The 576,716-nt window shown below is 36.7% G+C and overlaps 10 protein-coding genes and 2 long non-coding RNA genes across 29 annotated transcripts; 6 read left to right on the top strand and 6 right to left on the bottom strand.

Annotated features, from left to right (window-relative positions):
* Positions 1-481: 481 nt before the first annotated feature.
* On the bottom strand, positions 482-3,587 carry LOC131439358 (uncharacterized). The gene is made up of 3 exons (XR_009231106.1): positions 3,453-3,587; positions 3,274-3,386; positions 482-3,199 (listed from the first exon to the last, which is right to left on the bottom strand). It is a non-coding gene; the product is annotated as an uncharacterized LOC131439358 (long non-coding RNA).
* A 209-nt stretch (positions 3,588-3,796) lies between these two features.
* Positions 3,797-49,309, top strand: LOC131439352 (choline transporter-like 2). 11 transcript variants are annotated; one of them, XM_058610264.1, is made up of 11 exons: positions 3,798-4,532; positions 5,872-6,121; positions 28,319-28,377; positions 43,128-43,250; positions 43,311-43,667; positions 43,871-44,157; positions 46,605-46,770; positions 46,837-47,068; positions 47,126-47,441; positions 47,505-48,159; positions 48,414-49,309. In XM_058610264.1, the coding sequence occupies exons 3-11, from the start codon at positions 28,347-28,349 to the stop codon at positions 48,518-48,520; spliced, it is 2,274 nt and encodes a 757-aa protein (XP_058466247.1). In that variant the 5' UTR covers positions 3,798-4,532; positions 5,872-6,121; positions 28,319-28,346; the 3' UTR covers positions 48,521-49,309. The 11 variants fall into 11 exon arrangements, with proteins under 11 accessions (XP_058466248.1, XP_058466247.1, XP_058466249.1 ...); XM_058610266.1 differs by having other exon boundaries at positions 3,798-4,343; XM_058610267.1 differs by having other exon boundaries at positions 3,798-4,256.
* A 5,658-nt stretch (positions 49,310-54,967) lies between these two features.
* Positions 54,968-67,759, bottom strand: LOC131439355 (solute carrier family 26 member 10-like). The gene is made up of 6 exons (XM_058610271.1): positions 66,510-67,759; positions 66,276-66,440; positions 61,492-61,596; positions 60,552-60,693; positions 55,629-56,233; positions 54,968-55,557 (listed from the first exon to the last, which is right to left on the bottom strand). Exons 1-6 carry the CDS (start codon positions 67,176-67,178, stop codon positions 55,114-55,116), a joined length of 2,130 nt encoding a protein of 709 aa, XP_058466254.1. The 5' UTR covers positions 67,179-67,759; the 3' UTR covers positions 54,968-55,113.
* A 239-nt stretch (positions 67,760-67,998) lies between these two features.
* Positions 67,999-72,801, bottom strand: LOC131439356 (solute carrier family 26 member 10-like). The gene is made up of 6 exons (XM_058610272.1): positions 71,818-72,801; positions 70,695-70,859; positions 70,518-70,622; positions 70,209-70,350; positions 69,538-70,142; positions 67,999-69,485 (listed from the first exon to the last, which is right to left on the bottom strand). The coding sequence occupies exons 1-6, from the start codon at positions 72,475-72,477 to the stop codon at positions 69,045-69,047; spliced, it is 2,118 nt and encodes a 705-aa protein (XP_058466255.1). The 5' UTR covers positions 72,478-72,801; the 3' UTR covers positions 67,999-69,044.
* On the top strand, positions 69,994-75,263 carry LOC131439357 (uncharacterized). The gene is made up of 4 exons (XR_009231105.1): positions 69,994-70,130; positions 70,192-70,650; positions 70,711-71,595; positions 74,266-75,263. It is a non-coding gene; the product is annotated as an uncharacterized LOC131439357 (long non-coding RNA).
* A 21,425-nt stretch (positions 75,264-96,688) lies between these two features.
* On the top strand, positions 96,689-100,265 carry LOC131436391 (uncharacterized). The gene is made up of 3 exons (XM_058605094.1): positions 96,689-97,034; positions 97,693-97,778; positions 97,986-100,265. The coding sequence occupies exons 1-3, from the start codon at positions 96,911-96,913 to the stop codon at positions 98,319-98,321; spliced, it is 546 nt and encodes a 181-aa protein (XP_058461077.1). The 5' UTR covers positions 96,689-96,910; the 3' UTR covers positions 98,322-100,265.
* Positions 100,266-110,966: 10,701 nt separating this feature from the next.
* Positions 110,967-112,581, bottom strand: LOC131438603 (zinc finger C4H2 domain-containing protein). 3 transcript variants are annotated; one of them, XM_058608727.1, is made up of 6 exons: positions 112,457-112,581; positions 112,281-112,348; positions 112,050-112,221; positions 111,818-111,996; positions 111,488-111,760; positions 110,967-111,331 (listed from the first exon to the last, which is right to left on the bottom strand). In XM_058608727.1, the coding sequence occupies exons 2-6, from the start codon at positions 112,337-112,339 to the stop codon at positions 111,199-111,201; spliced, it is 816 nt and encodes a 271-aa protein (XP_058464710.1). In that variant the 5' UTR covers positions 112,340-112,348; positions 112,457-112,581; the 3' UTR covers positions 110,967-111,198. The 3 variants fall into 3 exon arrangements, with proteins under 3 accessions (XP_058464710.1, XP_058464711.1, XP_058464709.1); XM_058608728.1 differs by having other exon boundaries at positions 111,512-111,760; positions 111,815-111,996; XM_058608726.1 differs by having other exon boundaries at positions 111,815-111,996.
* A 12,542-nt stretch (positions 112,582-125,123) lies between these two features.
* Positions 125,124-345,987, top strand: LOC131435315 (MOB kinase activator-like 2). Of its 5 annotated transcripts, none has more exons than XM_058603038.1 (6): positions 125,124-125,570; positions 131,507-132,709; positions 321,714-321,874; positions 334,842-334,938; positions 336,936-337,223; positions 337,297-345,987. In XM_058603038.1, exons 2-6 carry the CDS (start codon positions 132,705-132,707, stop codon positions 337,856-337,858), a joined length of 1,113 nt encoding a protein of 370 aa, XP_058459021.1. In that variant the 5' UTR covers positions 125,124-125,570; positions 131,507-132,704; the 3' UTR covers positions 337,859-345,987. The 5 variants fall into 5 exon arrangements, with proteins under 5 accessions (XP_058459021.1, XP_058459017.1, XP_058459018.1 ...); XM_058603036.1 differs by lacking the exons at positions 125,124-125,570; positions 131,507-132,709 and adding exons at positions 297,738-297,905; positions 306,075-306,804; XM_058603034.1 differs by lacking the exons at positions 125,124-125,570; positions 131,507-132,709 and adding an exon at positions 153,293-153,889.
* A 7,277-nt stretch (positions 345,988-353,264) lies between these two features.
* On the top strand, positions 353,265-369,205 carry LOC131436895 (dynein axonemal heavy chain 12). Its single transcript, XM_058605869.1, has 9 exons — positions 353,265-353,477; positions 353,815-355,242; positions 355,294-355,703; positions 359,054-359,234; positions 359,291-362,497; positions 362,551-362,784; positions 362,851-368,693; positions 368,750-368,888; positions 368,949-369,205. Exons 1-9 carry the CDS (start codon positions 353,325-353,327, stop codon positions 369,141-369,143), a joined length of 11,790 nt encoding a protein of 3,929 aa, XP_058461852.1. The 5' UTR covers positions 353,265-353,324; the 3' UTR covers positions 369,144-369,205.
* Positions 369,206-385,271: 16,066 nt separating this feature from the next.
* On the top strand, positions 385,272-396,343 carry LOC131434695 (retinoid-inducible serine carboxypeptidase-like). The gene is made up of 4 exons (XM_058601695.1): positions 385,272-385,461; positions 391,028-391,257; positions 391,313-391,877; positions 394,777-396,343. Exons 1-4 carry the CDS (start codon positions 385,401-385,403, stop codon positions 395,253-395,255), a joined length of 1,335 nt encoding a protein of 444 aa, XP_058457678.1. The 5' UTR covers positions 385,272-385,400; the 3' UTR covers positions 395,256-396,343.
* LOC131434694 (chitin deacetylase 1) lies at positions 395,773-406,546 on the bottom strand. 2 transcript variants are annotated; one of them, XM_058601693.1, is made up of 5 exons: positions 406,267-406,546; positions 399,645-399,780; positions 398,842-398,954; positions 397,616-397,765; positions 395,773-397,549 (listed from the first exon to the last, which is right to left on the bottom strand). In XM_058601693.1, the coding sequence occupies exons 1-5, from the start codon at positions 406,316-406,318 to the stop codon at positions 396,396-396,398; spliced, it is 1,605 nt and encodes a 534-aa protein (XP_058457676.1). In that variant the 5' UTR covers positions 406,319-406,546; the 3' UTR covers positions 395,773-396,395. The 2 variants fall into 2 exon arrangements, with proteins under 2 accessions (XP_058457676.1, XP_058457675.1); XM_058601692.1 differs by lacking the exon at positions 398,842-398,954 and adding an exon at positions 399,188-399,318.
* Positions 406,547-483,924: 77,378 nt separating this feature from the next.
* On the bottom strand, positions 483,925-526,483 carry LOC131433714 (chitin deacetylase 1). The gene is made up of 5 exons (XM_058600264.1): positions 525,819-526,483; positions 509,921-510,078; positions 505,876-506,125; positions 497,909-498,230; positions 483,925-485,598 (listed from the first exon to the last, which is right to left on the bottom strand). Exons 1-5 carry the CDS (start codon positions 525,865-525,867, stop codon positions 484,770-484,772), a joined length of 1,608 nt encoding a protein of 535 aa, XP_058456247.1. The 5' UTR covers positions 525,868-526,483; the 3' UTR covers positions 483,925-484,769.
* Between the last annotated feature and the right edge of the window lie 50,233 nt (positions 526,484-576,716).

Consider the following 576,716-nt stretch of genomic DNA (forward strand, 5'->3'; position numbering starts at 1 on the left):
CCTCAATACTCAAACCCTGAGCACAAGTTGTAGATGGAAACGCATGGTATTTAGTTCTAAGGACTTGACAGAAGAACCACCGTAACTCCACCAATATGGTAGTTAAAGGGTTAAAATTTTGTGGAAAATCATCTCCAATATGAACCCTTTCAAACAGCGTATATCATTTTTTTCTGTTTGGGGGCAGTTTTCATATGAGAACCCGGATATACCCTTTCCGAAATTGAAAAAAATTGGATGCCAAAAGTCTTAGAATTGCATAAAACGTCGAGATTTAGTGTCATCTTGAAAAAAAATTTTTTTTCGAAAAATCGACTTTCTGGACTTAGAAAAAAAATCTCAAAACTTTTGAAAGTCCCAGAAAGTCGATTTTTTCAAAAAAAAATTTTGAGATGACACTAAATCTCAACATTTCATGCAATTCTAAAACGTTTGACATCAAAAAAAAATTTCAATTTCGGAAATCTCTTGTACTTCCCCCTATGGTAATTTTTCAATATCAAAAATTTTCAAACCTGAACCGCCGGGTAGCACCCCTTTACTATGTCCGATTTAGCTTAAATTTTGCATAGGGATTTTTTTCGTAGTGCTTAAACTTTTAAACAACAGCGCTCAACGAAATTAGAGGTGATTCCAAAATATTGGCACCCTTATATACATTAGAGCGATAAAAAACAATGTGTTTTGTCGGTTACGTCACTTATACCAACATATCTCCGGAACCAGAAGTCGCAGCCATTTGATCTTCGAACTTGATCAATGACCCAATAGTAGCTTTCAAACAAGTCTAAGCTTGTTAAAATCGGTTCAGCCATCTCCGAGAAACTTGTGCGGTAAAAATATCTTCGGAAACTGTGTTCCGATATCGTCGAACTGAGTCGAATGGTATATAACACTATGGAACTCCAAGGCTCCGTTCGAAAGTAGGTTTTTTCAGCAATTCTAATACCTTTCTATAGAGAAAGGCAAAACATCTCAGTTGTTTCAACCAACTGTTCAGTTTTTTACCATTTTTTATATATAATTCTGCTCAAACTTTAGAAAAATTTTCTTAGGCCCGGAGGGCCGAATGTCATATACCAATCAATTCAGCTCGACGAACTGAGCAAATGTCCGTGTGTGTATGTGTGTTGTCAACTAAGAGGTCGAGATCTCAGAGATGGCTGGACCGATTTTGATCAAACTAGTCGCAAATGAAAGGTCTCCCCGTCACCCAGAACGCTATTGAATGGTTTTGAGATCGGATGTTTACTTTTTGAGTTATACGAAGTTTTATGTCGTAATTTTCAGTTTTTTTGTCACAATTGACCTTGAAAACAAAATATGTATTCAGACTTAGATTCCGCACGGTTATACCTATCCAACAAGCCATAGATTGTTAAAATCCGTCCATTTTTAACGGAGATATCGAAATTTTTGTGTAAGCGACTTTTTCCCCTATTCCAGCAGTAGAAGTTTTGAGCGCTGTCTGGCAAAGAAATGCTTGGGAGCAACATAAAACACGATTGTTCATACTGTTATATACATTTGTTTCTAAGTACCCAAAAGACTGTGTACAGCATGATATTTTGCCTCGGACCGATTTTAGCACGGTTCGATTTTGGCAACATAACCGTTCGAATATGCCATATGTAAACCAGATGATGGCAGAATTTTCGAGTTAAAAGCAATTCCATAATTATATTGATTTAAACTACTTACAGCAATAAATGCTGGAAGAACATAACTCCCATATACCATTCGACTCAGTTCGTCGAGATCATCAAATGCGTGTGTGACAAATAATTTCACTTAATATTTTTCGGAGATAACTCAACCATTTTCTACAAACTCAGATTCATATGAAAAATCGTATACTCCCAAACAAAGTTCCTGAATTATGTTTGGTTCCGACTTCTGGTTCCGGAACTACAGGATGATATGTAAAACGAAATTAAAACTGTGTAACTCATTTTTCCCGATCTAAGATTCAAATGAAAAGTTTTAAGATTCTATAAAACATCTTGTTTTTCAGTCAGATCCGACTTCTGGTTTAGGAGATACAGGGTGATTAGTATAAAAATGTCTATTTCACATAAATTAATCAGGTTTATCGGGTTAGCAGATTTGGATAGTCGATAACCAAATAAACTTATTTCATTTTTAGTGGTAATGAGTTTTCGATTCGGATTTAATTCGCACTACGATTTCTCAAAGATGTCTACACTGATTTTCAAACATTTTGAAACAAATGTAAACTATACAGCTACTCAGGAGAATTTGTCTGACCTCGGCTACACCTAATTTCGAATTCCGGTTCCAGTATCGAATCGTTTCTCAAAATTCGATCGTTTTCTCAAAAAAAAAACCAAATCGAATTTCAAAAACAAAAATTCAAATTTAAATTAATCCAATTTTATCCGATTCTGGAATTGTACTATGATGAATTTTTAAAATTCAAGGCGATATAGATAATGACAATCCCGAAAAGCTTTAAAGTTGGACTCAAAAATATTGCAATTGATTTATCATATGGCCCTACGAATCGGTTTGGGTTATGCTGGTTCCTGAATACCGGCTCTAGAAGTACCTTAAATTATCCTAAACTCTAAAGTGGAAATTACTTCGACATATCATGTAACGTTTAATCGATTGTTACACTTTTAGATTCAAATTCGATCCGATTTGCAGTTTCGACATTACAGAGTAATGAGTGATTAAAATCTCTAATTGCCACTTAAAACGACGGACATTAGAATAATGTCATGAAAACTGAAACACCGAAGAATATTCATGCACAAAACACATGCGGATTGGTAAAAAAGGTATCATCTCACTGCTAGGTGGATTAAGCACGTTTTTTAATTTAAAACGACTGTCGCAATAAATAAACCAAAAACAGATATCCGGGGCAGATTTACCCAAAGCCGGTTCGTTTGTCAATCAACTTACACCCACGTCACCTTGAATGGCAGTTTTAAATTTGAAACCCGGTAACATCGGAGCCGGAAGTCGGACCCCGATAAAATGCAGGAGTTTTGCATGGGACTACAGATCTTTTCATTTGCATCTGTGTTTATCGATAAAGCCATCGCTGCGAAAATATGAAGTGTTCCATTTTGGAGTTATTGACTACTATTTCCGGCACCTCAAAACTGTTCCAGTTTGTAGGCCATATTTCCTGCTGACCATACGAATCAATACTCCTCGGAATCCGGTTCTGGAAGTATCGGAAAAAGTGGAAATAGTGAAACCGATTTTCACTAACTTAAATGTACAAATGAAAAATCTTACAGTTTCATACTGAATTCCTGAATTTGTTACGAATCTTATTTCCTGTTCCGGATTAAAAGTGTGTTTTTATTGGAAGAGTATGCTCATTTGCATTCGCACAAACTTCTCAGTTTCTATTAAATTTTTTTAAAATTATTTTTGTCATATTTATTATGAATATAAAAGTGAAATAAATATACTTAGAAGAAGTCATTGCACCAATCAATGGCTTTACGAAACAACCATCGTTGTGGAATCGCCAACTAGATGTTAAATTAAACAGAACAAAAGTACTGAAAATGGTGTTTAAACTGATCACAACCATCCCTCACAGAGTCTACTGCAACACTTAGAATAATGACGATGCCGTGCTCTGTTTGTGGGAAAATCTTCTCTGTGCTACTCTGCTCTGCTCAATTTATAGTATGTTCACATACTATAAATTGAGAAGCGACCGACGGTACTCGATTGCTTCGGCAGTTTAGACATTTGGATTGGAGTACTATATTACCATCTTGCGAGCGAGTGTCGATGTTGAGCGAGCGCACTTTATTCGTTTCCACTGATTCGTCTCGTGCGGTTGTGTAGAAACAGCGAGTAATACCGTTGGTCGTTGGTTTGAGGCAGCATCAGACTTTCGCTAACGCGCGTTGTTTTTATTTGTTAAGTGCACTGACTGTTGCGGGATTTTACGATCTGAGCCCAGTGTTAGCAGCATCCGTGCTTCGGGGAATCGCTAGTCCCAAAAGAGTAGTGTGTTATTTAAAGTGGATATATTCTAAAAAGAAAATGTGATTTTCATTTGTCGAATGAGTGAGAGGTGATCGTGAAGAAAGTTATTTCTGCAAAACTGCATTCCGTCGCAAATACAAGCCGCGAAAGCATGCTTTTTTGATTCACGCTTTGTGTATGTCATTGCAACACACTATTGTTGGAGGTTTATGCAGCCACTGTATAACTACATCGACAATCACAGCACTGTTCCAAACCCGGAACAAAGAGAGGTCGGGGAACTAATGGTTATGATGTAAATTGAGTACGGTCCGTTATCGGAGAACGGAATATATCGTGGGGAGAAGTGAATCTTCCGAGTACGGTTTCAGGAATAACATCACTGAGTTAGAGAGACTCGAAGAGAGAGAAAGAGAGAGAGATAGAGTGCAGTCACAAAATAGAAGGAACCTAGGTGGCTGTCCTCTGGCAGACGCGACACCCAGTCAGCTGTTTTGGGTCAGACCGTAATTGAATAGAATCAAGAACTGGTTGTGCTAAACATAACGGTAGGTTGAGATGAGATGAGAATGTAGTGGCAAGATGATTTCAAAAAATGGTTCCAATTATTATAATTTCCAACCTTTACTTTCTTATCCGATGACTTCGATATTTTTACTACTAAAACCAGGTTAAGAAAATGATATAAGTCCGAAATTCTTCATGCCGTTACCAGTGAGTGTTTGTTTTTTATTTCTGCTGTATTAAAGAGATGCTATAAAATTCAGTCTAATTTCTATCTGCGTCCTTCGATCTCACCCACACACTCTGTTTGAGTAAATAGTTAATGATGTAAGAGTGCGAATGCTTCGGATTCATTTCTTTGGGTTCGTTACTGTCAACGAATCCCCTCGAGTTAATGTGAATAAAACCAGCTTAATACATGTACTAACACTTAAATAGCGCCGCATTTTTGCACATGAAAAATAAGTTTAGTTCCATGTTAATAAGTAATATAAACATTATTACTTATAATACTTATCTGGACATTAACAACAAAGTTCTTTGATTTATATTTGAATTTAATTTTTTTTCAATCATTATTCTTAGCCTCATCAGCATTGCTGCTTAGGCTCATCAGTGGAATACTATCACAATTGTCGCACTTATTATTGTTTACAAACAAAAGCGATGCGGATTTGATAGTGCAGGCTATGACATTTTATATCACTACATGCATTGATAACATTTTGAATCTCAAATGATTCTGGGGATTTTTGTTTTCAGAGTGATTGTGAAAACTAATCGACCGGAAACGCTTAGTGCAAGCATAGTGCCAATGACACTTAGGCTGTGAACCATTTCGCGATTAATTTCAACTTTTGGTTGAAATCTGACACTTGAGCGGTTATTTTGTGTCGACTAGTTAAATTTAATTAAAACTGCGGCGCATTTCAAAGTTTGACGGATGGAATGTTATTTGGTCATTTAGAGGTTAGCCAAATTTTGTGCTAGGGCACATAACCTGTTTCATTGTTTTTACGTTTCGTCTTTGACTCATCAGTGCAGAGCAGTTCAAATTGAACTGCTTAGTGCTAAACTCGGCAGTTCAATTTGAACCGCTAAGCAGACGTAAAGTTTCTGCTACTTACAGAACACTTTTTGTTTTGCAACGAAGTGCAATGTCTTTTCTGACGTGCCGAACGAAAACGTGTTTTCGACGTTAGGAAACACTGCCGACCAACTACAGCGAGCCACGAGTACACGCCGTTAGAATCGCATAGTTAGCAGTTTTTGCATTATAAAAGGTAGCCGAGCCACGCGCTCATTCTCTTTCTCTGCCGAGTGTTCGTAATAGCTAGTTAGTATCCTTTACTCCGGATTCATTAATAAAGTGTTTAATTTTAGTTTTTAAAAAGTTAACATTGCTGATCCGAACTCTAACTGGCGCAGCCGGTAGGATCTGTGTGATAGTGGTTTTAAAACATATAACAGTGTTGTGCAAGTGATCATTTATTAGAAGAACTAACCGGTCACGCTAAGCAACGGTTGATTATCTACAAAAGCAGCGACACCGATTAGGACACAACTGTAAAAGGATCCACCACGGAAACACGACCTACTCATTACTACGGATGCTAACACCAGTTTTCATATTGTAAGTACTTTATATCTATTTTATCGCACTCACAGTTTAAAATGGTAGAAACTCGGCAAACAACAGAGTTAGAGCAGCTCCGCCAACAAGTGGCCGAGCTTACAAGATTGGTGACCAATAGCACTAGTGTATACCACGTGCCGGATCCCATAAAACAATTATCGGAATTCTCCGGTAATAGAAGAGAACTTCTCATTTGGATCGACGAAATTGATCAAATTTATGAAACATTCGCGATCAAAGGCAGAAATGGTAGCCCAGACACCATGAATGCATATTACACTCAAGCCATTAAAAACAAAGTTAAAGGTGAAGCTCGAATCACCCTTAGCACCAACGGGAATCCAAATACGATTCCAGAAATAAAAAAAGTGTTGATGGAGCACTATGGCGACAAGCGCGATATCGCCACGAATTTGAATCACCTGTTCACGACAAAGAAGGGTGAGCGGTCCCACCAAAAATTCTACAATGACATGAAAGAGCTAGAGTCGAGAATAAAATCAAATTTATTACTTAATCCTATTTCCACCACAGAGCTTCTCGAAAAGATTACCGTGACTAAGTATCTGGATAATATCCAAGAACCACTGGCAAGCATAATCCGAAGTTCTAACCCCAAAAGTGTAGAAGACGTGTATCAGTCCGTTCTATTAAATCAAAACGCTGAAACACGCAAACCCACAACAAAACCGAAATCTTCTTTCCATTATAATAATAGCAATCAAAATGCAAACGGAGCAAAACTAACTTTCAAACCTCCACAGTACGATTCCAGTAAATCCTTTCATAAAAAACTATTCAAACCTAAAGCCACGCGAACAGAATAAAATAATAACGATGCACAAAAAGGTGCAATAGACGAAAAGAATGACAATGACGATGACGATAACGATGATTACGACAACGACGATGACGACGACGTTGAGGAGTCTAATTGCGCACATGAAGAATGTGACGTAAATTTTCAACTGGTCAGACTAGACACAAGACCAGTCTAAACTTTATCCCGTACTTGCGGTTCCCGACTACGAAAGGCTATCTCAACTATCTGGTCGACACGGGAGCCAACAAATCATACATTAATCCCGAACACGTGGCTAAAGCGAAAAAAACCACCAACCCTGCAATAGTAACTAATAAGAACGGTAGATTCGTGCTAGACAGCGTAGTAAGTATAAATCTTTTCCACGATTCATTTGAAGAGAAATTGCCGTACCACGTATTTCAGTTCCACAAATTTTTTGACGGCCTCATAGGTTACGAAAACCTAGCAAAAATGAAGGCAGTTATAGACACATCAAATCACTTTGTACAAATTGGCCATAAGAAATACCATTTCTCCAAATATTACCCATCCAATTTCGATTTCCACGAATGTAAAGAAAAATTTTTTGAGATCTCAACCACATCGAACGGTTCATTTCTGATCGAGCAGGAGGTTAATCTTAGCTCTCAGATTACTATAAACCCCGGCTTTTATGAAACCCGAGACAACAAAGCGACGGTTTTTCTGTCTAGGAATGGCAAAAAAGAAAACTTCAGCTTTGAGCCATTTAAAAACGATTCTTATTTACTAGAAAGCGAAAGCAATATAAGCAAACTAAATTTTCCAGCCAGTCATTTAAATAATGAGGAGATTCGCCTTCTAGCGAAAACCCTTAAGCCGTATAAAAAGGTATTTTTTAATGATAGGGAGAAGTTATCTTTCACACACGAAGTCAAGCACTCTATCAACACAACCAACAATAAACCTATTCATCAAAGAACGTACAAATATCCTTACCATCTCCGCGAAATCGTATCAGAACAAGTTCAGAAAATGTTGGACACAGGAATAATTCGGGAATCCTCATCCCAGTGGACTTCTCCAATTTGGGTCGTACCCAAAAAGGTCGACAATTCTGGTTTAAAAAAATACCGTATAGTCGTAGACTATCGGAAGTTAAATGAAGTTACACCCGCTGATAGGTATCCGATCCCGGAGATCAGCGAGATTTTAGATCGGCTTGGAAAAGCACAATATTTCACGGTGCTAGACCTTGCCAGTGGCTTCCACCAGATTGAGGTGGAACCAGACGATATCCTTAAGACCGCTTTTAACGTGGACAACGGGAAATATGAATTTATTCGTATGCCGTTCGGGCTGAAAAATGCGCCCGCAACTTTTCAAAGGTTAATGGACTCTGTACTGAGAAAACATCTCGGTATAAGATGCTTCGTTTATATGGATGATATAATCATCTTCTCATCTTCATTAGAACAGCACCTACAAGACATTTCAAAAGTTCTACAAACCCTTCAAGACGCAAACTTAAAAATCCAATGCGACAAATCCGAATTTTTAAGAAAAGAGGTGGAATTTCTCGGTCACGTTGTAACAACCGAAGGAGTTAAACCCAATCCACGAAAGGTAGAGGCTGTGAAGAATTGGCCTCTTCCAAAAAACCCAAAAGAACTAAAATCATTCTTAGGTACTATAGACGATTTATACCACGGTTTGCCCATGTAGCCAAACCTCTCACTTCAAAATTAAGAGGAAACCCAAAATCGTTCGAGATAACGCCCGACTTCGAAGAGGCATTTGAAAAATTAAAAGAGATCATGTCTTCCGGTCTCATTCTAGCATACCCTGATTTCGACTTACCATTTATTTTAACGACCGATGCCTCAAACGTGGCAATCGGTGCCGTTCTAGCCCAAGCTGTCGATGGAAAAGAAAGACCAATCGCCTTCCTCTCCCGCACATTATCAAAAGCCGAGGAAAAATATTCAGCTACTGCAAAGGAGCTCTTAGGCATTTATTTTGCGGCAAAGTCTTTTCGACCATATTTATACGGAAGCGAATTCAAGATCTACACCGATCATGAACCTCTTACGAAGGAGTTGAAATTGACCGACTCCACAGGAAGAGTTACCAGACAGAGACTCTACTTGGAACAATTTGATTTCAAAATAATTTATAAAAAAGGGAAACAAAACGTCGTTGCCGACGGTCTTTCTAGAATTCCTTCCTCAGAATTGAACTTAAACGAGGAACTGTGTAACGAATTGTTCGAAAATGATCCTGTGTATCACTCAGAAATTATTAACAAATATCCAGTTCAAATCATTATACGCAAATCTCATAGCCCTTCTAAAAGTCCGTACTTAAATTCTATGATATTTCCCAATCACTTTAGACATATATTTCACAGACATGACTACACGAAAGACGACCTGACAGACCTACTTAAAAAATGTCTCGATCCAACAAAATCTAATGGAATCTTCGCCGAACCTGGAATTGCAAAAATGTGTGAAGACATAATTCGATCTCATTTTAAAAGAATAAAAATACAATTCTCAAATATTAAACTACCGGATCTAGTTTCATTTCAGGACCAACAGGATTTCATCAAGAGATGCCATAACTTCAACCACCGAAATTACAAGCTAACCTACGAGGAAACTCGCAAATCAGTATACTTTCCTGGAATGCTTGGAAAAATTAAATCCTTCATAAAAAACTGTGAAGATTGTAAATTTTCCAAGTATGAAAGAAAACCATTCAAAATTCCGATCACTCGAAGAGTTGACGAGAAACCTTTCGAAAATGTATTCATAGACGTTTACGTCAAAGAAACTGAAAAATTCCTTACTCTCGTGGACTCTTTTTCAAAATTCGCCCAAATATATAAAATCCGTAACGAAACGGCAGATGAGTTAATTGAAACCCTAGTCGAATATTTCAAAATTTTTGGAATCCCTAAAATGATCACCTGTGATCAAGCCACAGGTTTTCATAACGCAAAATTTAAAGACTTCTTGGAAAAACAAAATATTTTTCTACATTTTGCTAGCTGCAGCAACGGCAATGGGATTATAGAACGCTTCCATAACACATTGCTCGAAATGTACTTGGCAAATAGAAGAAAGGTCGAAACCATGACATTGTACGAGGGCCTCTCTCTCGTTACAGCATTATATAACGAATCAAAGCACTCCGCTACAAATCTCTCACCACGAGAAATTATATATGGAACATCCACTTCATTAAACATTGACGAGATAAATCTGGCAAAGCAAAAAACAATCCAAACTGCCAAAGATAATATATAAGTTTCGGCCGATAGTCACCACCAGGCGCGTAGCCAGAGAAAATTTTCGGGGGGGGGGGGGGGTTCCCATGGGTTATAATTTTTTGTTTCGGGGGGTGGGGGGTGGGGTGGTTTGAACCCCTAAACCCCCCCCCCCCCCCCTTGTGTACGCGCCTGGTCACAACGCAAAGTTGAAAACTATGCGTTCTGATGAATTCAGAAAAATCAATAAGCCAACGATCCTTGTTAAAGGCAGAGCGAAGCCCTCTCCTTACGGACATCGCTACAGACTTGTAAAGATTGAGAGTCAGACAGACAAAACTGTTACTGACGAAAAACAAATCAAGACTCATAAGAGAAACACAAAAACTCAAGACAGGTCCTTCTTCTAAATTTTCAGACTTTTCGCATGGATAAAGACGGGGACCACCGACATACAAATACACGACTTGATCAAAAACCCTCTGGCAATAATACCCCTAGGACCAGCACGACTTAGCAATAATTTTATAAGAATAATGCACCGGATTGATTTAGGTCTCATTAAGGACGCTATAGAGCGACTAAATTATCAAGTTCAAAAACAGACAGAAACAGAACAGTTAATAGGTCACTATTAAATTCTAAAATAGAAACGTTAAACTCTTGTTTCCAGAAGTTGCAACCCCAGTCTAGAACTAAAAGATGGGAAACATTAGGTAAAATTTGGAAGTATGTGTCTGGCAGCCCGGACGCAGAAGATCTACGAATAATTAATAGAACTTCAAATTTACTAATAGATCAGAACAATAAACAAATCACTACCAATCACATCTTCGAAAATAGAATCAATAATATATCAAACAATATTGTAATGATACTCAGAAATTTTAATGTAACAGCTAAAGAAACACGCACTTATTTCGATTCAGTGAACCTTCTGTTCAACATTGACGAGCTCATTAAACATTTAGAATACATAGAAGAAGCTATAGATTTGGCCAGGCAAAGTATTCCTAGCAGTCGGCTCATTAGCTACCAAGAGATGAAGACAGCAAAGCAGATCCTTCTTCGAAGCGGTCTAGAAACAACAATCGTAGAAAATGTTCTGGACATCTCGAGCGCCTACGTCATGTACAGTAAAGAAACCATCATATACATACTGAAAATACCCAAAATAAAAAACGCGGAGTACACTATGAACTTCGTGGAGTCAATAATTTCCAACCAAACAAGAATTCATGTAACATCAACCTATTACCTGAACTGTCCAATAGTATATAGTACAAAATCACAATGCCCCAAATACAAACACATTTATATCTGTCCAAGCTCACAACTAGAGCCAGTGGTAGAATGTGTGCAACAAATAATTAAAGGTGAAAACGCACAATGTCCTACAGAACGAGTGTACAACAGTAAAACCATCAGAAAAATCAACGATGGAAATATACTGGTAAACGATGCGAATGTAGTGTTAACATCCAAATGCTCCAATCATCAACGAGAACTGAAAGGCACATTCCGCATACAATTTTCCAGTTGTATGCTAAAACTAGACGGGGAAGAGTTCTCCAACAGTAATCTAGAAATTTCGGCAAAGTCATTCATACCGACCACTGGAGTGAAGGTAAATTCAACCTTCGTTATAAATCGCATTCCATTAGAATACTTACAGGAACTTCATTTGGAACAACGAAAACATATCAATATTTTAAACCTGACCACAGAAAATCTCCACTGGAACCTCAAAACCTTTGGATGGTTATCATTTGGCGGCATATCATCTATATCTATAAGCCTAATCATATTCATTGCAGTATGGGGCCTCAAAGTAATCATCGCTCGCAGGTCAGCACTAGTAATTCTACAAGATGGGAACAGAGAAGATACGAGTTCAGTACATGCAACAACAGGCGGACATCCCGAGGTGCCATTCATACCACAGGAATAACACAGATTTGGAAACAGAACGCTGAGGACAGCTTTTCTTCAAAAAGGGGAGCCGTTAGGAAACACTGCCGACCAACTACAGCGAGCCACGAGTACACGCCGTTAGAATCGCATAGTTAGCAGTTTTTGCATTATAAAAGGTAGCCGAGCCACGCGCTCATTCTCTTTCTCTGCCGAGTGTTCGTAATAGCTAGTTAGTATCCTTTACTCCGGATTCATTAATAAAGTGTTTAATTTTAGTTTTTAAAAAGTTAACATTGCTGATCCGAACTCTAACTCGACTATTTCTGGCCGATGCAGGTTTGGTCATTTAGGGGTTAGCCAAATTTTGTGCTAGGGCACATAACCTTTTTCATTTTTTTTACGTTTCGTCTTTGACTCATCAGTGAAGAGCAGTTCAATTTGGCTAACCCCTAAATGACCAAACCTGTATCGGCCAGAAATAGTCGAAAACACGTTTTCGTTCGGCACGTCAGAAAAGACATTGCACTTCGTTGCAAAACAAAAAGTGTTCTGTAAGTAGTAGAAACTTTACGTCTGCTTAGCGGTTCAAATTGAACTGCCGAGTTTAGCACTAAGCAGTTCAATTTGAACTGCTCTGCACTGATGAGTCAAAGACGAAACGTAAAAATAATGAAAACGGTTATGTGCCCTAGCACAAAATTTGGCTAACCCCTAAATGACCAAACCTGCATCGGCCAGAAATAGTCGAAAACACGTTTTCGTTCGGCACGTCAGAAAAGACATTGCACTTCGTTGCAAAACAAAAAGTGTTCTGTAAGTAGCAGAAACTTTACGTCTGCTTAGCGGTTCAAATTGAACTGCCGAGTTTAGCACTAAGCAGTTCAATTTGAACTGCTCTGCACTGATGAGTCAAAGACGAAACGTAAAAATAATGAAGTTATTTGGGTTTATTTTGTACTAGAACTAATTTCAACTAAAGAATTGATATTTGAATTTTCTTTGCAAGATTTTTTTCAGTGTCGGAAAATAATCATCGATCTGTCAAAAAAAACATGCTTTCGAGCAGGGTTATTTTTGACAACATCAAAATAATCGCTCGAGTGTCAGATTTCAACCAAAAGTTAAAATTAATCGCAAAACGGTTCACAGCCTTAGAAAGTTTAGTTATAATATTTAACCTCAATCGTGAAAATCTGTGTATACAAGGTGCATTGTGTTCAACGATTTGATAGACAACAAAAGTCTACTTTTGTCTACGAGAGGGAAGGGGGGGGGGGGGAGGTGTTTGGTTTGCCTAATATCTACGTAGTCTCTTAATTTTTTTGAAGTTTTTCAAGCAATTTACTTAGTTTAATTAGCCGGCCGTGCGTTTCCTTCGATTGGTCAAAAAGACAGTTTAAATTGCGTATTCAACCAAATCCATGATGCTTGAGAGCAGAATTGTAATTTGTCACGTCGAATACTCTTGACAGACTGACTAAAAACATCGTCGACTGTAATCTGTACTGTGAAAGTGATTATCAAATGAGATACTCCGTAGTTCTATGACCAAATAGAAGTATACTCAAAGACAGGCGACTCTATTGTTTTTTCCTTCATTCTTCTATTCCCTATCGAAGTGAAAAAATAAAAGAAACTACTAACATAAACAAAAATTGAAAAAGCTCATTATTCTTTGCAAAAAGTCATCGGACTTTAAGTTTATTGGAGTAAATGAAATCACAATAGCAGTTCAAAATCAATTTGTGGGTGTCATTGAAAAGTCTACGAAAGTGTACGAGGGGGGGAGGGGTGGTTAAAAAATACCAGATTTTGGTCTAGAGTTGGCCTTCCCGTTCGGCTTTTCATACCCAATGTTATGAATTGCACGAACTGCAAAAAATTTGGCCACACAGCTACTTACTGTAGTATTAGCCGAAATGTACTGCATTTAAGTTGCGTAAAGACAAAATTAAGCTTTCTTTAAAAGCACGATCCAAGCGCACACATGTGAAAATGCTTAAAACAATCTTTGATGTCCCCCCTTTGGAAACCGAAAACCGTTTTTTAAATCTAGCGGAGCCAGAGGAATCTGACTTCGACGGAAATAGTGAAGGTACTTCGTTTAGCACAACCCAAGGGTCAGTTAAGAGAACGAAAAAGAGACTATGCCTCCTGGTTTGTCTAATTCACAAACCAATTTATGATCAACCACAGAAAAAGATAATAATCCAGTGGGCTCTATTTTACAACCACCAACAGGATTACTGAAGTTTTCGGAAATTGTAGAATGGATTTCCACAGCTTTTAATATTTCTGAACATTTTTTTAAAGAATTTTATAGAATATTACATTTTTTTAAAGAATATTATATTATAGTTTTATTGCATAGTCAAAAATGTGATGTATTTGCTTTGTTCGAAACATGGCTCACATCAAACATAGCTTTAAATTTTAATGACTATAACATTATACGTATCGATAGAGAGTCTCCGTATGGTTGAGTTGAGTGCTTCTAGGAATTAAGAAATGCTACTCCTTTTATAGATTAAACATTCCTTCTACTTTTAGTATAGAAGTTGTTGCTTGTCAAATTAATATTAAAGAAAAAGACATTTGTATAGCTTCGGTTTATATTCCTTCAAGAGCACAAGTTGGACAGCTTTATGAAATGGTTGAAGCCCAGCCCTTCTGGGAGATTTCAATTCGCGCGGAATTATGTTGGGTTTCGTTTACAATGGTAGCAGATCATCTTTAATATAAATTATTTACGACAATTTTAGCATGACAGTATTAAATATGGGTAGTATGACAATGATCCCAAAACCTCCTGCACGTCCAAGTGCATTAGATTTATCTCTTTGCTCGACTTCAATTCGACTAGACTGCACCTGGAAAACATTTCCTGATTTACAAGGTAGCAATCATTTACCAATCAAAAAGCAGTAACGAATGCATTGCTAATCCAGTTATTATTCCATATGATTTGATAAAAAATATTGACTGGATTAAATACCAAAGGAGTATTTCTAGTATTTTATATGCAATGGAAGAGCTCTCCCCACTAGAAGAATATGACTTCCTCGTTTGTTCAATTCAGCAGGAGGCCGCAGAACAAGCCCAAACCAAACAATTTCTTGGTCCGACGACTAACAGATGGCCTCCAAACCCTTGGTGGGACAAAGAATGCTCAGATGCTAAACACGCGAAACAAGACGTTTTCAAACCGAGGAGGAGGAATTCCTCAGAATTTTGAAAAATTCTTGACTTTAGAAACCAAGTACAAGAGCATACTTCGGACCAAGAAATGTAGCTATGGGAGACATTTTGTCGAAGGCTTGTCAAGAGAAACCTCAATGAGCACTCTTTGGAACACGGCCATACGAATGAGGAATCGTAACGTAAGAAATGAGAGTGAGGAATAGTCGAACCGATGGATATTTGATTTGGCTGAGTTTCTTGAGCAAAATATTGTTCCACCTGACTGGAGGCAAGTGATAGTTATCGCCATTCAAAAGTCGGGGAAACCAGCTTTCAATCACAACTCATACAGACCCATCGCAATGTTGTCCTGCATCAGAAAATTGTTCGAGGAAAATATTCTTCGACGTCTCGACACTTGGGACGAACGGCTTGTTGTCAGATACACAGCTTGGTTTCCGTAGAAATAAAGGGACGAATGATTGCCTTGCATTGCTTTCGTCTGACATCCAAATTGTCTTCGCTCAAAAACAATAAATGGCATCTGTATTTTTAGACATTAAAGGAGCATTTGATTCAGTTTCCATTGATGTTTATTCAGACAATCTCCATCTACATGGACTTCCAGCGGGTATAAATAATTATTTGCACAATCTTTTGTCTGAGAAATGCATGCATTTTCCACATGGAGGTTTGGCAACATTCAGAATAAGCTACAGCTGTCTAGTAACCCCATGTACACTAAGACAATTGGCAGATGGTGGCGTGGTTTCAGTTACTGGACCAAAGCTGTTAACCTGCAAAAACCTTTGCAAGATACCTAAGATAACTTGTCCGTTTGGGCTGTTCACCTGGGTATCGATTTCTCTGTGGGGAAAACAGAGCTGGACGTCTTTCAACCCTTCAAGATATATTCCTATCCGTGTCAGCCTCCTAAATGTCCCTGACTCAACTTTATTTTTCGACACATCCATGCAGCGCGATGGGCGTGGAATCCCGGATCACCTACGCTCGATGGAACTCCCGAAAATATTTTCAAGTAATTTCAGGCATATTGACTCTGAGAAAATGTTTTACACGGCAAAGCAAAGCCTTGGTAATACATTCCTGTAGTGGAATTTCACCTTCTGTGTCAACAGACTTCGTAGTCGATTCAGAGTGTACAGAACCATTGCATGACTGGTACTACGAATCCTTCCAGGTCGGGGCTCGAACATACGACAACTGGGTTGTAAGATCAGCGCCTTATGCATTGATCCGCCAACCCGGGCAAACATGTTTTACATGGACGGATCACGAATTAAAAAAGCTGCTAGGTTTGGTATATTTAACAATAATGTTTCGGCTTCATTTAGGCTTCAAAAATCTGCATCTGTTTATATAGCAGAGTTATAGCTTGAGTGTAATCGTCACATTATCTCCAAATCATTATTTTCTCTTCATAGATGGCCTGAGTGCAATTGAAGCCATTCGTTCAAACGCTGCTGGCAAAAAAGAACCGTTTTTCTTGAGCAAAGTAAAACAATACCTGAACGACATATTGAATAATAGTTATCAAATCACTGTAGTATGGGTCCCAGCTCATTGCTCCATTTCAGGCGATGAGAGAGCCGATACTTTAGCCGAGCTTCTTGGGATAAAGTTGATCTGGGTCGGTGGATGTACTCAATTATTCCTAAAATATCGACAAAGGCATGGTTCAGGGGGCTGGATGTGAGTAGGGACTTCATTCGTGTGATGCCCAGACTCATGTTCAATCACTACACGTTAGATGCACATCTCCTTCGAATGGGACTTTCCGAGATTAACCATTGTGCTTGTGGCGAAGGCTATCTCGATATTGATCATGTCGTTGTTATCAACAAAATGTATAAGAATTTCAGCTTATTTTTTAATTTATAGCAGTTAGTCGTTTGGTTCAAATGATATGATATTTAAAGAATAAGAGGAATATGATTTATAAAATTGTTACGGGGCTACCACGTTTGGCATAAGGCCGATTGGAATAATGGTTGTTAATACATATAAATTGTTCTAATTTACTGTATTTATTAAAGGTCTAATGCGGCTACGCCTCATTGTTTTTAATGAATTGAACTAAGAGACAGCCGGAATCGGTTTGTTTAGTTAGCTACTAATAATGGCTATCAATTTGTTCCAAGACCAGTTTAGAAAATTGTGTAAGGTTTCTGTTTCGTCGATTTATGTGACAGGGTACACTATTTAACACACTTTACCCTATGACTCTGGAACCGGAAGTCGGATCCGGAATTCTAAGTTTGTCAAAATCGGCTCAGCCATCTCTGAGAAAACTTATTGAGATTATTTGACACACACACATTGCTCAGCTCGATGAACTGAGTCTGAACTGAATGGTATGTGACACTTGGCCTTCGAGGCGAATTTTTACTAGTCGTTTTTTCAAGTGATTGCATAGCCTTTCTATATATATATATATATATATATATATCTGTATAGAATCTGTACTCGGATTTAAATCAGTATGCGAACACAAAAATCTAAATATCTATACAATACAGATAAATGGCATCTCTGGCATTTCGTTTTTAGAAGGACTAATGTTACATAGTAACAATTCTTTTTTTTTTGTTTTTTTAAGTTTCCAAATTAACTGCACAGTAAAATTTTAAATTTAAGCTTAGTGATTTTAGGTGCTAAATCAGGTTTTTAAGGTAACGTTCCCAGAAATGAGATGAAATAGGGAGCCTTTACCGTAATTTAACTTCTGAACGCAGTCCTAAATAAAAATCTAATAATATGAACAAAGAGCTATTTTTTACCCTAACACAAACTTTTACTAACAAGACGTATTCGAAGCATCTTCACATTTTGTTTTTTAGAGTGAGTTAGAGAAAGATACGTTTTGCAATTCCCTCGTGTCTTCTATAAATAATACAAAAAATTTGAAAGGCGAAATGAAAATAGAGTAAAAATTCATGAAGTGACCGCCCCATTTTTCACGAGTTAACCGATTTTTCGTCTGTCGCAGCTCGCTTTTGTTGCACCTACGACATCATCGCACCCTACCGAACCCTGCCGCAGTCCAAGGGTGCGAAAATTTGACATTTTTTATACTGTTGCCAAGCATAAGACAGTAACTGCCAACGATACGCGCAGATGCTACGTTCAACATTAACCAACACGCAATAACACGAGAGGTTGGCGTAATCATGAGAGCCACGACACACGACAGCAATTTTAAGAGCAGTTAATTTTGTCGCACTCTCTCACAGCAGTCGAAGCCACAGCGTTCGCTTTGTGGTAGTGTACATACATACTGGATAAGTAGCTGTTTTGTTCATTTTCGATCACGGGTTTCGAGAATGTCACGAGCTCAAAATGTCATGACATTTTCATTACGGGACTGTCATATCCACTGTGACCGGTCTGTCGCGATAAACTGAATGCAAACGGCGGTGTTTTTTTTACCGGTTCAATTTTAGTTTTGAAAAAATTCAATCACAAAGCTTGTTCATGAAAATGTTTCAAAATTATTACAACTATTTACATAAATTTTATACACGAAGTATCAGGAGCGCAGCTTTTGCCTTTCTAGTATGACGCAAAGACAAGAAATCTTACAGCAGAGACAATAAGTTTTGCGCTTCTATTACTTTTAAAATTCTGGTTCATGCTAAACGGGGTTTAATTGTTTGATCGAAAAAGTGCATCCAAATTCTGGAAGTCGTAGCATTTACTTTTCTTTTCTCATTGAACCGCTTCCTTCCAACGGGAGTGCAGAGAAACAAAACACGTAAGGATACACTAAAACAACCGTCTGCATTGGGAAGCAAGACTTTCTTGTGCATGTCCCCCTATACCTCATGAGAATCGATATAAAACGAAATTCAAAGTTGAGCCTTGTTGGCGACTGTCTCTCGAAAGTTTTTGAATTTGGAAGGAGCTACTGTTTATTGGGGATAGCCATTCTCAGATTGAAAAGAGTTTACTCAATAAATAAGAAATAGTTGATGCACTTTTACAAATTTACAATTAATTATTAAATAGACTATAACAACTATTCTCCCGGGTTGGCGGTTCAATGCATGGGGCACTGGTCTTACAAGCCAGTTGTCGTATGTTCGAGTCCCGTCCTGGACGGATTCTTAGTGTCAATAGGATCGTAGTACTGCAATGTTTCTGTACACTAAGAATCGGCTGCGAAGTCTGTTGAAACAGAAAGGCCAAATTCCACAAAAGGAATGTAATGCCAGGACTTTTTAGACTATAACATTAACAATGACATTATACACTACCTATACAAAAAGGAATATTAGAATACCCATAGTGTTATATACCATTCCACTTAGTTTGACGATATCGGAAAATGTCTCTGTATGTGTGTGTACTTGTCAAAGAAATTTTTACCGTTCAATTTTCTCAGAGATGGCTGAACCGATTTCAACAAACTCCAGCTCGTTTGAAAGCTACTGTCGGGCCATTGATCATGTTCGAAGATCAAATGGCTGTGATTTCTGGTTCCGGAGATATAATGGTATGAGTGACGTAACCGACAAAACGTATTGTTTTTTTAACGCGCGTGTTTTTCAGAAATGGTTGAACCGATTTTAACAATTCTAGACCCGTTTGAAAGCTATTGTTAGACCATTGATCAAGTTCGAATATCAAATGGCTGTGACTTTTGGTTCCGGAGATATGATGGAATAAGTGACGTACAAAACAAAACGCGTTATTTGTTTACCGTGCAAGTTTCTCGGAGATGGCTGAACTGATTTTAACCAAACAAAATTCAAGAATTTTGTGTGGGGCCACAAGACCTTTCATTTGAATCTAAGTTTGTGAAATCCGACTCAGCTACCAGACTACCAGAAAAGTTAGTCCAAATACGTCGAATCAATGCACATACACACAGACATTTTGCGTACTCGAATATATGGCACTCGGCCCTCCGGGTCTCGGTTCAAAAGTGGGTTTTCACAGTGATTGCATAACCTTTCTATATGCATAACCTTTCTATATGGTGAATCAATGTCTACAAAAGCAAAAAAAAACATGAACATGTGAAATTGATTAAGAAATCATTTCGCTCTGCTTGTATCTATTGCCGTTATTTTCACTTGAAGTGTATGAACGGCATTGACTCATTTCATTGTCTGATCTACGTTGTTGGTAAAACCTGCTTTTTCTCAGAGCGAACACAGCAAGCATGGTTCACCAAATCTGAGCGTCTGTCAACGAAGGCCAGTTAGGTACAAAGTCGGAATGCTAAATAAGCTGTTATCGCGTTTAGCAGGGTACCACTACTATTGTGACAATTATTATTGTTTATAAACAAAAGCGTTACGGTTTTTAGAGTGTCGAAAACATAATTAAATATCATTACATGCATGGGTAATGCTTTGTATTCAAATGAGAAACTGAGCTTTCGACACGAATTAAACTGTACAACGAAGGCAATAGTTGGTGAGCTTCGGAAATTATTCTTGTTTTTCAAAGGTTTCGAATCTTTTAAGAATGATTCTCAATACTATATCTTCTGAAAAATCACAAATTAAAAATTTCCTTAAAATTAACGTAATATTGGTAAAAATGCAACTATATCTACACGTTTCATCAGATACCCGATCACCAATTTCGATGTGACTGTGGGAACGTTGGGGAACCTTTATTTTAGTGTTAAGAAATGCTAATGACGTGATTATGCATAGCAAAGCAATAACCTATTCCTTAAGTAGACGGTTGTCCTCAATTAAAATGTCGTTACTCGAATGGAATTTGGTTTGTGACACGATCCATGCCAGGTAGTGTAAAAACCTTGTCATCCCACATAACTGTAGTGCGCTATGCTATGCCTCAGAGATGTTTGTCGAACACAATTCGAAAAACCCTTCTTAATCCACCTAGTGGTGTGATAATGCCTTTCTCTTTCTTCAAAGCAGTCTCATGAATTTTTTATCATTTTTGACACCAATTAATTCAGATTGATTCGAGTGGTTCACAAAAGCATGCTTCAGTGTTTATGTCACATACTCGGTATCGTTTTTCCAATCAAGCACTTGGCATTTACGTTGCCTATTTATATGAGAAGAGTGATGCTAATCTAAAAAAAACCCTTCTTAGTCTCTTATTGGACTAGGGTACATGAAATTTCCGAAATCGAAAAAAAAATGTTGATGCCAAAAGGCTTAGAATTGCATGAAACGTCGAGATTTAGTGTCATCTAGAAAAAAATTTTTTTTTGAAAAAATCGACTTTCTGGGACTTAGACAAAGTCCTTAGTCCTTAGTCTCAGAAAGTTGATTTAAAAAAAAAATTTTTTTTTAGGTTACACTAACACATCGATCAATAAGTCCCGAGACTAAAGCAGAGATGGCGCTCGTAGTAAACCAGTAACCACGTCTTTCTAGAGTACTTACCTGGAATGAAAAATGTTATCCGGACACTTGTCCATCAAAAGCAACGATTTGTCGGTGGTTCGCCGAGTTGAAATGTTGTCGTACCGACACAAACGACGCGGAACGCTCGGGTAGACCTGTGAAAGCCGTTACACCGGAAAATGTGAGTGAAGTGACAAAAATTATAATGAAAGATCGTAAAGTGAAGCTCCGTGAGATTGCTGAGATGACGCAGATATCATATGGAAGTGTATTTACTATCCTTCATGAAAAATTGAGCATGAAAAAGTTTTTTTCCAAGTGGGTGCCGCGATTGCTTTCGATGGAACAAAAACAGCAACGAGTCGATGAAAAAAAAATTGGAAACACGTTGGAACCATTGTATCACCCTAAAAGGTGATTATGTTGATGAATAAAAAAAAATTTGCAAAAAAAATGTTGTTTCCATTGTTAGTCTCGGAACTTAATAATCCATGTGTTAAATCTCGACGTTTCATGCAGTTCAAGAGTTTCGGCATAAAAAAAGTTAGATTTTGGAAATTTCATGTACTCTCCCCTATCGTGCTTTTTCAAGATCGAAAATTTTCAAACCTTAACCGCTGGGCAGCACCCCTTACGCATGTCCGATTTAGCTCAAATTTTGCATGAGGACATTTTTCGTGGTGATTTAACTTTTGAGCACAAGCGCTTTACGAAATTAGAGGTGATTTCAAAATATTGGCACCCTTATATATATAAGAGCGGTAAAAATCAACGTGTTTTGTCGGTTACGTCACTTATACCATCATATCTCTGGAACCAAAAGTCACAGCCATTTGATCTTTGAACTTGATCAATGGCCCGACAGTAGCTTTCAAACGAGCCCAAGTTTGTTAAAATAGGTTCAGCCATTTCGGAGAAAACTGAGCGCGTTCAAATATCTTCGAATAGTGCACACACATTCACACACAGACATTTTCCGATCTTGTCAAACTGAGTCGAATGGTATACAACTCTATGGATCTCCGAGGCTCCGTTCGAAAGTCGGGTTTCCAGCAATTATAATACCTTTCTATAGAGAAAGGCAAAAATCTTGTGACTTTACATTTTTAAGATGCACCTAAATGGAGCGTCGTATTTCACACAAATTTATATTCAAGAAATGTAAAATTGTGTGATTTGAAAATAACAAAAGATCGATAATAGCAGCGCGACTTGAACAGAGAAACATTTGATCATAAGCTCGCCGGTTACTCGACTGAACCACAGAAGCACTTATCTGTTTGTTGAATAATTGATACATATAAATCTATACAGCGGCCCTTGATACCGGAGTGCAAATTACACTCGTAGCATGTACAATTCTATGCGATGGGAGTATTGCGTCCAGAGTTGCACTGAGTCGTGATCATCATCCAAACGTCAAATCATACGAAGTAGTTCCGTCACGAACCAAAATGATCGTCATTAAACGTTGATCGAATTCATGCCATGGGTAGCGTACGGCGAACACGAACAACAGTGACGCGAGAGTGGCAACACGCAGAGAGTAAAATATTTCGAATGAGAGAACAGATCGGTCATTCTCTGTTTGTTTTTAAAACGGTCTGTTTATAGTTTTATAGTAAATTGAAAATGATAATACTTTGATCTTCATTATCATTTTCTGACATCACATCATTGCGAATGCACTTTTATTTTCCTTCTAAGAACTAAGTCAAACCGAGAAAACGTTGTCCTTGCAATTGATGATCACGACGGAAATTTCAAAAATTGACCGTCGTTCTAAGATTTCAGTCATGTTGATTCGTCTCCAAGTGAGCATCAGACTGAACTGACGGAATATCTCTCTCAGTGAAACTCATACATTAGTAATGACAGTACATGCAGCTTCTTAGTGAGAGAGCTTGCAAGAGAAACGATGCCTGTTGGAACGCTTGTGTCCGTCAGTGAATATTATCTGTTTACGGATACTGGATGCAACACTGATTGCGTCATTTGAAAAATTAGATAGTTATGAATTGTATCGTTTGTGGAATTATGTCACTTGTAAAATTCATATTTTTTTTCTGTGATGTTCGTATCAACCAGTCAACTTCACATGCAAAGGCCATTAAGACTTATAGACTTATATGCATTCACTTGTGAAAGCAGAGAAGAGTTTCATACACTCTACATACAGTCTTACTAGCCGCTACCTAATTTTGGGTCAAAACCTACCTAAAATCAACTAAAGTACATCTCCTCATTTTTGGGTAACGAGAGATGACCCCCATTTTTGGGTAACGAGAGAGAATTTAGGTAAATGTTAGTTTGTCTGAAGGCGAAACGTAAAATTTGAATTTAGTCATGTGTACTTTCCCGATCAGATGGTAATAACAGAATTATAACAACTGGAGTAATTTGTTTCATATAGTTTACAAGTTTTACTTCATGATTTCAGGCCGGACGTCGGATCTAGATAAAAGTTTATACTATGGAACCTTTTATATGAATCTAAGTTTGCGATAATGTGACAATCAATTCATAATTAGAAAAATGTTATCGCCCATACAATAATAGGACAGTTTTGCCTATTATACTTACTGAAACACAGAAAGGATCGATTACAACTTTAACCGTTTTTAGATAAATTCCCTGAGTCAAGATTTCGAATTTCAAGAAGGGGTATAAAAATGGATCATTAGGACTGTCCTAATGATCCATTTTTATACCCCTTCTTGAAATTCGAAATCTTGACTCAGGGAATTTATCTAAAAACGGTTAAAGTTGTAATCGATCCTTTCTGTGTTTCAGTAAGTATAATGTTTCTGTCCTAATGATCCATTTTTATACCCCTTCTTGAAATTCGAAATCTTGACTCAGGGAATTTATCTAAAAACGGTTAAAGTTGTAATCGATCCTTTCTGTGTTTCAGTAAGTATAATAGGCAAAACTACTGTTCGTGGAGTGTGATCTTTCCGCCACCAATCATTTTAGTTATTATATTCCAGAATAAGAACAAAACGATTGTGTTCTAGCATTTGAAGTAAATGACATATGATAAACTTGCCGAATAACAAAACAGCCAAATTTTTATAGTCGGCCACTCATGTTTTCTCTCGTTGGCTATCAACTAAGACCAGTTGATAAATCAGTTGTTTTGCGATTGATATCTTTTTTTCGTAAATAAATTTTCTTCAGAAGAATTTGCTGATGATTATTGCCAATTCAGCGTTCGAGGTTTAAGCCATAATATGACGAGTACGAGATTCAGACGACACCCGATTTTCTTGGCCTCGCATGTCAAGTGTACTGTCTCTTAGCTTGGCGCCATGCGATGAGTCATAACATGATCAACATGATTCAGTTAGTGATATATTTACGTTCGTTCTCACAATAGCAACGCCATTAGGAGCACAAGCACATAATGATGCGTCTGTTTATTTCGCTGATAAGCACTGAAATTTTAAGTCCAATCTTAGATCATCGGATGTTGGAACCACTTGAGGGCACATTCAACGTACGAAAGAAACATTACGAACGGTTATGAGTTCGGATTTAATGGTAGTGGGTGAAACACGCAGATGGCCTGCGGTCGATAACCGGACGTCAGAATAATTTGTTTTAGATCATGTGTAAAAATAAGTCAAAGCAAGCAAGTCAAAATTCGTTAGTAGTTGGGAAGTCTCCGCTGTTCTATGATATTTTTAGTGCATTACGAAAATGAGGTTCACTATAGTTGATCAGCTACAGATTCACTTTTTCCTACATGAACGCGTGGACTTTCCTTTCGTGTTAGTATTTTGAGAGAAAGTTGTGGTCTAGCGGTAACAAAATGAGACATTTCAGTACCGAGCATTTTAATTAATTCTCATTCACTCATTTGGATTGTTAGCGACAGTAGGATGACCAGCTGAGTACATATCAGCTCCTCCTCTAACAAACTTACAACAAGCTTACAACACTAACAGTACCAGTGTAATATGTTTCCAAATCATTCTAAAATGCCACAACCGATAATTTTCCGCTATGAGAAAAAAAAGTCATTGAACAAGCGATTACGTGTAAGATGACCGCACATGGGTGAGAAACTCGAGCAATCAACAATCGGCTGCTTATTGTCGGTTTGTTCAGTCATGTCAGTCAACTGAGGATATTTTTATATTTACATTTTCCTCACAGTGTTATGCAACACAGTTTGTCAAGATGAAAAAATAAACCTCTCAATTTTCAAACTAGAAGAAAAAATGTGGTATGGTTGAACATGTTAGGAATCGATTTACTGTAAGCAAATTTTTTTCTTCAAAATGAGTTTAGATGACTTGGCGCCATTCAGTCAAAAACTCCTACATTTCAGTCAAGTAGCAAACAATGACCATGACCTAATAAACCTTCGAAAGCACTCGAATGGTAATACTGCAGGTCACGGCCGGTTTCTGTTAGGAAACGGTATCAGAAAGAACACGCACAAGCTTCAAGGGTGACTATATTGTTGTATATCAAGCTCCAATTATCCGCTAACACAAAGTACTAGCACGAAAATCGATTTCTAGTGATTTTGAACTTTTGATGAATAGTCAAAATAAAAGGATCTTTACAAACATTATGAGAATCTGTTCTATAACATTAAAACTACGTTTTGATCTGAACCAGAAGACAACAAGTTTGAGTCTCGCTTCCAATTTATGATTCATGGTCGAGAATAAATTCACAGAGTTAACATTATTTAACTTCCTCTAAATCTAGCGAGGAAACGAATTCAGTGCTGTTTCGGTACCAGAACAACGAAAAACTGAACACAAGATCTTGTCTGCAGCCCTTTATCCAGTTTATGTTCAAATTATCTACCGACAGACCAAATTTTACGCATGAAACGTTTCCCGTTGAGTATAGTTTGCTATACCGCGATTGACTAATCTGCTCACCAAAGATTGTTGGTCATGCGTTCTGACCGCCGATATCATCGTTGTTTTCACCGTTTTCACTTAAACACAGCACAGTTGAAATTCTACATGCTTCAATACAAACTATCACATATGAAATAACGTGCGTAGATTTTTTCTTATAGTTCATAGTTAATTAGTCACTAAAAAATGAAAATTGATTCAAATTTCAATCAAATTTATACAATGAATTTAGTCAACAGTTGTTTGAAGCTTAATTCGAATTCTTGAATATTTACAAGTCTAAGGGCATTTATTTACAAGTCTAGAGTGCATTTCCAGTAATGAGTAAAAAGTTATCAGACTGCATTCCAATTAAGTGGGAATTTGATGGTTTAACCGATTTTCATGATCTTAGATTTAAATGGAAGGTCTTGTAACTCCATACAAAGTTTCTGATTTTTATTCGAATCCGACTTCTGGTTCCGGAATTACAGAATGATAAGTACAAAAAAATGAAAATAAGTGCACTAACTTTCCTTAGAGACGGCTTAACCGATTCTCACAAACTTAGGTTCAAATGTACCTCGGTACAATCATCCCATATAAAGTTCCTGAATTTTATTTTTATCCAACTTCCGGATCTGGAAATACAGGATAATTAGTGTAAATATTCTTATTTCAAATTACTTCCTCGCTTTTCTCAGAGATAACGAGACCGATTTCAACAAACTTAGGTTCATGAAAGGTGTAGCCATAGACTCAAAAATGACTTTTCTCGAACCGACTTCGATTATACCGGCTCCCGGATTTCGGTTGCGGAAGTACCTGCAATAGTGGAACTCACTTCGTTTCCGCAGAGATGGCCTAACCGACCTGAGTACTGTTTCACTCTGTAGGTTATACAAGCTTTTTATTTTCCAAGAATCAAAGAAAATTATTTTGAAGAATAGGACACATTTCTTTGTGGGAATATGAAAGATATGAGAAAGGCATCATTAAACCGCTAGGAGAATTAAAACAGGTTTTATACATCGCCATGCATCTTGGCGGTTAAGGTGGTTACTTTTTACCATACCTAGTAAGTTTATGGTGACTTTGCGTCGTAAGGAACGAATAAACTAAAAAAGTCATTTCTACCAAAGATAGTGTTTACGAATAAACTTCATATTATCAATCCAAGATATGACGAAATGATTGTTATGATTTTAGTTTTTATATGTTGTTCGCGTCTACCCTGATGTTTTACAACTAGTCAAACAAAATATTATTATTGTTGAATGCATCACTTTCTCAGTTCCTTAAGCAAGAAAATAGTCTGAAAATCATTGAATCTGAACCCCTATTGAAGCTGAAACGTGCGACAGAATTCCCTACATTTACCTACTTGCTACTGAGTCAAGGTTGTTGTCACACCTCACCCGCGCGGCATCAAAGTGGAACTGTGATAACAGAAAAGTTGAACAGAACAAGCAATTCCTTCTCTCGGCAACCAGTATCATCTTATCATTCGCCACGAACGAAGTAACACAAAGCCAGGTCAAAGTAACGGTGTGTCTGGATTGCCTAACTAAATTGCTCTAATAGTTCTACATTTACATCGTTTGTTCTTCCTCTAACTCGCCCTCATAACCGGTCTTTAGTAATCGATGGTGGCCTGTGATAATGCATTGGCATGAGTTTTGTGACTTGGCGGTTAGAGGTCGGAATCGAAGTGAATTAAGTGCCATTTCAACCTGTAGTAGTCAATTAGCCTCTAAGCGGTAGAGTTGATAAGTTAAAATTCTAAATGTGTTTCTGTTGTGCTCTGTACTTTTACAGGAACTGAATTTCGTTGGACCACCAGACTATGGCCAAATTTGACGGCGAGAATGGATACGGTGAGTGATGAATGATTGAATCATGCATATTTAAATCTGTTTTGGTTATTCAAGTGTTAGAAATATTACACTGTTCAGCACGATTTATTGCAAACCTGGGCTGTTGCAGGGTTTCATTTTGGATTATCTTATTCGTGGTCCAGTGTACAAAAAATATGAAATGAAAATTCGAAATTATTGTTTTTGATAAATTTTTATAACTAAATGTTTCTTTATACGTCGAAATCTTTGTCAAGTTTGATAATAGAGATATTCTTATGTTGATTTTATATATTTTAACTCAATAGTAATCCGCATACTGGGTCAAAGAAGGCTGCGTGATAAGCAATCGACTCTACACAATAATACTTCCACGAACAGACAATATACATTTTCGATTTCGATTTAAGTTGATAGGTTTATTTTGCTCACTCATGGCTCATGGCAAAAATCAAAGATCTATAAACCTATCTGTGAAAAATTGACACGTTGACATTATCTGCAAAACACATAAACTATGACTGACATAACATTCGTATGAATTCTATTTAGATTATTGAAGAAGTATACAAAATATTAATTTCGAATGGAATTCGGTGCATATTCATTTGACATTAACTTCAAAATGATAAGAAATGTTTATTGTACCAGTGGCGTACCGAGGAAATTTGGCGCCCGAGGTAAAATAAGGATGCCACCCCCATCGTTGGTTCAGTGAGCAAAAATAAAAACAAAGCTAAAGTCCATCTCCGGAAAGATGATTTTGGCGAGCAAAAAAAAAAGGTCCCAAGGATTAGTTTACCGCCTCCCTAAAAACATTGCGCCCCCTTCGCAGTCAAATGCTCTAAAGATGTAAATTTCAAAAATGTCCATTTAACATTTGATAATAAGTAAAATCCTTAAATATCTTCAGTGTTGATCAGAAATCTGTAAATTCAGAGATAAACCTGCATACGTGGTATCATTAGTTTTCATATAGGCTAATAGAGGTATTTTCGCCCACTTTAGGAATCACTTGCACAATATTGTGAAATTAGTGTATTAATTCAATACAATTTGGTCAAATTTCAAACAGAGATTACTGATACACATGTTTTCTACGAAACATGTTGTGACATAATACTATCGAGTGTGTGCTCTTTTTACTTAAAATATGTTAATTAAGTTAACCCGTAGCTTCCCGAATAAATGGGAATATATCATATATTATATGACATATGGTTAAAATATACTTGTTTGAGAATTGAGCTCAACTAACCTTTCGAAGTTATTAATAACCAGGGGATTCAGTACCTCAAATCTGCGCGAGATCATACTTTCTTGAAAAGACGACCCAGATGAACAGCCAAAACGGACAAGTTATCTAAAGTATCTTGCAATGGTTTTTGCAAGTTAACAGCTTTGGGTCCAGTAACTGAAACCACGCCATCATCTGCAAATTGTCTTAGTGTGCATGGGGTTACTAGACAGCTGTCAATGTCATTCACGTAAAAATTATAGAGCTGCGGACTGAGACATGAGCATTGCGGGAGGCCCATGTAGCTAGTTCTGAATGTTGCCAAATCGCCATGTGAAAAATACATGCATTTCTCTGACAAAAGGTTGTGCAAATAATTATTTATGGCCACTGGAAGTCCATGTTTGTGGAACTTGTCTGAAAGAACATCAATGGAAACTGAGTCGAATGCTCATTTAATGTCTAAACATACAGATGCCATTTGTGTTTTTGGGCGAAGACAATTAGGATGTCAGACGAAAGTAATGCAAGGCCATCATTCGTCCCTTTATTTCTTCGGAAGCCAAACCGTTCATCTCAACAACATCGCAATGGGTCTATATGAGTTGTGATTGGAAGCTGGTTTCCCCGGCCTTTGAATGGCGATAACTTTCACTTGCCTCCAGTCAATACAATATTTTGCTCTAGAAACTTGTTGAACAATTCCAACAAACGTCTTTTTGCGAGATCGAGCAGATTCTTCACCAAGTGGAATTTAATTCTGTCAAACCCAGGAGCGTTATTGTTACAAGACAAGAGTGGGTTATTTGATGTAGACTCCCAAATAATGCGCTGCGTAGGAACAGAATCTGGACAAACTTTCCCAGCAAAGTCAAAGATCCATCGGTTCGAGTATTCCTCATTCTCATTTCTCACGTTACGATTCTTTATGCGTCTGGCCGTGTTCCAAAGAGTGCTCATTTAGGTTTCTCTTGATAAGCCTCGACAAAATGTCTCCACTAGCTACATTTCTTGGCCCGAAGTATGCTCGTGTACTTGGTTTCTAAAGTCAACAATTTTTCAAAATTCGGAGGAGTCCCTCCTCCTCGTTTTAAAAACGTCTTGAAAGCATTTTGTTTCACATCTGAGCACTCTTTGTCCCACCAAGGGTTTGGAAGCGTTCTACTTTCATTCGTAAACTGAAACGCAGATATGATGAATCTAGCAGCCAAAACTAACAGAGCCTTCGCATATGTCTTTCCATACAAAATGTGTGGCGTCCAGCCAGATACTATAAGTCAGACCGAGGGTAATGTTTCAAACCAGCCGTTTTCCGTCATTTTCGTCCACTGTCTATTGCAAATTGATAGACCGATAGCCAATAAAATTTTAGGAAGCTACCTGTAACCTCAAGTCGATAGATAAATTATAAATGTGTAGAATTAAGGGTGAAAAACGAAAAAGGTCTGGCTGGACCCATTAGTCAGACGGAATCGGAATCAAACGAGCGAAAAGCTCATGTTACTTTTGTATATGAAATTCATACTATAGAGGGTAATACTTTTGAACCAGCAACATAAAATATGCTTTTGATCTGCTGCGCATCAGCTGCATTTCCTATAAAGTGGCTATGATTTGTTTGGATCTCAGATGTGCCGATGGACTCGCTTGTGTTGTCAATCCCGAGCTTCGGAGTCAGTGTTCGTTTTCTTTATCGCGTGTACAAAATCAAACACGCGGTGCGCTTCATTCGTAGAGGCGGTGTGGTGTTTTCATCTTGCGTACCAGCGCATGTACGCTTTATATGAAGGTTTTTTTGACACTCATAACCCTGTAATTTCGGAACCAGAAGTCGGATTGGGATGAAATTCAGAAATTCCGTATAAAATTATAAGACTTTTCATTTGAAACTAATAGGGCAAGCCATAACTCAGAAAAGTAAGTTCGATTTTAGAGTTCGTGAACAATATTCCCGGTGCCGGGGACTGGTATAGCCGAAGTCTTACTTACTTACTTAATTTTATTTACGTAACTTTAAATTGAATTCAGTCAGCACGAATCGAGGTCAATTCGCTTTGCCGTCAACTGACAAGGTCTATCAATTGGAATTGTTTTGATCCCAGTTTTGGAAAATATTTTCATGTTTTGCATCACCGCTCAGTATAACTGTATGAAATTTTCATCACTCTTCATCCTGTAATTCCGAAACCAGACGTCTGATCCGGATGAAATTTGGGAGTTTTGTATGGGGCCGCGAGATCTTTCATTTGAAGTTTGTTAAAATCGGTATCTAAGAAAAGTGAGGAAGTAATTTGTAATTAGAATGCCGGAACCGGAAGACGGATCGAAATAAAATCTAGGAAGTATGAGAAGTATGGATGAGACATTTATACCTTTCATTTGAATCTAAGTTTGTGAGAATCGGTTCAGCCGTCTCTGGGAAAAGTTATTTTTTTTGTTGCACATATCACACTGTAATTCCGGAACCGGAAGTTGGATTCGAATAAATTTCAGGAATTTTATATGGGACTACAAAACCATTCATTCGTATATTAGTTCATGAAAATCGGTTCAGGCATCTCCGAGAAAATTGAATGCAAAATGTAATACATACATACATACATACATACATACATACATACATACATACATACATACATACATACATACATACATACATACATACATACATACATACATACATACATACATACATACATACATACATACATACATACATACATACATACATACATACATACATACATACATACAAACATACATACACACACATACATAATTTTTTTTTGTTTATTTTGAACCTTTTAACGTTACGCCATTCGGGTCTAACAGACAATTCGACGAACTGAGCCGAATGATATATGACACTCGGCATGAGTTCAAAAATCGGTGTTCACAGTGATTGCATAACCTTTTTATATTAGAAAGGCAAAAAACCCTCAAAATAACAAATATTACTGGAATCATGGACTTGTGTGTTAATCATAAATTAAACTGAACATTACAACAGAAAATCTTGTTTGTACCTATGTCTTCCGGCACTGCTACGAATCCTACTGTGTAGAAGCACTCAAAAGGACGTGAACAAAACAAAAAGATAAAGTGGGTCTTGGAAACTGATACTAGCTATGAGTAAGAGGGAATTACCTTCTGTATGAATAAGTTTCCTTTATCTTCGCGAACAAGTTCCGTCAATATATTCACTTATCTAACCCCTCTAATTAATGTGGTTGTGTGGTTTATTTATTTATGTGGTTTATCTTTTGACAACAGATGACACTGCGACGCTCATCAATATGAACGTGATTGCTCAATTAACATTATCAAGTGCCTTTTTCCGATCATAATTGAATCTGCATTTCATTCCTTGGTTTAAACAGTTGAAACTAGGTGCGGTGCATGTAATATATAGTATAAGTGTAAGTGAAAAGTACATAAAAAATTCAAATAATACATTTTCAGATGACACTTTCATTATCTGGCTCAAAATTCACAGAAATTTCGAACACTTTCATAAACATTAATTATAAAATCATAATGTCAAATTATAGTTCGTAAATGCAGCACGAGTTTGTGAGGTTTAATGTAAAAATTTGTATTTGATGTTAAACATTTTCACATAAGATCGAATAAACTTATGTTATAAATGTGAAACTAAGTAAATATCAACTTCAAAAAAAAATATTCGAGTGATTGATATTAACATTTTTATAATCATATATTTGGTAAAAAGTTCATTCTATTAAATTGTTGCCCATTAGCGCCAATAACAGACTTAAAAACGACTGTATTTCCGAATCAAACGCTCTTTGTTTATCGTTGTGGTTGTTATAGGATCTTTCTACAATGAAAGAGTGTTATGGGGATGTTTATTAGTCTCATCCCATACTGTTCGTTGGTCTGCGGCTAATACTTAATAATCCGGGGAGTAAGGTGGTCATAAGTTTGAGGTGATGTGGTCATAAAAGTTGACGGCAATTCAATCTTTTGTCGTCGCTTGGTGTAGAGGAGTAGAGTCTTGCTGGAATACGTAAGGTCGTATTTGCGTTTTGCAACAGTTTTTACATCGCCAGCTGATGCTTTCAATCCACGACAAACCTTATGTATGAATGATCGGGCGCAGTTGAGAAAATTGGAGATTTGGATGATAGCTGCATGTCTCTTAATTTTCTATAAAATCATCCGTGATGATCTAAGATAAAAACACAAAAAAAAATTTTCTATAAATTACAGTCATATATAGGGATGTCCTCAAATACCACAAGATAGTAGACAAATTTTCATTTTTTTAACATTTTACTCCAACAAAATTAAAAAAATAAAATATTATTATTATACTTATGCATGTGAAACATCAATTTAACTAACCTTTCACTTCACACCTTAAAGTATAGCGGTCGAATACATTTTTTCTTTCGCAGTAGAGTACATTTTCGTCCGCAGTAGAATACATTATTAGTGGCCGGTAGGAAGATACAGTACATTTTTGAATGCGACGAGAGTTTCATGCAGCAGTACCATCAAGAAAAAGTAGAATGAAGTAGAACAAAATTTATTTTTACCTGTACCGTTCTGATCGTCGCTGGTACTCTCTCTGCGGTAAATGTACCATCAATCAGTTATAGCAGACTGTAGAACTTTGAATGTGCATAATATACAAGGATAAACATATTTTGCCGCTATCGATTGCATCCCTGACCCATGAAGAAAATATACGTTTCTGAAATGAATGGGTTTCTCGGTTTAAAAAATGTTGATTAATTAATAGTCTTTAGAAAGACTGTTTGTGTTTCAGGTAGTCTCGAGAAAGACTTTAAAAATCGATGCAACTTCATAGCCAGAAAAAATCCAATGGCTGTTCGAGTGCGATCATTCAATTACAACTGTTAGGGGACGGGTATAGCCTGATGGATAAGTCGATGCTTCTCACGCAGCCCGCCTGGGTTCGATACCCAACCCCGCACATAGAGTCAGAAAGTTTTTTTCTGGCCCGAAGACCCGAATGGCGCCCCCTCTATAATTGAAACAATAAAAAATTAAATAAATTATAAATGTCGTGGTAGGCCAATAAAGCCCAACAATGATAAGTTAATTTTTAATTCAAAACAAAAAATATTTAAAAATCCAGGTGAGATGCATATAACAGACCTACTCAAAAAATAAAATTTATCAATTTTGATTTGAATCTATCTACCCGCATCAAAAAATATTATCCCATCTGTTGTTGATTCTCCTTCATTTTGCTCTACTGTCTAATTAAATATTACACATTTGAGATGGCTGCTTCCATATAAGAATGCTTTAACACGTTCGTTCTGAGGAAAGAGACCGAGACCGGAGTTGTTGTTCAATTATCGAATGGACAAAGGCAGCCTCGCACATTGCTCTTGTGTCACTTAGATCACGATTGATGAACACTAGATGAGTTATTTATAATACCAATTCCAGCCAGTCTAGAATAGGACACACCGAGTGATGGTAGCAGAAAAATATTCTCGTATCATATCCAGAAATTGCAATTGGGGAGAGAACAAATCGAGTTTCGGTTCTGTCTCAAAAGCTCTAGTGAATCGTGACAAATCGAATAACCAGTAGCCTTGCGGTAGAGTGATATTACCGTTTCACTTCAACTGTGTTCGACTGAGTGATACAGAATAGAATATGATATTAGCAATGCATACATGTGACAGCCATTTCAAACCGGTTCAGAATGACCGGCTAGTTAAACATTACGTTACACCTGTACTAAGCATTCACTGCAAATCGAGTACTACTATTATTTATGGTGATTGTTACCATCCTTTACAGTGCAGTTATTTGTTTCATAACTTACTTGCCAAAATCAATCAGTTCCGGTACTTTCATATGAAAGCTAGGTCACTGTTAGCAGAATTGCGCATCGAATAGCACCCGTATCGATACATGCGATTTTGTTATGTACTCAAAGCAGTGAAAATGATTGGTCGATTGGACTTCCTTCCAACGCGATGGATTTTTACTTTTTTCAACCGTTCGTCTACTTCTGATTGTCTTTTCCGCGTATTTACACATTGTTTGGTGCAAAGCCAAATAGAACAAAAATAAACACTACGTGCCTAACGAGGGGCTTTTGTTATAGACGATTTGAGCATACAAAAAAATTTTCATACCTTAAAGGTAACTATCGGTAAACCCCTCGACGTATGAGAACAAACGAAATTACTGAAGACACTGTACAGCTAATGCTCTGCTAAGTGCTAGCGGTCAGCGGCAGTCAGTCAATGTGAATTCTTTGGATTTTTCGTATCGATCTCGTGTAACGTAGGAGGAGGCAACATAATCGTGAACGCGTGTTGTTGTTTCCGCACTTGAAGGCTCACTTGCAATTTGTCTTAATCGTTCATTTTAATGAGTTTTAATTGACTATGTGATAATCAGACATAGAGTTTATATTGAATGAATGGCATTAGTTAAGTTAGAATGTGGAACAAAGTGTTATTTAAGCGATATGTTTGCGCTACGTCGAAATTGGGAGTTGCACTCTTACCTCAATATATAAAATAGTGCAAAAGGTTAGATGGAGGTATATTTTCTTTCATCGAAGAGTTGATGAGGTTCATTTTGCTATTTTATATTTTGTTTCATCGAAGAATTGATGAGGTTCAGAGTGCTAAGCGCCGTTCACGCAAACCAGTTGTCGTATGTTCGAGCCTGGAGACGTCTTAGTGGCAGTAGAATTCGTGTAGCACACATTTCTACGAATCGGTTGTAAAGTCCGTCGAAATGGATGGCCAAGCTCCGAATAGAAGCTTTGCTATTATGAGTTTTATCAAAACTGCAACGCAGGCAAATAAACTTTCAACTTTGTCAAAATATCGTGAAGAATCATCAAAACACACAAAACGCGTGACACTATTCAAATGTATTACAAAGTATGTAGCAACCCGAGAATCTATTTGAGTTAGTAATAAACACTAGCATACTTCAATGAGCAATAACTTAGCGGAAAACTGATTGAAAACGTCAGATGAATGAAAACTTACATAAATGAACCGGCGGTCTTATGCATCCCGTGCCTACCGTTTCCGCCACCCTGAGCTGTGCTAGACTAGACACAGTGCTACAACAGCACCGAGTTGGTATACGTTAGAGTGCCTATAACCAGAGTGACGACATCTCATCCGTAATGCTGGCAACAATTAAAAACATTCCATTAGCTTTACATTGAATTGACAGGTCGTTTGCTCGTTTGGAACTGGTAGCTGTCATTCCAAACGAACAGCTGTCGCCACTCTGATTAAAATCACTCTAGTATACGTATATCGAACGTATTCTAATCATAGCAACCTCACGACTGGCACCATAGGATATCAACATTCCGTGCATACGCGTTTACAATTTACGTACGCGTGAGCACGAAATGCGTAAGAACGCAGGTTCGAGTCCTGCCTCTGAGCATATTTTTTATAATGTGGAACACATTTCTGTTTTCTATATAGGAGTGCAAATTAGAAACTCAAAAAAATACACGTAGAAGGTTTTGAACAATTACAGCTCAGTCAATTTTGTATCAATTATTAATATTATGTCACCATTTGATTGGAAATATTTCTAAGTTTTGATTTGATTGTATCAAGCCACGTATTTTTAATTGTATATCATTGAAATGTTGATTAATAGCTAACAGTGTCCTATTTTGTCTGCAAAAAATCTTCGGCATAGCGGATTTCCCTGCCATAGTCGACGGTTTTGAAGGAGTAAGAGATATATTAATGGAAAAGCATCGCTCTGATTGATCAATCGATGCAAAAGCGAAGCTGTTGGAAGCACGCGAATCTATAAATATAAGCAAAATTATAGCTAATGTTTTAGTCCTACGTGTAGCATGCTAGAGATTGGTTGTTGCTAGGCAGCAAAACAAAAAGTGGCATAAAACGATTTGAAGCTTTAAATAGGTTTTGCACGATGACGACACAAATGAACTGCCGATGAATCAAGTTCATATTTGACAGTTGCTGTGTACTTGTTTTGTTTTGCGACTGCAAGTTAAAAATTGAAAAAATGACGGAAAAGTGCCTGTTGAAAACGTATTCCACAGTAAAAATAACTAAAAAGATTGCCCTTTATGTGTTTCCAGCATCAAGGAGCGATATATGTATGAATATGTTTAGTGCGAGGCGACTTGCAATTTTTACATTCGAACGATGAACCTCTGATGAACTTTTAAACTGTAAACAAGTACACGTCGACTGTCAAAAAAAGTTCATTTTGTGAGATTATGGCATGTTTGTGCAAAATCTAATTGATAAGCTCTAATCTGTCATGCGAGTTCGGATGAAATTGCATGCTATGTCGTTTTCGCCCGAGAAATTTGCAACTACCCCAGAGTAAATTTTGAGTGCTTAAGAATAATTTCTAATTTTTATAAGATGAACTCGAATTATAATGAGAAAAAGTGTATCGCTTCAATCGAAATCGCAGAATGGTAGTAATGGTAGAGAAACGCTATAAAAATAACTGCTTGCTTACAAAACTTGAACACAAGCTTGGCGAAGAGAAGCTTCAATATCGATATCCGTATCGCAAGTATGTACAAACATAAAATTGCATACATTTGGGCTATTGATGTAATTTCGCGGGCTAGAAAACGAATACAAATCACGACAAACAGAGTCTATAGTCTGGGTTCACGTGTTCGGTATTTGTTCCTAATAAAAGATCAATCTAAGCAGACTCTCGTGCATTTGCGGATTCAAAAGTGTGACGATTCATTATTCATTGTTCCACATCAATGGCTCGAACAACCCCATGGGGCTGATCCTTGTAGTTTTTTTTAGGAAACATCATCTTCTTCGTATGTTTTCATTCATTTGACTGAACAAAGTTATGGCGAAATTATGTCAAACCATCTAAAAATTCATAAACTATCATACTTGCTTAAATAAAATGATACAAAGATTTCTACTGTTCAGCATGGTTCATGCCTGGGCAATCAGTAAATACGAGCCTTTTGGGTTTTCCATCGACAAATAACACATGTGTCGTTGAAAAACCTCGATAGAGAGAACGTTCCAAAGTGACGCCGTCTTTACCAAACGTTTGTTCGAATAGATCCTGAACTACTGAAATTACCTCGATTGGATGAATACAGAATGGTACAGCTCTTATTTTATGCAACAGAATACTTAAAGTGCTACTGGATTCATGTCTTTTACCTGCTTTCACGAATAACACTGGAGTTCCTCAGGGCTGTAACCTAGGTCCACTACTTCTTGTGCTGTTCTTCAATGAAACTATTTAGTATTGGATGTAGATTGATTCACGAGTATGATTCGAAGTTGTAGATAACCGTTCACTTTATTGATGATTGATGATTTACTTGTCAACAATTAGTGTTAAGCTTTAACATTTCCTAATAGTTTAATATCAAACTGCAGGACAATGTGTCAGTCTTTTCAAAGACTTCGGTGTTCTGTTGGATGGTATGATAACCAGAGCTTAAAATTGTCACGTATTCTCAATGAAAGAAAGCATTCCAACAACCTCATTTTCAATATTTCGTCTCATTCGTAAATGACCAACACCAGAACAAACGAAGAGAGACGAAGCATTTTCGATTCTCATTGAAAAAATGAAAGAGTATAATTGCCAACGTCACTCTTTCCTCTATGACAAGACGAAACCAAACTAACCTCTGCAGGGAACATCACCAGAATTTTCCAATTCTCATTCTTTCGTCGATGTATTGAATATCTGTGACGCTTGGCTATAAAGAGTGACTAAAATATGACATATCGAAGTACACTAAGGTCTTTTTATGGGGTCTTTTTTATGCGTTTTTTTATGCGTCTTTTTTATGTGAATTTTCAATTCACATAACTATGCGTTTTTTTTTGCGAATTTTCAGAGTTATGCGGTTTTTTTAAGCGGTACGTAAACTCGCATAAAAAGGCTTCAGTGTAATTACATCCCAGAGCCTCTTTGGAAAAGTCATTGTGAAACCTTTTTCTGTCATTTTCAATTCTCAAAGCTTCGTTTGAATACCGACACAGCACACTATGGGATTATCACTGAAAACCGCAAATGACTGAAAGGGCAAATGAAAGGACTAACACAATTTTGAAACTACTGTTCCACATATGTCATTGACTGGACATGGATTTCGTTCTCATAGTTTGCAAGCGAAGCTGAGAGTGACATTAATTTTTTGTTATTTTCGTCTATTTTAAGTAAATGGAAATGACTTTTATTAGCTCTGATGCTAACAATCAACCAGTACCGATTAGCTCTTACTGCCAAAATATCTTGGTTATAGAGCGAAAATCAGTAGAGACTTTAGGGAAACGTATTGAATTAATGCGTTGTATTGATTGTTAGTGCGTCTATTACTAGAAAATGTGTGTTTGGTTTGGAGTCATTATCAATTTCATTAAATTTTGTGAACAGTATGTCGGAGGTAAACCCGAGTTGGTGGTTCAATGCATAAATCACTGTTCTTACAAGTCTCGTATATTCGAGCTTTGACCTGGAAGGATTCTTAGTGTCAGTAGGACTAGCCATGCAATGGCTTTGTATGCTAACAAACGGCTGCGAAGTCTGTTGAAGAAAGGTTAAATTTTGCAAAAAGAATGTAATATCAAGACTTCGTTTTACCTTTTTTTTATATATATAAAAAATAGGTATAGAATTCGCTCAAACTTTAGAAAAAATTTTCGTGGCCCGGAGGGCCGAGTGTCATATACCAATTGATTCAGCTCGACGAACTGAGCAAATGTCCGTGTCTGTATGTGTGTTGTCAACAGAGAGGTTGAGATCTCAGAGATGGCTGGGCCAGTTTTGATCAAACTAGTCACAAATGAAAGGTCTCTCCGTCACCCTGAACGCTATTGAATGGTTTTGAGATCGGATGTTTACTTTTTGAGTTATACGAAGTTTTATGTCAAAATTGTCAGTTTTTTGACAATATCTTTCACAATTGATCTTGAAAATAGAATATGTTTTCAGACTTAGATTTCGCACGGTAATAGCTATCCAACAAGCCTTAGATTGTTAAAATCCGTCCATTTTTGCCTCGGACCGATTTTAGCACGGTTCGTTTTTGGCAACATAATCGTTCGAATATGACATATGTAGACCAGATGATGGCAGCATTTTCGAGTTCCATAATTATATTGATTTAAACTACTTACAGCAATAAATGCTGGAAGAACATAACACCCATATACCATTCGAATCAGTTCGTCGAGATCAGCAAATGCGTGTGTGACAAATAGTTTCACTCAATTTTCTCGGAGATGACTCAACCGTTTTTTACAAACTCAGATTCATATGAGAAGTCGTATGTTCCCAAACAAAGTTCCTGACTTACGTTTGGATCCGACTTCTGGCTCCAGAACTACGGGATGATACGTGAAACGAAATTAAAATAGTGTGAATGTGAAACGAAATTAAAATAGTGTGTCATTTTTCTCGTATATGACTGAATCGATCTTATATTCAAATGAAAGGTCTTAAGATCCTATAAAACATCTTGCTTTTTAGTCAGATCCGACTTCCGATTTAGGAGATACAGGGTGATTAGTACAGAAATGTCCATTTTACATATATTTATCAGGTTCATCGGGTTTGTAGATTTGGATAGTCGATAACCAAATAATCTTATTTCAGTTTTAGCGTTATTCAGTTTTCGATTCGGAACGTACCCAATTACGATTTCTCAAAGATGTCTACACTGATTTTCAAACATTTTGAATCAAATATAAACAATACAGCTCCTAAGGTGAATTTAAATGACTTTGGCTACACCGATTAAATAAAGCGACGATCATTAAAACAATGTCATGAGAACTAACAAATAAACCAATAAACAAACTAAACCACCGATTAATAGGGTAACAGAGGTATTTTGGCCCACCTAACAAACTTTATCGATTTTATCGGATTTAATTGATGTGAAGTAACTCATGTTACATAAATTTGAAGGTAAACACATTAAATTACCTATTGCGGAAGGGTTTTTAAAAGATATTGCAACATTTAGTGGATATTTATTCAAAGTGGGCCAAAATAAAATCAATCCTAAAGTGGGTCAAAATACCTCTGTTACCCTACTCATGAAAAAAAAACACAAGCCTATCGATAAAAAAGGTATCATCTCACTGCTAAGTGGATTAAGCACGTTTTTATATCTGAAGACGTTTCTGTCAGAATCGCCTTTACTAGATGAACCCACCGGATTTTTCACCGTATCCTAACAATTGCCACCTGATTGGTCTGCAATCACTTGAACAACGTAACTACTCCATAAAGTAAGAAGATATGTGGACTCGATGAACGTCACCCAATTGATACTTGTTCCTACTGTACTAAACTATGGAATCAATAAAATAAGGAGTAATGTCGTGAGCTTTGTCGTTATTTGTTGCATTTTCGCGCGGCGAGCGATAGTGCACAGATGATGCTAAATAATTAATGAATAAAGGTTGCAGATAGTTCTAACAGCTATCAAAAAATGTTAGCATCAATACCTCTAATTTAAAATTGAAAAAGCGGAATATGAAACTGCTTCAGAATGGATAAAAATTGCGAATAATACTGTGTAATGAATACCCAAGTACGTCTCCAACATCTGGTATTACATCCCGTTTTTATAATATTTGCGGTATAAAAAAAGTTGAAGAAAGCCACTTCTTTCAATCGATTGATCATTTTTCTTTAAATTACTGCCGGGCGAAGAATGCATCCAATGTGGTAACTCTGGGATACAAGGATAAACTAAATGAGGTGCAAGTAGTCTACTTAGGAAAGCAAACACAAGTAGTCTACTTAGGAAAGCAAACACATCTTTTTGATTCCGTCCAAAAAGTAATTCTCCGACAGGTCACCAGTAGTACGAAAGAACATTTTTAAACATGCACGACTCAGCATTCCTCCATGCAAAAGATCACAGTAACGTAACAGATAGAAAAGGCTTTTTAAAGTTTCAAAAAGTATCCAAGCGTATTACTACTTATGGCTTCGATATGGCTTAGCGATGTGAGTTTGTTTATCAAATAAACATTAGACACTATCTTCGAATGGCGCACGATACTGATAACGCCACCGTGAACACGCGTCTTTTTTATCACTATGCTAGGTATATAGAGCAAGCATCGAAGAAGTTTTTATTTTGATTGTAGTTTGGTTTGGCCAATGAGTGTGCCATACCTTTTAGTCATTTCGTTCATAGCATTCATTTCTGAACATTAGGAAGATTGGTGCAGTAATTAAGTGGTACGAAACAAACAAAGCGCAACTCGAAATGATAAACAGTGAATTTATCGTAGTATTTTCTATAATCAAAGTCAGTGCGAAATTCGTAGTATCGAATGCGTGAATCACTTTATTGAATCTATTCAAACATGGGACTGTGCTGTGGAGGGGATCGCATAGTCGAGCATACTGTTGATGATGTATTACATCCATCGGAAAGTAAGCTTTTCAGTCAATCAAATCTGCGGATTCCATGGATTTAGTTTTCATCAGAAGAAATAATAAATGATATTATATTTTTCAGGTCAACCTCTCAAATATGATCCAGATTTCAAAGGCCCACTGTCGAAGCGGTCATGCACGGATATACCCTGCTTGTTTCTGTTTATTCTCTTCCTAGTAGGTTGGGGAGGTGTGGCATACTATGGTGAGCAAGATGTATAAGTTATCAAATTTATTTTATTCTTGATAAACTTTGTTCTTGCAGCCTTTATGAAAGGTGACTTAGATCGATTGCTGGTACCGACGGATTCGAACGGATTAAAGTGTGGCGTCGACAGTGGAGTACAGAAGGAACCCTATTTGATATTTTTCGACATATCCGAGTGTGCCAAGCCCGACGTGCCCTTGTACGGGTGCCGGACGCCTCAGGTATGCGTAAGTGAATGCCCGACAGAAGATTTCTACTTTCGATACGAAGAATGCAATGCCAACTCGATAGGAACCATCAGATCTCAGTTAATTTGCGATCGCTCCGTCCAAAAGAATGAGCTGAACTGTGCGGATATTCAACCCTATATTGACCGCGGACGGTGTGCTAAGTATTATCTGAAAAGTGTTCCGTGTGAGTATACATTAATGATGAATAACTAGCTTAAACCTTGCTATTGAAATCCTTCCTTGTCCTATTTCCTGCATTGCTTGTGACATGTTTATTTGTTGTTCATTTCCCAAAAACAAATAATCTTTCAACGTACCGATAATTGACTAATTTGGAATGGATGATAGACGAATGCGAAAAAAATGAACTAGAAATTTTAATTCCAGTCGCAAAACGATGCATCTCCAACCTTCCGGACTCTGAGTGTCCTTACATTCCTTCTAAGGTACTGCAACAGTACAAACTAACTCCATCATCGTTTGACTTGAGCGTTAGCAATGTAAGCATTCGAACGGGTAAGCAGTTGTCAGAAGCGTTGCGGCAGGATTGTGCTAAACAGCGACGCATCGGCCGTCAACTGATAGTCGAACGGATATCCAAGCTGCAGTCCTACTTTGCTCGCTACGTGGACAACGTACTGTCCCAGATTACCAACGACACCCACGTACATCAGGTTGGTTCCCGGTGGCAGAGTGTCCCGTAGCAATGGAGAATTAATCGTAGAAAGTTAACGCTAACCTCTGCATGGTACAGATATTTCATAGTATGGACTACTTCCTGGACTAATCGCTCAAGTTTGTGTCGTTCAATTCCCTGTTCCACTCTATCCCTTCACGTATGTAGAAACTAACCCTTTCTAAACTAACCAAATTCGTTCCAGAACAAAAAAAAAACACTGCTAGAACGTAGTTATTCTGACTTCTGTTTTACTTCTGTCTTTTATTTTCATCATGCCAATTACGCACCCATACATTTTTGCTCGTGTTCATATCCCCAAAATACGGCTGGGCTTAGTTTCGAAACGTTGTCTACCAGCGCTCGGGAACATTAGCCCGGATATCATCAATGCTGTTGCAAATATCAAACTCTTTGCTGGGGTAGGTTTTACTACTGCTATAACATTAAGACATTAGAAAACAACAAACTAATACGTGCGTGTTAATAGCCACAAAATAAATAAATGTATATAGATTTATATATTTACACACACACATATATATATATATATATATATATATATATATATATATATATATATATATATATATATATATATATATATATATATATATATATATATATATGTATATATATATATATATATATATATATATATATATATATATATATATATATATATATATATATATATATATATATATATATATATATATATATATATATATATATATATATATATATATCTGTATTTATAATATTCATAATAATAGAAAATATTTCACATTTTGACATTTTTGATTTAACAACCGAGTTTCAACAAACAAAACAAATACTGTTTCAAAACTATTACTAAGAAATAGAAACAAACAAACCAACAACCGTTCAGAACTTGATAGCTCTACCGAAAGAACTTGCTCTTCTGAACCTTTCTTTCGTTCTACAGAAATTATGTATGTTCCTACGAAAATCATACGAGAGCAAATAATTATATTTCGTTGATAACAAACTCATTAATAGTGAATGAAGTGACATTTTTGCATGTAATCGTTCTTTTTTGCGCACTTTTACAGAGCTCGGTTAATAGGGTAACGGCTCCCTATTTCATCTGAGCTTCTATTTCCTTCTCATCCCTTCTCCCCATTACTTTGAACATGAATAATATCTCACAACGTACCTGAACTAAACTGTAAAATGTTTCAAAATGATTATTAAGGCTCCTGCCGCACTTTCGCATTGGAAGAAATGGTTTTAAATTCTTCGGTGACCGTTTTTTTTTCATTTAAAACCAAATCACTTTTCAATTTAGGATACATTTTCATCTCAAGATTTACAGTTCGCACATTTCAAACGAAAGGTAACGAAAACGACCCAACAATTTTTGAACGTCGAAATGAGTCGAAACTAGTTCTAAACATATCGTGTGTTCGCTTATAGTTGGCATTAGGCTCTTTTTAAGAAAAATTCAAGACATTTTGAACCTGAGAGTGTAATAGTGCAATGTTTTGTTTTTATTGCTGTCGTCATTGCTAATTAATAAGATGAATAAAGGACCAACGATAGAATGAATAAAAATCCTTTGAGATGAAATAAGGAACAGAGTAGTAAACATACCAGATGTGTTTTTAGCTAATTTTTTGTATATTATTTTAATTTCCTAGGAATGTGAATAAATTCTCAATGTGGAGCAAGGCGAATTATGCAGAAATATGGAAAAGTGGCTAAATCAGGGTTTTAGGGTAACGTCCTTACAAATGAGATGAAATAGGGAACATATACCCTACATACAATTTCTACTGCGTTCTCAAAAACTATAACACTTTCTTATTGGCTTCATTCTATTTATTTATTGTTTAGGATCATTCGCTTCTTCCAGACAAAAATACTTTCTGACCCTATGTGCGGGGGTGGATTTCGAATCCAGGAAGGCTACGTGAAAGGCATTAACTTACCCATAACGCTACACCCGTCGTCCCTATTTTTAATGAACTATCGGTGTTCACTCATACTTCTAGAGAATTAGATCTTTCTCGAATGGATTGCTCATCTCTTATCAAGACCGTACCTAGTAACTGAAAGCTAGAGAACTTAGCTAGCTATCCAAACATTTGATACTGATAATGATGTCCAAAGTCTATAAACGCAACAGAACCAATACCATTGGACCACCAGTTACTTGGCTGTGTAACATGTTTATTGTAAAAATTGCCGAAAATTCCGTTCAATTTTGTGTATGATGTTTTATGTTTTAATATACACAATTTTGACACCATGTTAATATGTTTACTGTTGAAAATTACAAGAAATTGAACTATGAAAACACGTCCACGTTATTTTAACACTAGTTTTCAGGACTAATACAACAATTTGTTCAGAAAAAGAGACCTATTTTGATCATTTATTTACCTTGTTCCCGTTTTTTTTCTTGCTGCAATTTCGCAGACCGGGCAAATGGTAGTAGAAGACATCCTGGAAACATGGCGCCTGGTTCTCGTGATCTTACTACTATCACTTCTGGTTAGTCTGATATTCATCACAATGTTGCGGTGGATCGCCAAGCCGATGGTTTGGATTTCGATTTTGGGCGTGATTGTTGCTCTGAGCTACGGTAAGAGTATAAATAAAGAGCTTACCGAAACATCTACCAAATCATAAACTTAATTTTATTTTCTAGGAGTTTACTATAGCTACATTCAGTATGACTACATTAGGCAGAATCCGGTAGAAAATCATGTCAACGTTTCTCCGAATCTGAGCTCACTGGTTCAATCTTGGTTTAGATCGGATAAAACCTGGCTATGGATTCTGATCATACTATCGATTACTTTAGTCGTTCTCTTGCTGGTAGTGTTGGTTCTCCGCAAACGCATAGTAATCGCCATCGCGTTAGTAAAGGAAGGCAGCAAGTAAGTCTATAGACTCAGAGTCTTTCCCTACAGTGAGAATTTTTCATTTCATTTCAGAGCCGTCAGCGCCATCTTTTCGACTGTTTTCTTTCCTATTATTCCCTGGGCGCTGCATGTTTTGGTGATCATATTTTCGATCGCGGTTGGTCTCTTCTTGGCCTCGATCGGTACTCCAATATACAGAGTGTACGGCTTGAATACCACCGTCACTTGCGTCTGTGATAATGGCTATCGAGATGGGGATATTTGCGATCCGGTGGTTTTCAATGAACATTGTCATAACAGCTCAATGCGTGATCTCTCGGGTCGCTGCATTGGCGCATCGTGTAATTTCCAAGACATAAACAGTCCAAGAGAAGTGGGATATTTTCACGTGAGTATAAGAGATTAGTTCGTTGATGATTACCATTTAGAAAGATTTTATTTTTTTAACCAGGCACTGAACGTAGTAGGATTTTTCTGGGGCATTTGTTTCGTATCCGCATTCGGTGAAATGGTCCTTGCGTTTACCTTTGCCACATGGTATTGGACCTTCCGCAAGAAAGATCTACGCTTTTTTGTTCTGACCACCGGATTCTTTCGAACAGTTCGCTATCATTTGGGAACGCTGGCCTTCGGATCGTTGATCATTGCGATCTGCAAGATCATTCGCGCCATGTTGGAATATATAGATCACAAACTGAAGAAGTACGACAACGGAGTGGTGAAGGCTGTGCTTTGTTGCTGCAAGTGTTGTTTCTGGTGTCTGGAAAGCTTCCTGAAATTCTTGAACACCAACGCATATATTATGTGTGCCATCCATGGCAAGAACTTTTGCTCCAGTGCGAAGGACGCGTTCAGTCTGCTGGCCAGAAATGTACTGCGGGTTATCGCCCTGGACAAGGTTACCGGGTTTCTCTTTTTACTTTCAAAACTTTTGCTAGCTTGCGGAATGGCTGCCGTGACATACACGTTCTTTGATGCCGGGATCACCAAACAGTTGCACTACCCATTCATTCCTTCTATCCTGGTTTTTCTCGGGACGTACATTATCGCCTCGGTGTTCTTCAGCGTATATTCGGTTGCAGTGGATACTCTATTCCTCTGTTTTTGTAAGTAACTTTGAACTTATACTTGTTTTCACGGTGTTTCAACAAGGCTTGGTTTGAATTGCTTTGCATATTCAATACATGTGCTATTTCAAGAGGTCTCTGCAATGGTCTTGTCTCATAATATTCCATTTCAATTTTACACGTGGGATTTACACTCGGGAACCTCATAAAGATCAATTGGCAGTTCAGAGCAAACCAACTTTGGAATGCAACAAATACACAGTTGTTTTACTATGGAAAATTTATTTTCACAGTGGAAGACTGCGAGCGTAACGATGGCACCCCCGAAAAACCTTACTACATGTCTAAGAGTTTGATGAAGATTCTGGGTAAAAAGCAGAAATTCATCACAGCCCGCTAGGAGTAAATCTTGGAAAAAAACGAGCTCTCCACCAAACGTGATCACATTGTTCCCGGATAACCGGGAGGATTCGAAAAAGAACAATTTATTTATCGTTCATGTAGCATTAAGGCATCAACAGTGCAACAATAATAACTAAACCAAATACAAGGAATCAGTACTATGATTCAAAAAAAAATATTCATCGAGGCCAAAGTTTGATAGGGAGAAAGTCAGAGGAACGCAAAAGAGTTTGATATGAATGGTGCAATTTGCCAAAGGGAAGACACATGTTTTCTCAACAATACATTGAAACATACAAACGATAAAAGACTTACTATATTACCACTATACTAATATCGAATCATTATTTAACAATTTCGTACTTTAAGTAAGAATGTTTCGTACTGGCAAGTTACTATAACAATGTTGTTTGAAAGGACCGAGAGAAAAAAGAACTTATTGAGCAAGAATCAAGTATTTTTATAACAATATATTTATGAATAATAATATAAAGCAATATGGCAACCGAATAATTTGTGGTGTACATTGAAACTAAATGGTTGTTCATACATTTGTTGTTATTTGATAAAGAAACTGATTGTGATTGATTCTAGGAGCATATGAATACATAGTATGATGAAAAGGATATACCTCTTGCAAACCGATTTTAGATAATCTTAACATTGTCTCAGATGTAATAACCACAATTTAGCAATCAGCAAATACATATGCTGCATAAATCATAAGTTACTGAGTTGTAATGTTGCTGTCAAACATTACAGAAAATAATCATGTCTTGAATTATTACATTTTGTCTATTGAATTTTGATATCACAATTCTGTCCATTCCCACATATCGTATTCAATCAATAAATTTTGCATATTGTTCGGTGTATGTTAAGTATTTCAAATGCATATGTCTATAACAACATTCACTGAAATAAAAATGTTATTTATATTCATTAGATTCGTAATATAAATCGTATGCATCGTATAATTCATAGAAGTCATATGGAAACTGATAACCTTTATTAAAATGTACCTGAAGTCTAAATGTCTTTACGAACCATAAAATAGCTATAAGATATGTTTCATTACTTCATTACTAGCACAGTAGTGAGTTGATTTTTATTTTTGATTTGTAGCCTCGGGGTTAAACATCTCCGCCGCGAATATCAGGAGGTGCTCCTTCACGATATTAACCTATAATTTAGCTCGGATCCTGAATGAACAGTGCAATGATCCGAAAGATGTAAGTGCAATTGATATGTTAAAATGAAAATATATAAAAGAGTTTTATACGAAATGAATAATAACAATAACAACTAGAATGACCTTCATTAAAAGTTATACAACAAGCCATGTGTTCAGCATGAACCTATCTATATAAATTCGGATTGAACACAATATGCACAGTATGTTGTGTGCACGGTTACAATTCCCAGGATTGATCAAATTTATGTCTACGGATTTTTAACCGTGTGATTATCTAATAGTTATTATAAGGAACGCAAATAAATTTGATCAATCCTGGGAATTTCATTCATTGTATGAAAATCTTATGAATATCACTTCAAGAAGTGTTTTATGTTTCATATGATTTTCTTATATATTTGATATGTATTGATACACCATCAGGGCTGCTGAGAGAAGAAAACGTGCCCGGGGGGATTTCAATACGGGCCCCCTTCGTTTAGTGGCTACATCTTCGTAGATTGAACAAGCAAAAAAAAGGTCCCAAGGTATGATTTGATTATGTGCTATAAGAAACATTTTTGAATCTTCGACTATCCGGGGCCCCTGAAAAAGTCCGGGCCCGGGGGGATTCCGCCCTTCCCCCCTCCCTCTCGGCGGCCCTGTACACCAAGTAGATATCATTGAAAATGTCAATAGTGCAAATATATTAGAATATCATATAATGTGAAAATAATAATTTAGCTCAGTGTTGGATAGCACCAAATAATAAGGAGTAATTAAAAAACTTGCTTCATCCGCCTAGCAGTGAGATGATACCTTTTTTATCCATCCACATATTTTCTCTATCAATATTCATTTGTATCTAAAAAATTATGACTAGAAAGAATGGTAATCGATTGATTTATTAAAATAAAACTAAAAACGTGACTAGCAGTGAGATGATACCTTTTTTTTATCAATACGCATGTGTTTTTGCATGGATATTCTTAGGTGTTTTAGTTCTCATGACATTATTTTAATTATCGTCGTTTTAAACGGCAAATTGAGATTTTAATCACTCATTACCCTGTCATGCCGAAACTGCAAAACATATCGAATTTCAATCTTAGCGTGCGACAATCGATTGAACATTCCATGAGATGTCGAAGTAAGTTCCACTTCAGAGTTTTTCGTCATTATTTATGGTACTTCCAGAGCCGGTATTCAGGAATTAGCATAGCCCAAAATGATTTGAATGGCCATAAATTATTACGCCAAACAATTTACATGAAATTTATAAACTCATCATCTGTAATTCCAGAATCGGAAAAAATTCACCAATTTTGTATGGGACCTTAAGTCCTGTAATATTTGTTTTTGAAGTTCGATTTGGTCTTTTTTGAGAAAATGATTGAGCTTTGAGAATCGATTCGATACTGGAACCGGAATTCTAAAATCGGTGTAGCCGAAATCAGTTAAATGCACCTGAGCAGTGTGTAGACATCTTTGAGAAATTGTAGTGCGAATTAAAATTTGGGGATACATTCCGAATCCAAAAACGAATACCGCTCAAACTGAAATAAATTTATTTGGTAATCGACTATCCAAATCTGCAAACTGCATTAATTTATGTGAAATGGACATTTTTATACTAATCACCCTGCATTTTCTAAACCAGAAGTCGGATCTGACTAAAAAGTAAGAAGTTTTATAGGATTTTAAGACCTCTCATTTGAATCATAGATGATTCTTAGATTTCATTTGAATCTTAGATCGGTTCAGCCATCTACGAGATAAATTAATTGCATTATTTTAATTTCGTTTCACATATCATCCTGTGGTTTCGCAATCAGAAGTCGGATCCAAACGTAATTCAGGAACCTTGTTTGGGAGTATACGACTTTTTATATGAAAATTGAGTGAAATTATTTGTCACACACGCATTTGCTGATCTCGACGAACTGAATCGTATGGTATATGGAAGTCATGTTCTTCCAGCATTTATTGCTGTAAATAGTTTAAATCTAAATAATTATGGAATTACTTCCAACTCGATAATGCTGGTATCATCTGGTTTACATATGCCATATTCGAAAGATTATGTTGCCAAAAATGAACCGTGCTAAAATTGGTCCGAGGCAAATTGTCATAAAAAAGAATGCTGTACACAGTCTTTTTGGTACTTAGAAACAATTATATGTAACAGTATAAAAAATCGTGTTTCATGTTGCTCCCAAGCATTGCTTTTTCATACAGCGCTCAAAATTTCTTCTACTGGAATAAGGCTTACACAAAAATATCGATATCTCCGTTAAAAATGGACGGATTTTAACAATCTATGGCTTGTTAGATAGGTATTACCGAGCGAAATCTAAGTCTGGAAACATATTCTGTTTTCAAGGTCAAATGTGACAGATACTGTCAAAAAACTGAAAATTTTGACATAAAACTTCGTATAACTCAAAAAGTAAACATCCGATCTCAAAACCATTCAATAGCGTTCAGGGTGACGGGGAGACCATTTGCGACTAGTTTGATCAAAATCGGTCCAGCCATCTCTGAGATCTCGACCTCTTAGTTGACAACACACATACAGACACACACACATACACACACACACACACACACACACACACAGACATTTGCTCAGTTCGTCGAGCTGAATCGAGTGGTATATGACATTCGGCCCTCCGGGCCTCGGAAAATTTTTCGAAAGTTTGAGCGAATTCTATACCTATTTTTTAAATATATAAAAAAAGGTAAAAAATATTTATTAACATAATCAGGACTATTTTATAATCAGTGATGTGCCTAGAAAATTTGGCGCCGGGGGCAAAATAAGATTTGCCATCCCCATCGATTGTTTAGTGAGCAAAAATGCTAAACTTCATCTCCGGAAAGATGAATTGGACGAGAAAAAAAACGGTCCCAAGGATTGGTTTGCCGCCCCCTAAAATGCTAGCGCGTTTTTGTTATTTGTTCTTAAATATGAGCCTTCCTTGATAGTGTAATTCGAGAGCTCAAGTCAAGAAATAAGGTTCAGGTCTAGAATACGAATCAATGCTTAGTTTCTAAATGTAGATTTCTGCCTCAGATTCAGAATCTCTGTCTGAATTCTGGTCAAAAACCATGTCCAGATTCAGTATTCAGCTCCATAAACCATATATATATATATATATATATATATATATATATATATATATATATATATATATATATATATATATATATATATATATATATATATATATATATATATATATATATATATATATATATATATATATATATATATTATCTTTAAAAATACTGTGAAATTTCATCCGCATCCGACTTCCGATTCCGCAGTTACAGGGCGATGAGTGTGAAAGTTTTCAAATCGCCATATAGATTGACAATATGTACAACACCGAAAGAAGAAGAAAACACAAAACAAACGATGCGTGCTGTGTTTTATTTCGTACACGCTTTGAAGGAATCTGCTAATGGTGTGTGACATTGAAAAAAGACGGTGCTGCGGTTGAAAGAATAAACGAATGTTTGTTTGAATTCAAAATTTATTTGAAAAAATATGCAATTTTCACAACCAATAGTGCAGTAATACCGTGGCGGTTGTGTAATGATGTCAATAATAATAATAATAATAATAATTCTGCTGATTCATGCTATTTAGCTTGATTTCGTCTAATTGGTTTAATCGAAATAGAGCATGAAATAATAAGTCTAGGTTTAACTAGGTTCAAAACTGTTCCAATTTGTAGGTCATATTTGTTGCTGGCAAACAAACTAACTTCGGCTATTCTGGTCATCTGAATCCGGTTTTGGAAGAATTGGAAATGGTGATTAAAAACTGCAAAAGGGTCTCACTCGCTTTCCTTCAAGATGGCTACGTCGATTTTCACAAACTTATAGGTTCAAAAGAAAAGTCTTACAGTTCCATACGGAATTCCTAAATTTGTTGTAGATACTACTTTCGGTTCCGGAACTACAGGGTAAACAGGATTTGTAGAGTTTGTTAGATTAGGTCCGAAAAAACTTTCCTATTTATATTCAATGAACAGTTGTTTTTGCAAATTCCACAGTAATATTTACGATGTTATGAGTAATATGAGGAAGGCATCATTACACCACTAGGTGGATCAAAACAGGTTTTTCCTAAGTATTACTTAGGAAGGTGCAAAACCAAGCAATTCTTTTAGTTCGTTATTAATTTCTTCAGTAGTTTGATCGTTTGATAAACCAGTCAGAAAAGACATTGCACTCCGTTGCAAAACAAAAAGTGTTCTGTAAGTAGCAGAAACTTTACGTCTGCTTAGCGGTTCAAATTGAACTGCCGAGTTTAGCACTAAGCAGTTCAATTTGAACTGCTCTGCACTGATGAGTCAAAGACGAAACGTAAAACTTTCAAGACAGCCTTGAAAGGTCTATTGGATTTTATATCATATGAACAAAATTTATGAAGTTTCTCAGACAAATATCGAAGAAGACGTTCGTGATCTTCCAATCCATCAACCATTCTCCTCTTCGTTTGATTTGAGATGAGACTATCACTTCCGGGAGGAAAGCTCAGTACGGAATGCTTTGGAGTCGGAGATCATCACCGTCACTGGAGACATAGATTGTTGTTTCTTCCCCGAACGAAAAGTGTCCATTTTAATAATTTCAGAAAAATATTCTTCTATGTCGTTACAATCAGATTCAAGTAGAATATCGTAAATACTGTTAGACGGCTTAGGATTAACGGAAGGGGAGTCCGTCCGTTGTCCTTAATTTTTACAATAAGATTCTGTAAGATCGTCAATGTTGTTAGAAGAATTTGAAATAACGGAAATGGTTTTCTTCCGTACCGTTTCAAAATTAAGCTTGTTGCCTTTTCGGTTGGGCACACGCATTTTGAAGAATAGGCTAAATTAGTCTCCTAGTTTGGATAAGTTTTGATAAAGACTAATTGTGTGGTAGTCTTAAGAAAAACTGATTAGCTCGAAGAATAATAGTTTGGAAAGCTAACCCTAAAAATGACTGATTAATTTATTAGTCATGAAAAAGACATATTAGTTCAGAATATCACTATGTTATTTAGGTAGACCTGAAAAAGACTGAAGCCTTGAATCGATGCAGGTAGCCAGAAAATTTTTCTAGAAGCTAATAGCTGATCGTTCAACACCGACTAAGAGCTGTTCAACACCGACTGACAAATAAACTTCTAATATTTTCATGGAAAAGAAGGAATTTCGGATAGAGGTTTTAAAATAAAACAGTATTTTCTTAGCATATTTATTGAGACCATTTGTTTTTGTTGTAATGTTATAATATCTCTTCAACTGTTCACTCAATTTAAATGTAAATTTTCAGCATATTAAGAACTAAAACTCGTTTTCAGGTGAATGTCACGATAGGCTTGAATAGAATCACGTCAGTATTTATTAACGCTATGTTCAAAATCTTGTTCCCTCAATACTCATTCTACCTGGATATCGAACAATGTGATCTTTAGCCCAAACTACAGCATCGTGAATGGTTGGATAAACCCTGCAATATTCACGCTCTGTTGAGCCAACTAATGTACACTTCTGCATCATTTCATAAACCGGACAGGAAGCACCCGCTATGAGTATCTTGACTTTGAGTTTATCAAACTCGTTGATTAGCGTTTTGAGCGATGAAACTGCCGAGGAGTCAATATCGCTAATACGTGTAAAGTCCAACACGAGATAGCGGAGGTCTAATTGTCTTTTACACTCATCATCCTTAAATAGCTTGAGCTCCTGTGCCATATCCAGATCCAGTAACTCAAACAGACTAGATTTGTAGTTAGATCTAGTGGCGAAGTTCAAGCTGCCACTGTAGTGGAAAATCTTTATTCCGTATGTGCTAATTGTCTAAAGTTGAAAATAAATATTTATAATTAGTATTATGCAAATCGGTTATTTCAATCCTACGGGATACTTACTCCCTTATACCGAGAACTATCCAGATAAAGATCGGTATTGGCAGCATTTTCTAATAGACAGGTGTAGGATTTCATTCCACGGACGAAGATAGTGCAGATGCTTAGTCCAGCTCCCACCAACAAACCGACATCGATGCTGACCAACACTACAGTGAGGAAGGTTCCCATCCACACTATCGCATCTATGCTGCTTAGTCGCCAGAAATCGATGAATTGAGTCACCTGCATCAATGGTCCGCGAAGTGCTACTATGATGATTCCGGATAGGATACCAACCGGTAACGGCTCGAAGAAGGGACCGATATACAGCAACACTGCCACCAGAATACTACAAGAAATTATCGAAGCGATTTGGGTTCTTCCTCCCACCAAATATTGGACCATAGATCGCGAGAGCGATGCGGACATCGGCATGCAGGAGAAAAAACAACCGAATAAGTTGCTTGTGCCCATCGCTAGAAGCTCCTGGTTAAAGTCAATCTCGTAATTCTCCCGTTGAGCGAAAATTGATCCCATGGAAACGGAAACGGCGTACGAGACCATTGCAACCGTGAAGCTGTCTAAAACGATGGATTGAAGCAGTTCGAAATCCGGTGGGCTTGGCTCTGAAAATAAAAAAAACGGTTTTAATTCAATATAAGTGAGATCCACTTCTGAGCACATGACTATTTTCTCCCGTCGGAAACTAAGATAGTCAGAATCGGTTTGTTTAGTTTTAAGACCAGTTTAGACATTTTTTGCGTTTTTTGTTTCACCGTTTAAAAGGGGGGGGGGGGGGGGGATTAGTTTCTAAACAATGAAAAAGATCATCATTTTCGCGAATTTTTTCCAGAATTATCGTTCAACAAAATAAATTCAAATATTTTGCATGATAAAAAGCATCATTCGAACAACATTTTGTAATTTTTTCGTGGAAAAAATTTGAAAAATAAGTCGGTAAAGAGGTATTTTTGAGAACGCTTGAAAATCACGATTTGCGGTGTCCACTGTATCTCAGCGCAGACTAATCAGGAGTGAACAAATGAACGCAGCATAATTAGAGTAGAAGTTTTCCTAGACCCCAACGTTTCTGTTTGTTTTTTTTTTAGTTTTTTTTAATTTTTGGTGGTTACTCAAATTGACAACTACGATTTTTCACGAAAAAAATCCACCATTTTGTAGCTGTTGAACCTCCCCAAAGTTACAAACAACGAAAAGGAAAATTTGTGGTCTAGTTTTTTATATGTAGAAAGTGTGTGCAAAATTTGAAAAAATTTGTGCTGTAGTTTTTGAATGACGATGGACACGGACTTTCAAAACCTGCTTTCGAGGAGAACGCGTTCAAAGGTTTTTGTCTATAAAATCAATGGAAAGAATTAATTACTCCAGGGAGCCCGTAGGGTCTAATATTTTCAAAAAAACATATTTTTTCCTTAATAATTCATTATAACGAAATATTTCAAGAATGTGTTGTCAAGTTTTGAAGTCAATCGAAATAGAAATCTTGGGCCTGTGTGCCGTGCTCTTGCTTCTTCGTAGAATGAGATAGTCATAAATAAAGGTCCATAACTTCCAGACTTTCGTTCCAATAGGCTTGAAAATTTCACAGAATATTCTTCAAATGTTTCACAACCCGCAACTTAAATGACGGTATACAATATTTAACACACTTTACCTCATAACTCCGGAACCGGAAGTCGGATCCGGATGAATTTCAGGAATTCAGTATGGCATCGTGAAACCTTTCATTTGAATCTAAGTTTGTGGAAATGGGTCAAACCATTGCTGAGAAATGTGAGTGAGATCCATTTTGTAATATATGACATCTATTTTCGTTGCTTCCGTAACCGAAAACCGGGAGCCAGGATAGCCAGAATTGGTTTGTTTAGTTGCCTACTGATAATGACTATCAAGTTGTGGAGTTTTGAGTCCAGTTTAGAAAAAATTTGCTGTTTCGCCGGTTTGAGTGACGGTGTGCAATATTTAACACACTTTACCCCATAACTCCGGAACCGTAAGTCGCATCCGGATGAATTCTGTATAGCGCCGTGAGACCTTTCATTTGAATCTAAGTTTTTAAAAATTGGATGAGCGGTCTCTGAGAAAATCGATTACACGTTTTTAGTCCATTTTGCACATTTTACCTAATAACTCCCGAACCAGTAGTCGGATCCAGATGAAATTCAATAGCAACCTATGAGACTACAAGGCCTTCAATTTAAAACTCAGTTGAAGAAAATCGGCTGAGTGGTGTCGGTCCAACCGTCTCCGAGTGAACATTTTTGTTACATACACACACACATACATACATTTGCTCAGTTCGTCGAACTGAGTCGAATTGTATAAGACAATCGGCCCTCCGGGCCTTGGGTAAAAAGTGGGTTTCACAGTGATTGCATAACCTTTGTATATGATAAAGGCAAAAACGTTTGAAAAAAAAACAAAATTATGATTTTTTCATTTTCTTGTTATGGTGTACATCACCTAAGACCGAAGTCGATCCCGCAACTTTTTCTGGGGAATCGTTTTACCAGTTGAATTTATCTAGATGTAATAAAAAAACTTAAGAACCAACTCGATTGAAATGTACTCGACATATTCAGAATGAGCACAACCGGGCTGTCTGCCCCTGTGGTATCGGTTCGCAAGAAAAAAAACTCCACTCATAATCGCGCCGAATAGTCTCTAGTATTATGGCAGTATCTGCCCATGTAATCATGAAATCAGCTGTTTTCTAATCTTTGTTCGATGGGACGAAAGAAAAGATGTGTTCTTTTTCCGGTATATTCCATCAAATTCTCGAAAATTGTTCTCGGTGCCACCGCTATTTCATGATTGACCTAGAGTTGATCTTAATGCATGCTTTAATAATGTATACTTTTGATCTAAAAAATCACCTCAAATCGAGGTAACATATCGGATAAACGCCCAGTCTAAATCAACGATATCAAGCGACCAAGGAAGTTCTTTTTAAGTTCTTATATATAATTTTGTGAGGTCACTTATCAAGGTTCTGTTAAGAAGAAGAAGTCCCCCACCAAATTACCAAAAAAGACACCTAAAATCACACCTTCAAAAAAAGATCCCCGTGTTAAATCTAAAAACCCCAATTTAAAGCAAAAACTGTGCTTCCTGGATTGTCAAATTCACAAACCAATCCATGAACTAGCACAAGAAAATACAATAATCCAGTGGGCTCCATTTCACATTCACCAACAGGATTACTGAAGTTTTCAGAAATTGTAGAATGGATTTTCGCAGTATTCAATATTTCTGAACATCTAAAGACCATCATAACGGCATTCCTCTCAATAGCTAGAACTTTTTTTATCATTATCAGCTCAATGGTAAATTCTCTCATGTTTTGTATCATTTGATGGATAATTTATCATCCGCTGCAAATGATTCAATCACTATCCTGCTGTGGAATTGTCGAAGCATTATGCCAAAAGTTGATTCATTTAAATTTTTGTTGCATAGTCAAAAATGTGATGTATTTGCTTTGTCCGAAACATGGCTTACATCAAACATAGCCTTAAATTTTAATGACTTTAACATAATACGTCTCCATAGAGACTCTCCGTACGGCAGAGTGCTTTTAGGAATTAAGAAATGTTATTCCTTTTATAGATTAAACATTCCTTTGACTTCTAGTATAAAAGTTGTTGCTTGTCAAATAAACATTAAAGGAAAGGACATTTGCATTGCTTCGGTAAATACCCAAAACTTCGTGTTGACCAGAAGAATGAGGAATCGTAACGTAGGAAATGAGAGTGAGGAATACTCGAGCCGATGGATATTTGATTTTACGAGAAAAGTTTGTACAGATTCTGTTCCTACGCATAGCACTATTAGGGAGTCTTCTCCAAATAATGGTTCCATTGATAGCCCCTTTTCAATGATGGAATTTTCCATAGCACTCATGTCTTGTAACAATAACGCTCCTAGGTTGGACAGAATTAAATTCCACTTGGTGAAGAATCTACCCGACCTTGCAAAAATACGTTTGTTGGAATTGTTCAACCAGTTTCTTGAGCAAAATATTGTTCCACCTGACTGGAGGCAAGTGAAAGTTATCACCATTCAGAAGCCGGGGAAACCAGCTTCCAATCACAACTCATATAGACCCATTGCAATGTTGTCCTACATCAGAAAATTATTTGATAAAATTATTCTTCGACGTCTCGACACTTGGCAGCAGTTAATTATAGTTTGAGTGTAATCGTCACATTATCTCCTAACCATTGTTTTCTCTTCACAGATAGTCTGTGGGCGATTGAAGCCATTCGCTCAAACGCTGCTGTCAAAAATGAACCGTTTTTCTTGGGTAAAATAAAACAGTGCCTGAAGTCATATTGAATAATAATTATCAAATCAGAATAGTTTGGGTCCCGACTCATTGCTCCATTCCAGGCAATGAAAGAGCCGATAGTGTAGCCAAACGTAGTGCTATTGAGGGTGAAATTTATGAGAGACCGATTGCTTTCAACGAATTCTATACCGCGTCTCGCCAAAGAACACTTAGAATCTCAATCCATTTTTTCGCAGATCTTGTACTAAAGGATGAAGTCTTAAAATTTAGACTAAAGGATGAATTCTTATAAAAAAGGCACATCGAAAATATTATGTCACTCTTGGGTAAAAAAAATATAGAAAATTGAGTAAATCTTACTCATAGTGTATTGTTTCCATCTGTCAAAATATAAACTGGAGTGAGTAGTAGATCATCACTTCGAAAACCCGCGCTCGGAAACTTTACTTATTCGAGTATATGAAATATTTGAAAAATCGAAAAATGTTACTGTTATGTTACTTGAACAACCAATAGTATATTTAGTTCCGTGCGTTTTATCATTATCGTGGGTTTTTGAATATTGAGAATCATAAATAGCGGATCAAACGTTCTTTTTTCAAAGAATCTGAATTCCTTACATCTAAAATTACCTGGAAGTCCTGTCGGTATATGTTCAATGATTTTCACACCATAATCATCCTTCAAGCGGTAATAAGTCGACAGCAGTGATCCGATGATGAGTATTATTAGCTCCACTGGAACCGGAACAACACTGTATTTTGCTACCCATGGCTGTTGAAATCGGAAGTATAAATAATTTAAGTGATAATTTAAAAAAAAAACAAAATTTGAGCATGTTAAATACGGGATGTTGCATTTCACAGACTTTCTTGGTATTCAACCGGCGACTAGATAATTGACTACAAACAAGAGCAAGATTTATTCAAGCTAGAATTGAAAATGCTATATGCTATGTAGCCTATCATAGCACTTTCAGATTCAACTTGAAGCAAATAATCAAATACCACGAAGGTGCAAATTCTATTTAAACATAGTTTGCTAACCAATGCAGCTATACATATGATTAACATCCTTATAGACGATTATGATTAAATTACATTTGTGTAAATTATTATCTCCTCGGAAGTTTATGGTTAAATGTAACGTGTGCTATGCCTCTCTTCTGCGCTTTACGTACACAAATTGTCTCATATATCGCTTTCACTCCAGTTCCTACCCTAACTGCTGCGAAATCCATATATTTAACAGCAGTTAGGGTCGAAAAAGGATTGGGTTTACCCTTGACACACTAATTAGAAATTAATTCTTACGATGTCATTTCAATGAACCAACTAAATGCCAATATTGGAATATTCAATTACTATCAATTACTATAATCTATTTAAAACATTCTAAATGATAATTAATCTGTTCTGTATATGATTAGTAGTTCATGGTATAATGGACTCTACACGCGGTTATTATGTTCAGCCTTCATTCAATTGAAGTTTTTTGTGGTACATAGAAGAATGTCAATCGGAACCTTCTTTACGCAATAAAATACTCTGTGTAAACTTGTTTTCATCTTACCTTCAGAAAAAGTATGTTGAGAGTCAATATTAAAATTGTAGAAGCAGATATAAAAATAGTGACATAGTTGACATTAGCGAGCCCGGTGATTATGGCAGAGTATGTCTAAGTGAGAAAAAGAATTTTATACATAAATGTACAAATAAGTAAAATTGAGTAAATAAATCTACTCATGTAAGGTATCTAATTAATGAAATAAAAACTAGTTAAATTGTTATTAAAAGTTCCTCAGTTATCCGCCGTAGTCGAGGTCAGTTTTCTCCGTAAACTGAAACTATGAAGAAACTATAACGTTTCGATAATATTTGAATAACATAAATTCATGTGTCATCAAACACGTCGGCATTTGTATCTAATTAAAGTCAAGATGTCGTCGTATGTAATGTTTCTCCAATAGGTTACCGTTGAAGTTTATACAGGTCCAACTTTCGGTTTGCAGATTGCACGATCTAGCAAATATTAGGGGGGGGGGCATCATTCAAACAACATTTTGTAATTTTATCGTGAAAAAAATTTGGGAAATAAGTCGGTGAAGAGGCATTTTTAATGACGCTTCTAAAAAATCATGATTTGCGGTGTCCACTGTATCTAAGCGCACACTAATAAGAAGTGAACAAATCATAGCAGCATAGTTAGAGCAGAAGTTTTTCTAGACCCCAACGTTTCTGTTTGATTTTTTTAATTTTTTTTTTGATTTTTGGTGGTTGTTTAAATTCAAAAGTACGATTTTCACGAAAAAATGCGCCATTTTGTAGCTGTAAAACCTCCCCAAAGTAACAAATAACAAAAAGGAAAACGTTAGGGTCTGGTTTTTTATATGTAGAAAGTGTGCGCAAAAATTGAGAAAAATTGGTTCAGTAGTTTTTGAATGACGATGGACACGGACTTTCAAAACCTGCTTTCGAGAAAAACGCGTTTAAAGTTTATTGTCTATAAAATCGAAGGAAACAATGTATTACTTAAGGGAGCACGTAGGCTCTAACATTCTCAAAAAGCCATATTTTTTCTTTTGTATTTTGTTATAATGAAACATTTCAAGAATGTTTTGTCAAGTTGTTAAGTCAATCGAAGCAGAAATCTTTTATTCAGATTGATTCGAGTAGTTCACAAAAGCATACTTCAGCGTTTATGTCAACATTTGGCATAATTTCTCAAACCAAAATCCGAACTTGTTTAATGGCCTAATTCTAATGTTGGCAAACTGAGTTGAATGGTATTCAACACTATGGGTCTCCGAGGCTCCGTTCGAACATCGGTTTTCCAGCAATTCTAATACCTTTCAATAGAGAAAGGCAAAAATACTCATTTTGAGAATTTTTGGAAATATGCTAAGAAATAAGCCGGTGAAGCAGTATTTATGAGGACGCTTCATAGAAATAATGATTTGCGGTGTCCACTGTATCTCATTTCCAACGACAGTGAAAGTTTTGCATTCGAAATCCACTCAAGCGTTCTTCTTAACGAATCCGTCTTTCGTTTGACTCACTCCTTTCAAAAAGTTTTTCACAGTCACTTTGGGAGGATTCCTGTCCTTGGGCACCACCTGAACGTTGTTCGCGGCATTCCATTTCATGATCATTTTTCCGTAATGGCTAAATGCTAAATACTACCAAAAAAAAATATACCATTTTTTTTTGTTTCGATTATAGAGGTTTTAACCTTAAGGTCATTCGCCTCTTCGGATCAGAAAAACTTTCTGACCCTATGTTGGGGTTGGGAATCGAACCCAGGCGGGCTGCGTGAAAGGCATGGACTTACCCATCACACTATACCCGTTCCCCATATACCAATTTCTTTCCTAATGGATAACAAAATATGACTTTCCTGCTCAAAATTCTCGGGTTGATGGTTTCGGACGCGATGTAAATGATGTTCTCCAAATTACAGAAACGAGTTGTCTGTAACACGAGATATTTCTTGAAGAACTTTGACTGCTTAATGTGTTTGAAAATCCCTGCCATAAATCCTCTTCCATTTGGCGTATACTATTCCTGCTCGGTAAACTGTTTAAAGTCTGACTTTTGGCGCTTTTCATTGAAAAACACTGGTGGCGTGGATTGCTCTGGTTTTGCACTTTCGAGCAACGGCATTAATGTAGGTTTCAGCATTCTGTATCATGCAATTCAACTCCGTCATCATTTTCCTGTACATTTTTCAGGATCTCACTCTAGCCGACTTATTTAGCTTATTATTATGACTAGGAGTCGCCACCTTCTTGTTGGTGGACAGTCCGACAATTTCGTCAACTTGGTGTGTGAGTACATCGGATATTCGCAAAATGCGAGCAAAATTTTGACGCATTGCACCATTTTTTTTCGATACCATTTTCACTGCTGAAGAGTAAATGTGACTCATCAAAAAACTTATTTTTGATAATTAATGGAAATGTAAAAGTTAGTTTGGGTACTGACTTACTAGACCTCCAATTTAATCAATTATTATAAATCTTTAAAAAGCAGATTGAAGTTCAAATTTGAAATTTTTTGTTTGTTGCTCTTTTAAACTTACTGAACCGCGTGTCACAGAATCATGTGACCTATAAGGACAACGGTTGGTCATCAGTCGCTAAAACCTACAATCAGTGTTGATGATAGCCGAAAATTTGACAGAAGCTGCTAAATTGCTATCTATATTGTATACAACATTTTCAACCTGGTAGAAGATGCTATAAGAACTCGAGTCTCTCAATGCATGAACCGCGAGAGAATTTTTCTACATTTCTTCGCTCCACTTCATACTCTGAGTATTTTACGGCCCTTAAAAAAAATTTACAGTCTGATAACGATCGTTGCTGTGTGGAATTTCCCAAGAGAGAATCGCAAGTTGACAATTATCGCAGAAAATCGAATCGATGATTCAACTTCATGATTCTCATACTGGGTTGCAATATTTCAAAACCCTTGTGTGGAGCATTCACAGACATTTTTATAGACACAACTTATACAAAGGTTATATGCACATAGTTAGAATAAGCGGCAATAGTAAAATGATTCTATCGCAATTATCAACTGCCTGTATAGAATCGGATCCCGAAACGAGAATAAGCGACCGTTTGTTGCTTCAGAGAGAATCCCCACAGCAGCGTGCTAACCTTTGATGGTATCCGTCACTCTTTGATGGCACTGATTCAATCGGGTGAAGAGTTGCTGGTGAGCGTTCTTTGATACGCTAAAAGCCATCTTTGCCTACAATAGGAAGTTACTTATACCGTTTTTCATTGTAAAACACTTTTGGCGTGGATTGCTCTGTTTCTGCACTTTCGAGCAGAAATGCAACGTTCTGACGGTGTTTCATTGCGATTTCTGCTCAAAAGTGCAAAACCAGAACAATCATTGTTTTTCAATAAAAAACGCCATTTGCCATTACTAATCTGTTTTTTAGTTTGCCTTTCTTTGTGTCGTGACTCATTTAGGCATTTTCGAACCGACCATTCTCAATAATTTGAGAACCGGCTGATAGATCTAGATAAAATTCAATAGCACACTCCCATAACTCGATTATCGATCTCAGCTTTTGAAATCTCGTCAACAATTAGTTCTCTACTGAATTCTCAACAAAATATGACGTTTTGATACTGTGTGGTAACTTTCGGTACTGCTGTCAACAAATGTTTATTTTCACTGATCTATCGGTAGAATTGATATTTTCGGCTATTTTTTTTGGTTCCGGTTAAACAGGTGTTAACGTTAAGGTCATTTGCTTCTTTGTGTAAGAAAAACTTTCTGACCCGGGGTTGGGAATCGAACCCATGCGGGCTGCTTGAAAGGCATCGAATTATCATCGCGCTATGCACGTCTCGTTTGGCAGTTGAAACTCGTCAAAAGATGTAATAATTACTGAGTGAAATTATGTGTGCATGTAATTATCAACCCATAATTTAAAAAACGGAAATTGAATCCGAACAACATTGAATAGGACCTTATAGAATGCCTTTTATTCAAATTTCAGTTTGTGAAAATTTTTGTCAGATCTGAAAATCTGTGCAAGTTTACTACTGTCGTAATAGTCATTTTGGTTAGTCCAGTATTTGTATATGATGAAATCGAATTGTATATGTCAACTTCAACTAGTCGAGTTTTGCAGTAATTATGTAGCCTGTCCAGAAGCAGGTGGTAGTGAGTTCACTTCGTCCGCGTCCCTTGACGCTTTTTTTATTCAAATAACGATTCGTCAGCAATGCTATTATTTTTTCATCAGTTCATTTAAATTGTTTTGAAATTTGATGATCAGTTGCATCACTTCATTTAAATGATGTTGTAATTTGATCATCAGTTGCATATTTGATGTCGTATGTACGTGAAAGTAATGGCATTGTAAGGGAGCATTTTCTTAATAAACTTACTAATACTAAATCAATTGGAGCGAGAGTACCAGGACATCAAGGCATCTGAGGAACTTATGGAATGGTGCATATGGCACTGTAATGAATTATGTCATCGTATATTATATTGTATCATATTATATTATATTATATTATATTATATTATATTATATTATATTATATTATATTATATTATATTATATTATATTATATTATATTATATTATATTATATTATATTATATTATATTATATTATATTATATTATATTATATTATATATTATATTATATATGTTTCATTCATACACTGGATATTATGGTTGGAAGAGCATTTACGAATACGAGTAAGTAACTCTGCTTACTGACTCCACTGCCAAGTCCTTGAACTGATGGTGGCTTCACTTGACATCATATCACATCACAATTATGTAGCTTGTTTAGAAGCGAAAGCGATTAATACTTACACGAACAATTTTGAATGTACCGACAATAGGAGGAAGCGGCATCCCAAGCGCTAAGTTGGCCTGTGACGTGAACACATATATTGCGGCGCCTGTGTTGAATCCAGATATCAATGTATCTGAGAGCAAAAACGATAACATTCCGACTCGGCACAGATAGAACACAATCTGTAAAAATCGAATTTCGCAAAGTAAGGATTAATGAATTGTTGAAGTCCAAGTAACACTGAATCTGACCTGCCATAACGCAACGGCAAAACAGAGTGTCGCCGCCACCTCTATTGGTCCTCTGGTGATACCAAGATTTTCACCCAATCCCATGATGGTTCCATTTCCTAATAAACGGTCCGACGACTCGATACCAGCCGTGGAATATTCAAGTACAGTCTTACCTACTAGGAGGGAAATGACGGAAAAAGTTCCCATCGAGTTGTGCCGGGATGTTCCAAAGAAGAAATAAATTATCACCGGAAAAAATGCCATGTAGAGCCCTACGATCGGGGGAACATAGGCGAGCATGGCGTAACCCATGCCCTGAGGGATTTGCATCACTGCCACTGTACAGCCGCTGATCACATCTGCCAAGAAGTTCTGTCTCCATGAATAGTCCGCAATCCATCCGACGATCGGAAACACACTTTTAACACAATCCTTAGCACTACACCCCTTAACACTACTGTTCACCCTTTCGATCATTCTTCGTTTCGGTTTGCTGTAGTTCATTTCATTGTTCAGATCCTCCTGGTAATAATGAGGCCTATCAACAGATAAGGGAGGCAGAATTGTGGAGCGCTTGTTCACTTTGGCTATGTTGTCCGGTGCCGTATCTTGGAGGAATCCATTGTTAGTATGGCCCTTCTCGGCTGTACCCGACTTAAACTTCGTATCATAAGATTTTCTAGTCATAACTTCCGAGGACGTCCGTTCCGACTTAAAGAAAGTCAGTATATCAACGCTACCAAAGTCACCTGTCTGATAATCAATTTGTTGTTACGAATCATGCTTTTATGTTTGTTGAAAAGGCTGATTCATTAACGGTGATGCGCACACATGAAATTCAATTCAGTGCTAATTAGTGACGATGATCCATTCAATGGATGCCAACTGATAAAGTTTTCTCGGCTTGGGCATCTTGTTATTCATTATAAATTTTTTTTATTTATTTGGAGACTCTATATATGTAATAACTATAACTTGTATAACATTTACTTGCAAATTGTACAACCGAATTGCACAATTTGATTCAAATAGAAAGTCCCTTTACTCCATTATTTCTGATGTATTGCGCAATTGAATTGCTTTCTGAGCTGTGTTTCATAATAATCCGAGTGTTCAATTGGTAAAACAAAGCTGATTCGAATATTTCACCAATTTTCATTTATGCTATTTCATTCGTCGGTTTTTGTCCAGTCTACTTTTCGTAGGATGGTGATAAAAAATGTTTTTATGATTATAAGAAGCTTCACACAATTTGAATTTACGTCAAGCGTATTTTTTTTTTTTTTTTAGGAGTACAGTTAATCAAAATAACCTGTTAGAAATGGCATAATACTACTGTGTGTTTGAAGGTTAATATTGCTCTGAAGCAACAAATGCTTGAAAAATATATATAATCTGTAGTTTTGTACACTGTATTATCTCTGAATATACTCTTACATTCCCTTTCAAGATTTCTTCGAAGAATGTAACAAGTAACAACTGTTGGATCCTTTCCGATAATGCCTATTTTTCATTTTAATCCTCGACGGACTATAACGTCAAACTCCACCAAAATTCCGGTCAAACAACAATCAAAACATCTCGATTGCATATTCAGGCATAGCAGAAAAAATTAAGGTTGAGGTGATAATAAAAACAAAGTGAATAAACAAATCTTTATCTAAGTCATTCTAACGATCAAAAGAATCAAGTTGTGATGTTGGTGCTAGTGTTTGTGTGATTGTGTGATAACAAGAGAAAAATAAAACTGAATACGGAAAATATTGACTCAAATCGATCAAGCACCAAGTATCACGTTCTCGTGAGCCTCATTTACAAGAGTCGATTGAGACCGAAAGGGTGGCCATATAATCGTGCAATTTACAATAGAAAAGTGTCATTAAAATAACAGAAAAAGTGGCAAAACCAGGACCGACTTGACCGACTATGGCCCCATAATTTTTCACGAATAGAGAGACCAACTCGACATGAGACGAATTTATCAAAAAACGAATGTATTTTTGTATGCTCTTTTATCAAATTCAGCTTGACGAACTGTGTTGTTAACAAATTAGTCGAGATCTCAGACGCGACTGTACCAATTTTGATGAAATAAGTCGAAAATGAAAGGGCTCCTCGTCAGCCTGAACGTTATTGAATGATTTTGAGATCGAATGTTTACTTCACGAGTCATACGAAGTTTTATCTCAACATTTTCAGCTTTTGCCTTTCTCATATAGAATATAAGTAATCACTTGCAAAATCGACTAGTAAAAATTGTGTTTTTATATGCAGGATCACAATATGGCGACTGTTGTTTTCGGCGAAATGGCTCTCGGCGAAATGACCCTGATCCGTGAACCGAATACACGATGTTATAAATCAAGAAATCATCCTAGTCTTAAGTACTGTTAAGAAATGCCCTCGGTATCTTAGAGCTAAAGTAGTGTGCCTTATTAAATCTATTCTTAAATTTAAAAAAAATGTATTTTGTTTTAAATATGCATGTTTTCCATAACTAAATAAAACAATCAAAATAAATTTATTTAGCACTCGCTTAATTTGATTCATCATCTAATCCGTTACTTCAATACTGATTCTTCCAGAATCGACGATTATCATATCCTTAGCCCATAAGACCGCATCATGGACGGTTGGGAAAACCTTGCAAAAATCGCGTTCATCAGTCGAAACCAGTTTGCACTTTGACATAGTTTCATACACGGGACAGGAAACCCCGGCCACCAACACTTGAATGGACAGTCTCTCGAACTCATTTATCAAAGACTTTAACGAAGCTACTGACGACGGGTCCATATCACTGAGAGCAGTAAAATCCAGTATCAGAAAACGTAAACTCTGATCCCTTTTGTAGTTACTGTTGTTGATTCGTTTGATCTCCTTCGCCAGGTTCAGATTTAAAGCTTGACAAAGATTTATTTTGAATCCGGAACGGGTAGCAAAATTCAGACTACCGCAAAAATGATAAATTTTGATCCCAGCGATTCCAGTTGTCTGAAAACAAAATGAATTAGCTCCTGCGAAAAGTCCAGCAACTTTGACTTACTCCTTTGTACCGATTGATATCCAGATATAAATCTGTGTTGGGAACATTTTCCAGCAAACATGTATATGGTTTCATTCCGCGGATAAAAATACAACAGACACTCAAAAGTATGCCGATCAGTAAACCTATATCAATGGCAACCAGTACTACGCTCAAGAATGTTACCATCCATACAGCTGCGTCCACACAACTGAGCCGCCAAAAAGTCATGAACTGTCCTATTTGCATCAGTAAGCCCTTCAATGAAACTACAATGATTCCGGCCAGAACGCATCTTGGCAGTGGTTCGAAGAATGGCCCTATCCAAAGCAAAACAACAGCCAAAATTGCGCAGGATACAACAGATGCTATTTGCGTTCTGCCGCCCACTGTGAACTGAATCATCGATCGAGACAGCGAAGCAGAAAATGGCAAACACGAGAAAAACGAACCGAACACATTGCTGGCTCCCATAGCCAATAGTTCCTGGTTGAAGTCGATCTCGTAATTTTGTTTCTGTGCGAATATCAGACCCATGGAGACGGACACAACGTAGGACACCATTGCGATTGTGAAGCTGTCCAGCACCAATGATCGAAGCAGATCGAAATCTGGTAAGGCAGGCTCTGTAATAAGGTAACACCGTCAGTATAAAACACAACTTCTATCTTTTAGGTATTAAACTCACTCACCAGGAAATCCTGTGGGAATATGTCCAATAGTTTTGATGGCATACTGGGAGCTTAAATTTAGGTATTTCGAGATCAATGTCCCTCCGATGACTGCCATGAGTTCGATCGGAATTGGAACTTTGCTGTGCTTGACAAGCTTCGGCTACCCATTCCCGAATGGTTTAGAAAAGGTTTCAAAAATATAATAAGAAGAGAAATGATTACTTAGTGCAATTTAGATTATTTTGCTGGTCAAACCGCTGAAAAAATGGTTACTGTGCAAATGATAACAAAAAAAATTAACCCATATTTGAGTTCCGACAGGCATACCTTGAGATATTCATTATTTATCACCAGTAGCACTATAGTGACGGATGATATCAGGATGGCTGCGCAGTTCACTCTGGTGATATCCGAGAATATGGCAATGTACGTCTGATATGAGATGCAATAGAGATAACTGGTAAGCCGAAAGAATGCTTTTTAAATCCATCATCATATACTTACGTTGACAATCTTAAAGTTTCCACTAATGGGAGGCAAGGAGAGCCCAAACAAATCTTTAATCTGTGAAGATAGTACATGGATAGCAGCTCCCGTTGTAAATCCCGAAACCAGGGTGTCCGAGAGTAGGAACGAAATAACACCCAAACGGCATACATACATTATCAGCTGTTATTTCAATAGATGAGACGAAACAGGAGAAATGATTAATAGTTTTTATGGTTATTTGTTTGATAATCTAGAACCAGTATCAATAGTGAAATAAAATAAAATTCAGATCGTTGAAACAATTTAGGGCAAGACAAGTGAGACAAGACAACCAAGATAAAGCATGTAGCATCATGACTCATCAATTATATAACAACTAGACATCTTTAATCTGCATCAACATGTACTTTCGTAATCAAAAATCAAATCTGCTAAATCAACGTGAATATTCGAAGCGAATACACTAGTTAACACATGGGCTGAAAAGTCCCGGGCCTAACACATGGATGGAGCTAATTTTATTGCAGTCACCTTTTTTTCAGTTAATAATAACCTTTAAAAGACAGCTGTTAAAATTTCATGATATTCTATTCATTAGTTTGTGTGTTATTGTGCTAAGAGTGACACTACTTTTGTTATTTTCAGAACAATGAATCAAAAAGTTATTGGAGCATTTGAAGGCTGAAATTGCCAAGAAAAAAATTTCGTTTCATCAAGACAACGCACCGTGTCACAAGTCAATCAAAACAATGACAAAACTACACGAATTGAACTTTGATTTGCTCCCACATCCACCGTATTCACCAGATTTGGCTCTCGGTGATTACTGGCTGTTTGCAGACCTGGAAAACCGCTCGCTGGGACGAAATTTCGCACGAATGAAGAGGTTATCGCTGAAACTGAGGCCTATTTTGAGGTAAGAGATAAATGGTTCTACAAAAGTGGAATGGAAATGTTAGAGCGGCGTTGGAATGATAACGTGGCTGCTGATGGAGATTGCATTGCATTGCATGCATTAACGTGCATAACGTTGCATTGCATGCATTAACGTGCATAAAGTTAATTTTGAACTATTTAACTTCATTAAACATTTAAACAAATTTCAAATAACATGAACATTAATCAAACAGTGTTTTACCTGAATAATTCCAACAGTAAAACAGACGGTTGCAGCTACCATCATGGGACTTCGTGTTATGAGGTTTCCGTCGGTGCCGTCGTCCGCTAGAGTTTCATTTACAACCCCATTACTATGTGGTCCCGTTCCTGCACTGGAATGAGCGAGCACTGATTTACCCACCATAATTGACACCACCGCAAACGTTCCCATGGAATTATGTCTGGACGTGCCCAGGATGAAATACACCAGCACTGGGAAAAATGCCATGTAGATACCCATGATCGGTGGCACATTCGCTAACAAAGCATAGCCCATGCCCTGTGGAATGTGCATCACTGCCACCGTGCAACCACTTATACAATCGGAAATAAAATCCCGTTTACAGGAGTACTCCGATAACCAACCGACGATCGGGAAAACACTTCTCGCGCAATTCTTCGCACTAACATCCCGCACGCTCCTCAACACATCCTGACATACACGGCTTTTGGGAACAGTATAGCTCAATTCACTGTTTAACTTCTCCTGTTGGTAGTGCGGCCTGGTCACGGTTATCTGACGCAGACCCGGAAGCGATTTTCCTTGCGTCATACCATTATCCTCAAGATCGCGGTAGAATCCTCGATTAGTGATTCCTTTCTGTGGTGTACCAACGGAATCACTGTTTCCTCTACTCATTGTTTCGAGATGTATTTGAAGAGTCGGTTGACATACGACTAATTTATCAGCACTGCCTCGCAGCAGTTAGTAGTCCAGCTAATGGTAACTGCGCTTCACTCGCATATTGTCTGGTACTAAAGTTAAATTGGAATGTTTTGAAGCAAACGACTAAGCCTGGGAGCTCTAGAGGAAAAGAAAACCAAAACAAGTATCTTTTTATCTCCTGGAGCTCAAGCCAAATAAACATTTCTGTTTATAATGTTCTTGGCAATGAATATTGCGATACGCGGTAGCTGTAATGTGATGTAACATGCAAACACAAAAAATATCCTTGGGTGATCAAAGGGGTTCTATTCAGGTTAAAAAAAAAACAGTTGTATCAATCAAATATGAGTGATAGATGGTTTACTTTATGGATTCTGTAAAGAGCTTCAATTATTGCGTTATTTGTAATCATAGGCTTTCTAGTCAAGAGGCTATGAATTCACTATTGCGAATGAATTGTCCATTGTCTACACAAACTAGGGTAATAATAACAATAGTCATCACTTTAATCGAACAGCCACATTATTTTGCTGGTTACTCGACCTAATCTAAACGTATGATGATATAAATCTAATCAGAACCAATACCTTTATCTCAGGTTCATTAACGTGGATACTGTACGTGAAAATTCAAAGCAGTTTTCATTTTGCTATCTGAACCTATGCATTGAACAGATTGTTTGATTAAGGCTACTGTTAGCCTGCCCCAGTTTCAATTGTTAAAAGAACTTATGTTTCGCATTTAAAACACAATGATTATTTTTTTAGTTATGACACGAAAATAGTATCACACGCAACAGGTAAACACAAAATTATTGCAACACTTTCAACTGTCTGTAACTTCTTTCCTTCTAAATGAAACTGAATTTTGTATTTGAGTCCGAGGCTGGTTGGCCGAGTTCTGCTTTCGGAATTTCTGTACTTTTTCTGGTTACACTTTTAGATAAACGGTTTGCTTTGTCATGAATATACACCTCTTGAGTACATATGTGATAATACATAAACAAAAGTCAGGCAAATAATTAATAACATTCAAATGTGAAGAGAAAAAATTACCAGCCAACAAGGTTGGTCGAGTTTGAGAAAATAAGTGAAACACATCAAATGCATAAATGGAAAACGTTTATCAATGAAAAAGGTTAGCATGCACCATTTTGTATTATGTGGGTACGAAAAAATAGTTCTCTCCTTACTTTTTAGCCCTAATTATTTGAGACTCGAGTTATTTTTTTTTTCGAGATAACATACACTACGCTAACTTTTCTCGGAGATGGCTTAACTAATTTCAATAAGGTAAGGCTCTTTTGGAAGCTACTATTGGTTTGTGGATCGAATTCGAAGATCAAATGGATGACACTTCTTAATTGAAGAATGTTTTAAGGAAAAGCCATCATCACATCACTAGGTGGATCAAGAATAGTTTTTTTTACATGCGGTAACAGTTTATGTATATGCATATGATGTCACCGTGCTAATTTTCATCAGTTTAGTTGTACGGTTTGTTTCGAATAAGATGGTAGTGTGTCAAGTGGAAACGCGTGCATAATTGTTGTTCGTTCGCATGAAAAATCCAGAGCTGCCCCATCATATGTTGGAGAAGATAGTACAAATCTGTCAGAAGCACTAAAATAAGTCAAGGAGAATGGAGCGTGAAGATTATTTTGTTTAATGCCTTTCATTATTTTGGTAGATCTTACGGTCTGAATTGCAGGTAATTTATGGATGGCGTAGTTCATTCAAGGGCCGTTTTTTTCAATTACAGCATCATCAACGTGCACTGCCCACATGAGACGAGACACGAACTCGTCATCGGCGACATGAATGCTCAGGTAGGCCGGGAGGCAATGTACATCCCGTGATCGGGCTGGAGAGCCTGCACGCGGTAACAAACGACAACGGTCAACGATGCGTAAACTTTGCAGCCTCCCGAGGAATGGTAGTTCGAAGCACCTTCTTCCCCCGCAAAGATATCCACAAAGCCACCTGGAGATCACCTGATCAACATACGGAAAATCAAATCGACCACGTTCTCATCGACGGGCGATTCTTCTCCGACGTCATCAATGTCCTCAATGACCGCAGTGCCAATATTGATTCTGACCACTACCTTGTCGCGGTTTGTATGCGCACAAAACTATCGACGGTGCACAATACTCGTCGCACAAGAACGCCGGGACTCGATCTCGAGCAGCTACGTAGCATTCGTACTGCAGAGGAATACGCGCAACAACTGGAGTTAGTGCTACCAACGGAAGAGCAGCTTAGCGCGGCGACTCTTGAAGACGGCTGGAGGAACATAAGGTACACCGTGAGTAGTACTGCTGCAACCGTTCTAGCATCTAGAAAAAAATGGCATTCGGTTCAACGGTCTGTTTCAAAATCGGTAAACGAAGGTCCCGTGTTGGCCTCCCGTTGAACGATTGATTGGACTTTCATTGAACCAATGATCCAACGTATTGGACCAATGAAGGACCACCGTTGAACGTTTTTTTCTAAGAGGGCGCTGCAGACATGTGATTTCCGTACAATAATTTCTGTACAACGTTGTACGCGTACAACGATGAGGTGACAGACATGTTTTGCACACATGAATATACTGTGAAACGTAACAACTCAAAATTTAGCTTAATATCCCAGCTCCGATGATCGATAATATAGAAACCAAAAACTTTTTTATGACAGATATAATCAATATCTTTCTTAGCTATTAAACTATTTGTGTTGTTACCGTTCCTTTGGAACGTTTAACATTGGAGAAATGTCTAGTAATGCTTTTTTTTTAGTATTTAAGATTTAGTACCTAAGTTAATTAAATTTTGTTTTTTTTTGTTATTCTGGCTCTGTAAAGACTGTCATTAGCTTTATTAATTTTTGTTGAAATCAAAATTTGTATTTTTGTTTAACATAGTTTTTAAGTAAAAGTACTAACACTATTAAATATTTACCCCATAACTACGCACAAACCAAAAAGAATTAGAAAAAAAAGTTTGTAAACGCTATCGTTAGAGAAATTACGGACCCACTGCTTAACATATGGTGCAGGTAAACCTAAAAGAGACCTTTTGCGTCCACCCCGGAACATCCATACCAGGTGTTGGGGCTTAGCTTGATTTCCCTTTTGGTATTCAAGAATCATTGTTTATCAACGCAGCTGTACTTCTCAAACGATAGCACAAAAAAATATAGAACCACTATGTACCGGAAACACCGCAACGGCAAAAGACGGCAAAAAGACCGCACTAATAGCTAAAATACTAATATATTCGAGAACCGGGAGTACAGCTAAAATTATACCACTTTTTGGGAATTTTTACTCCACAACACTACTGTATCCGGATAACGAGTGAGAGAAAGAGAGAGAAAGAGAGAAGTGAGGATGACAAACAGTTGGACGGAGGATCATGAAGGCATTCGATAAGTGATCTTGAGTGGCATAGGACGTTTTCTGTTGAGTCCTTTAATTTTGATAAAAGTTCAGTGAGTTCAACGCGGCGTGGAAATAAAGCCGTCAAAAGTTCGATTGTGCCATATAAGTTGTTCCGGCTTTCATCCACCGGAATACCTACAACACAAGTGCCTGTGAAACCATTGACCGGCGGGCCTGTGAAAGTGCACGTTAAAACCCGTTTACCCTACGAGTGCAGTTATCGGAAGGCCGGCGTCCCTCGTTTAGCCGCCTGGACAGATCGGCAGACATCTCCAAGCAGCTGGGACGGTTATCCGTCGGAATTGCAGACCACGTCGACCAACAGTGAACACCAGAAGTATCGCCACCTGTTGTCCGCCACGCACGTCGTCGAAATTTTCCCAGGTATGCCATTCTCCTTTCTCTCTTCATCGTTCATCAATGGGCCCCACCGTTCATCGTACACCGCCGTACAGAAATTTTGGAATCCATCAATAAACGAACCTATTGTACAAATAAAATTTTTTTATTCAGAGTCAGAACGCATTTTCAGAGTCATTTCTCCATAAGTTCGCTTTGTTAACCGGTAAGTTTCGGGTTGATCGAGTCCTCCCTTAAACGGTAGCCGACCCTGAGATTATAAAAAATTGAGCTAGTTGGGTCGCGTGTGCTAAGCAGCACTTACAGTGTGAGAGTTTTCATTTGATGACAGTATCACTTATATCAAATTTTATGGTTTTAAGGTACATTTTTGACACGTTTGTTCTGGGATACATGATTTTCACCTTCACTATTTAAATGTTATTAGCAGTAGGGAAAATTTGATGTCCACAATGGTTTTAAGGTACATTTTTGACACGTTTGTTCTGGGATACATGATTTTCACCTTTACTATTTAAATGTAATTAGCATTAGGGAAAATTTGATGTCCACAACAATTTTGATGTTCTACCGTAAAACCAAATAAAAATAGAAAATGGAGGAAGTATGAAAGGCTTCCAGAACTAATTTTCGGAACTTTAGCACTATTTTTTATGCAATGAAGCTGATTTGTACCGAAAAAGTGAATAATCACCGAATTTTGTTTGTAAATCTTGCCGACTTTTGCAAAATCCGCAAAAAATTCAAGTTGTTCAGTAATAATTCCTTTTTTACTCGCATATTCACAATAAAAATAAGAGCGCATAAGCTTTTAATATTGAGCCTCAAAATAGTAAATTAATCTAAGATATTCTTATTATGTAACCAATAAAAACGGCATGGCACATACATATTCAAAAAAATGCTTTTGACGAAACATTTTATTCATTACGAAATTTTCATAAAAAGGATTACGTTTATCATAAAGCTGATTTTAAAACCTTCTTGAATTTGAAATCATTCGGAAATAGATTTGACATAGGTTTGATGCTTCACTTTACTCCACAAATCTTATGAAAAATGGTCTACTAGACTGAAATATAATCTCTTAATGGTTTTATTGGGATTTTAAGTAGTTTAAAGTTTTTATGCTGTATTTATAAAGTAACATTGAAAACTATTGCAAGTATTTCTTAAATTGAATATGTAACTTGGTACGTGTTCTGCTTCAATTTACTCATACCGAAAGACATGATTCGCTGTTCTCTCTATTCATACCCAAAATAAGACTCTTTCTAAACAATTTAAAAGAAAGTTTACTTTCCATCCAACGGCATTCAACCCGATGACACAAGACGAAGTAATAAGAAGATTTAGAGTTTCCAGAAGTGAACATAGGAGACCAATATGATAAATGGAATTTCGATAGGTCATCAATAAACAGGATGATTACACAATTGGTTTAGTGATGTATTGGATATTTATCGTTTATTATTACCACATGTGCAATCAAAATATGAATCATTATGTTTTTAAATCCATTTCAACAATAAATTTACTTGTTATTGAATAGAAAACATTTACTCAATATTTTCTGTACAAATATACAATAAAGTAGAAATAAATAAATTGTTTTCCTTATTTGTATTTCAAAACTTCACCAAATTTATAAATATTTCTTGGTTTGACTGCTTTTTGAAAATATGCTACAAAGTATAAAAGTTTTATGCTGCTAGTTGACATTTGAGATTTTTCCAAAATAAAACGAAGATTGTTTATTATTTGATACTCAGAAGAAGGAAATATTGTTCCATGAGTTCACCATCTCTCGGCAATGGCGCTGGTAGCAGTAAACAGTGATGTGATTTTGCACAGTACAACGATAAATGACCGTAGTACGGAAATCACCGTTGTATCATGATGCTCGCTTGACACCACCGTGATTCAGGGTGACAGACATGTGATTTCATGGTGTACAGTGATACCGATTCCACATGTCTGTCATAAGCATTACATAGAAAGAATATTTATTGTTACGTATAAGTGCTTAAACGACTGGTTGTGGGTTATTTTATTGTATTGTACGGCTTTTCTCAGTCAAAAAAGTAAGGCAGACGAGTTGTTTTTAAATTTGCCCGACGTTTCGGCTGTTTTTGATGGCCTTTTTCAAGGGAAAATTAGTCTTGTCGTTATATTTATTATTTTGTTACAATATAAAATTACCAATTTTCCTGTAAACTCTGCCAAATGTTGGTACTTATGGATACTCGGTGAAAGTTGTTTTATGAATGGGAATTCTTCAAAAATGTGTCTTTCGAGAACATCATAGAGTTGCTTTACTTTATCTGGTTTCAGCTTACGGGAAGATAGTGCTAGGCCGCTAATTATTCTGAAATTTTTCACCAATTCGACGCTTATGTTTAGAATTCCAGCAAATTCCTCCGGCTTTTTAAGTAAGTCGCATTCAACCGGGCATGGAAAAACGATGGTCCTATTCGCTTTTCAATTCCAAAATACGGTAATGACTGAAACCAGCTGCGGAACCCGGGCCAGCGGAAACGTGCATCAAAAAGTCCAGCACGCCTTCTGTTGATGTCGAGGCCAGTTTTGACCTTACGTCGTCGAGTTCCATGATTCATTCGATATTATTTGTGATTAAGGGACGGGTAGGGTCTAACACTTTTGAAAAATCATTTATTATTTTCTTTATATTTTCTTATACTAAAACATTTCAAGAATATTCTGTGAAATTTTATGGACCTTTATCTATGGCTATCTCATTCTACGAAGAAGCAAGAGCTCGTCGCACAGGCCCAAGATTTCTACTTCGATTGACTGGAAAACTTGAAAAAACATTCTTGAAATGTTTCATTATAATAAATTATAAAAGAAAAAAATTGTTTTTTTGAAAATTTTAGACCCAATGGGCTCACTGGAGTGATTAATTGTTACCATTCATTTTATACACAAAAATCTTTAAACGCATTTTTCTCGAAAGCAGGTTTTAATAGTCCGTGTCCATCGTCATTCAAAAACTACTGCACCATTTTTTTCAATTTTTGCACACATTTTCTACATATAAAAAACCAGACCCCAACGTTTTCCTTTTCGTTGTTTATTACATTGGGACGGTTTAACAGCTACAAAATGGCGAATTTTTTCGTGAAAAATCGTAGTTTTCACTTTAAACAACCACCAAAAATTTAAAAAAAATTAAAAAAAATCAAACAAAAACGGTGGGGTCTAGAAAAACTTCTGCTCTAACTATGCTGCGTTCTTTTGTTCACTTTTGATAGGTCTGCGCTGAGATACAGAGGACACCACAAATCAAAAATATCTCTTCATCGACTTATTTCTCAATATTTTTCCATGAAAAAATTACAAAATGTTGTTCGAATGATGCTTTTTATCATGCAAAACATTTGAATTTATTTTGTTTAACGATAATTCTGGAAAAAATTCGCAAAAATGATGATTTTTTTCATCATTTTCTCTTCTTACGATCAAGTCAAGTATAAGTTACTCTATTTGATTCTCCAGACAATTTTCTATAAGATAAGTTGTCTAAAATAAACTTTCAACTAGTTTCCTTTGAGATTTGAGGGTGTTTTATATCGAGATCTCACGAAATGGAGGAATTGGGGTAAAATAGCTACCAAAACGTTTCGTGCGGCCAGTATAAGTTCTGGCATTCGATTCTACAGACTTTTTACATAAGATAAGCTGGATTTAGTAAACTTCCAATAAGTTTTACCAAGATTTGAGGACGATTTACAATAAGATATCATAAAACAGAGGAATTGGGGTAAAATAGTCATCATAACGTTTCGTGCGACCAGTTTAGGTTTTTCCATTCGATTCTTCAGACTTTTTTACATAATATAAGATAGTTTTCGCATGCTTTCAACGTGGTTCGCTTAAGACTTAAGGGTGATTTTGATGAAAATTTCACATATTGGAAGAATTGGGGTAAAATAGCTACCAAAACGTTTCGTGCGGCCAGTATAAGTTCTGGCATTCGATTCTACAGACTTTTTTTTTTTTACATAAGATAAGCTATATTTAGTAAACTTTCAATAAGTTTTACCTGGCACATCTCCTTCGAATTGGGCTCTCCGAGACTAATCATTGTGCTTGTGGCGAAGGTTATCGAGATATTGATCATGTCGTTTGGACATGCGTGGAGTATCGTGATGTCAGATCTCAACTAATAAATTCTTTGCGTACCCAAGGTAGACTATCCAATATCCCAGTTCGAGACATTCTTGCTTGTCGTGACCTTTCATACATGAAACTTATTTATCATTTCATAAAGAAAACTGGAGTTTCAATTTAATAAAGGCCCCTTTCAAGACTTAGTTCTGATCCCAGCTGCGTCCATGAGTTCAACCAATAGCTAAATTAGAATAAAAATAATGTAATGATACAAACAAACTCGAAACAGTTTATGAAATTATTAACAAAATGTCTGAAAATAACAGCTTATTTTATAATTTATAGAAGTTAATCGTTTGGTTCAAATAATATTTCCGAGTAGATTTCATAATTAATGACGAGTTACCTAAGATGATATTTAAGTAATAAGAGAATATGTTTTAATAAATACAAAACGTTGTGACTATGTTAGAACTAAATTAGGATAAGAATATTATGTAAAAGTGATGCTACGGCGAAGAAAAACTTATGTAAACTGCCTTAAGAAATAAACGTATTTATGAAAAAAAAAAAAAAGTTTTACCTAGATTTAAGGAAGCTTTACAATAAGATATCATGGAATAGAGGAAATGGGGTAAAATAGCCACCAAAACGTTTCGTGCTGCCAGTGTACACTCTTCCATTCGATTCTCCAGACATTTTTACATAAAATCAAGCTATTTCAGTAGACCGCATTCTATTTCTTTTCAAGTTACAGAACAAATACTACATAAAACCCTAAAACTGCAGGATGGCGATTCGGCGATTTTTACATAAGAAACACTCTTGGTTGTTGCCTTTTTCCATGGTTCCCGATTTCTTTGCGGGTTTCCTGGGTTCTTCCCACTGTGCGCCAGTGTGGCAACCAACTCCCTGCCAACGTTGCCAGGTATACCGATTTCTTGGTATTTATACCGATTTTTGACCTCTATACCACAATACAGATGTGTTCTCCAAAAATACAAAAATAATTCACTAATCCTACAGATAAATACCGATTTTTGGTTTTAGCTGGGATAGGTATGAGAAAAGGTTGCCGTAAGACCTTTTTTTTTGCTCACGCTAAACTGAACTCCAGGAACATTTTCCTGGTACTTATGAAACAGAGATTCGGATACCGATATGGTACCTATAGATTTTTACGCCGGAAACAGGTTTTTGGAAAATTGCTATGGAAGCTGGTTCCTGAAACCAACGTATTCTGCTTTGGAGGCGTTGTTGTCAACGATAGGTTAAGCTAACATTCATACCATTTTGATGCGCACAGAATATAGTTATAGAAATTCAGACCCATACTGAAAATCTCAAAATTTTCAATCCGGAACAGAGAAATGAAAAGTCGACGAGTTTTTTTATCGGCAACCGTTGGGTAATATTATGTTATTGTGTTGTATATGTTGTAAAAAAAGTGTTTAGTTGCACTTATATCGTAGAAAAAGAAGTGATATCCTATAAATTATTTCTGAAATCATAAGAGTCATTCCAATAAAGTTCCTGCTGCTTGTTTGTATTCTTAATGAGTAAATATAGAAGAAGGGAACGAATATTAAGAAATATTGTTAGGGCTTAGATATTGCAAAAATACTTAAATTATCGATTTCTTCCTTGCTACGACAAGATCATCAATTTTCAATCAGTTTTACATATGAATAGTGTTATTGTAACAGTAGTCATATAATTAGTGTGTTGTTTTGGGTATTACTTGCACCCCGGTGGTGCGATTGTCATCTGTATACAATTGGCTTGAAGCCGAAATTTTTGGTTCTTTTGGTTCTTGTTCGCAGTCAAATGCTGTGTTTAAACAGTGTTCACATCTTTCTTCATGCGGTTGCACCAACATAAGGAAATGGTTTCGATAGAATATAATCAAACTATAACAAACCACTTTTTTTCTTATTCAAAAAGAGGTCAAATTACCCGTAAAAAAGTAAACCATTGATTTTACAGCAAAAACAATTGATTCACAATTAGATCTATGGCTTACAATACATTTTATTGTATCTTGACAAGACTTTTTTCATTTCCAACGATTCAATATATTGTGTCTACGATTCTACAATTGAATTTATTATACACGTGGTGTTTCAAACAATAAGCAAACTGTACATTTGATTGTTTTCCAAGAAAACATGTATGAGAAAATTTTATGATTTGAATTGCTACGATACTTAACAACCTATACATTCTTTTGTAAAAAGAATGTTCACAATTAATTGAATAGTGTATAACAATACATTAAAATATTTTTCAATCTTTCGAATCGTATTGTTTTTCTACAATATTTTGCATTCGGGTACTTGTTTTGCAGACAATACTAGACTAGAGTTATATTTATATTGGGCTTGAAGAAATTAACTTTTGGCAGTAGTGTAATATGGGATTTTGTTTCCTCTTGCTTGAATTCTCAGTGATAGAGTGGTAAAATTGAGTTTTCAGTGATTAGGGTATTTAACATCAGTGAATTAAATGTATTGCTGAAAGTGAAATTTAAGTTTAAATAATTTCTAAAATGAAATGTGGGAGGCACTATTACCAGTTGCAATGAACATTTTTGAAGCCTGAGCCAAAAGCTGGCGTTTCCAGCCACAGGTAATTATAAAAAAATCGGTTCTTTTAGCGTCGGTTTCTGGAGGAAAATTAGTGATAATATCATAAATTTCGGGAAGGAATCTACTTCTAATAAAAGCGAGTTGGAAAAATGGTGGGAGGCACTTCAGACCGGAAGAAATATATGTAGTTGGAAATAAACTACGTTTGGTCAAAGGTTCGAAACCTGTGGTTTTTTCTAAAACGAATCCTTGTGAAACGTATGTTTTTACTCGGTAATAATGATGGGCGAGCGCTCACGAGCCGTTCATTTGAACCGACTCGTAGCAATGAGCGAACGAACCACGACTCTTCAAATTTGTACCGCGGCTCTCAAGCAGAGTTGCCATTTTAAAATCTGCGTTTCAACTTCGAAAATCTGTGTGCCTGTGTACGCCCAAATTTGATTGCGTTGTTGGTTAAACGATGATGTTTTCTAATGAAGCAGTCAAAAATACATAGGAACATTTATCCAGCAGTGAATTTTCAAAGAATTCTGTCGTAATAGGAGAAGAAAAATAGATTTGTTTAAAAATGGAATTTCAACTAATTTATTTCTAAATTTCGCTTCCTCGCACACGGACACCTCTAGTTGTGAAACACAATTTTAGATCGCCCATACCGCTCATGCATTTTCGTGGCTCTCACACTCACTCTCTCGAATCGCTTCTCCTCATTGACGTTTATTGAAAAAGAGCCGATGAGCCGTTCAATTGAACCGGCTCTTACGAAAGAGCGTTCGGTTCAGAGTCACTCTTTGAAATGAGCCGTATTGCCCATCACTAGTCGATAATAACAGCTACGGTGATAACTCAAGTAACAAGTCTCAATGTTTTAAAAAGTTTGTAGTTTTTGTAAAGTATTAAAATTAAAATTTCATTAATATAAATACTTCGAAGGTTTCGCGAAAACGCAAAATTAGGATATGTTGAGAAAGTGAATATATCCGCTAAAGAAGAGATTATTAAGGTTCCAGAGCTCATGAAGAGTATTTATTGTTATTTATTGTTTATTGGAGCAGGGAAAAACCCTCTTGAGTTGACCAACTATTAGTACTTACTCAAAAGTGCGCAAAACCTCCTCATCTTTTAGTACCAACAGATAATACAAAATCCAAATAATACACTTTTACTTAAAACTAATACGAGCTATACTTTACATACAAACATTAACTACATTACACTTAAGCAAAATTAAATTACATACGAAGGTTTTTAAATACATTCAATAATAGGTCAAGTTTTTAAAAAAGCAATAAATAAACGTTTGAGAGATAGATTAAACGAGATAGATTAAAATCAAATATTGTATAACACCGATTAAATATGCGAGCCATACTAGACAGGGGTTCATTCTTCGCGTAATTTGTTCTAGAAAACTGGATGACGAGGAAAGAGTTGCTCCGGAGAGTTCTGCATCGGATGTTTATATCCATTTGTTCAAGAAGATCAGGACAGTCTATATGACCAAATATCGAATCGGAAATAAACATTGCTTGAGACGCGTTGCGTCGATCGCTAAGTAGCTCAAATCCAATTAGGTTACATCTGTGTTCATGTCTAGGAAGATCTTTGATGCAGCTTACTCTATGTAGCTCAGCACCGAGAAGCGAATAGTTGAGCATTATTGGATTTCGTTTACGGTTAAAGCTTATTATGGAACACTTTGATGCATTCAGTACCAGTAGGGATAAATATAAACATAAAACTCGTATGCTTTTGCAAAAATGTCGTCGGCTTGAATTACGTTGTTACCCGAAAGAATTGATTAAACAAACTAGGGACTAGGGATCTGATGCTGTGAATATTATTATTTATTTAGGCTTTCGGTGGAAGTATTTCTTTGGTTCGCGCTATACAGAATTATCGTTTTGGACAGCCCTACTGTGATGAATTAATTTCGTACGTCAGGCATTTTAGAATCGGTTACCTCATTCAAGAACTCTGATTAAGCGGTATACTACCGTTGACGGTGAACCTGGACTTACAAGCGAAACGATGCATATTTTGCAGATGAAGGCCAAGGAGTGTAAAACGGTGGGGAAGTCAGATACTTTCTAACTAATTCACTAGATACGGATTAGAAAGATTCTATAGTAGAAAGTATTTTAATTTATCTCGCTAGTATCGATGCTACCGTCGTGTCATTCACATTAGATGGCACCAGTACCAATATAAGTATAGCAATTCGATAAGGGGTTTGTAAGCAGAGATGTCTATCTCCTCTGTGTGACGAAGAGCAAGCAAAATTTCTCCCCTCGCACTGACAACTTCAATGAGAGCTCTTCTCTTTCACATTTATACACCACTGTTGTGTAAAGTGTGCACGCATCATGAGTGCGTTTGTTTATTTCCTTTTACCTCTTCCACTGAATCGCACCAAAGTGCTAAAGCATTAGCTAATAAATTCTCTGAGGTGGATGCAGATACTTTCACAGAGGTGTACACGCCGGTGAGCACTCTGCTGTATGGTTTTCGTAGATGAAGCGTGGACACGCAAAATCAGCAAAATAAAACAATTTATCGTAAAATTTTCGGTTTTCCTTGCAAATTTTTCATAGCAAGGCCAGATCTACTCTCTAATAATTGAAGTTCACAGAAGTGTTCGCTCACCATCACGCGCCAGTGGTCACTTGTGTGTATTTAGACGAGAGCGCGTGTGAGCGATTCATGCGAAGAGAATGTGTTTCACTCGCGCCAGCTGCTTCAACCACAAGCACACACTCAAATGCTGTCTATTCGACACTGAGAAGAAGTGCGCTTTCCTCTTTGTGCGGTGATTCGTTTTTTTCATCCTCGGTGTGGCAAAAATCTGACTCTAGCGTGTATAACTCTGGTGAAATGCCATCTCTGTTTGTAAGTATGGTTCAACGATGGAAACAAATTTTCCGCATTCCGCTAACGACGACCCTGTTTTTGTAATATTAGATGCATGCCATATGCTGAAGTTAATAAGGGATACATTGGCAAGCAAAAAGGTTTTTCAAACGAATACGGGCCAGATCGAATGAAACTATATAGAGAATTTAGCTAGTGTTCAAAGTATTTGCGAGATGAGCATTGGAGGACAACTTTCAAATAGACACGTGTATTTCGCGAATGAAAAAATGCGCATAGACTTGGTTGCTCAAACGAAGTGTTGCACACTCAATGCAAATTCTGAAGGAAAAACAGAACCAATTCAAGAATGCCGGTGAGACGATAAATTTTATTATGATAGTGAATGATACTTTTGACGTTTTGAATAGCAGACATCCCATTAGTGAAGGGTTTAAAAAACCAATATGTGAAACAATTTTCAAACAGTATTTCGAGCTATTTGAGAAAACCGAACAACTTTTTGCCTGTTTAATGATTGAACAAAAAAAAGCGTATTGTTCTGTTTGGATCCCATTAGTAGCCTCAGTAAACAAAACAGGGTTTTTGGGGTTCATAGTCGATATGCGTAGTATCAAAGGTATATACGAAAGGTATGTGAAAGAAACGAATCAGTTAGATGCTGTGTATTGTTACCAATTTAGTCAAGATCATCTTGAGACATTCTTTTCTGCAATACGGGCACGGGGAGGTTCTAATAACAACCCAACCGCAGTTCAATTCAAAGCGGTCTATAAGCTAACTGCATTGATTTTGATGAAGTTAGAATGATACACATTAGCGATAGGGCCCAATGTTGTTTAGATACCATAAACAACAAAAGCATGCATACTGTGTTTGTCTGTTTGGAAGGAGGATTGCCGGATAATCTTTTTTATAACAGATCTGTGGACGATGGCGTTTTTGATTGCGCTATCATTAACAGCAAATATAGTCCAAAAAATCTAATGAGCAACATCAAATGCAATGAATGTATGGCAGTGCTCACAAATTATACTTACTAATACTCTTTTAAACGATGACGTTAAACGAATTTGCTACGTAACAGAATGTTCATTCAAATCACTAGTTGGTGATATTATTAATAAAAATGTGCCTAAATACTATGAGAGACTTGTGATAAGTATTCTTAAGGAAATTGGCAGACTATACCCTCTCTGGTCATATCCTCGAACAAGAGCCTTCAAAGAATAATAGAAATATGTTACTTAGACTAACCGTTGAACTTTATTTAAAATTACGTTTAGAAAATTACTCAAGAAGCTTTTCGGGTTTCCGTGAAAAAATTGATAAAACTGATTTTGTTCAAGGGAGATTTAGTGTTGAAGTTAAGTTTAATTATTAATTTTAGTTTGAAATGTGCTTTTTGTAATAAACAAATTTCGAATCCTATTAAAACCGATTGAACACATGTCGTTCTAATTTTTTTGCTACACTTTCAAAATACTGTTTGTTTATTTTGTTTATTTTTTTGTTTATTTTTTGGGAGCAGGGAAAAGCCCGATGGAGATGAAACTTGGCAATCTCTCTCTCCAGCAGGCATAAAACCTCCTCATCTTTCGTATCAACAGATTACAATGATCCAACAGATACAATAAGGCTTAACACTAACAATAAAAACTTATAATTAAAACTAAACCTATAACCCTATATCTAGTTGATGACACCAAGCACTACAGGGCAGCAAAAGTGTTCTTGCTTCAACTGGCGGAGAAAAGTGGATGGTGAAGGTAGGTGAAGGGGGTGGAAAGTAAGCGTGGTCGAACAACGGGGTTAGAATCGGCATGTAGATCTAATTAGTGGTCGAAAAGATGGTGGAAGACGGAGAGAAAGACGAAGTTAGAATCGGCAAGTAGATCTAATTAGTAATCGAAAAGATGGTGGAAGACGGGGGAAATAAGGAAGTGCGACCGGGTTAGTATTTGCAAGCGAATCTGATTAGTTTCCAATAGAATTAAAGAAGACGAAGAAAATGAGAAGGGGAGCGAAAGGGTTAATATCATCGAGCGAATCTGAGTAGTTTCCAACGGTGATGGGAGAAATTTTTGTATTTTTGTTCAACCATCACTAGGTTGAACAAAAATACAAACGGTTACAGACAAAACCTGATCCAAAGTTAATCTGACAAGTGGCAATGAAACAATCGTTTGATCATATTTCGGGATAGATGAAAGTCGAAAACATTGGAGCAGCTATTGAATGTCCTGCACATACTGGAAAATGGTTCATTGTAACCATAATTTGTTCGTGCAATGGGTAAACTCAAGAAACGATGAGAGCGTAGATTACGTCGATGAATGTCCAGATTAATCAATTGCAGAAGTTCGGGACAATCGATACGTGATTGTAATAAATCAGCAACAAAAACGGCTTTGGAGACATTCCTACGAACAGATAGTAGATCCAGGTTAATAAGCTTACAACGATCTTTGTAGCTAGGAAGATAAGTGGGATCCCTCCAAGGTAAATTGCGCAGAGCGAATCTAACAAATTTACGCTGGATAGTTTCGATGCGTGCAATGTCGATTTGATAGTGAGGTGCCCAGACAACAACTGCATATTCTAGCGTCGAACGGATAAGAGCAGAATATAATGCCTTAAGACAGTATACATTAGTAAAGCTCTTGGTAACACGAAAGACGAAACCCAATAGCTTGGAGGCCTTCGAAATCACATAATCGATGTGACTTTTGAAGTCCAGCTTGGAATCAAGAATGATACCCTGTAACTCTACCTTACTCTGCTTTGTGTAAGTAATTACCGGGTCGTTATGCTTAACAACGATTCACGAAAACCTACCCGCCATCCTGACACTCAGGAGAGAGTGAAATTAGCAACTTCCACTCACTCACCTATTCATGAACTTTCTCTTTCACCGGGTTGGAAATGCACCACAAATCCTCACGGTACAGGGTGGCTCAAAGGCGGAAGAAATCAATCTTTAAAGGGCGGACTCACAATTCAGCGAGGATTGGTAGCACCGTTATGGCTCGGTTAACGTATTAACAATAAAATGATGAATGTAAGATAAACAATTCTATATTCTGGTGAAAGGTTCCTCCTATCCCTACGCTAAACTGAATTTCACATAATTTTAACATGGTTTACTTATAGCTAGACAGAATCTTTGTGACGTCACAGGTATACCTGGGTGTGTTTTTACTTGCATGCTACATCCACTCCGTGTGAATGTGGAATCTGGAACCAGCTCAGATCTGACAACAGCTTGTACCGCGGCCAAGGACGGTTCACTGGCACGGTCAAACGAAACAGGACTTCCTCGTCAAATTCCGCCGCGATTCACTTGCCCCATTTACAGCCAACTAAAAGTGTTCGACGAAGCTCTGTACCGGGCGTCAGGCTTCTTAAATTCGCGATGGCGAATTCGGTTCTGTCCGTGTGTAACACCAGCAGCTCGTGTATATCAAATTCCTCCACTTCTTCTCCTTATTTTATCGAAAAATACATACAGCGTTTAGCACTTTTTCATACATTTTCATTCTCGTAATGCGTACTAATAGTCTTAAGAATCCAATATTCAGTTTTAAGAAAACTTTTGTGTTTAATTTAGCTATAGGAAAAACTTTTTAATGAGCTTAGTTTACGCGCGCACTACTAACCGAGTTGCAAGTCACGGACAGAAAAAAAGATTATCCTAATGCCGAGCCTTAATAAAGCAATAATTATTCGTGAGCGGAACTGTCCGGCCGAATATTGCCGAATCAATGATTAAATGACATGTTCCTAATTTGCGTTTCATCCCTGCCGGATCGTGTTCCAGAACACAAACGGTGTAGAGGCATTTCGATCTATTATAGGATACCTTTTGATGAATTGGTTCATTACTGTGATCAGAGAGAGATGACTCTCTCCTGAAATATCCCACGAGACAGGCCATCGTGAACCCCTGTCAAACCAATACATGTATGCTATAGGCCAAAATATGGGTAACTAAGAACAAACTCCTATAAATGTATAGCAGATATTTAGCTTGTGGTAGAGGCACAAGTAGCAGATGGAACCAACGGTTACAACCCAAATCTTTCACGGAAGATTCACGTTTCAGTATATTGTGCGAGATGCTATAGTCGTAGGTAATCAGTGAGCGTTTACGAGTAAACGACAAAACGGTACACTTCGAGGCATTCAAAACCATTCTATTATCCTGACACCAGTTTGTGAATAAGTCTAACTGTGACTGCAAATATATAGTGTCTTCTTGACATTTAACTAAATAAAATAGCTTGAAGTCGTCTGCGAAGGATAGTTTGTGGCATTTTAATATGAAGTTGAGATCATTGAGGTAGAGTAAAAATAAGAATGGACCTAAGTGACTGCCTTGAGGGACTCCAGAGTTGACAGCGAAAGGCACTGTAATGAAGTCTCCGATCTTTACAGACATTTCGCGACCAATTGGATACGACTCGAGCCAATTTAGCAACGATCCACTGAAGCCAAGTCTATTGAGTTTTGCTACTGCTATTTGGTGGTTTATTTTGTCAAAGGCTGCAGAGAAATCAGTGTAGATTGCATCAACCTGTAGGCGTGCTTGTAGAGATCGAACTATAAAAGAAGTGTAGCAGAGTAAGTTTGTTGTAGTTGATCGTTTCGGCATGAATCCGTGCTGAGTTTCTGAAATGTAGTTGTTGCTGTTGTGTTTCAAGAAATCCAGAACTATAGTTTCAAATAATTTAGATACGGCACATAATGCAGCTATACCACGATAATTGGATACATCGGCTTTATTTCCCTTCTTGAAAACTGGGAAAATAAATGATTTTTTCCAAATATTTGGAAATGTTCCTGATCTAAGAGAAATATTGAACAACATCGACAGTGGAATAAGAAGACTCTTTGAGCACTTTTTTAATACTAATGAAGGAATACCATCCGGTCCAGCTTTGGAAGATGATTTCATCTTAATACACGCTTTTTCAATCATAGCAGTAGTTATGAAAGGGTGAGAACTTGTTGGAGACCGGCTAGGAACATTGATGATAGCTTTGGAGATCTGATCACTCGAAAGAATTTCATTGGAGAATACACTGCTGAAATGTCGTTGAAATAAGTAGCAAATCTCAGATATCGCCGATGATTCAACGTCATCAAGAAACATCTGATCGGGTAGTCCTGATTCTTTCCTTTGTTCGTTCACGTGGTTCCAAAATCTTTTAGGGTTGATTTTTAGATTATTTTGTACTCGAAGGAGGTGAGCATCGTATAACATTCTGTTCAGTCGTTTATAGCGGTTGTTAAGGTAGATATAGTGAGATCGCAATTGAAGCGAAGGCCGTTTGGATAATTTTCTTAGTGCAGACCGTTTAGCGCATTTAAAACGTTTCAAGGTCGGATTTGCCCATGGGGGATGTATCGGTTCACGATGAATTTTTTTTGGTATAAATTGATCGATGGAGTACGAGATTACATGAGACCATAACATAGCAGCAGTGTTGCAGTCGCCACTAGAAAATAAGTTTTTCCAGTTCAACGACAGCAGAAACTGGTTCATAGCATCGAAATTTCCATTTTTGAAATCGTAGTATGTCGCTTCGGAAATGGCATTGAAAACGACGAGCGTGTCTTCTGGTATAGTGATTTGAAGGGGAGGGTGATGGCGACAAGTTTTAACTAGTGGAGAAGGTGCAACGGTTATGGAACATTTATCCGATAATTCATAACTGACAAAACATAGGTCCAGAAGCCGATTGTTGCTGTTGTAGTTATTGTTCAGTTGAACTAACCCGGCAGTATTGTAATCGTCCAGGAGTCGTGATGTAATATTCGTTTTGGAAGAAGATGTAGCATCTGGGTGTAGATATTTACAAGAACCGTGAATCCATTTAATGCCTGGTAGATTAAAGTCTCCCAAAATAATGATTTTGTCGTTTAAACTCATTCGATCGCTTATCGACAAAAGTGAACATAAGTGTTGTTCAATCATGTCAGAATCATTCACGCGATCAGGCGGAAAGTAAAGCACACACATGTATAACGTATGATGTGAGAACAAAAGAGCAATCCAAACTTGCTCAACATTGCCACAGTTTGAAAAAGTTATCAAGCGCGAATTGAATTTGGAACGACAAGCAATTAAAATACCTCCGCCGCTCATTTTGCAACTGTTAGTTTCGTTCCGGTCTTGTCGGTACACAGAGTAGGAACTATCGAAAATCTGCTTGGATAACGTGTTAGCCTTCAACCAGGTTTCAGTGAAAGCATAAATATCGTAAGCAGCATCGGAACAGGCGAGATAGTAGTCAACAAGAGAGCGATTCATTCCACCAACATTCTGGTAGTAGATATTCAAACCAGTGTCTCTGCTACTGCCTGATACGGTGTCGGTGGTTGTGGGTAGATCGACGGTGTGCGGGGGGCGATTTGATGAAAAGGAACTGGTGCGGTTTGCCGAATGAGACGAGGAGCGGGGGGAAGCAGTCGAGGTGATTGAATTTGCGTGCTGGTCATATGACAGTTTTGCGATCGTTTGGGTAGGGGCCGAGAGGAACTTGGTCGGCGAAGGGGTAACGATTGAACAGTTGATTATGCTCTCCTTTCGGATTTGCGCTCTAAAAAAGGGGTTATTGTCACTCCATTTGGCCAGAAATTATAAGATGTGATAATTTGCTCAAAATCTTGCGGAACACTTAATTTAAACGAAATAAATGACAGTGGCCTATCCTGGTGCTGACTAACAAGCTTAAAGCACAAAATGTCGCTACGGTTGCAAGTAGTTCGATTTTGAATATAGCTAATAATATTCTCTTCTGTTTCACTAGGTAAAAATTTAGTTAAATAGTACCAGTTTCGATTGATATTGTTGCTTGGTGTCTGGCTTGGAACTACTAGAAGAGTAGTATTTTGTGTATTAATTGAGGCCTGCGTGCTATTGATCATAGGTGATGGGCTATGCGTAACATTAGAATTTATCTGTCCCTGACTTGTAGGAGCTAAATGGAACTGAATGGGGCCTACATATGGAATGTTTGAGATAACAGATATGGGTCTGGAACCACTAGATGATACCATAGTGCTTGTAGCATAGGAATTTGTGTAATCTGATTGCGATGAGATGAATCGGTGTCGTGGAATAGTATTCATTTGCGACTTAGGTTCGGCAAGTCCATGGCCATGGAATGTACTCACTGTGTTGATGGTGCTTGCTGAATTTCTACTGTTCACAGAGGCGATATCGGTTGGCGGTGGTTGTGGAATTAAATTAACAGTGCTTGTAGCGGGCTGTGCTGGAGCCTTGGTATGATCATATGTAGGGTTGGTAGATATGGAAGTGATGCTTGGCGGTGACAATAAGACTGTTTTAGAGCTGCAGGTAGCGATAGGTGCTGGATGAACTATTGTAGCAGCGAATGATGGCGACGGTAGATCAGTATTGATGTTTTCAATATTCATAGCAGTAGCTGGTGGCATTGGTGTTGTTGTCGAAGTAGCAGTTTCATCAGTGGAGAAAGTTATCAGATTAGCCGAATGATTGTTTATATTCGGATCTGAAACGAGTGGAGTTGTAGTATTTGAAGTAGAAAGGTTTGAAATTGGAACGTCGACTCTCGGAATTTTTTCAGGTTGCGATAACGATGGTCTGCTGATACTGCTAGTTCGAGGTCGTTTATTTGTATCTTCCATTATAGATTCGAAAAGATTGGTTAGGTTAAGCTGTAGGTCATCCAGGCGTTCAAGAAAAGGAGTGCTATCGTTGACATAACGTTCGGCTGGGTCACGTGAAACAGATCGATGTATACAGCTTGATCTGGTACAAACATTGGAGTATGAGCGGCAAAACGACTGCAATGTATCCGTCAAGGTTCCGATCATTTTCAAGGCAGAGGTAGTACGATGGAGAATCAATTGTATAGTTTCATCGGACAACTCGTTGCGATTGGAAACTTCCCGGCACGGTGTGCATAACCAAAAAATTCCAGCACATTCTCGAATGGATTTAGCTAGCGAGTTGTTCAAATTGACGCACTTGCCGTGGAAACTTTTAAAGCAGAAACGGCAAACTATTTTGGTACCTCGGGTACTAGAAGAACCAAAACAAACGACGGCATCACATTTGTTCTTCACCATTGTGTTGGTTGCGGCGTACGGTAGATGTCAAATAAATACTCGCTCGAGTGTGTGAGTGGTAGCAACCTTGACAAGCGTAACAAGAACTGCTGTCTTCTGAGTACCAACGAATAATTTATTCAACAATATCGCACTATATGTCCAGCAAATCGGTAGAAATATGACTCGAATGCAAAATAGGCGTTATCACACTGAACGCAGCGGAAAAACTGAAAGTTTGCGGTAGTTTAACACTATTATTAGGCTTATAACACTAGAGCGAAAAATTGCAACTTCTATCAACTCGAAATACACTGTTCTTCTTTCTCATTCAAAAAAAAACACTGTTTTCATCTTTCTCATTCAAAAATTTATATCGTAATCAGTATTCGGTTAATCATAATCAGAAAAAGTTTATTTCATTATAACTCGTAAAAAAATAGTTTAGGAAACTGAAAAAATCACTTCTGAGATTTTCATTCGTGACTCTAGCGTCCACAAAACACTGAACCTCGAGGTTCACAACTGATTTTTGTGTCAGCGAAACTTAATGACGAATTTTTACTTACATAAATATCGCTGAAGAGATCGTCGAAAGAGAGAAGAGTCTCGGATGACATTTCGAATAGTGAACTGTGATTTAGTAACCTGCAAAAAATTTCCGATTTTTTCCCAACACTGATCGTAACCATTTCACAAATCTCAGCTAATTTTTCAAAAGGGCGTATAAGCAAGTGACAGTTTCTCTTTGTTTACTTCCTCTTCTATTAATTACCAAGCGGGTTCCACGTTTATCACTCAACTCTTTGCATGAAATGATACCCGAAACTTTCGACTTTCAAACAGAATAGTGATACCAAAGAAAATCTTTTTAATCACATCACAATAATCGAAAGAGAGGGTGATTAAAGAGAAACTGTCTCTTGCTTATACGCCCTAATGAAAAATCAACCGAGAAATGTTTTAGCTCTTGAATCTCTTGAACCGTTCTGAGTAACGATAACGCCATTCATCTCAGCTCCTACCTCCAACTCGTATACTAAAACCTAAGTTAATGTAAAATTTGCTGTCTCTGTTTAATCCATTGGATCCAAGAGAAGGATGAAAATAGATGCATTCGCTTCAAGTTTTCGCAATACAGTAGAAATGCACAATTGTCGATTTATTTTTTCTGTGGTATTGCTTCTTAGTGCCGAAGCAAATACATTTTATTAGATTCCATCACTATTCGCTGATTGTAAGTCTAGTAATACACAAAATTACATACTAATTAGATGACTACTGTTACAATAACACTATTCATATGTAATAAAACTGATTGAAAATTGATGATCTTCTCGAAGCAAGGAGGAAAAGTATAATGCAAGTGTTCTTGCATATCCAAACCCTAAAAATTATTTCTCAGCACAGCAGGAATTTTATTAGAATGACTCTGATGAATTCAGAGATAATTTATAAGATATCACTTCTATTTGTACGATATAAGTGCAACTAAACACTTTTTTTACAACATATACTAGACAATAAAATGATATTACCCAATGGTTGCCGATTAAATTTTTTGGACTTTTGATTTCTCTGCTCCGGATTGAAAATTTTATGTTTTTCAGTATAAGACCGAATTTGTATAATTATATCCTGTGCGCATCGGAATGGTATGAACGTAGCTTAACATATTGTTGACAACAACGCGTCCAAAACAAAATGCGTCGGTTTCAGGAACCAGCTTTCATAGTAGAGCGGTGTTTTTTTTTTCACTATACACTGTCCAATGTATTTGTAAACAATATAACAGCAACAGGCGCTGGCTAACGGCACCACACAGTGCTTCTTTACACAGCTTACAATCGACCTTGAGGACGGATTAATTCGAATTATCACTCGACTGCGCTGATGTAGACAATAGAATATGGATTGACCTTGAAAGCGGAATAAAACAATTCACCGCACTATTGGAGAAACATGAATTTGCGTCCGATCAGCCCGATAGTTACAGTGGAACTGAGATTATAGATGTTCCAAGCAGGGATGCAAGGTCTTTTTTTCAAAAATCTGTGATCAAACCCAAAACCTGTCTGTGAAAATCTGTGACCGTTTTCCGTACTCCAATAGCACTTCAAAATCAATTTAGTGAGCAAAAAAAACAGGTCTCACTACTAACACGCTCTGTACCGTTTTCCTCAACCACTCTGTACTTTTTGGTGCTAAACTGTACTCGCTGTGAAAAACTGTGATTTATTCAAGAGTCTGTGAAAATCTGTGATCATTTTCTGAAATCTGTGAAAATCTGTGTCATTTTTAAAATCTGTGCAGAAAATTCAAAATCTGTCAAACACAGATTAATCTGTGAACCTGACATCCCTATACAGTATATTTTGAAATTACAAAACCGGAATCAGAGCTGGAATTGTAACCGGATCTAATAGTAAACTAATATTTCAGCTCGTACAAAGTCCAAAAACATAATCAGTCAAAGCAACCTTAAATAGTTTTTGGGCAAATTTCAAGGAATGTAATGCTAAGACTTTGCTTTGTTTTGAAATCTCGTTGTTTCTACCATAGCTTTCTCTCAGTGCTTTTTTTCTTGTTGAAGCTACTAAAATTCTGTGCATATGGCAACTCTGGTAGCGAAAATGTGAAAGAAACGTGTATAGAACAGATAGAACACGTCGCTTCACTAGAAAAAGCGAGATAAAAAACAGTCCAGTGAGTTAACAGCGCAAGCAGAGAACAAACACATTTTGCGTGGAAGAAGCAATCTCATATTCGAAGTAAAAAGTGCTAGGAAGTGAAAATTTTATTACGTTCTGCAGATTTTTCTAAATCAAATTTGTTGTAGTGACAAGTATTGATTGTTGTAGGATAAACTTTGTCCATCGTAAAATATATTCAATTAATTTATCGGTTGACTAGAATACGGTTTTATGAATATGCCCTCGTCGAAAATTCGGAACGTGTTTCTAGTGTTCGCCGTACTCGGCATTTCCTGTCTGATGGCCGGCCCGGCTGAAAATGAAAACAGAGGTAGCATAGATCCGCGACTAGCAGGTAACATTTTGACAGAAATTGCAGAAAATAAACGACTGTAATTTCATTGATTGTTGAGTAATGAATCAATACGAAAAATATTGTGCATGAATCATCGCCGCTATGTTGCTCTACTACAATGGTATGCACGGTGTAGTTTGTACGATATCTAGCAGCGTCCGCTATATATGTGTCTGCGGCTACAGGCGGGCGTCAGATATCGCCAATATTATTTACATGTTAGCAATGAATGCGCCTTATTATTGGCCACTTTATCAGTATTGCTTTTGTGATAAACTTCAGCAACGGATGAGGTGACGATATCAAGTACTGAATTTAAGTTGTATTAGTACAGTAAATGTGCGTAAAATTTCTGATTTTTATTTGGCTTTTATTGTGACAATGTAGACTGCTAATTCAATTAAAGTTCGTTCAAATAAAGCTTTAAGATTCAGTTCACGAATCGAAGTTTTATGTTTTTTGGAAATAGTATTCCCTTCGAAATGTTTTGATTAGTTTATGCACCTTCGCGTTGCGGAATTCGGAATATTATCTGAATATTGAAAAGTTCTTTCAATTTTAATTATACCTTTCATATACTTGACATATGATGTAAATTGAGAAAATGTTATTAAATGTATGATGTAGATACCCAAATTTATGAACTTTTGAATTTCAGATGTTTTGCAAGGTGATATTACTACGGTCGATCCAGCAAATGATACAACAACAAAACCGACAACCCCGCCAACGACAAGCACAACGGTAAGATTTTAACGGGCTAAACAAAGGCGATTCTCCCTATTTCGAACGCATTGTTTATTGCCCCAAAGAAACGTGACACTTAGTTGTCTAAAGTTGACGTAAACTATTATTATCGATTTTTGGATATGGAACAATCAATGCCGATTCTATTAATTTCCAATATTAGGTTACATTCAGATTTTCTATAGCTTAAATTATTAATTTTAGGTTACTCCTGATACCACCACTGATTCCAACAAAAATACAACTACACCATCTACAACAACAACATCAACAACTACTACTAGCACAACGCCGGCGACAACTTCAACCACCCCGGCCCAGAACACAACTACTTCCGTTCCAACTCCAACTCCGTCGCCGACGCCATCTCCTAGTCCCACGACATCGACTACAGTCGCTCCACCAACTCCCCATTGTAGACACTTCGACGGTTATTCGTTCGTTGGTGGAATGATCCTCGCGTACGGCTCTCTAGCGATCGGTTTGGTTCTATGGAAGTTCTACAAGGCCCGCACCGAACGAAACTATCATACCCTTTAAGAAACCAGAAGGGATGTAGATTTTAAACCGATATGAGGGAGGGTGAGTAGGCTGCCAGTTGTCGACGTCCAGAGAGTTTTTTTTTCAGTTTCGAGAAAGACGTTTCGTTTGCTTTGTTTTTTTTTTTGGAAAATTTGACTGAATTGGAATTTTATTTTATCTTGATTCTCAACAACGATTCGTTTCTTCATTTAAAGTAGACTAAATAGATCGGAGGACTGTTGCTCAATAATTCAAATGCAAAAAAATAACTATTGGAATCTCAATTGACAAATCTAAGCTCGTTCAAATAGTTTTGAGCTATTTTATTTCTATCATAAAAAATAAACGCGCATAGTCAGCAGAATTTTAATCTATTTTATTTTGTTGGGCTGAGCTCCGAACTACAACCAAAATACATCTGGTGTTATAGATCATTTAAAAGCGTGAAACAATGCAACTGTTTCACTGTAGCTACCGCTATCGTCGAATAACAGCACGAGATGTTCTTTGTTTGATTTATATTTGCTTCGTAGCGAAACGTGTGTACTTTACGTTTTCGCTGCGATAAGAAATCGGAGAACAATTTGTTAACAATGTTGTATTTGCTTGCTCAGATCGTAACTTTCAATTGCGATAGATCTTATGTTTTTCATATTCTGTGAAAGGGTATGTTATCTGATGCAGGATTAGTAATTTTGCACATTTTTAAGAAAAATTTTGCTCTATTCTACAACTTGTGATTTCATGGATCTTTAGATTTGAATATTTTTAAATTCCTAAAAAATATGGTTCAATTTAAAAGTAACCAATTATAAATAATATATTTCCTAAAACAATGCATTTATTAAAACTAGTTTTGAATGTTTTTTTTGTGCAGGCATGTTCAGTCGAATTTATAAGTTATTTTGTCAGTTAACTGCAGAATCTAGTACGGAATACTACTTAAACTCAGTTCATTTTGTTTAGTTGAAACAGATTATTCCAACATTTACGATAAAAACTGTTTGTTATTAAAGAATGCATCATATGACTAGAAAAAATCTCTAATCTTCTTGTGTCATAAGAATTACAATCATGGAACCAACAAACATCAATAATTCAAACCATTAGCAGGAGATGAGCCAAGGAAAATGATGAATATAAGTCTGTAAATATAGTTGAAAATACTGAACGCTGGTGAATAGCAGCATCCAAAATAATCTCGTCAATATTTTGCCCGTTTACTGAATTCGGTCTCCAAAATAAATGTTTATAAATCGCATTGGGAAAAACTGAAAAAAGCAGACAGCCAACATAAATTGGATAAGATAGGGTCCACAAGCAAGCTTATAAACCTTAAATAGACTCACTTGGCTGAGCATCATCAGTCCAAATATGAAACTCATATGGGGATAGGTAAGAACTCCCTAGAGATGAATTTAAAACTTAATAGTAATGCAAAACGAATCAAAAGATCGATTAGAAAGGATGGAAAGTGCTCTTAATAAACAAACAAATAAAACTGAAAAAAGTAATTCAGAAAAACGATTTGATTCCAACAATGCACGAACGTAACCAAATCTATTTTAATTTAAAAACTTATCATGAGTGCTATCTCGATAAAACAAAATATATATCCATCCTATTTGTATCTGTTTCGGACACTTAATGCTTTTGGACGCGTTTTTCCCTAGCAAGGATTGATCCTTAATCCTATTATTTAGTGTATACCTTTACACATACATATATGATAAGCAATTTATCATGCATTGAATTTCCGGTAACTATTGGAGATGAATTTAGAAGCTTTTCATACTATTTGCACCTCAGAGAATCTTATTATTATTCACTGTTGGATTATAGTATCTATTATGTATGTTGTCTTTGGTATGGAGGGGATTCTTGTAATAATGGTGAATTGGTACTGTTCAGTCTTTTTTTTTTCTTATCAAAGAATAAATAATTTTTTTATTGACATAGTAAGCCTGAGGATTTACCTTTTCTTCGAAAACCGTGACATCCATTCATTGAATAGAGTTAATAAATGTACACCTTTCGCTTTAAAACTCCCTCCCATTGGTTGGTGGGCTTGACGGTATTGCAAACATCATCACATACATCACATATGGAACGACTTGAATAAGATGTTGATTGCATTACGCCTCCAACATCCGGGGAGGATGTTGAGGAGAGGCCGGTAGAGCTTAACTGAGCTCTTTTTTATGTTTTATTTTCATACTACCGACCCTTATTACCAGTGTGAAGTGGAAATTAAGTGGAGTGGACATATCCCAATTGGGTTTCACACGATGACAACAAATGAACGATAAATCGACTCCATCTTTGATGTTTATTGGTGGTTTGTGTATCATGGAATACTGTGGAATGAGATAGAATATAGTAGAATAGAATGAAATAATAATGACAACCAATGGGCAAACCACTGATAGCTGTCAAACGATGTTCATCCAGTTTATATTGTAAGGATGTGTCGTTTGGGACCTGAAGGGTGAGATCATGTGTGAGTGAAATGTAAGAGTAACTAGAACGGTAATAAAGGCCACCGTTTCAGCTCAGGACTAACGATCGACCAATAGAAGATATTTTTATGCACTATTGCTTCTTAGAGACGAGGCAAAGATTTTGTATTCGATTTTATTTTATTGAAAGTCGAGTAATAACATGGTGACTCTACTAATGCGATGACTTGCTACACTAATTTGAGTTAAAATCTATTCGAATATAAATAGTAACTCATTGTATGATGCTTGTTTGTGGAATACATGCAGGTATGTATGCATGTGTATATGTGTGTTAATGTGTGCCTGTGTGTATGTATGTATGAGTTTTTGTGTCTACAATGTACATTATACCGTGCCCTTGGGTCCGTGATACATTTCGATTGTGAGTCAGTGTACACCAGATGTTCAAAGGTGCCTGAGCGGATGGTAATACTGTCAAGGATCAATCGAAGATATCGAAATGTGAACATGCTGTAGTAATACTAATAAAACCCAAGTGTTAATATCATTTAAATAAAAACGCATGTCCCTAGTTCTTACCCGTCAAACCATGATGAGCGGCCGTACAAAGATGTCATTGAAAAAACGTGCTTAATCCACCTAGCAGTGAGATGATACCTTTTTTTTATCAATCCGCATGTGTTTTTGCATGAATATTTATTTCGGTATTTTAGTTATCATGACATTATTTCAATGACCGTCGTTTTAAGCAGTAGTTTGAGATTTTAATCACTCATTACCCTATAATGTCGAAACTGCAAATCGAATCGAATTTGAATCTAAACCTGCGACAATCGATTGAACGTGCCATGCGATGTCGAAGTAAGTTCCACTTTAGAGTTTTTTGTCATTATTTATGGTGCTTCCAGAGCCGGTATTCAGGAACCACCATAACCCAAAACTATTCGTATGACCATTGTGGTACCGAGTGCGACCCTGTCTCGGGAACGCAGCTATCAGAGAAAGAGAGTGAATGGAGAAAGGGTTTGGATGGAATAAAACACGCGTCTAAATAAATAGAAACATACGTTATTGAACACGTCTTAATAATATTAAATATCACATTACCATCTCGATTACTACATTGGCGACGAGGTAAATCGGTAGAGGTTAGTAAATAGGTAAAGAATAATATAAAAGAAATGGTTTGTAAATTCCGTTATCCGATTCTTGGAAAATTCGATGCAAAAATTTCGGTAGAAGATAATGGAAAGATCATTGAACATGTAGCGACATCCTACGTCGTTAACGGAGGTCAACAATGTTTGTTGGGCCGCGTCACAGCTATGAGTTTGGGTCTTCTAGTAATTGGGCTTTCGAGTACACATGGAATCAGCATGATCGAATCTACATGTAAACGTCCATTCCCTTAAAATTAGAGGTATTCAGGTAGAAATTCCTATTGATAACAGTGTGGTTCCAGTATGTCAACATCCTCGTCATCCTCCAATCGCACTGTGGGCTAGAATAGAGGATAAATTGATGTATTTACTCAATAGCGACATAATAGAACCTGTCGTGGGCGGTTGTCAGTGGGTCTCGCCATTGGTAACGGTAGTGAAGGATAACGGAGATCTCCGTTTTTGTGTTGACATACGTCATGCAAATGCAGCAATTTTGCGCGAGCGCCATATTATGCCCTCAATTGAGAACTTTTTGCCACGTTTTACATCGGCTAAATATTTCAGTCGGCTGGATGTTAAAAAGGCCTCTTACCAGGTGGAATTGAAGGAACATAGTCGTTACATAACAACTTTCATAATGCATAAGGGTATTTTCCCATACAAGCGACTGATGTATGGCATCGTCATCGCTCCAAAATTATTCCAGCGCATTATGGAACAGATTTTGAGTCGATGTGAGAATACTGTCAATTTCATCGACGACATTCTTGTTTTCGGCAGCACTGACGACATCCTTGTTTTCGGCACAGCACTATCAGTCTTGAACGAACACGGTATTCTTCTAAATCAAGAGAAATTTTTGTTCAAAGTAAACAACCTGAGCCGATGAGTCGTCGCCCGCTACCGTCTGGAACATGGATTGTACTGCAATGGATTTCCTAGATCCATTACCTTGTGGTTCGTACCTTCTTGTCATCATCGATTACTATAGTCGTTATAAAGAAGTGGAAATAATGTCCAAAATAACGGCCAGGGACACAATCTGTAAACTTGACAGAATTTTCACTCGCCTGGGGTATCCTCGGACCATAGCGCTCGACAATGCCAAGCAGTTCGTAAGTGCAGAGTTAGATTTATATAGCAAGCTTCACGGAATCGCATTGAACCATTCAACACCATATTGGCCGGTCTCGTCGAACGGCAAAACAGTTCTCTCGTAAAACGGTTACAGATCAGCGCTGCTCTAGGCAGAGATTGGAAAAAGGATCTACATGATTATCTCATTATGTATTATACAACACCACATTCGACTACCGGAAAAATGCCTACCGAGTTTATGTATGGCTACACGATTCGATCTAAGCTACCAGCTATAGGAGATATCGAGACCGCTCCACAAAACACAGATTTCCATGACCGTGACCAATCGTTGAAACAGAAAGGAAAAGAGATAGAGGATACACGCCGTCGAACTACTTGATCTTCAATTGATTTAGGTGACACTGTGCTTATGCAGAACCTTGTGCCAAGTTCTAAGCTGTCCACAACTTTTAACTCGAGGCGATACACAGTGGTTTCGCGATCTGGTCCTCGTGGAACGGTTGAAGGCCCTCAGATGGGGAAATCCTACTACAAAAATGTCGCTCACCTCAAGAAAATTATCGAGCTCGAGGAATTATCGACTAAAGTAACTGACGATAGCTGCCCCGAGGATCATCAGACGAAGATTTTCATGGGTTTGAGCTGGAAGATGATAATACAGAACGGATCCCGATCTTGTCAGATCGTCAGCGCAGAACGGTGAACAAACCAGCCTGTGTGTATATGTATGTATGTGTGTGTGTATGTGTCAAATAATCTCACTAGGTTTTCTCGGAGATGGCTGAACCGATTTTGACAAACTTATATTCAAATGAAAGGTCTCGTTGTCCCATACGGAATTCCTGAATTTCATCCGGATTCGACTTCCGGTTCCGGAGTTATAGGGTAAAGTGTGTTCAATATTGTACACCGTCACTTAAACCGGCGAAATAAAAAACGTAAAAAAAAATTCTAAACTGGGCTCAAAACAACACAAATCGATAGTCATTATCAGTAGGTAACTAAACAAACCGATTCTGGCTATCCTGGTTCCCGGTATCCGGTTCCGTAAGTACCGGAAATAGTGGTCATATATACCATATATATCTCATATATCATATATCTCACTCACTTTTCTCAGCGATGGTTTGATCGATTTTCACAAACTTGGATTCAAATGAAAGGTCTTCCGGTCCCATACGGAATTCCTGAGTTTCATCTTGATCCGACTTCCGGGTCCGGAGTTATAGGGTAAAGTGTGTTCAATATTGTACACCGTCACTTAAACTGGCGGAACAAAAACCGTACAAAATGTTATAAATTTGACTCTAAACCGTTATTCCCAATCTTAGGGTCAATTGAAAGGTCTTATGGTCCTACCAAAATTACTGCATATTTTCGGATCCATCAAACATTTAAATCGTAATTTAGAGTGCGTACTAGTAGAGTTTGTATGTCATGTTAGTTGGTGGCTGTACGAACCGACTTTGATTATACCGGTTCTCGGGTTCCGGTGCCGGAAGTGCATATAATAGTGAACCCACTTCGTTTTCTTAATGACGACCTACGCAATCAAAGCACTGTTTTATTCTGTATGTTATACTAGTTAATGCACAAACAATCTCTTGGTTTCTTTCAAAAATCGAAGAAAAATTTTTTGAATAGGTGGACTTAAAACTTTTTTGTCATGAATACGACTTACTTTACTATGGGGTGCCTTTTCAAAATTAGCCATATGGAAGAATGAACAGAACTTAATCGTGAATTTTATGACATGTATTGATGGCAAGCGCTTGGGTCGTGCTTTCATTTGGACTTCAATCGTCAGGTGGAGTCGTCAATGCTTTCATTTGGACTTCGGTCGTCAAGTGGAGCAGTCGGCAATGCTTTCATTTGGACTTCAGTCGTCAGGTGGAGCAGTCGTCAATAATGAGAGCAGACCTTTTGCGTGGTGTTAAATCTCAAACGCTTAGGTCGTGCTTTCATTTGGACTTCAATTTGGCAATATTGACATGTGGCCATCTGATCACAGACTAACAGACATGACAGTATGTGTAAATTCTTATAAAAATAATTTTTCGTGATGCACTAGCACAGACTAACAGACAGGACACTCAAATTAGATTCTCTAACCATATAAACAGTCATTTCGAATATTCCTTTAGTTGGGACAGTACTCGCATATGTCATGATGGCGCCACGTTACCCTATCAAATACATCCTGTCTGTCATCTAGACTGTGTTTATTTTTTTCATTTACCAACCGAGTTGCCATTCATACAGAATTACCTGTAATGTATTGATTTGTATACCTCCATGCGTATTTCATGCAGGATATAGATTAATTACATATTGCCAAAACTATATACAGAATTGTGCCTACTTCTCATCCTACAACGCAATACAAAATCGAACCCGTTTTGTTATAATATTTACTTGCTTCTGGTCTGCCGTCACTTAATTTCGGGTGAAAATTACCAACACAATCAAAAATAGTCTAGAAGAACAACGTCGAGTAAAATAAATGTTTACCTTCCAACATCGCTAAAAAAGTTAAATATATTATCAACGTAATCCAACAATTTATTGTGACGATTCATTATCAAATATTTTGATGAAATCAGGCAACCCTGCAAGCAGCTGATCGTTGTTGACAAACGAGGGGAACCCAACTAGTAAAAAAACTTTTACGTAACACAAGGGGTGTACCGATAGTAAATAGTTCGCGCAGTACAATATAGGTGGAACTAGTGCATCACTAAAAATGATTTTTATAAGAATTCACTCATGCTGTCATGTCTGTTAGTCTGTGGCACTAGTTCCACCTATATTGTACTGCGCGAACTATTTACTATCTGTACACCCCTTGTGATATGTATAAGTTTTTTTACTAGTTGGTTTCCCCTCGTTTGTCAACACCGATCAGCTGCTTGCAGGGATGCCTGATTTCATCAAAATATTTGAAAATGAATCGTCACAATAAATTTTTGGATTACGTTGATAATATATTTAACTTTTTCGCGATGTTGGAAGGTAACCATTTATTTGACTCAACGTTGTTCATCTAGACTATTTTTTATTGTGCTGGAAGTTTCACCCGAAATTAAGTGGCGGCAGACCAGAAGCAAGTAAATATTGGTTCGATTTTGTATTGCGTTGGAGGATGAGAAGTAGGCACAATTATGTATATAGTTTTGGCAATATGTATTAAATCTGTACCCTGCATGAAATTCGCATGGAGGTATACAACTCAATACATTACAGGTAATTCTGTATGAATGGCAACTCTGTTGGTAAATGAAAAAAATAAACACAGTCTAGATGACAGACAGGATGTTTTTGATAGGGTAACGTGGCGCCATCATGACATATGTGAGTACTGTCCCAAATAAAGGAATATTCAAAATGACCGTTAAAATGATTGAAGAATCTAATTTGAGTGTCCTGTCTGTTAGTCTGTGATCTGATTGTCATAGGTAACAAGTGATTTGCACGGGATTATTGTATCCTGACCGAAAGTCACATAAGAAGGTATAGGCCTCATCAAGCGCATGTGTAACAAACGTACGCCATTTAGAATACCGGGGAAAAAGTTCTTTCACTATTTTTTTTCGATAGAGAGAATCTCTCCGTATTGGGACATAGTTTTGTGAATATAAGGATCGATGACGCTTGAGGGAAGATCACGCACACGCACTTTTATAGCACTATCTTCCATATATACTTGAATGTTGTACTTAATGTTTTCGTGTTACTGTTCTAATGTCAAGATGCATTTGCTTTTTAAGCAAACCTTCTATTTCTCGTATCGAAGGTCGAATTTTGCACTGCCTGAAGTCAACAATAATTGTATTCTTTCGTACCGGCGGTAGCTTTTGTTCGTTTGGTTCACTCATTTCGAGATCGTTCTAATGTTCACTACACAATACTGTACTTGGTTTCTTCCGTCCTGAACGTAACCGGTTTTGTTTTAACGACTGATTTGGATGAGATGTGAAAGCGAACTGAACTTACGTCGTTGACAATGTATTGTAGCTTTCTATTGTTTGACTGAAATATAAAATCGAACTGTCAAAAATAACCATGCCTCCAAGCAGGATTATTTTTGACAACGACAAAATAACTGCTCGACTGTCGAATTTCAACTAAAGTCGTGGACCATCTCGCGAATTATTTTTTAGTTGAAATTTGACAGTCGAGCAGTTATTTTTTGTCTAGCGAAACTGTGGTCCATTTCAAAGTTTGACAGATGATAAGTTATCTGGAATTATTCTGCACTGGAAAAAATGTAGTATAATAATTGCGGTACTGGTCTGAGAACCAACCCAAACACAACCTGACAAAAATGAGCCTGTTTCATATGTGTTCCACTGAGTTCAGGAAGGCGCTAGTGTACCTAAACAATACGGGTGCAATGAATCACGAAACAACAAGATTATAAGAGAAACCAGTACTTCATTACGTCATTTACGGTCACTATGTATGCGTCCAGCAATATATTTAAAAGGAGCGTAAGTTTCATATTGTGACTCAAGCAAGAACTCTTGAATTAAATCAAAATATTGCGCTTTTTTCTAACAGCGCTGCATAGCAACAAACTTATCAATAACACACATTATAAGTCTCCAAACATGCGTATTTTGTAATCTATCCATCTTTTAATTTACTCTGCCCAACGTCTTCTCTTTGGTCTAAAAAGATAACTATTGATAGTAATTGATAGTTAGAAAATAAGTGTTTTTTGAAATGTGGTGTGTGACTAAAGAGTACCTAACGTATTTAGTCATATCAATGAAAACGCAAGGAATTAGTAGCATTTGTAGGAGTATTTGGTATCATTGGATGATCTTCTAACGACTCGGATAAAGATAAGCGAACCATAAATTTAATTTTGATTTGCAAATTAGTAGTATTGTTCTTCAAGATTCAGTAGAATACCTTACTTCACGTTCATTGTTCATTGATATGTGATGAACTATTTTTGAACCTTCTATTGATGGAAAGAGAAAAATTATACTTATACTAAACCATAGTAATTAATTATCATAATTATTTTATAATGTCAAGAAAGGCTAGCAAAATTTATTTTACGCCATTGTGGAACCAGAGAACCAAAACTTTTACTTATATTCTCTATGTATGGGAGCTGTCAAGTTGTCCACGGGTTGCTGAGAACATAAGAACTCCGAGCAATACTTACGTCGTTTGACAATGTATTGTAGTTTTCTATTTTTGAATGAAATGTAAAAAGAGATTACACAAAGTCGTTTTTACTAAAGATCTGAAATTAGAGTTTTTTGTAAGATTTTTTTTTACAGTGTCGGAAAATAACTATCGAACTGTTAAAAATAACCATGCTTCCGAGCAGGGTTATTTTTGACGACAAAATAACTGCTCGGCTGTCAATTTTTAACTAAAAGTTTAACTAATTCGCAAGATGGTCCAAGAAGTTAAACAGATTTCAGCGAAGACAATTTTTTTATTGCTTCAACATCTTCTTGCTCGGTAAGCTTTTCCTTCTCGGTAAGATTTACTCTTTTCAATTTCAATTTAAACTAATAATCGCCTCCTGATTAGCTTTTGTTTTCTGAGACAGCGTCTTCTCTTGTTGTCGGGTGTTACTCTGAATATCTTTCTTTTCTTCCTCATCTTTTATTCATTATTTATTTTATTTGGAGCAGAAAACAGCTCACTGGAGTTAGTTTCTGTCAAACTTGCACTCCAGCAGGCATAAACCCTCCTCATCTTTTGCATCAACAGATTACAATCATCCAAATGATATCTAATGATGCTAAATCTAATGATACAATAACATGAGGAACGATTTCTTGATAACATTACGTGATAAATGAAAGTCGAAAGAATTGAAACATTTGTTAAATATGCGGCACATGCCAGCAATGGACTTGTTATATTCATAATTAGTTCTAACAGGAAATGAAAAAACTAGGATCGAAGATTACGACATCGAATGTCTAATTGTAACAATTGCAATAGCTCGGAGCAATCGATTCGCGACTGAAGTAGGTTTGCCACAAAACTAACCTTACAAACATCGCGAAGGGCAAATAATAAATCGAGACCAATCAGTTTGCAGCGGTTATGCTAACTCGGTAAATTTAAGGGCTGTCTCCATGGAAGACGTTGGAGAGTGAATCGGGCAAATTTGCGTTGAATAGCGTAAATGCGTTGGATCCCGCTTTGGTAATAACCAGATAAAATCAGCCTATTCGGGAGCTGAGCGAACTAAAACGTAATACAGAGCTTACAAGCATCATAGATACATCAGTGAAGTTTTTAGTAACGCGGAAAATAAATCCTAATAACTTAGAGGCTTTGGAGATAGTAAACTCTATGTGCTATTTAAATTTAACTTGGGATCCAGAAGAACACTCGGGTCTTCAACAGACGATGCGCGTTCGAGAACAGTTATATAGTAGTGAAATATAGTCGAACTTGAACACAGACTTTTTGCGTCTAAAAGAGATGACGGAGCATTTAGTGGCATATAAAACCATTTTGTTGATGTTACATCAATTAGTTAAATTATCCAACTGTTCTTGTAGAAACTCGAAATCGGTGAACGATAGTTTCATACACTTGATCGAGAAATTTAGATCGTTGAGATACAATAAAAAATAAACGGTCCAAAGTGACTTCCTTGAGGAACTCCAGAGGTAACAGCAAATGATGAGGTTGGACAGTCTCCTATTTTCACTATCATTTCACGACCAGTTAGATATAATCAGACCCTGTCAGCTTGGAACGAAATCAATCTTCAGTTCAGCAACGCCATCGCACGGCGTCTCATTCAACATGTCATTTCAGTTGTATGAGTGCGCAATGCTGCTATTTTTGCGCGCACGAATTTGACATTTATCTCCCCTACTTCTATGTACGAGATTCGATGCGAACTCGCCTGAGGGCAGCATTCTCGCAAAAAAGGATGTTGCCAATAATTTGTTCGGGAAATGTGAGAGCTGGATATCTTGTTAATATGACGTCTTTGATATAATCCAATTGAAAAATGATCCGTTTAATCCCAGTTCACTTAACTTAGAAATCGTTCAACGCAGCAACGAAATCGGTGTATATAGAATCTACTTGTAATCGTGATTGTAAAGAAGGTATGATGAAGGTAGTGTGTAGGTTACTAAATTTGTGGAAGTTGAACACTTTGGCATGAATCCATGCTGAGTCTGAGATATGTAGTCAGAGCAACTACGTGTTATAAAATCCAGAGCTATATTCTCAAACGGCTTCGATACAGCGCACAAAGCAGCAATTCCACGATGGTTGGGTAGATGCACTAGATGAATGTTTTAATTTTTTCTTCTCCGCTTCTTTTCTTGTCCAACTTTGTTTGGTAAGCCTGTCGTGCAAATTTTGCTTTAAGACTGCGATTTCTATCACACACCAAATATCATATATATTTGAGTGCGAAAATCTTCATTCGATTTCCGCATTAGAATGGGGAAACGCAGTCATATATATCGAAAAGTTTTTGTAATTCCTGGTAACTGCTCTGCTTAAATAGCAATTTGTACCACTCGAGACCGGGGAGCCTTCTTGTAAATTTTGGTTTTAACAAGGTGAAAATTCACCAATTCAGCCAACTCGACCAATTGCTGAAACGTTCGCCCATCCTTAATTTTTTGGGGTTTCCTAAAACTCTCAAAAATGTACAAAGAACTTTTTTTTAAAAAAAAAAAGATTCACTAATGAAAAATGTTTCTTGAAATTCGCGCCATAGCATTAAAATCTGAGCAGAAACCGCGTTGAATCCGCGAAAATCGCGAAATCTGCGAAAACCACGAAATCCGCGCGACCATAACAACCCTGTTATTTGAGTAAAACTGGGACGAGTTTTGTTATTTTTATCCATTTTTTCCTTTTTCAAATCAAACAGAGTTAATATATTTGTTCACATTCGTTGTTAAAACGGAAATGCTTGTTTTTATATTTCAAGAGGCTAGATATATAAACACACACATTTTAGTATAAAAAACTAGATAATGTTTGATGTGAAACAAAATCTCTTACTACTATTCATTAAATACTTTTCATCAATAGAACATAATCAGTCATAGTATTAAAAACTTTAGCCTGCCGTAGCAAATTTTGCACGCTAAATAAGAAGAAATGCTTTCGTTTAAATATGATGGGCGGCTGAACACAAAATCGTATGGGTTAGTGTTCCTTCTTTTTTGGCTTCTTCGGATTGCGGGATCGACTTTTGGCTTTGCACAACGGACAAATCGGAGCGTTGCGGTGGATCTGTTGATGACACGAAAGACACGACTTCATCGGTGGTGGTTGTTGTCTATAAATAAAAATATTAAACTTTCTTCATTCTATCGTTGAAATGGAAGGATTGAGTGAGGCGAGGAAACTTAACTAAAGGGTTTAATTGTTAAACACAAGTTTGGTGGCGTTACATCAGAAAACAACAGAAAATCAAAACAAACAAAAAAATCACCTCAGATTGACATTGAAATCAGACCTGAACGTCGGATGACCGATTCCAATCGTAGATGGAGCTGGCTGGAGCCGATTGGTGGGCATTTCCGGTGGTTTATTAATGCGCATGGCAACGGGTGGTGGTGCCAAAAATCCTGGTGGAGCTGAAGGTTGAAGTGACGTTACGGGTCCATCCGGCGGCAACGGGTGATGAGCAGAAAGCGGAGGCCTTGCGAATGTAGTTCCAGGATTTGTAATTGATTTGTTGCCCGTATAATAATTCTGAAAACGACTGTAAACAAATTCAGAATGAATAAGAGATCATTGGCAAAAAGGAATAGTTTACTACTCTGGAGAGATTATTGATCCCTCTTCTTCGTGTAGTTCGGGAAGTCGTTCCAATCCAAGGTATTCCCGACGCATTGTATCAACGTCCGTTTTAAGCGGAACATACTCTTCATGAAAGCGGTTAGCCATGTTGATCGATCGGATCCTATTCTCTTCCGCTTGTTTAATCACCGTTTCCATCTGCATGCGAATTAATTTACATCAAATATTTTAAATCGTTATCATTATCTTACCGCATTTATATCGGCATGGATTTGTCGTAGCTCTTCTACATGACTCATTTTTTCCTGCATAAGAAGTTCAAGCTCCCTGCGGTATTCGGCTAGACATTTTTCCTCTGCATCACCATTTTCTACCTCCCTAATAATTTTCAATTTAACTTTCTCCAATTGTAGTGTTTTAGTGCTGAAGAATAAAGTCAATACGTTATTTGAAAAGTTTAATCTAGAATAGTTGAATTATACCGAATGTCTTTCATTGCTTCCAGCTTTGCATAAATCGTCCTTTCATCTACGGCAGTCATTTTACCTGGCTGAAATATATTGGATTCTTATAGTGTTTGAATATTCCTATCTCTGAATTAGACTTTTTGTTTTCAATGAGACGTGAACGCACAGTGGTTCAAAGACTCGATACTCACAATTTAATTGGACAATTTGTCAGTTACTGTTTAGATTAATAAAATAAAATCCTCTTATGCTGTAATGTTGATGGAAAATGGCCGATTAATCTTTCATCTCATGTCCAAAGTTGCCATTTTAAAATCTGTATTTCAACTTGGAAAATCTATGTTGTATATTTTCGAACATAATATGTGAAAAACATTTTGAAAACCTGTCATTTTTATAAAACTTTCATAAAAATCTGTAGAAATTTGTGAATTTTCAAAAAATCTGCGTTCTGTGACACAGAATCTGTGGCAAAAACGACAAAAAAATCTGTGGTTTTACAAAAAAATCGGTGAATATGGTAACTCTGCTCATGTCACAACTTCGATGTAGGTATTTTTTTTTTTACTCTTGCGCCTGATGTCCTATTCACACCACTCTCACACTACTAAGTCCGACAACGATATTCTCACGTACACGAACAAAGAAATGTTTACAAACAAAAATACACTACACGCTACACCCCGCTTGTGAGAAATTCTGGCTGCCGGCAGAAGCCTGGCAAGATTCCGACTGCTGTTAAAATTTTGCAGGCAAAATTGTATCCCGTTACGTCCTGCAAGATCGCTCTTCCCCACTTATACGCGGCGGTCAGATTGCCCCCAGACGGCTAACTATGTCTGCCAGCCATTTTTGCCGAAATTCTGGCAACAATACAACAGCCGTTCTCACCCACATTATCGAAATGACTGAATGCGTAATGAATTCTTACTCGGCTGCATGATTTTTCAGTGCTCGATCGGTTCAGTGCTAGAATTTTTGCCTGAATTAGCTGCTCGATCAACCCGATTGACAGTGATATTATAAATGTCATTGAATATTCGCTCATTTTTTGAATGTGTTAGTATAAAATTTAGGCGCCTTAAGCCATTTCACTACACTTCAGCTAGAGGAATGGATGATGCTGGCTAAGGTAGGCCGTTTTGTAAATTTCCAGCGAATTTCAACAGTTTATGTTGAAACTCTAAGAACTGGTTATTTACTAGTTCTATATATCCGAAAAACATGAAGATTTAAATTTGTATATTCAGTTATGTAATGTTTTCATTCAAATTAAACTGAAAATCAGCACGAAAACGTGCAAAATCGAAAAAGGAGAAGAAAAAGAAACATTGACAATTTAGTCCGCATCTTCTCACTCAATTCCGACAGATTTCCGAATCAACCGGTTGTAGGTGAAATTCATTCGGAACCGGCTGTTGCACTGGAGTTGGAATTGATTCAGAATTCCGAATGAAAATTTCTCACCGATTCGGAATCCAGTCGGATCTGATAATGTGGGCGGCAGAGAGTTTCGCCTAGCGGTTATTATCGTTTTTTTTCTGTCGGATTCTTGCCATACAAGATTGGCAAAACCGTTTTGAATCGGTTCTACATTTTTAGAGTCTTGGTTTTATATTTTCAATAAAAAGTACATATGAATGGCAATAAGTTATTGCCCTTCATATATTGAGCAATTTAACGTCTTGTTACTCATACCGATGCAGGGTGCACAGATCTATTCATATACGAAATTAGAATGTGTGCGAGCCGATATCAAAGTTTGTTGAGGGCAGAGATGCCATTTATACAGATTTATCTGTATTATACAGATTTTGACATGCTCATACAAATTTAATACAGTGTACAGATTTTATACAGATTTCCTTAATTTAATACATATTTATACAGATCTCACAGATACATATCTGTCTGAGCTATCTTTTAGTATTTCATTCCAGTGACGAGATAAAAGTCTATCAATCAACGGACAAATCACAAATTAATATGGAAATCTGTTGTGAAATCCATTTATATTATATTTTGAAATCAGTTTGAACTGATATTCACGGAAGTAAAAGCATCATGAAACTTCACTGTAAAACTCAGAGTTGAATGACCCGACTTGACGTTGCATATTGGGCGTTGAGATTCCATGTCAAATTATGAAGTCAACATTTTCAAACTAGATAAATATATTAAATTACAATTCAACTGTTATTAATAAGATAATTAAAGAAATATGAAATTTCAACATTGAATATTCTTGTGAGCGCGGCAATGACTGATTGAATCTACCATCCTACAATCACAATCTATTGGAATAACATCTTTAGCATCATTTTGTTTTCTCTTTTCTTTACGTTTTGTCTTAGACTCGTCAGTGCAGAGCAGTTCAAATTGAACAGCTTATTGCAAACTTAAACAGTTCAACTTGAACCGCTAAGCAGACGTAAAGTTAATGCTACTTGCAAAACACTTATCATTTGGTACCGAAGTACCACGTCTTTCCTGACGTGCCGAACGAAAACGTTGTTTTCGGCATATACTGGCCGATGCAGGTATTGTCATTTAGGGGTTAGCCTATGTTTGTGCTTAGGGCACATAACCGTTTTTACTTTTCTTTACGCTTCGTCTTAGACTCGTCAGTGCAGAACAGTTCAAATTGAACTGCTTATTGCAAACTTAAACAGTTCAACTTGAACCGCTAAGCAGACGTAAAGTTAATGCTACTTGCAAAACACTTATCATTTGGTACCGAAGTACCACGTCTTTCCTGACGTGCCGAACGAAAACGTTGTTTTCGGCATATACTGGCCGATGCAGGTATTGTCATTTAGGGGTTAGCCTATGTTTGTGCTTAGGGCTGGCAGAATTCCGGCAAAAATGGCTGGCAGACATAGCCTGCCGTCTGGGGAGAAATCTGCCTGCCGCGTACAAGTGGGTATGTGTTCAATAATTGGCACGATGCGGCTCGACAAAATCCATTGGGTTATTTCGCACTACTCACACTAGTATTCACCACACAACCGCTGAAAACAGTCACACCAATACATTCACACGTGTATGTACATACGGGATTAGGTTTTTTATTAGGTTTTTTATCGTGACGACACAAATGAACAAGTATTCATCTTTGACAGTTCAGCGGTACTGTTTACAAACAAGTTTAAACAAAAATCGAAGAGCACATCTAAAACAATCATCTTTACACTTTGCAACTAGTCACTTTTATTTAATAATTATCAAAAACGAACCGTATTCAATCGTGAACAAATGTTTTAAAACTTTATTTAGGTGATACGGACCGTAAATGGTCTGATCCAATTTGTCAATAAACAAACACAAGAAATTTCTGTTTACAAACAGTACTGCTGAACTGTCAAAATGTGTTCATCCGATAGAGGTTAGCAGTGACGGTAAAAAACCTAATCGTGACGACACAAATGAACAAGTATTCATCCTTGACAGTTCAGCGGTACTGTTTACAAACAAGCTTAAACAAAAATCGAAGAGCATATCTAAAACAATCATCTTTACACTTTGCAACTAGTCACTTTTATTTATTAAATATCAAAAACGAACCGTATTCAATCGTGAACAAATGTTTTAAAACTTTATTTAGGCGATACGGACCGTAAATGGTCTGATCCAATTTGTCAATAAACAAACAAAAGAAATTTCTGTTTACAAACAGTACTGCTGAACTGTCAAAATGTGTTCATCCGATTGAGGTTAGCGGTGACGGTAAAAAACCTAATTGACGTATATCAAATGAAGTCGAAATAAAAAAACAAAGGAAGAGAGAAATAAACGAGACACGTACACCCTCATTGAACATAACTCAAAATTGAGTGACATACCACTCAAATTCATAAAAAGTGCACGTACTCTATCCTTGAGTTACCACCTATCTACTCAGTTTTGAGTTAAGGGACGAAGCTGTCGAAATTTGAGTGTTTCTCACCAAAAAATATTTTTTCAAAACTCGAGTGAGTTTTCCTCAAAATTAAAGTTACTTGCACTTAAAATAAAGAAATTCTTCTTTGTTTATGTTACATTGATTTCTAGTTAAAGACATTCTTCACACTTTCGGTGGAGCTCTCACCGTGTAAGCATGTTGCTTCGCACATTTTTATGAGTTTGTCGTTGAAGTATTTATGCATGCAAAACCTTTGAATGCTTTTGGCAAACTGAAGATGAACAATTTTAAGCAATAAAAACGAGGTTTTCGGTGATTTTTTTTCTGCTTTATGTAAACATATCTTGCAGTCTCTCTTGCATATAAGTGTTTCGGCACCGACACAGCCACAACATTCAATGGACTGTTGATTGGTTTACCGAAAAAGTTTCAATAGATGAACGAACGCCAAATGTTTGATTATATGAACATTATTCATTCGGTTTTCAATGTTCGCCAAAACTAGAGTTCTAGACAAAGAATGGAGAGAAGTGCATCTTACATTATTTTTGTTGTGACGTCGAGTTCTTAGCAAATGCGATAGGCCACCAATGCCATCACATCCAGCGTGTTGTTAAAAATGTACGAGACTCGACCGATCATGATGACATTAAAAATGCAATTTTTAAAAATCTCCTATCAACAGATTTGAATCTAAAAAATAGGCAAATAATTGCGAAATATTATCTAGGATTCTATAGCTTATTTTAGGAATTATTTTATTAGCGTTTGAGCGTTTAGTAATAAATTAAATGGTGTTGAAAATTCTATTCTTGTAATTTAGTTACTAATGTTTCAAATGCGTTCAAGAAGTATTTATAATAAATTTATAGCAAGAGCTTTTTTTGCAAACTTCCGCATCCGTTAGTAAATAGAGATTGGACGTATACAAATCAATACATTACAGGTAATTCTGTATGAATGGTGACTCTGTTGGTAAATGAAAAAATAAACACAGTTTAGATGACAGACAGGATGTTTTTGATAGAGTAACGTGGCGATATCATGACATATGCGTGTACTGTCCCAACTAAAGGAATATTCGAAATGACCGTTAAAATGATTGAAGACTCTAATTTGAGTGTCCTGTCTGTTCGTCTGTAATATGTTTGCTATGTTTGATGTGTGTTATTAAGTAACGTTGAATAATGGCTCGTGACCGTACTCGTGTATTGTATAAAAACTGGACTTCATCACTCATTAATTAATATGGAAAAGTATCAATGTGAATAATCAAATAAATAGGAGCGTAAATAATATGTTTACTGGCACTCGTGTACTATGCGTTCTACTTTCATTTGTAAACTAAGACGCAGATATGATGAATCTAGCAGCCAATACTAACAGAGCACTCGCAAGATAAATTCTCAGACGTATATGTGTTTCCGTACCATTTTCTCAGGTCAAGTGTTCGTTTTCACACTATGTTCAGCAATGGGATGCTAATAATAGGCAAATAATGCTAATAATATAATAGAAAGAATGCTAAAGCAACAATAAAGACAAACCTACGTTTGTATGTTTATGAATGAACACTTGTATATGTACGATGTGAACTGAAATGGAGGTTAGAATGGAGAAATACACTTACCTTACCTAACAGCTATAGTCTTGGGGTGTCTTTTGCTGTATCAAGAATACGTCTCCACATAACTCGGTGCATGGCTGCTCGTCGCTAGCCACTCAAGGCACACATGCTTCTGAGATCATTCTCCACTTGATCGATCCACCTTGCTCGGTTCGCTCCTCTTCTTCTTGTACCAGTCGGATTAGATTCAAGAATCATTTTTACTGGGATGTCGTCCGACATCCTTATGACATGCCCAGCCCATCGTAGACGTCCGATTTTAGCTGTCCGTACGAAAGGTGTTTCTCCTAGCAGCTGTTGCAATTCGTGATTCATACGCCGTCTCCACGTTCCGTCTACCAGCTTTTATCGATCGAAGGGTTTTTCTGAGTCCAAAATACGTCTCTGAATTTGTCTGCTGGTCACCGTCTATCAATATTCGTCTAGAGCCTCTTACTCTCATGTATTTTGTTTATGACGCATTTATGGCCAGTCCGATACGCCTAGCTTCAGCTTTCTGTCCGATGTAGGTTTCCGTCATCTTCTCAAGGTTACGTGACACAATCGTCAATATCGTCAGCTAATCTTGGCAATATTGAACAAGATATAAGAGAGTCCATCACCTTGCCGTAGCACTCTCCGTGATTCGAAGGGATTCTAGAGCGTCCCAGATACTCGGACGTAGCACATCACTCTATTAATCGTTGCTCTGACCAATCGCGTCATTTTATCATGAAAGCTCAACATAAGCTGCTATGCACTGATTATTCAAAGACGAAACGTAAACTAACTGTCTTGAAAAACGTTTTATTTTAAATTTGTCGTTTTGTCGCCAGATGATCGAGTTATGCTCATGCCACTATCAAGCCCGGTCAAGATAGGTTGCTAGGTCATTTTTCCAAAAACCTGTGTCAGATGCGAAAATTTATCTGTAGTATATCCGACGACACGACCTGCCACTCGTCTATCAAAACTGTATCGTAAATTTAACTACCCCTCAGTAACTGGAAATGTCAAATCGAAAACGCTAGTGAATTTTTTTAAACTGGCAGCACAAGTTGATATATTTATTGATTTTGAATAACAGCCACCATAACCTTGGTTACTGCATATCGAAGGCAAGATGAATGTAAACAAAATAAATTTCAGATCGGTTATTATATTATGGAACATTTTAATGGATTTACCTGACTCGAGCGGAATGTAAAAATTGAGAAGTATGAGTTATGTCTTTTATAAAGCCAAGTTCAAAATTCAGGTCTTGACTTGGAACCGTTGTGTGAGAAGGAAGACATGGAAACACAACGAGCAAACAACATGGACAACGAGCTGAGCGAGGCTAGTGCTCTGCGGTACCTGCATAACGTACGGTAAAATTCTTCGTGGAACTCCACTAGTAATCCTCGAATAGTGGCCAACAAAGTGAAATACTGTTTCCACTGCTGCGCAATCAACCGACACAAAACAATTTTGACACCGGCATATTACACCGAATCCTACTGCCCAGAAAAGCTAGCAGTTGAAGTGTACGGATGAATCGCTGGAAGCAGATCATTGTCCTCGTTCGTTGGTTTCATCCATAGTTTAGATTAAATTCCGAAAATCGAGTTCATTTAAATGCATTTCTGCTTAATTTGGACAAAGTTTAACACTAATAAAACTATTCCACCGCAGTCAAAACATGTTTATTTGTTTTGGGGTTCCTTGGTAACTAGTCCATAGCAACTTAAACAGTGTTGCTCGAGAAGATTATTTTTATCATTTACAAGGGGTCGCTAGATTTGTGGTAACTGGCGGTGAATCGTTAGCGAACAGTTTTAATACTTATTTTTCTTCGGAGTGCCTGGTCGTGTCGTCGGTATATCTCTATTTGAATCTACACAACATTTGTACCAGACCGTGTGGGTGACCGGGATTAATTTTTATATATAAGGTTCCTCAACCACAATTCATCATTTATAAACAAGCGAACACTCAAAATTGGTATTTTTATGTATCAATAATGCATAATCGGTATTTCAGAAGAATATACCTCTATTACTGAATTGAGGGCAAATATCGGTATTATTATCGACAAATCGGTATACCTGGCAATGCTGCCACATTTTCAGTTATTCTTTTTTGTCCCCACTTAGATAAAAACGTTCAACGGTGGTCTTTATTGGTCCAATACGTTGGATCATTGGTCCAATGAAAGTCCAATCAATCGTTCAACGGGAGGCCAACACTGGACCTTCGTTTGCCGATTTTGAAACAGACCGTTGAAACGTATGCCTTTTTTTCGTTCAACAAACCCAGCAGACAGAGGTCCATTGTTGAGCCATTTTTAACATGAGGAGTTGGAGCCCCGTTGGACTAGTTTTACTGCAGAATTTCTGAAATTTATTCCACTTATTTATTTCAACTAACACTGCATACCTGCACAATACTTCTACTTCACGTAGAATAACAACAAATTTTCTTTCTATGTAAAGGTACCACTTAATTTTCACACTATTTTTGCAAGAGAAAAAACAACAACAAACCGTTCCAGCAATATTGAACGAATATTTCGTGCAATATGTCGTTCAACAAGCGCACAAAGACCAACAAAATTGAACGGTCTGCTGAGAGGGTCGTGAGACGATCGATATTTCGAAATTAAGGTTGTGAACCATTTCGCGGTTAATTTTAGCTTTTAGTTGAAATCTGACCATTAAGCGGTTATTCTGTGTCGCGTATTTAAATTTAACTAAAACTGCGGCCCGTTTAAAAATTTAATGGACGGAAAGTTATTTGGGTTTATTTTCCACTGTAAATAATTTCAACTAAAGAATTAATAGATTAAATAGAATTTTCATTGAAAGATTTTCTTCAGTGTCGAAAAATAATCAAGCAGGGTTATTTTTGACAACATCAAATTAACACGCTTAAAAATAGTTACTCAAAAAATGAGTAAGATCTCACTCATCTACAGAAAAAGTGGAACAACTCTAATTTAGAGTAACTCCGAAGTTACTCAAATTTGAGTTCTTCCACTGGAAACGATATTTCGGTAAAATCTACTCATTTACTGAGTAATACTTTATTTGTACATGTACCAAAAATAGAGTAACTATCACTCAAATTTTGAGTGAAATTTTATTTCACATATACCAAATTTGCAAAAAAATTGCTCCTTTTCTGAATGTATTGTATTAAAATATTAAGTAATTGAACTCAATACTATATCAAGTGGTGGTCGCTTGGAGTAGTGTGTCAATCGCAAATTAACATACATGCCAGTTACGCTCAGGCACCAATCATACACTGAGCTAAATTTTCATTTTCACATTATATGATATTCTAATGATTTTTCACTATTAGTATTTCCAATGATAGTTACAAAGTGTATTGAACATCATGTCAAAAATATAAGATAATCTTATGAAACATAAAATTCTTCGTAACGTAATTTTTACAAAACTTTCATATAACGAATGAAATTTCCAGTCTGAGTCAAATTTATTGGCACGCCCTATAACAATTATTAGATATCCACACAACATACATTGAAACAATTTATGAAGCGCATATTATATTCATTTCGAATTAATATAGATAGGTTTATCTATACCATATGACTAGTTTTATAAAATTTATATATAACTTTTAATGGAGGTGATCCTAGTTCTAAATAGCAGTTGTATATAGATCAAATGACTGCTATTTGATTGAATAAGTGATACATATAAGATTCAAATTTAAAAAAAATACTGGGATTATGGTGCTTAAGGGAATCAAAAACAACAATAAAAACTTATTGTTATAATTTTCGTATATGAAGAGTTTCATAATAAAATATTATTTTAATATTTCAACTACACTTACTTTTTTGGCACTGGCTGATTTCATCGGATATTTACTGTCACCAGACGAAACAGATGCACTCCGAAAAGCTGATAATCGGAAACTACTCCTTTTTTCGAGGATTAAAGCTATACTAGTCATCAGTTCCGTAAGGGAGCACCTCCTAATATTTGCGGAGGAGACGTGGGATCCAGAAACTAAAAATGAAAAAATTAAATCCTCATACTAAATGAGCTGTCTTGCCAGCGATTTTAAACAACAGAACTTCCTAAAAAACTGTCTGGAGCAGTCGATGAATATCGAGGACGCAACTCTTTCTGCAGCTTCAAGCAGTACGATTCACAACTATTCTTTTGTAAAAACACACTCCATTTTATGTCTAAGTAAAAATATTATATATTGTTATTTTCTTCAGCTGTCTCGTTTATCATTCCGGTTTTTGCAGACACAACACCGTTTGTGTTGAGCGACTCACCCTCGAAATATGCGATCTCACTAACAAAAAATACAACCTGTTGCTACAAATGGTTATTACAACTTTTAGACTGATCTTGCGAATAGTAACAAAAAAACGAGTTCTTGCATTAAACTCAAATTTAGAGTAGGAGTTACTCAATATCATTGATGATAACTGCTTAATTTTCGACGTTTCCATGTATCATTTGAAAATGAGTAACTAGTACTCAAACTGTGAGTAACTTTTTCTAAGCGTGAACCACTCGTGTGTCAGATTTTAACCAAAAGTTAAAATTAACCTAGGACAGGACCTGACAATTGTTAATCCACTTTTAGGACCAATTTCGGACCAGCTCGTGATTGGTTGAAATTGACATAAGCAAGTACAAGTTGTTGAAATCAATATTACTGCAGGGTGGTAGAAAAAGTGTTGTCAGTATCGTCGGTAACAATGTAGCTTGATATTGGATATTTTATTTTTCGGGTCATCTTTTCAAAGTTATTAATTTCAATAAGATTTAAGTTCAATTTGTTTTTAAGTCCTGTCAATGCGGAAAGTATACGAGTACATTTAACAATCACTGGATGATACAAAGAGAAAGCCTGAAATCACGAAGTGTGATATGGACGAGAATATTGATTATGTTGGTTGAGAATAGCACCGAATCTTTGGATACTTCTGTATGTTATTATTTTTCTCAAATAGAATATGTTGAATACCGACTTTAGTTAATAAAGCTGCAAAAACTAATTACCCAAAATTGAGTGTTTTAGAAAAATTTTATTAAGCTGTTTCAACTAAACGTTTTCTTCAAAACAAACATCTGATCAAAATGAATCCAGAGCTATATTTTTGACCGATATAACATTTGTCTAAGTGTTTTCAAATGATAAATAATTGCATGTTATAAGGGGAGAAAGTTTTCAGAATAAATAATTATCTCTACTGGTAACAGTGATCCCGAGGCATTTATTATTTACAGCAGGGAGCAACCGGAATAAGAAGTAAAATATTTTTCTGGAAAAGAAGCCAGTTGTCTGGTCCTGTCCTAGAAATTAACCACAATATTCGTGTAGTTCTGTTGTCATAAGTTATCGTTCAACGTTGCCATATATATATATATATATATATATATATATATATATATATATATATATATATATATATATATATATATATATATATATATATATATATATATATATATATATATATATATATATATATATATATATATATATATATATATATATATATATAATTATTTGTATAAATACTGATTTTCGGTTTTCGCCTGGGTTAGCATGAATCCCGGTCACAATTTCCTAGTGCCACATGTAGTAAAGATTTTGGTACAGATAGATTTTTGCGCCGAATAACGATTTTTGTAAGAATATTCTGGCAACTCTGATTATCGTTATGTAGTTATCGATTTACTGTCAACAAATTTCGCACACATTCAGATTATTTACATTTTATTAGAGTTTTCTCTCTTTCGCTCTGAACGTGAAACGCACCAGTGATCAACGTTGCCAGGTATACCGATTTATAGGTATTTATGCCAGAGATGCCATTTACACAGATTTATCTGTATTATACAAATTTTTACATACGCATACAGAATACAGATTTCTTAAATTTAATGCGAATCTCCCAAGAAGCAAAATAAAAAGTTTTTCGTATGTGCAATCTATTAGTATTTGATTGCAGTGATGAGAAGCAAAGTCTTGGACTCATTGAATCTACCATTCTACAGCAATAATGTGTTGGAATAACATCTTTTAACATCATTTTATTGTTAAAATTTAATTTTGTTAGTGAATACAGATAAATACAGTTTTTTTATAGAGAGTAATACAGATTTCCAAAGAAAATATCTGGCATCTCTGATTTATACAGATGTTTGACCTCTATACCGCAATACAGAAGTGTACTCTAATTGTAATTCATGGATCGTACAGATAAATACCGATTTTTGATGATAGCATGGATAGACAGGCGAAAAGGTTGCGCTTTTTTTTTGCTCACTAAAATGAGCTTTGGTCTCATTCCCGTTGGCGAGATTCTGATACCGGTATGGTACAAAAAGATTTTTGCGCCGAATACAACAAATTTTTGGAAAAATGACCTGGCAACGCTGCCAGCGATGCTAACCCTATAGATTTATCGGTAGATCTTCTGACTTTTGTGTATTTTGCGGATCTGCGGATAGACCTTTATACTCAGGCAAATTGAGTAGTGAAAACCATAAGACAAATCTTATGATGCAGCAAAATCACGAAAATCACCATTTCATAAGATTAATATACATCTCAGCTATCACTATTATAGTTTTCATGCGAACAGCTCACGAATTCAACAATATATGAGTTTTGTTTGTCATAGAAATTTCGCACAATGTTCCTAAAAATTTCGTTTGAATTCATAAGGCAACATTTTTATAGATATTTCATATGTCCAATCATTAAAGTTATCAAACATCAACCTTCAAAGATTAGTCGTTAAGAATTTCAAGCTGTTAATATTACGTAGATTTTTTATCTATTTGTATTTGGTACGGACTATTTTTATATATAAACATATTTTTAGATGTATTTAATTACTTATTTTGTCCATATTTGGAGCGAAGAGTTGTCAGTCGAAAGAGTCGCACATGGCAAGTTGGTATCAAAGTAACATATCTCGGTTGATTTTTCATTAGGGCGTATAAGCAAGTGACAGTTTCTCTTTGTTTACTTTCTCTTCTATTAAATACCAAGCGGTTTCCACGTTTATCACTCAACTCTTAGCATAAAATGATACCCGAAACTTTCGTCTTTCGAACAGTGCAGTTAAATCAAAGAAAAACTCTTTATAATCACATCACAATAATCGAAAGAGAGAGTGATTAAAGAGAAACTGTTACTTGCTTATACGCCCTAATGAAAAATCAACCGAGATATACGAGTGTAAGTAGACTTGGAGCCAAATCTACGGTTTTGACCTCAGGAAAAAATGGCATCACTGACACGCATACATTACAAATTAGTTCTCCAACTTTTGTGACGAGAGAGCTCAATCAAATCAACAATGGCTGAATACTGAGCGAATATCTTCTTTCTCGCAGATTGCGGATTATGTGTGAAATAAGTGAAAATCGTCAGTGCAAACGGTATCATATTTATCTATTAGTGCAGTTTTCCCGTAGTTCGATCTTCGGTGTCTTAAAAAAACATTAAATTCTAAGCGATGTGATCAAGTCGAAGTGCAAAAATCTAATTAAAAAAATATAACGTTTTCTGTGGTTCTCGATTCCCACGATATGGTTCACGAACGCAAAATATCAATTTTCCTCTTCCTGATTGTGTAAATTTACTACGGTGTGAGTGGAAGCGCAGTGTTTTGACTTTTTGACGTGCGAGTATAATCTTCTTCGTCGAGGAAAGGTGACAAACGAAACTGACTCGGTTTTCAAAAGCATTTCGATTTACCTGAACCTATCTTGCTTCTATAATTGTTGATCAACACAAAAAAGTAAGTTTTTGTGCTCTATTTTCTACAATAATAATAGTTGTTCGATTCCTGAAGCTTATAATAAAGATTTCAATACTACTAGATTTTTCTACTCAATTATAATTTAGCCACTAAAAAATTTATCATGGATTGTTTTATTCAATAGAGTGAAGTTATAAATTTTCAATTAGAAACAATACAAATAGTAAAATGCTGTGTTGAATAATTTTAAGCAAAATAGACTGTGTGTATGTTCATTTTTTCTTCGAATACTGAAGTTGTAATTAGATTATACCTAGGATATTTTTGTAAAAAGTGTTTTACGAAAACAAAACCAAAAATTCACGACTACAACTTCTGTTCTTTCTAATCTTTCGGTATATTTTTCTCGACGAAAAACAGTGCACTTCCCAGAAAAATCGAGAAAATACAGTACATTGACCTTTAGAAAACAGTACATTCTGCAGTACACATTTTATAAAAAAAAAAAAAAAATTTGTTGATCATTTCCATCATTTCAATCGAATTTTTTATTACCCAATGGAAAAAGATATTTTCAGTTCATCAAAAACTAATACAAAATGAATTAATCATCAATCGCCATTATTTCCATGGGAAAATACAGCACAATCAGTACAGTATTTTTAAGAAAAAAAAAACAGTACGCATGATGTGGGTCAAGGATACAGTACAATACTGTAGATTTACGATTTCTGTTTATAATTTTTTTTAAGCTTAACGTAAAACAACGTTTCGCATTTGGCTCATCAGTGCAATAGCAGATTATGTTGGACTGCTAATGTCACCTCGCGGATCACTATCATTCGTTTTTCTGTTAATATATATATATATATATATATATATATATATATATATATATATATATATATATATATATATATATATATATATATATATATATATATATATTTTATATATATTTATATATATATATATATATATATATATATATATATATATATATATATATATATATATATATAAATATATATATATATATATATATATATATATGTATATGTATAAATATATATATATATATATATATATATATATATATATATATATATATATATATATATATATATATATATATATATATATATATATATATATATATATATATATATATATATATATATATATATATATATATATATATATATATATATATATATATATATATATATATATATATATACTTTGAACATATCTTGAAAAAAGTCCAGAGAGTCAAAAAATTTGTTCAAATCGGTGCTAAACCGGACAGATTAAATATCTTATAAACCGGTAATTGTTTTGATCCATGGTTCAACTACGTAAACTCGCTTTCATGTGACAGACAGACGTCAGTTAGTTTGATCACGTTGAGTCAATTTAGTTTTGCGTCAATCGTGTTCATGTCAAAACGTGTTCGTTATTTATAATTCTTTTTGTCCTTAAAAATGCCCTACTCTTCACTACACGGGACCAGGTGTCAACTAAAACATGCTAAATTTTCCGTGAACCTTTTTCTGTCATATTTTTGAACACTTATAACTCAGTCATTTGTCGATAGATTTATACAGTTTAACTATCAATCGATTCGGAAACATTTAACTTAAACATATGAGGCAACGTCGGTTGAGTATTTCAGTAGTGTACTATGAAAAATCGGTTTAAATTAACCTATGTTTTCACGAGCAAATCACAGTTTGCCATAATGATGTCATCCACGATTGTTCTGGACAGAACAAATCTCACAAAAAAGAATCTAAGGTCCTTTTTACCGGTATCACTACACGGTGAAAACCAAGTGTAGTGATTGTGACCTTTATAGGTATCACTTCACGGTGGAAATCATTTGAAGTGAATGTAGGTCCTTACTACGGAAGTCGCTTCAGAGAAAAAAGTAATTACTTAGATTAGCTTGTGGTTATTACGAACATCACATCACCAAAATTCTGTTGGAAAATTGCTTTTTGTCGCTACAGTGATTATTTCACTGTGTGTGATATTGGTAAAAGGGAAAATCAAGTGAAGTGACATGTAAGTGAAGTGAATGTGAAAGTGGAAGTGATACTGGTAATAAGGGCCTAAATATATGTGCCGACACATACTTAGCTCAGCAAAGGCTTGGATGTGGCGCGAATGGAAGTGAATGATAAAAATAAAAGTTACACCCATTGGCTCGGTGGATGGTCGCTTTTGCACTGATTGTGGTGTGTGCATGCCATTTTCTGTCTGCTATCCACCGTGGTCGCTTGAGTATATTGAAAACCATTTGATGTTAATTTTGATTTCCGGTAACTAGCATGCTAATTTAGAACTTTCGGCGATAGATTTTCGAACCGGATTTGAAGCGTTTTTTTTGGCTTAACTGACATTACATAGCCCATCCATGTGGGAATAATGCGATAGTTTAGTTTACATGTCAATATTGCATTCTATAATGAATTCAGTTACAATAAAAGTTCTATATCGTATCGTATCGGAGCGCTTGTATCTCGGTGATTTGTTGATTAAGTTAAATGTGGCAATAACTTCATTCGAAAGCATTATTTCAATATTGTACGCTTAAGAATAGATTGATTTGAATAGGATGAAGATAAATTTTGAAACTTTGTTGCTTGGAATATCGCTAAAACACGATCTTCTCTTTATTTATCTTTGATAGTGTGAACCTTTTCTATCTCTATTCACCTTTTATGGTATTATCAGCAAAATTCGATATATATATATATATATATATATATATATATATATATATATATATATATATATATATATATATATATATATATATATATATATATATATATATATATATATATATATATATATATATATATAAACTGACAAAATTAGTATTCTATCTGTGGCGCGACATGTGTCGACAAGTTAAGCCCGTATCCGAGCGAATTGCGCTGCGGTACGCTACGCGCGTGCGGGTCGTAATTTCAAAAATCACTGCTCCGAAAGTATTGAAAGTATCCACTCTGAAACTTTGCCAAGATTTAGTTAAAAGATTTTGAATTTTTTTATTTGTTCATTAATTTTTAACTTTTTTCATTTTATTAACTTTAAAGTTTGTTTTATGGAATCGCTTATTTGAAAGCTAAGGAAAAGACGCACATTTCATGTCTTGGACGAATTTTTGTATCTTTTTTAGATTTGACAGTATAGGCTGTTGAAAAAAGGCTCTTTTTCGAAAACGCGAAATTTCAAAAAATCATATCTCGAGAAATTTTACGTACCATATTGAAATAAAAAAATACGTGTCGAATATTTTCGAGTTATTTACCTTTATTTTGGGTGGCTTATTTAGCGCTAGTGCTGAAAAGTTTAAGCACCTCGAAAAAGTCCTCATGCAAAATTTGAGCTAAATCGGTCATGAGTAAGGGGTGCTGCCCAGCGGTTAAAGTTTGAAAATTTTCGATCTTGATAAAGCACCATAGGGGAGAGTACATGAAATTTCCGAAATCGAACCGTTTTTTTTAAATTTTATTTTTTAAAAACCTTAAAATTGCATGAAACGTGGAGATTTAGTGTTATCTCAAAAAAATTTTTTTTTTTCGAAAATCGACTTTCTGGGACTTCTTCTCTTTCACGCATCATGAGTGCGTTTGTTTATTTCCTTTTACCTCTTCCACTGAATCGCACCAAAGTGCTAGAGCATTAGCTAATAAATTCTCTGAGGTGGATGCAGATACTTTCACAGAGGTGTACACGCCGGTGAGCACTCTGGTGTATGGTTTGCGTAGAAGAAGCGTGGGGCACGCAAAATCAGCAAAATAAAACAATTTATCGTTAAATTTTCAGTTCTCATTGCAATTTTTTCATAGCAAGGCAAGATCTACTCTCTATTAACTCTGTTAACTTGGGTGTATTTAGGCGAGAGCACGTGAGAGTGATTCGTGCGAAGAGAATGTTATTCTCTCGCACCAGCTTCTTTCAACACAAGAACGCACTCAAAGTCTGTCTGTCTGGACACTGAGAAGAAGTGCGCTTTCCTCTTTGTGTGGAGCGGAGCAAATGTATCCGCAGTGTATAATTGAAACCTACGCTCTGGTGTATCACTCTAGTGAAATGCCATCTCTGCCAGAAAGTCGATTTTCAAAAAAAGAATTTTTTTTCGAGACATTTCATGCCATGCAATTCTAAGACTTTTGGTTATGGTGATTTTTCAAGATCTATGAAAATTCCACTAAGTGGACTAAGAAGGTTTTTTTTTCTTCTCATACAAATAGGCAACGCAAAAGTCAAGCGCTTGGTTGAAAAAATGATGCCTTCTATGTGATATAAACACTGAAGAATGCTTTTGTGAACTACTCGATTCAATCTGAATTAATTGTTGTCATATATGAGTCCAAATTAGTGTCACAAATTATTCAATTAAAAGATAAAAAATATTTGTATGAGACTGTTTTGAAGAAAGAGGAAGCCATTATCACACCACTAGGTGGATTAAGAAGGGTTTTTATAATTATTTCTGGGACATCATTTTTATGCAACAGTTCCCGTGTTATGACGATTTGGAGGAAATTCATGTAAAAGTACATTAATCCTTTCAAAAACTACAAGGATCAGTCCCAAGGGGGTTGTTCGAGCCGTTGATGTGGAACAAGGCAACCAAAATTTCCAATGATTGACATTTTCAATTAATCGTCACACTTTTGAATCCGCAAATGCATAAGAGTCTGCTTAGATTGATCCTTATTAGGAATCAACACCGAACACGCGAACCCAGAATATAGACTCTATTTATCGTGATTTGTATTTGTTTCGTAGCCGACGAAATTACATCAATAGCCCAAATGTATACAATTAAATGTTTATACATGCTTGCGATACGGATATCGATATTTAAGCTTCTCTTCACCAAGCTTGTGCTCATGTTTTATATGCAAGCAGTTATTTTTATAGCGTTTCTCTAGCATTACTACCATTTTGCGATTTCGGTTGAAGCGATAAAATATTTCTCATTATCAATCGAGTTCATTTTATATAAATTAGTCTTATGCACTCAAAATTTACCCTGGGGTAGTTGTCAATTTCTCAGGCGAAACGACATAACATGGGATTTCATCCAATCTTGCATGACACAAGATCAGAGCATACCAATAAAAGCTTCAAATCGTTTATGGCACTTTTTATCTTGCTGTGTAGCAACAACCTACCTCTAGCAAGCTACGCATAAGACTAAAACGTTAGCTATAATTTCGCTTCTATTTGTAGATTCGCGTGCTTCCAACAGCTTTGCTTTTGCTTCGACTGACCAATCAGAGCGCTGCTTTCCCTTTGATATATCGCTTACTCCTTCAAAACTGTCGACTATGGCAGGGAAATCCGGTATGCCGGAGATTTTTTGTAGCCAAAATAGGACACTGCTAGCTATTAATCAACATTTCTATGATATAAAATTAAAAATACATGACTATGAACATTCAAATCAATACGTAGAAATATTTCCAATCAAGTGGTGACATAATATTAATAATTGATACAAAATTGACTGAGCTGTAATTGTTCAAAACCTGACTACATTTCTACGTGTATTTTTCTTGAGTTTCTAGTTTGCACCGCTATATAGAAAACAAAAATGTGTTCCACATTAAAAATCCATCTTGAGTCGGGACCAGTTCAGCTCCTTCCGTGCAAAATAGACGATTTTCCATACTGGAGACGGATGCAAAGTTTCATCGCAATCGTGGTATGTGAAGTCAGTTGATTTTTTTTATTTTTTCACTGATATAGATCGACTAACTTAAAAAAGATAGTTCGATCAACTAAGAATTTTTGAAGCTGACTTAAAATTATTGTGGTCAACTATCAGCAATGCAATTTTTTGAATTTTGAGATTCATGGAAATTTTAAACTTTCAGAACTTCTTTTTTTCTCGATGAAAGGCAAAAATATATTGGCTGAAATCTTAACCTTTCGTTTCTTGTTTTCAGCGGCCCATAGTAGGATCCCAGCGCAGTGCGAGATCTTCTGTTGCCGTCCTGTAGAGATGCGCTTTCCAGGAGAGGACAAACCAGTTCTGTGCTAAGAAAAGAGAGCGAGAGCAAGGAAGAAACGTACCAAGCAGGTGTATAATATTCGACAACGAAAGAGAGATATCAGGTTCCGTTCGTGACACAGCATAAGGCAACCCGCGTGAGTGACGTGAAAAATTGTTGTGTAAGTTCCGAAGTGAAAAGCGGAAGCAAAATCTGTTACGGAAACCTACGGCACTACTTCCAAGTCGCACTGGCAGCTTCCCGCAGCAACCCTCGCAGCTGCTGCATTCGATGGTTTCTAGTGTTAGCATAGCATTGGCAGCAAAATGATGACGAGTCACGGCTACGATGCACTGTAGGACGTTCGGTGGTGGATTGGAAAAAAAACTGCTATTTTTAAAGTCGTCGGACACATCGGACGGTCGTGTTCAGAAGTCGCAGTGAAAAATATGTCATTCCAAATTTAAAGATAGTTTGTGTGTGGAATGTTTCCTTCCTAGAAAATGAGGAAAGTCTAAGGTGTTTACGTGAGAGAATAAGTTTTTAAACTCTTCATTGGCGTATCCTTCCCCCAGTAGAACACCATTCCTATATTCGCGAGTTGAGGGGTCAGAACTAGACCGCGAAGTAAAAAGAAGCTCTTCTCGAAGTTGTGTTTTATCGTTATTTCGGTAGTCGACCCAAGAGTCAAAATAAAAAAACCAATTATTGAAAATCATTTCGCAGCAATCCAGATGAAGAGTGTGGTTTGCTTGAATAGCTTGAAGATTCTTCTACTACAAATGTAACGATCCCATTGCTTACAGGAAAATGCGAGTGTGTGTTGATATCAAAATTCAATTATCTTGAAAGTGTACTTAGATCGTAGCTGGAAACGAAACATAAAGTGCTCCGTTATCCCCTATATAAAAGTGAATTGTTATATAAGAGTGTTATTTTTGGTGATTTGTCCAGTTCCAGTAGGACGACCAGCAGCAGCAATTGAAGGCTGTTGGTCACAAACATAGCAGTTCCTAATACCTGGTTCAGGTGGGGCTTTGAACTATACTCGACCCGTTACAATTCTACTTTTGCTGAGTGATTCAAGTAACTAGAAAAGGCCGTCAAACTGGAGCGACTTCCAGAATATCTGCGTGACACCGTGGACTGGTTTATGGGGTAAGTAGGGTATTGCTGGTAATATCGCGCTGTCCTTCCTAGAGTGTGATTTCGCAGTTACAGGTTTCCAACTATATGCAGTTATCTTTGTTTCTTTCTTTATGTGCCATCGGGTAAGGTGAAAGCTGCATCTATGTTTGGAGTAATAGTAGAGGGTAGTCTGTATTTTCTCTCGTTGGTCGGCATCGTTTTGGTGTTGGAGGGCAGTGTTGTCAAAAATATCATGGTCAGTAGTGGGATGTTGGCCACAGTACCATAATAAAGTAAATTCAATATTTCAATCAGTTCTAAATTTAGCTTCAGCTTTGTTGTAATAATAACGGGGCAGTTACTAAGAAATACAGTACAAATAACTAGGACAAAAAAATCGAACCGGCGGAAGCATTGCTAAACGGAAACGACTTTATTGTACAAAGCATTTTCATCGTTTCACTGGTAGCACTGTCCAAACCAATCTCTGTAACTAACTGCTAGTACCATGGCTACAACATTGTATATATGCGTAATCATATGATTCAACGATACATTTGCATTATCATGCTCACCCGCATAGCGTTTTGGCTACCTGGGCAGCCATGGCCACCAGACGGCTACCAAAATCGATTCAGTGACGGTTGTCAAATCCAATTTGACAAAACAAAGTCGCCTGTATCTAAGTTAGCCAAGCGTTTTCATCTTCTCACCTTCGCTGAAAATGTCAAAGATTTCAATGTGGAAAAATCCTGGTGGATACGGTTGTATCGTTTGAGTTGTATTTCTGGCAGCGGCGAGGCAGTCGGTCACCAGAATGTCTGCCAGCTATATTTTTATAGCTGGCAGCGTCTAGTCAGCCATTTGGCAGCCATGCGTATGCGGGCACTACTACACGGTCGTCATGGGATCATTGAAAAAAAAATACAGCGAAGGACTAAATTCGTCCTTTCGAAAATATTTCTCTCTCTCTCTCTCTCTCTCTCTCTTTTCCAGGTGATTCTCTCTTTTTCTTCTCGAACTGTATCTATATCGTTGTATGTATTTGTTTGCGCTACTATAACCGAGAGAGTTTCGTCCTGCTGCGCTATTTATTTGGTTGGCCTTTTAAATATCACGCGATACTGTTTTGGTTATCGCAAACACGTAATGTGGTGGACATCTATATAACCAGATGTTGATTTTTCTTCAGAGTTAAATCAGCACGACACTCTCTGCAAAGGAAGTATAACTTCGAATATATTGTGGCTTTTTATGTGATCCGACCATATTTTGCTTCTGTGACGTCTTGGTTATAATTACCATTTATGGGTGGTATCTTAAACTTTGTTTCGCACCTGTTTTTGCTGGCTAAGAGACAATGTAATCTAAACACTGACATATTATTTTGTACTTGTGAGCTTGCCGAAAAAGTATTACTACTGACATTGTTGAAAGGAAAAGTTTTTGTAATGGTTCAATTAATCTGTTCATTCGATTATTTTCATGTATTTTCTTATCAGCTGAGTAACGCACCAATACGACCGGAATACAGTTTTGAATTTGTATTCCATAGAGCATGTTTTGCTCAATCTTGATCTAAGTTTATATCGGAAGTTGATGCTGAAATCAGATTTTTTTTGGTATTAAGTACTCTGAGGCAATGTCTGAAATTACTAACATTGGAAAATATCTTGTTGCTATCGTTTGAAAATGTTGTGACAGTGTTCAGTTTATAACAGGGTATCGTGAAAAAAAAATCTGGAAAATCAGGAAAGATCAGAAAATTCAATTTAATCTTGAATTTACAAAGAATTTGAATTCGAATCAGTGAAAAAAAATGTAGGTCATTTTCTTAGCAAAGGTTAAGCACACCTTATTTAATATTGTGGGATGCAAACAGGAATTAATTTACCGTCGAAAAAGTTGATTTTTTTTCACAGTAACATCACGTTCCAGAAAACCATTGCTGTTTTTGTCAATTCGTTACTAACAGGTGATTAGGGCATATCGTACGATTGCCCTTGCGAATGCTACAAAATATAATACTCATTGCACGGTTATATAACTTCCATATACACAATAAAAAAAACTGCATAACTCTGAAAATTCGCATAAAAAAAAACCGCATAACTCTGAAACTTCGCATAAAAAAGTCGCATAAAACACCGCATAAAAAAGACCGCATAAAAAAAGACCTTAGTGTATATATGATGCCAAAAATCAGTTTTCACAGTGATTGCATAACCTTTCTATATGAAAAAAAATTAAAAAAAAAATTTCTTAATTCAACCAGTGGTTAATTATTGTAACAAAAAAATGTTTCAATGAGACTATTAGAACGACTAGAGAAAGTCATTACCACTAATAACTTTCTCTAGTCGTTCTAATAGTCTAATTGAAACATTTTTTTATTACAATAATTTCTGATATTAAATTGCTGATTTTTGACAAATTGATGCAGATTGATTCGGTTAGTTCACGAAACATACTCGACAACGTTTTTAAAATCTGTTGCTCACTTTCTGGAAACATGTGCGAATAGAAAAAACGCGATTTGGCGGCTACGTCATTGATACGGTTATATTTCTGGAACAGGAAGTATCAACAATTTGATTTTCGAAATTTATGAATGATTCAATGGTAACTTTCAAACGAGTATACGATTGTTGAAATCGGTTCAGCTATCTTTGAGAATATTGAGCGGAGGAAAAAAGCGTTTTGTCAGTTACGTGATTTATATCATTATATCTCTGAAACCTAGGAATGTCTTCATGATTTTAATCTTCAAAATTGATACACATTTTTAGATTTCTTTCAAACATGAAACCTTTGGTTTTATCTCAGGAACCGACAGAGATAGCCAATTGATCTTCGAACTTGATTAACAATCCAAGAATAGCTTTCGAATGAGCATAAGTTTGTAAAAATCGGATCAACCATTTCCGAGAAAATTGAGCTGAGGTCAGTTAAAGGTATTTTTCGGTCGAGCTGAGTCGAATGGTATATACTAGGGGTCTCCGAAGCTTTGATCTGACTTTTGATTTTTCCAGTAATCTAATATTTCACCTTTCTATAGAGAAAGGCAAAAAATGTCTGTCTCTAATTCAGGGAATACTTAAAAACATTAGTGCTTATTTACACATCGCGTATATTCATGTACTTTTTGTGGACACATGCAGGGTGGCAAGTGACCGGGAAAACCGGGAAAAAGTCCGGAATTAAATTTCACCGGGAAAAGTCGGGAATTAATCTCAGTAACGATTTTCACTATCATGGTTTTCCTCATACAACAGATGAAAAGTTGGAGGCAATACTCGATTTTGTGTTTGAACGAGAAGTTCAGTACTAGTTCTGAAACATCTTTTTCTCCCACACAGGTTCAATGGTGCACAATCCATTGGAAATAGGCCCATGCCTCATTCAACAGTTTTTGTATGGGTTTTTAAATCAATAAGAACTTTCTTAGTTTTTATTTTCATGAGATTTTTTTATTTTGGCTCATTTGCACTTAAGCTTAACGAGGCCGTTTAACACTAAAAAAAGGCGGGTGGGTAATGTCAGAGACATAACTGGATGTCGTGAATACGAAAACAACTGACATGTTCCTTAACACTTCCGAATATCAATTGTATGAATTATGTACGCATTCCCCTTTTTCACATTTTTCGCAAAAACAAAGAACGCTTCATTTGATCTCGATTACTGTGAATTTCACACAGCGAAAAGTGCACAAATCTAAGCAAACTGTTCTTGATTTGCCATTAGAACAGCTGATATTGTGCAATGCTCTCCACCGTTGTTTTTTTTTCCAATGCTAATGACTGGCAGCTGTGACGTAATCGCTCTTGTCGAAAGCGAAACTAGCTGTGCAGACGACACAAAACACATCTGCTCGCAGGGGCGATAGAATCCAAACTGATTGAATTTTTGTTAAGAGATTTCCTTTTATGTGATTTCGTTTGTAGCTTTTTCACTAATGGGCGGTCCTAACGGCTATAAAAATAGCCGCATACAGAATTTTATTGTCGATTATTTCATTTCGGATTTGCATAATTTATTGAAAGAAACTATCAATATACTGTAGGGATTCGTTTCCAGCATTCAGAAGAGTCAAATTGCGTAATTCTCTACGACATTAAACTCTAAAACATTTTTTGCAAAAAAGGCTTCACTTGATCTCGATTAGTGTGAATTTCACACAGCGAAAAGTGCACAAATCTAAGCAAACTGTTCTTGATTTGCCGTAAACTGAGGATATTTCCCTACGATTTTCGAACAACAAATCCTAATAGTTCTTTAGAAAACTTTTAGAGCCATTAGAACGGCTGATATTGTGCAATGTTCTCCACCGTTGTTTTTTTCCTAATGCTAATGACTGGCAGCTGTGACGTAATCGCTCTTGTCGAAAGCGTGCAGACGACACAAAACACATCTGCTCGCAGTGGCGATAGAATCCAAACTGATTGAATTTTTGTTAAGATATTTCCTTTTATGTGATTTCTTTTGTAGCTTTCTCACTAATGGGCGGTCCTAACGGCTATAAAAATAGCCGCATACAGAATTTTAATGTCGATTATTTCATTTCGGATTTGCATAATTTATTGAAAGAAACTATCAATATGCTGGAGGGACTCGTTTCTAGCATTCAGAAAGGTCAAATTGCGTAATTCTCTACGACATTAAACTCTGGAACATTTTTCGCAAAAACAAAGAAGGCTTCACTTGATCTCGATTACTGTGAGTTTCACACAGCGAAAAGTGCACAAATCTAAGCAAACTGTTCTTGATTTGCCGTAAACTGAGGATATTTCCCTACGATTTTCGAACAACAAATCCTAATAATTCTTTAGAAAACTTTTAGAGCCATTAGAACGGCTGATATTGTGCAATGCTCTCCACCGTTGTTTTTTTCCTAATGCTAATGACTGGCAGCTGTGACGTAATCGCTCTTGTCGAAAGCGTGCAGACGACACAAAACACATCTGCTCGCAGTGGCGATAGAATCCAAACTGATTGAATTTTTGTTAAGAGATTTCCTTTTATGTGATTTCGTTTGTAGCTTTTTCTCTAATGGGCGGTCCTAACGGCTATAAAAATAGCCGCATACAGAATTTTATTGTCGATTATTTCATTTCGGATTTGCATAATTTATTGAAAGAAACTATCAATATACTGTAGGGATTCGTTTCCAGCATTCAGAAGAGTCAAATTGCGTAATTCTCTACGACATTAAACTCTAAAACATTTTTTGCAAAAAAAGGCTTCACTTGATCTCGATTACTGTGAATTTCACACAGCGAAAAGTGCACAAATCTAAGCAAACTGTTCTTGATTTGCAGTAAACTGAGGATATTTCCCTACGATTTTCGAACAACAAATCCTAATAGTTCTTTAGAAAACTTTTAGAGCCATTAGAACGGCTGATATTGTGCAATGCTCTCCACCGTTGTTTTTTCCCAATGCTAATGTCTGGCAGCTGTGACGTAATCGCTCTTGTCGAAAGCGTGCAGACGACACAAAACACATCTGCTCGCAGTGGCGATTGAATCCAAACTGATTGAATTTTTGTTAAGAGATTTCCTTTTATGTGATTTCGTTTGTAGCTTTCTCACTAATGGGCGGTCCGAACGGCTATAAAAATAGCCGCATACAGAATTTTATTGTCGATTATTTCATTTCGGATTTGCATAATTTATTGAAAGAAACTATCAATATGCTGTAGGGATTCGTTTCTAGCATTCACAAGGACCAAATTGAGGAACTCAATGCGATATTCACCACTTTTCGGAACATTTTTCCCGGACGATTTGTTGTACAGCAGCAGATATTTTGTTCTCTTCCTTAGAACGCGTTCTGATTGGCTGGTGTTGACATGGAGCAAATGAGACAGGTTTTTCAATAGTGTACTATTGAAATACTTCAATGCTTTTGCTATACACGTTTAAATTGAAAAATTTCGATTCTATTGGTAGTTAGATTATATAAATCCTTTCACATATCACTGAGCTATGAGCTTTAAAAATACGAGAAAGGCAAACGCGCCTTATGAATTATCCTCTTTGATACTCGTTTATACCAAACATTTCAGAAAAGTTTAATTTTGAATTATTTGAGACTATGTCACAAAACTGAAAATTTTATCATAAAATTGTGATCATATTTCCATGTCGGCATGTCGCAAGTATTATGTTGATTCATTAGATACAACAATAGATATTCACGATCAGAAACTTATCACTCTCTCAGAGGGTAAATTTTGAAAAGGCACCCCATAGTAAAGTAAGTCGTATTCACGACAAAAATGGGTTGTGTAGAGGTACAGTAAAGTAAATTCCGCATAATTCTTTAGGAGTATTATTATGGTTTTAAGAAGAACCGAATAGAAGTCTGGAATAGAGAACTGGACCCTGAGTTCAAGACCTAAATTTAGATCCAATAACAGACTCAGAATCCAGTTTCAGTCGCTGCTGGTACTCGCCTTGATGGCCAGCAAGCGAATTAGAGATGCGACCTGAGCGTTTGAGGTTTTTAACCACGCAGAAGGTGCATTCTCCGTCGCTGCTGGTTAACTCCCGCTGCTGCTGCTGGTCAAGGTCCTCTCGCCTCGATGGCCAGCAAGCGAATGAGAGATGCGACCTGCGACCACGCAGAAGGTGCATTCTCCGTCGCTGCTGGTTGATGATTCCACTCCCACGACGTCTGCTTCCATCGAACGCACGAAAAGAAATGATCGATTTTCGACCACGGTTCCCCTTTTATACGCATTCAGTTGAAGATATGTGCCTGACTACCTCAAAATCGTCGTCCTTGCGCGAAAAACCCAAGCGAAAGTAAAGAGTTTTCCGCGTTGTTTTCAAATTTTAAGAAAACTTAATTTTTGAGTTGTCTGCGGTTATCGCACACTGTTCAAAATATTATCCTGAATTCCTGATCATATTTTTGATGAAATGGTGAAATAATTATGTTGCTACCATTAATACAAGTCGAGATATTCACGATTAAGTTCTGCCCATTCTTCCATATGGCTAATTTCGAAAAGGCGCCCCATAGTAAAGTAAGTCGTATTCACGACAAAAACAATATTTTTCCTTATGGCTGGATCCAGTTGTCATCTTTTTCCTAGGAGGAGAGACTTTGGCCGAAAACCACATAAGAAGGTATAGTATTCTTCATGCGCCATTTAGAATACCGGGGAAAAAGTTCTTCCACTTTTCTTTTTCGATGGAAAGAATCTCTCCATACTGGGACATAGTTTTGCGAACATAAGGATCACATCTACTTGAAGGTAGATCATGCACACGCACTTCTATAGCACTATCTTCCATATATACTGGTATGTTGTACTTGATGTTTTCATTTTATAAAACTGGATAAACAACAGTATTTGTCTTGTTGCATTGTCGTAAATGCACACGTTTAATATCAAGATGCAATTATTTCTTAAGCAAACCTTCAAGTTCTCGTATCGAAGGGCGAATTTTGCACTGAAGTCAACAATAATTGTATTCTTTCGTAGCGGCGGTAGCTTTTGTTCGTTTGATTCACTCATTTCGAGATCGTTCTATTGTTCACTACACAATACTGTACTTGGCTTCTTCCGTCCCCAACGTAAGCGGTTTTGTTTTATCGACTGACTTGGATGAGATATGAAAGCGAACTGAGCTTTCTTAGTTGTCATCAATAACAGCACAATGAATGCTCATAATGAGAAATAAGGATGCTGAATTTTTTTTAAATCTCGATAAATATTAGAAAAGGTCCCAAGTGCAAATGACAGTTTCTCTTTGTTTATTTTCTCTTTCAATTATTTAAGCACATTCCTGTATTTTTAACATTTTCTTAACTGCAGATCGAAAGATGATGGTTTCAGCCGTTATTCTATGCAAAGTGTAGATAGAAGGGTTGCCGATAGGACCGTAATAATCGAAAGAGAGTAAAGAAAGATGAAATATGATTTGCACTCAGGACCTTTTCTAGTGTTTGTCTTCAAATTTCAGAATAAGTATGCATAATGGTAAAAGTAACATCAGGTCAGTGTTGGTGATTGCCGAAAGTTTTACAGAAGCTGCTCGATATTTATGTATATTGTATACAACATTCTCAATCCTGTAGAAGATGCTACAAGAACTCGAGTCTCTCAATGCATGAACCGCGAGAGAATTTTTCTACATTTCTTCGCTCCACTTCATACTCTGAGTATTTTACGGCCCTTAAAAAAATTACAGTCTGATAATGATTGGTGCTGTGTGGAATTTACCAAGAGAGAATCGATGATTCGACTTGATGATTCTTATACTAGGTTGCAATATTTCAAAACACGTGTGTGGAGCATTCACATACATTTCCATAGAAACAACTTATACAAAGGTTGTATGCACAAATTTAGAATAAGCGGCAATAGTAAAATGATTCTATCGTAGAATAAGCGACCGTTTGTTGCTTCAGAGAGAATCCCCACAGCAGCGAGCTAACCTTTGATTCTCAGACAGGTCATCGAGAGAAATTCGCTCTCCCACTGGTGTCTATTCTATGTTAAATGAACCATGCAGGTTACTTGTTGCTGCGATGATATCCGTCTCTCTTTGATGGCACTGATTGAATCGTGTGAAAAGATTGCTAGAGAGCGTTCTTTGATACAATAAAGCCATCCTTGCAGCAGGTAACATGAATTCTTAGAAGCCTTCATGTTTTGAAAGGCCAGTCAATGATTCACCTAATTTCATCGAAAATTTGTCTCAGTAATGTCAAATTGTGACAATACTTGTTTCGTGAACTTGGTATAGATTTCAATAAGATTCACAAAATCGACAAAGCTGACGACTTTCACCTTATCCACCGTTTGCAAGGAGTTTGAAGGGCTTTGAAATGACTGATGATATTTCAGGCAACCTATAAAACACCACCAATAATCGAATTTGATGATTTGAGCTGTGCCATCAATCGGCGTCATCTCAAGTGAGGTGACGCCAACCAGAAAGAAGAATAAGAAAAACATGATGTCACTTTTTATTGATTGTGTGACTAATACTTAATCCTATATACTTTTGTCTTGCCTTATAGTTGTTAGACCGTGCACTTTTGCTCACTTTGAATATGGTCTTGGAACCATTCCACAACGAAAAACTAAACCAACAGTAGACGTAAACGAAAGAAATTATTTAAAGATGGCAATAAAGAAGCGATTTTATTTGAAGAGAAGATCTTTTTTTGAGAAGTTGTAATAAGTTGTAACCAAGTTCTTATTTTAAGAACCAGGAAGCAGCCCGAGGTCACGGCATACCTTCAAGTGTCACAAATTGGATACTCGCTGATGGTCTGTTAAGGAAACCTAATAACCTTGGATTTCCGAATTATGGTTTTTCCGACGATTATCATATATTGATGACCGGTATAAGCGTTAACACTCTCCTTGATTTAATGCAGCAAGCCCTGCGTTCTGTTGAGTAATGGTGTCGCCAGGTTGGATTATCTGTAAATCCGGGCAAAACATCAATGCTTTTCACTCATCGTAGGATAATCACAGGAGCTAGTCCGTTACAGTTCTTCGGTTCAGAGGTTACTGTGGTTCATCAAGTAATTTACGTCGGGGTTATTCTTGATTCAAAACTGAATTGGTCGGATCACATTGACTTCAGGATTAAAAGAGCTTGCATGGCTTTCTGCCAATGCAGACGAATTTTTGGGAAATTATGGGGATTCAAACACAGGTACATTTATTGGATCTACACAACTATTGTTAGACCAATGTTAGAATATGGATGTCTTGTATGGTGGCAGAAACGAGAAGTGACGACAGTTCAGTCAAAGCTAAATCATCTCCAAAGGATGGTCCTAATGACGATGACAGGAGCATTCACGACAACTCATACTGCTGCTCTAGGGGGGCTACTGTGCATTAAACCACTACATGTGTTCCTAAAACAAGAAGCATTATCCTGTGCATACCGTCTTAAGGTTACAGGGCTTTGGAACAGTAACCCTATAGACTATGCTACTAGCCACACTCGATTGTGGTATCAAATGGTTACCTAGGATGAGTATTTACTCGCTCCTAGTGACCTAACTCTCACATGCAGTTTTCCTTCAAAAACATTCAATGTGAGCTATCCTTTTCGTGAGAAATGGTTGTCTGATGGTTTGAAACGACAACTTGATGAACACATAGTTTGTTATACGAACAGCTCTCTGTTGAATAGTCGTACTGATGCTGGTGCTGGTGTCTGCTGTCGTGAATTGAGGCTAGAGCAGTCTCATTCATTTGGTAAATACTGTGCTGTATTCTGAGCAGAAATCTACGCGATTCTGTGTGGAATACAATCGGAAGAAAATTTGGGGTAAACGAATTTATTTTTGTTCCGACAGTCTGCCTGACTTTAAAAGCCTGCCTTTAAAAGCACTCAGTTCGAATGATTCACGGTCGAATCTAGTGATAGCATATCGAACTCAAATTAAAGAACCCACCATTTCAAATGCTGTTTACTTTTTATGGGTACCCGGCCATTCTGGTATTACTGAAAATGAATCAGCTGATGAGTTGGCTAGAGCTGGTGAAATGAATGATTTCGTTGGTCCTGAACCAGCTTTACTACTTTCAACTAGTTGGATAAAGCACAAGATTCGTTCTTGGGCTGAATCCAAACATGTCAGCTACTGGTGCAGCTTTCAAACTTGCGCTAAGACAAAAGCATTTATACCAGATTTGAATCTGAAAATGTCAAACTGTCTATTGCATTTCTCCAAGCATCATTGCAGTATTCTAGTCAGAGCTCTGACTAGACATTGTAAACTCAACTATCACATGGTTACCATTCAGCGTGCTGAGTATCATTCGTGTGATTTGTGTGAATGCGATTACGGTACTTCATATCATCTGATATGTAACTGTTTCCCATTGACGCAACTACTTATTCGGGTTTTTGGTTCTCCATACATGGTTGAGTCTGTGTACGAGGAGCTAAAATTGAAGGATATTCTATCGTTTCTCACCCAATGTGCTAAGAAGCTAGAGTCAGAGGGGTTCATCGTTCTTGAAGTGAATGAATCCTTTCTATATTGACCTTAAATAGGTTTTAGCAGATTGTTAGGCATCCCTTATGGGGTGCTGAATTTACTTCTGCTCGTACATACTGCGAATCGTTCTGCATTCTTCCGGGAATACAGAATGGTGTCGCTTATGTAAAATCTCTAAATCCTCTCGGAGGTTGGAGGTTTATTACCTGTGCATTTTGGCACCTGCAGATCGTTCAGCATCCTTTCGGGGATGCAGAACGATTTGTTTCTTTGTGTTGTTTTTCCACCTCACCCACATCACAATTCCCTTCCCTTCATTTATGGATGGCAATAGAGAAGCGATTTTATTTAAAGAGAAGATTATTTCTATGAAGGAGTAGTAATAAGTAGTAATAAGTTAATTTCAAACAATAAAAGTTGTTTTAAGCATCAGATATGTAAAATGTTTTTAAATTGACCTGAAAAATCGGTCAGTCCTCCCTGAATTAAGTGATAGCATCAATGTGATATTACCGATAAAACGAAAACTTTGCAAATATTCAACATAGGACTGTGAAATGATTTCGGAAGTTATACGAGTATGTGTGTGTCACGTGAAAGCATGGAGCTCTGTTTGTCCTCCTCTTTAACTTTGGTTGAAAAATATTTTCGTTGTAACTGACAACTGGAAATCCAGTGATTCCATCACGTTCGATACGAGTGATATAAAATTGCAACTGATGCGCATTTGTCATATTGCGCACTGGTTGTGTATGCTTCTAGAAACGTGACTAAAACGGCTGTCGGTGGTTGTGTTTTCCAGATTTCAACTGAAGCGATGATGGCAATCCGAACGTCAACTAAATGCAAATAAGAACTAAAATTGCAAATAAGAACTAAAATCTGCAGAATTTCCTTCGATTTTGATCGATCTGTAACGAATAACAAATACCTGTTAACTTGTCAACATTCGTTAACTTTGAGAAATTTTCGGCAATTGATCGGATTGATTCTGTTTTTGCAGTGTACAAAGTTATATTTTCACAATTTTATTCATCCAAGTTCACCCAATGTCTGTCGTAGGGTATAGATAAAAAATTAAAATAAATTGCATGCCAGTACTTTTTCATGAAAACATGCGAAATATATAAATATTCAAGCTAGACACCCAACACAGTTTTTCCGAAAATTGATCCCGGCATGCGCTGGCTAATTTTTATGTCGAGATCCGAACTAGAACATGTGACTTCAGGTTGGAAGAAAACGAATGCCAAATACTGTAGTAGATCTGCCCAGATAAATTGTAGAATTGAAAAACAGTATATTTGAATTTTTGCTTTTTAAAACATTTTACTAAGACGCCCAACCCTAAAAACTATTTCTTTTTTTAAAACTAAGAACTTAATTCCTTTAATTTCTCGATTGACCTGCGACAAATGTTTGTGCTTTAATCAATTTGGAGCATTTTTAGAAGGTGTCGTGTTCGTCAAAAACTGAGTTTTCCTGCCATGGTCATTTTTTGTTTGCATAGCACCGCAGAGGCGCATGCGCTTGTCATCAAGAGGGACACCTACATTCCATTCGTTTGTTGTTGTTGACATAATTGTTTCTATGAACTCACCAAATTTAAATGTTATTTTTAATTTGATAACATGTTTCCATTTCTAGTTTCAATTGTAGGAAAGACGAACACATTAACTTTATGCTATTAATACCACATATTTTTATATGTTTCGGCAAAAGTTACTTCGATGAATGGCCCGGAGCTCATGCTTGATTTTTTTTGTCAGACCATCAATCCAGGTCTTTCAGCATTTTTGGAGAATTTATGTAACTAATTTATTGATCTATCATAAAATTTTTCCACAGGAAAAAATTGGCTATTTCCATCGAGACTCACAGCAGTTTGGCATCAAAAAAGTTCGATCGAAATGAGGCATATTATGCAAAAAGAGTTCAAACATAATAACTGAACGTTTGGGTTTTTGTTCGAGAACGAGAACATCGTAAAAATTTAATAATCTATAAAAATTTAATGATGAACTCACAAATGCGTTAGCCCCTGAAACACTGCTTCCATTCATTAAATTTACTGAACGAAACTAATTAGGTTTGTTTATCATATAATATGCTTTAGAAATGCTTTTATGACGTGTTTTTAGTGACAGTAGCTCAATTTCAGTTATGCAGGTGTGAAGCTAATTATATTGTTGGACCTGTTCCAAATAGGATGTATAACACTTCAAAGAGCATCATGAATAGTGGTTTTCAACGTCTGAACGAAGTATACGTTCCATGCAATGGTCCATTTTTCTCGAGAAAACCTAGGTTATGCAAGAACCGAACGAATGCTTTTATCCTTTGGACCACATATTCTCGTTTATCCGAATTCGACCAGAACAGGATAGGGTAGTGGTTCCGGTACAAGTCACGTATAACCAATGATATCGGCCATGGTTGCAGCAGCAGTAGTAGCAGAAGAATCAATCCACTCAAGTAAACATCGGAACAAAACATGACTCAATATAATATTTCAGATATAGTATGTGGTGTTCGGGTATGTAGTTTAATTTATTTTCGGTTATAGCAACTGGACGTGATTCGAAAGAGTAGTGCGTAAATAGTTATTAAGAAAATCGTAAGATCATAAAAGATTTGCATTTGTTTTTAATTTTGGGGGATCATTATGTTAGATATCCTAAAAAAATTAACACAAAATGGTTTAATTTAGTTTTGATTGACATAAAAAGTTGTTGAACGTATTATTCGTTTTTCATCGTTAGTCTGATTCTTCGCATTTAAGAAAAGTGTAGTTAACATTTTTAACCTTTCAAGTATCATTGTTGACTTTTTAGGGACCTGTAAATAATCAATTCTTTTTAGAACCAACAAACCGATCCCTTGGAGCTTTTTTTCTCATTTTTTATTATTCCTAAAATATAGATTCAATATAGAGGAATCACAGGCCCATTTATTTATTTTCTTATTCTATTTCTTTCCTCCGGACAGGTCCCGTGAAAGATCACGTGGCATCCGGCAGTAAAAAATATTGATAAAAAAATATCCACTGGGTTTCTGCTTCCATGTCGTGAAAGGAGCCAATCACCGAATTTTTTTCTGGAATATATTTTTATTACGAAGATTTGCAACTGTTTTCGCAGATTTCTTTTTTAGAGTTTTTAATAAAAATTCTAGTACTTTTAACTATTTCTCGGAAAGTTCCATGTTATTTCTCCATTTCTAAGCTTCCGCGTCATTCCGCTACTATTTAATATTTTCGGTGACCGGCTACCTAGATCAATCTGCACATCTATATTTTATTAATCTAAATTATTTCATTTTTCAAATAGAGATTTTGGAATATATCAAACTGTCGTATTGTATATTTTTGTATCAAACTCAATTGTATTGATCTTATAGAACTGAACGTAGATAACACTTTTCGTTTTATGGAGTTTAAGCAAATGTACCCGGATTAGATCGTGGTTTATTTGCTTGAATCGAATTTCATTTAAAAATATTGTGTAATTTCTGAGAAATGATTACTCAAAATGGGTAGAAAAAAAATTGAAGACTTTTACACTATTACACACATTATTGGCAACACAGGTAGATCAAATCTGTGCGCAAACTATACATTCTATGAAAAACTTCACGAAAACGAAAACAAGGCTGAACTATCACAGTCTATCCGTAAGCTAGCAAGGCAATATAGTCAACAACCTATAAATGACCAATCACTTTTGATTGAACATCAATGTGTATTGCCAAGCTGGCGTGCACGGGTCCGGCGTCGATGACGTCAATCTGTTCGCTGCCAGCTGACGCCAGGAGTGTGCTTTCGCGTGTGTAACGATTCTCTTTATAGTGGTAACCCAACAGGAAATTGTCTCACGTCGCAGTGATCAAAAGGACCTTGATCAGCCGGGCACGGGTCTGGATGTTGAGCTGGGATGGATAGATGAATCCATATGACTCATCTCGTCATGCATGAGCATCGCCAAAGATTCAATATAAAATCAGAAATCATCCGTCGTTCTTCACATTCAGCACGGCTTTGAGGACAGGAATGTTCGAACAGGTACAGAATAGAATAATTAAATCTTGTACAAAATCTGTTAAATAGAGCTTTCGGATGATTCCAATATGTCACTACAATTAAACAATTATTTTGTCTAAATCCCATTCACTCGTTTATATTGTAGGAGGCAGTTTCATTTAGAACAAAATTATGGAATGGGGACGGGTATAGCGCGATGGGTAAGTCGATACCTTTCACGCAGCCCGCCTGGGTTCGATTCCCAACCCCGCACATAGGGTCAGAAAGTTTTTCTGGTCCAAAGAGGCGAATGACCTTAAGGTTAAAACCTCTATAATCGAAACAAAAAAAAATTAAGGAAGTTTTTATTCGTTCCACGATAGTATTTAAAATTTTCAGTTTTCACGAATAAGAACTGTGAAAAAAGACTTTCTGGGGCTTCAGTATCGGATACTTGCGAATAGAACAAAATAGAAATATAATTGCTTGGCTCTATAACTTTCATGTACACAATAATCGATACGATCTTTTAGATGGAACCCAATGTATGAAATTATATGCAATATGCTTGAATTGCATGTTTAAACCCTGAGTAATGAGTATTACATTTTGTAACTTTTGAAAGGGCCTCATTTTGAGTACTTAACATTGTTATCTCATAAACATGGTTCCAGGATTTTTTTTGTATCCATATATTGAATGACTTTGTATTTGGGAACTTTGTGCTTTGGTTGATGAGCTACAGGGTACGTACCTCCGCTTGGTGGATGGGGGTGGGAGTCAATTCATACCTCTTATTCCAATTTCTTAGAAGTTGGACACAGTAAGAACTTACCGAGATTTATCGTTTGCTTATAAATGTAAAAATCGAGAATTGTTTTGTTTTCTAGATCGATCACGGAGTGGATATGACTAATAGTGCTTAAAATAGACAATAGGTCATCAGGTGATTTCAAGCATTCTTAAGCCTGGAATTGAACACCAATTTGAATTAACTTGATGCAGTTGGGGTAAATATTAATATATCACATTCGTTCTGAGCTGGTGAATTTAATTTGAAAAGGAGGACTATTATTATCAGGAATAAGAGTAAATTGACATTTTATGAACCGTGAAAAAACTTTCAAACCTTTCCGACCCGGTTCGGTGCCGGTACTGATGTTATGACACATTGCAATAACGACGAAACTCATTCGGACAGGTGTAAATACACTCTCAGATCGAAGAAGTGTGAGATCGAAGTGTGAGATGTGTATTTCTGGAATAGTACGGTTCACGTAGATGATTTCATACAATAACACCTAGTATTTCTATACGAAATATATTCTTGTTACAGACAGCAATGTTGTCGATTATAGGATACTTTGTAGTTTCCGTTTCTACAATACCTAATTTGTTTCTTACTCTAACTTCATCACTCTCAGCACGGAACGACGATTAATTAAATACTCAATATGTTTCTCAAAATCTGTGATTCTTTTAATGTGAATTTCCAAAGTTCAAGTTTTGTGAAGTAAGTAAGTACTTGAAGTAATACGTCCTGTCTTGTATTATAAATGTACGTAACGTCGAGAACTGATGTTACAAAAATAAAAATATTAAAATGATTTTGGGACTTTTTGATATTTATGAATTCGAAGTTTTGTTTATGCCAGATGTCACAAAAATGGCTGAATCTTCAAGATTTGGTGTCATCTCTAAACATATTTTTTTCGGTGAGAACTGCATTCAATCTTAGAATCTTCTTTTTGTGAAAAATCGGTCTTCTGAAGTCGTTTTTTTTTGTTAATTTTCAATGTCAATATCACCTTTTTCCCTAGAGTCAAAGTTATGTGATTTTTCCCTATGAATTTTCGAGGTAATTCGATTTTTATGCTGTTTTCATGTGGTTATATACCAAGTTGAGAGGAAAAAGTCAGCTAAGTTTAATAATGAAATAAATAAAATAAAAATATTAAATATTAGTTATGACCTCTCCCCCGAAACGTATTTTTCTGCGTATGCTTGCAGTGAACACTCTGCAATCCGCTAAACAGAAATCAAAAAAGTAAAAATAGCATTGAAGAATAATGTGATGTTTTCTTAAATGTTTCGGTTTCCTAAAATAATCATTTTAAGATAATCTATTTTTAAGAAAAATCTATTTAATCTATTTTTAAGAAAAAAATTGCGTGCTATTGAATTTATAGATGAATTAGGTACCATTAAACGACACAAGCTTGTAAATACAAACAATTTTAAACAAATTTTATGAAATTCTGTTAAAAAGTTATTGAGATAACGTTAACCGCAACGGGTTTTTTTTTTCAAAAAACGCTGTTTCGTGATAATCGTGACTCAAGTTTAGCTCGCTATATGTCGAAAATTTTCAACGCTGTTTCTAAAGGTGTGTATGAACTTCCAGAATATGTAATAAAATGATTCTTTGATTCCCCACTTTGTATATAACCCCTTAATGCGCCATAGCATAAAAAAGGTTTCAGAGTGCTCTTCTTTGTTAGAACAACTAGTAGTTTGATTGCATGAATTAATCCATTCTAAAAATTACACATTGTCATTTAGCAAAGCCTGGTATTACATTCCTGTAGTGGAATTTGACCTTCTGTTTCAACAGACTTCGCAACCGATTCAGAATGTACAGAAACATTGCATGGCTGGTGCTACGATTCTACTGACACTACGAATCCTTCCAGGTCGGGGCTCGAACATACGACAACTGGTTTGTAGGACCAGTGCCCTAAGCATTGAACCGCCAACTCTGGACGATATTTTCATTTAAGTGATCATAAAAATGCGCGAATAAGCACAAGTATTATTTAATATTAAACATGTGGAAAATATATGCGAGTGAACAACCGGGAATTCTCATCCATGCATGTGAATGCAAATAAGCTCATCATTTTGATGTACAGCTCTCGGTTTTGCGTTTCCAGTGTTCATGTGGGCAACGTAGTCTAGTTCGGTTTATTTGGAGTATGTGTTTTGATAAAGTTGAATAATCATCGGAGTCCATCATGGGTAGCAGGTTATCAGCAAAAACGTTGCCGAAAGTTTGAGAAAACTGAAACTAAAATAAATTGCAACTAATTATTCACGAAACCCAGCAGGATTTTGAAAAGTAATAGGAATCTTGATTACATCCAATTTCGCTTGTTGAAGGACTGGAAAAGTAACGTACATCAAGTCCGTGGCATCATACTATAAATCACATATTTTGATTGTTTTGAGCGAAGTGGTCAAACTGTTGAAGTCTGATGAGAACGGGGAATGTTGGTTGGCAGCCGTAGGTTGAAAATCAATTTTTTCATTTATCGACTTTTCCGCTTCTCTACACATCAAACTTCGGTATTGGTTATAAGTGTGCTACGGCAGACGAACGCAACTGACGCAGATATCTGAGAGAAACTATGGCGAAGGGTTGGGTTGGATTGTATATAAGCGCCAAAAGCAGCGACGGGGTTTACCGTACTCGTGTTGCTTTGTACAGCGATTGTAGGTTCAGTTTTGCATATCTATGTACGGATTGGTTTTCACCAAGTACGGTTCGATGCACATCGCTGTAATTGAGTATCTATCGATAAGCCTATTTTTTCACCCTTCCTTCTTTTCACCAAAATGTTGGCAGTTCTTATTTACCTCATTTGAGATATTTGATCGTTATATTTTCGATCAGGATAACCACTTTTTAAATGTCCTTAATCGAATCGCGATGAATGGTGAAGGTATGAGGTATAAGTTAACAAGTCACATAAAATTAAATTTTGTTTTCGTTATTACCAGTGCGAAGTTGTCATCTATCGACTTAGTGCTAAATAGACATCCGCACTGTGTAGCGGATTGAGCTAATCTCTAATTAGTAATGTATCAACAAGGTCAATGCGAATGTTACAAGTTACCTCACTTAAATGACGATTAGCTTAAACATGCTCAGTAGTATGTACACATGTGAGAATGTGGAGCTCCCTAGTTTTAGCAGTCTTTGAAATCACTCTTTGTAAAGGTAAAATGTGTGCGCTTACCAAACGCTCATAATAACAACAGTATAATCCAATTTGATCAACGAAGCCACGTTGTGGTTGCCCTCGTCAAGGTAAATAAGGCTGGTTGAAATCGAGTGTTTTTTTTATAGAGGTTTGCACAGCTTTAAACGTTCTCATATTTTATGGAAAACAATCTTGTTGTGATTTCGTTTCGGATATATCACATCCGTTAGAGATTATCATATAAGTTGAGAATTACGATGTCATAATTTGTTACTTCTTTTTTGGTTAACATAAAGCAACATTTTTAAAGAGCCTGTTTCAATTACATGAGTAAGAAATCCAACTGAACAAAACCAACAGTTCAATAAACATACAATCTGCTTCTGAGCACAAAATTATGCAAAGTCGGTACACATTGGTAGGTGCTGGCACGGAAGAAGAAGAAAACGCACCCGCCTAGCACACAGTGTGCTTTGTTCTATTTTGTATAGTGTGCAGGGTTGCCACATTTAAATCTATATTAACTTGACATAGCTGTTTACAAATCTGAAAGGTGATGGTAGTTTTTACCAAAGAAAGTTTTTGATTTTATTTAAGTTTGAAAAAAAAATCCTGTCAGAAAAAAATCTTTTCAGAACATAAGTAATATGAGATAGGCATCATTGCACCACTAGGTGGATTAAAAAGGTTTTTATACATTGCGACTGAATTGCATAATGCGAGCATGATATAGATTTTTTTCTTTACATAATAGGTCTAAAGCTGGTGTCTGGGTGGGTTGATATCTAAGACAAGAAGGAAAACTTGTCTCTCCGAAGAATCATTAGCATCAAACCATAGCTAATTTTGTTCCTGAAAAAATCCAGTTTGCTTGGCCTAATCATGTGATGATACGATTGCTACACATATCGTCTAATTAGCGTAACTGCGAGAAAATGTGCAAAATAGACCGAACGTGTCGGTGAGCGTTTCGCGGAGTTCACATCGTTACCGTATATAGCGGCCAATGAAGCACCGCCATCAGTATAATCAGAAGAAGGTGGACTGAAAGCGGGTTTTCTCGCGGTCGCTCCATAGATGCAGTGTTGGTGGTAAACTGCGAGCATTAATTCGAGCATCATCAGTGCATAATGTACGAATAGACCAACTACCACGTAGGTGGCGTATCAGTCGCACTTCAATGAAAAAGAAAAAAATCTATACCGTGCGGTGTCGAACTGATTGCACGAGGGAAAACGGGGAACCAGTCGATTTATTTTCCAACACTATATGATTACCACAACAACAATAGCACCGTAAGAGGCGAAAACAGCAAAGAGAGAGCACCATCGGGGCTTTACAGCAACTCGAAGTAGATCCGAGGCGCGCGCGGTTGTTGGAGGCCGAACTGCGTGCCATCCTCGGTTATCATTGGACGGTTTGTGCATTGTGCCTTGGTGGAACTGGTAGTGTGTCTAGACGTGAGTCTACAGCTGGAGGCTTTCGATTTTCGCGTGCCTCCGACGGTTCGGGATTCCGACTAAGCTTTTCCCATTCTCATACAGTGAGTTTTCCTTTGTTTTCATATAAGATCACGTGTTATTGATGCATTTCTTTGTACGCCTATTCTTCTGTTGTGTTCTGTCATTCGAAATTCAATTTAGCGGATTTCATTTTTTGTGCTCCAACGTATGCTTGCTTCCTTATCGCAGGACAATCGGTGGTGGATTCTCGAGATAGCTGGTACCAAAGGTGTGTTGTTGTGCAATGTTGACAAAGTGATCAGAGTGTTTGAGTGTTTCCATTTATTTTTTAGCAGGTTTATTTGTGCCTGTTAAGACGGTCTCTATCCAGTGCTAAAATTTCCACCAAGCGAAATCTAGTGATTCACTGTTTATTTCTCCAACAGAAATACTGATATTGTGAAAGTGTTCATTTAGCGGTCAGGTGAAAGCAATCAACGCTTCGTGCTCGCTGTCCCAAACAGAGGGCAAACATTTCGTGCTGCCGGAAGATTATGAGCAATCGATTTTCCAGAATGTGGACAACAGCAGTGCTGAATGCCATCACTAATCGAGCTAATTCGGCTTCGAAGAATCTATCCGTTCGCTACTCCTCGATCCCGAACAATGACAGCGGAGCCTCGTCTGCCTCGGCCAGCAATCTCAGCAAAATTATGGGTGGTTCCGGTATTATTCTGCCACTGGACGTCGAAGAAACGGTTACATGCTTCTGCAGGTTAGTCCTAATTCCGAATCTTCTTCTATAAGTTGCCCCACATTACACATTTAACATTACATGTTGATGTTTTTTTCGTTTCCGGCTCGATGATCAGCAAAAAAAAAAAATGAATCTAAAAATTGACTACATATTTTCACATTTCCATAACATCCCAAATCCGCTGGGTCTCTACATCAATAGTCTGACTGATGTTTGTATTTACTCCAAAATAAACTCATTGGGCTATTTCGAACCTATTTCAATTCATCCGGAATAAACCTAGTAGATGATAGCGTTTACTTATTGCTTTGGAAATAACTGTCGGTAGTATTTGACGTCTTCACTGAGAAGCCTTGGCTTTTGTTGGCTTGTTGAGGTTGAGTCGAAGGAAAATTTTGATGAACAAAGGTCGTTCGAAAGAGAGATCGGCTTTCCAGCTGTTACCAGGTGACGCACGGGTTGTCGAATAAGTTTGTAGAGATTTCTCTTTCGAGGTTTTATTGAATCGTTTGTTGCTTGATGTGAAAGTTTGTTGGCAGCTGTTTGAAAGGAGAGTACTGTTTCCATGGTTGGGTAGTTGGATGGTCGAATGATACATGAGCTGTTAGTACGTATTTAGGCAGTCTACCGATACGTTGATAATTGTGGTTAAATCGTCATTGAATTTCATCAACAAGTTGCATGGTTTTTCGCCATAAAGTAATGGTTTCGCGATCAAATCACGGTGAAGCTGTAGACTCGGAGCGAACAAATACCATGAGAAAATCAGTAGCGCAACTGTTAATGAAAAAACTTGCCATAAACTTCAGTTTCTAGTTACGTCTCTATACCAGTGCATGGGTACAATTCCGATTCTATACATACGAGAAAAATGGTTTACGGTTTCGAGAGTATGGTCTGCTAACATAATAACGTGATAACTATTTATTAATATCAACTTTAGATTTGTGTCTGGACGTTACAAATAATGTCACTTGATTTTTTTTAAGGGGGATGCCTAGATTCTCTCAAACTTTCAGGGTTATATGTGTAAAGAAATAAAGCTCATCATTTTTCTTTAAGATGGCTTAATGCATTTTAATAAACTTAGATTCAAACGAACGGTCCCACGGTATCATAAAATAAAATGAATTTCATCCAAATCCGACTTCCGGCCCTGCAAAAACAAGATGATATGTGTGGCATTTCAAGGTTGAGTTTTTAGCAGTAACGATGTAATTAGGAGTAAGTTCCTTGAAACAGGTCAACGAATTTTTCTAGCTGGCAGAGTTGTTTGATTGATGGTTAAATAAACTCACTTTTGCTGCATCGGTCTTTGATTTCTGGTTTTAGAAGCCCCGGCAGTGGCATTGTAAGAAAACACGATTACACGTCACACTTAATACTATTACAAGAACAATAATTTTTCATCGTGCTTTATGTTCATTTTTTGTTCTTTAATAATTCTATCGGTCGATGATTATAAATTATTTTTTCATCATAGAGACAAAAGTGGAAAAATTGACAAATGAATGATATGTCAGATTTGCTGTCAGCCGGCTGCTTGCAGTTTTACGAATTCTGAAAGTCTATCGTTTTGTACACCGTATTTTATATTGAGATCGAATTGTTTACCAAAACATATCCCACATCTTCTACTATCTTGTGACATTTGTGAAGATGATGAAGATTGAGTATGCATGTGTGTGTAGCTTCAAATGAAGGTTGGGTAACTTCCGATTTCCGATTCCGAAACTACAGAGAAGTCAAAAAAGTGAACACCAGCGCCTTTTTTACGTTTTAATAGGCCCAGGAGGCAGTATTTATTTGTATACGCCTATCACACTGAATGACCATTTTCTGTGGGTCCCTTCAAGGGACCCTTAAGACAGTGGGCCCGGAAGGACGAGCCCCTCTGTAAAAGCGGTCCTTATAAACACTAATATTTTTTATGATCCGGATCCGACATCTGGTAGCGAAATAAAAGGTTAAAACAATGTCAATAAGGTGTATGTGCATAATGAGGTCACCCAGCAACTAGGGAAGTAGTTGAATCTCACTCGGTTTGTGTGCAGTATCACGCACACGTTCAGCACTATTTCATCTGTTGAGTTCTTCAACATGTTCTACACATTTACCAGAGTAGCGTAATTGGTAGAGCGTTTCCCCGGAAAGAAGAAAGGTGAAGGTTAGAGTCCTTCCTCTGGGCGATACTTTTTCGCAAAATTTTCAATTTTCGCTGTTTCATGCACTGACAACTTTTCTCTCTGTTTGTTGCTCATTAGTAGCGATGTGTAGACAGTAAAAGTAGTTGCCAAAAACTCTAAAATGGAGATCATATTAATTTCTCAGAGATAGCTCAACCGAATTTCACTATTCGCTCAATTTTTTCGGAGATGGCGTGAACGATTAGGCTTGTTTCAGGGCTTATATTGAGTCATCGATCAAGTTCGAAGATCAAATGGCTAACAGTTTCAATCGGATCGTTAAAAGCTATTTTTTACTCCATAAATTTTCTCGGGAATTGCTCCCTCCGTGGTTGATGGGCTTGACGGTATTGCAAACATCATCAGATACGATTAATTATTGTTGCAATTTAATATAAATATGTGTTATAACTTTTAGTTTAATTATTGAGTTTATTGAGTGAGGCATGAAACGATTTGAATAAGATGTTGATTGCAATACGCTCCAACATCCGGGGTTGGAGAGGCCGGTTGGGCTTAACTGAGCTCTTTTTTATGTTTCATTTTCATACTACCGGCCCTTATTACCGATGTGAAGTGGAAATTAAGCGAAATGAACGTACCCCACTCAGGTTTCACACGATAACGGAATAGTTGAATGGTGAATTAAGTTCATCTTTGACGTTTATTCTGTGAGGTTGTGTCGTGCTCGTGTGGGATCTGATGGATGAGGTGATATGTGAGTGAAGTATAAGTGAAGTGGAATGCAAGAACGGTAATAAAGGCCACCGTTTCAGCTCAGGACTAACGATCGACCAATAAAAGAGATAGAAAATGGGTGACGGCACCCCTATTCATCTCAAATCCATTAATCATTTCATATATGAAAACCATTGGTTAGAGCGAGATCTGTGGTGTCTGTTCGATAGATTGACTTCGAGAGTGAGATGAGGTTAGGAGTATTTCGCGTCGCTATAACAGCGATATCGTACATTTTCTGAACTACTTTTATGCGGTATTGCTTATCAGAGATGAAGCAAAGATTTTGTATTTGATTTCATCACAATTCATTTATTGAAAGTCGAGTAATCGGTAGAATAATATGGTGACTCTATTAATGAAATGACTATTGGCACTATGAATTTAGTTAAAATCTATTCGAATTTATCTATTAGAATTATTATCTATTAGAATTTACTATTTAATCAATGTTACAATATTTGCGTGTGAAATACATATTTGTAAATATGTATATGTATGTACACATGTGTGTATATGTATGTATATATGTGTGTACGTCAGTATGCCTTGGTGCCTGTATATATTTATACATGTATGTATGTATGCGTTGTATCAAACCGTATATTATGATACCTTTTGATTGTGAGTGAAATGTTGATTGCATTACGCTCCAACATCCGGGGTTGGAGAGGCCGGTAGGGCTTAACTGAGCTCTTTTTATGTTTTATTTTCATACTACCGGTTCCTATAACCAGTGTTATAGAAGTAGAAGTTAAGTGGAGTGAACGTATCCCAATTGGGTTTCACACGATGACAACAGGTGAACGGTGAATCGAGTCCATATTGCTTTATTGGATTACTGTGGTATGAGATAGAATATTGTAAAATAGAACGGAATAATAATGACTTAACCAATGGGCAAACCACTGATAGCTGTCAAACGATGTTCATTCAGTTTGTATTGTGAGGATGTATCGTTTGGGACCTGATGGGTGAGATGATGTGTGAGTGAAATGTAAGAGTAAGTGCATGCAAGAATGGTAATAAAGGCCACAGTTTCAGCTCAGGACTAACGATCGATCATTAGAAGAGATAGAAATTGGGTAACGGTACCTCCATTCATCTCAAATCCATTAGTCATTTCATATACGAGAACCATTAGTTATAGTGAGCTCTGTTATCTCTGTTTGATAGATTAATTTCAGAAGTAACATGAAATTTGGAGCATTTTGCTTCGCTAAAACAGCAGTATTGAACCACTTCCGAACTAGTGCTATGCGTTATTGCTTCTTAGAGACGATGCAAAGACTTTGTATTTATCACAAATCAATTATTAAAAGTCGAGTGATCGCTAAAATAACATGGTGACTCTACTAATGAGATGACTATTGGCACACTAGTTTTAGTTAGGATCTATCAGAGTAGAAATAGTAACTCAATGTTGTAATGCTTGCGTGTGGAATACATGTGGGTATGTATGCATGTGTGTATGTGTGTGACTGTGTGTGTATGTATGTGTTTTTGTGTGTATATACAATATACATTTTACCGTGCCTTTGAGTGCGTTGTACCAAATTGGTAGTGATGCATTTCGATTGTGGGTCAGGAATCAGGAATCAGAACAAATTGGCTCAAATGGCACGTTCCCCTTGATATTTGGAGATTTGTGCCTTGCCACTGTCAAGGATCAACTGAAGACAACTAAATGTGAACATGCTGTAGCAATACTTATGGGACCCAAGGGTCAATATAATTTGAATAAAAATGCATGTTCTCAGTTTTTTTCCCGTCAAACCATCATGACCGGCCGTACAAAGATGTCATTAAAAAAACACTAATCCTTTTTTGTCTCTCTTTTTTTTTCGGAAATGGATGACTGAGCATAACCAAGAAATTCGGAATAAAGAATAAGATACTCAAGAAAAGCAGGAACAAATGTGATAAATGTGGAGCTGAAAAATTGGAAAATAATTTAATTAACACTCTTAGGAAATCTTAGATACAAAATGGAACATCGGTAAGAATAAAAAGACCATTGCATACAACTAACTTTTACATTTCAGGGAATAAAATAACATCAGCAAAAGTACGGAATGGAAATAAAATAGAAGGACAACAAAAGACATTTACGAAACACAATTGAATAGAACACTGGAATTAAGGTAAAACAGAATATAAACTATGACCAAAGGTAAGAAAACCAACATGAATAAATAATAGAAACTGTTGGGTAATAATATAATTTCCTCATATTGAAAGAGGCGTTTATATGGCGCGCATGCGCTAATTCGGCCTGATGCAAATTAACGGGGAGGGCAATACATTTTGGACAGGGCTGTAAAAAGCTGATTGGAACCCTTTCCCCACCAAAATGTAATATAAGGAAACTATAAGGAATAAATTTTCTCGGGAATTGCTGAACCGATTCCAACAGTTAATCATAGATCATGTTCCAAGGTAAAACGGCGAACATTTCCGGTTCCGGAGATATGATAGTATAAGTATAACCGACACATCACATTTTTTATGCGTTTCCGGTTTCAAAAACGTTATGCTTATTCCTTCGAAAATTGAAAATCAAATGAGTGACACTTCGGGTTCCGGACAAATAATCACAGAAATAGCTTAATCGAGCACCCACCCTTTTTTGCTGAATTCTCTCGGAGATGGCTGAAACAATTTTATGAATCTTAGGCTCTTTGGAAAGCACCGGTTGGATCATTGGTTAAGTTTGGAGATATAATCGTAAAAGTAAGTGAACCAATAAACCGTCATCTTTATTATTCGCTCAACTTCCTCGAGTAACGACAAACTAAGATTCCTTCAAAAGCTACTATGAATTCATTGATCATGTTTGAAAGATCATGGCGAACATATCTGAGTCGAGAAAAAAATCTCATAAATGACGTAACCGACAAAACGTTAAATTTCCTAATATATAACTGAACCGATTTCGAAAAGGTCGGTTTCGTTATTGTTGGATTATTGTAAAAGTGCGACCACATTCGGCTATAAGGCTATAACCGTTTAAGTTACGTTACCAACAATAAGCATTTCTTCTTTCTGTTTGAGCATGACCAATGATCAAGTTCAATTGTAGTATTATGGGTGACAAGTGACCGGGAACATTTGGTAAACCGGGATAAGGATCCGGAATTTGGTTTCACCGGGAAAAAGCCGGGAATTTTTGTGTAAAAATGGGCACATTGTACGGAATTACATTATAATCAACAAAAACAATATAAGCTTAGACATTTCAAGTTACCTTGAAATAATCATACTTAGTCGTACTATCGTACGTACTTGGAATACCAGGTAACAGTATTTTTTGGATTTAATGTGAGCTCAGTATATTTTTTGGTAATATTTATGCAGTATTCCTGTTCATAGTCGGTTCATAGGAAACTGAGTGTGTTGTATTTTAAAAAAAAAAACGTCTGGAATTTGAATCGCTTACGGTACTTCAACCTGTCGTGAGAAACTTTTCCGTAGCTCCTTCCGTCGTCATCATCGGCCCCTGCGACACCAACCGTGTCATCATTGTTCTCGTCCGAAACAAGCTGTCTAGAACACCGACCTGGTAGCCATTATCAGTTCAAAACTAGTTCACACGCTTGAACAATTTCAGGGCTCACACCAGTCGGTGGTGGGTGATTTTTCCTCCATTAGCAGCCCCCGCCTGAAGTCCTGAACAATTGCTTACCTTCTGCTCTGGAAGGGTTTGATTGCTACCAACTGCTCTGCAGCTGGATGTTTTTCAAGATGCTGCTGTTGATTGTACTAGCGGGGGTAGTCAGGAAACGACGTCGTCAAGGCTCTCTATTAGGAAAATAGTGATAATAATGATGATGATGATGATGCTGTTGAAGAAAGAGTCAAGACTGGGGCGGCCGGCAAGTTTCAGCTTTTTAGAGTGCGATGAAGTTTCACTGATAAGTGCAGGATACGCTCGTTGGGCACAAACCTCAAAAACTTAGGTCTATTGACCGCGACAGACCGCTTGCTTTGTGCTTTTTATGAGGCTTTAGATGCTAATTAGAAGGTCTTTATGAATATGATTCAATTGTTTCTGTTTTGAAAAGAACCAGATAGCACAGTCCCGAATAATTGTTTTCTCAGTTTTTAGGCAACGTTAATCCAATTTGTATTTGAAACTTGATGAAGAAATAGATACTTTCTCATCAAATTATAGACACTAATGAGACATCGGTGAGATGAGTATTTTCAGTGGAACTCGTGTTTTTGGAATACATGATTTAGTTTGATTCTAGGGATATTTTCGTTCAATTTTACTTGAATTGTTTTTAAAATATTCTCGTATGGAGATATGTGCGATCAGTACATTTTTTTAAATGTAGTACACATTTGGGAACACCGATGAAACAAACGCAAATATTCTATAGGATAGTATTACAAATACTTCCAAACGCGGATTTTACTTATAAACAAAAACAGTTTTATTATATTATGTCGAATCTAATTTAAACATGTTATATTAGATAAAATACATGTTCTCCTTTCATTGTAGCTTTCATCTGGAAATGCAATTCGGTAATGCAAACGGATGCGTAAGAAAACCAAATGACAGTGAGTAAAAATTAGATTCGCTCGCGCAGTGCACTCTGGATGCAGCGCGCATACATAAAAAACGTATATTTAAAAAAAACCCTATTTGAGCGCCACATAATATATGCATCATTTTAACATTTAAACACCCGGTGAACGACCAGAATTAGGTTAAAACCGGGGATAAATAAACGATATAATAATAATAATAATAACATTTAAAAGAAACAAATATCGCATGAAGGTACTTTAATTTTTAATTTCTTTGTAAAATTTAAAAAAATGATTAAAATTGAACAATTTTAATAATTTTTTCTTCATTCTATGACAACAATAGTCGTTTAACTATTGGCAAAGTTTCGTATCATTCGAAAAAGAACCTATGTTTTAGGGGATCAGGGTCATGTCACCGAAAGCCATTTCGCCGAAAGCCGTTTCGCCGAAAGTCATTTCGCCGAAAGGGTCATTTCGCCGAATGTCATTTCGCCGAATGGGCCACTTCGCCGAAAGCCATTTCGTCGAAAGGGTCGTTTCGCCGGTTCCAGCAATTGTCTTAAAATCGTAATGGGAATTGATTTAAAATAAAGACAAATTAAAGATGATAACGTTAACGCCCGTTTTGTTTACCTACAATTGTACTTCTTGAATTAGGATTGATTCATGAACCTCAGAACGGAGTTCCTAAAGAAACTTGTTGACTATTACCCACTAATCATCAAAGCAATTCCATAGGTATCTACCAAGCAAAAGTATGTAGTATTTTTCGTTTACTAAATAAAAAAATATCTAATGCGGCTTCGCCACATCGATTTGATTCTTGTGCTGTCCGACCTCGCTACCGCTCGTTCGGACCTAACTAAAGCAAAGAAACCTAGTTTTGAGTAGACCGGGCAAACGAGGCGGTTACAGGTTTGTATGCAAGAGGCCGCCGCTTCCGACGGCGGGTCGGCGGCCAACTCAGCCGGCGTCGCCTCGGCGGCTTTATGCCGCCGAGCAATCTTGGCTCAGTTATACAGAAGGCATAATAACACAAAAAAATAATTCGATGTATTCGAAACTACTCTTTTGGCGAAACCTTTTCGGCGAAACGACACTTTCGGCAAAATGATCTATTCGGCGAAACGACTTTCGGCGAAATGGCATTCGGCGAAACGACTTTCGGCGAAATGGCTTTCGGTGCAATGACCCGCTCCCGTTTTAGGAAGCATTAACAGTTCGGCTGAAAAGTTCGTATCGTTTAATAGAAACACACATTTTTTTGCCAAAATTCGTTTTTATTATTCAACATAATTGTCATCAGAGGCGATACAGCGATTATAGCGATCTTCCAACTTTTCGATACCATTTTTGTAGTACGATTTGTCCTTTGCCTCAAAATAGGCCTCAGTTTCAGCGATTACCTCTTCATTGCTTCTAAATTTTTTACCAGCGATTATTCTCTTGAGGTCTGAGAACATAAAAAAGTCACTGGGGGCCAAATCTGGAGAATACGGTGGATGAGGGAGCAATTCGAAGCCCAATTCGTTTAATTTCAGCATGGTTTTCATCGACTTGTGACACGGTGCATTGTCTTGATTGTGAGCTCACGCGGCACCCATTTTGCACAAAGCTTTCTCATATCCAAATATTCGTGAATAATATGTCCAACACGTTCCTTTGATATCTTTAGGGTGTCAGCTATCTCGATCAACTTCACTTTACGGTCATTGAAAATCATTTTGTGGATTTTTTTCACGTTTTCATCGGTAACAGCCTCTTTTGGACGTCCACTGCGTTCGTCGTCTTCGGTGCTCATATGACCAGAACGAAATTTTGCAAACCACTTACGAATTGTTGCTTCGCCCGGTGGATAACACTCATCAAGCCATTTTTTGGTATCGGCGGCACTTTCATCAAAAAGTAGTGTTTCATCAACACTCGAAATTCTTTTTTTTCCATTTTTTTTTTCACAATAACAAAAGTAGCTTCACTCAAAATGCAATATCTCACAAACTAATAACCAGACAGCTGTCAAATTTATACACGTATCTTTTGAAGGTTGGTACTAACTGAAAATGGTATGGATTTAATTCTAGTGGCGCCCTCTCATAGAAACGATACGAACTTTTCAGCCGATCTGTTACAAAGAAAAGAGAGAAAATATATATGTAACTAAAAATAGTATAAAACTTTCGTATATTGACGAACTATTTAACGAACATGTTCGTAGATACTAGTACTGTATAACAATAACACTTAGCGAAAAATCGGTGACCTTGTGAAAAATGGGGGGCACTTCAGAAATTTTTACTTCTAATGATGAAAAGAATCATCATTTTTGCAAATTATTTTCAAAATAAATAAGCATCATTCGAACAACATGTTTTAATTTTTTCGTGGAAAAATGTTGAGAAATAAGTCGGTGAAGAGGCATTTTGGAGTTCACTGTATCTCAGCGTAGGCTAATCAGAAGTGAACAAATCGAGGCAGCATAGTTAGAGTAGATGTTTTTCTGGACTCCAACTGGAGTCGTGAATACGACTTACTTTACTATGCGGCGCCTTTCAAAATGTACTCTCTGAGAGAGTGATAAGTTTTTGATCGTGGATATCTTTTGTTGTAGCTAACGAATCAACATAATTTTTGCTACATGCCATCGGAAATATGATCACAATTCTATAAAATTTTCAGTTGTGAAACGTAATTTCAAATAATTCAAAATTAAACTTTTCTGAAATGTTTGGTATAAACGAGTATCAAAGAGGATAATGCATAAGGCGCGTTTGCCTTTCTCGTATTTTTAAAGATCATAGCTCAGTGATCTGTAAAAGCATTTATATAATCTAACTACCAATAGAATCGAAATTTTTCAACTTAAACGTGTATAGCAACAGCATTGAAGTATTTCAATAGTACACTATTGAAAAATCTTTCTCATTTGACCAATATTAACACCAGCTAATCAGAACACGTTCTGAGGAAGAGAAGAAAATATCTGCTGCTGTACAACAAATCGTTCGAGAAAAATGTTTCGAACAGTGCATAATATCGTAGTGAGTTTCACAATTTGGTCCTTCTGTAAGGCAAGAATGAATCTCGTACAGAGATGGCATTTCACCAGAGAGATACACGCTAGAGTCAGATTTTTGCCACACCGAGGATGAAATAAACGAAGCTCCGCACAAAGAGGAAAGCGCACTTCTTCTCAGTGTCGAATAGACAGCATTCGAGTGTGTGCTTGTGGTTAAAGCAGCTGGCGCGAGTGAAACACATTCTCTTCGCATGAATCGCTCACACGTGCTCTCGTCTAAATACACCCAAGTGACCACTGGCGCGTGATGGAGAGCGAACACTTCTGTGAACTTCAATTAATAGAGAGTAGATCTGGCCTTGCTATGAAAAATTTGCAAGGAAAACCGAAAATTTTACGATAAATTGTTCTATTTTGCTGATTTTGCGTGTCCACGCTTCATCTACGAAAACCATACAGCAGAGTGCTCACCGGCGTGTACACCTCTGTGAAAGTATCTGCATCCACCTCAGAGAATTTATTAGCTAATGCTCTAGCACTTTGGTGCGATTCAGTGGAAGAGGTAAAAGGAAATAAACAAACGCACTCATGATGCGTGTACACTTTACACAACAGTGGTGTATGAATGTGAAAGAGAAGAGCTCTCGTTGAAGTTGTCAGTGCGAGGGGAGAAATTTTGCTTGCTCTTCGTCACACAGAGGAGATAGACATCTCTGATCTCGTACAGCATCCTGATAGTTTCTTTCAATGAATTATGCAAATCCAAAATAAAATCGACATTGAAATTCTATATGCTGCTAATTTTATAGCCGTTAGGACCGTCCATTAGTGAAAAAGCTACAAACGGAATCACGTGAAAAGAAACCTCGTAACAAAAATTGGATCAGTTTGGATTCTATCGCCACTGCGAGCAGATGTATTGTGTGTCGTTTGCAAAGGTAGTTTCGCTTCCGACAAGTGCGATTATGTCACAGCTGCTAGTCGTTTGCATTGGTAAAAAACAACGAAAAGGGGACAGCAGTGGTTAGCATCACACAAAATCAGCCGTTCTAATGGCTCTAAAAGTTTTCTAAAGAACTATTAGGATTTCTTCTTCGCAAATCGAAGGTAAAAATCCTCAGTTTAGTGCAAATATAGAACAGTTTGATTTGATCGGTGCACTTTTCGCTGTGTGAAATTCACAGTAATCGAGAATGTTTTTGCGAAAAATGTGAAAAAGGGGAATGCTTGCATAACTCATACATTTGATTAACTAATTGTTATTCAGAAGTGTTAAGGAACATGTCAGTTGTTCTCATATTCAAGACATCCAGTTATGTCTTTGACAGTACTCACCCGCTTTTTTTTTTTAATTTTATGAATTTTTGGTGATTATTTAAATTCAAAAGTACGATTTTTCACGAAAAAATCGGCCATTTTGTAGCTGTAAAACATCCCCATAGTAACAAACAACGAAAAGGAAAACGTTGGGTTCTGGTGTTTTATATGTACATAGTGTGTGCAAAATTAGAAAAAAAATGGTGCAGTAGTGTTTGAATGAACACGGACTTTTAAAACTTGCTTCCGAGAAAAACGCGTTTAAAGTTTATTGTCTATAAAATCAATGGAAATAATGTACTACTCAAGGGAGCACGAAGGCTCTAACATTCTCAAAAAGCTATATTTTTTCTTCTGTTTTTTCACAATGAAACATTTCGAGAATATTTTGTCAAGTTTTTAAGTCAATCGAAGAAGAAATCTTGGGCCTGTGCGCACAGCTATTACTTCTTCGTGATATGAGATCGGCAAAGACAAAGGCCCATAGCTTGCTAAGTTTTGTTCCGATAGGCTTCAAAATTTCACAGAATATTCTTGAAATGTTTTACTATCAGAAAATAATAAGTGATTTTTCAAAAGTTTTGGGCCCTACCCGCCCCTTAAAGTTTTAAGGTGAAATGTGGCAGAGTGCGCGCGTTGCGTTTTTGATCAAAGAAACGGGGATAAGTTTAGAACTGAAAAATTGTGTTTCACAAAGATTCGGAAAAGGCAACTCAACTTCAGTCGAAATAACCGAAACTTGAAAAAATTTCAAATGAATTTCATAAACTTTCCATCATTTTCTTTATTTCTTACGCGCTGCTGTTTCGTATAGTGATGGTGTGAGAAATGGGCAGTGGGTTCGATGTCGTTATATTGTGAGCAAAAATTACATACAAAATAATGACACGGATTTATGCATTGGGTTCTGTGATGAAATAAAAACAAGTTGAATACAATAAAACAGGTATTATAAAAATCGTTTCTAAGGTAACTGACGTTTATAATGCTAGTAATGTCCAACTCTGTTTTGCTCAATCCATTGATGTTGCTTTTTGTGTACTGTTATATTACAGATATTACTTCAGATTGTAGCAACACTAAAAATGGTTACTGAATGAAATGATAACATTTGGTCAATAGAACGGCGTCGACTGGGTGCTATCGCCTTCTGCGTTAGTAACAGAATGAGAGGGTGCGAAATGGCTTGTAGGTGAAGCCCATCCTAAAGTGCAATAATTTGCATAGTGTATTGCAACATGTGGTTCTGTTGTTTGTTGCATTATTTGTTTTATATTGAATTGAATTATATTACATTGTATTATACATTGTTATTATTATTATTATTATTATTATTATTATTATTATTATTATTATTATTATTATTTTTATTTTTATTATTATTGTTATTAAAAAAGAAATATTATATTTCCTGCAGTACTGCGACGAAAGAAGAGCATAACTTACACTGCGACATCAACTGTTATATATTGTATCATAGCATATCACTTCATATATTATATTTTGTTATGTTATATTATGTTGTATGGTATTATACTGCACTGCATTATATCATATTATATTGTATTATATTATATTACTTTATATTATGTAATATCACAGAGAACAGATATCCAACAGACATTCATGTATGCAAAGTCGTGTGTATTATGCTCAATTGCAATGGGGAGGGGCAGGGAGTGCATCAGGGTATCTTACAAGTGAATTACTGTATGATGGGGTGGATTGCCAACCTAAGTCACGTGGGGGAAGCTTTGTGTTTCTCCCTGAAGGTCTGAAATGAGTAAAACGCACCCTTTTAACAAACAAACCATCAGGCGGGTTTAATCTGGTACAGCGAAATTCTTTATTATATGGCCGGATGTTCTTGCTGAAAGGCGCCGGGTCCTCAAAACCCATTTTGGTCTTCTTAACAGTAGTTATATGAAAGTTATCTGATAATAAAAATTCGGATCTACTGTAAGTCTACCCGCATACACTGGTAATGCCTTGAACTGATGGTGGCTTCACACATACATACATACTTACATACAATAGGGTTTTTTAAATATTTGATTTTTTGTGTACGCGCGCTGTATGCAACGTGCACCGCGCGAGCTAATCGGTATGGTGCGGCAGGGTTCGGTAGAGTGCGATGTCATCGGTGCGACTGAAGCGAGCTGCGACAGGTTTGAACAAGTAAGTATAGTACGTAGATAATTTATTAATTACATATTATTATAAAAACTTTGACTAAAGATTCTCCTATTTTTTCTTGTGGTTTGGACGCGAAAATAAACAAGGAAAAAACAAAAGCTTGTGGTGATTCCGGAAAAAAAGATTAACAAAACAAGTTCAGTTCATTTACTGCCGTCATGAGAAAGATTATAAAATTATGACCGAATGGAATTCTTTCGCAGTCTCAAATGGAAAACAAGTTTTCCTTGGAATAGGTGAGACCGTGAAAAGACACGCGTATAAAGTTATTTTGCATCAAATCAATACCAATCGAATTCCAACTGCGCATAATCTATTCAATTGAGTAAAGGATTCATTCAAAAATAAAAACTTTGATTTTTGCATGATAAACGAACCAGGCTTTCAGGATAGACAACAGCAACATCGATTTAGAAACGTAATGACGATGAAAACTACACACGAATGTAAGATTTTTTCCGACAACGAAGAATTTGTTGTAAATGTTCTGTTCAAACCATTTGAAAAGATAGAATAATCTAGAGTCGGACTTATAAAATAATATGTGATTAATAAATTTCCTGATGTACGTACATAACTAATTGAAAAACCTGTTTTAATCTACATAGTGGTGTAATAATGCCTTTCTCATATTATTCATTTTGTCGTATATATTACAGCTAAAATTCTTCGAAACACTACAATTTAAGAAAGTTGAGTTGAGAAATGCAAAAAATTATTTTCTATGCCTATTTGTCCAAACCTGTCGCAGTTCGCTTCAATCACACCGACGACATCGCACTCTACCGAACCCTACCGCACCATACCGAAACTTCAGAAATTTTTACCCAGCAGTTTTAAATTAATCAAAAAGCATCAGAGCATTCTTAGTTGTTACCATAACAGAACAATTAACATTTTGAAAAATAAGGATAATTTGGATTGCTTGTGATTTTTATAGTTTTAGAATAATTATTACACACTTGCAAAATCGATGCAAAGTCTCAAGGTAACGTCGGGAAGATTTTTAATAAAATTCCAGGGTTTACATTGCTTTCTATATGAGATCTGTATCCTAGCCGGCTCTAAGATGGTAGACGATAAAACTAATTGAAATGATCATTACTTAATTTGAAACCCTGAATGTTATTGGTAGATGATCTGATTCAAAATCAGTTCACTACAAATGTTACATTGATCTGCAATAATCATGTCAATTGTATAAGGATTTTTCATAGAAGATAAATTAGTTAGGCTTGGAAATAAAACTGACTGAAAACCAGGGAAGATTGCACCATGAAGAATTTGTACTTTCTGATTATGTTTCTGATTACTCCACGAGAGATCCTATAAGGAAAAAAATGATCGATATAGTTTTTACATCTATCATTTGACGTATTTGCTCATTAACGCATTGCAATCGAAAACATACTGCATTTTAAAATTGTGATGACATGACGAACCTGTTGTTTATTGACTAACAGCTACATTAGAACCAAATTTGGTTTTTTAGGAAAGCCAGTCGTGGCCTTCGAACGTTTTTGCTAAATCTCAGTTATATCTACATCTAATGATTTTATATTGAATTTCATAACATAAGAATTCATTTTTTATCTGATAGGATATTGTTATTAATTGGTTTTATGGTTTTCATCACAATCAGATCATGACAATCTGTTCATTAGACGTGTTTGCAAGCAAATTATTATACTTGAAACTGCATATGTCCGTATGACCATTTTTTCGTACCATGACCGAAGCCCTGGTTATGACGATATTGTTTTAGATTCGCTGTGCCATCATGCCGTTTATAATTTTACCGCCGTACTGAGATTTCCATTTGCACTTTTGGAAGGAACGAAGAAAGCTCTGTACAAAATACTTTGAAGTTCCTTATTGATGTATTTTCCTTGTTGGCTCATCATATTTTATTATCATATGTATACCAAAAAATAATAAACAATCATATGCGCTTGGAAGAAATCAGTTACGTGTAATCAAACTGACTAGATGATGACTAGAAAAAGGCTGTATACTTTTCGTATATGCACTAGTAATAATGAATATTTCCTATTTATGCATCGAGATATCCGCAAAGTACTTCAATCCTCAATTAGCGGGTCTATTATAATGTTCTTTATTCAACATGTGATATCTGTTTAAGGCTTGAATTAAAGTAATATTTGAAAAAAAAAACTAAAAAGAGGCGATTGGAGCCTATTCCAAAACCCGGGAATTTGTACCTCGCAAACCGGGAAATTGAAATCGGCATTTCGCTTTCACTATATAAAAATTGGTTGTAATTTCCCATAGGGTTGCAATTTGGAGGTTTTAAGGACCCGTGATCAGTGTTGGGAAAAAATCAATATTTCGAAAATTGCAACTGAAATTTTTCAGAAGTGATTTTCAAACGAAAAAAATCACCCTTCAGAAAACTTACTGCAGAAAGGTTCAGTACTTTTTTTTTGCAAACGCGATTCTCACTGAAACTGACTTCACATGGCGATTCTCACTGAAACTGATTTCACTAGCGAACATTCTTCTCCATGATATTAAAGAAAAAAGTTCGCACATTGAATATATCTGATATGATTCTCGAGCAAGATTTTGGGAAAATTAATTTTCATAGCCGTTATATCTCAACCCTTTGCAGAATACATGACGAATAAATTCACCGTTTATCAGAAACTGAACCTTTCTAAAAATGTTCAGTTCGCGTAGGGTGGTTGATGAGTGGATCAATAGTGATACCATCAATAAAAGCAGAGAAGCATGTTGCACTTTTAAAATTACAACATGAACGTAGTATGATACATGAAGAACAAATTCAGTTGGATCTCACCTCGAGCCTCACTTTGACTGTCGTGATTAATTGATGCATATAGTTTATCCTTGTTTTGAAATGATTGTGTTAAATTCGATTGTATACTTTTTGAACGTATCATCTTACAATTGTGCGACGAAATATCGTAGAATGAAAACATCAGCGATAATTCACCATTGCGCAATACTGGCGAAACGATTCATAAGAAAACCCAAGATCCTGTTTGAAATGAACATCTTCCAGCTGATAAAAAAATTGCTGCAATGAGAGCTTACAGAAAATCCTCTTTGAATTTGTTTTGCAAATTCTCTTCCATCCAGATTAGATATTTTTTCAGTAGATGCCATGTAACTGGATTGACTTTGTGAGCAATCCCGAATGTTCCCTAACTGATAGACTAACGAATGAAAAAATCGATTCACTCTATACCTGATACTTTTCTTATACCTTAGGGTGCGTTACGCCAACAAGTGGATACGTTAGGACACCTGTTATCGTTTTGCGATCAAAGTCTACCCACCGGAGCTGGATAAATTACGTTTAGTCTATGCCTGCGAGAAAACTGAAAAGTTCCAATGATTACTCCGCTTCCGTCTGGCTCCGGTTTCGTGTCATCTGGCTTGCCTGATAATTTACTTCTCAAGGGGTCGCGGAAAGAGCTGTTAGGGTACACGGGTAAAAATCCATTGTCGATACCATGATCAAGAATCATGAAATCATAAATCATGTCTATCATGAATAATAAGTCATGATTTCATGAGCAAAATGATTGATGTCATGAACAATAACACATCTTTCATGAATATTTTCATGATATCAATCATTTTGCTTATGAAATTTCATGAGAAGACATGGTTCATGATTTCATGATTAAAAGATCATGGTACCGGTAATAGATTTTTATCCGTGTATTGTTCTTCCCACTATAAAAACAATGAGCGAATGTTGTGCTGGTGCATTGACATGGAACTAAATATTGATAAACCGAGTACAATTATTTTACACATTTGTAATATTGAAGTATCGTCCAAGTTCGTGAATGTATACTAATGAGATGAAAACTAGTGCAAATAGGTCTGAAAAATTTAGATCAGTGATTTACAATACGTTTTTTACTATAGTTGTATTTGGCATAGTTAGTCCAAATTGTAAAAGTTAAGCTTCCTACAGTTTATGTCATTGTGAATAGTTGAGAAACTGCAATTTTTTTCTACCAGAATGAACAGAACACCGATGTGTTATCAGTTGGATTTCAAATTACAATCAGTATTATTGATTATGTGATTCTTTCAATTTCGTGTAGTATGCGTTGTAGTAGTTAATAGAATAATTTTTCGATTCTAATTCTAGCTTACCATTGTTGCGTTACATTGCGTTGTGACGATGGATTGCACACTAATATTATCATGTCCTCTACTGATTGACAAGTAAGAGTTGCTTAAGAAATAGTGTTGGGAATTGCTACCATTCCAACTCAAACTGAACATTTCAACAGAATGACAGCCCCCATTGTCGGCCGTCCCCATGAAATGTTGATGCTTTACCTATTTTTTAGAAGGACGACGATTCATCATTCTCTACCATAGGTGTCACGGAGAAGCAGATTTGGGTAGATATGCGATCTAGGATTCCCTCTAAGCTAGCGATACGACCATGGTATAATATGGAACCAGCAGCATAATAGCCTGTTCATAAACAACACTCGGTCAACCATCCTCGGTCTGCTCTACCACATTTTTTTTATAATACAAAAAGGCGATTTCATTCGGAGTAAAATCCTTAGCCTTAGTCCTAAGAAGCTGTCCGTTGTCGTGAACATTTTCTTGATCAGACTTACCGTAGTGAACAAGATTTTGACAATATTGAATTGTTATCAGCTGACGGTCATGAGTGACATGCGATTTATACGGAATCCTTGTGCCCTGGCCGAAAGTCACATAAGATGGTAGGCTTCTTTAAACGCATGCGTTACTAACGTAAGTCATTGGTTGATTTTTTCGACTGTCTTGAATGGGCTCTGAAAGCAAACTGATGACATAAAGTTGTCATCTTAGTTGTTTATAATTGAACCTACGGTAAAGCGTCTCACAGACAGGTTCGAGCCAACACAATTTTCGCAATTTGTGATACTGTTCTTCTGATTAAGATACCCAGGAGATTATCGATCCACTATTCGAAAATAATCACAGATTGAATTGGTATGAAATACGAACCGATGAAAGTTGATCAAATTTAATGCGAACTTAGAAATGGCACAGAACATACAAAAAGCAGTACCGAAGTTCTTTAGATCAATCAAAAATCGAAGTAAACCGTAAGATCGATTATTGTCGGAAATGAAATTTTTTTAACTGACCAAAGGTTCTCTTGCTCACTTGCTCAAATGGATCGATAACTGTATTTACTGACCAACCTGTATGGAATCGCGAAATGCGTGATATGAAAGCAAATAAATTTACTGCAGGAGGAAAAACCCACATGAACGAAAACAAATCGTTTCCAGTTCCAACCTTCGCAAATTATTTTCATTCTTATTCTGCTTATATAAAAATTTTCGCTTCACTTGTTATGTATGATTATTAATCTCATGTTTATAATATTTATATTTCCAGGTGAGTATCGTCTATTGATGACTTGAGCTGTTCGTTGAAGCGGTAATTATAAATCGTCATTTGTAACACATAGGTATATTGAAAAACAAACTCATCACACAATTGTTAATATGAGCAAAAGCACATATGATTTTATATCATTCTAAGTTTTACGTCAATCATGATTTTTTTTTTCTATATTTGCTTATTATTATATCTTATGATAATAAACTAACGATTTTCAGGCTCAAACTCAGTTGTTCACGATACAATGCAAATAAAATTATTCCAAATGAGTAACGTTGTTTTTGCAACAGACAAATTGTTCAGTCTCATCCAACGAGAAAGTGTTGAAGAATAATCGAAGTGTGATGCACGAGTAGACTTAAATTATTTTGAACAAAATGTTCTTAATAAACTTTGAAAAATTGCGTGCTCGTCAATTCTACAATAATGATTTTCCTTCATACTAGGTGGGATGAAATCTCGATGAACATTCAGAACAAATTTGGCTCAAATGGCACGTTCCCCTCGATATTTGGAGATTTGTGCCTCAATGATCGAATGTCAATGGGTTCGGTCGTTATTCTATGTAAAAGGTTAGGGGGTTCACTAGGAGATTGATAGTACCTATTAGTTCTCTCCGGACAGTACCAGCCTAGATGCCGTGTGGAACGAGTCGGAAAAAATGAACCAAGAATATATCCACTGGGTTCCTGCTTCCATGTCGTAGAAGGCGACAATTGAAGGAGTTTCTTTTTCGTTTCAGTTATCAGATATTTTCAACGTTTCACTTCTGATTACTCTATTTTACGAAATTATCTCTTCATTCTACCTATCAATTTTCGTCTAGCTTCGGAGAAAAGTTTTATTTGGAATGTTTTCTTCTTCCGTGTTATTGATTGTCAGGATTATAAATTGAATGATAAAAATCAACTATTGCGCAAATCCGTTGATATTACAAAGTTAATAACAGGGATATCGGTATATTGAACGCATAGTAAAAAACCTGTTTTAATCCACCTTGTGGTGTAATGATGCCTTTCTCATGTACATATAATATTGTGGTATTTTATTCAAATTTTGTCTCTTCGTTTTTTGAAAGAAACCAAGAGATTGTTTGTGCATAACATACAGAATAAAACAGTGCTTTGATTGCGTAAGTCATCCTTAAGAAAACGAAGTGGGTTCACTATTATATGCACTTCCGGCACCGGAACCCGAGAACCGGTATAATGAAAGTTGATTCGTACGGCCACCAACTAACATGACACACAAACTCTACTAGTACGCACTCTAAATTACGAATTAAATGTTTGTTGCATCCGAAAATATTTTAAGTGACGGTGCAAAATATTGAACACACTTTACCCCATAACTCTGGATCCGGAAGTCGGATCCGGATGAAATTCAGGAATTCCGTATGAGACCAGAAGACCTTTCATTTGAATCTAAGTTTGTGGAAATCGGTCAAACCATCCCTGAGAAAAGTGAGTGAGCCCCATTTTGGTATATACGACCACTATTTCCAGTACTTCCGGAACCGGATACCGGGAACCAGGATAGCCGGAATCGGTTTATTTAGTTGCCTACTGATAATGACTATCGATATGTGTAGTTTTGAGACCAGTTTAGAAAATTTTTCACGTTTGTTGTTTCGCCGACTTAAGTGACGGTATACAATATTGAACACGCTTTAGCCTATAACTCCGGAACCGGAATCATTGTATTCTGGGTTTACCAGAAGATGTACATTGAAGGATGATTTACCAGTCCCAGGTCGGATCATCTAGAAACTCCCTGTACAATTTCAGCTAATCCCGATCAGTAACGGTGTAGCAACGAGGGGTTAGAGAGAGAGATTACGATAGGACCGTAATAATCGAAAGAGAAAGTAAACAAAGAGAAACTTTCATTTGCACTTAGGACCTTTTCTCGTGTTTTTCTTCAAATGTAATTTCCTTGGCCTCCAAAATGAAGTTACACAGAAAAATGTAGTACATAAAAGTGAGGGTTGGCGAGCTAGCAGATGCCAGAGGGATTAGTATTGAATGCACACGCCATACTTCGGACGAAATTCTGAAAATAAAAAATTTCACATTTTTTGCAGGGTGCAGATTTTTTTAAATTGAAAGATAAAAATTAACTATTGCGCCAATCCTTTGATATTACAAGGTTAATAACATACATCGGTATATTTAATAAGTATTAACAAAATACCTGTTTGGTTGATAAATTAATATATTTTCTCGGTACCCGGTTGCCCAATCTATTAATAAATTTAATAAATAATTAAAATAATAAACAATCAAGACGCGTGTGAAAACTGTAGACCCTTGTTTGGTGATTTAAAATGATTTGATATAATTTTCAGAATATGTCACTACAGTGAATCGACTATTTTGTCTGGATCCTATTCACTCGTTTATTTTGTAGTAGGTCATTCCATTAAGAAAAAATAAGAAAGTTTTTGTTCGTTACGCGATAGTATTTTAAATTTTCTTTCAGTTTTCACGAATATGAATAAGGAATCAAGACTTCCCGGGATTTCAGTATCGGATATTGTTGAAACGTTCACTCGGGAAGTCAGTGAGTTTAGCGAATACTACAATTACTGAAAATTTTACTAATAAATATCCTTCTCTCGTGACACTTGTGGAGTGCGTAGTAGTATATACGGCCTCTAGTAACAACAAGTGTTGGACTAATATACCTTCCTATCCCTAAGAGGACCTACAACCGGACCTGGCCGGCGCCGGCACTGATCAATAAACTTCGGGGTTACCAGAAGTTGAACATTGAAGGTTGATCTGCCATTCCCAGGTCTAATCTTCCAGAATTTTTCTGTGCAATATCAGCTGATCCCGATCAGTAACGGAGTAGCAACCAGGGGTGGCCGCTCAAGCTTAAGCTCTTTAAATATTTCAACAACGCAATTGCACATGGTGAAGGCATCAATGCACAATTCCTGGCCAACGCCAGTGTTCAGTTGGTCAACATATACTAGTTTGCCTGGTGAGGAGTTGAAATTGTATATCTATTCAACTGCCCTTACCCACAAAAAAAAAAGAATCATCTAATCTCAAGTGTATGAGAAGTTTTCATTCCATGATGTGTTGACAAATATTTTGATCATATCAATTAGTTCCAGTTTGAAACGAACTACTTCGAAAGTATGCATGTGTGCAGGTTTCATTTTTCATCAACTCAAGTACAGATTCAAATTTCACACAAAAAGACCGCTTTGCTTCTGTAGAGTGCTAAATTGGATGCATTCGGAGAATCGCGTGCATTTGAAACCTGACTGGAAAACAACGGAAAACAAGTGAGTTGTCTTTATTTTTATTTTTAAACTTCGAACGCAGGGTAGTTGCCATGTTGTTGTTTCATTGCGCGATATCGATTTGGCACCGACCGTGTAGAGGCGGAATGTCGTAATTTATCGTCAGTATCGATTCGTAATTTGATTTTCCAATGGAAATATATTACCCTCGCTAAATCGAGGCTCATGGACGGTCATCCTGCCCGCGAGAACCGATTTCGCGAAAACGTTGGACCGTCAGCAAACGAACGGTCATCTATTTTTGGACTGATTCGTGCCTGTGTCATTCCGGTTCACAGCGGATTCCATCGGACCAGTCGAGTTTCTGTGGTGGCTCGTGTTCTGATATCCGATTTTCCATTAGAGTTGGTTTGAATCTGTAAATATTTGCTATTTGCTATTATCACGTTTATCACAGTCTATGGAGCGGAGCGCTTCGGACTCATATCTGTTGGGTGATATGATTGGGAATTGTTTTTCTGTCCATGGTTGATCACATTTGGTGATAGGCAAATCCTATTCGATGTTGGTTTTGCCTGCCAAACTGTCATCAGTGTTAGGTCATGCTTGGGAAAGAGAAAGAGAGAGTAACAGGAATGACGAATTTAGCAGCGCATGATATGTCATTTCCGTTTCGCCGATTTGTTAAGTATTCTGAAATATGGATCACGTGTGTTTTACTGTTTGTGTGATGAGATGGACTAAGGTTACTTAAATTGTTATTCCGAAAATGATAATGTGTCTGTCTTGTATGAATATTCTATGGTGTTTTTAGTTTTCATGAAAAATTTTTAATGTTACTCATTTCCTTGTAATTGCGGAACTGCAAGTCGGATCAAAAAGAAAAATTGTAGAGAACCATAAAACTATCCTTTGAATCTAAACGTGTGACAATCTATTAAGCATTCCATGAGATGTCCATCTTTAAGAAATCATAGTGCGTTCCAAATAATATTTTTGAGTACCTTCCGGGATCAAAAACCGAATACCGGTATAATTGAAATAAATTAATTTAGTTATCGATTATCAAAATCTGCAAATCCGATAAACCCGATTAATTTATGTGAAATTGACCTTTTTGCACTAATCACCATGTATCTCCTGAACCGGAAGTCAGTTATAATTAAAATACAAGAAGTTTTTATGAGATTCTACGACCTTTCGTTTGAATCTTAAAACGAGGAAACCGGTTCTGTCATCTCCGAGAAAATTGAGTGATCTCTACACATATCATTCTATATCTCCGAAACCAGAAATCGGATCCTAATGAAATTCAGGAACCTTGTATGGGGGCATAGGAGCTGTCAAATTAATCAGTTTGTAGAAGTCGGCTTAGCCATCTCCGAGAAAGTTGAGTGTAATTATTTATCTCACACATTCTCGACTCACACAATTGTTTTGAATTCGAAAATAATGCCATCTTTCAAATACTTATGTGATATTCGAACGATTATGTTTCCTACAACAAATCGTGCTAAAATCGAAACGATGCAAAATGTCATGAAACGGGATGCTATACACAGTTTATTTGGTGCTTAGAACAATTGCCTACAACAGTATAAAAAATCGTGTTAATAATTAAAAATGGACGAATTTTTACAATCTATGGACGGAGGACCCAAATGACCAGGTTGAAAGATCTTCATAAAAAAAGCAATTACCGTTTGAAATCTAAGTCATATTTTGTTGACAAGGTGGGTCAATTGTGACAGATATTTCCAAAAAACTGAAAAGCAGCCATATCTAAGATCTTGTTGGAGCTAAGATCTTGTTCGAGCGAATTTTATGCTTTTTTATATTTATGAAAAAGGTAAAACAGGACTCGCTCGTGTGTGGATAAAAATTGATCAAATTGAATTCATGTTATTTGTCAATCTCGTCAATATATCCGCTGACAGTATTGCTGTGCGATTGCTACTGTAGACGAAATTGTCGAAACTTTCATTTGAAGTCGACACGCTCAATTTTTTGTTTTTGTAATAAAAGTTTTTTTGCTACTTTGCTTTTAGTCGTGTCGACAAATAGGTTCTGTTACAATTAGTATCAGTTACTTCATTTAAATGGAAAATTCAAGCGCAACCCTTGAATGTGAGTAGGAAATTCACTGAACAGTATTTATTTGATGCTCTGAAAAATCATGTATTGCCAAATCAGAACAAAATGTTTTTTTCACATGTTCTCTCTTTAGAGAACGGATATACTCGTATGCTAAGTATGCTAAGTGGCACAAATGCTGAGGAAACAAAAATAGCACGGCACAACTTTGACAAAAACAGGTTATTGCATAATCATGGAAGAAGTTTTTCCAGTGAGTAGAATTGTTAACCTATGCATGATCATAAATTTTTTTTTGTGTCTGACTCATTTGATATTTGATATTTGCCGCAGTTACAAATCACTTTCCAAATCGTATATGTACTTTATTGAAAACTCATTAGCAAAAATATATTTATATCTATTGAGGAAATCTCCACGAGCCCTGACCACACAAACTATTTACCCGGTAAGCTGTCCTAATGGGAGCTTCTTAGGGAACTGAGTTTCACGCTCCTTAATTTCGAGAGTGGGGTTAAAAAAATCTGTGGGTTTTCTAATCGGGAAACTTTATGTAGTTATTGTTCTTTATTAGAGAAACATTTTTAATAAATTCTTTTGCAATTTTTGTAAAAAAACTTGTTCACTTATGCTTTGTCGTCTATTACGGCATACTTGATACCTCGTGAGAATCTTTGACCTCTGACGAATCGAAGACGAAACAAAAAGGAAAAAGATCGGTTATGTGCCCTATACATAATGACAGGCTAACCCCTAACTAATCACAATCTGCATCGACGGTCAGTAAGGCGTTAGGCACGCCATTAACGGCGATGCGTTTCGGTGTATTTTAAAATGTTCCTACTCAAGTAAAGTTTGAGCTTCACGCCTGCTAAGCGTTTTACGTTGAGCTGCTAGGTGGCATAACATTTCACCATTAACTGTTATACACTGGCGAATCGAAGACGAAACTTAAAAAAAACTATATAGGGCAACGGTACCCCCATTCATCTCAGCTCCGGTAGTCATCTCATATACGAGAACCATTGGTTAGAGTGAGATCTATTTTCGATAGGTTAACTTCAAGAGTAAGATGAAAATAGGTGCATTCGCTTCGAGTTTTCGCGTCGCAGTGATGCACAATTTTCTAACTATTTTTTTCACTATTGCTTTTTCGAGCCGAAACAAAGATATTGTATCTGGTTTTATCACAATTCCTTTATTAAAAGTCGAGTAATCAGCAAAATAATTTGGCGACTCTAGTAATGAGATGACTATTGGTACACTAGCCCTATATCTCATGTTTCGACCATGCGATTCGATACGTAATGTATCATGCCTGTACTCAGAGACATGAACCAACCAAACTAATTTATAAGGATAGGTTTATATAGTCGATTATAATAATAGTTTGAAACCTGACCGATAGAAATAATACTTTTGTTAGATATTCATATTTTTACTATAACTAGAATAAATGTATAGCCCGGGCTGGCGGTTCAATGCATAGGACGCTGGTCTTACTAGCCAGATGCTGTATGTTCGAGCCCCGACCTGGAAGGATTCTTAGTGTCAGAAGGATCGATAGTACTAGCCATGCAATGATTCTGTACACTAAGAATCGGTTGCGAAGTTTGTTGAAACAGAAAGGCCAAAATCCACAAAAAGAATGTAATGCCAAGACTTTGCTTTTAGAATAAATGTATGAAACTACAAAAGATTTTTTGTGTGATTTCGGTTCAAGAGACTGTTATTCACTATTATTCCCATTCGGAATTTTTTGTTCGTTTCTTGCACTGCCTTCAGTTTTCAAACAACTTTGGCACTGTCGAGATCCAAAATTCAAAAACCTGAATGTAGCCCTCAATGTTTTCATCCGGCATCAGTATTCAAAATACAAAACTACGAAATCCAGTCTTTAACATTTTTGCCCATCGTTTCTTTCAATCGTTGTAACTAGGAAGCTGTTATTTGTACAAAAATGGTCTAAGACGAAGTTGTAAAAAATTGATTGGACACGCTAAAACAGTGTATGTACACTAAAAAGAAAATAAAAATTCGTTTTTCTATGTTTTTTTTAAATATTTGTATTTGAGGTATATTATCAATACTGACTCGGAGGAAACTTAGAATTCGATCTGAATATACAGTGCCCAATCAATTTTTACAACGATACAAGAAAAACACATGTAAAAATTCTCATACTTTCCGAAAATCAGTGTTGAATCGAATTTGTCTCCGAGAAAAATAAATGGTTAGCCATACTAATTACTAGTGCATAGATTCATCCAAATCGGCTTATGTCAAGTCTGTTGGCCAGAAATAAGTTTCTGGGATTACGCTTTCGACTTAGAGTGTAGTGAAAAAAGTAGAATAATAATACAGTACAATATTACCTTAAATAACCTATGCATTCCTTGTGAAGCAGCTTTTATAGTATCTAGTACAAATTTGGTTCGAATCTAGTATAACGCGATCACAAAGTACGTCTATTATTTTCAACATTTTTTTTTTAATCCGTTTTAGAATTTCGTTATTTAAGTAAAATATATGTATACACTAACATGAAATAATTCTTGAAAAGGAAAGGAGACATTTAGAATAATTATGCTGATCGACAAAATTTGTGATATGTCAGGCTATTTGCAATTGTTATAAGCTTTTGTAACAAATGAGTCTGAGCCTTATAAATAAGGAAAAAGGAAATAAAGAAATAGACATTCGATTGCGGAAAAGAGCTTTTGGTACGAAACTTATCGCTTGAAAAGTTTGTTAATTAATTGTCTTGTTCCAACTACAGCAAATTTACAATTTTTATCTAATTCCTTCAACATGCTCCAGTTCTATCCGGTCTCTACTCTTAGTGCGCTGGAAAAATTAACATGCCCCAAAGTCAAACGACAACCGAAGCGTATCAAGAGCGCTTAGTAGCTCATTTCAGCATTTAAAATAATATTTTCTCGTCACTCTGAGAAAAACTTTAAACAACGGTTGTCATACAAAACAGCCATTTTATTTGCATCGGTACGGCTGTTTTCTTTGCGGCGTTCGCTCATTTTCAAGAGACCGTGTCAACAAGACATGAAATGTTGCCAAGACGAGATGCGACCATGTGCGAAACTTCTGGCACTGCTTGGTGCTCTTTTCTGCACCAATTGTGTTGGAAGTAGCACAAAAGAACTCGCTTTTTTTATCACGAGTGTACTATACTCATTGTCTGGATTACACTGCCAGTGGCATTTAGTCTCGTGTGAGCAATAAACACAGTGTCCTTGGGGGACTGACGGTTCAAGGTTACCCGTGTTACTGGTAAAAACTGTCCATTGTTTAGTAAGAAAACGTGAACTAATCACTAAATCACTAAGTCACTAAATCTTTGTGCTCATCTACATGATGTTTTCATAGCGAAATGTCTGTGCGCATGAGCTTTGATAATAATGTTGTAGCAACGAAGACATATGGATCACCTGGTTCTCGTAGATCACCAGAAATTTCTTCAGGATAAGGAATGAGAAATCGAAACAACTTTCTTCAAATGAATACTAAATTTCGTGCGTAATTCTCGTATCAAGGTGTTTTTATTGTTACGTTGAATTAGATAATTCGTCGACAACGACGAACTTGAATTATTGTTTATTAACTTTTTGATTCGCTGGAGTTAGGATCGGAAGATCGATCCATTTGGAAAATTTTCCTTCCGAGAAGTTGTCGCATCAAAAAGAAGCGCCCCGTTGTTTGCAGTATTATTTACCGATTCGGTGAATTTATTTATTTTCTACTTTTCTGTTACTCGTCTTAGCTTACCTATAATGATTAACACAACATTATTTTTCTAATCGTTTTAAATTCTGTGGTAAAACTAGTGTAGTTAAATAAAGGGTGATTTTTTAAGAGCTTGAGAACTTTTTTAAACAATAAAACGCATAAAATTTGCAAAATCTCATCGGTTCTTTATTTTAAACGTTAGATTGGTACATGACATTTACTTTTTGAAGATAATTTCATTTAAATGTTGACCGCGGCTGCGTCTTAGGTGGTCCATTCGGAAAGTCCAATTTTGGGCAACTTTTTCGAGCATTTCGGCCGGAATAGCCCGAATTTCTTCGGAAATGTTGTCTTCCAAAGCTGGAATAGTTACTGGCTTATTTCTGTAGACTTTAGACTTGACGTAGCCCCACAAAAAATAGTCTAAAGGCGTCAAATCGCATGATCTTGGTGGCCAACTTACCGGTCCATTTCTTGAGATGAATTGTTCTCCGAAGTTTTCCCTCAAAATGGCCATAGAATCGCGAGCTGTGTGGCATGTAGCGCCATCTTGTTGAAACCACATGTCAACCAAGTTCAGTTCTTCCATTTTTGGCAACAAAAAGTTTGTTAGCATCGAACGATAGCGATCGCCATTCACTGTAACGTTGCGTCCAACAGCATCTTTGAAAAAATACGGCCCAATGATTCCACCAGCGTACAAACCACACCAAACAGTGCATTTTTCGGGATGCATGGGCAGTTCTTGAACGGCTTCTGGTTGCTCTTCACTCCAAATGCGGCAATTTTGCTTATTTACGTAGCCATTCAACCAGAAATGAGCCTCATCGCTGAACAAAATTTGTCGATAAAAAAGCGGATTTTCCGAATGGACCACCTAAGACGCAGCCGCGGTCAACATTTAAATGAAATTATCTTCAAAAAGTAAATGTCATGTACCAATCTAACGTTTAAAATAAAGAACCGATGAGATTTTGCAAATTTTATGCGTTTTATTGTTTAAAAAAGTTCTCAAGCTCTTAAAAAATCACCCTTTATTTGCAATACATTTTTCAAATACATTTTACCAGTGAAATTTCTAGTGATTCCATATAACTCATCCCATATCAAAATAACATTTCCCAATTTCTACTCATTTCGCCTTCGGCTCATCAGTTCAAATTAAACTACCATCTCCGTCTAGCAGTTCAATTTTACCCGTTGAGCCGGAGACTACAATTCAATTTGAACTGGTTTAAGCACTGATCAGCCGAAGGTGAAACGCGAAGAAATTGAAACAAAATATGTGCATTTTACACAAACCAACAGACATCTAAACGTTAACATTTCCCGTATTGAACATAATGACCGCTGTTTGCGCAAAACTTCTAAATACGTAATACAACAACAAGGTCATATCAATCAACCGATTTCCGTATCGTGATTGACAAACATGATTCCAGCCTATTCTAAGGCATTAATTCTATTCTAAGGCATGAATTGCATTGCTTTAAAAGTTGAACTACTCATTTTCTCCAATTACGTAAAAACAACAGATGATCATACGACTATGCCCACCAGAAAGAACAATTCAACGTTTTGGCAAACGAAGTTAGAAACTGCGCATGTGTCAAAAAACTCAAAAACAGCCTGAGCACTGTCAAATGCCATTCTCTATCGTCCCTTGCCGACACTATACCAACACATACATTCCACCGGTCCCCGATATTCAATGTGAACAGAAGACAGGAATTGGCGAAAAATCCCCTCTTGTTGGCAATGAGGGAGAAAATCAGCTGTTGTTTGTTTTGCATCCTTGCTCATCTCCACCTCAACCGGCATCCACGTTCCGACAATTCTAACCGATTTCACTGAGCCAAAAATGGGCTGAAAATTTTTCCTCCCGGATAAGAGCTCGATGAGTCGGAATGGATATTTTTTCTTCTTCTTTTTCTACCTTTATGCTTCACTGGTACAATAAATGGGACTACTGTGGGTGTTTGACGAAAACTTGATGATGACGTCGCATGTTTGTGGCAACGCAAAGATACGATGTCGAAAATTATTTACGCCAAACTGTCCCTCGTGGGTTCGTTTTTTTCGACGATTCTACGATAACTGCGGCAGACAGTTGAAACGGCGACAAAAATTAGTCTCGTTAGAAATTGTCGTTATGACGAAGTCTTTGGTTAGATTATATAATGTTAGGTTAAATTTCAATATGAGCTAGATTGAAACTAGTATAAACGTTCAAATTATTTTTTCAAGAAAGGATGCACGGACATTTGAAAGTAATGAACTTAGGGCAACGGTTAGACTGACATATGTTGTCTCTGTTCGATCAATTGACTCTAAGCGTAAAATGAAAATAGGTGCATTCGCTTCGATTTTTCGTGTTACTATAACAACAGTATTGCAATATTATCAATCTATTTTTTCTATGCTATTGATTGTTAGAGCCGAATCGAAGATATTGTATTCGATTTCATCACAATTCGTAGACTGGACGTCGAATAAAAAAATGGCGACTTTACTAATGAGATGTCTATTGGAACAGTAGCGCTATTTATTTCAATTTTTCTTCACAGTGTAACGTATTAAAATACTTTTTTTTACATTCATCTTCGACTAGTACTCTTTACGTTTCATCTTCGACTCGTATAAAAATAAGTTTTACGCAATCAATCTGTAAACAGTGTAGTCACCATCACCGTTGATAATGGCTTGTTGGATAAGTACGCCTAATCCTCGCTAGTAGTAACATTCTCTCACTTAACCTTTTAATGGAAGTTTGATTTACTGGCTTTCCCTGAGACGTTGGTTTGAAAGGAGTAAGCGACATATCAGTTGTAAAGCATCGCTCTGATTGGCCATTCAAAGTATGCGAAACTGAATGAGCGGGAATCTATAAATATAGGCGAAATTATTCGTACTGCTTCGTCAGAGAAAGATATTGCTGTCAAGCAACAGGCGTCAAATGAAGCGATACGAAATGATTCGATGTTCCGGAGGGACTGCAGTATTGCAGACCAACCCCTCCCTCTCGGTGGCCCTGCTGATAGGTTCTCAATCAAAACTTAACGCTATAAATATAATTACATGTAAAAGTCGAAAACAAATTTTGTGTAACGTGGATCTAGTCCACAATTCCAAATACTAACAGATCGGCTGAAAAGTTCGTATCGTTTCTATGAGAGGGCGCCACTAGAATTAAATCCATACCATTTTCAGTTAGTACCAACCTTCAAAAGATACGTGTATAAACTTGACAGCTGTCTGATTAGTAGTTTGTGAGATATTGCATTTTGAGTGAAGCTATTTTTGTTATTGTGAAAAAAATGGAAAAAAAGGAATTTCGTGTGTTGATGAAACAGTACTTTTTGATGAAAACAAGTGCCGCCGATACCAAAAAATGGCTTGATGAGTGTTATCCAGACTCTGCACCGGGCGAAGCAACAATTCGTAAGTGGTTTGCAAAATTTCGTACTGGTCATATGAGCACCGAAGACGATGAACGCAGTGGACGTCCAAAAGAGGGCTGTTACCGATGAAAACTAAAGATATCAAAGGAACGTGTTGGACATATTATTCACGAATATTTGGATATGAGAAAGCTTTGTGCAAAATGGGTGCCGCGTGAGCTCACAATCGATCAAAAACAACAACGAATTGATGATTCTGAGCAGTGTTTGGAGCTGTTATATCGAAATAAAACCGATTTTTTTCGTCGATATATAACAATGGACGAAACATGGCTCCATCACTTCACTCCGGAGTCCAATCGACAGTCAGCTGAGTGGACTGCACGCGATGAACCGAATCCAAAGCGTGGAAAGACTCAACAATCGGCCGGTAAGATTATGGCGTCTGTATTTTGGGATTCGCATGGTATAATTTTCATCGACTACCTTGAAAAGGGAAATACCATCAACAGTGACTATTATATAGCGTTATTAGAGCGTTTGAAGGACGAAATTTAATAAAAAACGGCCTCATTTGAAGAAGAAAAAAGTTTTGTTTCATCAAGACAATGCACCGTGTCACAAGTCGATGAAAACCATGCTGAAATTGAACGAATTGGGCTTCGAATTGCTCCCTCATCCACCGTATTCTCCAGATTTGGCCCCCAGTGACTTTTTCCTGTTCTCAGACCTCAAGAGAATGCTCGCTGGTAAAAAATTTAGAAGCAATGAAGAGGTAATCGCTGAAACTGGAGCCTATTTTGAGGCAAATGACAAATCGTACTACAAAAATGGTATCGAAAAGTTGGGAGATCGCTATAATCGCTGTATCGCCTCTGATGGCAATTATGTTGAATAATAAAAACGAATTTTGGCAAAAAAATGTGTGTTTCTATTAAACGATACGAACTTTTCAGCCGAACTGTTATCAGACGCTATAAATTTCGGTTGCCTTGTTCCGCATCAATAGCTCAAATAACCATGGGATTGATTCGCTAGGTATTATTATCAATTAGAGAGCGATGTTCAAGTACTGAAAGTTCTACTACTTTCAGCAAAATCAATTTCTGTAAAAGCTCTCAGATAAACATAAAACATAAAAGTAGTCCGAAAAAATAATATAGAACAATTCTAGATATGTGTAGGAGGTCACATACTTCGATTTAAATGAAACAGCACACGTCTTAACGTTTTATGCCAAAATATTTATCAGACCAATCCAACTCAAAACTAACTTTCAAAACGAGTGCATATGAATATAAAACTTTCTTTAATTACTGCATCTCGGAATTTGTCAATTTTACTGAAAAAGTATCGAAGAAGAAGTTCGAAGATATCGATTGAGAACTTGAGTTGCTACTCCGTTTCGGATCGGTAATAGCTGAAATTGTACAGAGAATTTCTAGATGATCAGACATGAGACTGGCAAATCATCCTTCAATGCACATCTTCTTATACCCCACGATTCATTGAGAAGTACCGTCTATTTTGTTTACAACGTGAAATGCATTCGTGTACAGAGTGTCGGACTCTCCACAGGACTACCCAACTGTATAATCTGAACAACCCACTAAAACACCTTGGATCTCTAACTCGGTACCACCGTTAGGTATTACTTCGGGGCGAAACCTAGACCGTCTAAGGAATGGAAAGGGATGTTTATTTGTTGTTACTAGAGGCCATATATACTACAGCACACACTACAAGTGTCACGGGAGAAGGATATTTGTTAGTATACATTTCAGGGATGGTAGTAGCTAACGCGCGACTTATGTTTCAGTTTCAAGCTGCTCGGATGCACCATAAAACTCATAGACTTTACGAGTGAACATTTTAACAATATCCGATACTGAAATCCCGGAAAGTCTTGATTCCAGGGCCGCTTTCGCTATTGTGTACTTTTAAAAAAGAAATCTTAGTGAATCGGTATTCTCAGTGTTAATCTGTCGTCATCCATCTCTGAATTGTTCTGAGTACTTGTGACCGGTGTCCTCTGGTCAGCAGATAAAGTAGAGTTTTTCATTACTTTTCACAAAAGAAATATATTGAAAACTAACAAAGTTTGATACGTAATCTCTCCTATTGGTTATCAGGAGTTACATTCAGTGACGTCTCGCCCTCATGTGCACCTTGTGCACTGCACAACCGGTCAAATTGAAGGATTTGACTGCACTTTAAGCCGCATTCAATTCTTTTTTAGATTCTCTATTAGGTGAAAGCAGGTTGGATGGTACTAATATAAAATAATGAGCGGTTTTGTCCATAGCACAATATGCACAAGTTCAAATTGCGCTTGCTGGTCAACAACAGCCAAACGATCTTTTCATATCGCATTGCCGTAGCCAATACGTGGTGTTCTACAATCGAGCACTTCGTCTTGTGCGCCGAAATTGCGTGTATTTACACACATCTCATATTCATCCAACTTAAAATTTCAAGCATCTCTTGTCGCTGTGTTATTATTTTTCCGTGCACATGAGTTACTGCACTGATTCAAGAAGAGAAGGAAACTTGTTGTTCTCTGTCACGGGAGAACTCGGGAGAACCTTCAGGAGAGGCTTCAGTGGCTTATGCTTATGACAGTTGAAAACAATTTGGTGTCTCAGTTGGAACTTGGTACCGGTTCTACAAGCCAATATCCATTCCTTAATCTTAAGTTTTCATGTACAACAAACTGTTACATCTGATATCATACCGTATAAGAAGTGTACAACCCGTAAATTTCGTTATTTAATATGTTACCTCTGTCAATAATAGAATAATTGTAATATTAACGGATCTACGCGACAGTTTATTTTTATCATCAACTATTGCTAACTGGAGACTGAATCATTCAGAGTTGCGGTGATCAGCACACGCCCCTAAGGAAATCTAGTGAGAACTCAGAAAACCTACCTAGCGGTGAAATGATTCTTCTATCATATTACTTATATTTTCAAAAATACCACTAGAAGACTCTGCCAAGAAAAATATTTTTCCAAACTTGAGTAAAATCAGAAACATTCTTTAGATATAAACATAACCTTCTCAATTTGTAAGCAGTTATGTGAAATTAACAAGAATTTATATTTATTTTGCATCGTCGCGCTTAATGACGGTCTTAAACACACTTTACCCTATCGAAAATTTTAAACACACTTTACTTTATCGGAACCGGAAGTCAGACCCGGATGAAATTGAATAGCAACCTATGAGACTATAGGATCTTTTATTTAAGTTTGTGAAAATCGATCAAACCATCTCTGAGAAAAAGGAGTGAGTTTCTTTTTAGAGTTTTTGATCACTATTTCCGGCACTTCTGAAATCGGCAACTGGGAACCGGTATAGTCGAAGTTGATTCGTTTAGTAGGTAATTAATATAGCCTAAAAATTAAATCAGTTTTGAGCCAAATTTAGAAGAATTTAACCCTTTTTTGCATCATCGCTCTAAATGGCGGTGTGCAATTTTAAACACACTTTACCCTATGATTCCGGAATCGGCTGTCGGATCCGGATGGAATTCAATAGCAACCTATGCGTTTATGAGACCTTTTATTTGAGCCTAAGTTTGTGAAAATTGCTCAAGGTATATCCTAGAAAAATGTGTGACATTATTTGACACATACTCACACACATGGAGAGATAGTAAAAAGAAAAGATAACAAATTACATTATAGTAAACGCTACATCTAAAAAAGGAATCTGCCATTTACAATTTAATGGATTACAGTTCGATTTGATGATTTTCATTTTGGTGCGCTTGTTTTATTATCATTTTCATGTACAGATTTTCAATAGAGACTTTTGATCCCCAGATATAGATATACAGATTTTTCTCCAGGGAAATATAGATTTAAATATGGCACATCTGTACGATATAAGAAATTGAACAAAGCACGTTGTGTGCTTCGATCGAAAGGCGGTGTGTTTTCCTCTTCCCTGCCAGCATGTAACGGTATTGTATCGTCATTTTGTATGACGGTTTGAAGGTTTTGACACTTATTACCATATAATTACAGAACCGGAAGTCGGATGAAATTGCACAGTATCTTTTAAGACAATGAGAGCTTTGATTTGAATCAAGATTTGTGAAAATCGATTTAACCATTGCTGAGAAATCGGAGTGAGTTTTGTTTTTGGAGCTTTTCTTCTTTATTATCGGTGCTTTCGGAACCGGAAACCGGGGACTAGTACACCCAAAGCAGATTTATATATCACCAGCTAATAAGACCTGCCAACTAGATGAATGTATTAGTAAGTAGTATTTCAAGACCTTTTATTTGCATCTTAGTTTGTGAAAATTTGGTTAAAAAATTTCCGAGATAATTATGTGCTCATTCTCTCATAGTGCATATACCTTGTAATTCCGGAACCGGAAGTCAGATCGGGATAAAATTCAATAGCAGTCCATGGGACCACACGACCTTACGTTTGAATCAGAGTTTGTGAAAATCGGTTCAGTCGTCTGTGAGAAAATTGAGTGACCTTATTTGTCACATAAACACATACATACATACATGCATACACGTACACACACAGACATTTTGTGATCTCGACGAACTGTGTCGAATGGTATATGACACACGGCCCTTCGGGCCTTCGTTCAAAAGTCGGTTTTCACAGTCTTTGCATAGCCTTTCTATATGAGAAAGCCAAAAAGTATACAGTATACAAAAAATGTCGAATGCTTTATTAAAAATTAAAAAAAACATTTTCCTATAAATCAAATGAAATTAAAACAAAGTCCCTGAGATTCATTTTTATTAATTTTACATTGATTTTTAACTTTAAATCCATATTGGATGTTAATTTGATTAGTGCCAAGTGAAGATATTACAGCTGAAATAATTTCTTGTTATATTTCAAAGAGGGCAATGTTGTTTTGACAACATTGCCCAATACAAAAAAAACTGTGTGTGGAAGTGGAAGAAATTATTAAACAAATAAAAAGGATTTCTGAATTCGCATGTAATTTGCAATTCAAGTAAATAGTCACACATTTTAGAATTTCTACGATGCAAATGTATGCAAATTTGAGTGATTATTAGTCTATAAAATTTTATTCATATATAGCAATTTCGGAAGCACCAGAGAGAGAGAGCGATCAACAATTTCAAAATATAACATTGACATCGATTTCTCAGAGATGGCTGACCCAAATTTCAATAAACTCATAATCAAATAAAGAGTCCTAGTCCCATACGATCCTATTTAATTTCATCGAGATCCATCATCCGGGTCTGGAAATACAGGGTGACGAGTATTGAAAATTTCAATTCGTCATCAGAAGTCACGACGAACAAAAGGAAAATCTTCTTAGTTGCAGTCAAAAACTCCAAAATTGAGCTTACATAGATTTCCCAGAGATGGCTATGATAATTTTCATAAATGATAGAATGAATTCAAATGAAAGGTCTTAAGGTTTCATAGATTCCTATACTGTTTCAATGATTCAAATCGTCATGACCGTATTGTGTGCGATGAATTGAGCTTCGAAGAATAGTCCGCTCACCACAATGATCTATCCAGAACCCTAAAAATTTTTTTCCAATACGATGGGTCAATCGATATTATTAGTTAGTGAATCGAAAACGAAGAATTACTGAAAAAATACTCATCTATTTTGCGAATCATGTTGGTTAATGAGAGCAATAATAACTCCGTATTCAAGACTACCAGAATACTGCGTGCAAGAGCGATGTAAACAATCTAGAGACAATACACATAGTTGAAGTCTTGAGTGTTTCGTTTGATGAATCATAAAACTTCATAGGGTTTCGCATGTAACAAAAAGAATTCAGTTCTGATCATATATGTATAAGATCCTCTTAATGTTCATTTGTAGAGCACCACAATCCACAAGGCTTCACACATACACTAATTCAATTGACGACAATTCACTACATAGATAATTTAAGAGTAGCATTAGAAGGAGTCAGTGCGGTGAAATTTCATTTTCAATCGAATAATAGAAGATGAAAATGAAATTTATGGCCACTGACTGTCAGCATATCCCTATTAATTTATTTGACTTTTGCTGCCATTTTCAAGTGAAGCACGCCGAATTCATCGTCAGTTGAATAATCGTACCTAGTCATTAGAAGTTTTGCTTGCTCAGTTTCATGTGCCAAGTAGTCTAGCTGCTCCATTGTCTTCGTTCTTGGTAGTGAGCAAGTTCAAATTAATTGAATTATAAATGGATTAAAGTATTGAAAATGAAAACTGAAGGAGGAAACTATTAATATATGTATATTCGGTAAACCAGGGGTTCCCAAACTATTTTGGGTCATGGACCCCTTTACTAAAATTAACTTAAGCCTCAGACCCCCATTAACAAATTCCTACATGTAATTTAATATTGATGTAAAATATTTACCAATTTCTGCGAATGGTCAAATAAACACAACTTTTTTAGCGTAAATATTTCAAATTACAACTTATATCAAACAAAAGGGAGTCGATTTCTAAACCTCGTCGCCCCCATAGTCAGATTTCGTTTACATCGACCCCCGCAAAAAGGATATCGACCACTTTGAGAACCCCTGCTGTAAACGTTATTCTAATTTTTTCTTCATCTATTATTTTGAACCAATTGGAATGTTTACAAGAACCTCATTTGAAGGCAGCATTCACACTATTGAAAGGGATGTTTTGTTACTTCAAGAGATCAACTGACGGTGGTAAAACTGAGCTTCGATTGGAAGAGAAACGAGTGAAGATCTGAATGCGGTACGTCAATGAAGCTTGTGTGTGTCAGAGGGTGATGTTTACTGCAGTGAAGGGTGATCGTCAATGTGTTCCACATTCAGTTTCAATTGAATTGAATGAAGTTTTACTGCACTGGAAGGAGTGGTCCGAGTTGACTCCCTTATTTCGACTCATGAAGAGCAGAAAACGTCTTCTTAACGCGCATCAAAACTATTCTAATTTCTAGGTCGTATAGGTTGATGGTCATACATACTCACCTTGGTGGTTCCTGGTTTTCCGGTTCCGGAAGTAGCGGTAAGACCGCCAAAATGGAACTCACGCAATCCTCTTATGTACCGGCGCATTGTTTCGAAAACACTTTTTTTTCGGTTTTCAATCGGCCCAGTAATGCATGCTTATACTTACTGTCGATGGTGTTTTTCCTTTTTCAAGGTAGATCGAAAATTTTATCATGACATTCCCAAAGAACCAACTTCTTGACCTTTCCGTCCATTCTGTCTCCCTTTCGGAGCAGTCTTGCCGACGTCAGTCCATTGTTGGGTAATCATTCTGTTCTCTGACATATAATAATTGAACCTAGTTTCGTCAACAGTTTCTAATCGAACCAAAAGTCCAACCGAATCTAATCACCATAACCGAAAATTCTTCCGAAGTGTGCTCGCGTTTTTAAACCTGAGAATAAATGTGCAGCGCTCAGCAGCGAATTTCTTTTTCCTCAACAAAATCGAGACCACTACTTCACGGTGTAATCTGAAAGAGCACTAAACGAGAAAGGTTATGCAATTACTAAGAAAAACGAATTTATGAGGGCAGAGTGTCATATAAATTTTAAACCAACATTTGAGGTGACGATGCAAACTACTTAAAAACTCTGTGGAACTGTACTAAAGACTATTCAAAAATATTGGTCTTGTTAGTTTAAGACTTTATAAATTTCCGGTGCTGTTCTGATATTGGCAATAGTTGTCTAAATTTCTGAAATCAAACTATAATATTTATGAAAACTGAATCTTTAAAAAATATAGGAGGAGCCAGGCCTCCCCCCTATAAGTACGTGCCTGCTAGAGACTATCGGTGCCCCGATCAAAGCTCGATTGTCTCAGTAATTTTATATCCTTTTTATAGAGAAGAGCGAATCCTTCTGAAATAGACTTGTTGCATATGTATGACAGTGTAACTTGCATTCTTATCGGAAGTCATTAGTCGTCTAACTATTGAGGTACATCCCACAAAAGTTTTTTAATAACTCAACATTAGTACATCGCTGATAACTTTTCTCTTTTCGTTTTTATCATTTCAGGTAAGTGTATCATCCTGCAAAGTGCGATATAAGGCAAATTGTTTCTTTGTTCCGGATCCGTACTGACCCCGTTCCCGCTTCAGTGCTTTACCCTGAACGCAACCGGCTGTGTTAATTTTCACCTTCCTGAGATATCAGCCAAGTTGCTAGAAAACAGCAAGCTTGAATGCATAGATTGGTGGTCAGTTAGTCGGGAGGTAGATACAACCCTAGAGAAAACAAACAACAGCAAACAATGTGAAAAGTGACAGCTCGGTGTGAACTAGCGTTGTTGGTTTACCCCGGAGTCCGATTGGATGTGCTCTAGTTCCGTTAACAATGCTGATGACGGTGAGTTACGGGTAATTTGACATTCAAACTTCGTCTTTGCATTTTTGTTGTCGTAGTTGTGCCACAACCGGGCTTGTGTTTTTCCGAGCTTAATCGACTGTGCAAGCGCGAGTAGACATCATTTGCTGTAACCGTGCCAACTTCCAGGAACTCAAACTGCTTCATATTGTCAGTGCGGAAGAGAAGTCGATTGAATTACTGTTCACTTCGGATGACATGAGCAACGAACGGTAGTTTGGGATGTTATTGCTTCGATTAGCTCCAGAAGGTAGGAACGGTCGCAGCCGATTCAGTCTCTGCTGCACATCATCATCATCACCATCACCATCGCCCACGAAGCTTCCATGGTGGGGCAGGAAAAGACAGCTGGTTTAATGAGAATTCAGTGTTTAGCCATACACTCATACGTGAAGGAAACATCCAATATAATGGCGAAAGGTGATTGACTGTGCGTCTGCCACACGGTACAGCACCAAACCGACTAGCAAACATTCGTTGCGGGTAGCTCCGGGGCCTGCATGTATGAGGAGCTTTTTAGCTTCCCGCTATCTTCAAATAACTGGACCGAGTATTGACGCCCTGGAGCGATTGGATCGCCGAAGAGGATATGCAGTAACTATCGGTCGAGTACCGTGTGCGTGTGTGTCGTATCAATAACGGACTTCGGGTAATGAACTTTCAATTCAAATTTGAGATATGAACCAGTGCTGACTAATCGATGATACGACCCAGACTCTGACGGTCTCGGCAAACCGCACGTGATTCGAGTACGTAGACCTTTAGAGTTTGAATCGATGTTTTTGGTTTTCGAAAGGTACATGGCTCCGCGAGTTCTTAGAATGAAATACAATAGATGAAACCATAACAGTTTCGATCACCTTGCTATAGAATTGAATTATTTATCCACTATTGATAATCTTCGAGGAATAGGAGCACTTTTATGTGTGCCGAAACTACGAGGAAGACACTTGTCAGCGCTTGTCATTCAAATAGATTACACTCACTTCATTCGAGAAACTGACTCTCGTCTCTCGAAGCATCCTGTCGCCTGGAACAGTTAGAGCTAATAATGAAATAAAATACGCCTGGCACCACAAATTGGTGTTGCATCGTCTGTCGAGCCAGTAGTCCTTCGTCGATGAAAGTGCACAATCAAATTTACCTCGCTGTAGGTAGTCTCGGTCTCTTCCTTTTTTTCTCATCTAAATTCCATATCAAGGTCTCCGCTACAACTGTTTCGAGCTGCCCGCTTCGAAACAAGGATCTTCGGTTATTGATTTTGTACTGTTCCTTTTTCTTAAAAAAAGTGTTTGTTCCCAGTATCAGAGGGTTGCGCTCAGCATGACTAATCACATTCCATCTGTTGTTTTTTATTGAGGAATCAGAAGTTCAATCTCCTTTCGTAATATGTACCGAACTAACAGAGACGAGCAAGGAATTGATCTTTAGCAAAGTAAACGAGCATCAATCGGTTCTTGACCGTGATGAGAATCCATAATCGTCAATATGATGATTTGATGCGATCATATTCGAATCGGCAGCTACTGTTGCCTCCCACGGTTCTGATTCGGGAATAAATCACTAAAAATTTTTTTATTTCGGTTGGTGGCGAATAATATTGGTATATCGGTAGAAAAAAAACAAATGCTCAGAACCTAGTCTCGTTTAGTAACCGAGAGAAAATATTGTATTTGATCATGGATCGCAGGTGAATTGTAATCTCATCTCTAGTAACAGTTATTAGATGTGATAACTTGGCTACAGGAAATGCATTTTGTATGCGAAACGTAAAAATTAGAAAATTTACATATCATTTGATGCAAGAAAATGGAATGCATGAATGATATTTATTCTAAACTCTAATGCACACTTTAAACTCTACGATCAAAAGTTTATACGTGATGTCAACATTGTTGTTTCACAGCTTCAATTATTTTTTGGATTTTTCCTATACTAAATCCAATACAAATTCTAAACATCGGGCTCGAAAGTATAGTACCACGGATCGAGCTAAAAAATGGCATAGTTCCTATCAGGGCTTTTGTGAGGGCACGCTAGGGCTCGCAGTGCCCCTAAAGAATATTTCGAGAATATCACAGTGACTCATCTGGGCATTTTTAAGCTGATCATATTTATCCTAAATGTTTTTGGCCACCAACTAACCAAACCAACAAATCGGAATAATGTTGATACCAATCTTGATATTAATCGTCCCTGTTTTTGCGTCATCAACCATATTTTTTTTTTTCATAAATACGTTTATTTCATAGGCAATATACATAAGTTTTTCTTCGCCGTGGCATCCACAATACATAGTAGTTTAAACCTAATACATTTCGAATATCATATTAGTATGTTGGTACTCATTAGTTAATCTAAACACTGTTTTTATCAAGCGAGTTGCTATTTTAAATTACATTAAATAAAATACATTTATTTTGTACATGATCTTATAACTATTTCAGGATTGTTTGTATCAGTTCACCACTTATATTCAATATCCTATAGTTGGCTATTGGTTGAACTCATGGAAGAGAAAACAGTTTAACATAAAATAAAATTTAAATTGGAACTCCAATGGATTTAATGAAATGATAAAGAAGTTTCATGTATGGAAGGTCACGACAAGCAAGAATGTCGCGAACTGGGACATTGGATAGTCTACCTTGGGTACGCAAGGAATTTATTAGTTGAGATCTGACATCACGAAACTCCACGCATGTCCAAACAACATGGTCAATATCGCGGTAACCTTCGCCGCAAGCACAATGATTAGTCTCGGAAAGTCCAATTCGAAGGAGATGTGCATCTAACGTGTAGTGATTGGACATGAGTCTGGACATCACACGAATGAAATCTCTACTCACATCCAGTCCCCTGAACCATGCCTTTGTCGATATTTTAGGAATAATTGAGTGCATCCACCGACCCAGATCATCTTTATCCCAAGAAGCTTGCCAGCTGGCAAGTGTTCTTTGGCGAGACGCGCTATAGAATTCGTTGAAAGCAATCGGTCTCTCATAAATTTCACCCTCAATAGCACCACGTTTGGCTAAAATATCGGCTCTTTCATTGCCTGGAATGGAGCAATGAGCCGGAACCCAAACTATTGTGATTAGATAATTATTATTCAATATGTCGTTCAGACACTGTTTTATTTTACCCAAGAAAAACGGTTCATTTTTGCCAGCAGCGTTTGAGCGAATGGCTTCAATTGCACTCAGACTATCTGTGAAGAGGAAATAATGGTTTGGAGATAATGTGACGATTACATTCAAGCTATAATGAACTGCTGCTAACTCTGCTATATAAACAGATGCAGGTTCTTGAAGCTTGAATGAGGCCGAAACATTATTGTTGAACATACCAAACCCTGTCGCTTCTTCCATTCGCGATCCGTCCGTGTAAAACATTTTCTCAGAGTTAATATGCCTGAACTTACTTGAAAATATTTTTGGGATTTCCATAGAGCGTAGGTGGTCCGGGATTCCACGCACTTCGCGCTGCATGGATGTGTCGAAAAATAAAGTTGAGTCAGGTACATTTAGGAGGCTGACACGGATAGGAATATATCTTGAAGGGTTGATTTCCTGTGACATATGGTTAAAATATACTGTCATGAATTTTGTTTGAGATCGAAGCTCGACTAGTCGTTCGAAATTATTAATTACCATGGGATTCAGCACATCACATCTTATTAGCAGGCGTGATGAAAGCTCCCAAAATCGATCTTTTAATGGAAGAACTCCCGCCAGAACTTCAAGACTCATTGTATGTGTCGAATGCATGCAGCCTAAAGCAATTCGCAAACAACGGTACTGAATTCGCTCAAGTTTGATAATATGAGAATTTGCAGCGGAACGAAAACAAACGCATCCATATTCCATCACTGAAAGTATCGTTGTCTGATACAATTTTATTAGATCTTGCGGATGAGCACCCCACCAAGACCCTGTTATTGTTCGAAGAAAATTTACTCTTTGTTGGCATTTCGTTATCAGATACCTAATGTGTCCTCCCCACGTGCATTTGGAATCAAACCACACCCCGAGGTATTTGAAAGTCAAAACCTGTTCGATTATTCTTCCCATCATATGAAGCTGAAGTTGCGCGGGATCATGCTTTTTTGAAAAGACGACCAGCTCTGTTTTCTCCGCAGAGAATTCGATACCAAGATGAACAGCCCAAACGGACAATTTATCTAAGGTATCTTGCAATGGTTTTTGCAGATCAATAGCTTTGGATCCAGTAACTGAAACCACGCCATCATCTGCCAATTGTCTTAGTGTACATGGGGTTACTAGACAGCTGTCAATGTCATTCACGTAAAAATTATAGAGGAGCGGACTGAGGCATGAGCCTTGCGGGAGACCCATGTAGCTAATTCTGATTGTTGCCAAATCGCCATGTGAAAAATGCATGCGTTTCTCTGACAAAAGGTTGTGCAAATAATTATTTATAACCGCTGGGAGTCCATGTTGGTGGAGCTTGTCTGAAAGAACATCAATGGAAACTGAATCAAATGCTCCTTTAATGTCTAAAAATACAGATGCCATTTGTTGCTTTTGAGCGAAGGCAATTTGGATGTCAGACGAAAGTAATGCAAGGCAATCATTCGTCCCTTTATTTCTACGGAAGCCAAACTGAGTATCTGACAACAAACCGTTCGTCTCGACCCAAGTGTCGAGACGTCGTAGAATAATTTTTTCGAACAATTTTCTGATGCAGGACAACATCGCAATGGGTCTATATGAGTTGTGATTGGAAGCTGGTTTCCCCGGCTTTTGAATGGCGATAACTTTCACTTGTCTCCAGTCAGGTGGAACAATATTTTGCTCAAGAAACTTGTTGAACAATTCCAACAAACGTCTTTTTGCGAGGTCGGGCAGATTCTTCACCAAGTTGAATTTAATTCTGTCCAATCCAGGAGCGTTATTGTTACAAGACATGAGTGCTATGGAAAATTCCATCATTGAAAAGGGGCTATCAATGGAATCATCATTTGAAGAAGACTCCCTAACAATGCTATGCGTAGGAACGGAATCTGGACAAACTTTCCTCGCAAAATCAAATATCCATCGATTCGAGTACTCCTCACTCTCATTTCCTACGTTACGATTCCTCATTCGTCTGGCCGTATTCCAAAGAGTGCTCATTGAGGTTTCTCTTGACAAACCTTCCACAAAATGTCTCCAATAGCTGCATTTCTTAACCCGAAGTATGTTCTTGTACTTGGTTTCTAAAACCAAGAATTTTTTCAAAATTCTGAGGAGTTCCTCCTCCTCGTTTTAAAAACGTCTTGAAAGCATTTTGTTTCGCGTGTTTAGCATCTGAGCACTCTTTGTCCCACCAAGGATTTGGAGGTCTTCTGTTAGACGATGGACCAAGAAATCGTTTGGTTTGGGCTTGTTCTGCGGCCTCCAGAATCGAACAAACGAGGAAGTCATATTCTTCAAGTGGGGGAAGCTCTTCCATTGAAGTTAAGACACTTGAAATATTACTTTGGTATTTAATCCAGTCAATATTTTTTGTCAAATCATATGGAATATTAACTGAATTAGCAATGCCTTTGTTACTGCTAATTGAGATGATGATTGGTAAATGATCGCTACCATGTAAATCAGGAAATACTTTCCAGGTGCAATCTAGTCGAATTGAAGTCGAACAAAGAGATAAATCTAATGCACTTGGACGTGCAGGAGGTCTTGGGATCCGTGTCATGCTACCCATATTTAGTACCGTCATGCTAAAATTGTCGCAAATATTATATATTAGAGATGATCTGCTATCATTGTAAACGGAACCCCACATCATTCCGTGCGAATTGAAATCTCCTAAAATCAAACGTGGAGCAGGAAGGGCTTCGACAATTTCATTAAGCTGTCGTTGTCCAACTTGAGCTCTTGGAGGAATATATACCGAAGCAATGCAAATGTCCTTTCCTTTAATGTTTATTTGACAAGCAACAACTTCTATACTAGAAGTCGAAGGAATGTTTAATCTATAAAAGGAATAACATTTCTTAATTCCTAAAAGCACTCCACCATACGGGGAGTCTCTGTCGAGACGTATAATGTTAAAGTCATTAAAATTTAAGGCTATGTTTGATGTAAGCCATGTTTCGCACAAAGCAAATACATCACATTTTTGACTATGCAACAAAACTTTAAATGAATCAAGTTTTGGCATGATGCTTCGACAATTCCACTGCAGGACAGTGATTGAATCATTTGCGGCGGATGATAAATTATCCATCAAATGATACAAAACCTGTAAGAGCTGGCCATTGAGCTGATAACTGTTTCAAAAAAGTTCTAGCTATTGGAAGGAATGCTGTTATGATGGTCTTTAGAGGTTCAGAAATATTGAATGCAGCGAAAATCCATTCTACAATTTCCGAAAATTTCAGTAATCCTGTTGGTGAATGTGAAATGGAGCCCACTGGATTATTGTCTTTTCTTGAGCTAGTTCCTGGATTGGTTTGTGAATTTGACAAACCAGGAGGCACAGTTTTTGGTTTTAAATTTGGCTTTTTAGCTTTAACACGGGGATCTTTTTTTGAAGGTATAATTTTAGGTGTCTTTTTTGGTATTTTGTGGTTTGTTAATCTCCTCTTAACAGACCCTTGAGGAGTGACAAACGAGGTATCTTCACTATTTCCGTCAGAGTCAGATTCCTCTGGCTCCGCAAGATTTGAAAAACCGTTTTCGGTTTCCAAAGGGGAGACATGTATGACCGTTTTGAGCATTTCTGCATATGTGCGCTTAGACCGTGCTTTTAAAGAAAGCTTCATTTTGTCTTTACGCAGCTTAAATGCAGCGCACACTGAAAGATCATCATGAGGGCTTTCCCCACAATAAACACATTTTTCAACATCTTTATCGCAAAGATTATCCTTATGAGGCCCTTGACATTTGATACATTTGGACTTATTACTACAGTAAGTAGCTGTATGTCCGAATTTTTTACAGTTCGTGCAATTCATAACATGCGGTACGAAAAGCCGAACAGGAAGACGAATTTTATCGATATAGACATGGCTAGGCAATGCAGATCCGGCAAATGTTACGCGAAACGAATCTGAGGGACGATAAGACTTTTTTCCATCGACAATAGATGCTGAGTACAATTGTTTGCACTCGAGTATCTTAACTCCCTCAAGCATGGAGTTTTTAAAACGGCCAACTCCATTTTTAAGTAAATCATCTGCTGTCAGACTTGCTTCAGTCACAACACCGTCAATTTCTACCTCCTTCGATGGAATGTAAACTCGATATTCAATAGCAAATAATTTACAGGTTACAATATCGTTTGCCTGTTTCAAGTCGTTAACTACAACTCGAATTTTATCTCTATTAACTTTACATATTTCTTTAACTTCAGAGAAATGTGATGTCAAATCCTTGGTAATTTGCATCAAGTTTAAAATCTTTTCTTTTTTTCGAAGATAGACTATCCATGGCCCAGTGGTACCCTGTGGATAATGTTTAGCCCTCGGAGTATTTAAACTTTTACTAGTATCCGGAATCGGATTCGGATGATCTTCCATGAGATCATCCATTACATTAATTTTTTTTTGTAAATTAATAATACCAAAATAAAAACTTATGTTTAGTAAAATTTCAGATATAAGAAATAAAAAATAAATTAAATTAAATCTACCTTGTAGCTGATGTCTCTGTTCCTTTATCGTGAAGAACGACGTGAAGCTCTTCCAACGATTTCCAATTGGCAGTCTTTTGCTGTTTCCAATTGGCAGTCTTCTGTCGTTTACTGCTATCTCAGTTGCTCTGCCGTCGTTGTGAACACCACTGCACTTGCTGTACCTGACCCCAGGTACAGTGCTTTTGCTCTTGGTGGCGATCAAATGCGATGCTTGCAGTGTAGCACCTCGCGATATATGCCGTCTCTTTTGATCCTACGCAGCGTACAAATTCTGGTACCTGGTAGATCAGCACTGGGTTGCTTTAGCACCTCTGTGCCTTTGCACCCCTTCGTCTTCGCACCTTTATGCGATGGCACCTCTGTGACTCGTCACTTCTATGCTCTCGCACCTCTGTGTCTCTACACCTCTGTGCGTATGAACGGGATGGCCTTCGTTGCTAGCTTTCCAGTCGGGAAACGCCCCGAATATTGCGTTTGCTATGGGCAGTTTAACTACCTGAAGCTTAGAATTGTCTCGGTAGCAGCCGTTAACTCACGAGCCAGTACAATCGAAACACAACCTCTTCGCTTGAATGGTTTTTACTGAATCATGACATCAACCATATGGAGGTTGAGATTTTTAGCACCCATCATCCAACAATTTACAAAACCAGTATACCTTCACATTTTAGGTCGTCGCTTATTTGACTGTTTAAAAATATTTCAACACTCATCACCTTGTAATTCAGGAACCGGGAGTCGGATCCGGATGAAATTCAGGAATTTTCTATGGGACTATAAGACCTTTCATTTGGATTAAACTTTCCTCATCAGTACTGTCCATACCATAGCAGTTACAACGAGAGAACGCGAGAGAGGATTTTCGCAGATGAACTTAGTAATGACTTCTACTAAAATAAAGTTTCATCGCTATTGGATTTCAAGATCAATGGACCAATCTTTCACCCTAAGGAGTATGTGGACTCATGGTTAATTAGAAATCATCATTCTGCCATGGACTCAAACAGAAAAGTTCCTAATTGCGAAAAGATTGATTACAAAATTTGATTCAAAATTTTTACATATACAGGGTCCGGCACTCGAAGTGTAACCAATTAAAAAGGCCATAAATTCAGTTTGAAAATTTACTTTTACTTAATTCAAAGTACAAAATGTGCAAAAATAATACAAAATTCAGAATCAATTCACTTTTGCTCGATATGACCACCTTTTGCCTTGACTATGGCCTTGAGACGGTCAAAAATCGAATCGCAAGCTGCCCGAATGTGACTTGCAGGTGTATTTTGGCCCACTCGCGGACAATAACTTTTTTCAGCGCCTCGAGACTGGTGTATCTTTTAGTTCGGACTTTGCTCTCCAAAATGGCCCAAAGAGAATAATCCATTGGATTCGCATCTGGTGAATTCGAGAGCCATTGTGTGGACGTGATGAAGTTCGGAACGTTGTTTTTCAGCCATTCTTGGTTCACTCGAGCTTTGTGAGACGGTGCCGAGTCCTGCTGAAACGTCCATGGTCTGCTACCGAAATGTTTGTCTGCCCACGGCTTCAAAGCAACCTCCAGAATACTTTCCCGATAATATGTCGCATTTACCTTGACGCCAGGCTAGAAGGCCTGAAGTTGGTTACACTTCGAGTGCCGGACCCTGTACAGTCTTTTTTATGTGAGCTTACGTACCGCATAAAAACCGCATAACTCGGAAAGTTCGCATAAAAAACCGCATAACTCTGAGAATTCGTATAAAAAACCGCATAACTCTGAAACTTTGCGAAAAAAAAACCATAAAAGAAAACCGCATAACCCTGAAACTTCGCATAAAAAAACCGCATAACTCTGAAAATTCGCATAAAAAAGTCGCATAAAAAACGCATAAAAAGACCTTAGTGTATTGTAATCAAAAGTTACTATTTCATAACAATAAAACCTAAATAAAAGTACAGCTACTATTGTCTACTAAAATGTTATATTTTTTAACAATGAAAAAAGGAATGATTCCAATATTTACTCCTTAAAACATTATGGAGGCGGTACAAAAAATTGTGAGAGAAGTGACATAAAAGCCCTGGTTCCTATACGACCCAAAAGAAACACAAAATGTTTGGTGAAGGTGAAATCTAAGTTCTTTTCTACCCTACTAGAGTTATAAATAAAATAGTAAAAATGAGATATTTCATAAAAACTTTGTCCAATCCGAGGTAACGTTCTGTCAATTGTGTTACCCAGATTGAAACGGAATTCGTTACATGTTACACGATCGATGTGGTTCTATCTTCAGTATCACTCATGTGGCTTTATATTACTATGACGCACCATACTTTATTAGCAATCTAATTTCTTTGGGTACTGATGCAAGTTGAATTAAGTTGATGAAGATTTCATGTCATAGCGTAAATAAAATTATTGCGATAGAATAAATGATGGGTATAATTTCGGGCGTGTGTCTATAAAGATTTCCGATATTCATCCAAGCAGTATGATTTCAGACGCTATTGCTTCGAATCTGTTTGAGTAATGAAAAACTGAAAACCGAACAAAAAACGGAACAAAATCGTAAATCATAAAAATAGGAAAAATGTTTTTGAATTTCTCGTGGAGTGAAACGCAAAAACTTGGTACTTTTGTACTAAATACATCACGAATATTTTTTAATGCTATCGCGATGAAACTTGCACTGAATGGGATTAAAAAAAAGGAATACAGACAAGAGTTGATTTTTTTCTCAGTTTTACTGAACAAACCTTAAATTGTTGTTGCAATTTCTGAAATTAGGTATGAACAGACTACATTCGTCAAGCTAGACAAAAATTACGAAAACCGATTTGAAATTATATGCAACTCAGTTGGTCAAATCAGAAAATTCAGATTCAAGAACAACCTATGGTGAAGTTATTTCTTGCGTAAAAGCTTAGGTTGCCATTTAATTCTGCTAATATCAGAGTTCGATGCTAATACTGATTTCTGTTATGAACTAAACTTTTTTGTTATTTTCTGATCGGTTGTAGATACAAGGTAATATAAGGTGCAAAATTCATTAAATATGCATCCTTTAAGGAACATATTTCCAGAACGTTTCATATCTCTTTACACTTGTTTGGTCTTTTTGGATGATTCAGAAGCCGGAATCAACTCTTCAACATACCACCGAATTCCAACGATAAATTGTCTTGCCGATTGCGTGTTCTTTTTCGTACCAACAATATCATGTTCCATTGATTTCCCAATTTCCTCTCATTCACACCTTTTATGACACCCGTCGCTGTCACCGACTGCCAGACAGTCGTGCTAACCAGGCCCGTACCCAGGATTTCCAGCCAAACATGTATTTGAAGTGCGCTTGTGTTCGTATTTTTTATCCTAAATAAGTATGTGTGGGATCCAGCGGCAGAATATCTTTCTCATCTGCAAAATCTTGTTCAACTGTAGCATGCTAGCACACTTTCTCTTTCCGGTCATCCAGTAGAATTTTATGTATTATTATTATGGTCGTTTATTTTACCCCGGTTTTAGTCTCCATTTTATGTAGTTTTGATACTGTTAGTGGCAGTGGAGTTCCGACCAAGTCATAAAACCAATATCCAAACTTTTTTTATTATTTCTGTTTCTGATTTCGGGAGGGACCAGGGCCCCTCGGGCCCCCCTCTGGGTACATGCCTGGTGCTAACAAGCCCACATACAATGAACCAGATAGAGAAAAATAGAAGCAAATAAAGTCAAAAAGAAACACCTTCTCTCGTCAAAACAGCTTAGACCTGACCATTCTCCATACTTACGACTTGTTTATCATCGATCTACGGACACGGCACTAGTGTGCCGTGTCAGTATTGATTCGGCAATAAGCACCTCATCTTGCTCATCACACATCACATGTTGTTTCTCAACACATCGCTATTAAATATCTTGTTGAGGTAAAGCAAGATATTTATTCATCCTTGTTTGGGGTTTTTTATCAATTATTTTTGGATGCGGTTTCAATCACTGTAAGAGCATCCTTCATAAATGAATAATTCTATGATCGAGTTCTCATTGTCACAGCATCATTCATATAATTCGTCACAGTAGTTCATCAGAAGCATCACGGTGACTATAGCATTAGTGAATCAACTCAATATTACTGAGAAAATTTCTGCCACCACTGACTCTAGCATACTTGTCAATTTGTTTGGGTTTTACTGTTATAGAAATTTCTGCGCTCTCACTCGCTCTTAATTTATGAGCTTCTCATCGGCACTCTCATTACTGCTAAATTCATCTGTTCTTTCAAGTTGCTGGTTGTAGAGGTGCAATCCCAATAAAATACTGCACAGGTGATTGGTTCACCTATTAGAGCGATACTTGTCTGACATATGGTAGTAGTTTATACGTTTTTCGATTATTCGACAATGTCAAACTAACTAGAGATTGTAAGAGGAGAAAGAATATAAAAAATATAGAGTCATAGTACTCAAGGAAGAGCAAGAATGTAAAGATAGAGTGTGGAAAAGTGAGACATGAGAAGGGTCATTTAAGTAAGCAGAAGGCTACTCCCATCTAAACTTTTACCTTCTATCGGAGGAGTCGAACTTGGGCATCTCAGCGATGCAAATAATCTGAGTCTCTGATATGTCAGAAAGTGAAGGTAAAGGTCGTTTACCATTTACTATAGTTCGACTCCTCTGGTAGAAGGTAAAAGTTTGCAAACCTGGCATCTCTGTCGATGATATTTAAGAAAAAAGTTGGCACATTGATTCTTGAGCAGAAGATGAAATGAATTTTTATAACCGTTATATCTCAACCTTTTGCAGAATACATGATGAACAAAAATTCGTCGATAAACAAAACCTGAACCTGAAATGAAAAAAGCCAAATTTTTTTCTCTTGTAATTTCATACTCTGTTGATAAGTGGATCAACAGTTGTATTATTTAGTGTATTATATTTTGGTAGTGTGTTCGAAATTTATTTAGCAAGATCGTAACGATTGAGTAATATCATCAATAAAATTTCGTCGCTATATTACTATTTGGAATGTGGGAAAAAATATTGTCCTTCATATTGATCACCCTACGTGCGTCGAAAATATCCCAGTCATTATTTCTCAGTTGCGAATTTATTATTTATCACTTCAAATTGAGTGACTGAATTGATGACTAGAAAAGGGATTTTCCTGTGTGCACTTGTAATGATGAATATTTTTCTGATCATATATCGAGATACTCGAAAAATACTTCCATCCTCAACTAGCGGGCCTATCATAATGTTTTTTGGCCATGCGTTCTATGCATATAACTTGAATGAAAGAAATATTTAAAAATTATTTAAATTCGTAAACTGGGATAACCGAAAAAATAACGGAAAATTGAAATAGCCAGTCGACTTGTCACCCTGTATTTGGTGCATAATCTTTAAATTTGTCAAATGTCTCCTGGATTGTTTTGAGTTACAGCAAATGATACAAACGTACGTTGAATGGTGCTCGAAAAACTATTTATTTTTAAGTATAGAGAAATGCTGCATCATCTCCTTCCATCGTAAAACTGATTCTGTCATATTCGATTATTTGATTGTGGGTAGATCCATGACACGAGTGGAGAATGTAAAGGATCTTGGTGTCATTATGGATGAAAAAAATGACTTTTAGGCTTCATTATGATGAAATTTATCCAAAGCCAACCGTCAACTCAGTTTCATCATGAAGATTGCCTCAGAGTTTCGTGATCCGTTATGTTTGAGATCTTTGTATTGCTCACTGGTACGCTCTATACTTACGCTGTGGTATGGTACGCTGTGGTATGGTGTCCAGTGCAGTAAAACTTCATTCAATTCAATTGAAACTGAATCTGGAACACATTGACGATCTCTCTAATGCAGTAAACATCAATCTCTGACACACACAATGTTTGCTGACGGCCCGAACGGACAGCATTCAGTTCATCACTCGTTTCTCTTCAATCGATGCTCAGTTTAACCACCGTAAGTTGGTCTCTTGAAGTAACAAAATATCTCTTTCAATAGTGTGAGAGCGGCCTTCAAATGACGTTCATGTAAACATTCGAATTGGTTCAAGATAATAGATGAAAGATAAACCAGATAGCTGAAATATCAATCACAGAATACATATAAATTAATTGTTTCCTCCTTCAGTTTTCATTTTCAATACTTTACTCCAGTTATAATTCTATTCGTTCGAACTTGCTTACTACCAAGAGCGAAGGCAATGAAGGAGCTACACTACTTGGCACTCGAAACTGAGCAAGCAAAACTTCAAATGACTAGGTACGATTATTCAACTGACGATGAATTCCGAGTGCTTCACTTGAAAATGGCAGCAAAAGTCAAATGAATTAGTAGGGATATGCTGACAGTCAGCGGCCATAAATTTCATTTTCATCTTATATTATTCGATTGAAAATGAAATTTTACTGCACTGATGGTGTCCTTACCATGCTCTCTGGAAAACTTGGATTGTAGTTGTTCAACGAAAATTTGCGCGATGCGCTCTGCGCCTGCTAGCGTGGCGTGACCCCATGAATTTACCGTCATATACCGATCGATGTCGTTTATTGAATCTCGAGCCATTGGAAACACGACGAATCATTGGTCAAGCCACATTTGCTGCTAAACTGCTTTTGTGGGATATTGACAGCCCATCTTTGCTAATGCTGTTAAGTCTCTACGCACCGGAAAGATCACTTCGTCAATGCAACTTTCTGCTCCTGGAATCAAGGAAGTCTCGTGAGTTTCATCAACGCCTACCTTTTTCGTATACAGAATCGTGATAATTAATTTTAGTGTACTTGGTTCATTAATATGTTATTTATTCATTAAGACAAACTATGTCAGATGAATTATAAGAACCAAAAAACAAATTAACAAATAAGGATTTTCTTTTTTCTTTGCATTTCGTCTACGACTTGTCAGTTCTTGGCAGTGAAAATAGAATTGCTAATGGCCCATAGCCGCTCTATTTGACCCGCTATTAACACATGGATCAATAAGTCCCGAGACTAACAATGGAAACAACATATTTTTTGCATTTTCTTTTTATTCATCAACATAATCACCTTTTAGGGTGATACAATGGTTCCAAAGTTTTTCCAATTTTTCAATACCATGTTTATAAAAAAAATTATCTTTCGCTTCAAAATAAGCTTCAGTTTCAGCGATGACCTCCTCATTTGAGCCAAATCTTTTTCCCTGGAGCATTTTTTTGAGATCAGCAAAGAGCCAGTAGTCACTGGGGGCTAAAACTGGCGAGTATGGGGGGGTGGGGAAGCAGATCAATGCCCAATTCGTTCAATTTCGCCATTGTTTTCATCGACTTGTGGCAGGGTGCATTGTCTTGATGAAAAAGGTTTTTTTTCTCTGCATGTGCGGTCGTTTTTTGCGATTTCCTCCTTCAAACGCACCAGTAAGTTAATATAATAATCACTGTTGATCGATTTACTTTTTTTCGAGGTAGACAATGAAAATCACGCCATGCGTATCCCAAAAAACTGACGCCATGACTTTGCCAGCTGACTGCTGCGTTTTCGGACGCTTCGGACGGCTTTCGCCAGCTATGCGCCACTCAGATGACTGCCGCTTCGACTCTGGAGTGTAGTGATGTATCCATGTTTCGTCCATGGTCACGTAACGACGCAAGAAATCTTTTTTGTTGCGAGTAAATAGCGATAAACTGCTTTCTGAATCATCGACTCGTTGCTGTTTTTGTTCCATCGAAAGCAATCGCGGCACCCACTTGGAAAAAAACCTTTTTCATGCTCAATTTTTCATGAAGGATAGTAAATACACTTCCATATGATATCTGTGTCATCTCAGCAATCTCACGGAGCTTCACTTTACGATCTTTCATTATAATTTTTGTTACTTCACTCACATTTTCCGGTGTAACGGCTTCCACAGATCTACCCGAGCGTTCCGCGTCATTTGTGTCGGTACGACCACGTTTAAACTTGGCGAACCACCGACAAATCGTTGCTTTTGATGGACAAGAGTCCGGATAACATTTTTCAATCCATTGTTTCGCTTGCACCCATTAAAAAACAATGTTTTATCAAAACACGAAACTCGATTTTTTTCCATTTTTAAACAAACTACAAAACGATTTTACTCCAACCTCGATAACTCAGCTGTTTCTGGTCGGATCGACCTAAAATTTTGACCCGTTTCAAACAAAGGTTAGTACTCTAGAGCGCCATCTCTGCTTTAGTCTCGGGACTTATTGATCCATGTGTTAATTGCGCTGAATCGCTAAATTTTGAGTCAAGAAAACAACAAGCTTACTTAACCGATTACTAGGTAGTAGTAACCCGCTGAATAATCACTACTTGTCATTCGAAATATCAGTTATGACAGTGTTTCTCAAGTAAAATTAACTTTACTATCAATTCATTCAAGTTGAACTATTATGGATCAGTATTAGTATTTCCGTTGAACTAGAAAATAGCAGTTTCAAATCTCAATGTGATTGTTTCAAACCAAGATATTGTAAAATAAAACAAGAATGTGGTTGTATAAAATTTGAGCTCGATTATTTCAAACAAATATTGATTGTTTAAAAAAATGCATCTTTTTTGCCAAAATATCAATACTTATCATAATTGTCACCTGTGGGGTAACCCACCGTTACGTACATTACATCTACCAATTCTCATGGTTGCAAAACAGCTGCTTTACGTTGCTACTGTTCTTGTTGTAGTTGTGTTCAATCTAATGGCAAGAGCATGAGAGTTTGCCTTATGAAATGATCAGAATGGTTTGCAGTACAATATGCCTGAGAATATCATGAATTCTCTTTCTCTCTATCATTCGATGCTCTCAACATAAAACATAGCTCCGAATATCGGTGGTATGTTTATTGTTGGTGTAATAGATAAGCCTACACACTGCTCTTGCCGGGCATCATACTGCAGTATTTTGTATTTCGATTCAATGTTCGCTTCGTCGATGCGATCCTTCAATTCGGCCGAAGGTTGAGGCTCGTTTTTTATGCTCCACTCGAATAGAATAACCAAGAGATAGAGAGAGAAAACATAAGCGAGAGATCAAAAAAAGAGAGACCGTGTGCTACGAGAACGACCAAATCGAACATCAGTTTGCGGTCAGCCACTGACGGGTTTAGGTGGCCTTAAATGTTAGAGGTTCTTAGGAGTGATTCCTACATTCGTTGATGCGGTGATTTTTACGAGATCCTATTCAAAATCAAAGGAATTGTGACATTGTAAGATTGATTGAACTGCTGAAAAATGAAGTACCCAAAATCCGACATTGATACATAGATCAAATCTTGTTTAACTCTTCGAATTCGAAGCTTTGTAATCCGTGTATCTTTGAAGTTTATCTCGTTGATAACTAAGTTTTCGCAGATCTAACGGTGATGAAGATGAAGAAATAAGCCAAAAGCAGCTGCCCAGTCCGTGGATTGGAAAAGAAGTGAGCGATAATCATAAATTGCCTATTGTTTTGGTGGAAGCAGTGAAGAAAGAAACGTTATGCAAATTACTTGTTCATTTTGTTCCACATGTACGAATTTGTAAACAATCGTTCACTCATACAGATCTCGCGAGATACTACTACCCGTTAGAAACTAGAATCAAAAACAATAGTGTGCGTGTGTTGGAGTTTGGCGTTCATCACAGCTATGTGGATGCAGTTTACCGTGGATGAGCAATAAAAGAGAAGATCAAATAGTGCATTGAATACACATCACTTCCCGCACATATCGGATGTTTTGGGGGCAAAAGAGAAAAAGTGATAACGATTGAGAAAAAGTGGACTACAGTACCTTGTGCAATTGGTTGTTACAATTGAGTAGAGATCGACTGAAGCCGGTCTCCCGGTTCATTGGAGTGAAACCGCAAACAGACCAGCTGCGAACCGGTGTAGTAGATCTTTCGCCAGCTCGGAATATTGAATAATAATAACAGTTACTCTTAACAGTACTCATTTGGTCGGTTGGATGGGCATGGTTTTCTGTTTGGCCCTTGTTTCGTCTTGATTTCCGAGAATCATCAACCAGCCAACTCCTTCCCTTGTTTTATGGCACTAACCCCCTACGATGTTGGGTTCAACCGAGTTAAGTCGAGTTGATGTGATGGGGGCACCTCGGCTCAAGCTGAATCCGTGGTGCCGGTTAATGAGCACGTTCTGCTGTTGTTCGGAGTGCTCCAAAAACGGATGATTGGGACTGGGGAAATTTGAACCCTGGGTATACGTGTTTTTTCTATTAGTGGTGTTTCTAGGATGAAAACAGAGTTAATAAGTTTTGACCAGGGTAAAACATAATCATACCAGCTAGTAGGGGTACTTTAAAAGTGTGTGTTTTTGGCTATCTAATCTATTCGTATGTTGAATTGCTTTGTGTTGTAAATTTTCGGCATGTTTTTGATGATAGAGGAGAGTAAACTAAATTTTGCTTCTCCTGTATGTATTTGAGACATTGGAATGACCGAAGCAAAGAATTACTTTGACAGTTTGGCAAATTCCTAGTTGTTGCGCAAAAATATATGGGACCGTTGCGGTCTCAGTAGAAAATCTATCTCAAATGCAAATGATTGATCATTTTCCAATCTAACTGTACGTAGTTTACACGAACCACTCTGTCGGAAGGGCGATCGACTTTCTATAATATTGTAATTGTTTTTCAACGCAATCTGTTTTCTCTGAGTTTTACAACCAGACTTCAGTATACAGTCTGAAGGAGTTCGAAAATTGGTCAAGCGGCCATAGCCAGTCGAGTGAACCTTTCTACGGATATGTTTCCCTTTGAAATGCTTATTTGAAAAATATGTTCTTTGACTTTTTTGAAATCATAAAAAATAATCGCATTTTTGGTCATATATTTTGCGCTGTGCATTTGTGCAGTAGGGGAGACCGGGGTTAGTTGGCCGAACGGCCGTTTGGCAGAGCAGCTTTTCTGAAAAGGCTATTGTGCGCAGTGGCGACATCTATAATGATTTTGGTGGAGCATTAGGTCACCCGTGTACCGACGTAATTTTAGGTGTTTCTGTGTTGTCGTGTGTGAAGGAGCACGTTTTTTTTCTTTTTTCGGCAATTTCCAATATTTTATGCATCAAACGCCATCAAAACTTTTAGCATTTAGAGTTCTTGTTAGGATTTCTCGCAGAATGACCCAACCCCGAACAAAACTCGTACATCAGTATAGAATCTGTTGCAGATGTAAGTCATCCTGAAAAAAACAGACCTCTTCCCAAGGCTGATTCGGAGGAGCGTCAAGGTCGTGAATCCCGAATTAATCCAAAATTTTAGCAATTCTCTAATAAAAGCAACATTGGAGGAGTAAAAAATAAAACCAAGTGTAAGCACGAAACGCTGGTGGAGGAAAAGGTAGAAAGAAAACTGAAAAAGTTCACTAATGCAGTCGAAACCAATTTCAGAATAGTTAAAAAGACTCAAAAACCAAAAAGGGGAGTTTTTTCACGTACGTACATAATAAAAATGATACATACAGACTTTTTTAACTAATGAAAACGTTCATTGATACAATTGATGTGTTTCACATATATTTTAAAACTCGGCCAACCTACCCTGGCTCTAGGGGGTTTTCTCCGCATTTGATTGTTAATAACTATTTTCCTGATTTTCATACAGGAATGAAAAAAAAATAACACATGTGCTCAAAAATCTTCATGACAGAGCAAAGCGTTTATCAAAATGTCTAACCAGAAAGCGTACAGAAATTCCGAAAGCGAATCTCGGCCAACTAGCCCTACTATTAAATGAATATATTTCAATTTATCCATGTTTTAAGCTAAAGTTTTCAACTGATTGTGTATTTAGTTTGTTTTCATAAAATGCAACTCTCCGAGCTTGTTCTTATTGTTACTTTTCTCCACTGCTAGAAACAGACCGGGAGGGTAGATATAAATAAGAAACAACGAAAAATAATGTTTTTTAAAATAATTACCGCTGCTTCGCTGCGAACGTCGTACAAAGCGGATTGGCTAATAAAACACAATCTTGAATAGATTCTAGCGCTTTGTCTCTGATGCAAGGGACCAGTTGAATAATGCAAGATATATTGCGTCATGATCACAAAGCCACCATAATTTCACCTTCAGTATTGTACCGGGAGGATAAGAACGAACAATGAAATGAATCGAGTTTTGATTATTCTTATTTTATACTCCACCGCGGAACTGATATGTATCTGACTACATCAAAAGTCGTCGGAGTGCAAGAAGGTAAGCAAACTTAACTCTGCTTGATTCCAAAAGTTTGAGGAAACCTAATTTTGGAATTATTTATGGCTGTCTTACACTGCTGCAAATTTAACCATAAATGATCATATTTTCGATAGAATGGAGTAAAAGTGATGTTGTCACGTTTAGTGCAACTGTTAAAATTATTTTTAAAAAATCGAAAAGATCCGTTGAGAAGTAAAATTCGGTAAAGGGGGTGCTTCTCCGAGCGGAGTTTTGAAGCATCGAAGCTGTCTTTTTCGCACCAGGAATGAGGAAAATGACTTAGTCATCTTGGACTGGCCTTCACAAGCACCCGTTGCAAACTTTTTGTGAAATGTCTGGGTCAACGCGAAGAGCGGGAAAGCCTGTTCACAATTTATAACATCTATCTCGGAATATCCGAAAGATTTGGTATTCTATCTCAATAAGCTATAATCTAAGTTAATTTTCTTATGCTGGAGCTTCGACCCGGAAAGATTCTTAATGCTAAATCTGTTGAAATAGAAAAGATAAATTAGCAAATCCTATGTAATACTAACTTTGCTCTTTTAACTAAGCTACCTCGCGGGAAAGTCGCATTTAAGATATCAGGCAGTTCTCAATAGTAGTGATGACTATATTGTTTACTTATTTTGCGCAACTCTTAAACACAATCTGAAAAATGGGATTACATTTTTGCAACAAAGTAAACCAAACCGATGGATTACATTTTTGCTGCGAAGGGTTGTCTGTTATTTTAGACGACGAGTTGGATAATTAGCAAAAAAAGTCCTCTGTGACAGGACTCGAATCTTAGACTTCTATGATTTCTTCATTATATCCATTGGTTCATTATAGTCCAGAGCTAACTTTTCAGACTGTTGCTATGATTGCTGCTACTGCCACGCATACATGTGATGACATTTTTTACGACCTGCCGTTATGAGTTCCTGTTTGCTGATGCTGCTGCTGCTGCTATTACACTCAAAACGAAGCTTCTCTAAACTCCGATGAGATTCTAAAATTTGTTGTATTATGCTGAGTTTTACAGCTTTTCGCTTCTTTTACCCATCATTCCGATGACGAAGGATAGAAACACGCTTGAAATAATCTCTCATGTAGGTAACCGGCATCCGTACAAGCAAAATCATTCGAGTGATCTGGGATTCATCCACTGCTGCAATTTTCATCCTGTCGTGAGACAAAGAAATAACACACTTGAAAAAATAGATAAAAGATATACTTCCGCTCTACGTCCAGTTTTCGAGTGAGCCCTCTTGCTTCGGTATCAATTTGGGTTTGAATTTTGGAAACCGGGCGAAACAACACACGAGGTGTCATAACTGAGTGCTGCATAATGTATGCAAATTTGCAAATATCACTGGAGCAGTGGTCGCCACTACTGCCGCATGTCTACCGATTCCTCTGCTGGTGTCACAGAATCGTGAATATGTGTTACCAAACCGCAAAAGCAAACCGCTCAACATCTTGCGTCGTTTCGGCGAACGGCCTCTTTGCATAGCCTCGTGAATGAATGCAGATCTGCATCGATCAAAGGGCAAATCTCGCGGAGAAAGTCGTTTGCTGTTCTATTTTTCCAGATCACTCATGTACGTAGCAGTGAATTTAATCATAATGTATTTTGATGATCGATAATAACAAACACAATCTGGCTGAGGATGTTATAATCAGAGCGGTTGGAGGCGTAACTTTTCAATCTAATAGAGATTAGTTTCATAATTTTAGTGGCGTAACAGTTCAACATGTTCACTGATGATTCGAAAACGAAAATTTTTTAACGTTTCAAATATTCCAATTGATATTCTTTAGAAGACTTGTTCCATAGTTTCCAAAGTTATAGGATCACTCTGCAGTATACTATTTCGTCGGAAGAGTTAATTAGCACATTCGTTGGATTCTACTTTCTTGTGGGAGAATATTATTTGGAAATTGAATAATATTCGTCCTATTCGTGATATTTTTGAGAAAAAAGTGAATTCGGCAAATCGTTTTTTTTTCGATATAATCCATTTGGAGAGACGGCTTTGTTTAAATTGAGAATTTAGCCCTGCTGAGCCGGAGAAATTTTTTATAATTAGCCGTTCCAAAACTTCAAAATGCATGTATTTCTATTGTAAGAAATAACTCAAAGACATATTACTGACAGGGCTCAGAGTTTCTCACAAGGTTATTGTTTTAAAGAGTTTTATTTTCGTATTGTTATTATTATTATTATTTATTATTATTATTATTTTTAATATTTTTATTATTATTATTATTTTATTCATCTGTTTTTTTTTTACTTCGTTTCCGACCTTATTGGTCTGTTCCTGCTTTTGGTCAACTAGTCCTCAAGCTTAAGACCATTGACATCGAAACGTGAATGTGGAGTGCAGTATTTAAATTTACCTCCGCAACATAAAAGCATAAACTCACCGAACCGTTACGCTTTGCAGTAGGTATGCAGAAACATCTCCGGTTGACGAACGGTTACGATTAGCCAATTACTGTTGGAAACCGCTGCGGATGGTGAGCTGGCATTAATTTAGAATTAATACCTTCCTGAACTACCGACACCCATTCCCTGGTTCGGTACAGCCTGAAAGGGTAGTGCTAAGAAACTAAGAAATCGCCGCGAAAGACGTTATAAGGAACATTTTTTGACCAGACCTCGAATAGGGCCGACCGAGGCCCGCTCGGAGACCGATAAAAGTAGTAGGGAAAATTTTGCTTCAATCAAATTATGGCGCAAGCGAAAACAATTTCAAACGTGGGTTTACGTGCATGTGGAAAGAGATTTCCTCATATAACGTAGTAAATAGAAGCAAACAGCGAACATACTGAAACCGCTAACCACCTTTTATCCGTTAACCACATCCATTTTATGACATGGGAGTCGAAAAAAATGGATTGATGAAAACCGACGAGGGTGGCAATGGCTTGTGTAAAGTGGCAATCTCGTTGCCTGGACAAATTTTGATATTTACGTAGTTACATGATAAATGAAGCTCGATTCACTTACTATTTTGACGCACCGCTCATTGTTTAAAGCATTCATAGTAGGTGGTACGGCTCGGAAGTTGAATGGAAGTAAAAAACCAATAAGACATGCTGATGAACGATGAAACTTATGTAGATAGATTTTTGACAGATTCGTTGTTAACATTTTTATGTGTTTCAGGTTCGAGCAGATTTTCCCAACAGATAGGAATTAATTTTCACAGATAAACTCTCTTGTAAAAGTTTAAAACACAAAAACAGTTTATGGTACAAATGGGTCTTCAAACACGAAACTTTACAGCAAAAAATTGGTTGGTTTTGTTAGCTGCCAGTATAGTCGCGAGACCTTGCAATCGATATTAATAGGGTGAATTGGATCGAAAATAACACGTCCTTTAAATTCTAGAAATATATAATACCTAAATATCGATTGAATACGGGTTGTAAAGTAGATTTGATCTAATTGGCTTGCTAATACCGGGTGTAGATTATAAAGGCATCGTCTCTCCCAAACTTCTCATCACTTTTTTTTTACAAATATTCAGCTCTTCTACACAGCCTTTCCAGTTTATATGCATAGTTCTTGGCAAAAAATTGATCGCAAAAATACTCAGAAAAAGAGAAGCTTACTATCAAATGAGTATGCAGAGATACTCACAGTGAAAAAAACGATAAGTAGTCTATCCTGTCTTTGGTATTCTAGAGCTTCTAGAGATTCCAAGTTCGTTTGAGCAAAAACAAAGATTTTTTAATCAATTGTTAAAATGTACAATTGCATGGTTAGTAGTACAATCCTACGGACACTAAGGATTCTTCCATGTGAATGATCGAATTTTGACATCTGGTTTGCAAGACCAGAGCCTTATACTCAGAACCACTTGATATTAATTCGCTGGATTGTTTTTGAAAATTGGGGAATTTTGTTTTCAGATATCATACCTAAATATACCTTGTAGTGGTGAATAGTGCCCCAATTTTTTCCGAGATTTATAACTGATAACAATGATACAAATCGCTATTAGCATTGTTGTTGCACGGAAATGTTGATTTTTAACAGTTTTTCTCCAACTATTCATGATAGAGCAGAGCGCCGTACATGAACACTGCGCGTGGATTCATTTTTAGGTTTTTTCCATGCGATCTGAGAATATGTTTGGAGCCGTTGACAGTTTGAATAAATGCGAACCCATTAACAAATTTCGTACACTCTCTGAGGATGAACAAACTGTACGAATTAAGCAACTTACGAAACCAAATGTTGTATCTCGAAACATTTCTTACCACAATGGCACATTAAATCTAGAATTGAATTCAAATCTAAAACCACCGAGGCACTGCCGTACGAAGACTTTCACTTTCCAATTGCGGATCCAGAGACCAATTATGGGTATCCTAAGTTACGGACCAGTGTCTACACAATGCAAAATGCATTCAGCTGGAAACAATAACCCCATCCAAACCGTCAGCAAAATCTATTACCATACATGATAAATGGTTTTCCTCTTTAGACCTACTTCCTCATAAAACCAAAGACGGAATTACATAATCTGGAAGATATGGTTTGTAACTTTTGCAGCAGTCACGAATCTCATTGATTCGGTTGCTAAACAAAACAATCGACCTACCGTCATCAATATGGCATCAATCATAATGATCACGCCAGATCCACAACTAACTCTTTGATCAAGGGATTAGTGTTATCCTAGCTAGAAAATAAAACTATCTCCTCCATCGCCAATCGTCTGCGGTACTTTACGAAAACGTGAGACTTCCATGTTTTCAAATGAACTCTCGGTCCGCCAGAAGGACCGGTAGGCTCATCGATTACTTCAATGCGGCCGCGAAACATGGCGCCCTCCAGCGTCATCTCGCTTAGATCCCAAAACGGTAACGATCGTTCGAAACGAACCGGTTTGAACGCTGACTCCGGACGTGCTGACTAACTGACTAATTGACTAACCATGGCGTGTGTGCCGTCAAGAAACGGCTTGTTTTACCACCAGTCCGCCGCGAGTGTTTCGTCTTCGGGGGTGAACTGTTCCACTTCGGTTTTACGCGATCGTGGTGGGAAATAGAACATGAGAATTATTACTTCTCATTGTTCCGATTGCAAATGTCTCGTCGATGGGATCGTGGGGTTAGAAGAATACGGAGCTCACCACTGATTACTGTTAAATGGCGGCCTTTTTGTTTGTTGTTGACCAACTGATAAAGTTCTTAGTGATGCCAAGCTCAAATTCGGATCTCAGGAATCGATTGTCTAATGAAGAGGCCTATCTTTTGGGAGCATTAGAAAAACAAACAAACGAAAAATCTGATTCCGAAAACCTCGGTATTAAGTGAGCACATGGTAAACCAAGACGCACCGAAGAAATAAGGTCAATTTGCATTTCATTGTCCCCAATAGACAAATTGGCATGCAACACCGATCCATGCGACAAAGCGATCAACTCTCGAAACCAGTCGTTGTAGATCACGTGACTAAATGCGGTTATGCGCTAACGCCGATACGCCATCGCCTTGGCAAACTGCAGCTGGCGGAATCCAGTTCCAACTACTACCATTTGTGTTTTTACTTAATTTTAAAGTAATCACAGAATCGTGATTGATTAAGCGCTAAATATACGCCTTGTCTGATGGCGGTATACGGATCGTAAAGATTTATAACCTCGATTTCTAAAGGGCGTTACGAACAATGCATCAAGGTTACGCTCTTTTCTACGATCGTTCGATAAACAAGGAAAAAGACGAAACACAAAAAAAACTTGAGTAAAAAAAAACTTGAATCGAGGAAATGAGGTCGATCAAGCAAACTGTGATTAGTCAGTAGTCGGTTTTCGAAATTTTGGAAAACGTAGCAAATGTATGCTAGTCATCGCACCAGGTTGACTTTATGGAATTTTATTTATTGGTTTTGGTTACGCCTTGTACTCCTGAAGTCATACTGACGAGTGGACATCGACATGCAAACACGAAATTAGCCTGAAAGAAGTCACTGAAGTGTGATGAAGAGAAGAATTAGACTTTTTTTAATGCGTTTGAAGTCATTGTGTACAAACATAAATGGAATCGTAGCTTCATCGTCCGATATTCTTGTGTATAGTAGAAAATTGAAATTAAACAACTCCGGACCTAATCAAATAAAATTCCTTCAGCCTAGCTATTTTTAGATCAGCATTTTCGAAAGTCAGTTGCACCTCCCGCGCCGCCAAAGCAAAAATAGATGCTAACTTCGTCGAACCCACAGACAAAGCGAACGAGGAGGATGACGTTGCGGAGTTCCGTAGAGTGGTCTCAAACTCGTCAAAGCGAACTGAAACTGTTTCTTCATCATTGGGACCTGCTTCAACAACGGGCAACTTTTAGAAACGGAGCGATCGGATTGGAGTTGAACGTGTTTGGTTTTGCTGTTTCTATATGTTCTGCATGTATCACGGTCGTGATTTATTTAGATACGTACCCAAAAGGAGAAGATCAGTTCGGTTCGAATACAAATACAGCAACAGAACTCAACCGATGGACAGCAGGAACTCGATTCCTCTACCTTAGCCGCAGCAGCAACCGATACTGGGAAACGATATCAATTAGTCTCGATAGAGACGAAAACCACCCGCTGTGAAGTCCACCGATGACGGCTAATGGGTTCGAAGGGCAAATGTATGTTTCTGTGTACTCATTCGTTCGAAGGATTTTCAATTAATTTGAAGTGCGAATCTGGCGTGGCGAGGAAGGAGTTTGTGCCGTTTACTGGGTTAGTCCCACCACCGTCAGACCGTGATGGATGTTTTGTTTGACGTTAAAAAAGATATGTGTACGCGCCTACTTAACCTTTAGAGAGGATTTCTGGTGCTTGGATGAGAAGATCTTGTCTCAATGTACGTGAAAAAATGGCTGATTGAGAAAACGAAAACTCTGGTAGACGTTATGAAATGTCTCAACGTGGTTTGGAGCTCCTGAAAACAAATAACATCAATTGAATGTAGAGGTCGATCAACTTAATGCCTTTTTCTTTACGTTTCATCTTCGACTGGTCAGTGCATAGCAATTCATATTGAGCTTTTAGTGCAGCAGAGCTAGATGAACGAAATGTACAGAAGAGCAATGTTTTTTTAAAGTTTCGATCGAAATGAATTTGTCTGTGATATTTAACTATTTACCTGAATTTCCCGACAAAGTTCCTGCTACTTCTAAAACTATGATGATGTCATATTACTGAAATTGACAGCAGTCTGCGCTCTTCGGTAGTGCGAAACTCATCTCAAAATAGCACCAATTCGAAGACGCCCACGCACTCTACAAAAATACACTAATAATAATAACTGTATTTTCAGTTTACTCTTGAATGCAATGACCGAATCCATATGTACTGATTTCATACACAGAAGTGACATCATTACAATGGTTCCGCTATGACGATTCTGTTTCTGAGCTGAATTGAATCTATGTAAAATCTATTTGAAAATAGTAAAATGAAGGATTTATCATTCAAAATTGGAATCATAAATTACGCTTTTTTTTCTTGTAAGCTTTCGCATTGACGAAGTTCGACTTGCAGTTCGTAACATAATTTTGATAAAACTGCATTTCTCTTTAAAACATCTTTTTGTACAGTATTTCGACTCCCAATGAAATCAGGCTGATATTTAAATTAAATTTTCAGGTCTCGAAACATGTGCCTTAGGCCACGTTTTTTACTGATGGCAAATTGGAGTGAGAGTCAATTTATGTTTCTTACTATACAACGAAATAGAGTTTCCAGTTTCCGATCATTGTTGTAATTCTTTGTAGTTCCTTTTTGAATTCCGACTAGAATGTACCATCCGACCAAAAATTAATTGCTTTTGAATGGTGGTATTTGAAAAAGATAACAAGTCATTAGGTGATTTTAAGCTAAGCGTTTTGTGTCAGGAATTTATTACCTCTTCGAATTATCTGAACAGTTTAAACTAACACCTTCGTTCTGTACTGTTTCAATTCATTCAAATGAAGGCTCTTAGTTATCATGAATAATGACAAATTGATACTATATGGAGCATAATTATGTTCTAACACATACATAAATTTCACTAGTTGACAGGTAATGAATTGCAAATTTGATATGTTGTTTCAAAACAATTGCAAATCACGTGAAATATTTCCTCCACAATAGCATACCTTTTAGAAATTCTCTATGTAGATTCCATGATACAATGATTTGATCATTCGTTCAATCCCACTTGGTGTGACAATGACTTTCTGTTGACGTTCAAATAGTCTCATAATTTTAGTTTCATTTATCTGCAGTTTCATTCAATTTAATTGAAACCGAATGTGGCACACATTGACGATTACTCTACTGCAGTAAACTTCACATTCTAACACACAACCTTCGCTGACGTACAGAATGGGTAGCATTCGGTTCATCATCCGTTTCTCTTCCAATAGAAGCTCAGCTCAACCGCCACCGTCAGTTGATCTCTCTTACAATTGAATGAGCGAGCGACTTTCACACCCTCGTTGAATATAACACAAAATGCTTAAATTCATAAAAAGTGTACTACTTGAGTTACCACCTATCCACTCATTTTTGAGTTAAGGGACGAAGCTGTCAAAATTTGAGTATTTTTGATCCAAATTATTATTTTAAAATCTGAGTGAATTTAACTCAAGATTTGAATTCTTTACTCTTAAAATAAAAAAATCTTTTTCGTTAATGTTTATATACAAAGTCATTCTCCTTTCTTTTAAATTTGAAGCACAAAAAAGTGATTCAAAACGTTTAGGGTCAACATTGAACGATTTTGATATCCTTATGTTAGACTTCTCACTTAGCATAATTGAAACCACAAAATTTCTATTGAAAACATCTATGGATTGATGATTCATGGTTTCAAAAACCGAATATAGAAAGGGCAATAAAAAACGACGTATCCTTGCATTCTTAAATTCGATAAGAATATGCCGAGAATGACAACGCACTGAACGGCAAGCAGTATTTTTTCACTCAAATGTTTAAAAATCAACGCTTACTCTAATGTATGAATAAATGCGAGAGAACTCATGGCCTGAGTAAATGTGACTCAAATCCATACTCAAATTTTGATATATTATTACAGTTTATGAATTAGCGTAATCGCACCTCAAACCATGAGTTGTGTTCAAAGAGCGTGCATGTAGGCATTCGAATTGGTTCAAGATAATGGATGAAAGGTAAACCACTCATGTTAACTGAAATATCACTTACAAAATAAACATAGATTAACTATTCCCTTTTTCAGTTTTCATTTTTAATACTTTGGAACACATCTCAACACATTTCGAGCAGTCGAAAATTATTATTGAGTTGATGTTCATGCCTATTCATTCTAACTTGCTCACTACCAACAGTAAAGACAATGGAGTAGGTAGACTACTTGACACAGCAAATTTCAAGTAACTAGGTACGGTTATTCAATTGACGATTAATTCTGGGAACTGTCAGATATACTGACAGTCAATAGCCACAAATCTCATTTTCATCTAATAATATTCGATTGAAATGAAGTCAAATCTTTGGTGCAAGAAATGCATTTTTCAAACAAAAAAATAATCTATATATTCGACGAATCATGAAAGTTCAAAAATAGAATTGAATTAGATGTAATGGAAAAAGAACTAAACATTTAGGTAACCAAGCTGTAGTAAATATTTTTGTTCAAAATCAGAAAAAATGAATAGCAATACCATTTGTGTGGATTTCATCGTGTTTAGTTTTGTGGATAGGTGAGAAAACATATATGAGAGAGCGGATTCAGCGTGGCGATTAAATTACCATCCTATCAAGTAGCTTAAATTGTTCAATTACTTAACTCAGAAATATGACACTAAAGGTATTTTGTAACCAGTTTCATAATTGAAAGATTATAATGGTTATTTTTTTAAAATTATATTGATGGAAAGTTAAATTTCAAACTGATGGATCGAAAACACAGGCACCAACAAAATTGCATCCAATGTTATTGTGACTAGGAAGAGTTTCTATTATTACCCAAAAGATGGAGCCACCCGTAGTTTACGGGCAAGAATCTCAGATATCATGTGTCATATAGAAAGCTAGAACATCTGGTAATGAGATTGCATCCGGTTTATATGTACACTTCTTTTGGCGTCATACGGTTTTACCAAATACAAATAAATAATTTGTATTTGGTTTTACCATCACGGGAAATTTGAACCCAAATAGGTGTTATTTGAATTGATGCATCGTAATCAATGGAAACCAGTCTGTGCCAGACGGAAAAAAAAGTTTTCGCGAAAAAGGTTTTTTCTTTTGATTTATCGTTAATCGCGATTTTATATTTAAAAAAAAGTGCATGATGAATTCCAGCTTTTCTTGAGCTCCAAGTCTAGTGATCATAAACAAATAGCTGAATTGATGGTATCCTGAATTGATCGATTCTATATGTAATAAGCTATAATAATATATTCAACTTCAGCGGTCTTTTTCAAACTGCTGGACGTTTTTAGCAATCGTCATGTTCTTTGTCCAGGAATACATCTTTAATGTCACTCATGGTTAAAAATATGAGAGATTGACCTAAGTTTTTCTTTTGCGCAAAATGTGCTTTTAATTTTTGTGTAAATCTCATTGCAGACGTTTTTTTGCAAACCTTTATAAACCAATATTTTCGTAGGCATTTATCCAATTTTACAGACTTTAAAAATTTATTTATTTTAGTTGGTTTGACGTTGAGTCTCCTTAACAAAATTCAGTTATTGGCAATGCCTGGGGGGAAAAACAGATGCAGTCAAACTGAATACAATCTCACAGAAAAGATGATTTTTTGAAACAAGATATACCCAGAAGCAGGACCGCGTTCTTATGCATTTCATGCATACGCGTTTATGTTTCTCGCCACCCTGGGTTGTGGTTGACACAGTTCTTCAGACTTTTTCAACCAGGTCTGAAGATTTTGGAAATTTCTATCAGACATCTCTGCTTTCAAGTAATAATGATACAAATTACAACAGTCATGGATACCGACAGGTTTTTCTTGGATAGTTGTAAATATAACCAGGTATTCTAACACCTAAGGAAAAAATACCTTAATCAGATTAATAATGGCACCGTTCGTTCAGTTCGAAAAAAAAACTTTTTCACAGGTGGTCTTTTCGTTTTCACCGCATCCTTGACACATGATTATCTACCTACCGACGACGGCGTGTCTATCTTATAGTGAACTATCTTTGCCTTGCCTGCTCCTACTTCCAGTTTCCTCCAATTCAAACTATTACACAATGTATGCAACCTGATTTAGTTTCTCAATCGACCCAATGCTGTCGCACAGTCGTTTCAATAAGCAAGGCCTCTATAATCTCATTGCAACCCCTTGGTTTTAGCACCTTTTAGCACCGGTTCAGCAGTTTGGCTGCAATTATCGTTTCTGTTAGATTTAAACGTGGAAGGATTCGCACTCGGGAGACTTGAAATTTTAGATCTTCCTCCCACTTATTGTCTGTCTCTACAATCTACAACACTGAATAAAGTAAACTTGCCCGTTGCCAAAGGATTTCAGTGGATGTTAGTCGCACACAACCCATTGCTGTGACTAGGAGCTCGGATGAACGAGCGAACGATGGTCCGAACAATTGTAAATACTAACCAGGTATCTGATCCCTTCGTACTCAACTCTGCTTTCTAGCTTATGACCCAAAACATAGCCGCAACATGTTTGGACATACAATTGCTTAACTGAAGTAGCATTACAAATTACTTTGCCCTACCAACCTCAGTAACAGCTTGGACATTTTTGCAGGTTAAAAACAGGTTAAGTGCTTTGTTTTGGAACCTTTCCAGTATCCATTTCACAGGGCTTTGAAGTGCAAGGCTGTTGCCGATCAGAATAGTACGTATATATATATATATATATATATATATATATATATATATATATATATATATATATATATATATATATATATATATATATATATATATATATATATATATATATATATATATATATATATAAACGGGCTCAACGGTCATAGCTCATGAGATTCAGTCGAAGCAAGCATAGATTAAGTATGGATTATTGCATTGGCTCTCGATGTCAATTTTCTCCGAAGTAATTGATGGAAACTGTAACTAAAGTTGTCTTTATGTAGGTTGTGTCTTACGGTTCATCTTTAGCCGTGCCTCTAGTAGGGATTTGGTGATGTACAGTTATGAACTGAAGCAGTCGAATTGGTATTTCTTTGTGCGCTATGCTAATGCTAATCTCTAGTTAAATTTATGCTATGCCGGTGGAAATTATTTTTCGTCGATACGGAATTACTATTCTCTCGCTGGAGATGCATTCAGAGCGTGTTCAATCCAGTGGAAACTGGAGTTTACGGATTAGCAGGTATTTGTGCAGGTCTTGTGCAAGTCGTTCGAAGCGAATGCGATACGGCTTAGTCTGTACAAAAATAATGTTTTGAAGGCTGATTCGAGATCAGCGCTTAGCCTTGTTGCTTTGAAATTAATATATTTTCACATTATCGAGATCCAGTGCTCACGATTTGTCTTAGAGAAGCACGGAATATAAAATATTCAGTTCATAGTTTTCAAGAAAACAAAAGAATAATAAGCAATACCTTTTATTCCTCGTGACTTCGGCATTTATGTAAATTCCGTAGTTGGTATTTTTTGTTTTAAAATTATTTAAACAGCACTGCACTGATTACAGACTACTCCAAAGATCTAAACAAAAAACGTGCTTAATCCACCTAGCAGTGAGATGATACCTTTTTTATTAATCCGCATGTGGTTTTTTTTATGAATATTCTTCGGTGTTTTAGTTCTCATGACATTATTTTAATGACCGTCGTTTTAGGCGGCAATTTGAGATTTTAATCACTCATCACTCTGTAATGTCGAAACTGCAAATCGGATCGAATTTGAATCTAAAAGTGTTAACATTCTTTGAGTTTATGGTTATTTAAGGTACTTCCAGAGCCGGTATTCAGGAATTAGCATAACCTAAACCGATTCGTTTGGCCATATGACGATGAGTTGGATAAAATTAATTAATTTTGTGTCGGTTTGGTTTTTTTGAGAAGCTGATTGAGCTTTAAGAAACGATTCGATACTGGAACCGGAATTCGAAAATCGGTGTAGCCGAAGTCAGATAAATTCACCTGAGTAGCTGTATAGTTTACATTTGTTTCAAAATGTTTGAAAATCAGTGTAGACATCTTTGAAAAATCATAGTGCGAATAAAATTTTTGGGTACCTCTCGAATCGAAAACTGAATACGGCTAAAACTGAAATAAGTTTACTGCAAACCCGAAAAACCTGATTAATTTATGTGAAATGGACATTTTTTTTACTAATCACCCTGTATCTTCTAAACTGGAAGTCGAACATGACTAGAAAACAAGTTGTTTTATAGGATCTTAAAACTTTTCATTTGAATCTTAGATGATTCTTAGATTTCATTTGAATCTTAGATCGGTTCAGCCATCTACGAGAAAAAAGAGTTACACAATTTTAATTTCGTTTCACATATTATCCTGTAGTTCCGGAACCAGAAGTCGGATCCAAACATAATTCAGGAGCCTTGTTTGGGAGCATACGACTTTTCATATGAATCGGAGTTTGTAGAAAACGGTGGAGTCATCTCCCAGAAAACTGAGTGAAATTATTTGCCACACACGCATTTGCTGAGCTCGACGAACTGACTCGAATGGTATATGGTGTGTTCTTCCAGCACTTATTGCTGTAAGTAGCTTAAATCAATATAATTATATAATTGCTTTCAACTCGAAAATGCTGCCATCATCTGGTTTACATGTGTCATTTTCCAATAATTATGTTGCCAAAAACGAACCGTGCTAAAGTATGCTGTACACAGTCTTTTTGGTACTTAGAAACGATTGTATAAAAATCGTGTTCCACGTTGCTCCCAAGCATTACTTTGTCATTCAGCGCTCAAAACTCTTACTACTGGAATAAGGCGAAAAGTCGCTTATACAATAATATCGATATCTCCGTCAAAAGTGGACATAAAACTTCGTATAACTCAAAAAGTAAACATTCGATCTCAAAACCATTCAATAGCGTTCAGGGTAACGGGGAGATCTTTTATTTGCGACTAGTTTGATCAAAATCGGTCCTGTCATCTCTGAGATCTCGAACTCTTTGTTGACAACACACGTACAGACCCATACACATACACATACACACACATACACACACATACACACACATACACACACATACACACACACACACACACGGACATTTGCTCAGTTCGTCGAGCTGAATCGATTGGTATATAACACTCGGCCCTCCTAGCCTCGGAAGATTTTTCTAAAGCTTGAGCGAATTCTATACCAATTTTTTATATATATAAATAAAGGTAAAACGCTTTGAAAACCTATGACTCAAAAGATACATCACTAGATTGCTTTTGGTCATTTAGGTAGGCCAGAAAAATCGAAAACTCGTTTTCGTTCTGCACTTCGGTGTGAAACAAAAAAGTGTTCTGCAAATAGCAGAAACTTTGTCTGCTTAGCGGTTTATGTTGGACAGCTAGGTGGCATAACAATTCAACATAAACTGCTACACACTGACGAGTCTAAGACAAAATGTAAAGGAGTTTGTTATGTACCCTAAGTACAAACTATCTTTGTATGGGTGCAAAATCCGGTAAATGAAACAGTACAAACAGTGGTCAGGTTTTGAACACCAACTGTTCTGCCAATTTTGAATAGATTTCCGATTTCATTTTACCTGCTGCTTGGAAATATTTGTACGCCTGGAGTAAAATAGATAAAAGCGAAAAGGCCAAAAATTTAATTATTAACAAACAATGTCTAAATTTACCTGTTTGCTACTCCACTTTTATGGTCTTCCCTAACAGAGGCGATGATTTTGTATATATAATATCATTTTGCGATTCGCATAGCATAGATGTAAATATTTAAGCAGAGCTCCTTCACAAATTCAACATTAGTATTGAACCGATTTACACTCTGTGTGGTTCGTTTGTGCCGTAGGAAAGCACTTACCAGCAAGTAGACATGGCGGACTCACTTTGTGCCCCGTTTATCGCGCACAAGAGGCAATTGATAGTCAACTGTGTTGAAAGTCTAAGACAATTAAATCTTCGGTTCTTCATAATCCAAATCTTCTGAATCTGAAACATATTCCAAAGAAGTAGTGGGTTTTTACTACTTTCTGAATATTTAAAACAAAAACTATCAGGGCTGTCACTTTTATTTTTGTTCTGAATCTGATCGGAATACGTTTATACGGAGACGTTTTTCTTTAGACTATAAAATGTCAGACAACCAAGAAAACGTGACAGCTTAAGGGGTTACATTACATCACTTTATTTTTCAATTCAAGGAAAAGATGAAAAATATAAGTTTCAATTGTAATGATAATTGAGAAGTACTAACAAAGCAAAATGACTTCGCAGCCGACTCATAAGTGTACAGGTTTTGTGCATGGCCAGTGCTACGATCCTACGGTTACTAAGAATCTTTTCAAGTCAGGACTCGAACATATGACATCTGGCTTGTTACTACATGGGGCCTCTTATAGAGAAGACGTGAATAGTTTCGAAACGTGTATATTTTTGTTGAGAACAAGCCACTAGATGGCCCAATACCAAATTTCATGACAATCTATTCACTAGTGTTAGAATAACAGCTGATCGTGTCAGGCGAGTTCTAGTTTTCATCAAGACGAGCATTCATACATAAAAACAACGGCTAAATTGAATGATTTGCTTGCGGTACGGATTGGTCCACCATCCACCGTATTCTCCAGACCTGGCCCCCCAGCGGATATTATCTATTTCCAAACCTGGAAAGGTTTCTGCAGGCAAAGAAATTTTCCGTCGAATGCTGAGGTCATTGCAGAGACGGAAGCCTATTTTGAAGGCCTTAACAAATCTTTTGTTTTATAAGGGCTTGATGTCGGAGGACCGATGGGTGTATCGCTCTAGACGGAGATTATGCTGAAGAATACAAGACTTTTCACAGTAAAAAATCGATTTTTTCTTTGGTAGGCCCGGGACTTTACTCATTCCATGTAATAGACCAACACTGTATCATCTGAGAAGTACTACGATGTCTCTTTCCGGTTGGGCTGCTGTGCATTTTTTCATCGCGCAAACGGTCGGAATTTGAACTATCGCTATATTTGACAGAAACCAGAAACGAAAGTATTTTAGATTCTTTATACTTATGAGAAGAACTTTGTACTTATGGAAAGTACTTTGTGCTTATGTAACTGAAAATATGAAATTTTCAAATTGTTCGAGTAATGAAACAAAGAGTTTCAGTTCAAAGTTATCAAAGATTTTATTTCTATGCATTATCATTATCTTCAATCGTTTTTTATTTATTTAACAGTTCAAGCTAAAGTGATTCTCAACAACTTTTCATTGGCGTAACCCTCTTAAACAATGTATCCATCACGAGTTTGTTGGTTCACATAATATTTTTAACTGGGTGGGATCGAGAAGCGAATTTTCTTTCCTTTATTTCTTCGTCTTTGCATTAGACGGGATCTGGATTATTGCGTATTGATTATAACGATATGATTACTTTCATCACGAAAGTCATAAATCCTGCTCTATTTGTCTTTTCTCGCTTATATTCAACGGTAAAATTTAGTTGTGTGTATGTCGGTAGCCCAGCCAGCATCTTGAAATATGTTTAGGATTTCCATTTAATGTAAGTGTATTTTAACGACACCACAACAACAGATGTACGATAGTTATGCAGGCGGAAAAATAAACTTTGATTTCGCGGCAACAGAACAAAAGAAAACAAAGTAATTTCAGGAAACACGCTGAAGACTAGGTATGACTTTACTGCTGCTCGGTTTGGTTTCAGACAAGAAATACATCCAATTCGTCATCGTTACTATTTCCCAACGCTTTTTCATAAAGCTAACACAATGAAGGACATGTCCACGAGGGCACACCGTCTGTGAGCATTGTTTGGCAGTGCGGTCGGTCGGTCGACCCATGTAGTGGAAATCATATCCATATGCGCAATCATAATAGCGGAATCTCAATCTGGATGATTGATGTGAGCGTTTTTGATATGGCAGAAACTGCAAGTGATAAAGCATTTGAGATATCTGATTATACCCAACATTTGATCGGTTCAGGATTTTGACTTTGCTTGAAGTATAAAATGTTCCTGGAGAACCATACTTTTGATTGGAACTCCGGAGTCCCTTAGTGTTATATACCACTCGATGCAGCTCGACGAAATCTAACAATGTCAGTGTGTGTATGTGTGACGCGAAGAAGGCTGAACCATTTATGACAAGGCTCCATAAAAAAAACACACAAAAACCGCGTGACTTCGGAAATTCGCAAAATAATAAGCTCAAATTCTAAAATCGTCTTGTTGTAACTTGTAGTATTCAATTCTTGTCAGTTTTGTTACAGGTCGTCTACAAATAGTAGTCATTCAAGGGTTATGGTTGCTCATGGTAACTGGTTTATGCGAAGTGCATATGATATGTGAAATTATCTGCATCCACCACAGAGAATTTTAGAGCTCTGCTCTAGTAATTTGGTGCGATTCAGTGCTAGAGGTAAAAGAAAATAAACACGCGCACGCATGATGCGTGCACACTTTATACAACAGTGGTGTTTATATGTAAAAGAGAAGAGCTCTCGTTGAAGTTGTCAGTGCGAGGAGAGAAATTTCTTCGTCATACAGAGGAGATGGACATCTTTGGTTACTGCACAGGTTCAAGAGGAGAACGAATTACACACCGTGATGAGAGGCTTCAGTGACTTATACTTATGGTAGTTTAAAACAAATTTCTGTCTCAGTTGCAACTTCGTTCATTGATGAAGTTACTGACAGGTTTGTTCGACGTGCAGAGGACCGAATTCTTGTGTTGTATCATAATACGAAATAAGTTTAAGAAAAATTCCCATCCAGAAGTATATCGTTATTCCATTGTATTGAACAACAAGCGAATATCCTTTCTCCAATCTTTAGTTTTCATTTATTACGAACTGTTACGTCTGATATCATACCACACAAGCAGTCAGGGTGGCAAGTGACCGGGGAAATTGAGAAAACCGGGAAAGTTTCACCGGTAGAAGCATCAGAGCTTTCTTAGTTATTCTCAATAATAGTACAACTCATTTAGAAAAATAAGGATAATTGGGATACTCCTGTTGGATTTTTATGAAGTTTTAGAATAAGTACTCAACACACTTGCAAAATTGATGGCAAAGTCTCCAGGGGGGGCGGAATTTTTAATAAAATTTGATAAACTTTATTGCTTTCGACATGAGATCTGTATCCCAGCCGATTTGTTCTAAGGTGGTAGTAGATATAACTAATTGAAGTAATCATTGCTTAATCTAAAACCCTGTTTTTTGGTATATGATCTGAATCAAAGTCAGCTCAATACAAATGTTACATTGATCTGCAAGAATCAGATCAATTGTAGAAGGATTTTTCATAGATTGTGTTAGGTTCACTGTGCCATCATGCCGTTTATAATTTTACCGCCGTACTGAGAATTTCACTTGCACTTTCGGAAGGAACGAAGAAAGCTCTGTACAAAATGCTTTGAAGTTTCCTATTGATTTATTTTCCTTGTTGGTTTATCATATTTAGTTATCATATGTATACCATAAAAAAAATAAAAACCAGTTATATACTTTCAGAAGAAATCCAAAACCCCTAGATGACTAGAAAAAGGCTGTATGCTTTTCTTATATACACTAGTAATATATATTTTTTGGACATGGGATTTAAAGCTTGAATTAAAGGAATATTTAAAAACAACTAAACAGAAGCGATTTGAGCCTATTCCAAAAACCGGGAATTTTTATATCGCAAACCGGGAAATTGAAACCGGCAATTCACTTGCCACCCTGTAAGCAGTGCACAACTCGTAAATTTTGTCACGAGACACAACTGTTGTAATAAGTTTAACACTCTTTTGAAATGAACTATGTTTTTCTTTGACCTTACTTTTTAAGTTCCAGCGACATGCAATTCTGTTTGACGCCTTCGCCAGTAATCTCGCAGTCAGCTCGACATCAGCATATTCATTAATGTTGCGTTAATGGCCGAAGCAGCAGCATCAGCAGCAGAAGTAGTTTACAACAGCTTATTGGTCAAACAAATCGTAACAGCAAATCGTTTATTAATCGCCCATCCGTCGGTCACGGACATTGTTGTATGTTGTACAAATAACCAACCACCGGTGGGGGTAATTTGTTTTTTTTGTTCCTCTAGATACTATTATTTCAACATCCGTCCGTGGGACTTTTTGCGAGGTCTTCGGCTGTTTGTGTTTATTTCACCGACACGGACGGCCGCGAGAGAGCACGACCGGCTGACGGAGAAGAAGACTGGATTCTTCAGTAGTAGGTTGCAGCAGCGGTTGGGTTGAGCAGCGGTTGAAAACTTTATTGTAAACTGAAGCCGCAGAGGCCCTGAGCCGTTCGCAAAAACGAAGAAGTACAACGTAGGGCTTCACGACGCGCCGCATCTAACTATTAAGTCCCGCAGGATACCACACGGCAGTTGGATTCATAATGACGCAGTAGTGCTGGAATTGGTTCACGGACAATCAATCGTTCTCTGAAAGTGAATTACGATGGGATAATTTAGACAGAGCGAAGCGTTTTATGCCGTTTCAATACGATTCGTTTTTGTTTTCATTCAGTTTTCGTTCACCCGCTGAAATTGTGAAACAGTGAAAGGATAAAAAAGTAGTTCATTTTAGTTCAGTGATCAGCGAAGAAGATCCAAGCAGAGATGGTGTATTGTGTGCAAAACCAAGAGGCAAAGTAAAATGTACGAAAAGTGTGTGTGTGTGTGAATAATTTTATACTGAATGAATGCTTTTCCCTCCAGTGCCAGTCAGTCGCTACCAATAGGGTTTTCGTTTCTCTCGATTAATTGCATCACATTCAGATTTATTATTTGCTAATGAGTGCCACAAGAAGAAGAAAGTGAACAATTGCTGATGGATCGATTTACTGTGCGTAGGTTGGTAACAGGGCTTCAGATGAATCCATGAAGGGAAAAGTGCCGCCGTACGTAAGCTGGTAGTAGTTCCGTTAGCAAAAGCGTACAGTTATTGGTATTTCCGTTTGGAATCCACCCGGAGTGGAAATCGAACGGGCTGACGGAGGAAAAGTTCAAAGCAATGCTACGTTCTCCAGCCCATTTGATCGGGCATGGACCGACCGGAGCGGGTGGAGGGGTCATGAGTCTACACAGCCATGCCTCTTCGCCGCCGCATGCACGAACATCGTTATTTGATTCCTGCCACCGAAAGATTCGACTGATCGGTGGAGGGCCGGTGGCGTTTCTTGGTGGATTAGTAGCGTAAGTAGACCATCACATGTTACAGGTTCGTCATGCATTTTTCAATTCCGATAATTTGCGATCGCATCGAATTGGTCTAGTTGTTTGAGAATGACAGGTTTTGTTCAAGCTAGATTGATGCCGGATTTTTTTCAGAAGTTTTTAAATATTTATATGTCACGATAATAAAATACACTTTTACATTGTAATTTTCAATTTTCAATATTTCAGCTGTGGCATACTCACTTCTTATTCAACACTCATCTATTTAACATCAAATGGGGATTTAAATGTATTTAATAAAATTGAAGAGACATTTTTCAACTTGATAGTTTCGAGAAATTGTTTTAAATTTTGAGAAAACATTCGACTTCTTTCAGTATGAATATTTTTTGGAGTGCTTAACCGATTTCCTAAAACGTCTTCTTCGACATCATTTTTGTACAATTAACAGTAACCGAGTCACAATGATATGGAAAAAGTACATAAAAAAATCATTTGCCCGTTTTAATGTTTTTAAATTTTTTTTTAATAATAATGTTTTTAAAAATTTATAATGTTTTCGGAAATTTACAAAAATTCAAATTGCGCTGTATGTTTTTTGCTTTGGAATTTTGCAAGAAGAATCCTTGTGTTTTCAAAAAATAATTCTGACTTAGTGGCTTTAGTCGTTTAGTGTTTTTGTTTCTTTTACATATTGTAACATTTTTGTAAAATACCTGATATAATACTTTCACAGAACCTCCCACCTTTACTATGCCATTGGTAAAGATGTGATTCTAAAAAAATGATTTGCATCACAGTTTATCGAAGCCATCGAATGAACTGTTTTGGGGCGGTTATATTATTACTTTTCTTCGTAGAATTGATTGTATAAATTCCCTCCTCCGCAACAATCTAACGAACCGTTTTTCTACGTTTTCCTAGCTATGCGATATGGTTTCCTTACTGAACAAGGACAAACACTTGATTGATTTTATCATGAGCTTCATTTCCATTATGAGGAAGAGAAGAAATTATATCCGTTCCATCAGCATAAAGGCACTGAAGTATTAGTTCTGATGGTATCTTTCTGGTTACTACAGATTATTGGCTGTAATAATATAATAATAATGTACTTTTTTGAGACTTATTGCAACTTATAACCATTCAATTTTAGGGAATAAAACATTAAATGTATGAAAATAATATTTTTAATAACGTTTCGCAGTAATCTCTAGTTAGATCTGAGTTACTACAGTCACGAAATAATTTGTGTAACTTCGTGTCTAGTCTCATTTAATATTAACGTGCCGTTCAGACTTAGAAAATAAACAAGGTGTGAATATGCTACCTCCACCGAGTCGATTTAACGGGTCTGTCTGGGTGCTGAACTTTTCGATTAATTTTTTAATGAATCGCCTGCCTTCATAACCAATTCCAACCCCTTTTCTCGTTTTTTACGAGGCAGTCTAAAAGTCAATAAACGTTCTTATTAGCTTCATCGTGTTTTGCTTTAGTGTTTTATTTTTGTTCGGTCGATGGTATACTTTCCCATCGGAACCGCCGTTCACTTTCTGCTGCGTCAGCAAGAATCTCCCGAAGCCCGCTCTGACACAGCAGTTCCACGGCGAATACTGATAGAGAGACCTTACCGTCGGACTGTTGGCGGGTATAGATATACGCATCCAGATCAGCTCCGCATCGAGAAGTGTAATTTATACAATAATGTAGTCCGGTAATTATCACAATTTCACACAGAATTTTAATTCGGTATCCGCGAATGGGTCGGAGTAGACTCTTTACGAGAAAGGTTCTAATATGTTTATCCAATGAATTGCTGAATCTCGCATCCATTTTTGATGGGGATTTTGTATAAAATTTTCAGCACCAGAAAAGTGCTATTGATTGTACCGTTTTTTCTCCCTTTCTCTGTACGATATGTGTATGGGTGTATTGGTGAGAGTTTTTTGGCTGCCAGTCGAGAAATCGGCTTGATTTGGATCCGCTCCAAACGACAAGCAGCATTGCAGACAAACGAAACAACGATGTAGAGTCGAGCAAAGGCAATCGAAAAAATAATCACAATTACGTCTAGATAGGATCTGATGGCCCGGGTTTAAGCTACTGGCAGAGAGTGAATTTGGCATTGAAGTATAAGTATAGGTCAAGTTGGTTAAAATTGAATACTGCAATCACAGAGAGCGAGGTCATGTATGGATATGGAGGGTAATGAGAAAGTGACAGTGTCTGTGATCCTGATTCATGCTCGAATATTGACCTTGTCCTCATTGAATCGATTCAGTGCCGTGGGTCTCAGTAAGAGAGAAAGTGCAATATCATTTCTATCTATCATTATGTAAATATGAATTTTGAAAATTGTTTCTTGTCAATACGAAGCGTATTAGCTAATTAGCTAAAAGATTCTTATTGTCATTAGTAGCATTAGTCATGCTAGTGAGCTATTTCCTTAAAATCAGAAGATCTAGTTCCGCAACAGAATGTACTGAGTTTTCTTTGATTTCTTAATCTCGGCCCTCGATTCGGTTACCATTTTTGCTTAGCAATAGCGCGTTCATCGTATATTTCCATTTAAATATGAAGACCTTTCCCGGCACTTTTCTCCGTGTTAAAGTAATAAAGTAATACTCCCGCAAAAACGATTTACCAGACAAAAAATCGATATGTTTGATTTTCCACAACAAATGTACGAATAGTCATGTCAGTCTCTTCCAGGAGAATATTTACTGTTGTGTGGGCGCCTCTGAATAGTTTGTTAAAGCCATCTTCCGTAGAACGCCTTAAATCAATTCCAAAATTGGTTAAATCGAACAAAATATCACCTCCAATGCCAAAGCATTATTACTCTACTAAACTGATCATAACATTTTTGTCTTTCTCCATAGAAAGGACATTTAATTACAGGAAAAAAACGACTTTTGACCGGAGCTTTGGAGCTCCCCTAGTGTTATTTTTTTCTCATAAATACGTTTATTTCATAGGCAATATACATAAGTTTTTCTTCGCCGTGGCATCCACAATACATAGTACTTTAAACCTAATCCATTTCGAATATCATATTAGTATGTTGGTATTCATTAGTTAATCTAAACACTGTTTTTATCAAGCGAGTTGCTATTTTAAATTACATTAAATAAAACACATTTATTTTGTACATGATCTTATAACTATTTCAAGTTTGTTTGTATCAGCTCATCACTTTTATACAATATCATATAGTTGGCTATTGGTTGAACTCATGGAAGAGAAAACAGTCTAACATAAAATAAAATTTAAATTGGAACTCCGATGGATTTAATGAAATGATAAAGAAGTTTCATGTATGTAAGGTCACGACAAGCAAGAATGTCACGAACTGGGACATTGGATAGTCTACCTTGAGTACGCAAGGAATTTATTAGTTGAGATCTGACATCACGATACTCAACGCATGTCCAAACGACATGATCAATATCGCGATAACCTTCGCCACAATGATTAGTTTCGGAAAGTCCAATTCGAAGGAGATGTGCATCTAACGTAAAAAAATTGCTTCAGAGTTAACAACCCTTTTATTCGAATTGCTTTTGTGGAATTTAGCATTTCTGTTTCAACAGACTTCGCAGCAGATTCTTAGCAGATGGTATGGCAAGCAATAAGTTCCTGTGGTTTGAAGTCAACCAGTTTTCACACTACCGGAACTATAAATGCAGAAATCTATCGATCTGAGTGTCTCCAGAAGAGATTGCTTCCTTTATATAAGAAGCATAGTTCACCTCCACTGTTTTGGTCGGATTTAGCGTCGGCTCACTTTGCCAAAGCCACTCTCAATTGGCTTGCGGAAAAGGGAATAAATTTCGTTGAGAAAAATATCAATCCACCAAATTGTCCTCAGTTTCGACCCATCGAACGTTACTGGGCAGTCATGAAGAGGGTCTTCAAGAAGACTGGTAAAGCATCTGGGAACATGCAGGAGTGCAAAAAAATTTGGGCTCAAGCGTTCAAAAAATGGTATGCAATACTTGTCCGAAACTTGATGAAGAGCGTTCGATCAAAAGTTCGAAAATTCGTGAAGGAATAACTTAAATTTCATCCGGTTTTCATTATGCTCAAGTTTAACCTCGTACAATAAAGGATCAATTTTTAATTTGAATAAAATATCGTCTTTTATCATAATTTGAAAGAAAAATTTGTGGATAGTAAATTTTCGATACACTCCTTAGATGGCTGAACCGATTTCAGCTTGGAAATATGTCTTCGATTTCCAAAACTAGTAGAAATTGGTGGATGTTACCAGAAAATCTCAAAAGACTTTTTTCGTTGGGTAGTTGAGAGAGATGTTCAAGTCTTTTCGAATGTTTCTCATATGGCTTACCATAGCGAGCTAGTTACTGATAATATTGTTATCAGACTACTAATGAGATGACTCTTGGTACATTAACCCTAGTTAGAATCTATTAGAATAAAAATAGGCCGTATGGTATGGAATTTTATATTAATTCGATTTCCGGTTCCGGAATTATAAGCCTTCAACAGACGTCGCACAGTGGTTCGAGTCAATAAAAACGTGGACTTTTAATGCATATAGTATATAGCTTTTAAAAAATCATTTACAAATATATACCGCGTAATTTGATTCTATTCCTAATTGTTCATGGTCTACTTTGACAAAAAATATAACCATTTTTTTCTGAAGAGATAGAATTTTTTTTTCTTCTACAAAGTTTTAGAACGATTGAAAATAATTTACTTTGTCAAATATCCCAAAAGTCTAAGTCGCACCGTTTCGGATATACAAAGCGTTTTTATGGCAACCCTTTTAAAATCAGTTTTTTTATTCATAACTTGTTTCGAGTTTTTTTTCATGCATAAAGTTTGGATTAAATGGAGAAAATAAAAAATCCCATATTTTTGTTGAAGGTAGTGTATAGGTTTGTTGTTTCCTGGCAAAGTTATACAACATTTTATCTTATGTTTATCTATGATAAAACCTTACATCGATGCCAAATATGCAACTTTATTCAGCTGATTTTCACAAAATATTTAGGAAAAGATATGTCCAATACTATAAAAAAAATCTAAGTGGAACTCGACAACCTAAGTGGAACTATGACAACCTCCTTAAAACCAGTTTTCTAATCATGACTTGTTTCAAATTATTTTTGTATACATACTTTGTTTGGAATAATTGTAGAAAATATAAAATCCCTTGATTTTGTATAAGGTAATGCATAGGTTTATTCTTTTCTGGAAAAGTTACACATCATTTTACCTATTTTTATCTAGGAAAATATATTCCTAATCCAATTTGTTTTTCAATGAAAATATCCTTTTCAAAAACACGCACACGAAGTCTGAATCACACGCTCGTGTGCCGTGTTGCTACTAGAGTCGTATGCTTCGAAGAACCAGCTCGCGATGCTGGCTCATCTGCTGGCTTATGAGCTGGAATGGGGAGCTAGCTCGTGAGTTGGCTCATGTGCTAGCTCACGTGCTGAGTTGAGTGTCCGTTTTTGTTTTTTATTTAATAATATAATATAATTTTTAAGCACACAGTGTCCGCTCTTGTATTGTCTCTTGTCAGTAGGTGGACTACACAAATAGCACACGCCCATGGGTCTGGTTTGAAAAGGACAGCACACGAGTTTAATAGGCACACACTGCAGGTATAGAGCAGCTCGTGTGCTGAGCTCGGACATCACTGGCTGATACATTGAATCGATTCCCTTTAGTGAGCTGCTCAACGGTGCTGTTTCGCACATCTTTAAGTGAAATGAAAAATGAAATCTCTTTGTAAAGGTTGGTACTTTTACAATACTTTTTCATATTTTGTTTGGAAAACATTTTTCCATTTTTTTATATGTGTTGAACTTTTGATAATTTTTCGGATTTTCAGTATTTAAAACTAATTTTGAAAAGGCCTAAAAAATTGCATCGAGTTCCAGTTAGATTTTTTTGTAATATTGTTAATTGTCAAAAAGTAAACAAAATAAAAATCAAAATAGAATAAAATATCACAATTTGCTTAAGTTGTGCGTGCAAGCATGAGCTTGTTATTAAAATAAAGTGAATGTATCTCAAAAAGTTTTTTTTTGCATTATTTATATCTTCAGCAAAAATACTTCAAATGTTTTTTTCTTGGGATAGAAAAAAAATTTTGTGAAAAAAAATATTTTTATTCGAAATTGATACTACCCCCTTAACATAAATTAAGGTGCTACTTCCAATAGAAGCGTAATATAATCTTGTAAAACTGCGAAGACACATTAGCTCTTAAAAATCAGTGAAAGTCAGTATAGACTTTTGACCGTCTTTTTCCAGTTTTGAACCACTGTGCGTCGCAGCGTCTATTGACACTAAGAATCCTTTCAGGTCAGAGCTCGAACATTCTTTCTCTTGATACGAGGTATCTTAGAAATGTATGGCACGTCAAGATCTAATTTTATCTCGGAAAGAATCTGACTCTGACACATTTTGAATGTAATGCGATTGAAGTAATGTTTCTGCATAGTTGTTACCATGTTTTATTTTGAGCTCGTGTCACTCCGTAAAAAGTCTTGAATCATATCATATTAGAAGTACTCCAATTGCAACCAATATTCAGATGGCACTAAGTGAGGCTCGTTTAAATATCTCGTTACTTTGAGCGGAAAATTTTCTTGGTAGTCAGATAATGTGAGGGATTCTGTTTCCACTTGTCTGTAACAGTGAACAATAGATATTGAATTACGAAATTGAAACCGGCTACGCTCCTGATCATTACCGTTTGGATAGAAACGCGTTACCTCATGTCTCCATTGTTTAAATTAGTATAATTTTGCTAGATCCGGAGCGAAACAACTAATGTCGCATCTTTTTTATGTAAAAGAAAAAAGCTTGCTTTACTAATTTTTTGTTTTTTTTCTTTTCTACAGGTAAGTGCCACTCAGTTGCCGTAGAATGGCTTTCTTTAGGATATACTTCAACCTTCCAGCAATTAAGAGTATCTGTGTGCTCGCACGGACCAATATGCAGCGTAAGTTCTGAACAGACAAGTCTGGTCAGTTTCAGAAATATGAGTTTGCAGGATCAGTTTCAGGTTGATAAAATGCCATCGAGAAAAAAACCAGTTTACTTATCTGGTATGCACAAGCACGGATATCTAACCCACGACGCGTGCTTACCAAGAACCCTCGGTAATTACTATCCTAACCATTGTGTTGTTGTTTTTTTCTCGCGAATAAAACAAAAGAACTAGGAAACACCCCCCCCCCACAACTGTAGCTGGTTTGACAACGTGTAAATTTTTAACTTTAATTTTTTCCGGTCGGAATATGTATTGCATTTATTAGCTGTCGCCGGGGCAGCATATTTGATCCGCAGCGTCGTACGATGGGTCCAACGTTCACGCGCGCGAATGACGCTATTGTTTTTTCATTCCCCTGTCTCACCGCCCCCGGTAATGCATCAGGATAGCTAGATGGCTGCGGAGTAAAAATGCTAATGAAACCGATGCGGTCGTTGTGTGGGCATGTGTGCGCCTTTTGTTGGTGACATCACGACCGTCACGCGGTCGCAACTTTCGATGTGCCAAAGTGCACGAAAATCAAAGGGTTAATTGTTTTGTTTACGTTTCTCGCATTATATCGTGGTTCGGCTGTACGGGTTGAATATGCTTCTTGTCGAGTGCTGATAGATTTAGGTTCCAAAATTGCTTGGATTTATGATCATTAGCGAAACAATACCGTAAAGTGGTAGGATGTAGTGTTTCTTGGCTTGAAGTGTGCCTAATTCTGTGTGACGAAACCAGCAGCACTACGAATGTGATACGATGAACTTTAATTGACATTGATTTAATAACTTAATTTGTTTTGACCATTTAGGTCCTTAAAAAGCCGTTTGTTTTAATCGATATAAAAGTTTCGTTGTTTGAATCCTAATGAAAGCACAGCTTCATTGGCTCCAAGAGGCGTTCGTCATTGTTTAGAAAGATGAATGTGTTTTGAACTGCAGTATAAATCTGTATGAAAGTTGAAAATTGTATCTGCTTGTTTTACTGGAAACTACACATTTTATTAAAAAAATCGTAGTTTGGATTAAAAATAGTTCATCTTAGTATTTTCAGGTTTTTGCATTTCTCATATAGAACTGTTGTGCAATCACTGTAGAAACCGACTTCTGAACAGAGGCCCGGAGGGCCGAGTGTCAATTTCCATTCGACTTAGTTCGTCGAGTACGCAATATGTGTTTGAATATTTGTAAATGTATGTATGTAACATTGTTGTGCACTCAATTTCCTTAGAGATGGCTGAATCGATTTTCACAAACTTAGATTGAACTGAAACGTTTTGTAGTCTCTTACAAAGTTCCTGAATTTTATTCGAATCTGGGTTCTGGTTCCGGAATTATAGGATTATTTGCTAAACAATTGGAAATATGTTGATTACAAGAAACTTAAATTCAGATAAAAGGTTTTGAACGTAATCATTATCCTCTGAGATGGCGTGACCGATTTTTACGAACTTAGGTTCAAATGAACGTCTGTAGAACTAAAGCAAGGTACTACTTACAAAACAAAAATTAAATAAATAAACTGTGGTCAAAACTATTTCAATCGGTAGTCATTTTCAGTAAATGGCTAAATAAACCGATTCTAACTATCCTGCCTTCTGGCTTCCGATATACTCCAAATTAGAACTTCAAATGAACATCTTCCGTAATCGCACTTTGGTCGACATGTTTTGCTAATCGTCCTGATTTGGAGTCATGATCTGAATGTAGATGACATTTCTAGCTTGTTTGTGTCATCTCGGATTGGGGATCCGCTTGAAACAACTAGCGATTCTTTCCGATATTTTTCCGGCTTTCGATTTTCTCTTTATCCAGATTACACTCACTACGTTGGTGACAGTTGATTTGGCCACATTTAACAGCTCTGCCTATTTGACGTGCAAAACAGCCGGATTTTTGTGATATGCGATCAACATATTGAAGCGTTGCTTCTCTTTCTCTTGATGTATTGTATGGGTCTTCGATGCAATTTTCACAGTTGAAAAGCGAATGTTAAAATATCACACACTCACATATATGGATATATGTATTTATGTGCAGGTTTTTTAACGCACGGAAATTAATGTGTTAATTTAAAGTTGGCAAAGTTTCGATCATAACACCTTATAGTGAAAATTGCTTATGCCGTCATTTTGTAGCTTTTGTACTAAATTTCCAATCGAATTTTGAAAAACTGGAAATCTGAAACGCACATCTCCGTGTATGTTCAGATTGTGTACGGTGTAGCTCAGATTTCAGTTTTGTTGCTGTGATTTCATTTTGCTAGCAAGCACTAATCTTATCATTTCCCCATCAATCCACAGTGGATCTGATCCACAATTTAGGAGGACAAAAATATTTTATTCAGATAAAGTTTGGTCCCAAGATAGGTAATTATGTTTCTTACCATCCGTCCATATATTACAAGATAAGAATTTTAAAAGAAAAAAAGTTGTTCCAACTTTGTTCAAAATATTTTTATCTAAAACTAAACTGAACTAAACGCATCCACTAAAACGGTGAAAAAGACCAAACATTTTTACCGGTTTATTTTAAGTGGATGCAATCCAAAAATGTCATACCTTTGATGTATTGTATGGGTAAATATTTCACAAAATTATTTGAAGTTTCGAGTAATATTATTATTATTATTATATCGTTTATTTATACCCGGTTTTAACCTAGTTACGGTCGTTCACCGGGTTCGAGTAATAAAATGTTTATAAATTCGCATTGAGTTCCTTGTCGAAAAAAAAAAACGTATTTGTAATATTTGAAATCGGTACACCAAGGTATCGTTTTTGTTGTGTTGAAATTTTGTCCCAAGAGAGGTAATTAAAGTAATTAGTTCCCTACCAAGTGTTTTTTTTTCCTAATTTAAACTTTGCAGATGTATTTTGTGAAATCTTTTCGTAGATTGGTTTTTATTAGAAGTGGATGACCGGGTGCATAGGATACAAGCCTTACAAGCCAGTTGTCGTATGTATGAGCTCCGACGTGGAAGGATTGTTAGTGCCTGTAGGATGGTAGCTCCAGCCATGCAATGTTTCTGTTGGCTATGAATATGCTGCGAGGATACAGTTTTCAATTGAAAAAAAAAACAACTCTTCTTTATTTCACAGCGATGGTCAATTTCGATTCGTTTGCCTCAAGAATAAATTTTAACAACACTATTAATTAACATGTCATTTAATTTCACTAGTTTTATCAGTTCATTTCCAGGTATTTCCCACCTTAATACAAGATGGTCTATGCGAACCACTAGCAAAATTCTCGAATTTTATGTCTTGTTTTAATGTTTCCGATGAACTTTCTTAAAGTATAACGTTTGTCGGCAATCGATAAACAGTACGCTGTTTAACGCCATTCTGGTCACAGTGCTTTGTAGTTTCCTTCGCATACAAATTCTCGTTGACGCTTAACAGATTATTACCACTTGTAATCGAATAAGCAAGAACCTGCTTCTACGATCGGGCAAGTTTGTAGGAACATTGCCATACTACCATTTGAACTTTCCTGCTGTCCTTCCGAAGCCAACAACCGAAGGTATCGGTTTCCTGCTATCTGCAGTCTGTCACTGAGGTGACAGCAGGGCTGCGTGGCACAATCTCGGTGATTCAATCACGTCACGTGGAACGCCACAAGAAAAAGCCGAACGGGGCCCGAAGAACGACGCCATTGCAACCATAAAACCGCAACCACTCCCGGATGGAATTAAACACCACTCCGGTGTAACGTGTACAACAATACCGGCGGCTCGACAGCGTTGTTGTCACTGCCGGCTTTGTATTGTTTTCAGCAAGATATGCCGTTCCGGCCGAGGTGACAGCTAAATAATCCCATAAACTGTGGTGAGGATTCATGAGCATAAATGACAGCCTTCTGGGTTTTAATTTCGTTAACCTTTGGACGCACCGCATGTTATAAGAGTAACATTATTGTCGCAGCACGTGCTTGGCAGTAATAAAAAAAACAAGCATCCGTCTTCAAGTGGAATTAAAGTGTATGTTAGCATAGGTCAACAACAATAGCGTTTTATCCGAAAAGTGTGCCTGCAGTTTGCATCGTCTTATGTACAAATTTTGATTCAATGAAAATTTATGTCAGTTGATTCATTCTCTTCATTGACGAGTGTTTGAAGTACAATGAATAAAACCGATTTGGATTTTGTACCATTAGACAACCATAAAAAATAATGGAATTTCAGAATTATCTTCTGCATTCGTTACAGAAATTACCAAGATCAAATTGTGTAATAAAATACAACCATTCTTGGTGGAGTTTTCGCCCGCATTGTTTTCGCTCTCATGAAATAAAATACAAACAGGATCCAAAGCATCGAGAGTCTTTTTCCGCAGATGCCTGTCCCCTTACTTAGGCCATTTTTTTGCTTCCGTTGTTTGTGGTCGGGTGGAACAGTATATTATATTGAATTTTATATCCTTTGTTTGTTTGTGTCTAATTTTTGTGAATTGGATTTTCAGCGGAAGCCTACTAACCGTATCTTGCGTTATTGACAGGAACCACTCTAGTTTCAGTGTTGCCCATATGTGTGGCATTATCAGAAAAGACGTAAGTTGCATATTTCTAACTATGATACAAAATTCGTTTCTGTTTGAATGACCACAATCTTCCAAGTTGATGGGCTAGACTGACAAATCCAATTGTTCATAGTTAGCTTTTGATAATCTGAATCTAACTTACATCTCGTTTACTCTTTTTTGGACTCGACGATAGAGTTTTCGTGTATTTTGAAATCGGCGAAATTCGTGAGTAATGTAGGAAAGAATATAAGCGACTTTTGACAAATTGATCCTAAATAGACAAGTAACCAATGAACCAGAACCTGGATGATTTTTTGTGGAAGATAAATCTACCCTGGCTCTAAGCTGAGCTGAAGTTAAGTTGAGCTGAAATAGATCGCCCGTAGTTGCACTTCGTGATTGACCGAATGAGTGGAAATGTACAATGAACCAAGAAAATGAAGCTTGGGAGAAGCAAATCATTTTCACTGTACATACCAACTCATTCCTAACTTTTTATTAAATGATCAATAACGACGCTGGCTACGACCAAAGGCTGTGCTACTGAGGGAAAGGAAGGAATGTTAGTCCGATACTCGTTGTTTCTAGAGACCGCGGGTAAAATAGCACTCTCACTACTAAATACACACAGGCCCATAACTTGCCGAGTTTTTCTCCGGTAGACTTGAAAATTTCACAGAAGATTCTTGAAATGTTTCATCATGAGAAAATACAACGAAAATAATAAATGATTTTTAAAAAGTGTTAGGGTTTTGAGGACTCGGCGCCTTCCAGCAAGAACATCCGGCTATATAATAAAGAATTTCGCTGTACTAGCTTAAATCTGCCTGATGGTTTGTTTGTTAGAAGGGTGCGTCTTATTTATTTCAGACCTTCAGGGAGAAACACAAAGCTTCCCCTGCGTGACTCAGCTTGGCAATCCACTTCATCATCCAGTCATTCACTTGTATGATACATTGATGCGCTCCCTGTCTATCCCTGTTCGATATACTTGAGCGTAATACAGTATAATATAATATAATATAAATTAATATAAAAAAATTATATAATACAACACAATATAACATAATATAATGCAATACAGTATACTACAATACAATATAATATAATATAGTTCAATATAAGATGATATAATAAAATATAATATAGCACAATATAATATAACATAATACAATATAATGCAATGCAGTATAATACCATACATCATAATATAACATAACAGAAGATAATATATGAAATAATATGCTATGATACAATGTATAACAGTTAATGTCGCAGTGTAAGTTATGCACTTCTTTCGTCGTAGTACTGCAGGAAATATAATATTTCTTTTTCATTAATAATAATAATTATAATGATAGTGATAATAACTATAATAATAATAACAATAATAACAATAATAATAATAATTATAATAATAATAATAATAATAATAATAATAATAATAATAATAATAATAATAATAATAATAATAATAATAATAACAACAAAAATGTATAATACGATGTGACCTAATTCAATTCAATATATAACAAATAATCCAACAAACAACAGAACCACATGTTGCAATATAAAGCTTGCTTCAAATAGAATTGGAACAAAGACAATTGCCTGTATTTCAGTTATTTATTATTGTATTCAAGATCTTTTTTTATACAAATGTAGCGTTTTCTTCATACTTTTAAGAAAAAATACGGATAGAATTATTCGTCACGGTTTTGAAGGAATTCTCGAATTTTTCCTGTAACACGGCTCAGTAGGCGGCGCACACCTTCTTCGTCCATCGTTTTAGCTATCTTATTCCACCAGGTCGTCATCTGATTGATGTCTTTGACAACGTTTCCCTTTGCCTTGAGTCTCCTCTTCATGATTGCCCAGTATTTCTCAATAGGGCGGAACTGGGGGCAGTTGAGTGGGTTAAGGTTTTTCGGAACAAACTGGACCACTTTCTCTGCATACCATTCTTAAACGGCTTTGCTGTAATGACAGCTTGCCAAATCTGGCCAAAACATTGCAGGATGGTCGTGGGATCGAATGAACGGCAAAATTCGTTTTTGGAGACACTCTTTTTGGTATAGTTCCGATGTCATTTGTCTTATTTGTAACGAAAACTTTCGTTTTTTTGCCGCAGCTGCAAATGCCCGGCCAAATCATAAATTTTCTTGCAAATTTGTCGGCAAAAACAAATTTAAATTTGACTGGAACATCCCCCCGAGCCGTTGCCAAGTAAAATTTTTGACCTGGGATTTGACCGAAGTCAGCCTTGATACAGGTTTCATCGTCCATCAGAAGACACCCGTTGAACTTGGTCAGCACCTGGTCATATAGTTTCCGAGCACGAATTTTGACCACACTATTCTGTTTCATGGTCCGATTTGGCTGTTTGCTAGCTCGATACGACTTGATTCCTTCCCGGAGTCGAGTTCTCCTCACGGTACTATGGGCAGCACCGAATTTTCTGACCAAATCACGGTCCGACAGATTAGGATTCCTCTTAATCGTCTTCAAAATCTTACCACGCAATTTCCGGTCGTCAGTTCGACTCCGACGATCGGCTTGAGGCTTCCGAATCGTCGTCAATGTTTTCTTATACCGTTTGATAACGCGCCATACGGTATTTCTGGGCAATTTCAGCTGTTTAGCTAGCCTAGATGCAGACCACAATGGATTTTCCAAATAACTGTGCACAATTTTTTTTCCTTCTTTCGGCTTCCATGTTGATTGTTTACAAAGTACAGTCGATTTGCGGAATGTCAAAAATCATACGTGAAGCTGACAAAATTCCCGACACGTGGGCGCCAAGAGCTTCCAAATCCGTCCACCAGGAGCGCCACAATATGAGCAAAAGTTTGTTCCAATTCTAAATGAAGCAAGCTTTACTATGATAAATATTGCACTGATTCAACAATTTACAGGTAGTAAAAAACTAAAAACCTCATAGTTTAAATGGGTTTTATACTAAAATGTCGAAAGACAAAAAGTCGAATGACAAAAAGTCGAATGACAAAATATCGAAAGTCACAAAACGTCGAATGTATCAAAAGGTGGAACCATTTGACGCATTCGGCCTTTTGTTTATCGACGTTTTGTCATTCGACCTTCTGTCATTAGACATTTTAGTATATATTCTTTAAAATGACTGTTTTTATCTGACACTTTAAATTAAAAAAAGGTCTAAAAATTAAGGTTTAAAATAAAATCATTTAATGGAAATTTGAAGAGAGTTTTTTTTTCAACTTTATTTTTTCGAGTAATATTTTGGTTTCTGAAAAAGTGCTCGATCTTTTTTATTCAATGTATTGCTCGATCGATTACTTACAACTACTTCTTCGATTGTATTTTTCACAACGAACAGTTTCCAAGCTAGAGTGATATGGAAAATAAATGCAGGAAAAAAATCTATTGTCCATTTCAACAGTCACTCTTGAGTCAAACTGGTCTACATTTGTGAAACAAAAATTGTTGGCATATTGAAGATGTGTGCATAGTTTTATTTTAATCTGATGGCTTGCTACCAGTGCAGTAAAACTTCATTCAATTCAATTGAAACTGAATGTGGAACACATTGACGATCTCTCCACTGCAGTAAACTTCACTCTCTGACACTCTGTTTGCTGTTTGCTGTTTGCTGACGGCCCGAACGAGCAGCATTCAGTTCATCACACGTTTCTCTTCAATCGAGGCTCAGTTTAATTACCGTCAGTTGATCTCTTGAAGCAACAAAATATCTCTTTTAATAGTGTGAGAGTGGCCTTCAAATGAGGTTCATGTAAACATTCGAATTGGTTCAAGATAATAGATGAAAGACTAATCAGATAGCTGAAATATCAATCACAGACTACACATAAATTAATTGTTTCCTCCTTCAGTTTTCATTTTTAATATTTTACTCCATTTATAATTCTATTCGTTCTAATCTGCTTACTACCAAGAGCGAAGACAATGAAGCAGCTATACTACTTGGCACTTGAAACTGAGCAAGCAAAACTTCAAATGACTAGGTGTGATTATTCATCTGACGATGAATTCTGGGAGCTTCACTTGAAAATAGCAGCAAAAGTCAAATGAATTAGTAGGGATACGCTGACGGTCAGCGGACATAAATTTCATTTTCATCTTACATTATTCGATTGAAAATGAAATAACACATTTCAATAACTGATCACCTATATTGAAGGATTCTATTCTGCCCATACTTGCATATCAGTCCCATATGGAAAATCGGCATGTCGAGAAAAAGACGATTAAAATTTTATTTTCGAATTTTTTGATTTATTGTGCTACCTAATGCTTAATCGTGGTATTATTACATGAAATATCGGTAATACACCTTTGTCATACCATTATTGAAACAAATGAAATTATTAATATTTGCACTGAATGGGACTGATATGCGGGTACTTTGCATATGGGACAGACATAAGTTGATATTTTTTTCACATTTTTCTGAACAAACCATAAACTTTTATTGCAATTTCTGAGAGTATATTAAGGATAGATTGTATTCCTGAAGCTAACTCAATATTGGCGAAAATCGATATGGGACTGATATGCGAGTATGGGCAGTATTGGTATCAACCAATATCAAAAAATCGACCAATAACAGTTGTCGTAGTGAGTTACTCATAGATATTTAGCTAACTGAAACGGTAACATAATGCACAAGTTTTACTCAAAAGGCTGGAATCCGCGAGGTATTTTTGAAATAGAATCAGACCTTTCACTTAGCGCTTACCTAGCTCTAGTTGAACGAATAATGAACGGCGTTGCATGACGTGTCCACAGACTAAACAGACCGAACCTTTTTTCTTGTTCCGAAATTAGGAAACCGTAGGGAGTGTTCCTCCGGGTATGAAGACAGTATATCGCAACATAAATATATCTTTTTCCTGTTTCCTACCCAATCTGTGGCACATACCTGGCCATATGCAGCGAAGTTCACGGCCATTTTAGCAAGGAAGTGGTATGTATACACGTGTAATGATGTAATCATTGCCAGCTAGAGTAGTCGCTATAACATGAACAAGCTGTAGTAGTCGATTGGATTATTTTCCATAGTTTTTCGCTGATCAAATTTTCGTGCAAGTTGTGTTCTGCATTTGGCATTATGTGCATTGTAATACTTATTTTAATGCATTGAGGATCTATCTACTTCATCAATCGTTTTTCAGGTGTTTCCGCCCGTAATTGAAATTTTCTTCTCCGGTTAGCAGTAGATTGCAATCGTTTAGTACTCTGATCGAACAATTTGATGATTGTAATCCCACATTGATGTCACCACGACGCCCAATAAATTGAGGACAGGAAAAAGCAAAGTCTATCTAGCTATGGTGATGGTATTATCGATTGTCAATCATCACATCGTTTTTTAGTGATGTTGTTTCCAAGTACTGTTTGCCTACGCTTCGGTGGAGGGCTAGTGGCATGGTAGAAGACAGTCGACTGAATTTCCATCACTATCGATTCAAGATTTACATTCTATGGTCGATTTTGTTGCTGCAGTCGGCTGCGTCAGTTTATGTGTGACCTATTTTTCGACTACAATGCCGCAAGTAACCGTTTAATAAACATACAGTGGAATGTGGGTCAATCGTTCGAGAAAATTTTTAGGAGCCAGAAAATATTGATTGAAATGTTCGTATTATTCTGTATTCCCATCACGTTTGAATTGAAGCGATCTGGATTCGCATCCCATCATAGCAGACGTGGTCTACCTTATTGTATTTGAAGTTCTGAATCTGCATCATTCAACATCATCTTACTGTACGTAATGAAATTAAATACTAGAACCGACACAATCAGCGTTGGATTTGCTCCATGGCTCCACTGTTATTATATGATAAACAGCAAAATGCATTCTACTCTACGCCTACGTGAAGTCAAGGTAATACTTACCAGAAAGGACATTCTTGCCAACCACAATACGGTCATGCAACATTTACAGGAAGTCAATCTACAATGCCTTCCCGATCAACAAGCAATAACAGGTTTATAACAACAACAGTCTCGTTAGTAGTTGAATTAACAAAAATTACCAACAGGTATCAAAACTAGATACAGTTACTCATATGAAAAAAACGTGAATAATCCACCTAGCAGTGAGATGATACCTTTTTTTTTATTAATCCGCATGTGTTTTTTGCATGAATATTCTTCGGAGTTTTGGTTCTCATAACATTATTTTAATTATCGTCGTTTTAAACGGCAGATTGAGATTTTAATCACTCATTACCCTGTAATGTCGAAACTGCAATACGTATCGAATTTTAATCTTAACGTATGACAATCGATTGAACATTCCATGAGATGTCGAAGTAAGTTCCACTTTAGAGTTTTTCGTAATAATTTATGATACTTCCAGAGACGGTATTCAGGAACTAGCATAACCCAAAATGATTCGTATGGCCATAAATTAATACGACAAACAATTTACATCTTCTATATCGGTATGAATTTTAAAAACTATCATCCTGTAATTCCAGAATCGGATAAAATTCACCAATAAGTCCTTTAATTTGAATTTTTGTTTTTGAAGTTCGATTTTGCCTTTTTGAGAAAATGATTGAGCTTTGAGAAACGCTTCGATACTGGAACCGAAATTCGAAAATCGGTGTAGCCGAAATCAGTTAAATTCACCTTAGGAGTGTGTAGACATCTTTTAAAATTGTAGTGCGAATTAAATGTTTGGGTACCTTCCGAATAGAAAACTGAATACCACTTAAATTGAAATAAATTTATTTGGTAATCGACTATCCAAATCTGCCAACTCGATAAACCTGAATAAATTATGTGATATGGACATTTTCATACTAATCACCCTGTATCTCCTAAACCGGAAGTCGGATCTGACTGAAAAGTAAGATGTTTTATAGGGTTTTAGGACCTCTCATTTGAATCATAGATGTTTCTTAGATTTCATTTGAATCTTAGATCGGTTCAGCCATCTACGAGAACAATGAGTTGCATTATTTTAATTTCGTTTCACATACCATCCTGTTGTTCCGGAGCCAGAAGTCGGAACCAAACATAATTCAGGAACCTTGTTTGGGAGTATACTACTTTTCATATGAATCTGAGTTTGTAGAAAACGGTTTGCTATAAGTCGTTTAAATCAATGTAATTATGGAATTACTTTCAACTCGAAAATGTTGTCATTATCTTGTTTACATGTCATACTCGAACGATTATGTTGCCAAAAACGAACCGTGCCAAAATCGGTCCGAGGCAAAATGCCATGAAAAAAGATACTGTACACGGTCTTTTTGGTTTGTATGTAACAGTATAAAAATCGTGTTTCATTCGACTCCGAAACAGTGCTTTATAATTAAACGCGCAAAACTCCTACTACTGGAAACTGGAACTGGAGACGGAAAATCGTTTACTCAAAAATTTCGATATCTCCGTTGAAAATGGACATATTTTGAGAATGTATAGCTTTTTGGATAGCTATTATCGTGTGAAATCTAAGTCTTGAAACATATCATGTTTTGAAGGTCAATTGTGACAGATATTGCCAAAAAACTGAACATTTTGACATAAACTTTCAGGGTGAGGGGAAGACCTTTCATTTGCGACTAGTTTGATCAAAACCGGTCCAGCCATCTCTGAGTTCCTGACCTCTTTGTTGACAACAGACATACAGACCCACACACATACACACACGGACATTTGCTCAGTTCGTCGAGCTGAATCGATTGGTATATGACACTCGGCACTCGGAAAATTTTTCTGTTATAGCGAATTCTAACCTATTTTTTATGTTTATAAAAAAGGTAAACTGGACTAAAACGATTTTCTTATATGAAGCAGCAACTTTTTTAGGTGTGGATGCGTGCCTACATCGAAAATATTTTTAAAATGCAGCGAAAATGTTTACAAACGAAGCCTTTAAGAAGTTTTCAAGAATAGTGATAATAAGAAATAGAACACACATACTTTGCCAACTTTGGTTCGTTTTACCAAAAGACATTTCGCTGGAGCTAATTCTAGTATGCATATTGCTACAAGTTTCAATAATCCTCATATAACAACAACAGACATTTTCCATTGATGTCGAACCTGATTCAGTTTCCACATTAACTGCTATTAAACCGTTTATCTCAAACCAAATTTAAGCCTATGGTCAACGTCATTTGAACAATTCCGGAAATCGGTAACAAGTTATCAGAATTAACATACACTTGGATGAAATTTTGCACACGTCTCCTCTATAACAAACCATTTATTTTGCATGGATGGAGAGATCTAGACTGATATTTAAAAGCGAAAATGTGTGTGAGTACTTTTGCATGCACTTTATTCAAATCGTTGTAACTCGAAACATATTAATTGTACAAAAAAAATAACCAAGAATAATTCTTAAAAGGTAATTGGTACTTTACAAAAAAGAAAAATAAAAAAAAATTAATCTTCTTATCACATCAATGCTTTCCTCTTACCATTCAAACAGTCTCTTTAAAGCATTGTTTTTTGGTTAAGATAATTTCCAACACGAATTTGGGTGTTTTTTTAACACAAATTCATTCAGATTGTTTTGGTTAGTTAGGGAAAAGCGTAACTCAACGTTTACGTCACATATTTAAAAACATTCTCTAAACCAAAAGTATCAACCAAAATAGATTTGAACTTGATCTTTTGTTACTTAAAAAAGCACGAATAGAAAAAAAACGCGTTTTGTCTGTTCTGTCACTTATATTATTATATCTCCGAAATAGGAAGTGACAGCTACTTGATCTTCGAACTTGATTCACAACCCAATAGTAGCCTTCAATCGAGCCTAAGGCTTAGTAAAATCTGTTAAGTCATATCGGAGAAAATTGAGCGGAGAGAATAACGTTTTGTCGGTTACGTAACTTATGCCTGTATACCTCCAGAACCGAAAATGGCCGCCAATTGATATTCGAACTTGATTCACAGCCCATAAGTAGTGTTCGAACGCGAATTCGAAGGTCGTTATAATCGTTCAAATTATATCCGAGAAAGTTGAACGGAGAGAAAAATATGTGCTTTGTCGGTTACGTCAATTATACCATTATGTATCTTCGAACTTGATTCACAACTCAAGGTAGCTTTTACACGCATCTAAGCTAGGAAAAATCGGTTTAACCATGCCCGAGAAAATTGAGCAGAGAGTAAAAATGCGTTTTATCGGATACATTGCTTATGCCTCTATATCTCTGGAATCGGAAGTGACATTCAATTGATCTTCGAACTTGATTCACCGATTAGATCAAAAGTCGGTTACTCCAACTTTTTTATTACTTTCCTATAGAGTACTTGAATTTTTTTTTGAATGCTGGATGCTCTTTGAAACAGTATAAAAACGGCGGAAGGGTTATGTCAAAGACATAACAGGATGACGTGAATATGAATAATACTGATATGCTTTTTCCAAATATCCGAATATCAATAATCGCACGTACTAGATGATTGATTGTGTGAATTTTGCTAACTGCGTCACTTGCATAATTGTAACGGTGCAGTCATAAGGCGAAATATACGAAAGCAACAAAATGCGGGGTTGTGTAGGTGACAAAACCGATTAAATAAAAATGCAACATTCATATCCATTCATAAATTGAAAAATACACTAGAAATCAACAACAATTTTAGCCATATGGAATTTCTAAATCTAAATTGTGAATTAATATGATATTGATTTCAATAATGTAATTGTCGAACCCGTCTCGAAAATATATACAATTTGTATTATCGAGACGGGTTCGACAAGTACGGTTTGAAAAAATATACACAAATCGAATTTAGGAATTCAATATTCATTATTTATATCCACTCGCCAAACGTGTACAAAAAGTGTCTATTATATATATATATATATATATATATATATATATATATATATATATATATATATATATATATATATATATATATATATATATATATATATATATATATATATATACAAACTGATACTCATATACAAACTAGATATTTGTAGTTAGCATCTTACAAGTCAGTTTTAATTAATATTATTCGTTTTTTTTTCAAAAATGATACATAGTTGGAATTAGCTAGGGTAACAAAGAATGAACAATTTCGCCATGGTTACAAATTGAATGACTAAATTGACTGTCTTAAACAACCTGCACAAATGTGTCTCCCACATATTAGTCAATTAAGGGGCGGGTAGGGTCTAACAATTTTGAGAAATCATTTATTATTTTCTTTGTATTTTCTCATAGACATTTCAAGAATATTCTGTAAAATTTTCGAGCCTATCGAAACAAAACTCAACAAGTTATGGGCTCTTTTTCTTTGCTTCTCTCATACTGCGAAGAAGCAAGAGCTCGGCACATAGGCCCAAGATTTCTGCTTCGATCGACATTAAAACTTGAAAAAAAACATTCTTGAAATGTTTTATTATAACAAATTATGAAAGAAAAAATATGATTTCTTGAAAACGTTAGACCCTACGGGCTCCCTTGAGTAATAAATTGTTTCCATTGATTTTATAGACAAAAATCTTTAAACATGTTTTTCTCGAAAGCAGGTTTTGAAATTCCGTGTGCATCGTTATTCAAAAACTGAACCAATTTTTTTTTAAATTTTACACACACTTTCTACATATAAAAAACCAGACCCCAACGTTTTCTTTTTCGTTATTTGTTATTTTGGGGAGGCTATGCAGCTACTATGAAAAATCGTAATTTTCACTTTGAACAACCACCAAAAATTAAAAAAAAATCAAACGTTAATCAAGTTGATCTTTGACGTTTATTGATGATTTGTGTACCATAAAATACTGTGAAATGAAATGGAAAATTGTGGAATAGAATAGAATAAAATAAAATAACATAGACTGAGCATGTGAGCAAACCAGTTATAGCTTCAAACTATGTTCATCTAGCTCATGACTTACAAAAAAAAGATCATTCTGAAAAAAATTCTCAAAAATGATGATTTTTTCATCATTTAGACCCTACCCGATTTCTTATCGTGTGTTGGGGAGAGTATAGCGTGATGAGTAAGTCGACGCTTTTCACGCAGCCTGTCTGGGTTTAATTCCCAACCCCGTACATAGGGTCAGAAAGTTTTTCAGGTCCGAAGATGCGAATGACCTTAAGGTTAAAACCTCTATAATCGAAACAATAACAAAGTCGTGTGTAATTTCAAAGAACTATATCTTCGAAAGTATTCGAAGTTTGGTTTTAAAACTTTGCAAATATGTTTTCACGTTGTACCCATCCCCTCATAATTTGAATAATGTCTTTTTCAAAAATAAATTTGTTACAATAACAATATCTGTGTTTTTGCGACTCAATTTTTGGTTCGCAAATGATTCTAATTTCTTCCTACATATCATGAAGATTCTTGTCATAACCTTTTTTTTTTGGTTATTGAAATTAATGAAATGCGGACCTTGATTATTTCATATTAATAAATTACCGACTATTAGGTTTAAAATAGATTTAAAATAGTACCAGAACTTTGTCTGCATGTACTTGAGCCTTATTTTGTACTAACCTTCAATCCAAAGATTCACTTTCATGTGGATCTACTTGCGGATACCGTTTACTGAGCGCAGACTCGACCACAATTATCAGCTTCTGTGTGTCAACAAATCCGTCAGCCAAATTCTGCACTAAGGACAGCCAGTTTTCGCCGTTGGTTGGTTAGTCGTTTTGTTTTTATCCGTCAGTACTGATTGCCGATGTTGTTGTTTCGAGCGACCAAGATGATGTTGATGGTGATCTAACGATCATGGACGGGTGGGTTGCAGTGGAGGTCTCGCATGATTTACAGCTATGCGAGAGGTTCGACGAAGTTGAATAACCAAGTACGACATGTGTCAAACTTGTACGAATGACACAGATTTCGTTAATCGCTTCGACATGGCTCGTAGTTTGTGGTTATTACAGTTAATTGAATGAAATTCGAATCTAAAGATTTGCCTCATGCAATTGAATAAAATCTTGTTTCTCTCCAATAGATGAAAAATTTATAACAAAATTTATTTGTGAATCATAGACTCTCATAAAATACCCGGTTTCGTTATTTACTACTCACGTTCCAAACATGGGACCGAATCGATTAAGTAAGCCGGAATTGATGAACAGTAAGGGTTAGTCCGGGACAACATACATTCTTGAGAATGCTAGTAATGCTAATAACGAGTGACCCTCCTCGTTGTCCTCGTAGCAAAGCATTTCATTAGTATATTTTAGGGATGAACTCACGACCGTCCTAGTCCTTCGTTGCAGCACATCGCGATGTGTTCCTCGCTTACTTACGTTTTCCGTGTGGATTGGCATGCATTTTTAATACTAACCTATTGGTCGTAAATTTCACACATCGTCCTACATGGTTTCGGTATGTTATTTACATACGTTACCGAGGTAACCTATTCCCGTAGTTTGGATCATTCTAATATCATCGAGTATGTGTAGAGAGGATGGGTATTACGAAGGCCAAAATCTGGTGACATTAGGAACTAGTCAGTTCGTGTTCACATTTCATCCAACACAGTCGAAAATCGCTTACAGTCTAGACGACAGAAACAATGACAATACAGTGTAGTGAACAATAGAGTATACGAAATGGGGATATACGATTTACAAAAGTTGAAACTTGACCTTCAAAACTAAATACATTTTCCATTGATTTCAAATGCTGCAAAGTTAGACCAGCAGCAAACGAAATTAAAATCTTATTAAAACAATGAATGCAGGTTTTGTCATTATTATAAAAGAAAAATCGTTTTGAATAAATCATAATAAGAACAATAAAATAGACCGGTAAGGAAAAGTTCATATGGACACAAAATCGCATAATTATTTCAATTTGTGAATAGAGCCAATTTTAGAAGATTACGTTCCGTCCTCATTACCTTATAGTTCCGGAACCTGAAGTCGGATCCGGATAAAATTCATGAGTTTTGTATCTAAGTTTATGAAAATCGGCTCAGCCATCTCTGAGACATCGGAGTGATCTCCACTTGGGAATATTGGACCATTGGTCGCTTTATTAGTTAAAATTTTCTAAAACATAACAAAAAGAGATATAGTTATGAGATATGATATGTTGATCGAGACACTACTCGTGCAACTAGTTCTGGTGTTGTTTTGATGTTGTGGCCATTAGCATATCTATGTGTAAATTAAACAATGTTCGCGATAATTCTTGCTTCTGCTGGCAGCTGTGAAATAAGAGAGTTAGTAAAAAGTGTAAAAAGGGAAGCAAAGGTTAGACAATTATGACGCAACTGTAAAAATGGACGAACGATTGCACGAATGCTCATATACACACCGCATACACCAAAGAGAAAATTCAAGATTTTCGTTGGAGATTTTTGTTTTAGGCTTGATGAACAGTGGCGACCTGTGATGACGTCGTTTTCATACATTAAAAATAGCTCGATAGGTGCTGGACGATGGATTTTCGTCCTTCAAGAATACGGATAGTGTCGTTTTGTAATCTTAAGTCCATATATGATATGATATGTTCTAATAACCATCCAGCATCCGGAATATTTCAAAAGAATCCCTAGGAAGCAAACGGACGTGTGTGTGTGTGTGTGTGTGTGTGTGTGTGTGTGTGTGTGTGTGTGTGTGTGTGTGTGTGTGTGTGTGTGTGTGTGTGTGTGTGTGTGTGTGTGTGTGTGTGTGTGTGTGTGTGTGTGTGTGTGTGTGTGTGTGTGTGTGTGTGTGTGTGTGTGTGTGTGTGTGTGTGTGTGTGTGTGTGTGTGTGTGTGTGAGTGTGAGTGTGTGAGTGCGTGTGTGTGTGTGAGAGAGAGAGAAAGAGAGAGAGTGTGAGTGTGATTACCGTGGTATAAACTGACAAAATCGGATCAGCTTTCAGACAGAAATAGTTTGACGCAATCATAATCACAGCAGCATTTGTCCGTGGTCATCCAACCGCATGATTGGTAGATTGCAAATCAAGCACATACTCCAACGCGGCGGTACTCACAAGAACAATCAAGAGTTGCGAAAATCTGCCCGCGCTTTCACGAATACCCGTCCGGGCTCTCCGTTTTTGCGGGCCCTGGGCTTACTAATGGGACCATTGTCGGAACGTGAAATGAATCGCTAATTCCATTTACTGGGCTGCTGGCTAGTTGGCTAGCTGGAACTGAAACTGGTCGTGCCTTGGGAATTCAACTGAGCGAGAGTTCCATACCTTCAGTAGAAGGGTGACGTTGCACATATGATTGTTTCATCCGAACAGACAAATTCTGTCATTTGATGAGCGTTGCGAATTTTACAAACCGTGCAGTCGTTGGCGACTACTCGGGGGGGCGCGGGAGTAAGTAGTGCACAACGTTTTCATCAGAATCTCAATTACGGTGTTGTTGACAGTTGTTACGGAGCGGAGTCTACAGCCTTTCGCTGGTTCCTCACTTCGTTGTTCTTTTTCCTCTCCAAGCCGACTGCCGATAATAATTGCAGTCACATTAAATTTACAGTTAGAATGTAATTACGTCAATTAAGCCCTTTTTATTCGCAATAATACACTTTATCATCACACTGGATTCGTTTCGGTGCGTGATGAAGCCTTTAGTTTTGTTTTGTTTCTGGATCAAATCTGTCATTTAGTGTAATGAGAGCACAGTGAACGTACTGCGAAGGTGAAAAAGCGAAAATGTCAACTGTCGAGCAGTTGCACAGGTATTAGTGCAATATGTTACTGAAACCGATTAAATGTGATCGAAATTTAATCTACTAATGAGAGTTAAACGATGGAAAGAATTAAACGTAGTTTGGACTGAAAATATTTTGTTTGGGTATTCAGAAGATATATTTCTGTTGTACACCAAATCATCTTAGTTTATTGAATATGAAAGTCATGCTCAACAATTAAATCCACTCTGTTTTGGTCAAAGTCAAAGGTTTCTTATGTTATTTTTGTTGAATCAAGTTGTTCTTGTGGTTCTTAAGTAAACAGAAAAAAACAGCTCCACGTTTCGAGTATTTCGCTATCACTCATAGTACTTGATGTTTATCTCCAGTATCAAATATTTGTGAAATGCTATCATCTTCCGTATTCAGACTGATTGCAGCACAATTTTCATTGAAAAAAAGCAGAATTTATTTACATATACATTCTCAGACATTCCGGAGAAACATCATACCTTTCTTATCGCATTTACAGCTGAACCGATGTTTGACGTTCTACGGATGCTGCTTTTCTCCGATTTCTCAAATGAAACGTTGTCTTTGTGAGCACGTACAACGTAACTCTGTTTGTCTTCTCTTGCTTTCTGTTGAATTTTCCATCCCGGATCGAGAAAAATGTTGCTCTGCTGTAGCTTCTTTATTCACGATTTTGTCAGGCTACTGTTGAATCAACGACAAATATTTTATGTATGCCGCTATAACAACTATGGACACAAAGTAGGAATGACATCGAGAAAACTAAGTTAGCACACGTTTTATAAACATTCATTGGAACTTTAAAGTCCCTGGAGAGATAGCTAGTCAAATGACTGTCGGATGGCAGAGGCATCCAATTGAATTTCCTTTTATAGATTGTGTTGGTCAAAAGGGCTTTTCGATTATGGAAAGAGTGTGTCAATATTAGCATCCTAAATTCTTCGGTTCACATCCGAACCTTGCATCAGTGGGTTCCTACAGGTAAAACTACAGGTTGAATTAATGAACCTGAGAAACTGGACGTAAGATCAGGAAATAAATTTGGTTCCGCAACCAAAACTGCCGGATGCGCCTACAAACAAACGACATTGTCAGTCTGAAAACATCTGTTGAATTTGACCGAATTCGGGAACTCCCACGGTTGCAGGAAATATTGTGGATGTAAACCGAACAGTAGAATGCAGCACAGAAAACCAAACTGAAATAGAAGGAACTTTTTTTTGATCACGGATCACTAACGGAATCGATGGAAACACGCTTACCAATCCCAGGTTTGTTTACAAACATAAAAAAAGAGAAAATAATGTTTTATGAAAAAGTTCACCTCAGGTGCTTGTTTACTGAACGTTGTTTTTTCATAACAACGCGCAAGTTGCTTGGTAAATTAGGTAATAAACAAAAAATTGACTTCTCAGTGATGCCACTCAGAAATTGGCTTTTCAGATGATGATGAATTTTCAACTCGGCTACAACTATCAAGATGATTTAAAAAAAGAGATAATTTCAAAAATACAAACAAAAACCTCTTTTAACCCACCTAGTGGTGTAATGATGCCTTTCTCATATAACTTATGTTTTCATAAAAACGACTAAGGGATTCTTCAAAAAACTTTTATTAGAATATCTTGAACACGGACAATGCACTTCCAATATATATATATATATATATATATATATATATATATATATATATATATATATATATATATATATATATATATATATATATATATATATATATATATATATATATATATATATATATATATATATATATATATATATATATATATATATATATATATATATATATATATATATATATATATATATATATATATATATATATATATATATATATATATATATATATATATATATATATATATATATATATATATATATATATATATATATATATATATATATATATATATATATATATATATATATATATATATATATATATATATATATATATATATATATATATATATATATATATATATATATATATATATATATATATATATATATATATATATATATATATATATATATATATATATATATATATATATATACATTGGGGATATATTTGTTTCAGTTTTGGTTCTATTATAAATAGCCCATTTAAAAATTCCAGTCCAGCAGCTGAATTTAGTCTAAGCTCGTGAAAATTGGTGGAACGCTCTTTGAAAAATCTTTTGTGTACTTTTTTTTATTGTTATTTTTTGCTCCGTTTTGGGCAGTTAAGATAGTTGACATTTTTTCGGTATACAATGAACGACATTCTCTTCATACCAAGATAAACATCCTCAGCGTAATGGCATGATCAATATTTTCTTTTTCGGGCGGTTAGCAGAATGAACTAAATCGCTTTAAAATAAAATCAATTCCATTCAATTCTACTATGAACTTTTTACTATTTCGCCAATAATGTCACGAGATAGTAACAGATACAGATATCAGTTTTTCGGTATGCTATTTGTAACCTTCATCAGTTATAAGTTTCTAACTTTTTTAACGGACTTCGAAAAGGCACCTATTCCTAAGTTCTGTCGCATATAACAAGTGATATTAACAGCTGTATACACTGTTTTATTCATCACTCTGCATCTGTTAGCGTTCGTTAGATGTAGGTGAGGTTTATTTTATACCCTTGACCGCTTGAAGATTTTTCAGAAGATAGTTCGAAAAAAAAATTATTTTTTCCCTGACCAAATCACTCCAAACGCAAAAGCTTGTCAGTAGATGAATTTTGGGCTGATGATTCAAGTACTCATTGTAATGAGTGCTTTGAGTTTTTTGTGATGAAAAAATGTTTAGTCCCTCAAAAAAAAATTGTCACTCTGATCTAGAGATAAACAGATTTTCGTCGTCGGAACGTGTGGAAAAAAATTGTTTGTAGATGAACGAATAGCTGAAGATCTTTTTCATACGAAAAACAAAAACTTATTTTTCATATCTTATACAGATTTATCTGGCGAAAACAAAAGTTGTCTATCATTTTATCATAAACATTCAATATAAACATTTAACTTGATTCAAGTTTTTAAGTTTCTTCTAAATAAATCACTAAATTCTAGAGTCGGTGCTAGACGCTAGGTTAGCACGAATGCAAAATGTGCTAATCTTGTCTATATGAGATACCAAAACCCCCAAATAACCAGATTAGCACGTGCAAAACCGGGTTATTTTCATCCTGTTTTTTGGTTCAGTGAGTATCTATTTACCAAACCTTGTATAAAATATTTTTTTGAACTACTACGCATAGTATTACTGTTCTTTCATTCAATTTTTGCAGTGACAAATACTTCAATATGTCTTCCAAACATGCGATTTTTAGTATCGTTCGTTTTGTTTTTGAACAACTCGAATGACTTGTCGATACACCACTCCATAAGTCACCAAAAGCAAAGAATACACTTCCTTAGTAATATTATGTTTACAAAAAAAAATGAATTGTATAAGACCTAATTAATTCCTCATACGATGTAATTCATAAAGACCTTCTGTGGCACAGTCGATTAACAGACTCCCTTGCGATCCAATGATTCTCGGTTCAAGTCTCGGCGGTTGCTATCAGTATTTTTCTTTATTTCAATGAAATTAATGTCATGGAGTTTTAGACACAATATTAAATGTTATTGCACGAAATTTTGCGTGAACGGCGACGCTCAATTCATGTGCATCTAAAAAGATGTAATAATAAACTACTCTTATCATGAAACACAACTTATAAATCAGCCAACCTGAACAGACAGTTCAATTATGTTATATATCCGCCATGTAGTTCAATTATATGTCGAGTCCCTGAGGCATTTTTCCCGCGAGAGAACACTACTTTTCCTAGTTGTTCTCGCTGTGGGAACTAGTGAGTGGTTGATTTTTTGTCGTCCAATATTTTATTTGCATATTTCCGTTGGTTACTTGCAATAGTCACTGTTCGGCCCATTCGATGAAGCTGCGTATCGTCAAACGCACGACCTTTGTTGGCTTTCCCTTTCACTGATCATACTTAACTTCTTTTGTGTTCGGAAAGTGTACAGCTTTCGTTTTTTCATCCGCTTGCAGGATGGAGGTGATGAATTCAATCAAGTTTTGCTGTACTGTTTTATAGCTATTGTGGCATGAATTTTCATACCACTCTCCCAAATTGATGATTGATGTGAAATATTTTACTAGGGCATGAGGCTAAATTCATGTGATGCCGATACTGCCGAAAGACTGTTTTTCTCAGGTTGTATTTTTTGCTGCCAGTAATTATGTGGTTGCGCTAGTACGTACAGTAATTAAGCTGAAAGAGTTTTCCCTTCACTCTTCCATCACCGTTTGATTTACTTTAGTTTCCAAGGTAGAATGCAATGGTTACTGTCGGTCTTTTGTCGTAACAAATTTCTATGTTTCTGTTCTATTCTGTTAATTGCATTTTAATCTTACGTCACAAAATATTTTGATCTGAAGTGTTATAGTCTATTTCTGAAATGTATCTTTAGGCAAATTGAGCTTTTGTATTAATATTCTCCGTTTATAAATTCCCATCAAATAGAAATGAATCCATCTGTAGTTAGGTCCTTTAGCTCAGTTAAGTTACACTCAGTTTAGCAGACTAATTGAATCCAAGTTTCACCGAAACATAGAATAATAATTATTTCCACAATTATAAGAGTCATAAGTCCTTTTCCCGTAGGCAAGCTCCTCAGCTTTCACATTCACAGTGATTTCGATCTGGCACGGGGGATTCGCGTAAGAGTTTTCTGAAACTTATACCCCAAAAGAACATGATTCATCTGTGGTAGCCGAAATCCAATGATGCACAACATACTAAACTGAAAAGCTCTTCTCTGCAGTACACCCCACACAAGCACAAGGATCACACAAAGAGGTACTCATATTTTTTTGTTCATTCGAGTGCTTTGCGAATACTGGTTTTTGATGAAGTGTATAAAAGAATATAAGGCTTGGAACAGAGCACATCAAACAGAACTAGCTTTTGTCTGCCTAAAATTAAATCATAAGCTGGGAGTCGCAAACTAACACCCCGGCGCCTTCTAACTGACTGATATCAATCTCATCCAAACACGAAACGTAAGACTGCTGTATTCTGTACTGTCGACAGACAGACATGAGGAAGTTGACTCGGTTTTCAAGCAGTTCGTGATGTGTCTAGGTACAACAGTACATTTCGTAAGACATTAACCACAATTGAGTGACGCTCTGTGAGGCGCATGCAAACAATCCAATTTGTTTTGACTGATGTAATTTACTCCAGCCTTACAAAGTTGAATGTTGATTCCCGCTTCGAATACAGCTGCTAATTTTCCATTGTTCGCAATTCCGTCCTTTTGGGGGTACGACCACACTAACGGTACGGCTGGGTATGTTGACAAACTACCCACAATGCAATATATGATGCTGAGTAAGGAGGAATGGTTTGTTGTTCGAAACAGTCATGAATCGTTATGACTTCATAAGCGTGCCCTTTGTTGCCGCAAATGTATCAGAGAAATACTAAAGCGGATTTCAGTAGGTTTACTACTTTCGGCTTGGAGAATGGCCGTCAGTGATAGTTTTGTTCTGTGATATCTGGCGCTTTCTGTAGTTGATAGTTCATCATGATTAAGATCAATACTTGCATGGAGGTTTGGAACAATGTACGATTCAGGTTTGTGCTCCAGGCTAGGCTAGACAGTCATTAGTCAAAATTGCTCTCGGAGGTATCGGAACTTCAAAACTCTTCAGTAATTAGTTGTTTAGTTCCGTTAATTCGTTTCGCTAATACACTTAAAGTAACAAAGTAAAGTGTGTTAAAAATGTTATACAATCACTGAAAAGGGTGAAAAACCGTAAATTTTTTTTTAAATCGACCTCAAATCTTCTTCAATTGATGATTTTTATCAGTAGACAGTCAAATAAACCGATTTCGGTTATTCTTTTATTGTTTTGAAGAATACCACAGCATTATATATGATAGTATGATTGATATGAGAAAGGCATCATTACACCACTAGGTGGATTAAAACAGATTTTTTCTCTTGAGTTAGGCTTTCATTCATACCCAAATGCTTTTAATTGGATGCAACTCTGGAGATTGTGAAATGTGATGAATTAAACTCGAATTCAACTGAATTATACTCTGTCTTGTATAAGGACTAACCAATAATGCTTGGCAAGCATTTCTGTGAAAGAAATGTTTACACATTTCCCCCGTCGATTCATAGAAATTTTCCGGTTCTTTGTGGTCATGTATACCAACACTCTGGATTTTAATAAATTTTTCTCGAGTGGATCGAAATGTTGGTACGGATGACTGTGTGCCCCATTCGAGAACTGCACATCGAGAACCATTGATCTATAGCGTAAGTGGAACAGGCACAATCAGCACACGATCTTCCCCTCAACCATCGTAATATTTTACCACCTATCCCACCAAGTGACCGGTGCAAGTACACTACAAGACTGTCTGGTAGATTCCGAACAGGTTTTTCCCTTCGAGCGTATCACATTCGCACCATTTAAGTTTTACGATCGAGAGCATCTTTTTTCTTGCATTAAGCACTTAGGGTTATACTCCTCTTTCGGTTCTGATACTAGTTAATCCTTCTGCCCAATGCAGTTGGGTGCGAATAGCACAATTCGTCGCTGTCTACTGCATCGTCTGTCGGAACGGAATGGTGGAAGGGGGTTGCATGTTGTTATTGCTGTTGTGCGGCAATGTCGATCTATTCCCTCTTAACGGTAGTTGTCATTGAAATGTGCTATCTGGGAAGAGAACGGGACTCGCTAGAAGATTCGCTTGGAACTAGTAACCTAAATTAGTCGCTGCACTTTACAGTCGTCAAAGTGTCTTGGTGTTTCTGGTTTCACTGCGAGCTAAGACGTAACAGTTCGGCTGAAAAGTTCGTATCGTTTAATAGAAACACACATTTTTTTGCCAAAATTCGTTTTTATTATTCAACATAATTGCCATCAGAGGCGATACAGCGATTATAGCGATCTTCAGACTTTTCGATACCATTTTTGTAGTACGATTTGTCCTTTGCCTCAAAATAGGTCTCAGTTTCAGCGATTACCTCTTCATTGCTTCTAAATTTTTTACCAGCGAGCATTCTCTTGAGGTCTGAGAACAGGAAAAAGTCACTGGGGGCCAAATCTGGAGAATACGGTGGATGAGGGAGCAATTCGAAGCACAATTCGTTCAATTTCAGCATGGTTTTCATCGACTTGTGGCACGGTGAATTGTCTTGATGAAACAAAACTTTTTTCTTCTTCAAATGAGGCCGTTTTTTTGAAATTTCGTCCTTCAAACGCTCTAATAACGCTATATAATAGTCACTGTTGATGGTTCTTCCCTTTTCAATGTAGTCGATGATAATTATACCATGCGAATCCCAAAATACAGACGCCACAACCTTACCGGCCGATTGTTGAGTCTTTCCTCGCTTTGGGTTCGGTTCATCGCGTGCAGTCCACTCAGCTGACTGTCGATTGGACTCCGGAGTGAAGTGATGGAGCCATGTTTCGTCCATTGTTATATATCGACGAAAAAAATCGGTTTTATTTCGATATAACAGCTCCAAACACTGCTCAGAATCATCAATTCGTTGTTGTTTTTGATCGATTGTGAGCTCACGCGGCACTTATTTTGCACAAAGCTTTCTTATCCAAATATTCGTGAATAATATGTCCAACACGTTCCTTTGATATCTTTAGGGTGTCAGCTATCTCGATCAACTTCACTCTACGGTCATTGAAAATCATTTTGTGGATTTTTTTTCACTCTTTTGGACGTCCACTGCGTTCATTGTCTTCGGTGCTCATATGACCAGTACTAAATTTTGCAAACCACTTACGAATTGTTGCATCGCCCGGTGCAGAGTCTGGATAACACTCATCAAGCCATTTTTTGGTATCGGCGGCACTTTTTTTCATCAAAAAGTAGTGTTTCATCAACACACGAAATTCATTTTTTTTCCATTTTTTTCTCAATAACAAAAGTAGCTTTATTCTAAATGCAATATCTCACAAACTAATAATCAGACAGCTGTCAAATTTATACACGTATCTTTTGAAGGTTGGTACTAACTGAAAATGGTATGGATTTAATTCTAGTGGCGCCCTCTCATAGAAACGATACGAACTTTTCAGCCGATCTGTTATGCTTCCTAACCTGACCTTGTCTACAGTTTGTAGTTGGTATTAGTGAAGCTAAATGCATATTATTAAAAAATAAAAGCTGTCGTTCATTGTTTTAATCGTAAGACAAAAATACTAATAGCAAAAACAATTGAATCGCTTCATACAATTGTTTTTGCTTTTATTAGGAAAAAATTAGGAACCATATTCACGATGGTTCAAATTATGAAACTCGTAACTTGCTACATGAACTACCACTTTCTACTGCATTTTAGACTGATGAAACGAAACGATTATTTTTATAGAGGATCAAAAATTAAAAAATAAACCTAACTTTTCCCTACCTACCACTACTTCGGGATGCCGTTAGTGCTGGGTTTAATTGAACCCGATTCAAAGTTAATGAATTTATTACCCATCACCGAGGGCGTCGATGATTCTACAGACGCCATTCTTTTTCGTAGCGGTGATTGCGACGAAGCTTGTGTGCCACGGTTTCAGGGTCAATGTACTTATGTTTAATTTATGTAATTGCAAAACTTTTTGGTTCAGATTGTATCGTCGCGTTGAACTAGAACATAAGTGAATGATATTGTAATGATTCTAGTAACGCTTATGTAATAACATCATTGGTGCAGTATCCATCAATAGAAAACAGTCGAATTTATGTGAACCTAAATTATAAGAAAACATCATTTTTGCGATTTTTTTAACTATAGTTCATCAAAATAAACTCATATAAGAATAAGCCGGTGAAGAGGTATTTTTGAGAACGCTTTTTAAAAATCATGATTTGCCGTGTTCACTGTATCTTAGCGCAGACTAATCAGAAGTCAACAAATCAAAGCAGCATAGATAGAGTAGACGTTTTTCTCGACCCCAACGTTTCTGTTCGATTTTTTTATTTTTTGTTTGAATTTTTGTTTAAATTTAAAACTGCGATTTTTCACGAAAGAAGCCACCATTTTGTAACTGTAAAACCTCCCTAAAGTATCAAACCACGAAAAAAAACGTTGGGGTCTGGTATTTTACATGTAGAAAGTGTGCGCAAAGTTTGAAAAAAATTCTTGCAGTAATTTTTGAATGACGATGCTCACGGACTCTCAAAACCTGCTTTCGAGCAAAACGCGTATAAAGTTTTTTGTTTATAAAATCGGATGAAACAAGTTATTACTGTATGGAGCCCGTAGGGTTACAAAGAAAAAAAAATTTCAAAAGTGTTAGACCCTACCCATTCCTTAAAGGCAATTCCTTTCTGGGACCAACACATTTCAATTCGCATGTCACGCATGTTGATCCTTTCTGTCGAAAATAGAAGAGTGAAGGAATTTAGTTCACGGTAACCTGAACGACGTACGCGTGTTGCTTTAAGATACCTGTTCTTTGTTAGGTGGTCTTTTCTCAGCCAGTATATAGTTTCACTTTCGTTTATTAGAGTTTTCCATTTTTATCAATAGTTGGATTGCATGGAAACTGTGCAGAAAAAATTTCAATTTTTTTAGAGTATAGAAGCTATTTTGTGTACTTCTCGATAGGCTTACCGCAGCTAGAGAAAGTTCTGAAAAGGTGATGAAACATAGACTGAACATTCAACTGAAACCAATGTATAAAAAAAATATACCTTGACACCGAGGAAAACGAATGCTTAAAACCCAAAACAAATGTTTCCAACCATAACAACAACGACTACAAATAAATGAACGAACACGTTATTAGTGAACCAATTAGTAAATGGTGAACCATCAGTAAATGGTAGAACAGCGATCTTATTGGTACATGAAATATGTAACTAGCTCTAAAATAAACTACATAAACTCTATAATGCATTCCGTGGATGATTGAAATTTAACATATGACCTTTCTGACTAGTTCATTATATAGGTCGGATTTAATTGTTCACACATTATATTAACCTTTTATTCACTTTTTACCTAAACGTCTTTGCCATAGTAAAGAATGACGGAATCATACAAGTCCAATTGTTCCGCCCTGAAAATTTACTCACCATAGAAAAAAGGTTCAGTTTTGCAAAGGTTACAGTCGGATTTAGCTTTGGTGGGGAAAAAATCAGCAAAGCATGAACGAAACCCGCACTCTTGTCAGTTTTCGAAGAAAAGAAATCTTCGCAGTGTGAGGAAAATACTTCAACTCGATGTGAACGGAATACAACTAGATGGTAGAACATATTTTCCCCTAGTTACTGCGAGTATAACAATAGGAAATAAAAGAAACACATTCCGCACCCGTAGCCTACCGGCGATTGTGCTTGGACTTTGGAAGGTCGTTCGGCCGTCGACGAAAACAACAACGCTGAAAGCTCGGCAGACACCAAAAGTGAGTGGTACGAACAGGGAAAAAGTTTCCAATGCACAAAACAATACGCCATTATTTTATGACCTCGCCACATTTTAATGTCTCGGTTTGCGCGAGTGGCTTGTTGAGCAGTTCGACGATAGTTTTTTCTTCTTTCATGAATTCTTCCACTTTCGATTCGTTTTTGTTAATTATAATTTTCGCATTTTTATATTATCTACGAAAATTACATTAGGCTCACATGGTGTGATTACGAAACCACAGTCTGCTCTCTGAAGCTTTTACTTTTCTGGCAAAAGATCTTGTTTATTTGTTAACCCAATTTTCTGCAGCTGACAAAGCGTTATGTATCTAAACCGAACCAGCCAAACACAACTGTTTGTCCAAGTTGATATTCAAAGTTCCCCTTTTTCCATGTGTCACCGATTCGCTCATGGAGGTGTTAATACAGCATAAAAAAGTGTGCCACCCAGAAGCACATATCGATTACGGATCCCATCGCATGAGTAAACATTGCTCTTCTTGTTAGAGTAAAATGTAAATGAAAACACGTTAAAGGTTTACCCGCAGTATGGTCCAGTAGGGGAGCTTGTGTTTTTTTGCAAAATAAAACGAACATTTCGGTTTGCTTGTGTGTACCAAGTTCGACACGGCCTCTTTCATGTACCAAAGAATGATGATGCTGCGGTTATTACATTTGATGTGATGATTTTTTTATATTGTTGGAAATTTTTTTAGTAAAAAAATGTGGTACGAATCGTTTTATAAATGATCCTAACAGAACGCATTCTATGTTCAGTCGGTTTCAGGGTTTCCCAGAAAGGGCTATTGCACAGGAAGAAGTTGGTGATCATTAGGGATGTCCGATACCGAGTCGATACTTTGAGGTATCGATACTTTCTTCCACTAATCGGGTATTTTTTGTATCGATATCGCATCAGAGCGATACTGTTAGTATCGATACTTTTGGTCTCGATACTTAACAGTATCGCAACAGATTGAAGTCAATTCCCATTACGACCGATTATTTTTTTTGTTTCGTTAAGGTCATTCGTCTCTTTGGGCCAGAAAAAATTTCTAATCGTATGTGCGGGGTTGGGAATCGAACCCAGGTGGGCTGCATGAAAGGCATCACGCTATACACGTCCCTAATGGAACATTTATAGAAAGACAGTGCGCACATAAAGGTCATGCCTTCCAAGTGAGTTAAATTTATCGGGAGAGATGCTAAACATGTTTTCCACGGAATTTCTGCTTGATGTAGGCCCAAACGTTCTTGATAGGATTAGCATTAGGCGATTATGAAGGCCAAACAAGTGTCACAATCGTTGCAAGCTGATTGATCTAGATTTGCTCTCTGTTCGACGTGACGTCTATAAGGTCATTTTTGTCGCTGAATTACTACAAGCTCGTAAATACTGTTCAGATCTTCTACAATTACTACACTTAGATATTCATCGCCGTACTCTTCGTTTCCACCCTTTTCTTAGAAGTTCATCTAGAACTACTACGGTTATTACGAACCTTTGACTAGTATGTGCCGAGGATACAATCAGTGCGCCAAATAGCGATGGAATAATAGCAATAGGAATTAGCATTTAGAGTAGTATTCGTGTATCGACATAAAGGTTATGACATGACAATTGTTGAGAAAATAAGTGAAATGTGAAATCAACATAAAGTGACGTGCAGAAAGTCTTTGACGTGGACTAAAAGTCGCGAAAGGCGAAGTGCAATCTATGTGGTAAGGAATATGTGTGTACTGGAGGCAAAACAAATTTATGAACAGCAAAAAAAGAATTGTAACAATCTCGATGTGATCATCAATTGATATGAAAAAAAATTACGTACGACGTACACAAGTTCGAAAAATTCTTGTGATTTTACATCTTATCAGATGCACATAATGGAGCGTCATATTTCACACAATTTTTTATTCAAGAACATGTAAAATTTTATGATTTGAAAATTACATGGCTTTAAAACGAATGGAATCAAAATCAAAAGATCGACAGCTACAACGCGACATGAACCGAAAAACATAAGATCACAAAGCGCACCAGTAGGTCGACTGAGCCACAGAGGCACAGTAAATATCTGTAGGAATGGAATATTGCGTCATCTGAGAAGGTAAGTTATAAATTGTTTCGTTTGTAGAATTATCTCACCTGTAAAATTCATAATTTCTTTCTGTGTACTGAACATCATATGCAATAATTTTCTGTTTACAAGAAATATCACAGATAAATCACACGTGATTACATCGCAACAAAGTATTGAGTACATTACATCACCTTAACTGAAAACTGTATATGATTCTGATAGGAAATTATGCATCTTTTCGTGTAATATTACTACTTTTAGAATGCCACCAACATTGTTGTGATATTATATTGTAATCGCTGTACATCACTAGTGCTGCAATTTTGATGTTACATCAGAAATGTGTTGGTGTCGTTCTGAAGATTGTAATATTACACGAAAATATGCATAATTTCCTATCAGAATCGTCTAAGTATTCAGCAAAGCTGATGTAATCTACTCAATAAGTTGTTTCGATGTAATAATGTGTGATTAATCTGCAATATTTCTTGAAAACAGAAAATTATTGCATTTGATGTTCAGTACGTCTAAATTTTTTTCACCTTTATTGATAATCACATTGAGATGGTCACAATTCTTGTTTTGACAATTTTAATTTATTTTGAAATGATTACTGCTCAAGTATCAATTTATACTTACAGGTATCGATACTTTATTGCCTTTTGATACCTTGTATCGATACCCCAAATTTCAGTATCCCGATACCCTATGTATCGATACTTTGCCTTCCGAGTACCATCCCTAGTGATCATACCCGTTTTGTCGACATAAAATTGTTCATTAGAAAAATTGGGATGTTTTGGATTGGGATATTGTAATTTTTTCTGAAAGAGTACTTTTTCGACTGAACTTTCCAGAATGATTTATGATCCTCAGAATGGAACTCCAGGAAAGCTCTTTTACTAACTACAAAACATCAGAGCATTTGCTGTGGTGTATCAATCTGGCTGTTTCATGCGGTACGTTTCTGTTAACTTGGCGCTAGTAAAAAATTTGCTAACGCAGCCTCACCGCCTCGCTCTCATTCGTGTGCTCTCCGACCTCGTTGCCACTCGATCGAACCTATCTATGACTAAAAAACCACATCAGTTTTCAGTTGAATAATAAATTCGGAGAAAGACCATTCCAGTAATGGGGCGAGTATAGTGTAAAGGGGTAACTCGATACCTTTCACGTAGCCCGCCAGGGTTTGGTTCCCAAGCCCGCACATAGGGTCAAGAAGTTTTTTTGTCCCGAAGAGCCATATGATCTTATGGTTAATACCTCCATAATCGAAATAAGAAAAAATCCGAAATTACCTGCTGAGGTGGCAATAAATATAACGATTGACTTTCTCCGATTGAGACGAAACTTTGTTCATCTTTAGTATGGTAAAACCATTAAAGTTTTTTGATAACTAGAAAGATGACAGAAAAAACGATCATATTGCAACTTTTCTTTACAATAATTTTGGTTAATCTAGTTGAAAGATCCATTATCCGACGTGAATTTGACTATTGTCTTTTTGAAAAACGAAAAAATTACTTCTAAAATAATTCCAACCATTTCCAAAACTTCAATTTTCTTTAAAAAAAAATACCACTCCCTTTATTATTATTTTTACGTTTCGTCTTTGACTCATCAGTGCAGAGCAGTTCAAATTAAACTGCTGAGTGCTAAACTCGGCAGTTCAATTTGAACCAGTAAGCAGACGTAAAGTTTCTGCTACTTACAGAACACTTTTTGTTTGGCAACGGAGTGCAATGTCATTTCTGACGTGCCGAACGAAAACCCCGAAAACGCACAAAATTTGGCTAACCCCTAAATGACCACTCCCTTGCCCCCAATCTCGGGCCACCCGTCGGCTTTCTGTAACCCGGCGGTGTTTCCCTTGGACCAACACGGACCGAAGGATGCGACCAACATAGATACGCACCAACGTCATCTGGATGACTCTCATGTAAACTTCAAACTATCGGTCACTGCCGATCGCCAGCTGAAGGCTGTATCTGACAGAGTCGATCACTGCCCAATGCGACATTATCTAATGAAATTATACTAGTTTTAAGTTAGTCGTTGATTAAAATTGGAAAACACGCTTAGAATCCTAGAGCTTAAGCAGTGCGCCATCAAAATTATATTATTAAAAAAAAACAAAGTACCCAATGAAACACGTTATGTTATCGAGATATTTAGACTAATGTTGCTGGATTATCAAAAATGCAAAGAACATCGTTCGTTTTCTTTCACCTTTGTTTGATATTCGGATTTGTTCCTATATTCCGGTGCAAACGAAGTCGACGTTGCTTCACTGCTCGAATGAAGGCTCAATATATACAGTTGAGATTCGTATAAAACAAGTCCCCGAATGATGTTAAGTGAGTGAGGAACGAATATTGATACAGTGATTATCGCTAAATCGCTCGAGTTGTCTTCGAAGATGTGTGTATAGCATTCTTTTTCATGACATTTTGCCTCGGACCGATTTTAGCACGGTTCGTTTTTGGCAACATAACACAACACACACAGGGACATTTGCTCAGTTCGTCGAACTGAATCGATGGGTATATAACAATCGGCCCTCCGGGCCTCGGAAAATTTTTCTAAAGTTTGAGCGAATTCTATATCTCATTTTTATATTTATAAACATAAAAATTCAAAAATAAAAAGATGAAAAAATGTTATGCTATTTTCTATAGTGACACTGTGCATATAACTCCTAAACAGTCTTAGAAAAAAATCGTGTAAATTCAATCAATTTTACAGTAAATATAACTTATATTTCATTCATTCTGACATATTTTTAAGTTCTAAAACATATAAATTTACACGTTCGCTTGAAATACGGGCGTATATTAATATCATTCTTGTAAAATTTAGTCGTTTCACGGACTACGTTGTATGAATTGTGTCATATGTAGATTTGCGTCACCTGTAAATTTCAAAAGTTTTTGCTGTGTACGTCAAAAATAGTTGTAATGTTTTAATTGCCATTTGTGACGTGTCTTGATATAGTTTCTGTTTTTATAGTATTTCCATTTTATTCCTACGATAATTTTAGAATTCTATATTCGGCATCGTTACCAGATCAACAAAACAATGGTTGTTGGTGATATGACACAATCGGGTTCTTTAGCAAGTTGCTTTCGCTAATGCACGACCATTAAATGCCAACCATTAGATCAAGAAGAATTTTACCTAATTAAGATAATTACCGTCGCTAGATAGGTTAGATCCATGCAGTGTTCCTGCTGATCGTTGCTATCACTATTAATATTGCTTTTTTGCACAAGAGAAAGTTCACTTTGCACTCTAGCACTTTTGTTTGACAGGTACCTGGAGCTTTCCGCTGTAATCTCGTTATTGACTGTTTGTTAGAAAACACTTCTAATGATAAAACTTTCATCATCCTCAGCTACAGCACTCTGAACTGCTGCAATTCTTCTTGTTTGTGTGACCGTTTCAAATTAGTGTATTCATCATCCGTTGTCGGTTGACCATTCTGATGAAAGTACCATTCCTCCGGACTGCTTTCCGTTGCATTGCTGTAAATCAGATTTACTCGGAAGCTGTAACAAGCGAATAAATTAATCATTTCTAACTGATGTTTCTGCGAGTCGATGCCCACGGTGCTCAGCTGTTGCTATTCCCCTGTGTCGGCTAAATTTAACTACCTAATTGCAGGATTTGAGTGAGTGAACTTCTACAGCTAGTTAACTGAATTAGCTGTGGCATGAGTTATGAAAGGCCAAGTTCATCATATGATCGGCTAGCCAGCTCCCTGGTGGATCTAATTCGGTAAAGACGAAACGTGAAATGCCACAGCATTTTCAGTGTCAAGATCGGTCTCGAAAGTGGTCATATTGGCGGTGATGAAATATGAGTGCCCTTTGGAGAAGTGTTTTTCCTAATTGGGGCTCTTGTCTGGGTTGTTTTTGCACCGGATTTATATCTAGTGCTATTACGAGTGTTATTAAATTATTTCGAAATTCTATAGTGTGGACCTGTTTTTTTATATTACATATAATAAACTTTCTAGATGAAAAGCTTTCAATCACAGTCATACTTATATTCTGAATGATCACATGTATGATAATTGGTTGATTGTGGTTAGATTGGGTAAACGAAAAAAAAAACACATGCTCATATTAGATACTTGCCCTATACTTCATGTCTTATGTATCTTAGTTTTGTAGGGTAGTTCAGCAGATTAGTAAATTAAAAAATCTGTTGCAACCATTGCAAGCTCTGCTTGTGCTGGCGCCACCTTTGATCGTTATCTGTCCATCAGGCTGAATGAGACTTATTTTATCGTGTTTCACAGGTTGAAAGTGAGTACTATCTCGCGTCAAACAAATTCCTAACTAAAAACAGACTGTGCAATCGATCGCGCTTTGCCAATTACTGTTGTGCTGCTGTAACTATCACGATCAGCTGGACTTCTGCTGTTCTACTACTGTATAGTGCACTTCGTTCACGTTGTAGTTGAAACAGTCATTCTTTTCATTACCAACAGCTTCATTCGAAGCTCCGTAATCCGATAGTAAGAAGGCGGGATCGTCATAGAAAATGCGTAATCGAAAAAGCAATAAGTCAGTAAACAATGATTGACGTTCATCATACGATATGCCGTGGCATATGATTAGTCGTGGGCTAATTGAACAGGAAATTTATTTTGACGTAAAAAAACCGCTACTCTAGCATCCAATCCAAATGCACTACTTCAACTGAACTGAACTAACCACGGAAATTATTACGTTGTCATTCATAATCATCAGAAGAGAACCGATTCGCTCGAGATCAAACCGACCTGCCTGGCGCAGAAGTACTGACTTAGCATCCAGCTGTAACTAGGAGTAGGCATATCTTTTCCAGCTCGTTAGATGTGGCTACTGGGAATTCAACGCTTGATTCCAAATGTGATTAACACGTTGGCAAAAATCCGTGCGGCGCTTTCCGGTCTCGTCACAGTTGTTGCAAGGGACCGTTTATTGAAATGAAATCTTCAATGACTGATTTACAGATGCTGGCGACAGATTACCTGGTTGCATAGATTACCAGGAAAATCAAGCGATCAACTAGACTACGGAGCCGGACTAGAAGAGTGTGTTACGAATCAATAACGCACTTCGGATGTGTGTTTACGGAGTTGGGTGGACATTTGATGTTGATTGATAACTGTTGGTGAAACCTAGAACCACCAGATTTCAGAGAACAGAATGAGTACACGGCATTGTCTGAATTTGGCACGATTGCTCCGAAGTGGTCCGGAGAACGGCAGGAAAGATATCATCCTCAGTTCTAGCGTTTCCATTTATTTTTCAACACTTTTCCGACATGTAGTGGAGGATTGTCACGTACGAGGATAATTCATCATGTAGCTCTTAGTTTTGCTTTTGTGTTCGGCTTAAACGCATCAATTGCGTTCGACATCTGGAAGCATATCCTGGCTGTCTATATGACGATTTGCGCTTAGAATTATCGTATTCTATTCTTGTCGTTGGGGCAGTTGCTCATACCTTTCGACATTTTTTGGTTTCAAGCCGTACGCAACTCAGTTTCCTCGCGTCTGAATTGTTTCCTTGGATTGGAGTCGTTTGGCTACGGCTTCTTAAGTCAATAGCAATGGTTTTGAGATTTCTTTTAACGTTAATAATGCGTCCAGTTCGAGAAACGTTTCCGTTTCGGCAACAAAATGCCTGACTTCAACGTTAAAATCATTAGCGACTTTAATTTTGAAATTTTTCAATATTATTATCACATAAAAACAAACAAGAATAGGAAGAGCATGAACAGTTACTGCCTGAATCTGATCTATCTATATTACTATTAAAGACACAGCATAGCAAATTTTCTTCAACAGACTTATAAGACACTGATGTAGAACGCAAATAGCGTTCGAAATGCCGGTATCTGGTTGTTCACTATTACGTTAGTATCATAACGAACAGTTCCAGAGAAGTACTACTGTGGACAAAAAGTAGTAAGACTTTTGAATTATATTTCGCACGGAAACCTTTTTTGAGAGCGACGAAAAAGATCCGCACATCCACACTTACAGACATTTTCCGAATTCGTCGAGTTAAATCGAATGCTATAGAACACTATAGGTTTCCGAAGTTCCGTTCGAATGTCGCGCAATTCTTTTGCCTTTCAATGGATAAAGGCAACGCTATACGCAAGATAATCGTATTTAAAGTTTTGCTCGTCATATGCCTATGAGTGAAATCAACGCGCTAGGAAATGCTGCCATTTGAAACCTAGCGCTCCGATATGAATGAAATTTCTCACAGTTATTTTCGGAAGTATGTAGTTTCAGAGTATGTTATAAAGAAACGATTTTTTTTTTATCCGAAATTTGTAGGTAAGGAGGGGATGTGAAGTTGCTCGTACCTAAAACATCAATTATTTTATCTGTTTACCAAATTACCTTATTATTTATACCTATTATGTTAAATTTATAGTTACATTTTTTCCCGTTACTAAGCAGTCGAGCATTTTCGCCTTCTTCCGGGTGCTCGAAAATTTATTAACGCAGATCCCGTTTATGACGTGGCTTTCGAGACTTCAGCACTTTCTGAAATATTTCGGTTTTGTTTAGCTGCAATAGAAACACATGTATCACATACAAACCGTTCGTTTGAACGTGGTGGACCGTTCTCTTGTTTTAGAAATCGGTTTCGGACTGTAAAGTAGCAGCAATAAACATGTATCAGCTCACTTCGGTGTCACCCTCGCCCCACTATGGGCCTTCGAATCACTGTAGAAGAACGTTATTTGCTTTGATTTCTATTATTTATTACTGTGAACCAGAGTTGCCATTGTAAAATCTTTGTTTTAACTTGAAATATCTGTGTACCATCTGTGTTGTATATTTTCGATCATAATCTGTGAAAATCTGTGAATAACATTTTGAAAATCTGTCATTTTTATGAAATATTCTTAAAAATCTGTAGAAATCTGTGAGTTTTGATATAAACTGTGTTCTGTGTTCAGAATCTGTGTGGCAAAATAGGAAAAAAAAATCTGTGAATATGGTAACTCTGCTGCAAACACTTGTTCGGGGTTGGTTAGTCGAATCACGTTGAGCAATATCGTATATCACGCGCGACAGTCGCAACCCTTTTGCGATTTTCGCCAGAGATGATGTCATCCGTTTCTGAGACACATGCTAACGACTCCAGCTACATCCAGACGGTTGCAGTGGGCACCGATTTACGGTAAAATATTTTCCAACGGTACTGCATCATGCGGGACCTCTCCGTTATTAACTATCTAGAAAATGAATGCTTTCGATGATTCATTTTCAAACAGAAAGCATGCACCTCACGAGAGCGGAGGGTGGTTGGAAGAATGAATAATGTATTTCAGTTTCCCTTTCGCTCGCATGTAACTCGACTGACCTGATTCGGTAAGGCAGTAGGCCAATCAACAGCTGATGCAGATCAAAGAAGTGCTTCCAGTTGGGTTGCACTCAAAGTGCTGGACGTGTTGAAATGAACATAATACGAGTCAACATAAAAACTTCTACTAGTTTTATAGTTGAGAGAGTCAAATTGGTAAAAAATGAATTCTGTATATAATCTACACTATTTAGAATCTATAACTTAAAACCATTCATGAAACGGGGAGCGGGTAATTTAACCGAAAGTCGTTTCATCGAATGCTTTAACCAATACCTCATTTCGCCGGAAGTTGTAAGGGTAATTTCACCAAAAGTCAATTTTTCGATTGGTGAGCCGAGCGAAAGCTCTGTAGTAACAGGCGAAACGAATGTAGGTGAAATGACCCTGATGCGCAATGCACTTAGCTTCGTTCAACCGCTTTAGTAACTTTTCTGTGATTTCTGATGTTTCGATCTATTAACCAAAATATATATATATATATATATATATATATATATATATATATATATATATATATATATATATATATATATATATATATATATATATATATATATATATATATTTATATATATATATATATATATATATATATATATATATATATATATATATATATTTATATATATATATATATATATATATATATATATATATATATATATATATATATATATATATATATATATATATATATATATATAAATATATATATATATATATCGTACCTACTATGAACATACTTTTTCTTGTATATTATAAGCGCCTCTGGCCAAAATGCCGCAAAATTCATCGATAAATTAGCATAATGAAAACAAAACATTGCTTATTGGACCGAAGACCAGTATTACAACAATGGTACGGCAAAATAGTCGCACTACTTGTATTATAGCGCGACGAGTCGAAAGGGCAGGGGTGATCAAAACAGAAAAAAGACGAGCATAGTATGTACGGTTAATTAAACCTGCATGAACGGTTATGCTCGTTACCAATACTGGTGCTGAATGTTGCCGAATTGTATTACTTATTGCTGCCACGGAGATATGTGAATGTGGACCGGTACGTATTTGTGGGCAATATTTTATCAATGTTTCAATAATTAAACCTACAAACGTAAACATCAATGGCAGCCAAAACCGGTCCGACGGTTTGTTGTAGTGTGCAAATGCCACCATCGGTGCGGTGGGATGATATATTACGCTAATTGAAGAGGCACTTACAAAGCACCTGCCTGTGGTATGATCAGTTTTAATGGTTGATCAGCTGCGGTTGCTTGACGTAAGAGTTTTACAAGGCTAAATCCGATGAATGACGTGGTCATGGTGACACAAGTTAACCTTGCATATATGTTCTCGTCCGCTGCAACCCACGCGTGGTCGGCACAATGATTGCATTGGAAGCATTCAGACCTCGACCTAGCCTCATTATGGATCACGGCTAGAGTTATAGGAAGTAACATTTATATAGAACAAAAAACCACAAGTCTTTCAACATGTTCTCCAATTCAGTAAAAAGGCGTGCCACATAAGATTTATCGGCCCATTGAAGCAGCAAAAATCAAGCACACATGATTGCTTCAGATATATCAAGGATACAGTCAGAACTAATATCAACCAGATGAATATAGTTCCAATTTTATATTTGGAACCGGACTAAATCGTTAAAACGATTTAAATAAGTGAAATGTCATAAAAACTTATTTTCGAATGATGGCTTTCCAACCGATTCGAATGATTTATAAATCAACGTTTAAATTACTTATTAAAGTAGTTACGTCATCGACCTTTAATATCAGCACGAGCATAATTCCAATTATATCAATGAGCAAAATGAGTCATGATTTAAGAAGAAGAGTAAATTCAACTGTAGGGTACAACTTCGGGCGCGTTTCAGCTGCGATGGTGATCTCCGCAGTATAAACTTGAGCATTATGATTAAAAAAATCTTTAAATATGAATGAAATTGTGGTGTGTTGAAGGTATGTTTTTACGCAATTCATTAATTGTTGGATTTTTTTACTTAAACTAATGATTCAAATGCTATGCCTTTGAAGAGCAAAATAGTGCAAAGCACACAGCAAATTATGTTTGAAGATTTTGATTCAATTAATTTGAATCCTTATAATTTGTTTTAAAAATATTGCGTTTTCGAAGAACGACAAAAAAAATTGTTTTTGTATTGGATCTCGTTGTCGCCCTTTTGCTAGGGGAAGAAAAGCTTCCATTTTCCTCTTGCGAGGCACTTTGTTTTTTTTTAAAGATATTTTATTCAGGCCTATTTGCGTACAAGCTTTACGTGGCCGATTTAGCTGAGTTTTGAGATAATTTTTTTTTGTATTGGATCTCGTTGTCACCCTTTTTCTAGGGGGAGAAGAGCTTCCATTTTCCTCCTGCGGAGATTGAGGGGCAGTTTGTTCGCGGTTCGTCTTGTCATTCATTGCCGCATCGGTGGTATTGTTGTTGATTTCGTTGCTAGTTGCTGTAGATGCCATAGGTCATAGGTAACAAGTGATTTGCACGGGATTCTTGTATCCTGACCGAAAATCACATAAGAAGGTATAGGTCACTTCAAGCACATGCGTAACAAACGTACGCCATTTAGAATACCGGGGGAAAAGTTCTTCCACTTTTCTTTTACGATAGAGAGAATCTCTCCGTATTGGGACATAGTTTTGCGAATATAAGGATCGATGACGCTTGAGGGAAGATCATGCACACGCACTTCTATAGCACTATCTTCCATATATACTGGAATGTTGTACTTAATGCTTTCGTGCTCCACAAAGTGCAAGTCTTTATAAAACTGGATATAAACAACATTATTGGTCTTATTGCATTGAAGTAAATGCACACGTTTTATGTCAAGATGCATCTGCTCCCTAAGCAAACCTTTAAGTTATCGTATCGAAGGTCGAATTTTGCACTTTCTGAAGTCAACAATATTTGTATTCTTTCGTACCGGTGGTAGCTTTTGTTCGTTCGGTTCACTCATTTCGAGGTCGTTCTATTGTTCACTACACAATACTGTACTCGGTTTCTTCCGTTCCGAACGTAAGCGGTTTTGTTTTATCGACTGACTTGGATGAGATGTGAAAGCCAACTGCTCCGGATTTGATTTCGTTTTTAATAATACACTCAAATGAAATGCATGAAAGAATCGTGTGATTCATGAAAACAATCACATTTATTGGAAATAATATAAAGTAAATTATATTATTTCCAATTACATTATCCATCGCTTCGCAAACAAAAGGGAATAATGTTTATTTACTGAATGTGTTCTTGATGTCTCATCAGACGAACTACAATTACTTGTACACTATAACTTTATAGTTAGCTTATCAAGTGTCGTAATATTTCCACTAAGCGAAGTCACTCACTCTATGCCACTCTGAATCATTCCATGCACAGATAAAAATATTTCTTCAATTTACATCTATGTTCGAGCACATATTTGGAGCAGACAATTAAACATAAAGTTACTTTTCTGTACGTTTCATTATAATTTAATCGCAAAACTAAGCCGTAATTGAAAGGTACAGATCTATTCAATGAAAATTCAATGCAATCCAATTTAGTTTTGCAATGTTGATGGTTTTCAATCAATCTTTCATTTCAACCCATGTCTATTCCATGTTGCTATTGATTTACATGTCGTGTAAATTTCATTTTTTTTTCTATGTGGTTAATATTTATTCGCTGTTATTTGTATTATCTTTAATGTAACCAGAACGGACATGGGCTTTTACTTGAGAATCAAGTAATTCCTTGCGTTGTTTACATTTAGTTTCAATTTGTTTTGAAAAAACGATGTCGTCATGAGTCGATGACTACACGAAATGACATCAGGTGAAATTGCACGTCCACAAGAAATTATTTCTAATTTTTGATCCTATTCCATTGTAATTGACATTTGAAAGCGTTTGTTATCTGTGAACTGAACAACGAGAAGGTCGTTAAGTGATTTTGCACTTAAATATGATTAGATCATCTAGCGAAATAACAGAAAACAATTCACTTTGTTTAAAATACGACGGCTCGCGACAAGTGACTTTCAGTCTGTTTTTTTAAAAATAATATTACAAATAAATCATGTCCAATCATTCAATCGTGTTGAAATCAATAAGCTCCCAATTATTGCGAAGGATTTCAGGTTCATTCTCCCCCGCACGTGTGGCTGACTGAAAATACAATCGACCAAATCACTTGACCGCAAGACAATATCCGCTGCTCCCGGACTCTGCTCGTGATTGACATCGCGAAATTGACTTATCTCGCAACAGACAATAAATGGTTTGTCAAGTGACACATTTGAGTCATCCACTGGTTGGCGTGGTCGACCGTGCCTGATCGATTTGCTCAAGAAACTTATTCGGTTGCCTTCAAATACAAGGTAATGTTTTGCCCGTTGAAACCGGGTGCCAATCGCGACATGGCAAGTGTTAAGCATATTTAAGTAAGTGAAATTTTTGAAGTTGATTCTCGGTCATCTTTGCAGGTGATTGAACGGGATGAGTCATCCGTATAGTAGGCAGGTACTGTGTGAGTTTTTTTTTGTTTTTCGTGGGTGTGTTTACCTTTTGAGCGTTGATCGCTTTTAAAAAGTCGTATTGTTTGGTGGTTGACGCGTACCTGAATGTAGTGGTATTTGTCAAAAGATGATGAAACTAGAACGAATTGCCACTAAAAACTGAAGAAAACCAGTTTTCATATGTATCAAATCCATCAATAGGTTTCAATAGTTGGTCTCAAAAAATTTAATTTGATAGGCTTCGTCCTTACATTCCGGTACTGGCTTTTGTTAGTACATGAATGTAAACGATGTAAGAAACTAGCTTACACAAGAGATTTGAAAATTCGAAACGTCCCATTGAAACACAAAATTCAACCGTTTTATATTCTGCTGAAGAGTTACTCAATTGTGTAGAACTATTTTCTTCTGCTTTTTAGATTGAAACATTAGCCTCCGTTCATCAAATCGTATTTAGGGACGCTCCACTACTGGTCCCCGCTCTGGCATATACTTGTTGACCAAGAACGTCCGAAAAAAGGGACCACGGAAACTGTGGCGGTGATTTACGTAACCTCAAAACAGAAAAAATCGGCGCGATGCGCAAATGAATCCGCGAGCCGAACAGACGACGGTGGGCGATGATGATGATGATGATGATGATGTGCTGGGTAAACATATGCAATCAAGTCGATCGAACTATTCCGTACTCGAAAACTAGAGTAGAGTGATGGTGTTTGTTTGTGGTAGTTCCTTTCTGTGTGATCGATCAGTAATTTTCCTTCAGATTTCGCAGGCTGGCGTATGGCGATGAAAAGACGACATGTTTATTAACATGGCGAAAGTGTTTATTTTGTTGGGCAAGAATCATCCGAAACCAGAAATTTTGATAGAAGTTTGGACATTCCGACAGATGTTATTATGTACACAACTCTTGTTCTTTGATGTTTATTGCGGGATCCAATTGTAGACATATAATACTAAAAGCTGAAGGAACGAAAATCGTTATAAAAGGAATTGTTTGAATTTAGTTGAAAACAACATCGTTACATTCGATAATTTGTTCATTGTTATTTAGATGTAAAATTTTGCAGACATTTTCAATAGAAGCATGTAGAAGTTATGGCAACTCGACTGAAACGTGAGACGTAACAAGAATTTCGCATCGGAAATGCGTTTAATCATTACGAAAACAACAATAAAATCATTTTCCAGCACGGTAATATTCGGTCCCATATCGTAGTAATGCGTTTAAAATGCGAAAATTCTGCTTTGCATTTGATAGAGTTACATCAATTTTCTCGAGGCTCCTGAAAAATCAGTTTTTTTGTTCTAACTAGTTTGTGAAACGTTATATGGAAAAGTTGTGTTCAGAAGAGTTGATGAACTAATTATTGCTGAACCAAGCTTACCAGTAAAAAGTTATGATTGTTTTTTCATCAAAAAATAGTCAAGCTTCAAAAAATAATATTCATTAGATGCCAGAATGTATTTTTATTCGTTACGTATTTTCATTGTTCTTTCTGTCGTTTTGTATTGCGACGAATCGAAATTCGATGCGTATCAATGGATATATGAAAAATCTTGCTGGGATTCATTTCGGTGTCTGTTATTCGCTTTCCGGAACTGGTATAGCAAAAGTAAGTTTGTTAGGTCTTTAGCGGAAGATTTAACTGATCGGCTTCGAAAAATTTGCTCCTTTTCTTAATCATCATCACATGGTCCTTTACCATGAGAAGTTGCAAAAAAATTCCACTCAGCATCAATGTTATACATTGATTTAAATTTACAGACTTGCAATTTTTTTGTGTTATAAATAAATATCCAAGTATCTCAAGAACAGCTACTTTTAGAAGAAAGGATATCATGAAAAAATCTATTGCCTTTAACCTGTAGAATAATATTCTACTACCTAAAATGATTATTTTTCAACGAGAACTTGAAATTTCGAATATATCTGTAAATTGTTTTAGCTGTAACTTCTTCATTTTTCAAAAGGCACGAATGGGATAGCCATCAATCTGTAGGTTTTAATAAAAGATTTAAAATAAAAATTATTTTAAAAAAAGTCGAAACCCTGATTTTTTTTATTTTAATTTTTTGGGCTCATTTTAAAATTATTGAGAAAAAAAATCAAATTTTTCTTTCAGAGTATATATATTTTTAGAGTGCCCTATTGATTCCCTACAACTTCTTCCTGGACGCTATTTTTGTACGTTGAACGGTTTCCGAATTACAACGAGTCCCGTAAACTGTTTTAGCTGTAACTTCTTCATTTTTCAAAAGGAGGCACGGATTGGATAGCCATGTTTTTTTTATTAATGACACTTTACCATCTTTGTGGCTTTCGTGTTAGGGATAGCCATCAATCTGTAGGTTTTAATAACAGCTAAAAATAAAAATTATGAAAAAAATTAAAACCATGATATTTTTTATTTGATTTTTTCGGATTATTTTGTAATTATTGAGAAAAAAATCAATATTTTTTTTCAGTGTTCATTTTATTTAGAGTGCCCAATTGATTCCCTACAACTTCTCTTCCTGAACGCCATTTTTGTACAATTGACGGTTTCCGAGTTACAACGATTTGAAAAAGGCAATTTTTGTGAAATGCAAAAATACATACGCCCTTTTTAAAAATCAGTCGGGAGTCGGATTGACCTCTCAATCGGTTCAAAACGTATGGTTTGCCATACTGAAGCCATGTGCAAAGTTTCATCCAAATCGGAGTAGGTCGATTCTGATTTTGTCACTTTTTCGTCTACTCATTTCTGGAATTGCTCAGTTAGAGCTATTGATACTTTTTTCTCTACATATTTGATGAAATTAAGACTTGTATTGGAAATGTTAAAGAAAAACGTGCTTAATCCACATAGCAGTGAGATGATACTTTTTTGTTTATCAATCAGTATGTGTTTTTCGCGTGAATGTTCTTCGTTATTTTTAGTTTTCATGAAATTATTTTAATGACCGTCATTTCAAATGAATTGTAATTAAAATTTTGGAACTGCAACACGAATCGAAGATAGAAATTTTATGAACCTCTGTTAACCTAAAATGTAGTTCATTTCTCTTTTTCACAAATTATTGAATAGTTTTTCACTAACCTCAATTCAAATGTAGTATATCAATGTAGCAGTATTATGCAGCAGAAATCTTTGAAACTATTTTCTAAACTTTTTTAAATTGTAGTATTTCGGAGAATTTCTGCTGTAATATACAGGAGAAAATGAAAATGAGAAAGGCATCATTACACCACTAGGTGGATTAAAATAGGATTTATTCTTACAAAAAAGTTGAAAACTGATGGTATGAGCTGTTTCATAGTTGTTTTTATAAAAAAAATTAAAGTCTTTAGAATCACGGGTAAAAATTCATTGCCTGTACCATGATTAAAAGTCATGAAACCGTGAATCATGTCTATCATGAATAATAAGTCATGATTTCACGAGAAAAATTATTGATATCATGAACAATAACACATTTTTCATGAATATCAATGATATCAATCATTTTGCTTATGAAATTTCATGAGAAGGCATGGTTCATGATTTTATGAATAATAAATCATGGTACGGTAATAGATTTTTATCCGTGTAGATAAAATAATATTTTTACAATATATGGTATTTGGAAACCATAGGTGTGCAATGATAAGTAGTATTTCGGTTTGGAAACAAATTTGTACTCTTAATAATCATAACTGCAAGTAAACTGTGTGCCATAATGCAACCTATGTTATCCACGCAAATCGCAACAAACTTCGCCAATAACAATGCAAATCATCCAGATAGGCCAACGAATGAACTCACACGTTAATTTGATGGTTTGATTAACATTTCCAATTTATCGTGCCATATTTAAACCGCACGAGTTTCGTGTTGGTAGGGTACTGTTTATATTCAGGTTCTCCGTTGGCGGAAAAAAATCGCTAGGAGTTAGAGTGTCCATGAAACCGCAAATATATTGTTGTGCCTGACGTTTGAAAATAAAACCAAACCGGTCACAATGCGCCCATAACCCGCTCTGGTCGGCTTTGCAATAAGGCCGTGCTGTTTATGCATTTGATAAATTCAAAACTCTATTCTCCCCTCTGTACGTGCCCAAGAGCGGGCTGCATTGATTGTGCTGCACGCCATGTGGCTACTACGTATGTAAATTTTATGAGTTCGAAAAATGTGTGCATTTATTTCCAGCACGTGGTTTCGTGGGTTGCCATATTGAATTTCAGTACTCAATAGGTTTTTTTCGTTGGATTTTGAGATACCTGGAGCAAATTGGTTTTAAATAAAAACTGCTATGGAGAACTAGCAGTTCAACAAGAACTGGTTTGCACTGATGAGTCGTAGACAAACTGTTTTAACATTGTTCATAAATAAAATCTACGACTTCAAAACTTTGTAAATGCACACAAAATAATTTAGACTATGTTAGTTTAAAAATTAGACTATGCTAGTTTACGTCCGAACGAACTTCCTTTTTTGTAGTTAATGGGCAGTTTTTCAAGAATACCACTGTAATATTACCGAAGTTACATGAGAGAGGAATCATCGTACTATTAGGAGGATTAAACTAGGTTTTTGTTGTTGGATTATCCGTTTGATCTAATTCAAAGTCAAAATCACCATAAAAGACTATTCACACATATCCGGTCCGGTTCAGTGCCGACACGACACCGTGCACGGATACTGATATTATTTCATTCGTTTTCTATGCGCGCATTCACACCTATCCGGCACCGTGCCGTTTCAGTGCAGCTCGCCGTCAGTGTAGCGTCCGTCCGGCAAACTCAAATTCGTCGTCACCGATATTTTTTTATTTTCACTGAAGTCGGTATGTCACTGCCGGAACGCAAACCGCACGGAAACAGAACGGAAGGGTTCCGACAAAAAAAGAACACTGACGGCTCACTGAAGGTACTTTCACTGAACCGTCACGGAACTGAAATGTGTGAATGGTCCTTAAAGCTAGATTATTCAAATATCAGTGGCGTCTCGTCCTCATGTGCACCTCGTGCACTGCACAACCGGTCGAATTGAAGGAATGAACTGCGTCCCCAACCCCATCAAAATTCAATTAGTTTTTTGAAATCCTTATTTATTCGATGAAAGCAGGTTGGATCGCACCGAAACTGCGTGTATTTACACGCATCTCATATACATCAGACATAAAATTTTAAGTATCTGTTGTCTCTGTGTTAGTGTCTTTTCCGTGCACATGAGTTACTGCACAGATTCAAGAAGAGAGAATTACTCAGTTCAGCTCTTAAATTTGAAGTTATATAAGTTGTGAACAGAGATGGCATTTCTCCAGAGAGATACACGCTAGAGTCAGATTTTTGCCACACCGAGGATGCAGAAAACGAAGCACCGCACAAAGAGGAAAGCGCACTTCTTCTCAGTGTCGAATAGACAGCATTTGAGTGTGTGCTTGTGGTTAAAGCAGCTGGCGCGAGTGAAACACATTCTCTTCGCATGAATCGCTCACACGCGCTCTCGTCTAAATACACCCAAGTGACCACTGGCGCGTGATGGTGAGCGAACACTTCTGTGAACTTCAATTAATAGAGAGTAGATCTGGCCTTGCTATGAAAAATTTGCAAGGAAAACCGAAAATTTTACGATAAATTTTGCTGATTTTGCGTGTCCACGCTTCATCTACGAAAACCATACAGCAGAGTGCTCACCGGCGTGTACACCTCTGTGAAAGTATCTGCATCCACCTCAGAGAATTTATTAGCTAATGCTCTAGCACTTTGGTGCGATTCAGTGGAAGAGGTAAAAGGAAATAAACAAACGCACTCATGATGCGTGTACATTTTACACAACAGTGGTGTATAAATGTGAAAGAGAAGAGCTCTCGTTGAAGTTGTCAGTGCGAGGGGAGAAATTTTGCTTGCTCTTCGTCACACAGAGGAGATAGACATCTCTGGTTGTGAATCGAAAATTAAGTTTTTGTACATCCACTTCGAATATCCGACATGGTCAGCAACCGTCTAAGTAAGGGTAACTAAGGATCGGAAATTACATTTGGAGATGTTGAGAGCGATTAGAGAAAACACTGGGATGTAGAATTTATGATATCACCAAAAAATTCAATGCCTTTCAAAGTACCACCATCTCTCTTTCTGAGAAAGTAAGCAACCAAACAGGGCACCGAAACAGAATCTAGTGGCCAAACGATGTGCCTCCCAAAACAGTTATTGTAAGTTGTTAAAATTTACATGTTTTACAATTTCTACAGTTCTGGATTTCATTAAAAGTGTAGTACACCCAAACCACCATTTATGAACCTTACATATGTATGTATGTATGTATGTATGCTTACACACTCACCCATCTGAATATATGTGTATATATTTATACTATATGTATACTATATTTAATGATCGCTTTTACTTCACCAATATTTATATGACTTAAGGAATACAAATATTTTCTGTAATACATATATACATATAAAAGTTACGTAAATGGAGGTTTGGGTGTAAATAACCTTCATTTTGAGAACCCAACATTGCTCTGAGATTAAAATGTTGTTTTTGCGTCCAGATATTATATGAATCAAGTCTATGCATTGTTACAAATAAACTAATATTCATTTTCACTCAAACTATCGTCGTATCTCTGTCTTGATTCGACGCTTGCTGCGCACTACAAAACAACGACGAATCACGACATATGATTCTCTACCGCGCAAACAACTCAATTTAGCATGCTAATACAACCGATCGTATGACAATTGGGAAACTTGTCCGATTGTCGTTTACTCGTCGCTAATTTGAGTGCTGGTTTTCTTTGTTTACGTGCCAGAGAAAGCGAATGAGCCAGTCCGATGCGGGAAACTACAACAACGTGGCCCTTTTTTGCAATTCAAATCATGAATAAAAACTGTAACTTCGTCCCACACATATACTCACAAGCTTCGCTGGCACCGATCTGTTGCCACTAGATATTCACTAGTCGCAGTAAGCTAATCAATAATAACAGCATGCGACGACTAAATTAAGTCTCAATTGTGTCGACGAAAAGCTACGCGATCACCGCGAGCAATTGAACTTGTAGTGCTGGTGCTCTTGAAGCAAAATTACCGGTCGACTACGATGAAGAGCGTGTTGGTTTGCACTCGCAATCAAATAATGAGAGAAACGATAGACAGAATTGGTCAAATGATCTCTCGAATGATGTTTGATAGTAAATTTTTAGTCAGCTGTTGTCAAATTGAAATAATATGCTACGGATTTTTCGCGGGGATTTTTGGTTTTGGTTGTGTCCCAAACATAGTATGGACGAAAATTTTTTTGACCGAACTCAACTCAACGGTATAGTTTCAGAATGTTTTTTAATAGATATTGAAACTGAGTCGTTAAAAATTGGAATAATTAAATTGTAAAGTAAGCTTTCTGTCTATTTAACGGTTTAACGTTTGAACTGCTGGATTGCGACGGCGGTACTGATGTGCCGAAGACGAAACGCAAATGGAAAAAGGGCCTCTTGCTAAGTTTTGTTGTTCGACAATATCAAAATGAGATGATGCGAATAGGTTTACGTACTTTTTCAGTCGCCGAATCGATTGAAATCGATAAATTAGTTTCACATAACCTTTTCCCCAAGTGTAAGCTCCGTAGAAAATGAAGAATCGGTGACATGTTCACTACCATTCCTAGATCATTGTTCGAATTCTTAACGACTCAAGAAACTGTTATGTCTTATGAGTCCTTATTATGAGTTAGTCTTATGAGTAAACTTGTTTATGTTACATTACTATTATTTGAGTTTTACCTATTCTTCGTTTTTGTATTTTATATAGGAATGTTTATCTGAATGTAATGCTGGTTTGTGCAAAATTATTTTATTAACTCACGATAAAAGAAGATAAATTTGTGTTTCGAGGGTTTGAATCGGTATTTAAATTTATGTAATACTTTTTCGTTAACGGTACAATTTATTGTTTCAATAAACTTTCGTAATAAGTCTTTAATTTCACCCCTACAATCCATCCCTGTGTACGCGCCTGATTACGTTACAAATTTAAATAGTTCTAAGTATGTCTCCTACCATTCTTTATAATAGGCATACTTTCAATCCGTTTTTTCGCATAGTCGGTGAACGGACGTTGTAAAATTACCTGAATTCTGGGTGACAACTACTTTAAAACGTGCCCTGGTTATTCCATGAGTTGGAACACAATCCTGGGAAACATTTGGAGCTTTTAATCAATAAAGTTATTTTTTGAATTGTATTTTAAATTCAGAGTGGTTCAATTAGCAGAACAATTTTTCCGGATAGGAAAATTTGCTGATTGGTATCCCGTCTTTCTGGCATTATTTCTTCCGAAAATTGTCATTTGTGCTATTCTATTCATCAGTCTTCTTTCGGATTATTTTCTCGTTGAGTGCTGATAAATATTAGCGATTCAAGCTGAACTGTTTTCCTATACAACACAAACGTTCATCAATACCAAACAATTTACTCTAAAGAATAAGTCGGTCGAGATTATGTATGAAGTTGTCACCTAAGCCCACACTCTGCATTACCATAAATTTTTGAAACTTTAATCTTTATTTCAACTAAATTATTTAATTGAAATTAAAAATGGTTATTTTGTTTCGTTCATTCAATGAACGATTGCTGGGAACTGAACCCAGGTTATCCATCATCCATCGTTAGTAGTTTTGATACTTTTATTAAGATTAGTTAAAACTCAACAGTTTTTGTTCATCTTTCTAATGTAGATATGAGTATTTCTTCATGTTTGAAGAAATGTGTGTGTAACCTATCCCAAGCTTCTATGTGTTTTGTTTAAACATGCAAATAACGGTAGTCCAGGACTCAGGTGTTAACTTAATCGAGTTCCGATGAAAGGTTTCTTTTGAAGAGCAAATCATGTTCCATGCATCAAATGAATACGAAGATTACCGAAAGACTATCGATCTTCTGCGGATGTCAAGCAGTCGACGCGTATTAATAGTATATGAAATATGCAAATAACATTTTTGGCTTTTATCAATACTCCAGTTTATATCCAGTGTCCTATTTATTACCCAATGAACCCACATATTCAGCTATCGAAACCAGCCAGTTACATTCATGGGACATAGTATTATATTGCACACATCTGAATGTTTTTCCTATAGACGCTCATACCGAAAATTACATACAAATCAATTCGCACCCTCTAATTGTGCTACCAACGCAGAAGCCGATAGCACCCAGTCGACACCGTTCTATTCACAAAATGTCATCATAGCATGAGATAGGAACTTGTGAGTACTTAGTTATCACACCTTTTTAAAAGTATTTCTTTATTTTATTTTTTTATTTTTGAAAAATTATCTCGTAAAGAACGTATGTCAAATTGTATACGTGTAAATATAGAATTGTTCCAAAATGTTCCGAATGTTATGATTTTTTTATTCTCAATGTTTTGTTTCTCAAATACTTAGCTGTTCAAGAGATTATATACGAAATTTCTGATCAAAAATCGATTTTTACCTTTTTTATATATAAAATAGGTATAGAATTCGCTCAAACTTTAGAAAAATTTTCCGTGGCCCGGAGGGCCGAATGTCATGTACCAATCCGTGTGTGTGTGTGTCTGTATGTGTGTTGTCAACAAAGAGGTCGAGATCTCAGAAATGACTGGACCGATTTTGATCAAACTATTCGCAAATGAAAGGTCTTCCCGTCACCCAGAACGCCATTGAATAATTTTGAGATCGGATGTTTATTTTTTGAGTTATATATTTTCAGTTTTTTTACAGTATTGTTTCTAAGTACCAAAAAGACTGTGTACAGCATCCTGTTTCATGGCATTTTGCCTCGGGCCGATTTTCGCACGGTTTGTTTTTGGTTATATAATCGTTCGAATATGACATATGTAAACCAGATGATGGCATCATTTTCGAGTTGAAGGCGATTCCATCATTATATTGATTTAAACTACTTACAGCAATAAATGCTGGAAGAACATAACACCCATATACCATTCGAATCAGTTCGTCGAGATCAACAAATGCGTGTAAGACAAATAATTTTACTCAATTTTCTCGGAGATGACTCAACCGTTTTCTACAAACTCAGATTCATATGAAAAGTCGTATGCTCCCAAACAAGGTTCCTGAATTGTGTTAAACAATAATAAAAAAATCAAATGAAAAGTTTTAAGATCCTATAAAACATCTTGCTTTTCAGTCAAATCCAACGTCCGGTTTAAGGGATATAGGGTGATTAGTATAAAAATGACTATTTCACATAAATTAATCAGGTTTATCGGGTTTACAAATTTGGATAGTCGATAACCAAAAAAAACTTATTTCAGTTTTAGTGGTATTCAGTTTTCGATTCGGATTTAATTCGCATTACGATTTCTCAAAGATGTCTACACTGATTTTCAAACATTTCGGAACAAATGTAAACTATACAGCTACTCAGGTAAATTTATCTGACTTCGGCTGCACCGATTTTCGAATTCCGGTTCCAGTATCGAATCGTTTTTCAAAGCTCAATCGTTGTCTAAAAAAAAACTAAATCGACAAAGACAAAATTAATTAACTGTTGCTTGATACGCTCGACGCTTCTAGAGTATGCATCTGTCGTTTGATTACCTTTTTACCTTCGAGACATTCAACGCCTTGAATCAATCCAACGAAAATTCGTCCGTCCCAGAGAGACCCATTAAACTTTCCGAGCTACGAAGATCTTGGTAAGCTGATTGACCTAGATTTGCTCTCTGTTCGGCGTGATGACTTCAAGGTCATTTTTGTCGCTCATTTACTACAAGCTCGTATAGATTGTTCAGATCTTCTACAATTGTTACACTTAGATATTCATCGCCGTACTGTTCGTTTCGACTCATTTCTTAGAATACCCTTATCTAGAACTAACTAAGGTTATTACAAATTAGTATCTGCCGCCTATTTGGCTAGTATGTGCCGCCTATTTGGCTAGTATGTGCCGCCTATTTTATAATTGCTCCAATGTATTTGACCTTCATCATTCTCGTATTGTTCTAAAAAAGCTGTTTCTCAGTTATCTGTCTCGATAGGCACTAGTAACTAGAATAGTATATTTAGTATTAGATTTCTCTCATCATTGTAGAATTTCTATGTTTTATTTTTAAGTTATTATGTATTATGTATCATTTGGATCATTGTAATCTGTTGATGCAAAAGATGAGGAGGTTTTATGTCCGTTGGAGAGAAAGTTTTAACTAAACTAGCTCCACTGGGCTTTTCCCTGCTCCACAATAAACAATAAACAATTAATTTTATCCAATTCTGACTTCCGATTCTGGAGTTACAGAATGATGAATTTTTGAGATTCAAACCAATATAGAAGATGACAATACCGAAAAGCTTTAAAGTTGGACTCGAAACTATTGCATTTTATTCGTCATATGGCCATACGAATCGGGTTGAGTTATGCTGGTTCCTGAATACCGGCTCTGGAAGATGAACTTACTTCGACATATCATGGAATGTTCAATCGATTGACACACATTTGGATTCAAATTCGATCCGATCTGCGACGGTCATTAAAATAATGTCATGAGAACTAAAAGACCGAAAAATATTCATGCAAAAAATGCGGATTTATAAAAAAAAGGTATCATCTCACTGCTAGGTGGATTAATCACGTTTTTATTACCTATACTAAAAGTATATACTTTCGAAAATAAATGTAATAAATTTCATCCAGATTGGAACGCTAGATTTCAGAAGACTGCTGTTCGTAGCGCGCTGGATCCATCTATAGACAAAAGGCGAGTAATTCTTTTATCGCCGTCATCTTGGAAGTTTTCAGCCAATTTTCAAAAACTTTGTTTAAAATTGTTCGTGTTTACATGCTTGTGTATTTGAACAGTTATGTTTTAATACGAAATATTTTGTTTGTTCATAATATTAAGTTTGTAAATGTTTTAATCCGAAATTTTTTGTTTGTTCGTAATATTAAGTTTGTAAATTTTGAATACCTTAAAAAAGTTTTAGCGGCTCGCTTGGACGAGTGTGCACCACTAACCTCTGGAAATAAAACAATGCTTCTAGAAAGGGGTCTTAATACTAATATTATTTATTTTTATATAAATCAACTTTTTTTTTATCTTGTTGTTTTCCGCTTGTTCAAAAAATTACTCAGAGAGAACATAGCTTCCTGTTCCTTTTCAACTTTGTATATAAGCACTTAAATTGAAATGCTAATTAAGCAGACATAGAGCCTCATTTGATCATAGCAATAATTCTCTTTCCAAAGCGAGACAAAAAAAAAGTTTTCCAAAATTGATGGAAGGTAGATTGATAGACTACTAGAAAATTGAAATTATTTATTTTAAAAATCATTTTATTTCTTGGAGTTTCAAAATTAAACAATTTTCGTACTTTGTCACAATACATACTATGCGTTTCAAACGATTGGAGATACTTTTTTTTGAATTAATTATTATATAGGTCAAAAAAAAAGTTATAGACTAATTAGAAAAGATGTATTCCTGAAAATTTTTGGTGACAAAGCGTTGACTGGTTTATCGATTGTGCAACTGTTCGCATACGATATAGGAAGGCAGAGTGGAACCGGTATCAAAAACTTTGTATTTGTCAAAATTCATACATCCGCAACGAGAATAATGTGATTTTATCGTGTCCGGGTGTGTACCTGCTGGAGGAAAGTTTCCATCGGCACATGCCTCAGTAGATTCTCTTTGATCGAACAAATGCAAGAGAGCGACTTTGGATTACTGTTTACCGTCCACTGCGAGAGACAGTTCGCGTCCGTTGGCTGACCGACCATGCTGAGAGAATTGGCAAAGCTCGTACCCTTTGTATTAACTGTAATCAAGCTTCCACCTCTAGTGCTGTCTTAACAGTTCCTCGGGTCGTACGCGTCAATTGCTGTTTTGTCGTGAGTTTAGCGTCGCGTTATGTCGCGAGGACGGAGATCTTTAGGATTGGACCGTGTAAAAGGCGATTAAACAGCTTCCGGGTTGCTGTTTGTCAGTGTTTTAGTTCATGGTAAAAATTATTTAAAATCGGGATACGATAATGTTGTTTGCTAGAGAATAAATGAAAGCCCCGACGACAGGACCAAATCTCGGAAATCGGGATTAGACAAGGATTTGAAGTCTTTATTCAGAATATAACGTACACTGTCAGTGCGCCAACCCGGATGCGGTGTTTGTGTGTACTGGCGCAATAGCCTATCACATAGTACTCGCACAAAAACGGGCGAAAGCAAATCATGCGTGAAAGTGAATCGACGCGTGAAAGCGATTTTCGGTGAATCAAATGACGGGTGACGATATGGTGGTGACGGATCCGAAATGGAATACATGAAAAATTAATTAAAAGGTGCTAGGGAGATATGTGTGACTGTGTGTTTACCTCTGTGAGTTTATATGGGGTGTGGGTGAGTGTTGCCTTTTTAATAGCGAGCGCCACAAACCTTGAATCTGGAACGACGCGTTGAGGAAGAAATAAAAATAGGCAAATGTTGCTCAACAATTGCTGTTCGATAATCCACGACAACTAAGAATTGATCCGTTTTTTTAGGCGATTGGAGTCTAAACAAGGATCAGAAGATTTGAAGACTGTCTTAAATAAATTACGTTGATACATAACGTAAAATCGATATCTGTTTTTCACACAACAGCTACAGAGCGCATCGTGACTCGTTGACTCGGAACCACTCCAACACGTTTCGAGTGTAGTGGCAGAATGCTACATCAAGTCTAAACAGGATGGATCCTTTGTGCTTCCTTATAAAAAGCGTCTTAAGGCACTCTACCTCTGTAAGTCGTGTTTCGAAAGTGATGAGAAGAGCGCTTATTTCACCACATCCGAAAATCGCCTGCCAAACTAAGAATTCCTTAACAAATCGAATTGTAAACAAGTAACCCAACACGTTTCATGGTTTCCTGCACAAAACCCTTACTGTACATTGGACTACTTTCAAGACCACTCTTTTCTTTCTTTCGGGTATTCAGATGCTCGTTTAAGGTTCCTAGCACCCGAGACGCAGTTGTATTTGCCATTACGGGCTATTAAGCGATCCATCGGTGGCACGCTTCTGGATTTTCTTCACGGACTGTTCTTATGATTCGACGACTTGATTAGAACTACTGTATGAATAACTATGAAACTTGACAGATGTTTACAATACACTAGAACTGAAGACATGAAATTTTACTTCTGAAACTGAAATTGCGTTTGTAAGCTTTATATTGTTGCGTTCACTGGCATTGGTATTTTTAATATTTGTTTTAATATCGGCATTATCCAAAAAAAGATCTGAACATATTCATTCAAAACAGTTAGTATTTTCGAAATCGTAGTATTTGTTATGAGTTATTGCGAGTTACTGATCAATGCGTAGCTTCGTAGCTATCGGGATCAACTTGATGTGAAAACATTCCTAATCGATTTACATACATTTTCTAGAAAAAAAACTTTCGTCTTAACCATATTAAAGACACTGAAATCCTCATTGTCATCTTAATGTTGAAAAAAATTTTAATTTCCTACCTTGCAAAATCCACTTCCTACATGCTGATTTTGCCAATCAAAGAATTGCTATTGGAAGCTCAACAATGTGGTGAAATTTTCAATGATTTTTGCACAGATTCGAAGCATTGAGAATGAGATATCGGTACCAAAGATTTCTTCTCCCCTGAAAAACTGAAAACCACTCAAAAAAATAAAAATAAATAAAAGTTAAAGGAGCAAAGTTTGCTTATAAATGTGCCGCATCAAGCACTGAATTTCTGTACTGAATATTTAAGCACAATTTCATTGTGGCATTATGGCTCCAATACACGAACTGCTATAACGAGCATTCCGGGTCGGGTCCCGTGGGTTTAGCTACTCCGCAGGTGTTAGTGACGCGTGTACTGTAAACGATTCATTCATGCTTCTGATTTTGTTGTGGTCTCTCGAGCAGACGGTGGAAGTATCGTATCGTGTGCTTCGAATTGACCAAAAACCCGCACCTTTTCGGGTTGCGCAAGTGAGGAAACAGCGATATGTCATTCCGTCATTCGGTTCGTGTGCGATGTTTAATTTCTTCCGGCAAATTCAAACTGTGTAAATTGGTTGAATATCATTTTTAATTTCGATGGTGATAAAGATGTTATCAATAGTACATTGTTGGCGCAGGTGATATAGACAAATGTTCCTGCAATCTGCAGCAAGCCGCCGAGCTCAGTGAAAAGCAGGAATGCACCAAAGTTTTCTTCACATACAAAGTAAATTTAGAACTTTCGGGACGCTGAAAAGTTATTTGCTGCTGTTCTGTGCAGGTGACGAAGGTTGGTGCATGAATGGGGAGCGGTGGTTTGCTACAAGTACAACATGCGGTGCCAAAAACGACGCTAGCCACGGCAAGGTCAACGATGCCATTAGCCTAGAGACTTTTTTTATCTGCAATGAGATTGAACGAGCTTGCAAGAGAGAGAGAGAGAAAACCAGTAAGCAACAGAAGCAAAGCACGTTTACAATCAGGCTAGTAGAGTACCAGCACATATGATGGTTTTTCCTTGGTGAATCCATGACTGTATTGGATGTTCATACCAGATCTACTAGAATATGGTCGATTTTTTTTTATTATGAAACTATATTCGATTAGCTCAAATTCTCATGGAAATAAAAATGTATTAATTTTAAGTATTGATTTCTTTCGTTTACTAAAAGCAAAAGACTTGGTATTACATTAATTTTGTGGAATTTGACCATTTTTGTTTAAGGATCAAGAGTAAACCAAGAAAACTTGTGTTGGTAATTTGTGTATTACGTACATTTTATTTGGTACGTATGTCATAGATCTATGTATTCATATATGCAGTGCAACCAGTTTATCAAAGTGCCTTGCACGATTGAGTTTTAAACAACCTTTTTTTACAATAATTTATTCTTAAATGAATGTTAAGCCTGACTTTTTGGAAAGAATATCAGTTTTGATCAATCTTCCACCAACGTTTGATGGAAAGTTCCTATTTTGCGGGTTTACTTATAGAAGGTATGTAAACCTTTATATCACAATAATTTCTGCAAGAGGAATGTCCAAATAGGAATGTGTTTGTTGCTAATCAAATGTGTTAGTGGAAGTGAGCTGAAACTGAAATAATTTTTCTCGAACAGTTTTAAGGAAAACGGAAGAGTTTTAGACTAAGATTTTCGCTTTTCTTGAATTGCAATTTGAGAAGAACGAACTGATTGGTTTATTTATGAACCATTTAGAAGATTTATTGAATGAAATCCGAAAAAGAAGCGCCGAAATTTGTTTTTACGCACATATTGTTGACGCTTGCAAAGAGTCTTGATCCTTAACCGACTTAGATTTATAGATATTTTTTGTAATTGGGAAATACTGTACTCGCAAACCAAAAGAAACCGGGAAAAAAACGGAAAATTGAAATCGACAATTCTCTTGCCACCCTGCTTACAGAAAAAAGCTCTGTTGGGTTATTTGGCAATGAAGCCGTGATGTTGCTAACAGAGTTTAGAGAGCAAAATGCATAATATGGTAAGAAATGTCTTTACAGTTATAGTAAGTAAAAGCTTACTCTGTCATAATTACATTGAATGATATCTGGTGAGTTTTTGTTGATCATCTTTTAAGATGATGGCAAGAATAACGTTTGGGGTTAGACAAATGTTTCTTACACAGTGAATTTATTGGTTTGTGCGGCGCATGGTCAGAAGGTTAAAACCTCTATAGATGAAGCAAACAAAATTCTCAAATACTCTTTTGTTTCGCTCTCCTGTGCACTGAAAAAAATTGTTTTTAGCTTCAACTTTGGAAAAGAATCTATTTTATTCGATTCTGAAAAACAATTTTCTCTTCACCTCCAGGCTGAATAATAGCAAATTGGTACGTACTATTCGTTGTAATTCGTGATATTATAAATGGTGTTGTTAATGGTTGCTTTACAGTACTTTTATTGGAACTTCAAAGTTACAGCATAGATTTTTCCAGTTCCGTTGAAATTTCGAACCCTTCATTTCATTCATTCATTTTTCCCGCACACAGAGCATTTCATTTTTATAAACTTATAAACTTCGGTTGGAGAAAATAGACCAGACTCATAGAAAATTTTATCGAATAAATTTGTTTTACCTGTCGCAAAACATGATTATGTTCGCAGCCGTTTTGTTGACCCAAAATCGTACATCTGAAATATTGTCTTTTGCAAATAACGAATAAATTTGTTACCCAGTTTTTAATTCAGAAACAATACTCTCTTGAATAAATTTTCCATATTGAAATATTATCTCCAAAATGGAATTTCCAGGAAAGTTAGTTGACTTTATTATTGCTGAGCATCAAAGCATTTGCTTCGATTTATCTACCAGAAATTTTTTCTGGTATGTTTCCGTTGATTGAGCTCAAGTGAAAAAAAATTACGTTTTCGTTCATGTGCTGTCCGACCTCGCTGCAGCTCGTTCATACCTAACTAAGCCAAAGGAACCTAGCTTACGGTGAACCGGCCTAACGAGGCGAGAGCTCGACGGCGTGTTATTTTGATTAGACGTTTCTATCACTGGCTTCGATTTTTTCCAAAAAATGTTCGTCTGAAAATTGTATGTCCAAAGCAAAGCTAATACCAAAGTTTGGCTTTTGTGGAATTTGACCTTCTGTTTCAACAGACTGTGCCGATTCATAGCGTACGGAATCATTGCGTGGCTGGTATAACCTGCGCCCTATGCATTGAACCGCTAACCCAGGCTAAATGTATGCTAACGATTGGATATTTGCTAAATGAAACTCAAACTAGCACTATTATTTCAATGAAAGGATTTGGTTCATACATACTATGTTTACTACATAAATACATTTTAAAGTTGTTCGTGGGGACATACAATTTTCAGACGAGAAACATTGACAAATTTTCCTTCGTGAAGAACAAAATCAGTAGCCGAATCGTCGGAAAGTAAAACGACCATTCTTATTCAAGAGACCGCTAGACTCGAATGCAATACTACATCGCATATACGCTCGTTTCATCATATTTCTGCTATTATGCGGTTCTCTCAGCTGAATAATTCTTCCTTTTAATTACATTTTCGGAGAAAAAACTCTTATGGCGAGATGATACATTCGACGACACAGCTATCGATGGAATAACCCAGTTTTCGGCGAAATATGTTTCGGCTAAATGGGTCTCGGGATACGGAGAAATGATCCGCTCCCGTCATATGCCATCCAACAATAGTTGCCCAAGATTGTGTTTTAATAATTTACTAAAACTCGACTATAGTGAATAATGAATTGACCACAAAAGTAAGATTTGAAACAGAGACTCCTGCAGTCATCAATCATCAAATATGTTCAAATATGACTAACCTCAAGGTCGACATGGTTGAAAGTGATCCAAAAAGGAAGTTTGCTCTTCCTCTGAATGTTGAATGACAAAACAAAACAAGGAATCTCGTATTGAAATGAAAAACGATAACATCCCCATCATCGATAAATATTGATTAGCTGATTTTAGTTCCCCCTTTGGCAATGGTTGTATGCCGATGCTCGCCTGTATCTGACAGCAAAGCGATGTAATCTGTTGGTTCTGGTACCCAAGACGGGAAATATTATTGCAGTCGAATTTCTATTCCGGTTTTTAGCCAAGAGAGGTCTGATCCATCGTCTATCTGTAAGGAATACGGAATACTGTTTTTGAATTGTGGAAAATTGGGAAAGTTTACTCGTTTGATGCCGTTGGGTGTTTTTTGTTGTTGTTGGGAAATGGTGGCGCTCAGGGACGGTCTGATATTACCCCGAACCAGATGCGATGTAAGTGGAAGAATCATTGAAGTAGCTCTCGGTCAAACGCTGGATATTATCACGTTGGATGTAGCTTTGATTTACGTGTTCTGTATACGATGGAAAAATTTCTTCCCATGTCTGGGATGAACGAAGTAGAAAGAGTTAATTTTTAACGAAAACAGCGAAAATCGCGTTAGATTTTATTCTAACGATACGGTGGATTGGTTTATAAATTCGTTTGGAATGATGCCCTTGAGAAAGTTCTCCAAACCTTCTTTGTCTTATTTGGATCATTCTACAGGCATCTAAAACTTTGAAAACACTTTTCCCTCTCCCACGTGTTCTCGACTGGAAACCTAATTTTGCCTGCAGACATACGATTTCAGCGAAAGCTTTTTGTTACGCTCACACGAGTTATCAAATATGTATCACTTGGTGCTGGTAATACGTGTTCGAATCCATACCATATTGGCCGTCGTCTTTCTAGTTGCTGCACCGTACAATAGGTGGCAAACAGTACCGGGTTGTGGAAAACAGTTTTGCCACGGGCAACACCGATTACGGTAGCTTTCTGTGGGCACACTCTGCACCTTCAGCACGGATACCTTCACTGCCAACGGCAACGTCGTGCATATGTCCCTCCATTATACGTATGTAAACAGCGAATGACGGCAAGCAGTTATTCGTGACTCATCACTCGCACGCGTTCATAATAGCACGCTATCAAAGTGTTGTGAAATTGTCGATATTGAGTGAAAAATTGCTAACTTCTTGTCGTACAGTCGGCGGTGTAAATGCCCATTCGGAAAGACAAAAGTCCTAATTAGGAGTTGGCCAAATATTGATGCAACGAGTATTTATCTCTAGCTGATTTCTGTCCACGTCACCTGCGTTCGATGAGCTACCAATATTGAACATATGGCACGTTATCAGCCCTCACTGAATGTCACATGTCATATGGTGTAATATCTAGTTTGTTTGGCATTTTGATAGCAATTCTCATAGAAGAAAAAGTTGTACGGATTTGCAGAAGTAGTCTCAGTATAGAACCTGGAAGAATTATAGATTTGTAGGATACTCGATCTTGGACTACCATCCTTAATTTTAATATATCTAATCACAGCTATGATTTTATTTATCTATTGAAAAACGGTATATTTTCGGTTGCGAAACCATTATAAACACGTTCACTCATATCAAGGAATTGATAATTGGAGACAACAAGTAAGTGTGGCAAGTTTGATCAGTATCTAACGAGAAAAACAGATTGAAAAAATGACATGCAAATAAAACTACGAAATGAAAACCGCGATTGCAAAAGTCAATTTCCGCTTGCGCTCAGTTGACGGAAAAGTACCGCTTGTTTATTTTCTAAGCGATATTTTTTTTAAAATAATGCTTTATTTGTTTTGTCTTTCTCAAATTGAAAGGATATGCAATCACTGTGAAAATCGAAGTAGGCCGAGGAAGGTCGAGTGTCATATACTATTCAACTGAGTTCGTCGAGTTGAGCAATGTCTGTGTGTATTGGTCAAAAACTCGGATTTCGCAGAGATAGCGCCGTTTTTCACAAACTTATGTTAGAATGATAGGTCTTGTGATCCCATGCGGAATTCTTAAATTTCATCCGGATCCGACTTCTAGTCTCGGAAGTACAGGTTGAAGAGGGTTAAAAAGTTTATATCGTCACTAAAAGCGGCGAAACAAAAGACGTACAAATTTTCTAAGCTAGTTTTAAAACTATTCCAATCGGTAGTCATTGTCAGACTAGACGGCCAAATAAACCGATTTCGGCTATACAGGCTCCCGATTTCGGATTTTTGAAGCACCGGAAATTGTAGTCATGTTCTCAAAAAAAAAAATGAATCGCACTCACTTTCTTCAGAGATGACAGGTCCCATACATAACTCCTGAAGTCGCATCCGGCAACTTACAGCTCCGGTATTACACGACGATATATGTTCGAACTTCCAAACCGTCGTTCAAAATACAATGCCAAAATCGTATAAAATCTTTTAAATTTGATTGAAACATAAAATTGTAGATCATGTTATTTGAAGGCCATATGAACCGACTTGTCTTGTTCGTGTTCCGAAAGAAACTGCAATAGTGGAAGTTACTTCGTTTCTCAGAGATGGGTGCAACAATCATCTTATAGCAAAGGTATTTTATTCACCAATTGCGCTTCATAATTTTCCATACTACGACGACGCGCGATTCTTATCAGCACACTGCCAGCTACGAGAGAACATTAATATCAAGTCATTCAAAATCAACAGCCTTGCGGCTTTGCGAAAATCTTGTCCGATTTAGTACCGTTCCATCTGTCGACCAGAGGAGGCTACAAATCAGCTTTCTGCTTTGTTATGCTATATGGAGCGTTTAGATGTTTAATTCACATTCGCTTTACATTCGTTTCAATATAGGTAAATTGCAAAAAGTGAACTGACTATCATTGTGGAATAACAAAGAAAATACGAAGAAAATCGGCGCCGAGTGATTTGCAGGGACTTCAAGTATGTCCTTTCCGAGCAAACGCCATCATCGTCCGTGTTCAGTGTCAAGTTCAAAGTTTCTACACTCAACGTTCAAGTCCAAGAAGAGAAAGTGTGTCGAATTCAGTTCCCGGAACAATCTAACTGTTCAGGAAGGAAACAAGTAAACCTCTACGCACAAGATTGTAGTGTTATCTGTGATATTTACTTAGTGACTTTGAAATAGTGTCAGATCTCCGGATCGAACGTGCTCTACCTGCTATTATTAATTGAAAACACTCACCTTCTCTAGAGCTAAATCTGTCGGAAGTGAGCGTGAAGTGGAGTGTTTCGTTACCAAAGTCGGGAGTCTGATTCCAGTTATCATATTGATAACGCGGCTCTAGTAAGCTAGTCAGTCAGGTGTTTTTCCGAAGCCTGTGGTGGTAGACCGTATTTTGGAAGTACGCCACAGTTTTGCAAGAAGAAGCAAGTACAGTGAGTGGTAGTTTTTAATGAGAAGTGTCAGTGAAAACTCGACCAGGCTGGGTTTCATCGAGTGCATTTTGATCCTGCGGAAGCCCATGTTGCAGGTTGGCATCGTCCCGGCCAAACTGAGTGACGCCATCGGTTCGCTGGTCCGGTATGCGCAGGAATCCTTCAATGTGTTCTTCTGCCCGACGTAAGTTCCTTCCTTTCTAGTTTCGGGGTCGATTTTCGATTGATTAGCAATGAAACATTGAATACTTTTATGCTGATCAAGATAATATAAGGAAGTCTGAAATTCGAACCATTTTCAACTTCCGTTTGAGTATGTGAACTAAGATGTGCATTATTTCAAAATTATTCATAGTTGAAAAAGTTAGAGTATAAAACTAATTTACGAATATTGCCTAAAATCTAAAAAATAAATTCATAACCATTAAATCGTTTATTGACCTTCTAGTCGCATTGAGGAGTTGCTATTCTATACCAACCACGCGAATATTGCGATGAAATCATTTTGAACTTGAATACATGCAGGGCAATAGTCATTGTATCGCATCGTTTATGCGAAATCGCTCCTCCGTTGTGCCACGCGTCGTAGTTGACGAGTTGTTTACGATGCTTTATCCATGCTAAGCAAAAGTTGTTATACTAACATAATTAATACAGTGTTTCCACAGACGCACGGACGTGTGTAGTTGATTTTAATAAAAAATGATGCGTTTGATAGTTAATTCGATTCGCTCAATTGAAACTATTTGTTTTGTTTTGCTAGAAACAATTCTTTCGAAAAAAATGGAAATGGAAATGAAAAACAGGTTTACCAGCAATTCCGCACAAAAGTATTGGTCAAAAACGCTGTTGTCGTAAATTTTTTCTTCTTGCTCAAAACAATAGCTATTCCAAATTATGAGGAATTTTGGAAATTCTGTGATGTGGTCTTTCGATAAAACGCTACGCTTGTCTGAGGCTAATTCAATTACAGACACGCCATACGCGCAGAGTTCATGCGTCATCAGTGTCGAGCGGGATTTGCGATGACGAGTAACATCGTATAGCCGGCAGCATCAACTACAGGTCGCGATGTGCGATGATAATGCAAGTACCCGTTGTTTTCGGCTTTGTCGATTGTCGTTATGGTTCCTCACCGAGCGGCATATCACTTATGTTATTTGCAATATAAACAAGAATGACGAAAATTGCTCCCCGATGTGTGGCCCTTAAATTTAAATCATTAAAGATTTAAAGGTTTCTTTGACTCTTTGTTTGTCTGGTACATGGTTGTTATTACAGAAATTTGTTGAACGAAAAAGTTCACTGTTTGAAATTTGATTATTTAACAAAATGTGCACAATTTCCTTTTATAAAACGGATTTTGAAATCCGCTAGTGTTTTTTTCGATACGGAATCATTTGTTCAAAACGTTAGTCTTCAACGAGCATAACAGACGAATAATATTGATGCACAGAAGGATTCTCTCAGAACGCGTGACCAACTTCTGATTACAGTTAATTAATCCGAATTACGATAAGCGCATCGATATGAACGTAAATAAGTATTGCTCGGCAGTGTTGTTGTTTTTTGAAATTAAATATAACTGTACAGTTGTATGGGAGATAATGTTGCACCACAAACAGGGTGTGAAATTTTGTTTAGGAAGATTTTTGTTATAATCTCTAGTATACTAGGAATGGTGAAAAGTATTCTTCTTGATTGTTTTTGTTTATTGTTTTGAACATTTGGTATTTTTTGCCTTTCTCATACAGAAAGATTATGTAATCACTGTGAAAACCGACTTTTTAACCGAGGCCAGGAAGGCCGTATCACATATATCATTCGATTCAGCACGACGAACTGAGCAAGTGTCTGTGTAAGTATCTGTCTGTGTGTGTGTATATATGTAATAAAAATATGCACTCACTTTTCTCGGAGACGGTTGAACCGTTTTTCATAAACTTAGATTCAAATGATAGGTCTTCTGGTCCCATAGACTGCTGTTAAATTTCAAATTTCCGGTTTCGGAGATACAGGGTGTTATGCATTAAAAAAATAAAACTATGCACTCACTTTTTTCAGAGATGGCTGAACCCATTTTTACAAACTTAGATTCAAATGAAAGGTCTTATGGTCCCAAAGCCTGCTATTGAATATCATTTGGTTCCGACTTTCGGTTCCGGAGTTACATGGTAATATGTGAAAATTTTCTCGGAAATGGCATAACCGATTTTCACAAACTAAAATTCGAATGAAAGATATTATAGTTCTTTAAAAATTGCTGGAACATTTCATCTCGATCCGATTTCCGGATTCCTGGAGTATTTTTTCACAAACGATGGCAAAACAGATACACATTCCCTGAAACAGACTGATAAGTACTTCTAATTTGCAGAACTTGTTATTTTGTGAGCATATATACTTAATTTGGTTCTACTGATCTTCCATTTTCTGTTCTGGAAGCACCGAAAGTAGTGAAGAAATACTCCAAAAGTAGAACTCACTTCGATTTCTCAGCGATGCTTAAACCGATTTTCACAAATCTTGAATTAAATTAAGCTCATATTGTCTTAAGAGCTACCGTGAAATTTCCGATTTCCGACCGTTATATATAATTGTGATTCAAAACCGGTACGCAATGGTACGTGCTGGCGGAAGAAGAAAACACAAGCTCAATTTTGTACAATTTTGAAAGAGTGGAGAAAGCTATTTTATAATTAGTGCCACCGAAAGAATAAAAGAATGCTAATGAATTAAAATTTCGTGCTAAGCGATGTATGTGAAATTTTCACATCCGGTAGAGAAGAAATACTGGATCGGTGGTCTACTGTTGTCAATGAAAACAGCAAATAATATTAACATACATACTGTTTTGAAAATTATTTACAATGATAATAACTATACCAATAATAATAATCCTACTACATGTGTGATACTTCTGATTCACGCTGTTTTGATTGAATTACAAATAAAAAAGTAACAGAAACGCAGGTTCGCTTGATTCGTTAGATTTCGTTTAATTGGTTTAATAGATATAGAGCATGAGTGGTAAGTCAACCAAATGGAATCGCCAAATCGAACAACTTTTGTTGGATTTGGCTCGTCTTGGAACACCCACACAGTCGATTGCTGTTTTGTTTCCGGCTCATACGTATATATTAGAGATGGTCGGGTATAGAAATTCTTATACCCGAACCCGACCCGTACCCGAGTGATCAGCAAAAAAAATTACCCGTACCCGACCCGTACCCGATTAAAAATTTAAAACATTACCCGTACCCGACCCGTACCCGGTCAATAATAAAAAAAAATTACCCGTACCCGACCCGTACCCGATAAAAAATAAAAAATTTTACCCGTACCCGACCCGTACCCGATTAAAAATTACCTGTACCCGTACCCGACCCGAATGAGTAGTAAAAAGTTTACCAAAATTCAGGATGGAAAAAATAAAATGTTTTAGATAGCGAGCTAGATAGAGCGTATCAGGCTCTAGTTTGTAAGTAAAATACATTAAAATGCTTGTGTACATTTGTACATATAAATACACTGTGAAGCATGAATAGATTTCCAATGTCTTTGGAACTTTATACTCATTTACAAATGTCAACAAAACGGGAGTAATATCTACTCAAATTTTTCGAGAAGCTTATTGATCCAAAATGTCGTAATACCCGTTGTATTCAATTTTGGGTAAGTATGGTTTTTACGGAACAGTGCGACTTTTGATCTAATTCTTTAGAACCACAAGTAAGCGTGCTCATTATCTTGACACACAAATAAAAATTCACATTAAAATCACTTGAAAAATCACGAACATCCCCTAAAATTAATAGAGTATCATCGGTTCGTTTACGTGAATTGACCAAACATCAAATAATTCACGTGTATTCCCGGTGTGAAAAATTCAATTTTGAAAATGGTGAACTGTGAGGTGTAAGTAGTTTGAACATTTGTGAGACATTTTTTATGGTTACATTTTTACCTTTTTTTATAAGTATAAAAAATAGGTATAGAATTCGCTCAAACTTTCGAAAAATTTTCCGAGGCCCGGAGGGCCGAGTGACATATACCAATCGATTCAGCTCAACGAACTGAGCAAATGTCTGTGTGTGTGTGTGTGTGTGTGTGTGTGTGTGTGTGTGTGTGTGTATGTGTGTGTGTCCGTATGTGTGTTGTCAACTAAGAGGTCGAGATCTCAGAGATGGCTGGACCGATTTTGATCAAACTAGTCGCAAATGAAAGGTCTCCCCGTCACCCAGAACGCTATTGAATGGTTTTGAGATCGGATGTTTACTTTTTGAGTTATATGAAGTTTTATGTCAAAATTTTCAGTTTTTTGACAATATCTGTCACAATTGACCTTGAAACCAGAATGTGTTTTCAGACTTAGATTCCGCACGGTGATAGCTATCCAACAAGCCATAGATTGTTAAAATCCGTCCATTTTTAACGGAGATATCGATATTTTTGGGTAGGACATATTCCAGTAGTAGGAGTTTCACGCACTTAGTGATAAAGCGATTTTTCTGAGCAAAGTGAAACACGATTCTTTATACTGTTACATACAATTATTTCTAAGTAACAAAAAGACTGTGTATAGCATCTTTTTTCATGGTAATTTGCCTCGAACCGATTTTAGCACGGTTCGTTTTTGGCAACAATAACAATAATAAACGTTCGAATATGATATATATAAACCAGATGATGGCAGCATTTCCGAGTTGAGAACAATGCCATGATTAAATTTATTTAAACTACTTACAGCAATAAATGCTGGAAGAACATAACACCCATATACCATTCGAATCAGTTCGTCGAGATCAGCAAATATGTGTGTGACAAATAATTTCGCTCAATATTCTCGGAGGTGACTCGACCGTTTTCTACAAATTCTGATTCATCTGAGAAGCCGTATACTCCCAAACAAGCATCCTGAATTTCATTTGGATCCATTTAAAATAATATAACTAATTTTTCTCGTAGATGGCTGAATCGATCTAAGATTCAAATTGAATCTAAGAACCATCTAAGATTCAAATTGAAGGCCTTAAGATCCTATAAAACATCTCGCTTTTTACTCAGATCTGACTTCCGGTTTAGAAGATTCAGGGTGATTAGTATAGAAATGTCTATTCCACGTAAATTAATCAGGTTATCGGGTTTGCAGATTTGGATAATTCATAACCAAATGAACTTATTTCAGTTTTAGTGTTTTTCAATTTTTGATTCAGAAGGTACTACGATTTCTCAAAGATGTCTGCACTGATTTTCAAACATTTTGATTCAAATGTAAACTGTACAGCTCCTTAGGTGAATTTAACTGACTTCGGCTACATCGATTTTCGAATTCTGGTTCCAGTCCGAATCGTTTCTCAAAGCTCACTCGTTTTCTCAAGAAATGCCAACTCGAATTTCAAAAACGAAAATTCAAATTAAAGGACTTACGGTCCCATACAAAATTGGTCAATTTTATCCGATTCTGACTTCCGATTCTAGAATTACAGAGTGATCAAATTTCAAAATTCGAACCGATGTAGAAGGTGACAATTCCAAAAAACTTGAAAGTTGGACTCAAAACTATTGCAATTTATTCGTTTTTGGCCATACGAATTGGTTTGGGTTATGCTGGTTCCTGAATACCGGCTCTGGAAGTACCCTAAATAACTGTAAACTCTGAAGTGAAACTTACGTCGACATTTCATGGAATGTTCAATCAACTGTCACAATTTTAGACTAAATATTACAGGGTAATGAGTGATTAAAATCTCAATTTGCCGCTTGAAATGACGGTCAATAAAATAATGCCCTGAGAACTAAAACACCAAAGAATATTAATGCAAAAAACACATGCGGATTGATAAAAAAAGGTATCATCTCACTGCTAGGTGGATTAAGCTCGTTTTTTTACTACAAAGCAAAATGAATTATGATTTTGATTTAAATTAATCTATCAAATATGCCCGTTTTGTAAGCCTCACAAACCCACACCAACGATGTTAACGGGAGCTGGTGGTTTTTACAGCCATTGAACTTCTGTTCCACCTCTCTTGGAACCCTCAACGAGTGAACACGGTGAAAATTTGAGCATATCGCGTGAAAAGATTTTCACCCGTACTTTTGCGACTGTCACGTATCGAGATTTTCAGTGAAAAGAAACGTAAACTAACTCGACGTCAACATTTCAAAAGGGCCTAAAGAGTGTAATCGTCACATTATCTCCAAACCATTATTTTCTTTTCATAGATAGTCTGAGTGCAATTGAAGCTATTCGCTCAAACGCTGCTTGCCAAAATGAACCTTTTTTCTTGGGCAAAATAAAACAGTCCCTGAACGTCATATTGAATAATAATTATCAAATCACAATAGTTTGGGTTCCGGCTCATTGCTCCATTCCAGGCAATGAAAGAGCCGATAGTTTAGCTAAACGTGGTGCTATTGAGGGTGAGATTTATGAGAGACCGATTGCTTTCAACGAATTCTATAGCGCGTCTCGCCAAAGAACACTTGCCAGCTGGCAAGCTTCTTGGGATAAAGATGATCTGGGTCGGTGGATGCACTCAATTATTCCTAAAATATCGACAAAGGCATGGTTCAGGGGACTGGATGTGAGTAGAGATTTCATTCGTGTGATGTCCAGACTCATGTCCAATCACTACACGTTAGATGCACATCTCCTTCGAATTGGACTTTCCGAGACTAATCATTGTGCTTGCGGCGAAGGTTACCGCGATATCGACCATGTTGTTTGGACATGCGTGGAGTTTCGTGATGTCAGATCTCAACTAATAAATTCCTTGCGTACCCAAGGTAGACTATCCAATGTCCCAGTTCGCGACATTCTTGCTTGTCGTGACCTTCCATACATGAAACTTCTTTATCATTTCATTAAATCCATTGGAGTTCCAATTTGAATTTTATTTTATGTTAGACTGTTTTCTCTTCCATGAGTTAAACCAATAGCCAACTATAGGATATTGAATATAAGTGGTGAACTGATACAAACAAACCTGAAATAGTTATAAGATCATGTACAAAATAACTGTATTTTATTTAATGTAATTTAAAATAGCAACTCGCTTGATAAAAACAGTGTTTAGATTAACTAATGAGTACCAACATACTAATATGATATTCGAAATGTATTAGGTTTAAACTACTATGTATTGTGGATGCCACGGCGAAGAAAAACTTATGTATATTGCCTATGAAATAAACGTATTTATGAAAAAAAAGGGCCTAAAAACAATTGACTGATTTTCTTTGTTTACTTTCTCTTTCGACTATATCTGCGTTATTATACAAACGTTCGTTACATATTTGGTAATGTTTGAAACATGGAGATATTATCTTTCATCCTACACGAATACTTTGTAGGTACACGTGAAAATTAAGGAGATATTCACAAAAGAGAAAGTAAACAAAGAGCAACTCTCATTGGTTTATGTGCCCTTATGAAATGTTGACATCGAACTGGCAATATAGCTCAACTTGCTGTGCCATCAATCGGTGTCATTTCAAGTGAGGTGACACCACCCAAAAGTGAAGAATAAGAAGAACTTCTATGCAGATTTTCTGAAATAAATATTCATGTTTTTATGGGTAGAATCCTAATGATTTATATGTAAATTTTGAAAATCTCCAACCAATATTTAAAATAACAGTTTTCTGGTATCTAAATGTGATATGAGTACTACACTACATTTTATATATAAATCAAATAATTTTTACTGGATTGTGCATTAAACAGCTTTAAAATGGCAGTCCATTAAAACCTACGTGAAAAGTAGGGTCTGACCGCAACATCTTAGAGCTAAGGCAGTGTGTCTTATTAAATATGTTATAAAAAAGTAGGGTGGAAAATATTCACATAACTTTTCACGTAACTATGATTGATCGTTTTTTTTAAATGAAAAAAAAATGTTTTTTTCTGGAAAAAGATGCCAGTTTTCAGGTCTGGTTCTAGGCGCGAATGTCAAAACCCCTTGAATCAAATTGTTTATTTTTCGGAACAACTGTTTTGCAATAAAAAATTCTCGTCAACGTGTAAACATATTTATGTGAAGTACAAATGGTCGGGTAATCGATCAGAAAAAAAAATTTACCCGTACCCGACCCGTACCCGAGTGAGTAGTAAATTTTTTTACCCGACCCGACCCGTACCCGAGTAAGCAGTAAATTTTTTTTACCCGTACCCGACCCGTACCCGATTGAAAATAAAATTTTTTACCCGTACCCGACCAAAAACCCGTCGGGTACGGGTACGGGTCGGGTTTCGGGTAAAATACCCGATACCCGACCATCTCTAGTATATATCCATGATTCGTCACCTGTAACAATCTGATATACGTCCGGTGATGCATGCATGCGGTTGTATTTTTTTAACATTTCCTTGCACCAATCGACGCGAGCCTCTTTTTGAGCGATTGTCAAATTGTGCAGGATCCAACGAGAACAAACCTATTTTACGGCTAGGTGCTCATGCAATATTAAATTCACACTTGTGGAACTAATGCCCAAGGATGCCTCTATCTCACGGTATGTCACATGACGATCTTGCATTAACAGTTCAAGCACAGCATCGATGGTTTCTGGAAATTAACTGATGTTTGGCGACCTTCACGAAATTCGTCGGCGACCGAACTACGACCACGATTGAATTCACTATACCAGCGATATACAGTAGTTTCTGATGGTTCTTTATCGCCATACAAAGAAATAAGTTGATCGACACACTCTTGTTGAGACAATCCACGTCGAGAATAGTGAAAAATAATCTCGAAATCCTTCTCTTGAAACTTCCATTTTTTAGTCACATTGATTTTTTAACTCACTATAAACAACACAAATAGCGCTTGTACATCATAACGTTCTGAGTACGTTTATGTTAAAAAATGTCAAACTTTATTTTTGTGTTGCCAGATTTTAGCTATTGACATTAGTGTGACCAGTTTCCGAAATATACGTATACTTTTCGAATAAGTTCGTTGAGTACGCAAAATGTATGTGTGTATGTAGCATTGTTGTGCTCTCACTTTTCTTGGAGATGGCTAAACCGATTTTCACAAACTTAGATTCAAATAAATAGTCTTGAGATGCCATAGGAAATCTCAGAATTTCAAATTCATCCTACTTTCGGTTCCGGAATTACAGGTGGACGAATGTATTTGGCTTTTGCATTTCAGTTTCGGATTACTCATTTGCCTCATATAGGAAAACATATTTCTAATCGAAATTATTTTCCAATGAGAATATCCTGAGTACTATTCGTGTGACTCATTTTCACTATGACCATGCTGAAGTCATGAATGGTTAAGAAACGAACGTCACACTATTTCTGCAGTGAGCGTCGCACGATCAACATCTTGTCTATAAAATCGTGGTTCTTCGCGATAACTCCATTTATTTACACATTTAAACATGGAATCTTTTCGTGAAGGTTTGTACTTTAACAATACGTTCAAAGTTTTTACAAACTGCCGCTGTGGGAACGCAGCTTAGATCAAGTTGCCCTAAATAAACAAGAAAACCATGCATCGTCCACAGCGACAGTCGGTAAAAACTTTGAATGTAAAAACCAGATAAATACATTTGTTTTGGAAGAACCGGTTAAGCTTTTGTCCGGTTTTTGCATTCAAAATTATTTTGTCTGGTTCTTGCAGAAAAGATGTTTTAAAACGATTCTTGCAATGCAAAATCCATGTCCGGTTTTTGCTCTCAATGTTTTTATCCGATTTTTGCATTCAAAAATACTTAAACGGGTTTTCCAAACTAAGTTGCACTTATCCGAATTTTTGCTTTAAGCCGTTCAATTGATATGATAGAACTTACAACAGAACAAGAACATACATAGCAAGAAATTAGCAACACAGAAAACTCGGATGATAGCATTACTTTACTGATACTAATTGATCGAATGCAATGAGACTAAGTTACATATTGTAATGATTTATTAGGTAATTAGATGAAGGGATATTCCTTCGAAACGTCGGCTTTTAACGCAAAATAAATATTTTGTAAAGAAACATTGACCAAAAAGCCATCTTTCAATAAATTACAACAAAGTGGTCGTACCGTCTTCACAAGGTAACATTAGGTGCCACTTTCAAAAGAAGCGTTATATAATCTTGTAAAACTTCCTCTAAGACACGTTAGCTCTTAAAAATCAATGAAAGTCAGTATAGACTTTTGACCGTCTTTTTCTAGTTTTGGACCACTGTGCGACGGTTGGAAGCTGGGCAAGGTCAGTTCCAATGGTTTGAGTGTTTACGCTAATTGTTTGATTTATTGTGGTGTTTCACGTTAGCGCGTTTTTCGGGTATCGTGACAATCTAATGATGAAGCATTCCGGACCCAATCATAGAGGATTTATTGTTACGGTTGGTTGAAGCGTTTGATCTGTGCTAACTATATTCGAGAAACACGTTCGTGATGTGACGTATGAGTGGTGTGATATCGAACATCGAACTTTTGAACGTTTTTTTCAATGAACTTTTAACAAACACATTTGATTGTTAAATTAATAATCTGCACATAGGAATTTGTACTTAATTCCACTTAATACTTCTGTAGATTTCAAGAAAACGCTCGCGTATTACACCATCCGAGACTCTGAATGCTAAGGATCACAAGATCAATCGAATTTGTCTATCCAGACTTACTTGAACCTTCGCTTTGTGCTTATTACCATAGGTCGCTTCTGTGTTTTTGTCGTCTACTGTTTGATTAAATATATCGTACCGTGATTTAACCAATTTGCCTCTCACGACTGCGGTAGTACATTTACTTGCCATAATGTCTGAAAAATTAATCATCGTTCAGTAATTGTATATGACAAGTAACCTTTTTCTTCACTTCGGAAGTAGAAGGTAGGAAGTCCGATGTGACTGCGAAAACGAACCACTGAGCTACTATAGATACGTTGATGTAATAAGTGACATACTTGTTTAATTCTTATCATAATAAACATTTTATGAAGATTCTACAAGGCCTCTTCAAACTCGATCATATTTGCAATCAATATTTAGGAAAACATCGATGACCACTATATAAAATACTTCATGCAAGTATAACAAATCAATATTAAAAGTAAACGTCAGAATGAAAGTAAAAATGGTTATTAACCTGTAAACTAGAAGTATCTTTACTTGATTGATATTATTTGATTTTCCTAGAAACTCATATATTCAAATGAGAGAACATGTACTTGTTTGAAATTATTTTATTCGCGACAAGTACAACGGCCTGTGAATAAAGATTGTGGCGGGATCGTATCGTAACTTAAGCTCATTATAAAGTCTAAAACCTGCGACTACTAGTGCTACCTGCTGATGTCATAGTGACTGATGGAATAATTAAGATTCCTACCCTTCCAGAGACTACTACCAGGATTTAAGGGAGGAACGCAAACCGATCATCGAGCTCCTCTTCGCAGTTCAAACGATTATCGTACGACAAGGTGTCGTCCATTAAACGATTATGGCTATGATATAGGTTCAGGATTGCTTTGCGTAGTTTGTTTTCCGGGTTGTCGTTAATTCGCTAGCGACCGAAATTTTACTGCCTAAATTGCTGATATCAATAATCAGTGTTTTGCTCTTATCAGTGAGTCATACCAATCGTTTTCGAGTCTGCTTGCTTATATCGTACATAACAGATAAAACATACCAGCTTTGCGAGCGGTGATAAGAGCTGAGGTTCTTTCTTCTGTTGTCTATACGATAAGGCCCTAGTTTCATCTCAATTCTTAGTCTGAATTAGATCGTATCGCAATTATGCTATGCCTTAAGCTTCGGTACAAAATTATATCGAAACAGATAGTTCCATTCAACATCAGAATGTAATTCACAGGTTTTTCCATTTTTCATTTAATTTATTTTGACAACAGTTGTGGTGCGACTCTTATCAGTAACGCAGTGTACCTTACCAGTTTGTTTGTCTTTCGATATGGATGTAAAAATGTTTGTGTTATCTATGGCACAACATTTTATCAAGTTGTCAAGTCACCAATCTCAGGAGGTGGTTGTTTTGATGTTTCAGGTAGCAATCGAACCGAATCGTTTAATGAACATGTTTCTGATATCTCTAAATGTTATATACCGGTGTAAGTTCACATCGGTAAAAAAGCAACGTCATTATGTAACACATATTCTCGTTTTTAATAGTGATATTTTGATGAGGAGCATATTCTCAACATAGTCTCTTCACTCAATATGTCTACCATTTGCATTTATGACCGCTTCTAGACGACACATGAAGCTTTTGCAGACCTTGGCAATATAATCTGATGACATTTCTCTCCAATGCTTTGTTATGGAGGTCCGTAGAGATATCAAATTCGGTTGAGGACATTCACATACACATGCTTCAATATTCACCCATACACTGAAATCCAGAGGATTTGAGTCAGGAGAGCTAGGTGGCCATCTTTGGACCAGAATTGAAGAATTTTTTTGGCGTGAAGTAATCTTAGGATGTAATCCTTGCCGTACATTTTTCCAAAAATCTTCCTTAATAAAAACAAATTCAAATATACCAATCTGTTTGTAAACAATAACTTACACCTGGCGCAAAATTTTGTAAAACTAGGTTGAGTGACTTGAGCGGTAATGTAGGATTGGTGAGAATCTCAAAATTTTCTGACGCATACCTTAATCACATGGATCGTAATTTACCATATGAATAATTAAATTTGTCATAGAATGAACTGTAATTATCAGTAGTCTGCAATCGTATTCCATCCGATACAGTCGATCAATAGAAAATCCTGTTTCAATTCACCTAGTGGTGTAATGATGTCTTCCTCATATTACTCATAATCATAATCATAAATATTACTGTGGAATTCGCAAAAACTGTTCATGGAATAGAAAAAGGAAACAGGTTCGGATTTAATCTAACAAAATCTACAAATCCTGTTCACCCTGTAGTTCCTGAACCGAAAAAAGTATCCACAACAAATTTGGGAATTCCGGATTCAGATGACTGGAATAGCCGAAGTTGGTTCGTTTGCCAACAACAAATATTACCTACAAATTGGAACAGATTTGTGAAAATTGGTTTAAGCATCGCTGAGAAAACGAAGTTAGTTCGCAAATATTCGTGAGTTTAAAAAACATTTTGAATTAATGTAGGGGCTTCTACACAACCGAACCCTCTCGGCATAATAACGACCATGTTGTTTGTTTACCGCGTCGTCCAGGTGGAAGTGGGGTGCTCACCCGGGAAACCTGATAAGGTTTTAACAATACAACGATATTGTCGGTCATGGAGCATGAATGCTTCTGCTTTCGCTCCGCGGCCAACATTCATTTCATCGAGCTGGAATGAATTCAGTATCGTTGCTTGCGTATTACCTTGGGTTGCATGCAGTCGACACATACTATGAGTCTCGAAGTACTGGCGGGCGTTCTTCCGTTGAAAACTTAATCCTTCTTCGTTTGTTTTCAACCGTGTTCAACTCTTGGATGATTCTAATCCTACTGTATTTTTCGATACATCCATGAAAGAAGTGATTCGTGATAGTTCGGATCCCATACACCCTCAAGTGATCCTAAAAATGTCTTAAGATCATTGACACTCTGCCCACAGATCACTACTTCTTTGTATCGGACAGTCTCTTAGTCGATTGAGGCCTGGATAGCACTCATCGTATTTCCTTGGGAAAATACGGGAACAACTGGATGCTTTCTAAACAATGACAAGATGGTCAAAATTAACACCGTGGACTCCTGAGGTTGGTTAAGAGCACGTTAAAAATTGCCACGAAAATTGGATACTTCAAAAGGATAATTATTCCAAACATCAGAGTTGCATGGTGAAAACATGAAAAACATGTATAGGACTATGAAGTCCTAACGCACGAGAAGACCAGTGCACGATTTATAGCAGATGTTACGCGGTGAGAAATTTGGCGCCATCTGTCTGTCCTTCAACTACGCGACTCGTTTTTGGAATCAATCAAGTATGATTTTTCAAGCAACTCTTTTTCGTTAATCAATTGTTAATTGTGCTCTCCTTCAAAGCAGTCCTCACGTCTTAGCTTCAACTGGAATTTGAAGACCACGTGTGGTTTGTTATCCTGTAATCCAAAAAGATTGGGTAACTGAATTAAATAAGCTGCACATCAAAGATTTCTCAACACATATTATTGAGTTTTATTATGGAAGCTTTTCACTATGTAACTCAAAAACTTAGATGATTCTATAATTTCTAAAAGTAACATTTTGAGTCCAATTTGCCTAGAACTATGCCGCGTATAGATTGTCTACCTCGTCTTTTAGAGAATGTAGTCAGACAAAAACAGTTTCCGAAACAGATACCTCACATATTTAAATAAAAACTGAGATTAGCCAAACTAAATAATATTACCATGTTACAACACTGACAAATTTAGTAAATTTTATATTTGAAACATTTGAAATCAGGAATGAAGTGTTCAACTATTTCAAACAACGATCAATACGCGATAGATTCGATGCACATGTGTTCCTTGTTCAACGCAAAATCTTCTTTATCTTAAACCACACTTGCATCATTTATATATTGTATCTTCTGCTAGCGTTGTAGTGAACGAAATAAAATGATGCAGTTTATATGATAAATCCATCAGATTAGGTGAGTCAATTCATGCTGCCCAGCTCAACCCGTAATTTTGTGGTTTCAAGCGGACATCTGCGTATGAGTAAATGTGGAGAGTTTTTGAAAATCCATCGTAATCAAACCAGCGACGTTTCTTAGGCAACATTTCTCCTTAGCCAAAGTTTTCTTTCGAAATTAGACTACATCTGGTTTCGCTTTGTTGTGCATTTTGTGGTGAGTTCCATCGCTCCAACTAGGCCAGTAACGCTGTGAATCGTTAGTGGAGAAGCTTGCATCCGACTTAATAAAGCATTGATTTATATCCCACTTAAGCTTGGGACAGAATGGCGTAGCGGTTCAACGGATAAATCGCCTTTTGGTGCTAAAATAACAAACTTCCACTGTGAGATTGCTATAACACGTCCTACTTGAATTACACTATTTGATTGATTCCGATTTTGTATCTGCACTTGCTACTTTTAGGTATATGATAATAATCGTGTGCTACTTTTGTCCTGTTCTGTTTCACAGAAAAGCCCGACGCAAGGAACGAGACGGAGACTCGAGCCAGAGTGACACAAAGCTATATCTTGAGGAGGGAGTGCTGGAGCGCAAATTGCCCGATGCAGATCTGAGGTTATTGGTGGACCTGCCCGCTGGATTAGACTATAATGAATGGCTTGCCTCGCATAGTAAGTAGACGAATTTCCGCTTCCGATAAAATGGTTTCTATTATGAGACGAAGGTACATACAAAGTATCACAGCGGGGCTGCGAATTTGTTACACCGAATGGAAGTTTTTTTTTATTTCTATTTCAATGGAAGAGTTGTTGTTAAGAACTAATAGCAGCAACCTTCGTGGGCTATTTGTAGATCTTTGGCTTTTGTAGTACTCGGAGTTGTTGTAGTATTTGTTACTTGATATATCAAGTTATGAATATAATGTATCCGATTTGTTTTTTTCTCATACTTGATTGTACTACCCTGATCAAAAAGTTTCCAGCATTACCACCGTGTGGCGCTCTTAGTCAGCCGATTAGATTTTTTTTCAGGTTGCCATATCTGTCATTGATATTCTATTAAATTTTTAGTTTGATACCTGGACATTTGTAAAAGTTACGCTGTATTGAGTACATCTGCGATTGTGCGTGAACTCGACATGATTTTTCAAGCCGAATCTGGCCCAACATTCATCAAACGGAATATTATTGGAGACGAAACGTGTATTCACGAGTATGACACGCAGTCTTGACATCGAGCGGGTGAATGACGTACACCGAATAAGCCGCGAACGAGAAAACCACGTCGTTATCAGTCGAAAAAGAATGCGATGCTCACAGTTTTCATTGATTACAAGGGTGTTGTGTATCATGAATTTCTTCCACAAGGCCACACCGTCAACAAGGTATATTATTTGGGCGTTTTGAGTGAAGTAATACGCCGAAAAAGACCAGATTTTTGGGTAAACAGCTCGTGGATCTTGCACCGTCACACAATGCCATCGTTATCGGTGAACATTTGGCGAAAAATGAAACGAATACCATTCAGCAATCACCGGATTCAGCTGATTCGGCTCCCTGCGACTTTTTCTTATTCGGTCGACTCAAGAAACCACTCATTGAAACGCGTTTTAGCACTCAAGATGAGATTATGGAAAAATGGCAGATGGCTCTGATGGCCATACCGAAAACTGAATATAAAAAATGTTTTGAGGATTGGATCAAGCACTGGCAAAAGTGTGTTGCAGTCGACGGGGAGTACTTTGAAGAGCACAATATCGATTCTGTTGAATAATCTTGTATTTTGAATTTTCTGAATAAATTCCGGATACTTTTTGATCTAAGTAGTATAAACAAATTGTTTTTACAATGATTTGAAATATATTATTTGAATTTAGCTCGCAACTGACACTGTTCGGTGACATTGAATACCAAACATACTCATGAAACTACAAAAATTTTGTGCTAAATTGATAAGTTATAACCACTTGATAGTACGTTAAAAGGTTGCATTTTGAATTTTTAGTCGATTACGGCTAAGCATTGTTGTGATAAGCAAACACGGATTCTAGTCTGATTTCGTTTCGTGTGTGATTTGACCATTCGTTAGCAACTCGTTGTATACGAATGGATATAAAAATACTAATTTTGTTGATGAGAATTTCGACATAACGAATGAAAAATATTTCCTTTGAATTTGAAGTGAATTGAATTCTTTTTTAAATCGATGAAATCTTGAGCTGTATTAGAACCTAATTCTTGTTTCCGAATGTTATGACTGAATAAACTGAAAAATGTAACTAACATTTCGAAGTAACGATTGAGTCGATTTCTTCAAACTTTCACAAAAATGAATGTGTAATATACTCATCAGAAGACAAATGTACAATATGAAATCAGACACGAGTCCATAATATGTCATCACGCCTACACTTGGCCCTCGTGTTGCGACATAGGTCAAATATTTTTTGGATGGCAGATCACAAATTTTCATACGAACCAAGTCAAACCAACGAACTCATATCTGTTGAAGATATATCCTGAAGCCTCGACTGAATAAAATTTATGCCATGCAATCTGCACAAAGTCTACTTTAGAGCACGTTTCGTGTTCCACCAGTATCCATTTTGGGTCCACGAGAGAATTTATCTGTATAAAATCTCCATCCAAACAATAGCTATCCAATCCTTGGTAGACACAACACACTGTTGTTTTAGGTAAATTCAACGATTTCGCAACTTTTAAATTTGCCATTTAATCTAATCGTATTTTGGAATGGCTTGAATCATGTCTCACAAAACGTAAACAAATTGTACGCTATCGAAACACATACTCCAAAGCAATAAATTCACTTCAGGTGTCCCCTTAGGTTCTCATTTAGGCCCCCTTCTTTTTATCTTGTACGTAAACGACATTTCCTTCTTACTCAAACATCTAAAAGTACTTGTATATGCAGACGACATGATGCTCTTTATGGAAATAAAAAAATGCTTTAGATGCTGAAGTATTCCAATATGAAATTAACGTATTCAACATTTGGTACAATAAAAGTTTACTACAACTAAACGTTAGGAAATGTAGTTCAGCAACGTTTAGTAGAAAAATCATGTCTCCTTCTATTAACATATATTTAGGGAACCAACCTGTAGAAAAACTTAAAATTATTAGAGCCAATTCTAGAATACTGCAGCATAGTATGGAACCCATGTACCTCCGTACACCTAGAACGCATCGAATCTGTCCAAAAACAATTTCTACTGTATGCGCTTCGTAGACTAAACTGGACTACATTTCCTCTTCCATCATATAAAGCGCGTTGCATGATCATAAACTTACAAACACTCGAAGAACGCCGCAAAGCTACAATGCTGTATTTTATCAACGACATTATTTCTCAACGAGTACAATCTGAATCATTGTTTTCACAACTAAAATTTTATGCTCCTAGTCGCCATCTCAGAAGTTGTCGAATATTCTCGGAAAAAAAATAAAACAAGTTATGCCAAAAATACTCCTGTTAATCAAATGATGCGCTTTTATAACGAAAACTGCCAAAAAAATCGATCTAACTATGTACAGCAAACAAATACAAGAAAAATTGTAGCCAAATCGTAGAAATAATGTATAGCATATAAGAAACCATTGTACCTTGTTTTGTCAGTTGTCTACATTTGTTTGACGAATAAATAAATAAATAAATTTATCAAAATTGTCACCACTCGAAGAAAGGAGTTTCCATGACAATCTGCTGTCAAAACACTACCACAAACGAGCTATTGGAGCGTTGTTAAAATAAGCAATGCGACCAGATATTAAAAAATCGTGCTTCAATAGCTTCTCTATAGACTGACACAATAAGGATTTAATTGAAACAATCATACAAATATTTTAGAAAGACTTCACCGGTGGAGCAATCACTTCAGCCATGGTTCGCTTCATGTGAAGCCATTTCGAAACGATTTAGTCCTTCAATCAATATAATAATGAGCAGTAATACTCACTGTCAATGATTTTTTTTCCGAGGTAGTCCTTGACAACCCTAGCAAATCGACGTCGACTATTGGATTTTACTCAACCTAATGAGACCATATCGTAAAACAACGGAGTTCCGGGACAAATCATGCATAACAATAATTTATTTCTTCGACTTATTAGTTTATTTTCCTATACTATGCTGTTTTATAAATTTATCTTTTATGTCACTAACTAGTGAAGATACAGAGTTTTTCTTGTGCTTCATAATATTAATGCCAATTTGGTGGACGACTGAAAAACTCTTCACGGCCTGCAGGCGCGTACACAGGGGGGGGGGGGGGGGGTTTTAGGGGTTCAAACCCCCCCCCCCCCCCCCGAAACAAAAAATTATAACCCATGGGAAACATTGTGATATAAATTGTACATGTGTTGATTTATCACCATGTTCTAAAACCCCCCCCCGAAAATTTTCTCTGGCTACGCGCCTGACGGCCTGTCAAATGCAGAAAAGATAAGCTGCCACTTTCACCGGTTTCGTGGTGGTAGAAACTCCCGTCGACAAAAATTGAATCACCCTCCCTTACCATACAAAACTAAAGCAAAAACTACTTTCGTCTTCCTTGTAGTATCGGCTGTACACGATGTCGAGTTAAATTAAGATTTCATTAGAAAAAAAAACACTCGAGAGGACAAATGAAAGCTCTAATGTCATCGACAAAAAAAGTTAATGGAAGTTCAACAACAGAAGTCTGTTACTTTAGCCACGGTGTCGCCAGCACCAGCACCCAGACAGACACACGCAAAGATGATTCATCTGTTTAGCGTTAGCGTTTTGTTTTTCGTTGGTTATGTGCTCTTCTGTGCGGGAAGTTGTTGGCGAAAATATGCAAATCACTCATTGGCAAGCCTCAATGTCTCCCGCACAAAGTCCAAATATTTCAACTACAATAAGCTACTGCCGTGGGCCGTCTAGGGGACAATATTTCCCATCGTTCAATTCATGTATTGTTTTAATGGGAGCAAAAGTTTTCTGTTGTTGCTAATTTTCGGCATTAATTACTGTTGTAATGCTTCTTCTTAGTACCCGGTGGTGGGCTTACTTGAATCTGAATGCTTTTTGCACTTCATAAACACCGTCTGCATACATTGAAAAGAATTGTTCAGACGAAGAAAAATGAGGTCATTTTCAACATTTCGCGGTGAAGTGTCAATTTTTCTTTAACATTTTGTACGTGTGCCATCGGTTAACTGGTGTATCTCCCGGTGTTTTTCATCTTGATATTCAGTTCGTTAGTCGGTACTGTTTTAGGAGGTATTCAGTAGAGATTTTTTTTCGTGATTTGCTTCGAATGCGGTAACAAATTGTGATTGTCAGCTGAAGCATGTGTACTTGATTTAGTGCAGTTCATCTGTTACTCAATAATCGATCACACTTTGCTCGACATTAGAAATGGTCGGGTAAGTAATTTCCTAAACCGGAACCCAACCTTTACTCGATTGAAAATAAAATACATCACCCTCTCCCAGTAAACTGTTTTTTCCTGAACCCAAGTCCGATCCGTACCGTTCGGGTTCGGGTTCGGGTCGGGTTTCGGGTATAAATGTCTGAAATCCGACCATGTGTATTTGACATGTCCAATTCAGTGAAGCTCACATCAAGCATAACACTCCACAGTTTGTGTAGCACACTTTCTATGACAAGAAAATGCTGTCAACTTTGGTTTATGTTTAGCGACTTTCGTCATTATCAGCCAATCCAAGGAACCAATCTTATGGTGAATAACAAAAAAAAACTACTCATTCGAAATGCGAACCATTTATTCTAATCGAGTAGCTGATTGTTCGAAAGTATCTCATCGTTTCTAGCACAGCTTGATTGAGGTCATTTTCGTTACCAGTACCTTACCGCTGAATGAAACAAACATGTACTCCACTACAGACATGACCTGTTTAGTGCCAATTATACACCGAATGCACAATCAGGAAAACGGTACACGTTTTTACGTCAGTTAGCAGAACATTGACGGGTTTTAAAAAAAATTTAGCGAAAATGAAAACAAGGGGCAGTGAAAATACTATTTTAGGTCAAGTTAGTATTATTGTTACAGGAAGTCTAAAATCATTTGCGCAAAACGTGCACACGTGCTTAAGGTGAAACTCGCAGGCAGTTTTTTTTAATGGATTTAATTTATTTGCTAATTGATAGACCAGTTACTTCTGTTGGTTGGGTAAAAACCGATCATATAAGTTGGTTGTTGCTCCGTTGGTGGTTATTACGGTTTTTGTCACTTTTTTCGATTTTTATTCAATCACAGTTTGGTTCACCCACAAAGTAGATGAGAAGACAAACAAGAATTATGAAAAAGAAGTCAATTTGTTGCAGTAAGTGTTGTTGAGGAGCGCAATTGACGAACAAAGTTATCATTTTTCAGTAATTTTTTTTTATTTTTATTCAGAATCCACTTTCGGTTGCCCAAAATACTCATTCTTCTCCGTGATTGCTCAACCGGTTTTCACAAATTTTGTTTCAAATGTATGGTTCAACTACCCCGAAGAGTATTTTTGAATTTGATCTGGATCTGATTTCCGGTACTGGAAACACAGAGTGAAAATTCTATTCAAAAATTTTCGTTAATGAAAGAAGATGTAAATATAAACCAGTTTCTCAAAAATAGTTCGTAGATTCATCTAGTTCAAAGGTTAGTTAGTTAGTTAGTCCTCGGATTCCGGTTCAGAAAGTACGACAAATAGTGATAGAAACTCTAAAATGGAACTCTCTTTATTTTCTTAGAGATGTTCCAACCAATTTCACAAACTTATATTCAAATGAAGGATAAATTTTTCTAAATGGAGTTAAATTCACAATTTTAGATCTTAAGTGAAAGGTTTGCAAAATCTTTTGACTTTGGTTAAAAACTGTTCAAATTAGTAGGGTATGTTAGTTGACTGTCAAGCGAACCTGCTTCGGCTATACCGGATTCTTCATAATCTCACCGGAAATTATGTTCAAAAACTTCAAATTCCTATGTTTTCTCAGCGAGAGTTGAATTTATTCTCTCATACTTAGATCCAAATAAAAAGTGTCACAACATGTAAATCAATAGTACTATGAATTAGACATCCTTTGAATCGAAAATCTGATTTTAAACCACACACTTCGAAAAAAATCTGTGATTTTACATCTTATCAGATGCACATAAATAATGCGTCGCAGTTCACGCAAATTTACGTGAAAGAACATTCAATGTTGTGGCTGAAACATGACATGAATTCATTGAAATAAGAAAAGGAATCCATGCCATGAATTCATTGAAATAAGAACTTTTTTAACCCACCTAGCGGTGTAATGATGCCTTTCTCATATTACTTATGGTTTCAGAAACATCACTACACAGATAAAAATCCATTACCGGTACCATGATTAAGACACACGCACACACAGTAATACTGATAGCGATCGCCACGACTTGAACCGATAATCATTGGGTCCCAACGTACGTCTGTTAATCGACAGAACCACAGAAGCACACATCTGTTTGGTTGGTGAAAGGTGAATTTAAATTCATGCAGTGTTACCTGCTAGCAGAATGCAAGTTAGAGTTGAAACCAGTAAAATTCCTGATAATCTAACATTAAGTCATTGAAATTGAAATTTTCCGTAATTTGATGAATTAGGTCTTTACATGATTTACATCGTATGAGGGATTAAGTCACCTGTAAAACTCAATTTTTGGTGTGCATGATAGATATGAAATATAATGTAAAATCAATTTAAATGCATTAATTTTTCAATGAACAAGTCTGTAAAGTAACGTTCCATTAAATTACCTGCTCCAAATATGTTCAGGAAAATTGATGTAAATTTATAAAATATTTTCATCTGTACAGTTGGATTTTATCCAGACTCGACATCCGTTACCGAAATTATGCGAAGTTAGGCGAAGGTTATTTCAGATTTTTTTTTAAGGTCAAATGTCTCAAAAATGTTTGTATCGTCAAGATCTGATATTATCTCGAAAAAGTAAAAAGTTTGGAAAAATTGACTCTCTTGGACTTTTTAGTTCCAGCATCTCCAATTTTTTTGAATTTATTTTGATTTTCAATGTGTTTAGCATGTGTTTTTTGCATGAATATTCTTCGGTGTTTAAAGTTTTCATGAAATCGTTTTAAATGACAGTTTGAAGTTTTAATCACTCATTACCCTGTAATTTCGGAACTTGTATAGGGCTGGGGTCCACTAGGAGATTGATAGTACCTATTAGCTCTCTCCGGACAGTACCAGGCCGTGTGGAATCTGGCGGAAAAAAATGAACCAAGAATAGATCCACTGGGTTCCTGCTTCCATGTCGTAAAAGGCGACAATTGCAGGATTTTTTTTTCCTTACAGTTATCAGATATTTTCAATGTTTCACTTCTGATTACTCTATTTTACTAAATTAACTCTTCATTCAACCTATCAATTTCCGTCTAGCTTCGGAGAAAAGTTTTATTTGGAATGTTTGCTTCTTCCATGTTACTGATTGTCTTTCAGGATTATAAATTGAATGATAAAAATCAACTATTGCGCAAATCCGTTGATATTACAAAGTTAATAACAGAGATAACATATATCGGTATATTGAATACTTAGTGAAAAAAAAACAATTGATATTAATATTTCAAACAATAAATTAATATTTTTCTCGGTAGCCGGATGCCCAGAACAACCAATATAACCAATTAATAATGTTAATAAATAATAAAAATAATAAACCGGAAACAGTACAGAATCGAGACGCGCGTGAAATCTGTTGACCTTTGTTTGGTGATTTAAAATGATTTTATAACAACTTTTTAGAATATATCAATGCAATGAATCAACTATTTTGTCTAAATCCTATTCACTCGTTTATTTTGTATCACGTAATTTCATTTATAAAGAGCTGTGCAATTTCGAATGAGAGCTGTGAATCAAGACTTCCCGGGACTTCAATATAGGGTGTTGTTGAGGCGTTCACGCGGGAAGTCAGTGAATTTAGTGGTGCATCCGAGCATCTTGAAACCGGAACATACTGAGTCGTGCGCGAATACTACCAATACTGAAATTTTGACTAACAAATATCCTTCTTCCGTGAAACTTGTGGAGTGCGCAGTAGTATATACGGCCTCTAGTAACAACAAGTGTTGGACTAACATCCCTTCCCATTCCTTAGACGATCTACGTTCGGGCCTGGCCGGCGCCGGTACTGATCAATGAATTCTGGATTTACCAGAAGATGTACATTGAAGGATGATTTACCAGTCCCAGGTCGGATCATCTAGAAACTCCCAGGGGTGGTCGCTCAAGCTCAAGCTCAAACTCATTACCCTGTAATTTCGGAACTTGTATGAAACCATAAAACGATTCCCTTCAATCTAAGCTTGTGACAATCAATTAAGCATTCCATGAGATGTCGAAGATAGTTCCACTTTTGAATTTTAGATCTTTATTTACGGTACTTCCCGAACCAGTATTCAAGGAACAGCATAACCCAAAATTGTTTTTAGGGTCATGATTTAATATGACGATTAAATTGGAATAGTTCTGAGCCCAATTTTGAAGATATTTTTAGTATCGCCATCTTCTATTACGGTTTGAATTTTGAAAAATTCATTATTCCAGAATCGGAAGTCGTAATCGGATAAAGTTCAGCAAGTTAGTATTTTTCTTATTTTAATTTTTGTTCTTGAATTTTGTTTTGGCCTTCTTTGAGAAAGCGATTGAGCGATTCTCTATTCCCGATACTTTCTGAACCGGAGTTCGGAAATCGATGTAGCCGAAGTCAATTGTAAAGGATTGTAAACCATTTCATTTGATGCGAATCTTTTGAAAATCAGTGTAGCCTTCTTAGAGAAATCGTAGTGCACACCAAACAAATTTGTTGAGGATCTTCCGGGATTAAAAACCGAATACCAGTAAAACTAAAATAAGTTTATTTGGTCATCGACTATCAAAATCTGCAACCTCGATAAACCCGCGAAATTCATGTGAAATTAACATTTTCACACTAAATTGATTTGGTTAAGAAGAAAGAAGTTCTATGGGATCTTAAGATCTTTTATTTTAATTTTAAATGGAAGAAATAGGTTCAGTCATATACACTTAAATAAATATTCACTTGAATCACTTGAAAAATCACGTGAAATGGTTTGAAAATTTAAAGTGAATATGTTACGTAACGAATGTGAATGACATGTGAATAGCCTTTAAAATGAATAATATTATCACATAAAATTTACGTGAATTGATCAAACGTCAAACAATCTACGTGAATTTCCTGTGTGAAAAAAGACGGGTGGGTAATGCCACAGACTTAACTGGAGAACGTGAATACGAATAAAACTGTCATATACCTTATGATAAAAAAAGAACCGGAATTTTCATTTTAAAATTCCTGCGCTTGTCCAATCGTTCTCTCAACGTTGGCAACACTTTTATATACATTCTGTCAAATTTTGACGCATATCGTACGATTAGTTTTTGTTTGGCGTCTATACAAAGAAGTTGAAAAATTTTCGTGTGGCGATTTTTATAATGGATGAAATTCAGGACAACGGTTCGCCTTCGAAGCGCCATTCGGTCGAATGTTGTGCGGTTTCGACGTCATATTCATAGATCCACACCTCATCACCAGTTATGATGCATTCGATGAATGTGGGGTCAGAATCTGCGTTGGAAATCATCTCTTTGGCCACATCAACACGACGCTGTTTTTGAATGAAAAAAATCTCCACACGAAAATTTTTCAACTTCTTTGTATAGACACCAAACAAAAACTAATCGTACGATATGCGTCAAAATTTGACAGAATGTGTATAAAGGTGTTTCCAACGTTGAGAGAATAAAAGTTTACCGATTGGACAAGCGCGGGAGTTTTAATATGAGAACTCCGGTTCTTTTTTGATCATAAGGTAAATGTATAAATCTATTTATAATATATCAGGCGTTGGAATAAATTAGTCGCGTTTTTTGCTGCTAAGTTTCATGATTTTTAGTGAGAGTATCATTGCAGTACCGTTTTTCAATGTATAGTCCATCGTTATGTATAACTTTCTGTCATCTTTCTGGTAAGACTCGGATACCATGTTTGAAAAACTCCTTTTCCTCAGATTCGACGAATGAATCGATTCAATTTTTGGTGGGGTCGTCTGACGAGTTATGCGCCATGAATTGGAGCAAATGGCCACCGTATGAAATAATGTCTTATAAAAAATGGCGGCTGGGGCAGAACTTTTCATTGCAACGAAAAAAAAGCTTCTACAACTTTCGAAACATGGAGTCTTCCATTGTCATGAAGCAAAAATACTATGCCATGAAGATCTTCATATTGATTCCGCTTTCATATTGATTCCGAGCATTTAAAAAACAAAAAAAACACTATTTTTGTTTGTCCCATCTTCACTCATAGTGCAATAAACTTTATCAGTTGTAAGTTACAACATATCAGAAAATAAAAATATTTAGGTAAGCCCTTCTGGAGAAAGTTGATGTTTTTTTAAGATTTAAGGGAATTTTTTTTTCTCAGTGTATACATTTTCCACACAGGTTTGATAATTATTTGAAACATTAGTGAAGGCTCCTGATCACACACGAAATAAATAAAAGTACATAAGTTAATTTATTTTTAAAAAAAGTCGTCATTTTCCGGTCCGTAGCGAACGGTACATCATGTCACTTTTAGGTAGATCGAATATTTTTCCATACATTATCAAGATGGAAGTATATTCAGAGACCTAAAATTATTAACAAAAAATCATCACTCTGTTGTTTATCGACGTATTTAAGGTGTTTGCCAACTTTTGTATGGAGAGGCATCACTGTGCCACGGGGGACTGGTTTCGGTTTGTGCCCTTTGAATTCAGAACTTATACTGCGAATACTATGGACTGTGACAATTGACTGTAAGTGATTGAAAATTTTTCGATCATATGCCAAGCAGTGGTGATTGAAAAAGTTGTATGCAGATAGATTTTGCCGGCGTACACTCGTTTCTTCGCATCTATCCCGTATCCTCCGTGAATAGCAATTGGGCTGTTTTATAAGTATTAAAATAAGCTGGTCTTCCTCATATCCACAAGCTGTGAAGTGAACATCATAACATTAAATTAAACATTATGCTCAAAGTGCTGAGCGTTTCGCTATGAAATCTCGTACAGCACGGCTCACTGGAGGCGTGAATTAGAAATTCTTCAATAAAAAATCCCAGATGTGATTTCGGCGATTTGAGACAAGGAACGATTATCTCGCTTCTGTCCACAGAAAGACCATAATGTCTCTAGCAATATTTCAGTTTTTTTTGCAGACTAACAAACGTTTTGAACGCGATTTAAAAAATGTTTGGGAACTTCAAACTTATCAAATAATGCGAACTGTTGTTAAGAATTCCTTTATTAGGTGGTGCCAAAGTGCAATAATATTTTCAAAATACTTGTGACTTAAAATCGTGAAGATTGAGTAATTATATTAAAGTGCCTATTAGATGGTTGATAAAGTATTTCGCAAATCTCTAAGGCAGCGCTAGTAAGCATGTGAAGTTCTTAGCTTCTATAACTAGGAAGAGTGTCTTCGACAGAGTTTGTGAACTGCTCAGGGAAAGATAAATTGAAAATATATTTTCTGGGTGGCACCAATAAGCTGATAAAGTATTTTCATGAATAGCCTCGGTCATCTGGAATCTTTCAATATAGTGTTTGCTTAGTAGATGTTTTGTAATTTTGCTTTAATTATGTAGAAATGCTATATAATCGTTGTAAAAATCGATTTGTTTAAGATTTATATATTGAATGATCTTACAATTCCATATAGTAAATATTGCTTTCAAAAATGATGATATAAAGAAGAGCGTATTTCTCAGATATATTGTTTATTAATGTACAAAAAAAAATAATTTGGTCATACCGATTACTGAAAGCACCGGAAATAATGGTCAAAAGATTTTGGTATTAAACTCACATCAATTGCAACGTCGTATAACCACAAAAGACGAAAAACACGTGGTACCGAGAGGCATATTTTTAAAAAACTCCATAAACATAGGATTGACGAAATTATTGTTCCATTAAAATTTAGTTTTGCGTGTTTGTATCGCCTCTTGAAATAAATCAAACTTCGATGCCTTTAACAAGATGTAAAGTTGTGATACCATAATGTGATATCAATTAAAAAATTGATAAGTTGAAATAAAATTAAAATTTCCATCTGATATTGCCATCATAATGAGATTGCCGTTTGTTCTCATTTTCATCATTTTGAACACTTCAATCGGAGTTGGAATGGCATCAATTGCTAATGCCATTTCATACGAAAATCATGATGCCTATCATTGTTCTATCCGTCAAGACCATAATAACAACGCAAAATCACTGCCTTTTCAAATACCTCTTGCGTGAAATTGTAAATAATAATTCAAAACTTCTGTTCGTATTTTTAGGAAACTTCGAACCTTAAAATTACTTCAAATCAGTAACCTTACCAAGGAAGGGTTGTCATTATAAAAAATGCAGCTTTTCAAAAACCGCAATACAAATATTGCATTCTATAACTGTGAATTTGGTACTAAAAAGTTGAAACAAATTCGTTAGTTACCGTGTATTTTACCTAACGAGATAACTTCCTGAAACCGTTAGTTACTAATGTTTGAATATCTCTCTGTTTCTTTCCAAATAGCACTGGCGCTTTTCGAACATGTCAACCTAGTATACGGAACAATTAGCGAATTTTGCACTACATCCGGCTGCCCCGACATGACCGGACCAGGAACTAGGTAAGTTTAATTCACTTTCACGACAGACACATAAACAGTAGAGTTAAAAGGTTCGAATCATCAAACCACTCGGCTGGTTATTTTGTATTCACACTACCACAGATAGCAGATATATAGGCTCCTATATGAATTGTTTGAAAAAAATTTGAACGAGTAGGCGAACGCTTGCAGATGTCACCGCGATCGTTACAATTTCAGGTGCTACAATCCCATTTCGTCAAATTTTTGTTGTAGTGTACGTCAATATCACAAGTTATTCTTTTTGAAAATTCCGGTTGAATTCACATGTGAATCTAGCGAAATATAATACGAGTTTTTCACTTGCGGGACTCACAGTTTACACACATTTTGTTTTGTTCGAGTCTGGGTATCTGTTATCTGTGATACTAACATGAAAATGATTTTAAGTAATTTGTTCAAGTTCAGCTTATTTCCATCGGTCAGAATGTTCGTGAATCGACAAAGTTTAAGGGTCGTTTCTCTATTGTGGAGTGGTAACATTTTAAAAATTTCAAGGCAAATAATTTTTAAATTTTTCGCAACGTGCATATATGGGAAATCGGGACAGACACGCCCTCGTTTAGATTTCGAGAAAAAGACTAACAAAGCAAATAAGCTTAGTTGCCTTGGAAATTACAGTTAATTAGAATTCCCGAAATTTTCTGGAAAATTATTTTCGTTGGACTGGTTCATTCTAGTCAGGCGCGTACCCAGAAAAAAATGTCAGGGGGTGTTTTCTAATATAGGAGAGACCGGGACTAAATTGGACACTTTTAAGAAATTTAAAAAAAAAACAATAAAATTGGGTTTTTACTCAAATCATCTCTACCGCGTCATCTCCAAGTGTGTTTACAAAATCAATCTATGAATCGAAATAATAGCAGGTTTATAAGATTTTTAAGCTGCCCGGTTTAACCACGTGTCCGGTCTAGACCCTGTTTCCACTAATAATTCTTGAGTTTCTGACAAAAGATCTGTTCCTATGTTGTTTCTGTATTATTTTCCATTACAAGGAAACAGTTTCTAGGTATTTGCTTCTTTTGGGAGATGGCATTCTGGGGAATGGTATATTCTGTTGTATGTCTTCCTACTAATTAGTACCTTCGTGAATATGGTTTTCTGGAGAACGGTACATTTTGGGGAAAAAACTTCGTTGCTTTATTTTCTGGGAAATAGTTTTCGGGAGAAAGTCGTACAACCGAGTAGAACGATATAAAAATCGTAACTTTCTATTCGTTTGAGACGTTAGTAAAGACAAAATAAGTGAGATGCAAATAGCATTTATTTTACGTTTGCTTCGAGGTTTATATTGGACCGTAAGGTGGCATTAGCAGTTCAACATAAACTGCTAATGAACTGATACGTTGAAGACGAAACGCAAAATGAACATTAAAATAAATAGCTGGCTGGGATATTTGCTCCGGTCTCCCTAAATATAATGCCATGCAAAAGTCGTCTTGAAGCCGGGTTTGGTCCAACGTAAATGAAACTACATTCCAACAAACTGAACCCGAAATATGTTGTACAGTATATTCACGGATAGTGGAGCCAACCATCTATGGTTTAAAGTTGCTGTTGTATATTTGATAGAACTAGTTGGATGCTGTGTATTCTGCGTTTTACGAAGACTTCGTTGCTCTTTAACGTTTAAGTACATGTTATTCAAGCCTTCAAAACCTACCGAGAAACTATCATGTTTGTCAAGCATTGTTCGGATTAATTACGTAAGTCCTAACCAAGTTACCAAAAGATTATAAAAGATTTTAGTTAATTCTACCTAACAGAGACAAATATAACACACATACTCAGGTTGTGAAACGTCATTCCTGTTACACTTAAATCCTCGTATTCTCGGAGTATTGTTCTTTTTTTACAAGGGTAGCTGTGAGCCTATGGCACCCCTAATTGATCGCTTATCTCTTTATACTAACAACAAAAATATGACGCCCAACGTTCGTTCTGATTTTACTCATCTTCCAATTCTATTTCTCTTCCAGAATGTATCTGTGGTTCGATGAGAAGGGTAAGAAGACGCGTGTCGCGGCACCCCAGTATATCGACTATGTGATGACGTTCACGCAGAAAACCGTCAGCGACGAGTCGATATTTCCCACCAAATATGCCAATGAGTTTCCTAGTTCGTTCGAGAGTATTGCTAGAAAAATTTTACGTTTACTGTTCCATGTGATCGCGCACCTGTACGCTGCGCACTTCCGCGAGGTGGCACTGCTGGGACTGCACGCCCATTTAAACCTCACCTTCGCCCATCTGACAGCGTTGCATAGGTAGGTATCGATCCGTGTTCTATATACTGATTGTATGATTTCAAGTTATTGATAGAATGTTTGTTACTTTCAGGCGTTTCAATTTAATAGAACCCAAAGAAACCGAAGTTTTACGTGATCTAGAAATCGCTTTACGCTTGACCGACGATCCAGTACCTGCGTCCGTCGGTGGCAGCACCCAGCAATCCAGTGTGGGATCGGATAGTGCATCTGTATCAGCGACATCCACGTCCACAGCCTCAACCGGTGGAAGTACGTCGGGGACAGTGACAGGAGGTGGACTAGTCGCAGTGACGGCGGGGGGTTCCTGTGTGGAGAACAATAATAGCAGCAGTAGTGATAGTGGCGTTGCAATGATGCATTCGTTGATAGATGGCGATGCGACGGCACAGCCAATCTGCAAACAACCGCTAGAATCGGGCAATGTAAATAATAGTCATAATGCTACTAGTAGTAGAGAACAAATGATGCAGACGTGTGGTCCCGGCCTAGGGGTTGGCGGTGGTGGTGGCAGTGGTAGCAGTACCGGAAGTGTCGGTGTGATCGGTTGTGGTGTAGGCTACAGTACCGGTATCACCAGCAGCGGCGCCAGTAACAGCACCCAGCAGACCTCCAATCCACAGACAACGGCATAGTGGATACGTTGGACAGCTAGTGTGGGTGTCGGAGCTGGTACCATTTTCCTGCTGGGCGGGGCTGCGTGTTGTGGAGCTTTTCAGCTTCAAACCAATCTCTGACCAAAATGTGATTTATTCCCTAGCAAAGCAAAAGGAGACAAAAACAAAGTATAATGCAAACAGAAACCCGAAGAATGCTTAATTCTTAGAACAACCTCTAGTTCACAGCAAAACAAAAGAAGCAAAGCTGGTTATAACAAAAGCGAAGACTTTTTTCGATATCCAACAATTAGGATTGTTTCTACAATCAAGATCTACAATACACCAACACATACACACTTACAAAGATTGGCTAGCACACATAGAGCAAACAATAGCCACTATCAAAACAGACAGGAAATAGAATCAAGTGTTAACTCCTTCGAATTACTTGGCTAAGTTGATAGAATTCATGTTGTGTTTAGATAAGTTGAAATCTTAGGTAGGTTCGGGCAGGCACTGTTATCCGCACGAAATCGCGACTAGTTGCTGCCATTGTTGATAGAATGAAATTCAATCGAACATCGCAGGGAAAAGAAATACAAACAGTCACTATTAGGTACATTGTTTGCATCCAACGGCAACTAATCGCTACTTACTACTACACAATTTATAGATAGACTAACGACGATCGATACGTAAGTGCGGTGAAGCAGTACGTTCTTGTGTTCTGGTGCGTGCGGAAGAGATCAACCCAGCTCGGACAGTCACAGTGCAACACAAATACTAAAAGTAAAACAACCGCAGTAGAGCCTTTTCTTCTCTTTTGATAGAATTATGATTGTGATTCAGTAGCTATGGTTTACTTTTACTGCTATTATTACTTTTAAATTAAAAACTATTGTTGTTTTTATTAGTTAGGTGCGGATTTCATGTTTCCTTTGCTTGTGGATTCTTTTCTGGAGCAGAAGAATTGCTACAATCAATCCTTCTGAGATGTGCAGTGTATACGTAACTTGAGCTGTGATTATCTTGAAGTTACCGGTTTGCTATGACATATAAATTTGCGGATTTCCGAGCGCCTGTTTGACACAGTGGTATGACGTTCCATACTGACGTGCTTGAACTGTCGTTTGTGGTGAAAGTTTAAGGATTTAAAATGATTTGCAAATGTGAACGGGTGAAAACCATCAGCTGGCCTCCCTTGTACTGTAATATTCAACAATAATATAATAAAAATATTGTTCAAAAATGGTGAAAAGGTCCCTCAGTTTCTGTACCCTCACCTCACTAAGCACAAGCAGAAAAGATTCAATCAGCATTAACAAAGAATCCGCCCAAAATGAAAATGTTTCATTTGATTAGTTTTAATAAAGTCTAATTTGTGGAAAACGGGCTAAAACCTCAAACAAATCAGACCAGGACTAAAAACAACAAACTCCTACGACAAAAAGTGATATTCTCGATTTAATAATGCCTTCGCTTAGTAGTGTATATTTACAAAATCTTTCTCTAATCTATTTCTATTTATTACACGAATTTTTCATCGTGATATGAAAGCTATTTGTTTCATTGCTTTTCACTTTGGTGTTCTTTTGATTCTATTAATTCTGTTCCACTTCACTTCTGATAAACAATTTTTAAAATTCTTGTTCACAACGAACATGTATATGCTTATGTTTTGCTTTATAACTAGTTTTGTAGAGCATTGGAAAACTAAATTGTCAAAAATTTGAAAAAATGTCACTAGCAGCCAATAAAGAAACAGAACGAAACGAAATAAACTATCATACTGCGTAATAAAGCAAAATAAAAACAAAAACAAACGCCAACATACAAAAACACACACACACTTAGAAGCAAGCACTGTTTGCTAAACCAGAACAAACGAGTAAAACCTTTAGAAACCTTAATGAATAAATAGTAAACTTAATAAAAAATACTAATATAATGAAATGATGAAACTGTTGCTGCAATTGATACATTAAAGAAAAAATAGGCAAGTAGAGGAAACAGAGAGAGAAAAAAACATGAGGTCTATATATTTAATAAAAAAAAAAGAAAAATAAAAATAAAGGAAAAATATATTAACATATACTCGTTGTTGTTGGCTATGCCATTACATTGAAAGAAACTAGATTTTCTAGCAGTAAGCAAATCGAAACAACAAAAAAAGCAGAAACTTTAATGAGCATACTAGAATGTAACTAAGAGACAAAAACCACAGTGCGATTGATTGCTGTTTGATTGCAAATAACATTTGCGAATCCGAAATATTATTATTTTTTAAGACATTCATTAAAATTTCTGTTTTTCCTTTAGTAGCCTTGATTCGTACTGCTTCTGTTATACTTTTGAGTTCTCTTCATCGGAACCTCACTACAATTATATAGTTAATCTGTTCGCCTAGATTAAATATGTTTACAATTAGTGTTTTATCAGATTATCATTAGAAGCAACAACATCATCACCATTATCATTATCATCGTCATCAACGTCGTCGTCGCCGTCATCATAGTCTTCACCATTCATCTGGTCTTCTGTTGGCTTCAGTTTGCCTTAATCGGACTGCAACAAGATATGCATCAACCACAAATATCAGTTGTAAAAGAGCACATATGAGACAATATAATATAATCAGTTATAAGTTTAGAACAATTGTCGAAATAACATAATCAGCAGGCGTTTCGCCAGGCCCAGTCAAGTCATTTGATTTAACAGACTGGAATAGTTGAATGGGATAAAAAAATCGATTGAAAATTCAACCGTCGCTTGAAATTGCAAGTGAAAAGCAACTCGATTGATTTGATATGCCTATCGACCAGAAAAGTTGATCAGTTTCAATGTAATGAAACTGAAAGTACTCATATGTGATAACTCAAACAGAGTTTGATTTGTTATGTACAAACAAACACAAACCATATAACACAGAATAACTGAAAACAGAAATCAAGTTAATTATCTATATTTATTCGTTCAATCGAGGCAGAATAAATACATTGAACTGCGGAATCGAGTATGCGATTAAAATAACCCAAACAAGGATTTAAAAGTATTGAAAATTCAGATAAACGAATAGGTAAAAATAGAAAGTTCGAACTTTGCATAGCCGTGATTTAAAAGAATTGAAAATTCATCTAAACGAATAGGTAAAAATAGAAAGTTCGAACTTTGCATAGTCGAGATTAATGATGAAGAAAAAACTGTACATATTAAAAAGAGCGTAATGTTATGCTGATTGAAAAAAGTGGCCTTTAGAAGAAATAATTGTCTATTGCGTCCCGCAACTTTCCCGTTAAAAACACACACATACACAAGCACATACAGAGAGGATTATAAATTTATGTTACGCTTACTGTGAAACCTTCCGCGCATTTCGGTGCTAATTAGTAAGCATTCGTGATTGTAAACAAATCTATTGCTGTTTACAATAGTTGCAAAATACTATGAACACTGTTTTTATGTTTCAGAAGCAGCTGGATATGGTCGTAAAAAGTTTGCCATTTTTTCGGGTTAAGTCAAAGCACAATGCACAACATCACCATTAGATCGAATAATTTGATTCTTAATACTTTTTACTTTTGATGGTGAGACCACGGAATGAGATCTTTCATTGAATTGATAACACTTCGTGTTTGTATCTATACCATGTCAGTCATGTCCTGCAACTTCACTTTTCGATTTTTCATGACGATGGAATGAACTGTTGAGATGATTTCCGGAACAACAGAGTTAGTTGAATAATGCTCATCAATCCATTCCTTTGCTTGCACAGTATTTTTTTACATTTGAGAACAAAAATTCATTTATTTCAAATTTTTCAAAAGTATAGTCACTGAAAGCACAATAACTAACACACTGATGCACCGTATATACAATTTCTGGGTGTCTCTTTTGAACGCTAGAGAAATTTTTAATTAGTGACGCCCAGAGCTTAAAATTGTTACGCATTCTCAATGAAAGAATCCAATCCAACAGCCTCATTTTCAATATTTTACTTTCCCATTCCTAAATGACCGACACCAGAACAAACAAAACGAGACGAAGCATTTTCGTTTTTCATTGAAAAAATATGAGAGAATAATTGCCACTCTTTCCTCTATGACAAGACGAAACCGAACTAACGTCTTCAGGGAGCATCAGCAGAATTTCAATTCTCATTCTTTCATCGATGTATTGAAAATCTGTGACGCTTAGCTATAAATAGTGACTAAAATATGACAAATCGAAGTAATTACATCCCAGAACCTTTTTGAAAACCAAAACTACTACAAATTCGAGCACCAACAGGTAAAAGTTATTGTGAAAACTTTTCTGTCATTTTCGATTTTCACAGCTTCGGTTGAATATCGACACTGCATACTATGAGATTTTCAATGAAAACTGCAAATGACTGAAAGAAATAACACAATCTTGAAACTACTCTCCCGCTTATGTCATTGACTGGACATGGATTTCGTTCTCATAGTTTGCAAGCGAAGCTGAGAGTGATAGTAATTTCTCGTCATTTTTGTCTATTTTAAGTCAATGAAAATGACTTTTATTAGCTCTGGTGACGTCATCTGTATGTCAGATTGAGGGCTGGTACATGAAAGAATATAACAATGTTTAATTGTAAGTGTATGTTTCATTTATAATTTTAATATCCCATCACTTTATTTATCGCAGAATTTTTACTCGTTTGAATTTCATGCGTTTTCGGAAATAATATTTCAAGAAATATATTGTTCTACAAGTAAATTTTTGTTTGCACAGATTATCTGCAGATTCTGCATCGCAGTAATAGAAAGGGGAGCGGATCTGCGTTCGTTAACGTCATACTCTGTTTGGAAGCTGATGAGACATCTTCTGTTGTGATACTACCAATGCAATGAATCCGATCAGATACTACAAGAATTTTCCGAGAGTGATGTAGAAGTTTGGATTATCCATTTTCAAATATAGAAATTAGGATTAGTCGTTTAACCGAAGTTAAGTTAACATTAATAATAAGAATGATACTACTCGAATGATGTTTTAACGCCATTTATTTCTACTATGTTCACGTCACTATACACAACAACACTTTGAAGATACGTATTTCGAATACTTTATGTATTCATCATAAGTTACATCAATTTTCCCGAGTAAAAGTAGGGTGGCTCCTGAAAAATAACTTTTTGTAAACTAACTTTTTTATGAAACGTTCTACAGAAAAGTTGTCTTCAGAAGAGTTATTGAACTAATTATTGCGCACAATTTTGTTCAACCAAGTTTTTTTCATATGAGCTACCAGTAAAAAGTTATGATTGCTTTTTCACCAAAAACTAATCAAGCTTCAAATATCAATATTTATTAGATCGATAAAAATGTATCCTATGCAGTTCCTGAAAGGTCATAATATAAGTAAAAACTGTAAGGGTGTTATTTTTTTAAACTTATTTGAATTAGTCTTAAAAATACCTTTAAAAATCTCAAAAATATTGCATAATTCTTAAACGCCTTAACGTATCAACATACTTTATTCAGCAAAATAATAGTATCGAATTAGTTCTACAAATGTTCCATACACTGTCCTTTCGAGAAATGAGACACACAAAAACTACAGCCGAAAATTGATTGCAGAACAATTTTAATTAATTTATTACCAACATAACTACTTCAATTGAGTTTGAGCAACTGAGGATGGTTATTCCGAACTAGTTGGCCATGATAAATCTATGAACAGAAATTTTCATGACCTCGACTACAATTCCAACAAGCTGGTGCAAGTTAGTAATATGCAAATATTTTTGTCCACATCGTGCCAAGACGCCTATGACACTGGCCCTTCTTTCTCATCCACTTGTGTACCGAATAGCCTGTAAAAACCGGAAAACGACGCACAATGAGTTTTGGTTCTACTCATTTTGACAAACTAATGATTTTCTTGGGTTTCAGGAAGTGCTTCGTCTTACAAAAAATCTATTTTAGGCTGTAGTTTTTGTATTTGAAGCTTGACTAGTTTTTGATGAAAAAACAATCATAACTTTTTACTGGTAGCTCATATGAAAAAGTTTGGTTGAGCAAAATTGTGCGCAATAATTAGTTCATTAACTCTTCTGAAGACAACTTTTCTGTAGAACGTTTCATAAAAAAGTTAGTATACAAAAAGTGATTTTTCAGGAGCCACCCTACTTTTACTCGGGAAAATTTATGTAACTCGATCAAATGAAAAGCTAGAGAGGTGCTTTTTCAGCAAAGTTGCTCAAAATAAAATTTCCTACAACTTTATTGTACAACAAAATCATTTTTGAGTTCAATAAAGGAAGTTAGATTCCAGATTTCAATCTAAATGAGGACCACCCTAGTAACTTTTTTCATCAAAAAGAGCGCCATTTGATCACACCTTTGTGAAGACACCAACTACAAAAAACTAATATTTAATAGTGAAAATATTTTTGTCACGCTAATTTCCCGTTTCGAACCATAGTGCAATGTAATCCATATCGACGCTCGACATGCTGCCATCAATGATTTACAATATCCTGGATTGGTATGCTCTATTTTATAAACGAAATTTCCGAGTTACAGGAAATTCCGACATTGTCCTTCTCTACTATATGTCTTGCACTAATCAGCACATTTCCCATTGATAGATAGAAATTTCAATTTTTTATGATCTAATCTTTCCACTCAGGCAGAGCAATGCGCTTCTCCTGAGCAGCTTTTGATAATTAGATTCCAAAATTTATTTTAAATTTTGGAATTGCAGATATTGTCAGTATCATGTGTAGCCTTATATTAGTAAATATATTGCATGATGTGATATGCCGAAAGTTTTTATGAAAATCTTCCTTCTACTTACGAGTCATTTTCCTCCGTTACGATAGAGGTAGTTAGAAGTGGGCGGATTGAAAGATTTTCGTTTAATATTTGTTGTTCGTACCGCTCCACCACAGTTTTGTTGAAGTTGAAAATCGGACCAGAATAACAAAATTGTCACTTGAGTCATCTAGTACTAAAAAAAGGTGCCCACATTTTGTTCTCTCTCTCTCACTCACTTTCTCTGTGATGGTACTACTAATTTATGAATAGGAGGCTGCAGACGGTTTTTATGAAAACAAGTTGACAATTGAAAGTCACCAAGTATGTTTTTAAATTTCAAACAAAAATTACAGGGCATCATAACGACACATGAGTACATTCTTTATGCGAATATGCCAACCGTGGTGGTTATTAAATTTTTTTTCGAGACAAAAGAAACATCGGCAAACAATTTACACCATAAGGTTTTGCTCTAATTCGATTGAAATTAAAGCTAATAAAACCGTTGAAGCGAAATCACTCAAAACACAAAAATCAGAGAAAATTTACATACAACACCATTGATCAGATCACACAGTTTGATTTAAAAAAGTATAGTTTCCGACACAGTAGTGCAGTTAGTCGAAAATTAATGAATAATTTGCAACTTTTTTCATCGTTACAATACAGTTTGTTATGTAGATAATCTTTTAAATTATTCTATAAAACTGAATCTTAAACTTACCATTTAAAATTGAAAAGTTTCATCTACAAGCTAGATGAAAAGAAATTAGTGTAAGCACTAAAAAAATCAACTCGTACTATTCATGTTTGCACGAAACATTTTCAAACCGGAACGTCTAATAAATGTACGACCCACAGAAACCCAATTTGTGAACCCACAACAATCTTGTACATAAAAATGTAGCGTATATTCAGAGAACAAAGATCGTCCACTGCGACAGAAAATTCCCTGTAGAAAAATGAATATTCTTATCATTTGAAGTAGCGATCATGCAAATGTTATTACCAGACGGTGTCTAAACATCTGTCGATTACAGAGTAAAATAAAGACCTATGAATATGTTGAAAACATTACCGAACTAACACTTATGGTTAATTGTGGTAGAACGCTATCAAGTAGACGCTTACCTCAATCTAGAGAGAAGTGACGAAGAACCGTACTATTTGGTTTACAGATTTAATGTAGAGACTGGACTAAACACACTATAAATAAGTAATTGAAGACCTAGATTTTTTTCATGTTATCAATTCAGACATAAACTGGATACAACTAAGCAGATACTGGCATAAAAATCTAAGGAATCTGTGAATAATGTTTGATAATTGATTAAAAAAGAATAAAGAGATACCTTATCCGCCTCACTTGAATATTTATCAAACTGTCTTTCATTTGTTATCAGTTATGAATCAGTCTACTTCAGTCATGAGTGGATTATGATTGGGACGGCAGAAACAACGAACACGTTAGTGATAGGAACAATTAGATTATTTTTCATGAAAAATCGTTATTTACCAAAGGGACCAGAACTTTGCCTTTGTCTGAACTCGAGAAATCCATGTAGCTGTCTTATGTCAACAACCTGCTCACTATGGTAAACTTTTATTTATTTATTATTTCAAATTGTACGAATTTTATCATTGAAACACGAGCAAATTTTGTATGAGAATAGATTGTAGCTTTTGCTGCTGCTTCATTAAAGTTTAGTAATTGTTTTGAGGAGTAATTATGGATATTTTAACAAGCATTGGAAACATCTAAATGAATGTTTTATTCTTGTATTGCACCGAGAATTTAAATATACGACAGCGAGAATTTAAATATGCTTTTATATGTTTCATGCCTTTTTCATGAAAAAAAGGTTGTGTAATTTCTGTGAAAATCGTGTGCTGAATTTAGGCCCGGAGGCCGAACTGTCATACCATTCGAATTAGCTCAGATTGCCAGCCATTCGATATAGTCAACGTCACAAAAGAGTTATGTGCATGTATTATTTTGTGAAATAACTTAGATTCAAATGAAGGGTCTTGTCCCATACAATTTATTTTAACTTTATCTGGATCCGAATTACATATTCGTTTATCAAAATACACTCATGTAATTTAAGTTTTTTGCGCTCGTTTATCACCCTATAATTCCACAATCAGTTGATCTTTCATTCGAATCTTAGTTGGAGAGTATCGGTGTTTCTATCGCTGATAAAATCATGTTTCATGATGTCAAAGCTCGAGCGGTTTTCTCGAATAGTTCATTATAAGATTTTTGATTTGACAAGTAATTTGTAGCTGTAAACATGGAACTCTAGTTTTCGTTACAAACTAACGTGAGATATTTTTCGAGTTCAGTCATGCAATGACTATGGCTTTTTCATATTCTACATTGGCAATACACTGGTGTAAGCGGAATAGGATATCTTTATTAGGTTCTAGTTCGTGTGAGTGAAGTCGGTATTACATTAGTGGAGCAGCTAAATAAACAAAACCGATTCTTAACAAATTATGTCACGCCGAATAAAAAAAACTGCCCCCCTCTTCCCCATGTAACAATCAGTGACAAGTTTTGAAACTCCCCCTAAATAATTACGTAACAATTTTCTTCATCCCTATCCCTTCTCCTAATTAGATATCATTTTTTTAAATTCCTTTGGTGCAATGATGACTTTCTCAAAAATTAGGAACTTCATTCGGAAGCATTTTGTAATTTTGTAAATGAATCTTTTCAATTATTATTTGTCAAATCATGTATATATTTCTGAAAACATTTCTAGATGAGAAATTGTTTCGTTTTGTTCTGTGTAGAGTAACATTTGTTCTAAGCTCTGTTCATTTACAAAACATGTTACAATGCTTCAGGTTCTGTTTGAGCTATAGCATATATTTGGCCTTCTGAATTATCCGAACGTCGATATTGTTGGCTACATTTGGAAACCTGTTCCAATTCACTTGAACGTGTAACGGACCTTTCTCTTAAAAATATAAACTACTATGGGATTCTTCGGAGAATTTTCATTTGGCTCTTGAAATTTTTGAAACTTGAAAATTTGTAAATGCAATCAAACTATAAAGGAATGACGATTAACTAAAATTTTAGAACATGTAACTTTCGTTTGCATTGGGTATCGCATGTGTGACCAATGGCACGAAACAAGAACAGCATATATTTCCAAAGCTTATTCGAATGGGAATTTTCTAGCTAATTGCACTCAAAAACTCCCGAATCGGATGTGGATGCAGATAAAATCAAGCAGTATAAGAGATATCTTGAAATTGATATGAGTTCCACTTCTGATTCATTGGGCTGCAACTTCGTTAACTTCTGATACAAGTCATTGGAAATCAATGTGGTCAATAGAGTTGCAGTCAATCATCCAAGAAAAAATAAAAATGTTGTTGGCTGCAGGCAGGCGCGTACACAGGGGGGGTTTTAGGGGTTCAAACCCCCCCTCGAAACAAAAAATCACCATGTTCTAAAGACCCCCCCCCCCCCCCCCCCGAAAATTTTCTCTGGCTACGCGCCTGGCTGCAGGCAGTGCGAAGTTTGATACAAGAACTTGAAACTTTGCTGTTTGGGAAACAAATGATTTGAAGCTTTGTTTAAGAAACAACCATTTTTCCTCAATTTAACAAAGGTGATGCAATTCGTTAAGGTCATTTGGCATAACACAGTTTGGCGTAACGCCGTTTGGCATAATGGTTATTTAGAATAATGGTTATTTGTCATAATAGTTATATGGTATAATGGTCATTTGGTATAACAGTCATTTGGTATAAGGCCATTCGTCATAATAATAATTGGACTCGCAATATTTTAATCTAATGTGGAATTTCGTTTGTGTTTCGATCGAGTGATGTTTTGCAAGGAAAACTCGAAGGTAATGTGTGAATTTTATATTCGGTCCAAATGTTCTGAGGATATTAGGTGACATATCATTAGATTTTTTTTAAATTCTGTAGTTTCTGTAGCACACTATCATTTTATATAAGCAACTCACTTAGTGCTAGCATAATATTCTATTCGTCATAGATGATTCAGGTCGAGACGACCGTAGACCATTATGCTAAATAACCATTACCCCAAATAACAATTATGCCAAACGGCGTTATGCTAAACGGTATTATGCCAAATGACTTCTTTGTTTTCTATGTTTTATTCATAATCCATCACAGAATCAGCAAGTCTCAAGCGTTCAACATTTTGACAGGAATATGTAACATACTTAAATTAACATTTCGTCTTAGACTCATCAGTGCGTAGCAGTTTATGTTGAACTGCTACCTTCGACCTGAGGGTTCAACATAAACCGCTAGGCTGACGTAAAGTTAATGCTATTTGCAAAGCACTTTTTCGATATTACACTTAAGTCTAATATCAAAACTGACATATCGGACGAAACGAATTGTAACGAATTGTTTTGGTTTGACCCAAAACTGATAATGAACCCGTTGTCACATTGTCACGCAGTCGTACACGGTGTGCATTAGAGAAGAAAATTTTGTATTTAATAGTAGTCACCAACCCACCGAGTGAATGAGTGTATTTTTTGTCCACTCACTAACATTTTTTATGTCGTTTTTTCCGCCTTTAACCTAAATTTTCTTCCTTCCTAGCTCTCAATTACAAAAAAAATTATGTGATCCGTACATTTTTAGACGCCAACCATCAAAACAACATTACTTGAATCAATTCAAACCCGTTTTTTGTGCAAATAATGCACTATTGAAACCGATTAAAACACTAACGTTGTTTGACTCAACTGATAGTTAGATATTGTAACGGTACCATGCATCTCATATACTAAAGGCTGATTTTTTTGCTGGTATCTTTTTGGTAACACTGTTTTTGACAGATCACGTGTGAATCGTGTCTTGTGTCATTGTCAAACTTGTTCAGTTTGGTCTATAATTTAATCATGAATCGTCATTTGGTCTATAATTTAGTCATGAATGGACACTGGAAAAGTTGGAGAAAGATCCACTTTTTTATCGAAAAATAAAAAGCTCATATCTGGTTGAATGGATACGTCAACAAGCAAAATTGCCGCATTTGGAATGAAGACCAGCCAGAAGCACTGCAAGAGCTACTAATGCATCCAAAAAGTCACTGTTTAATGTGGATTATGCGCCGGTGGTATAATTCGTGGAAACCGACCGATATGTTGGAGAGAGTGTGCCAAAATTGGACCTTGCGCATGTGTCATCTGAAGAGGAGGCGCGGCCAACATTTACATGAAATCATCTTCAAACATTAAATTGTATTAATCGCTCCATCGATTCCAATAAAGGTTTTATCAATTTTCTTAAATTTTATGTGTTATGTTTTCAAAATCCTAAAAAATCACCATCAGAACCATTGGTTAGAGTGAGATCGGCTATTTCTATGCGATGTCGTGGGTCAAAGGGTAAGATGAAAATTGTTGCATTTGCTCCGAATTTTCGAGACGTCATAACAGCAGTATTGAGAGAATCAGAGCCGAAGCGAAGATTTTGTATCCGGTTTTATCACAAATGGATCATTGGAATTCGAGTAATCCATGAAATAACGTGGTGACACCAAAGATAAATAATAAAGACATGTATGTGCTTACAAATATTTAAAAAAAATCTGGTCCGTTCCCGGTACCTTCTTTAATGACCGCACTCACCGCTTGATGGAGCGCGAGATTAATTGCATTGTTATCATTTCGACCAAAGTGTGCCATGAAATCTCAATATATACACGCAGAGAAAAAAATTGTAAAAATAACCAAATTTGGGTTCCCCCCAACGAATATTTTTATTGAAATAGTGATAAAAGAAAATCTGGTTTGATATTGTAAATATTGCTAATTGAAACTACAAAACATGATCGTTTATATTTCTCGGTGGATTAGTTTGTTTCAATAAACAGTTTGATAAAAAAAAAAAATATTTTACTTGCGCGTTCCTGTCAACCTTTTGACAAACAATTTCACAGTAAATTCAACTTAAAATATAGTTTTAAATGAAACGAACTCTAGTTAAAGTCAATAATTGTAACGCTTTAAATTCACAAAACCTTTTAGTTGAAATAATTTTCCTTGAATTTAGTTATTTCAACTAACGCTTTTGATTGTTGAAACCATACATTTTTGTTTGATTTCAGGAATAAAATAATTTCTTTCATACTAATTTAACGAAGTAATTTTTGATACTACCTTTATTTGTTTTCAATTTCCTAATATACAATTTTTTTAAATTTAGCATTTTTTCAAGACTGTGAGCCGTTTTGTCGCTAGACTATCGAATTATTTACATACCCCACTATCAAGCCCTGATTTTTCAATATTTATAGCATCCAACGATTCATCAGTCAAAATAGAGATCCTGCATGAAATATTTTTTGCAAAGAAAATGTGTTATGTAATGCTATGCAATTTTCAAAATCTTTCCAATTATCGATACATACGCTTGAATTATTGAAAATCCCTTAGTTAATTAAAGAAGCAGATAAACGTTTTTTTATAAAACTTGTAAAAAACTTTATCCGCGGGAGATAAAAAATGCCCTGGAATATTTTCGCGGGAAAAATGCTCTTGTCTATTGGAAATAAAACTATCACGGTTCATTTGAACAATAAACTTAGTTATATCAGTACACAAATAAGATCATAGATAAATTAAACCTATTTTTTCTTGAAATAAAGATACAGCAGGATTGAGTCAATGAGGATATTTCGATAACGTCAATTCAAATTTGGTTGACATGTAATAAATAGTTAATTTATTTCAACAACAAAATTCATTGGGAGCAAATAAATTTTTCGTTTGGTTAAACCAAAGTTTAGATTCAAATCAAGCAGTGAACATTTTTTATATTTAAGGGAGAAATTGGGTCAAAACAATCATATTCTAGCTTGACATGAACATAAATCATATTAAAAATTCTGCTAACTGTTTTGTTTTTTTAAACATGCTCCATTTCTCTGCGTGTACAAATGAGCTGACGTATCGAAAGGGTTCTCACGATTTGACATTTGCATTATGAGTGCGATGATGGGAACTCAGTAGTGCAACCAATTTATCACCATTGGTGCCAGTTTCACGGAGGACCGTAGATGTGTGCCAAAAAAAGATCGTGACTGTCATGTCTGGAAATTCGTTTGTGGTGACACCAAAGATAAACTCAAGATGGAGTGGTCATCGTTTTTATGTGTACCAGTGAAACAAGACCCCTCGATGACATCGGTTCACTGTCAAAAGTTTTCATTGAACTGCAACTTTTCGTTCAATTTGAATGTTGCTATGCACTACTTCAATTTGTTTATCTTGCCAATATTCACTAGAATATAGTCGGAGTATTGACATTTCACATTACGTTTTATATCAAATCATGATCACAAAATATTCACACATAAAATTGAAATTCACACATAAAATTGAATATTCAACATCAATCAGTAGGTATTTGAAGTCTGAGGAAAGCTATGGCTGTAGTATGTCCACTGGAAGATAAATTGAGAAACTGAGTGGAACATCTTTCTAGACATACAATTTCATGTTGAAAATTATTGTTTGAATTATATTTCATTCTTTTATTTTCAAATTTTAATATCATCAAAACACAAACTTTAACTTTAATGACATCTCTTTTACTTCTTCAGATTACTGCTTTTTCATTAAACCGTTCATGCTCAATAGGCACGTTATCCCGTTCTATATAATTTTGATTCTAGCACCGGTGAATTGTTTCCCGTCCGCACTTCGCGTTCTTCATCTTTTGAAAAAATAGAGGATAATGGCATAAGTGGGTTAGAATCTGCACACGAGAGATTACTTACACATCAGTTTTTGTAGGAGTCGCAATCGAGAAAATGTAACCTGGGGATTTTATTACAGGCGTCTAAGAGCCTGAACAGTTGGTGTAGTCTTAGATGAATCTGTTGCAATCTATCGCCTAGTTCAAGAGGACATTACAATTAGGAGAGCAATATGATGATAGTTTATGCACATAAAGCACCGTTTCACTCAACGCTGTTGTAGATTTACGAATATCTGACAAGTTTATGATTTCAGTGCAGAAGTAACAAAGTGAAAAGTTGTTGTTCAAAAACAAACGATGTCTCAACTCATATTCTATTAACTACAAACTTAATTCACCAAGCCGTTCGATTTTAGACAAACCCTGAGATTATAGAAAGTCAAACCGACGAGCAAAGAGAGATAACAAAACACTGAAACTGATTTTCACCTCCAAAGTTATTATTATTTATAAATACCAAATAAGTTCTCCATAGATACCATCGTTACCATTGAACTTCATGGGTTGGGGGGTCAAGCGATGGATATTTACGAACGGTTCACCGGTTCACGATCTGTGACCAAAAATTTTTCAATGGCTTGTATGGTACTTAGTAATCTTGAGTTTATCTTTGGTGACACTACCTATTAATACCTGGTCCCAAATTGTCGTTCTTGAATCAACAGGCTCCGTATCCATAAACAATTTAGTCAGCAACACGTAATTGATCAGAATGCTTGAAGACTATCAAGCTTATGATTCTCAGCTGGGAAACTGCTTGCAGCAACGTAACCATGAAATCACTAACAGCAACCATCGGCTAGGTTTCCAGGCGGTACATTATTTTTCGTTGGTAAACAACTTAATTTTTTCCATTCAACATATTGGCCGTGCGAAATCTAGTGATAGTTGTCTTCTGGTCGCGATTTTTTCCCCAATTTCCGTGGAAAATAACCAGATTGCAATGAGCCGCCGTTTGGCCAAGTTACACAAACCATGCGACAAGCTAGATAAATACGATAATGAGCCGTACATGCAGAATCCTTTGCTAAATTTGTTTCTCTCCGATGTCAAGGAACGACGCCATTACACTTTCATCCAAAGAAAGGCTGCCGTGGTAGGTGTTTGAAAACAGTCTTTAAAAGTCGAATAAGTGATTTAAAAATAAACAACGATTGTGTCTGTGAAAATAACCCAAAGCTCATGCAAATACTGTTATATTTATTCAATTGTTCAATAATGAGTGACATATTAGGATTGTAGTTCATTGATCGAATCAACGTAAAAATGGACGTTTCATGTTTTGATTTGTAACAAACTAGTTATTTAATTTAAAACGATATTAAACTTTCAGAGCTTAGATTGAAAGATCACACAATATATGTTGAAAAAAGAAAAGTTTTATAATGTAACACAGTTGCTTACTGCTCAGCTAACAGAACGAACAATTTCAGGAAAAAGTCAAACTATGTCGTCGAAAAACGGAAGATTTGGATGACGTCGTCCCAAAACCCGAATCGTACTACGCAGATCAACTACGAGAACACGCTAAACGAGCTCCGGTCCCTAAGATGCTATCCAAAACCGAAGCGAAAATCCTGTCGTACGTTCCAAAACGGTTAAGCCAGCAATACCCTGCCGTCTTGGCATCGTACATGAAAGAGGTTCATGAGGATTTCGACAAGGTGATGAAAGCATTTAGCTGCCAAAAAATAATCAAACCAGGACCGGACGACTATGTTCCACCCAGAGAAAAGTTTGAGTTTAAACACCTTGGACGTACAAACAATTATAAACTCTTTCTCAAGCATAGAGCGACTATACAGAAAAATCTGCTGATTCCGTATCCGTTCATTCGATGTATTATTCATTACTCCTATACGGACCTACCGGCGGTTTTAAACGACTACACACAGTATAGGATGCCGACAGAAATAACCTTGAATGAGCTTCGCGATATGGCCAAGAAGGAGCTGCAAACCAACAACAATCTCATTGCCCAAGAATGGTATCCAAAGATCACACGGATCCTTAAAAAACACTACGATCGTCGTACGCTACCAAAATCCATGTGGCCGAAGGTGATCAGTTGCGCATCCAGTTTGATCAACCGACAACTGACTGAGTTGAAATTGCGCACCATCGAGCACCTGGAAAAGACCGTTCTCAATGTTCACAAAATTCCTCAAATGAAGATCCTCGCCATCTGCGACGATGGGATTGATCTGTTTCCAAGCTTAAACGATATTTACAGTGTGTATCAGAATGCAATTGAGGACATATCTGCGGCTGGATCACGCATCGAACCACTCGAAAGTCTGATTGATGCCCAATCATTTGTGACAAAAGCAAATTTTATGAAAATTGGAATCGGTGATATATCGCTGCTGGAGAAACACGATGAACTGCAGCTTGCTCTGGAAAAAGCGTTCGAGCCGTTGGCTAGCTATCTGAAGGACTTCCAGGAGCAATTTGCAGAGTTGATCAGCAAGGCGACTCGCGATGAACTGGATAAATTTCTCAGCGAACCCCGCTCGTTTGAGGAGTATCTGCAGAAGATTGAGATTTTTCAAGCGTACAACGAGAAGATCAAGAATCTGGTGATGAAAGAGTACTTCTATGTGGCCGTCGTGAATCAATCGGATGCAATCGGCAGTTTGAGAAAGATCGTCCGGGAGTATATTGAGAGAATTGCGGGAAGTATCACGGTGGAACATAGAAAAGAAAGCCAGCGGATCTGCAAAGATTTTGAAGAAATCAAAGTCCGAGCGTTAGAGATTCCAACGTCGACAGAACAGTTAATGGCGAACGGAGAGTATATGACGCGGGCTAAGACGATAGTGATTGAAGAGTTGAGAGAAAGAATTCAAGCGTCGATGAGGGTAAATTGATTGACAAGTTCAAAACAGTTCATAGATGAATTGTATTTCTAGATTGGAGCCCAGTTGGTGGAGCTCATTGAGTTACCACCAGATCACATGGATGTACAGGTGGAAAGTATCAATTGGTATTTCCGTATACAAGCCATTTTCGATGTAAACTCCACCAATTTTGAGTCATACAAGTTCCAGTTCGAAGAGAAACTTCAGGAAGTTACAAAGCAATTAGTTGAGAAGATAGACGAAATGATTCCAAACATTTCGATCATCAACGACATGACGGAAACAGATAAATTTCGCGATTATGTGATGCTTCTGCAAGGTTACATTGATCAGATTTTTGTATTCGAGGACTACGTTAAGTGGATCAATAAGGAAGAGGTACTGTTCAAATTTCCTAAGTCTCAGTATCCGGTGTTGGAAGCGATCAAGACATTTATCGTACCTTTCTATAGACTGATCAGGTAAGAATTAATACATGTTTTCGATTATAGAATTATTACGATGATGTACCATACCTTTAGAAGTATCCTGATAGCAGCATTTACCGTACTGTCAGTTTTACGAGCTGAAGTTATTAGTCTCACAAAACAGTTGTCGAGTCTCTACTTAGAAGGATTCTGGATTTTAAATATTCGAAGTTCTTATTTTACTTGAATTAAAGTTTATAATAAGTAATATATTCAGATAGTATGGATAGTTGGGTAGTTGTACCCACTCGGAAATTTTCGAGTGGGTAGAATACCCACTCGGAATCCTAAAGAAGTTTTCCAATTTACCGTGAGAATTGTGAGCGCGTTTTGTATACTATGTATACTGTCGAACCGCATCTTGCCAATTGTTGAAGGTTAGTATGTAATGAAAAATAATACAATGCCTAGAGAACAGTTGAGAAAATTATAACTGTTTTCGTTTTGCTTTTGCACACAAAAATATAAATGGATATGAGGGCTTGTTCCAGATTCTGTGCGTTTCGTTTGTTTACTTGTAACAATACCAAGATCATCTTGTTCAAATGAACAAAGTTTTTCTGTTTTTCGCAATTTAAAAACGTATTTGCAAGATCGGCTCAATAACGTTGTTATTTTACATGCTATCGCTCATAACCGACAAACTCGATTGAGAAAAATTGTTAGACGACTTTATGTTGTGAAATGCAAAGCGAAGCTCTGTGTTTGCATTGCGCAAATGATTTTTTTATATATCCTGATGAGTTGATCCTGATGATTTACTACATTCTGATTAATTTACTACAGCGTGTAAAAGAATGACAAAACTGCTTGTATTTAAGTTTTTTACCGTCACTGCTAACCTCAATCGGATGAACACATTGTAACAGTTCAACGGTACTATTTGTAAACAGACATTTTTTTGTCTGTCTGTTGATAAACGGATGAGAACGTTCACGGTTCATATAGCCTAAATAGAGTTTCAAAACATTTCTCGGTTGATTGTTCATTAAGGCATATAAGCAAGTGACAGTTTCTCTTTTTAATCCCTCTCTCTTTCGATTATTGTTATGTGATTGAAAAGATTTTCTTTGATATCACTATTCTGTTTGAAAGTCGAAAGTTTCGGGTATCATTTCATGCAAAGAGTTAAATGATAAACGTGTAAACCGCTTGGTAATTAATAGAAGAGAAAGTAAACAAAGAGAAACTGTCACTTGCTCTTACGGCCTTCTGAAAAATTAATCGAGATTTGTTAACGATTCGATACGGTTCGTTTCAGAGATTTATTAAATAAAAAAGGGCTAGTTGTGAAATTTAAAGATGCTTGTTTGAGATGTGTTCCTCGTTTTTGTTCAAGCTTGTTTGTAAACAGTACCGCTGAACTGTCAAGGATGAATAGTTTTTCATTTGTGACGTCATGATAAAAACCTAATTCCTTTCCATTCATGAACAATAGAAAGGCATCGACAACTTTTTAAGGGGGTAAACTACCCAGTCGGGCCAAACTGATCTGTCGGGCCTGTCTATGGTAATAGTATAACGGGCGAATGTCAGCTTCAGAAATAAATCATATATTAAAACCAGAGCTGATATCTGTCACTATCAACTAGCAACATTGTAAGATAATGATTGACTAGCTCACAGTTACACACCAAATTGATCGTACACACAAACAAATATCACATTTTCACATTTCAAGGTTATATATTTCATTAATTGGATTAATATACATTTTATTTAAATATTAAGATTCTTCCCATTTGATGGTTCGATTGCAACAAAAAACGCCTTAGTTCTATCTCACAAAATTGATCGTACACCCAATATTACCTTTTATGAAAATCTCCCTTATTAAGTGTAGCTGGTGAATGCGAATTGGAATTTCAAATTTAGTAGTTAGTGTGGCCTCTCCTAGCGTCGATTACGGCTTGGAAGGGTCGGGGCATTGAGTCCACCAGTTTCTTTGTGCAAGATGCTGGGATGCTTTCCAATATTTCCTTTATTTTCTGTTTCAGCGTGTTTTTGTTTGATGAGTTAATATCTTTTAATCGCTGCTTGACTTCATCTCATAGGGTTTCGATGTCTGGTGACTGTGGTGGTGTTTTTAATTGCTTAGGAACGTTATATAACAGCCATTCACGAACAATAAATTTTTAGTTTAGTTTATCATCATCATTATCATCTTTATTTTTGTATTTATTATGGGAACCCTAAAAACATTTCATTTTTAATGTAATTGTGCTCGGTCGTGTCTTGCATACAATCCTTTAATTTTTTATAAATATTACAAATAGGTATAGAAACTGCTCAAACTGTGGAAAAGTGGCCGAGTTTCAAATACCAATCGATTCAACTTGACGAACTGAGTAAATGTGTATTTGTGTGTGTGTTTCTCTATGTGTGTACAGAAGAACGAGGCATAGATCTCAGAGATGGCTGAGCCGATTTTGGTCGGACTAGTTGCAAATGAAAGGGCTTTCTGTCAGCCAGAACGCTATTGTTTTCGTTGTTTGATCCGTTGCTTATTGTTTGAGTTACGAATAGTTTTATGTCAAAATTTTGGACAATATATTTCTCAATTGACGTACACAAGTAGATGACAAAGCAGATTCCAAAATTTAGATACCTCATTGTAATATCTTTCAAACAAGCCATAGTTTGTGGAAATACGCCCATTTTTAACAGAGAAAATGACTTTTTCTCTCCATCCCAATAAAAGGAAAGGAAGATGTTTTGAAGCAAAGCGAAACGCGATTTTTAATATGCCATTCAAAAACTGTGTACAGCACTTAAGACACTGTATACATAATCCTTTTGCCTTCTCATGTATAAAAGTTATGCAATCACTGAGAAAATCTACTTTCTAATCAATCATCATAACATACCATTCGAATCAGTGTTTCAAGATTACCAAATTTCAGTTTGTAGGTGTGTGTATGTGTGCATGCAACATGAAGTCTAGAAGTTGGCTGAACGTATTTTTCCCAAACTTAGATTCAAATGAAAGATCTCTTGGTACTATAATCTGCTATTGAATTTCACCTCGCTTTGAATTTCCTGTGGAAATAAAATTGAAAATGAAAACAAAAACCAACATTTTTAGAGTCTATTGGGCAATGTCAAGAAGAATTTTTTTTGTGGAAATCAGTTTCGCCATATTACATTCCAAACAAACTTTAAACTGTGGGCGCGAAATTTTAGTTTCATCAATCGATTTCTAAAGTATTTTACACAAGTTTAAAAAAAAAGTTTATTTGTCTATTCCCTGTGATTTAACTATACGCGACAGTGGAAAGTTCTTTTTGGCTTCAATAGTTAATATATGCATAATTCACCAATTCCATTCCTGATCCTCCAAACAGGCTTTGTATTCGTTGGCTGCGCCACTACAACATCTGGATGGATGGTCCTTTCGAGTATCTCGATCCGCATTTCGTCGAATCAAAAACCGAAGAATTTTTGAAGGAATTTCAAAAGACACAGAAATACTATCGCAATCGTATCAAGGCAGATATGTTGGAAAACACTCTTTGCAAGTTTAGGGTGCGACTGGTAAGTTTGACTATGTTTACGATTCTAACTGCTTTGATTAATTCTAGGGACAAACTGAGGACCCTGATCCGGAGAAACACCCGTGTCCGCTGAAGTTATGTGCTCGTATGAGTCAGTCGATCAAAGATTTCCATCTTGGCGTGTACATCGTTAATATTATGTGCAATCCTGCTCTGAAGGATCGACACTGGGATGAGATGTCGGAAATTGCTGGGTTTGATCTGACCCCGGACGCAGGAACAACGCTACGTAAGATCATCCAGTATAATATGGAAAAAGATTTGGACAAGTTTGAGATAGTAAGCATAGGTGCTAATAAAGAGCTACAGTTGCAGAAAAATCTGGCGGCGATGATAAAGGAATGGGAAACGATCGAGTTTAAGTTGACTCCGTTCAAGGATACTAATATAAACATTCTCTCCGGGCTGGATGACATTCAGTCAGTTTTGGATGATCACATTATAAAGACCTTGGCGATGCGTGGCTCTGCTTTCGTGAAACCATGTGAGAAAGAAGTTAGAGAATGGTATAAAACGTTAACCAGAGTTAACCAAACCATCGAACAGTGGGGTAAAGTGCAAAGTATGTGGTTGTATTTGCTGCCGATATTTTCTTCGGCAGACATTGTGGCGCAGATGCCTAACGAAGGACGAATGTTCCAGCAAGTAGATAAAACGTATCGAGTATACATGAAGGCCGTCGAAGGGAACCGATCCGTTATTAACATAGCCGCTGGTAAAGGTGTTCTCGAAGCGTTAGAACAATCGAATGAGCTGATGGAAGAAATCACGAATGGTGTGAACGAGTACTTGGAAAAGAAGCGACTGTATTTTCCGAGGTTTTTTTTCCTTTCAAACGACGAAATGCTGGAGATTCTTTCCGAGACCAAGGACCCGTTGAGAGTTCAACCACACTTGAGCAAATGTTTCGAAGGCATCAATCGGCTAGAATTTGATCAAGCATTAGACATTCTTTCCATGTTTAGTATCGAGAAAGAACAGGTGTATTTTGTCGACAAGGTATCCACTTCTGAAGCTCGTGGAAGTGTCGAGAAGTGGTTGGTTCGTGTTGAAAGTGAAATGCTGAATGCTGTATCGAATCAAATAAACGAGAGCCATCGATTGTACAAAGAGAAGCAACGTAGCTCATGGGTACTTGATTGGCCTGGAATGGTTGTTTTGTGTGTGTCACAAATTTACTGGGCATCCAATATTCATTCTTGCTTGGGTAAGAAACAAAACGCCATCTCAGAATTTCTCCAGCAGCTGCAAATCGAACTGATGGATGTTGTAACGTTGATACGATCGAAAGAGATAACAAATTTGGATCGAATCACGATTAAAGCATTGATTGTTATTGATGTCCATGCAAAGGATGTCGTTGATGATATGATCAAGCAGCAGGTTCATTCGGAGAACGACTTTCAGTGGTTAGCTCAGTTGCGATACTATTGGAGTGAAGAGCACGTCATGGTGAAAATAATCAACGCGTCAGTGCGTTTTGCTTGTGAATATCTTGGTAACTCGGATCGATTGGTCATAACTCCATTGACCGATCGCTGCTATCGAACACTGATGGGCGCGTATCAGCTGCACTTGAATGGAGCTCCTGAAGGCCCTGCAGGAACCGGAAAAACAGAAACAACCAAAGATCTTGCAAAGGCTCTAGCCGTCCAATGCAAAGTGTTCAATTGTTCGGATGGATTGGACTATAAAGCGATGGGAAAATTTTTCAAGGGATTGGCATCTTCCGGAGCGTGGGCGTGCTTCGATGAGTTCAACCGAATCGAACTGGAAGTACTATCCGTAGTAGCACAACAAATCTTGTGCATAATAGTGGCAGTTCGAGCTGGATTGCAAAAAATTGTCTTTGAAGGAACCGAGCTAAATCTTAATCCGGCATGCTACGTCTGTATTACAATGAATCCAGGATATGCAGGTCGTTCAGAGCTTCCGGACAATCTGAAAGTTCTCTTTCGAACTGTAGCGATGATGGTGCCAGACTATGCAATGATTGGGGAAATTTCTCTGTATTCCTTTGGATTTGCCAATGCACGCACTCTATCCGTGAAAATCGTTACTACTTATCGGCTCTGTTCGGAACAACTATCTTCGCAAAATCATTACGACTATGGGATGCGGGCAGTTAAGACAGTTTTGCAAGCTTGTGGTAATTTGAAGAAGTCGTTTCCAGATGAAGACGAAGAGATTCTACTGCTTAGATCGTTGCTAGACGTTAACTTACCGAAGTTCTTGCGGAAAGATGTTCCACTGTTTGAAGGAATTATTTCGGATTTGTTTCCTGGGATAGAACTTCCCGACGCGGACTACACGATGCTCACCGGTGCGTTTAAAGACGTATGTAGAGATTTGAAGCTACAACCTAAAGATACTTTCCTGACGAAGGTCATTCAAACATATGAAATGATCATTGTGCGTCACGGGTTCATGATGGTAGGGCAACCTTATTCCGGAAAATCTATGACATTGAAAGTACTTGCCGAGTGTCTTAATAAACTTAAAAGTAAAAGTGATAATCCGTACTTCCAACGAGTGGTATATGAAGTAGTGAACCCTAAAGCTATAACCATGGGACAGCTGTACGGTGCATTCGATCCTATATCATATGAGTGGACGGACGGAATAGCATCTACCATTTTTCGCAGATTTGCTATTGATACAAAACCCGATCGAAAGTGGTTAATTTTCGACGGACCAGTCGATGCCGTTTGGATCGAAAACATGAACACCGTGCTGGATGACAACAAGAAGTTGTGTCTGACCTCGGGAGAAGTGATCACTATGACCGGGGAAATGTCCATGATATTCGAGGTAATGGACCTTGAACAGGCTTCACCGGCTACAGTTTCCAGATGTGGAATGATTTTCATGGAACCGTCGGTTATTGGATGGGAGGCGTTTACGCAGTCGTGGATTGAAAAGTGTAATAAACAGTGGACAACAGACTGGGAAGACTTTCTGATGGATATTTTCCGTTGGGTGATCCCGGATTGTTTGAGATTTATAAGAAGACAATGCAAGCAGTATCTCTATCCAGGTGATATCAATTTACTAATCTGTACGCTGAATCTATTTGAAATGGTGATCGAAGAGGCGGTTGAAGAAAGTCCCGACGAGTATGCAAAGTTCCTTTTCACGTGGTTTCAAGCAGCGTTGATGTATTCTGTTGTTTGGGGTTTAGCAGGTGTTTTGAATATGGAATCGAAGATCAAGTTTGATGAATTTTATCGAGAGGTAATGTTAATAATTGAACAACGTAACACGAATGTTGAAGTCAATGTTTACAGATGTGGAAGGGATCGGACGAGAATCATCCGGTACCCGAAACTTTGGGCAAGATAGACGTGTCGATGCCTGGTGAGGGAATGATCATCGACTATGTGTATCATTTCAAGCAGAAGGGTAATTGGCGCTACTATCCGGACATAGTTCGACAGATGAAAAACGAAACTGGAATAACGCTTCTGGTTCCTACGCTGGATTCGGTTCGATACATGCACATCATAGATATTCATATTAAGGTCATTACTTGTTCACAGCTTGAGCATTTTTACAATTGATTGATAATTAATTTTCTGATTTCACAGAACCAAAAACCTCTTCTCATGGTAGGACCAACAGGTACCGGAAAGACCTATTATTTTCAAAACTACCTGCTGAGCAAAATGGATCAGGAATCATTCCTCCCAACTCTGATCACATTTACTTCTCAGATAACGGCCAATCAAACTCAAGAGCTTATTATTTCGAAATTAATCAAAAAGAAAAGGGGTCTATATAGACCATCTGGCAGCAAAACCTGTGTTCTGTTTATAGACGACATGAACATGCCAGCGAAAGAAATCTATGGAGCACAGCCGCCAATTGAACTAATTCGACAATACTTCGATTACGGACACTGGTATGACCTAAAAGATGCATCGCCTTTGTTTCTACAGAACATCCTTGTGATGGCAGCATGTGGACTGCCCGGAGGAAGTCGTCAGAATGTTTACGAAAGATTCTTGTGTCACTTTGATATATTTGCAATCAGTAATTTTAACGACGAAACAATGTTCAAGATATATACAAACGTTCTTATCGATGGTTACAAGAAGGGCGGTCATGCTACAGACGTCACAACGATGGTAAACATGATTGTAAATGCTACCCTGGACACGTACCAATTTGCGTGTGCCAAGCTGCTACCAACGCCGGCTAAGTCGCATTATATTTTCAACTTGCGAGACGTCTCACGAGTAGTAAGTGGCTGCTCAATGTTGAAACGTGAGTCTGTTGAGAGTAAAAAAATATTTCCGAAACTTTGGATGCACGAAGCAATGCGCGTTTTTTACGATCGGTTAGTGGACGATGCGGATCGATTGTTCGTTATCGATAAATTGAATCAAAATTTGAAAGGATTCTTTAAAGAGAAACCTGAACAACTTTTATTGGATTTTTTCAATCCACAGACTGGAGCGATACAACTAGGTAATCTGAATAATCTAATCTTCGGAAGCTACTTCGATGTTGATGCCGAAATGGAAGATCGCAAGTACGAGGAGATTCCGCAGATGGAACAGTTTCGAGATTTAGCTAAACGGGATTTGGCGGAGTACAATAGTATGCACAAAGCAAAAATGGATATCGTGCTGTTTCAGTACGCGTTACAGCATCTCAACAAAATTTGCCGTATTATGTCTATGTCTGGTGGAAGCTGTATGCTGATCGGAATGGCAGGTTCCGGAAGACAGTCGCTAACGAAGTTGGCAGCTCAAATTTGTGGTCAGTCGTTGATGCAGCCGGAGATTACAAGATATTACGGCATTAACGAATGGCGTGAAGATTTGAAAAAAGTGCTACGGGAAGCTGGAGGGATGGGGCGTGATACAGTGTTTTTGCTTACCGAAGCTCAGTTGAAGGAAGAAGCATTTCTTCAGGACATCGATTGTCTTCTTAACCTTGGTGAAGTTCCCAATATTTTTCCAGTGGATGAGAAGCAAGAGATTCTGGAAATGGTCCGGCTAGCCGCTCAAGGAGGAAATCGAAACCTTGACATTAGTCCTCTTGAAGTTTTCCAGTTCTTTGTCAATCGTTGCAAGCAAAAACTGCACATTGTAATCTGTTTCAGTCCCATTGGATCAGCTCTAAGGACAAGGATTCGTCTTTATCCATCACTAGTGAATTGTTGCACAATCGATTGGTTCGATGCTTGGCCGGAAGATGCACTGGATAGCGTTGCCGAAATGTATATGAAAGAGCTCGACGTAGTTGCCGAAATCAAGGAATCCATAGTGGTAACATGCAAACATTTCCACGTTATTGCGCGAGAAGCGTCGACGGAGTTCACTAGTACTACAGGCCGAATTACTTACGTTACGTCTGCGTCATATCTAGAGTTAATAAAATGTTTTCGAAATCTGACCAAAAAGCATCAAACGGAAATCATGGAAAATAAGATGCGTTATTTGGGTGGTCTTGATAAACTGGAAGCCGCTGCGGCAGCCGTATCCGTAATGCAGAAGGAATTGAACGCCCTGCAGCCAACGCTTATCGTAATGGCAGAGCAGTCACGGAAAATGACGGAAGAAATCGAGAAAGAATCCATTGAGGCGGCTGTTGCTACATCACAAGTGAAGAAAGACGAAGTGGTTGCCAACGTGCAGGCTGCCGAAGCACAGATGCTGAAAGCTGACTGCGAAAAAGATTTGGCAGGCGCCATTCCGATTTTAGAAGAAGCGATTCAGGCATTGAACACTTTGAAACCTAATGACATATCGCTGGTGAAATCGATGAAGAACCCACCGGAAGTCATTAAGCTTGTCATGGCTGCGGTATGTGTGATGAAGGGTATTGCACCAGACAAGGTGGCCGATCAAGCGACTGGTAAGAAAATAATAGATTACTGGGGTCCAAGCAAGCGTTTACTCGGAGATATGGCATTCTTGCAAACGTTGAAAGATTTTGATAAGGACAACATAAACCCTGATATCATGAAAAAAATCCGAAAGGAATACATTCCACACAAAGACTTCCAGCCTCATATTGTATCGAAAGCGTCAAGTGCAGCCGAAGGTTTGTGCAAATGGATCATTGCTATGGATTTGTACGATGCTGTGGCGAAAATTGTGGCTCCAAAGAAAGAAAAACTTAGACTAGCGGAAAAAGAGTATTCTGAAACTATGGCGCTATTGAACGAGAAAAGGCAACTCGCTATCAATCTTGAGCGAAGGGTTGCCGAATTGAATGATAACTTGGATGAAGCAAACCATCGGAAGCAGGAAGTGGAAGAAGAGGTTCAACTATGCAAGGATAAACTACAGCGAGCCGAAACACTGATAGGAGGTCTCGGTGGTGAGAAGAACAGATGGATACATTCAGCGGAGAAGCTTCAACAGTTGTATGATAGCTTGGCTGGTGATATTCTGGTTTCGAGTGGAGTGATCGCTTATCTTGCTCCTTTGAATACAGATTATCGGAACCACTGTATTGTAAATTGGCATGAGTTTGTTCGTAGGATGAAGATACCGTGCTCGGAAACTTACAGCTTATTGGATATTCTTGGATCGATGATCAAGATTCAAAACTGGAACATTGCGGGACTACCTACAGATGCGTTCTCGACAGAAAACGGTATAATAATGGACAGTTCCACCCGATACAGCTTATTCATCGACCCGCAATTTCAAGCAAACAAATGGATCAGAAACATGGAAAGGAATAATCATTTGCAGATCATGAAATTTTCCCAAGCCGACTACATGAAACGGTTAGAGTCATGCATCGAGAACGGTTATCCAGCACTGATTGAAAATATCTTCGAAGATTTAGAAGCCCCTTTGGATCCACTTTTGAACCGTAACACCTTCGTTCAGGGTGGAGTTGAGTATCTTAGCTTAGGGGATAACGTGATAGCAATGTCACCTAAGTTTCGGCTTTATTTGACAACGGGATTGAGAAATCCGCACTATCTACCGGAGGTCTTCAATAAAGTGACTATAATTAATTTCGCTCTCACGATGCAGGGCTTGGAGGATCAATTGCTTGGGATTGTCGTTGCTAAGGAAAGGCCAGATCTTCAGGAACTTCGTCAAACTTTAATACTTGAAGGAGCGAAGAACGTTACCATGTTGAAAGAGGCGGAAGACAAAATTTTGAAGACACTATCCGAGACTAAGGGTGATATCCTTGAAGATGAAAGTGCAGTCAAAATTTTAGATGAATCAAAACGAATTTCGACAGATATAGTACGAAAACAGAAGGATTCTAAAGAAATTGAAACGAAAATTGAAGCATTTCGACAGAGCTACCGACCAGTTGCTGCTCATTCGTCAATTCTGTACTACTGTATTACAGAGTTGCCAAATATCGACCCGATGTATCAATTTTCTCTGGCGTGGTTCGTGCATTTGTATATTTACTCTATCGAAAATGCCAATCGAACGAAGGATCTTCTCCGAAGGTTGAAATTTTTAATGGACGCTGTTACATTGAATCTGTATAGTAATGTTTGCAGATCGCTGTTTGAAAAAGACAAACTTTTATTCTCGTTCATTTTAACTACGAACATTATGATATCATGTCACCAAATCGACTCGAAAGAGTTTGAATATTTACTGATCGGTGGTGAGAAAAATACGACACAGCTACAAAATCCAGACAATAGTTGGATAACCGAAAAACTATGGGAAGATATTTGTCGTCTACAACAGTTGCCCGAATTTTCTGGGTTCGTTAATAGTTTTTTAAAAAATAAGAATATCTGGAGACGGTATTATGACACCGAAGATACACATACTGAACAACTTCCCAGTCCCTGGCAAGAGAAAACTAATCGCTTCGAAAAATTGATCGTATTGCGGGCGTTTAGACCTGACAAGTTAGTTCTGGCGATAACCGAGTTCGTAGCCTCCGAGATGGGCCCAGCATACGTGCTACCACCGCCTTTCGACATAGCAAGATCCTACGAAGATTCAAATTGCTTAACTCCACTGATTTTCATTCTTTCTCCCGGTGCTGATCCAATGAATGCCTTATTACTGTTTGCCGAAAAGATGGGATTCGTCGAAACGTTCCAATCGATATCACTTGGACAAGGACAAGGACCCATCGCACAGAAAATAATCGAACGGGCACAAACCGAGGGAACGTGGGTTTGTCTACAGAACTGTCATTTGGCTGCTTCTTGGATGCCGACATTGGAATTTCTCTGGGAGAACATGGATCTATACAATACGGTATCTTCTTTCCGGTTATGGCTAACGAGTTATCCGTCGGAACAATTTCCCACTAGTATTCTGCAAAATGGCATTAAAATGACCAACGAGCCGCCAACCGGATTGCAACAGAACTTACTACGTTCATATAACTCGGAACCAATGAATGATGACACGTTTTATACTGGTTGTGCAGGAAAAGACCGAGCATTTTCTAAGCTTCTCTATGGAATTTGCTTCTTCCATGCAGTTGTACAGGAACGCCGAAAATTTGGTCCGCTTGGATGGAATATTCAGTATGGGTTCAATGAATCCGATTTCCAAATCTCTGTGCTTCAGCTACAGATTTTTCTCAACCAGTACGATGATATTCCCTATAATGCAATCTCGTACTTGACCGGAGAGTGCAACTACGGTGGTCGTGTGACGGATGCATGGGATCGTCGAGCGATCATCACAATCCTAGCTGACTATGTTAACGAAAGGGTTGTAGGTGACCCGAATTATCGCCTTTCGAATCAAGGCGATTGCTATGCCATTCCGTTGAGGAATGAACATAGAGAGTACGTGGCTCACATAGGAAACAATGTCCCCAATTATCCTAGTTCTGCGGTTTATGGACTTCATCCGAATGCGGAAATAACACGAGATTTGAACGCAGCCAGTGTGTTGCTGGATTCTGTACTGTTAACCCAAGCTGGTTCGTCTGAGAAAAGTGACGTTGACAAAGAAAAGCAAATTTTAGTGACCATTGAGAATATTGAGAGTCGTCTACCACCTGATTTTGACATTGAATTGGCAAAAGAAAAGTATCCAGTTGACTATAGTGAGTCCATGAATACTGTTTTGGTTCAGGAGATGGAACGATTCAACAATTTGCTACAGGAAATTCGTTCCAGCTGTACGAACCTAAAAAAAGGAATCGCTGGGTTGATTGTGTTGACTCCGGAGTTGGAGGCTGTGTATCATTCTCTCAATTATAAAAAGATTCCTGACAGTTGGATGAAAAAGTCTTATCCAAGTTTGAAACCGATTGGAACATACATTAGTGATTTTCTGGAACGATTGGCATTCCTGGAATCTTGGTATCGGATGGGAAAACCGAACGTGTTTTGGATATCTGGTTTTTACTTTACTCAGGCTTTCCTCACAGCAGCAATGCAAAATTATGCTCGCAAGTATCATATCCCGATAGACATCCTAACCTTTGATTTCGATGTATTACGTGTCACATCGTAAGTGATTATATTGGTTATTTAATACAACCGACTAAAGTTTATTTGCATTATAGTGTTATTTCAACGCCTGAAAATGGTGTGTACATTCATGGACTTTTCTTGGAAGGAGCAAAGTGGAACGTTAGAGGAAGTTATCTAGAAGAACAGCTTCCCAAGATGCTCATTGATGTTATGCCGATAATTCATCTGATTGTAGGCTCACTCAAGCGTTTCGTTTTAATCTTTTTACAAACTCATTTTTTTCTATTTCAGCCCAAGAAAACTTCAGAGCTTGATGAAGGAGGCCGATACAAGTGCCCGGTTTACAAAACGGCAGAGCGGAAGGGTACGTTATCAACAACTGGTCATTCAACTAACTATGTAATTCCAATATTGCTGGGAACACGGCTACCAAGTGGTCACTGGGTTAAACGAAGTGTAGCGTTACTATGTCAGACATCTGAGTGATTTTTTATACAGTTCATTGTAAATGTTTGTATTTTTAATTTCGAAAGAAACAATATTCATAACATTCTTATTAGAGAGTTTTTTCATAATGAAATTAAAGTGGTTTAAAGCAAGTGTTGGATGGATAATTCATAAGATATTCTGTCCTTCGCAAGAGATTTTTTTTCATATATACGTTTATTTCTTAAGGCATTTTACATATAAATTATAATCTAATATAGGCCCTTATTACCGTTCTCACTTCCACTTTCACATTCACTTCACTTACATGTCACTTCACTTGATTTTTCCTATTACCAGTATCACGCATAGTGAAGTGATCATTGTGGTGGAAAAAACTATTTTTTTCAACAAAATGTTGGTGGCGTGATGTTCATAATGACATCAAGTTCGTCCAAGTAATTACTTTTGTATCTGAAGCGACTTCCGTAATAAGGACCTACATTCATTTCACTTGATATCCACCGTGAGGTGATACCCATAATAAGGGTCACAGTCACTTCACTTGGTTGACACCGGTAATAAGGGCCATACACTCAATATAGTCACAATGACTTGTATTTAATAAAACATATTTCAACTGGTTTATTTTTGAATATAGTAGGGGAGGTTGTTCGATTACCGGCACCCTTTTTTTGGCTTATAACATTAAAACATTTGTTCACTTTATGTTCGTTCGCAATAAATCATTTCAAAAATTTTTTATTTTCCATGATTGTTTTGATAGTAAACATTTAATTTAAATTGATTTGGAACTATTTCTTTGAAAAAAACTTCAACTTTCTTGTGTAAGTCAAATTGGCTCACTCCAGTAGAAAAGGTATAAAACTAAAATCCATATATATAGTGTTAAGAAATTAAGTTGCTTCCTATTTGGTAAAATGATAATTTTTGGTCATTTCAAAAAAGGTGTTCGGCTGCCGGCCTTCCAAGGAAATTTGCTATAAATGGAAATATTTAAGTAAAAATGGCCACGATAAAAAAAAGGTTTAATCCACTCAGTGGTGTAATGAGGCCTTTCTCATATATAATACTGTGGTATTCTATTAAAAAAAATTCTCTTCGATTTTTGAAAGAAACCAAGGGATTGTTTGTGCATTAACTAGTATACCCGAGTAAAGTCTAACATCAAAATGAGAACAAATTGAAATCTTATTATGATAGCAACATCAGATTGAAATCCTAATATGACATCGACTCATAAAAATTTTCATTTTGCTGTTTAAAGGCAAAAGTTTTGTGAAATGAAAATAATAAAATCAACAACTTAGTGAATCTATTGAAATCGAGCAAATTTCAAATGGCAACACAAAAATACAAAGTTAAGTTTCAATTACCGAGATCCTGCAGTTGACCGCAACCATAACCGCGAAGAAACGATTTTTTCAACAATATTTTAACTTTTACGCAAATAATGCTCCTTCTTTTTAACCACTAGAATATTGGTGTCAAACCACACGTCTGGGAGGCATTAGATAAATGCCATTTGAAATTTGCTCGATTTCAATAGATTAACTAAGTTGTTGATTTTATTATTTTCATTTTTTGAGTTTCACAAAACTTTTGCCTTTAAACAGCAAAATGATAACACAATCGCCCTTATTCTGAATAACGCCGTATCGTTTTTTCCCTCGTATTTCATTTGTATTCCCCATAACGCTAGCCAAATCAAAGGTAGCTATGATTCGATCGAACCACATTCGATCCAAAAATCAATACGTCGTTATTCAGAACAAGGGCGAATGTGATATTAATTGAAAATTTGATGAGTCGATATCATATTAGGATTTCAATCTGATGTTGCTATCATAATAAGATTTCAATTTGTTCTCATTTTGATGTTAGACTTTACTCGGGATCCCTGGCCGCCCAACAACATTTGTTACTGAAGAAAATATGACGTCAAAACCGCACAACAATCGACCGAATGGCGCTTCGAAGGCGAGCTGTTGTTCTAAATTTTCATCCATTATAAAAATCGCCACACGAGAATTTTTTTTTCAACTTCTTTGTATAGACGCCAAACAAAAACTAATCGTACGATATGCGTCGAAATTTGACAGAATGTGTATAAAAGTGTTGCCAACGTTAGGAGAATAAAAGTTTACCGATTGGACAAGCGCGGGAATTTTAAAATGAAAATTCCGGTTCTTTTTTTATCATAAGAAATCATAACAAAAAGAATTTGAATAACAAAAAGAAAGGAAAGGCTAAAAGGAGTTTATTCATTCCGAAGCGTTCTGGACAAAAGGCGTTATTTGTAGTCACCGGTTCTGACAGTGCATCTACTTATATAACAAATGTATGGAAGCTGTTAAGTTGTCCACGTGTTGCACATCACCAGATAAGCCAGGTATTACTATTACCACAGACTAACAGACAGGACACTCAAATTAGATTCTTCAATCATTTTAACGGTCATTTCGAATATTTCTTTAGTTGGGACAGTACTCGCATATGGCATGATGGCGCCATATTACCCTATCAAAAACATCCTGTCTGTCATCTAGACTGTGGTTATTTTTTTCATTTACCAACAAAGTTGCCATTCATACAGAATTACCTGTAGTGTATTGATTTGTATACGTCCATGCGAATTTCATGCAGGATACAGATTTAATACATATTGCCAAAACTATACACATAATTGTGCCTACTTCTCAACCTTCAACGCAATACAAAATCGAACCCGTTTTGATACAATATCTACTTACTTGTGGTCTGCCGCCACTTAATTTCGAGTGAAAATAACCAACACAATCAAAAATAGTCTAGATGAACAACGTTGAGAAAAATATATGGTTACCTTCCAACATCGTTAAAAAATGTTAAATATATTATCAACGTGATCCAATAATTTATTGTGACGAATCATTTTCAAATATTATGATGAAATCAGGCATCCCTGTAAGCAGCTGATCGGTGTTGACAAACGAGGGGGAACCAACTAGTAAAAAAACTTTTACATAACACAAGGGGTGTATCGATAGAAAATAGTTCGCGCAGTACAATATAGGTGGAACTAGTGCATCGCGAAAAATTATTTTTATAAGAATTTACTCATACTGTCATGTCTGTTAGTCTGTGCTATTACTGCAGACAAAAAAGGATGTGCAGCTTAACTAATGTCATTCTCGTTTTTAAATTGCAATACACCGGTGTAGCGGAGGCTGCACTGAAACCGTTCGTTTTTACCAATTGCACTACACCAGTCCACTTTTTCTGCACCGATACCACTGGTGTAGTACTCATCAAAAGTTTGGTGTAGCGCAGTGCAATGAAATCGTTTAATATAGTCAAGGGTTACTGTTTATGTTTTCATCATTTTCATAAGGATAATATTTGCGATAAAGATATTGAAAAATGTGTTTACTGTTGGGAGAGTCCTCATGATCTCTCAGTATGCGCTGCAATTAAGTTGCATAAAGACAAAATGAAGCTTTCTTGAAAAGCACGGTCTAAGCGCACATATGCAGAAATGCTTAAAACGATCGTTTATGTCTCACCTTTGGAAACCGAAAACTTCAAAAAAAGATCCCCGTGTTAAATCTTAAAAGCCAAATTTAAAACCAAAAACTGTGCCTCCTGGTTTGTCAAATTCACAAACCAATCCAGGAACTAGCACCAGAATTCTATATTTCTGAACTTCTAAAGAACATCATAACGACATTCCTTCCAATAGCTAGAACATTTTTTGAAACAGTTATCAGCTCAATGGTCAGTTCTCTCCGGTTTTGTATCATTTGGTGGATAATTAATCATTCGCTGCAAATGATTCAATCACTGTCCTGCAGTGGAATTGTCGAAGCATCATGCCAAAACTTGATTCATTTAAAGTTTTGTTGCATTGCTTTGTGCGAAACATGGCTTACATCAAACATAGCCTTAAATTTTTAATGACTTTAACATTATACGTCTAGAGACTCTCCGTGGTGGAGTGCTTTTAGTAATTAAGAAATACTATCCCTTTTATAGATTAAACATTCCATTGACTTCTAGTATAGAAGTCGTTGTCAAATAAATATTGAAGGAAAGTACATTTGCATTGTTTCGGTATATATTCCTCCAAGAGCTCAAGTTGGACAACGACAGCTTAATGAAATGGTCGAAGCCCTCTCTGCTCTACGATTGATTCTGGGAGATTTCAATTCGCACGGAATTAAGTTGGGTTCCGTTTACAAAGGTAGCAGATCATCTTTAATATATAATATTTGCGACAATTTTGCTCGACTTCAATTCGGCTGGATTGCACCTGGAAAGTATTTCCTGATTTACACGGTAGCGACTGTTTACCATCATCATCTCAATTAGTAGTAACAAAGGTGTGTGGGTATAAACGATTTTATAATAATCGGTGCATAGCAAGCCATGACTACTACGGTGGGTACAGCTGCGCTTGATTATTCCAAGCACTCAACTGTTACCACCATTTCGATACGAGCGTTAGCACAGGTAAGAAGTGTTTCGACATATCTCTTGGGGATTCCTTTTCGGTGGATATTAAGATATTCACAATGGCGATCCTTTGCCGGGTGTTGAAATTTCGTTGCAACAATGTTCAGAACCCTTAGCTTAGCAAGTGTATTGTAATTGTAATTTTCACCAGAAAAGGAATCCCAGAGAAAAAAGGGTGTAGCAAACGTTGCAGTAATTAGGCGCCTCGTTTTATTTCATTTTTCAAATGAAAAAAAATGGCCGCCGAAATTACATAACGTTTAAAATGAATTGAAAAAGCGGATCACTGTGGTCGCGCATAATAAGCGGACCAGGAAGGTCGCGCATTCTGAGCGGACCAGCAAGGTCGCGCATCATTAGCGGACCAGCATGGTCGCGCATTATTAGCGGACCAGGTAGGTCGCGCATTCTAAGCGGACCAGGTAGGTCGCGCATTATTAGCGAACCAGGAAGGTCGCGCATTCTGAGCGGACCAGCAAGGTCGCGCATCATTAGCGGACCAGCATGGTCGCGCATTCTAAGCGGACCAGGTAGGTCGCGCATTCTAAGCGGACCAGGTAGGTCGCGCTTTCTAAGCGAACCAGGATGGTCGCGCATTCTAAGCGGATCAGGATGGTCGCGCATTCTAAGCGGACCAGGATGGTCGCGCATTACACGCGGACCAGAAAGGTCGCGCAAATAATAGTAATAAAAAAAAAAGAGAGCGGACGAAAATGGTCGCGCATTAAATTGAAATTAGCCGACCAGAAACATTGCGCACGAGAGACGCAACTGATTTCAATATTCGATATTGCTATAGTAGCTCGCAGTATTCCTGATGCACATATTTGTGTTTATAATTCCAGACAACAAAGTACGTACGTTGAAGCAATAATATGGCGAATAACGGGAAATATGTCCGATTGACCGGCAGCTCAGACAGTTCAGATGATGAATCCGTATCGGACGAATCAGTTAACCAGGGCGACAAGGAGTTGTCGCATTCTGTAACGTCGTGCCCTTCAAGTTCGTCATGTACTTCTAGCACGTCATCGACTTCGACTTCCGATTGTGAAACCAACATCGTCAACGATGTGAACAATGAGTCAGAAAATACACACGAAAACACAGAAGTGATTCCGCATCGCATTCATGAACCACCAGAAAATACAAGTAATACCGAAAGAATTGAGCGTATGGAAAAAATGATCGCGGGCTTTAACGAAGTCTTGAGCCGTCTTCAACCTAAACCAATTTCAAATGACTGTACCGATAGCAGTTGGAACCTATCGAGCGATATAAGTTCGTCTCCAGCCAATTTTGGCAGTGCATCCCCCAGTATTCGTTGGGATCATATTAAGCCGTTCCCGAGCGGAATCCCCGCAAACCGAATGTGGGAGGAATGGAATCGTTACATTGAAAACTTTGAGATAGCAACATCTCTTATGTCGTTTTCGTTTTTAAATTGCACTACACTGGTGTAGCGAAAGCTGCACTGAAACCGTTCGTTTTTACCAATTGCACTACACCAGTGCTACACTTTTTCTGCACCGATACCACTGGTGTAGCACTCATCAAAAGTTTGGTGTAGCTCTGTGCAATGGAATCGTGTATTGTAGTCAATGGTTACTGTTTATGTTTTCATCGTTTTTGTTCGTTTATTTATGCCATACTGTAGCACTGCATCGGTGTAGTGCAAATTAAAAACGAAAACGCCATTAGTAACGTGTGTGATACTGCAAAGAGAACACAACTACTCTTCTTATCGATGGGTAACGAACTGCAGGAAATTATCAAAGCAGCCAAGTTACGCCCGAGTTTGTCAAATCCAGATTGCTACAAAGTCTTCGTGTTGAACATAAGAAATTATTTTCGCTCAATGACCGATACCGCTGCCGAGCACGAAGCCTTTTCGAAAATGAAACAAGAAAATGGGGAAACTGCTGTCACTTTCCATGCACGGTTAATGTGTAAAGTGCGAGCGTGCAATTACAGTATCGATGACGAAGACCGATTCGTACGAGCCCAGCTGCTGAGCGGGTTAAGAAATCGAGAGATCGTGAAACAGGCCCGTACTTACGGTTATGAAACTAACTTTATCGTTCAATCTGCTACGAGAGACGAAGCATTCGAAATCGAGACTCGCCAGGAGGAAGGTTCTAATGTGTTCGAACTTAGGAAAAACAAATCTGTGACGTTCAATGGAGGTTTTCGTAAGCGTCCACATATGAGTAAAATGGTTCATGAACCACCATTCAAGCAAACACGAAGTCGTGAACTGAACCAGCGATCTCAAGCGAGCCGATTGCGATGTACGCGTTTTTTCTTGTATAATCATCGTAACGGACAATGTCCAGCAATAAACCGCACCTGCAACAAATGTGGTAAACGTGGACATTTCGTGGCAGCTTGTCGACAAAAGCATGTAAGTTTCATGCAGCGTGAACAAAACGACGAGACAACACAGAAGCCAGTAGTTTCAGATGTAGATAAGCATGAAGACTATAGTCAGGTACAAAACGATTATTTCTAAAAAAAAAAAAACAAAATTATATACATATAGTAATAATGAAAAAAAAAAAACTAATGATATGATTAATAAATACAAGAATGGTAAGCAAACTATACTTATCTACGATATTTATTTTCACTAGGAAGTCAACACACTCTCTCTTAAAGATGTATTAGTCGACTGTTCGGTAGGATCTTCCACTCCAATAAGATTTATGATAGACTCTGGTGCAGACGTGAACGTCATTGGGGGAAATGACTGGGAATGTTTAAATCGAGAAACAAAAACAGGTCAGGCGACTCTTCAATTGATTACTGGTAGTCCCCCAAATAGACTGCATGCCTATGGAGTAAGAGAACCAATGATCATTGAATGTATTTTTAAAGCAAACATTGAGGTAACCTCAAGCTCAGAATCTAAAACCACCGCAGTCTTCCATGTCATTCCAAAAGGAAGCAGATCTCTTCTTGGTCGATCTACAGCAAGCGATTTAGGCTTATTACAAATTAATAGTAATATTAATCAATGTGAGGATGATAACATTTTTTCCAAAAATGCCAGGAGTGAAGGTGAAATTCAGCATTGACAAAAATGTTCCACCAACAAAAAGTGCCTATTACAATATACCAGCTGCATATCGGTAAGCCTCCGTTGATATTTGTTTTATCGAAACAATAAGAAAAAAAAATAGTAAAATTGAACAAATACTAGTTTTTTTTTTAAACCACTCAGAATTTACAGAAATGCTGCCAGGCAAAGATTACATGAAATGGAATCGCGAGGTATAATAGAAAAGGTTATATGCGCTCCAAATTGGATCAGTGGCATGTCTGCTGTGGCTAAGGGCAGTAATGATTTCAGACTTGTAGTTAATATGCGTGCTCCAAATCGTGCAATCAATCGTGAACACTACAGACTCCCATTGCTCGATGAAATGAGAATAAAATTAGACGGTGCAAAATATTTTTCAAAACTCGACTTAAGCAACGCTTTCTATCATCTCGAGTTGGCAGAAGAATCTAGAGACTTGACCACCTTCTTAGCAGAGGATGGCATGTATAGATTCACTCGTCTCATGTTCGGTGTTAATTGTGCACCTGAAATTTTTCAGCGTGAAATGGTTCGAATCCTAAAAGGCGTTGATAACATAATTGTGTTTATAGACGACATTCTTATATTCGGCAATACATTAGAAAAATTACGAACAACAGTCAACACAGTACTAAGGATTCTCAGGGAAAACAATTTGACATTAAACACCGCTAAATGCGAATTCGACCAAACTAGAATAAAATTTCTCGGTCACGAACTTGATGCTGATGGCTTTCACATAGACAACGAAAAAATAAAAAGTGTGCGCAGTTTCAGAGAACCTACTACTCTATCAGAACTTCGCAGCTTTCTGGGATTAGCATCTTTCCTGTGCCCATACGTTGAAAATTTCGCAAATTTGGCAAGTCCATTGTGGACTGTGACTACTTGCAAGACATGGTCATGGGGACCAGAACAAAGCACAGCGTTCAAGTCACTGAAACAACAAATCATAAACTGTACACTTTCATTGGGTTTCTTCTCGGAAAACGATAGAACAATCCTGTACACAGACGCTTCACCAGTTGCTTTAGGTGCTGTGTTAATACAAGAAAACAAAAACCAAGCACGAAGAATCATCAGTTTCGCCTCTAAAGCTCTCACTCCAACCGAAAAAAGATATCCACAGAACCAACGAGAAGCCTTAGGGGCAGTTTGGGCAGTGGAACATTTTTCTTACTTCCTACTGGGTAGGCATTTCACACTTCGCACTGATGCTCAGGGGGTTACATTCATCCTAAATCGATCACGTGAAGAATCGAAAAGAGCATTGAACCGCGCCGATGGATGGTCATTGAGATTAAGTCCATATAATTACAAAATCGAATTTGTCCGGGGTATGGATAATATAGCGGACCCATCGTCGAGGCTTTATCAAGGCGAAGACGCACCATTTAATGAAGAAGCTAGTCCATGGGAAATAGCGACACTTGAAGCAAATCCTGTAGAATTCCTCACAGAGGAAGATATAAGATGTGCCACCAGCAAAGATAAAGCTTTATTAGACGTAATGAATGCACTTGAATCAGGAATTTGGGATAAAAATTTGCAAAAGTATCGCTTGATAGAACATGATTTGACCGTTCAAAATGGAATTCTTGTCAAAACCGGATGTGCCATAACACCAGAAACGCTCCAAATGCAAGCTTTGGAAATAGCACACCATGGTCACCCATCGGTCGCAAAGATGAAAAGTATCATGCGACAACGTGTTTGGTGGTCTGGTATGTCTGGCAGTATTAAGAAATGGGTAAATTCTTGTAAAGCATGCAGTTTGAATGGAAAACCAGAAAGACCCACACCGATGAATCGAATTTTCGCTCCAAAAATAGCTTGGGAATCAATTGCTATGGACTTTAATGGTCCTTACATCAAGTTTGGAGGAATCCTCATTCTCGTTATAGTTGACTACAGGTCAAGGTTCATCATCGCACGACCCGTTAAAACTACTAAATTTGAATGTATCAAAAAAGTACTTGATAGTGTATTTGAAAAAGAAGGCTATCCAAAAGCTATAAGAACAGACAATGGACCTCCTTTTAACAGCATGGATTTTGCAAATTATTGTAAACTTCGAGACATTAATATTTCCTATTCTACCCCTCTCTTCCCACAACAAAATGGTCTAGCAGAAAGCTGCATGAAAATAATAAACAAAGCTATGGCTGTTGCAACTTTGAACAACACAAATTATGTTAAAGAACTGAGAAGGGCGGTTAATGCTCACAACGCTGCCGAACACAGTATTACCTGCGTACCACCAGAGGAAGTCATGTATGGACGCAAGATCAAACGTGGACTGCCATTACTTCTACATAGTGAATCAGTTTATGATGAAAATGAATTTGAAAACAAAGACCGCGGAAAAAAGATAGCAGGAAAATTAAGAGAAGATAAGAGACGCGGCGCACGAAAATGTCAAATTTTACCAGGGGATGAAGTAGTGATTGAACGACAGCACCGTTCAAAAGGTGATACGCGCTTCTCACCAACAAGATATACCGTCATCCAGCAACGGAATGGGAATCTCGTCCTTAATGACAGTCATGGTAAAACAACAAAACGTCATGTGTCACAGACTAAACGAATTGGACAGTGGCGTGACTCCCAAACACACCAGGAAACTGTAAACACGGAAGACTGTGAAAGTACCTTGCAATCAACCAGCATAACACAACGTCCGATTCGGAATAAAAAGGTTCCAACTTTATATAATGACTATATTCGTTTTATAAAACATACCTAAAATAAACAGCTGATTCAGCTAAGCTATAAAACAGCATGTATGTTACGAAATCTATAGTTAAATGGGTCAACCATTAATGTATCGAATTTACTACTTACCAAAGAATATATATTTAATTTCTTTAAAATGTCTAATTCTTTTATAGAGGTCTAGTCTCATTTCAATAATATAGTTTCTAGAAGAGTCCTCGTGAAAAATTATAAATTTGGAGTAACAATTTTACAATCCGATTTCTGAAACTGAATAGCATAATTATGCGATAATACCTTCTACAAAAACAATAGCTACCTGCTAATATCCAGTTTCCCTTTATGAGCATTGAAATTTGGTTAAACTTAGCACTGTTGTTTTTTCCCAATTTTCCAAAACATTGCTGAGACCAAGCTAAAAGCGATGCCAGATAATTGTAGTGTCATTTCCACAAAGTGACATTTATCCCGGAAACTTTAGCACGAAATGAGCAAGATAAGACCATTTTTCTTTGCTCACTAGACAAGATTCCGTAGTTTTCTGATCAAAAATTTAAAATTCTGTGAACTCAAATTTCGGTAAATATTCTCCACGGTTTCGCAAATTCGTTGAAAATCTCCAAATTCAAATGCACGGATATTTCCGTAGATCTGACATCGCTGCCATGTTCTATAAGTATGACATTCGCCAAATATAGGTCTGAGCAATATTTGAGTGAGAAACACACACTTACTAGCCGCTACTTAATTTTGGGTAGAAACCTACCCAAAAATCAATCTGCATTTTTAGGCAATTAGCGTATTTCATAAACCAGACTAACGAGTGATGACCTCAATATTTCGGTGAATTATTCGAAACCCAAAGTGTTGTCATGGCAACTTTGGCAATGCTCGCGACCTTTCGGTTAAGAAATACACGATCATTTGAATTTAAGAACATTATTATCTATATGAATACCTACTACATCGCATTCATATTTTTTTTGGAAGAGGGATAATGTGTGGGTATAAACGATTTTATAATAATCGGTGCATAGCAAGCCATGACTACTACGGTGGGTACAGCTGCGCTTGATTATTCCAAGCACTCAACTGTTACCACCATTTCGATACGAGCGTTAGCACAGGTAAGAAGTGTTTCGACATATCTCTTGGGGATTCCTTTTCGGTGGATATTAAGATATTCACAAAAGGCATGGCTAATTTAGTAAATATTCCATATGATTTGACAAAAAATGCTGACTGGATTAAATACCGAAGTAGTATCTCAAGTACCTTGAACTCAATGGAAGAGCTCCCCCCATTTGAAAAATATGACTTCCTCGTTTGTTCGATTCTGGAGGCCGCAGAACAAGCCCTAACCAAACGATGTCTTGGTCCATCGTCTAACAGAAGGCCTCCAAACCCTTGGTGGGACAAGGAGTGCTCAGATGCTAAACACGCGAAACAAAATGCTTTCAAGACGTTTTTAAAACGAGGAGGAGGAACTCCTAAGAATTTTGAAAAATTCTTGACTTTAGAAACCAAGTACAAGAGCATACTTCGGGCCAAGAAATGTAGCTATTAGAGACATTTTGTCGAAGTTTTGTCAAGATAAACCTCAATGAGTACTCTTTGGAATACGGCCAGACGAATGAGTAACGTAGGCAATGAGACTGAGGAATACTCGAAGCGATGGATATTTGATTTTGCGAGGAAAGTTTGTCCAGATTTTGTTCCTACGCATAGCATTATTAGGGAGTCTTCTCTCTTGTCCCAGGTTGGCGGTTCAATGCATAGGACGCTGGTCTTACAAGCCAGTTGTCGTATGTTCGAGCCCCGACCTGGAAGGATTCTTAGTGTCAGTAGGATCCATAGAACTAGCCATGCAATGATTCTGTACACTAAGAATCGGCTGCGAAGTCTGTGGAAACAGAAAGGCCAAATTCCACAAAAGGAATGTAATGCCAAGACTTTGCTTTCTCCAAATAATAGTTCCATTGATACCTATTGATGATGGAATTTTCCATAGCACTCATGTCTTGTAACAATAACGCTCCTGGGTTGGACAGAATTAAATTCAACTTGGTGAAGAATCTGCCCGACCTCGCAAAAAGACGTTTGTTGTAATTGTCCAACAAGTTTCTTGAGCAAAATATTGTTCCACCTGACTGGAGGCAAGTGGAAGTTATCGCCATTCAGAAGCCGGGGAAACCAGCTTCCAATCACAACTCGTATAGACCCATTGCAATGTTGTCCTGCATCAGTAAATTGATTGAAAAAATTATTCTTCGACGTCTTGATACTTGGGTCGAGACGAACGGTTTGTTGTCAAATACTCAGTTTGACTTCCGTAGAAATAAAGGGACGAATGATTGCTTTGCATTACTTTCGTCTGACATCCAAATTGGCTTCGCTCAAAAACAACAAATGGCATCTGATAACAAAATGCCAACAAAGAGTAAATTTTCTTCGAACAATAACAGGATCTTGGTGGGGTGCTCATCCAAATAGAAGATCAAATAAAATTGTATCAAACAACGATACTTTAAGTGATGGAATATGGATGTGTTTGCTTTCGTTCCGCTGCAAACTCTCATATAATCAAACTGGAGCCGTATGAATATAATGTAGTAAAGTCTGTTGTTTGTAGTATCTTCTCATAAACAAAGTCCACAGAGTATAACGCGGTTTGGTATGAATAAAAAACAAGTTCGAACATTTAGTTAATGCTACTTCCGAATTTAAGCATTTACTGCATACCGTATCGACACAGAGCCGGAAAAGCTGGCATAAGCATGCACAAAGCAAGAAACGTATTTACATCTGTAAAAATGCCACTTTTTTAATATCTGTACTTCAACTGTAGCAAACACACGAGTAGCAACCACTAGAGCTACCTACCGAAAACTTGTAGTAAATACTACAGTCTGTAGCATGTTTTGACAGGAACGTGATCCAGACGTAGCATTTACTACCGAAATTCAAGCATGCTACGTTTTATTCATACGGCCCATTCGCCCTTATTCTGAATAACGTCATATCGTTTTCTCGCTCGTATTTCATTTGTATTCCCCATAACGCTAGCAAAATCAAAGGTAGCTATGATTCGATCGAACCACATTCGATCGAACCACATTCGATCGAAAAATCAATACGTCGTTATTTAGAATAAGGGCGATTATCTCCAAACCACAGATCTCTCTTCACAGATAGTCTAAGTGCAATTTCCATTCGCCATTCGCTCAAACGGTGCTGGAAAAAATTAACCGTTTTTCTTCTGGTAAGCTTTTTGGGATAAAGATGATCTGGGTCGATGGATGCACTCAATTATTCCTAAAATATCGACAAAGCCATGGTTCAGGGGACTGGATGTGAGTAGGGATTTCATTCGTATGATGTCCTGGCTCATGTCCAATCACTACACGTTAGATGCAGATCTCCTTCGAATTGGACTTTCCGAGACTAATCATTGTGCTTGTGGCGAAGATTATCGCGATATTGATCATGTCGTTTGGACATGCGTGGAGTATCGTGATGTCAGATCTCAACTAATGAATTCCTTGTGTACTCAAGGTAGACTATCCAATGTTCCAGTTCGCGACATTCTTGCTTGTCGTGACCTTCCTTAAATGAAACTTCTTTATCATTTCATTAAGTCCATTGGAGTCCCAATTTAAATTTTATTTTATGTTAGCCTTTTTTCTCTTCCATGAGTTCAACCAATAGCCAGCTATCTTATATTGAATAAAAGTTATGAACTGATACAAACAAACTTGAAATAGTTATAAGATCATGTACAAAATGAATGTCCCAGTCCCCCTATGTGTAATATTGATGGAATATTTGGTATAGCATTCTAGTCAGACGGGCAACAAGGAGTAAATAAGTTTAATAAAATGCTCGATTCATACTTTAAATTAAAAAAAAACGGGTTCCCTGAAGTGTCAACTTCCTCTGAAAATAAAGTGTTTTATTTTTCAAACTAATCAACTGGTGCTTGGTACACTCGTGTGGTGATGAATGATTATCTTCACCGATTTCTGAAGTAAAAGAAGCATTATCGGAAAGTTCTCGCTAACATCTTACTTATATTTGACTTATTTATAAACACTTACTGGAAAAACTTCACTTTAAAATGAAAAAAATATTTTTTGGTCTTTTTCTTAAAAGGTTAAGAAATCAATCTGAAAACCGACTTTGATGTGTCATATACCATTCGATTAAGTTTGTCAATATCAACAACTGTATGTATGTGTGTATGTATGTATGCAACGTAAATGAGCACTCGGTTTTCTCAGATATGGCTGAATCGATTTCGGAAAACTTAGAATCAAATAGTCTCGTAGTTGAATTATACCCAGGTCCGACTTTCGGTTTCGGAGTAACTGAGTAAAATGTGCGAAAAAATTAAAAAAAAAATCAAATGAAGGATCTAGAAGCTTGCTATTGAGTTATACCACGGTCCGACTTCCGGTTCTGAAGTAGCGGGGTAAAATGCGCAAAAACTTGAAAATTAGTGCATTCGATTTTCTCATAGACCGCTCAACAGATTTCAATAAAAGTAGCTATAGATTAAAGTTCTTATAGTCCCATAGTCTATTATTGTTTTTTTCCCGATTCGATTTGTGGTTTTTGAGCAATGAGATAAAACTAAGAGATAAAACGAAGATTCAAATGAAAGGTCTAATGTTTCCATAACAGACTTCTGAATATTATACAAATCCGCCTTCCGATCCGGATGGACGGGGTAAAATGCTCAAAAGAATGAAAAAAAGAGCACTCGATTTTCTCGGAAACCGCTGGAATAATTTTTGCATACTGCATTCAAGCGAAAGTTCTAATGGTCCTTTTAGACCGCCGGCTTTTGAATAATATTCTTCCGCATCTGGATTGTGGTGGTTTCAAACAGGCTTTCACCATCTCCTTGTAAATATTTTGAAAAAGAAATTTCGAAAACATTCTGTACCGTATGGGTAATTTATGAGTAGTAGAGTAGAAGTTCACAGCAACTTTTTTTTGATATATCAAACCGTTAATATCATTTGGCTGGAGGTTTGTCCCGCTTAGCCTTAAATAATTATCTTATGAGGTTGGATCATGCATTAAACATCATCATTACATTGCTACAGAAAGCCCGTTCAAATCCACCCATTAGAGTGATGAACATATTTTATACGTGATGTTAAGACTTTAAAAAGAGCAAAATATTAAACTTGAATTTATTGGAATAGATAGCTTGGAAAGTAGTCGGACTTGATCGAGAAATGGCAAAGTAAATATTGCTGGCTGTGTTGTACTACAAATTAATTAGTCATATTCAATTGATCTTTCATTATATTTTCCTAATTTTACATGTAGTCTTTCTCATCAACCTGTAATCCAAAAACCTGTATTCGGAGCCTAATGAAATTTCATTGCAGCTCTTGTTTCGAATCTAAGAGCAAATGATATGATGTAATATTATGTATTACTTGACTTTTTGATAGAATAGTTAATTTCAATCCAAGGTTGTAACTTTCCAATATGAGAACAATTACTATTCGCATCTCCAGTGAAACATTCGGACGCGAAGCTTCAAGTGAAATGTCACCAAAATACCAGTAGAAATTTAAATATATTGGCCAGACAGCTGATAACGGCCGGCATTTGTTTGCATCACGCGTACATTGAAAGCAGCACTCTTAGTCATTCACTTATTCAGCAGACATCGACATATTTTGAGAAGTACCGCACATTGATATACCAATTGAGCTATCAATCTATTCCAACGATACACCTTCTTCAGTAATTATGGAGATATGTTTACCACCTGACGATTTAAATAGTCTAGCAAATACCGAATATATCGCTGAGTTTCTGTTGTATGACGGCTATAAAAGAATAATCGCGGGCTCTGTCCATTTTAGTTTGCCAGTGGTAATCAACGGATACTTTTCGTACCAGTTTATGAAGGGGAATTCCAAGTCACGTCCGAAGCTAAGTAACTTAACAGCAGTTTAGAAGCTATTACGCGTCCGGTTAGAATGTGGGTGTTGAAGTGCTCGGTGGCCTTTCTTCTTCTGATAATCGGAACATGCAGTGGAGGTGACTAAGTTAATCATTTAAATATTCATGCAACTTCCGGTTACAGGTATAGTTCTTGTAAAAATGTCAATTATCGTCAAACTGTTAATTGAATGAAAAAAATCGGCCGTAGCTGCGGATGACAAAGGTGAAAGTTCTTGGCATCTTTGTGACCAGTGATTCAGATGGGTATAGGGGACTTTTTGTTGATGTTTCATTTCATTTATATCTGAAGCTGTGCCTTAAGGACACTTCGTAATGATCTAACAGTTCATTAATTTCTATGGACACGGCGATACAGCTAAGAAGTACGCCTCGTATTTTCGTATTACAGATTGGTCGGTTGCAATTTGCTTTGGCGATTTTTTTTTTTTGTTTCGATTATAGAGGTTTTAACATTAATGTCATTCGCCTCTTCGGGTCAGAAAAACTTTCTGACCCTATGTGCGGGGTTGGGAATCGAACCCAGGCGGGCTGCGTGAAAGGCATCGACTTACCCATCACGCTATACCCGTCCCCTGCTTTGGCGATTGATTGGTTTTGACAGTTCGACTTTTTCTTATCAGCTACCGAATCATCATATGCAACGATGTATTAAATAAGACTTTAACTGCAATTCAATGATACCGTAAATAACTTTGAAGTACGAAGCATTTGAAAATGATAGTGGCTTATCTATTTACGGGTGCTAATGTTATATCATCTACATTCATATTATTGATAATAGCTAACAATATTATCAATTGTAAGACGTAATCTCTTCGTTACAATAGATAGACAAGACAATACATTAGAACGAAGAATGCAAAATCGCATTTTGGTATTTGAATCAAAACTTTGGCCTAAGTTACCATGTTTGCTAACTTATTTGAAGTGCGTCGAAAGAGATTGTAATTGAAACAGCTTCAAATATCTCACTTTGTAGACCCTTTTGATTTTACAAGATTTTCGGTGCAATCGGTGTAGCCGAAGTCAGTTAAATTCATCTAAGGGATTTTAAACCATTTCATTTGATTCGAAATTTTTGAAAATCAGTGTAGCTTAGCTTGTAGCTCTTTAAGATATCTTCCCGGGATCGAAAATCGAATACCCTTGAAACTCAAATAAGTTCATTTGGTAATCGAAATTGGCAAACTTGATTAACCGAATGAACTTATGTAAAATTGACATAGGGTAACGGTTCCCTATTTCATCTGAGCTCCTATTTCCATCTCATCCCGTCACCTACTTACTTTAAACATAAATAATATTTTACAACCTACCTGAACCAAACTGTGAAATGTTTTAAAATGATTATAAAAGCTATTGTCACACTTTCCCATTGAAAGAAATGGTTTTAAATTCTTCGGTGATCGTTTTTTTTACTTAAAATAAACTCACTTTTTAATTTAGGACACATTTTCGTCTCAAGATTTACAGTTCGTCATGTTTCTAATTATCTACTAATCGATTTGTCTTAAATCTTAAAACATGATAACTATTGCGCACAATTACACTACCATTGAATGCTGGATGACTTCATAATTAGTAATGTTTACTTGCCACTTGTTTAGTTAACGATTTAAAACTTCAAAAATTACTCGACAAGCAATAAAAGTCTTCAAAAATATCAGATGAAAGTTTTTTACTTAGTTCACTTGATTGCGCTTTGTTTTCATCTCATTTGGTTTCGCAAGGTTGCCAGGTTTTCTCATAATGTTACAAAACAAAATTGTTTTTCTTCTTCAAATTATCATCAAAAAGTATGTTTTTGGTATCCGTGACATTAGTTTAATTATATTATTGATATTAATATTTCAATAAAACTGTCTCGGTTGCGAGTATTACCAGAAAGAGCGTGTTAAATACTATTGAAATAACCATTGTGGCAAATCTAGTAGCATTGGTTTCATTCCGCTATACGTCAACATAACGCTGTGAAGTGTGTGTGTTTCATCGGCTCTGTACAGAGATGCCAGATATTTTCATAGAAACTATGTATTACTTTGCATAGAAAGTTTATATCTGCTCTATCTGTTTTCATTAATAAAATAGTGTTAATCATAATCAATTATCTGCCTAAAAGATTTCTACTTTAACATATGATTTGTCCGTTGATTAATAAACTTTTAAAGAATCACTGCAATCAAATACTAATAGATACTCAGAGAGAAACGTCTAATTTTTTACTTCTCATTTTTTATGAACCTGTAAAAATCTGTATTAAATTCAGGAAATCTGTATAAAATCTGTACATTGATTTAAATCAGTATGCGAACGCAAAAATATATACAATGCAGATAAATCTGTAAAAATGGCATCTCTGGCGCTGCATTTTGTTTTAAGAAGGACTAATGCCTAAATAGCAACAATTCCGTTTTTGGTTTTATTTAAAGTTCACCAAATTAACTTTGCAATAAAATTTTAAATTTAAAGCGAAAGGTAACGGAAACGATCGAAAATTTTTTAAACGTTGAAATGATTTAAAACTGGTTCTAAAAATGGTTGTCTCATAGTTTGCATTAGGCCGTTTTAAGAAGAATTCTGACATTTTGAACCTGAGAGTGTAATAGTGGAATATTTTGTTTTGATTGTTGTCGCCATTACTAATTTATAGGATGAATAAAGGACCAACGATAGGATGTATAAAAATCCATTCAGATGAAATTAGGAGCAGAGTAGTGGAAAAATCATAAGTGTTTTAAGCTGTTTCATGAATATTAGTTGAATTTTCAAGAAATGTGAATCAATTCTCAACAAGGCGAATGAAGCAGTAATATGAAATAGTTATAGTGATTTTAGTGGCTAAATCGGGGTTTTGAGGCGACGTTTTTACAAATGAGATGAAATAGGGAGCCCTTACCCTACTTACACTAATCACACTGTATCTCCTAAGCCGGAAGTCGAATCTGATTAAAAGCAAGAAATTTTTACGGTATTTTAAAACCTTTCATTTGCATCTTAGATGAAGGAAATCGGTTCAGAAAGGTGAATGACTTTATATTAATTTCGTTTAACATAGCATCCTGTATTTCTGGAACCAGAAGTCGGATCCAAATGAAATTCAGGAATCTCGTATGGAATTATAAGGTTTTTCATATGAGTCTAAGTTTGCAGAAAATCGAGTGGTATTGTTTGTCACACACACATTTGCTGATCTCCACAAACTAATTCGAATAGTATATGAATGTTATGTGCATCCAGTAATTACTGCTGTATATCTCCGTTAAAAATGAATGGATTTCAACAACCTATGGCTTATTTCAGAGCTATTACTTTGTCTAAGTCTAAAAACATATTTTGTTTGCAATGCCAATTGTGATATATATTATCAAAAACCTTTTTTAATCCAACTAGTAGTGTAATGATGCCTTTCTCATATTACTTATATTTTCAAAAATATCACTAGAAGATTTGAAAAAAAAATTTTCAATCTTGAATAAAATAAATTTTCTTTGGGTATGAACTAACATAACCTTTCAATTTGTAAACAGTTATGTGAAGTTAATAACAAATTTTCTAAATTAAACATACTCTGCCCTATAGATCTGGAACCGGAAGTCAGACCCGGATGAAATTAAACAGCAACCTGTGGGACTATAGAAATTTTATTTTGAGCCTAAGTTTGTGTAAATCGACCATCGACTCTGAAAAAATTGAGTGAGACTCGGTTTAGAGTTTTTGACCACTACTTCTGGAACCGGGAACATGGAACCAGTATATCCGAAGTCAGTTCGTTTAGTAAGTAACTAATATAGCCTACAAATTGAATCAGTTTTGAGCCAAATTTAGAAGAACTCTACCCTTTTTGGCATCGTCGTTCATTTAGAACGGTGTGCATTTTTAAACACACTTTACCCTACGAAAGCATGATGAAATTCAATAGTAACCTAAGGGACTATGAGATTTTTTATTTTATGAGTGACATTGGGTCATATGAATAAAACGTAGCATGCTTGAATTTCTGTAGTAAATGCTACATGTGGATCACGTTCTTGTCAAAAGCAGAGACTTTGCTACATAAAAACTTTTGAACATGCTACAAATTGTAGTGTTTACTACAATTTTTTGGTAGGTAGCTCTAGAGGTTGCTACTCGTGTGTTTGCTGATAAAATGAAGTAGATAAATTAAGCAAAGTGGAATTTTTGCAGCAGTACGTACGTTTCTTGCTTTGTGCATATTTATTCCAGGTTTTCCTGCTCCGTGGCGATACGGCATGTAGTAAATGCTCAAATTCGAAAATAGTATTAACTACATGTTCGAACTTGTTTTCTATTCATACGTTATATTCTATGGACTTTGTTATTTAGAAGATACTACAAACAACAGACTTTACTACATTTTATTCATACGGCCCATTGTACACCGTCGCTTAAACCGACGAAACAAAAACCGTAAAACATTTCTTAACTGGTCTCAAAACCATTATTCCCAATCTTATGGTCAAATGAAAGGTTTTATGGTCCTACCAAAAATTATTGCATATTTTCGGATACAACAAAAATTTAAATCGTCGTCTAGAGTTCGATGGCAAAATCGTATGAAATCTTCAAAATTTGAATAAAAACTAGTAGAGTTTGTACGTCATGTTGATGGTCATAGGAACCGATTTCGATTGTACCGGTTCTCGGGTTCCAGTGCTGGAAATTTATGTAATAGTGAACCCATTTCGTTTTCTAATGGATGGCCCAATCGATTAGAGAACTGTTTCATTCTTCATGTTATACTAGTTAATACCCAAACAATCCCTTGGTTTCTTTCAAAAAAACGAAGAGAAACATTTTGAATAGAATACCACAGTATTATATATGAGAAAGGCATCATTACACCATTACAGGGTTTTCGGAGTAGGTTAACCAATTTATCAAATGAAAGGTATTATAGCCATAGCCTATTATTGTATTTCATCTAAATCCGATAATGAGCGGAAGCGGAATAAGTGCAAAAATTTGTAGAAATATGCTTAATATTCTCAGTGATTTCTGCTGCACCCGCTTCGGACTCCGGAAATGGCAATCATACATTAGAAAAAAGGACTTCCAGTGGATGTGCTAGTTATATCAGCAATCTCGCGAACTTTGATTTTATGGCCATCCATTACAATTTCCGAAACTTGCCTTATATTTTCCGGATTGATTTCTTAATTTGGCTTACCTTAGTATTCCGCATCACTTTTATTAGTAAAGACAACCAATAGTTTTTTTTCTGTAGTCCGATTAGCGTGAAAATTTGACACATGTCATCTGAGAGTCGAAAGTCCCTAAAAATAAAGTAAGTTAGATATTATAAACAAAATCGTTGAGTCAGACCCAGAAATTGAATTTGAATGATGTGTAACTTCTATCAAGTACCATTCATAAGTTAATTCTGATTAAGATTCATGTATGTTTCTTTTAATAAAGTACCCATATCGATTCGTATTATAACTTCTATATCTTTTACGATTAGTCTTGATTGTGCTATATAAACTGTAATTAAACAGTTATCTCCTTGCTCTTCAGCTGTTGAGTGTCAATATAAAACAAAGAACGTCAATCACGATTTTCTGAAATTTTGACAGTTTAAGCTGTGACACTGTATGCCGTTTTAATTCTTGATTTTTTGTAGTTCCACGTGATGGTTACGGCCCTGGAAAACAAGACTGGGGATTCGTGGAGGTTCGAAAGGGAGCACACATGTTCTGGTGGTTGTACTACACAACTGCCGATGTCGACCAGTACACCGATCGTCCACTGCTCATCTGGCTACAGGGTGGTCCTGGAGCATCATCAATGTATGGGAATTTCGAGGAACTTGGTCCACTGACTTTGGAAGGAGAGTACCGGAATCATACTTGGGTACGATTTTAAAATTTATAGACCCGTTAAGTCAATCAAAATTTTCATTCAACAGGTCAGAAACTACAATGTTTTATTCATTGACAACCCGGTTGGCACTGGTTTCAGCTACGTTGAAAATTCAACTCTATTAACCAAAACAAATGCCGAAATTGCTGATGATCTCCTAACATTCACCAAAGAATTTTATCGACTTAATCCAGAGTTCAAGTATACTCCGTTGCATATCTATGCGGAAAGTTATGGTGGAAAAATGGCCCCAGAATTCGCATATGTTTTGAACAAGGCTATCACAAATGAAGAAATTGATATCAAGCTGGAGTCGGTAGGCATTGTCGCACCCTGGGTCTCACCTATCGATTCTGTTTTATCGTGGGGCGAATTTCTACTAAATATGGGATTTGTCGACACAAAAGGATACCGAAAGATACAAGCAGCTGCTATAGAAACGGAACATATATTGAACGAAGGCAAATATTTGGAGGCAACCTGGCAGTGGGGCAAAACAGAAAATGTCATCTTGGAACAGACTTTGGGTATTGATTTTTATAATGTTCTATTTGCTCAAGATTTCCTATCGACTCAATTCAGATTGACGATGTTTGCAAAGGATATGAAACGTAAGTAGCTGTTCAGTTTTCATTATTAACGATAAAATGAGAGTGCAGAAATTGTTCCACTAATATGTATATTATCACAATTTCAGTTAGTTAAAATGCAGGTATTACGGCGTAGTGTAGTACACTACACAGTTGTTTTATCTAAACCTTCTAAACCACCAATGGCCCATGGCGTTAACGGGCGATGGCACAAACACTAAGCAATGACACCTTTGAAGCTGTTATCTAAGCTCTAACAAGTAATGCAGCTGTTGATTGTTTAATTTGACTGAGTGATAGTAAGAAATGTTAGTTATTTCTATAAGTTATTCAATTGAATGAACTGAAGTGGCTACTAACTGTTTTCTTATTGTAATACTATTCGAACGAATTGTAACAGTAAACGTACATTTAGTTAAGATAAAAATTCACAATTTTTAAAATTTAATGCTTTATTGTTATGACATTTTCAATTCAAAAGTGAAGTTAGTGGATTAAAAAGTATGTAGATTCAAACTGAATTAAGTTGTGTTTGCGCAAAACTGTCACAGACAATTTTTCATTGCTCTGTTTTGTCAACAATATTTAGTATACAACGTTTTATACCACACCGTAATTGTTTAGTCCAATTTTGTGCCAAGTAATGAGCACTCGCGGACTATGTCGATTTTGTGCTTTATTTTAAAGAAATGTGCAGTCGAATCTCATGGGATGCTTGAGAATCATCAGAAGCAATTTGCATGAGCTGAATTCAACCCTCCAGAAGCGGTAACTTTGATGTAAGAAACGAGGAATGTGGAAAACTGCCGAATGAAATTGAAGCCTAAAAATTGTAGACACTACTGAACGAAGATGATACGCAAACTTAAAAACATAACCAGCAATTTCCGACCGCTGGAGACCCATTGAAAAGTGCATGATATGGAAAAATTGGATTCACATAAATAAATCAAAATACAGCAAGAAAATCGTTGAACTTTTTGTGAAATGTTAGTGTAAAGGTCGTTACCCAAGTAACAATTGAAATGCCTTCTGGTTCTGATTATAATTTATAAGAGTTTTTGATGTGGAACACTTTTTTGTTTTCTATATAGAGGTGCAAATTATAAATTTAAGGGTAAATACAAGTAGAAATGTGGTCAGCTTTTGAACACTCACAGCTCAGTCAGTTCAGTTTCAATCATCAGTAATATTATTTGACCAATTGATTGGAAATATGTCTACGTATTGATTTGAATGTTCATAGCCATGTATTTTCAATTATATATCATTGAAATGTTGATTAATAGCTAGCATAGTCCTATTTTACTTGCTAAAAATCTCCGGCATACTGGATTTCCCTAACGTAGACGACGGTTTTGAAGGAGTAAGCGATATATCAATATAGGAAAGCATCGCTCTGATTGTTCAATCGATGCAAAAGCGAAGCTGTTGGAAGCACGCGAATCTATAAATATAAGCGAAATTATAGCTAACGTTTCAGTTCTACGTGTAGCATGCTAGAGGTAGGTTGTTGCTAGACAGCAAGACTAAAAGCGCTATAGAACGATTTGAAGCTTCAATTGGTATGCTCTGATCTTGTGTCATGCGTGTTCGGATGAAATTTCATGTTATGTCGTTTTCACCTGAGAAATTTTCAACTACCCCAGGATAAATGCTTAAGATTAATTTCTAATTTACATAAGATGAACTCGATTAATAATGAGAAAAAGTTTATAACTTCAAATTAAATTGTAAAATTGGTAGTAATGGTTGAGAAACTTAACGCTATAAAAATAACTGCATGCATACTATGAACACAAGCTTGGTGAAGAGAAGCTTAAATATCGAAATCCGCATCGCGAGTATGGTCAAAGATATAATTGCATACATTTGGGATATTGATGTAATTTCGTCGGCTCCATAACAAATACAAATCAAGACAAACAGAGTCTATATTCTGGGGGTGTTGGTAGATTGAAAATGTCGATCATTAGAAATTTTGGTTGCCTTGTTCCACATGGATGGCTCGAACAACCCCATGGGGCTGATCCTTGTAGTATTTTATGTTGTTTATACTAAAATCAAATGGAAATCAAAAAACCTTTTTTACGCGAAAATTTTGAAATAACATAATTTTTTATTTAATATATGCGAAATTTGATGTACGACTTAGGACGCAAATTGAGATTTCAATGTTCATGACAATGGTACGTCTCACATTTATAAACTGGTCTCAAAGATGCTGATTGTTTTTGGCGAGCAATTCACACATTTCCAGGAAATTTAAATTATTTCTCAAATAAACTTTTGCTTTTTATATTCAGCTTATATACAGATATAAAACAGCAAGTATTTCGTTGTACTACAGGGTCCGCCGTGTAACTTTTTTTTTTAACATGCAATAAAACACAAACGGTTCATTCGATTTCAAAATTTATTTTTTCATATTAAAGTACAATTCTTCCGGTTAATTGTGGAATATAATTTCATTCAAATGGCTGCCTCGGCTGGCCTTGCAGTACGCCATACGGTCGGTCCATTTTTTTAGTACTTTTTCGATTGTATGCAGCTTTATTTCAGCTATGGCTGCACGAATGTTGTCCTTTAACTTCCTTGTTCACTATTCTCACGCGTTCCTCAAGCGTATACTCAACCATTTTCGTTCAGCGGAAGGATAAAACTAAGTTTCTGTCAAATCAGAAGTGACATTAAGGTTACCAATTTCGAAATAATCGCTAGTTCAAAAAAATGTTAGATGGCGGACCTTGTATATTATTTGGCCGTTTTTTAATGAGTTTAACAATTCTAATAAAAACATCCTTCAGCTTAAATTGCCAATCTAACTGAAATTGTAATGAAATATCTTTTCGTTTCAAGATATTACAGAAACATAGGACTGACCAAATATGATAACATAATAAAATGCACATATTTTCAGAGGCTACACTAGACAGCGCCATTCGATTGGCTTCTGAAGATCGCGACCAAATGCTGCAGGATCTGATGCGGGGTCCGGTTGCTTCGGCACTGGAACTACCGCCGGAATCTCTGTTCGGTTCCCAAGCTGGAAACGTTTTCGGGAGCATGGCGGAAGATTTCATGAAGCCAGCGATTCACATAATTGAGCTCTTACTGAACAGCACAAGCTTGGACGTTATCGTGATTACCGGTCAACTGGACTTGATTGTCGCAACACCCGGCAATGTGGCTTGGATGGAGAAGGTTCAGTGGAGTGGACGTAATCAGTACCTGCAAGCCCCCAGAGATGGTGTTGGTCCACAAGGAATGCTCGAAGGTTACCAGAAGAGCTTTGGGAACTTGTACATGTACTGGGCGTTGCGTGCCGGTCACATGGTCCCAGCCGATAATCCAGTCTTCATGGATTACATTCTTGAAAAGCATGCAAGTTATCCATAATACTACGCAGAATAAAATTTGAAGACATGGAAAATTTGTTGTTTTAAAATTTTGTTTTTGGTTCATTATCGCGTAGATAACTTGACAAAGTAGACAAATTGAAATTAACTTTAATTTTAGTCCTAAAATCGTAATTGAGAAATCGTGACGACTAAATTCCCTGAAACGGATAGAATTTTTCAGTGTTACTATCACTTTTAGTCTAGCTACTGTATATTTTCCCGAGACCTTGAATGAAAATAAAAAATGCTTTCCGAAAATGCTCAAAATAATTTCCTAAAGTACTCTCTATCTACACGATGCTCATTGTAGATTGTCAATGTTTGAAACCACTACAGATTCCTTTATATTTAGTAATCGCTTTCCTAAAAGGTCAGGTTAACTTCCTGCACGTTTTGAGAACTGAACTATGGGTGAAGAAGGCCCAATTTGTTTGCCTATTTAATTCAACATAAATATACAAATCTCTGCTTTCATCGAAATGAATGTCATCATGTACAACAATAAAACAACACGCTTATCAATGTCTTGTATTTTTTTTTAATTCAAAATTAATCGTTTTCTTTTGACATTATCGAGAATTTTTTGCCACAAGCAATTAACCACTATGTTCGATAACTCTTTTCTTGCAAAAGTCGCAGCATCATACCCTACGAACTACATATGAAATGCCTGAAACGTCTGTCTGCTACCATCTACACTGAATTTACGTTAAGAAATTTGAAAATAAAATAATTAGAAAATTTTTAAGGTCTACCCCTGGTTAGGTCAGGGGTTTTGAGTAACCTCTTTTTACTCTTTTTTCATATCTTTCGAATGTATTTGATGACAGTTTGCTAATAAAGTTGGAAGACCACATCATTATCACGGCCTAGAATATGTCTTAATTTATTTTCGCCAATTATTCGCACCAACCAAAAATGGTGGCTTGTGGGAGGTCAAGGAATTCTCGGGAGGAATGGGGATCGGGAATTGGGTTGGAAGGTAAATATATTTACAACAGATATGTCCGCCCTATTCGGGTCTAGTAAGGAGACTTGTGCCTCAATCATCGTCTATTGCTTTACTTGTAAAACTTTTTTTTTTCTCACACAACTAATTCAGACTTTCGGTGGATCGGAGCGGTTTCCGTGGACTGGTTTACTTGGTAGTGAAACCATCACCCGTTGGATCTAGGATCCATGGATAGTTGTTCGGACACTCCATGCAGGTAAAGAGACGCAGCGTTTCACCTGGCAATTCGCGGGTTGTAAGCGGGCAGGCATTCGGTAGGGAGCAGTACGGTTGTCCCTTGACGTCGCATTTTTCCTTCCACTCCTGGAAGTCTCGCAGTGCATTTAACTCTGTTGGATTTTGCATCCACTGTATGACTTGAAGCATAGTGACAAAGAAAACGTCGTTGCGACCAAGCATTTCTTCGATAAATTTGATCAATTCTTCGCGGTATTCCTTCTTGGATTTCAACCAAGAGGCGTGGAAGTGAAGTCCTAGAGGTGCACGATTGGAATTGTAGTGACGGTTGAAGTTGTGGCGTAACAGACGTCCGAATTGTTCACCAGATTGAACGTTGGAGCACGAGTCCACCATGTGACAACCGGGCAAGGATTCGTCGAATGTTGGATCATCACGACGATCAAGTTCATTCATAACCATTTCCCACACCGGGTGGCTACGAGATGGGCAGTTGTGGGCATTTCCGTTACATTTATGAGGCATACGGAAATATAACGTGTAGGGCCAAATCGGAACACGACCCAGAGAAGCGGTGATCGATGCATCGTAAACGAAGAACTGGTCAGCCATCATTTCGAACTGTTTGTTTCCTCCAACACGTAGATAAGGTGCTCGAACGCCAATGATGGAACCATCTGTGATATTTGCGAATCTCTCTATAATTAGTCGAGCGCCTGCCATCTCCGCCAACCAGTCATCGTAAGTTCCTTGAGTCCAGTAGTTCGGATCGTCTTTGTGAGTCAATGAGAAGACGGAGATCTCATGTCCTTTACGATGCAAATCTTGTACAGCCGAATAGTTGGTGTATTTGTGTGAAACAAAGAAGGTACCTCGGATCTGACATCCGTTTGGATTCTGACGCTGTCCGTTGAAGATATCCTCGTACAAATCAATGTTGTCGACATTGGCAGCACCGTTGAAGGTGATGGTGATCATTTGGGGAACCTGTTGTGGTTCAATGTTTCCGGGTATACGGGTTCCGTCGGCAGAACAGAAGCAATCCGGCAGCACACACTGGTTAGTGTCACAGTCCGGGGCACGATTGGGGTCCAATTCGACAGCTGAGAATGTATGAGAAACTCTAGTGTACCGGCTGGCTTGGAATAGTGATTTATTTTCAAACTTACTACATGCATTCTCGTCGGATTCGTCCTTACAGTCAGGTTTGCCATTACAGAACAGCTCCTTATCGACGCACTCGCCGTTGCCACAAGACAATTTTCCATCCGGACAGATGGGTTCATCGGTCTTCAGGATAGGAAGAACTTTTCTCGGTTCTTCGGAGGTCGGGATCAGGTTGGAATTAGAAAGGCATTAGATATATTATCATGATCTGATGAATTGAGGACGCTTCAAGAGAAAGTAAACCGCGTGAGCTTTACTCACACCAGATTGGGAGAAAATTGTAGAACGTGTTGTAAATAGGTGTGTTCGTGTGACGGTGTGAACGATTGAAATGTTTGACTGCACGGTGCGCGCTCGCTTAAAACTGAATTTTTCTAACCTGTGCCTTCGTCTTGCGAAGCACTGTTCCTAGCACTGCCTAAGGTGTATTTGTGTCTTGTGTCGCATTATGTGAATTAGTTTGTTTAACAATTTTCTGTAATATTTTTTTTAATTATAAAAATTTTAATTCTTTTGTTTTTTTTCTGTTTTTGTGTTGACAAATCATGCGATAATTTATCCAAATTGGAGTGCAATTGTATTTAGAAAGCCATTCGTTTTAGGCAACGTGATTACGTATAGAAGACTTAAGACTTAAAGTGGTATTTTAATTTAGATTTTAGCGTTTTAGCACAACTAATGTGTAAATTTACATGTTTGCAATTTTCCTCGATCCGAATGGAAGTAGATATGACGGAACGTCTCAAGAGAAATGTGTTAAACTATAAGCAAAAGTGTACAGTGATAGGAAATGTAATTTACAGACACATTCTACAAGTAAGTTAGTAATCAACATACAATACATTATAATAGTTTTCCACCCGTTTCCCAGAATTAGTATAAATGACATTCAATAGTTAGAAGAAAATGATTAACAGAACGATGTTAGATCATGTCAGTGTCACGTGTCCTCATGTCGAAAGGCTGAATGTATTCTAAACCGTTCGTTGTCTACTGATTTCTGCTATCCCGGAACCATTTCAAGCTTTGGACAATAGAGTAGCTCTCATTTTGTTCTAAAAAGTACCGAAATCCCAAACCAATTCGCGTGTAGATTATCCAAAACTAATGGTATCGAGTGCAAATAGCGTTATCTTTCCTAATAGAAAGAAACGTATATACAAAGCGTGATCTCTTTTTGCAACACTGTGTTTTCCCTGGCCGAAAATTGGTTGGTTTGGGGACTTACTTTCCTTCTTGTCACACGTGGTGACCTTTGCTTTCCAATCGCAAGTTTGTTTTTCAATGTCGAACGCAAGACCGGATGGGCAAGTGATTTGCTTCAATCCGGCACGGGTACACCTATTTATTTTGCAACACGAAGTCGAAGTTTTGTGTATATTTGGGGGAGGGGTGGGGGGTAATTTTGCAGTATTTTGATTTTTTGTCAAGACAATGGAAATACAAAGAAAAAAGAAAGAATGGTTTTAGTGGTGACAGTTTGTATCCGGTGGACGGTCCCGGGATGGAAGCTTGAGAACCAAAACACAGAACCATCCTTCCATCCTCAGGCCTGTCCACCGTAGTGGACTTACTTCCTAGCTCATCGCAATTTTTAACATTCGTTTTCCAATCGCAGGTCTGACGGTAAACGTCAAAGAACAACCCGGTTGGGCAACGTACGCGTGCCAGTCTTGTGATGCCGTTTTCACCAGCGTTATCGCACCTGCATCAAGGAGCAATCAAAATATATCAATCTGTGGAATCTTCATTAGCAAATTAAACAAGTAATAGTATCCTAACGAGACGAAATACTAGATAGAAAACGCAGAGAGTTGCTTCTCGCGCCGACAAAAGCATCTTAAGTATAACAAAAGTTTAAAGCTCGGTTGGTGACTGTTTTTGACTAGTACTGAGATTCTTCAACCGGGAGGGGTACTAAGGCATCACAAATTAATACATGGCATACACATGCACTACACGCTACAGTTGTTACGTGGAGTACGCGTGAAAAAGGGGGAGGTGTGTTTCCGGGAAGGTGGTAATCATCACCTCACGACTTCACGGCAATCGCCGTCGGTACTCAGACGGAAGTATTCATCCGCTGGTCGGTCCTTGCACAGCTCTTCGATGTTGTCCTCCTGATCGCCGTCATCATCCTGTCGCTTGACACGGTATTCGGCCCCGGCTGAAAAAAATAGAAGAAAAGTAGAAAACAATTAACATTTATGCCCGCATTACACGACATATTAATCCATGATAATTTGAAGTACAGATGGGTCAAATCAATTAACAACATGACGCCTTAAAGCAATATAGATCTTAAAATTCATGAACAAATCTGGAAACAAAACTAAGTTGTCATGTTGCTTTTGAAATTTGTATTGAACGAAACATTTTGAGTTTGGTGAGTTTAGCATCCGACAAGATTTCGAGATTCTTAACATGATCCAACGAAACTTTAAACATATCTGTCGTTTCACCTTTTTCCATCAATTTGGTAATCGAAATGGTAACAGACTATTGAAATTGAACCCGAACGTCGACGTATTGAGCTACAAAGTACAATTCCAAATCAACGACATTACCCATTGGAAATAGATATCGAGTAGCAGAACAGCATAATTGAAAGAAAAACTAACGAGAATAGAAACGGGGACTATATTGCTTGAAGAATACCGAAGGTCGAAGTGCAACCTAAGAGATTTGTGTTGCCCTCATTTCTCACATTTCTCTCGAAAATCTTAGTTAATCATCTCTGCTCCATCATTCATCGCATATAGGAAAACCATTAGTTAGAGTGATATCTGCCATCTCTGCTCAATACATTGGCTCAAAGGATGAAATGAAAATAGGTGCAATTGTCTAGAGTTTTTACGTCATTATAACAGAAGTATTGCACCTTTTTCTCATTATTTTTTCAGTATTATTGCTTCTTAGGATCGAAGCAAATATACATCGGCATAATACAACGCAACGTTGATTGTAGGCCGAGTAATAAGCAAAGTAATATGCCGACGCGACTAATTAGATTACTATTGGTACAATGCCCCTATATTGTTTGATGAAATAAACGTATTTATTAAAAAAACAAGAGTCTGCTTAGATTGATCTTTATTAGGTTCTAACACCGAACACGCCCAGAATATAGACTCTGTTTGTCTTGATTTGTATTTGTTATGGAGCCGACGAAATTACATCAATATTCCAAATGTATGGAATTATATCTTTGTCCATACTCGCGATGCGGATTTCGATATTTAAACTTCTCTTCGCCAAGCTTGTGTTCACTGTATGCATGCTGTTATTTTTATAGCCTTTTTCTACCATTACTACCATTCTACGATTTCGGTTGAGGTGATAAACTTTTTCTCATTATTAATCGAGTTCATTTTATGTAAATTAGAAATTATCCTAAGCATTCAAAATTTATCCTGGGGTAGTTGCAAATTTCTCAGGTGAAAACGACATAACATGGAATTTCATCCGAACACGCATGACACAAGATCAGAGCATACAAATTGAAGCTTCAAATCGTTTTATAGCGCTTTTAGTCTTGCTGTCTAGCAACAACCTACCTCTAGCATGCTACACGTGTTTTGCAAGTTATTATTATTAATATCATTTATTTTACCCCGGCTTTAACCTTTTGGTCGTTCACCGGGGGGTTTTTTGCAAGTAGTATCAACTTAACGTCAGCTTAGCGGCTTATGTTGAACCGCTTGCTAAGTGACGATTTCAATACGACTCTGACTGTAATTTTTAGATATTATAAAAATACAAAGTACATATTCTCAACCCGAGAGGTTATGGCCGTCACGATAAAACGCTATACGTAACCAAACTCCGCACGTTATTGTACCTCACTTATGGCTCATTACACCAACACAATAGGTTTTCAGATTGCAGCATGTCAGCACTGCAATTGCATTACTAATTTTCCCACCAATTTCCCGGTCGCATTTTCTTGTCTGGCCATGACCGTTGTAAGCATGTACCTTTGTTCAACGATTATTCTAGCATTATTGCGGTTTTCTTAAACTGCTTCTAAATGGCAGTCTACGGTGTGTGTTACAATAAGCTTTATGTGTGATACAAAATTTACATAGAAAAATTTCTTGTCGTGACAAGAAAAAACTTCTTTATCATTGTATGTAGATACCTAGATTTAACAAAATGATTTCCAACTAAAGAGAGATTGTAAAACACACAAACCTGAAAAGACATGTGCATAATAAATAAATTGTTACTGTAACTAATAGTAGCGTATTGTTCCCGCAATTCACAAACCACTTTTTTACATTATCTTTTATTTTTCAGTAGGTTTAAAGATATATTGATGAACTCGATACGGTATTGAAGAAAAGCTAAGTGAAATCTATGCTCGAAATGCAAAATTTTGATGGAAATTATGAATTTATATAAAATATTTATGCATGAAATTTTATGTATTATAATTGATGCTCTAGCGAAGAGAAAACCAATGTAGGGCACCTGTTCCCTTAATCATCTCAGCTCCATCTTTCATCGCATATAGGAAAACCATTAGTTAGAATGATATCTGCCATCTCTGTTCAATACATTGGCTCAAAGGATGAAATGGAAATAGGTGCAATTGTTTCGAGTTTTTACGTCATTATAACAGAAGTATTGCACCTTTTTCTCATAATTTTGCCGGTAATATTGCTTCTTAGGATCGAAGCAAATATACATCGGCATAATACGACGCAATTCGTCGATTGTAGGCCGAGTAATAAGCAAGTATTCCAATTCCTTTATCTGTTTGGTGTCGACTTTGATAGACGTCTAGTAAACATTACTCTGTTAGCTAGTTTCAGAGTGTCAAGTTTGAGTGTCTCCTTTGTTTCGAGTACAGTCATGATTGAATCATAGATGTCCTTCTACAATCGTTACAAATGAACACTGACCGCTTTTCACAGTTTTCAGTATATACTAATCATCAGTCAGAAGCATCAATAAAAATCTAGAATGCAATTCATAATAATCGGCCTTAAGATCATCGCATTTAAGCACTTTAGATTCTATTTTTATTGGTCGTTGGTCGCAGAATCGATGGATTCCATCAGTTGCGCAAAATATATGACAGTCATATCTTCCCTTGAGACGCCCTCGGTTCACTAATGTTGCGAGGGTTCAATTTTAAATACGAACCGGTAAGTGTTGAACTTGACGTACACCAACAGTTCCATCAATCCTTCGACTGATTTTTGATGTCACAGGTTCCTTACACAATCCGGAACGAGAAGTTGGATGAGAGACGAGAACGGAGGCTGTTTCAAGGGATTTCATATTTTAAATGCTGCACTTAACGGAACACTAACTAAATTGGTCGACCTCCGATGCAGAGAGTAAAATTGCTTTATACAAAATGCTTGCGGAGTTTGCGGAAAAAAAAGAAGGTGTAGAATATAATGGTTTCGATTCACTACTAAAATAGAAAGGCAATACCGAAGGGGTTTATTTACGAATTTTGGCGGTCTTTCAGTGCCGTGTTGTATCTTGGTTGAATGATAGGTTTCTTACATACGTTTATCGTTCTATTATAAAATGGATTGCGGATGTCTCAATTTGTATTTAAATTGTAATTGCATTTCGTAAGTCGATATTACAGATCTTTCGAGACAAAATAGTCAATACATGATGAATTCATTCGGACCGCAGATGAAATTGATAGATTGATTCTTGACAGCAACAGAATTTAACTAAAAAGTTAAACTTTTTCATCGAACGGAAAAGTTTATGAGTCGTTCGCAGAGATTGTGCTTAGAAGCATTTTATGTTTATGACATTGGTGTTAACAAAAAACTAATAATTATATTATCATTATGATCTGCGAGGATGCTCAGAACACATCATAAATTTGTCTAACAATACACCTTTCAAGTGATATTCTGATGTATTTTGAGTAACCTTCTTTGTGTTTTATTCAAAATTCACCATGTGGGAGTGTGAGTTACCAAAGATAATAAACTTCATTCCTTAACCATGCCATTAAATAAAGTATCGCATTATTTAAAATTTTTCGCGTAAAAACAGGCTTTCCAAATTTCATATAATTTTAATGTAAATAACATGAACAATCCTACTACGTCCGATGCATTAGCGCCTGAGGACCTTCTGGGTATGTTCTGAGACTATGTAAATGCTTAAGAGATGTTCCGAGATCCAAGAACTACTTGGAGTATTGTCCTTAGGGACTACACTGTGTCACAGCAAGAATAACAACAGCTAATGCCTTTTTTGTTTGTGGTGCATACTTTTGGAGCTACACATTGCTTACTTGTCTATTTATAGCTGTAGGTAGATTACCAGTCGTCAAAGAACTTCAGTGAAAACAGGTTTTAAGATTTATACGAGCATTTAGTAGTATATGTACAGTTATTCAATACTGCTCATAGTCGTAGAGCTACATACTGCTTACTTGTGTATTTTGATCTTTTCTCGGAACATTCTCAGTCGTTCAAGAACTTCAGTGAAAACAGATCTTAAGGTCTATACGAGCACTCTGCATATATAATTACTCAAAACTCATTCCAAAAACTGTATGACATGATCAATTCGTATATCCTACCGTATATACCCAATGTTGCTAAAACCATAAATATTGATTTATTATATAACTATCAGTTTATCTAGCCAAAGAAGGTAGTTTTTGGATGGCCTAGAGAAATAATTTTTGTTCCATTGATCGCATGTGGCATCACGACTATAGACTAAGAACGATAAGTTTGTTAATGCACTTTGTTTCACTGGTAGATCTTGAGGCCTGAACTCCAGGTAGTTTTTGGGTGGCCTAGAGAAATCACAATTGTCCTATTGATACATATTGATATTGATCGTCCCGGGTGGGCGGTTCAATGCATAGGACGCTGGTCTTACAAGCCAGTTATCGTATGTTCGAGCCCCGACCTGGAAGGATTCTTAGTGTCAGGAGGATCCATAGTACTAGCAAGGCAATGATTCTGTACACTAAGAATCGGCTGCGAAGTCTGTTGAAACAGAAAGGCCAAATTCCACAAAAGGAATGTAATGCCAAGACTTTGACTTCCTATTGATCGCATGTGGCATCACCGAGAACGATAAGTTTGTTAATGCACTTTGTTACACTGGTATATCTGAAGGCCTTAACTTCAGGAAATTCTTCTTTTTTACGCGATTATCTCTTGAATTAAATTAAAAATAGCGTTAATTCAAATAAAACGCGTAAAAAGTCGCGTAATTGAGGTTTTAGTGTATGAATATGCTACACCTTCTTGTAACTATCCATTGGTTTCAATTCTCAACCTCGCAAAGAAGGTTAGAAAGTTTGCTTATCCCGAGAGACGGACAACTTTAAGACCAAAACCTCTATAATTTCAGGAACAAAATGTTCAGATTGACACATCGATAGTTTTTTGTAAGTTCTGAATACGATTGGTGAAAACAACTTTCTAAATATGTTATAAGTGTATCATTGATTTGCATCTATGATGGTTTTCAATTAGATTTTTGATTCAACTTATGTCTATTCCATGACTTGAATACGACCAAAAAGCAGAAAGTGCAAGAATAAATTCCGAAACAAATGTTTCGTGCCGAAACATGGGATCGAACTGCATTTTCGGAGATTTCGACTAGTGTGTTTTGAAAGGATGACGAAATATAAAAGTTCTAACGACTAATGTACTATCATTATGGGTTATAATAAAGAAAGATATCTTATAATAACTAATAAATATAAAATAAATATAAGAGAAATAAAATTAACATTCAAACAACCCTGATGCCAATAAATACCTTTCATAATCATAATTGAGTCATATTTCAAAACTTTTGGTACAGCAAACAACAAAATTCCTCAACCTGTTCGTACAAACTGGTTATTCTAGAATACATGGACTGCAGCACGAGAAGAGAAAATTATCGCTGGCTACAGGCAAACAGTGCAATTTTGCATTCAGGGTAAATCATTCTTCTAAGTTGTAGCAGCCTCAATGGCAGCACACCCCAGTGTTCACAGATTGACACATACATATGAAAAACTGGTACAACATCAACAAAAAAACCAAGAGAGTGATAGCAAACAAAAGTGAAATCAAATCCACTATCACACAAGAGCAACTCAAAGTTATGCAAATAATAAATTGGCCTAGGTCGGACTGAAACTGGAAGAGTGCGGTTTCTAAACTAGTTTAAGTTTTCATGCTTCATGACGTTTACGCCACCTGTGGCGACTTATTAGCCTAGCGTGTCTCGCCTAGGGATATATTTCTTAATTTCCCTGCGCAACCTTCTTTCTCCTCCCCACACGATAGATTGGGGACTGGTTCCGTAATAATCTGCGTCATGTATCCGAATAAGAAATGCAAATGGGATATTATATCATCAATGGTTCACTTTTACCACATTATCACCATGATCCTCGGAGCTAGTGGTTTCTTGGAGATCGACGGCATAATCGGAAAGAGCGTGAAACATATAACAAAAAGTCTCGCGAGACTGAATCTGATTATCACCCTTTTGGCTCATCATGTAATGGAAAAACACATTCGATTTTTAGCCCGTTTGGAGGTGGTAGCCTTTCACTTCCAACTTCTATCTACCACCGGTTGATTTTTATTTCTCTTTACGGTTAGCACTTCCTTAAAGTATGATGAGATCATGTTTTCCTTACCGATTGTCACTATTAAGCACAGAAACCCAATCAATTTTATCACATTCGCCATTTCAAGGCTACTGCACTCTGGCACTCCTTGTGACGAACTGCTTTTTTTTTATTATAGTGCGCACACACACGGCCAGGGGGCGCACTAGCAGCGAAAATCTACTCTCTCTTGCAGCGATTCCCAGGAACTGTTCGGCTACCCACGGAAATTAATCAAAACGATCAAGAAGTAAAATGACACTCTAGCAGGACGGTTCGAATGTCCAACAGCACTAAAAGCTTTTCGGCCCGGCCAACAACTATTTATATATAGGCGTACGCGTTTTGCCACGATCGGCGCGCAGCTACCACTTGGGGTTTCCGCACCTTTGACTTCGAGTTTGGAATACCCCACCAGAAAGGCTCTCCCGGAGCTCACTCTCGCGCATGACGCTCTGCCGGTGGTAACTATGTTTCTCGATTATTGATGATCATTATTATTTATAATTTAATATTCTGCGTTCTAGGCAACAGCATAATATTTTATAGAAAATCTGTTATATTGTTATTTGGAAAAACAATGAAAAATATTTTCATCCATACACAGGAATTTTTATTTTTAAAAGATTTTTATCTTTCCAGCTTTGAGCCCTGCCAATTGTGCAGCAACTTGTCGTTATAAAGAGTGGTGGTATTGTATGCTAATGCTTTGCTTCGGCTGAACGCTTGTGGAGGGGAATGAGCTCTAAAGTGCGAGATTGAGTTCCTGACAGCATGTGGACAGGGTAGCTTTGATACAACGCCGTAAAGAGGGAGACTTCAATGAGCAATAACAGATGAACCTCATGAACTTATTCATGCTATTTGTATTTCGATTTCGAATGATTGAAAGTTATAGTAGTAATTATAACTTTAACAATATTGGATATATGTACAGCATTTTCCCGCTAAAGTTGCCATCATTTACTGGGTTGACAGAGAAATTTCATAAATGGCGAGAATCTTTCCGTTCAGATAATCAGAAATTAGTGTTCAATAATTGGATAAATGAGTATTACTTTGTATTGATACTCTGATTGTTTCACTTTAAAAGAGATTGACAAAACAGGTTTCCATTAGTATTTAATGTTTAACATTTCCATCCATACATCCAACATTTCCATCTAACATTGTTGCGATTGACAATATGCGTTTCAGTGCTACTGATACGGGAATTGTCTGAAGAGATCAACACAGAAAGAAATAATGAAATTTACACGAGATGTAAATCAATAGTAACATGGAATAGACATGGATTGAATCGAAATTTTGATTGAAAACCTTCATCGATGCAAAACTAAATTGAATTGCATTGAATTTTCAATGAATATAACTGTATCTTTCAATTAACGCTTATTTTGCGATTAAATTGTATTGAAACGTACAGAATTGTAAAGTAATTTTATGTTTAATTACCTGGTCCAAATATGTGCATGAAAATAGATGTAAATTCACAATATATTTTTATCTGTGAAGCCAAGAAGAAGCTGCCTGACTTAAAAAATTAATTACTACCAAAGCATAAACAAATCGTGACTCTTCTGTGTAGAACATTTTCTCAGAGTTTATATGCTGAAACCTTATCGAACATATTTTTGGAATTTCCATGCTGTTACTTTTTGTTATGCAGTTACCACCCTAACTGCTGTCAAACCGTTTGTTTGAAGCCAGTTTCAAACCAAGTTTCAACGTTGTTGAACTGAAACCTGATTTTTATATTAGGTTTGCTCAAACCCCCGTTGCTAAGTGCGAATCTAACGCAGTTTTGTGAAAAGTGTTCGTTTGATGAAATCGCCCTAGGTCAATTTCAGTTTTCTCAAGCGAAAACGACGTTAGATTGCTGACACGGATTGTATTTGAACTGTATTGTTGTATTGTCATGAATTTTGTTTGGGATTGATGCTTGACAACCCTTTAGCAGTTGTTAATAACGGGAACAGGTTTTTTCGCCAAAAGTCAAGGTCAGACAACACACAAACAAGAATTATGGGACGAAGCCGCATTAGATATTTTGCCTTTTTCATATAGAAATGCTTTGCAATCACTGTGAAAATCCACTTTTGAACCGAGGCCTGGAGGACCGAGTGTCATATGCAAGAAGCTAATAAAATCAGCAAGTGTTCTTGGGAATTCCGTTCTGAGCATCATGAATCAATCTGAAAATCCTGTTTTAGTCCACCTAGTGGTGTAATGATGCCTTTCTTATATCTAATACATACTGTGGTATTCTATTCAAAATGTTTCTCTTCGATTTTTAAAAGAAATCAAGGGATTGTTTGTGCATTAACTAGTATAACCTACAGAATGAAACAGTGCTATGATCGCTTAGGCCATCCTAAAGAAAACGAAATAGGTTCACTATTATAGGTACTTTCAGCACCGGAACCGATTTAATCGAAGTCGGTTCGTGCGGCCACCAACTAACATGACGTACAAACTCTACTAGTTTTGAATCGACTTTTGAAGATTTCATACGATTTTGCCATCATACTCCAAACGACGATTTAAATTTTTGGCTGTATCCGAAAATATGCAGTAATTTTTGGTAGACCTATTATTTGACCCTAAGATTGGGAATATCGGTTTTGAGTCCAGTTTAAAAAATATTGTATGGGTTTTGTTTCGCCAATTTAAATGACGGTGTGCAATATTTTACACACTTTACCCTATAACTCCGGAACCCGAAGTCGCATCGAGATTAAATTTAGGAATTTTGTATCGGTCAAACCAACTCCGAGAAAACCTAGTAAGAATATTTGACACATACACACACAGACATTGATCAGCTCGATGAGCTGAGTCGAATGGTATATGACGCTTGGCCCTCCGGAGCAATTTTTACTACTAAAAACAAAAACGGCAGTAGTTGAAGAAAACGGTTGTGTGGTCTCTGAGTGTGAGATTCTCGGAGATGGCTAAACCGATTTTAACAAGGCTCGTTTGAAAGCTACTATTGGGCATTTGATCAAGTTCGAAGATGAAATGACTGAGACTTCTGGTTCCGGAGATATGATGGAATAAATAAGTGACGTAACCGACAAAAAACGTTGTTTTTTACCGCTCTAATATATAAGGGTGCGAATATATTGGGTTCCCGACTAATTTCGTAAGGCAGTGGTGCTCAAAAGTTTGAGCACTTCGAAAAAAGTCCCAATACAAAATTTGAGCTGAATCGAATATGGGTAAAGGGTGCTGCCCGACGGTTAATGTCGACGTTTCATGCAATTCTAAGACTTTTGACATCAACAATTTTTTTTCGATTTCGGTAATTTCATGAATTTCATCCGGATTCGACTTCCGACTCCGAAGTTCTAGGGTAAAGTATGTTAAATATTGTATACCGTCACTTGAACCGGCGAAACAAAAACCGTAAACAATGTTGTAAGCTGGTCTCAAAATTACAGTTTGTACGTCACGCCATGCCGTACGAAACGACATCGATTATACCGATTCTCGGGTTCCGGCGCCGGAAGTGCTTATAATAGTGAACCCATTTCGTTTTCTTAAGGATGACGTACGCGAGCAAAGCACTGTTTCATTCTGTATTTTATAATAGTTAACGCACAAACAATTCTTTTAAAAATCGAAGAATCGATCGATTTTGAATAGAATACAATATGATATTTGAGAAAGGCATCATTACACCACTAGGTGGATTATAACAGGTTTTGCCTTTCTCATAATGCAAAATTTCTGTATGTGTGTGTATGTATGTATGTATAAAACATTTTTTGCACTCACTTTTCTCGGAGATGGCTGAACCGATGTTCATGAACTTAGATTGAAATGGAAAGTCTTGTAACCCCACACAAAGTTCCTGAATTTTATTCGAATCCGATTTCCGATTCCGTAATTACAGGGTGGTATGTGCATAAAAATGAGAATAAGTGCACTTACTTTTCTCAGAGATGGCTGAACCGATTCTCACAAACTTCAAATGAATTCAAATGAAAAGCACAATTGTCCTTTACAAAATTCCTAAGTTTCATTTTGATCTGACTTCCGGTTCCGGAATTACAGTGTGATTGGTGAAAAAATTCTTATTTCTAAATTCTTATTCCTCACTTTTCTCAAATATCTCCAGATTTCAACAAACTTAGATTCAAATGAAAGGTCTCATACAAAACTTTGAAATTTCATCTGGATCCGACTTCCGGTTCCGGAATTATAGGATGAAATGTGTTAAAATTGGATACCGTCACTTGAAGCGGCGAAACAAAACACGTAAAAAATTCTAAACTGGCCTCGAAACTATTGCAATCGGTAGCCGTTGTCAGTACAGGGTCCGCCATCTAACTTTTTTTTTTAACTAGCGGTTATTTCGACGTTGGTAACCTTATTGTCACTTCTGATTTGACAGAAACTTAGTTTAATCTTTCCGCTGAACGAAAATGGTTGTGTATACGCTTGAGGAACGCGTGGAAATAGTGCAGTTTTACTTATAAACTGGGCTTGCGATCAGCTTGAAGAAGACGCCGATTTTTGCCAAAAAATCATCTTTTCGGATGAGGCACTTTTTCATCTCGGCGAGTATGTTAATAAGCAAAATTGTCACATCTGGGGGACGAAAAACTCATGGAGAAGCCGATGCATCCTCAGAGAGTGACGATTTGGTGCGGATTTTGGTCTGGTGGCATCATTGGGCCATTTTTCTTCGAAAATGTGACAGGAGGGCATGTGGACAAGCCAGAGACAATTCAAGCCTTGAAGGACAACATTCGTGCAGCCATAGCTGAAATAAAGCTGCATAAAATCAAAATTGTAATAAACAACTGGACCGACCGTATGGCGTACTGCAAGGTCAGCCGAGGCAGCCATTTGAATGAAATTATATTCCACAATTAACCTTAAGGATTGTACTTTAATATGAAAAAATAAATTTTGGAATCGGATGAACCGATTGTATTTTATTGCATGTTTAAAAAAAAGTTACATCGCGGACCCTGTAGACGGCCAAACATTAATTTGGCTTTCTTGTTTGTTCTCGAGTTTTCGATGAATGACCGAAGATTGTAGCCATAGACTCAAAAATGAATCCCAGTCATTTTTCTCGAACTAACTTTGATTATACCGGTTCCCGGATTCCGGTTTCGGAAGTTCCTCTTTTCGTTTCCTCAGAGATGGCCTAACCTACCTGAGTACTGTTTCACTTTGTAGGTTATATTAGTTTATGGACAAACCTTTTCGTTTTTATAAGAATCAAAGAAAATTATTTTGAAGAATACCACACATTTATGGCATTATCACACCATTAGGTGGATTAAGAAGGATTTTATCCATCATTCTGCGGAATCCCTCTCCATGTTTTAAAAACTTCGTGTGAATCGTGTAAATTTGGCAGCGTTACTAAAAACATTTGTGCAGTTGATCCAACACATGTTTCATTAGTTTTGATAATTTTTTTCAAATGATGAAACATGTTATTTTTCGATACTGTGTGTAAATCTAATGCTTGAATTCATTCATTTTTTGAAAATGCAGTCATTAACAAATTACGCTCATATGAATTGTGTCATATGTAGGTTTGCGTCACCTTTTGATTTAATAATTTCAAGTCATAAGAAGGAAGAAGAAGTCTTGAGCATTGAAACTAGAGCTAACTTTGATATTACATCCAGCCAAATCGTACGGAATATTGACTGAATAAAATGGCATCACGATACTAAACGAAGGACGCGCTTTAGTGCTTCAAGCCGAACGATGTCGATTTCGTACCGAAAAATCGAATCTCTCCAAACACTCTGCAACTGCACCCAATAGAATAAAATTAAGCCATTATGAAGCAGCACCTCCTGAAACAATTAGAAGTAGTGAAGAATATAGAAGAAATGACGAAAGCCTGGGTCAGATATAAGGTCATGTAGAGCCTTATGGTTGGGTTTAAGTCCAAAGTGAAATAAATTGAGTGAATAATGCTAAAACTAACTTTAAGCGTTTATTTTACTCCCTGAAAATTCGGTGATGTTCTAATAAAAACTTTAATTTTGAAAATGAATTTTGTGAGTGCAGATTTCAAACGATACATTCTTTAGAGGATCTGTTATCAAAGTACAAATAGATAAATAGATTTTTGTGGAACAAATGGATACATATGCGGATTCAAAAATGCACAAAATGACTCATAATTTCAGATTCATGGAGTGTTTTATATCATGAAAATGAATTGACAATAATATTCTAAAGTAACTGAAGTCGTGTTAAGATCCTATGGCATTCTCCCTACATCCTTACCGTTACTTTGGGAAACCCTTATGTGAAGCACTTAGCAGAAAACATGGCAACTATGTGAATGGACAAGAAATGAACCAATAAACCACAACTTGAACAGACGTTAACATTAGTAGCAGTACTACAACAAATTAGCACTGATTTTGTTGTTGACCTTGCAACGACGACGAAGCCTGTTTGGAAGCCATCAAATGTGTGATGCGGTTCTGCGACACCTTCGTAAATATATGTAGCGCGACTAGTGCAAGGTCATTCTGACTTGCACAGATTTCGACAAACAACAGTTGCGAGATAAATCAAAGCAGACAAGTCTCGCTTGCGGGTGTCTTCGCCGTCGCACCATTGGCATCAGTATAGACAAAAGAAGAGCGCGTCCAATAATGCATGACATTGATTTCGATCTACACGAGATATTTGTCTTTGGAATCGTAGAATCGTATGATAATTGTAGGTATCCGGATGGTCTGTGCCATTTGCTTGATTGTTTGAATTGTTTAATTGTAAATTCGAGTATATTTTGAAGAGCAAAAATATACTTATGATTGTAATACATATGTAGTAAGAGACTACGACCGGTTAGAGGGTTTATCTATGGAAGAGGAAAATTTTTCAGGAAATTTAATCACTCGGAAAGTATTATCGACGATGACTAGGAAAAAAACCTATTTTAATCCACCTAGTGGTGTAATGATGCCTTTCTCATATATAATACTGTGGTATTCTATTCAAAATGTTTCTCTTCGAATTCTAAGTGAATTTTTAGGAGCCACCCTACTTTTATTTGGGAAAATTGATGTAACTCGATCAAATGAAAAGCTAGAGAGGTGCTTTTTTCAGCAAAGTTGCTCAAAATAAAATTTCCTGCAACTTTATTGTACAACAAAATCATTTTTCAGTTCAATTAAGAAAGTTAGATGTCAGATCTCAATCTAAATGTGGACCACCCTAGTAACATTTTTCATCAAAAGAAGCGCCATTTGATTACAAACAACTTTTGTGAAGACACCAACTACAAAAAAACTAATATTTAATAGTGAAAATATATTTGTCACGCTAATTTCCCTTTTCGGACCATAGTGCTGTGGCATGACACACAAAAAAAGATATTTTATTCCACAACAATGATGCATTATGCTTCTTGAAATGTCCATAAAGTGACTGTTTGTAGATAATCAGTATGTCAAAGAAATGGCGGGTAAAACGCTTATTTAGTCGAAGCAAAACCTTACATCGAAAAGCTGCCAAATGAAATTTTTAGTTTTTTCATACTTTCCTGCAAACGACAACCACCAAACATGCATAGCAGAAAGATCCTACGAAAAGATAGTGTTGGTGATAAAACTTTGATTCAGAAAAGTTTTCAATGCTTAATAAAGGAAAGGGGGCAATTTGGCTAGCAGCGCCCCTTTCCCTTACAGTATTGTGTAGTGAACAATAGAACGATCTCGAAATGAGTAAATGCTATGGAAGCTGGTTCCTGAAACCGACGCATTTTGTTTTGGTGGCGTTGTTGTCAACAATATGTTAAGCTACGTTCATACCATGCAATCAAACCGCACTGATGTCCAAAGTTAATTTCTTCAAACCCAATATAAATATAACTCTAGTCTAGTATTCTCTATAAAACAAGTAGTTTGATCTCTTTTTGAATAAGAAAAAGAAATTGTGGTTTATTATAGTTTGGTCACATTTCATCGAAATCAGTTCCTTATGTTGGTGCAACCGCATGAAGAAAAATGTGAACTTGTAAACACTGCTTAAACACAGCATTTGAAAGCGAACTAGAACCAAAGAACCAAAATTTTCGGCTTCAAGCCAATTGTATGCAGATGACAATCGTGCCACCGAGGTGACGAGAACTTTAAGGTTTGCTTAAGGAGCAAATGCATCTTGACATTAAACGTGCGCATTTACTTCAATGCAATAAGACATATAATGTTGTTTACATCCAGTTTTATAAAGAGTTTGATGCAATTCAATTCGCAAAAGACAACAACAATGTACACTATGTGGAGCCCGAAAACATTAAGTACAACATTCCAGTATATATGGAAGATAACGCTATAGAAGTGCGTGTGCATGATCTTCCCTCAAGCGTCATCGATCCTTATATTCGCAAAATTATGTTCCAATACGGGGAGATTCTCTTTATCGAAAAAGAAAAGTGGAAGAACTTTTTCCCCGGTATTCTAAATGGCGTACGTTTATTACGCATACACTTGAAGAGGCCTATACCTTCTTATGTGACTTTCGGTCAGGATACAAGAATCTCGTGCAAATCACTTGTTACCTATGACAATCAGATGGTCACATGTCAATATTGTCAAAAAGCTGTTCACTACGGTAAGCCATGTGATAAACTGGACAAGGAGACAACCACACCAAAGGACAACGGTGCTTCCTTCACACCAATCCCAAGCAACCCCAGCACACCTGTGACAGCCACCAACAACAATGAAGCACCTTCTTCAACGAAACCATCAGTACCCCCTATAAAACAAAGAACATCAGCGGCAGTTAATACCTTACCCTCCAACCAACCAGCAACTGCAACCAATGTACCACATTTACATCAACTAGCAACAAACTCAAGACTACGAACAATAAAGAAAACGAAGAGAAGACGGAAATTAACAACAATACCACCGATGCTGCAATGGATGACGAGACGAACCACGAACAAAGTGCCCCGCAATCCTCGCAGGAGGGAAATGAAAGCTCCTCCCCCTTAAAAAAGGGTGACAATGAAATTCAATACAAAAAAAAAATTATTTAAAATCGGCTCGATCAATATTTTTATTCAGGCCTATTTGCGTACAAGATGCAAATAGGCCAGAATAATAATATCTTTTGAATAAAACAACCGGTATAATCGAAGTCGGTTCGTACGGCCACCAACTAACATGACGTACAAACTCTACTAGTTTTTATTCAAATATTGAAGATTTTATACGATTTTGCCATCGTACTCTAAACGAGAATTGAAATTTTCGTTGCACCCAAAAATATGCAGTAATTTTTGAACGAACCATAAGACCTTTCATTTCACCCTAAGATTTGGAATTACGGTTTTGAGTACAGTTTAAAAATTTTTTACGGTTTTAGTTTCGGCGGTTCAAGTGACGGTGTACAATATTGAACACACTATATCCTATAACCGGAAGTCGGATCCAGATGAAGTTCAGGAAGTCCGTATGGGAATCGTGAGACCTTTCATTTGAATCTAAGTTCGTGCAAATCGGTCAATCCATCGCTGAGAAAAATGAGTTTTGGAATATATGACCACTATTTGCGGTACTTCCGGAACCGGAGACCGGGAACCAGGATAACCGGAATCGGTTTGTTTAGTTGCCTACTGATAATGACTATCGATTTGTGTAGTTTTGAGACCAGTTTAGAAATTTTTTTACGTGATTTGTTTCGCCGTTAGTTTTATTGAACACACTTTACCCTATAACTTCGGAACCGGAAGTCGGATCTGGATGAAATTCAGGAATTCCGTATGGGACCGTAAGACATTTCATTTCTATCTAGATTTGACAAAATTTGTTCAGCCGAGTTCTCCGAGAAAACCTAGTGAGATTATTTGACACACACACGCACGCACACACACACACACACACACACGCACACACACACACACACACACACACACACACACACACACACACACACACACACACACACACACACACACACACACACACACACACACACACACACACACACACACACACACACACACACACACACACACACACACACACACACACACACACACACACACACACATACAAACATTTCTCAGCTCGATGAACTGAGTCGAATGGTATATGACACTTAGCCCTCCGGGCTAATTTTTACTAGTCGGTTTTTCAAGTGATTGCATAATCTTTCTATATGAGAAAGGAAAAAACGTGCAAGATCTAAATCAATTGTTCGAAGAACATATATTGCCGACAGCCGTGCATTACATCATGCACATAAAGGCAAATGTAAAGCTTAAAGCAATCCGATTTGCTACTAAGTTGCAGTTAAGACTATGAAAGAAAAATAAATAGTTTAAATTCTTAGCAGACCAAAGCACAGTATAAATCATTCAATATTTTTTTGGAGGACCCAGTTCATGAAACTGCTAGCATATCACATATCATCAAATTTGGAAGCGAAAAACAAATTAGCATTCCTTCCCCGAAAACGGTATTCGATTGTCTGAACTGCATGAACGATATAACAGGCGTCATCGTGACAGGTCGCTAGACGTGTCCATAAAGTATTGAAAGGCCGTTCGCTTTTTTTTCGCGGCTGCTGTACTGCATTTTTTTCTCCACTCCATCTCCATTTTGCATACATTTATCTACTGTTAGGAGTGCAAAATACTTTCACCATTTACGAAACAAAAGCTGTTTCTCCGGTTTCACTCGACCGAAGGCGTATCGATGTTAATAATGTAAGTGCAACAATCGTCATCAGTTTCTTATTCGCTTGATTCATACCAATGGGTAACGCATGGGGACCAAATGGTGGGTGGACAAGGACACGGAAATGACTACCATCGTTCGGTCATTAAAAGTGTGTTGGAAGCGCAATCTAGATTTTCTAATTGTAGTTCAGTGTACACTAGAAAAAAACGTGGTTTCAAGCGATCGACTTGGGATCGGTTACATGGCATTGTCATTGACTGAAGTCACTCGTGCATCAAAATGGTTTTCTGTGCACGGTATAATGTTAATTAGTTTCTTCATGGCAGAAGTGCAGCTTGTTTTGAAGGCCCTTCGGTGGAACCGGAAAATTTTCCTACGCATACTGCTTCGATTAAGTTTTAAGAATAGCTGCTGGAAAAAGCCATCGATCATCACTTCAAAGCGATATTATTGTAATTTTTTTGACCTAGCTTATTCAATAAATAAAATCAAAATAAGTGTAAGTGCACTAACGTTGCCAATAAAGATAGTGCACCGTTTACTCGACCCAGGTTTGAAGAACTATGAGTGTCAATTATATCGTAGCAATAGTTTTTCAGATGTTTCAATCGAATGCATACTGACAATTTTCCCCAAATATGCTTTTACCATGGCCGTAAAAGTTTCAACTGGCCAGTTTGAAGCATTCATCCTCTTTGAACTCGACTCCGTTTTCTTTGTATCAGGCTATCGAGTCCTTCGCGTAATGCACTGGTGCCAAATATTGCCAAAACAACTCTGGATTAGAATGTTTTCGGATCATTCAAATCATGGTGTAGACACCGCAACAAGCATTACTAAACGTAAGCAACCTCGGTCTTCGTATCTGTTGTCACAAATGGATCCGAAAGTATTCCATACTCACAAATTACTTGCCAAACCGTTGACTTTTCATCAAATTTTTGTGTAAAATTCGACTTATGGGTATCTTCAATACTTTGTCCAGCACTGACCGTGTAAAACTGGCCACCCGTAAGCGTCTTTTAATCGAATTTTGCGTAAGATTCATCATCCATGATTTCGAATGCTGATTTTCCGCACAGTAGTTTATTGTATAAGTTCTCCATTCTTTTTGAATTTTCTGCTTATTTAAAGTCCTCAGTCCATTCTATTTATTTTCTCGATCAACGGTACTCCTAAGTGTTGCTTACCTCTTGGCCATATTTCGAACGAAAGCATCTTCTTTACGGATGAAAGCTTACACGATTTTTTATCCAGGTTTTGATTCACAAACAAACGAGTAAACAATCTTGTTTTTTAGCCTTAAAAATTGAAAATTCATCCTCCGAATATGTTAATAATCCAAGAAATGCAAACTGTCAAGTTTAACAAACGTTTTACTTCTAAGTTTACTTACGGCGTAAACATTCCAGCTGCCAACAATTAGATGCAGACAACTTTCTTCGTGGGAAATTCGGTTAGTTTTTTTTGTTTACCATATGTACTCCTAAATAATTTGTAAATATACTTAGTCGTTGTTTAATCTTATTAAGCATATAAATTGCCTTTAAATTTTGATGCATATGTTTTGTTAGTTACTGACGAACCAAATTATTCGATACAGATAAAAAAATTGAATTACCGCAAACAAGCTGCCATTCAAATTATGGTTTGCTATATAACCCAAATCAGTTACCCACGACACTGGCGCCTCATAATTCTGCTACCACTCTCGCTGATATGATAATTGCTTTACAGTATGTGGGAAAATGTTCTTCTTGGCTTTTTTAAACCCTATATAAGATGTTACGCTCTAGAACAAAATTCTATGATTAGAACTGTAACTGTAGTTTTGTAGTTAAATTATATTGAAACGCACAGAATTGTAAAGTAACTTTATGTTTAATTGTCTGCTTCAAATATGTGCATGAAAATAAATGCAAATTTACAAAATATTTTTATCTGTGCACTTACGTTTAGGACGTCATTCGTAGATGTCGACATACGAATCAAAATTTTGAGCGTATGGATTGGTTTTTATTAACAAACTGAGGCTCAAATGAAAGTTCTTATGGTCACATATACCAAATAACTTAACAGGGCTTTGAAGGGAATCTAGAGCGTACCACATGCTAGGATGACGCATATCACTCTATTTATCGTTGCTTTGACCAATCGCGGTAGTTTAACCGGAAACCCGTATTCGTGCATAATCTGCCATAGCTGTTCTCGATCGATTATGTCGTATGACGCTTTGAAGTCAATGAATAGGTGATGCGTACGTTGTACTCACGACACTTCTGGAGTAGTTGTCCTATCTCGAATATATTATCCGTAGTGGCTTGTACTCCAGTGAATCCCGCTTGGTACGACTTTACGAATTCCTGAGCTATTGGTGATAGACGACGGCAGAGGATTTGAGAGAGTACCTTGTAGGCGGCATCCAGCAATGTGATTGTGTGGTGATTGTGACAATCTAGCTTATCACCCTTTTTGTAGATGGGATATACCACTCCTTCCATCCATTTCTGTGGTAGAATCTCCTCCTCCCAAATCTTAGAAATTATCCAGTGCAGTGCTCTAGTCAGTGCCTCTCCTCCATGTTTGAGCAGCTCGCCTGGCGATTGGTCATTGCCCGCGGCTTTGTTGTTCCTCAGCTTGTCGCACTTATCTCGGACAGATCAGGTGCTAGGATTTTTTTTTGATGTGGAACACATCTTTATTTTCTATATAGGGGTGCAAATCAGAAACTCAAGGAAAAATACACGTAGAAATGTGGTCAGGTTTTGAACACTTACAGCTCAGTCTATTTTGTATCAATTATTAATATTATTTCATCATTTGATTGGAAATATTTCTAAGTTTCGATTTGAATGTATGAAGCCACGTATTTTCAATTAAATATGATTGAAATTTTGATTAGCAGCGAGCAGCGTCCTATTTTGTCTGCTAAAAATCTCCGACATACCGGATTTCTCTGCCATAGTCGACGGTTTTGAAGGAGTAAGCGATATATCAAGGGCAAAGCATCGCTCTGATTGGTCAATCGATGCAAAAGCGAAGCTGTTGGAAGCACGCGAATCTATAAATAGAAGCGAAATTATAGCTAACGTTTCAGTCAGCGATGTCAGATCTACGGAAATCTCCGTAGATCTACGGATTCGAACATTTTCTACGGATCTACGGATCTACGGATCCGTAGACAAAATCTACGAAAATTGGATTTTTTCTACGGAAATTTAAATTTATTAGCGGAAAACTACGGAAACTAGTTTTGTCTGATGAGCAAAAAAAAAAAACAAAACAAAAGCTTGGCGAAGGAAAGCTTAAATAACGAAATCCGTATCGCAAGTATGTACAGAGATATAATTGCATACATTTGGGATATTGGTGTAATTTCGTCGGCTATAATGTCGTTTTCGTTTTTAAACTGCACTACACCGGTGTAGCGAAAGCTGCACTGAAACCGTTCGTTTTTACCTACAGCACTACACCAGTGCTATACTTTTTCTGCACCGATACCACTGGTGTAGCACTCATCAAAAGTTTGGTGTAGCTCTGAGCAATGGAATTGTTTATTGTAGTCAAGGGTTACTGTTTATGTTTTCATCGTTTTTGTTCGTTTATTTATGCCATACTGTAGCACTGCATCGGTGTAGCACAGTTTAAAAACGAAAACTCTCGTGCAATTGCGGATTCAAAAGTGTGACGATTGATTGAACTGTTTGATTGTAGATCATTAGAAATTTTGGTTGCCTTGTTCCACATCAATGGCTCGAACAGCCCGATGGGGCTGATCCTTGTAGTTTTTCATAAATACGTTTATTTCGTAAGGCAATATACATAAGTTTTTCTCCACCGTAGCATCCACAATACATAGTACTTCAAACGTAATACATTTCGAATACAGTCACAACGGTTAATATTTAATAAAACATATTAATGAATTACTACTAGTTTCCTTAAGTATCATATTAGTATGTCGGTATTCAATAGTTAATATAATCATTGTTTTTATCAAACAAAACGCAAAGAACTTATTATTTGAGATCTGACATCACAATACTCCACGCATGTCAAAACGACATGATCAATATCCCTATAACTTTCGCCACAAGTACAATGATTATTTTCGGAGAATCCATTTCGAAAGAGATGTGCATCTAACGTGTGGACATCACACGAATGAAGTCCCTACTTACACCCAGTCCCCTGAACCATGCCTTTGTCGATATTTTAGGAATAATTGAGTTCATCCACCGACCCAGATCATCTTCATTCCAAGAAGCTTGCCAGCTGGCAAATGTTCTTTGGCGAGACGCGCTATAGAATTCGTTGAAAGCAATCGGTCTCTCATAAATTTCACCCTCAATAGCACCACGTTTAGCTAAAATATCGGCTCTTTCATTGCCTGGAATGGAGCAATGAGCCGGGACCCAACTTGTTTTGATTTGATAATTATTATTCTATATGTTGTTCAGGCGCTGTTTTATTTTGCCCAAAATAAAGGTTAATTTTGAGTGAAAGGATTAAATTGCGCTCGACTATCTATGAAGAAGAAATAATGGTTCAGAGATAATGTGACAATTACACTCAAGCAATAATGAACTGCTGCTAACTCTGCTATATAAACAGATGCAGGTTCTTGAAACCTAAATGAGACCGAAACATTATTGTTCAACATTATGGATTCCACGCACATCGCCCTTCATGGATGTGTCGAAAAATAAAGTTAAAGCAGCCCCTAAGGCAATTCGTAAACAACGATACTGTATTCGCTCTATTTAATTAATATGAAAGTTTGCAACGGAACGAAACGGGCATTCATATTCCATCGCTGAAAGTATCGTTGTCTGATACAACTTTATTAGATCTTCCGGATGAGCACCCCACCAAGATACTTTTATTGTGCGCAGGAAACTTACTTTTTGTTGACATTTTGTTTCCAGAAACCTAATGTGTCCTCCCCACGTGCATTTGGAATCAAACCACACCCCGAGATGTTTGAAAATTAAAACCTGCGCGGTCATTCTTCCCATCATATGAAGCTGAAGCTGCGCGGGATCATGCTTTCTTGAAAAGACGACCAGCTTTATTTTCTTCGCAGAGAATTCGATACCCTGATGAACAGCCCAAACGGAATAGTTATCTAAGGTATCTTGCAATGGCTTTTGCAGATCAACATTTTTGGGTCCAGTAACTGAAACCACGCCTACAGCTGCTAATTGTCTTAGTGTGCATGTGGGTACTATACTGCTGTCAATGTCGCTCACTTAAAAATCATAGAGTAACGGACTGAGGCATGAGCCTTGTGGGAGATCCACGTAGCTAATTCTGAATGCTGCAAATCGCCATGTGAAAAATTCATGTCCTTCTCAGACAAAAGGTTATGCAAATAATTATTTATAACCAGTGGAAGTTCATGTTGGTGGAGCTTGTCTGAAAGAACATCAATGGAAACTGAATCAAATGCTCCTTTAATGTTCAAACATACATATGCTATTTGTTTTTGGGCAAAGGCAATTTGGATGTCAGACGAAAGTAATGCAACGCAATCATTCGTCCATTTAATTCTACGGAAACCAAACTGAGTGTCTGATCACAAGCTATTCGTCTCGACCCAAGTGCCGAGACCTCGAAGAATATTTATTTCGAATAATTTTCTGATGCAGGACAACATTGCAATGGGTCTATATAGGTTGTGATTGTAAACTTGTTTCCCCGGCTTTTGAATGACGATAACTTTCACTTGCCTTCAGTCAGGTGGAACAATGTTTTGCTCAAGAAACTTGTTGAACAAATCCAACAATTGTCTTTTTGGGAGGTGAGGCGAATTCTTCACCAATTTGAATTTAATTCTGTCCAACCCAGGAGCGTTATTGTTACAAGAAAAGAGTGCTATAAAAAATTCCATCAACGAGAAGAGGCTATCAATGAAATCATTATTTCGGGGAGAGTCCCGAATAATGCTATGTGTGGGAACAGAATCTGGGCAAACTTTCCTAACAAAGTCAAATATCCATCGGTTCGAGTATTCCTCACTCTCATAGCCCACATTACTATTCCTCATTCCAGCATACTTGGTTTCTAATGTCAAGAAATTTACAAAATTTCGAGGAGTTCCTCCTGCCTGTCGTCTCGCAAGCATTGCGTTTCGCATGTTTAGCATCGGAGCACTCTTTGTCCCACCAAGAAGGGGTTCTGTTAGTCGTTGGATCAGGAAATCGTTTGATTTGGGTTTGTTCTGCGGCCTCCAGAATCGAACAAACGAAGAAGTCATATTCCTCAAGTCGAACAAACGAAGAAGTCATATTCTTCAAGAAGTCATATTCTTCAAGATAATTGAGATGATGATTTGTAAATGATCGCTACCGTGTAAATCGGGAAGTATTTTCCATGTGCAATCTAGTCGAATTGAAGTAGAGCAAAGACATAAATTAAATGCACTTGGGCGTACAGGAGGTCTCGGGATTCGTATCATGCTACCCATATTTAAAACCGTCATATTGAAATTGTCGCAAACGTTGTATACTTAAGATGATCTGTTACATTCCAGAGTCTCTATCGAGAGGTATAGTGTTAAAGTTTTGAATATTTTTCGCACAAAGCAAATATTTTTGACTATGTAAAACTTCAAATGAATCGAGTTTTGGCATGATGCTTCGACAATTCCAATTCTGTTTTGAAAGGGGTGACATCAATGGCAGTTTTAAGCATTTCTGCATATGTGCGGTTAGACAGTGCTTTTAAGGGGTTACATCACTGTAGAAAAAAAAGTGAAGGACTTTTTTGGGAAATTATTTTGGGATCCAAAAAATGGAGTGCTGCATTTTGACGGCCGGAAATACAGCTCCCGCAATTTTCGATCTAGAATAAAAAACAAAACATTTTCTAATTTCATATTACAGTGTGCATAGAGGTACGTTGATTTTTTTTAATTAATTGGTTTTCTGTAAAATGGCAGCCCTTCGAAAATAAAACCGCATTTTTTCATCACAAAATTGTTCATAAAAAAAATATTCGCAATTTTCAAAAACTCCTAAGTTTCTCTGTGGAGATAACTATCGAGAATATTCTGTAAAATTTTTGAATCGATAGATCATGATTTACTTGACTTATGTTTCCGGCTAGCTTAAAAAACGTCGTTCTGAACACAAAAGGCGCTCGGAGTATAATAGTCGGAGTCTTGCGGTAAAACTCGAAATTAAAACATCTAGAAATTTCTTCCGCTTTTCAACTTTTGGATCCGAATTTTTGAAAATTCTACAGTTTTGTAACCCCAAGAGAGCTTCATTTTGTCCATGCTCAAGCAACTCATCAACCGAAAGACCCGCTTCGGTGATAACACCGTCTATTTCAACGTCCTTCGAAGGAATATATACGCGATATTGGAGAGTAAATAATTCACATACAACAATCTCGTTAGTCTGCTTCAGAGTATCGACTACAACGCGGATCTTGTCTTTATGAGTTTTTACTATCTCTTTGGTAGCGGAGTCAAGTCTCTAGATATCTGAAATAAATTTTATGCTTTCGATTTGCACCGAAAATAGGCTATCCATGGACCTGCAGAAGTTTCATTGTACAACTTCGTTCTAAACGAATTATGAACCGTTAAACTTTCGCCTGGTGGCATTTTCTGATTTCTCATCCATGAGATCATCCATTACATAAATATGCTTAAATTGGTCTCAACTGAGTCATATAAAACGACAATATATTTCGATTCGAAATAAAGTAAAAACACTAATCTATCGGTAGACGCTTGCTGTGGCAAGAAAGAAATTGAAATGCAAGATCTGCGGTTCATTGTACTTAATCGACGAAACTCGAACCATCAGTTGATAGTGGGGTTTTCCATAGTGCAAATTTGACTGATCAACAAGATTGAAACATTTCGCTACGGCACTCGAGACATCCTTGACTTCGTCCCGAGTATACTATTTGGATTGGAAGATTGGTTCATAACAGGTAAAGTGGCATGTTCTTGGAAACCATTTGAGAACTCTGGCTAGAGCAAGAATTGTCGTCGTTGTCGTGGCAGGTGAAGTTTGGCACGCGCTGAACTTACCTAGCGGGAAAATCCACTTTTTTCAAAAGCACTGGTTGCGATTCGATTAATTGTCGCTCGCTTTACGCCCGAAGCATGAAAGATTGTAATTTATTGAATAGTAGATCTGTTGATGATTTGCGGCTCGTCTTTCACGCACTAGATTGTTGTCGGTGCAGTGTGGTTCTCTGCAGCCTGGCATCGTGTTTCTCTTAGCTGGATAATAAATAAAGCATTTTAAATACACCTTCCTTCAGCGTATCGATGTCAAGGACATCCACAGCGAGTATACTCATTGGCATCGGAGGAGCTCGTGAGATGAACTGCCTATACGAAGTGATTTCTTCTTGTACCGTCAAATAGATAATTTATTCTCCGAGACTATGATTTGTGAGTGATTGTGGTAAGAAGGAAGTTTGTGTCTCAAAGTGACCGGCTGTTGAACTAAGTCAATTTCGTGGAATTTTTGACGTCTCATGATGCTTAATTAGTTTGAATCTTAAAGGCTTTGTCTGTGTGGAATAAATTAGCTATGCTGTTTTCTGAGAGAAGGCTCAGGTTTCTGAGATCAGGGTTGAAGACAATACTTTGATTATAATGGTTATTGCGCAAAGTAGAGAAACAACAACTTAATTAGAGATCAAACGAAACGATCGTTTGTGTTCATACTGAAATCAGTAAAAGAAAACATGCTACACTGAAAAATTAGACGTTAAATTAGTTCCATGAAAAAGCATTAAGTGAACTCCTTAGTTCATTAAAAAACCTGTTTGAATCCACCTAGTGGTGTAATGATGCCTTTCTCATGTACATATAATATGGTGGTATTCTATTCAAAACTTTTCTCTTCGATTTTTGAAAGAAACCAAGAGATTGTTGGTGCATAAAATACGGAATAAAACAGTGCTTTGATTGCATATGTGGCTGACAGTTTCACCAGCGTGCCTAGATTTAAATCCCATACTAGGATTCTAAATTTAAGCTAGCGAGAAATGAAATCTCCCGCATCGTCGAGCTCCCGGGTTACGACATCGAATCATAAAATCCGTTAGAAATAAGAGCAACGACCGATGTCGTCGTTTAAAGGGCTAAAATAAAATAATGTAAGCACTTATCTCGAGCAGGGCTATGACCTCCTCGAAGAAGGAAGGAATAGCATAAAACACATGCCTCGAGACAAGTGAATGACCTCCTTGAAGGGAGGAGAAACAGCTGGATTTAACTTGTCATAGTTGGGATCGCAAGCTGGGCAATGTAAGGAAAAGAAGGAAATAAGGGGTCGTTGAATGCCTGTGTTCTCTCTCTTCCTTATAGCATAACCACGCATGCGCACAAGCCTAGGGAGGTAAGAAACACGAAATTCAGGCTTATGCGCAAGCGCGGAATAAATTAAGAATTAACATTAGACGTAAGTCTGTTCTAACTTGTAGTATATAAGCAAAATTTGTTAATTAAAATAGTAGTAGCAACTCAAAGGTTAAACTGTATTTTTTAAAGAAAGAACGAGCCCCACATTGTTTGGTGGCTTCATCCAGAGAGGACAAGCCAAAAAAGAGTTTACCAGTAAAAGTGCTACCCAGGTCTTCTAAGACCTGAAAAGTGAACGAACATTTGTTCTAAGTGATACGCAAGTTAGCGTATAAAGTGTAGTGCGGCCTAAGTCAGGCGCACTAAAAATCGAACATTCGTTCTAAGTGATACGCAAGTTAGCGTATAAAGTGTAGTGCGGCCTAAGTCAGGCGCACTAAAAAGCGAACATTTGTTCTAAGTGATACGCAAGTTAGCGTATAAAGTGTAGTGCGGCCTAAGTCAGGCGCACTAAAAAGCGAACATTTGTTCCAAGTCAATACGCAAGTTAGCGTATAAAGTGTAGTGCGGCCTAAGTCAGGCGCACTAAAAAGCGAACATTTGTTCCAAGTGAATACGCAAGTTAGCGTATAAAGTGTAGTGCGGCCTAAGCCAGGCGCACTAAAAAGCGAACATTTGTTCCAAGTGAATACGCAAGTTAGCGTATAAAGTGTAGTGCGGCCTAAGTCAGGCGCACTAAAATCGAACATTTGTTCCAAGTCAATACGCAAATTAGCGTATAAAGTGTAGTGCGGCCTAAGTCAGGCGCACTAAAAGGCGAACATTTGTTCCAAGTCAATACGCAAATTAGCGTATAAAGTGTAGTGCGGCCTAAGTCAGGCGCACTAAAATCGAACATTTGTTCCAAGTCAATACGCAAGTTAGCGTATAAAGTGTAGTGCGGCCTAAGACAGGCGCACTAAAATCGCACACCCGGATTCAGAAGCAGTCGCCGAGCAGCCGGAAAACGGAAGCCATCGCACTACGAGATCATCTTAATTGTTAAAAGAAAACAAGGTAAGAGAGAGAACATGGCGTCGGGAGGGATTAAATACAAACAGAATAAAAAGGGACATTGCCAGCTGTGCGATAACCCCGACTCAGCAGACAATATGGTCTGTTGTGACGACTGCGACAGATGGTTTCATATCGTCTGTGTGCGGTTGGATCATATTCCAACTAAGGCTGAGTTTTGGGCTTGCCCAAAATGTACGATAATAAAGGCGCAAATAAAAGCGCTTGAAAGTGAGGTCGCCAATTTAAGACGATCATCAGAAGAATCGAGCAAGGGTCTCCTGAGACAGTCAGAAGAGATGTTTCGATGCCAAAGAGAGTTTTTTGCCGATCTAGCAAATAACATGAAAGGTGCATCATCATCCAAGCCAGGTGTGTCCAAGGGCGGTTCCGAAGACGCGACCGCAAAAATGGTAAGGATGTTTGCAAGGCAATCTCTGATGGAGTTGCCCTATTTCGATGGATCATTTAAAGTTTGGTCCAAATTCGAGAACACGTTTAAGGAGACAACAAAAGAAGGCGAGTTTTCTAACTTAGAAAATTTGACTCGTCTCCAGAAGCATCTTAAGGGTGATGCATTAAAAATTGTGGAACCTCTATTGCTAGATAGCAAAAATGTTCCAAAGATAATGGCTACCTTAAAGGAAAACTTTGGTAACCAACAGAAAATATATAAACTTTTCAGAAACGAAGTAAAGGAACTGAAGAATCCTAGAATGGAAGTTCCAAAAAGTGTCATAGAGTTTGTAACGACGATTGATAATCTCGTTACAAACATAAAGATAACGAACTCTTTAGGATATATGCGAGATCAAGCCCTGATAGATGAAATCTTAGACAAATTGCCATTTAATCTAAGACAAGACTGGGCTCGAAAGGAAATTGATCGTAAGGATACTGCATCAGAAGCACATCCTTATGAAATTCCAACACTAGAGGATCTTCTCCAATGGTTGAGGCCTCAACAAAGAATTGCACAGGAACTAACAGAGTCGAAATTGAGAACTGATAAACAAATGAAACCTAAAGATAAGGTTTATACGCATCAAAGTTTCGATACTAACAAAAGAAAGGTATCTTGTTTTGCCTGTAATAAACAACACAAAACAACAGAATGCCCTACGTTCTTGAAGTCAAATGTAGAAGAAAGAAAAGCCATACTCATAAAGCATAAAGCATGCTTCAATTGCTGCAACTATGCCAATCATCGATTGAAAACGTGCCTTTTCAAGAAAAGATGTGAGGTAAAAGGATGTACAGGTAAACATCATACACTGATACATCAAAATTCAGAGAACTCAATCCTGGTCTCTGAGAAAAAAGAGAAGGAGGCCGAAAAAGTTCATTATCATGAGGAGAAGGGAAAGGTTTTGTATCAGATTATACCAGTAACATTGAAAAATAATGATAAACAGGTTGACGTACTAGCGTTTTTAGACCCAGGTTCGTCAACAACATTAATTTTAGAGGAAGTTGCCAGACAGCTTGGAATAAGCGGAAAACAGAAACCGTTAACGTTGTCTTGGACAAATGGCGAAGAGCAAGTAGACAAAGGTAGCGAGGAAATATCAGTTCGAATTAAGGGCTACAAGGGGAAGACGTATCTGTTAGAAAAGGTACGAACATTAAAGGAAATGTCTCTGCCTACGCAATCCATTCGGAAGAAGCAACTGGTAAAAAGTTATCCTTACCTCTCAGATGTTGAATTTAGTGATTACGGAAACGAGAAACCAAAACTTCTGATAGGATTACCGCATTCTAATATCATGCGTGCTATCGATACTCGTTCAGGAAGATTTAATGAGCCGATAGCTCAGAAAACTAAAATTGGATGGGTAATATACGGGACACAAATGGACGATCGAAAACAAAATAACTTTTTAATGATGATTAATAATGACGAGACTTCCGAAGAAAAATCCATGAAGGAAATGATGCGTAGTTATTTCTCGACTGAAGAATTTGGCGTTATGGTACCGAGTAAGCCTCTCATGTCTAAACAAGACGAAAGAGCTTTACAAATTATGAAAGACACGATTAATTATACAAATGGTCAATATGAAATAGGACTATTATGGAAAGAAGATAACGTGTCGCTCCCAGATAGTTATCAAGTTGCCTTAAGCAGACTAAAGGGACAAGAGAAAAGGATGCGTGAAAATCCTGAGTTGCGAAGGTGGTATAATGATAAAATATTGGAGTATGAATCAAAGGCATACGTAAGAAAATTAAACCGAGAAGAGTTAATGCAAGATTCAAGACGAACATTCTACATACCGCATTTTTCAGTTACAAATCCAAATAAAATTCCTCGAAAACCGAGGCTAGTGTTTGACGCAGCCGCAATTATAAAAGGACAATCCTTGAATTCCAAACTACTTTCAGGGCCTGACGCAACTACGTCTTTATTAAGTATTTTAATTAGATTCAGGGAAGGGAAACTTGCAGTCACTGGTGATATTCAGGAAATGTTTCACCAAGTTAAAATTAAAAAGGACGATCAAAACTCTCAACGTTTTCTGTATAGATTTGCAGAAGAAGAGGATATGTGTGTGTACGTCGTGCAAGTAATGACTTTTGGTGCAACGTGCTCACCGTCGTGTGCACAATACGTTAAAAACCAAAATGCCATTAAATTCCAAATCGATTATCCAAAGGCGGTAACTGCGATAATTGAAAACCACTATGTGGATGATTATCTCGACAGTTTCGATTCAATAGATGAGGCTAAGGAAACTGTGGGAAATGTAATAAAGGTTCACGCACACGGACATTTTAATATAAGGAATTTTGTAACAAATTCCAAAGATTTGAAAAACTCATTGTCTGAAGACAAAATTATGCATAAGGAAGAAATCGTGCTAGGCGATGACGAGCAATCTTATGAAAAGGTTTTAGGTGTCTATTGGAACGTCGTCGATGACACCATAAGATATCGAGTAAAGATGTCAGACTTACCTGAATGGCCTACTAAGAGACAATTACTATCCGCCAGCATGAGCGTTTATGACCCATTAGGTTTGATATCTAATGTAACAATTAAAAGCCGAATATTGATCCAAGACTTATGGAAATTAGGGATCGGCTGGGACGATAAAATCCCCGAACCAATGTATATGGAATGGAGCAAATGGGAAAAGCGAATTGACAGTCTAAAAGGAATCAAATTTCCAAGATGTTATTCTTATCTCTCAGAAGGAGTAAAAAGAGAGATACATACGTTTGTTGACGCTTCGGATAGAGCATTTGCAGCGGTTGTTTATATGCGAACAATATTTGATGACCGAGTCGACGTAACCATAATAGCTGCGAAGGCCAGAGTCGCGCCAACTAAACTCTTATCAATTCCCAGACTGGAACTACAGGCCGCGGTCTTAGGAACTAGGTTAACTGAAACCGTTTTAAAGAGTCTGCGACTTAAGGTAGAAAAGGTAATATATTGGACAGACTCGACGGTAGTCTTGTCCTGGATTCAATCTGATCCCAGAGAATACAAGCAGTTTGTCGGCCTAAGAATCAGCGAGATTCTAGAATGCACATCGATGACGCAATGGAGATGGGTGAACTCGAAGAATAATCCAGCCGATGAAGCTACAAAATCAACAGAAAGAGAATCCATATGGAAGAATGGTCCAACATTTTTGAAAGAAGATGAAAAATTGTGGCCTCTTAGACCGATCAAGTTGAATACCAAGGAAGATATAAAAGTAGTGAACTTAGTCAAAGAAACTAATTTCACGAAATTTGAATTTATAAACATCGATTGGTGTTCGAACTGGAAACGTGCTAAACGAGCCGTAGGAAGAATCCTGATTTATGTCGACATATTGAGATCAAAAATTAAAAATGAATCTTACGAACGGATCGTTACAAAAGAAGTTTTAGATCGAGCAGAAAATATTATACTACGAAAGGCACAGTGGGAAGCGTATCCGGATGAAATGAGAAAATTACACTCGGACTTTCCGATAGATAAATCAAGTAAAATAATAAACTTAACGCCATTCTTAGATACAGATGGATTAATGAAGTCGAAAAGCAGGATCGAAAATGCAACTATGCTTCCGTACGGTACTAGATATCCTATTATATTACCGAAGAAGCATCATGCAACTTATTTGATATTACAATTTTATCACGAGAAATTTTTTCACAAAAAAATGGACGCAGCAATTGCTGCAGTTAGACAAAGGTACTGGGTAGTTGACATTCGAGCCTCGATGAAAAGGACAAAAGGTGCATGTCAAAGGTGCAGGAACGAAAGAGCTCGACCTAATCTACCCAGAATGGCATCATTACCAATATGTCGGCTGAATGCGAACGTAAAACCGTTTACCTTCACCGGAGTTGATTACTTCGGTCCAATGACAGTTTCGATTGGAAGAAGAACGGAAAAAAGATGGGGTGCGTTGTTTACTTGTTTATCAACACGTGCTGTTCATATTGAAGTAGCGAATAACTTAAGCACTGACGCCTTTTTTGTGTGTCTGAAAAATGTAATACACAGAAGAGGAAAAATTTCACAACTTTACAGCGACAATGGTACCAATTTCATAGGTGCAAATAACGAATTAAAAAAGATTCAAGAAAGGCTGGCAGGTGATGGAATAGAATGGTTTTTCAACCCGCCATCCGCTCCGCATTTTGGTGGAGTATGGGAAAGAATGATAAAAGAAGTTAAAAGTATAATGCCTTCACTTCAAACAACTATGCCTGAAGATATATTACGAAGTGTGTTAATAGAAATTGAGTTTATCATCAACAGCCGACCGTTAACGCATATTCCTATCGAATCAGAAGATGATGAAGCGTTGACGCCAAATCATTTTTTATTGGGATGCTCAGGGGAGGCCGAACCAAATTTAAACGACGTCTCAAAGGCAGAAGCTACTCGACAGCAATGGAAAAGAGTGCAGCAAATTACGAAAGAATATTGGTGCCGATGGGTAAGAGAATATTTACCAAACCTCGCTAGGAGACCAAAATGGCAAGAGTCATCGACCTCTCTAAAGCTAGGAGACATAGTAATTTTTCCGGATGAAGAGAGAAAAGGAAAATGGATAAAGGGTCTCGTGGTTGAAGTACGACGCGCTAAAGACGGTATAATTAGGTCCGCCGTCATAAAAAAACAAAAAGGAACAGTAGTAAAACCTACAGTTAAATTATCGGTGCTAGACGTAAAGTCTAGTGAACCAAAAATAAGTACCGACACTCAAGATGAAGTGGAGGTCTCACAAATGGAAGGAAACAACCAACAGAAAATTGCCATCGAGTCTAGTAACAAAAGACCAACCCGAAGACAGAATACAAAATTGAAAAATATTTGTTTGGCAGCCTTAGCTTTGATGATGATAATATGTCAAGCATTTGGAACCATTGCTCCTGGATTGATTGCATACGATTGTGCGAATCCGGAGATAAATATAACTACATATTCGTTGCTGGACGTAGCACCATGTTTTCCACCGACAAATAATTTAACGACAATAGAAGTTCCAATACAAGTTTTACAAAAAAATGCAAAAGGATCTGCTCATGCGTATCAATGTAAAGTCATCTTGAAAAGATCTATACGACATTGTGGGATGCATTCTCACACGTCGGACTATCAATATGGCTATTCTCATTCGGTTAAGGAATTCACGAATGAAGAGTGCAGAATAACTCACTTACTGAATTCAGTACGTTTGACTCAAGAGACTAGAATTAACGAGGTCAAGAGAAACGGAACGACTCATGGAGAAGTACTAATAATCGGTCATGTACAAGGAAGCTCGTGTAAGGGTGGAATTTATCGAACACCATTTTACACCTGGGTAGACGCATTGGTTTACTATGAGTATGCAATTTCATTGTACGACTATACAAGTTCTGTGGATTATGAAAATGATCAGATAACACTACGCAACGGAATAGTTTGTACATACTCCCAAGGGAAATGTTTAGACGGGGAACAAGGATATATGACATGGGATATAAACGGCGATAAACGTTGCGAAGACGATGAATTCGAAGTAATTTATCAAGGAATGGTAAATAAAACTGTGGATGCTGGTAAGAAAAGAAATACGCAAGCCGTGTATAGCGCTATTTCAGACTCACATGTATTTTCCGTCAGAACCAGAGATCCAACTCGTATATGTGGATACAATGGTTACAAAACCGATCATCCGAGAATATTGATCCTAGAAGAAACAGAATTCAAATCGCCATTCAAAAGACGTCCGAATGGAAAAAATTATGACTTGTTTACTTACTTTAACTCAAAAATCACGCTAGTAGAGAGCTACATTGGGCAAAAGTTTGAGGAAATCTATAATACAATTATGACAGAAATGTGCAAGGTTGACAAGACAATAATGGAGACAAAACTGACTCTAGCTCGGCTCAATCCAACGGAGTTCGTTTCAGGGATAGTGAAGCGATCTGGATACACAGCTGTTGTAGCAGGAGAGGTTTTACACATTCTGGAATGCAAACCTGTCTATGTCACGCATAGAACAGCGGAGCGATGTTATCAGGAAATCCCAGTAAAGTATAACGGGACTGAAATGTATTTAGCTCCAGTTTCAAGAATCCTTCAAATGAGGGGAACCGAAATAGATTGTACACCAATCCTTCCTGCGAAGTATATGTTTGGCGGAAGATGGTATACTACAGATGGTCGTTTGAGAGAAACGACGTCGCCAAATAAATTAACTACTGACATAGTCACGACGTGGACGTATACGCCGCTACCAAGCCTAATGCAAAGCGGAGTTTATGATGCCGATAGCATTGAAAAGATGCGTAATATGATTTATGATCAAGGAGAAAAAAGAATCGCTTCAAATGTACTTCATAAAATTTTAGCGAGTCAACAACCAAACCTACAAGGATATAATTTTGACGCCTTAGTATCGGAAAGAGTGATAGAGAACGCTCTGAATAGATATTGGGAAAAATTAATATCTTGGACGACATGGCTGGGAAATTTAACTTCTACATTCTTAGGAATTTACATGATAGGGAGAATATTGAAGTTTGTGGTAGACACAATAATGCATGGGCGTATATTGTACGATATTTATGGATTAGGGTGGCAGTTAATTGCTTCATTTTGGGATTCACTGACTACTTTCTTGTCTCATAGAAACTCGTTGCGAAGGTCTCAACAAGAGGCAGATAGGAACGAAATAAATAACTCAGGCGAATGTGAAAGCGTTCAAATAGAGGAAAGAAGAACTGCACCATTATATCCTACATTAACGAGAAACGATTAATATCAGCCACGGTATTTTGTAAATCGATGTGGTGGATTTACGGGGGTTGGAAATGTGGCTGACAGTTTCACCAGCGTGCCTAGATTTAAATCCCATACTAGGATTCTAAATTTAAGCTAGCGAGAAATGAAATCTCCCGCATCGTCGAGCTCCCGGGTTACGACATCGAATCATAAAATCCGTTAGAAATAAGAGCAACGACCGATGTCGTCGTTTAAAGGGCTAAAATAAAATAATGTAAGCACTTATCTCGAGCAGGGCTATGACCTCCTCGAAGAAGGAAGGAATAGCATAAAACACATGCCTCGAGACAAGTGAATGACCTCCTTGAAGGGAGGAGAAACAGCTGGATTTAACTTGTCATAGTTGGGATCGCAAGCTGGGCAATGTAAGGAAAAGAAGGAAATAAGGGGTCGTTGAATGCCTGTGTTCTCTCTCTTCCTTATAGCATAACCACGCATGCGCACAAGCCTAGGGAGGTAAGAAACACGAAATTCAGGCTTATGCGCAAGCGCGGAATAAATTAAGAATTAACATTAGACGTAAGTCTGTTCTAACTTGTAGTATATAAGCAAAATTTGTTAATTAAAATAGTAGTAGCAACTCAAAGGTTAAACTGTATTTTTTAAAGAAAGAACGAGCCCCACAGCATAAGTCATCCTTAAGAAAACGAAGTGGGTTCACTATTTTATGCACTTCCGGCACCGAAACCCGAGAACCGGTATAATCAAAGTCGGTTCGTACGGCCACCAACTAACATGACACACAAACTCTACTAGTACGCGCTCTAAATTACGATTTAAATGTTTGTTGCATCCGAAAATATTTGAAGTGACGGTGTACAAAACTGAACACACTTTACCCTATAACTCCGGATCCGGAAGTCGGATCCGGATGACATTCAGGAATTCCGTATGGGACCGAAAGACCTTTCATTTGAATCTAAGTTTGTGGAAATCGGTCAAACCATCGCTGAGAAAAGTGAGTGAGATCTATTTTGGTATATATGACCCCTATTTCCGGTACTTCCGGAACCGGATACCGGGAGCCAGGATAGCCGAAATCGGTTCTTTTAGTTGCCTACTTATAATGTCTATCGATTTGTGTAGTTTTGAGACCAGTTTAGGAAATTTTTTACGTATTTTGTTTCGCCGGTTTAAGTGACGGTATACAATATTGAACACACTTTACCCTATAACTCCGGAACCGGAAGTCGGATCCGGATGAAATTCAGGAATTCCGTATGGGACCACGAGTCCTTTCATTTGAATCTAAGTTTGTGGAAATCGGTCAAACCATCGCTGAGAAAAGTGAGTGAGATCTATTTTGGTATATATGACCACTATTTCCGGTACTTCCGGAACCGGGTACCGGGAACCAGGATAGCCGGAATCGGTTTGTTTAGTTGCCTACTGATAATGTCTATCGATTTGTGTAGTTTTGAGACCAGTTTAGGAAATTTTTTACGTTTTTTGTTTCGCCGGTTTAAGTGACGGTGTACAATATTGAACACACTTTACCCTATAACTCCGGAACCGGAAGTCGGATCCGGATGAAATTCAGGAATTCCGTATGGGACCACGAGACCTTTCATTTGAATCTAAGTTTGTCAAAATCGGTTCAGCCATCTCCGAGAAAACCTAGTGAGTTTATTTGACACATACACACACATATACACACACACACATATACACACACACTTACACACACACACAGAAACAGCAGAGACGGGGTAATCGCTACTGCGCCGTCGTCACCTTGGACGTAAAGAATGCCTTCAGCAGTGCAAGCTGGGAAGCCATAGCCAACTCGGTACACAAAATGAAAGTACCGGAATATCTTTGCCGAATTTTGAAGAGCTACTTTCAAAACCGGACTCTTATCTACGAAACTGAGAGAGGAGAGGAAAGAAGAACAGTCACAGCAGGCGTTCCTCAGGGATCTATTCTTGGCCCGACGCTCTGGAACGCGATGTACGATGGAGTTCTAAAGCTGAACCTTCCCAGAGGCGCGAAACTGGTCGGCTTTGCGGATGATGTGGTGCTAGTAATCGTGGGTGAATCAAAAGAGGAGGTCGAAGTTCTTGCCACAGAGACGATAAACTTGGTGGAAGATTGGATGCGAGAAAAAAAAGTTAACGTTAGCGCACCATAAAACCGAAGTGGTGATGATTAGCAACCGGAAAGTTGTACAACAACTAAAAATTACGGTCGGGGAACATATTGTCAACTCAAAGCGTGAGGTAAAGCATGTAGGGGTGATGATTGATGACCGGCTGAGCTTTAACGGCCACGTAGATTATGTGTGCGAGAAGGCGGCGAGATCGATCAAAGCTTTGCTTAGAATCATGCCAAACAACTCGGTGATTAACAGCAGTAAGAAGAGGCTCCTGGCCAGTGTGACTACGTCAATAATGAGGTATGGCGGACCAGTCTGGGCGTCGGCGCTCAAGACAAAAAGAAACCAGAAGCGGCTTAACGGCACGTATCGAGTAATAAGCATGAGAGTGGCAAGCGCTTACAGAACCATATCGCTAGAAGCGGTAAACGTAATCGCCGGCATGATCCCAATTGGAATAGTGGTGGAAGAGGATTGCGAGTGCTACCGGCAAAGAGGCCTGCGGGGCATCCGTAAAACTGCTAGAGCAGAATCGCTGAGAAAGTGGCAACAAGAGTGGGACAATGGAGTGAACGGAAGATGGACATATCGGCTCATCCCCAACGTGTCCACGTGGCTAGAGAGAAAACATGGAGAGATCAACTTCCACCTGACACAGTTCCTATCTGGTCACGGATGTTTCAGGAAGTACCTGCATAGATTTGGGCACGCAGAGTCACCGCTTTGCCCGAGCTGTGCAAACGTCGAAGAGACACCGGAACATGTGATCTTAGATTGTCCCCGATTTATGGAAGAGCAAAATGAAATGCGTCTAGTAGTCGGAGAGGACATTTGCGTCGACAACATAGTGGAAAGAATGTGCGGCAACGAAGAGATGTGGAAGGCGGTCAACAGAGGGGTGATGCATTTAATGTCATGGCTTCAACGGAAATGGCGAGAAGAGCAACGAAACGGTCAAGAATGAGGAACGAGAGCCCGAATAAGGATAAACAGTGAATATCACTGAGCAAAAATGTGAGCTAGTGAAGATGCGCAAGATCGCAGCCCCCTCCCGAAGTAATACTATATGGTGGTCCCGGGAGGATAAGGGCATGGAGAAAAGGGGGTGTTTTAGTGGGTTCAACTCCCACATACCGAGCTATCCTATCTACATACAGAGCTATGTGGAGATAGCTTGATGATCCGGCGATTTCACCTCCTATTACAAAAAAAAAAAAACTCACACACACACACACACACACACACACACACACACACACACACACACACACACACACACACACACACACACACACACACACACACACACACACACACACACACAGACAGACATTGCTCAGCTCGATGAACTGAGTCGAATGGTATATGACACTTGGTCCTCCGGGCCAATTTTCACTAGTCGGTTTTTCAAGTGATTGCATAACCTTTCTATATGAGAAAGGCAAAAAATGTCTCATTTGGTGTTAGTATAGATAGTCGTTCCATTAGGATACCTGTTTAAATCTATCACGCCGGCCTACCTAATCGCACGTCATTTTAATGAAACTTATCAACTGAAAAGGTATAGATACACCTTATGATGAAAGGACTCAATAATCGTCGGCATTTAAGGTCGAGATAAAAAGATGTACAAATTAAATGAAGCGAACTTCTGTCTCTCGGCTCTCAACAACTTTCCGATTCTATGTGCGAATATTTGGAATTGTAAGCTAGTTGATCGTATTTCATATCACAGTAGTAAACCTTCCAGAAAATTTACAGCTTGATGCTTCATTTTATGTTTTATTTGTATCGGATAACCGGCATCCTTTTATTTTAAGCTTATAACTCTTGACTAAGTGCACATTATGCGGACGTATATACATCAATGGAAAGCTAAAGTCCCTAGCTAACAAATGATTAAGAAACTGAGTTGATTTATGCGTTTGTAGAAACTTTATTATCAATTTAGTAAAGGGATAAATTTTTACCACTTCAAAAAAGGTGTTTGGTTACCGACAACCCAAGAAATTTCGCTAAAAATGGAAAAATATAAGAAAAGACTGCTATTATTCAAAGAAAAAACGAAATTTATTCTTTTCGGAGGCGTTCTGAACAAAAGTCTTCATTGTCTGATAGTGACTTCACCTTGGCTCTCTTGGCCGATGATTAATGGCAATAATCAGTGCATTAAAGTTCATTTTCCTTTACTTTGACTATTTGTTTGGAGTCTTCTTCTTCCTTTCTGGTTGGCGTCACCTCACTTGAGATGACGCCGAATTGATGGCACAGCAACTAAGGCTATATTGCCAGTTAATTTTCGTTTATAGTCCAGTGGACTTTCTTTTCACTTGACTACAAGCGAAAATCTCGCTGTGTGGCTGCGTCGAATCGTCAAAGTACGGCTGAAAATCCTTTCTTTCTTGCGAAATACTCGAATTTTCCCCGGACTAACACGATGCAACGTGCTCACCCGTTGAGAGTTTCACCGGAAGTGGTTGTTTGGAGTCGCCATTGCGAACAGAACCAGAGAAGCCAAGGTTTTACTTATATGACGGATGTATTTAAGCTGTCAGTTTGTCCACGTGTTGCATATCACCAGAGATGCCAGATAAACAATAAGCTTAGCTAGCAAAAACAAAAAGATCGCGCCAGTTTTCAAAAGTCTGTAAATTCTGACGAGTGTCGTCAAACAATCGAAGTTTCAAGAGTCTGTAAAATGTCTTAAGACGAAAAAAGGTTTGCAAGTTAACTACGAAATTTGATAATTCATAGACAAATACTGCGGATTTGGCATCTCTACATGTCATTGCCAAATTTTCACGATTTGTCCAATAAAATGGAGTGTCGGTAACCGAAATCGGTTGACATTTTGAAAATTACGAAAAAAAACGTTGGTTGCGAAAATTTTGATCTAATCCGGTATTATATCACGGATTGGATCGATTTCACCTCATAAATATGCAATCCACTCACCTTTTCGATTGATGCTTTTCAATTTATGATACTGTAAGAAAAGTCAGAAAAAACTTTTGTGTTGAGTTTCACTCAATTAAAATTTGTTTTCAGCGCAGCAAAAAGTACAAGCGTCTGATATATTTTTTTCGAAAATGTGGGTATTTAGTTGCATTAATATTGAGAAACTTATTTTTTTCATGTTTTTGGTAGATACGATAATGAATGATAAAACAAAAACATTTTTCATACGACCACATTCTAATGCTACTTAGTAATTTTATTGATCAGTTTATTATTATTTTTCAGCAATCTATAGCAGCCAAACTTGTGTAATAGAAAGACACTACAAAAAGATATTGTTACTAATACACATTATGTTAAAAAAAATGCTGTTATATTCAGGTAAGGCGCTTCATACTACTTTCTTCTATCTACTTTATAATCCTGGTAAACCATATTTAATTATCTCTTTTGAAAACCGATCTTTCCTGTTGGTGTAATTTTTGATGAGATGGTGGATTGTAGAATGTGTAGACGTGGAAGATTGTACTTTTGACTCAGATGATGTCTTTGGTTTACTTTCGGTTTTCACGCTGATGTCCCATAAGTATTGTGGCTGAGAGATATCGATTTATCGTTTTTGACTGGTTACGATATAGCTATATTTGTTGAAATAATTACGTTAGTTTACTTTGTTGGCTTTTCCATATTGAGTTTCATATAAAGAAATATGTTGACATAAGTCCAAAAATCGATGTAGAAAGTAATATAACTAACATGACACTATGAGTAAATTATCCTAAAAAAAATCATTTTCATGAGACACAAAATCCTGTTAACTCACTTCGTCTTTTTTTCTAGAGACTGCTGAGCCGATTTTCGCAAACTCAGGCTCAAATGAATGCCTAATCGAACCGATTTTATCTATACCGGTTCCCAGTTTACGGTTCCGGAAATACCGGAAAGAGTACTCAAATACTCAATAACGAAACTCACTTTAATTTCTCAGACACAGCAGAATTGATTTTCACTTTTGTCTGGATCCGACTTCCGATTCCGGAACTACAGGGTGAAGTATGTTTATTAGCTCATACCATCCTTTTGAGCGACGCTTTAGCAAACATCTTACAAATTGAAAAGGTTTTGCAAATTTATGCCCAAAACAATGATTCGTGTTTTATTCAAGATTTAATTAAATGTTTTCGGAATCATCTCCATATAATATATAAAAAATTAAGAGAATTAATAATAATATAAGAAAATATGAGTGATTTGAAAAAAGCATCATTAGGTGGATTAAAACAGTTTTTTTTTGTTTTCATTTCCACATTCATTTTTTCAGTTTGTCTTTTCGTTGGCTGATGCCATAAAACTATTATATGTATTGGAATGCAAATTGTGACTTAGTCAAACGAGGCCAAAACTGTATATTGGACTAAACATATGAACGCAAGCCCACTGCGGAAGCATGTCTGGTCATTAAGATATGGAATCGACTAGACTGAGAGAACTGACAACATTGTACGCGAGTGGCAGTGTTTTCCATCGGATCTGTGATGTCTTCGAAAATACATTGAAAAATTTATTGAGTCGAAATATTAATCGCTTCAATAGTTTTTTGTGGTTTTGAGCGAACATTGTGGTTTTATGGAACAGGAGCGCTTGGTCGTCTTGTGATGTTTACGTGTTGATATGATTATGCACCGATTATTTAACATGACTCATTTGATCGTTGAAGTGGCTGGTGATGTTTTTTGAATCTATACACTGATAATTTACCACCCGAAAATAAACGATTTCAATCGATCATCGCACCACCTGCAGATTAAATCATTCTGGATATGGTTTGAAAGCGTTGTGCCAAAACAGTCAAACCTGAAGATGATGTCATCTAATCTTCGGGTTTTGTGTAGTGCATATGAAAAGTGTGAAAATGACCCTGCCGTTTCTGAATGTTCTGACTGAAAACTCATGCTTGGTCCGAAAGTGAATGCTACAAACCCATCTGCAAGTGTTTTAACTTATTCAAAAGTGGTGTGTCATCTGACGGCAAATAGTAAATGTTTTGCTTAAAGCAGGTTGCCGAATCTAGGTACGTTCACTACACTTGTAAACACATTGTTCAACGAACTGCAAGTGAGAAATGCGGGATACTGGTGAGAACGTCCCTTTAAATATATTAACAATTTTCTTTCTCTCGTTGTTTTTTAATGTATCAAATTGGAATAGACAAAACCCCGTCAACTATCCGGGGAATTTTTTTTCGATGTATGCATTTTTTATAGTATTGTTCAAGCAATAAAGAATTGATTTTTTTCGTGTAATCGCAAAATTTAAATATTGAAAGCGTGCGCGTATCTGTCTGACTACACATTTTTGTCTGACTACATTTCTGGAATCATATTTAACTAGAACGTAGGTGAATATCGTTTATGCTACAAAGAATAACCATTTGATATTTTACTATTTTAGTAAGGAAGTGAATATCGACATAACTTCGTACCGTTTTATGCGTAGCTGTTCGATCGGTGAATATTTTGCCAGTATAACGATTATCTATTAAACAAATCATCGCGAAAGATTACATGTATGAATTAAAGAGGGCACTCCAGACAGCCGGCTGTCCGGAGTGTTAAGAGTTTCGGAAAGTAGTCGTTTCGTCAAACGAGTCTTAGTAGAAAATACATATTAAAACAAAACATTATAAAATTTCCACGCATTCTCGGTAGCCAGCTGCTCAGAGCAAAAACACATGACAATATTATTAGGGCATTTATTAACAAACCTTTCCTTCCTGTCATACATGTGAAAATGCAGAGCATCCCTCAATTTCTAGTAGCAACATGCGTCGCACTAAAAATCCTTCTTGTGACAAGTAGATCTGCATCCGGACGTGGCTGGCGTCGGTATTGATCAGCATGTAGGGATCAATGCAGTTTGCGCAATGTGAAAATACATGTTGCATCCAAGAACGTTGTTTAAGAAAAAATCATTTTGCGGACTCAATTGGTCCTGATCAATAACGGAGTAGCATCACACGAGCGATCTCTAATTCTAATGCTAATTATAATACGGAATTAACTAGATTTTTGGTAATTGTATTATCACATGCCAGAGAACATACTGAAGCCTGAACGAGTGCTCAAAGTGGCCTTCATTTGTATCTGTATGTATCATTTGTTTGGTTCGGTAGATACAAATGAGACATAATTTTACATAAATGAGACAATAATTTTACCAACTCTTATAAAAAATCTTCATCTTTTCGCATGTTGGACCAGTCTGAATTGAACTTTACGATGGAAATACTTTGGATGGAAATTCTTTGCAAGTAACTCAAGTTTTGGAAAATTTATTCCCATGGATATTTTAGTTTGACACCTGTCATATGAAGGAATTATATAAAAAGTCAGCTGAGAGAATGAAGTTTTTTAGCATTATTCCCGGTACCTCCGTAACCGGCCGAGTGTCATATACGATTCGATTCAGTTCGTCGAGTACAAAAAATTTCGGTGTGTGTAACAAAAACATACACTTATTTTTCTCGGAGATGTCTCGACCGATTTTCACAAACTTGAATTCAAATGAAAAATCTCTTGGTCCCATAGGTTGCTATTGAAGAATACGCGGATCGAAAAATAAGAGAAAGTGCACTCAATTGTCTTAGAGACCGCTTAATCGATTTTAATAGCAAGTCAAAGTCTTGGCATTACATTTCTTTTGTGGAACTTGCCTTTCTGTTTCAACAAATTTCGCAGCCGAATCGTAGCGTACTGAATCATTGAATGGCTAGCACTACGATCCAATTGCCACTAAGAATCCTACCAGGTCTCGAACATATGGCAACTGGACAAACTTTTTTAAATTTCGCCTTCGGTTCCTTTTCAGATTCTTTATGAAATTATACTTCAAAAACTATTTTCCAGTTCTTAAATCATTTGAACATTTCAAAAACCTATTACGACTCTACAAAGTACAATCTCGAATTTCTAAGAATATTATATTCAATTATTTTGATTTCATAATACTAACACTCCTTCGAGTGAACTCGAACAAAGAATTCTGTCCAGGATTTTGAAGTACTTGTCATAGCCCAGGATCTTACTGGGAGGGGACTCATATTGTCTGATCGTTGAATATTTTAATATGAAACAAACATCGAAAATGTATAAATAAAATCCAAATTTCTTTCACGCGTTGCTTTCGTCATATGTCAAGTTCGTGAGATTTTAGTTTGTGTCCATCAGATAGAGACTGTGTCGAAATACCATTCAACAGCGCTCATCGATCGTTGATCACGACATCACCATCAGCGGTCGTCATGCTTCAGCACCTATTGTAATGCAAGTGGTAATTTCTTAGTTTTGATTATTGATTATCAGTCAGCCGTCGTCAACCCACCGAGTTGCTTGCAATGCAATGTCGATAATGATGTTACTGTAAAGCGATTTGCAAAACTTTGGCATTTTACTGCCAATGATGAGACAGCGAAAAGGTCCAACCAATTTCAGCAAGTTTTGTTCAACGTGAATACACTCCCTCTACATCTTTCAAAGTGCAATGATTCAAGGACATTCACTAGCCACCGCTCCCCGTTTGAGCTTGCTCGACGACAAAAGTATCATAACCGACTGACAAACACATGAGCTTCCTCATGAACTAGCCAACACAGGTTACTACTACACCTGACCTGTAAAGTGGCCACACGAGGAAGTTGGATCGAATCACTCAACCATTACGAAGCAGACCTTTCATCTACCAGTCTAGTGAATAAATTGAACCCAATTGATTGCTACCGCTATATTAGTTATTCAATTTACAATTCTTTTGCAAACCTGTTCCTTTCATTCACGTCGCCATAGGTCTATTATATCTACATCAGAACTGCTGATTGAGTACAATTTACCGTAAGAACTTGATACATTCTCCACTGACTCGTGAAGCTCGAGCAATGCGATGAATAACGATGGTAACCGTCTACCGATAAATTGGATTCCCAGTGTAACTGTCCCGTGATTATTATTATTCTGAGCAGTCATTATGGAGCTAAAATATCCAGCCAAACGAATAGCTGTTTAACCGTGTAAAGCTTCTGAACCAGTTATTTTGGGTTGTTATTTTATTTGACTGACTGAAGAGCAAACAACACACACGGAAGCAGTTTTGATTTGTTCGTCAGAGAATGCGCTTTTCGACAGAAGCTTAGTTTTTTGTGCGGTTACTAATGATAAATGTTTTTTTCTGGATTCTACTATAATCTTTTTCTTATGTGAATACATTTGAATTATTACATTACAATTATATGGAGAAAGTAATTTTGATCAAATCGCTATTATCTATTGGATTTAGAAGTAAGTCTCTACCGGTTCTCAAAAGGTGGTACAACTAGCAGCTTTCCAGGTGGAATGTCAGATATCATGTGTCATATTGTTCACATTTATCTATACCATTGTGTTTGTAATTTTCCTTCGGTGTTGTATATTATGTAATCCGAAATCATGATAAGTTCTAAGCTGAATAAGCATCATTTCGCGTGTATGAATTTCGCTGCTTTTAGAATCTTTTTGAAGGATGAAATGGTTGAACCGATCTATCACGCATGATGAAATCGGTTTAGTTGTGATGATTGTTTAACTTTTAATAAAAAAAGTAGTTGTCAACCCACCACACATTGTGAACCGAGCTATGGGACTGATGCGCTAATACTAAAATACCTTAAATTGTTTGCCTCTTTCTCCCCGGGTTGCTCAATAGAGAAGAGGTGGTTAGTGAGCATCTAAGCTTTTTGAAGTATTACAAATAAAATGTTATTCGAATACTCGAATTTTCCGGAATCCTCGGGATACTCGATAATAACTTGGTTTGGGTCGAAAAGCTGTTACGAGACCAAAAAACCGTGATTCTATTAGAAATAAATATAAAGCTTATTTTCTAATGACAGATTTCATATTTACGTCTGTCGTATTGGTATAAAATTCATAGGGAATTTTAAATGTTGTCGAAAAAATTGATTGGGTCAAATCTCAATATTTATTGTAAGTAAATAGTGGTAAACATTAACAGGAGCTCACAATGAGATGCGCACTAATTTGTACCGCGCACTATTACCTACTTCAGGGAAGTTTGTGTTCATGTTCTTCTTATTTTAATGACAACTTGTTCTTTCAAAACACCTGAAACTTCTTTTTTAAATAACATGCAATTCTACGTCATTCCAGTATCCGCTTCTTTTCTGATGATCAACTAGTTGGATTCCGGGATCGGTCCGGTGATTCCGGTTGGGACATGGATTTTGGTTCATAGGCGCCCAACGATCCAAATTAGGTGTTACGTAACGATACTACTCTGTCTGATCTCCAGCAATAGATCTAGCCTACCTGACAGAGAATTATCCGACGTGGGAAGTCCTCCCGGAACCGACGATTTCGATAACTGTTTTCGAAACGAGCGGAAGGATGCCGGAGTTGGTCTAGCTCCGATTGGCTTCTGGTTCACTGGCGCTCGGACGATCCTAACCTATGCTACGGCGCGATCTACTCGTCTAGAGTCTAGAGTGCAACGACGAAGAACTCCCAACCGAGGAAGTTTTCCCGAAACCGATATACCTGTTACACAACACGTAACACACTCGGATGAGTGCTGAGATCGGTTCGGTGATTCTGATTGGAGTTTGACTTCCGGTTCACTTGCGCCCCGAAAACTTGAAGTCGGTGTCGTGGTGCTATTCGACTATGGACCTAGCCTACACCGACCAAGAATTCCCCTACGAAGGAAGTTCTCCCGAAACTGGTTTTTCCTGTCTACAAATCGACCGGATGAATGACGGAGTCGGTCCAGTGATTCCAGTTAAAGCAAGACTCCCGGTTCGTGTGACAAAGAATGTTACAAGCTCAGATGCAAATCGGCTGATATTTCCGTCACCCCCCATCGTTATTCGTGAATATTTGGCTAAAACGAACCGAATACCTTTCAGCAACCACCGAATTCACCGAATTCCTATTCGGTCGACTCAAGAAACCGCTCCGTGGAACGCGTTTCAGAACCCGAGATGAGATTATGGAAAAACCGCAGGTAGCTTTGATGGTCGTATCGAAAACTGAATATAAAAACGTGCTTAATCCACCTAGCAGTGAGATGATACCTTTTTTATCAATCAATAATTGTTTTCTGCATGAGTATTCTTCAGTGTTTTTGTTCTCATGGCATTATATTAATGACCGTCGTTTTAAGCGGCAATTTGAGATTTTAATCACTCATAACTCAGTAATGTCTAAACTGCAAATCGGATCGAATTTAAATCTAAACGTGTGATTATCGTTTGAACATTCCATGATATGCCGAAATAAGTTCCACTTTAGAGTTTACGGTTATTTTATTTTATTCCAGAGCCGGTATTCAGGAACCAGCATAACCCAAGCCGATTCGTATGGCCATATGACGAATAAATTGCAATAGTTTTCATTCCAACTTTAAAGTTTTTCGGGATTGTCATCTTCTATATCGGTTTGAATTTTAGAAATTCATCATCCTATAATTCCAGAATCGGAAGTCAGAATTGGATAAAATAAATTAATTTTGTCTTTGTCGATTTGGCTTTTTTGTGAAAACGATTGAGCTTTGAGAAACGATTCGATACTGGAAACGGAATTCCAAAATCGGTGTAGCCGAAGTCAGATAAATTCACCTGAGTAGCTAGCTATACAACTATTTGTTTCAAAATGTTTGAAAATCAGTGTAGATCTTTGAGAAAACCTAGTGCGAATTATTCGTCATACATGCATTTGTTGATCTCGACGAACTGATTCGAATGGTATATGGGTTTTATGCTCTCCCAGCATTTATTGCTGTAAGTAGTTTAAATCAATATAATTATGGAATTGCTATAAACTCGAAAATGCTACCATCATCTAGTTTATATATGTCATATTCGAACGATTATGTTGCCAAAAACGAACCGTGCTAAAATTGGTCCGAGGCAAAATGTCATAAAAAGGATGTCTTTTTGGTACTTAGAAACAATTGTATGTAACAATATAAAAAATCATGTTTCACGTTGCTCCAGAGCAGTGTTGGTGATTGCCGAAAATTTGACAGAAGCTGCTATATTGCTATCTATATTTTATATAACATTTTCAATCCGGTAGAAGATGCAAAAAGAACTCGAGTCTCTCAATGCATGAACCGCGAGAGGATTTTTCTACATTTCTTCGCTCCACTTCATACTCTGAGTATTTCGCGGCCCTTAAAAAAATTTACAGTCTGATAATGATTGTTGCTGTGTGGAACTTCCCAAGAGAGAATCGCAAGTTGTCAATTATCGCAGAAAATCGAATCGATTATTCAATTTGATGATTCTCATACTAGGTTGCAATAATTCAAAACCCTTGTGTGGAGCATTCACAGACATTTTCATAGACATAACTTATACAAAGATTATATGCACATAGTTAGAATAAGCGGCAATAGTAAAATGATTCTATCGCAATTATCAACTGCCTGTATAGACTCGGATCGCGAAACGAGAATAAGCGATTGTTTGTTGCTTCAGAGAGGATCCCCACAGCAGCGTGCTAATCTTTGATTCTCAGAAATGCCATCGAGAGAAATTCGCTCTCGCACTGGTGTCTATTCTATGTTAAATGAGCCATGCCGGGTTTTTGTTGTTGCGATGATATCCGTCTCTATTTGATGGCACTGATTCAATCATGTGAAGAGTTGCCAGTGAGCGTCTTTGATACGATAAAAGCCATCCTTGCTCCCAAGCATTGCTTTGTCATACAATGCTCAAAACTCCTACTGCTGGAATAGGGGAAAAAGTCGCTTACACAAAAATGTTGATATCACCGTTAAAAATAGACGGATTTTAAGAATCCATGGCGGATTTTAACCAAGCTATTGGCTATTACCGTGTGGAAATTAAGTCTGGAAACATATTCTGTTTTCAAGGTCAAATGTGACAGATACTGTAAAAAAACTGAAAATTTTAACATAAAACATCGTATAACTTAAAAAGTAAACATCCAACATCTCAAAACCATTCAATAGCGTTCTGGGTGACGGGGATACCTTTCATTTGCGACTAGTTTGATCGAAATCGGTCCAGCCATCTCTGAGATCTCGACCTCTTTATTGACAACACACATACAGACACACACATACACGCACACGGACATTTGCTCAGTTTATCGAGCTGAATCGATTGGTATATGAAACACGGCCCTCCTGGCCTCGGAAAATTTTTCTAAAGTTTTCTATACCTATTTTGTATATATAAAAAGGTAAAAATGTTTCGGGGATTGGATCAAGCGCTGACATAAGTGTGTTGCAGTCGGAGTACTTTGAAGGGGACAATATCGAGTTTGATGAATAATCTTGTTGTTTCAATTTTTTAAATAAATTCCGGAAACTTTTTGATCAAGGTAGTATTTCCATCTTCCTGAACTCAAAAACTGTTAAATGAAGTTCTCGGTGTCTCGGTTCCTTAAAGATGGTTCAACCTTTTTTCATAAACTTATTTTCAAATGAGAAGTCTTCCAATCCCATAGGTGACAGTTACTTTTTAGACGGATCCAACTTCCAGTTTCGGTATTGTAAGGAGATGAGTATTTTAAAGTTGAAAGTGACGATGGAACGTAAAAACTAATCGAAACTTTTCAGTTCCCGGAAAGTTTCAATGAGTATTTCGAATACCGAAAATAGTGGTCCAAAACACAACATGGGGATGATTTCGATATCTAGATTCCGATATACATAGACTTAAATTCAAACAGAAAAAACTCTTGAATTTTGTCTAGATCCTACAGCCGGTTCCAGTATTGTAGGGTGATAAGTATCAAAGTTGTCAAGTCTACATTTGAAATTAAGAATGAGTGTTTAAAAGTGTACCAATATTTAAAAGTGTACCAATCTTAAAGTGAACCAATAGGTTTTTTAGTCTATGGCCATACAAAATTACATCGGCCACCAGCGTTTCGAGCACCATATCCGAAGTAGTGGTTAAAAGTTCTATCCATATCGGAAGTAGTGGTTAAGAGTTCTAAAATGGAGCTTGCAGAATTGTCTCATATTAATAATAACGAGAAATGTCTCCCCAATCCGGTGTCCTTAGCTTTCGACAAAGATTCTTATTTATTAGTTGATTATCAGATAATTGATCCAAACTGCGATCGATTAGAATTTAATCGTTCACTCCTGGTGTCAATATATTATTTCGAATAATCACCATGAGAAAGCCATAACGTATCATTATGCTTCCAAACTAGTATTTAATTCTGTACTAAGAATTACTAGTATGTAAATGTTCGTAGTTCATGGTGAATAAATTTCCCGGTAACATTAATTTCCTCGTGTTAAGTCGCAGCTCTCGACCCACATTATGGTTTTATGTAAGTATCGACAGTAAAGGAAACAAACGGTAAACAAGCTCATTCGGCTTAATTTGACTGCCGCAGCCAACCGGCCACCTGATCAACAGTCCGCATCTTTGTGCTGTTCGCAATCAATTGAGTAATCATGTTTTTCGATCTATAATTCACAGTCTTAGACGCACAATCTACCGCCTCGCCGGTCGCTGATATCAGTGACAAACCGCGCGCGTATTCCATATGCGGAGATGGAGTGGATTGGACTCGAGATGCAGGTGTCGCATCCGGTGATCTCAGTGCCTAGGCACCGATGCACAGCCTGGTAATCACTTTCATTACGTATGCTCCTCAATCAGCTCTCACATAATCGATGATAATGATTGGCACTGTAAGGTGAGCTGTTGTTACGACTTGCCGACGAAACACGATGGTTGATTGCGATGTGGAATTTTCTATCTTATCCTCACTTCTTGAATTGGGCCAGTTAACCATCACGGGTGGAATTTAGGACAAAGCACGGTTGGGTTGAGTTGCAAATTTATTCTCAAACCAGCAAAATGTCAAACGAATAGCAATATAATATCGAGCTTGATTCAGACTGCAATATGCATATTTATTTCGGCACTATCGTCTCCTAGACGGCGGGTGTGACTGGAAGCAGAGCGAAAGCTGCGAAGGCAGACAATATACTGGTATGTGATCTATGTGATGTATGTGATTTCGAATATAATTTCATAGACGTAAATATTCCTTGGCAACCAAATGTAATGAATCTTTTGTAGAAGTTCCTAACCATTATGATATGAACAGGAATACAATTCAAGTTTGAAAAAAATCCTGGAGGGGAAAATTTCGTGTATCACTCGATTTTCATCCTGACCCTATGTGCTGGGTTAGGAAAATATGATGAAGGAAGTGCAATAAGAGCGGTCTATGATAAGTGCCTTTCTTAGAGTCTACTTGGATTCGATTCCAAATTTCACACATTCAAGGCCATAATATGGAAATATAGCTTGCATTTGTAATTGCTAAACAATTAAGATTGCCATATTTTCTTAAAAGAAGCGATACCATTTCAAAAACTAAAATGTTTGTATGTATGCATGTATGTGTGAAGCCACCACCAGTTCAAGACATTACCAGTGGATGCGGGTGTACTTACAGTAGATCCGAATTTGATTACCAGATAGCTTTATTATAACTGCTGTTAAGAAACCCAAAATGGGTTTTGATGACCGACGCCTTCCAGCAAGAACATCCGGACATATAATAAAGAATTTCGCTATATATATATATATATATATATATATATATATATATATATATATATATATATATATATATATATATATATATATATATATATATATATATATATATATATATATATATATATATAATATATATATATATATATATATATATATATATATATATATATATATATATATATATATATATATATATATATATATATATATTTACCAGGTTTAACCCGCCTGATGGTTTGTTTGTGAGAAGGGTGCCACTTACCTTCGGGTAGAAACACAAAGCTTCCCCATGTGACTCAGGTTGGCAATTCACTCCATTATCTAGTTATTTACTTGTAAGATACCATGATGCTCTCCCATAATATAATATAATATAATATAATATAATATAATAGAATATAATATAGTGTAATATAATATAAGACAGGTAGCAAATCCCTGCACACTTCCTAGCGCAATAATATTAAATTAAATATAAATGAATCAAAACTACTTTGAATGAATTGTAATGGTTATTGAAAAAAACGTGCCTAATCCATCTAGCAGGGAGATGATTTGCATGAATATTTTTCGGTGTTTCAGTTTTCATGACATTATTTTAATGACCGTCGTTTTTAGTGGCAACTAGAGATTTTCATCACTCATTTTTCTGTAGTGTCGAAACTGCAAATCAGATCGAATTTGAATCTAAAAGTGTGACAACCGATTAAACATTCCCTGATATGTCCCAGTAAGTTCCATTTTTGGAACAGAATTGAATAAAATTCATTAATATTGTCTCTGTCAATTCGGCTTTTTTTGAGTAAACGATTGAGTTTTGAGAAACGATTCGATATTGGAACCGAAATTCCAAAATCCGTGTAGCCGAAGTCAGATAAATTCACCGGAGTAGCTGTATAGTTTACATTTTTTTAAAGTGTTTGAAAATCAGTGTAGACATCTTTAAGAAATCGTAGTTCGTCGAGCTGAATCCATTGGTATATGACACTCAGCCCTCCGGGCCTCGGATTTTTTTTTAAAGTTTGAGCGAATTCTATACCTATTTTTTATATTTATAAAAAAGGCAAAAGATAGTAAGAGCAAGGGAGTAAGAGCAGAAAGTACAGGAACAGGAGCAGAAAGTACAGCAATAAGTAAATGCAGAAAACCAAGTTCAAAGTTAAAAAGGTAAATAGTAAATGATATCAAGGGAACAATTTTGACTGTCAAATTCAAATGTGAAAAGTATATTTTTGTGAAAGCGACTTTTCGCCTTATTTTATTAGAAGGAGTTTTGAGCGTTGTAGGACAAAGCAATGCTTTGGAGCAACGTGAAACACGATTTTTTATACTGTTACATACAATTGTTTCTAAGTACCAAAAAGACTGTGTATAACACCCTTTTTCAGTACATTTTGCTCGGACCGATTTAAGCACGGTTCGTTTTGGCAACATAATCGTTCGAATATGACATATATAAACTATTCCATAATTTTATTGATTTAAACTACTTACAGCAATAAATGCTGGAAGAGCATAAAACCCATACACCATTCGAATCAGTTCGTTGAGATCACCAAATGCGTGTGTGACAAATAATTTTACTCAATTTTTGTCGGAGAATACTCAACCGTTTTCTACAAACTCAGATTCATATGAAAAGTCGTATGCTCCCTAACAAGGTTCCAGAAAAATGTTTGGATTCGACTTCTGGTTCCGGAACTACAGAATGATATGTGAAACGAAATTAAAATTGAGTAACTCATTTTTCTCGTAGATGGCTAAACCGATCTAAGATTCAAATGAAATCTAAAAATCATCTTAGATTGAAATGAAATTTTTTTAAGATCCTATGAAACATGTTGCTTTTCAGTCAGATCCAACTTCCGGTTTAGGTGATACAGGGTGATTAGTATAAAAGTGTCTACTTCACATTGATTAATCAGTTTTATTATGTTTGCAGATTTGGATAGTCGATAACCAAATAATAAAGTTTTCGATTCGGATTTAATTCGCACTACGATTTCTCAAAGATGTCTACACTGATTTTCAAACATTTTGAAACAAATGTAAACTATACAGCTACTCAGGTGAATTTATCTGACTTCAGCTACACCGATTTTGGAATTCCGGTTCCAGTATCGAATCGATTTTCAAAGCTCAATCGTTTTCTCAAAAAAGCCAAATTGACAAAACCAAATTAATAATTTTTTTCCAATTCAGACTTCCGATTCTGGAACTGTGGAATGAAGAATTCTTAGAATTCAAATCGATATAAAAGATGATAATCCCGAAAACCTTTAAAGTTGGACTCAAAACTATTGCAATTTATTCCATATGGCCATACGAATCGGTTTGGGTTATGCTGATTCCTGAATACCGACTCTGGAAGCACCGTAAACTCTAAAAAATGGTATAATGGAGTTAGATAAATAATCTGTGCACTCTTTGTCCCACCAAGGGTTTGGAGGCCTTCTGTTAGTCGTCGGACCAAGAAATCGTTTGGTTTGTTCTGCGGCCTCCCGAATCGAACAAATGAGGAAGTCATATTTTTCCATTGAATGTAAGACACTAGCTCCTTCACAAGCTACTGTGTGTGTATGTATGTATGTATGTATGTGTAAATGTGACAAATAATATCACTCAATTTTCTCAGAGATCGCTGAACCGATTTCCACAAATTTAGATTCAAACGAAAGGTCTTATGGTCCCATATAAAGTTCCTGAGTTTCATTTGAATCCGTCTTCCGGTTCCAGAATTACAGGGTAATATGCATAAAAAAAAGAAAAAAAAAGTCACACACCTTTCTCAGAGATGGCTGAACCGATTTTCACCAACTTAGATTCAAATGAATGGAAAAATGCGCACTGTATTTTCTCGGAATTTTCACAATCTAAGATGAAAATGAAAGGTCTTAAAATTCTTCAAAAAGTCCCCGAAAAGTTGATCCAGATCCGACTTTTGGTTCCGATATTACAGCGCGATTAGTGAAAATTTTCAATTTCATGAGTATTTTTTCAGAGGCGATGGCGAAACGAGGTGTACATTTTCATAAATCTACTGCTAAAGGCTTTTAATTTGCAGATCTTGTTAGTTAGTGAATATATAAAACTACTTTGGGACTACTACCCCGGATTCCACTTTCGAAAGCACCGATAATAGTATAGAAAATCTCGAAAAACGGAACTCACTTCGATTTCTCAGCAACAGTTGAGCCGATTTGTACGAATCATGATTCGAATTAAAGCTCTCATTGTCTTTAAATACACTGTTTAATTTCATCCAGATCCGACTTCCGGTTCCGAAATTATAGGGAGATGAGTGTTAAAACATCCAAATCGTCATTCAAAATGCCGATGCAAAACTGGTACGCGTCGGTACGTGCGGCTTTGCTCCGTTCGTAACGTGTTTTGTTCAATTTCGTAAAGTGTGTAGTATTGCCACATTTAAATCTATATTTTTTAGGGGAAAAAATGTAAATTACTAGTTCAATATGTATCTATTTGTTAGTGTTATTAAAAAATCATGATAACGATGCTTTTCTATAAAAGTACACTTATTGTCTTTCTAATATAGAAAGTTTATGCAATCATTTGAAAAATTGACTAATGAAAAATGGCCCAGAGGGCTAAGTATCCTATATCATTCGACACAGTTCATCGAGCTAAGCAATGTATGTGTCTGTGCGTGTGTGTGCGAGTATGTATTAAATAATGTCACTCATAAAATAAAAAAAATCTCGTGGTCCCATAGATTGCTGTTGAGTTTCATCATCAATTCAAAAAGAAAAAGTTCATCTGTACCTGCGAATGTCGCCAGATGAAACGGCTGTGTCAGTTTCGGAACCGTGTGAGTGTTTGCCAAGCATTTCGCTAGTGTTTTTCAAGCAGTTTCACTTCAAGTAGCAATACGGAAGCTGCTGTTTCGGATGTTCCAGTTGACATGATAAACTTAAACACTTTCATCGTTACCCCGGAGGTGGTCCAATGCGCTGCAAAAAACCTGAAAAGTCATTTTCTCCTGGACCTGCTGTTATTTTGCGGTATTGACGCTTTGGCTGGACCAATAAGTGTTATTTTCACTCGATCATTTGAGCAAGCTAAATTCCCGCGAATATGGAAACAATCCTACATTTGCCCAATATTTAAAGATGGCGATCGTCGTAATGTTGTAAACTATCGTGGCATAACCAATCTTTCCGCTTCATCGAAACTTTTCGAGATTATTGTGAGTAGTGCTATATTAGATCGAGCAAGGAATTATATATCTTTCGATCAACATGGATTCATGCTAGGAAGATCAGTCTGCAACAAATCTGCTAACATTTACTTCAAAGTGTATTGCCAACATGAAAGCCAAAGCTCAGATGGTTGTCGTTTACACGGATCTAAAAGCTGCTTTCGACAGAATTGACCACACAATACTCTGAAAATTATCTCGTCTCGGATTTTCCGCCCATCTTGTTTCCTGGTTGAGCTCATATCTCTCCGGGAGAAGTTTATGAGTAAAATTGAACAACAGTTCATCATCACTTTTCTCTAACAACTCAGGATTTCCCCAAGACAGTAATTTACGATCTTTGCTTTTCGTGTTATATTTCAATGATGTCTCATTTGCTTTGGGAAATGGTTGCAAACTGACTTATGCAGACGACCTGAAATTGTACCTATTCGCACTGTGGAGGATTGTTGGCGGTTGCAAAATGCACTTGAATCGTTCGTAGATTGGTGTAGTCGATTCAAACTTATGATCAACGTCGCAAAATGTCAGGTGATCACATTTCACCGTACTCTGAGGCCTGTTAAATTTGAAAGTCACATCGATGGCTCAGTTTTGACTAGAGTTACCCAGGATTGCTAAAATACTGCTCACGACGCTTTATTTTCAATAAATCTAGTTCAATAACATTGCTCTTTCCCATTTAAAATAATTTTCTAATTTGTTAATTAACAGACTTCACAATAATAATATCAAAACCATTTGTTTCATTACTTATTCAAATTTCAAGGTTCTCGATACAAGGCTTGCCTAACTGATTACAACTGGAATTTCGTTGTTGACAGTACGGTAAGCTTCAGAACATTCAGAAATTTTGTGTGTGGCTAAACGAACAGCTGTAGATGCCTTACCTAATTATTAACTTAAGAACAAAATATAACGGGCATAAAATTTATCTGGAATTTTTTCCGAAAATTATCGGAGGACACCCGACAAGCTTTTTATATCAGTAAACCTTAAAACATTTCGGCAGCCTTCGGAAGAAATCTAAAGATAGAAGGTTATTGAAATTACTTTCAAATTACTTTTTTATAGTACCTAAGAAACTTAAATCTTAAAGTATGGTTTTCCAACCGTTATCATTATGTATCATTTCGTAAATCTACTCTTTCAGAAACACAGCACTACTCTTTCATTTAGTATAACAAGTGTTACAATACAAATGCGTATCTCAAAAGTTATTTACAATCATCATCAGTGTATAAAAACTTTGAGTATTACCCAGGAGGATCGATCATAAAATAGTTTTCAACTATTTCAACTGCACAAATCTGAGTTCGAGAAGAAACTCAATGTTTGTGTGCCATATCAATTACACAAAACAGCATTAGTTCCATCTGCGAAGCCAATGTCGAATGGAATGAAATTGACCTAATTTGTAAACGAATGAGAAGTGGGTCACATACGACAACATTGTGTGAAAACGATCGTGGGCAAAACACTGTGAAGCAAACCAAACGGCCGTTAGTCCAAATCAGAACTAACGGCCAAGAATCTTTTCTATTGTCAATAACAGAACCGTTTAAATCTAGCGATGGATATGATACGTTTAGAATTGACAATGTCAGACCACATTTCTATGGTGAATCGTCAGAAGCTCTGGGAGTTTTATTAAGGAATTTTTTAATGCATTCACCATATATTCCGCACTTGGAAGAACTAAATATATATATATATATATATATATATATATATATATATATATATATATATATATATATATATATATATATATATATATATATATATATATATATATATATATATATATATATATATATATATATATATATATATATATATATATATATCAGGTAACGACTTCGGAGCAAACGTTATGATTTATAGCACTTAACGTCTGCCTAGCAGTTGACATTGAAATGCTTGGTCGCAATATAAACTGTTATTTATGAGACTGAGACGAAACGTTATGATAGTTAAAAACTTATGAATACTTTTAGGTCGGAACTCGAACACATGGCATCTGGGGTGCAAAACTAGTGTTCTAGATATCAATTTGCCTACCCGGAACCATAACCTGATTTCTGCGAAGAAATATTGAAGAGAAATTGAGCTGATTTTATACCACCCCTTGACCAGAATCTTACAAAAAATAATTCCTGAGGAAAACCAAAACCAATGGTCGAAACGTTTGTACATTTTTCCACCAAGTGTTTAAAAATGCTTATAACTTCCAAGCGAAAAAATTAACTAGATGACTTTCGATAGTAAATTTTGCACAACTTTTGAAGTTATTATTTGGGATTTTCTTGTAGATATGTCATATCTGGTCAATAAACCGGTATGAAGATTTTTCGCCTTTACCCCATATCATTTCCAACGTTTTCGCTTGACAGACAGTTGCTTGGCCCGGGGGGCAAAATTTATTTGTGTGCCCCTAACTAACTTATAGACTTTTTTTGCTAGGTGGGTCGCGTTACCGTAGGCCCGGAGGCACGTGCTCCCACAGCCACTCTGTAAAAGCGGCCCTGTTGTGAGCCAAGATTTTTTTTGGAATTAATCGTTCTGCTTTGCTGGACATGTTTAGCATCATAGCAGGAAATGGAAATGAGTGAACATTTATTATGAATAACAAAATCATCGATAACCCAAATAAAAGCTTATAAAATTTTATAAGGTGCAGTGTGGAATTGTAGGGTTGAAGTGTGTTAAAGATTTTATATCATCACTTGAAGCGGCGAAACAAAACACGTTAACAAATTTCTAAACTTGCTTCGAAATTATTCCAATCGATAGCCATTGTCAATAGACAACTCAACAAACCGATTCCGATTCCGCACCGCAAATAAAACGTAAAATAATTTCTAAACTATTCCAATCGGTGATCATTGTCTGTAGACGGCCAAACATAAATTTGGGTTTCCTTGTTTGTGTGAATGGAAATTGTAGGTTATGCTAGTTTATGGACAAACCTTTTTGTTTTTCTGGAATAAAAGAAAATTATTTTGAAGAATACCACACATTTATATATGAGAATGTGAAAGATATGCGAAAGACATCATTATACCTTTAGGTGGATTAAAACAGATTTTTAAATAGTTTTTATTTGGATTTTAGAGGTTTTAACCTTGTGGTCGTCAGGTCAGAAAAACTCTGGGATGCAAATCGTACACAGGTAGCCTGCGTGCTTGGCGAAGGTATGACCCATCACGCTATGTTTGCTCCCAACTTTCCATCTTGCTAGCACAACCGAAGTGTACTGATTACAGACCATACTGATTAACCTGCATTCAGCATAACCGGATAACATCGAGCGCAGCATTATGAATCGGTGTACCTACATAAAAGGTGTGTGTGTGTGCAGTAGCGTAACGTCATCTAGTATGTCATAAATATGCGTTGATGATATGCAGGCTCACGGTGAACCCCGTCACCATTTGGATTTTTGTTTTCCATTTCCCCGAATACACTGCATTTTTTGGATTATTACATTTTTGATGACTTTTCCATTAATCGCGCTTGCACCCATTACTTGCCAGCCCAGGTTGACTTGCGAAATACGATACCTGGATGTGGAACGCACAAATGCGGGTTGTCTTGCCGAATGTGCTTACGTATTCAGACACGATGGAAATATGTTGATTTTAATCGAACATAAATTAGATCCAAATGTGCTTTTTAGTATGAATACTTCTAATAGAAAATTTACCATCTAGTTTGCAGCAAAACATAGGTACTGAAATAGTGATATTTTTTTTAAATAAAAATTAAAAAGTATAGATCAAGAAAATTTTTCTCTGTGCCCATTGCTTACCGGTTAACAACTTGATGGAAAGAAAGCGGAAACGAGAGATTCCGGCATCAGTTGGCCGATGGGTTGCTCGGTCGGTCGGTCGGTTACGACGCCACGGCGAAGCAGGCCAAAACAGTCTCTGCACTACAGCCATATTTATCTACTCACCTGAATAGGCGCGGCTCGTGAGCCACGACCGGTGCGGCATCCGCATCCATATCATGTTGGTTGATTTTGATCACACAAGTCTACCGCACAGTCGTGTTCGTTCGTTCGCGATAAACAACGCATTTCTCCCCGCGCTTGAGATTATGCAATGTGATTAATTTAAATGATTACAGCATCGGATCGGTAGGATCTCTGTAGTTCGGATTGCTCAAGAGCTTGATCCGGGCACCGGGTCGGATGGATGTTGGTGATAGGATCGAGAAAGGTGGCCACGTAGTTTTGGCCTCTTTGTTGGATTGATCTCCGCGGTAGTAGGTCAACATAATCACTTGTATAATACGATAATTCACACACTTTATATGCGAAGTCTGTCTACTTTACTGTTAATTTATTTTCTATCGATTTGGGCATATTTTTCGTTAGGTTTAGTTCGGTTTTCAAAATTTCTTGACAATATTATTGAATCAATTTGAAGTTTAGGAACTTTTAATACTAGATCATGTTCGTTCCACAAGTGTTTCTGTAGTTTCTACCTAAGAATAGTTTCCTTGAATTGAACATATATTAATTTATCCTTGCATTTGACCATTCAGTTTTTGGACAAGGTGCGATAACCATTTGCCATTTTAAATCATTACCAACTCTAAATCGTTATACCTGTAAAATACTCAATGTTGAACAATATTATAAAACCAAGTTATGAACAATATTATGAAACCAAGTTTGATTCAAACTTGTAGCAATGCAGTAACGAAAGTAGTGAAGAACAACAGTTTCAAGTGCTGCACAAAGATGAACAATCTGATGTACAACCAAAACTTATTCAACTGGATATACTCACGATATTGTCTAAAAGTTGGATATAGGAGAATCGGCAGCCTTGCGCAATTTTTCACTTGACATTTTTTCATAACTGTAATAGCAACCCGATTGTGCATTCCAAGATCTTTTTTTATGAAACATTTTTTGCAACAGCCGAATTTCATTATTCTCAGCAAAAATGAAGGAAAAAAACCTGTTTTAATCGACCTAGTGGTGTAATGATGCCTTTCTTATATTACTCATAACATCATAACTATTACTGTGGAATTCTCAAAAAACAACTGTTCATTGAATAGAATTGAAAAAGTTTGTTGCGACTAAATCTAACAAAATCAACAAATCCTGTTTATCCTGTAGTTCCGGAACCGGAAGTAGTATCCACAACAAATTTAGGAATTCCTTATGTTGTTGGTTAAAGTAATTTAGTTAACGCAAAACAAGTGTATACAAACCTTGCGTAGTTTCAGTTTCCAGTGTTCCGTTAAAAGTGTTCTTTCGTTAAAACATATACATGATTTAATTAATGTTATACGGGAAATTATGTAACAATCAGTTGAGTAGAGTTCAGTTCAAATACAACTAGCAAACGAATCAGAAGCAAAGGTGTATTTTGTAGTACCGCACGGAACGACCGAAATTAGCTCTGTGCCTAATTCGTATTACTGTTTTTGAATTAGTTGATTTTAACAACAAAATGTCCAAAATAACTATGAAATTAGTTAAAATTGAGAATTTACTTTGCTGGAAAAAACTCTTACTTATAGAGAATTTGTTTAGTTGGCGAATATCCTGGACAAAAACCAGCAATATTTCAATCCAACACGAAACTCTCATTGACAACTAATTTGTTATCAAAGTCAGAAAATTTGTTTCTATTTATCTATCACCATCATTACTGAATTACTGACAGCACAAAGAACACAAAAATAAAATTGGTTTAATTAACAAGTTTATTAGCCAAAAACCCATGAGAAGTGTCAAAGCAAAATAATCCATTAAAAAGCTAAAAAGGACAGTCTTGTTGAAAATGCTTGCAAATTGTTTTGATGTTTTTCGTATGTGTTACGATATATCCATATATAAATTTCTGATTCGATTTGTAAAAATGACGTAAACTCTTAGTGGAAAGTGTATTTATTCAGAATTTGTGCGCATTTGAAGCGATTGTGCAAAATAGTGTTTTTGCGCGGAACAGTGAAGTGAGTTTCGAATGTTGCACTCTAATTGTATATGTCAAATTATGTTTTTGTATCTTCCAACCTTCCGGGCTACGCCGTCCGATGTATTACTTGTATACGGTTTTTGTTTTCAGAGTGCTCAAAGTTTTCAGTGAGAGAGTCGATTTCGCGAAGTCGAATGAAGAAAGCAGCGATTTAGAAGAAAAATTTTCAAAAAGAAGTTTATGTTTCGCTTATGTCTTTTTCTCCAATACAACATCGTATTTATACCTGCCAATATAGAAAAGACTACCGCGACTGAAATATTTTTCGGTAGTAGTGTGCCATCTAGTGGCTACTAGTCATTACGGTGTTAACGTTTTTTTCGGTGACAGTGCACCACATAGCTGCAAATTGCAGAAGCCAATTCAGCCATTTATGTTGGTTGAAAACAACGTTTTAATTCTCTAATTCAACTAAAAAATTAGTTGAATGGAAATGAAGTGTGCCTTAGCTAAGAAATGACAGCACGTTGAATTGGTGAATTCAACTAAAAAAATAGCCATTTCAATAAATATTTTATTATTATTAAGGGAATCAGAAATAAAAATTCTAAATCAGCAAAAGTAAGATTTTTTTAGTTGTCTCAAAAAATAACTAACTAAAATCAGAAAATCAACTAATTTTTTCGCCAAAATGCTGATTTCGGTCTTTCCGTGCGCCAATCAACCGACGTAACCAATCTGGAAAAATAGCAAGGTCGTTTTCTCTCCTCATATTTGCTCACTCTTTGCTCGTTTTAAGCTGAGTTTCGACAATAACAAGCTCCTGGACACAACACCATATGAAACTGTAAGACATTTCCTTTGAACCTATAAGTATGTAAAAATCGACTTTGAAGAAAAGTGAGTGAGATCCTTTTTGCAGGAGCCTGGTTACACCTAGACCTACTATCTCATGCTCTATTTTGATTAAACCAATTAAACGAAATCTAACAAACAAAGCAACCCCGCGTTTCTGTTACTTTTACATATGTAAGTCAAGCTAAACAGCATGAATTAGCAACATAAAACATGTAGTAGGATTATTAATATTATTGTTATAATTGACTTCACTACACCACTGAAACGGTATTACTGCTCTACCGGCTGTGAAAATTGCATTTACATCACGAAGCTTGAAATTTCGATATATGTTTGTTTTTTATTTTTTTCAAATAAATTTCAATTCGTTGACATTCTTTTATTCTTTCGGTCGCACTTATCATAAAATTTCATCAACCGCAGCATCGTCTTTTACCAATATCACACACCAGAAGCAGACCTCCGTAACCGTTTCGTTTTCTTTATAGCGTGTATGAAACGTGTTTTCTTCTTCCACGTTGTACGTACCAGTGTTGTACATATTGTCATTCTATGACTGTTTAAAAAAGTTGTCGCATCCCAAGTAGAACACGTTATTACAATTCAATGACTGTTACCTATACGAAACAAATTCGTAGAATAAGTTGAAAACATAGCAACGTGTATGATAACTGCTATGTAACCTGAAAAGTGTTAGAGGCGGAGCTTGTGCGGCTAATCGAGGGTTGCCAAACAAGTTGTCAATAACGAATATTTGATTTGAAAGAAAAACATACGTTTGTGTCATGTGTCATTTGTTGATGTTTTTCCATTATAACCAAAGATTGGTATCCGATGATCAAAACTAAACTATATATAGTGTTCAATATTGTGTAAACTCATTATATCTACTCAAAATTTATGTACTACTCGATATTTATGGTAAATGTACTTATTGAAAACGTTCGCGTCATCGATATGTTAGGTTTTAGAGCATCGACATACAATTAATATTCATATTTTTATTCCCATCATATGCAATTTGGAGCTAAAAAATCAAAATGTATTCATATAGAATTTGGTGATTATTTTTAGTGTTTCATCGATCACAGTTAAAACAGTTGACCAAACGCAATTAAAAACAAAACATTTTGTGAAATAAATATTCCATTCATTGATGAAAATGGCTGCTATTTGCATAAGCTTTTCAACTCTACACTGTCATGCATAGCGTTCAAATATTCTTTGGTAGAGAGAAGATAATTTTCAATATAAAAAAAAAGTTTGTTTCGCTCAAATACCGGCAAGAATTCTTCAAAATTTCAGTTGCTCAACTAAACAGTTCTTTTAATGTGAGAGATTATTCTCTATTTATTGATTGTATATTATTGTCCAGTAAAATGTACGGAAACTTTCATTCGACACTGTATTGGTTTTTCTTTGTTGAATCACAACTAATACAGTAACCCATATGAAATCATTACTTAACTCTGTCTTGTAGCGTGTGATATTTTCATTGTCAAATGTTGCAGTGACCTGTTTACGACCAAAAACAGTTAATGCGAACTTGTGGTAAGAGTTAGGTTATCGAAAAGATACGTGGATACTTATTGTAACTTAGTATAATGAGAAGTGGGATCATAGCATTATTTTGACTTCATTGTCATATACGACATATTAACATAGATTGAGCATTTAACAGCTTAGCATCTAACAGAACATCGAAATCATTAACATGATCACATCTCTGGAGCCTTTGTCCATCAATTTAATAGTCGAATCGAATTGGGACGTTATGGCCTGGCATTTTGCAATGCTGACAATAAGCCACGACGACACCAGGCGACGAATGTATAAAGAAGATTTTGAAGCCGGAAGCAGTCGTCGATAAAACGAACTTCAAGATACAATTTCAAATAATCGGCATATACTAATCTGCAACCAACACCGAGCAGCGAAACAGCATCATTGAAGAACAGTAAGAAAAAAGAGGACCCATATTACTACCTTGAGGAACTTCAGATAAATTTGAAAACGGAGATGATACATAGGAGCCTAGCTTTATTCGCAAAACTCTACCACATAAGTTAGGACAAAGCCATTCAATAATCTTTTGTGTTGCACCCAGCCGCGAGATCTCGCATACTATTTTTTTTCGGTGGTCAGTTCGGTCGAAAGCTGCTTTCAGGTCAGTGTATACTGCATCAACTTGTATTCTATCCTCCAAACTCGAAATACAAGGCGAAGTGAAATCTAAGAGATTCGTGCTGACCGAAAAACCTAGCATAAATCCATGCTGATCAGAGGAGATGTAATTTTTTGTACGAAAAAGTACTTCGGAGTCCTGACATGGAAGTATTCTTAGTGTATATAAAAATGAGATATTTTATGTATTTTTGATACATGAGAAGTGATGATGACTGAAGATAGTCATGCATGAAACTTTCCCGTTTTGTTTTCTTTAATTAAGAAATGTAAACCTTTTTTTTCATTCAATAATATAATATATTTTTAGGCACACTGCTTAAGCTCTAAGATGCCAAGGGTATTTTCTAATCTTAATTAACGACTAACTTAAAACTAGAATAGTATCATTAGATTATGTCGTCTTCGATTTTCTATAATCCATTGTATGTTGCATGGGTCTTGGATGTAAACCTTTTCTTATGGGATGCATATTACCTCGTCTTCCCCTATCTGTATGGACAGCGATTTATTGGTATTTTAGGATAGCATATCTGTATTACGGCTCAGAGGTCAAATAACGGTATAAATTACGATAAATCCAATACCGTATACCTGGTCTTATTGATCACTATTTCTGGTACTTCTAGAACTGATTCTGATTTTTTGTGATTATCAACTTGCTAGACCTGTAAAATAGAGGAATTCATCTACTGTTTTTGAGAAATTAGCTCAATAATAGTATTTGCAATTTATTTCACTCGCCACCCTGTAACTTTGGAACCGGAAGTTAGATCCATATGAAATTGTAACATATTGTATGAGCTTGAGCTTGAACGACCACCCCTGGTTGCTACTCCGTTATTGATCGGGATTAGCTGAAATTGTACAGGGAGTTTCTAGATGATCCGACCTGGGACTGGTAAATCATCCTTCAATGTACATCTTCTGGTAATCCCAGAGTTCATTGATCAGTACCGGCGCCGGCCAAGCCCGAACGTAGATGTAGGAATGGGAAGGGGTGTAAGTCCAACACTTGTTGTTACTAGAGATCGTATATACTACTGCGCACTCCACAAGTGTGACGTGTCACGGGAGAAGGATATTTGTTAGTAAAAATTTCAGTATTGGAAGTATTCGCGCACGACTCAGTATGTTCCGGTTTCAAGATGCTCGGATGCAACACTAAACTCACTGGAATCAGGAATCAGAACAAATTGGCTCAAATGGCACGTTCCCCTTGATATTTGGAGATTTGTGCCTTGCCATCAATTTGTTTTTAGCATCATTTTCCCGATATATAAGAGGGAAGGATTGAAAGGAAATGGTAAGGGTTGGACTAGGAGGATGGGAAAAATTGACGACACAAAAACACATAAAAGCAGAAGTAAATTCTGCACCCCTAAGGGATGCCGAACAATTTGCTGAGGATCACATTTAGTGGAAGCAGAAGTAAATTCTGAACCTCTACGAGGTCCCGAACAGTCTGCTGTTAATAAAACCTCCAATCCACGAGAGGATTTAGAGATCTTACAAAAGCGACACCATTCTGAACTCCCGGAAGAATGCAGAACGATTCGCAGTATGTACGAGCAGAAGTAAATTCGGCACCCCCTAAAGAATGCCAAACAATCTGCTAAACCCTATTTAAGGTGAATACAGAAGGGATTCATTCACTCCAGGAAGAACGATGAACCCTTCTGCCTATAGCTCCTTACCACATTGGGTGAGAAACGAGAGAATATCCTTCAATTTTAGCTCCGCATACACAGACTCAACCATGTATGGAGAACCAAAAACCCGGATACGTAGCTGCGTCAATGCGGGACAGTTACATATCAGATGATATGAAGTACCATAATCGCATTCACACAAATCACACGAATAATACTCAGCACGTTGAATAGTAGCCATGTGATAATTGAGTTTGCAATGTCCAGTCAGAGCTCTGACCAGAATACTGCAATGTTGCTTGGAGAAATGCAGTAGACACTTTGACATTTTCAGATTTAAATCTGGTAGAAATGCTTTTGTCTGAGCGCAAGTTTGCAAGCTGCGCCAGTAGCTGGCATGTTTGGATGCAGCCCAAGAACGAATCTTGTGATTTATCCAACTAGTTGAAAGTGGTAAAGCTGGTTCAGGACCAACGAAATCATTCGTTGCACCAGCTCTAGCCAACTCATCAGCCCATTCATTTCCAGTAATACCAGAATGGCCGGGTACCCATAAGAAGTAAACAGCATTTGAAATGCTGAGGTCTTCAATTTGAGTTCGACATGCGATCACTAGATTCGACCGTGAGTCATTCGAACTGAGTGCTTTTAAGGCTGCCTGACTGTCGGAACAAAAATAAATTCGTTTACCACAGATCCTCTGCTGAAGTGCCGATTGTACTCCACACAGAATCGCGTAGATTTCTGCTTGGAACACAGTACAGTATCTACCAAGTGAATGAGACTGCTCCAGCCTCATTTCACGACAGTAGACACCAGCACCAGCACGACCATTCAACAGAGAACCGTCCGTATAACAAACTATGTGTTCATCAAGTTGTCGTTCCAGACAACCAGACAACCATTCCTCACGAAGAGGATAGCTCACATGGAATGTTTTGAAAGGAAAACTGCATGTGAGAGTTAGGTCACTAGGAGCGAGTAAATACTCATCCCATGTAACCATTTGAGACCACAAGCGAGTGTGGCTGGTAGCATAATCTAATGGGTTACTGTTCCAAAGCCCTGTTACCTTAAGACGATATGCACAAGATAATGCTTCTTGTTTTAGGAACACATGTAGTGGTTTAATGCACAGTAGCGCCTCTAGAGCAGCAGTAGGAGTTGTCGTGAATGCTCCTGTCATCGCCATTAGGACCATCCTTTGGAGATGATTTAGCTTTGACTGAACTGTCGCGACTTCTCCTTTCTGCCACCATACAAGACAACCATATGCTAAAATTGGTCTAACAATAGTTGTGTAGATCCAATGAATATATCTGGGTTTGAGTCCCCATGATTTTCCAAAAGCTCGTCTGCATTGGCCGAAAGCCATACAAGCTCTCTTAATCCTGAAGTCAATGTGAGCAGACCAATTCAGTTTTGAGTCAAGAATAACCCCGACGTATTTAACTTGATCGACCACAGTGACCTCTGAACCGAAGAACTGTAACGGACGAGCTCCTGTGATTATCCTACGATGAGTGAAAAGCACCATTGATGTTTTGCCCGGATTTACAGACAATCCAACCTGACAACACCATTGTTCAACAGATCGCAGGGCTTGCTGCATTAAATCAAAGAGAGTGTTAATGCTTATACCGGTCATCAATATATGATAATCGTCGGCAAAACCATAAGTCGGCAAAACCAAGTTTCCTTAACAAACCATCAGCGACTAGGTTCCATAAAAGTGGGGATAGTACACCACCTTGAGGACACCCACAGACACTCAGCTTTCTAATCTCTGCTTGCCGAAGCGATGAACAAAGAAGTCGATTGCTAAGCATTGCGTGTATCCAATTTGTGATACTTGAAGGTATGCCATGACCACGGGCTGCTTCCAGAATTGAATTGAAAGACACGTTATCAAAGGCACCTTCAATATCTAGGAAAACTCCCAAGCAAGATTGCTTTTGTGAGAAAGCTTTTTCAATGTTGTACACAACATCATGTAACAGGGTTGTAGTGGACTTTCCACGCTGGTAAGCATGTTGCATTCCATGTAGCGGTTGCACGCCCAGACTAACATTCCTGATATAGTGATCGACTATGCGTTCCACTGTTTTAAGAAGAAATGAGCTAAGACTGATAGGCCTGAAACTCTTCGCTTCCTCATAAGTGTCGCGACCGCCTTTGGGAATAAATTTGACAATTATTTCCTGCCAGGCTCTTGGAATATATCCAGTCGCAAGACTAAAAGTAAGTATTTTCTTCAAAACATGTTTGAAATGTTCATACCCTTTCTGCAGTAACACTGGGAAAACTCCATCCTTTCCAGGAGATTTGTACGGAGCAAAACTCTCAACTGCCCATTTGACCGATTCAATCGTCACAACGCTTCGAGCAACGGCCCAAGAATCGTAACTACCTGAAAAAGTCTCGGGAAGAGCTGTCGGTGATGGATCCATACATCCTGGAAAGTGAGTGTTAAAAAGGCAGTGAAGTACATCACTTTTATCAGACAAGTGTTCACCATCTGAAGTTCTTAAGAAACTGACATTAAAGTCCTTAGACTTCGAAAGTAACTTATTTAATCTGCTAGCCTCGTTGAGACTAGAGACATTTGTGCAGAGGCTTTTCCAACCACTTCGCTCAGACGATCGAAGAGCATTTTTGTAAGCCCTTCGTGCCGACACGAATGCCTCCGACCCATCTCTGCGTCGGTGGTTCCAAGCTCTTCTGCATAGTTTCCTTAGTCTAGCAAGTTCAGCATTCCACCAAGGAGTTCCTCTAGTAGCTCGCACAATCCGAAGTGGACAAGCCTCTTCATATGCTGCAACTATGAGTGAATTTGTCTCGTCGACAACATTTTCCAAATCAATTGGGGTTTCAATTGTTGGTTGGTACCCGTAAAATCTAGTCGCCAAGCCCTCTTCATAGAGGTCCCAGTTTGTAGATTTGGGATTACGATATGTGACAATATCAAATTTAACGTTTGAATGATCAAAGAATATGTACTTATGATCAGACAACGAAGGTTCGAGCTCATCGGAGACGAGCCAATTCACCAACTCATGCGCAATTCTATCAGAGCAGAGAGTTACGTCCAAAACCTCCTCTCTTCCAGATCTAGCAAAAGTTGGGCGGTTTCCTGCATTGACTATGTGCAGGTTTGTACTGCTCACGAATTCCATCATATCAGAGCCTCTCGAATTTATATCTGTGCTGCCCCAAATGATATGGTGAGCATTTATGTCACTGCCGATTACAAGCGGTATATCACTCTTGCAGCAGTATGATACAACCTTTTTGAAGTCATCGCTTGGCGAAGGTTGGTTATGCGGTAAATATGCCGAACAATAGACATATTTCCTGTCTATGCCATCAATAGTCATACTAACTGTGACAGCACAAATATCCCGAGTTGTGAGCTCCGATATGAGAGAAACATCGAGAGCACTATTTGCAAGTATGCATGCACGAGGCATTTCACGTGGATTTATCATACCGATCTTGTTGAAGGCAACAAAGACTGGGTTTAACAATTTTCCAACGTAGAAGTTTCCCTTTTGGAAATATGGTTCTTGAACCAAAGCTATAGAAGCTTTACCTTCTTGAAGAAGTCTGGATAGATTCATAGTTGCTGTACGTTTATGCTGAAGATTGATTTGTGCCACTCTAACCATTATAAATTAGAGTAACGAACATTCCACCTCCAGCACCAACCGTACAACAACTACAAGAAACCAAATATATTGGCTTATAATCGCCTATAGCGAACCATGTAAGGATTTTTTTAAATGTTATTATCATTTAAATCCCACGAGTTGCGAAGAAAGAAGTCGTCCACTGTGCCAGAGCTTCGCTTAACACAGTAAGGGAACACCCCAAGATATTCCGTTCACGACTGCATTGTTTAACCTCCTGCAGCCATTCAGCCATCGGCACGGAAATACACCTTGGCTTAGGAGTTCCTATTTTTGTGGCCTTTTACGACATGGAACAGGAAACCAGTGGATCAATTCTTGGTAAAAAAATAATTCCGCCGGATGCCACACGGCTTACCTGTTTGGTGGACTTATACCACCGGTACAGGTGGACCGTAGCGTTATTCTTAGCCAGTTGGGAAACCGCTACCGACACTACACGGCTATCTAGGCTGCTCAGAGAGGGAAGTTGACATTGATGGTCAACTTCCATGGATGGCCGAGCAGCCGAATAACAAGTGTGACGTGTCACGGGAGAAGGATATTTGTTAGTAAAAATTTCAGTATTGGAAGTATTCGCGCACGACTCAGTATGTTCCGGTTTCAAGATGCTCGGATGCAACACTAAACTCACTGACTTCCCGAGTGAACGTTACAACAATATTCTATATTGTTGTCCCGGGAAGTCTTGATTCACAGCTCTTATTCGAGGAAACTGAATAAAAATTTGCAATGCTATCGCGAAAAGATTAAAAACCCTATTTTTTATAAATAAAATTACAAAATAAACGAGTGAATAGGATTTAGACAAAATAGTTTATTATATTGGTTGGCAGCAAGCTACCGTGAAAAATATATATTATCTCTGTTATAAACTTTGTAATATCAACGGATTTGCGCATAAGTTGATTTTTATCATTCAATTTATAATCCTGAAAGACAATCAATAACATGGAATAAGAAAACATTCCAAATAAACCTTTTCTCAGAAGCTAGATGGAAATTGATAGGTTGAATGAAGAGATAATTTAGTAAAATTGAGTGATCAGAAGTGAATAATTTCAATCAGTTATATATTGAAAATATTTAATAACTGAAAGGAAAAAAAACTCCTTCAATTGTCACCTTTTACGACATGGAAGCAGGAATCTAGTGGATCTATTCATTTTCTTCCGTCGGATTCTACACGACATCTAGGCTGCTACTGTCCGGAGAGAGCTAATAGGTACTATCAATCTCCTAATGGACCCCAGCCCCTTTTGAAATAATAACATTTTGTATGCAGCAAAAAGTGCTTCCATTTTTGCAAGTCTGTTGAAATCTGTTCAGTCTTTTCGGAGAATAGTGAATGCATATTTGTGTCATATACACACATATACATATTGCAACGTCAACTCGAAAGCACCTTTCAAATGCTGTGTCTGCTGTGTGCTCGAGACAAGCAAAAACCTGCGTAGTAACAGTAAATCAAATTCATACTAATTAATATTATATCAGGTTTAATCGAGATAGTGCACAAAAGTAAATCAATCAGCTGGAATTAGAACAAAATCTTTGTCTCTATTGTAGAGCTTTCAGAATGGAACGTTTTTTTCATTGCGATTTTCATTGCGTTATTGAAAACTTTACAATTAACATTGTCATTCTTACGCTCATTGGCATTATGATTCTATAAAAATATTGACCCGGCATTATGATTCCATAAAATATTAAACCGAACACGGTGTCCACCAGACAAAAACATATGTTAAGAGTAGGTAAACCGTACCGTGCCGAAACCGGTATTTTCCCCAACTCTTTTATAAACATGACCTAATACTGCACTGATTCATCAACACCTCCTTCTGATAAATTTTCCGTCTCAGCTATCTCACACAATTTCAATTTACGTTTAGATATAAAGAATTTGTAAATTTTGTTATATGTTATCTGGAGTAACCACCTTAATTGGACGACCAGAACGTTCACCATCATCGGTGTCTGCACGACCACGTTTAATAGAGCAGAGTGCGGGAAACACATTTGAAGAAGTTGCTGAGCTTGTATAGTTTTTTTTCATCACAAAGCTATGATAAATTTACACACGAAATTGTATTGAATCCATTGTTTGGAAAGTGACAAAAGTAGCTTCACTGAAGTGACTGTTACTTTTTCTAATTAATCGAAATGTCATGAAATTTCACACTTTTAAAAGTTTGTGCTTCATAAACATCATATGGATTTGATAATTATAACGATATCTGTGTGTCAGTCACACGACTTGTTGAGTGATTAGATCGCTTTTTTGCGTTCCTACTTATGAACACACATATACATACCCATTGATATTTATTCAAATCATCGATATAAATCAATTCTTATACTAAACTCGACCCTACGGAATTTTATATCTTTTTAATATCGCTAAGGTGTTAAATGCTTGACGGTTTTTCGCCCTTTTCAGTGATGGTATAAAATTTTTAACACACTTTACCCTATATTTCCGGATCCGAGAGTCGGACACTGCACTGAATCATCAACACTTCCTTCTTACAAATTTTCCGTCTCAACTATCTCACACAATTTTAATTTACGATATAACCAATTTGTGTGTAGTTAATTCTGGGCTCAATTATTGCCGGTATATGTGCGAAGTTAATTTTTTTCGTTTTGGGTAGTAAATTTTCTCTACCAGAGAGAATATTTGTACGCTTCGTCACGGCAGTATATGCTTGGAAAAACTTATGCCAACGACTACCATTATGATCAGTGAATGAAATGTTCATTAAATTTCAAAAAATGTAATATTATTCATTGCGTTTGGTCAACTGATTTAGCTTTGAATAGCAATATTAATCACAAAAAAAACTATCTGAACACATTTTTAGTTCTAAATTTCATATGACTAAATTTGATATGATATTCAAAAACATAAATATTATTTTGTATGCCGATGTTCTAAAACACAAAATATAGGAGGCGCGTACGTTTTCAATAAGTACAATGAACAACTCTACCATAAATATCGAATAGCGCGTAGATTTTGAGTAGATATAGTGCGCGGTGGATCAAAGCAAATTTTCGTTACTGAGAACTTGTTTGGCGGCCCTTGGTAAGTCGCACAAGCTTCGCCTCTTACGCTTTTCAGGTTACATAGCAGTTACACTGCACGTTACAATGTCTTCAACTTGTTCCATGAACTTGTTTCATATAAGTTACTGTCATTGAGGTATAATAACGTGTACTACTTGGGTGATTTCATAATCATAGTATCGGCAATAGATTTGTGTCCGATACATTCAAAAAGGAAATTTAACCATATTAAGTATGCTATTCATTTAATATTTTCAAATACATCAGACCGTTATTTCTAATATTGTCAGTTGTTTAACTTGATTATTGATATTTCGTGCGAACGAATCAATTTCAATTCCTAGCACATGTTTGAAATAAAGTTGTCATGAATTTCATGCAAGACACATGAAAGTTGTAATAATAAATGTTTATCACCCTGATCGTTTAGGTACCTATAGCTTTCTTTTCATTGAAACTGAACGCTTAATTGTTTTTTTATGCTCATTCATCAATATCCAGACGCTGTTTATTTATTACTAAGGTAAAACATTGTTGTTTGTTTAACTAATTTTGGAGAGCCAATACTCGAATTGCCAAGAAAGTTACGTTTCAACAAATTACACAAGCCTGATGACAACTGCAACAGTGAAACTTTCTTATGTCGCGTCATGGCAATCGTGGGAGTTTTATCAATTGTTTCGATTTTCAATCGAATCGCTTCCGCTGACCGTGGACTTGAATGATTAGCGGCCCTGTGCTCCAAAATCCAACCCGGAAAGACCCGACGAATCAACTAACTACCAAATGATGATTCCAGTGCTGTGTGGATAAATTTGTCAGGGTGCATTAGTTCAGCACGAATTTTGGTTTTGTCATTGTTAGATGTCTTCGAGACGTGCACAAAATATATAATGGCGATGCGACCGTTTTTCGGTACACAGATTGCCTCCTACCACTGATGTGAATGGAATGAATGTATAATCGGATCTTGGTTCGATGACCCTGCGATAGCCATTAGTCACAATGCGATAGCCATTCGCCACAATGCTGGTTGCAATACGATTCAAGTCTAATTTATGCCGCAGAACTGAGAACTGAAGTACGGAGGGAAAGTATAAGAAATAACGTGTTATAAACAACAAATAAGTTCATCATCTGCAACGTTGTTCATATTCGAGTGTACACAATCACTGTCATGTATTTTCGAACGTCTAGCTGTACTTGACGGTTTTTAATCATGCGTATGAATGAATAGGAAGGTTGATAATTATCTGAATCGAAAAAATTGATTTTTGCTTTTACCAACTTCGTGTGCTTCTGATTTTACTTGAGTCACTCATTAATAAATAAACTTTAGAAAGGTGAAGTAAACTAACAGTCACTATATGAGGCGCAATGAATTATTTCACTATGGAAAAATTCAATAATTAATATAAACGGTAAGTATTGTAGATGCGATGGTTTATTTCACGGGATTTTGAAGTGTTATAGTTTCGGTGGATAAGATGCATTAGTTTACGAAGCTTTCCAAAGAACCTAACTGCAAATAACAGTATCTTTGTTCTTTTCCTCTTTTTTAACGTCATATACCATTCGATTCAGCTCGTCGAACTAAACATATGTCTGTTTGTATCTGTATGTAGGTGTGTGTGTGTATGTCGGTTTGCATCTCTATGTAGGTGTGTGTGTAACAAATATTGTCACTGACTTTTCTAGGAGATGGCTGGACCGATTTTCTCAAAAAGGAAATTTAACCACATTAACTCAAACTTAGCTTCAAATGAAAGTCTTATAATCACATACAAAGTTCCTGAATTTCATCTGTATCGGACCTCCGGTTCCGGAACTACAGATTCAAATTAAAAGTCTTATACACAGATAAAAATATTTTTACACATGTTTGAAGCAAGTAATGGAACATAAAGTTACTTTACGATTCTGTACGTCAATATAATTTAATCGCAAAACTAAAAATTCAATATTGTCGTGACCTTCCTTACATGAAACTTCTTTATCATTTCTTAAAGAAAATTGGAGTTTCAATTTAATAAAGGATCCTTTTACGATTTAGTTCTGATTCCAGCTGCGTCCATGAGTTCAACCAATAGCTAAATAAGAATAGAAATTATGCAATGATACAAACAAACTCGAAATAGTTTATGAAATTATCAACAAAATGTCTGAAAATAATAGCTTATTTTATAATTTATAGAAGTTAATCGTTTGGTTCAGATAATATTTCCGAGTAGATTTCATAAATAATGACGAATTATCTAAGATGACATTTAAGTAATAAGAGGAATATGTTTTAATAAATTTAAATCGTTGTGACTATTTTAGAGTTATATTAGGATAAGAATTTTATGTAAAACTGATGCTACGGCGAAGAAAAACTTATGTAAACTGCCTTAAGAAATAAACGTATTTTAAATGGAAAAAATTAAATATTCAATATAATTTAATCGCGAAACAAAACTGAAAATTCAATGCAATCCAATTTAGTTTTGCATCGATGATGGTTTTCAATCAACCTTTCGATTCAACCCAAGTCTATTCCAAGTTACTATTGCTTTACATGTCGTGTAAATTTCATTATTTGTAGTCATAAATAAATATTTCTTTATGTGTAGTCCTAAATAAAATTGCATTTTTTCCAACCTCCGGTTTCGGAGTTACAGGATGATGTGCACCAAGAAGGTAACCATATTGTCAGTAACTTCTATCGAAGATGGCTCAATCGATTTTTACAACCTTAGATTCAACTGTGATGTCTTCAGATACCGTAAGAATATCCCGATTATTCTTGATGTAATATACAAGAGATAATGAATAATATGAGAAATCCGGGTAGATGTAAAAAAAAACAAACAAAGATTAAAACTGGGATGAAATAAAACAACATTATTAATAATAACAAATTAAACCATCATATCTTGTCTTCATATTTCTGTGCTGTCATAGCGGTACTTGATATTTTCTTGATATTTTATGGAAGGAATCAATAAATTTTACTATAGCATCAACATTAGTTATTATATCTTATTTCGTTATTGATGAGTTATTCCAATTTCATTCAGTTCAATTGATGCAGTAGTTCCACCTTCAAATAAAATACGATCCATCAGAATCAGATAAGATAAATTTTCATTAGATGTCTTCATATTCCTACTGGATTAAAAAGTGTAATAAAATCATGTTTGAATCAAGGAATATTCTGCTTTGCAACAGTGGGTTATAAAATAAACGGTAATGGAGACATTGAAATCTGACAGCTGGAAATAAGATTGTTAGAAGAAAGCCCTGATTAGTGCTTGCGTGCAGAATTAGATCACAAGAGCGAAAATGAAAAGCGAAAACTTTTCATGAACCGAGTTACTTTAATTGGGACATATAGTATTTGTGGAAGTTGTGAAGCCAAACCCTTCCAAGATTAACGGCAGGCGAAGTTAAAAAATTCGTCACGTTTGTGAACTACTAAACAAATAAAAAAATTTCGCCTGGTACTCGAAGAACATGTTTGACGTGTTATAACGGATGATTTAAGAGATATAGGTTTTTATTTAAAAAAACATTAAAAATTTGAAAATTGATGAAAGCTCTATTGGAATTAATAGAATGTTGGTCAATTATGCAAATGTTGGTCCAATTTTTGCACACTCTCTCCAACATATCGACCGGTATTCCACGAACATTATAGACCAAATTGAACAAGTTTGATAATGACACAAGACACGATTCACGCGTAATCTGTTTAAAACAGTGTTGCCAAAAAGATACCAGCAATTAAATCACAATTAATAGGAAAGGACCGGGAAACATTGTAGCGGGCGCGTTATCATGTGTTTCAATTGAAGATTTGAACGCACTAAAACCAGAAATAAAGTTAGTAACCACAAGAGTGCAGAGTAAACTTTGAACAGATAGGTCAATGGAAAGACGATTAAACGGAGAAATAAACGAAAAGATTAAAGAAGAAACAAACACTGAAGAAATCGATTATGTGCACTGAAAATAAGGAAAACCAAATGTACAGAATCACAAGAACAATAGAATTATTGGAATGAATTAGATGCTGCGAAGTACATTAAAAAATGTGCGAAATGCAAGAGGAATAAAAATATAAAACGAAATACCCTAAGCAAATGACTAGTGCAGCTAGTCATGCATTTGCAACAATATTTTGGATCTAGCTGGTCCACTATTAACGGACTTTAGAGTTAATCAGTATATACTGACTACCTAGTGTGATTTAACAAAATATGTAACCGCGATACCAATTCAAGACAAATCAACAGATTATGTGACCAAAGCGTTTGTTGAAAGTGTCATATTGAATTATGGTGTACCAAAACAAACTCTAACAGACGCGATTTATGTCCTCTCTGTTTAGTAGAATGTGTGAACAAACAAACTCTAACAGACAATTTATGTCCTCTCTGTTTAGTAGAATGTGTGAAATTTCACAGATTGCAAAATTATACTCTACAGCTTATCACCATCAAATGAAAGCAGCGTTAGAAAATTATTGCGCATACAAACAGACAACTCATATGGGAACGGGTCAGCTTGAGTGCTGTATTAAATAATTGCATATAATACTACGGTACACAGTGCTACGGGAATGATCCCATACGAATTAGTATTTGGAAAACAAAGTATTCTACCAACAAATTTGACTAACCAAGACGAAGTTATCCTTCCTCCGGTGAATGACCGATAGGTTAAAACCGGGCTAAAATAAACAACTAACTAACTAACGAAGTTATCTCAGTTTATAACATATATGACTATTAGATGAAAAGGTTTATTTTCTCGCTCCACCAAACTTTTCGTGTTCCTTTTGGGTTCCATAAGATCTATTCAAATTTTTAGCTCGATCGGTGAAATTATATGTTCGCGCCCGAGGTTTAAAGTTTGTATAGAATTTAGTATGGAGAAATAAACTTTTTAACAAAAAAATCGGCTAGAGATCACCCTATTGACTCTAAAAATCAGTGGTGATGTGATAGTTTTGTAGAAAATTTAACGGGGAAGAAAACCTTCGAAGACCGCAAATCAATCCGACATTTGTAGTAAAAGCTATTATAGGAAAACCGACACAAGATCCGAACAATCACTCATTCCTTAATATTGAACAGCGACCTTAATGAAAAAAGGGTGGCCAATATAATTCCTTATGAAAACAATACAATATGTAAAAGCTATTCACACGTGGCATCATGCGATTATCACCAGCATGGAACGGTTACGGAACAACAACATTAATTGTAAGTAATTCATATGAATTCTTAACTCCATATGACTCCAAAATAGAGTCAAACAGTTTCAGAAAACGACTCAAGCAATTGATTTCTGAAATCCCTCCAACTTCCAACGAAATTTACGTAATTGTGTCCGATAAAATTTCAAATATAGTCGGCAACCCAAGTTTTGAATTAGCGATATTTTCTAATGCACAGTTCAAACAGCTATTATTATTATTATTGTGCGAATGCCTCATTTAGTCGATCATTATGCCCAATGAACTTTGTTAAACAGTATCGGACCGATTGAACACGATATAGGCCCAATCGTAGCGCTTCTATCGAGCCGTCATCGGACAATTTTGCACCATTTGCATCAACCGGGACAACTTAAAAAGTTTTACGTTTACATTGTGTATCACTAGTGCTAAATAGTGAAGAGATCCTAAAACAAGTCATTATCGGGCTGACGTCACTCCGATAACGTGACATGGGACACTTTTTCTGTTTCGTTCATAAAGGCTTCAACCTCACGGCAATTTCCCTTATCGGGTCAGAAAAACTCTGACCCTTTATTCAGGGTTGGAAATCGAACACCGAGCTAAACCTGCCCCTGTCGTCGTGCTTCTTGCTTTGGTATCTATTTACTCTTTTTCACTAGCGATACTCTTGTTCGAAACGCAATCAAAAGCTTGAACGATGAATTTTTCTCACTATAAATATACTCTCCTAATCACTGCTTGAATGGGAAATAGAGATAGAGCGAGAACTGAAAAGATGTTTGGATAGAAGGTGCAAGTTGTGAGGCGGCTAGGATTGGAACATGTTCGATGACAGCATGCTGTTGTAGAGCTGTCTCTATCATAACTCAGGGTGGCGGAAATGGTAAAACGCGTATGCACGGATTACATAAGAACGCAGGTTCGAGTCCAGCCTTCCCAGTAAATTCGAACATCGTGAACGAAAGCTTTTGATTGCGTTTCGAACAAGTTTAAAGCGTACATTGCTAAAGCGAAAGAGTGTAGATATTAGTTCTGTAGTTTTTGTGAAAGAACGAATGATCAATAGTCCTTTTTTCGAGAACGGTAGTTCCTTAGTTCATAGTCGTGGGACCTTTTTTTTCTCTTTTTTTCAAGAAAAACTTCATCACGAAACCTCAGTTCAAATTCAAATCTTTTTTTTTGTTCGCTGAACCTTACCAAACAAAGTTCTCGTATAGTCTATGCACAAACAAACCAACCATGAAAAGAACGAACGAACGGGAACTAGTTCTTTGAATAGAACTCTGCTTCACCGAACGGTTTTTTTAAATGATCTGTTTTGCCCATCTTTAGTAGGTGTACCAAAGCAAGAAGCACGACGAATGTCTGATACTTAGGAACGGGAAGTATCAGGGTTGGATTTCCAACCCCAAACCTAGGGCCAGAATCGAATGACTTTAAGGTTAAAGCCTTTAAATAGAAATAAAAATAATGTCCGATACCTTTTATCACCTTATCGGGAAGACATAGGCTCGGAAATGTCTTGTTTGGTGTCTCCTCGCTTTTTTGCTCTAGCGATACATAATGAGAGCGTAAAGCTTTTTCAGGTTGACGCGGTTTATGATAATGGTGCAGAATTGTTCGATGACGGGCCGATTGAAGCGCTAGTATCGTACTCAACCGCTCCGATAGTCGGGCCGATGATCGGACCTATGCGGGTCGACAAAATCCACCGGGTCTAAGTGTATATTTTTCCAAAATATCATCTTTTCTATAAGTTTTTCATTCATTTGACTTTCGTAATCTATGTTTCACTTATTCATTGCAAAACTGAAATTATCAGCTATGTTTGTGGGTGGCCCAAAAAATTCACGTTTACTATACCCTTTTGCCCTTTTTCGTTTTTGGAAGCTTTGAAGGTAGCGGGTTAAAATGCTATTGAGAAACAGACTTTCTGAAAAGTTATTTGTTTTGTTACTTCTTCCAATTATATGGTTTTCGATCGTTTGTTTTAAATTGTTTTTTTTTTATTTAAATTTCATCAAATCGCTCTAATTCATTTGCTTGAAAATCACTGAGCATTTCTTGAGTAGTGATAAACTTGTAATCGAGAAATGTATTATGAAAATGTGATCATCCGCTCTCGTCAACATTAAGAAAAAGTATAGAACTGGATGTCGTTCAAAGTTTTTGAGCAAACAATCAACTAACAAAACGATTCCTTTCGAACATAATTTTAATCTTTACTCTAGTAGAAACGAGTAAATTTGGAAACGGAGAAAAAGCTACCGAAAATGCATAAATCATATTTTCACAGTTCTATACGTTCATTTTTAATGTGTACCCATATAGTAATCAAAGATGTGTGTAACACAGAAAAAATAACTGATAGACACAAAAACACAAATAGTCTTTTAGGCTACCTAGCTGTGGACCACCAACCTACATTAATATTTGAGATTCTTTATAAATTGAATGCAACATTCCTTCGCCATCACCAGAATCAGTCAACAAGTTTTTCTTTGTAGTCACATATCTTTCAAGAATGTGGAGTGCTGTGCCCCACAGTGACATGTGTTGTTATTATTGTACTGTAATTTACGACTCACCATGGCAATGTTATTTCAGTGCTTAATGCCCGGTAGAACAAACAAGCTTGAGCTGACCAGCTGAGGTTCAAGTTACTGCAATTAAGAATAGCTTTTAAACTCCAACTTACCTTTGGTAGATGGCTAACAAATTGAGCTTGAGTATAGGGTAGGAATGCATTCTGTCCTGGTGTCTAGTTTGCACTAGCAAAAAGACCTTATTTGAGTTATGCATCACAAGCATGTCACCGAGAAAACAGACTGCTCCGGTAAACCTCGGGATGTCTGACAGTGCCTACGGTTCATACTTCTGCATTGTCGTTAGTATTCTTTTTGTGTCGTGTCATGTGATCCAGCCTAATGTCTCCAAACTAGCTGCGGGAGAATATTTTCTCATAATCATCGCAGACACACTAGTGAAAGATGTTTTTCTATAATATAAGTTTCAATTTCTCTAATATAATTTTGATTCATTTATTGAATTATTGAAAGAACATATTAGATTATAAGATTAGGGGAAAACAAAGTACAAAACAGATAGAAATAAATCAGCAAACATTCGGTTGTCAGTTGTTTGACGAATTTCGAAAAATAATCGTTTAGTGCATTGTTTCCCTGCAGAAAGGACATATCAACACATAACACGATACATTTTTATAGTATTCATAGTAGCCGATTTTTCAGAGTAATAAACAAATGATAATATTATCAGCTTAGCTTCCATAAGTTGACCACCCGTGTAATCAGTGATGGTATTTCACCAGAATGATAGACGCACCGACTTTTAGCTACTAGTTGAAAACAAGTTTATTAGACGTTACGAAACCATTATGAGCACGTTAGCGTATGTGCAAATCGTTACTGTGAATTGATATAGCAGTAACATATATATTACAAGAATATAGCATACAATTTCTGCACAGATTCAGATAGCTATCAATAGGTTTTCACAACGTCACGATAACGAAAATGAAACATGAAAACTTTTTGTTGGCTTAGATATTGCAAATACATTATGGAGTCGCATAATAATTATTATGATACATTAAAAAATCTTGTTGATGCCTTTCTCTAATTTCTCATAACATTATAAATATTGCTGCGCAATTCGCACACAGTTTGTTCGCTGAATAGAAATAGGAAAGCGCACATATGCAGAAATGCTAGAGACGGTCAATAATGTCCCCACTTTGGAAACCGAAAACGGTTTTTCAAATCTTGAGGAGCCAGAGGGATCTGACTCTGACGGAAATAGTGAAGATACTTCGTTTGTCACTCCTCAAGGGTCTGTTAAGAGGAAGAAATCCTTCCACAAATTACCAAAAAAGGCACCTAGAATTACACCTCCAAAAAGATCCCCGTGTAAAATCTAAAAGGCCAAATTTAAAACCAAAAACTGTGCTTCCTATTTTGTCAAATTCATAAACCAATCCAGGAACTAGCACTAAAAAAGACAATAATCCAGTGGACTCCATCTCACAGCCACCATCAAGATTACTGAAGTTTTCGGAAATTGTAGAATGGATTTTCACAGCATTCAATATTTCTGAACCCCTAAAGACCCTCATAATGGCATTCCTCCCAATAGCTAGAACTTTTTTGAAGTAGTTATTAGCTCAACGGCCAATTCTCTCAGGGTTTGTATCATTTAATGGATAATTTATCATCCGCTATAAATGATTCAATCACTGTCCTGCAGTGGAATTGTCGAAGCATCATGCCAAAACTTGATTCATAGTCAAACATGTGATGTATTTGCTTTGTGCGAAACATGGCTTACTTCAGACATAGCTTTAAATTTTAACGACTTTAACATTATACATCTCGATAGAGACTCTCCGTATGGTGGAATGCTTTGAGGAATTAAGAAATGCTATCCACTCTTGTCTTGTAACAATAACGCTCCTGGGTTGGACTGTTGTTGTAGTGTTGCCGTGGCCCCACTTGACAAAACAAAAATTAGTTCTGTTAAATATATTATGGAGAAATATAACGAGAAAATAAACAGCATTAGAAGACATGTATTTACTCTAAACAAAAAAGTTAGTTTTGATATCGAAGTTAAAAGGCATTTTTTCACAACATTGCATGGAAAGGGACAATGTGATGCCGTAGGAAGAAGAATAAAACGCATGGCCTTGCTAAGAAATGTGAACATCCCATTAAAAATGTAAAGGAACTATTCGATTGGGCTTAAAAGCGAAGGGAGAAGAGACATTAGAGTATGAAAATATCTAGTAACATCCTAATGAACAATATTCAAAAGCAATTACTATTCAAGAAACACAAAAATAGCTTTTATTCATTCCAGTTTCTGTAGATAAAATAGAAATTAGATTTTATTTTCATATTGTAATGCTTGTATAAAAACTATAGATATTATTAAACAATAAGAATCATTAATAAATGCGTCTCTCGCAAAAACTTAAAATAAAATTCTTTCGGGAAAAATCTGTTTCAATAAACTCAAATAATCATTCGAAAATCGTAACAAAAATAAAAAAATCGAAACATTAAACATTGTTTTAATTGGAAATTTATCGTTCTTTCATAAAACTTTGTTGAAAAATAAATAACAAAATGTTTTCATAATTTTAAAAAATTTACATTATTTTGAAAATTTGTAGCTTTATCATTTTTTATTCTAGAAATTTTACAGTATTTTACTTTGGACCTCAGCTACAATATACCAAAAACAAACAAAAATCTCTTATTTGAAACATTTGAAATTCAAGTGTTTTTTTTTCAAATAATAATCAAACGAAACTTTTTTTACTTAGTCCTTACAATTACCTAAAATACTGCAGAAGACACCAAATAGATTGGACCCACCCTTCCTGAAACACATATTATTAAACATTTTTAAGGGAGTTTTGCTTAGTCTTTCCTCAAAAGTAAGGCTAGAGTAAAAATGACAAACTTCTGATGCAAATTGCAATATTTAAGCTAAATCAAAAAAAAATACAAGAAAAAATCGACCTTCGATTTAGTATGGAATCTCTCGTGTCCTTTTATTATTTACAAACCGATTTTGTAACTTGCTGATTAGTCGAGTGAAACAAAATCGATTTGACTCATGGGGTCAGAATTGAACACCTTGAAGTTATTTATGAGGATAGAAAATTGCTAATACTATTTCTATACTTACCTAACTTCCAACGTAGCTGTTCAAAAAAGAGAAGTCAACGTCAAAATATGAGTATTGTGATATTTTTGTTCATATTGCTTTTAATAAACACACGTTTATACGATTTTTTTTCAATGTTTCAGTTTTATTTACTTTATTTCTAAAACCATTCTAAATTATTTTTTTCTTGTTCTTCTCCCATCCATGTTGGTCTGTCAAAAATGTATGAAAATAGCAACAGATGATGTTTTACTGTTTCGATATAGTATTTTTAACACTACTCTCTTAAATTATACCGTCGAAATGCTAATAAAAAGTGGTTTGTATTCTTCAATTTATGTTTGTTGTCTCCAGACGTTTCACTTAACATTAACCAGCTGCTCAGTATTTACATTTCATACGAAAAAGTAATCCGTAGCTTGAAAGTGAAATAGTTACGAAGTTTTTTTTTTCAAAAATAACTATGTTTATAAAATATAAACAATTTTATTCTGACAACTACGTAGGATTTTTTTCCATGCTTTTTTATGTTTACTCACACTTTAAATTAAATTATAATCAACACAGTTATATCCACAGCTTTTTTATTCTCTCAATCTCATTCTTTTGTTTCGATGCATCATGTCGGTGTCACAATCACGAATCTTACCATGCCAGTTGTGTTTGGGTTGATTAATGAGAACATGACAGGAGGGTCATTCGTGACGAGACACCTTGGCCTTTTCTATAATGGTTGATGTTGTTTTACTATCGCGCGATTTCCCATCTATTAATCCTGTGCTAGATTCTTTAAGTCTTGTTTTAATTTATTTTTTGTTTATTCGTTTAGATAAGTAAGTCATCAATGCAGGGCTAGATTGCAAAACACTTTGAAATATTGTCAATACATAGCTTGAATCTTGGAATAGTAAAACTGAAAAAGGTGAAGCTAGAAATTCTCTAAAGAATAATCCCGCTGACTTAGAAGAATCCATCTCCAGTCGGATCATTAAGCCACGGATAGTTGTTGGGACAACGTACGCAGGTTTGTAGATTGATGGTTTCTCCGGGAACTTCTTTTGAGGTCAATTTACATGAGTTTGGAACCCAACAAGCTGGTTTGCCATCGACAACACACTTCTCCCTCCATGGTTCGAAGTTCTTGACCTCTGAAACAGTGCGTGGATTCTGGATCCATTGGATAACTTGGGTCATTGTGACGAAGTAAACATCGTTGTGGTTTGACAAGATTTCATCGATCCAGTAGACGAAAGCATCGAGAAATTCGGGGTTGTTCTTCAACCAGGCTGCATGGAAATACAAACCAAGTGGAGCACGATTTTGTTCGTAATGCCGATCGAAGTTGTGGTTCAGGAAATTGTAAAACTGATCACCGGTCAAAATATTGGAGCAGGAATCAACCATGGCACACCCAGGTAGATATTCGTCATTCGTTGGATCCTCTCGGCGATCCAACTCATTCATAACCATCTCCCAGACGGCATGGGAACGAGTGGGACAACTTTGCAGATTACCATGGCAGCGATGCGGCATGCGGAAATACATGGTGTATGGCCATAGCGGTGGGTTGGATAGCGGAGCGGTGATGGTCGAATCGTACAGGAAAGCCTGTTCCTCCATCATGGTGAACTGGTTATTACCTCCGACTCGCAAGTATGGAGCACGGACTCCTACCACCGAGTTGTCGGTCAAATTGGCGAATTTTTCGATGATGATACGCATACCGGCCATTTCTTTGGCCCAATCGTCGACGGTGGCGTTCGACCAGAAGCGTTCTTCGTCGTTGTGGCTGAGAATGAAACAAATAAAACAAGGTATTACCGCAGCTTCGGTGGAGGTTGTGCAGGTTTGTCTAAACACCCGTCTTCCATGGTATGGCCGACCCCTTGTGAATTGATTTGAATTGAGATTATAAAAAGTTACGGAAAAACGTTTTCTGGTGTTATATACAGAGACAGAAAGAAGAAGTAAATGTTTGATGAGATTCACATATCACTTTGATGTGTTGGCTAAGCTCATGTGACTCCTTAGATAATCCTAATCGGAGAATACCGAAAAAACTGTTTTCCAATTATGTTTTGATACGGAACAAATGAAATCTAGGAAGGGGTTGAATTTATTATTACCACCGGTAGAGTTTTTATCTACGGATATTACAATCGATAGTTCATGAAACTGACTTTCAGATAAAAAATCTTTCGCTAATAATTCTTGATATTATATTGAATAAAGTTGTGTGTTCATTTAAACATTGTTATGTGGTTCTGGACCATAGATTTGCGTCGTCAATAATTTAACAACTTGTTTGGTTATTTGTTCTATTTGTTGACTGAGCTATTGCAAATTGAGTAACCATGTTTCAACAATACAGCACATGTAACTTTAGTTTGTTGAGAAATCTAGAACATTATGCATTTTTTGTCGTGAACTTGCTTACTTACTTACTTTACAAAATTTACCCTCTGCGAAAGCTTTTGATCGAGAAAATAGCTTGTTGTGTCTAACGTATCAACATAATTTATGACGCTTCTCTCGTACCTGGGTAGGTATAGAATGTTAATACCTTATCTATTTCGTTCATTCTAGCGCAGTTGACTGAACAGGAGGTGAAGCAATTGCATCATTCTGGTTGGTTCAGGTCCAAAGCTCAGTTCCATTGTGAGACGTTCGCAGAGCCAGTTTCCCTTCGAAGAAATTCGATAGCGTAATCCGGCTGCTGGTCATTTGCATCGGAGCAAAATACAACGAAAAGTGGATTACGATGGGGAACATTATGCAAAATCAGCCTAAATGATTCCAAATGTTATCTAAAGAACTATAAAGATTGCTTGTTTGCGAATCGGAGATAAAAACCATCAGTTTTGTGCAAATCTAGATATAGTTAGTACTGTTGTTGTACCGTTTAATTCTACTATGGCACGTCATTACACTCTCACAAAGTCATTATTTTAACAGTCACTATTTTCACAAAAGTATATCAAACGTTATAATACAGATACGTATTTCGGAATGTTATTTGCCTCCTTCTTCAGTGTATCGGTTTTATAAGTTAAACTGATACACTGAAGAAGAATGTAAATAACATTCCGAAATACGTATCTGTATTACAACGTTTGATACACTTTTGTGAAAATAGTGACTGTGAAAATAGTGACTTTGTGAGAGTGTAATGACGTGACATAGTAGAATTAAACGGTACAACAACAGTACTATTAGTGAAAATATTCTACTAACAGCTCAAACAGAAATTCAGTAGATATATTTATTGGCTTTGGGCACTGTATTGAATCAATTCGCACAAGAAGCAGTTCTGTTGCGGGACATTCGGCAGAGCCAGTTTCGTTTCAAACAAGAACGATTGCTGCTGGTCGTTTGCATTGAAGAAAAATACGACCAAAAGTGGACAACGATGGGGAAAATTGTTCAAATTAAGCCCTTATAATGGATCCAAATGTTATTTAAAGAATTATTACTATTACTTATCTGTTGAAATATACAAATCGGAAGTCATAATCTGTTTACATCTGTGCCACAGTTAAACTCGCTGAAGCTTCACAAAGGTTTTTGATATCAACATTCGAGTGCATACAGGACGTTCTGGTGAAAAGTGTTAGTAATCGCGACAGTCCAAAGTACCGAGTGCTAAGTGACATTGGAGCGACCATCGTTCAATCCGTAGAAAGGAGAAACCCACATCTTGGTTTTGCTTTCACTCAGCTGAAGTAAACAAAACAGCTAGTCGAAACAGTCGAAACGAACAATAACGCAGCCGCAATAGAGACATCAAGCCGATTAGACTTGCAGGTTTGCATGCAACGTTGCCTGCACCGAGTTCTGGCGCTCGCTAGTCGCAACTGAAAGGTCCAACAAAACTGATCTCTCTGTCGTATAGAGAGCCATCTGCTTTCGCTTGTTAGAGGTGTCTGATTTAAAACTGCTTGCTACAATAGGCACGTGAGTTCTACGCGAATAAAGTACCAAGAGGCGTCATAGAATTATTATCGGTGGAGTAGTAGTATAAATAAACAAATTGAACCTGTCAGCACCTTTGAAAGTATTGGGCAGGCTTCACAGAATAGGTTAAAACGTTCCTATTTTGACAGGACCATCTAACGCTTGGTCGAAATAGTAGCAGGAAAAAGCGTCGTCGTCATCCGTCCGACGGAGCAATAAAGAATAAGGTGAAAGGGTAGACGTAACTTGCCTAGGAAAGAACGCTCACGAACCCCACACTCTAAATACTCGGCAAACGCAAGCTGCACTTCTGACCGAATAACTGAACGAGAAATCTGTTAGGGCTTGCTTGTAACATGGAGTCAGCAAGCACCTACTTTGAGAGGAACGTACCGCCAGATAATCCACCCGGAAACAGCCAAACAAACGAACGATCCCCGAATGGATGAATCGCTCGGGGATGCATGGCCAACGAATCATATTACAGATACGTGCTGCTGGGGAGAAACCTCTCCCGAAGAACCCATTCGCTATCGGAAAATTCATTGAAACAACTTGCGAAGGAAAAATTGAATCAGCTTACACCGAAGAGCGAGGAACTAAATACGTCCTGAAAACAAAATGTACCGAGCAAGCTAAAAAACTGATCCTTATGAATTAACTGATTGATGGAACAGACGTAATGAAACTCTAAACAAACCCGCTGCGTGCCAAGCTGTCGGGACGCTATCGACGTGCCCATCAAAGTATTAAAACAAGAACTGGAGCACCTTGGAGTTTTAGATGTTAGAAGAATCACGAGAAGGAAGAAAAACGACTGTGTAAACACACTAACCTGTGTAAACACACCAATATTCCCTAAACATATAAACATCGGTCCGTTTCGAGTAGAAACACGAGAGTTCATTCCAAATCCAATGATCTATTTTAACTGTTGCAGTTATGGCCACACGAAAGCCAAATGTCCCAACAACTGCTCAGGAGACCACAAACTTGAAATGGATGCTTGCAAAGACGCCCTATACTGTAAAAATTGTAAAGGTGGCAACTCTCCTACCAGCCGAAAGTGCCCACAATACATAAAGGAAGAATAATTAATAAAAAAAATCGAAAAGGGAATATTTTTCAGTGAAGCTAGGAAAGAGTACTTCAAGCAGTACTCAGAATAGATTAGAGAACATGAGAAAGGACGACGAGATTCAGCTACTTAAAGAAGAAATCCGGAAACTTAAAAACACTGAAGATGATATCGAAAAGGACAATGAAATCGAAAACCTCAGAGAAGAGCTCAAACAGATGCGAGCCCTGTTGGTCGACTTCAATAAAATAAAAGCAGAGTTAGAAATGTTGAATAAAATAAAAACAGAGTTTAGAAGAAATGACTTTGCCAGGGATCGGTCCTAAGTGTAACGATGTTTCTAATAGCTATCGATACAATCAAGCAATACTTACCCCCAAACGTGCTATGTTTGCTATATGCAGACGACATCGTCCTAATCGCTAACGGAGAGAACGCCAAGACGGTCGAATCCCGGCTGCAAATTGCTCTGAACACGACTGAGAAATGGGAAGCTGAATCTGGATTCAAAATATCGGAAGCAAAAGTGCCACGGTAATCTTCAAAAACACGCGCTCCCGCAAACCGGGAATTCCGAGCTCCCTACAACTCAACGGCACACCAATATACCGAGAGAATAGGTACAGATGCTTAGGAGTTATTTTCGACCAATGCAATGTCTTCAATTCCGGAAACACGCAAAAGAAATTAGAGCCAACTGTCAACAGAGCATTCAATTCTTACGAAGTGTGACAACCAGAAACTGGGGAGGAGATAGACACACGCTGCTTAAACTTTATCGAGCCACTGTCCTCGAAAAGTTACTATACGCCGCACCTGTAATCTCCGGTATGAGTAAAGTATCGTTGAGAAGACTAGAAACGATTCACAACACTGGATTAAAAACGATCATAGGAGCATTCCACACAAGCCCAATTGACAGTTTACACGCAGAGAGTGGAATCCCGAATATGCAAACCCTACTTGAGCAAAGAACCGCCATCTTCGCGGTGCGTAGAATCGCAATACATAACGGCAGGACTTACGAACCCAACGACAATGAAAGAAATCTGAGTGCCGATAGTAACCCATCCAGTGACGAAACAGAGGACAGCGGAGAGCACACCTTACAAAAAATCGACCTAGCTGTACCGGAGATATGTAGTTACCTTCACATGACCAAGTACAGCACCTTGGTTCAAAACAAAAGTAATAACTGATAAAAGCCTTTTATCCCATACACCAATGCATCTATACAGATGATTCCAAAACAACGATAGATGTGGTTACAGCGTAGTATCAGAGGATTTAAAAATACAGAAAAGAATTAACGGCATGTGTAGCATATACTCAGCTGAAAGCTTAGCAGTCATGGACGCACTGTCCTGGATTGTAAATAACCCTAGAATAGGAGCTTATTTAATATGCACAGACTCGATGAGCGTACTCACAACGCTCGAAAAGACAAAAATTCAATAGCAAATGGAAAGACAAATTCCAAGCATCGTATGCTGAAACTAGAAGAAAAGCTACAGAAGTGATCGTGTACTGGGTATCAAGCCACGTTGGTATTACCGGAAATGAAAAAGCGGACTAAAACGCGAAGCAGGCCCTAAAATCACAAATCATAGATAACAAACAAATCGACCTAAAATACTAAGTAGGTGGCAGCAATGTTGGCATCAAGAAACACACAACAACTTCGCGAGGTCAAAAATACAATTTCACCTTTTACGGAAGCAGTTGGAACAAACAGACAACAAAAAACCTGTTTTAATCCACCTAGTGGTGTAATGATGCCTTTCTCATGTACATATAATATTGTGATATTCTATTCAAAATTTTTCTTTTCGATTTTTTAAAGAAACCAAAAGATTGTTCGTGCATTAATTATTATTACATACAGAACAAACAGTGCCTTGATTGCGTAGGTCATCCTGAAGAAAACAAAGTTGGTTCACTATTATATGCACTTCCGGCATCGGAACCCGAGAACCGGTATAATCAAAGTCGGTTCGTACGGCCACCAACTAACATGACTTACAAACTCTGCTAGTACGCATTCTTAATAACGATTTATAAATGTTTGTTGCATCCGAAAATATGCAGTAATTTTTGGTAGGACCATAAGACCTTGCAATTGACCCTAAGATTTTGAATAACGGTTTAGAGTCCAGAAAATAACATTTTTTACGGTTTTTGTTCCGCCGGTTTAAGCGACGGTGTACAATATTGAACACACTTTACCCTATAACTCCGGAACCGGAAGTCGGATCCGGATGAAATTCAGGAATTCCGTATGGGACCGGAGAATCGGACTTTCATTAGAATCTAAGTTTGTGGAAATCGGTCAAACCATCGCTGAGAAAAATTAGTGAGATCCATTTTCGTATATATGACCGCTATTTCCGGTACTTCCGGAACCGGATACCGGGAACCAGAATAGCCGGAATCGGTTTGTTTAGTTGCCTACTGATCATGACTATCGATTTGTGTGGTTTTGAGACCAGTTTGGAAAAGTTTTTACGTTTTTTTGTTTTGCCGGTTTAAGTAGCGGTGTACAATATTGAACACACTTTACCCTATAACTCCGGAACCGGAAGTCGGATCCGAATGAAATTCAGGAATTCCGTATGGGACCGGAGGACCTTTAATTTGAACCTAAGTTTGTGGAAATCGGTCAAACCATCGCTGAGAAAAGTTAGTGAGATCCATTTTGGTATATTCAGCTCGACGAACTGAGCAAATGTCCGTGTGTGTGTGTGTGTGTGTAGGGGGGGGGTCTGTATGTGTGTTGTCAACAAAGAGGTCAAGATCTTAGAAATGTCTGGACCGATTTTGATCAAACTAGTCGCTAATGAAAGGTCTCTATACGAAGTTTTATGGTAAAATTTTCAGGTTTTTAACAGTATATGTCACATTTGACCTTGAAAACAGCATATGTTTCCAGACTTAGATTGTAAACCAGATGATGGTAGCATTTTCCAGTTGAAAGCAATTCCATAATTTTACTGATTTAAACTACTTACAGCAATAAATGTTGGAAGAACATAACACCCATATACCATTCACATCGGTTCGTCGAGATCAGCAAATGCGTGTGTGACAAATAGTTTCACTCAATTTTCTCGAAGATGACTCAACCGCTTTCTACAAACTCAGTCGTCCTAAACAAGGTTCCTGAATTATGTTTGGATCCGATTTCTGGTTCCGGAACTATGGGATGATATGCGAAACGAAATTAAAATTGTGTAACTCATTTTTCTCGTAGATGGCTGAACCGATCTAAGATTTAAATGAAATCTAAGAATCAGCTAAGATTCAAATGAAAAGTTTTTTTTCTATTACATGACTTCGGCTACTCCGATTTTCGAATTTCGGTTCCAGTATCGAATCGTTTCTCAAAGCTCAATCGTTTTCTCAATAAAATCCAGATCGACAAAGACAAAATTAATTATTTTAATCAAATTCTGACTTCCGATTCTGGAATTACAGAATTCTACAGAATTGATGAATTTCTAAAATTCAAACCGATATATATCTAAAATTCAAACCGATTGGGTTATGCTGGTTCCTGAATACCGGCTCTGGAAGTACCTTAACTAACCGGAAACTCTAAAGTGGAACTTAATTCGACATATCATGGAATGTTCAATCGATTGTCATACTTTTAGATTCAAATTCGATCCGATTTGCAGTTTTGACATTACAGAGTAATGAGTGATTAAAATCTCAAATTGCCGCTTAAAACAACGGTTATTACAATAATATCATGAGCACTGAAACACCCAAGAATATTCATGCAAAACACATGCGGATTGATAAAAAAGGTATCATCTCACTGCTAGGTGGGTTAGGAACATTTTTCAAATATGACGAATAAACTTACAATTTAGAGTTATTTGAAAAGTCTAGGTCTAGAGAAGAGGAGTATATGATTAACAGTTTCTGATGCTGGAGACGTATTTGAGCAATGATTATAACATAATATTTACACTTTGTTCAGAATATATGCAATTAACCAGAGATCTCATCACTACATGGTTAATGATGCGTGAAAGATGCACATTGTTTTATTTGAGTGTGCTGATTCTGTTCTTGACATAAAACAAGCGAAAGGTAATCTATTGGTTGCTGAAAACTTGATGCTCTCAAATTGTGGGAACGGATACTCTATTAGAATAGAATCTTTGCATAATTTGTGTAATATAGTTCGATTTGAATGGCACACTTAGCATAATGTGGACCAATTTGCAAATGAAAATAGTTCAACGAGCGATTATTAATCGGAACGTGTGCAAAAAAATATGTTGACGAGGATTCAAAGCATATTTGTCCAACAGCAGCTAACAAGGATAAGTCTGAATGCAATATAAAAATCGGTAGTTGAGACGGATGATGACTCATTCAGATTTCGGATGATGACTCATTCAGATTTCAGGCTTCGATTAGGACCAAAACTGTCGGACGAGAACAGTGCAGATGGTAACCCTTTTATGATTGATCATTAAAAATACCTACAGTTACAATGGCTCACTGCCAATCGCCTTTCATTTTCGGTTTAAATGTTTGAATGTTAAATGATTTAAATGTTAAATTTGTTCTTCCGGAACAAATGTTTTTATATGAGGACGGATATATAGTGTGATGGTAAGTTAATGCCTTTCACGCCGCCCACTTCGGTTCGACTTCCAACCTCGCACATAGGATCAGGAAACTTTGCTGGTCTGAAGAGGCGAATGACCTCAAGAGTTAAACTCTTTATATAAACAAACAAAAAGTTTTTTATGCGGTTTTTGTATTTTTGAACCGTCTGCTGCTGTCGACCGCAGCCTGAATTTACCTTGTCCATACTTTCCATATTTTCTATTTTTCCAAATTAAGTTGCACATTTCCGACTTTTGCCTTCAGATAGATTTTTGCATATGAATTTGAAAATTTTGTCGGCTATGCAATGAACACAATTTATAAAGTTAAACGACGCAGACAGAACATATTATTATCTTACGGACTGTAATTAGAAAATCCAAATAGGATCGCTTACTATATATTAGGTTTTACACGATCATACACGATTTTGCCTCACAAAATGTACTGGATGAACATCGTTTGACAGCTATCAGTGAGGCATTTACATTTTCATTCCATATCGATCTATTACGTTCTTTCTATATTACTATTATATCATTCCGTTGTGTTTCTTGTCATTTGAGGGTAAACATACCACCGCTAGCTGTCAAAGAGAATGTGATTCATTGGTAGTTCATTTATGTCGTCATCGTGTACAACCTAGTACAAGTCAAACATTCTGTTCATTTGGAGTGTTCCAGTGTTTCAATTAGGTTTTACAAGATGACGAAAGATCTCATAATTAACATACTCTACTAGACAAATTTAACTCTTAACCCTAGAACGCTCTCGTGGCTTTTTCTATACGTAAACACTTGTACCCCAGAATTGAAATCTCTCTGCAATTACTAAATTTCAATGTATTTACAAACAAACGGTACAGTTATGTTATATTCCAAAAGCTTTTGCAAAGATGTTTCTATAATAATAGTTTAGTTTGACTATAAAATATTTAATTACTATTTGACTATAAAATATTTAATTACAATTTGATTATAAAACATTTATGCGTAAAATAAATCAAATCTACCCCAAAGAGCGTTCTAGGGTTAATAAACATGTAAACAAACCGCAGGTGGCTGTCAAACGACGATCATCCTGCTCATTTGGTGATGTTATATCATGTTCATATGAAACCTAATAGCAGGTAGTTATAAACACTGTATCCGGACGATTGCTCGTATTTAGTGCGGCTCTCGAATGTTTCTGTGAGCATACAAGCGAAGCGCTGAAAGTGTTGGTGAGTACATAAAAATGAGTTCGAACGTAAAAGTCAGATTGCTATGATATTACTTGCGCCATGTGTGAGTACGTGATCTTAAACGCACATGCATTTTGGTTATTTCCGTTTGTCAACCAACAAAGAGGGTAGACATTCCGGAGTGTGAAAACATTTATGATGACTGATGGCTGTCACTCTGGTGGTTACTTGATTTACCAAAAACCGTGGACAGATTTGAGTAGTACCGTGAGGTAATATGAGAACGAACAATAAAATCATGCTCACTGATTCGAACCAGAACAGAAGTCGCCAATGGGAGTAGTGTGTGTTGTTTTATCAAGTCCAGAAATTTCTCAATAAAAAGTACTTACGTGGATTTCCTGAAAATGGAAATAAAATCAAGTTAAACCTGAAAGTTTTGCAGCTTTTTACAGCCAGTACAGATTTGCTGGGTCTCATAGTGTCATGCATTTTATATTCAAATTTATTGGACGGGGGAAGATACTTTGAGGAAAAAATTGTAACTATGGCTCCTGTGTTGCATCGAAAAATTAAAATTGCAAAATTATTAGAAAATGTGTTTGTTATAACAAAAATAGTTTTGTTATGCCTAATAGTGATTTGCCCCGATTATTTTTTTCATCGCAGCACGAATGGCAAGATCATATAGAAAATGCTAAGGTGATCAATTTTTTTGAAAATATTAAGAATATACAAAAATAAAAGTTTATTTGTGCTCTTTGTGTAAAAAATGTATGTCTTATCATCGAGCAGAGAAATTACTGGGTATAGACGAATGAATGTAAACTGCTGATGAATGAAAATTTCGAAAATAATACCCTTGATACAGAACCTGAATTCACAATCAACCCGAGAAATCGTTCTGCCAATTGAACTACTTTGGACGTGATGAAACACAATTAAGAAGGTAAGGCGATTGCACAAAACTCCATGCACGTTTAAAAAAGCGCGGTTAATATGGTTCAAATTCCAGTCTTCACCTTATGACCTCATCGCACTGGTTCTGTCTATATTATTAAATTTTTCTTTTTATAGTCAGGTTAATGCTACGACCTTATTGACACTAAGAATCTCTCTATCGAAAAGAGACAGCAGATTTTTCTCTAACTAATGGATTACTGGAGTTGAGATGACTACTGGAGCCATTATACTAGTTGAAATACTATGTTGCGGTTGATATTTGAAAATTACGTGCAGTTCAAGGTTTCAATCAGGAAAAACTAAGGAGTGCTCAATAAATTTTCTAAGATTTGATTAGTCACGAACAGCAAGTGTCATGCAATACAACATTTTCAACTTTTGATTGTTCGGTGAGCGAAGGCAATTCTGTTTCAACAGTCATCACAGCATGGCTAGTGCTACGATCTAATTGATATTAGGAATAAGTAATATATAATAAGTAATAATATGCAGTTCAAGGTTTCAATCAGGAAAAACTAAGGAGTGCTCAATAAATTTTCTAAGATTTGATTAGTCACGAACAGCAAGTGTCATGCAATACAACATTTTCAACTTTTGATTGTTCGGTGAGCGAAGGCAATTCTGTTTCAACAGTCATCACAGCATGGCTAGTGCTACGATCTAATTGATATTAGGAATCCTTCTAGGTCAAGACTCAAACACACGGCAACTGAACGGTTGGTTTTATTCTTGTTAAGACGTAGAGATGCATTGCGGTAGTTTTTAAATTTGATCAGTATCTAACGAGAAAAACAGATTAGATAAATGGTATGTGAATACAACTATGAAATGAAAAATGCGAATAAGCTACTACAGACACAAACCTTGAACCCGTAGCTAACTCCTATCTGGAGAAATGGTTTTGCAAATTAAACTACCTTGTATGTGAAACACATGAAGAAATAACCTGGAGTCAATGGAGCTTTGATTTGTCCCTCAAAACAAAATCTTAAATTAGTGTCTAACGGTAAAGCGGGAATTTAAAATAGACTTGTGATGCAACGTTATGACTATAATTGAACTGCCTGGCGCCCGAGCACAGCTGAACATGCTCGGTTCTTCCATTCAACTAGGCTGTTTCATCGTGTTTTCCACATGCAGGATAGTTTAATTGGCAAAATGAGTTCCCCCGATAGGAGCTAGCTGCTGGTTCGAGTTCCGCCTCTGTGGTAGCTTTTTCGCGGTTTCCACTTTATAGTTATATTCGCAAGTCATTTTTTAATCTGTTTCCTCGTTACATTCTTGTCAAATTTAAATACAACTGGCTCTTAAGACTAACACCCTAGTCAATCCAGGACTCAACCTTATAGTTATACAAAATCGTATAGTTTGATCAAATGAAAATCATATTTGGAAAGTTTATCACAAATAACAATTGATTTCCCAAGAATTCGAGTATCTACTGATTTGTTTATATTTTGAATTATGTAAGTAATGGTAACTTTTTTGAGAACACAAGGTTTTCAATGAATTTTGAAAAACAGTTCCATTGAATTAAAGGATTCTCCTAACTTTGTATGCGTGTTTATAATAATTAAAAATCCTATGAGGCTAGTAGCCAAGTTTTATTTTACTTACTCTAAGAAAGTAAGAATTGGAATTTATTTTCCTTTGTACATGCAATCAACTAACGAACAATTTGGTACAACGTTGCTTTGTTGTACCAAAGTTTGTTGCAACTCGTTTATGAAAGTTATTTAATAATAAACAATATCAAGTTTACTGCTTGTTATCATAGTTGTATTCAATTTCGTGTTTTATAGTAACAATTACCTTTCTCGTAGTCACACATAGTTAGACGCAATTTCGTGTTCTTGTGTTTTTTGGAGAAATTAAGAGAAAGAAGAGAAATTGTTTACTTAAATCACATCTTTCCTAAATCCCCAAACTAATGTAATCTTAATAATGAAGAAACAAAAGTTAACCTAGAGTGACTGTAATAACAGTGGCGACAGTAGTCTGTTATGGAAGAAACATTCATTGTCAGTGTCATTCCAAACGAGTAAACTAGCTGTTAAGTCCAATATAAAACTTAAGAAATTGTCAATATTTAGGAAAGAATTATTTTATTCTTTGTCAACATTACGGATCAGTTGTCGTCACTCTCCTCACAAGCTCTCTAGTTCAATCCCATTTGAAAGTGGAACCAGTCTACAATACAATGAATTACAGGCCAGAAAATTAAAAATCTACCAACAAACAATGATAAGAGCAAACTACAAGACAACCAGAAAATAAATAAACAAGTAAACTCACGTGATCGAATGCACCGCAATTTCGTGCCCCTTTCGGTGGGTTTCCTGCACCGCCGAGTAGTTTGAGTATTTGTGTGAGACGAAGTACGTCGCCTTGATGTCGCACCCGTTCGGGTTCTTGCGCTTGCCGTTGAAGATCTCCTTGTACAGATCGATGTTGTTGTTGTTGATGGCGTCGTCAAACGTTATGGTGATCATCATCGGGACGTCCTTGGCCGGCAGATCGCCGGGAATAGTGGTGCCATCCTCGGAACAGAAACAGTCGGGTAGCACGCATACGACCGGATCGCAGGGTGGCGCACGGTTTGGATCACTTTCGATATCTGTGAATGGAACAGAGAAGGTTGGATGCTTGAAATTATTATTGTTATAGTCGGCAGGAGTGTTAGGAGATTTTACACAAGACACACCTCAGATCACGTGGGAGATTGACAGAGGCTTTTGTTACTATTTTGGATGGGTTTTATCATGCAACATCAGTAATGATGATTAATCGTAGAAAAACATGTTTCTATCAACAATAAAGTGGTTTCCCACAAAGGTAATCGTTTATGGTCGGCAAAATGATGTGAGCTGCGTCGTAGTTGCAGCAACAGCAAACAAATAAGAAGAATTTACCACTTAAAGCGTTGTCGCCCGAAGAGTTACTGCACGAAAGCGCACCTCAAAAGATTGCGGCGACGACGGCGGCAGCAGCGAAGGCGTCATGCAATCAAGCATGTTCTGCAGTCGCTAAGGCCTCTTCTGTGCTGAGCCCAAAATTATTACACGAAGTTGTGAGGTTGCGAAAGATTCTTCGACAAGCAATGTATTGCATTCGGTGTTCATTTTGTACTAAAGATAAACGACTCGAAGACGTGGCAAGTTGTGCTCGTATGTTGCATTTTTTTTCATGAAAATTCTCAAGCTGAATAACGAATCTTGTTCAATTAACGGTACCAGTAGAAGACTGAGTTGATGCTTGACAAGTAAGAACAGGGCGTCCTTGATAAAGCTTGCCGATTTCCTTGTTCCTGGTAGCAACGCTCTCGTTTGAAAGCCAGGAACATACACAACAAAATCTGCACCATCATGATATGCCCAACTTGCGATTAGTAGTCGCACAATGAGGAATATTCGTTTTGATTTTGACTGATTGAATCGGGTTGGCGGCTCAATGCTTGGGCGCTGGTCTAACAAGCCAGTGGTCGTATGTTCGAACCCCGACCTGGAAGGATTCCTAGTGTCAGTAGGATTGTAGTACTAGCCATGCAATGATCCTGCATGCTTATGAATCGGCTGCGAAGTCTGTTGAAACAGAAAGGCCAAATTCCACAAAAGGTATGTAATGCCAAGACATTTCTTTGACTTTGCTTTTGATTGAATCGGAGTAGAGCTATTGTACCAATAGTCATCTTATTAGTAAAGTCGCAAAATTATTTTGTTGATTACTCGACTTTGGATCAACGAATTGTACTAAATCGGATAACTTAAGGAACCTGAAGTTTCTGTATGCGTCAAATACTGTCTTTGCATTGTACCCAAAATTTACTCCGCGAAATTTGGTACCCTTTCAAAACGCTGTCCATGAACGTCACATATCGCATCACATGTGCCAGATCGTAAAAGTGACTTACGTAATCGAAAGCTACCTCGGACTGATGTAAGCAGCGCGGAGGGCATGGCGCTTTCCCTTTCACATGCCATTGACCGTTGACGGTAAAGAGGTTCAACCGGGTGCCAAAAAGATTATCAGACGCGGTCAAAGTACGATTCAGCACCCATCAACTGTAATCACGATTGGGCATTGCTTTCACATTTTGCATGCTCCATCATAAGTCAAATGAAGTGCAATTTTGCGATCTCATTGATCATTCCAAGCTATTGAAAAATTGCATGTTGTACAATGATATCGAAAGGTTCAGACTAACATTTTTGCGGTGCTGGTTGACTACCGGATGTGGCACTTTCCCAAGCGTCTATTAATAATAAACGAATATGAACAGGATATATGTTTTCGTGAGAACAAGAGCAGTGTAAGTTTGAACGAATTTCACGATAGCATTAGAGACTATCGATTGTCTGTTTGAATTCATGGACGGTAGTTGATTTAAAATTTTACGATTGAATAAAACAGTTCAAACAAGTTGAAGTACCGTTACAAGTTTGTATGCGGAAAGTATGCACATGGATTTACGTAGGTGGTGGCAGTAGTAAAGAGGTGCAGCAATTAAATACAATGCACCACGTTATTCAAAAGCCACTTATTATAGGTGGTGTTGTAATAGACATTAGCGGGAGTTTCGCAATAGTTTCAATTCGAGATATTAGCTGCGGCTGCTGCATATCTTGCATGTTGATCGATTTCAGATGTTGGATTAAATCCAATCTCGGTATGGCGAACGCTTTGTCACGATTAGTTTATGAATGAGGTGTAATCGATTGGTTCGCTAGAGATACTAGAAAATTATTGGTTATTGACTGTAAACATTCGATACGAACGGGGTACTTTATGGATACATAAAATTATAAATTACGGTGGTTAGTTTGATGAAGGATTAATTTATGGCAGATATTCGCATTCTAAATGATTCGTGTATTCCTCATAATTAGTGGTAAATACTTAGAACGAATGAAAATCACTCATGACACAAACAAAAACTTCCCATATTACGTTCCCATACTATTCTTAACAGATCATTGCAATTACTAATTCACCAAAATAAAGAATTATGTCTAATGTTAGCTCAATAAGCTGTGAAATTGATAACAAAGTGTACTTCTCGATTCTTTTACTTGAAAAACTTTAAGTAATCTTTGGCATCTTGCATACAAGACAAAAATTTCATTATTTTTCTGATACTGCATAGTTAAAATAACTATCCGGTTTTACATATAATTTCATAAATAAATTTGCATAAAAAACCGCACGTCGATGTGAAATTTCAGCTTGAATCATTGAAAGATACTTCTTTTGCATTTTACTTAGAAAGCGAATTTCAACAAATTCAATTAGGTGAACCCAATAGCCAGTTTTATGAAAAAAAAAAACGTAGCTGGAACTTTCCACCATCACTAGGCAAGGTTATATAAATTAGTGGAGGTCATGAAGTTATGAAGCATAAAACTTGAAACTATCAATTTCGATTTGGAAGTTTTTTTATTCATCCTATTTCAATGTTTTTAATTCTTACCTTGTACACCTCTTTAATGACCATACGTTAGAAAATTTCATAGCGAATACTTAGTTATTGTAGAGCTTTCTTCAGTTACCAGATCGGTTTTATTTACTGACTATTCAACATGTTCATTTGAACAGTTTCATATGCAATTTTCTCTTAACAAATATTATTACTGTGCAACATATCAAACAAGAAACTTGTTGCACATCCTACAAACAAAGTGCGCTTTTCCAATCACACAATCGTTGAGGAAAGAGCTAGGAAATATAATACAAGAACAATGTTTGCTACTTGGGTTACATCTCTCTAACCGGAAATATTCGCAATAACCCTTCCTAATTTGATTGAAATTGTTAGTTTTCAAAAAAAACCTAAGTTTATCGAAATCCGTTAAGTCATTTTCGAGAAAATTCAGCCGATGAAAAACGTGCGGTTACGCCACTTATACTATTATATCGTTCTGGGTAGACGTAAATAACAAACAACGATCAAAATGATAAATTTTACCATCATATCTTGTCTTGATGTTTCGGTGCTGTCATAGCAATACTTGATATTCAACAATAATGTTTCGGCTTCATTTAGGCTTCAGGAACCTGCATCTGTTTCTATAGCAGAGTTAGCAGCAGTTCATTATAGTTTCAGTGTAATCGTCACATTATCTCCAAACCATTATTTTCTCTTCACAGATAGTCTGAGTGCAATTGAAGCCATTCGGTCAAACGCTGCTGGCAAAAAGAACCGTTTTTCCTGGGCAAAATAAAACAATACCTGAACGACATATTGATTGAATAATAATTATCAAGTCACTATAGTCTGGGTCCTGGATCGTTGCTCCATTCAAGGCAAAGAAAGAGCCGATATTTTAGCCAAACGTGGTGCTATTGAGGGTGAAATTTATGAGAGGCCGATTGCTTTCAACGAATTCTATAACACGTCTCCCCAAAGAATACTTGCCAGCTGGCATGCTTCTTGGGATAAAGATGATCTGTGTCGGTGGATGCACTCAATTATTTCTAAAATACCGACAAAGGCATAGTTTAGGGGACTGGATGAGAGTAGGGACTTCATTCGTGTGATGTCCTGACTCATGTCCAATCACTACACGTTAGATGCACATCTCCTTCGAAATGGACTATCCGAGACTAATCATTGTGTTTGTGGCGAAGATTACCGCGATATTGATCATGTCGTTTAAACATGCGTGGAGTGTCAGATCTCAACTAATAAATTCCTTGCGTACTAAAGGTAGACTATCCAATGTCCAAGTTCGAGACATTCTTGCTTGTCGTGACCTTCCTTACACGAAACTTCTTTATCATTTCATTAAGTCCATTGGAGCTTCAATTTAAATTTTATTTTATGTTAGACTCCTTTCTCTTCCACGAGTTCAACCAATAGCTAGCTATCTTGTATTGAAAACCTGTTTTAATCCACCTAGTGGTGTAAAGATGTCTTTCTCATTTTCCTTTTCTCCTGTGGGCTACAGCAGAAGTTCTCTTAAATACTACAATATAAAAAAGTGTAGAAAATAGTTTTGAAAATTTCTGTTGCATAATACTACTACATTGATATACTACATTTGAATTTGAGTTATTGAAAATATATTCAATCATGTGTGAGAATGTGAATGGAGCTACATTTTATTACATATAATTACTATTGTTGGTACTTCCGCAACCAAAAGCAGGATATCGGCATAGTGACATTCGGTTCATTCAATCATACACTAATATGACATATAAATTTATTTACGATTCTCTATTAAGATTGGATTTTGGAAAAAAATAAACTGGTGGGTTCATTTGGTTACATACTCTCATGGTCGAGAAGAGAAATTAACTAGTAAATATAAAGAAGTAGCTTATGAAAAAAAATTCTTGAAACTGCCATTTTTACACTAAGCACCCTACCTCCGGAAGCAGGGATTAGGGACGAATGAAAATTGTAAGTTTGTGGAAATCAGTTCAGCCATCTCCGAGAAATGTGAGTGACATTATTTTTACATTTTTGGTGCGTAACACCCTGTAATTCCGGAACCGGAAGTCGGATACAAACGAAATTCCGGAACTTTGTATGGAGTTATGAGTCCTTTGAATCTACGTTTGTGAAAATCGGTTGAGCCATCTCCAAGAAAAGTGAGTGACATTTTTTCACATTTTTATTGCATTCCACATTTTTGGTTCATATCATCCTGTAATTCCGGAACCGGAAGTCGGATTCAAATGAAATTGTGGAACTTTGTATGGAACCATGAGACCTTTAATTTTAATCTAAGTTTGTGAAAATCGGTTCTGCCATCTCCAAGAAAAGTGAGTGACATTATTTTCACAATTTTGGTGCATATCACCCTGTAGTTCCGGAAGCGGAAGTCGGATCCTAATGATATTCAATAACTTTGTATGGGACCATGAGACCTTTCAATTGAATCTAAGTTTGTGAAAATCGGTTGAGACATCTCCGAAAAAGTTAGTGACAATATTTGTCACACACACCTCCGGGCCTCGGTTCAAAAGTCGGTTTTTGCTGTGATTGTTTAGCCTTTCTGTATGAGAAAGGCAATAAAAGTGATGAACTGATACAAACAAACCTGAAATAGTTATAATATCATGTACAAAATAAATGAATTTTATTTAATGTAATTTGTAATAGCAAATCGTTTGATAAAAACAGTGTTTAGATTAACTAATGAATACAAACATAGTGATATGATATTCGAAATGTATTAGGTTTGAACTATATTGAGAATTGTGGAAATAATGTCACTTTTCTCGGAGATAGCGGAACCACCTTTAACAGACTTAGATTTATCTGAAAGGTAAGATGCCATAATAATATCGCAATTTTCACTCGGATCAAACCTCTGGTTTCCAAGATAGGGTGCTTAGTTTAAAAATGTCAATTTAATGGATATTTTTTGCATACATACCTGCTACCTTTTTATATTGGCTAATGAATTTCTCTTGTATGCAGACCATGAGAGCCTGTAACCAAATAAACCGTTGATAGTCCCATAAATGATTTGCTGAATTTTTGCCAAGCCCGACTACCGGTACTTTTTTTCCAAAATTCAAATCATCATAGTAAATCGCCAAAACATTTGTAGGTCATATTAGTTTATGGTGGAATGAATGTAATAAAAAGGAGCTCACATCACTTTCTCACATATCTATTCAATTTTCTCTAACTTAAATTCAAATGTAGTAGTATTATGCAAACTTTTCGTACACTTTTTGAAATAATGATGTTCCGATGAATTTTTGCATCATTATACCACTAGGTGGATTAAAACAGGTTTTTTCACTTCATTTTTTTTCGGAAAATTTTCTATTTCTTGGAAAAGCATTCAACTTTTATTAAGTATATATTATTTAAGAGTGCTCAATTAATTACTTAGAATTTTTTCTTACAAAACCATTTTAGGACCAGAAACAGTTTCCGAGTAATAACGATTTGAAAAAAGTACATGCAAAATATTCGTCCTTTTCAAAAATTAGTTTTGAGTTGAATCGGTCAATCTATGCGTACAAAATCAAATTTATCTTCTATTCAGCTGTTAATTTCTGGAATCAATACGCATTGTCTTGTACTTAAGATTACAAGGTCCTCGTTTTTGGATCTGGAATGGTTTCTTTTAATAAGTATTTACCCGTGATCTAACTTTCACATGCTGTATTCAAAGCATTATGTTACGGAACTTTACTCAACTGTCATCGTTGAGGAATATACAGCACTAGGACTTATCAAACGCAATACTTGAGACTTCACCGTCATATATTCTATCATAAATATTCTACTAAACCCGCAGACCCTGTTAACTAGGGATTAGGTATGATGCTGAACACTCATCTTTTAAATGAAGGACGTGATTCTATTTTAATTCGCGGTGGAAAATAGAGTAAAGTTGTGACCAATGTTTGACTACAGCACCATTTACTATTGCAAAATTTTTTATCGATGTTTCGGGGCCGGTGAACCGCAGATAACGTTTGCGAGTGCCGAGTTCAGAGAATATTGAGAAGGTGAGCAAAAATAAATTAAATAAGCTCAACTGGCGAACGGTATTGGGGATAGCAATAATTGCTGACTATTCAATACAAACATTTTTCACCTTTGTGAAATTATAAACGGTTTTTCACTTTAACGATTTCGACCCGCAGGTAAAAGAAGCTTCAAGGTATTTGAATTTGTTCAAAAAATCCAAACTTCTGTCTTCCGATATTTATTTCGAGTGGTTCAATGAAGAAAAGGACACCAACTCAAGTAGCAATCAACTTTGGAGGTATACCACACAAACCGTTCAGTACACAAACTCTAAGCAGCGAGACTACTATTCATTTACTGAAGCCAGAGGGGCGATTACTGCCACAACCTGTTACTAACAAGTTAGATGTTAAAAGATTTGCGGAGCAAAAAGAGTAAGAAAAAAATATCTCTAAGGCAACAGTACTAACAGAAACTCGTTTACGTTCAGTCTGCAGCAACGCCTCCGGGCGAATTTCGGGTTTTCTGTAGGAGCAAATATTTGTCAGGGCCGGCTAGCGGTTACGATTGCTGGTAAAATACCGGGCTGGTGGGTATCTAAAAGCTAGTGAGTGCAATGGCAGCATACGAGACCCACTAGACAGCTGACCCACTCTGAGACTTGTTTACTGATCCGCATCTAAGATTGGAGACATGTGGTCGCTGTCTGAGCAGGAACAGATTGTAGACGATCTCTAAGATTAGTAACGCAAGCTAGGTAATGATTTTTTTAATCCGCGGCGCTGAGGCTCGAGGATCGATCAAATTGACAGTATCTACTCACCACATGAATTTTCGTCCGATCCATCGTTGCAATCCTTTTCCCCGTTACAAAACAGTCCACGTTCCATGCAGGTTCCATCACCGCAGGCCAAGTATCCGTCCTGACACAAAGGTTCGTCCGTGATCAGCAGTGGTTTGATTTTACGCTCGCGATTTTTACTCTTACAGTTTTTGACGGCGTCCTTCCAGTCACACGTTTGTTTCTCAATATCAAAATACAGACCCGCCGGGCATCGAATGGCTTGAAGGCCCTGTAAGGATAAGCGAAAAGCAAAAAAAATACGGTTAATGGTTTCACCCACTCAAAAAACCTTTCTTTAAATCTAGATAAAAATAATGAAAGCTTTTACACGGCTTTTATTTATTGCGGTCAGTGCCTGAAGTTTTGCACTAATCTGCTGCATGTGAAACGATATTTCTTTTGCTAAGCACTAACCAATTATTATCATCGGTGCTTAGCAATCCATTATAGAAGCCTGAAGGGTACCGCATCGCATTGAAATTTAAATCACTGTTAGTTAAGATTACTCAGTCGCTTTAGAGTAACTCGTGTGCAAATCTGCGATGCGCATCGAAGGTCAGCACCGTACTTAGTGCCGTGGGTAAGTTTTGCGGTTCGTCGACGTATTTGCCAAACATCACCATCCTACCCGTTCACCGCATTTTGCAGCCCGGACGCGTCGAACGATGATGGTAATGCTAATGGCATGTGAAACTGATTTGCAATTTCATGGGAGAGTTTGGAAGTGGTGCCAAGGAAAATCGCAAATTGCAGTCGGAACAAAGTATTCAGTGGCACTTAGTTTACCATATCGAACGGAACCGATCGGTAATCGAGGATTGTTGAGGCAATTGTGTGCAATGGAAGCAAAAATACAGCGACCGGTTTAAACGCAATTTGATGCGATTTAGAAAGACGATTTCATGGCGTTGATGAATTACTAGATAAGAGAAGAAAACCAACAATGAATTCAAAATTCCATCTATGCTATTTTGTGTCTAAAAATGGTTCAATTGTTGAAAGCTTCAGTTTGTTTATCTTCAACAACATTGTAACCTTCGATGGTATCTAAATCGACCGATAAGCAGTTGAAGATTTTAACAAATAAATTCTGATCAAGTGTTTGCTAACGAAAAAAGGTTCAAGTGGGCTTATTTTACTGTAGCGCTCCTCGTCACCGTGTCTGGAATGATTTGACAGCAGTTTGTTTTGAAATATATTCACTTTTTTAGTTATGAAAATTTCGTCGACTTCCGGTGAAGCTTTCAACGAGGGTGCACGTCGTATCGTGTTAGTGCTTTTTGAAATTCGAGTACTTCGACAGGTCTGGTGGTCCAGTGCACAGAAAATCCAGTGAACTACATACGAAAATTAAATGTAAATTTACATTTATTTTCATGCACATATTTGGAGCAGAAATTAAACATAAAGCTACTTCAAAGCAAAGTCTTGGCATTACATTCCTTTGGTTGAATTTGGCCCTTCTGGTTCAACAGACTTCGCAGCCGATTCTTAGTGTACAGAATCATTGCATGGCTAGTACTATGGATCCTACTGAGACTAAGAATCCTTTCAGGTCGGGACTCGAACATACGACAACTGGCTTGTAAGACCAGCGTCCTATGCATTGAACCGCCAACCCGGGCCAGCTACTTCACTGTTCTTTATTTTCCAATAAACTTTCAAAGCAAAACGAAGCGTTTATTTAAACATTCAGTTATATTTATTGAAAAATTAATATTTTAACATAGTTTTGTATCGATTATGGTTTTCAATTCAATTTTCTATTCAAGTGATGTTCATTTCATAGTACTATTGATTTACATGTCATGTATATTTCATTTTTTTCCTTTCTCATATATAAAGGTTATGCAATCACTTGAAAAACAGACTAGTAAAGTTTCATATACCATTCGACTCAGTTCATCGAGCTGAGCAATGTCTGTGTGTGTATGTGTGTGTATGTGTCAAATAATCTCACTAGGTTTTCTCGGGGATAGCTGAACCGATTTTGACAAATTCATATTCAAATAAAAGGAATTACGGACTTACGTTCCAATTTCATCCGGATCCGACTTCCGGTTCCGGAGTTATAGGGTAAAGTGTGTTCAATATTCCGAACCGATTTCGGCTATCCTGGTTCCCGATATTCGGTTCTGGAAACACCGGAAATAGTGGTCATATTCCACTATGGATCTCCCTCACTTTTCTCAGCGAAGGTTTGACCGATTTCCACAAACTTAAAACCGTTATTCCCAATCTCAATTGCTCAAAACCGTTATTCCCAATCTTAGGGTCAAATGAAAGGTCTTATGGTCCTATAAAAAATTACTGCATATTTTTGGATACAACAAATATGAATAGTCGTTTAGAGTACGATGCTAAAATCGTATAAAATCTTCAAAATTTGAATAAAAACTAGTAAAGTTTGTATGTCATGTTGATGACCGTAGGAACCGACTTCGATTATACCGGTTCTCGGGTTCCAGTGCTATAAATTTTGTATAATAGTGAACCCACTTCGTTTTCTAATGGATGGCCTGACCAGATACTAGTTAATGCACAAACAATCCCTTGGTTTCTTTCAAAAATCTAAAAGAAACATTTTGAATAGAATACCACTGTATTATATATGAGAAAAGTATCATTACACCACTAGGTGGATTAAAACAGTTTTTTCTGTGCCATCAATCGGCATCATCTCAAGTGCCGAATGGTTATGCCGACCAGAAAGAAGAATAAGAAGACAATTTCGTCATTTTGTTTTGAAAAACTTGTTGAAAGCCGTGAAACGAAAATTATTTTTGGATACACTCTTCAAAGGCCCGGGTTGGCGATTCAATGCATAGCGCGCTAGTGTTACAAGCCAGTTGTTGTATTTTCAAGCCCCGACCTGGAAAGTTTCTTAGTGCCAGTTGGATCATAGTACTAACACTGCATGGATTCCTGTACGCTATGAATCATGCGAAGTCTGTTGAAACAGGAAGGTCAAATTCCACACAAGGCATGTAATGCCAAGGCTTTGCTTTTACCCATTTCGGAAACTCGACGTGGATAGGTTTAAAAATCGCCAAGTCGCATTATCGGCTAAACTAACTTGGCTAAGCAGTTTAAACCATTCTCAAACATTTCCGTGAGTGGCATACAATCGATCGGCAGGATCACAGCAATCGTCGTTGTCGAACTAAGAATAGGAAAATGCATTCGAAGGTGTTGAGAACGATTAGGACAAAGCAAGAGCTTTCGGATTATGATACCGGCAAGAAATTGAATGCCTGCCAAAGCTCCGTCAGTGGGATTCGATTGGGATTTTGTTCTTTTCAGGACACGGAAACAGAATCCAGACGTACGCGAAAATTGTACAAAGAGATAGGTTCTTACGAAATACGAAGGATGGACGACGAAACATACGTGAAGATGTATGCCAAACATTAAAGCTCATAATTTAAACCTTCAAAGTCTTGACATGATTTGTCAAGCAAGGAGAACTAAAACGGGATTTCGTAGACTAGGACATCAATTCTAGTTGATGATTATTTGAAAAGTAACTCGGAATGCGACAGAGATACAGTAAAGCGTATCTTAATAGAAACTGTTGGCAGCCGGAGATCGAACTTCGAATTGATTCTGAAAATGATGACTTTGTAACTATCTACCGGAGATTAGCAGACGAACCAGGTAGTACTAGAAAACTAGGCCGTCATTGTCATTATTGCTGATCCGGATGATCCCAGAAAGTGTTAACTACGGTGTCGTATCATTATTGTGGTCAATCGTGACGGCCAAGTAGTCCGTGCAACAGTTCAAACGGCAAAAGTAATCTACGCCCAGCCTTCGAGTAAGCTGTGTTTAACGTCAAAAAGTGAAGCACTGTGGCGCTAACGAAAAAGATTTTTTTAACATTTCGGAAGCAATCGTGTTGTGTTGTACGTTTACATCGTGGTGATCTCAGGTAAATTTACTTAGGTAATTCAAATGATCATCTGCATAAGGACGCATTCTGAATTGAAATTAAATAACTCAATTTTTAACGGCAGACACTTACCGACGATGTGCACTGGATGACATCTCGACAGCTGTCCCCCTCACCAGGCACTAATCGGAACCATTCACCGGCGTCTTTGTCCTTGCAAAGCTCTTTTTCAAACGATTCTTCTTTTTTAGTTTCCTCTGCTTGTCGTTTCGTTCGCACAGTAGCCGTGGCTGGGAGGAATAGAAAAAAAATATTATTGTAAATTCGATTGCAATACAAATTGATTGGAAGTTGGCAAGCTTCACAAGTAATTCTGAAAAATCAATCATAATTGTATCAAAGAAGTAGCATGGTATCATATCCAATTTGCATTGAGTAAATCATTCCGCTCTCGCAAAGTCAACACGCATTATTCAATCACGTATGGTAACAAGTTCATGTTGTAATAACGATGGCGCACAAGATTTATGGTTCACATTATCGACTACCGCGTTCAATTATCACATCTTCTCGTTACGCATGTTCCGTATGTTGGTTTTTGGAGTATCTTATCGTGGCGAAATTATATAATCTCTACCAAACAGTTTTTGTTCAGAGTTAGATTTGCTAAATATTGAACACATTCAGGCGTCACGCGATTTGCAATTGGTGATACAGTGGATTTTCGACAGTGTGAATCATCGAACCGCTAATTGATTGATATGAAAATGTTTAAGAAACTAACAGGAAGTTCGCAATATCCATTGATAAGACATTCTTTAATTAGTATCGATTATCATAGAGTCGCTAATATAAATATATATATATCAGATAGTGCAAAATTTATGTTGTCATACGAACAGACATATATTTTTTGCCTTTTTTATATTTCTTTACGATAATTCCTTTATATTTCTTTACGATAATTTTCTTGACGATAATTCCCAACTGGAAAATGATAGAGCATTGAGAATGCTATTCAGTGCCATCTAGTCATGTTACTTTCAATTTCATCAACATCGGAGTCGAACGTGAAAGATGCAATCGTGACGAAATAATTATACAACAAGAACAGGTTCACAACAACGGGGTTGGTCTAAGGTTGAGCATCAGTTGCAAAAATATAATGTGCAATAAGAGCTTTAAATGTCACCGGAGAAATATGCCGATCGCTTCGGGCTCTAACTCAGAAATCGAATTGATTTATCAAACAGGGAGAGTAGCAGCGCATTGGTAGTTAAACTTTCGGTGTTCGGCATGCACCTTTTTTTGTATATGTTCATTTCAAGGCACGACTTTCTGATACGGTCGGGATGCCAGGTGATGCAAGTTCTCAGAATCCCGCCGGCACCGACCGATCAGATCGATTTGGATAATAGTATCGTTGAGTTGTGACATACGACGGGTGGAAGACAAATGTTTTATTGTAGCTTTTGATCTTTAGACATTCAGTACGCTTCCATAAATTAGCATCATTTTGATTGAACGGCCATCATCAATTTTCAGCAGTACAAGATAACCATAAATAACACAAAAGTTACGACGAAGGACCGTCCGGATAACGTGGCCATGTTGACCCCGGGACGCTTCCTGACCGGTGAACCGACGGTTTCAACCCGACTGATCGTATTCCCCCACAGAATCGCGTAGATTTTTGCTTGGAATACAGTACAGTATCTACTAAGTGAATGAGACTGCTCTAACCGTCCGTATAAGAAACTATGTGTTCATCAAGTTGTCGTTCTAAATAACCAGACAACAATTCCTCAAGAAAAGGATAGCTCACATTGAATGTTTTGAAAGGAAAACTACATGTGATAGTTAGGTCGCTAGGAGTGAGAAATTACTCATCCCAAGTAACCATTTGAGACTACAAGCGAGTGTGGCTAGTAGCATATTCTATAGGGTTACTGTTCCAAAACTCTGTAACCTTACGATGATATGCACAATATAATGCTTCTTGTTTTTGGAAAACATGCAACGGTTGTATGCACAGAAGCACCTGTAATATCAGTATCAGGGTTTGAGTTCCCATCATTATCCAAAATTTGACAATTATACTACATTTTCATTCAACTGATTTTTTAGTTTACTTGGCAAAATAAATTTATTGTTTTCAACAAATATGAATTGTTGAATTCAACAGAAGGTGTTCAAAAATTCAATAATATTATTGTTGATTTCAATTGACATTATTAGTTAATTAGTAATAATATTTGTTGATCAGCCACCCAAAATAACTCTTTTTTTTTCGTTAAAGAACTCGAAAATATTCGACACGTATTTTTTTATTTCAATATGGTACGTTGAATTTTCGAGATATGATTTTTTCAAGTTTCGTGATTACAAAATAGAGCCTTTTTCAACAGCCTATACTGTAAAATCTAATAAAGATACAAAAATTCGTCCAAGACATGAAATGTGCGTCTTTTCCTTAGTTTTCAAATAAGCGATTCCATAAAACAATCTTTATAGTTTATTTAATGAAAAAAGTTAAAAATTAATCGGAGTGTACCGCAGCGCAACTCGCTCGAATACGGGCTTAACTTGTCGACACATGTCGCGCCACCGATCGAATCCAAACTTTGACAGTTTATTGTTAGCAACGTTACAGTTACGATGTAAAAATGAATTCAAAAATTAAAAACATTCGTTGCGTCGAGTTTCTTCTCCCCTTCTTGAGAAATTAGCGTGCACCGTGTAAAATTTTTTGACTTTAATTATTATTTCAGGGGAAAATAATATTATTATTATTCATGATTTTGGATATAAAGATATCAAAATTTTGATAAAAAAATTAGTTTTGTGTTAGGTCTTATTTTCTAGATGCAAAACTATGTTGTGAACAGAAGATCTTTCTGCTTGTTTCGATGCAGCTTTCTGCTGAATAAACCATAACCAGCTGCAATACTGTCATGTTGGAAAATACAACGAATTTCGTTTGACATATACAATTAGAGTGCAGCACACGAAACTCACTTCATTGTTCCACATCATAACATATGTAAAAAATATCAATACAATTTCCCAGTAGTTTCAACTACACACTTAGAAAAATTTACATCTTAATAGATGCACATAAAAGGAGCGTCACGATTCACAAACATTCACAATTCGAAGCATGTAAAGATAAGTCATATCTTTAACTTCACAGTTAATTTAGCTGAAGTTTACATCGGTACAAACGCATAATAATTTTTACATCTCGGTAGATGTAATATTATGGCATCGCCGAAGAAATTACGTCATGCTTGAATTTACGTCAAACGTAAATTTCATTTTTTCTAAGAGTGAGACTATCCTTTTCAGCTTTTCAATGAATTGTGTTTCTTTGACACTTCTCAAGATTTTTTTGACTCTTAAAATTGTTAATAAAAACCCATTTTTTTTTGGTTTCTTTGTGCTGTTCTTAAGCAGTTATGGCGACAGTCAGACAGCGTATTTTTTTTTTATTTCAACCACAAAATCAGTTGGTAACAAAAATTTCGTATTGGATTGAAAGTTTGGTGGTTTATGTTCAGAATATTTGCCAACTCATCACATTTTCTAAAAAAAAACTTCTTTCCGCAAAGCAAATTTTGAATTGTATTTAATTTATTAGTTATTTTAGCAAATTTGTTGTTAAAAACAACTAATTCAAAAACAGTAAAACGTATTAGGCGCAGAGCTAATTTCGGTCGTTCAGTGCGAAAAGGTTAGTTAGTTAGTTGTTTATTTTAGCCCGGTTTTAACCTATCGGTCATTCACCGGGGAGTGCGAAAAGGTCTTAGGAACAGCTGTCGGTAATGGCTCCATACATCCTGGAAAGTGAGTGTTAAAAAGATAGTGAAGTGCATCACCTGCATCAAACAAGTACTTACCATCCGAAGTTCTTAACAAATCGACACGAAAGTCCTTCGATTTCTAAAGAAACTTATTCAATCTGTTAGTCTCGTTGAGACTAGAGACATTTGAGCAAAGGCTTTTCCAACCACTTCGCTCGAATAGCATTTTTGTAAGCTCTTCGCACCGACACGAATGCTTCCGACCCATCTCTGCGTCGGTGATTCCAAGCTATTCTGTTAAGTTTTCTTAGTCTAGCAAGTTCAGCATTCCACCAAGGAGTTTCTCTAGTACCTCGCACAGCCTGAAGTGGATAAGCCTCTTCATATGCTGCAACTATGAGTGAGTTTGTCTGTTCGACAACATTTTCCAAATTAATTGGGGTTATAATTGCTGGTTGGTACTCGTAAAATCTAGATATGGGATTACGATATGTGGCAATATCAAATTTAACTTTGAATGATCAAAAAAGATGTACTAATGATTAGATAACGAAGGTTCGAACTCATCGGAGACGAGACAATTTGCCATCTCATGTGGAATTCTATTAGAGCAGAGTTACATCCAAGACCTCTTCTAGATCTCGCAAAAGTTGAACGATTTCCTGCATTGACTATGTGTTGCTTTGTTCTGCTTACAAATTCCATCATATCTGAGCCTCTCAAATTTATATCTTTGCTGACCCAAACGATATGGTGAGCATTGATGTCACTGCCGATTATAAGCGGTAATCACTTTTGCAGCAGTATGATACAACCGTTTGAAGTCATCGCTTGGCGAAGGTTGGTTATGCGGCAAATATACCGAACAATAGACATATTGCCTGTATATGCCATCAATAGTCATACCAACTGTGACAGCACATATATCCCCAGTTGTGAGTTCCGATATGAGAGACAGTGCGGTAAAACTACATTTTAATCCAATATTATTGTATGAAATTTTTTTTTGGTATTTTAACGATATCAAACTAACTAGAGATTATAAGAAGAGAAAGAATGTGAAAATGTTAGAGCCATTATGCTTAAGAAAGAGCCAGGATGTGAAGATAAGGCAAGGAAAAGTGAGTCATTTAAGTTAATAGAAGTCATCTCGCAGCTAAACTTTTACCATAAACCAGAGGAGTCGAACTTAGGTATCTCATCAATGCAAATCATTCGGGTCTCTGATAACGTTTGCATTTGAAAAATTGACAAAAACTGTCGATTTTTCATGGGTTTACCATTACCCACACTGACGAAACTACCCATATAGCATCAATCATAGTAACTCATGAGTCAGTAGACAAATTTGACAGTCGCGCTCTAACCGTGATGACTAATGTCGTTTTCGCTTGACGCCAAACCTAACCCAGTTTCCACCCTAACTGCTGTCAAACCGTTTGTTTGAAGCTAGTTTCGAACCTAGTTTTAACGTTGTTGAACTGAAAATCGAGTCAGTTTCGAACCTGGTTGTTATATCAGGTTTGCTCAAAACCCCGTTGCTAAGTGCGAAGTCAGCACAGTTTTGTGAAAAGTGCTTATTTGATGAAACTACCCTGGGTCAGTTTCAGTTTTCTCAAGTGAAAACGACATAAAACAGTACGATGATGATGATGATGATGATGATGATGGTCCCACCTCATACCCCTACAAAGGTGTGAACAGAATGAGTTATCTAAACGATAATTATTATTTTTTCACAAGTCTTAACCAGTAAATGATCTGATTAATCTAGCAGGTATAGATTCTTTTTCAAAAGAAGGACTGACCACAAAATAACATTTAAATATTTCGGATTTACTATCCAGGGTTAACCAAAAAAATTCCAACCCGGGAAGATCCTTGATCACATCAGGCATCGAGCCCGATATCTTTACCGGTATCAGACAGTAATTCACCTGGCCCTTCCCGCCGGACCAGTTCATCGCTACACACATCAGCTACGATGGAGCATAAATCAAATAAACATAGATTTCCCATTGTACGGAGACACTAACAGCGCTTCAAGTGAGAAACGGGTGTACTTTTTTCCATTAGCTACTGTGGTTGTGTTAAATGCACAGGCAACTTTATGCATGCATTTTAGGAGCATTTACGCAGCCATTCTTCACCAGACGACGCTTTTGGTGTCATTAGTTGCTCAACTACATTACTATTACTGGGGAATCTAGGTTTATTTTATTTATGGATGGAGTAATGAGACAGCGGATGAGCAGAGCCAAGCCCAATTCCATCAACAACTGTCGATCCCAATTAGTTTCCCGAATCTATTCTTTAAATTAGAAATCAAACCTTGCGATCAAGGTCAAGAGAAAAACTTAACACACTGAATGCTAAGGCTCTTCGGCCAATCCTTTTCGCTTTTCAAATAGTCACTACCAGCTTCGCGCGCGATGCTCAAACGTTTGTAGACTGCTCATTATTTTTAATTCTCAACAAACTAAATCTCCATCACCATCATACCGAACACAGTGACTTGATACGTCTCACAATAATATATATAAACAAAAAGAAAATGCAATCTTCGTAATACGTAAAAAAATCTGAAAAAAATTGATCTAACTGTCTAAAGATTTACTTACAAAGCGGACTTTATGTGTGAAATACATAACTTTTTGAACTCCACCAATGTTTGATTTTTCTTGGCATCGAATTGAAAAAACTTATTCTCTTGTACAATAATGAGTTTTGCGATCTGGCTAACAAAAATTTTAGTGTTTTAGCATCAGATGCGTTTCTAGTATTGTACCTATGCAAATCAGTTCCTCTTTCAATCCGATCACACAAATATCGAGGCAGCATGCCATTTAAGATCTTGCAAATCAATACCAAGGTTAAGTAGTAAATTCTCTGTTTCACTGAAAGCCATTGTAATGCGTGCAGTAGAAAATCTGAGGAGGTGTATCTGCTACATTTTAGAATTAATCGCATGATTTTTTTTTGCAGTCGCTGTAATCTCAAGATTCGTGTGTTATTAGCAAGAAACAGAGTGGATGGGCAAAAGTCAATGGGTGGTGAAATGACTGTTTTATACAAAATAATCGTACTATGGATCGATTGGTCATTTCTCAAACGACACAATATTCCGTACTTTTTGGCAATCTTCTTGATGACGTTATTAATATGAGATTTGAATGTTAACTTTTCATCAATTATGACTCTAAGATACTTAATTTCTCTAACGCGATTAATAGTTTCACCATCAATTTCCACATTGTCGCCATGACCGGTGCTAACAGAAGAAATAACCATATATTTAGTTTTCGCGACGTTTAGTTTCAGTTGCTTAAACTTAGATCCTTGTTTAAATGTGCAACAGCTTCATTGAAATCTTTAGCCGTAATGAATAGAACAGTATCATCAGCAAACAAATTTATATCACAGAAACATTAATATACATAATAAATAGAATAGGACCTAACACACTTCCCTGAGGCACTCCAAGTGAATTACCGAGGGAACTAGACACTACATCGTTAAAAACAGTCTTTTGAGATCTACCACATAAATAGTTTTCAAACCATTCATGTGCCATTCCCCGATGCCGAAACGCCGTAATGTCTGCAACAATAAAGGTCTTGAAATTGTTTCAAAGGCTCTCTTCCGATCCAAGAACAAAGAAAAAATATTCTCTTTGGCTTTGATTTTCTTCTTCTATTTTGCCAATAGTAGGTTCAAAGCGAAACGCTGTGAAACACAAGAGTAACCTTCATGATATCCCGATTCTTACGGTATTAGCAAACTTATAGAGTTCAAATAGATAATCAGCTGATCTTTAACAACAAGTTCCAGAATTTTTTCCAGCGTGTGCAAAATATTAATGCGACGGTACTCCTCGGCTTTATCCGTTCCAGTAAACTTGGGGATAGGAACCACCAGAGATTCTTTCCACGCTTTTGGCACGTGCCCCGTGTACAACAATTCATTTACCAAATCCAATAGATCGTGTCCGATAACATGAAAGCAATCCTGTATCACTTTTGAGTTTACATCGTCAATACCAGTCGATTTTCTCAAATTAAAACAAATATTTTTCAATTGTTCAAAAGTGATTGGTTGAAATTCATCAAGTCTACAATAGTTATTCATCGGCTGTGTTATTTCAACAGGTTCACCTACCAAAGTAAAGCAACTCCGTGTGTGAGTTCAATGAACGGTTCCGCCGCGTCTAAAACGGACATCGAGTGGCACTCTGTGGACGCCGGATACGCCCGTTCCATTATCTACATGTTGGTACTATAACACAACATTCAGAGCATCGATAGAAAACCATCTATTGAGAGTTGAGACTCTACTCAACCACTACTTACGAATCTTTCACTCTGTAATATTTGTTTTGCTTGTCGGACGAGAGATCTACTAATCGTTTCTGAACATGTGTGAATGGTACGAGCATACTAGTAACAATGAACAGGTTTATTCGTAACACCACGTTAAATAAATCCTAATTGAGCGGTAATGAGTTTTGTCGTTTACGTCAAAGGAAAGCCTTGGTATTACATTCCTGTAGTGGAATTTGACCTTCTGTTTCAACAGACTTTGCAGCCGATACAGAGTGTACAGAACCATTGCATGGCTGGTGCTACGATCCTACTCACACTACGAATCCTTCCAGGTGTCGTTTACGTCACATATACCATTATATCATCGAAACTTGTAAAAATTGATTGAAATGTTAAAATCGGTTCAACTTTCGGAGAAGAACAACCGAGAAAAGGACGTTATGTCGTTTACGCCACTTATATCATTACATCTCTAGAATCAGAAATGACATCAATTTGATCTTCGAACATGATCAATGACCTTATAGTAGGTTTCAACCGAGCCACAGCCTGTTGAAATCGGATTAGCTATCTTCAGAAAAATTGAACGTTAAGAATAAATTATGTTTAATTTATACCATAATATCAACGGAGCCATTTGATCTTCAAACTTGATCAATGAACCACCAGTAGCTTTCAAACGACTTGCTGAAATTGGCTTCGAGAAAATTGAGCGGTAAAAAAGATTCTTGAAAAGTACACACACATTATCCGATCTCGTCAGACTGAGCCGAATTGTATATAACACTAGGGGTATTCGAAGCGAACCGTTTTTTTTCAGATATTCTATTACCTTTCCATGGAGAAAGACAGAATCACTTATTGATGCTCCTAGTGGTGTGTTAATTCGGAATGCTACCCGAATTGTCTCAGTAAAATCATTTTTTAATTGAACTTTTTGTTACAAAATTAGGGAGATTCATTCGAGTCAATTCAGATTGATTAGAGTAATAAACAGCAGCGTATCTCAACTCTTACGTCGTTTATTAGGACACATACATGGAATCAAAAGTATCAGTATTAATACATTTGAATTTGACCATTGTTCAATTCCATTCTGAGAAAAAAGAACTCTGATAGAAAAAGTGACATCTTCCGAACTAGAAATTTTCACCAAACTTGATCAATGACTTCAAACTAAGCCTAACTTTATCAAAATTGAGAAAAATGAGCGTCCTGAAAAAAAATTGCAGTTTTCTTTGGAATTGGAAGTACCCAGCGTTTGTTTTTAACACGTGAATGTTTAAGCGCTGAATTTAATACGTCTACGAATGGGGTGTTTGAAATTTGTTGTTTTAAGAACGGTTTCTAGTGAACAGGTTGACAGACAGTGGGTCGAATTCTTCTTTCCCCAACTGAGTATTGGAATTCGTCGGAAAATAAAAGTTAGTCATATAAGTGTATGGGGTTGTTACAGTAATTAATTTTTATATTTAATTGTCTGCTCCAGATATGTGCATGAAAAATATGTAAATTCGCAAAATATTTTTATCTGTGTAAGTGTCTCTAAAATGCCATTCCATTCTACATTGAATACGTCTGAGGTCGCACAATTAGGGTGGTAATCGCAAAAATTGTATCTTCTTTATTCAACCTTTCAAATGCTTTCTAACCATACTAAGCCCGAATCTAACACTCGCTGTTGAGTACTTACTTACGATGATTGAAAAGTTGAAACAGAGGGATAAACCTTCAAATATAACAACTCTGGATTTTCGACGATTAAGTTTCCAGCGTAAGTATTAAAATGTTGAAGGGAACCATGTCAGACCAGCCAGCCGCCATCTTTTCCTACGTTGAGTGATTTTTTTTTGGGAAAAGCAGCAACCGTTCCAACCAACCCGAACAAAATCGAAAACCGGTTCCAGAAGGTTGCAATCGAAATTGCGTCAACAAAACACTCGACTCGCAAAGACCAACCAGAAAACCGGTGTTTACGAACTTCGTCATCTATATATACTTATCTCTATGCGTAAACTGGATCGCGCAAAGCAAAAAAAATGTGAATTCGTTGGCTAGGACAAGATGCCGATGTAACGAGTCGACCTGTTGGCACGACCGCACCCAGATGCATGTTCCGCGCATGAGACCGCACCAGTGGGTGTGAATACTAGAAACCAAACTTGCATACATGTGCTAATACACGTACACAAATACACTAACAGTTTACTTACTCTATTACTTAACATTTTTATTTTTGGTATTCAAGTCTGCATCGAAAGAAATGTGCCAGTCGCAGACAGTGTGAGCCGGATATGCTTGCACGGTACTGTGGAATTCGGGGTCGCAGATGGCTGAGTAACGGAAATGGATGAAGTTACACAACTTTGCAACTTTAAAGTATAAAAGTGCAAGAATAATTTATGAAATCACCCACACGGATACCTAGAATACTGTTTTCTCTGCAGTAATAAAAGTAACGGTAGCAGGTTTTCTTAGTAATACAAGCTAACTTTTAACTTTTAACAAAACCTCAGTGAGATTTTCAAGTCACTCTGTTCTGTTCGAGACAGCATCAAGTGTTACGAAATATGTGGAGAGAGATGTAAATGATAAGCAAAAGTAGAAAGGTGTAAAGGAAGAAAACTTGGCAAAGCAAGATGTGTACTATTTGCCGACGAACCGGTTATGGTACGGTAGCTCTGTTTGGAAATTGCCAGACATGAAACACTGATGTCATTTTAGTGAGTATCTGTACTGAGATAGATTAAAATGTTAACTGGTCTCTTATATCGTACATAATAATGTAATTATGTTTTCCTGTTTTCCTAATGTTCTTGACATAGAGAACTAAATTGATGCAGCATCATTACTCAAGTAATTGATTCTCAATTATCAGACACCCAGGAGCATTCACGCACCCATTTCTCACCTGAGGCGCTTTTTGGTGTCACAGACTGCTCAATTATATTACAACTAAACTGTGGAATCTAGATGCATTCGATTTATGCTTCTATATAATATTTACCTGCACAATACGAAAAAATACTAGAAACCAAACTTGCATACATTCAATTTACAGATCAATAATTAAATTTATACATCATAACACAGATCATAGGAATGTAACCCTTCAAACGACTGAATTCTCTAACAATGACTAAAATATGTGTCAAACTTACCGTGCGAAAAATTGCATGTTTTAATATTCAAAAATAGTCCAGAATGTATGAGTTATTTAATAAATCAACTGTGAAAGTGAGTAAGTTTTGACGCTCGAATTATTCGGACACATAAGAAGTACGATTTTTTCTAAGTGTGTATTTCTTAGACACATTAAATTTTTAATGTCGTTTTTGAAAGTGAGAGTTTCTCTTGGTAACGATATTTTGGATTATTTTGGGTTCCTTTCAAATCTTTGCACTTAACAAATACAGCTTTTATTCATGAGATGACAAGAAACATAGTGTTCATAATTGGTAAAACACATTTTGTTAGTATGAAATCAACCGAGAAATGTTTTTTTAATACATAACTAGTAAGCAAAATAGAGAGGTAAGTCATTAAATAAAAAAATTGGAACCAAACTACGCATACGGCGCTGGTCTTACAAACCAGTTGTCGTATGTTCGACTCCGACCTGGAAAGATTCATAGTGTCAATAGGATTGTAGTACTAGCCATGCAATGATTCTTTACGCTATGAATCGGCTGCGAAGTCTGTTGAAACAGAAAGGCAAAATTCCACGGAAGGAATGTAATGCCTAGACTTTGGTTGGTAGCTTCTAAACAAAATATAGATGTGTTAGATGGTATAATTTTCTTCTTAAGGAAAAACACAATTTCAACAGGAGAATGAGGGATGAAATGCGCTTTCTAAGAAATTTTTTCTACACTCCATCTACATAACCGCGGATGTTTCACGCTAGATTACGTTCAATTCACCTATTTACAGAAAAAATATCCATTTAAAATGTTAGAAAGTGAAAAATAGTTCGATCGCCCAAAACATGAGGCAGAATTATTATTAACAAGAGATCCAAAAGCATCAAAATACCGGGTGCAACTTTTAAAACAAATTTTGTGTAGCTTTTCTTCCAACTTGACCAAAATTATCCAAATTTGGCACTACTCATTCAATATTACTATGTATCATTTACATGCTGTAAATAATGTGGTAGTGTGATTTTCCGTTGTCAGGATGGCAGTGAATAAGGCGGAGACAAAAATTCAACAGTCACGTGGAAAACCCAAAGCAGTCCCATTGCGCTAGAGAAATTTGTAAATTAACCGTCTTCCTAGAGTACTACGAGGCATATTCCGAAAGTGTAGGCCGTTCATATATATCTCAATACCTACAAGTATTACTACTGGTAAACTTGGGTAAATTAGTACGCATACTACTCGCTCAGTTTTTTTCAGGTGTTGTTTCACTGCAGTAGCTATTTGCCTATCTGTGCGTACAGTGAACACATGGAGACCTCAAGTACCCATGCAGTCCACAAGTATCACATGAAAGGAAATGTGTTAGTATGGAAGCAAGAAGATCTGGATGTTTCTATATTAACAACATAATCACAACAGCAAGTACGATGCACGAGGCGACATTAATTTCCGGAGCTCGTAAAACTCCAGACTGCCGGCTGCTAGGAGATTTGCCGCATGATTCATTTATTAATTTTTCTCTTATTGTATTTACCATAAATAAGCATACTATATACAATATATCGACCGATTGGAACATTAATAAACAGAAAAAGAACGAGCGATGTTAAACTTGCAGTGTGAGCGATATTTATCCACGAACAGCTAATAGACGAAATTTCGCTATATGATTTTTTTATGAGTCTAGACATCAGAGATGCCAGATCTGCCGATTTGTCTGTAAATCTGCAGATTTCGTGTATAGTGTTACAGACATTTTTTGTTGTGAAGACTTTTGAAAATGGGGTTTGTCGCAGACTTTTACAAACAACCAAAATTTACAGACTATTGAAATTGTTGCGACCATTTTTTTTAAGGAAATAGCTGGCAGCAAGACATACTTGCTGACTGCAGATTTTTCTTCGGATTTACTGATCTTTGCAATTCTGTTAGCAGATATTTGAAATTTTCACCATCTCTGCTAAACACCGAAGTCTAGTTTTATTTGAATTTCTTTTCAATTGCTTTTCAATCCTGTGTCTGTTATCTGAATCTATTAAGCTACGTGTTCGGTATTCACTGACAATTTTACTGCAATTTTACCATATAGCTTTTTAGCTAAATTCTGAACACTTCAAAAGATTTGACTTAACTTGATCAAAATTGTTTGCAACAACTTCCTTTTGAAGACATTGCATTTATTGGACTCGATGCGTAAAAATAACAGACACTAAGCGCATAAAAATTGAAATCTATACACTTCAAACGCCTAAAATCATAGCACATTGCTTTAAATGCTTATTTCTACTTATTTTTAGAGTTTCTTTAGCAACTCATTCACCACTTGTATCAATTTAATATGCACAATACCGAACTAAAAGTGCATATTCCAAAAACCAGCAAAAAAAACTGTGACATTTGTTATTTAAATACATTTTGAAGCAAACCAGTCAACACCATTGATGGGCAGAAAAAGGTTCCAAAATACAAATAGAAAAGAATGAAATAAAAACCGAAACTCGCCAAAGAAGAAAAACAACTTTCAAAAGAGCCAAACTAAATTCGAAGAAAAAAGTAGAACGCACGATTGTTAATATACGTATGGTGTAGAAAAAATTGCACACTGACTACGGATGGGGTAATTATGGGTCGGTCGTGCATGTCTTGTCTTTCTAAACTATTTCACAATGCCAAATCGCAGGTGGTTTGTGAGTTGACGAGCATGCATAATGCTGATAATTGTGTTCAGTGAAGAGAATGATTTGAACACCAAGTATGTTCGCATGTTTGTCAGACAGTTTGTTGGATTCGTGTATCAAACCGTACTTATGATTTTTATTAAAATTTCCCTCGAACCGACAAACACCCCGACCGCAAAGCATTCACGTTCACTGATAAAGTCACTTAACAACTAAAAAACTTATTATAAACGTCTATAACGAATATTATGACCAACTCTAAGCTTCAGCTTTATAGTCAAATACGAAAGCGAAAAGGTTTTTCGAGCACCACAAAGTGCTTTAAATGGCTAGTACGAATAGTCACTAAGTCAAAAGAGTTATATACAGACGGCGTACTCTTGAACAGTTTCTACAAAAACGCATGTTATCAATTTACATAACTTTTCTTATTATGAGTCCATGAGTTTATATGTGACACATATTCAATGATAATATTTCAACAACACAAAATTTGGGAATCAAATATGCAGTAACAACCAATGGTTTAGTTATTATTCAACAATTATATTGCTAAAAATATTTCTCATTTTCAAGGGATATTGTTGACAAAAACCCTGAACACAAACTAGCCAAATTTCAATTCAAAACGAAATTTTCGTTAACAACTTATAATGTGATCAACATCAAATAATTCTACTTAGTGTTCAGTGGAAGTTCAACAAGAAAATTCGGATGGATCTAATCGGCTCAGACCTTTGCGACGAAAACGGACAAGAGATTGGAAACTCGGTACGTGGAACTGTAAGTCTCTCAACTTCATCGGAAGCACGCGTATACTATCCGATATAGTGAAAGACCGCAAGTTCGACATCGTAGCGCTGCAGGAGGTGTGTTGGAAGGGGTCTACGGTGCGGGTCTTTCGCGGGAACCACACCATATACCAGGCGTCTGAATCATATATTATATGAAATTTCGAAACCGTTTCCCTTAATCATTTGTTTTATTATCATTATATGCACAGCATTTAGTATACTGTCGCTAGTTATAATTGAAGTTAAAGAGCCTAAGCCAGTACAAGCTTATTATATGAACATATTTTATGTTGGGATTAGACTGAATATCACAATACGTATAGCTTCTTAGTATTGCTGAATTTTATGCTAAAATTACACGTAGTTTTCGGTAGGAAAGTAATTGGATTTTATATAAAATTTTCGAATTGATTTGACTGTCGCAACAATTACATCTCATGAATATTAATTTGTTATTTTGGATGTATTTGATATTATTGATTAATGAATAGAAAATTCAATACGAGAACTGAATGAATTTGCACTCTAATTCAATGATCAACAAAGATTTATAAGAATCCCAAATATAGATGATCGATTATGATGGTTTATAAAATGGAATTATTTTTCAATAATTCAAAACTATAGTCGCCTTAAAGAAGTTGTAATTTTATTAGAGAAAAATAACATCTTTATAAGAATTGTGGATGTTCCACTTACCAATATGCCAATCGCAAACAAGCTGCATGTTCGAAGCATGTTTTATAAGGAAGCCATGCAACTTTCCGCAGCACTTAAGGAACAGTTGCCAACTTTCTGTTGAAACAGAAAGTTAAGCTCCGTATCGAAATTTAGTATTTTTAACTTTAAAACATATTACAATTTTTGGTATTATCATTCTATGCAAAAAATCCTAAAAGCTAAAGTTCAATTTCTAAATGAATACTTTTATTCAGCACACTGAAATTCTAACATTTCAAATTTTAGTAGCAATATTTGATTGGTGATTGAAATCGTGACACTGCCATTGCTTACGTAGTATTACATACATACATATCTGAAAAGTCGATTTTCAGCACTTCGGGGAACAGGGAAATTTAATCCTTATGAATTCCTTAATATTCCGAATAGTAATTTGATTAAGTAAGCCAACATACTTATTAATTGTCGTAATACATTGTTATGTTTGTTAACAAATTATGCGTTTGTTTTCCGATGGTTCATTTCTTATGCCATACTAAAAACAGGATGGCCGCAGTGATTGTTAATATTGTCATAAATAATATAAGTGTTACAAAATAAAATGCTTACCAGAAACTACCAACGCCAGAATGCCAATTAAGGCATAAACTCTCGCCATATTTCCCACTACGATCCAAAACGTTTTTTTTTTTTCGTTATTCGTTCGTTACTTTTGAAAAGTTCTAGTCGAATGGAAACGTTCCGAAATAACTTAAAGCTATGCCACTGACAACACTTCAAAACGACTAACTTCTAATCACAGCACGCTTCAATCTTTCTTTTCGCTTTCGTACCAAGTAGAACTTCCCGGGGCTGTTTGGTCCAACGAGATGATTTACACTAAACAGCACACTTAGCACTATAGCAAGATCGCACAGTATCCTTTGTCGAGTGCTGCTAGCTGGCGCAGACGTTGAAGCACTGATTCACACTGAATGGTACACTGGCACGGACTGGTCACTAGGGCTGTCTTTTTGGATACGATCGTGTTCAAGGCGCGGGGTTCGGTTGAGTTTTGTGGCTTGTCGGCGGTAGCAGCAGGAGAAAAGGAAATGGATGAAAAAACAATTCGTTGATACGACAAAAATTCGCTGTGCCGCGGTGGAGAGACTGATACTAGCTAGCACGAGAGGGGATCAGCGTTAAGTCAGCGGCCCAACTACGGGAGTAGGCTTGTGTTGAACAACCGAGACAAAACAATTCGGCGTCCGATTCGACGTCGAACTTTAGTAAACGCAAAAGAGCGCCCTGCGAGAAGCACGCTTTTATACGGCGCGCACAATTTTTGCCCACTTTCGGTGCACTTAGCGCTCAAACTAGGGGAGTCGAAGGCTCTTGAAGTGAGTGTCTGTACTGCTGTGAGAGTGAGTGCCGGTTTCCCCAAGTGCGAATGAATATCGGTGCTTGGGGAACTCAGCTTCAGTACAGAATATATGTAGCGTAGAGCAAGATGATATCATAGCATCATGAAAGTATGAAATGGAATAACTTGAAAGTTGTTTGGTGGTATCAAGGCAAACTGACCGTCCCTCATAACACATATTCTTTGTGAAAGGATTATCTATCGGTGGTGCCTTTTCGATGTGCTATGGGCGTGCAGCGATGAAAATTATTAACTCCGGATTTTTTTTCTTTTCTGAGGGCTTCAAACTTTTTCAGCCACAAAACAAAACAAAAAAAAGATAAGACTTCCTTGGCGCACTTAAATGGAACGACATAATTCACATAAACATGCATTGCGAACAATTCCCTAAAATTCACAACAGAAAAGGTTACTAAATTAGGATCTGCTTGCCCAGAATCCAATTAGACTTTTTAGCAAATCGATTGGGCACTCTACAATAAGAGTCCACTGAAAAAAATTGAATGTTTTTCCAACGAGAATTTGCACAAAAAATTGATTATATCCCCATCTTCGAGCTTTGTCTGTCTCATATAGAATGGTTATGCTGTGAAAACCGACATCTGAAGTGAGGTAATATACCACTTGAATCAGTTTGTCGAGATCGCAAAATTTGTACGTGTGAATGTAATAATTTGTGAACTCACTTTCCCAGAAAATGTTTCGACCGATTTTTACAAAATAAATTCAAATGGCAAGCATTGCGATCTCATACAAAACTCCTCTGTTTTATTTGGATCTGACTTTCAGTTCCAAATTTAGAGGCTGAGGCTGAGAGGTGCAAATAAGGAAACTGTGTATTTCAGTTTCTCAGATATGGCTGAACCGATTTTCAAACATTCAGATTCAGAGATCTTAGGATCTCAGGAGTTACTGGATTTTACTTAGATCCTATTCCCGGTTTCCGAATTGCAGAATGTTTGATGTAACAATTTCCATTAAAAGAATGGAATAAGATTTTGTGATACGAGGTGATAAAACTGGATAATATTTTTTTAATCTGCTGATCTGGTTAGTTGATGGCCAAATAAATCCATCTGGCCATACCGGTCTTAGATTCCCGAAGTATTGGAACCAGTGGAATACTATTTCTCATAGATGGCTTTACCGATTTCCATAAACTTAAATTCAAATGAATAGTCTAGTGGTCCAGTAGGCGACGGTTCAATTTTTGCAGATTAGAGTTCCGGTTCCGGTATTATAGGGTTAAAAGTGTTAGAAATCTCAAACAATCATTTTAATTACGATGCCGAGAAAAACAAAGTTCAGTGAAACAGTATTAAAAACTATGTTCCAACGTATAACTCTTGTTACAGTTTACGGCTGAACGAACTGACTTTAGTTAATCTCGGTTTTCGGTCCTCGGTCCTCGGAACCTCAGAAAAGTGTTCCTCTTCCATATGTGGTAGAAGTCTTCCGGTTCCGGTATTCTGGGGTAATAAATGCTAAAACTTTCTTGTTCTCCGTTTAAAATGACACTGCACAGTAACGCAAAAATCTCTCAATTTACTCCACCTGAAGCCTAGAACAAGTAAAGTATAATATTTATGGACCAACTTAAATGGTCCATAGAAATTATATTTAACTCATTCCAGGCTCCTGTTTTGTAAATACCGGAAGCAGTGATTAAAAATTCTAGTATGAAACCTGCATCAAATTTTTACCACACAGGTTTGATAAACAGTTTTATTCTGAACTTGTTATTTGATCAAAATCTTATTTTATCACCATTGTATTCTACTATATTACGTAACTATACCCTTTCACTTTGTGTTCACAACATTTTAAGCGTGTATAATAAACGTTACAATGCAGATACACATTTTGTAATGTTGTTACTTCCTTCATTAGTGCATCACTTTTATTGTTGGAACCATTTTAGTTATTAGAAGCAACATTTAACGATAGCACAATTTACAAACATTTGCGAAACTTGAAGATCTTTTTAAAATAATATACTCATTCGAACAAAAGAAAATGGGCATTAGCAATAATTGGCTCATAGTTAACATTCTTCTAGAAGCAATCGTTCTCGACATTTTCAGGTACGAAGTTTTGTTAAAATGCGCTGTTTCAACAAATTATGGATAGTTGTTTATTTAAAATTTTGGATATTTATTGCATTTGAACGATTACCAACTGCGAACAAAACATAACTCAAGTTTTTGTTAAACATAGGTTTAATAGGTGAACTCGAATTTCTGCTCGAAAGCATTAGGAAACAATCTCCCAGTCTTTAAAGCATAATCAAATTAGATTACTTTCATACTTCGTCCGAGACAGTAGATAAAAATAAACAGATATAAATTAAATAAACAATGATAAAATATGTAATAGTAAAACGATTTCGAAATGAGAAAGCTACACGAACAACCGGGGGCCACACGAAAAAAATATTGTTGTTATTGACGTCAAACGGGCTCATTTTCGGCCTTAGATTCTACTTTTATTGATACTATTCTTAAGAAGCAACTTCACCTTGTGAAGTAAGAGCATATGTTTATACTGAATAAAACGAATAGAGTTATCTATACTCTATCTGGTAAGAAGAGTAAGATGTGTTCTTCATTGGCTTTGTCTATAAATTGACTAACTTCGATCCAATCATTCTCGGATCTAGTAACCGCAGTCATCGCTATCATTTTTTTTATTTTATTGAATTCCACGTCATGTAATTCTACATTCACTTAATATTACTTGTTTTTGCACGTAATTTTACGTGAACGACGACGCTCCATTTATGTGCATCTTTTAAGATGTAAAATCACAAGTATCTATATGTATACCTTCTTATGTGGCTTTCTGTCAGGATACAAGGATTCTGAGGCAACATGTCACTATAGTCAAAAACGTATCCATTACGATCAACTTTGCGAAAATGTAAACAAGAAAAATGTGAAAATGTCATCCAAAGACGCGGTACATGTTCCACACTGACCCCAACTCATTCAAAATATGTTGCGCTTACTTTAGCTAACAACGAATCCAGCGTCTGGACAAATAACAGCAATAAGACAAAAACCAACAACAACGTATCAATGAACGAAGGCGTGAATAGTGAACCAATTCCACCTAATTCATATTTCGGAACAGAGTAAAACACCAATTCTTCATAATTTTAAAGTCAAAACTACAGGTATTTTGCACAAATTCGTGGTAAATTTGATGTCATCTATTATTCGAAATAACTAAGTTGAAAATAGAACGAAAAAAACAAATATCATTTTTTTCTTTCCTGGAAATGACGAGTTGGCTTGTCGCGAATGAGATAAATAAATTTATCATTCCCACGAATCATGTCAAACGCTAAAATAATGCAGTCATCTGACATGATCACCATAATGTTATATCACCATAATTTATGCTGAGAATTGAAGAATTTATGAAAATAAACAGATCATTAGTATACCACACGCAGTCCAAAACAGAGAATTAAACAAAAACTTATAATACAAGAGGTTCAGTTTAGTCTTAAGAATCAAATATAAACCAAGTTTGCTGGTGTTATTAATTTGTGTATTACGCATATTTTATTTAGTACGCATGACATGACACCACAAATGGTTAGTTTTGATGAAAATTTTTAAATTAATTTGTTGATGAAGATAAAAATTATTGGTAACAATGTTCTGAACAAAATAAATGTTGATTATTTCTTAGAAGAATATTAATAAATATAAAATGCTTACCTAGAAGAATAATATTGGAACAATTGGCACAATTGGAATTAAAACGTAATATTTTTTTTAATAATTTATGTTCAAACAAATGTAAAGCCTGATTTTAGGTTGAAATATCATTTGTGTCAAATGTGTCAAACATTTTTCGGAAATGTTTGCTGGAAACTTGCATACATTCTTATTTCTAAATTTAGTGCTACACTTCAGTGTATCTGTATTGAATTGTGCAATATAAAATAAACAAACCTAGATATGTTTTGGTAAAAAGTAATTTTCCGAAAAAAAATATTTTCTCGAAAACCTGCCGTATCTAATACCCTTTGGTTTAGGAAAACAAAGGTTTATATTTCACTGAAATACTAATAGAAAGTTTATAAATCTGTATTTTGCGTGTTAGTGCAAAGAAACTGAAGCCGAAATATATTTCACAAGCAGTTTCCAGGGAAATGGAACAGTTTTCGTTTAAGATCTCCACTATTCTAAAACTGCAGTTTCAATCAGAAACCACTGATTTGTTTCAATTTCAATTATATTATAATTTTTATTGGCGAAATCTGAAAAAAGACAATGGAAATTGTTTGTGCGAAACATTGTTTATATCATCAATACGATTGCAAAGTGACCGTCTTCTCTTATTTATTAATATAAGTTTAAAAGCACATTGCTTAAGCTCTAACATGCCGATGAGTGTCTTTCTCCTTAAGCAGGGAAGAGGGCTTATAACTTGTGACTAAGTGCACATTATGCGGACATATATACAATAAAGGAAAGCTAGTCCCTAGTTCCTAGCTCACAACTGAATAAGAAACTAAGTTAATTTAATCGATTGATAAAACTATATTATCAATTTAGTAAAGTGATAAATTTCGGCCATTTCAAAAAAAATGTTCGGTTACCGGCACTCCAAGAAATTACGCTTAAAATGGAAAAATATGAGTAAAAACTGTAATTATTCTAAAAAACCGAATTTATTCTTTTCGGAGGTCTCGGACCAAAGTCTTTATTGTCTGATGGTGACCTCGCCTTGGCTCTCTTGCCCTGGCCAATGATTTGGATGGTAACGCCTTTGGTGTTGACTAGGCCGATCTTCCACCGGCTTTGCGGGATTGAATACGTTGCTGCAGTCGAATTTATTGGCTTCTTATCCACTATGCAACGTTTAATGGCATTAATCAGTGCATTAATGATTGGACGATTTGTTTGAAGTCGCCATGGCTAACAGAACCAGCGAACCAAAGTTTTTACTTATATGACGGATGTGCTGAAACCGTCAAGTTGTTTACGTGTTGCACATCACCCGAAATGCCAGGTAATACAATAAGTTTAGCTAGCAAAAACGAAAAGATCGCGCCAATTTTCAAAAGTTTGTAATTTCTGACGAATTTCAATTTTCAAAAGTTTGTAATTTCATGACATTTGTCGACGCTTTCTGCTTTCTGTCAAAAGTGCCGGTAACCGAACATCTTCCCCTATTTTTTCCATAAATACGTTTATTTAATAGGTATATATATATAAGTTTTTCTGCGCCGTGGCATCCACAATACATAGTACTTTGAACCTAATACATTTAGTATATCATATAAGTATGTTGGTATTAATTAGTTTATCTAAACACTGTTGTTATCAAGCGAGTTGCTATTATAAATTACATTAAATAAAATACATTTATTTTGTACATAATCTCATAACTTTTTCAGGTTTGTTTGTATCAGTTCATCACTTTTATTCAATATCATATAGTTGGCTATTGGTTGAACACATGGAAGAGAAAACAGTCTAACAGAAAATAAAATTTAAATTGGAAGTCCAATGGACTTAATGAAATTATGAAGAAGTTTAATTTAAGGAAGGTCACGACAAGCAAGAATGTCGCGAGCTTGGACATTGGATAGTCTACTTGGGTACGCAAGGAATTTTTTTTTTCAATATTACAATATATTTTTAGGCACACTTCTTAAGCTCTAAGATGCCAAGGTTTTTTTCTAATCTTAATTAACGACTAACTTAAAACTTGAATAGTGTCATTAGAATATGTGATCTTAACATCTCGAAAATCCAGCGTTCAGCTGGCGATCGGCAGTGGTCGATTAATTGAATATTGCACGAGTCTTCCAGGTGGCAAGGAATTTATTGGTTGAGATGTGACATCGCGATACTCCACCCATGTGAAAACGACGTCCAACTCGAAGGAGATGTGCATCTAAGGTGTAGTGATTGAACATAAGTCTGGACATCACACGAATGAAGTCCCTACTCACATCCAGTCCCTGCTAACTCTGCTATATAAACAGAAGCCTTAATGAAGCCGATACATTATTGTTGAATATACCAAACCCAGTAGCCTCTTCAATTCGAGATCCGTCCGTGTAAAATATTTTCTCAGAGTCAATATGCCTGAACTTACTTGTAAATATTTTTGGGATTTCCGTCAAGCGTAGGTGTTCCGGTATTCCACGCACTTCGCGCTGCATGGATGTGTCGAAAAATAAAGTTGAGTCAGGGACATTTAGGAGGGTGTCACGGATAGGAATATATCTTGAAGGGTCGATTTCCTGTGACATATGATTAAAATATACTGTCATGAATCTTGTTTGAGATTGAGGCTCAACTAGCCTTTCGAAGTTATTATTAACCAGGGAACTCAGTAAATCACATCTTATTAGCAGTCGCGATGAAAGCTACCAAAAACGATCTTTCAATGGAAGAACTCCCGCCAGAACTTCAAGACTCATTGTATGTGTCGAATGCATGCAGCCTTAAACAATTTGCAAACAACGACACTGAATTCGCTCCAGTTTGATAATATGAGAGTTTGCGGCGGATCGAAAGCCATCGCATCCATATTCCATCATTGAAAGTATCGTTGTCGTGAGCACCCCACCAAGATCCCGTTATTGTTGTAAGAAAATTTACTCTTTGTTATCAGATACATTTTGTTATCAGATACCTAATGTGATCAGCATTTTGTTATCAGATACCTAATGTGTTCTTCTCACGTGCATTTGATATCAAACCAAACCCCGAGGTATTTGAAAGTCAAAACCTGTTAGATTCCCTTCATATGAAGCCCCCTCCCCCATGGAAGATTTTTGAACAGTAAGTTCCATGAACAATAGAGAATAGAGTACTTTTTATTCAAAAGTGCAAATAACTTGACATTACTTTCAAATTTTTGCACCTTCCATTTGGATCCCCCCCCCCCTTTTTGACCCCTCCCTTGAACTCACCATTGAACCCTTCCTTGAACCCCCCCTCCCTTGAATGATTCCTGCGCACGAGCTTGCCAGAGATAGGAGCCAAAATCAAAACATAAGTTTTTAATCAGGATGTAAATGGTGTCATTATTCGTATTGGTAGAAAGCGATATTTCAACACTGTTTTTATAGTAAAATATTCTCTAACTATCTAAAGTTTCGCAATTAAAGAATTGAATCCATTTGTTGTTATCAAGTTTTGTCGTTGAATTAAAAACCTTATAACACAGATATTGCACGGCATACATAAAAAAACTTTGTATTGAAAATTCTGACCTGCTAATTAGTTCGTATAAGCTGCGTTAACGTGTAGCGTGAACACAATCTGAAAGTGTTTCCGAAAGCAACAATGTGATTGCAGTTCTCCGAGGTAATAAATAAATATCCAGCTACGACCCAAGCTCAAGGACGCAAGAAGGCAAAAAGAATAAGTGTGATCGTGATGATATACAATTATTTTGTATGTTTATAACAAGTTACTTCCATAAATCAATGATTACTATCAACAAGCTATGTTCGTTGCAGTGGTTCCGTGAGGTAACAACCAAAAACCGTTTTGAAATGTGGCATCGATGAAAAACGATAGTAACAAGAACGGAATCCGCTTTGAAAATAGGTTGTAGACTGTGGAACAAATGTCCTGGAATGCAAATATGTTTTTGAAAAAACTTCAAAAAAAGAATGTATGTTATTATTTATGCGTCGATGTAGACCTCAAGACTCATTGTTTTGCATAATGAGGGAGAGTTTTTACTCAATAATTTCATGGTCTAACTGATCATCTCTCAAATTAGAATAATTATCAAATTCAATAACACCGACTTCAACTAGTGCCGATGATAAACCGGTTCGGGTGTTGTTTTATTGCCTCAAATAGACCTTAAATCATTTTGAGTTTGCAATATTGAAACATGGACAGGAAGTAAATATTTGGATACAAAAAATGAGGGTTATTATCGAAACCGAGCTGAGCTGAAGTAGATCGCCCTTAGTTGAACTTCGTGATTGGCCGAATGAGTGGAAATGTACAATGAACCAAGAAAATGAAGCTTGGGAGAAGCAAATCATTTTCACTGTGCATATCCACTCACTCCTAAGTTTTCATTAAATGATCAATAACTGTTCTGTGGCTGTGCTACTGAGGAAAAGGAAGGAATGTTAATCTGATACTCTTTGTTTCTAGAGACCGCGGGAACCACTGTATCTTCACGAGCATCACGGGATAGGAGATGTGTTAGTAGGGAGGGAAAGAGATCCGGATATGTTTTGGTAAACAATATGATCTCAACAAAAGCTGATTTTCGATACTCAGGAGAAATATAATAAAGCATTATAAGTAATAAAAATATAAAATATCTCTAAGGAACGATCTCACCAGTATCCTTTTTCTCCTATTCGCATTGCTGTTAACAACGCGAGATAAAACACGACTATTGAAAAAATATAATAAAATAAACACTCGCGAATGGGTTTGCTGCAGACCAATTTTAGATTTTCAGTCTGAATAACACGATTAACTTGTAAACTTTCACACATTCCATAGGAATCGGATAACACCGACAATGATATGCACACGGCGCTTCGATCGGTTAATATCGTTGAATTTTGGGGCGGTAAATTCTCAGTTTCCACCGCTTGAGCATTTTTAGTTTTGCGAGTCAACATTGTTCAATAAATAACACTCTCACGGCTAGTAAACACACACTTGTGACATCTGCACTATCACTCAAAATAACTGTTTCAACCAAACTATTTAACTATACGTATCAAACAACACATTGAGAATAGACTTTTTGAGAGCGGCACTTTGACATTGCATCGTACTCCCAGTCAAGAGTGTTATAATCGAAACCGAGCCAAGAAAGTACGTTGTGCAAGTAGAACCTTAGCATAATAAATTGTTAACTGCAAAAGTATTGTAAATCACACAATTTCACGATTAATAGACAATTGATTCCCAACACCCGGTAAAGCCGCTGGCAAAGATCAAATGCTGAATGAACTTCTCAAAAATGGCGGAGAGTTAGGAGCTGGAATAGTATACTGAATGATTTGGAAGCAAAAGATTTCAACTGCAGGAATAGATGAAAATAATGGTATATATTCAACAAACAAAAAATCAAAATACCTCGACAATGGCATCTGCAGGGCAATTGATCACAAAATTTAAACATAAATAAAGACGTCTTATTTCAATGCGTTTCGAATAATTTTCTATAACTTCAAAAAATACTGTGAGTTTTCTGGCACATGAAAGCTCGATCAGTTGGTACTTCATACAAAAATCTGTTCATGACACAAACTTCAAAAATCTTTAATGTATTATCGAACTTTACTAAATTGAGATTTACCAAATTCCTGAGTTCCTCTTTGAAGTGCATTATTTAGGTCCTATGAAATGCGTAGTTGAGATGTTTGTTGACTAGCCCCATAGTGCTTTGGAGAAAAATCTGCAAATATGTATCCAAACCGTTTCACGACTACTAAAAAACTTCAAGGACTGGTTGATATTGAATAAAAAGCGTTATGTTAGAATACAACTCGGAGTAGCCAGTATGAAGATAGAGAGAATAGTCAGGGATGAATTCTCCCGAAATCCCAATATACAACTCGTTGGCGACGTTTCGCTAAGGTTGACGTTCACTTAACGGCAATAAACTTATTCCAAAAACCGCACTAGGCAGCTGAAATGTTGAATAGATGCAATTGCCTTGTGATGACTGACGAAGTTTTCGTCAAAGCTGATCATCAACAAATATCAGCATAAAAGTATTTCATCTGAAAAGTTTAGCCTCATCTGGTAGGCTATCTCTACCTGTGCAAATCGAAGTGAAAACTCATCACAACTGGTACCATTAGGGGGAATTTTACATGCCTAAATGTATCCGAAAACGTCCTTCGGTGTTTTTGTGCAGCAGAATAAAAATTATTATTATTCAGGATTTAGCATCATAACACTATCCTAAGAGCGTTATAAACTTATATGATGCTAATGTTGAACTCCCACAGATATGGATCCACCGAACTGCTCTCTACTTAGGCCAATCCAAACCTAACGGGCTTTAATGGAACGGACACTTCGAAAGACCATTTTTATATCTAACAACTGTACATGAAAAATATCGGTTCATCTTAAAATTACTGTTTTCCTCAAGAAATATTAAAAATTATGATGAAAAATATCATACTTAAATTTAAATGAAAAAAAAACGTTCTACTCACAATGTGATCCACTGTCTGGCTCAGGGAAGTAATTCACGCATGTGAAAATGTCGTCGCTGGAGCACACAATCCGTCTGAGCGCTGTTGGTGCATTTAATGCAAACACTGTGGCGCTAATTATTGAGTAACTTGTCTCTTTGAGCGCAGCATTTGTCCAAATCATTGGATGGTTCAGAATCTTCGTTCATCTTTTGCGATGCCGATGAAGAATGTGCTTTAGAAACGTTTAGAAACGTACACACGTCGTCGGTCATAAATTTGCGAATTTCTGGAGTATTTAGTTGGTACGTACTTGGAAACGGTTGATTTTCATAAAATCAGTAAGTATTTTTTTAAAACTAAAATAAATTTGTGACAGAACGAGTCTAGTGACCATTTTCGCCCCACTTCGCGAGGTCAAAACACAAGAAAAATTTCAGAGATTCACCGTATCTTAATTAACTAAAACCTTCCTCCGAATGTGGTTTGCTCCTAGGGATATATTTCACTAATCAAAAATTATGGAACTAGAAATTGGCGAAAAAATCTACACCTTCACACTCACAACTACTGAGGCTCAACTGAGTGGACAACATGTGAAATGAACATAAACCAATTGTAGCTAATGCTTGGGCCAACGTATAGAGGGCTTAGCCGATAGAATGTCACATTTGACGAATTTTTTTGTCAAAAGTAAAATTCCCCATACTAAATCCCATATAAACTTTGAACCTCGCGCGCGAAAATATAGTTTCTCAGATCAAGCTAAAATTTGGCATGGTGCTTATGGGACCCAAAAGGAACTCGAAAAATTTGGTGCTTATAGCTCACAAGGGAAACCTATCGAAAATTCTACCATGACTTGGGTCCTGGAATTCTACCAGCCGTTAGAATTATAAGTGTAACTACAAGTAATGATAACATGACATATATTCATGACATTCAGTAAAAACCATTCAAGCGAAGAGGTTGTGTTTCGATTGTACTGGCTCGTGAGTTAACGGCTGCTACCGAGACAATTCTAAGCTTCAGGTAGTTAAACTGCCCATAGCAAACGCAATATTCGGGGCGTTTCCCGACTGGAAAGCTAGCAACGAAGGCCATCCCGTTCATACGCACAGAGGTGTAGAGACACAGAGGTGCGAGAGCATAGAAGTGACGAGTCACAGAGGTGCCATCGCATAAAGGTGCGAAGACGAAGGGGTGCAAAGACACAGAGGTGCTAAAGCAACCCAGTGCTGATCTACCAGGTACCAGAATTTGTACGCTGCGTAGGATCAAAAGAGACGGCATATATCGCGAGGTGCTACACTGCAAGCATCGCATTTGATCGCCACCAAGAGCAAAAGCACTGTACCTGGGGTCAGGTACAGCAAGTGCAGTGGTGTTCACAACGACGGCAGAGCAACTGAGATAGCAGTAAACGACAGAAGACTGCCAATTGGAAACAGCAAAAGACTGCCAATTGGAAATCGTTGGAAGAGCTTCACGTCGTTCTTCACGATAAAGGAACAGAGACATCAGCTACAAGGTAGATTTAATTTAATTTATTTTTTATTTCTTATATCTGAAATTTTACTAAACATAAGTTTTTATTTTGGTATTATTAATTTACAAAAAAATTTAATGTAATGGATGATCTCATGGAAGATCATCCGAATCCGATTCCGGATACTAGTAAAAGTTTAAATACTCCGAGGGCTAAACATTATCCACAGGGTACCACTGGGCCATGGATAGTCTATCTTCGAAAAAAAGAAAAGATTTTAAACTTGATGCAAATTACAAAGGATTTGACATCACATTTCTCTGAAGTTAAAGAAATCTGTAAGGTTAATAGAGATAAAATTCGAGTTGTAGTTAACGACTTGAAACAGGCAAACGATATTGTAACCTGTAAATTATTTGCTATTGAATATCGAGTTTACATTCCATCGAAGGAGGTAGAAATTGACGGTGTTGTGACTGAAGCAAGTCTGACAGCAGATGATTTACTTAAAAATGGAGTTGGCCGTTTTAAAAACTCCATGCTTGAGGGAGTTAAGATACTCGAGTGCAAACAATTGTACTCAGCATCTATTGTCGATGGAAAAAAGTCTTATCGTCCCTCAGATTCGTTTCGCGTAACATTTGCCGGATCTGCATTGCCTAGCCATGTCTATATCGATAAAATTCGTCTTCCTGTTCGGCTTTTCGTACCGCATGTTATGAATTGCACGAACTGTAAAAAATTCGGACATACAGCTACTTACTGTAGTAATAAGTCCAAATGTATCAAATGTCAAGGGCCTCATAAGGATAATCTTTGCGATAAAGATGTTGAAAAATGTGTTTATTGTGGGGAAAGCCCTCATGATGATCTTTCAGTGTGCGCTGCATTTAAGCTGCGTAAAGACAAAATGAAGCTTTCTTTAAAAGCACGGTCTAAGCGCACATATGCAGAAATGCTCAAAACGGTCATACATGTCTCCCCTTTGGAAACCGAAAACGGTTTTTCAAATCTTGCGGAGCCAGAGGAATCTGACTCTGACGGAAATAGTGAAGATACCTCGTTTGTCACTCCTCAAGGGTCTGTTAAGAGGAGATTAACAAACCACAAAATACCAAAAAAGACACCTAAAATTATACCTTCAAAAAAAGATCCCCGTGTTAAAGCTAAAAAGCCAAATTTAAAACCAAAAACTGTGCCTCCTGGTTTGTCAAATTCACAAACCAATCCAGGAACTAGCTCAAGAAAAGACAATAATCCAGTGGGCTCCATTTCACATTCACCAACAGGATTACTGAAATTTTCGGAAATTGTAGAATGGATTTTCGCTGCATTCAATATTTCTGAACCTCTAAAGACCATCATAACAGCATTCCTTCCAATAGAACTTTTTTGAAACAGTTATCAGCTCAATGGCCAGCTCTTACAGGTTTTGTATCATTTGATGGATAATTTATCATCCGCCGCAAATGATTCAATCACTGTCCTGCAGTGGAATTGTCGAAGCATCATGCCAAAACTTGATTCATTTAAAGTTTTGTTGCATAGTCAAAAATGTGATGTATTTGCTTTGTGCGAAACATGGCTTACATCAAACATAGCCTTAAATTTTAATGACTTTAACATTATACGTCTCGACAGAGACTCCCCGTATGGTGGAGTGCTTTTAGGAATTAAGAAATGTTATTCCTTTTATAGATTAAACATTCCTTCGACTTCTAGTATAGAAGTTGTTGCTTGTCAAATAAACATTAAAGGAAAGGACATTTGCATTGCTTCGGTATATATTCCTCCAAGAGCTCAAGTTGGACAACGACAGCTTAATGAAATTGTCGAAGCCCTTCCTGCTCCACGTTTGATTTTAGGAGATTTCAATTCGCACGGAATGATGTGGGGTTCCGTTTACAATGATAGCAGATCATCTCTAATATATAATATTTGCGACAATTTTAGCATGACGGTACTAAATATGGGTAGCATGACACGGATCCCAAGACCTCCTGCACGTCCAAGTGCATTAGATTTATCTCTTTGTTCGACTTCAATTCGACTAGATTGCACCTGGAAAGTATTTCCTGATTTACATGGTAGCGATCATTTACCAATCATCATCTCAATTAGCAGTAACAAAGGCATTGCTAATTCAGTTAATATTCCATATGATTTGACAAAAAATATTGACTGGATTAAATACCAAAGTAATATTTCAAGTGTCTTAACTTCAATGGAAGAGCTTCCCCCACTTGAAGAATATGACTTCCTCGTTTGTTCGATTCTGGAGGCCGCAGAACAAGCCCAAACCAAACGATTTCTTGGTCCATCGTCTAACAGAAGACCTCCAAATCCTTGGTGGGACAAAGAGTGCTCAGATGCTAAACACGCGAAACAAAATGCTTTCAAGACGTTTTTAAAACGAGGAGGAGGAACTCCTCAGAATTTTGAAAAATTCTTGGTTTTAGAAACCAAGTACAAGAACATACTTCGGGTTAAGAAATGCAGCTATTGGAGACATTTTGTGGAAGGTTTGTCAAGAGAAACCTCAATGAGCACTCTTTGGAATACGGCCAGACGAATGAGGAATCGTAACGTAGGAAATGAGAGTGAGGAGTACTCGAATCGATGGATATTTGATTTTGCGAGGAAAGTTTGTCCAGATTCCGTTCCTACGCATAGCATTGTTAGGGAGTCTTCTTCAAATGATGATTCCATTGATAGCCCCTTTTCAATGATGGAATTTTCCATAGCACTCATGTCTTGTAACAATAACGCTCCTGGATTGGACAGAATTAAATTCAACTTGGTGAAGAATCTGCCCGACCTCGCAAAAAGACGTTTGTTGGAATTGTTCAACAAGTTTCTTGAGCAAAATATTGTTCCACCTGACTGGAGACAAGTGAAAGTTATCGCCATTCAAAAGCCGGGGAAACCAGCTTCCAATCACAACTCATATAGACCCATTGCGATGTTGTCCTGCATCAGAAAATTGTTCGAAAAAATTATTCTACGACGTCTCGACACTTGGGTCGAGACGAACGGTTTGTTGTCAGATACTCAGTTTGGCTTCCGTAGAAATAAAGGGACGAATGATTGCCTTGCATTACTTTCGTCTGACATCCAAATTGCCTTCGCTCAAAAGCAACAAATGGCATCTGTATTTTTAGACATTAAAGGAGCATTTGATTCAGTTTCCATTGATGTTCTTTCAGACAAGCTCCACCAACATGGACTCCCAGCGGTTATAAATAATTATTTGCACAACCTTTTGTCAGAGAAACGCATGCATTTTTCACATGGCGATTTGGCAACAATCAGAATTAGCTACATGGGTCTCCCGCAAGGCTCATGCCTCAGTCCGCTCCTCTATAATTTTTACGTGAATGACATTGACAGCTGTCTAGTAACCCCATGTACACTAAGACAATTGGCAGATGATGGCGTGGTTTCAGTTACTGGATCCAAAGCTATTGATCTGCAAAAACCATTGCAAGATACCTTAGATAAATTGTCCGTTTGGGCTGTTCATCTTGGTATCGAATTCTCTGCGGAGAAAACAGAGCTGGTCGTCTTTTCAAAAAAGCATGATCCCGCGCAACTTCAGCTTCATATGATGGGAAGAATAATCGAACAGGTTTTGACTTTCAAATACCTCGGGGTGTGGTTTGATTCCAAATGCACGTGGGGAGGACACATTAGGTATCTGATAACGAAATGCCAACAAAGAGTAAATTTTCTTCGAACAATAACAGGGTCTTGGTGGGGTGCTCATCCGCAAGATCTAATAAAATTGTATCAGACAACGATACTTTCAGTGATGGAATATGGATGCGTTTGTTTTCGTTCCGCTGCAAATTCTCATATTATCAAACTTGAGCGAATTCAGTACCGTTGTTTGCGAATTGCTTTAGGCTGCATGCATTCGACACATACAATGAGTCTTGAAGTTCTGGCGGGAGTTCTTCCATTAAAAGATCGATTTTGGGAGCTTTCATCACGCCTGCTAATAAGATGTGATGTGCTGAATCCCATGGTAATTAATAATTTCGAACGACTAGTCGAGCTTCGATCTCAAACAAAATTCATGACAGTATATTTTAACCATATGTCACAGGAAATCAACCCTTCAAGATATATTCCTATCCGTGTCAGCCTCCTAAATGTACCTGACTCAACTTTATTTTTCGACACATCCATGCAGCGCGAAGTGCGTGGAATCCCGGACCACCTACGCTCTATGGAAATCCCAAAAATATTTTCAAGTAAGTTCAGGCATATTAACTCTGAGAAAATGTTTTACACGGACGGATCGCGAATGGAAGAAGCGACAGGGTTTGGTATGTTCAACAATAATGTTTCGGCCTCATTCAAGCTTCAAGAACCTGCATCTGTTTATATAGCAGAGTTAGCAGCAGTTCATTATAGCTTGAATGTAATCGTCACATTATCTCCAAACCATTATTTCCTCTTCACAGATAGTCTGAGTGCAATTGAAGCCATTCGCTCAAACGCTGCTGGCAAAAATGAACCGTTTTTCTTGGGTAAAATAAAACAGTGTCTGAACGACATATTGAATAATAATTATCTAATCACAATAGTTTGGGTTCCGGCTCATTGCTCCATTCCAGGCAATGAAAGAGCCGATATTTTAGCCAAACGTGGTGCTATTGAGGGTGAAATTTATGAGAGACCGATTGCTTTCAACGAATTCTATAGCGCGTCTCGCCAAAGAACACTTGCCAGCTGGCAAGCTTCTTGGGATAAAGATGATCTGGGTCGGTGGATGCACTCAATTATTCCTAAAATATCGACAAAGGCATGGTTCAGGGGACTGGATGTGAGTAGAGATTTCATTCGTGTGATGTCCAGACTCATGTCCAATCACTACACGTTAGATGCACATCTCCTTCGAATTGGACTTTCCGAGACTAATCATTGTGCTTGCGGCGAAGGTTACCGCGATATTGACCATGTTGTTTGGACATGCGTGGAGTTTCGTGATGTCAGATCTCAACTAATAAATTCCTTGCGTACCCAAGGTAGACTATCCAATGTCCCAGTTCGCGACATTCTTGCTTGTCGTGACCTTCCATACATGAAACTTCTTTATCATTTCATTAAATCCATTGGAGTTCCAATTTAAATTTTATTTTATGTTAAACTGTTTTCTCTTCCATGAGTTCAACCAATAGCCAACTATAGGATATTGAATATAAGTGGTGAACTGATACAAACAATCCTGAAATAGTTATAAGATCATGTACAAAATAAATGTATTTTATTTAATGTAATTTAAAATAGCAACTCGCTTGATAAAAACAGTGTTTAGATTAACTAATGAGTACCAACATACTAATATGATATTCGAAATGTATTAGGTTTAAACTACTATGTATTGTGGATGCCACGGCGAAGAAAAACTTATGTATATTGCCTATGAAATAAACGTATTTATGAAAAAAAAATATATTCATGACGAATTTACTGAACTCCTCAGTGTAGAGATATAAACTAAATAATCATCGGGTTGGAGGTTCAATTCGAAAAGTGCTGGTCTTACAAGTCAACTGTCGTATATTCGAGCATCTACGTTGAAGGATTCTTGGTGTCAGTAGAGTTATGTCACTAGCCATGCAAAAGTTCCTGTACACTAAAAATCGGTTCCGAGGCCTGTTCAAACAGAATGATAAATTCCACAAAATATATCTAATACCAAGATTGCTTTTATGTAATCAGAAAGTATGCATGATGAGCCAAGGGCGATAAGTGAAGAAATCGAGATGGAATATATACTTATTTTACAAACCTAATTGTTAAAATTCTGCGGTGATTAGTAGACGCTCGTTACTTGTTCACACTTGAGACGAGACGAGACGAGACGAGATAAAGTGTTACATCTAGTGTAGTTGTATGTAATCTGCTTAGCGGTTTAAGTTGAACTGCTAGGTGAAGATTCCATTATTTTTGCATGTTAATAGATGTAATATTTTGTCATCACCGAGGAAAAAACATGCTTGAATTTACGTCAAGTGTTTATTTTTTTCTAAAAGTCAACCTCTTGGCTCAACACGGCCGGGAGAGGTTACAGCCTAACCGTTAATTAACAGCGACATCCATCATCCATTCAATCAATCATCCAAATCAGCTAAAAAAAAATCTATCATGATGTGTATGAACTATGCAAAGTGAGCCAACTTTTAACGAAATGATTAACATTTTCCGTGAACTGCATATATGTTCTTCTCCTTCCTGTCAGTATTATATTCTCCACCAGTTTAGCAAAGAAGGTACCCAGCCCAACTGTTGGTTCTTCGCATTTAAACAAACAGCAAATGTCATCGTGCCGATTCTATTTGTGAAACTGAGCTGTCAAACCCGATTTCAGTCCGCAACGCTCCTTTTCATAGCGCACCTAGCACATGCCCAAGATTGCCCCATAACGAAACACTAGAAATTTCATTTGAATACAATTCAGTGATGCTCAGCACGACTATCCTGCCTCCGTACAAAAAGCTACCCACTATCCAATTAGACTAAGTTAGTGAAGTACGGCAAATGATAGAGAAGACTAACTGATGAGTTTCACGGTATTGTGCATTTTGCTTCTAACTATGCATTGTCTTGATTCTTTGCCGAGCCTTTTTTACTTCACCCAGTTAGGTTCAATATTATTGTTATTACCACGATACCCTTTCAAATATCTGTGTACTAGACGTCAAGTTTTCCGGCTGTGTGCGGTACCGTCAGTATCCTGCGGTCTACCCTAACCACCTATCGAAGGGCTGCGTTGGTTGGAACATACGATGCTCGTTGAAGATATTCAGTTGCTACCAGTGATTACTTCATAATCACCGCCATCATCATTATTATCATCATTATCATCTTGATCGGATTGCTTAATCGCTAGAAACGCGTATAAAATAACAGGCGAGCCGCTTCTTTGAAGTTTTCCTTATTTTCAAATGTCTTGTATTTTCTACTGATGTGGGTGGAATAAAAAGGGCGGATGCTTTGCAGGTTTAATTCTCTCAAAATATACTGGTCCTAATATCCGATGCGACTATGCAATTCCAAGGTATTTTTAAATCAACGAACATCTTTAACTGAAATCTGACTGTACACTCGAATCAATATCATTGGTCTATATCCAATATTTTTGTATCCTATCTCACTATTAAATAAACGATTTCAAGTCACTACTTTTCTTCATTTCTGACAAAGCGACGCATGTGTTTGCATAACAATCAAATGCACATTGCACCCGGGAGAAATCTGTAATGTGCATATAGACAGTCCCAGTGTAGGTACTCATGTAATTCCCTGTGCCTCGCCAGTGACTGATGAAGTGGTGCTACGTGAGTGGAATCAAAATATGCTGGTGACTGTTTATTTTTATTTTTTACACTAGTTCGCTCTGCATGTGCCTTCGCAGTTTTTGTGAATACATCGCAACTTAATGATGGTAAAAATGAGATATCAACTGAGATTGTGCGTTTAGACAGAAGAGCTTTCGAATCAAGCTTATTTTTGCTAGGAACAATTAATATGCATGGTCTCAAGTTTAAACTAAATAATAAAAAATGTTAAATAAGAAAAAAAGTGATAAAGCTTCATACGGTTTTCATTTAATCATTAGCATGAGACTCTCGCCGCACACAAATAACTTTGAGAGGCAAAAACACTAAGCCGTGTACATCTTTCCAAGCAATTAACATAACACATCCAAGGTGAACCATTTTCTACTCTATCGGATCAGAATGGCGACATGAACGGTTTAACTTGTTGCTAAGGCTATAGTCGGCAAAACCGGCCAAGACTTACTCTCACTATCAACCGGTCGTCCAAGGTTACGATGAGTATCAACTATCAGACAGGCCATTACATGTTCTAACCGGTCGAAAATGATTTCCTGATTCCTTATCATGATGGAGACTAATTATACTTTTGATTTTTACAAAATTAATTGTGAGCATTTCCAGAAAATAATAGCAGAAAAGGTTACCAAATCAGGATCGAATGTATCCGATTCGGATGAAACTTTGTTCCCATCTGCAATTAAAGGCAAACCTTTACTCTTGCATTGTCAGAGAGACCGATTCGACTCAAGATCAATTTTTTAAAAGGGCAATGCTGTTTTTAAGTATACTTGCTTGAAAACGTTGTAACTCGGAACCCTGCTTGATACATGTAGATTTTTCGTATTGCATTTTTTCCCATTATTGTAACTTTATACTTGTTATTAAAACCAGCATGTGACGTTGACTTAATTAGTGCATTTTTGAAAACGAAGATGTTACAACTAAAACAATTTGAGCACAAATCTCCAAATATCAAGGGGAACGTGCCATATAAGCCAATTTGTTCTGAAGAGTGGAGACTGTGAACTTTGTATGAAACTCATACTACATTAATTTTGTTATTACATAAAAATGATAAGGAATTACAATGACGCAGAATACTATATTAATTATACATGAATATCAATTTGTTTTACGATTCGATTTCAATTGTATCTCGATCGTATATGTATTTGGAATTTGTACTATATTAATTCACACATAAAAATGATGTTTCAAACACACGCTGGACGATTTTTCTTCTTCTTCTTTCTTCTGGTTGGCGTCATCTCACTTGAAATGACGCCGATTGATGGCACAGCAACTTAGGCTATATTGCCAGTTAATTTTCGTTTATAGTCCAATAGACTTTCTTTCTTTTCACTGGACTACAAGCAAAAATCTCGCTGTGTGGCTACGTCAAGTCATCGTAGTACTGATAAAAATTCTTTCTCGCGAAATACTCGAATTTTCATGGCACTAACACGATACAACGTGCTCACCCGCTGGGAGATTCACCGGAAGTGGCGCCGGACGATTCAATAGCAAAACATATAATATCGAACCAAAATATGAGAAACTTTGGTTTGAGAAAAAAATTATATGGAAATTTTATTTCACATGATATGACCGTTTTGATTTGTGTCAGTGTATGATATAAAAAAAGCTCGTTCAAGAGATCCCTCACTTGCGAATGTGCTATAAAAGTCATTCGACCGTTGAGCTTTTCAGAAAGCTTAAATAAAAAGCACTCGAGGCACGCAAAGCGTTGTTTTCGCACGTTTTAGCTTTTTTGAAATAGACATATAGACTCCACGCTCTTAGAAAAAAAAGTTCAACGGTGGTTCTTTGTTGGTCCAATACGTTGGATCATTGGTCCAATGAAAGTCCAATCAATCGTTTTAATAGGGAGGCCAACACGGGACCTTCGTTTGTCGATTTTGAAACATACCGTTGAACCGGATGACATTTTTTTCGTTCAACAAATCCGGCAGACAGAGGTCCATTGTTGAGCCATTATTAATATGAGGAGTTGGAGCCCCGTTGGACTAGTTTTACTGGACAATTTCCGAAGTTTTTTCACTTATTTTATTAAACTAATACTACATACCTGTACAGAACTTCTACTTCACGTAGAATAATAACAAATTTTCTTTATATATGAAGGTAACATCTAATTTTCACACTATTTTTGCAAGAGAAAAAACAACAACAAACCGTTCCAGCAAACTGAACGAATATTTCGTGCAGTATGTCATTCAACAAGCGCTCAACGACCAACATAATAGAACCGCCTGCTGAGAGGGCGATTCTGTATTGCGGTCGAATAGGATTGTTTCGATCGATAACGAAATTTTGCATTCTCTAGCTCCATCGAATTCGAGTTTTCCATACAAAAGCATCACTCGATCGATTTACATAATGCAAATTTTTACATTCGTTCCAAAAAAACGATTCGATCGAAATACAGAATAGGGGTGATACTGATACCCTGATGAACGTTTTAATTACATTTTTAGCAAATAATATTGATATGAATATCTAGTTATACTAAGTTACTGCCCCACTCGATCATCCAGATCTATGGCAACTGGCTTCTGAAATCAGTTCATTATCCATCGACCTCAATACAAATGTCCCTATTGTGTACGTCGATCGATTCGAAATATTCCGATCGAATGTGCAATTTCCAGTGCAGTAAAACTTCATTCAATTCAATTGAAACGATCTCTCTAATACAGTAAACTTCACTCTCTGACACACACAATGTTTGCTGACGGCCCGAACGGGCAGCATTCAGTTCATCACTCGTTTCTCTTCAATCGAGGCTCAGTTTAACCACCGTCAGTTGATCTCTTGAAGTAACAAAATATCTCTTTCAATAGTGTGAGAGCGGCCTTCAAATGAGGTTCATGTAAACATTCGAATTGGTTCAAGATAATAGATCAAAGACAAACCAGATAGCTGAAATATCAATCACAGAATACACATAAATTAATTGTTTCCTCCTTCAGTTTTCATTTCTAATACTTTACTCCATTTATAATTCAATTCATTTGAACTTGCTCACTACCAAGAGCGAAGACAATGAAGGAGCTACACTACTTGGCACTCGAAACTGAGCAAGCAAAACTTCAAATGACTAGGTACGATTATTCAACTGACGATGAATTCCGGGAGCTTCACTTGAAAATGGCAGCAAAAGTCAAATGAATTAGTAGGGATATGCTGACGGTCAACGGCCATAAATTTCAATTTCATCGTATATTATTCGATTGAAAATGAAATTTTACCGCACTGGCAATTTCCATTCTGCATTCCATTCGAGTTGGGTATGAACTCGAATATCATTCGTTCGAGTTGTTAAATTTTTGAACATTACTCGATCGACTTGCGTACGTATTTCTTATGTTCGGTTTAGAATCGATCTAAATTGTTTATACAATAACATAGAACGTGTAAGTAGTGTTGACAGCTTTGATAGTTAGTGTTCGAAAATTCAAGTGTTCCGAACGAGAGTCGATCGAATCATACAAGTCGAACGGAATAAACAATGCAAAATTCGAACTCGAACGAAAGTGTAGATTCGTTTGTATCACAATTCCGTCGGATTGCAGAATCGGGGTGAGCAACGATGCAAAAAAGGGTAAAATTCTTCTAGATTTGGCTTAAGACTAAATCAATTCGTAGACTATATTAGTTACTTATTAAACGAATCGACTTCGGTTATACTGGTTCCAAGTTCCCGGTTTCAGAACTACCGGAAATAGTGGTCAAAAACTCTAAAACGAGACTCACTCAATTTTCTCAGAGATAATTTAAACGATTTCCACAATCTTAGGCTCAATTAAGTTCTTATAGTCCCATAGATTGTTGTTTAATTTCATCCGAATCCAACTTCCGACTCCAGAACTATAGGGTAAAGTGTGTTTAATCATTTAGTGCAACGATGCAAAATAAAGAAAAATTCTTATTAACTTAACATAACTGTTTACAAATTGAAAGGTTATGTTAGTTTATACCCAAAGAAAGTTTCTTATTTTATTCAAGATTGAAAACAATTTTTTCACAGAATCTTCTAGTGATACTTTTGAAAATATAAGTAATATGAGAAAGGCATTATTACACCACTAGGTGGATTAAAAAAAAAGTTATTTTACTGAATTCGGTTACCACATGCCGAAGACATCCGGTAACGACTGGTCATGCCCTACCGAAAAATTTTCATCTCACCCCTTTGAGCCGAAGTTGATACGTAGTCGAGAGCGAAAGCTTTCAGCACAGCTGATTACGGTGTTTAGCGGTAGTTGTGCGAGCATCGCATACTCGCTCTTGTTCGTTCTTTGATGTGTTAGTTGAGTAGATTTTCGTGGCTGCGGAAACAAGTCGCGCTATGTTAATGCGTTACTGCGAAGCTTTACTCGGTCGGATGTTCAGTTTACTGCAGGCATTTGTAGAAGGCGGAAGTGATTTGCTAAGCCCTGTTGAGACATATCCTTTTTTTGTACAAATTTATGCAATTTTATTCGTGAGGCAGTGAAAATTTAATACAAGTCAGTTTTTTTTTGTGTATGTATCGATGTCAAATTCAGGAGCTTGTAAATGACATGATACATTAATTTTAATAACTATTTATTGGAATATGAGTTAAAATTTAATTATTAAGCTTTAAATTGGGTGTTCAGCCACAAGTAGTGACTTTTCAGCCCTATTATATACATGATTTGGTTATTACCATAAAGACATCATTTGCTTCCGCAATTCTGAGATTTTTGTGTAGGAAATTTTAAACCTACTTGTTTTGTGTAATGGGGAAAATGAACTTATTTACTAACTTACTAACTAATACAGAGAGCGAATCGATTCAATTGAAGTATCGATTTTTGTGGGAATTTGCTTATAATATTATGTGACATTACATCTAATGGTTCTATATTTGTGAGTCTGTGTAACTATTTGTACTAAACCAGGGAGGACGTTTTAAAATCATTTTCACTTTTATTCTGAATCCTTTGCAGCGTTTTCTGCCTGATAGAAGAAAGTAAACTAATTGGTCGCTAACTTGATGTTTCTGCTGGGTTTTTGTCAGGTTTGAGGATAGGAATTACTTTAGCGTTTATTCGTCTTTTTGTGAAGTAAGCTAATGAAAAACACTTGTTGAAAATTTTAACCAAGAGTCTCAAGGCAACATCGGGAAGATTTTTAATAATAATATTAAAGATTCCATCATTACCAGGAGCCTTCATTTTAAGTTTCCTAATGATTGACTTAATTTCATCAAAATTCATCTCAATAATGTCATTTGACACGATACATTTACATCCGCTGTGGCGTGTTAATTTAAGTAAATTGAGACACCCTTTATGTGCAGCCATCGAGACTAGAATATACGAGATTTACTCGTGCTTTGGATATGAAAAAACAAATGCTTCATTAGAACTACATGTACGAGTTGATCAATCGTTAGAGAGTCTACTAGATACTGTATGAAGGAGTAAAAGGACCTAGATAATTTTAGAACCCTTTGCTTATAAGACTATGCACTTAACCCAGTGTTGAGTAACCTATTTCCAACAACCAGACCTTATGAAAGTCATGATAGAGAGTAGTTCTAATAGGTGGAGAGAAAAGCTCGTCCTTTGTCCGTGCTTTGTTAATAGTCGAAAGTAAGAATTTTCCTGAATGAATTAAAAAATTGGGTAAAATTTGGTGCAACTAATCGATTGTTGATTTATCTCAATATTATTCATTATGAATCAACAGAAATGGTAGTCAAAAAAACTAGCAATCTAGTTGGATCTAGGTTTAGTGAAGACTCAAGTCAATCAAATCAATAATCAACTGGGCTCAAACAACTAATATAGGTGTGCATACATAAATTCATATGAGTTAAATGTTAGTAGTTTCAGTAGTTTCAACCACTCATTTCATTGACTGAATTCAATATTATTTTGAATAAACAATTATACACTAAAATTACGTGCTTGAAATGCGGGCCAAGTAATCCGCAATCTAAAAACTATTTTATAATAGTAATAAAAACAAAGTTCATCATTAGAAAGTTGGTCAATTTTTTCATTGAATTTAAATTAAATCAACCCGGTTGTTTTGGATTTTGCTTAATTAACATTATTGATGATGCAAAGAAGTTAATAAGCTTTGTGTTTATGTCTCTGAATTTTAAAATTAGTTGAATTTAACAACAAACCACAACTACATTCATTGCACCATTCGACAACAAACCATAACTACATTCAGCACCAAATATTAATTCAAATCAATATCACTCCTAAAAATTTAACGAAGTTTGCACAGTTTGGTTGATTTAACTTAAACTGCCACCAGTATTGGAAAAAAATCCAAATTTCGAAAGTGATTTTCAGAAAAAAAATCATCGATTAGAAAATTCACTGAAGAATAGTTTATTTCTCGATTTAAAAGTCCGCGTTCACCATCATTTTAAAACTACTTCAATAATTTTCAAAATTTGTACACACTTTCTACATATAAAATACTAAACCCCAACGTTTTCTTTTTAGTTTTTTATACCTTGGGGAGGTTTTACATCTACAAAATGGCGGTTTTTTTCATGAAAAATATCAGTTTTGAGTTCAAGCAGCTACTAAAAATTAAAAAAAATAAAATAATATCCAATAAATTCGTAGGGGTCTAGAAAAGCATCTTACTATGTTACTTGGATCTTCTGATAATTGTGCGATGAGACAGTGGCCACTGCAAATCATGATCTTTAAAACGTGTCCTCGAAAATATTTTTACCAGCTTATTTCTCAACATTTTTCCACGAAAAAACTACAAAATGTTATTCAAATGATACTTTGTATTATCTAAAACATTTGAATTTTTTTTTTGAACGATGACTCGAAAAAAATTCGCAAAAATGGTGTTTTTCTTTCATCCGTTAGATCCTACTTCCTTTTAAATCAAAATAAAATAAAATTATTGAAAAGAATCGAAATGCGTTTATTTTTTAGTAAACGCTATCACGTAATTTGAATTCCTGAAAAACGCATTCAATATTTTTATAGTGTATTTTTAGAGTACTCTGCAGATATGTTTCCTAATCAAGGAAATGTTCAGAAGAGGAATTAGTATAGTATAGTAATAAAGTAAGATTGAGAGACATAGCGGCTTACAGGTGACTGGAAATTTTTAATATGTTGCACTGTTAGTTTGACCACCGAAATCGGCCTGATCTGTCGATTAGGCTGGGCAATTCGTTCGCGACAAAATCTGGACAGAATAAATTTGTAATAAAACAAATTTGCTGTTAGTTTTCCATTCATATTGTTCAATTAGTCATCTTGAAACTTATTGCACTAATTTAATTGAACTGCACGAAGAAATTACGAACTTTCGAGTTTACTCCAGCCATAAAGGTCTGCGCAGGCTTCTCTGTAAGTGATACAGCTGCTTTTGTCAAAGATTTTCGAAGTTTTTCTATAGTTGTAGCTTGTTGTTTTTATTATCTTCATGAGAGCCCAACACCGCTTGATAGATCGCATCTCAGGACAGTTAGGTGGATTAGTCTCTCGGCACAACATGGACTCTATTGTATCCCAAACCTTTTAGCCTAGTGACAGGATACCAAAAATAGCAAAGCAGCGCCATGGCTGCGTAGGAATGGTAACAATCGCTTTTTTATGCATTCTTCACGGTTTCTTTCCTTGTTTTCCGTTCCGGTAGTGATGAAGCTTTTACTTGCTTGACCACTACTGCACCGGTCGTACATTGAAAGATGCCGTCACATGAGCGGTTGCAACTATAAAACGTGGGATGCTTTATTTATCTTGAGTGTTCATAGACAAGGTTGTTGTATCATGTTCAGTTCAGGTCACTGTGGCTTTAAAGTATTTCAGCTTGTACCACACAGTTCCCAAACGTGTATCGAAAGATTTAAGAACATTATGAACAGTGTGTACAGCAAAACCAAGCTTTTTTGCAAGTTTTTCTACTGACAGATCCAGATTTCCTTTGCCGCCGCACACAATTGTTTTTCGCACTTGCTCACCATCTTCGATCTAAACGCTTGTAGTATCACCTAAAATTTATTTTACAAAACTCATAGGTCTGTGAAATATTTCACACTGTGATGAAATATTTCCAGAGATATTTTGATCGCGTATTGCGAAAACTTCAACACCACGCCAAGTTGGCGAAATTGTAATAGATATTTTGAGAGAACATTTATCAACAACCATGTTGACAGGATCGAAGAAAAAGAGAAAAATGCTCCGACCGAGATATCGAAAGCAAGCTGAGAGTGTCGTTTGAAACTGTACATGGAGTTAAAAACCGAGCCGGACTGCCTACTTACAAGAATGTGGTGACTCAAAATCGTGGCGACATGCAAAAAAAAGTCGGCAAGAGTATTATGGTTGTACATGATAATCCTACCAAAATTTGATTGCGTGGTATAGGATAATGAACTATCCTAAATTGAAACACACTTTCAAAAGTTTCCTGAATTTGAAAATTATACTGTGGATCTTGTTGGTGGCCAAACGAACTACTTGACTTGACTATGCTGATTCCGAAGATACCGTGAATTGTGGTCAAAAACTCCGAGCCGGAACTCATTTCGATTTCTTAGACATCAACCGATTTTCGATGGATTTCAGGTTTCCATACAAATTTTTCAGAAGCAATAATGCACAGACATCGTTCTCAGATATTCTAAATTTTATACTCCCCAGTTCTCCATACAAAAGATGCTTCGTTTGTTTGCCTTCAAACTCTCAAGTTAAAATGTATATTCTTTCCTACATTCCGAGAATTATGTCACATACTTTATGAAACGGAAACTCGGAAAGGGTTACAAAGTTTATGAATTTTGTGTAGTAATAAATCACCGCGTTGCCAGTATACTGATGATTGCCTTCATGTTTTACCAAAACCCTACTTGTCCTATCAACCCAATGCCCATATCGCCTTCGGTGTGTTTATTTGTACAGTGTTTATGTTACAAATATTAGTTGTTTTCACTTCCATATAATCTCGGTTCCAGCCTACCACTTAAGAAAGCATGCAACATCGCGTGACCACAAACCACGAACCAGAACGGCCTACCATCTGCCAGGCGGAATCACCACCCACTCGTAAAGTGAAAAGCTATTAGCAGACTTTCAACCTGTAGTACAAACTTCAGTACTGTATGCTAATTTCTTTTCGTCTTCTATCCGGTATGAATTTTTATTAGCTTCCCTGTTCATGTAGTTGCTCCATACTTCTTTGAAACATTTTTCGTACCTACAGTTCGGATAGAATTTCCCTGCTAAGTGACTAATACACGAATATTCGTACCAGAGCTTGGAGATATACTATGCTATATTACCGTCTGTATTGGGGAATTCACCACTTCATTTGCGTTTTCTGCTGTGGCTCATTTGTTCAAAACGAAGTGTTATTCAACCGCACAGCATTATGATGTGCCTAGATTCGCTGGGGAAATTGTATGCTGTTTTTTTTCTGCAAGAAATGTTTGAACTAAGCTGATTGCACCATTCAAATTCACACCACGTCATTGATTGCAATACGACGATGGGCGTAGAAACGGGCTCTGATTTTTAGGAATTTATTCCAACAGCGCAATGTATGAACCGAAAATACTGCTCCTATTGACGATCAATGTAAAATTTTCTCAAACAATATCGATTGAAAAGCAAATTAAAAGTAAGTATGATACATTCCGAGCTCAGGCAATAACTCAAACGGGTTTGTTATGTTTCATATTCGGTTAAAGGTTATACTCACTTGTATGGCCAACAAAAGCAATACTTTTGGATGATATCGGAGTTTAACATCTTAGCGATGCAATACGATTTCTCAGAGCTACTGTTATGCATTCAATTCTCTTCGTATTGCCATTCGGAAAAGGGATTATTGGAAATAAATTGAACTTTATGTCGTTGTCTTCGTAAAATGTTGGCTAATGGTACCCATGAGCTATATTCCAGTGTGCGACTTTGTGGACTTTACTCATACAAATTCAACAACAGATGGGGCAAACAAAGCCATCAGTATTCGTGAAATAAATTCTGCTTCTGTAAGCCAAGTAAAATCAGAAATACGTGCTTGCTTTCGTCATACCACTCAAATAAATCAAAGTATTATTATTAATCATGTATGTCGTCATATCATATAACTTTTTAAATGTCTACTAAGTTTTGGTGTAACAAAATAAACAGGTATTTACTTTTTTGAATTTCAGCTGATAGTTTCTCATATAAACTTATTTGTGTCCATGCGAAATAGTTTGTCGACAACAATTCTTTTAGTTGGTTGATATTGGTAATGAAAGGATAATCATGTTCGCTTAGGATAATTGACGTCACCCTGCGTTTTGTTAAATTGCAAAGAAACATTAGAATTTCGAGAAAAAAGGCCTCTCGTGCGAGGTGAACAGCGCACAAACCAAAACCAGAAAACGGTCCAGTTGCTGATGTGCAAAGTAACCTTCTCTATGGTATTAACGCATTGCGCAGAGTTGTAGTCGGCTCGATATTGAGGGCTTTGCTTATGACAGACATGTGGTATTGGTATCACTGTACATCATGAAATCACATGTCTGTCACCCTGAATCACGGTGGTATCAGGCGAGTATCATGATACAACGGTGATTTCCGTACTACGGTCATTTATCGTTGTACTGTGAAAAATCACATCAAATAAGAAAAACAATTTATTCATATTTGTACAGAAAATATTGAGTAATTTTTTTCTATTCAATAACAAGTAAATTTATTGTTGAAATGGATTTAAAAATAATATGATTCATATTTTGATTGCACATGTGGTAATAATAAACGATAAATATCCAATAGGTACAACACTAAACCAATTGTGTAATCATCCTGTTTATTGATGACCTATAGAAATTCCATTTATCACATTTGTCTCCTATATTCACTTCTGGAAACTCTAAATCTTCTTATTACTTATTACTTACCGTTGGATGGAAAGTAAACTTGCTTTTAAATTGTATAAGAAAGAGTCTTATTTTGGGTATGAATAGAGAGAACAGCGAATCATGTCTTTCAGTGTGAGTAAATTGAAGCAGAACACGTACCAAGTTACATATTCAATTTAGGAAATGCTTGTAATAGTTTTCGGTATTACTTCATAAATATAGCATAACAACTTTAAACTACTTAAAATCCTAATAAAACCATTATGAGATTATATTTCAGTCTAGTAGACCATTTTTCATAAGATTTGTGGAGTAAAGTGAAGCATCAAACCTATGTCAAATCTATTTCTGAATGATTTAAAATTCAAGAAGGTTTTAAATTCAGCTTTATGATGAACATAATCCTTTTTATGAAAATTTCGTGATGAATAAACTGTTACGTTGATAGAATTTTTCTGAAATATTAGTGTCCCATGCCGTTTCTAATACTAATAATATCTTAGATTTATTTACTATTTTGAGACTCAATGTTAATAGTTTATGCGCTCCTATTTTTATCGTGAATATGCGGGTGAAAAAGGAATTATGACTGAACACCTTGAAATTTATGCAGATTTGGCAAAAGTCGGCAAGATTTACAAACAAAATTAGGTGATTCATCACCTTTTTGGTAGAAATCGGGGTCGTTGCAAATAAAATAGTTCTCGTGTTCCGAAAATTAGTTTTAAAAGCCTTTCATATTTCCTCCATTCTATATTTATATATTTTTTTTATCAGTGAATGTTACGGTAGACATCAAAATTATGAACATCTCATTTTCCTAAATGCTAATTACATTTAAACAATGAAGGAAAAAATCCTGTATCCCAGAATAAATGTGTCAAAAATGTACCTTAAAATCATAAAATTTGACATGAGTGATACTGTCATCAACGAACACTCACACACAAATAATTTAATAGCTAAGAGAGACATTGATTATATCTGTCATAAATTAGTTGCTAGTAATACACATCAAACCGCAAAAGTTTTTCCTACTACTTCCAAACAGAAATTTAGCAAAAGTTTTTGGTTTCTATATTATCGATCGTCGGAGCTGGGAAATTAAGCTAAATTTTGAGTTGTTACGTTTCACAGTACATTCATTCTGTGCGCAAAACATGTCTGTCACCTTATCGTTGTACGCGTACAACGTTGTACGGAAATCACATGTCTGTCAGCGGTATTAAATGCGAACACACACATTGAAGAGTTTGTGAAATGTTCTTTACTGAATATTTGTTTTGTGTTAAATATAATGTTTGTTACATTTTAAGTGATTTATTCTTCGACTAATTTTCATCTCAGATGTTGTGCACCTATGCTCTAATATTATGCAATGTTATTCGAGTTTCTGTTTTAGTGTATCCAGAGGAGAAAGATTAAGAATAATTTTCAAGATTTTATTTGGAACTCGCAAGTACAACTTCTCCAAAGGAAAGCTGCGCATTCAATTGTGGGATAGATGATTCATTTATAGATGGTCATCCAATTCTGCAGGCTCAGCTTAGATATTCAGCATATCAGCGGATACAGTATGCTCAATTTGGAGCATTGCGGAGCGAAATCCTTATGAAATCCGTGAACAAACGCTCATACGAAACTGTCGCCTCTGTTAGGGGAAACCACGGTAATGGCTTAGAAAACGGAGAATTATACGAACCTAATGGCTTAGGTGGAACGTTCCCCATGTTTATCGAAGATTTGTGTCTTAAAATTTCTATAATCTAAAAGGTGATTTTTTTGAGGTTAGGATTTTCATGCATTAGTATTTGCTCAGATTTTTTGAGGTTATGATTTTCATGCATTATTATTTGCTCAGTATGCTCTGACATTTCATCATGAAGCCGAACGATCTGCCACAACGTCGAATTTTCAGTGAATGGGCCCTAGAAAAGTTGGCAGAAAATCCGCTTTTTTATCGACAAATTTTGTTCAGCGATGAGGCTCATTTCTGGTTGAATGGCTACGTAAATAAGCAAAATTGCCGCATTTGGAGTGAAGAGCAACCAGAAGCCGTTCAAGAACTGCCCATGCATCCCGAAAAATGCACTGTTTGGTGTGGTTTGTACGCTGGTGGAATCATTGGACCGTATTTTTTCAAAGATGCTGTTGGACGCAACGTTACAGTGAATGGCGATCGCTATCGTTCGATGCTAACAAACTTTTTGTTGCCAAAAATGGAAGAACTGAACTTGGTTGACATGTGGTTTCAACAAGATGGCGCTACATGCCACACAGCTCGCGATTCTATGGCCATTTTGAGGGAAAACTTCGGAGAACAATTCATCTCAAGAAATGGACCGGTAAGTTGGCCACCAAGATCATGCGATTTGACGCCTTTAGACTATTTTTTGTGGGGCTACGTCAAGTCTAAAGTCTACAGAAATAAGCCAGTAACTATTCCAGCTTTGGAAGACAACATTTCCGAAGAAATTCGGGCTATTCCGGCCGAAATGCTCGAAAAAGTTGCCCAAAATTGGACTTTCCGAATGGACCACCTAAGACGCAGCCGCGGTCAACATTTAAATGAAATTATCTTCAAAAAGTAAATGTCATGTACCAATCTAACGTTTAAAATAAAGAACCGATGAGATTTTGCAAATTTTATGCGTTTTATTGTTTAAAAAAGTTCTCAAGCTCTTAAAAAATCACCCGTTATTATTAAAAATACATGGCATTACCGATTTGAAATACCTTGAATCAGTAAGTGCACTTATATTACTAATTGGAACAAAATTGACTAAACTGTGAGTGTTTAAAACTTAATCACTTTTCTACATATTTAAGTCTTCGAATTTCTAATGTTGAAAACATAACTTATCCTTTTAATCAGAAAATTATTTTCACACATTATACCCATGCTTTCAATGCAAATCTTTTACAATATGACAGCACAAAAAATGAAGTTTCACAAAAGCATCGTGGACGTGCTTCTTCGACAGCTCCGTCGCAAACTAAAAGGACGACTCAGTGTCGCATTATGGTTGCACAATTTCCAGAACAAGCAACTCCCCGCGGATGAAGGCATGCCGGCTCGATTTAGTCGTATCAGAGCTGCTGTTAAGCAGGACATTCGGCAGCAACTTAATAACGGAACGAAATGGAAACGTATACGTGCTAGCGATAAATGAAATGCTGCTCCATATTTCAGTGACTTAATGAAGTGGAAAAGCGTGACTTTTACGTTAAGTTGCACTAGAAGAGCAGTCAATAGAATCGCAAGTAGCGCGTAAATAGTCGGTTGGATTGCGTTTGAAAAAAAAATTAAGCATGAAAGGCGACGGCTTATATGGAGAGTATACACTAAAACCTCAATTCACGCGAACTTGAGGGACGGGTAGGGTCTAACACATTTGAAAAATCATTTATTTTCTCTTTGTATTTTCTCATGGTGAAACATTTCAAAAACATTCTGTGAAATTTTCAAGTCTATCGGAACAAAACTCAGCAAGTTATGGGCCTTTATCTTTACTTATCTCATACTGCGATGAAGTAAGAGCTCGGCACACAGGCCCAAGATTTCTGGTTCTATTGACTTCAAAACTTGACAACATTCTTGAAATGTTTCATTATAACAAATTATTGAAGAAAAAATATAATTGTTTGAAAATGTTTGACCCTACGGGCTCCCTTGAGTAACACATTGTTTCCATTGATTTTATAGACAAAACACTTTAAGCGCGTTTTGCTCGAAAGCAAGTTTTGAAAGTCCGTGTCCATCGTCATTCAAAAATTACTGCACCAGTTTTTTTCAAATTCTGCTTACACTTTTACACATAAAGAACTAGGCCCCAATGTTTTCCTTTTTGTTGTTTGTTACTTTGGAGAGGTTCTATAGCTACAAAATGGTGGATTTTTTTGTGAATAATTGTAGTTTTTACTTTGAACAATCACCAAAACTTCAAAAAATATTTAAAAAATCAAACAGAAACGAAAAACTTCTACTCTAACTATGCTTTGATTTGCTCACTTCTGATTAGTCTGCGCTGAGATACAGTGGACACAGTAAACCATGATTTTCAAGAAACGTCCATGAAAAATACATCGTCACCGACTTATTTCTCAATATATTTCCCCGAAAAAATAACAAAATGTTGTTCGAATGATGCTTTTTATCATGCAATACATCCGAATTTATTTTGTTGAACGATAGTTCTAAAAAAAATGCAAAATTGATGATAATATAAATAATTTATGCAAATTTAATTTACGCAAGTTTTTTCACGCATTTTATTTGAAATAACGCGATTTTTTTAAATTTACATTTTTAAATTTACATGCGATCAATATAATAATTGTGATTGCTCTAGGCCTACCAAACACTACCTGAATATTTTTTAGTCTATTTTTTTTGGTTCATTTTGAAATTATTGAGAAAAGAAATCAATTCTTTTCCAGTGTATATTTTTTTAGAGTGCCCTATTCATTCCCTACAACTTCTTCCTGGACGCCATTACAACGAGACCCGTAAACTGTTTTGGCTGTAACTTCTTCATTTTTCAAAAGGCACGGATAGGATAGCCATCAATATGTAGGTTTTAATAACAGCTTTAAAATAAAAATTATAAAAAAAATTAAAACTATGCTATTTTTTTATTTAACTTTTTCGGATTATTTTGTAATTATTGAGAAAAAAAAATTTTTCAATGTATATTTTTTTAGAGTGCCCAATCGATTCCCTACAACGAAGTGCCCAATCGATTTCGAGTTACAACGATTTGAAAAAAGCAATTTTCGTGATATGCAAAAATACATACGCCCTATTTAAAAATCAGTCGTGAGTCGGATTGACCCCTCCATCGGTTCAAAACTTATGGTTTGCCATACTGAAGCCATGTGCAAAGTTTCATCCAAATCGTAGAAGGTCGAGTCTAATGATCTGCTAAGCATTTCTGGAATTGCTCAAGTAGTTCTTGGATCTTAATCTCTTAACATCCATAGTCTCAAAACATACTCAGATGGTCCTAAGGTTCTGGAGCATCTGACGTAGTCAGATTTTTCATGTTACTTACACTAGAATCAAATGAAATTTGATGAACCTTGTTTCGTGAAAAATATTGCGATGTTTTATTTAATTTACGCGAAATTGAATTAACGCACCTCCGACTCGGCGCTTAAATTGAGGTTTCAGTGTATATTATAAAATCACAATACTAACAACTAAAATTGTACAACATATCAAAACCTATGACTTCCAAAATACAATTTATGTATATGTATGGCGTATATTTAAAGCATAGTTGTTTTCTATGGCTTTGGTCAGTGGTTTTGGATTTACACACTAGTTATCGTACGTTCGATCCTCGACTTTGAAGGATTTTCAGTATCAATATGATCGCAGCACTGGTTAGGTATTCGTTCTACACGCAAAGTATCGGCTATGCAGGTAACTATTTGATATTTAAATTTTGCGAAAAGATTGGAAAATCAAGACTTGTTTTGTTTGTTACTTTTCAATAAATTCAAAAGAGAAATCAAATGTTCTAGTCATAAACTTTCAATGTTTCGCATATTTTTTTTCGAACGCTAATGACTATAACAGGCAAACAAAAGTTATGTATAAAACAGTCTATATTGGGAATGGCAATGAAAAAGAAATAAAAATCACAAAAACCTCATAGCGAAACATAAAAAGGAAAGAAAAAGGACCAACTTCACTCTAATATTCATTAGCATATATACTACTCAAAACTATTTTCCAGGCATAAAAACAAAACACGTGTCGATGTGTTCTATCTAGAGTAGTTTTTTAGCAGAGCGGAAAAACGATACCATCATATCAGAAACTTTACCTGTTGAAAATGTGCCAAATGATGACAAACTAACAATTTGAATCGTTGCTCTAAGTTTAAATTTAAAGTCGACGGTTTAAATTTTAAACACTCTTCAGCTGATAATTCCGTAATCGGAGGTCGGATCCGTATAAAATACAGGAATTCCTTATTATATCATAAGATTTTTATTTTAAATTAAATTTGAGAAAATCGATTGGGGCAAACCTGAGAAAATGGATGAAATGAATTTCATTTTGGAGCTTTTGACCACCATTTCTGGTACTCTCACAACTGGAACTCGATGACCGGCACAACCGACGTAAGTAACTAGTAACTCCGGAGCCGGAATTCAAATCCAGATTAAATTTAACAATAAAAAATGTGAAACCCCGTGCAACCATCGGGGAGAAAACTGAATGCTTCGTTTTACGTTGCGTTCTGCTCTGCAATTCTCAAGCAGATCAAATACGACCAACAAAATTTAAACCATTTTACGTAGAAAACTACTGCGATCCAAGTACAAACTACTGACCAAAATATAGCTTAGTTTGCTGACCGCACGTAAGTTTCTTGTGATTGATTGAGATGAAATTGCATATTGAACAAAATACATTATACTTGGAAGTAGTTGATCATACTCAACATAAACTGACTTATAACATGGAAGGAATATTAGTCCAACGCCTGTTGCTACTCTCTGCATCACTACAAGTACCACAGGAAAGGAGTATTAGTGGGTCGAGGATTGATCAAGATTTAGTTTGATGAATATTTCGATCTAATTATATACAAAAATTGATTATCAAAATACCGATTCGCAACGAAGCCTAACTTCTTGATGTTTTTTTAAAGATGTGATATTTCTATTAAGAAGTGACATGCATCGGGTATAGAAAAAATTGAAAACAATCGAATGCCCAATCGTACCTCGAAACGCGGTGACAGAAAATGTTACTTCATTCAATCGAATAATCTACAAAACTGACAACTTATTCATGATAAGCGACTGATTTGTAATCAGGTTTTGCACGAACATGACATAACCTTACCAAAATGATCCAAATAAATCAATTTCGACAGGCATCAGTGGTTTGTTTATGTGTTCAAAGCGTTCATTCTAATTTGAATACACGTTAATAGATATGTGAACAAATCACTGATAGTTGTTAAAAGATGAATTTGATTCATCGGTAGTTCATTCGAGTGGCCATCGTGCAAAACCTAATAGCCAAACTACATTGAAAACTATCTAACATTTAGGGGTTTTTTGTTTTGTGCAAAAAAAGCACATATTTAGTTTCAACTTTCTTTGCGTTTCGCCTTCGGCTCGTCAGTGCTTAAAGCAGTTCAAATTGAACTGCCATCTCGTGCCTAGCAGTTCAACTTAAACCGGTAAGCAGACGCAAAGTCCACACTACTTATGTGACCCTTTAAGGATATAGCACTAGGTGCAATATCCTATCTGACGTCTCGGGCGTCTGCTTAGCGGTTTAAGTTAAACTGCTAGGCACGAGATGGCAGTTCAATTTGAACTGCTTTAAGCACTGACGAGCCGTAGGCGAAATGCAAAGAAAGTTGAAACTAAATATGTGGTTTTTTGCACAAAACAAAAAACCCCTATATGTTCAAACTCTGCGGCGACCAGTAGCCAGTCGTCATTCGTTTACGCCCGAGACGTCAGATAGGATATGGCACCTAGTGTTATATCCTTAAAGGGTCACATAAGTAGTGTGGACTTTGCGTCTGCTTAGCGGTATAAGTTGAACTGCTAGGCACGAGATGGCAGTTCAATTTGAACTGCTTTAAGCACTGACGAGCCGAAGGCGAAACGCAAAGAAAGTTGAAACTATCTAACGTTTTTTTATAACTGTTGTTTTTTTCAATCTCTAGGCTGCTGGTTCACTGGTTGAGAAATATCAGGTTATTTTAATTTCGGTTATTTAGTTCTGAACAGAGGTGCCTCGACGATGAAAGTAGAAGACAATAGTTTTCAGCTTATTCGGAGTAATTTTCGATTATTTATTCAGTCTAGTATTTAGTTTCGAATGAATCGACTCGTAATCGATTGTTCTAGTAAAATGATTTATTGTTTGTCTCAGAATGAAGCGGACGAATTGAGCTCACCACCACTATTTGCTGATAGCTGATGATCAAAATCGATTTATATTACATGAATAATCCTAAAAAGTATATTACAGATAGTTTCGAAGACATCTCAAATCGTGTTATACCGTTTTACTCAAATTTTTGTCTGAATTTCTGTAGATCAGAGTTCATCTTAAAAATTCAGTTCAAGTAAATATTGGGATAAACAATTCAAACGATCATAAGCGGATAAAACGAGTTAAATGGTCTAATGCTGTGTGTCTACTGCAAGAGTTTGTGTTGTTATAGTTTTCTATGTAATATGGACCAATTTTGATAGGTCGTATTTGACCTGCTTCAGAATTGCAGATAACAGTTCAAATGAGTATTATAGCATAAGAAAAAGTTAGGTGAAACGGTGCAACGGGTATCGGTCATTGAGGCTATCTGCAATCAATTTGTTAGAAGTTTTTCACAACAGGAACACTCTGATATTTTTTTATAAATAGATTTTTGTTAGAAAGTTAGACTTGTATTCAAACTGGGGTTAAATGAAGATGATAGCGTTTCGTGCGGTCCTTCTAATCAATTCTGCATAAAACAAGCTGTGCAGTGTTGGGATCAATATCACGGCATTGAAAAAAAAACGGCTGGAACCAGTGCTTTTGGAATGCTAACATTTCGCCCCTCAATGGACAGCGGACACAAACAATAACAAACCAATTTTAACGAAATGGGAAGTGATGGAAAATTAAAGCGAAATATATTATAGCAACATTAAAACATTATACATTGTCTTATCTCGGTACGTGTCGGTCCGGATCGAGCATCCCGTCATTGTTCACATTATAATACTAAGCCCCAACCCACCCCACGTAGCTTGGCCAAACACAATCAGGAAGATCATTTAATTTTAATAGACTCTGACTACTAAATGGGACAGCATGTCCTATCCAAATCTAGCAAGAAAGAGAACTTTCAGCCAAGCACTACTAACGAAATTGCACTGGTGCTCAGTCACTCTAGTCAACGTCCCTTCAGAGCCACGGACAAAAAGTAGTAGTCCGATAGCGACCGAAAGCCTTGTTAAAATTAGAATCGAATACTTCGTGAAACTACATAGACCTGATTCCGCCCTATAGCCGTGTTTCCGGCTCTCATCAAGACTAAGCAAAGACCACCGGAATAGATATGCCGTCGGAAACAGTAAGGTTTGTGCTCCGCTCGGCATATTTCCGGAAGCGCTACCAATTCCATTAGACATTGTTTTGGTATTCTACCGTACTGGCTGTACACGACTGCGGCAAATGCGGTGACAACCCGAAAAGAATCCTAAACGAACCATCGCCAAAAGCATTCTGCAGTTTCGGCACAGTGCAGCGTGAAATGGATTGCCATATTTCAGTAGACTATTCTTGCAGCTTGCGGCTAGGAATGAAGTTTATCTTTTCATGCGAACTATTGACAATGAATGAAATAATGTAAAAAAACGAAATTGCATAATTAAAACAACCGTTGATGGAAAATTTTGCTAGAAAGGGAATCATTATTCTATGTACAAGCACAAATTCTTGTGGCTCAAACTTCGAAATGGTCCTTTTTTGTGAAAACACTCTATTGCATAAAATGTCTATAAAAAGCCCGAATTAAACCGTACTGCTGACGCGTATAATTTCATGGGCTCGGATCAGTTTACGTTGTATAGAGCTATAGCTGCGATTCGAGTAACAAGCAGACTAAAATGGTTTTTTGTTCAAAATTACATTCGTCTCCATTTGAAAATACGCAATGAAAGGAAAATTAGATATCACGAATGAAAAAATGAGATTTTTAGAAACTCTTGTGGGGAATGAAATTTGCGTATATTTTCAGTGTTCCCTACGAAATGTGTTTTTTGAGCGAAGTTTAAAGAAACCTCCTGCTAATACACGGTTATACCATCTCTACCGACACATCCGGAAGAGAAAAACTGTTTATTCGAATGAAAATTTAATGTACTAAGTGCAAATCGTTGCAAGCGATCTATATATTTATTTTTCAACTGAAGTGAATATATTGTTTTTTTCGCAAGATGTGAGGAATTTGTAAATTTATCCAAGGTCGAAAGTTTTTACTACTCGCGGAATATAACATCAACACAGAGCCGTAGTGAGCGTTTCTACCGAAATTAGCTCTGCGCCTAATTCGTATTACTGCTTTTGAGTTATTTGATTATAACAACAAAATTTCCAAAATAACTATTAAATTAGTTAAAATTGAGAATTTACTTTGCTGAAAAAACTCTTATTTTTAGAGAATGTGTTTAGTTGGCGAATATCCTGGACACGAACCAGCAAAATTTCAGTCCAGCACGAAATTCTCATTGACAACTAATTTTGTTATCAAAATCAGAAAATTTGTCTCTATTTATCTATCACCATCATTGCTGAAGCACAAAGAAAACAAAAATGAAATTGGTTTTATTAACAAGTTTATTAGCCAAAAACTCATGGGAAAACAATCCCTTAAGGACTGAGGCCAGTAGGTCGCGTATAACCACGTGGTTCGCTCTGCGTATTACATTTCCCTCCATGCTCTCTCGCAAATGTGCAAAATGACTCTCGATGTGGCCGGGTGGCCAAGAAAGTTTAGACATTTTCGGTTACAAGTTTGACTACATCACATAAAATCCAATAAAGCTACCGCTTGTTTGGCAGAATTGCTAAACCGATCTTATTTCTCTCTCATGGTTCGTTAGGTTACCAGGAAACAAGAGCAGAAAAAATGACAATGAATCATTCTGAAATTTCCACAGAATAATCTAAACTAATTTTCTAAGAGATTGACAGTTGGGTGTTTTGATATGAGTCACCGTTTCTGAGAAAATCAGATTTGAAGCGTGAAAATAGCTTTCTAAAACCAGCCTCAGCCATTCAAAATCTGAAAAGGACAGTCTTGTTGAAATAGCTTGCATATTGTTTTGATGTTTTTCGCATGTGTTACGATATATCCATATATAAATTTCTAACCGATATGTAAAAATGACGTAAATTCTTAGTGTATTTATTCAGAATTTGTGCGCATTTAAAGCGATTGTGCGTAATAATGTTTTACGTGGAACAATGAAGTGAGTTTCGAATGTTGCACTCTAATTGTATATGTCAACCTTCCGGGTTACGCCGTCCGGTGTACTACTTGTAATCGGTTTTTGTTTTCCGAGTGCTCAAAATTTTCAGTGAGAGAGTCGTTTTCGTGAAGTCGAATGAAGAAAACAGCGATTTAGAAGAAAAATTTTTAAAAAGAAGTTTATGTTTCGTTTGTGTCTTTTTTTCCAATACAACATCGTATTCATACATGAAAATATAGAACAGACAACCGCGACTGAAAAATTCTTTTCGGTAGTAGTGTGCCATCTAGTGGCTAGTAGTCATTACGATGTTAATCTGCAAACCACCTGCTCACAACAATAAATTCTGCATTGAAACCATATTTAGCCATTGAGAAGAATAAGCATTCAGATTCAAAAAATGGAAATAAATGACGACTACTACAACAATAACTTTGAAAATATATACGACGATGCGATCTGTTAGCTATCTGCCTCTCAATCCCCATTGGGTGAAAAAGAACACCTGTCCCCTTAGAAAAGGGATTTCTATTAATGAAAAAACTCTTTAATCTCATTTCCATACAATGTAATATAATAACGCGGTTCTGTAAAGAGGGCTTCAACCGTGTGGGGTTTAAATTATGTCATTTAGTGTAGATTTTTGGACAGTTGTGTGAAAGGTATGTTGTCGCACAGTTATTAGAGAAGGTTTCTTGATAATATATTTTGTTTTTAGACGAATATAAGAAACGAGTAGAAAACATGATTTCGACCGTGTAAAATATACAACTCAATAAAAACAAGTATAATTATGTTCAGTTTGTCTAGAACTTTTATCAAAATAAATTATTTGTTTGATTTAATGTCAAATAGATTTTTATAATTCAACATGCACTGGCCTAAAAAAATTATTTTTGTATTTCGTACTTAGCTGTTAGTAAATTATTTCTCATAACTTGTTGTCTGAGGTTTAGATCGATTAGTGCGAAAAAACGGTCACATGGCCCACGACGCAAGTACAAAATCAGTTGAATAGGTAATCAAATTGTTTCGATGTAAAAAAATCTACGCAAAGTAATGCCAAACTGTATCAGTTGGATATTACCATTTCGTCATCGACTCTTCATAATGTAATGTTTAACTCTATTGATGAAATACAAATTTTACAATGCTGTAATTTAATGTCCATTCTGATTTTTTTTGCATATGTAAATTATAATTACAATATGTTAAATCTCAAATCAGTATTTAGTAATTTTACCTGGAGTACAAATAGTTTGGATTACCTTTTCGGCGGATTCTGATTAAACCGTTCTAAACAACTAAAATCACGATGGAAGAAACATCACATCACTTTTACCTAATCGTGTTCTTTGTTGTCTTCAGCCCAGACCTTGCATTTCTGACGTGTATTTCTGTAGCAGTTTCTTTTTTGGGAACCGTTATTTCAATCCCGCTTTTTATGAACGCCGATAAATTGTGTTACTACTTACACACATTCTGATTTAGCCTGTTGATCTTTGGCCTGACACAATCAGAGAGTGTGATTTCTCTTAAATGGATCGGCTGTGATACACATATACATATTCTCACACACCGCAAATCACTGAAGCATCTCCTCAACAAAAAAATTAGATTTATCAATTTAGCGAATTGATAATTTGAGTTCTTTGCTATGTTTTCATAACAGTACTATTTCAAATCGCTTTTTGTACTTTGAACATACTAAACCAAATTTGATATGTGCATAATTTTGAACATGAAATAATTAAATTGAAGATGTCAGTGTACTTAGAAACTAACAATTATTTATTATTGAGTATAGAGTATTATCGTAATAACTTTTTGCTATACGGATTTGCATTTGCGGATATAACAGAACACAACGCAAACTACGATACGAGTGAGTAGTTCTGTAATCTTTTTACACGATGTCAAAGTGACTAAAGAGATACGAATCGTAGTGCAGCAAAATTAACTTTTCAATGAGCTTACCAACTGATCCAATTGAATTGCAGTTAACTTTGTTAGGAGTAGTTTAGTTTAATTTCTACGAGCTTTTCAACGAGAAACTTCCAATCCACTAAATCTTCACCCTTCGGTTGGGTGAAGGACCTACACATAAACAGAAAGCGGATAAATTATCGTTTGAGGCTGCTGTCAAGAACTGTGCCAGGGTGTCATCTGTCCAGTGAACAAAGGCAATTTTTTTTCATGTTAAAAGAAAATACATTCTTCCCTAGCCAGTGGTTTGTGCTACAATTCAGGAACTCAAGTCGATCGTTTTCCACAAAACCAGAGAAATACAGTACTATATAAAGCAGTTAGAAAGCGATATTCACTTCGCAAGGAACTTTTTACGAGTGCCTCAATGTGGTTAGCGAACTGTTCTTCTTTCTCGGGCTTCGTGACTGTTTCCAGACATTTCGCTCGCAGTGTTTTGTTGGGTATTGTGTTTTCATGGTTGCCGGAAACCAATTTGGAATCATCCAGCCCTGACATTTATTAGAACGACTAAATAGATAACATTCCGAATAATGACGATGATGCGGAACATTCCTTGGCAGAGGAAAGGAAAGGACATTTTGTTCATCTGTTCTGTTTCGTTGTTTCCGAATTTAAATTATGACTAAACGATCATAATCATTGACACTAATCACACCAACTGCATTCACTTATAGTTATAAAACCTATTAGGTTTCTGTCAGAGTGAAAGCGTCGAGGCGCGCGTTCGAGCAGCTAGTTACATTTGATCAAAGCAAACCTATCACAGTGAATGCGATGCGAAAACAGTTCATCGTATTGAATCGCTTCGCTTCGGCCGCGTGGGAAGATGTTCGGTTGCCGGCACCCCACCGTAACTTTTGACAGAAAGCAGATAGCGTCATTCCGACAAACGTCATGTGTGTATAATAGCAGCACGTTCTTTTTGTGCCGAATACCAAAGTAAACAGACGCTTGTACTTTTTGCTGCGCTCAAAACAAAGCATCAAGCGAAAAGGTGAGTGTATTGAATATTTATGAGGTGAAATCGATCTATTTCGTGATTTAATACCGGATGCTATCAAAATTTTTGCAACCAAACTTAGTTTTCTTCATTTTCAAAATGCCTACCGATTTCGGTTACCGGCACCCCAGTGAAAAGCACGACGAGTTTCTCTTAACCTGAATCATTAACAATTAAGGTCATCGTCCAAGTACCATGCGCGCGGGTGGTTTTAGGAAATTTTCGATGGAAGTTTTGAAAAATTTGCCAAAACCAAAAACATACAGACCTTTGAAAAGCTTTTATCTATCTGCAGGACAAAAATGGCTGAAAAATTCGGATGATTTTCCGAGTCTTATCAAAAATAGCACTGAAAAAATGAGCTTTTTGTGATCTTTCACAATTATTTGAAAAAATAATTCGATGGTATGGATTTTTTTAAAAAAAAACCTTATGCTGGCCTTTTCACGTTTTTCATGGAAAATCCACGAATTTCATATAACCGATTTCGTTAAAATTTTTGAAATTCGTGGATTTTCTATAGAAAGTGTAACCAGGTTTTCCAAAAATGTGTCCGAATGTAATCTTTGTAGCCATCATAAAGTTTATTTGAAAAAAAAAAAATTATGTCATCACATTATTTTTCCAGATAATTGTGAAAGATCACAAAAACACTCAATTTTCTTTCTATTTTTGATAAGACTCGGAAAATCCTCCGAATTTTCCAACCATCTTCACCCTGTAGATAGATAAAAGTATTTCAAAGGTCTGTTTTGACAAATTTTTCGAAATTTCCTAAAGCCACCCGCGCGCATGGTACTTGGACGATGGCCTTAAAATATTATATTTATGAAAAACGACGACGCCTAAAATAACGGGTTTACTTGCGTTCATTGCTCCAGTTTTGATTTTGTGTTTCAGAATTTATACACTTCAACGAACTGCCTGAAAAAAACACGTGTGAATCAAACCTTTAAAAAAAACTCCATGTCGAGTTCTTGTAACTACCGCGGATTGATTTTGCCCTTTATTTTTCAAAAAATCGTTTGTGAAATCGTCTTAATTACAATATTTAGGTGAATCAATACAGCAAATTAATCAAAGTGAATGAACAATTTTTTTCTGATTGTCGTTAGATGGTGCTGAAAATTCACAATCGAATTTATTTTTTGATTTACGCAAGCTCTTGGAATATTAATCTAGCAACAACGGTAACATAAAATATGTAAGAATACATTCAGATATATTCATACAAAATGAAACTTTGATGTTTGCCAAATGATAATCGTAGCCGTGCTTAGTCTCTTATGATGTCAGTTTTTGGTTTAGTATCGTAATGTTGTCAATTCTCTGTCAGAGGGTGGGTAAAACAACATAATTATGAAATGAATATGTCTCATGATCGAGTAAACATTTTCAGTAGTTCTTGCGTTTTACCTTACCTTTAACCTAATAAGCAATCCATCACATCACTTGAAGCGGAGGGTTCAAAGTGATATCTGGGTAGAAAATTGGAGTTACGAGCTTTGAAAGAAATACATTTTTCTAGTAACGCATTTTCAGACCATGATTAATTTTCATGGGAGAAGACTTATTGCTCATAATTTCATGAGAAGATAAAATTATTGATTCCATGATTTTCTAATCATGACGGCAGTAACGGATTTCTTTCCGTGTACAAACTATTGAAAATTGGTGCGATCTTTTCGTTTTTCGATAAACTTATTGTATTACCTGGCATCTCAGGTGATATGCAACACGTGGACAATTTGACGGCTTTAATACATCCGTCATATAAGTAAAAACTCTGCTTCTGCTTCTGTTAGCCATGGCGACTTCAAACAAATCGTCCAATAGTTTATAAGAAGCCAATAAATTCGACTGCACCAACCTATCCAATCCCGTGAAGCCGGTAGAAGACCGGCCAAATCAACACCAAAGGTGCCACCATCTAAATCATTGGCCAAGAAAGCCAAGGCGAAGTCACCATCAGACAATGATTATTTTTGTCCAAAACTCCTCCGAAAAGAATAAATCCCATTTTTTCTTTGAATAATTGTATTCTTTACTTATATTTTTCCATTTTTAGCAAAATTTCATGGGTTTCCGGTAAGCGAACACCTATTTTGAAATGGCCAAAATTTATCACTCTACTATATATATATATATATATATATATATATATATATATATATATATATATATATATATATATATATATATATATATATATATATATATATATATATATATATATATAATGACGTGACACCCTAGACACCAGATCAGCACAATATTCCATCAAAACCACCCAGAGACAGGCGTTCATGTTTGAATATGTTGGAACCAGATGCTATGTATATCTAGATGACATAATCATCATTGGATATAATCTGAAAAACCACTTAGAAAATTTGCAACTGATTTTAACACGTTTACTCGATTTCAATTTAAAAATTCAACTGGATGTGAATTTTTGAAAAAAAGATACCGAATGCTTAGGACACATCATAACGTCCGAGGGAGTAAAACCAAACCCCAAAAAAATCGAGAAAATTATTCAATGGCCGTTACCGAAAACCCAAAAAGAAATAAAGCATTCCTTGGTTTAGTCGGATATTACAGGAAACTAAAAAAAAATTATTCATTAAAGACAAATAACGCAACCCATGACCCGATACCTAAAAAAGATTCGACATGTTCAACCAAAAGACCCTTTATACATAGACTCATTTAAAACACTAAAACAAATACTATCAGCAGACCAAATACTAACGTACCCGCAATTCTACCAACCTTTCATCTTAACTACAGATGTATCTGGCATCGCACTAGGCGCTGTGTTATCACAAGCACAAAACAATGTCGAACGCCCAATCGCATTCGCGTCTCGAACACTCTCAGACTCCGAATCACGTATACGTATAATCCGTATACGCAACCAATGAAAAAGAATGATTGGCTATCATATGGACGGCGAATAAATTCAAACTCTATTTATACGGACAATAATTAACTTTAATAACCGACCATCCTCCAAATGATATACATCAAATTAAAAAAATAGCACATGTGCAAAAAGCACTAGGAAAAATTATTAGCACATTCGGAGTGCCCAGAAAAAAAACACAGATCGCGAAACCACCTTTAGATCCATCCAACTTAGGGATTTTTTTAGCCAGCTCGGTTCACAAATAGAATACGCAGCGTCCTCCGAATCTAACGGAAAATAGAACGCACATGTGCTATTATAACCGAAATTTTTAATACATAAATTCAGAATAATGGGTACCAAATCAACTGTAAAATTGTCAGTTGCATTATATACAAAAACCTGTTTTAATCCACCTAGTGGTGTAATGAGGCCTATCTCATGTACATATAATATTGTGGTATTCTATTCAAAATTTTTCTCTTCGATTTTTTGAAAGAAACCAAGACATTGTTTGTGCATAACATACAGAAAAAAGTGCTTTGATTGCGTAAGTCATCCTTAAGAAAACGAAGTGGGTTCACTATTATATGCACTTCCGGCACCGGAACCCGAGAACCGGTATAATCGAAGTCGTTTCGTACGGCCACCAACTAACATGACATACAAACTCTACTAGTACGCACTCTAAATTACGATTTAAATGTTTGTTGCAACCGAAATTTTTTTATGTGACGGTGTACAATATTGAACACACTTCACCCTATAATTCCGGAACCGGAAGTCGGATACGGATAAAATTCAGGAATTCCGTGTAGGACAAGAAGACCTTTCATTTAAATCTAAGTTTGTGGAAATCGGTCAAACCATAGCGGAGAAAAGTGAGTGAGATCCATTTTGGTATATATGACCACTATTTCCGGTACTTCCGGAACCGGATACCTGGAACCAGGATAGCCGGAATCGGGTTGTTTAGTTGCCTACTGATAATGACTATCGATTCGTGTAGTTTTGAGACCAGTTTAGAAATTTTTTTACGTTTTTTGTTTCGCCGGCTTAAGTGACGGTGTACAATATTGAACACACTTTACCCTATAATTCCGGAACCGGAAGTCGTATCCAGATGAAATTCAGGAACTCCGTATGGAACCGGAAGACCTTTCATTTGAATCTAAATTTGTGGATCATTCAGTAATAGCCGTTCAACCGAGAAGGTTGTGTATAGAAGCGTACAGTTTAATAACGCTGGTTAGTTTACACGCGTTAAATACGACAACGGTTGAACTACAGGTAGAGACCTGTTGGCAACAGCCGTTAAAACGTAAAATCGTGCTGCATAAGAGAGCCCTAGTGCTGGGCCAAGCTGGTGAAGGAAACAACAAAGGGCGTTTCCCAAGCTCTACCCAGGCCACAATATACATCCACAAGTGCTGAGCAGGAGAGTGCAAAGGCACATTGAAGAAGAAGAGTGCAAAGGCACACAGAAGCAGGAGAGTGCAAAAGCACACCGGTGCGAAGGCACTTCGGTGCAGAAGCATATCGGTGCGGAGCACAAGGAAGAAGGAGACAAGACAACTCGGTCTTTCCACTGCCATACAACACGCAGGTATACACCGGTGACCTGCGCTGGTTGCAGCTGGCGAAGACAAAAGTAAATCGGAAATCGAGTGGTGCTGGATGTCAGGTAGCAGTAGCATCACATCCAACAATCAGCATCCAACAAGAACATCTAGAGCAACGAGGATCTACACGGCAGTGCAACGGAGATAGACAACAATTTCAAGGTAGAAGTTTTTTCTTTTCCTTTTGATTGAGTACTGTGTAGTGTTGGTTTCATTTTTTATTTTAAAGTTTGATTAAAAATTTTAATGTGATGGATGAATCCATGGACGTAAATCCTAGCATGAATCCTATACCCCCACGAATGAAAAAATATCAGGAGAGCTCTTCTGGGCCTTGGATAGTCTTTTTTAGACGTATATCAAAGCCATTAAACATTTACCAAATTTCTAAAGGTTTGACATCACGATTCTCTTCAATCAAAGAGATCATAAAAGTAAATAACGATAAAATTCGTGTTGTGGTAAATAATTTGAAACACGCGAATGATATTGTCTCTTCGGAACATTTCAATAAAGAGTATGAAGTTTACATACCCTCCAAAGATGTCGAAATTGACGGTGTTGTTACCGAAGCGAGTCTTTCGGTAGATGATTTACTCAAGCATGGTGTTGGTCGTTTCAAGAACTCTATGCTTGAGGATGTGAAAATACTGGAGTGCAAACAACTGTACTCAGTAGTTTATGAAGAGGGAAAAAAGTTTATCGCCCATCAGACTCGTTTCGAGTGACATTTGCCGGATCTGCGTTGCCGTCCCATGTCTATGTCGATAAAATTCGCCTCCCTGTTCGGCTTTTTGTTCCAAATGTAATGAATTGTACGAACTGCAAAAAATTCGGACACACAGCTACTTACTGTAGCAATAAACCAAAATGTATTAAGTGTGAAGGACCTCATAAAGATAATGATTGCAACAAGGAAATTGAAAAATGTATTTATTGTGGGGAAAGTCCTCATGAGGATATTTCAGTATGCACTGCATTTAAAGTGCACAAAGACAAAATTAAGCTTTCTTTAAAAGCACGGTCTAAGCGCACATATGCAGAAATGCTTAAAACGGTCATTGATGTCCCCCCTTTGGAAACCGAAAACGGGTTTTCAAATCTAGAGGAAACAGAGGACTCTGACTCTGACGAAAATAGTGAAGGTAATTCGTTTATCACTACCCAAGGGTCAGTTAAGAGAAAGAAGTCTTCTTCCAAATTACCAAAAAAGACACCTAAAGTTTCATCTTCAAAAAAAGATCCCCGTGCTAAACAAAAAACCCTTCTTAATCCACCTAGTGGTGTGATAATGCCTTTCTCTTCTTTCATAACAGTCTCATGAAAATATGTTTCATACATTTATTAAATAATTTTAGACACCAATTGATTCGGATTGATTCGAGTAGTTCACAAAAGCATGCTTCAGTGTTTATGTCACACAGTCAGCATCATTTTTCCCAAACTAGTGCTTGACATTTGCGTTGCCTATTTGTATGAGAACAGTGATGCTTATCTAAAAAAAGCCTTCTTAGTCCACTTAGTGATGTTTTCATATATCTTGAAAAATCACCATAGGGGGGAGTACATGAAATTTTCGAAATCGAAAAAAAAATTTTGATGCCAAAAGGCTTAGAATTGCATGAAACGTCGAGATTTAGTGTCATCTCGAAAAA

This window comes from Malaya genurostris, chromosome 3 (genome assembly GCF_030247185.1).
Source record: "Malaya genurostris strain Urasoe2022 chromosome 3, Malgen_1.1, whole genome shotgun sequence".
NCBI classification, from domain to species: domain Eukaryota; kingdom Metazoa; phylum Arthropoda; class Insecta; order Diptera; family Culicidae; genus Malaya; species Malaya genurostris.

Bases quoted from the DNA above. Each gene is read 5' to 3' on its own strand.
- LOC131439355 (XM_058610271.1), bottom strand. From the start codon at position 67,178: ATGACTAGAAAATCTTATGATACGAAGTTTAAGTCGGGTACAGCCGAG. The intron at 61,597-66,275 runs GTAAGTATTAAT...TTTCTCACTTAG, and splicing joins GTACATTCAAAATTGTTCGT to ACATACTCTGCCATAATCAC. The intron at 56,234-60,551 runs GTAATTTTAGAT...TTTTATTTTCAG, and splicing joins TATACCGACAGGACTTCCAG to AGCCAAGCCCACCGGATTTC.
- LOC131434694 (XM_058601692.1), bottom strand. From the start codon at position 406,318: ATGGCGAATGTGATAAAATTGATTGGGTTTCTGTGCTTAATAGTGACA. The intron at 399,781-406,266 runs GTAAGGAAAACA...TATTTTTTTCAG, and splicing joins GTGCTTAATAGTGACAATCG to CCGGGGCCGAATACCGTGTC. The intron at 397,766-399,187 runs GTAAGTCCACTA...CGACCTCCGAAG, and splicing joins AAATTGCGATGAGCTAGGAA to AACCGAGAAAAGTTCTTCCT.
- LOC131438603 (XM_058608726.1), bottom strand. From the start codon at position 112,339: ATGACTGCCGTAGATGAAAGGACGATTTATGCAAAGCTGGAAGCAATG. The intron at 112,222-112,280 runs GTATAATTCAAC...TTTATTCTTCAG, and splicing joins GAAGCAATGAAAGACATTCG to CACTAAAACACTACAATTGG. The intron at 111,997-112,049 runs GTAAGATAATGA...ATTCGCATGCAG, and splicing joins TCCATGCCGATATAAATGCG to ATGGAAACGGTGATTAAACA.
- LOC131433714 (XM_058600264.1), bottom strand. From the start codon at position 525,867: ATGGCGAGAGTTTATGCCTTAATTGGCATTCTGGCGTTGGTAGTTTCT. The intron at 510,079-525,818 runs GTAAGCATTTTA...TATTCCTCCCAG, and splicing joins TCTGGCGTTGGTAGTTTCTG to CCACGGCTACTGTGCGAACG. The intron at 506,126-509,920 runs GTAAGTGTCTGC...TTATCCTTACAG, and splicing joins TCATCCAGTGCACATCGTCG to GGCCTTCAAGCCATTCGATG.
- LOC131435315 (XM_058603034.1), top strand. From the start codon at position 153,669: ATGAGCAATCGATTTTCCAGAATGTGGACAACAGCAGTGCTGAATGCC. The intron at 334,939-336,935 runs GTAAGTTTAATT...TTTCTCTTCCAG, and splicing joins ATGACCGGACCAGGAACTAG to AATGTATCTGTGGTTCGATG. The intron at 337,224-337,296 runs GTAGGTATCGAT...TGTTACTTTCAG, and splicing joins CATCTGACAGCGTTGCATAG to GCGTTTCAATTTAATAGAAC.
- LOC131436391 (XM_058605094.1), top strand. From the start codon at position 96,911: ATGAATATGCCCTCGTCGAAAATTCGGAACGTGTTTCTAGTGTTCGCC. The intron at 97,035-97,692 runs GTAACATTTTGA...TTTGAATTTCAG, and splicing joins CATAGATCCGCGACTAGCAG to ATGTTTTGCAAGGTGATATT. The intron at 97,779-97,985 runs GTAAGATTTTAA...TATTAATTTTAG, and splicing joins CGCCAACGACAAGCACAACG to GTTACTCCTGATACCACCAC.
- LOC131436895 (XM_058605869.1), top strand. From the start codon at position 353,325: ATGAGCCGCCGTTTGGCCAAGTTACACAAACCATGCGACAAGCTAGAT. The intron at 355,704-359,053 runs GTAAGAATTAAT...TCCTCCAAACAG, and splicing joins CCTTTCTATAGACTGATCAG to GCTTTGTATTCGTTGGCTGC. The intron at 362,785-362,850 runs GTCATTACTTGT...CTGATTTCACAG, and splicing joins TCATAGATATTCATATTAAG to AACCAAAAACCTCTTCTCAT.
- LOC131434695 (XM_058601695.1), top strand. From the start codon at position 385,401: ATGTGGGTGTTGAAGTGCTCGGTGGCCTTTCTTCTTCTGATAATCGGA. The intron at 385,462-391,027 runs GTGACTAAGTTA...GATTTTTTGTAG, and splicing joins AATCGGAACATGCAGTGGAG to TTCCACGTGATGGTTACGGC. The intron at 391,258-391,312 runs GTACGATTTTAA...TTCATTCAACAG, and splicing joins AGTACCGGAATCATACTTGG to GTCAGAAACTACAATGTTTT.
- LOC131439352 (XM_058610262.1), top strand. From the start codon at position 42,973: ATGGGACTGTGCTGTGGAGGGGATCGCATAGTCGAGCATACTGTTGAT. The intron at 43,043-43,127 runs GTAAGCTTTTCA...TATATTTTTCAG, and splicing joins TGTATTACATCCATCGGAAA to GTCAACCTCTCAAATATGAT. The intron at 46,771-46,836 runs GTAAGAGTATAA...TTTATTTTCTAG, and splicing joins GATTGTTGCTCTGAGCTACG to GAGTTTACTATAGCTACATT.
- LOC131439356 (XM_058610272.1), bottom strand. From the start codon at position 72,477: ATGAGTAGAGGAAACAGTGATTCCGTTGGTACACCACAGAAAGGAATC. The intron at 70,623-70,694 runs GTAAGTATATGA...ATCTCATATCAG, and splicing joins GAAACTTTAAGATTGTCAAC to ACGTACATTGCCATATTCTC. The intron at 69,486-69,537 runs GTAAGTCAAAGT...TTTTGTTTTCAG, and splicing joins ATATCAATCGGTACAAAGGA to ACAACTGGAATCGCTGGGAT.